A 576,716-nucleotide genomic window follows, 5' to 3' on the forward strand; every position below is an offset into this window, starting at 1 on the left:
AATTCAACCAAGAAGGTAAAGCAACAAATTGAACACTAATTGAAGGGAAAATACACGAGTTGTAAAAAGAAGGATAGATCAAGAAGTAAATATTGTGTAAAACAAGGAACAATTTTTACAATTGCATTATAAATAGGTGAACACCCTTATATTATTATCTGTATCTATAGTGGACACAAGTCCCTGTGAAAGATTGGAGGATTCTTGACTCCCCTCTTTCCTACCAGTACCCATTTGAACACAGGAACAATGTAAAAACCTTATTAATTATTAATAAAAACTATTGCCCTCAACCTTTTATGAATTTTCTTTTTTGAAAACTTGCCCATTATATTCATTTTACCCTTAACCCAAAGAGAAGTCATTTTTCCTATTTGTTTAGAAGATAAGAAAACTCATCCTTTAGTAACCTACAAAATGGATTTGTCTTTAAGATTGTCCACACATCAAAATCATAACCCAATCATAGACTCACATCTTTTATAGGAAGAACATTCAAGGATCGATAATTTCTGACTTTCGTTTCCTTTCTTTGATTTATCTCTATCAAAGAAATTAAAGAAAATAATAAAGATATTTGTTGGTTAGATGTGTTATCTATGTATGTAATGATTACTCTTCTACATCTTTAATAACAACCCACTTTACAATGTCAAAGGAACCTTCCACTTCTTGTTGCAACTTAAAACCAATCTCAATTTCATTTATCAGTCTAGTAATATGCAACTCTCATACTCCTTGTGGGGAGACACATAACAAGCTCATATACACCGAAGGACTTAAATATCACACACTACAGTTTGATTCTTAAAGTGTTAAATAGTTAAATTTGACTTACTTTTTCCAAGCTTAATTTTTTCCTTAATATGTGACATTTTAGGGTGACCTATACATACTTTATCTTTATGTAAGATTTAAACTTATGACCTCTCTCAAAACTATTCTATGAAATTTCTACAATTCATATAAAGTTAATGATGATAGTTTATTGATGTCAACAAGATACTATTCTCCATCACTATACTAACTTGAACTATACATCTCTCATCAAACAAAATTTCATACATACCATATCTTCTTCTACAACATTTTCACTATCGTTTTAATGAAACCCAAATTTTGGTGCAGAAGATAAAAATGTAGAACACATCGATCTAGTCCACTAAGGATTTCATTCTTTCTTTCCACTCAACCATTGCAAAAAAGGTTGTCTCCTTATCGATGTTTTACAATTTCAACACCTTAAATTCTATTATAGTCTAATCTGTCTTTGATTCAATCCCTATTTACCCTACATGCTTGCTATCTCTTTGTTTGGATTAAGGTATCCTATTTTTAAATTTTCTTTTCTAAGTTTTTTTTGGATTAGGGTTGTTAGTAAATAGTTTTTCTCATATGGGTTCACATGCAAAACAGAGAAAAAGTGCATACCAACAAATGAATTCCTAAAAAGGACTAAGGAATTCTCTACTTAAAGTTTCCTCAATGAAAACATGCACAACTACCTTTATTGCAAATAAAGAATTTTTGATCTTAAAACTCAACAGAATAACCTTTTTAGAATCCAATCTACTGACATTGTTGAATCAACTTATTCTATCTCATCAATACAAAGAAAAATTTTATGCTAAAGAACCACTCAATTTTAATTATCGAGATTATCTACATAACTAAAAATTAAATAATCGAGCAGGCAGATTTAATAAAACTAACTTCTCATAGCATCCCAAGTCTTGAATTGATAACTTCAGAATCAATAACAAACACAGCTAAGAGCTTTTGCATAAACAATATCTTCAGAAATACTAATTTAAATAGGCAGACAATAGTATCTACTTACAAAGACATTAACCAAAATCAAATTGCAGAGTTTTCTTTGTATTTGTAGAAAAATGAAATGCTACTTCTAAACTTTGGAATTAAACCACAAACAAAAATAGTTTTGTCTATCGATCTGTTGGAGATTTTCTAACCCTTGTACCATACTAGTTATTACATATTTATAGGCATGGGGTTGGATTACTACCAAAATTACCCCACCAGGAGTAAATAGTCTCTTGGTTAACATAACTGTTAACCAAAATGCAAGAAAAGCAAAATGACAAAAGAAAGAACAACTAAGTGACTAAGCATAACCGCTTCTTTCAATCAGGTAGCGATGTCTCCATTGGCCATGTTTCTTGCCACTTTCCACATTTCATAGGTAGTCAAAAAGGCTGAGATGACTGATTGATGTGGCAGACCTATGTCGGTAAACCAATACTTCCAGATTTCTTTTTCTTTCTTCAACTCAGCTACTTTCTCTTCATCTATTTCTAAGTGCTTCAGATTAATGATTAGCATGGCCTCTATATGTGCTACATTAGAAAAATCTTGCTTAGTCGGAGCCTTCCTGTCCTGCAGTTCTTGGAAATTTTTCTAAACCTCCCTGATCACCTCTTTGGATTAGGCAACAGAGTCATCTTCCTTACCTGTGAACTACTTGACAAACCACTTAAGGTCATTTTGAATTATCTGATGTATGATCTTAAGTTCTTGTAGCTTTTCCTTGATCTCGGTCATAGGGTATGTGCAGGATCATGGTGTACCAAACTATGGCCTTAAGTGGCAATGAAAAATCAGCAAATCAGGGTTATGTCAACTTGACACATTATTTTAAAGTGGTTATGGAATTTATATCAAAAGATTGTAACAAAATAACCTATAGTAAATTGAATTTAGTTTCTAAACTACTAGGCCTTATCTGGAGAAAAAAATAATTGATTGGTCAAAAGTTTGAATTTTAATGTAGTACTACGAAAATTTTAGGGCAAAAATAAAAAGTAGGTGTATGTCTGACCACCTTAATCAAAATCAAATGATAATATTTTTTAAATATAATTATAGATATACAAAGTAGACTCATGCCCAGATGTGATGCATATTTTTGGGTAATTTTATTTCAAATAAATAATTAAATATGAATTTTCTAACAAATTTTTTTTGAAAAAAAAATCTTGTGTCTGACCACCTTAACTAATAGAAAATTTTACCAAATTTATTTTAAATTTTTTTTTCTTATACTAGGTGAAGCATAGAATGTGACTGTCATGTCCCTTTTCAAACAATTAAAAATAATAATTTTTGCCAAGGCAGGTAGGCCCAAGAAGGTGAAGTTTCAGAAAAAGGGGTTAATATTTGGAAATTGTTGGACTAATAAATGAAAATTATTATTAAAATATGTTTTATTAACCCCTCTTAGACGTGAGTTAGGGTTATGCCCTCTTTTAAGGGGTTTGGAGGCATTTTGGGCTCATTCCAGAACTTGATTTTGTGCATTGCTTTGTTGTTCTTCAGATGCTGCCAAACTTGTGGAGAAGGAGACCCAAGAACATGAGTTTGTAGGATTTTAGGAAGGCTAAGGATGGGAGTTTAAAGCCATTCCATGTGCATGCTCATACAGAGTTTGCCTTTGTGCTGAACAGTGTAGATTTGTGGGTTTTCGGGTGTGTTTTTTGGTAAGAGTTTGGTGTTTCTAGTTGAGTATTTCATATCAGTTTGGGTTGCTGCTATATATCAGACATTTAGATGTTAAAATAGAGCTAAATATATGTATTTGGCCATGATTATACTTCTGTGATAGATTATTAGTGTTTTCGGCTATTTTGTGTTGTTTTCGGGAGCTCGATGAGCATTCCAGTTGAGTATTTCATATCAGTTTGGGTTGCTGTTATATATCAGACATGTCGATGTTAAAATAGATCCAAATATGTGTATTTGGTCATGATTATACTTATGTGATAGATTATCAGTGCTTTTGTGGTGTTTTCGGCTATTTTGTGTTGTTTTCGGGAGCTCGATGAGCATTGTTTCTGTCCTCCATTTGGGACTGTTGTGTAAATGTTATATAGATCTGGAAATGTCATTTTGGAGGCTATTATGCTGCTAAAATTTCTATAAATTTTTTTTTCCACTTTTAGATTTATTAATAATATGTGAAGCTATGAAGTTTTTGGCACTATTTCCAGCATACCCGATTTGGGGTTTATTGAGAAATTGGTGGATCTTTGAAATATTGGTTGTTTGATCTTAAAGATCTGATTAGAGGCTTGAAATATCATTTAAAATCAGAGAAAGGGACATTTCAGTGATGCAACTTTTAGATTTAAAAAATGTTATACTGTTTGAAAGTTATAACTATTTTTCAATCAGTATGTCAATCAACACTTTACAATAATCTTAATTGAAAATTAACCAATACATACTTATCAAACTCAAAAATTTGACAGCAATTATATTGATAGAATCTTGAGAGTGATATTAAAAAACTCTTTTCATTTCATTCAATTTCGATCAAAATAGCATTGTCAGATGGCTACCCGAAGTTTGAGTGTCATTGAAACCCTTCTCAAACACATTTTTTGGGTTGACCGAATAAGCTTGGTAAATACTAGGCCTAATCGGATATCCAATCAGGCTTGGCTAGTTCACAGTCATAATTGGAGGGAAATTTGAAAAGAGAATTTTTTTGAATTTTAAATTTGGAGGGAGACAAATTTAAAAGGAAATAAACTTAAGAGGGTAATTATAGACAGTTTTAGAGGAAAAATTTATTTCGTGAATGTGTGGACATTAATAATAATAATATTATTATTACATTATAGTAATATGTATGATTATTTTTATTAAATATTATATAGTTCTAAATATAATATAGTGATACATATAATATATATTATTATTAAATATATATAGTAGTATTATATGACAAAATTATTCTATATAATAATATATATGGTTATTATTATTATTAAATCTATAATCTAGTAACATATATGATTATTATTGTTATATAATCTAATAATATATTATTGATCTAATAATATATTATTATTATATTAAAATATACAATATAATATAATTATTAAATATAATATTGTCCCTTCGGCTCATATGAAGGATTCTAATATGTCCCTAGGGGTCCTAGGACCCCTAATGACATATGTTGTCATATAATGGGTCGAAGGGGGTCATAGGGTGAACCCATATGAAGGATTCTAATATGTCACCTATGACCCCCTTCAACCCATATGAAGCATTCTAATATGTCTCTAGGGGTCCTAGGACCCCTAGGGACATATGTCATCATGTAATGGGTCAAAGGGGGTCATAAGTTGACATATGATCCCCTTCGACCCATATGAAGCATTCTAATATGTCCCTAGGGGTCTTAGGACCCCTGAGAACATATGTCGTCATGTAATGGGTCAAAGGGGGTCATAGGTCACCTTATGACTCCCTTCGACCCATATGAATGATTCTAATATGTCCCTAGGGGTCCTAGGATCCCTAGGGACATATATCATCATATAATGGGTCGAAAGGAGTCATAGGACACCCTATGACCCCCTTTGACCCATATGAAGCATTCTAATATGTCTTTAGGGGTCCTGGGATCCCTAGGGACATATGTTGTCATGTAATGGGTCGAAGGGGGTCATAGGTCCCTAGGGACATATGTCATCATGTAATGGGTTGAAGGGGGTCATAGGTCAGCCTATGACCCCCTTCAACCCATACGAAAGATTTTAATATGTCTCTAGGGGTTCTGAAAGCCCTAGGGACATATTTTATCATATAATGGGTCGAAGGCCTATGACCCCCTTCAACCCATATGAACGATTCTAATATGTCCCTAGGGGTCCTAGGACCCCTAGGGACATATGTCCTCATGTAATGGGTCAAAGGGGGTCATAGGTCACCCTATGACCCCCTTTGACTCATATGAATGATTCTAATATGTCCCTAGGGGTCCTGGGACTACTAGGGACATATGACATCATGTAATGGGTCAAAAAGGGTCATAGGTCAACTTATGACCCCCTTCGACCCATATGAAGGATTCCTATATGTCCCTAGAGGTCCTAGGACCCCTAGGGACATATGTCCTCATGTAATGGGTCGAAAGGGGTCATAGGTCACCCTATGACCCCCTTCGACCCATATGAAGGATTCTAACATGTCACTAGGGGTCCTAGGACCCTTAGGGACATATGTCCTCATGTAATGGGTCGAAGGGGGTCATAGGTCACCCTATGACCCCCTTAGACCCATATGAATGATTCTAATATGTCCTTAGGACCCCTAGGGACATATGTCATCATGTAATGGGTCGAAGGGGGTCATAGGGTGACCTATAACCCCCTTCGACCCATTACATGATGCCATATGTGACCCTCTTATGACTTATGACCCCCTTCGACCCATTACATGACGACATATGTGACCCCCTTTGACCCATATGAATGATTCTAATATGTCCCTAGGGGTCCTAGGACCCTTAGGGACATATGTCGTCATGTAATGGGTTGAACGGGGTCATAGGTCACCCTATGACCCCCTTCGACCCATATGAAACATTCTAATGTCCCTAGGGGTCCTAGGACCCCTAGGGACATATGTCATCATGTAATGGATCGAAGGGGGTCATTCGACCTATTAAATGATGACATAGGGACATATTAGAATCGTTCATATTGGTCGAAGGGGGTCATAGGTCACCCTATGACCCCCTTCGACCAATATGAACGATTCTAATATGTCCCTATGTCATCATTTAATAGGTTGAAGGGGGTCATAGGGTCCCTAGAGGTCCTAGCACCCCTAGGGACATATGTCATCATATAATGGGTCGAAGGGGATCATAGGTCAACCTATGACCCCCTTTGACCCATATGAAGCATTCTAATATGACCCCCAGGGACATATGTTATCATGTAATGGGTCGAAGGGGGTTATAAGTCACCTTATGACCTCTTTCGACCTATATGAAGGATTCTAATATGTCCCTAGGGGTCCTAGGACCCCTAAGGACATATGTTGTCATTTAATGGGTCGAAGTGACCTATGACCCCCTTCGATCCATATGAAGGATTCTAATATGTCCCCAGGGGTCCTAGGACCCCTAAGGAAACATGTCATCATGTAATGGGTCAAAGGGACCTATGAACTCCTTTGACCCATATGAACAATTCTAATACGTCTCTAGTGGTCTTAGGACCCCTAGGGACATATGTTGTCATGTAATGGGTCGAACGGGGTCATAGGTCAACCTATGACCCCCTTCGACCCATATGAATGATTCTAATATGTCCCAAGGTCTCCTACGACCCCTAGAGACATATGTCATCATGTAGTGGGCTGAAGGGAGTTATAGGTCACCCTATGACCCCCTTCGACCCATATGAATGATTATAATATGTCTCTAGGGGTCTTAGGACCCCTAGGAACATATGCCACCATTTAATGGGTCGAAGGGGTCATAGGTCACCCTGTGACCCCCTTCGACCCATATGAACAATTCACATATGTCCCTAGAGGTCCTAAGACCCCTAGGGACATATGTCATCATGTAATGGGTCAAAGGGGGTTATAGGTCAACCTATGACCCCCTTCCACCCATATGAACAATTCTAATATGTCCCTAGAGGTCCTAAGACCCCTAAGGACATATGTTATCATGTAATGGGTTGAAGGGGGTTATAGGTCACCCTATGACTGCCTTTGACCCATATGAACAATTCTAATATGTCCCTAGGGGTCCTTGGACCCCTAGGGACATATGTCATCATTTAATGGGTTGAAGGGGTGACCTATGACCCCTTTTGACCCATATGAAGGATTCTAATAGGAACATATGTCATCATGTAATGGGTCGAAGGGGGTCATAGGTCAATCTATGACCCCCTTCGACCCATATGAAGCATTCTAAGATGACCCCTATATGTCGTCATGTAATAGGTCGAAGGAGGTCATAGGTCACCATATGATCCCCTTCAACCCATATGAAAGATTCTAATATGTCCCTAGGGGTCCTAGGACCCCTAGGGACATATGTTGTCATGTAATGGGTCGAAGGGGGTCATAGCTTGACCTATGACCCCCTTCGACCCATATGAAAGATTTTAATATGTCCCTAGAGAGACATATTAGAATCCTTCATATGGGTCAACCTATGACCCCCTTCGATCGATATGAAGGATTCTAATATGACCCTAGGGGTTCTAGGACCCCTAGGGGCATATGTCATCATGTAATGAGTTGAAGGGGGTCATAGGTCACCCTATGACCCCCTTCGACCCATATGAACGATTCTAATATGTCCCGAGGGGTCCTAGGACCCCTGGGGACATATGTCATCATGTAATAGGTTGAAGGGGGTCATAGGTCACCCTATGACCCCCTTCGACCCATATGAAGCATTATAATATGTCCTTAGGGGTCCTAGGACCCCTAGGGACATATGTCGTCATATAGTGTCGAAGGGGGTCATAGGTCAACCTATGACCCCCTTCGACCCATATGAATGATTCTAATATGTCCCTAGAGGTCCTAGGACCCCTAGGGACATATGTCGTCATGTAATGGGTCGAAGGGGGGTCATAGGTCACCCTATGACCGCCTTCGACCCATATGAAGCATTCTAATATGTCCCTAGGGGTCCTAGGACCCCTAGAGACATATGTCATCATGTAATGGGTCAAAGGGGGTCATAGCTCAACCTATGATCCCCTTCGACCCATATGAACCCCTTCGACCCATATGAAGGACTCTAATATGTCATCATGTAATGGGTCGAAGGGGTCATAGGTCAACCTATGACCCCCTTCGACCCATATGAAGAATTCTAATATGTCCCTAGGGGTCCTAGGACCCCTAGGGACATATGTCATCATGTAATGGTTTGACCCATATGAAGCATTCTAATATGTCCCTAGGGATCCTAGGACCCCTAGAGACATGTCGTCATGTAATGGGTCGAAGGGGGTCATAGGTCAACCTATGATCCCCTTTGACCCATATGAACGATTCTAATATGTCCCTAGGGGTCCTAGGACCCCTAGGGACATATGTCCTCATGTAATGGGTCAAAGGGGGTCATAGATCAACCTATGACCCCCTTCGATCCATATGAATGATTCTAATATGTTCCTAGGGGTCCTAGGACCCCTAAGGAAAAATTTCGTCATGTAATGGGTTGAAGGGACCTATGACCCCCTTCGACCCATATGAAGCATTCTAATATGTCCCTAGGGGTCCTAGGATCCCTAGGGACATATATATTAATATATATATATATATTATACTTATAGATTATAATACTAATAACATAATATATTATTATATATTAATAACATAGGTCATAATAATAATAATATATTATAGATAATAATAATAATAATAAATATTAATAACACACACATATATATATAATATTACGTTATTATATTTAATAAAAATATAGTAAAAATAATAATAATATAATATAATAATATATATTATATTTATAGATTATAATAAAAATAACATAATATATTATTATATATTAATAGATTATATGTTATATCTTTACATTACGTTATTATATATATAATATTATAATATATCTTTACATAGTAATATAACTCAAATAATTGATAACCGCAAACTATAACCCACATATTCATTTTTCCCTCCAAAATCTTTTTGGGAGCATATCGAATATTTGATTTGTTATCGGATATCCGATTTCAAATCAAATATCTGATATAACTATCATCATTTTCCAACATATTCCCTATCCCTGCAGACCTGACAACATCACATTTTGAGGGGTTTTTTTGACGGGTTTTACAAAAAGTCACATTTTGGGGCCCAATAAATCAATTTTTTTTTGAGAATATAACCTTAGGTGTCCGATATTGTCATATGAATGGGGAGCAACAATTGTCAAAAGGCTAAACGCAAAAGGAAGGTATCCAATGAAAACATTGCGGCAAATAGAGAAAGGGACAAAATGGAATACTAAAGAAAAAGACAAGGTATGTTAAATATCAGTCAAGTTGATGATCAATTAGTCGAAGGTGAAATCATAGAGTCAGATAATGAATATGTACAGTTGGGGAATGAAAATATACCTATTGAAAACGATAATGCCAGAATTGAAAATTTAGAGAATGAAAATTTTGAGGACAAAATGCTACCAGGTCATAATGCAAATTGCATAATTGACCATGTTGAACATGACAATGCACAAAAATCTAATGCACACGAACCTTACATATCTCCTAATTATAATCAACATGAAGGTTCTAAAACACCAAAATGGATAATTGAAATTGATGAAATGATTATTACCAGTTTGGAAGGACAAAAATTAGAAAGAACCATTCGGTTATGGGCTTCAAGACTATATAAGATATTTTTTGGCAACAAGACAGTGGTAGAGCAATGTCAGCTTTTCATGCACTTATTAAAGATGCAAAAGATGAGTCCTATGCTTTCGAAATTGAAGATTCGTTTCAATAAAATGTTGGAAAGACATGCCATTATTGTGAAGAATCTTTTCAGTGTTCTCAATAGCATTGGGGAAAATAGCAGGGAGAAGGATAACAAAGTTGCTCGAAGGGTTATTACAAGCTCTTTGGTAAGTCATCATTTGAGAAAGGGTAGATATATGAGACAAACTTGTATTGATTTGAATCTAAATCGTACCAATTTGAGAAGAGCAATTAGTCAACGAGAGAAAATTGATGATCCTCTTCAAAATAAAACATGGGCATTTGGTGGGATACTTCCATGTTTTGATAAGAAGTTATTCGATGATGTGAAGGAAGAAATTACACAATTTTGGCACTCTAGCTCATAAGTATCACCCAATGCTAAAGACTTATTCAAGTTGAGAATTGACATCAGAGACAACATGTCACATCCTAAACACTATTTGGAGGTAAGTTAGACTATGTTGTTCAAACAATTTAGAGAGAGTCATCCATATCTTCATATATCAGAAAGGGATTTTGAATCTTTGAAGCCATTTTATTGTGTGCCACTCAAAATTTGAAATACATGTTGCAAATATCATGTTGAGTTTTCTATGCACCATGAACTATTACGCTCCATCCATTCTACTTTGCATAGTAGAAAAATGTTAGAGGATTGTGGTGCTAGTGGGTTTCCAAAATCATCAAGAGACTTGCTGGATCAACTTTTATGTCATAGAGTTGATGGTTGTTTCTTTTATAGAAATGCTTGCTTAAATGAGAAGCGTTCAAAATGTGGTGGCTTATCCAAGTTTGACACATTTTTCCATGAGAGGTGCAAACAAGATCTTGGAAAGATAATAGTGAAAAAAAAGGTATATGAAATGGTGAAATACACATTGATGAGTGGGGGTGAGAGCTCTAGATGTGAATTGGTTGGAAAAGATATCAGTGTGGCTAGTTTTATTTTAGATTTCAAGGAAAATCTTTTCTACAAGTATGCAAGACATAGTCATAGGTCTTAGTGGTTGGCTTAACAATTTAGAATGTGTAAGGAGACTTTTCCCATTGGCACTATTATAGTAGTTGTTGATTTTTCTAAGAACTACACATTGCTACCTCAAAATGAGACACAATCTCAGAATTACAACTCCATTCAGATTGTTATTTTCGTTCACATAACATATAGACATGCTTCTGATAGTGCGGAAGATAATTAGAAGATTATTAGAGAGTATCATTTTTATATGAGTGATGATAGATCTCACTCTCACGAGTTTGTGCAACATTGTTTCAAGAATATTTTTGATTTCTTACATGAGCATGCAATTGCTATGGATAGACATATCATTTGGTCAGATAACTATACAGGTCAATTCAAGAATGCTCGAATGTTTTATTAGTTGTGTAGAATGCACGTAGAGAGAGGGGTGCCTCATATTTGGATTTTTTTTGAGTCTGGTCATGGAAAAGGGGAACATGATGGAGCAATGGCATGTGTGAAGAGAGCTCTAGTTAAGGAGCAACTGAAGATTTCAGCAGTAGAGCTTCTTGATGCTTGTAGCATTGTTGATTGGTGTAGTTTAGAATTATCACATGGGGGACTCTTGATTTAGTGGTACGTAGGTTCTTTTGGTTGGTTGAGGAAGGGTCCATAGCTGATAAATCAGATTGTGCTACAATGAGAGACTCATAAAAAATGCATTCATTCCTGAGCTTTGATTCTAGTACATGGACCATTTGGACACGACAGCTAGCTTGCTTTTGTCCTAGTTGTTTTCAGTGTGATTGGGATCATTGTGAGTCAAGTGAGTGGGCAGACACATGGGCTCCACATTATCTTACTCCATTCTCTATCATACCCTCTATCAAAAATGATGACATGGAAAGTTCACTTGAGTATAACCATCTATCAGATCTACTTCAGCCAAGACATGTCTTTGCATTGGTTGCACAATAGAGGAATGATAAAAAAATTGATTATTGGTTAGCATGTTTTGTAAGAGGTAAACAAAAACTTGCACAATTGATCACAGATGATGATGGATTCCCATATCCTACTGGTTCAGTGGTTGTCGCTAAAACATGGCTACGGACATACATGCTTAGAAGAAACAAAATTCCTGCGTTCAAAGACTATTAGAAGCACAAAATAATTCTCATATATTCACATCTTATTATAGAAAAAAATGTAAAGTTGTTGAAGCATCAAGGAATACCAAAATTAAAAGAACTTTTTACTATTACTAATGCTGATCATGAAGCCTTGTTGGAGACCCTAAAATAGAGAGAGGACCCTACTAGAACATTCGACTAGGTATATTTACTTCTTATGTTATTTTCTTCATAATGATTCAATGAACTGATGATTATCTTGTTTAATACAATAAGTTACTAATTTTTTTATGATATTGGAATGTAGGTACATCATGAAGAGTTGGGTGGGGGGTGGTGTTGGGGAGAATTCCTAAGATTTATGATGTATTATGATGTAAAATGTGAACTTTTTTTGTATATGGTTTTTGTAATAATGAAAATGACAGGTTAAGTTAATTACACATTCTAATTTGTATTTTGGTAAGTTCTTTGTAAGGAATTATAAGAGGAAGATATTGAACAAGTTCTTGCAAATCATATTTGCATGTGATACAAGGCTATAAGGACAATTTAAAGAGCATTTATAACTATATGAAAGATAATTTCTAGCGGATATCTTATTACAAGTTTGGCTTTTTTCTTATTTGACATAAAGCTGACATTATGATTATTAAAACTATTTTTATCAAGCTAATCAAATAAGAAAAATCTAGAAAGTACAGATGAACAACTAGAATACTTGATTTCTTAAAAAACAATTTGGGGAAGGTGTCAATATGTTTGAATACTCATTCTCAATGAGGCATTGAAACAAAAAGTATTTTATGATGCTAATATTGTGTAAGCCTTTTACTACAAGTCTTATCAATGCATTTCATGATTTTTTATGGTGTGAGGTTTCCATTGTATATTTAACTTATTATTTTATTCTAATAATGTGATCTTGTATATTGTCAAAGTCAAACCCTTGTATATTTTCAACATTTGAGACTGAAGCAACATGTTGCATTTGATCCTCTCCATAATCATCTTCATGTTTAAGTGCATCATAGTTCATAGTGTTTCTCCTCTTTGTTGGTTCATCATCGTTACCATGCATTATTACAACCATGCCAACTCTTCCTCCATTGGTAAAAAGTGTGGCAAAAATGCTTACCAAATTGATTTGCCCTCTGATATTAATTTGCATCCTATAAGGTGTAGGGATAGATCTAATGATCTCCTTATGAACATCCACTTTTGTAATGTGTTAGTAAACAGTTTTGCCTTTCAATAAGAATTATAGAACATGACTCAATACACCTGAAAAGAAAGACAAAATATACTAATAGATGGATAGATTATCATTTTATTGATAATCCTCCTTTGAATTGAGAGGTACAACTCCCTCACAAATGATATTCAATGAATGTGATACTTGGTTATGTCTTTAACCTGAAGACACGAAGGGTTTTTCAGACATTCATCCATCAATATGAAATAAATGCGATCAATAGATTGCTAAACTAGAAATGAATGAAAAACTAGTAAACAACCACAAGACTATCTACTATGTTTCCATATTACAGAGAAAATTGAGAAAGCTGTAAACATCTTTATGCAAAAATGTAAATACATAACCACAAGACTACATATATCACATTAGACATAGTAATAAAGAACTGCATCTAAAACAGAAATAAAAGGACTCCAAAATCCTTTTAGATCAGAAACACAAATGTATATGATTGTAAAATCTAACACACTTATGTCCCTTTTTATTTCAGAGACATGATAAAACAATAATAGTACTGTTCAATCCCCTTATCACAGTCAATTTGCATAAAATGAAACTGCTTCCTCTGTTACAAAATAGAAATCTCTTCTCCCTGTAGGAACAGCTATAGAACTCCTCCCCAGGAAAAGAAGAACCCCTCTCTTATTATTCTTTGTACTATTTATCTTCTCTTTTTGTCCATTCTTTTTCAGTTTGAATAACTGTTTCTTGAAACTGCTCCCAACCTTTCATATTTCACTGTCCATTATTGAGTAAGAGTGATGTATCAAAAAAGATAAACATAATGTTTAATAAACATTATGATATTGCTTAAATTTGTCCAAAATCATCTTATGGACACCTGCCACTACAAAAATGAATTGCATGTGCATGTTGGACAGGTGGCGTATGCTGGTTACAGATTGCAATCATAATCTTGTAATTGTCATTAATATACTGCCGCACTCAAACAATCATAACTTTTGATCCATCTGGAATCTTGCAAAACGGGTTAGAGAAGATTTAGATAACTAGGTTTCCTCAAAAATATCCGAAATTTAGCTCAATCCAATTGTCAGATTAAAATTTGTGGGCCCCGCAACATGACTATTATTCTGACTGCAGAATATTTGCATTTGCTGGTGCATTGACAGACCTGCATACAACCTATCATCTTTGACCAAATTTTGAAGATCTCTTCAGTGAAGATTTAGAAAACTTGATTTTCTACAACATATCAAAAATTGAGAAAAATTCGACCGTGGGATAAAAAGTTATGCTCTCCGAATTGTGACTGTTATTTTAATGCAGACAGAAATTTGTAGTTATAGGCTGTATTAAAACTAACAACAATATATACACCAATACCTGCACCTGAATCTCATGTTAGAATTTACTTACTGTACATCTCATTATCCACCACCACCTTACAACCTTGGATCTTGGGCTTCGAACATTGAAATAGGATTTGAGCTTGATTTTAAACTTGAGCCACAAATTCGAACTAATGAATCTGAGCCTTTGATCTATGAACTACATACTTGAAACTGTCCATGAGCTTTGCACTTAAGAATGGTGGATTATTTTTAGGCTTCACCATTTTCAATACAATGTTGAAGCTCCCAATCTTGATTGAATCATAATGATTCTCTAACTTTTGATTGCCAGGACTGAAGCTGAAACTTTGAACAGAACACTGCATTTGTACTGACTCCAACATGAACTTGAAGTCAAAGTTGAACTGACATGAAACTTCAACTTCAACTTCAACCTCCCCATATGTGAGTAGGAATGCTGATGAATAGGAGAATGACTGGCCTAATTTTAACATTTTGTGCTAATGACAGAACTTGAAGTTGAAGTTGAATTGGCTAGAAGATTCAACTTCGACTTCAACACTTGAAAGTATATTATGAAATCACTGAACTTGAAGTTGAACTGACCCGAAGGTTCAACTTCAACTTCAACTTCAATTTGGGCACTCCCACGACTTAAATTTTTGACGTTAAGGTTGAAGAAAAATATAAGTGTAACAATTGGCTCTGACTGGGGATGTGGGCCATGAGGGACACAAAGAATCCAACAATCTCTGGTTGAGACCAGTGTCTAGCAATTGGGAAACAGAGTCATGGGAACAAAGAAAGGAGAATGTTTGCAGAGAAAGGGAAAAGGGGACAACACCAAAACACAAACCTAACAGCAAGCCAAAAACCAGCAAACAAAAGCAAACTAACAACACAACCACTGAACAACTACACTAAACACCACCAAAACAAACTAAACCTAGGCACAACAAAAAATTTATGTACAGAGGATAGGGCGAGCAACGCATACCTCCAAAGATGGCTCAAACTGCTCATGTGAATCCATTTACTGGCTGTGAGAAGTATTTGCCTGTACGGAAGAGAGGTTGATACAAAAGATGCACCATTCCAAATAGGTAATTAATGACTACTACAAGGAAAGATCTGACCACAATATGTTGCACCAACTTAGGAATTTGGTCAGATCCACAAAGCCAACTTATGTCATAAAATTCAGGATGTACTATCCCTGTTGAAACCTTCAAATCAAAATCTGGGACTAGCCTTACTAAAAATCTACCTCTTATAAGTCCATCAATAATTTCATGTTTAAAATAGAATGCCTCTAAATCTTGATGTTGAGACCATTCCTTCCGAGTTGGTGTAAAATCAAACAAGAAAACATCATAATCTACCTCTTTTTCAAGCTCAAAGACATTAGGTTTCAGATTATCAATCAAGACATTATGATCAACCCTAGGCCAAACAAAGGAAGCATTTGAATCTTCAATTTTAGAAATCAAATGCATCAAAGTTAAATTGTCCTTTACCCCAACTAAGCTCGCATGATCTGCATTATACTCTTCAGTGCCGGCTGCCTCATTCAGCCATGAATGATTTGCTGAGGGAACTTCTTGCTAGCTGTTATGTTTCAAATTCACTGTTGCTTCTTTATTTTGCTTCTGTATGATCATGCTGCCAAAATTTTCAAGACCACCTTCTCCCTGCTCTTTTCCGTCATATATAAGATCACAGGGCACAAAGATAGGATTATCTTTAATTTCAAAATCTTCAATGAATTTAGTAGGTAAGTATAATGCATAAACACTGGCCCAAACAATCTCACCATCATCATTTTGGGATTGATTCCCTACTTCTGTCATATGAACCATATCTTTGTCTTGGCATACAAGAGAAAAATCAGAATTCAAACTTTCTTTTTGAATATTAGAAGTTGAACTATCCTTAGGACATATAGATAAGAGTAATGGTTTTTCAAGACTACTTCCAATGACCATAGGATCAAACTTAGTAGAAAAAACCTCTTCTTGCTGCATGTGATTAGAATCTTCATTAGGTGAAAATAAACGTTGGCAATCATAAGTCACTTACCAACAACTCTTCTATGACATGAGGCTCATCCTGAAAATGCAGCTCCTCTTATTGACTTTGTTGTTGATCTTCCTTTTTCTACTGATCAAAACTCCAAGGTGTTGATGATTCTGGCATTTTTGCTGAAACACTTGGATCTTTTGAGACTAAGGGGAGAGAAAATGAAGGTTCTTTAATATCTGATTTTTCTGTTGATATCTTTGTAGCCAATGGAATTTTTTGATCAAAATTTTTAAGATCATTGAATCTTTGGTACACACAATCTAGTAGTATGGAGGATCGATGATCCTTAGAAGGATTCAACTTGCTCTTTTCAGCTTCATAGATGCTCCCTTTGAAGGCATTCCACAAATACTGGAGCATCAGATCTTTCTTAGAATTTATCTCATTAACAGTAGGTATCTTTTGAGGCTTCTTTTTTAATCCCATTTCTTGATCACTCATGACTGTATAGTTGCAAGAAATATATCCCGATGAAATTACTGGAGCTTCTTCTTCCACAACTTCCAATTCTTTCTCGAGCTGCTACACTTTCTTTTTGCATGCATCCAATTCTTTGAGCTTGTGAAATCTGTGACATAAACTCGTCCATAGCAAGGCAAAGCAATGATCATCTTCAAGACTTATCTTTAGCTTTATAGCCTTTGAAATACTTTGTTTATAATGCTCCCAAAAATCTTGTAGAATCTTATCATTCATTTGAAGGATCTCTAGGATAGTGGGGTCTGGTCTCTTTCCCATTCTTGTAACCCTCTAGGATTTGCAAGAAGAATCAGTAGAGTCACCACTTTATCAGAGTCGCCAATCTCCTGTATGTGGAGATATACATATAAACTGAGGAAACAACTATTCAACACTGATCTTTGCTTCCGGTCCCCAATAGAGTCGCCAAAAACTGTTAGTAAACAGTTTTTCCTTTCAATAAGAATTATAAAACATGACTCAATACACCCGAAAATAAAGACAAAATATACTAACAGATGGATAGATTATCATTTTATTGATAATCCTCCTCTAAATTGAGAGGTACAACTCCCTCACAAATGATATTCAATGAATGTGATACTTGGTTATGTCTTTAACTTGAAGACACGAAGGGTTTTTCAGACATTCATCCATCAATATGGAATAAATGTGATCAATAGATTGCTAAACTAGAAATGAATGAAAAACTAGTAAACAACCACAGGACTATCTACTATGTTTCCATATTACAGAGAAAATTGAGAAAGCTGTAAACATCTTTATGCAAAAATGTAAATACATAACCACAAGACTACATATATCACATTAGACATAGTACTAAAGAACTGCATCTAAAATAGAAATAAAAGGACTCCAAAATCCTTTCAGATTAGAAACACAAATGTATATGATTTTAAAATCTAACACACTTATGTCCCTCTTTATTTCAGAGACATGATAAAACAATAATAGTACTATTCAATCCCCTTATCACAATCAATCTGCATAAAATGAAACTGCTGCCTCTGTTAAAAAATAGAAACCTCTTCTCCCTGTAGCAGCAGCTATAGAAATCCTCCCCAGAAAAAGAAGAACCCATCTCTTATTATTCTCTATACTATTTATCTTCTCTTTCTGTCCATTCTTTTTTAGTTTGAATAACTGTTTCTTGAAACTGCTCCCAACCTTGCATATTCCACTGTCCATTATTGAGTAAGAGTGATGTATCAAAAAAGATAAATATAATGTTTAATAAAAATTATGATATTTCTTACATTCATCCATACTCCTCTTATGGACACCTGTCACTACAAAAATGAATTGCATGTGCATGTTGGACAGGTGGCGTATGCTGGTTACAGATTGCAATCATAATCCTGTAACTGTCATTAATATACTACCACACTCAAACAGTCATAACTTTTGATCCGTCAGGAATCTTGCAAAACGGCTTGGAGAGGATTTAGATAACTAGGTTTCATCAAACATATCCGAAATTCAGCTCAATCCAATGCTTGGATTAAAATCTGTGAGCCCCGCAACATGACTATTTTTTTGGCTGCAGAATATTTGCATTTGCTGGTGCATTGACAGACCTGCATATAGTCCATCATAACTTTTGAATTTGACTAAATTTTGAAGATTACTTCAGTGAAGATTTAGAAAACTTGATTTTCTACAACATATCAAAAATTGAGCAAAATCTGACAGTGGGATAAAAAGTTATGCTCCTCGGATTGTGACTATTATTTTAATGCAGACAAAAATCTGTAGTTACAGGCTGTATTAAAACTGACAACAATATATACACCAATACCTGCACCTAAATCTCATGTTGGAATTTACTTACTGTACATCTCGTTATCCACCACCACCTTCCAACCTTGGATCTTGGGCTTCGAACCTTGAAACAAGATCTGAGCTTGATTTTAAACTTGAACCACAAATTCGAACTGATGAATCTGAGCCTTTGATCTATGAACTACATACTTGAAACTGTCCATGAGCTTTGCACTTAAGAATGGTGGATTATTTTCAGGCCTTACCATTTCTAATACAATTTTGAAGCTCCCAATCTTGATTGAATCATAATGATTCTCGAACTTCTGATTGCCAGGACTGAAGCTGAAACTTTGAACAGAACACTACATTTGTACCGACTCCAACATGAACTTGAAGTCGAAGTTGAACTGACATGAAAAGTCAACTTCAACTTCAACCTCCCCATATGTGAGTAGGAATGCTGACGAATAGGAGAATGACTGGCCTGATTTTAACATTTTGTGCTAATGACAGAACTTGAAGTTGAACTTGAACCGGCTAGAAGATTCAACTTCGACTTCAACACTTGAAAGTATATTATGAAATCACTGAACTTGAAGTTGAACTGACCCGAAGGTTCAACTTCAACTTCAATTTGGTCACTCTCATGACTTAAATGTTTGACATTAAGGCTGAAGAAAAATATAAGTGTAACATAATGGATACAAGATCCCATGGTGCAACTATAAGCCTTGGGCATCAATTGGTCCAATAAAGTGGATTTTTGGTTATCTCTATGTTTTCTACGTAGTCTAGGTGTTTATAACAGTAGTAGGGTCCCTAGGAGTTTGTGGAATCCATTTACAAGAAAATCTGCAATAAAAATTGTCTTAGCGCAAAAATTGCAAAAAGTTGCTTAGCAACTTTTGCAATTTTCTTGACAACTTTTCAAAATGTAACTCCTAATAACAAAATCCTCATTATGCCCATTTTGAGGGAGGTTTTCATATTTGCATTGAATTGGGTGCATGTGGTTTTGGGTCGTACTTGTGGAAGGTAAGTCTAGAAACCTTTTTTAGTGTTTGTTAGGAGGAGTATCCATTCAAGGAAGTAGACCAAGTCTTTTGTTAAATCCTTGTGAAAACCTTGAAGGTTGTGTAGGGGTTGGCTTGATCCTTTCTTCTATTGTGCTATCTTTGCATCATCCATGGTCAAGGAGTCCCCTCCTTTTATTAAGGTAGCTCAAAGTTCATAACAACTATCAACTTATTGAATGCTCTTGAGAAATGGATCCATCTTGCATTCATGCTTAGAATCATTAGGAAAAATGCATATACTCTGAATTTTTAGTAGCAAGGTTATCATAAATTTTTTTTACAATAGTATAAAAATAATCTTCTAAGCTTTGGTTAGCTACCATCTCCAAATGAGCTATTCGTTAATATGGTGATTTAACATCACCAAAACATGTTAAGCTCTTAGGCCCACCCCTTGAAACAAGAGTAAAATCGACAAGAATCCCTTTGCATGCTATCTCAAGCCTCACCAAATGAACTATTCATTACCAAGGTGGTTCAACATGACCCATTAGTGTTGAACCGTTAGGCTCACCCTTCCAACTAAGATGAAAACTGGTTCTTAGTCCAATAACATTAATGAAATAAACGTTGTTGATCATCCACATACCTACTACATCTAATAAAAAGAATTTTCAAGAATGCATGACATGTTTCCAAATGCATATCCATAAAAATGCACAAAAATGAAATTCTATAATATTAAAGGATGCTAGTCCCTTTGCATACACCCTTTAGCATCTCTAGAAGAGCAAGTGATTTATGTGTGGATTCAATATCACCCAAACATGTTGAGCCCTTAGGCACACCCATTTGAATTAGTAGGAAAATGGATTGGTTATCCAACAATTTTCATGCTAAGAAAGCTTGTTAATTGATCACATACCAACCACATCTCATCAAAAAAAAAATCAAGCAACGCATACATGACGTATGGATAATCACTAACCATTCTATGCACTTTTTTATCACATCAATACATGGAACACTAGTGCAAAGCACCTAATAATTTTTCTTTTCTTGATGTAATAAGGTCTAGGGATATATCTAATGATCTCCCTGTGACCATCCACATTTGTAATGGACACAAGACCCCATGGTGCAACTATAAGCGTTGGCCATCAATTGGTCCAATAAAGTAGATTTTTGGTAAATTCCATGTTTTTTAGGTAAGTCTAGATGTTTAGAACATTATTAGGGTCCCTAGGATTTTGTAGAGTCCATTTGCAAACAAAATTTCAATAAAACTTGTCTTAGTGCAAAAATTGCAAAAAGTTGCTTAGCAACTTTTGCTATTTTTTTGACAACTTTTCAATAGCTAACTCCTAACAGCTAGAACTATTCAAATCATCAGTGCCATTAGCTCCAGGTGGGCATGTGAACCCTAGTGACACCCTTGTTTTGACCATAGAGACCATCCATTGTCCACAACCACCCCATACCGATGAGTCTCCAAGGTGCTCTAAGTGCATTTCGAGGTTGATCTTTCGAAGGTCATAACTTAGAGCTCGTGAGGGCTATCAATGAACTATCAAATGCTACAAGACGATGATGCTGAGGCCTAAAATAACCTATCTCATTTTTGAGAGATCACATTCTGTTTGGATTTGGCACAACGATCTTGCTCAATGCCAAAACTCGCAGTATGCCTCAGTTCATAGGTGCATCACAACATAAATTTGAAACCGCTAATCTTGGCATTGAATCGTCAATGCCATTTGCTCCGATTGGGCAGGTAAACCCTAGTGACACCCTTGTTTCAGCCACAGAGACCATCCATCGTCCGCGGCCACCCCATACTGAGGAGTCTCTAAGGTGCTCTAAGTGTGTTTCGAGGTCGATCTTCCGAGGGTCATAACTCAGAGCTCGTGAGGGCTATTGATGAACTATCAAATGCTACAGAATGGTGATGCTGAGGCCTAAAATAATCCATCTCATTTTTGAGAGATCACATTTTGTTTGGATTTGGCACAATGATCTCGCTTGATGCCAAAACTCGCAGTGTGCCTCAGTTCATAGGTGCACCACAACATAACTTTGAAACTGCTCATCTTGGCATTGAATCATCAGTGCCATTAGCTCCGGGTGGGCAAGTGAACCCTAGTCACACCCTTTTTCTATCCATGGAGACCATCCATCGTCCGCGACCACCTCGTAATGAGGAGTCTCTAAGATGCTCTAAGTATGTTTCGAGGTCAATCTTCTGAGGGTCATAACTCGGGGCTTGTGAGGTCTATCGATGAACTGTTAAATATTATAGGATGGTGATGTTGAGGCCTAAAGTAACCTATCTCATTTTTGAGAGATCAAATTTCGTTTGGATTTGGCACAGTGATCTCGCTTGATGCCAAAACTTGCAGTGTGCCTCAGTTCATAGGTGCACCACAACGTAACTTTGAAACCGCTGATCTTGGCATCGAATCATCATCGCCATTAGCTCTGTGTGGGTGGGTGAACCCTAGTGACACCCTTGTTTCAGCCATGAAGACCATCCATCATTCGCGGCCACCCCATACCAAGGAGTCTCCAAGGTGCTCTAAGTACATTTCAAGGTTGATCTTTCAAGGGTCATAACTCGGAGCTCATGAGGGCTATCAATTAACTATCAAATGCTATAGGATGGTGATGCTAAGGCCTAAAATAACCTATCTCATTTTTGAGAGATCACATTTCATTTGGATTTGGCACATCGATCTCGCTCGATGCCAAAACTTGCAGTGTGCCTCAGTTCATAGGTGTACCACAACGTAACTTTGAAACCATTGATCTTGGAATCGAATCATCAGTGCCATTAGCTCCAAGTGGGCAGGTGAATCCTAGTCACACCCTTGTTCTGGCCATGGAGACCATCCATCATCCGCAGCCACCTCGTATCGAGGAGTCTCCAAGGTGCTCTAAGTGCGTTTCAAGGTTGATCTCCAAGGTCCTCAACATCATATTTTTTACATCAAATATTGGTGCTACACTCCCAACTTGTGTGGAACTACTACTATAGCAAGACTCATCAATCCTTACTAATTGATTTCTCTTATCTTTGTTTTGATTAGAGGAATTTGTGTGCTTGAGTTGACATTGAGCCATTGTATGCGCTGTCTGCCCACATGAGTAACACTTGATGGTTCCATGACCCCTACCTTGTCCACCTTCAATACCTCTACCTCTATTAAATGACCTCCTCTACCCTCTAAATCCTTGGTTTTCTCTTTGTGAACTTTCACCTCTAATAATAAAGGTTGTTAAAATGTTATTAAAAAATTATTGCATTTGAATCGAATATAACAAACATAATAAAAACTAATGATATTCCATAAACATGAACAATACACATGATCCACGATAAATTGAACAATACTAAATACTAAATTAATATGTATATCATTGTGCACATAAATGACAAAAATATATATCAAAATACATGTATCCATAGACAAAATTTTGCACGAATATATATCAAAGATCATGTATCCATAGACAAAGTACTCAAATATATATCAAAATACATAGATCCATATACAAAATGTGGCTGATCATGCCATCAGAATGTGTATAATATCAATGTTTCTATATACAATGTGGCATATGCCATCTCAAAATGTCTCATGATGCATCCTATGACAACTATACTATCCTAGGGTGCTGGTGGATGATCAAAATGCAGCCTCTTCGTTGCACTAGGTGGATCAGATGCCTCCTACATAAACAAAAAAGGAAAACCCAAAGTTAGACTACTAAATTTATATGATTCTTTGTATCTAACATTGAATTACTCAAATGCATAATGATCTTTTTTTTTAATGAAGATTTATACTATCAAAATTTCATAATAAATACCTCTCTTATCAACCTCTTGCACCAGTCAAGAGTCCTCTCGTATGCCCTCGAAAATGCTTGTACCTCACTGATTGTGGGCTATATATGTTCAAATATGTTTGTCAGATGAATCTATAATTTAAACTATAACATATAATTCATAGCATGCTAAATTTATAACATATTTAATCATGAATTCAAACTACAACTTACTATTGTAGGCTCCTCCTCAGGATAGAGTGGCCACATCATTAAATCTACATAACTCTCCCGTCGAACCTCATGTGCACTAGGAGTCTCCTATGAGATACAAAATAGTAGTTGTTAATATCATAGAAATCATTTTTGAATTTATTTATGAAGATAAGGAAAATAAAAAATAAATGATACTTATACATACAATGGGGCTCTTAGTGCGAATTGAAATCCTTGATTGTCTACGACGCGAAATCTGTACAAGCTCATCGCTAGTAGCCATGCCCTATATACAATAAATAATGTAATTAAATGGGATTACCACAAACATTTTACAAGAATGTATTGATATTTAATCAAATAAAAAGTACCTAATTACCTTTCCTTTGTCAATGCGTGCTGGCTCATCCCCCACACTTTGTCCCCCCAGGACAGGTGGTACCTGCAAGATAAAAGAAAGATTGGCAACCATATATGCTACAATATCAAATAGAAAAAAAATGCGAACATAACATAATGTACCGTAGATGTCTCAAGGCCAAATGAAATGGCTGAGAGTGTCACATCATCAATCTGTCTGAGCTCCTCCTCAGTCATCAACTAAACATGAATGAAGATCACATACATTTAAAAGTCAGTATGGCTTAAAAATTAAAATTAATCTATTACAAAAATTAACTTTAAATCACATATGTCATAACAAAAAAATGTATACATGTACCGAAATCGAAGGATTCCATGCCTCTGCATTCCCCTCCTCTCTCACATCAAGGTCTATAGCCTCTGCACGTGTTTTTGGTGTATCCTCATCTAATACAAAATGATACTTAGGAAGATCACCTATGGGACCTAGGCAAATATTCTTGCACATAATGCAAGTGTGAGGCACACAAACATGTGATGAGCTAGCTGAGGATGAACTGACACTAGCATCATCAACACGAGGAGGTAGGACTAACCTAGCCTGAGATATCATTAGGCTACTCAGCCTATGAATGGCTCTGATGGTTTGAGAGCTAGCCTCTGCCATAATATTTGGATGTTGCACTCAAGGAGGGGGGGAGATATCAGTGGGGGGGACAAAAGTGCCTCCTTTCTTTTGCTGGGAAGAGAGTCTATCCTAAGGAGCTCCTAGTCCTATGCCCATGTTGGGCTTCATGCTCCAATAGTTCACTTTAAGTTTCAACACAAATTCCATATATAATTTTGTAAGGAAGTAAAATGGTATGTCTAAATTTTGATATGGAGGGATATCAAAGACCATCCACCAATGATCTCAAAAGTTTGCACATATGGTGTCATTTGTGTACCATTTAATCGATAGTTTGATTTTTCTTTGGTCAACTGATAAACCCATTTTCGGGTTCGCAAAAAGGCTAGCCAAATCCTCTTTGGTTATATTGAGGGCCCTAACCTCATCATAGTCCAAACCATCATCAAACATCTCATGCATTTCATCACGCCAACGAAGAGCGACATTTTGTTGGTTCGTGAGGGTTTTGATATTATCCACTATGGTGTTTAACATGGATAACATAGGAGCCAATACGGGTACATTATTATATGTTCTATGCAAACCTCTCAATTTAGTGAGATTTTCATTTATCAAATCCTTGATTCTAGGAGGGTTTTGAGGGGGTAGAGGATCATTTGGTGGATAGTTTTGTGGGGGTACTGGATCATTTGGTGGGGGTTACGAGGAATATTATTCCCTGCCTTAGTCTCATCATTTTGATCAGCCATTCTTATTGAATCGCAAAACGTAATATATATTAAAAAACACCTTAATTTTAACCATTTTTTTCAAAAAAACCCTAGATTCAACTAGAACAAACAAAATCATGCTAAAATCTATTGAATTTAGGTAAAAAATGAGTTAAAAAAAAAAACACCTTAATATCTGATATCCGATTCTATATCATATACCCGATCGCTTGGAAATACTGGCCCCCAAATATGCGAAATAGGGGCCCGCGGGTTTGTGATTTTTTTTTAATGTAATAGCACAGGTATCGGATAACCGATATAATATTTGATATCCAATATTATATCGGATATCTGATATTTTTTGCATATATTATATATTAATTATTACATATATTATATATTAATTATAATATACTACTTTTTTATTATTATATATTATATTATAATATATTACATTTTTATTATTATATTATATTATATATATATTATATTACATTATATATTATATTATATTTTTTATTTTTTTATTTTTATTTTATATATATTATATTACATTACTATATATTATAATATAAAATATTATATTATATTATTATAATATATAATAATAATAATATTATATGATATTATTATAATGTATTATATTATATTATACTTTTTTAATTATATCTTATATTATAATATATTGCTTTATTATTATTATATTATATATTATATATATTATATTACATTACTATATATTATAATATAAAATATTATATTATATTATTATAATATAATACATTATTATATTATTATAATATAATAATATTATACGATTATAATATAATAATAATAATATTATATTATAGTATAATAATAATTATAATAATAATATTAAATAATATATTATACTATTATACTATTATAATATAATATTTTTATATTATTATAATAAAATAATAATATTATTATATTATAGTATAATAATTATAATAATTATATTATTATAATATTAATATGTTAGTTATCAGATATCCGATATGAGATCGGATATCCGATAAGACTTGGCCTTACTTTCCAAGTTTGGTACCCGGATAGGTGAAAAAAGTCAAAGTGGATTTTGAAGCACTTTTAGATGTTTTCAAACTCTATTTTTTTCACATCACCACTTTTTGGCACACCATGACCCTGCACATACCCCAACACCCTGTATCAATGCTTCATTTCTCCATTCAATATAGTCTTTGATCACATACAAGGCCTTCTCATCTAAGCCTGCCACAAGACATTCAGGTTGGAATTTCTGCAATCTAAATTCTTGGACGTCTTCCAGCCATATCACTACTTTTGTCCAATTATTTCTCTCCTTCTCATATCCTTCATTGCTCATTTCCATCTTTTTAGTAATGGCTAATATTTCTTTCGAAGCCTTATCCAGGTGACCTATATATTTCACGGTGTCATCCAGGACACCTTACACCCATTCTCCTTCTGTTTTTGCAACTGCTTTACATTTGTGTAGGTTTTCAAAAGATTGCTAGTTAGTTGCAGAGGACACATCGATGATCACTAACATCTCATTGATTGGCTTTACTTCAGGGTGAAAGATAGCATTAATATATTGTGCGATGTTCTTGATAGTTTCCTTCATTTCCTGTTTGTCCTGTCCATCTTTCCATACTCTATGCACAATATTTTTATTGGAGGCTTCGAAGAATTCCATATCAACCTCATGGTCCCCTTTTCCCAGATCAACTTTTGTTATCTGGTAGTCTTGAGGTGTCAGGGACTCATGTGAGCTTCCATCTGGTGGTGTAGCTATCTCTACTAACCAACGCTCAAAGTTCTTGTCAAAATTAATCCTTGCTTCAGTCCTCACCTTCTTCACTTTAGGCGTCTTTCCCAGGCACTTACTGACTAAATCATCAATCGACATGGATAGAGGAACCATGCTCCTCTTCTTTTCCATTGATGTCTCTAACCATTTAGGTGTGACCTGGTCCTTATCTGTAGTAGCGAAGAATTTGGCTAAGGAAAGACTACTATCTTGGCCCTCAGTATTTACTTACAAGATCTGAGGTTCCAGTACACTGTCTTCCATAGGTGTTTCTTCTACAACCTTGAGATCAACTGTTATGGTACTCCTGCTCTTGGTGGTTGATGCCTTCTTCATGCTTGAATGGGTCACCTGCTTTGCCTTAGGAGTACCCTCTTGAACTTGAAGTTGAAGTGGCCCTGGAACTGTTTCAACTTCAACTTCAACCCAACCTGCAACAGGATCATGAATATTTTGATTAGTGATCTCTTTTCACTTTTTGGGAGTCTTTTTACCTTTCTTTTTGAAAACTTCCCAAAAAGATTAGGAGTGGCAACAGTTTTTGATTTTATCCATTTCATAGTTCTAGCTAGCACATCTTTAGTATGAGAGTAAACATCATCTTCTTCCCTTCTTCCCTAGTCAATTTTGGGAATGGACATGCACTCAATTTGATCAATGTAGAATGGGTCAAGCACCTCTTCAGAATCCTCCTCTTTTAGCCCACATGTATCTAGTTCCACATTAAACATATTGATTTGTTTAATAGTTAGGTGTGACCATAGTCTCCTTCTTACTTCAAATTCATTAAGCCAGTTCACCCAATAATCTTCTAATTGTGGGGTGTGAGCAAGAGACGTTGCATTCTTAACATTATTTCTGAAATAACTTGTATAATCAAAATCTTCCTAGGGAGAGAAGGGTTTAAAGCACAAATGAACCAATGATTCCTTTGCTAACATAGCTTCCTTTAGACTGGGGCATCTATAATGTCCAATTTCCATAGGGAAAAATACTGAAGAAGACCTCTTTGAAACTTGAAAAGAATCTACTATAGAGACAAATTACCTGCATATTTCAGATAAAACCATAGAGTCTAGGCAATAACGAGGTAATTTCAATGGTTCACCAGAAAAGCCACCTACTCTGATATATGTGAATTTGGGAAATTGAATATAAAAGTAGCTGTAGATTTACACAACTTGCGTGGCTTCTTTAGACAACCTATCATTCTCATGACCTTGAAGTTCAAAGACCAGCTTTCCTAGAAAGACATCATTTACCTTTCTAAACTCTTTACACAAAGCAGTCTCCTAAAGATCATTGTAATACTGGTAAATGGGCATTTCATCAACCCAAGGCACATGTGAGAGGTCTTCCCATTCTTTAGAAGCTGTTAGGATATAAATCGGATAGGAAGATAAGAAAAATGGACCAAAGTTGTTGACAACTATTAAACCTTTATGCAAATTCTCAGCAATTAGGTTGGACCAGTCAATGAACTTACTTCCTTCAACAATCTTCTGTATAAAAAAGTACATCCAGGATTCCCAGCGAAAAACATGTTCATTCCCCTTAATCCTATTCAATAGAAGAATAATGTTTGCAATCTCCTTTATAAAATGCTCAATAGTTAGAGGCTTGGGCAATCTAGAACCCCCTTATGTAGGTTTCAGGAGCCAGGACTAACCTACCCTGCTATCATAGCTGCTTTTTCCTTCAGCATAGAGGTGCTCTACTTCTTCAAGCGTCCAAGGCTCGTAGGGCTCCTTATGGCGAATTCAAAAAGCTGAATAGACACTGGTTCTATTGATTTTAACTATTACCTCCCCTGAAACTTCTTTAATGCACCTGGTGGTAGGGTCGTAATGGTTTGCACCTTCGATAACAAGTTCTAGGCATGTGATTGCAACGGGAAAGGCGGTGGCTTCCAATAACCCACTAATAGCTAACTTTTGATAAATGGGGCTTGACTGGTTGTTTTTGGTTCTCTCAATAACATCAGACAAATTCTTATTTACTAGAAACGTATCATGAATTTTAGGCAAAGAACTGAGCAAAAATGGCTTTTCAAACTTGGGCATTTTAAGATGAAATAACGTCATGATTGTCATGAAAGACACGTTTTAAAAGATACACCCTGAATTATCCCAAAACAAAGCAAACACAAATGAAATTGCAGAGGGTTATAGCAACACACTTACAGTTTGACAGAGCTATAGCCTGCAATTCGTTCTCCCTACCCAACAACGCTGGAATTTCTTTGCAAATGATGAAATGATTGGAAAAAAAGAGGCAAAATGAATGCATTTAAGGGATGATTTACAAGGAAATCGCAGGACAAATTTGGCAAGTTAATGCAATAGTTACTTATTTGTGTGACATGCATTGGAAAAGACCCCCATGAGTGATTTGCTTTAAATTCCCATCAAATATGCATGCTTACTGACATTCCGTGTCATCATGAAATGACATATTTAGCCTATCGCCAGCTCTTGCCGTATCTGAACACGTACCGCCTTAAAATCCTTTATTTATAATATTGCATGCCTTGGGAAACATTTTTTACTGGGACCCACCTTACTTTTAGCTTGAAGATTGAAAACTTGCATGAAAACAAGTGTCAGTATGTAAAATCGACATCAAAGTTGAAGTTGAAGTTTCGGTTGATTGAGCTTCAACTTCAACTTCGTCTTCACTATGATTGACTCGGGGAATGGAAAGGGCTATGACACATGGAAGATTGACGCGGGCACGAACTTGAAGCTGAAATAAACCAAAACTTCAAGTTCAACTTCAAAGTTAAGAAACGACTCAAAAATAAACCATGGTTGAGGCGCGAGAAAAATATAAGTGGTAACAAGGGCATTCATATATTTTTGTTTCTAAAGGTTGGATCCCATGGAAGGAGGCTTCTTATAAAATAGAGAGAAAGCCACTCGGAATATTTTTAAGCTAGTGGTCCCATGACTTATGTTGTATATTCAAGCTAAAATTTTAGCTCCAAAATTAAAGGTAGATGTGCATTTAAAATAAGTTAAAAATGAATTTCCTCTCTTAAAATTATATTTAACTAAAAATCTAAAATTCAAAGTTTTGACAAGTGTTAAAAGGCATTCCAAAGCTGGTGGGGCTATTTCCAGCCCTACTCCTTTTTCACATACTTGCTAAAAAACAGGGACTTTTATTTTTTAGGAGAAATTGGAGCAAAATATAATTTTACTCATGAGACCACCTACTCCTTTAAAAATAGAGCTTAAGCTCTCATAAAATATATATTTGACCAATAAGCTTTGAGAATTTTCTAAACCCTTAACTATTTTGTAAAGTTTGAACTTTTAATATATTTTTAAAAATAAAAAATATTATTAATCTGAAATCCTATTGGTTCTGGTGAAAAATAGCAATGAAGAAAATCATTTTTGCAGAAGACTCTCCGTCCAGAACGAATGCGCGGTCTACTGGTATTTCCTCATTCGCTCTTACATGTCGGCAGCTGAAATCCAAGGCATGGTGGAGGTGAAATAGCCGAGGCCCTTCGCGAGTGTTTGATGGTGTCGTAACATTTGGGGATTTGTTTACACGTGACCATGATATGGACTCCTCACAGCAGCAATGTGACGGCTCAGATTGTGGTGGAAAGTAACCCCACACTGGATGAAGATGCGTTGCCTGATTAAAGCAATTGCTACTGAGTTGTTTTGATAATTGGGATTATTCATTCTATCATTGACTTTTGAAAAATGATAAGACGACTAATAAGTATAGATTTACAAATTACTTGATAAAAAAAATCTGCCAAACATATAGAATATTGTAAAATTGCCTAATAAAATTCAAATAATTCTAAATAACTTAAATTATTCTCAATGCAAGAGGGAAAATCATAAAATCATAGTTCATTGGAGTAATTACATCAATGACGAATGCTTGAATACTGAGTTGTGTTACCGCAATTGGGGAAAGTGGTCCTTTGTTTTGGGCTAGTCTGAGAAACACAAATCTTCTTGTATTATTCTCAACAACTAAGAATTCCACAGAATGATGTAGCTTCCTATATTAATCTTAAGAAGCTAAATTTAAAATATGGGCTGTTTGACACGTTGGTTCAATGATCAACGTTATAGGATGTTTTTATATCTTCACGCATTTTGCTTTTGACATTTGTTAGCCGAGAGGCTCCTTCAGTGATAAAGGGACCTCCAATCTGTGAAAGACCGGAAATCCGTGTAACATCTGAAGTGGAAATTCATGTAACATCTGAAAATAAGTGAAATCACGGATTGAAAAAATACACAAAATATACTAATTATTATAAATCCTATCTTAAAAAACTATTTAATGTACTCCCCACAAAATGTATGTAATTTGTTATCAAACCATTACGGATAACTTCTTTTGAAAACCACTGATGAGTTTATTTATTTAGTTTTCATTTCATAACCGTCACTTTCAAAATAGAAGTAATCAATGTTTCTAATCTCTTGAATTTGGAAATTTGCTTCTTGGTTTTGGAAATTTGATTTGTGTTCAGAAGATTTGAGGTACGTAAAGTATTCTGATGTTTCTTATAACATTTGATCATATTTGTTGAATTTGAAGTTAATGGTTTTCTATTTTGGTTGTGAATGCGATTTCTTGGTTTAGAAGACCAGCGTAGACGGAAAGAGCATCCGAGATACTAAGAACTAGATAGGTGAACACTGTTAGTTTTTCTTCACAACATCTCTATTCTTGCTTGTCCAAAATTGTGATATTGCCTGCCAAAATCTGATACCGCTAAAAATTTCTTTTATATGTTCAACGCTTCCAAACAAAATTTTGAAAAAGAAATGTACCTAACAGAACGATGAAAACTTACAACATTTAGAATATGATTTATACTAAATGATTTTGGCAAGCTTTCTGTTTTTGTCGCTGCATGAATAGGTTTGGGATTTTGATTGTATGTGTTTTATCTTCTGAATCTCTCAGAATATATTGTCTGTATAACTAAGAACATTGAACATTTTGAAGAAAATGGTTAATATAGTTCAATCTTAGTTATATTCATTTTGATTTTGTTTCAAGTCCATTCTAAATTGCTCTTAGTTGTAAATTTGTCATTCAAATTGATTCATTTCATGCATAGGATCTCCTTTAATTGAAATTGCATTTGATTCCTATCAATTTATTTTTGGGAAACCGGTTCACAGTTCGGTTCAGATGCTATTCTGTAGTTGGACAGATTTGCATGGCAATGATATTAGGTTTGGTAGAAGAACCAATATTAATTTTATTTTCTACGTTTTCCATTGAATGATGTCAATTTGTTAAACAAGATTTGAAACATGGCTAAATCAGTTTTGGGAGTTTATCAGTTAGTTATATCGGCAATATTGACACTCAATTACATTGGTTGTGTATAAAAGAGAGATGAGTTTTATTTGAATACATTTGGTGGAATCCAAATCTATGTAACTTTGATAGTTAGGTTAGGATTCAAAGTATTTGGTATTGAGCAAGACATTTAATTTAAAATAACAAATCTTTAAAGAAATTTAACGAAATTTTGGCTGTGTTTGGAAAGGGAGAAATCAAATCTCCAAGTATTAGTTGGGCTTTAATAATCCCAAATTATAAAGCCTACATATAAAATTAAAGCTTTAATTTTTTAATATAAATATTTTTTTTGTGTAAATTAAATTCTTGATATATCTCTGCTAAATGTATATATATTATATAAATATATTCTTGCCATGTCCACTACCACTACCATTGCTATTACTTTTACCACTACATAAAATATTTCATTGTCTCTTGATTCTCTAGGAATTCCAATCCAATCAACTTTATAGAATGGAATGGGACCAGCCATTTGAAATATAAGTTTTGTTTGGGAGATTTCATTGAGACCAATTGTCCAAGTATTCCTTCTCTTCGCTAGATTGATCAACACAATGCATAAATTTATATGAATGTATATTAAAACTAACTTCTTGTCTACATGGATAAAAACATTCATAAAGGCTACATTTCCAAAGTGAAAGTTCAATTCGACAAATATCGATCTGGATGCTAACAATGTTTCTCTTGGCCTTATCAACATCATTTCTCAGTTATAATATTGGAATCTATCTACATTAGGTTAAATTTTTAGTATATCTTACTCATTAATGATTTTTTTGGTTGACTTTCTAAGAAAAATAAAATTATAACTTAAATCCCTCCTAATATAATTGATATCTACTATATTTATTTCAAACATATTGGCTGACATAAATATAAAGTATTAATACCCTAATACTATGTATAGGGTTTTATGTTAGATTAGTAACATGTTAGATTTAGAGATTCCAATAGGATTAGGGTTGAGATTATTGTTTCTAATTTTCTTTAAGATTAAAGTGAGAGTTAAGGTTAGGATTGTTCTAAGTTAGGAGTATAATTAGGGTTTGAGGAAGTATTAGTTTAGGTTAGGAGTATAATTAGGATTTGAGGAAGTATTAGTATTGAACTTAAGGTTAGGATAAGATATTATACATCATCATTAATAGCATTATTACAAATAATGTTCAAACTCGATCATATTTGACTATAATGTTCAAACTCGATCATATTTGACTATAATGTTGAATAAATTGTGTTAGATACAATTCTAAATTAGTTAAAACTATTTTTTTAATTCTTGAATTTTGATTTATATTTTGATTTCATTTGTTCTCTTAAGTTATTATATTTATCTTTAATGTTTATAATTAATCTTTATTAACAATTACTATATTTGATAGTGATCACTTAAGCTAATAGATAATTATGAAGAATTTGAAACTATATTTCTTAACAATGTTTTTTCTACATATTAAAACTTACATTATACGATTTACCAAATCATGGTATTCAATCTTAAAGAGAAACATGGTTATCCTGTTTACATTAAAATCTCTACTTTTTTATCTTTATTTATTAGGTAAAGACTATTATTTACTTAATTATTTATATAGAAGTTAAATAATTAAAATTTAAAATTTGAATTTATAAAATTTGTATGTCATTCACATTTGTATTTGAAAGCTTTTGTATTCCAAACATTTATGTATAAAATTTTGTTTAGTTTATGAATGAAAGGTGTATAGGAAATTTTTAACTGAGACTAAGTTGAAATTAGAAGAATTTTAAAAATAATACTATCTTTTGTTTCCATCAATGGTATCATTATTTTATTAATGTCATAAAATTGAATAAAAATATAGAAAATTCCTTAGAACATATGATTGTAGGAAAAGTTCAAACTAATTTAAGGTTACATGCTTTGAATAAAATTTAAGATTAGGTTTTGATAAAGTTTACTATTAGGAATAATATTAAATGGTAAATTATTTTACTACATAATTAGTTTTAACATAGGGGTAGAACTTGGTTAATTATTTTTATTAGGGATTAGTTTAATTTAATGGTAGGATTATAGTTGAGTATGATGTAATTTTAAATTAGGTTAAAGATTAGGGTTCTCATTTTTTAGTAAAACTATCTCATACGTTTTTTTTTGAAATATATATTTACAATCCTAAAATTTAAAATATAGATCTAAAATTCTTGTCTCAATCATATGTCAATAAAACTTATATTACAATGTAATTCATGAGAAAGTTTAAAGTTTTGATGTAGTGAATTAAGACACATCAAACCAACAAATTTGAAAACAAAACAAATTATTAAATCTGAATTTAATTTAGGATTGGGTCTTAACATGGTTTAATTTGATTAATAAATTTAGGCTTAGAGGATTTTTTAATCCAATGGTAGGATTAGAATTACATTAAATTTTCTTTTATTAAATTTAAAATTATGATTTAATTTGGTTAGTCTTTAGCGTTAATATTTTTTTTCAATTTTATTTATAAATTTGAATTAACTATTTTATGTATCATGGTTAATATTTATGTTATTTGATTTATTATTAACATTGAACATTATTTGTGTTTTCAGTTTGAATTGGTAGGTGTAGAATTTAATTTACTAAGTTTTAGAATTAATAATTTTATCTAATTTATTACAATTACTAAATGCTATATTTCTTAGATTATTATATTTATGTATTTGAATCAATTGCTATGCTTTGGTATGTTCTCTATCTATTATATTTATTTTGTTGATTTAACAGTTCATGCAGAAACAAAATTACACATAACAAAAATTGAACTTTGATTTAATAATCTTTGATATTCAAAGTTTTATTTTGTTACAACATGTTTGAATGTCCCATAGTTTTCCTTTCTTAGGTTGTGATTACTGCTCAGAAAGTTAAAGAGACATAAATTTTAGAGGAGAAGACCTTGCTACTAGTAAGTGTAAAATTTTAATGCCTATTTTTCAATGTGTATAATTTTATTGAAAGACCCACTTTGAGATTAAAAAGAATAATTTTTAAGTAAAAATATCTTATACATTTTTTTTTTCATATGATACTTTGTAGAAAAAATTCAATACTTCAAAAAAATTTATGGTCTAAATTGAAGATTTTAGAATCAAAAAATGTTGTATGTGTGAGAAGAAGTAAGCCCGCCTTTCCTTGTAAACCACATGGCTTTGGCTTTCATATATATTTAATTTACCAAGTGTTAGAATTAATCATTTTATCTAATTTATAACAATAACTAAATGCTATATATTTTATATTATTAATTTTTTTTTTTTGATGAAATAGCTCATGCATAAATTTTATTTATCTACTATATTCTACATAACAAAAACTAAACTTGTATTTAATAATCTTTAATTTAACTAAAAATAACTTTTATTTACTAATCTTGAATATAACATAGAAATTTAATGGACACTATCATATTTAATTAATTTAATAATTAATTTAAAAATGTGAATATCAAAATAGTTAAATTAATTAAATTTATTTCAATACTTTTGAAATATTTTAAATTATTCAAATTCTTTCATCAATATATTTTATTAAGAAATCAAAAATTTAAATTTCTGAAGGACCATAAATTTGTGAAGAGACACAAATTTTTTGAGGATCCAACCTGTGAATCTTAGATGATAGTTTTCAACACAAATTTATTGAAACTAGTCAAATTGTAACTAATTTCAATAACAAGATAGCTTAAGACCTTAAAGGGATAGCTTAAGACCTTAACAACTTCCCTATTCTATAATACAAATTTGTTATAGAAGTAGGTAATCATTTACCATTTTACATTTTTATGATATTCAAAGTTTTATTTTGTTATAACATGTTTCAATGTCTCATAGTTTTCCTTTTCTAGGTTGCGATTACTGCTCAAAAAGTTAAAGAAACATCAATTTTTGAGAAGACCTTGCTACTAGTAAGTGTAAATTTTTAATGCCTATTTTTCAATGCACATGATTTGTTTGAAAGACCCACTTTTAGATTAAAATGACTCATTTTTTAGTAAAACTATGTCATACATTTTGTTTTTCAAAAATATATTTACAATCCTAGAATTAAAAATATAGATCTCAAGTTCTTGTGTCAATCATATGTTAAGAGAGAAAGTAAATCATATTCTAGGAGAACATTTAGAGTTCAAAATAATTGCAAATGGTTTCAGTCGAATATTTTAGATCCTTTAGATGAAGGATTTTTTAGTTTCAGGATAGTTTCTAAGGCATTCAAAATTCAAAGAAAAACTTTTAATTAATAATTTAAAAATAGTTGATTTTTCGATTTGAAATTTTAGAACTATTTAATTTTGAATCTAAATTTTAGAGGAGAGAAGCTTGCACTATTTGGAATCTTAGAGTTTATTGTTTAAATTAAATTAAAACCTATAATTACAATGTAATTCATGAGAAAGTTTAAAGTTTTGATGTAGTAAAAATATATTTTTTATTTTTAAATTTTAGTTTGGTTTGTCATTATAGTAATTTTTTGTTTTATAAATCCAATATTTTCTCTTTTCTTCAGGAAATTGTAATATCATGAAGTTCAAATATAACAAAAGAATTTATCAGTCTCTATTTTCTTCTAGGTTTGAGGAGATATGGGATACCGAATTAGGTCATGTTGACATATTAAAATTCATTGAAAGAATACAAAATGTGGAGCAAACTTTAATTTTGTCGCAAGGCTTGGCAACTTCTAGTTTAGTTGAAGCAGGAACATTCCCTAATTCTGTGCAATTAGTGGATTTGGTTTTACAATGTGCATGATGTTATGATAAAGAGAAAAGAAAGATCTTCACTCGAAATGGAGAAACCATTTTGGATATTAGTCCTATCATGATACAAAACATTTTCTCCATAGAAGAACATTCTAAATATGAGACCATGGATTTGGAAAGAGGTAATGAGTATTATATGAAAGAAGAAGAAGAAGCTATTTGCTTTGTTCATGAAAAATTGTTGCTTCAACAAAATATCAATGTTAAGAAGATGGCAAGAGGGCAACATAAATCCAAGTTTAGGGAAGAGGTAAAAGATTACATCACTCTCTTGCATAGGGTGCATGGACATAAAGAGGAAAATAATTTTGAACCATGGATGTGTCTATTTATCATGAAAATGATAAAAATAAAACAAATAGATTGGGCTACAATAATCAGCAATAACCTAGACAAGCAGTTAGTGAATGTGTTATCAACTAAGAAATTCTACATGAACTCCTATTTGGTGTACATGTTGGCTTTGTAGGGGAAATATCCAGGTCTTACAAGGGTTGGACATATTAGTGGTAGAAAGCCAAGGGTGTATGAATGTTTTCCACAATTAGAACTCATTGAAAGTGAAAGACATTTTTGCAGAGTCAATGATGCATTCTTATATTACATAATAAGAAAACTTGAAAATGATGTAGGAAAAAGGATACCAACAAAAGCATGCAATGAAATAATAACGTTTGGAAATTGGTATGTTCAATTTCAAACTTTTTCATACCTAAGAGTTTCTGGTTATCACAATATACCATTAAAATTACCAAGGCATCCTTCAGATAGGATCTTGTTACTTGAATTGTGTAGATAGATTGTGGATGTCATAAAACATTATGGTGCAAAGGTAACCAATTTTTTTGATTTCCCAATTACAATTGGTGGTTATTCATGTACAGATATTGTTGTTGCTGAAACAAAAAAAATAGATCTATCCCCTTTTCCTATCTATAAATTTGGAAATGGAAGATGTAATTTTGACCCAATAGGTACATTTAGTCTATGTTTAGGGAACAATTACAAACATTTACCATGTTTAGAAGACCATTGGGAAAACTGTCAGAATGATTTGGAGATTTTGATTCGAGAAAATTATAGATTTTAAGCATTAATGTGATGAGAGCATGGAAATTTAAGAATATAGATGATGACATGAAAGAGGACGAGAATCGATTAAGTCCTCTATTTCCTACAGAAAAGATTTCAGTAAAAGATATCCCAAGAGTTAATTGGTACATTCTTGAGGATACATCAATTGAAAATAGGACTATGAGTGTCATTCTTATGTTCGTGGAGTGGTTACAAAGGCCATATCCTTTAATTTCAATACCTATGCTGAGTTATTAGGTTGCACTGCACATTTTAGAGGGATTTAATCCAGTTGATGTGATTATGATCAAGGATGATAAACATATGACTCCAAGGATAGTAAAAATGTTTGATCCTATTTCTTTAAATGACACATGTGCATGACATGCATAAACATGTTAGTAATGGTGCAAATCTATTGAAAAGGAAAAGATTAGAGGAAGAATGTGTTACTATGACAAATTTACAAGAATCAACTTCCCATGGATCACCTTTTATACATTCAACTTCTAATTCTCATCCCAAAATTTCACCTGAATAGTCTCCAAGTTGTAGCTCAGTTGAAGTTGTCCATTGTACTATCTCTTCTCCTTCACATTCCTTGCCATTGTCTCATAATCTAGACAAAGAAGTGACATGTTCTGCATTCACAGAATGGAAATATGAACTTCAATGTTTGGGTGGCCAATTCATAAGTAGGGGGCTAAAATGTTATGATAATGTAATGGAGATTGCAAATGATGGGGTGGATGTAGATGAAAAAATTAGAAAAGAGTTATTGGTTTGTACACAAAAAATTCTAATTTTTAGAACATTGACAAGATCCTCCCATGTCCAACTACAAGATTTGGGTATTTTACATAGCAAAGAGATTCTTTTAGAGTGGCTTACAAAACTTAACATGAGGAAAAGGATATTTTTCACCTGTAACAAGAAAATGGATGCATTTAAGGATATGTCAAAAAATATTTTGTCACTAATTCAGATGTTTGGAGAAGATCTCGAGTGTCTTTTTTGGGAATGTCCATTGACTGTTCGATCTGAAGAACACATTTTTCAACAATTTTCAAACTCAATTCAAAAGTTTTCACGTAAAGAGAACATTGACAATTTGACACAAAAGAAGTTTACTATCGGTAAATTTGAAAAAAGATTGCATACAAATAGACGAAACAACCAAAAAGATGAAAAGAGTTTTTGCATTTATATAGATGAAGATGAAGTATCAGCTAGGATTGGAAGAAGATGAAATAATAAAAGTCATAAGGACATATGAGGCTAAAACTACACAAAAATCATAGAATGTAAGTCTTGTCTAGAGTTTTTGCCAAAATTAAATATACATTGTGGTGTTATATGATTTTAATTTCTTTATGTAGAATTTCTAATGCAATACATTTCATTCAAAATGTTTCTTTTACAATGTAATTATTTCTTTTATTTAAAGAAAAATAGAATGTTTTCTGTGCATTATATATACTTATGTGACAATTTTGTATATCACGTGAATAAATGAAACAAGTTTTGTATGTTAAATTTTATATGTAGGTTTTTTTTTTATAAATTAAATAAATTGGGTGCTAATAAATTACCATTATTTATTAATTGTATGACTAATAGAATACTAACTTTTAAAATGATTTATGAGACACACGAGTTAGAAAAATCATTAGTATTTTATAAAGTATATTTTGATAAAATATATATTATATATCCACTTTGAGTTTATGTTCTTATTTCATATTTATTGTTGTTGATAATAACTAAATTCTAAATTTGTCTACAACTATCTAATAGTATTTTAAAAACATTTATTTTTCCAAATTATCTATATTAAATATCACATAATTTAATCTTATATTTGAAATATTCTTCTTTAATTATTTGATGTTCATAGTAATGACACATGGATCTCAAACTGATGAAGAATAGAGACAACATAGAAGGGATTATCAAAGAGAGTATAGACAAAGAAAACAAGAACAAATGAGTGTTATAGCAAGGGAAAATCGATGTCTCATTCGTAATGAACAGGATAGGGAAAGATATGCTAGAAGACAAATAACAAGATTGCAGGAAGAATTACATGATACAAACACTGTTCAAGGAAATATAGATACTATTCCTAATAATATAAGTCCACAAAAATGGGTTTCCATCGAAGGAGAAAATGGGAATCATCTCCAAAAAATAAGTTATGACTCTCACTCTCATGGGCATGAAACTAAATGTATGAGGGAATATGAAGGATATTATAAAAGAAGAGAACAAGAACAATGGAAGGAAATCGAAGGAGAAATTCAAAGTTTGTACCCTAGCGAACGAATTGACAAAGAAAGTGAAGAAACAACTATTATAGGAATGAATAATAAAAATTTAGTAGATGGAAATGTGAGTGAAATGGATTGTACAAAAATTCTACAGCAACACACACTAGTAGAATTTTGGCAAATAAATGACTATGTGACTAAAGATTTTAGTCACAAGACTAAAAATTTTAGTCACATGACTAAAAGTGATCAAATTCTAGTAAGATTTTGTAATTTATAAGTATAAGTGACTAAATAAATGAATAATTTGGTCATTATGCAAAATCACAATGTTAGACAAAGATAAGTTACTAAATAAATGATCAAATACAAGATCAAACAATTGGTCACTAATAATTAGTCACCCAAAAAAATGACATGCAATCTTTATCCCTTAAACTTGTTACATTTTATTTCTCCTTTTAAACATAAAATAACTTTGTATGTCTCTTAGGTCTCATTAGAGGGTTCCAAATTCATCTAAACTTTTTTTCAATTAGCATTATGGGGATGCATATTCATAGTTGTAAGCGGTTAAGTGTTTAAAAGTACTTCAAAAGTTTAAGATGTTTATTAAGAAAAAATTAACATTCTATTTTTAAAATCTAAACTATTATTTACATAATTATCTTAAATTTAAAATTAAATCTATTTTAAATATCATTATAAAATCCATGTAAACATTTTGAAATTATAAAAGTGCATATTCATAGTTGTAAGGGGTAAAGTATTTCCAAAGATTCGTGTTAAAAGGTTGTGATATTCATCAAATTGTCCTTTTATAATTATGGAGGTGCATATTAAATTTAAAAAACAAAAAATTAAATTTTAAAGACTATTGGACTACTATCAAAATAAATTATTTCCCCTTATATTATTTATAATTACTCAGATTGTTATTGTTGTTAAACAATAATTTCCTATCTATAAATTCTAATATTTACAAAACTTCCATACTCTCTGATATGAAATATACTAATGTTTTTATCCGTGGTAATCACTTTTACATATTTTTTCAGCTAAATTCCTTTAAAAAGAATTAAGTTAAATGATTTATTTATACCTACATTAGGTCTGAAAGGTCTAATTGCATAAAATTATTTACTTATCTTATAATAAAGTAGTTAGAATAAGGTCTAGGAAAAATTAGAGCAACATTTCAAGTGCTTTTTTTTCTATAGGAAAGAAAAATGTGATGAAGTACAACCTGTAGAAAGTCATCATTCTCTACACATGAGTCAATAACTTGCACAAATATTGGTCAACACGTTTCCATTTATAACATCTAGTAAGAACCACCTTTATGGAGAAAGCCAATACCATGACTATGACATCCATTTATCGTCCTCTTTTGTTCCCAATATTGTACAAGCATGACAATGTTGAAAAGGCTTTGTGCAAGTCATCCAATAATTGCAACTATGAGACAATATTCTATTTTAGCATTACAAAGCATTCTAAGACCCCCTTTGATGCTTTGGCAGACACCTCATATCCATTGACTACTCAAAGACTTCACTATTTTATATGTGAGCATGAATGACAATGGCAAATATTATTGGTAATTATTATAAGCTTCTAAAACAATCACTTCAAATCTACATTATGTATATCTCATATACATTCCATTGTGACATGTTATGAAATTATATTTTGAGAAACTTTAGCTGAACAAGAAGACCCATATAATGTTCAAAAGCCTAGCCTTGTTGTTCCATGTTCACTAAAAATAGGGAGAATGATCAAATACTATGTTATTAGATCACCATTGTTTCTCAATAGAAAAGAGTACTAAAAATATTAGAGTTAAAATCCCCTTTCATCACCTTCAACCAAATTAGTTACAAATATTTGTTTGAGCATATCCTCTTAGAGATCCTTTTCCTAATATTCCTTAGATGAATGAAAATAATAATCTCATTTCATAAAATCATAATCTAAATATCTAAATAAATAAATCACTATAATAAAATGAATTTTAAACCAAATCTTCTAGGTTAATTGCACGCTAGTTCAATTTTTTATATTCTTACTTCAATCTTCTATTTTAGACTAAAATTATACTAATATAGTTATTTTCTAAAAAATATAAATTATTAATGTGCTATTTAAAATTTAGAAAATAAATTCTTCAAATGCAGGTCACGTGGGTGCAAATTTACTTATAATAAAAAAACATTAATTTACTAACTAGTAATTTTATATGTTTCAATCATATCTCTCATTTTGACCATTTTCCAATTACATTTCTATGTATAGTTTGTATAACTATTTTGAAATATATGTATACATTAATTAGGTCATGTAAGAGGAGCACTAATAAGAGATTAAATGAAAAATGAATAGGATAAAAAAAATAGATTAGGTGGAGATGAAATTACTTGCTTGTTTAAAGATATCTTAATATTTGTTCTAGGGAAAAAGCTAATTTCCTTTTAAAACATATTGCTCTCTAATCTTATGTGTAAAAAATTATGAAAGAGTTCCAAGAGTATTGATTCATTGAACATGGATATGGCAAGGGAGAAGGATGTGAGAAACGCAGTGATGAGAGTCCCATCTTTTTGGGTGCAATTGATGATGAAAATATTTAATGCGTTGTGCATCGAATTCCATTGCGTTATGGGTTCTCTAGCATCGCTATCGTGGATGATTTTTCAGCAATTTCTCAAAATATTAATGGATCCTCTTCCAAGGAAATTTGAACCAATTAGGCCATGGCTGGAGAGATGACCCTGTGCATTCATCAAATAGTGCATAGGCATCAATTGAGACAATAAAAAATTGATATAAAGGCAATTGCAAGAGTTAACTCTGACCAATTTCATGGTGGCAACATCACTTCTTGCTCACATTCTCCTCTTTCAAAGCTAACCCTACAAAAATTTGCAACAATTTTGGCATGGACAAACTTGTGATTCATGCATGGGTACAACAGAGGAAAACAAAGCTTCTAACAAAGTGCTGATGAAACCAATCACCATTTGTGTTGTATTAAGAAGATAATCATACATGTCAAGGGAGATAGAAGAGGGGTTTTTCAAATACTATGTACCATAAAAAAATGCTTACAATCCAGTATACTTATGATGTTCCTCGTGGTTGTAAGGAGAAACTTGTACCCAAAGTGGATAAGGGAATAAATGGTAGAGCCAAAGAATTTTACAACCCCAAGAAAAAGGCTAAGAAAGGTCATCTTACATTCCTCTCTAGGTTTCAAACCCTAACCCCATGAACATGGTTTTGAACAAATTTTTAATATATGATGTCAATTTGTAGGATATAATATCAAGCGCCAATAATGTGAAGTCCACCGAGAGGAGGGGGCAAATGGACAACTTTATTATGATTTTGAGATTGATATAAGTCCATAACCAAATGCAATTAGGAGGTTTGCAGGAAAAATCTTTGTTGGGATCCTTTGTTGGGATCCTCCCATTCCCAGTCCCAAAATGGGAGCTTTGGGAAAGGGTATGGACATCTATGGATAAATAATCAAGAACATAATTTTGTTAGATGTTTTTTTTTGAAGTGCCTTGGTTGACATGCATTGAAAATGTGACAACATACATAAAGGATGTGAATTGTTTGACAAATTACCTCAAAAAATGTATTATTATGAATGCTATGATTGCAGGATATGCACAAATAATCATAGGATAAATTGAGTATATATTTGTTAAGGTCTTATTTTATGATATCATGAAGTTATCAATGACATGGAATTGTTTTATAGGAAGTTTGTTCATTTCTGGTACGAAGTGTGTTATGAGAGCAAGAGGCAATGAACGATGCACATACATGAGTGAATTCAAAAGATTCTTGGCCACCAATAAATGTGAGAGAATGGTTTATAATCATTCTAGTGCTTATAAATGTCAAGGAAGAACAACTCTTGGTAGATCTACACTCCAACCTTTATCAATTGTCTTTTGTCCATGTTAGATTTTCCCTTTCACATTTAACATGATAATTTTTTTGGATTAGTGTGGTGTGTAGTGCACTATGTAGTTGAATGAAAGTAAATAAAAAAATTTAATTTGGTCAGATTGTATTAAAATATATTAACAATTTATATGCAAAACTATTCAACTTGTACCATTTTTTAAAGCATTCTTAATAGAAGGATATCTTATATACAATATCTTCTTGTTTCATTCACATCAACTATTTACCAAGGAAAAAAACTAGCTTTCTTTCAACTTGGTCAACTATGATAACCATTCTCAGAAACTTTATAGAGAGTGCCCAAATATATTAATTATTCTTAAAAATAAGTGCATAATATAACTATAAAATAGATTGTATTTCTATGAGAATATTGGAGTCACTGATCCTTCTATTGTGAGAATCATAATCAACTTGTCTATCAATTTTTAATGGTGATCTATGTAGAAACTTCAAGGTAGTTATTATTGGTTTCAATGGTTTTCAATTAAAAAAAGAGGATTTTCTGTTTGATGGAAATAAATCTGTGGGAGAAAGGTATCCTGATACTTTTTGCATGGTCATTAGTTTCTCTTATGATGAGATAAGTAATTCATTTCATACTAAGACTAACCTCCTTAACAATGCTTCACAAATCTCTATGCTTTATAACGGATTTTTGATCAAGTTAAGCAATATATAAGGAAAAATATTTGCAGCATTTTCCTTTTGTGTTACAAAATTCCAAATCCCTAACTAGTTTGATCTATGGAGATAGGTGTTGAAAGCGTTGGAATATATCATGAGGCAAGATATGAGATTGATTTCTATAGGGGAAAAATGATTATCCTTGATGAATGCATAGCTAGAATGATTTTTGAAAAGCAATTTTTTATGTATTCATTTAAAAGGAATCTCAAGGAATCCAATTATTACATTGTTCAAACATGATAGAGGAAATATTTTATTTCTCTTATCAGATGGACTAGATGTAGTAAATAAAACCATTCCAATCTAGACAATCCATACAATATTTAGTTTATTCTATTTGATGGAGTAGATGTAGTTAATAAAGCCAGTTCATAAAATTATTTTTAAAAGCATACTGATGGAAAAAGGATATTTAACTAGTAGATAGAAGTAGAACAACCTAATTGTTGACAATATTCAATAGAAGCATTTTCCATTTGTTGAAGAGATAAAAATTTGGGAAAAAATACAGAGCCTTCTTTTAATGCATACACAGAATTTTTTCTAAAGAGTAGGGTTATACATGATGTCATAGGTAGCATGCACACAAAAAACAATCCAAAACTAGTTATAATTTAGTTTGCATTCAACTCATAATTTCAAGGAAAACTAACATTTTTTGAGGATTCTATTTGTACTGTTAGAATAGCAGATTGTAGGTGATTGATTAATATAGGCAGATAACTGCAAGTAAAATTAATTGATATGCTTCCAACACAAGAGAGGTAACAAATCCATTTCTTATACTCTATTTTTGAATGATTAAGATCTCTTTATTTCTCTTGAGTGAAATTGATTGATCATCCTAGTGTCAGTTGCATCAATGTATGTTTGTCTACATAGTTTTTTCTTTGATCATCCCAGTGATTTTAGTGTTTGTTTGAAGTTATGACTGTTGTAATTTTCCTTGCATCTTATATCTCTTTTTTTTTTTTTTTTTTTATGTACCCTATTGTACAATGAGGCTTGATTGTAGATGCTTCCAGTTATTAAACAATGATGTTTACCTGCAATTCTTGATAACTTCCATCACCCAAAAATAAAAAATATTTTAGGAAAATAGAGCATTTGAAGCCAACAAAGAGCAATCCTTAAAATTAAGCAACAAGATACAAAAGGCTCACAAGCCTTTGCATGATGTAGGGTCCAATAATTTCTTAGTAGTATGTTTTTGTTTGGTGCTGGTACTTGTTAGAATTCTTTAGAATAACTGAGAGGGGGGGAGGGGGGTGAATCAGTTATCCAAGGTCCAAATGCCCTAATAATACTTTTTCTCAAATTATAGTAAGCCCATAAACTTTTCATCCATCCAAGCTTAAAATAATCATCCTAGCAAATTATAGTAAATCAATATGTAGCAATAAAACATGCAAGATCAACGCATGACACAATGATTTACGTGGAAACCCAATTTGGAAAAAACCACCAGTAACATGCTACTTGATTCTCACTCTTCTGATGATACCCTGTTAAAAGCCTGCCCTGTTAAAGGCTTACAACACACTATTAAATGTGACCTTGTTAGAGGATTTCACCAAACTGTTAGGAATGGGCCTGGTCAAAGGACTTTGGAACATTCACTTGGAATGTCACCCTATTAAAGGATTTACCTCATGGCTATTAAACCAACCTAAGTCCATAGGATTTAACTAACTGTTACAATTTCTAGAGAGTAACGATAATGGCTTTTTGATCTGATACAACTTACAACATACTTTGCAGATTTTAGATCTCACTTCAGTTCTATTCTTTTTCTTGGCTTTAATCACTTCAACTCTGATAGCTTGTCTTCCTCTCAAGCTTTGTCTCCTTGAGTCTTCTTACTCATCATGCCAATGCAATCATATCTGGGGTCTTCTTATGGAAATAGAGTAACTGTGCTCTCTTTCTCCTTAGCACCTCCTTCAACACTTTATGCTTTCATGCTGGACCACCTCTCTCTCTTTGCTTCATGACCTTAGGACTCCTTAAATAGAAATCTGGTTTGCCTTTTTTGCTCAATTCTCCCTCTCCAATTTTAGGGTTTCAAATGGATTAGGTAGGATACAATGTATCTACCCCATATCTTGCTCTTATCTAAAAACCTCATCTAGAGTCCACTTGTATCTTCATAAATGTTCTAGATGGTGTTCTGTGACACCAGCTCATCATTCTTATCTTCCATTTAATTCACAGACTTCTGTATAACAACCTTTTCAACTTAGATCTGGTGAATCTTCGATTTTTGAAATAATGCAGCAACTCGACACTATTGGTTTACTGATGCTCGGCACCTCTGTGTCACTCGGCACTTGTATCTGCTTGGCACTTGTATTTGCTTGAAACTTGTATCTGCTCGGCACTTGTATCTGCTCGACACTTGTATTTGCTCGACACTTGTATTTGCTCAGCACTTGTATCTACTTGGCACTTGTAGTTTACTCGACACTTACTAAAGTTGAATTTGCTCGGCTTCAACTAAGAATTTTTTCGACACTAACTAGCTTGCTCAGCTCTCTCTCTCTCTCTAATGAATTTAGTTAGGCTTTACAAATGACTTAGCTAAAACCTTACATCTTTGATGTGTTTCAGTGTGCCCATTCTCTATGTCTTATAGTATGTCATCAATACACTTTTTCATCAATGGCTTAGCTGATCCTTGTACTTCATTAAAACACCATAACTTCAACCTTTCTCTAGGTGTTCTAGTTACATCTTATTGATTGCCTCCTTGTCAATCAACTAATTGATAGCTTCCTTGTCAATCAACTAATTGATAGTATTTGGATCACTAAAGCAATTGTCATTCCTACAAGTAGCAAGTTTGACATCAATGACAAAACAATGATTGAGAACATTCTTTTACCAGTTCCATATACAATTTCCGTCATGATCTTTTCAATCATTTCCAACAATCTCCCTCTTTGGCATTGATGGCAAACCAAACTGATCAATTGATCAACTTAATTACCACCAAGATTGTATACGTTGTCTACTACCTTTCTTGGCTGCTGCATCCTTACTACTAATCTCATATATATCTTTCAATTTCTCCATTAATCTCCCTCTTTCATATATATCTCCCTTTTTTCTGAGTATTGATTAGTTTTCTGCATATTTCTCCCTCTTTGACATAAATGCCAAAGATATAGCATCTTTAACATGCAAAGTATAAGCTTTGCATCTCATGTTTTCTCCCTCTGTCACCATGCTTGTGACTGATTTGGAGTTTCTGCTCTTGCTGTCATCCTCTGCATCATTCTTCAGATATTTCAATGATTTGTTCTTGTTGATGCAGAGCAGCTTCCTTGTTGCTTTAAATTGCTTGAGTTAGGGGCATTACTCCCAACTTGCCTCTAAGATATTGATAGGCATCCTTGGGCAATGGTTTGGTGAAGATATTTGTAGTTTGTTCCTTTGTGTGAGTGTACTCCAATTTCACTTGTTTGTCTTCTACCAATTCTCTGACATAGTGATACTTGATTGCAATGTGCTTGGTTTTTGCAAGCATTACTGGATTCTTGGATATGTTTATAGCACTTGTATTATCACAATACAATATTACAGGTTTAGTTACCTCTTCTTTCATTCCTTTCAATATATGTGTGAGCCACACAATGTTTGTGCAATTTACTGCAGCTGCTACATATTCTGATTCTGTAGTTGACTAGGATGTGCATGTTTGTTTCTTGCTGGTCCAAGTAACTAGCCTTTTACCTAAAAATAATGCACCTCCATTTGTACTTTTTCTATCATCAATGTTGCCTCCCCAATCTGCATCTGTATATGCATTAAGCTCAAACTTCTCATTCTTTTTGTAGTATAGACCAAAATTATCAGTTCCTTTGAGATATCTCATTATTCTTTTTACTACTATGAGATGCTTTTCTTTGGGATTAGCAGAGAATCTAGCCACTATTCCAACTGCTAATGCTATGTCTAGTCTACTATGTACAACATATTGTAGTTTTTCAGTCATGGATCTATACATTGTTTGATTGACTTCAGCTGATTCATCATTTTTGGATAGCTTATTTCCTGTTGCCATTAGTGTGCTGACTGGTTTAGACTCCTCCAATCCAAACATTTTAAGAATCTCTTTGATTTACTTTGATTGTGTCACAAATATACCATGTTTGAGTTGATGTACTTGCAATCCAACAAAAAATTTGATCTCTCCAAACATAGACATCTCAAACTCATGTTTCATTTTGTTAGAAAAACCTTTGCAAAGTACTTTCTTTCCTCCAAACACTATGTCATCTACAAAGATTTCAGATACAATAATATCCTTACCTTCTTCTGATTTGATGTACATGTTGTTATTATCATCAGTTCTTTCAAATCCTATTTGTACTAAATACTTGTGAAATCTCTCATACCATGCTCTAGGTGCTTGTTTCAGACCATAGAGTGCTTTATGTAATTTACAAACCATATCCTTGTTGTTCTCATCAATAAATCCATCTGATTGTTCAATATAGACTTCTTCTTCCAATATACCATTCAGAAAAGTAGATTTTACATCCATCTGATAGACTTTAAAAACTTTATATGCAGCATATGCAAGTAAAGTTCTTACTCCTTCTATTCTAGCAATAGGGGTGAATGTTTCCCCATAGTCTAGTCCTTCTTCTTGAGCATAACCCTTGCATACTAGTCTAGCTTTGTTTCTAGTAATCCCACCATTCTCATCTAGCTTGTTTTTGAATACCCACTTGGTGTCAATCACATTTTTGTCAACTGGTCTGAGAACTAAACTCTAGGTTTTGTTTTTCTTTATTTGATCAATCTCTTCTTCCATAGCTTTATACCAGTCATCATCTTGTAATGCACCATATACTGTCTTAGGTTCAAGTTTGCTGATCAGACATGATTCATGTCTTAGTCTATTCCTTGTCATTGGTCTTGCATCTTTGTCACCAATTATCTGTTCAGTAGGGTGATGTCTTTTTACATATTTGGATAATCTTGGCTCTGTCCTTGTTTCCATGTTTGGTCTTTCAGATTCAGGATCACTATGCACTTCACTTTCAGGTTTTTCTTCATCTCTTTCATGTATACTGACTTCAAGATCAGATTGTGCATTTTTCCATTCTGTAACTCAGCTTCTGAATGCAACTCGACATTCACTGGTTGTGACTTAGCTGAAACTAAAATTTGTTGTTGAGTTTCAATTTGATTGACGACATCTTCATCAACATGCATTCCTTCATAAGAATACACAAAGGTTTTGTATTCATCCATTCTCTTTGGTTCTTCATCTTGGACTTCTGTATGCTCATCAAAGTTTACATTTGCATTTTTTACAATTTTTTTAGTGTTAGTATTCAAACACTTGTATGCCTTACTTCTAGTGGAGTAACCAAGAAATATGCCTTCATCACTTTTTGCATCAAATTTTCCATTTCTAACATCTTTAAGGATAAAGCATTTGCAACCAAACACTTTGAAATGTTTTACATTGGGTGAGTGACCATACCATAATTCAAAAGGTGTTGTATTTGTACCTTTCTTGACTTGTACTTAGTTCAGTGTATAAACAGCTACACTTACAACTTCTCTCCAGTATTTTAGAGCAACAGTCTTTTCCATCATTAATGTTCTGGCATGGTCAATCACAGATCTATTTCTTCTTTCAACAATTCCATTCTGTGGGGGAGTTCTAGGAGCTGACGTTTGTCTTTTGATTCCTTTATCATTACAAAATATCTCAAATTCATTTGATGTGAATTCACCACCTCTATCTGATCTTAGGCATTTCAAGCTCTTTCTTGTTTCCTTTTCAACTCTAGCCACATACCCCTTAAACATTTGAAAAATATCAAATTTTTGTTTTAATAACATAATAGTCATCAACAAACAACATTATGTATTTATCTCCTTTGTAGCTTTGTACTTCCATTGGACCACATAAGTCAGTATGAACTAACTCAAGTACTTCTTTAGATGTATAGTTTTTGCTTTTGAAACTTGACTTTGTCATCTTTCCTAGCTGACATTGTTTGCACATGATATTATTAGGCTTCTTCAATTTTGGTAAACCTCCGACTTTCTTCATTTTACTGTTATTGACCAAATTTTCAAAGTTGACATGACATAGCCTTCTATGCCATAACCATTCATCATCAAATTTCAATAAAACAAGAAACATCATCCATATCAAGGTAAAACACATTACTTCTTGTTTGATCTCCTTTTCCTATCAATTTACCATTAGTATAATAGATTTTTGCAGTTTTGTTTCCAAATTATAGTTTGCATCCTACATTGCCTAACTATGAGACACTCAACAAATTGTAGTTTAATCCTTCAACATAGTATGCATTATCACATGAAATTTTCTCTGTGAGCTTAATGGAACCTTTTCCTTTCATTTGACATGGAGCATCATTACCAAATCTAACACTATTTCCATCATACTGAGTAAAGTTAACAAACTTACTTTTGTCTCTTGTCATGTGATGTGAGCATCCACTGTCTATGATCCACCTGTCATTCTTTTTTATACATGTTACCAGTGCTGTAGGCTCTTCTTCATCAGATTGGTCCTTCATGGCTACATAAACAACTTCATCATCATTATCATCAGAATTTTCTTCAACAATATAACACTTCTTGCCTTTGTCTTTGTAATCTCTCTTGTCATCATCTCTTCTGAATTTTTATTTGTTGCCTTCCTTGTAATCCTTTTTCTGTGTACACCTAGCAGCAATATGACCTACTTCATTACAATTGAAACAAATGATAGGCATCTTACCTTTGAATTTTCCTTTACCTCTGTGAAATCTTCTAGCTAGTAGTGCTTCTAATTTTTCCACATCTTCCTCATTAGTGCTACTGTCATTGGATACATATTTCATTTTTCTTCCTTTCTTTGATTTTAGCTGTTCAACATCTTTCAGTGATAGCTTGGCCTTGAAAGTAGATTCAACATTCTTAGGTCTGTAGTTGTCAAAGTTAGATAACTCAAATGCTGTGAGTCTACCCACTATACCTTCAAAACTTAGATTATTTCCTAGTACACATCTTAACTCTTGTATTGCTGATACTCTAATAGCATAGATAGGGAGCAAGGTTCTTAAGAAATTACTATTAACAATATCTTCATCCAATTGACCACTCAAACATCTTATTACACTTACCACTTCCTTTATTCTTGCGCCATACTGAGCAACATTCTCATTTTCCTCCATTTTCATATCATCAAACCTTCCTCTGAGGGTTTCTCTTTTTGCTCTTTGTACGTTCTGATCTCCTCCATAGATGTCTGATAGGGCTTTCCACATTTTGAATTTAGTGTCACATCCTTTGATATCATCAAATTCAGCATAGTTGAGTGCAGAGGCAATTTCCAACATTGTCTAATTGTGTTCTTGTTTATTTTTCATATGTTCTGCAGTAAGAGTACCAGTTGGATCAACATGTTCATTAACAATTGAACTTTGGGCATAATCTCCTATGGATCCAAGATGTAGCTTCATCAAACTTTTCCATGAAATAAAGTTATCTTTTTTGAGCTTGGGAACTTCTCTCTTAGGCATTTTGATCTTTTCTTCTTATAGTCCCTTTAAACTGAATCAACAGTTTGGCTCTGATACCAATTGTTAGAATTCTTTAGAATAACTAAGAGTGGGGGGGGGGGGGGGGTGAATCGATTATCCAAGGTCCAAATGCCCTAATAATACTTTTTCTCAAATTATAGTGAGCCCATAAACTTTTCATCCATCCAAGCTTAAAATAATCATCCTAGCAAATTACAGTAAATCAATATGCAACAATAAAACATGCAAGATCAACACATGACACAATGATTTATGTGGAAACCCAATTTGGGAAAAACCACCAGTAACATGCTACTTGATTCTCACTCTTCTAAAGTGATGCCCCATTAAAAGCCTGCCCTATTAAAGGCTTACAACACACTATTAAATGTGACCTTGTTAGAGGATTTCACCAAACTGTTAGGAATGGGCCTATTCAAAGGACTTTGGAACATTCACTTGGAATGTCACCCTGTTAAAGGATTTACCTCATGGCTATTAAATCAACCTAAGTTCATAGGGTTTAAATTAACTATTACAATTCCTAGAGAGTGACGATAATGGTTTTTTGATCTGATACAACTTACAACATACTTTGCAGATTTCAGATCTCACTTCAATTCTATTCCTTTTCTTGGCTTTAATCACTTCAACTCTGACATCTTGTCTTCCTCTCAAGCTTTGTCTCCTTGACTCTTCTTACTCATCATGCCAATGCAATTATATTTGGGGTCTTCTTATTAAAACAGAGTAACTGTGCTCTCTTTCTCCTTAGCACCTCCTTTAGCACTTTATGCTTTCATGCTGGACCACCTCTCTCTCTTTTCTTCATGACCTTATGACTCCTTGTCATGTCCCCTTTTCAAATAATTAAAAAAGAAAATCTTTGCTAAGGCAGGCAGGCCCAAAAAAGTGAAGTTTCGAAAAAAGGGGGTTAATCTTTGGAAACCGTTGGACTAATAAATCAAAATTATTATTAAAATAAGTTTTATTAACCTCTCTTGGACGTGAGTTACAGTTATGCCCTCTTTTAAGGGGTTTGGAGGCATTTTGGGCACATTGCAAAACTTGATTTTTGCTCATTCTTTGTTATTCTTCAGAGGCTGCCAAACCTGTGGAGAAGGAGACCCAAGAACGGGAGTTTGTAGGTTTCCAGGGAGACCCAAGAATGGGAGTTTGTAGGTTTCCAGGAAGGCTAAGGATGGGAGTTTGAAGCCATTCCATGTGCATGCTCATACAGAGTTTGCCTTTGTGCTGAACAGTGCAGATTTGTGAGTTTTCGGGTGTGTTTTTGTATGAGTTTGGTGTTTACAGTTGAGTATTTCATATCAGTTTGGGTTGCTGCCGTATATCAGACTTTTAAATGTTAAAATAGAGCTAAATATATATATTGGGACGTGATTAAACTTTTGAGATAGATTATTAGTATTTTTGTGGTGTTTCCGGGCATATTTTGTGCTATTTCGGGAGCCCGATGAGCATAGTTTTGGTCCTACATTTTCGAGCTGTTGTGTAAAGGCTATACGGATCTGGAAATGTCAATTTATAGGCTGTTATGCTGCTGAAATTTTTGTAAAAATTTTCATTTTCAGATTTATTAATAATTTGTGAAGTTGTGAAGCTTTTAGCACTATTTTCAGCATACCCGATTTGGGGTTTCTTGAGGAATTTGGTGGATTTTTGGGATATTAGCTGTTTGATTTTAAAGATCTGATTAGAGGTTGGAAATATCATGCAAAAATAAGAAAAGGGACATTTCAGTGGTATCAGAGCCATGATCTTGCCAGCCTGAGGGTTTGTAGAAGTTGCAGGTCAGTTTTGACAACTACCCAGATCTTGCATTTCAATTTTTAGAACTACCCAAATCTTGCATGCCATAATTTATGGTTGCATGTTGCTTATAATAAGATGCATGTCAAAATTTATGGTTGCATGCTACTTCAAATCATTTTCATGTTAGTTCTTGGTGAATTTGGTGGTTGTAGAAGTTTGCATTTCAGTTTTCACAAGTACCCAGATCTTGCATGTCAGTTTTGACAACTACCCAGATCTTGCATGTCATAATTTGGTGGTTGCATGTTGCTTCTAATTAGTTTCATGTCAAAATCTATGGTTTCATGCTACTTCTAATCATTTTCATATTAGTTCTTGATGAATTTGGTGGTTGTAGAAGTTTGCATGTCAGTTTTGACAACTACCCAGATCTTGCATGTCAGTTCTGACAACTACCCAGATCTTGCATGTCATAATTTGGTGGTTGCATGTTGCTTCTAATCAGTTGCATGTCCAAATCTATGGTTTCATGCTACTTCTAATCATTTGCATGTTAGTTCTTGGTGTTTGAAGAAGTTATATCCTATTGGGGTTACACTCTACTTTATCCAGAATGGACAGGTATAGTACAGAGTCTTAGAGGAAACGATCTTGGACAATTGATAGCCAGAGTCAAAATAATAGAAAGGATGGTTATTTAGACATTCGAGATAAACTTATGAAAATAAGCCATGACATGTCTAAACAGTTGGTTGAGCACCACCGTATAATGAATGACATGTTATCTGACCCAGCTAAGGTGGATAAGTTGACTGGATTTCTATTTCACAAATTTTCTCACAGGACAGATGACACAATTCCCAAGAACTTGCATGAGGAGTTTGAGAAACTAGCTGATAGCCAGGTAGAGGTCTCAGATTCTACTCTACCGCAGGAGGTGGTGGGAAAGGATATTACACAGATTGATAGTAACGGTCAACTCGATACTCAAATTGAGACAATTGTTTACAGGTCGTCAAAGGGTGATGCCACAGGTATTCAGGATGGTATAGTTACAATAGGCAGTGACTACAGTGTAGTGGGTTCAGATGATGATTATGAGGATGTTGTTGTGCAGGATGGTGAGATACCTGGTAGAGATGAGCAGACATTGAGCATTCATGGCTTTGCTGAGAAAGAGTACCAGACACAGTTAGATGCTTCATCACATGAGGTTGAGGCTGGTAGTACTTCACATGATTTGTCCAGCCAGCTAAAGGTGAACAAAGATATAGTGTGACTTCATTATCTCATCATGATAGGTATGTGGAGTTAGTTGGTATTGGTCATATTACTCAGGTGAGGAGTTTGCTTGAGTTACCAGTTGATTCTAGTTTACAGATATGGACTCAAGATTGTTATATTGGCATTTGGGATTCAGTTGACTGGAGATCTTTAACACTTTTTGGTAGCAGTGTTTGTTTGGGTGCTATCATGGATTTGATTAGCAGATTACATGGTGTTGTCTTTTCTTGTGCCAGTATCTTGTCTGATGTTGGTATTAGTTATTATACACCAATGTTGGGCTTTGTTCATATATCCAGTCGGCCATACTTGCTGGAATGTGTTGATGATATTTCATATTTGGCAGTGTGTATAGATGAGTCCCAGGATCATATTGGCATTGATGACATCTAGAAGGATGCAATGGGCAGTTTTGAAGACTTAGTTTCCTTGGGTATAGAGGAGTTGGACAGCAATGCTAATGTTTTTGATACTCCGTACGTTGATATGAGCTTTAGATTTGATTCACAGGATATGAATGGTAATACTCTAGAAACTAGTAACTTTGAGGACACTCCTTTAGACAGTGTATCAGAGGAGGTTTGTAGGAGATAGTCAAGCCAGTGCCATCATGTGTCTAATCAGTTGAGAGTTAGTGACCAAGACATTGCTATCACTTGCCAACATTTCGATGCTGCTCGTCAGTTGTTAGCAGTTTATGGATGGGGTTCTCCTACTAGTGATGAGCAGGGAGGAAGTTATCTTTCCTTGACAGAGATCCACTCTTTATGGGAGGCTATTCAGATTTTGAGACAGAATTATATGCAGTTGGTAGCCGACAGAGATTATCTTATGGAGTGGGGCAGTACAACATATGATGCATTGTTGGCCAAGGAAGATGAGGTGAGTGATCTTACTGAGCAGCTTGAGGTGACTTCTGAGATTCTTGAGAGTACACAATTGGCTCTCAAGGAGTCATAGTTTCATTTGGCTAAGGTGACCATGGAGTTAGAGTGACTACAGTCTTTACCTGATTCTATACAATCACAAGCTGTGGTGTTTGGTGATCTGAGGATGTCCATGGCCGAGATTGTTAGAGACAGTGGAGATGGGGATGCATCCATCCTTGATACTAACATTGGCATATCAAGTTCATTCCCACTAGAGTCAGGTTCAATTGAGTTGGGTGCTGTAGCAGATTTTTGTGGTGTGCCTGACATGGTGGTGACCTCTAGTACTAATGGCACGAAGACTAGAGATGTTGTATCAAAGACCATGTGTGATGTTGGTGAGCTGATAGTTGGCATGGTTCCTACTAGTAATACTACTCCCTTCGCAATGTCTTCAGAGGTAGTAGTCAGTTCCAACTTGGTTAATGATCGATTGCAGTTAGTTACATTTGGATTGCAATCTAAGCCACTGACTGAGATTGGTGCATTCTATCAGCATTACACTGTGAGGTATGCTCATCTATCTACCTTTGATGACCATGTTGATGAGATGATGATACAGAAATGTATTTTGGTTCCTAGTGCTTATCATTAGTTATGGGATAGTTTGATGCCTCGAGATGAGAGTTGTGATGGGCATGACATGGTGATAGGTCCTACAATTGATAGGTTGATAATACATGAATTAGAGCAAGAGTTTTGGAGTGATGCTTTAGCAGGTGTTGTTATTGATTCTACTCCTTTGGCTATGACATCTCTTGACTTAGTTGGTGATCAGTCACAGTGGGTTGTATCACTTCTTCATGGTGAGCTGTTGACTGAGGTTGGTTTTTTTTATCAACATTATATTGCAGGGTATGTACATCAGTTAGCATTTGATCCTTGTGCTGAGGAGTTGATGGCAGACAAATTTGGTTTGGATTCCATTTCTTACTCTTTATCTTGTAATGTCTTTTCACCATCAGCAGTGTATGGGAGTTATGGTTATGAGATAGTGGCCGATGATTTGCAGAGTTGTGTTGACTGCAAGAGTTGTACAGTGTGTGGATTCTCCATACCTGGTACAGTTTCATTCGAGAGGGTTCACCATTGTTGCAGAGTTGGATTGTACATTCCATATAAGCCAGTGGGATGCGTTGATGGTATTTACTGTGTTGGTAGTTTGATTTGTCCACTTTACTTGGGTTCTGATGTTTTAAGAGTTTGTGCCTCATGGGTTTTTGATTGTGGCAGTGGTGATTTCAGAGTTTGGTTGAGCTATAATTGTCAATTTGATTATGGATTCCTCTTGGTCATATTGCAGAGGATATTACAGGAGCCTGTGTTAATTGGTAGTAGTATAGTTCATGACTACATTTGGGATCCAGGTGGATTGATTGGTTTATTGTTCAGCCATTGCTTGAGGACAAGCAATGATTGGGAGGGGAGGACTTGTCATGTCCCCTTTTCAAATAATTAAAAAAGAAAATCTTTGCTAAGGCAGGCAGGCCCAAAAAAGTGAAGTTTCGAAAAAAGGGGGTTAATCTTTGGAAACCGTTGGACTAATAAATGAAAATTATTATTAAAATAAGTTTCATTAACTTCTCTTGGACGTGAGTTATAGTTATGCCCTCTTTTAAGGGGTTTAGAGGCATTTTGGGCACATTGCAGAACTTGATTTTTGCTCATTCTTTGTTATTCTTCAGAGGCTGCCAAACCTGTGGAGAAGGAGACCCAAGAACGGGAGTTTGCAGGTTTCCAGGGAGACCCAAGAACAGGAGTTTGTAGGTTTCCAGGAAGGCTAAGGACGGGAGTTTGAAGCCATTCCATGTGCATGCTCATACAGAGTTTGCCTTTGTGCTGAACAGTGCATATTTGTGAGTTTTCGGGTGTGTTTTTGTATGAGTTTGGTGTTTACAGTTGAGTATTTCATATCAGTTTGGGTTGCTGCTGTATATCAGACTTTTAAATGTTAAAATAGAGCTGAATATATATATTGGGATGTGATTAAACTTCTGAGATAGATTATTAGTGTTTTTGTGGTGTTTTCGGGCATATTTTGTGCTATTTCAGGAGCCCGATGAGCATAGTTTTGGTCTTACATTTTTGAGCTGTTGTGTAAAGGCTATACGGATCTAGAAATGTCAATTTATAGGCTGTTATGCTGCTGAAATTTTTGTAAAAATTTCTATTTTCAGATTTATTAATAATTTGTGAAGTTGTGAAGCTTTTGGTGGATCTTTGGGATATTAGCTGTTTGATTTTAAAGATCTGATTAGAGGTTGGAAATATCATGCAAAAATCAAAAAAGGGACATTTCACTCCTTAAATAAAAATTTGGTTTGCCTTTTTTGCTCAATTCACCCTCTCCAATTTTAGGGTTTCAAATGGATTACATAGGATACAATGTATCTACCCCATATCTTGCTCTTATCTAAAAACCTCGTCTAGAGTGCAGTTGTATCTTCATAAACTTTCTACATGGTGTTTTGTGCCACCAGCTCATCATTCTTATCTTCCATTTAATTCACAAACTTCTACATAACAACCTTGTCAGCTTAGATCTGGCGAATCTTTGATTTTTGAAATAATGTAGCAACTCGAAACTATTGGTTTATTGATGCTCGGCACCTTTGTGTCACTCGACACTTGTATCTGCTCGGCACTTGTATTTTCTTGGTACTTGTATTTGCTTAGCACTTGTATCTGCTCAACACTTGTATCTGCTCGGCACTTGTATTTGCTCGGCACATGTATCTGCTCAGCACTTGTATCTACTCGGCACTTGTATCTGCTCGGCACTTGTAGTTTACTTGGCACTTACTGAAGTTGAATTTTCTAGTTACTTGGCACTTATTGAAGTTGAATTTTCTCGGCTTCAACTAGGAATCAGTTTGGCACTAACTAGCTTGCTCAACTCTCTCTCTCTAATGAATTTAGTTAGGCTTTACAAATGACTTAGCTAAAACCTTACATCTTTGATGTGTTTCAGTGTGCCCATTCTCTGTGTCTTATAGTATGTCATCAATACACTTTTTCATCAATGGCTTAGCTGATCCTTGTACTTCATTACAACATCATAACTTCAACCTTTCTCTAGGTGTTCTAGTTACATCTTATTGATTGCCTCCTCCTTGTCAATCAACTAATTGATAGTATTTGGATCACTAAAGCAATTTTCATTCCTGCAAGTAGCAAGTTTGACATCAATGACAAAACAATGATTGAGAACATTCTTTTACCAGTTCCATATACAATTTCCCTCATGATCTTTTCAATCATTTCCAACAATACTTTAGTTTTTTTATCTGAGTATAATAGCAGTGGAATCCTGTAACCAACACTAAATTCAGTCAATGTGTTCCATCTTATCCATTAGCTAAGACAAGATCATTGGGTTTAAAACTGATGAAAACCCCTTTTTTTGGACTTGACTAACATAAAATTTTCATAAGTAGAGATGGAAGTTCTTGCAATTTCAAATAAACAACATTAGGATGCATCTGAAAAGAATGATAATTACTCTACCATTACAATTTGGTAGGGACAAGATCAAAGCGTCAAACTTCCAACCATTATTTTTGAGGATTGGTTCATGGAAGATAATTTCAGAATCAAATTTTTTATTTTATTATATATCAAAACTGTCAAGATTCATGAGTTTAGCATTTAAAGTATAATTGTTTCCTTGCTTTAAAATAGCTCATAGTCAAGTTGCTATTACAAAACATTATAATAATAGGGAGAATATTCATGAGGATCCTTTAGACAATAATATAATAAGAACCTTATATAATAATAAAAAAGAATGACATATCTAAAAAAAATACACCTGGTTCAAACTATCACAATATTAAACCTCTTGGCAAGATATATATTTATTGTTAAATTTTATGTTAGTGATATATATAAATGAAATTGTATATACTATTATCGATAGATTCCCAACCAATTCTGTACACCAATTTCTTTAAGCTTCACCAATCACATAAAAATAACATACAACTTCTTAGATTGCATTACTGTAACTTACAGAAATACAAAAGTAAGATATTTTTAGCATAATAATGCCCAGATTAGACAACTCAATATATTTTCCAGAATCAGATCTATGTTATTGCTTTTTTCATGATCAAAGAGAACTCTACAATTTCCTTGATTTTATCTAAGAGTGGGGGAAGTCTAAAAGAAAGCATCACACGAGAATTTTCCCAGAATCCAACTACTCCCAGTTCATTGTAACATAGTGCAATCTTAGATTTTTGTCTTCCCAGCTTTTGGTTTGTGTGCTATATATCCGATCTCCTCCTACGAGCTTAATCTTCCTGCAATCTGCTTCAAAAGATGATGTGAATAGAGTCCTTGTGACAGTGCACTGTTATTGCAACCTCCTTATCATATTGTAATTCTCTTCCACGCTAGACTGGAAAAAATAGAAAATGAACAGAGTATTTTCTTTTTTCCTCCAAACCTTGTTACGCTGCTATTTTGTGGATTTAGAAGTGCATTTTTTTGGTACAGCCATAATATTTTTATAGTTCAATTTTATTTAGAAAAAATAGATTTTTTTGAATATATTATGTTGTCCAACTGAATGTTACGTATAGAATGACTTAACGCCCTCCCATCCCATTATAATTGTCAGAAAGAAAATTTTAGGTAGCTATAATTGATAATAGAAGTTCTCTTTCTTCTTGGCAGAATATGTTTGACAGAACAAGTGATTCTCAATTCTGAGATGCGATTCTATACGTAGGGTAAATGGTTTGAATTTGCTTGGTGAAATTAGGAAACAAGTTTAAGGTGACCATCCTAATCTGTCCAGGCAGTAAGGTTTTCACCTTTCCTACTTTTGGTGCATATATGCAATTCTAACTTGACCAAGCATCCAAAAAATAAATGATTTTCACCTATTAATGGACGCCCAACAAAGTCAGCCAGATTAAGACACCTAAGGCTGAGTCACCAACATTAGGTTCATTTATTTAATAATGAATTAAGTAGCTACATATAGAAGGGTCTAAAGAGCACGATGTGGGCCCAAGACCATACTCTAATTTGGGATCATTATAGTCCATCTATCCTCCAATTTCTTGACATAAAGCAATTGCAGATTGGGGTGTTCAACAATCTCAATTCCTTCCCAATTGGCATCTTCAATTGACAGTCCTTTCCAATTTACCAAATGTTTGGGAATCACCTTATTCATCAATCTCTTATCTTTAATTTAATATTTTAGTGTCTAATATCAAATTGCCCTCATAATCCAATGGTGGCAACTTTGCTGAAGGCATAATCTATAGTTCAATTGCCTTTTCAATAAAATATATTGTGAACTCTGTTGTTTGATGGTAATTCTAGCTCATATGCAACCTGCTCCATCTTCCTCACAATTTGATAAGTACCGTAAAAGTGTGGTCATAGCTTTTCTACCCCATCTCTTTAATGGATGACTATTTTCAGGGCTGCAGTCTCAAATATACCAAGTCACCCACCTCAAATGATCTTTTTGTCGGGTGCCAGTCAACATATAACTTTTGTTGACTGTGAGCACACTGCAAGTTTTCCCTGAGGGTTGCTAAAATGTCCTTGCTTTGCTGAACCACATCTTTAGTACTGAGAATTTACTATCTGAAAAGATCAAATCCACAAAAGATGTAGCATTGTAACCATAGAGTGCTTTGTAGACATACTAATTGACATGTGGTGAGTCGTGCTATAATAATACTCCCCCAGATGTAACCACTTAATCCACACTGTTTTCTGTCCTATAATGTAATTTCTCAAATAGCCCTCAATCCACTTATTCACTATTTTAGTTTTCCCAACCATTTGCGAATGGTAGCTACTACTAGGTGTTAGCTCTACCTTTGTCAAAAGAAAAAGTTCTTGCCAAAACAAACTAAGAAATTTGTTGTCTACATTGCTCATAATTTCTTTGGCAAGCCACAAAGTCTGAAAATCTCCTTGAAGATTAAATTTGCTAATTGTGGTGCTCTATATTATGAAGATACAACATGAAAGTAAGCATACTTGGTAAGGTTATCTAATGCCACATATATACAACCCTTATCTTTAACCTTTGGCAAATCTTTGATGAAATCCATTAATATATTTTCCTGTTCTGATTAGGAATGGGTAATGGTTGCAACAACCCCACTGGAAAAACACGCTTTGCCTTATTTTGTTGACACTCTTTGCACTCCCTTACATATTACATTACATCCTTTTTCAGTCTCTTTCAAACTCTTCTTCATTTTGGAATGATCTATGAGATACACCCAACCCTTGTATAATCAACTCATTATCCATATTGAACCTTATCATCTTGCACCTTACCTTCCACAACATCATTCGCAAACTAATTTTTGGCATACTTAGTAGTGATACTGATTTCCAATCAGCATATATATTAGAAATAGAATGCAATCTAGATTTTTGAGAGAAGGCATCAGCCACCACATTGATATACTTTAAATTCTCACAGTCAGGTTGCTATTATAGAACATTACAATAATAGGGAGAATATTTCTAAGGCTCATTTAGACAATAACATAATAAGAACCTTATATAATAATAAAAGAGAATGACATCTCCAAATTTTGAAATGGACCTTGGAAACCAAGGAAATCATGATTATAAGTCAATATAAAAAAGCCACCTTTAAAAAAAGAGGGACTACAAGTACTTATTAAAACCTACCCCTAATACACCTCTGACTCAATTAAATTATAATAACATATAAAACCTACCCAACCCATCACATCCTATTGCTAGCTACTGCAAATAATGAATGGCCTAGCACCTCAACCAAGGTGCCTCCATTGGGCCATGAGCCTTAGGCTTCAAGTGGGTGCCCTTCTAAATACCTCTTTGATGTGTATCTATATTGAGTTATAAATTGAATCATTTTATGCTATACAGATAGTGTGAATAAATATTGTCATTAAATGGTTTGAAGGAAAAATAGGAGAAGTTTTGGTACATTCAATAAGTAGAAGATATTTTCCAAAAGGCATATTGTGAAATTGCTACACTCTAATGAATCAAACTATTTAAGACTCAAGAGGATGAATTGATAATTGGACATGCCCTTAGATGGGATAGAAATCTAAATGTGATTATGGAAGTAAAAGCATTTTGTATAGCAACAACTGCTCAACTGGTGGACATGTAGGTTTAGATCTCATAAAAATCATATTTATAATAACTATCAGGTTTAGATCTCACAAAAATGATGTTTGTTAATAGTTGAGTAATAAGCTTAACTTATCGCTAGAGCTAATATATGACTAATACAATTTTGGGCACATACATTTGGCTTTTTGAGCTATTTAAAATTCTCCATAAGAACCATATTCAAGAGTTTGGTTCTAAGAATGTCTCTTGTTTAAAACATGTATAGTATTTATTAACAAAAGGATAGTTATTGCAACTTTGAAAATCTTTTGCATTATTCTTTAAAGGGTACTAGCTCAATGGAAGAGCACCTACTTTACAAGTAGGAGGATGATGGTTCGATTCCATCGTTTCCTAATATGATTAAACTCGTGATCAAATAAGCTACCAAATAAAATACCAAAATACTACCAAATAAACTATTGAATAAACTAACAAATCAACTACCAAATCAAACACCAAAAGAACTACCAAATATTGTACCAAATATATCACCAAATATACCACCAAATAAACCACCAAATAAACTATCAAATATACTACACAATAAACTACCAAACAAATTACTTAATAAACTACCAAATCAAATACCAGATCAGCTACCAAATATACTACCAAATGTAACACCAAATATACTACCAAAGTTACCAAATAAACTACCATATAAACTACTAAAAAAAAAAAATAATCGACCAAATCAATGATAAAATAAATGACCAAATTAATGATTAAAATAGTTTTTAATCATAAATTTGGTTGCCATATTAATGACCAGAAATAAACTACCAATGGTCACATGATCAAAATTGGTCGTATATTTACAAATTTTAGTAGTTTATTTAGTGATATATTATTGTTTTTGTACTAGTGACACAGAACCTCAAATGGAAATTGACCAACACAATTGTACTAGAAATATAAATATTCAATCTACCATAAAGGGAAGAGAATATAGAAGCAATTATCAAAGGGAATATAGAAAGAGATGCCATGAACAAATGAATGATATAGAAAGGGAATGTCAAAGGTTGAATCGAAACCAACAAGAAAGAAAAAGAAGTGAAGGAGGGTATTAAAGAAGAGAACAAGATCAAAGGAATGAAACCGAAGGAGAAATTCAAAGTTTGTACCCTAGCGAACGAATTGTCCAAGAAAGTGAAAAAATGAATATTATAGGAATGAATAATGAAAATTCAGTAGATGGAAATCTGAGTGAAATGGACCATACAATAACTCCACAACAACACATAGTGCCTGAAATAGAAACTGATACACACAATTGTACTAGAAATATAAATACTCAATATGTCATAGAGGAAAGAGAATATAGAAGAAATTATCAAAGGGAATATAGAAAGAGACACCATGAACAAATGAATGATATAGAAAGGAAATGTCAAAGGCTAAACCAAAACCAATAAGAAAGACAAAGAGGTGATAGAAGAAGGGTAGACGTTATAGTGCAAACACTTCAACTTCAAAATAATAATGAAACAATTCATAGTTGTAATGCGCGAATGGATGAGAATTATCATGAATTCTTTGAGAATAGTTTTCATAACCTTTAATTACTTTTTTGACATCAACTTGATAGTTTGGTACACCCAGAAATGTACTATATGTGTCAAGAATGCTATCTTGGCATAAAAGTAAGATGTTCAAGAGAAGGTCTAATGTGTTCAAGATATCAATATGAAAAAGGAAATAATAGATTCTCTGCATCAAACAATATGGATCCAAGCTCACAACCAAAGGAACTTGCAAATTTAACTCAAGTAGAAGAGATGTTGATTTCACATGTCAATCCAATATTGTAGGTGACACATGCAATAGGGGGACAATATAAATACAAAGGGCACACAATAAGCTTTCCCCAAGATATAAAAAGAATATATAAAACTCTTCCACATCCAATTAAAGAGTTGCCAATGATAATTGTTTGTTTGGAAAAAGGATCAACGAGGTACAAATTATGACTTTACAGTCAGTAGAGATCGAGTTTATGAGCCACTAAAGTATAAGATTAATAATGATAAATTTTATTCTGATGTCAAAGTAGATGATCATTCTTTGGATGGTGTTGAACAAGATAAGAGACTATAGTATTTTCAATACGATAAAGATAGTTCATGTTGAGTTTGACTCAAAATCAAATGATATCTTATTAGTAGAACTTGAAATAGAGGAAGATGATGGCAATAGAATTACACATCTATGGAAATACGACCACCAAACCTTCAAAGAGAAATGGAATTTATCCATGCATGGGTTAAAAACCCAAATATTGATCCTTTAAGGTTGATTGATTGGCCATCAGTTGGTGCATCTCCAATGAATGAATATGTAACACAGGGATTATTGGATATGGATTTTCCTACATTGTTCCCTAAAGGAGAATGTGATTGGCTTGAGCCATGATTGAGACAAGTAATTTTACATGAATATGTGAAACATCTTATTTGATTAAGAGATAATAGATTTGGGAAAAATCCTAGATTTTGGTATTACATGTTGAACGTGATAATGAGACACTAAGCACAAAATTCTAGTTCTATATTTGTAAAAATACATATCCAAGAATTTCCAATTACCATAGATGAATTGAGAGAACATATAGAACATGTACCAAACTCTCATCTTGCTAATAAATTGATGCAATTTGGTACAACTTTGCAAGGCACAAGGTCATATTGGAGTAAGAGTCAAGGAGAATTATGTGACATGCTTAGGCAATTAGGGACATCTACAATTTTCTTTAGATTAAGTATAGTTGATATGTATTGGCCTGATCTACATGCACTAATGCTAGGAACTCTGCCAACTAACCCAAAAGAAGCCCAGAATTGGAGAAGACAAAGTGTTATTGACTACCCTCACATTGTCACTTACTACATGCACCTCAGACATACTATGTTTCGAAAGGAGATATTAGAAAAGGGATTGAATGTTAAAGACTTTTGGTCTAGATATAAATGGCAACATAGGGGGTCTCCACATGTACATTGTTTTATATGGCTTCATGGTGCTCCAAATATGGATTTAATAGATTTTCATAATGAAGAGTAGGTAAATGAAGTTAGAAATTATTTTAACAAGATTGTTCATGCACAGAATCCAAGAGCTAATGCTCACCAACATAACATGCAGGTATATCTACAATAAGTTTATAAATTATGTTTGCCTTTAATATTGAGTTTTATATTCTTATGTTGAAAAATTTCTAAACTGGAAGTGATTTGATTTAGGTATTCCAAATTTTTTCAAAACATCCATGCTTAAGAGACATGAGACAACTTATGGATGTAGATTTTGATCGAGATTATGAGGAAATTCTAAATACTATTGAAAGGCATACAATGTGTAAGGAGGGTGCATGTCTTAGAAAAAAGAAAGGAAAAATGGCTTGCAGGTAGAAATTATTTCAATGGTGTATTTCATATAGAATATAAATGTAGTGACTATTTAGTATAATATAAAATAATTTATTTCAAATGTATAGGTACAATGCCCCTTGGCCTCTAAATTTGAATAGTTCAAAGTTATATGAGGATATTGAAACTGGTGAAAAGAAGTTTGAGCCTGCTAGAAATGATGAGAGAGTTAACTCACACAATCGTTACATTCTCCAATTTTGGAGAGCTAATATTGATTAGCAGCCAGTTTTTTTAGAGCATGCAATCATTAGGTACATTGAAAAATATGTAGCAAAGGTAGAGAGAAACTCAGAAACCTACCATCAAATGCTAACACATTTGGCCAATATAGAGAATACTGATCACTTTGCCTCAAAGATTTATAGGAAACTTTTAACTGAAACTATAGTTGAAAGAGATGTTGGAGCTCAAGAGACATGTCACATGCTATTAGAACTTCCATTGGTTGAATGTAGTATAAATTTGTTAATCTAAATGTTTCACGCAAAATTTTTAAACCAGTAACAAAAGAAAATGAAGGTGAAAGTGATGAGCGAAAAGAATCCTTTATTGATGCATATAGAAGGAGACCAATCTCTATGGAATAATTTTCATTGATTGATGCCTCTAGATCTTTGATATTTAACAAGAATAGAAAAAATGAAAATAAGTGGAAAAGAAGACAAAAGAATGCAATTGTTAGGGTATATCCAAGATTTGTAACTATTTTGACAAGCCAGTTTGAAAATTTTGTTGACTTTTGTTTCTCAGAGTTGCTTCTGTACAAATCATTCAGAGAAATTGCAATTGATATTGGTGAAGATAATAACTCTATAATTTCAAATTGGGAGTCATTTAACTATGTTCCATGACATGTTAAACGAGTAATGGAATCATAAGATAGTGAGAATGTAAGTGAAGACAATATTATTGGTCATGCTAATACTATAGAGCATGAATGAGAAATAATTTCATAGTTACATAATGGACAAGCAATGCAAGTTTCATATATTGATATGTTGGGACGAAGGGATATAGATAGACAATATAATTGGTCACATACATATAGGTTAGATGAAGAAAGTAATGTGGCAATAAATTTTATCCATAGAATGAGAGAAAATGGATTGCTTTCAGATTTTTGTATAGAGAAAAATATCAACATAACAAATTTTAGTGAGAGACAAAAAAAGGCATTTGACATCATTATGACACACTATCAAGCAGGTGAGAGTGTGGATCCATTGTACATGATTGTTCAAGGAACTGTGGGTACAAGAAAGTCATATTTGATTGGTGGAATTAGTAAGTATCTAAAACAAGCTACAATGCCAAATTAGTCCCCTCTACTGCTCCTCGCACCGACTCAAGTAGCAAAATTTAACATTGGTGGATCAACAATACATTCAAAGTTGAAAATTCTAGTTAAGCATTTCGTGCAACTAGAAGGAACACGTTTGACTAGTTTTTAGGAGGAAATGAATCATATAAAATACATATTGATAGATGAAATGAGCTTTATTGGGTAGAAGCTATGTGAGAATATTGACTTAAGGCTTCGTCAGGCATTTCCTTATAAATCAAATCTCAGCTTTGGAGGTGTTCAGCTATTTTTATTTGTTATAATTTTGATTAATGTTATTCATGATATATGAAAATATTATATTGAAAATCTAATGAATTGATAAATGTTTGTTATTTTTGCTAGGAATTCAAATCTTTTAGTTGGAGACCTTGGACAACTACCTCCAGTAAAAGACAAGGTGCCATATACAAGTTTTAGAAGAGCAAAGCTATTATGGGAAGAATTCAAAAAGGTGGTCACATTAGAAAAGATTTTTAGGCAAGATGGAGAAGACTTAGAACAACAAAAAAATTGCCAGTTACTCAGCAATCTTAGAGATGCAAATCCCACAATTGTGGATTGGAATTTGTTGATGTTGAGAACAAGAATTAATATTATTCCAGAAATAAATGATGATTTTGATAAAAATCTTCATTTATTTTCAACAAACGATAATGTTACATTCTTCATTAATAGAAGTATGTTACATTCTCTTAGAGAACCTATTGCACGTATTATTGCAAGTAAAGTATCAAACATTACTAATGCAAATGACAATTCTACGGATGAGTTAGATATGGAATCATTGATCTCAAAGAATGCAAGAATAATGTTGACTTCCAATTTATGGATAGAAGCAGGACTTTTAAATGGTGCTCTAGGTTTTGTTCATGATATTGTGTACAAGCCACAAACCATGTGACCAGAATTACCCTTGTATGTACTGGTGAAATTTGACACTTATTTTTGATTCTCATTCAATGAAGAAAATCCAAAATTAGTTCCAATATGTCCAGTACAAAGAGGTTGTATAACTCAAAGACCTTTTCGATTGGCTTGGGCGTTGACAATACCATTTCTATAGAGATCCTTTTTTTAAAGAATTGGTTTGTTGTGAGGAGTGGGATCCCACTAAATTGTACTTTATTCCTGGAGAGATCTATTTAGAAAAAGCTCATTACTCCACATATTTAGATGAAAATGGTTTTCATTGGTTGAAAACTATGCTTCAAGGTCTGCAAATTAGTACTCAAGGTTTAGAGAAATTTCACTATCATGGCCAAATTTTTCCTATACAATTTGCTGGATTACATGACACACTTTGGAATCGGCATGTGGTTGACAGATGGGGGCCTAAAGGGGTCTTTTTGAATCTTCGATTTCATGAAAGAACCAAAAAAATTGTAATAGAAAATATACCTACATGGACACAATCAATCTGTGAATTTTCTATATTGAGGCATTCAAATAATGGTACTTCATATATGAGACAAAGAACCTTTGAGCACCTATACTGGTTTGATGCGTTGGATCTTGATACACATGACTTACTTCAAAGAAACATGATTCACTGTAATGAATCTAGTGATTCAGATTCAAATGATTGATTCTTGATACTATAATAATCAATTTCAATATCCTATCTATTAAAATAATTCCACAGTGATTTCAATATTAAATCAAACAATTTCAAATGGGAAAAAATGTCATTCATATTTGCATTTACTTTTGTTGTAACTCATATTAGAATATATATAAATTTTTTATTTATTTCAAATTATTTAATATATCTCATTTTTTATTAACACATTTTGATAATTACAATTTAAAAAAAAAAAAAGGTAATTGGCTGAAACCTAGATTATTTTTCATTCATTATTATTATTATTGTTAGATTAATTATTATTATGTGTTAATCTCGAGTAGATTTGAACCCAAGACCTCCCTGATGAGATGTTCCCAATTTATCGATGCATTGTAGGCTCTTGCCTTTGATAATTACAATTTGAAATTAAAGATTTTAGATTTTTTTATGAGATGTATTTAGACTTTTAGATGAGCACATGCACTCTACAATAAATAAGCAATTAAGAATATTGATGTATTATATAGTTTCTGTATGATAAGTTTTATTTTTGTTTAAATTAAAAATGAATATAATAATTTTAATTTCTTGTGAATTATATTTTCTTCTGTGTACATGATCTATATTTTTGAAGAAAACCATATATGATAAATTACATGTAATAAATTTTAATTTATAACCTTTTATGTTTTTTTTTAGGATATAATATTAGTACAATGGACCACTCTGACAATGAGTCTAAAATCATTATGCCAAGTCCAGTGGGCTCAGTGAACTCTAATGGATCCCCTCAAACTGTTATTGACAAATGTGAAAAATCTACATTGGAGAGTTGTTATAAATTGCTTCTACATTTTGAAAATGCAGTAGCAGGAATTGATTTCATCTCGGATAATGAAATTTTAAGAATGAAAAATGTTATAGAAAAAGTAAGGGAGACATTTAATATAATAGCTATTTTTCTAGATGTTTTGAAAGAAGTCAAAGCTGATCATGAAGAAAATGAAGCTTGCAATACTTATCTCATCAGTGATTATTTTATAAGGTCTTTACATCGACCAAACTAGGTATTATTGATAAAAAGATATGATTTTATTCATGCATAACAAATGTATTCATATTATATAAACTATTATAGAATTTAATATTATTAAGCACAATATGCTTTTTCAATAAATATGTTTTCCCTTATTCCTTTAAATTGCAAATTGTAGCCCTTTTCTCTAATATATGTGTTTTATAAGTTATAGTTCCTTATTTTATTATTATAAATGATTGTTTGCTAACATAAAAAGATCTAGAATCATTTTTTTAAATAAAAATATTTATTTATTGATTTAACCTCATTATGTTAAAAAAATATATTATTCTTTGTTCTATTTTTTGGGTTGATTGTATTCTAATATTTGCTTCAAGGTTTTAAATCACAGTATTATCTACAAAAAATATTACTCTATAACATTAAAAAAATTGGATATATTGAATCATATATTTAGATAAACAATTTTTAAAAAAATATTTTAATCATTAAACTAGATTATTATTAAATGTAAATACATACATGAAGTAAATTTAAATTATTGTAATAAAAATAATCAAGAAATAGGTTCAATATTGAGCAATAGATAAAATATTATTATATAAGATTAGAGAGGGTGATCTATTAGGAGAGGGATATGAATATTTTTGTTTGTGCATAATATAGAGAGAGGGGATCTTTTATCATTATAGGCATATGTCATAGGGAGAGTAAAGAGAGAGATAGGGAGAGACATGAGGAATAAATAGAGCTTCAGGAGGAATATATGATGAGATGAGGGAGAGAATAAAGTTAAATTATATATATATATATATATATATATATATAAAGAGAGAGAGAGAGAGAGAGAGAGAGAGAGAGAGAGAGAGAGAGAGAGAGAGAATAATTAGGAATGGAATAAAAAATTTGGGGGAGTGGGAGAGAGAGAGGAGATGAATCTTGAGGATGATAATTAGGGATATCGCTTAGATGTGTACATATAAGAGATATAGATGAGGAAGATATGGTAACAGGTGGGAGAAACAAAAAGAGTGAATAAGGAGATAGATTGAGTGACTATAGGTGGTAGATAAGGCATAAGGGGGACAAGATGAGAGACATGAGGTAGATAAAGAAGAAAAATAGGGGAAAAATATGGCGAGAGAAAGGATCTGATTGATTATTAGAGAAGTGGTAGATAAAATAGAATGGGGACAAGGCAAGAAAAATTAGGTACATAAAGAAGGTAAATAGAAGAAAATATCTTGAGAGTAGGGAGAAGTGTTAGAGAGAGAGGGGGGAGGACTATAAAAGAGATTAATTAGGAGATATAGATGCATATGTACAAGAAATAGAGATGAGGAAGATGTGGTGAAAAGAGGGAGTGAGAAAAAAAGTGAGTTGACAATAAAGAGATACAATGAGTAATTATAGGTGCTAGATAAGATATAATGGGGACAAGGTGGTAGATAATATATAATGAGCTAGTTAAAGGAGATAAATAAGGGGAAAATATGACGAGGGAGAGAGAGAGTGGGGAGAGACTGTATATGAGAGAATTAGGGGGATATAGATGTGTATATATAAGAGATATAGATGGGGAAGATATGGTAATAGGTGGGAGAAAGAGAAAGAGTGAATGAAAGGTAAAGAGATAGACTGAATGACTATAGGTGGTAGATAAGACATAATGGGGACAAGATGAGAGACATGAGGTAGATTAAGAAGAAAAATAGGGAAAAAATATCGTAAGAGAAGGGATCTGATTAATTATTAGAGAAGTGGTAGATAAGATAGAATGGGGACAAGGTAAGAGAAATTAGGTAGATAAAGAAGGTAAATAGAAGAAAATATCTTGAGAGTAGGGAGAAGTGTTAGAGAGAGAGGGGAGGACAATAAAAAAGATTAATTAGGGGATATAGATGTTTATGTATAACAAATAGAGATGAGGAAGATGTGGTGAAAAGAGCGAGTGAGAAAAAAAGTGAGTGGATGATAAAGAGATAGAGTGAGTAATTATAGGTGGTAGATAAAATATAATGGGGACAAGGTGGTAGCTAAGATATAATGAGGTAGATAAAGGAGATAAATAAGGGGAAAATATGGTGAGAGTAGGGAGCTGATTAATTATTAGAGAAGTGGTAGATAAGATAGAATGGGAACAAGGTGAGAGACATATGGTAGATAAATAAGGTAAATAGGGATAAAATATGGCGAGGAGTATTGAGAAAACAAAGTTTTAGAGAGAGAGAGTAGGGAGGACTATAAAAGATACTAATTAGGGGGGTATAGATTTCTATGTATAACAAATAGAGATAGGGAAGATGTGGTGAAAAGAGGGAACGAGAGAAAGAGTGAGTGGAAGATAAGGAGAGACAAAGAGTAATTATAGGGCATAGATAAGATAGAATTGGGACAAGGTGAGAGACATGAGGTAGATAAATAAGGTAGCTATGGGAAAAATATGGTGTGTGTGTGTGTGTGTGTGAGAGAGAGAGAGAGAGAGAGAGAGAGAGAGAGAGAGAGAGAGAGAGAGAGAATTGGGACAAAGAAACATTGACATTTTTTAGTATTAAACTAAACAACTACAACCCCAACCCCAAACCTACATTAAATTAAACCTATTTGTCAAATTCAAAAATTTGTCTTTTACATAATAGAATTATACAAGTTCATATTATATTATATTGTATAATAAATATTAGAATCCTATTCTTTTAACATCCCCTGCGGATGCTACTAGCTATATACATATTATATATTTATATAATATATATAGAGAAAGTTGAGATATATCGAGGCTTTAATTTACACAAAATAAATACTCATATTAAAAAATTAAAACCTTGATATCTCTCAGCTTTCTCTATATATATTATATAAATATATAATATGTACATTTGTTTATAAGTTTAATATTTTTCAACAAACCATTATTTCTTCTTATTTTTTGTTGTCTTAACTTTGAACAATTTTGTAGGACTTGGTGGCATTTGTTGTGACTTATATCTATGGAGTAGACTTCAATAAAAAATTTATGGTACGATAAAAGAATTAATTAATAAAATATTTTTAATATTATATTTTATTGTGCATTTAAAAAACTTTGAATTTTAGCATGAACTTGAAAAATGATACTGTCTCTTTATTATCTTATAATTTAATTTCTTCATTATTTTATAATTTAAATTTTATTATATTAAGTATAAATATTTTTAAATGACATAAAGAGTTAATTAATTTTTAAACATAAAGTAAATAACATGTATTACATATGTAATATCTATTTTTAAGTTTCAGTAATATCATAAACATTTCATATTTTAAATATATTAGTATAAAAATTTTATTCTTCCATCAAATCATAAATTTAGAATATTTATTTATCTTATATGCAATTGTTTATAAATATAATAAATTAATATGTTCATCTACATAAAATCTATCAAATAACTATTTATAATTACGCCACTGATTGATTGCAGGATTTGTACAAAATTAAATTGTCGAGAAGTCTTTAGAAAGTTGCAAATATCTCCTTTGCCTGTGTCAAGATGGAGCTTCGGAACAGGGTATAGACTTTCACTACAGCATAATACAAGTTAAGTTTTTGTTAAACGCTGAATATACATTTCTCTCCTATTCAAATTCAACTTTGCTATCAAATGTTTGTACAAAGTGCTGAACATTTAGTTCAGACTCCATGAAAATTCACGATGGAATTCAATTTATTAAGAAGTGCTGAACATTTAGTTCTACCATTGAATACTAGAATTCAATTTATTTATTAAACAATCAAGGTTTCAATTTTTGTAAATTGTAACAAACAAATTATTTTATTTATGCTAACATTAAATCATCGCTAATGCCAATTGGTTAATTTATGTTTCTTAACTTGCCATTAGTTAATAAAATATTCACATACTTCATTCCTGGAAACAGTCACGAGAAGTCATCTGGATTTGATCAACATTTTCCAAAATATTCTAAAAATTACAACAAAAAGTCATTTAAAAAAGGAGAGAGACCAACAATCTCTACTCATGATTAAAAAAATTATTACTTTTCATTAACATTCAGTTTGACCGTACATGCACAAGCCCTTTTGTATTGCCTGTATAAATCTCATTGCTCTCCTCATCATAGAACAAGGATGTAACATCTTGAAGAGCCTCTTGAATTTTGATCCTGGTAACAGATCGATTCCTGCAACTTGTATCCACATCTGGTTCATCTCTCCCAATCTTACCACAATAGTGTTCAGTCAAGATGTTGGTAATGCGTATTGAACAATCTGTTTTATCAGTTGTACCAACTTTGTTATAAGAAATGAGCATCTCATCACCACTAGCGGCATGAAGGAGTCTTCGTTTAAAACCAGAAACCTGTAGCATGTGATTCCTGTAAGATGTAACAAGCTCTCCTTGCCAATTCCATACAGAAACAGTCTCACTGTCAAATGTCAAAAAAAATCGTTTCTCATGCAAGAAAATAAATGTCTTAGCCTTCTCAAATTAATGATCTTTTCACTCTTTGTATCAATCATTTGCCAGTGTTCATAGTCTTGTTCTATGAGTATACTGTCATGGACCAGCTCAAGAAAATATACCTTTTTATTGGGTAGTAATGGATGATGAAATGATTTCAGTACTCTGCCGTCCTCTATGGATAAAATCTTCAGAGGAATACTGTTTCTACAAGCATTTATTCTTGATATTAAGAGCAAAAAATCAGGACCGGTCTTTATTTTGTGAATTCCTTCATCAGAAATGGAGTACAAGAATCTATAGTTCTTCAAATCAAAGACCTTGTAAATGTGATCTTGAGCTGAAAAAGTAAGAGCTTTCCCATTGGGAGTATCGACCCACATGAGTTTTTCACCTTTAAACAAATCAATTCTGGTTGAGCTCTTCTTATGTACTCAAGATGGGTTGTTCTGTACTTCTTTGAAGATCTATCGGATGCATTAACTGACACTGTGATGAGAGAATCGTTTTCCTTGATGTAGTGCAGGTTTCGAATTAGTTCATGTGGATCTAAATTTAAGGAGCAAAGCATTTTGTTTGTGTCTCTATCAAATGCAGCACAAACACCTGATTTTGCCAAAGCAAATATAATACCGTGAGCTGAAATTATTTTTGTAATCCTGGATGGTTGTTTTGTATTGAGCTCTTCCCGCAACTGAAAATTGAGGAATTTAACCTGAGAATGATTATTTCTTAAGGCCAATCTGTTCCCAGTTTCGCGACTCAGAAGTTTGTGGGTGATGTTGTGAACTTCTGAACTGCGCTTCCTTTTCTCTGCCATGGTCATAAAAATGTGACAGTAATTCGATAATTATCTCACAAAGAATCTTCGTTCGAGTATAGTTTCAAGGGAATTTGTTTTCAGTTCTTGCTTTTATATCACTTTGAAATGGACTGTGAGAACTAATTCGCCGACGCATGTTTGAGAAGTAAAAAAAATTGAAATTGAACTATCGATGATTGTAATTTTGGGTGGGAACAATATGTTAGTATTATTGAAAACAACAGATAATATCTTTATTTTCTTTTCGGTAGATATATCTAAGATGTCTATATTTGCAATATTTAGAATGTAACATGTAAATATTTTAAATTTATATTTTTTCATATGTATATATAATTGGTGAATTCTTTTGATCGGAGATATGAACTATTAGGAAAATTGAAGGACACCATCTCCATTGGTGATTCTTTGTTTTTGTAGAGCTATTAGCACCTTCTAGATCCGACTCTTGTTGATGTCTATAACCCTTATATCTATCCTCCTTATCTATGTGTGAATTAATCACTCCATATTATGGTACGCTATGGCCAATCAAGCAACTCCTTCTCTCCCATGTCTCCTTATCTCTCCATTGATTGATTGCCACATCACCCCTTTGCCTCTTCTTAACTCAAACAATCTAACCATTTATATTTACCATCCCCTTATCTCTACAGTTGGTTCTCCTATCATCGATGTTCCCTCAAGACACTCCTTTTGTCTTGTAGTGCAGAAATAGGCCCACTTCCCAACATGATCGTCAATGTATCACCCAACTGTACAATGTGTGCATGGCAATTTTTTGTACTTGCAGAGGTATTAACACCTCCTAGATCCTCCTTATCTCTTTGTGAACTTATCACTCCATATTACTCTACTCTATGGCCAATCAAGCACCTCCTTATCCCTCCATGGCTCCTTATCTCCCCATCGATTGATTGCCACATCACCCTTTTACCTCTCCTCAACTCTTACAATCTAACCATTTATAATTCTCACCCCCTTATATGTGCAGTTGGCTCTCCTATCATTGATGTTCCCTTGTGACAATCATTTTGTCTTGCAGTGCAAACACAAGCTGACTTTCCAATGTGATTACCAACATATTACCCAATAGTACAATGTGTGCATGGTGATATTTTTGTTTTTGCAGAGGTATTAACACCTCCTAGACCTAACTCTTGTTGATGTCTATAAACCTTATATATATCCTCCTTATCTCTTTGTGAACTTATCACTCCATATTACCCTACTTTGTGGTTAATCAAGCACCCCTTATGCCTCCATGTCTCCTTAGCTCTCCATTGTTTGATTTCCTCATCACTCCTTTACCTCTCCTTAATTCTCACAATTTAATTATTTAGATTTCCCATCCCCTTCTCTTTGCAGTTGGCTCTCCTATCACACAATTCTAAAATGTATACACAAGTCTTTCTTGGTAAATTCACCTCAAAATTTTCTCATGACCCATCTCGGGTGGGAACCCAACTATTATAAATGACTAAAGTAATAAATATTTAGTAAATATATCGTAATATGACATAATATGATAAACTATAATGATAATATGTATATATGTTCAAATATTATTATCTATCACACATACAGACACAAATACATGCGCATATGTATGTGTGTGTGTGTGTATATGTGTAAATATATGTGTGTGTGTATGTATGCATGTACAAACATACATACATATGTGTATGTATGTATGTATAGACATACATAAATATGTATATGTATATATACATATACTAAATACATACATACATACATACATATGTATACATACATATGTATACATACATATGTATACATATATATATATATATATATATATATATATATATATATATATATATATATATATATATATATATATATGTACATGTATGTATTTACGTACATACATACATACATACATATGTATATGTACATGCACATATGTGGGTGAACCCACAATAATGGGTTCCACTTTAGTGAGACGAACAAACTTAGAGAAGTTGCAAAATTTTTAAAATTCAAAACACCGAACGTTCGCGCGAACCCCACTGACATGTTCACACGAACATATAACAGACATATGTTCGCGCGAACATATTACACCATGTTTGCGCAAACATATGTTCACGCGAACATATGGCGCATGGATTTTCAACGGTTGAAAATGCTTTTCCAACTTTTCCCAATTCATTTTCATGGCAACTACTATTCATTTTGGGCGTTCGGGCAAACGTGTGATTTGTGCTACCTCCGTCAGCGTCATCCTGTTGCTTTCATCTTGATTCTCGTCATCAGGTATGTCAAAATATTATTAATTTAATGTTTTCAACATTTTTAAAGTATTTTTTTATGTTATCAAAGTAGATTTTAATGTTTTCAATGCATTTTTTTAATGTTTTTAAAACATATTTGAATGTTATTTACGTTTTTAATGGTTTTGAAAACATAATGTTAATTTAATATTTTTATTGTTTATTTATATTAATTTAGAAAATAGAAAAATATTATATAGAAAACATTAGAAAACATTAGAAAAAATAGTAAAAAAATTAAAATATAAAATTCAGGAAAAACATTAGAAAACAAATTTAGAAAAAACATTACGAAAACATTAGAGAATTTAGACAACAATTTTAAAAAAAAAAATTACAAAAACATTAGAAAATTTAGAATTTAATATAAAATTTAGAAAAGAAATTTAGAAAAAACATTACAAAAACATTAGAAAATTTATAATTTAATATAAATTTTAGAAAAAAAATTTAGAAAAAAATTAGAAAAATTATAATAATATAAATTTTAGAAAACAAATTTCAAAAAATATTAGAAAAACATTAAAAAAAATGTGTAAAAAAATTAGAAAAACATTACAAAATTTATAATAATATAAATTTTAGAAAACAAATTAAAAAAAATATTAAAATATTATATGTGTGTGTGTGTTAATGTTAAATGTAGACATGTATGTTTTTGATATTAATTAATGTCTTAATCTTAGAAGTTTAATTAAATGACATATCTTAAGGGTCTAGATCCTAAATTGTACATGTAAAAATTATATAGATTAGAATGTATAATTTTTTATTTTGAACATAGATGTACATGCATATTTGTTCATGGTTAAAAGTAGATGTATGTACATGTTTTTAATAAATTCACATTTTTATATGTATAATTTGTGTATATGTTAACTATTGATCTTAATTTATCTTATAACTAAGTGTAATTAACTATATTTAATAACACATGTCTTAAGGGGAGATCCTAAATTATACATAAGAATGTAGATTAAAATGTATATTTTATTTCATAAATGTACATGTAAATATGTTCATGTGTTAGATATAGACGTGCATACATATGTTTTAAATATTCATGTTTAAATGTACATATGTTATTTTTTTAATGTCTTAATAATTAGAAGTATATAATTAACTATATAATTCAATGACATGTCTTAAGGGGAGATCTTAAATTATACATATATAAGAATGTAGATTAATTTTCATATCTAGGTATGAATGTAACATACATGTACATCCAAACCCTAACCCTAACCTAACCAAACCCTAACCCTAACCATTATCCAAACCCTAACCCTAACCTTGATCTTAAAATTTAATTTCTAAACCCAAGATTATAAATGATAATAAATACACTAAATCATAATCTTGAACCAAATCATAAACTTCATATGCTAAGTTCCCTTATCCTAAATTCTTAACCATGGACCTTAATATTAACTCCTAAATTTAATGCTAGAAATTATGTAAGTTCGTGTAAACCCTAACAATGTCATAAGGTCTTAAATCTTACCCTAAAATTGAACCTAATTACACTAAAACCCTATTTCAAAACTTAATTGAGGCCTAACTTACATAAAATAAAAACAAGTTGACCCTAATCCTAAATTGTTAAAAATTACATTTGAGATACATGCACATACATTCAAACACATGTACATACATGAAGTATTCACCCTTTTTTTAAATGATATATATGTAACCCAACTTGAAACCTAAACCTCAAAACATTATCATTTAAGAGTAATATAAATAATTTATTACCCTTTAATTGAATTATCTAATAATACCCCCCAAAGTATAATAAAATCTTAGAACAATAAATTAACTCTAGCCATAACCAAACTCTCAACTTTAAAGTTATACTTATATGCAAATTAATCTAGGTCTGGATGTGTTACAGATTATCTAGGTCCATGATGTGTGATGTATGTTCAATTACATGTGTATAATTTTTAATGTTAAAAATAAAAAATTATGTGTACAGTAGGCAGTTTAGCTCTTCATACATTTCTATAGATATGGCTTCACGTGATCAGCTTGATGCGGTGCCTGGTGCAACACCTGATGTAGTTCCTGATGCGGCTCCTACTGCGACACATGTTGATGCGGTTCCTATTGCAGCGCCTGATGGAGTTCCTGATCTGGCTCCTCGTGTAGGTTGTGGTGGGGCTCATGTTACAGCTTCTGGTGGGGCTCGTCGTGTACTTCAACGTAGGGCTCATCGTGCAGCTCATGTTTCAGTTTCAAGTGTGGCTCTTGGTGGTGTAGGTCCTGTCGTGGCTCCTGGTGCAGCTCCTATTCCAAGTTAGGCTGCACCTATAGCTCCTGCTGGAGGTCCTGCTGCACCACGTCCACGCATCGATATCGATGCTTTATTTGCATTTTCAGAGTAGGAGGTTGCTAAACTACAACACTCTATATTGACCTCTGATGATGGTCTTTATAGAGACATATGTACTACAATATGTAGGAGTTTATAGGATTTGACAGCTAGGTTTAGAGCTCACCATTCATTTACTCCTACTATATTAGCTTCCATATCTAGGGAGCTTAGGGCTCAGGTTTCAAGAAATGTATCATTTGATGACGTCAAGAGGGTAGCCCCCAAAGACGTCATCCAGAGAGAGCTCTTTCCAGCTTATGAGGGAACATAGGGTAGGGAGAGAGTCTATAGAGTCACATGATGCAGAGACCCTATTATTGCTAGCATGATCTATCCATGATTTTTATCTGCATATGGTCATTATCCTAATAATGACCAAATACCCTTTTATTTTGCACAACAGTTGTACATTGAGTTCCGTATAGGGCTCAACGTCAACTACTTAGATATTCATGATTATTGCGAATAGGGGCGTGGTTGGATCGCAGATCGTGACCAGTACCGCAGTGTAGATCGTCTGCCACCTGCAGATCTTAGATAGTTTGTTGGACCGAGGATGCCTCCTGTGACTCCTACACATGCATCTATTACAGATAGAGTCGTCATTGCTTCCCAGAGGGAAGCAATTGACACTATTGGGCACATTGCATTTGCAGCAGCTAGTATCACATCAGATTCTATTGGTTGTTATCTTCATAGTCCACGTCCTCGTCCACTTGGTCGACCATCTTCACAGGCATCTAGTAGCACTTTATGGGCCTCCTCTAATGATGCATATAGAGCTGCTAGGCTACCATTGCTAGGCGATATTCGTGGTCTTTTAAGACAATAGACACATATGGATATAGCACTATATTTTTTGGAGGATATGTTGCACTTTATTAGCTATATTTTTGATACACAGAGGATTCCAGTACACTCGGTGATGGATGTTGTTAGACAACATTAGAGCCTTGACATAGTTCCACAAACACAGGCTGCCACACTAGTGATAGATGATACACCTATGCGTAGCTCACAACATTCGGCACCAGACTCACAAAACTCTATAGATGACTTGGGCATACGAGTTGGAGATGTCCATATCACAGCTGAGGATCTTGATGATTTTGGTGAGCAGTTTCAAGGCCTGTCTGAGATTGATACTAGTTTGAGCCTGGGTATTTCATCATACATGGACCTGTTGTTCGGACCTAGCAGCACTGATTCTACACCAAATGTACCCAACCAATTACATTGTCCACTTCACTTAGATTTACTAGCAGTTGGACATGGAGTTTCAGGCTCAAGTGCATCAGTAGATGATATGATGGAGTCTATTGATCATCCTCCACCTCCGGAGACCTAGGTACATATATAATTTATTTTTAATTTTAAATATAGATGAAATTAAAAAAAAATGTTCATTTATTGAAAAATTTAGTTCAGATATATATGTAGATATTTAATTTAATCTTTAACTCGTAATAAATCATGTAAGCACAGGTCGCTGAGCACATGGTTACACATGCTATTGGTTCAGGGCATCATGTACATGAGAGAGAAGATTCTATTGAGGTGCCTAGTAGTGCTCAGGTACTTGACTTTTAAATAGTTTGTTTAAAGTTATTTAAATATTTTGAAAACTAGTTATATATCTATATCTATGCAAGTTTGTATTTAATTTGAATGTACATGCACATGATGCACGTATGTATATATATGTTTTAAAGATAGAACCCTAACACATGTATGTATATATATATATATATATATTTGCAGGGCTTGGTTGATGCGCCTTGGCGAGAGGATGTACAGGAGACTCGATTAAAGGGTCATTCTGTTCATATGCGTCTTGAGGGGTCCCTCTAGTAGTAGATCAGATTTATATATTGGAGGTCTAGTTTACATGTACACATGTGTATTTCAGTTCCTTGATGACATGCATGTACTTTCACTATTTATTTGATTATTGAGTATTTCAGTAGTTAGATACCATCACATGTACGTATATATGACTTTTTATATTTTTCTACATACATGTATTTATTCGAGATTTACAGTTTGCATTTAAGATACATAGAGATATATTAGATCTGTAGATGCTTATTCTTGAGATGTGTATATGTGTACATATGTGTATTTTTTTGTGTTATAGCTATAGAACATGATCTTGAGACGTCTGTACATGTATATCAATTATCAATTAGTAGGAAGTTAGAAAGATACATATTTCTTAAATTATTAATTACTAACCTGCTAAAGATAAATATTAGTTTTATGTGGATCAAAATATGTTAATTAGGTAAGCCAATACATTATTTTAGAGAACTTTTACAAAATATAATATTAAAAAAAATATTAATTTAAACTAATTTAAACTTTAAGAGTACATGACCATAGATGTAATAAAGTAACATTAAAATATATAGTTTTTTAATAAACTAACCTAAATGATAACTATGAACTTATAATCTTACAATTTTAAAAACACATGTTTAATTTTCACTTATGAAATTCAATCTAGTTTGAAAAAAAATTAATAAATGAATTTAAATTATTAAATTCATCCATGGTACAATTAATTTAAATTATTAAATTATATAGTTTTTTAATAAACTAAATTTGATAATTAAGAACTTATGATCGTACAATTAAAAACACATTTAATTCAATGGTTTCAAAAGAAGTTGATATTTAAGAATTGTAACATAGATAATGAAATTGTGTAAGTTCAAAATTGTAACATAGATAATGAAAGTGTTGAAGTATGAAAAATACATAGAGGGTATGCAAGACAAGCAAGCAATGTTTGAAGTATGTGATGTAGTCCCTAATTTGTGTCCCAAGGAACTAATTGGTTTTGGAGTTCCTGGGAAACCTATTGGCCAGCGTTCAAAGGAAATCAATGCGTTCATGCAAGGGCCATCTTTTTTCTACTATGAGAATGATGCTTTTGCATCGAAGGATATTTGGAAGACAATATCTGAACAATTTAATAGTGTTGAAGCAAAGTTGGTGGACTCAATGTTCTTTTCAGCTTCTAGAAAAGCAAGAGGGTATGTGCATAACCTTCCAATAGAAGAGCGCTTTCAACTAGAACCTCTCCCCCCCATGAATATTCAGGAAGCACTTCCGCAAATAAAAAAATATTGGCCTTCATGAAATCAGAGGACAAAATTGAATTCCATAGACTCAAGACAATGTGACACTGTCCTTATTGATCAACTGAGAGTTATGATTCAGAATTCACAAGGGCAACTGCAAGATAGTGCGTAAAAATATATACTTCAAAAGTGTGAAGAGTGGAATTTGGTATGTGTGGGGCTAGGTCACCTCGTCCCTCTAGAGCTTCATGAGATAGAGCTTATATTAGGATTTGATAGAGATCACACTCGTGGAACTTCTTGTCCGACTGATCGCTTGCATTGTTTGGGTAATTCATTTCAAACAGATACAGTTGCATATCATTTATCAGTCTTGAAAGCATTATATCCTGATGGCGTCAGAGTACTTTATCTATTTTTTAGTATTGGTGGAGCAGAAGTTGCTCTTCATCGACTTGGGATACATTTAAGTTGTGTTGTATCTATTTTTTATGAGTTTCCTCACATTGTGATGGAGGTGAGGGAAATAATGCACTCAAAAGCCTCAGCTAATAATTTTTCCTGATCAATGTGTAGGCTCATTCTTTTTGTAAATAGCTCAACATTAATAGAATACTTGAAAAATAGAAAAGGATTTTAACTAGAACAGAATGTTCTCTATTGATTTTAAATTGTCAAATCAAAGGATTACATACCCTAACTAAGAATAGTAATTTTTTCCATTTTCAAACTAGTTTTATAAAGGTCTACAATCAGAAAATACTTCTTTTTTTTAACGAGAGTTCAATTTTCAATCGTCCAACGAATTTCTTTGAACTGACTCTAAAGTGGTTTTTTGTGGAAGCTTATCGTAATAATAATGTTTTTGATCTTCTTTAATGGATGGTTTTAATTATAACTTTTGGAGGACCTCTGTGGGCTTAGAAAGACAATGGCATCAACTATCAAAAGAAGCAAACATAATGTTAGAAATCCCCTCTTTTGTTTGTAGCTCTCATGTCCTTCTTTCTTCTCCAAATGATGTAGCTCCAAATGATGTGAGTCCTAAAAGCAAGTCTTAACATCCTTTTGGGATATTTAGGAATTGGTGGTATCTCGTCAAACAAGGGATTAACATTGATGTGTTCAAATGTACCTTGGAGGATTTCAATGGTTGATTCTTGATGAGACCTTATAGGTGCCATTATTGCATTTGACAACTCCAAAGGTTGTGTCCTAATGAGTGCTGGCATGATACCTCAGAATGTAGATGTAGTGCAGGAAAACCTAAATGAACTTTATGCCTCCCAAGTGTGCACCTAGACTACCAACTGCGCACTTGAAGTGTGCAATTGATAAAAAAGGGTTGCAGTTGGTAAAACATGGTTGCAGGGTGCCTAAAATGCAAATTTTGAGTGTTTTGAGTGATTCAGAGTGTTTCCTAAGGTCTTGGGATGCAATGAAAGGTGTGGAAGTGTAGATTAGGGTTCTGGAACCTAGAATGAAACACCTAATTATCAAGTGCACCCTAAAATTACTAACTACGCCTTGAAACTACCAACTGCGCCCATGAAGTGTGTAGTTGGTAAAACAAGGTTGCAGTTGGTAAAAGAGGTCAAAACTTGATAATTAAGATGTGGGTATGCAAGATATGAGTGTTTTTGGGATTTTTAAGTGTTTAGGGATGTTATGAAATGTGAGGAAATGCTGAATGACCTAGGGTTTTGATATGCAAAGTGTAAATGTCCTAGGGATGTTATGCAAGTGCAAATGCAAGGTGTCATTTTGAAGGTATGCAAGATGAAGATTATGATATGCAAAATGAAAGTTAGGGTTATGTTTTGGACTTGGTAAGGATGTTAAAGGTAGGTGTATGCAAAGTGGACTATGCAAGGGATGGTTTCCTAGGGTTGATAATGAGATTTAGGCTATGCAAAATGAGGATAGGTGATCAAGAAGACAAGTTGGTTGATGGACAATTTGATAGGGTTTGATAGAGAAAATGATGCTAGGGTTTGAACAATGCAATATGAGGGGGATATACCACTAGGGTAAGTCAAAAATGACATTTAGGAATGTGATTATGCTAATGATAGAGGTATACGTAAGGTTTTTTGAACTTAGGATCTTGACAAGGTTTTGACAATGTTTGATGTTTTGACAAGGTTTTGCAAGTTTCCAAGGTGTAAATTTGAATGTTGGCTTTTATCTTGATTATGTTTTACACACACACAAGACACATTAAGACAAGAATAGCTATTGTTAAAAGTGAACAATCACACCACAACCTAGGCTTTAGGATTGTATCCACTGAATTCCTACTTGAACCAAAGTTCAACCACACTTATCTAGAGCGGAAAACTTAGGACCTTGCCACCACATGCTCCCCCTTACAATGCATTCACTTCTCGAGGCTACCAAGATCCGTGTCTCAAGGGGCATGACTTCCTAAGGGTCTGTTGTCTCTACTAAGGATTGCGAGAATGTAGGATGTCTTCACGACCATGGGTGACCCCTTGAGCTAGTGGATAGAAAGGATTTTGGCCACTAAAACATGGTTTTAGTAAGGGCATTTCGTTCAGCAAGTGAGTGATAAACTTCCTCAGAAGGTTTCCTAGCCCCGAGAACTGGGGTTTGACACACCATAAGGGCACTGGAGGAGAGCTAGCACTCAGCAATACCATCGACACGACTTTCACCATAATCAAATTTTATATAGCGGCTAGAACGTTGACTTGGCTTTTGGCCCGTTACTGCTCTGAGGTCGTCCCCTGACATACCTAATATCGAGTATCTTGGTCCAAGGCAGGCCTCTTATAGAAGTTACATGGATTTCTCTTACACCCAAGATCCACGAATGGCGAGGGGAGAGGATATGTCCAATGCAACTCTTAGGGATTTAAACACTGTAGACATGCCAGAAAAAAGATAAAAAGTTCATTTTAAATGCAAACGAAGTGTTATTTAATCTAATAAATCCACACACATGGTTTTGACAAACACACAATGGTCTTTGACAACGTCCTGTAAAACAAGCATTAGTAGTTTGTTATGATCATGTCTTCATCCCACGGTTGCCACATGATGCAAGGAGACCATTAGTAACACAATAAGAATATACATTTCTTAACACCATTAATGTGGTACTAATTTTTAATTTAACTTCAATGTATCCATTAAACAACTTCACTAATGAAAGAAATAAATAAATAATTTAGATGTACAATTTTTTTACCAAATTGATGCCTTCGATTTTGCGAACGAAATTCATGGCAAAGACAGACAATGCACTACTGGTTAGGTTGATGGCAAATAACAATGCACTACTGGTCAGGTTGATGGCAAATAGCTTTACAAATGGAAACTTTTTTGAGTTTTTTAGACTGTTCGAACAAACATGTCGACTACAGACATGTTCGCTCGAACATATGCCTAAATTTTTTTGGTGGTCGTAAAGTTTTGGAGGGTATGTTCATTCGAACATGCAAAATTAGAAAATTTTTAACATTTTTTCATTTTTTTTTTGCTCTTTTGACTTCCATAATTGTAGGAGAATGATCTCCTACTGTAAAATAAAAAATGTCGAAATGTGCTACTTGGAGCAAGCTTTCCAACAACTATAATTGTAATACATATTTTAATCATTAAGACTTTCAAATATGAGTTTAACTCATTGTAGGTTCATTACCAATTGAACATCAACCGACTTTGACACCTCAGGAAAATTAGTAAATTAGGTCAATTTTTTCTTTGAAAAATATGTAGGAACTAGCTTATTGAGATACCTTTCTATTCAAAAAAGAAGAAGAAAAGTTTATGATAAATTGACTTCAAATTATCTGTGTCAAATAGAACGTATGTCTGAATTACGGTTCATTTCACATCAAAACCTCATAAACTATACAATATTCAACCAAAATAAATCAAACCAAATGCATCCTCTGGATATTGATGTTACAAATCTAACGCCAAAAGAATTACTTCATTATCATTTTTAGAAAAAAAGTTATGTGTGTCAAACAGACTGTCACTCTTTAAAATATTGAATTTTATTATGTACCACTTTTCGAAGGAGATAAATTTTTTTGACATAAATAATTATTTTTTTAAGATTAAAAAATATGGTTACAAAGTAGGAACAAAGTACTCAAAATCACTAGTTTATGTCATCTTGAAATTATTTATAGTTTTGGAGATATAGTCACTTGAACGTGACGTTTGTTGCAAAAATATTGATTTCAGTGTCAAAATTGATCAAAAAGTGGCACCCATTATTGTGGGATCACCCGTACACACACGCGCGCGCACACACACACACACGTGTGTGTGTGTTAATATATCATCAAAATGCTAATTTTAAGCAAGCATCAAACAATGTTGAGTTAATAAAACTTAGAATGATTTATTAGTTATAAGATGGCATGGTAGTGAGAATGGCCCTCATAATCGCAACACCTTAAGGCCATGAAATGATAACATCTCCAATTCATTGATAATAATAGGATAACGAGATCAACATTAAGTAATCACACTAATAATACACGAAACATAAGAAAATTCCAAACTAATAAATATTATCATCCATACATCCATACATATACATTAATATTTATATTTCATATTAATAAACCATAATTTATTATGATACCCAATTATTAATAACTTATAAGCAACATATCAAATATCTAATCAATTATTAATTTAAATAACATACAATACAAAATTATTAATAAAATAATAATCACCCCTTTATGTCAGGAGGGGTCACCATCTCTTGAAATAGGACGTCAATCCCAAGAAGACCCACCCCTTGGTGATGCCCATTAACTCATGGCCAAAGGCAGCTAAGGGGGGTGAATAAATGTATAAGCAAGGAAACTAGAAAGAGGAGAATCATCGTACATATAGATATGTGTCCATGCCATCTTATAACTAATAAATCATTCTAAGTTTTATTAACTTAACATTGTTTGATGCTTGCTTAAAATTAGCATTTTGATGATATATTAACACATACACACACACACACACACACACACACACACACACGTGTGTGTGTACATGTATATGTATATGTATATATGTATGTATGTGTGTATGTATGTATGTACATACATACATACATACATACATACATATATATACAAGAGTGGATAACATCCAAGCAATAGTATAAGTTCAATTACACAACAGTAGTAATGTTATTAGTATATGGAGTTTATAAAAAGAAAGAAGTATAAGGACATAAAAGAAAGGAAGTGGTAGAGTGCATCAATGATAAATATATATATATGGAAATCGATATAAGAAAGTGAAGAAGATTGGAAAAAGTGTATCAAAGGGCTTTGGTGGCATCAAGGGAATTAGTGGAGTTTATAATAAGGCAATGATAAATACATGGGGGAAATTAACATCCAATAAGATACAAGGGAAATTACATATTTAGGTTGCCTTAAGCATTATCACATTAGATGTTTTGAAGCAAGGAAAGGTTGATTAAATGAGATGAACATATCAAATTATATGAAGTGGTGATTGGAAAATCATATATTGCATGATAATTAAGGGAAGATGACTATATATATGGATGTATATTTGAAGATTCCTAAACAATTAAAATATTTATATCATAGACATAAATTTGAATAAGAAATCTAAGATACTATATAAGATGCTCCATAGGGAGGGTAAAAAAGATACTATATATATTCTCAAGTAATCACTAAACAAGAAGTAAAAGACACTGCCAGTCTACAACTCCGTACGACTCTTCAAGTACCTTCATTGGAGAGTGTGTGGTCTTGCTAGCTGGCTTCAGTGGCCTTGCATGTCATTTTTTTTGGCTTAGTTCTTTTATGTTTGTAGGAGTGTCATGGCTACTTGTTTGTGCTTATTATTTTTTTCATAATTTTTTTTCTCTGCCTTTACCTAGGGTTCTCGAGTGCCAATTTGGGTGGGATTTCTCAGCCCCTTCTTTGGCTCACGTGTGTGCACCAGGGTTAATGGAGGATGGTCAAATATATCACGTGATCCTCCAAGTGAGGGTGAAGTGCGTAACAATGATGATATGTAGTATGGACAAAATGATTCAAACAATGATCAACAAGAAAGGGTGCATGGAGTGAGATTGTTAATGATGACAAGGCATGAATTGAAAATAAGAGTAAACCATCGTAAAAATTCGTTCTTGCTGAAGATTCAGTTCCAGTGTCCAGTTTTTGCATGTTTTGATGACAAGTTTGAAAGAAAATTTGTTGCAGGATGCCTGAGTCGAATGGGAGGACTCATAGCCAATGGAGATAGATGGGGAAACAGAGTAAGGCCGAGAATGGAGGAAAAGATGGTAGGGATCCTTCTATTGGTTTGAAAACTCTAACCTTGTCTCCCAATGAGGACATGATTAAAGCAGTTAGGGCAGAACAAAGTTGGCTTAAAAATATTGCTATTTTCTTGTGTGTTTAGACCATAAAATGCGCCATCTTGAAAGTTCCTTGATGAATGGTTAAATGTAGTATCCAGGGTAAGAAATTTGGATTACATGTTAGTTTTGCTAGATGATATAAAAGGGGCATTTTTTTTTTGGAAAAGTCATAGCATGCAAGAAAGAGTTCTTAAAAAAGGGTTTTGCAATGTAGGGCATTCCTTATTTAGAACCTTTGCTTGGCCACCAAAAGGAAAATTTGGTAATGTTTTGGAAAGATTCACTTCAAATTGGGTAGAAATAAAAAAACTTCAAGTAGAATTTTGGTCTTTTATTTAGCAAATTCTTAGCCTGATTGGTTCGGTGCTGCAAATTGAAGAATCTAGGGTTATATTATCTCATCTAAATGCAAGAACTCTTATTGCTTTATCTCTCGACATTGAATTTCTATATATAATTTTTCTCGATCTATAAGGAGAAATTTTCTCATGGGAGATTGCTCTCTTGGGTAATCTCAATTCTTGCTTTCACTGCAAGCTCAATGGGCATGTTAAAAAGGACTACTTGATATTAAAAGCCCAGTTTGATAAGGCTATTAAAGTTAAGGTGGACTCAGCTAAAGATGCTACTTCTAAACTAGTTAATGAGATGGATGCCCCCGATACATTGAAGAGTAAGTTTAATTCTGAGAATAATAAAAAACCCTAAGTTGACCCAAGATAGGGGAAACTCCTCAGCTACAGAAGCTATTGATAATGATGATTTTATTACTCTCTCCAATCCTTTGTATTATAGAGATTTTGTGGTGATTTCGACTGGACAATCTAACCCTGATTCTCTTGAGATTCATCCCATGACTCTAGATGTAGATAGACCAAAATGTCGTATTAAGGCTAATGTTATTGTAACCCTAGTAGGTTGAATGCTCAGTAGTTGGAAATAAAATCTATTAATGAGAGAACTAGTAAGATTAGAAGTGTTATTATTAACCCTAAGGAGAATAACATTCCCTAACTTTTGACCCATAAGGACTTGAACCTAGATTCGGGAGAACAATTTATTAAAGTTGTTAGAGAAAAGAGGAAGACCTATGAAAAGGAATTTTCTTTTTGGTACTAATAGAAAAAAGAATGTTATTCCTAACTATTTTAACAAATTATATAAGAATCAGAAACATCCCTCCAAATAATTTCCTCATGATGATAAAGCTTCACAATTGGAATGTTAGGGGGCTACAAATGGCAGATAGAAAATGTTTTGTTAGAAGTTGGTGTAATAAGATACCAAATAAAGATATAATTTTTTTGCAAGAGATTAAAGTGGTTGGATTTCAAGTCTCTTGTATGTTGAAATTTCTTCAGGGTCAAGCCTTTGGGTTTCATTCCAATCATGAAAGAGGGAAATGTGGTATTGTCATTATAGTGGACCCTAAGTGGGCTGATTTTATCTTGGAGTATGGATGCTCAACATATCAAAGAGCTCTCTAGGTTATCCTAAAAAGTGGTGAAGATTTGATTGGGATCCACAACATTTATGCCCTAAATGACTATAGGGAGAGATCCAAACTCTGGGAATGGTGTTCTTCAAAGCTACCTAAAGCTTATTGGATCTTTGTTGGTGACTTCAACATGGTGGAGTATGGCTTTGATAAACAAGGAGGATTAAAAAACTCATGGAAAGGGAATGAGCATTACTATAGGCTTAAATTTAAGAGATGCTTCAACCTCTTGGACCATTTTGAACAAAGAAGGAATGATTTTAAAGACATATGGTTCACTTTGTGTAATAATCAAGGAGGCAATAATAGATTTTTCCGCAGACTTGATAGGATGTATGGTGATTCCTCTTTTTTTTGCTTCCAGTCCAAAGAAGGCCACTCTCTTGTTGAAGTCTACCCCGCCTCTCTTTCTTACCATTCCCCTATACACAGTAAGATTCTTTTTAATCATAATGGGCTTGATAATAGCAGGGACTCTAGAACTAAAGTTTTCAAATCAAACACTTCTCTACTAAAATACTTTGACACTAAGGATGCTATTAGAATGGTGACACTCTTGTCTAAGATGTATGCTCAATCCTAGAGGCTGGTGAATCAATGGGATCTTTTAGTAGCTGCATGGAGGAAAGTTTATCGAAGTGTTGTAATTTTTTTTTGCAAATGATAGAAATGAGGTGGAAAATGAGCTTCAAGTGAAGCTTAATGAGACCGAATTAAATCTCTAAAGAAAAGGGGAGGATTCCATGCTTGCATAAAAGCTGATAGATATTAAACATAAACTTAGATATCTGCAAAGATATAGGATCCAAGGATAAAGAATTCGAGCTAAAATGAATTGGCTAAAAGAAGGGGATATAGGATCTAGATATTTTTTTAATATCAGTTGAGCTAAGCATAAGAGATAATTGATTGAGCCTATTTAGATTGAGGAGGGTAGAACTAATGATCCCAGTTTAATTAGAGAGGCCTTCTTTAAATTCTATTATGAACTGTTTACTTTAGAGTTTGGGCATAAACAATAAGAGGCTCTAAATGGGTGTTTGAAGATGATCCCTAAAAAGATCTCAAAAATGGATAGTACCATTCTTAGCAGGAGCCTCTCTATAGAAGAAATTGAAGGAGCCATTAAGTCAATGACCAATGAGAAATCACATGGACTTGATGGGCTCTCAGTTGAGTTCTACAAAGACAATATTGAATGGATAAGAGGGGAACCTCTAAGCTTCTATAATGATGCATTTGAATGTGGATGTCTAGGCAGTGATGTGAACAAAGGGGTGATCAAATTGCTTACCAAAAGTGGGGATAGATCCTTGGTCAAGGACTGGAGATCTATTACCCTTGTAAATTTGTCCTATAAAATCATAGCTAAAGTTTTAGCTAGAAGAATTGTTGACATCATTAAGAACTCTGTCTCAATTACACAAACAAGCTTCATAAAGGGAAGATACATATTGGAGAATATTATCACTAACTGGGAGGCCATGCATTGGGCTAAGGCAGAGGAACAAAATGTGGCCATGATCTTATTGGATTTTGAAAAAGATTATGATAAAGTTGAGTGGCCTTTCATCATTGGTATGCTCAAACATTTTGGGTTTCCCCCATACTTCTGTAAATGGATTGAAATTTTGTTTCAAGATTCTTCTACTATTATTGCCATGAATGGAGAATTTTCAAAACCTATTGTCCTTCAAAGATCTATAAGACAAGGGTGTCCCATTACACCTTCTCTCTTTGTAATTGATACTAATGCTTTGTTCTACATTTTAAGAGAATTCATTTGGTCCTCTAATTAAAGGCATTACTCTTCCTAATTTGAAAGAACTGATTAATGCCCAATTTGTGGATGATACAACTTAATATATCTGAAACTTTTTGAAGATAATTTCGTCAAGGCCCTTGAGAGACTTAACTTATTTTTCTTGGCATCTAGGGCTAAAGTAGCTCCTCATAAATCTTTTTTTCTTAGGTGGTTAGAAATGCCCCCTAACTGGTTGGCTAACATGGGATGGAAATGGGTTGGTCTTAAAGCTATTGTAAGGTATCTTGGTATTCCATTTACTTAGAACCATCTTTCTCTGGTATGTGGGAATCAATATAAAATCAGATTAATAAGAAACATATCAAATGGAAAAACCATTCCCTCTCTCTTGTTGGGAGAGTGCAGGTTGTACAAAAAGTCCTCTCTTCTCACCACCTCTATTTTGCGTCCACTTGCCTCTTTGCTAAATATCATACTAATATGCTTGAAAAGATCCTTAGAGACTTTCCTTGGTTAGATAGCACGGGCTTTAAGAAGAGGCATTGTGTAAAATGGGAGTGGTATTGTTTCCTTAAAAAACTTGGGGGGCTTGGATTAAAAGATATCAAAGCTCATTGAATAGCTCTTGTATCTAAGGGGATTTAAAAAGCTTTCTAGGGTAATGAACCTTGGAAGGTCCTTGTGAGAAATAAAACTAAAAATTTTGTTATTAAAAGGGGTAAACAATGGTCTAACATTCCTTTTTGGGCTATCATCATGGGGGACTTTAAAATAAAAATATTTGGGTCTAAGGCATTCAACACTTTTTCGAATGCATGGTCGCATATGAGCGAGTTTATCTCTAACAAGGGTGCTATTGGTGGCCCTCCCAATTATGCTATTGCTGATAGATCAATCTAGTGGGGGGTGACACCTTAACAATAATCATTTATCTTTAACTCAAAGTTGCTTTGCTAAAAAGTGGAATAAAAAAAGGTATTTCTATTATTAGTGATCTGATGGTCAATAATGAACTAGGGTAATGGGATGAGATCTCCACTAAATATGGTATTCCCAGGTCTCAAAAGAAAACATATACTCTATTTTCCAAAGTGATAAGTAAGGAGAGGCTTGGTAAGATAATTAACAATGATACATATGGAAGAATTGTTAAATGGAATGATGATACCACTCTTAATGATGCCTTTGCCAAATAGATCTATGGATTACTTAAGAATGATCACTTTGTGCTCATGTGTGTGTCAAAGTGTTGGGTTTTTTATTGTCCTTTCTCAAACTAAAATTTCTTTTTTGAGTATTTCTATAATGGCCCTTGTGAACTCCAAAAAATACTTTTTATATTGTTTCTATTGATTAAAAAGCTTGCAAATGGTTCTATTTTATCTTCCATTAATGTTGAACCTGTGACTTGTGCTTTGTGTAATAAGCCTGAAATTTTTTGAACATGTCTTTTTTTATTGCATCTATACTAAAAAGGCTTGGTCTATTTTCTTTGGTCTCCCCATTGAATGGAATAAGAGGCCTGGTCTATATTGGAGTGAGATTCTTCTTGGTTATGTGGAATCCTTTGATTTATGCTAGAATAGATTTTGGTTTGTGTTAACTGGTAATGGCTTCTTTGGAAAGATAGGAACACAGAGATATTTCAAAATGACAATTTGTGTCCTACTGAGTTTAATCTTAAACTCACCCATTTTTACATAATGTCATAGGTTTCTATCAAGTTAGAGATCCCAAAAATAAGATTTATGAAGCTTTGTTGATCCACAAAGATGAACTAAAGATTGCTCAATACATTGATACATACCAAAGCTTTCTCACTCGATTAGAGTTGGATGATTTGAACAATCTCATGAAGAAATTTCATCTGGAATCATATAGCAACATTAGAGAACTCAATTGACCAAACAAGGAGAATCTTGAGGAAAGAAACAACTTTAAGAGAATAGTTTATGGAATTTCTTGTGAGAGCCCCTCAACCCCCACATACCATCTAGGGCATGGGTATTATAGGCATTAAAAAGAGTAATTTTTAATGAAGGAAATATGTTTTGCAATGTATAATTATATTGTATAAGTCACTCATGTAATGATCCAAGTACAAAGTAGCTACGATTAATCTTCTTACTATATAGGTCACCTCCCCCAATTTTGTAATTGTATATATCTATAGGGGATGGCCATTTTGTTTTGGTATGTTTCTAAACTCTTTGGCTGGATCATGTTGCTTAAACTATTTTAATTAAAAAGTAATGACTAAACAACTATATTGGTGAATTCTCAAAAGATACATTATAAGACATTCTTTACAAACAAAATCCAAACCCCAAGTTGGGAATTAGAAAGTAATTAAGGGAGGATCTCGATAAGGGACATTGCAAGTTTGTCCATCTAGTGTGCGCAAGGTTAGATATATAATTTTAATGTCAATGAGCCTAACATAGCCTATAAGAAATTTTTTAGTGGGTTCCAAACATATCACTACCTTGTTAATAGGACATATGATTGTCATCACATTGTTAGGTCATCTCTTGTATTACATTTCTTTCCTTCCTTTGAGGAACCTTCAATGGATTTCAAATTTGTTACTACCTTGTTAAAAGGGCTTGTCATTACCATCATGTTGTCGGGTGATCTCTTTATATACACACACACACATATATACATATATACACACATATATACACATACACACACACACACACACATATACACATATATAAAAATATATACACACATATATAAAAATATATATACACGTGTATACACATATGTACACATACACATACACATATATACATATATATACACACATATACATATATATATACACATATACACATATATACATATACATATTTACATACATATATACATATACATACATACATATATATACATACATATATACATATATACATATATATAGATATGTATACACACACACATATAAATAAATACACACACACACACACACACACACACACACATATGTATGTATGTATGTATATATGTATACATATACACATTTTTTGGGTATACATATAGTATTTCAAAAGAAACTTAATGAGACATTTTGTCACGAGTCCAGTGATGATTATATTTATGAAATAATTAAGCATAATTATATTTGTTCATTTTAATCCATTACTATTGCTTAAAAATATATTCATCATTGTTATATTGGATTAAAGAAATAAATAATATGTATCAATAATCTATATAAATATACTATTTTTAAATAACAATACACTTTTAGGGAAGGCAATATAGTGGCAGGCTTGGGATTTGATATGGATAGCCTAAAAAGTTGGACAAGTACTGAAATGCTACCAAAACACATAAATTCCCTCATAAGTAGGGAAATGACCCTTCTAAACTATGTTTGATGAGTACCCAAATTTGGAGAACTAGCATTTTGGAGGCTTTCCTATTAATATGATGGTTTAAGATCATCTTAAATATGGCAAGACATTTAGCAGGGATCAATTATGTGGATTTCATCATGCAAGGGCATGAAAAAAGGAAAGAAACTAATAACCTCGGTTTTAAAAAAAGAGCCATCATTTTTTTTGCAGTATGGGATGATTACGAAAAAAATCATCTTTATTATTACTGTTAGATCATTAAGGTATTATGCTCAGATCATTTGCACTCCCCATAATGATGTTTTAAGATGGTCTGAATATTATGGATATTACATCCCCATGAAGTGTAAGGAAGAAGCCATTTAAACCGCTTGACAGACCATTTTTAGCCCTACTTCTGTGATTTCCTAGGTGGTGTTTTTCTTGCAAATGAAAATTACCAAGCTCATGGAAAGTGATATCATTGAGGAGCAAGTTTCCATGGGTGAGGACCTTAACAAACTGGAGCCCATGAAGATGGAGGATTTATCCAAAAGATAGGCAACCTGGATAATGTTGAAGGAAGGGGGGTTTGTCCCATACATGTAGGCCACAAATGGCAATGACGAGAATCGTTCTCAATAATTCATCAGCAACTGGATTATAGAAGGGTCACAATCAATGGTATCACCTTCCAAGTGAATGAGGAGACCATAGCTATGGTGACATGCCTTGACATAGCTGGTAGAAAGTGGTAGAAGATCACAAAGGTGACAGATGAAGCTAGTTTGTTTACTTTTTTTCAAAGGTAACAAAGCATCAAGAAGGTATTGTGGCATTTTTTTGAGGGATAAGTTACTAAAGCCTTAGGAAGACGTGTGCCTGGTCATAATGAAGTATCTCACCCTAGAAGGCAGATATGGTGTGTATTATTTTGACCATTTTCCTTTGCTTAATCACTTTTGTAATAAGGAGTTAGTCTGCATTCCTTTTTTTTTTATGCATGCCCTAGAAGAAGACAGTTATAGATGTCAGGGAGAAAATAAAGAAAGGGGGCTAATTTCACTATTTTGTACCTAGGGCTAATGTTTCATTTATTCTAGTTCCACCTGCCCCTTTGCCCCCTAGAGTGACAGCCATTGACAATTTCCTCCCCATTGGTGTCCCCCTTTATCTTGAGTTTGTAGGTTATAGCTATGCCCCTACTCCACAACCCTCACCATGCCAAGCCCTGGTCAAGAGAAGGAAAAACAAAATCCTAGTTTAGGAGCTGGCTACCAATAAAAAAGTTAAAACTAAAAAGAGGGTGGAGGTGGAGATTGGGACTTGGATGATGAGTGTCATGGGAACAAAAGAAGATCAACTAGGCTTGTTAAGACCAAGGGTAGATTTAAAAAAATGGCCAGATAATCTCATGAGGAGGAGGAGGAAGAGACTAATTCAGAGGAGTGTGCTAAGACCTTGGGGGATGTTAAGGAGAAGTTGAAGGAGGATACTGATAACAGAGAGGAGGAGAAGTCAGATGACACTATTAATGACACTTGAGATTTTGAGGTGAAGAACTCTACCAAGGACCCTTCCCAAGACCCCACTCATATTTCTGCCACTTTCACCTTGTTATCTACTACTAACCAAACATACCAAAAGTCTGAAAAAGCCTCCCTTGACACTATTTCTTCCCCTATAAGTACTGCTGGTCTAGAAATCTTCAAGGCTCCCACTAGTACTCTGGATGTTCAGGATAAGAGGAAGTCTCCTATAAATTGTAATAGAACTAAAGATAGGTATTGTGGAGGAGGTGGTTGTTACTCCCAAGGACCTCTAGGAATTGAAGGATCGGTGTCATGCACTGGAGGACGGGTTCACCCTCTTCTCCAAATTCACTCCGAAGGTGACCCATGTGGCAACAATCACCCTCTAGTTGTTGGCTTACGAGAAGGAGGAAGGCCTTCGAAAAGATGATTTGAAGCTGCTCTACAATTTCCTTATGGAGGGCTAGGCTAAAGTTCTATTGGCTGGGAAAGGCAAGAAGAAAGATGCCACTTAGTGGCCTTTCTTGTGCCTGGTGATTTTTTGGTGGTCTGTCGGTTGTTTCTTTCTGTCCAGTTTATATGGTTTTGATTTTTTTATGGAACTTGGGTTTGGGTTGTGGGTGACATGATGTGCTAACCACCTACATGCCTTTTTTTAAAATCGGTAAATGACTAAAGCCTTGCATGTTATATTATTAATGACAAAAGAGAAATTATAGAGTTCTCCATTCAAACATGCATTGGTAGGAAAGAACGAAGTAAGAAAACCTCCAGTCTAGCCTAGGACCTTAGTCCTATACAAATTACAATATTAAAAGGGGCATTCCCTAGTATTTAATTCAAAATATATCCTCCAGTATGTGTAAAAAAGATTAGGTAGGTGACTAATCATCCTAAATTGATTCTAACAAGAAAATGATTAGAGACTATCTCCTTAAAGCATTACACATTGATCTATTCTACTGAGCAGTCTCTTTGCACACATACATTTAAAACTTGTATCTTGGTTAGTTAAAATATCAAGGAAGAAAAAAGAAAAAAACTAATCCATATTTTAGAATAATTTTAGTAACGAGATGAAATAAAATGAAAATCTAAGACATTTATGGTACACTAGCTAAATCTAGATAGAGGCCATAGTCTAATGACATCATAAAACATTATTTCTACTATGTTTTTTTTAAAATTAAATTAAATTAATTTATGCTTTCCTGACTAGTTTATTAGAAGTTTATTTGATTTAAATATTGATTACTCATTACAAGGTACTTATGAAACCATTGATTGAGTCATCTACATTATCTTTTTACCTAGCCTATTTCCTTACGTGTGATGAGGAAGACGTGCATGATCCCTAGTTATAATCACAAATAGCATTTCCAAAAATAAATTACAGAGAGGGTATTGTGTTAAGATCATAATAACAATGATGCTGGCTAGACTAAAACCAGGTAATGGCTTTCCATGTTCTAGCCTCCACCATATTTCTTATCATTTATAAAGCACATAATTTAAATTTCACATAAATCAAAGCTTAATTTACTAAGATAATAAAGAGGTAAATTCTAGAAACCAACATAACAGTGAAACCATGAACTCCATGAATCAAGCACTAAAATGATCATATTATTAATATATATTTTTAAATTTACACTATAGATACTGTGCTACATCCAGAGGCAACAACTTGATAAGGAAACCAAAAGAAACAACAAAAGGGCCATGAATAGGGCCAATGTTAGTATTATGCAACGATACAACCACCATGCCGAATATAAAGTATACCTAAACTTGAGAAATAGATAGACAAATACTAAGCAAGCCAAAAAACCTAAACCGTCAGTATTCGAAATTTAATGTTGGGCTTCCTCCTCCTTCTAGTATACCATGAAGATGTCTTTGGCTTTGTCCACATCGTCTGCTCGTGAGCCCAGCGAGAAGACATAAGCCGAGAGTTCTCTGCTAGACTTGATGAAATTGGGCAGATTGAATTCCAACATACCAAGATCCTCAAAATTGATGTCCAGCTCAACCTAGGCTTCAAATGCTTGTAGAAAATTAATAAGCCACTCCTTTTTGGGGTCCTTATGAAAACCTCACCATTTAAGCAAGAAATTAATACAAGCCTCCATTTTAGGCCATGTATTGAAGAACTATATATTCTCCTTGATATACATTGACGACCTCCTAACAACATTAACATGATGAAGCTCTCTTAGTTCATATGTTGTATAAACCTTAGGGAGTGGGTTGCATAGCTTCTCATCCATGCTAAGAACTACATTTTCCAAATCTACTAGCCAAGTAAGAGCAAAGGCGTTATAGAATAACCTAACTATTTCCCCCTTCTCAATATTTTCCCTAGCCATGTAACCTATAAATGAGCCTATGATAGATATGTTAGTTCACCAAGTATAGTCATAATTAAACGCTTTTCCCCAATTTCCCAAGCAATAGCAAACCTAGACACATCATCTACCAGATTTAGGATCCGATTCCACCTCTCCTATTTTATAGACCCTCTAAGCACCATAGTCCTCACTTCCAAAGCATGAAAGAGGGAAATAGAAGACTCCATAATAACTAACTACCTACAAGGATTGCAAAAAAAAAATTCTAAAAATTTTTAGGGAGTCGAGCTTTAGATAACAGATGGTTGCGCTCGGGGTACTTGAAAATTATTAATGCTGGACTCGCTTGAAGATAATTATGAAGAGACACTATATGGACATGGTTTGAATTAATATTTAATGATTGATCACCATATTACCTAATGAGTAATAATAAAGCTTCTCCATATAAGAGTAATTTTGATAATGGCTCCTTTATAAGATGAGAAAGGTGACATGTAATTCTGCTTAAAATCTAGGCCTAACTCCTCATATCGCATAGAGCTTATATGGTTTCTCTTAAATTCTAAGTTGCTATATGCGTAAAATCTTCTCCCTCCACTCCTTGATTGGCTAACTTATCGGCTTCTACATTTCCTTCACGAAAAATATGTTGAATTCTAATATCCTTAAATTGATCTATTAAACAAATAACACTTTCAAGTTCTACGTTTAACGCCTAGCTTGGTGTCTGACACTTTCTAACAACATTCAAAATAATTTGCAAATCTCTTTCAATGATTAATTTTGTAATCTTAATTTTTAAACTTAATTTTAAACCTTCTTTTAATGCTTCTAGTTCAACTATAGTATTTGTTACAATGCCCAATGGTTTGGCTCTTTTTATTATCCATTCTCCAATTTTTGATTTCACTATACATCCCAAACCCTCTTTCCCTGGATTCCCTCTAGACGCTCCATCAAATTTTACTTTCTACCAACCTATCGGGGGTGCTACCCATTTGCACTCTTTCCTAGCTATTATATCCTTTTAAGGATAAACTAAGGGGGTATTAATCAAGTGATGCCAATTCTTTCTCATAATCCCATCCCATTCTGAAAATGTCCCTTCGGCTTTAAATGTATTCTGAAGGTGACAATTCATAACTTCTATGGTGGTTGCCTCAACTTTATTGAGAAATGATATCATGCTAAATTCTACATTTTCAAATATTCGTTTGTTTCTCTCCTTCCATATTTCTCACATAATGATTTCCAATGTAATATTCCAAAGTTTATATAAATACTAATCTTATTTTTGATGGGCCACCCCCAGAGGAGGCCCTGAAGGTCCAGGGGAAGGGGGGAGGTTCAGTTAAGCATGTTCTTTATCCAATACCAACATTCTTGTGGAAAAGGGCAGTTGAAGAAAATATGCTCTATAGTTTTTGAATTATCCTTGTAGAGGCTACATCTGGAAGGACCTTCAAATCCCATTTTAGTAAATCTATCAGTTGTTAAGATCCTATTTTGGATTGCTTCCCAAAGAAAGATACCTGCCCTAGGTAGACAAGCCACATCCCAACATAAATCCATAGGGATATTAATATTTTCTCATATTTGTGAATTGATGATGAGATTGTATCCTAGCTTAACTTTGTATGGTCCATCTTTGGATGCTCCCCATATGAGTTTATCTTCTCAATTATTATGATTCACCAATCTTTCCTTGAAGATGTTTTCAAGGATGGTTTTGTTAATTATTGATATATTTACATTATAAAATGATTTCCATGCCCATTTCTCTATCCCATCAGTCCTTACCAAGGTTTTAGTGCCTAAAACTTTTGGGCCCCATAGATTGATTAAATCATTAATACTATTTCTAGATATACCTAAATTAATGATTGGAGACTGGCCATCCCATGAATCTTCCTATAAAATAGCCTCTTCTTCTCTACCTAAATTCCAAATAAGGTATTTCCAGACCAATGGCTTGCACCTCATCATAAAATTCCAGCTTTTTGAACTTGCTGGGGGATTTCTAATTCTAAATAGAGAAGAAGGGTCTAGCGGGTTTAAATATTTGTTATATCAAAATTTTTCCCATTTCTTTTCTTTTCCCTTATACATACGCCATACTAGTTTTACTCCCAATGCCTCATTTTGCCAGTAGAGATTTTTTATTCCCAAGCCACCTTGATTCTTTGGTTGACATATCTTATCCCATTTTATTAGTGCTTGTTTCTTTTTTTTTCTTTTGTTCCACTCCAGAAGAAATTTCTAAGTTTTCCTTCCATCTTTTTATTAATTGAATTGGGTAATGGGAGACAAGAGAGAGGGTAGGTGGGGGTAGCAATAAGTATGGATTTAATTTAGTTGCTCTCCTTGCTTTAGTCAACCATTTCCTCTTCCAAGTCTCTATTTGTTTTTTGATTCTTTCTAGGATGTTGTCCCATCCTTTCTTGTTCCTAACCCCTTTTTCTAGGTATATCCCTAAATATTTACATGAAAAGTTACTTTTCTTATATCCCATTTGATTGCAAAAATATTCTTCCATATCACTTGATGTGTTGATAAAGAGAATTTTTGACTTTTCTTCATTCACCTTCTGTCTCGAGGCTGCAATATAATCCAATTTAATTTGTTTAAAGGCTTCGATTTCTTCCTTGGTACTAATTCTTGGAAGAATAGTGTCACCAAAAAACTATTGGTGGGTAGTGTTTGATACATTTTCTACTACTGTTGTGCCTTTAATTAAGCCTTCTACTTGAGCCTTTTGGATTGATCTACCAAAAGCTTCTACCATTATAATGAATAGAAAAGGTGAGATGGGGTCTCCTTTTCGAATTCCCCTTGAAATCTTGAAGAATCCTTCAGGGGTACCATTTATCAATAGAGGCATTTTAGGAGTAGATATGCAATTAAAGATTATGTTTATCCATTGTCTAGAAAATTCGAATGTTTCTAGACGTTTGCATAGAAACCTCTAGTCTACTACATCGTATGCTTTTTATATATCTAGTTTCATAAACATACATACTTCCTTATTATTGACAGATGAACAAATAGTTTTCTGTATGATGCACATCCCATCCAGGATTGATCTTCCTGGTACAAACCCAATTTGTTCCTCTGAGATAATCCTTGGAAGTAGAGTTTTGATCCTGTTTGCTATTGCTTTGAATATATTTTATATATTGTATTGCATAATGCTATGGGGAAAAAGTCAGAAGGTGAATCAACCAAAGATTTTTTGGGGTATTAAGGCTAGGAAAGTATGATTGATTTTGTCAAAATTGATCCACCATTCCTAGCTGCCTCGACTGCCTTCCATAATTCTTCTCCTAATATTTCCTAACATTTTTGAAAGAAAAAATCTTGGAAACCATCTGGCCCTAGGGATTTATTTGGACTAAGATTGAAGAGGGCTGTTTTGATTTCCTCTTTAGTGAATGGTTTGTTGAGATTCATATTATCAGTTTTAGTGATTACTTTTGGTATGTTTTTTAACACTTTTTCTTGTGTAGTTAAATTAGATAAATCATAGTTATTTAATAAGTTTTTATAATATGTAACAAATGTTTCAACTATGTTTGCTGGGTTATCAATCATATTACCATCACTATCTTTGATTTGAGTAATAGTTTTGAGAGCTTTGTTATGGATAGTACTGTTATGAAAGAATTTTGTGTTTGTCTCCTTTTGTGAGCCATTTCTCCCTAGATTTTTGCCTCCAGAAAACCTCTTCTTTTGCTAAAATAACCTCTTGTTTGGCTATCAGTTCTTTTTCTTTATTAAATTTCTCATTGTCCATACTGCTTTTAATCATTTCATTATTTAATTTTTTGATTTCTTCTTCATTATTCAACTTTTTCTTTGAATATATTGTTGAAATGTGTTTTGTTCCATTTTAATATTTTTTCTTTTAGCATTTTAAGTTTAGATACAAAATAATACGTCTTTGATCCTATAAACTTCCCTTCATCCCACCATTGTTTTATGTTTTCCATGAATGCTTTAGCTAAGAACCACATTTTTTTCACATTTAAAAGGATTCCTATTGGATTTTTTTGGTACAATAAATTCAATTTTCACTGGATAATGATCTGATCTTGCTACTGGCTGTATAGAGGTTGTGACTGATAAATGCAATTATGCTAATTCCCCTTTAAAGAAGAATTTGTCTAGTTTTTCTGCAATATAATTGAATTCTTTCCTTCTATTGTTCTACTGGTAGGTATTTCTAGCAACTTATTGGCTTTGACCCATTCCCTAAATTTTGTTGTAGCCCTAGAAATTATTTGGGATCCTCCATATTTCTCTTTAAGGTCTAGAATAGCATTGAAGTCACCTCCTATAATCATATTTGTATCAAGATATAACTTCATAAATATAGTAATTTCATCCCATACTTTCTACTTGTCTATTGTTTGTATTTGTCCGTATACATTTACAAGAATGAGCTAGAGATTATGATTCTTACTGGATACCTTGCTCCCCATCCAATTATTATTTGATGCTATAATTTTTATATCTACTGTTCATATATTCCAAATGATTCCCATACCCCCTGATGCTCCGTCTAATTCTTTCATTTCTACTTTCCATCTACCTAATCTTTTCCCTAATTTATCCCCTTCTTTATTTAGCTTAGTTTCTTGTATCAATATTATGTTTGATTCAAACAAGTTTAGGTTGCATTTTAGTAGCCGTTGTTTGCTAGGAGCATTCAATCCACTAGCATTCCATGTGTGATCCTCATTGTGCTTTAGGAAGGCTCTTCTCGTTCCATGTTTTGAGAACTTCGAATATCATTTTTTGTTCCTTAGCTTGACCATCTACTTCTGTTAGCTCCTTTAATGATTTCCTTCCTCTTTTCATTTTAAGTTTCCACTTTTTGGAGTTCTGAATCCTTCTTGACTAATTGAGATGCCCATATTGTTTATGTTTTTTTGGTCATTGATTTCTTTTGTGATCTCTTCTTTGTCTACTTCCTCGTCTATTAAATCTTTGAGAATTTTCTTTGTTACTTCATTTTATTCTTTGTCTGTGTCTAGATCATTTTCTATGCTATCCTTTTCCTATGTTTATGGTGTTTTATTAAGTATACCAAATACTTCCCAGTTCTGCATGTCACCAGTTTGCTCTACATCTGTGCTGTCCATTGATTTTTTGCTCTATTCTTGGGCTTCTAGAAAAGATTCTACTTCTAGAGGTACCAAACATTCCTCTGTTTCATCTACGTCCTCAGTAATTTTTATATCAAAGATATCTTTTCCATCTATTGGTGTCTGCCAAAATTTGTAGCTTCTCTTCTTTGCTTTCTTCCTGATTGTTATATTACTCCACTATTTTGAATTTGCAGCTGGGATTGAGCTTTCTCCTTCTTGGCCTTTTGAAGTTTCTGATGGTTTTATAATTTCCTCTTCTATGATCTCAATTGACAAGTTTTCTTGATAGCTTATATTTTCATTAATTTCAATACTCTTTCCATCCCTGAGATTCTGGCTATTGCTCTCTTTTGATATGTTTGCCTTTGAGTTGTTTGTCAAGTTAATGTCCATATTAATCCCAATATCTATTTTTGTATTATTACTCTCCTCTTTTTTCTCTTGTTCTCTATGTTGTTCTCTAGATTCATGTTCCAGGTGGTATTGTTCCCTTAACATAGTCTAATCTTCAATATCCTTCTATAGGAGCATGATATAATGAGTCATTTTGTACCACTCCTAGATACTCCTATCTATTTCTTTCAATATGTTATTCTCCTTTTGACATATTTTGCATTCTTTTAGAGCTGAAACTGTTGCCATTACCTTATGCATCTCTTTAGCTCTCTTTTTTGATTTGTTTGAGCATCCGCGATTCCCTTGATCTATGCTTTGCCCTTCTGGTGATATCATTAGTATTTGAATATTCTAACCTATGATGTTTCTTTATGCTATTTCTCCTTCCTTCTTGCTTTTACCCTTACATGATTCCTTTTTCTTCTAGTCCCTATTCTCCTTTATACTGATGTTACTAATAGTTTCCTTTATATTTAAAATATTGTGATCTTTCCTTAGATTGGGTCTAATAATACCTTTAATATTTCCTTCATATTTTGTGAATTCAAGCTCATAAATGGATCTATTTGTTCTTATCTTGTTTTGTTCTCAATATCCTTTGATCTGATTCTACATCTATTAAGAATTTAACATTACTGGTTTTATCATAATCTGAGTCTATACATATAAGTTTACCAAGTGATTTTCCTATTTTGATTAAGTATATAAATGCTTAATTTCTACTAGCAGATTTTTGCATTCAAACCAAGTAGGTATTAAATGTTCTTTCTCCTCATTCCAACTAGGCACCTAGGCTTGGAATTTAATTGCATAACCTTTATAATAGCAAGAAACTATTTTATTCCTAATTTCTCTTATTTTGCAATGTAAATAAATCGATAACTTTGAAGAGGTATTAAGACTTACCTGTTGTTTGCAGATATTGTCTAATTTCTTTATCAGATTTGCTAGATACTTACTTGGTCCACTCCAACAAACATATACTCCAAGCTCTGAACATTCCTTTCATTTTTTTTCTATGTACTTGTCATTGATGATTAATGTGTGAGAAAAACATTCTAGTTAGATTTCTTTACCTAGTTGACGACGAAATTGTATCAATGTCCTTCCTCTCAGAATTTTCTTTATGTGTGGGCAACTTTGAAGACACTTCATTTACTGGATTATCTATACTTTCTTTTTCTCTTTTATGTGGTGGAATGTATACTTTTTGATTTTGCTTGAAAACCCTAACTTCATTTCCTAAAGCTGCTTGCTACTACTTTTGCCTTAATGGAATGCGATTCACTACTAATATTTAAATAGGTTTAGGTATCTCATGAGTACAATCTTTGTCAGATTTTGCTGTGAGTAGAGTCAAATTTGGCTTCTGAACCTCTTCCTTTGCATATCTAGCTTTTTCAAAGAAGTGTTTTTGCTTATTTTTGTGTTTTTCCATCGCCATTATATTGTTTGAGGTTTTTTGTGATGATTTGTTCCTCCAATTTTTGTTTGACATGACAGTTTACCAGCCATCGTCTTCTCTGGAGGTTACACATAGGTTTTTATGCAATGTGATGATCTTCCTATCTCTAGCTTCATGCAGTTTAACCATGGCACTAAAAGTGTCTGTCTTTGGATTTTCCTTTGCCAACGCTTGAAATCTGTTACTGATAAGAATACAAGGGATCACTTGCCATCCTCTCAGCCTTTCTTCTAGTAGATTCGAAGGTATCCAAATGGGAGCATTTTCCCTATCAAGGCAAGAACTATTTGCCGAGGTTTTCTGATTGAAGGCTTGTTTAGTGTATGCACAACTTTCAAATCTATGAAATTATGCTTTATTCACAGATTTCACGATTTCTTCTTTTCTCGCCATATTTTTGTAATTTGGATTTATTTCAGTAGGAGACAACATGGATTTATGACAGACCTCACAAGGAGGATTTGGTGATTACATGAGGCACATTGGGTTGGGAACTCCTAAAGAACATCCAAACCTCAAGAATATTAAAGCATAAGACCCTTTGCTAGATCCAACACCATTCAAGTTCTCATTAATGCAACAACATTCTTTGCAGTTCATTCTATAATGCCTTTTGTTAATCTGTTAAACTTTTTTAGTTTTTAAGAGCATGAACTCTAGTACCTTTATTTTACTTCTGTTTTTGATGTAATTCGTTAAAGGACATGTTTGGTTATTTGTTGATTTTCTGCTGGTAGTTTCACCACTATTGTATAGGGCCAACCCCCTTGTTTTGGATGCTTTTATATAAAAAACAATACATATAATCATTTAGTATAATTGATTAAACAAATAATATTCATCTATAACCAATAGTGTCAATACTATAGCCTATAATTAATATATAACCCTTATCACCTCAAATGCCACATATGAAACATTACGTTAGTATATGGGGCATGAATTTTTGTGCAGTCCATCAACATATTTATAATCAGGTCGAATGTCACATCGGGTTAAAAAGATTACTATGGGAGCTTATCAGATGTTATAAGAAATCAAACAAGGAAGAACCAAAATATTTTACAATAAACTGCGACATCAATAGACTTGAGTACAAGTTGGTAGTGGTATCAGATTAATCGAAGAAGAAAAGGTGTTCAAATTTGAAAAGACAACAAATGACCTTGAAGCACTAATGAAAATTGGGAATACGTTTGACATAAAAAATGTGTGGATAGGGTATTAGATATTACTGCAAGTGACGAAGTGGGTATTAATTGGGTGGACACCAAGGCACGTAAGAGGTAAGTCAAAACTTATACCTTGTCATAAGACTAGTAAAATGGGCCCTCATAAATATCGATACTCTTGATTATACCATAACATTGAGGCTTGACCTTTGACATGAAACCAATGATAGGGAAAGTCAATTTTAGTTAATTAAAACATTTCACATTTATCCATAAACATGAAATCATTTATATTTAAAGAGTATAAATTATATAACATTATTATATTTCTAAAGATTGATTTGTGTCAAATTACCTCAGCTCTCTTCTTGGTAAAATGATTGGTTATAGGTCCCATAAATGGGCTCTAGATCTGAAAAATATCGCGGGTTCGAGGCAAAAAATTATATATGTAGAAAAAATGTTAGAAATGCATTTAAAGCATGATTAATGTTGTTGGGGAATAAATGGAAATGCATGCATATAAATTGATGTCAACTTAGAGATTTGAGTAAGATAAGAAGAAGAAAGGACCTAGATTTACTAATTAAATGCAAAAGGACGTCTTAATGTGCCAAACCACAATAAGGAGGGCTAAAGAATTAACATATTTGTTTCAATTATTAATATATTCAACAATGGATATAGAATTAGAATCAACCAGATCTTGAATAAAATTCGTCAAAGAATAGCACCTTTCAGTGCATAGATAACTTTAAAAAACTCCCTCCGAAGAAAATTTATAAAATTGTGGCAAATCCAACATTATTTACGGTGGAAAATAATAATAATTTCTATTGGTAAAAATTGTTGTATCCATAATGCATTGGGAGAAGAGATTGTGGCAATGGCCAAGCCAATAGGTATTGAGACAAATAATAGGGCCTTACTCATGACCTTAGTTGAGGGTTTGGAACTATGCAAAGGCTAACGTATTAGAAAATTAAAAATTGAAGGAGATTCTGCAAATATAGTTAATACATTAAGAACTAAATCAACTCCAAACAAGAGGCTAAACTCATTATTGTCCATAGCTCTTCTCTTATGCAAATCCTTTGATAATATTACTTTAAATCACATTTATAGGGAGTACTAGTATTGTAACTCAAGAGAGTACAATGGAAGTCTCCATTCCCATTTTTCGGTTTTGAAATGGGCATTCAATTATCTTTTTTTCAATATTTTGGCTTCAACTCTTCTTTCTCATAGCAATTAGTATTTATATGTTCTTTAATAGTTTTGTCTTCTGCTTCTATATTTCTACTCTAAAAAATTAACAATCATTAACAAATTCTTATGGGCAATTGTTATTACTAGTCATATACTTTGAAATATTTGAGTATGGAGTTTTATGCTAACAAGATATAGGCAAGAAGGTTTTAGATGTGTGTAAATTTAAACTTGGTAAGTCAGGGTTGCCAAATCAAGGCTATCATTTGGGGCAAGGGAGAAGACTTTTCTAGATATTACATTGTTTGTTGGACTTTTGGAATGTATAGCGTGATTCTAGCACACCTTCATATCAATATCCATGGAAGGGGTTCATCACATCCACAAGCACGATAACTAAAGTTGGATATATATATTTTCATTATACTTAATCAAGGCTTTGGCCGCTTATTGATAAAGAAGTAAGTATGCCTTTAAGTAATGGTAATTCTTTAAAGTATATATCCTCACTAATTTCCACATGGACTATCTTTTTTCATCCCATGATTTTTTAATTTTATTCTTACGTATATTTATTGATTCCTTTTCTTTTAATATTCTCCTATTTTATTTTATTTTTTTGATCGGTAATCAGGCGAAGCCATATTATTTATTATTCATTTTATTATTATTGTTAGATTAATTATTATTATGTGTTAATCTCGAGTAGATTCGAATCCAAGACCTTCTCGATGAGAGGCTCACAATTTATTGATGCGTTGTAGGCTCTTGCCTAATATTCTCCTATATTTTCTCATGTATTTCATCCTACATTTCCTTCATTTTATCCTATTTTTAAAGTCTTTTTCTTGTATTTTTCTTTGTGACTTTTCACATTTAATGTAGCCATATTCTTTGTTGATTGAATAATATTTATTAATTATTTTATTGTTTCAATATAAACTTCTGTACTCCATTTAATTCCATTTTTATCTTCTTCTTTCTTGGTGATCGATGACCTTATGATACTTCCAGTCCTTAATATATATTTCCATTTCTTCAAGTGGTGCATCTTATCTACATGACTCTTGGTCGATATATACATGGAAGATTTGTTTAGAACAATGTTTATTAATTGAGTACTTCATGATATTAAATATTGTTAGTTTAAATTATCCTAAATGTCTCTTTAATCCATATATATAGTACAAGTATTCCTACACATATACACATATACAAGAGCTATGGTAGAGTTAGAGCCCCTTTCACGAAAACACATTTAGATAAATTTTAGCATGAATTACATATTTGTTGGAAGGTCGTATACTTGTTAAAATAATTGTTTACAGTTTGAGATATGGACATCATACAAGAAATTGTCTATATAAGTTGGGATGCACATTTGATTATTTAATAATTAATTGAATTTCAATTAATGAATAGATATAGGTAAATGCACATCTAAATATTAGACTTAAAATGAAGAATATATTTTGTCCAAAATTTACTATTGGAATGCTACAATTATAAAATTATGAATTTTTCAAATAACTTCTCATTTAATATTTTTACACAATGGAAATTTCATTTGTTTTAAGAAGTGTAGATTGTTTAAATATAAAATTTAAGTATAAACTATTTACAAGATTCGCCTATTTTACTCCATAATAAAAGATTTTGTTCAATGTTTAATATATGCTAATTTTATACATTAAAATTATTATTTAAAAATAAATATAACATTTTTTTACGAAAGTACCAAAAAGTTTAACTCCTCTTAATTCATATGATGGATATTATTTTTTAAAAACAAATGACAACAACTTAATGACAACATCCATTGTAGAAAATTATAAATAAAATATTTTTTAACTAAACTTTAAAATAAGTAAATAAAAAAAATTCTAAATTCAGCACTATATATTAGTCGGTGTTAAACTAGTAAAATTTACTCTCAATCTATATCAAAACTCTGCAACAGAGCTGATCAGAAATGAATTGGAATTCAATGATTTAGTATATATATGTATATTATTTAGACACTTTCAAAATAATAAATTTAAATGAAGAAATGACATTCGTCTATTCAAAGTTCGAGTAAAATGGGCAGAATGTACCATATGTTTGCAGTCAATAGGTAGAGACCTAAACCCTGTCTAGAATTGTTTGCGGATGTGATTAGACAAGTTTTTAGAAGAGTCTTGCAAAATTTCTAGAACTTGACTGCGTTAAATTAGGAGAAACAGTTGAAGCTTAGCTAGAGAAGGCTATTTGCCAAGGAAGGAGGAAGAAATGATCTTCTGGACATGGGGAGGATTTTGCCCTATACCAACATACTCTCCCTGAAGAACTATCCAGTCTCCATAGCCACAACATGTGCAGTTTCAGCCGCTTCTTCTGTTCACCGTGCCACTGAAGGGAGACTAGTTCAGAGTTTCCAGAATTTTCTAGATATTTTATTTTATGATTTTTTTGAATTAGAAAAAACAATTGTACCTTTAGGAAAAATAAGAGCAGCTAATTGAAAAATATAAATTGTTGATTAAAACTTGATTGAACAAAAGCTTTGGAAGAGCAGGAGTCCCTGCCTTTTGTTGAGGTTTTGGAAAATGTGCTGAAGCATAAATGCAATGTACTTAATTTTGATCATAGTTTGTTAAGAGGTGCTTTATCTCAACCAAGTACTATGCTATAACATATTTTGTTACTATTATATTTGAATCCTTAAAATATATATAATAATCATGTGCTTATATTGACTTTTTTTTAGCATGTGGAAGCAAACAGTGAAAGGCAAAGATTTCAGTATATACTGATTAAGCAATGTCTTGTATTCAACTACATGTTGAAATCAACAGCAACAAAAACTAATTATTGTTTATCAATCTAATGTAGAGATCAAAATGCTCATTGTGCATCTCATTTTTTTCAATTTTACTTAGAAACTACCCACATAACTTTCACATTAATTATGTACTTTATTTTCCCGATTTGTTAAAAACTTAGCACATAAGATTTGAAAGAAACTAAAAGAAAGAGGATATTCACATTTTCCTTTACCCTGCAACTATACAAGGATACGAGATAGAGATACTTGTACTTTACCTACAGAGCTAAAAGAAAACATAAATGATATAATTCCATAAAATGCTTGCACATTTATTTGTTCCAAAATAGCTATTAAAACAATCTTCTTAACATTTATTTGTTAAAAAGTAGCAATTTAAATAATCTTCACATTTATTTGTTAAAAAATAGCTATTAAAATAATCTTCAGCTTAAGTGCATGAATGGCGATGAGCCAAGATAGTGATTGTCGCACAAATTGGTATCTTATCATTCATTATTAATTTGTCTTCAATACACTTCTGGAGCAAAGACAATAATTTCACAAGAGAATGGTGGAGTGAGGATTGTCCAACCTTGGAAACAAACTGTAGTTTACAGACCCAAGGAATTCGTCACCAATATCAGGTACAATCTTGTCATGTGGATAAAACATTCTAAAACAAATTCTGACACTGTTGAAATTCAGGTTTGAATCAACTAAACAAACCAATGCATTGATGCTATATCCAACCCATATGATGGTCTTAATCAAAGAAAGTGAACAAATGAAATACATGACAATGGTGCAACTAAATCAAAATCAATAACCACCAGGCGACATATTAGCAAAAGAAAATGTCTCATGTCATATTTATAAATTGCAGAAGTAAAAATACTCATGTCTAAAAATGTCATTTCAGAGTGAGAAGTCAAAATACCACTGCATTGTCATTCATATACAATTGTTTCCTAAGATCTTAATATGAGATATGGGCAATTTATAGAATATACTTTGGCGGGCTTTCTATAGTGCTCAGCTTGAAAGGAAAAATACACCTAAAGAATAAATAGGAAGTAGCAATTGAAAAATAATTGGAAGCCGCCATACTAATAATAATAATCATAATGAAATTTAACCTTTGCAAACTGTAATTACTTCCTTCTATGTACTTGCAACAGAGAAGTATTTCAAACCATACAAATTCAGCTCGCGAAAAGAGTGGTTTCAAATAAAACAACAAAATGACCTCAAACAGTGATGCTACTGTATAATAGCCCCTTCTTAAGTTTCAAAATAAACAGGGAATTTACCTCAGTTTTAGGCGACACTCGTCCACAGTAATTTCTAATCCTGAAGTTCAGATCTAGTTTCTCAATTTGGAAAGAGGCATAGCCTAGAAACATTTTCAAAAACCCAGAAGCCCTATACATTCTATTACTAAATTAATCAAATATACTCCACGATTAAAATAAAAACTATTTTATGCAATTGTCTGACATCCATATCATCGTTAAATTCCACTCAACCATAAAAAAAAAAGCTGCTAAACCTGCCAAACTCAATATATGTAGAAATTGGGCTGCACCATGACAGAAGGCAGAATTGCTGCCTTTGGATACTAAAGAATAAGTCCTACAATTATAACAATTTCATGGAATCTTTGAATAAGTTTGATAAGGTTTCTTCAAACAGGGGAAAAAGTAAAGGGCGCTCGAACAAAGAAGAAGGGGCTAAGTTGAGACAACATAGTCTCAACTTTATATGGTAAAAAATGGTTGCACAAAGACCTTCAGGCTATAAAACTAAAAATAGAATAGATAAACAATTGTTTACAGGAAGAGTAGTCAGTTATTCTAAAATACATATATAGAGTTATTTCCATGAATCACAAATAGAGAAGCACTAATCAGTTAGTCACCTGATCTAAACTCAAACATCTTGGTGATGTTTCAACGCACAATGTAATTCTATTTGAGAGTGTGCTTCAAATGCTCTTCAAACCCTGCATTCAGCTAAATTCAAAACCAAAATGTGAAATCATGGAATTTAGATGTTTGTTCAAAATGGGTAATGAAGGGGTTGGCATTTGGCCTGTGGTGAGCTGCAGGAATTTGTGATTCTTGTAAGTGGGAATCTCTACATATCTTTTATGAACATAGAATTTGGAGGCAACATGAAAGGCTATGGCAAGGGCTTGAAACCCTAGATTGTACATGTTGTTGTCGTAATTCTTTCTTGTTATTTGTTAAACAAAAATTATCTTCTATACTTTTATCTATGGTTGTTTTTATATACGACATCTCTGTAAGACCTATTGTGAGATCCCCATTTTTTTCTTCAGGCACAAGGATTCTGAACTATGAAATAAATCTTCCCAACTTTTGTAATATTAAAATCTACAATTTACCGATCAAAAAATAAATAAATTAGAATCTAGAATGGATTTAATTAGTTAACAAAGGTGAAGAGTAATGTTCTAGATATTATACAAAAATTGGAGAACTTGTCAACGACATTGCTCACCTAAAACCTAAACTTGGTAAGTTTCTAAGACATGGAGGTGATATTTGACTGCATAAAATGCTTTACAATCTTCCCAGAACACCATATTTGAGATCTTCAATTCATCTGGAGCATACCCATTTCAACTAGTCAAACACATTTTGTTCACTCAAAACTTCAACATTCATGCTTCCCTTTTTTCAAGCCTCATTTTCCTAAAGCCTTTGAATCCCTTTTTGACTTGCCCATTTCATACAGTTTCTAATATGCCAAAGATGAAAATGAAAAGCCCATGATTAAACCCATGACATAGAAATCAGGAAAAAATGAGAATATGAAAGGCCACTTCTGATAGGCGTTTTTGTTTCTGTACAAAATGTATTCAAAACTTGTACTCAAACCAGGCATGCAAACAACTTGAGCTAACCCCGTCAACATATTGTCATACCTTTTAATTTATATAACAAATAAAACATCAATTGAAAGCTATTACCTGTGCTAATTTTGGAAACATTAACTGGAAGCTATTTCTTGTGTTAACTTTGGAAGCTATTGCCTGCATTAATTTTGGAAGAATATGAACTGTCTTTTGTTGTGCTCTTGCGAATGGAATCCATGCAACAAATACAAAACCTTAAAAAAATATACAAGACCGTTGCAAAACAATGATATGAACACAAAAACCCAAATAATATAAAAGACAAGAAAGTCATAATGTAGAAAATGGAGAAATACGACTACAGTGATTTTACTTAATCGCAACCCAACACAAAAAAACACCAGAGCTTTGAGAGTATTCGAGAAAGAAAGTACAAAATATTAAAAAAAGTAGTAAGCTCATGTTTTTGCACAGCTGCCAACACAATTCTATGCCAGGCCATATATTATAGAGATGGAGAAAATAGTGGGTCGAAGATGCAGGCATTTATTTAGATAGGTGTATCTTTATTTAATGCATTTCATCTCTAGTAAAATGCATATGCGACAGAAGCTTCAGATCAATGATTAAATGCAATCAATAAGGCCAAATAAATGCATGTCCTCCTTTATTTAAGCCACTCTGCTTTCAATAAAATGCTGAAATAGTCATGAAAGAATTTCAATAGCTTTTTAAAAAATGTTTAAAACCACTAGCAAAAATGGTCATAACCAATAAAAAATTAGCATTGAAATATGATAAATATGTATTTTAATAATAATATTGACAGACATTAACATTTCCTAATGTTTTCAGATTTTTGCAAAATAAATACCAATAGCATAAACAAGACAAAAACTACAGTCTCCTGCCTATAAGGCAGGGACTAAAAATAAATCTAGTTTCAAACATTAGAAGTTGAATAATTTTTACCCAAAAATTAATTCAGGTTAAGCACCTAGGAACATTAGTTCCCTGCCTATGTTCCCTGCCTATAGATAGGCAGTCTAAAGGCAGGGACTAACAAGTATATTCAACACAAGATCCTAATCAATAGTGACTTAGAAAAAAACAAACAATGTATGAGTATTTAAATCGTAGAAAGAGAAAAAGGTTAAAAGATAAAAACATAATACATAATGTAAAGTTTCTGCAAATTCCTTGGACTAAATATAGATTAAATTCTGCCCTCTCTATCTTCTTTATACTTGCTGTGAATAATTTCAGATTATTGCCTTCAACTGGATTAGAAATGTAAATCAAAATAATGAGTTTTACTTCTGCTATTTGTATGAAGGTAGTAATGACTAAGGAGCAGACTTATTTGATCTTGTGTGTCCTTAGACTTCATCCTTACCCTCTATATGTATAGGAGTCAAGGGACATGTCCTTAGAAAGGACATGTCTCTTCCAATATTATTTGCCCAACCCTCTAGAAGTCGGCGACTTTCTAAGGATGATTAAGTTTAATTACAAACATTCACAACTAAGTTTCGTTTAGTCTTAAACAAACATCCCAAGGATAGGTGCTGATTTAGAAAGGAGACAATGCAAACAATTTGTCCTATATATATATATATATATATATATATATATATATCATGCAATCTCAGATCGAATTGATCTGTTCTTAGACCAATATGTATTAACAAGTTATAGAATTAACACTCCCTCTTAACTTGATAATCATATAGAGAGATATCATATCTAGCAACATCAATGAAGATGAACAAGCAAGATTTGATACTCTATATCTATCTGAAACTCCTTAGCATGTGGTATCATAGAACGCATGATACAATGTCATATTACTAAACCTATAGTTTGACAAATCACTACTACTAGTGATAATAGTATTGCAAAGAATACACTATATAGGATAAATCTAAAGAGTAATATAATTTCTTCATTTATCCAAGTTGTGACTCATAAATACTAGTATTTATATATCACAACGTGATCCTGAGTTTAAGACCTACTAGAATACAGGATAAACCTAGAGAAAAATAAAATTCTTCCTTTATCCAAATTGTGACTCATAGACATAGCAATGTCTACATCACAATATGATCTTAAACTCATCTAGATCTTACAGTAGAACTCTACTGTTTAGCATATTATCTAAGAGATTGTCACCTCTTATAATGTCTTTTATACAAGTGTTCACTATCTCAGAGATCGTCACCTTTTAAATAATGAATACAAATGGTGGAGCCCATAACAGTCAATAGCCTGACAAAATAAAATTATCTTATTAATAATTTAAAGAGTACAAATAGATTACAACTCAACCATACCAAGTCTCCTCTTGAAGTGTTCTATCTTCACTCTAGATAGAGGTTTGTTGAGTATGTTTGTTGTCTGATTTACAGTGCAAATGTATTCTAATTTTATAGAATTCATGTCTACCATATCTCCTACATAAAGGTAAGGAATTTCAATATGCTTGGGCCTATCATGTAAAACTGGATTCACTGAAAGCTTGATGGAACTTTGATTATTATAAGAATAATCATAAGATTCATGGCTTGCCCAAATAATCCCACAAGTAACTTCCTTAGCCAGACTGCTTCTCAAGAGGCCATCACCGCTGCAATGTATTCAGCTTCTGTGGAGCTTTGAGCTACTGAAGACTGCTTTTTGCATATCCAAGATATCATCGTTGATTCTAAACTTAAACATCCTGAAGTACTTTTCCTGTCTTTGATACTTCCACCTCAATCTGAATCAGTGAATCCATGCAAATCTAGATCAACTTTCTCATATTTTAGTCCAAAATTAAGAATGCCTTGTAAGTATCTCATAATGTGCTGAACTGCAACTAGATGAATCTCCTTTGGCTCACACATAAACTGGCTTAAGACATTAACAACATAGCAAATATCCAGTCTTGTATTTACTAAGTACATAAGGGACCCAATCATATGTCTGCAGAGAGTAGAATCTATGGAAGGTGATTCTGCTGCTGCTTCCTTAAGTTTATGTAGATTAGTCTCCATTGGAGAAAACATAGGCTTGCAATTCCACATTCCAAATCTCTTCAAAATGTCCGATGTATACTTCCCTTGATTAAGTATGATACTATCAGAATTTTGCTGTACTTCTAGTCCTAGGAAGTAATGAAGGAGTCCCAAATCTTTCATCTCAAATTCTCTAGTTAGATCTTTCTTGCACTGATCTATGAGATGATCATCACATGTTATTAGTAAGTCATCAACATATAGTATCAGAATTACCATATCATCTTTATCTCTTTTATAAAATTTGGATCCGCTTCATTCTTGGAGAATCCTAAGCCGGTGAGATACTTATCAATTCTTTCATACTAGGCCCTAGGAGCCTGTTTAAGCCCGTATAGAGCTTTCTTGAGTCTACAAACAAAAGTGTTAGAATAATGAGTTTCAAATCCTTCAGGTTGCTCCAAATATACTTTTTTTGTAATCTTTCCATTTAGGAATGTTGTTTTTACATCCATCTGATGTACTTTCCATCCCTTTGATGCTGCAATTGCTAAGACTGCTCTTATGGAGGTATATCTGGCAACAAAAGCAAAGATTTCTTCATAATCAATCCCTTCCTTCTGAGAAAATCCTCTGGCTACAAATCAAGCTTTATACTTTTCAATGCTACCGTCAACAACATGCCTTATTTTAAATATCCACTTGGAAGACACAACAGATTTTTCTTTAGGTCTTGGAACAATTTTCCAAACATCATTTTTCATAATAGATTAGTATTCCTCTGTCATAGCTTCTTTCCAAGCTATATGTTTAATAGCATCAGAAGGATTGGTTGGTTTTATTTAGGATAAATCACTCATGTTTGTTGTATAACTAGAGAACCTTTTAGGTCTTTTCCTTTCTCTAACTGTTCTGGAAGGTGCCACAAAGTCTCGAGTTGTTTCGACTATTTTAATGGCCCAAACTGGTCTTTTCTTTGAATTTTGATTTCCTTCAAGATTCATATTTTGAATTTCATCTTCAATTTCTTCTAAGTTCTCCCTCTGGGACCTAGATTCACTATTTTTTTTCAGAACTAAATAAAGGAGAAGGTTCTTTAGAACTTAGGGCTCTTTTGAATGCAAGATCTTCTTCAAAAATCACATCCCTACTAAGTTCAATACTTTTTTGTCCAAGTATGAAAATCTTATATGCCTTAGATGTTTCACCATAACCTCCAAAAATACCTTTCCTTCTAGAAGGTTCTAACTTGGTTATCATTTCTTTTGGAACATGGATATATACAGGGCACCTAAAAATCCTAAGATGACATTGGGTTTGACTTTAGTAAATACTTCTTCAAGAGTTTTATCTCTAAGGTAAGAGTGAGGGCTTATATATATATATATATATAGCAGTACAAGAGGCTTTTGCCCAAAGATAATATTTTAAATTTTGATAAAAAATCATAGCTCTAGCAGCCTCTATAATTGTCCTATTCTTTCTTTCTGCTACCCCATTTTGTTCTGGATTATAAGGAACAATGTACTCCCTCTTAATCCCTGATTCTTTACAAAACCTTTTAAACAAGTCTAAGGTATATTCCCCTTTGTTATCAATTCTAAGGGTTATAATTTTATGCCTTGAAAGATTTTCAATTAATGTTTTGAATCCTTTAAACCTCTTTAAGATTTCTTCTGATTCTTTGCATTTTAAGAAGTAAATCCATGTTTTCTTAGAGAAGTCATCTACGAACAAAATATAATACTAGAATCTTCCAAGAGAAGGAACAAACATAAGTCCACATAAATCTGAATGAATTAATTCCAAAACATTTGTTTTCCTAACACTATCATGAAATGGACTTCTGGTGCTCTTATCTAGAGTGCACCTTTTGCATATGCTTGAGTGGTCTTTATTTAGTTTAAGTAATCCAATATCCATCTTCTCCATAGTTGGTAAGGTTTTGAAATTTAGATGCCCTAATCTTCTGTGCCATATTTCATTTATGTTTGCAACTTTATGAACTAAGACTTGAATAGGTCGACTAGATTTTGTATTCAATTCATACAAGTATCATTTTCTTTGACCAATCAACTTTGCTTTCTTGATTGAGGAGTTCTTTGCCCAAGTTAATCCTTTTCCATCCACGAATGCAACATTATGCCCATCATCTTCAAGTGCTATAATTGGGATTAGATTTCTTTTAATTCTTAGTACATAGTGTACACCTTTGAGAAGAAGAGTATTTCCTGATTTAGTTTCAAGGTGCAATTTCCAATTCCTTCAATGGATTGTGCTGAATTATCACCAATGGTAACTTCACCGTTAACCTTCTCTAATAGAGAGTCTAGTGTTTCTTTGTATCCCGTTATATGTCTAGAAGATACACTATCAATTACCCATGCTTTATTTGAAATTTCATTTGATAGCGAGGAGTACAATACACGATTATCAGCATCATAGGAATCTTCTTCCCCAATAACATTTGTACAGTTTGCTTGTTGTTTAGAATTTTTAGGACAATTAGATCTATAGTGTCCAAATTTTCCACATTTGAAACACTTTAGATAAATCTTTCTTCAGTTTCCCATTCTTTTGATTTCTCTTTTACTTCTTGAAATGCTTCTTTTTGCCCTTATATGAGTTTGTATTAAGAACATGAAGTTCTTCATCTTGTGTTTTCAATTTTCCTCCTTTCTTTAGTTTTCTAGAATCTTCTTGAAGACAATTGTTCTTAAGTTTGTTGAAGTCAAGAAGATCATCTCTGGCACTTATTCCTTGTGCAAAAGTCTCCCATGAATCTGGTAATCCATGTATAACCATTAGTGTTAATTCTATATCACTAATAATGGTTCCTATACTTGATAGTTCATCTCTAATGCCGACAACCCTTAGGAAGTAAGAATTCATCGATTCTCCTTTATTTATTTGAATGTAATTTAGTTGCCTTTTTAGTGCTAGAACCCTAGTTGCATTGTTGACCTCATATGCATTTTGTAATGCATTCATCATATCAAATGCAATTTGATGTTTTGTAAGCATGGGTATGATATCATTTTTTACTCCTAATATGATTTGAATTGCTTTCCTATTTCCTTTGCTCCAAATGGATTTATGAGGTTCAACTGGGGGTTGTTTGGATGCTTTATCAACGAATTGTCTTACATCATTCTTTTCAAGAATCATCATGATTCTGAATTTCCAGGCTTCAAAGTGTTCTTTCCCATCAAACCTGTCCTCAGGTCTCATTGTGTATGCCATTGAAGATAGGAGATAGTTGCTAGATATATATTAAGTCTGATAACTAAATTTTGCAAAGCCTAGGTTCGACTACCAAAGCTTTGATACCATGTAAAGTTTCTGCAAATTCCTTGGACTCAATATAGATTAAATTCTGCCCTTTATCTTCTTTATACTTGTTGTGAATAATTTCAGATTATTGCCTTCAACTGGATTAGAAATGTAAATCAGAATTCCGAGTTTTATTTCTGCTATTTGTATGAAGGTAGTAATGACTAAGGAGCAAACTTATTTGATCTTGTGTCCTTAGACTTCATCCTTACCCTCTATATGTATAGGAGTCAAGGGACATGTCCTTAGAAAGGACATGTTTCTTCCAAAATTATTTGCCCAACCCTCTAGAAGTCGACAACTTTCTAAGGATGATTAAGTTTAATTACAAACATTCACAACTAAGTTTAGTTTAGTCTTAAACAAACATCCCAAGGATACACGCTGATTTAGAAAGGAGACAATGCAAACAATTTGTCTTATATATATCATGCAATCTCAGATCGAACTGATATGTTCTCAGACCAGTATGCATTAACAAGTTACAGAATTAACACAAAACATCTTAGCATATGGGTCAACATCTCTCTGCCGAAGAGACATGCATATGGACATAGTTGACCAAAGAGGGAAAAGTGACAAATTCAGATAGCAGTGAAATAATATATGTTCACCGTGATAATCTTCTAGGCTATAGTACAACAAAGAGAGCTCATAGAGAAAATAAACATAGTAGGAGCTATAACAATCAGAGCTATAACAAAGAGAGCTCATAGAGAAAATAAACATAGAAGGAGCTATAACAATCGAAGCTATAACAAAGAGAGCTCATAGTGAAAATAAACATAATTAGAGGCAACAATCCTCATTAAACAATAGTAGGAGCTATAACAATCGGAGCACCCTGCAAATAGAGATAATATCTATAGACATCGAAATTGGAGAGACATAGGTTATTGAAACATACTACTATGATTACTAAAATAGAAATCAAGTTGAGTCCTGGTAGAAGACAATCGTAATGAATGTAAAATTTCCTAAAAGGAATTCATAGATCCATGCTTTGTCTTGGTAGAGAGCACTCTTATAAATGTTGTGATTCCAAATTGGAATCCAACTAGAGATCTAGAGAATCTCTTGGACGCAGTATAGACTATTGTGGTTAACATAGGCATATGTGAGAGACATAAGGAGCTTGGAACAGGTGAACATATTTATCGAGAGGTTTTCCAATTGCTAGTAAACCTAGAGGCCTTAGGGAGATTTTCTCAAAGGATATGGTGGTTAGCTGAGAAATCTTCTCACTAGAGAGCTAATTAATCTGATTTGAGTGTTTTCCCTAAGGATTTCGTGGAACTTAGTTGCATTATTTTTTATTTACATTTAATTATTATTGTATACTAACACCATTGCATATTTTCCTTGTCAAAGAACTTAGGAGGATTCAACTGAGAAGATAGGTACGTTACAATACATAGTCTCAATTGTTGGTGTAATTTACATAATGTGCATGTGGGGACTCGGTAACACTTTTCCTAGCAACCTATCCTCATACTCAGTACCTTGAAAAAACATGTAAGGTGCTTCAAGCTCATTCCTTTCTATCAAGTCCAAGAACATGGAATGACACCCACAAAACTTCTTTCACAAGCAAACAAAACACAATCCCATGGCGCATTATATGTGTTCGCAATGGAAAAATCAAAGGATATAAGTCAATTCATACTTGTGAATTATATCTTCCAAATCTTCTCTGCTTAAGCTTGTATAATTACAAATGAAGTGCGAGTTTCAGTTTGGTCTTGATAACATAGGACACCAAGAAATAAAATGAATCAAGCCTTAAAAATTACATTCTCAGCTTGAGATGTTAAGAACAATTTTATAATCATTAAAAAATGTAAAAGAAACAATTAAATATTCTACGTTCATTTTACTAAAAACCTCTTGCAAGTTCCTTGCTTGACGCTTGATGGGTGTAAGCTGACATTTTGCTTGAGACATTTTAATAATACATGATTCAATTCTTCTCTAAGAGCAGGACCCAAATATGAGCAATAAACATGACATAATTCATTCTCCCATTCAGTAGATTGATTAAAGATATGGGTTATGTAACTAGGAATTAGTAAAATCCCTGATTCTAATTGAACCAATCTATCAAAAAGTGAATGGGGGAACTGCAAAGAATAGGTAAGTTAATTTTCTTACAAACAAAAAACTCTCATTGGAGCACTACCAAAAGCAGATGGCAATTTCAAAATATACCTCTGCCCCTATCAACCAAATGCTGCTCATCCCTCTTTGCTCCAAAGAGCTTTAACACAATTTTCATTCTATGCATCCTTAAATACATGATTGTGAAAATTTACAATCCTCAAAGTAAAATGTGAATTCAATTTTATTTACAACTTCTCTTCAGCTTCCACAATATATGATAATTTTATCACTAAACTAATCATGTCAGGGATTTTCCAGCCCATTCACGTTGACGGCGCTTCACTTTCGCTTGCATTTTGTTGAACTTTTCTTTACCTTTCTCAAGAAGTGGATCATGAACGGTATATGCATCTGGATCATCTTTTGTAGCCATGTCATCCTGTTTTCAAAAAGAGTGAATTATAGAAAAAGATTTAACCACCAATTTTATGAAGATATGGCAATAAGTTGTAGAAATGTGATTAATGAAAACTTGATTCAGCAGCTTTCCCTGAGACCATAGGGATCAAAGATCAACAGTTTTTAATGTATCCTATTTCTAATGCACTAAAACAAGTTGCAGAAGGAAGCCAGTCTACCTTCTTGGAAGCATTAGATATGAATTTCAACTTATGTAAATGCCAGCCCATATCATCGTCTTCATCATTACTGATTTCTGATTTATCTGTTGGTAAGTTCTTTGGCTCTCCCAAAAAATTCTTGAATTTCGCAAGTCTTGCCAATGTCTGAAAAAAATCAAAATCAAAATATAATAAGTGGTAAAAAATAAAGAACATCTACCTAAGCATCTAGAATAAGAAGAAAATCCATTTATCGGTTCATTCTAAACCACAATTTTATGTTTTTTAAATTTTAAAATACTCACTTCCTCTTCTCGGCCTTGCCGGCTTCTCTTTTTCTGTTTGTACATCTGCCGCCTCTGTTCAGCAGGACCTAGAAGCTGTGCATCTATATCAGCATTTTCAGCAAGATTAGCCCTGGCTTCTGACCCCAGACCCTTCTTTTTCAAGGTGAGTTTTTCTTGCCTGGTACCTTGATCATCCGAATCATCTCTACTTGCTCTGCAATATATGTAAAATGAATCTGATTAAAGCCCCTGCTTATTTCACAATTTTGTTGTTTCTATAGCTTTGAATATCAACCATTTTAAACTTTAGTTTTAGAGCTCAAATCAAAATAATGCTTTGAAACTTTATTTTAAAATGGTCGGCAATTAAATAACAATTTAGAATCGTCCATTTTTATTTGAAACTTGATTGTAAAAGGGTGGGCACTTAAATAACTACTTACAATCATCCCGTCAGTGTTCTACAAGATTTATGCATTGATGAAAGGCCTGATCTCTAGTTTCCATGTACAAACAAAAATTTCTCAAGCTAAAAAGACTGCTAGGAAACTAATATTGACATTTAAACAAAACTATTGATGTGAGATTTAAATACCTTCGTCCATTTTGAGAATGCATTCATTGTTTTGGCCAGAGCATGCTTTAGGCTATGTTAACTGTGGTCCTGTTCCTGACCTAAAATCCCCGTCCTTGTTTCTGGGATGTTCCAGGGACGTAGAGATGCCCTATGGGACAGCCCCTAGATGTCCCATTTTGCTGAACTTTGCAGGAAACGTCCCCGGAACCAAGAGATGCTGAGACCTGACTCCTGGGGTGGCAGGGGATGTCCTGGGGGACAGCCAGGTTCTCTGGGTTGGGCATTTCTTTTAGAAGGCAATTGTAAGTTATTGAAAATGGCAGTTTTTTAATTGTTTGTTTATGCACACACCGTTTCCAACTGTCTTTACAGTTCAAGCTTGTAGGAGGCTAAAAATGACCTTAATCAGTATGAAGACTATGTAAGTGATTGTCTTTGTAGGTTTGCTGTTCTCACAGCAGGCATCTCTTTGCATATATGTCTTCAAACTGTCTATAGTGTTTTGGAAGAAATGCTTACAGAAGGCAGAGATCTGAAAATTCTATATGTACGTATGCATTCTTTATCGGTGCTTTCATAATGTAGAGTGTGTATGCAGGTTTTACCTATGTTTCCATATGCCCAGCCTTCTCCCCAGCCTCCTCGCATCTCATCTAAAGTTGTCTGCCCCCCTACTCGTTTCCACTTTTGCGATGGTGAGCTCTTTTCCTACCATCTTAGGAGACTCCTGACACTTGCTAGTTTTAGTGATTCGTGTGAGGCCTCCTCCATGTTTGATTTACTTGCTGATGCCATTTAGGTGTCCGCTCTCCCCTCTCTCCTAGGTCTAAGCGTCATAATACATGCCCTATGAATTAATGGTTTGGCGCTGGCTGTAAATCTTTCCATCGCTTTGTTCGTTTCGCTTTTGAGACTCATTTTCTTGCTTTCACCCACCTACGTTATCCTTAGCTTTGTTTTCTTCGCTATAAGAAATGTTCATTCGTCTCTTCTCAGTGCAGATCCCTTTGCTACACACTTATTTCCAATCCCTGGATCTTCTGGCACACCTTATTCCCTTGGTGTTTTCCCCTGCCCTCCATCCTTGACTTTCACTCTCTAAACTCTCACACCATTACGCTTTTTGACATTCCTAGACAACCATCTCTCCATCCCATTCCACCTCCATATTGCCATCTGTTCACCCCCTCTAGTGTTTATGAGGCCATTAGATCCATGAGATGCAGTAGAGCAGTTGACAAGGAAGGTTTCTAGGCCGAACTTTTCAAGCTTGGTGTCTTGGTCCTTGGCTCCTACCTCCCTACACTCTTTAATAGTGGTCTGTACTAGTTTTCCTAGTTCTTGGTTGAGACATGTGATTTATCCTATTCATAAGTTTGGGTCCGTCTCTGACCCTGGCAACTATAGGACCATCATAATCGAGCATACAATTACCAAACTTTATGCCATTGCTCTGAACACTATGCTATCCAGTGAGCTTGATACAATAGGCTGTAGAGCAAGAGGCTAGGCCAATTTTCGTGCCGACTACCAAACTATAGATCACATCTTCACGTTGCGGGCCATTATTGAGGAGGCTAGGCATCGTTATGAGAAAGTCTTTTGCTGTTTTGTGGACTTCTGCAAGGCTTTTGATTCCGTTCTTAGGATGGCTCTATTCCAGAGACTTAGTGAGATTGAGATTTCGGATATGCTGTTGGTTACTATTATGAGATTATACCAAAATATGGTTGGTAGATTCAAGGCTCCTAAGGGCTTTTCTGTTTTGATTCAAAGCACCATTGGGGTGAAGCAGGGCTGCCTCCTCTCGCCCACTCTGTTTGGGTTGTATATCGACGAGCTCGAGGACTTCCTCATGAACTCCTCGTACCCCAGTGATGGGTGCTATTTGCATCAGGTTTTGATCTCCATTCTCCTTTGTGCGGATGATATGGTACTGCTGGTCTCTTCCACCAACAATTTACAGAGATTCTTAGATGGTTTGGCTTCTTTTTGTGATTAGCGTCAGCTTGTGGTTAATCTGAGTAAGACTCAGGTTATGATATTTAATTGCTTAAAGATCTCTCATCTTCATTTCTTTTTTCAGGGAAAGGAGATTGAGATTACTTCTTCTTACATGTACCTTGGGTTGAAGTTCTTTAGGCCCCGCTTCAGTTTGAGACCGGCTATCTAGTCCAAAGTCAGTAAGGGCATGGGCTCGCTAGTCATGCTTGAGAGACAATGCTTCAGACATCATTTTCAGGACATTTCGTCCAAGCTGTCCCTCCTGGACTCCTTGGTTCAGTCGAATGTTCTTTATGGCTCTATGGGTTGGGGACCTTCTCTTCTTGTCTTAGATTGGGACTCTATTGAGCGTGCTCAAACTTTGCTTCTACGACGTATCATCAGATGTCACAGACTCACTCCCATAGCATTATCTTAGCCGAATTTGGAGCTCATCCCTTCAAACTTGCGGCGATATTTGATTTGATTTGGTTTCTCCATTGTCTTTGTGGTTTTGGGGATTCGACTGCCGATCAACCCAAATATTCTTACTTGGCCTACTGTTCCTTTGTTACGTTTATGAATCTGATACTAGCACTAGATCTCGCTGTTGGTATACCTAGGCCACCTCTCTATTGAGTTCGATTGGGATTGAGATTGATTGCCTTCCCCCATACCAGTGCTCGCTGGATGCTCCGGCTCACCTCCTTCCCTCACATCAGGAGTTGAATGAGCATGTCAAATTGGATATCTACAGACAGTACATTACCACTACCTAGCGTAATCCTCCAAGAGGATTACATCTGAGGATGGCCTTCTGTGCTGAGCATTTTCTTGAGACTTATGATGGGGTTGTTGTTCACCTTGCGTATCTTTCTCGATGTTGGAGTCACGCCCTGCGTTTCTCTCTAGGCTCCTTCAGAGTTGGCTCCCACCGTCTTCGAGTCTAGACCGACCGCCATATGGATAGAGATGACAGGCTCCGTCGGCTTTGTATTTTGGCGGACGTTGAGACTGAGACTCACTTTATTTTCTGTTGTCCTATCTACTATGAGATTAGAGGGAGATTTAGAGATTGCTTCTCTCTTTTAGTGTTCTTTAGCTACATTGACCAGTGGTGCTTTGCACTTTACCTCTGAGAGGTTACCCAGCTCCACAATCATAACTTGTAGTCACTACTACCTTAGTGCCATACCTCCGATCAGCTCATCACAGCCTTTTTGTCTCCCCTATCTCCACCACGGGGCGCGAAAAGATCATCCAGTATCACTCACTCCAGATTGGTGATACATTGCACCAGTCTTTCCAAGCAGCGACACTCTTCCAGCAGTTCTTAGCGATGATCTAGGACTCTTGATCATTCGCAATTATACCCTTCTATGACCAATTTCTTTTTGGCAAGGAAGGATCCCTAGTTCTTGCCTTGGCTTTTCTGCTCTTGCTTCTTGTTTTGTTTCGTCTTGAACACCATTTGGTGCTCCTGCTCTTGTCGGCTCTCTTATTTGTATGCTCACTCCCATAAACCCGTCGTGGCTTATTGTTGGACATTAATATTATTATCTTATCTTATAGATTGCAAGAATCATAGAATGAATAGTCAGAGTTCAGTGGGTGGGGAGGGATCCCAAAGATTTAAAATTGATAAAAGTTCTACTTTGTCGACGTATACAACAAGAATTGAGCAATGTGTTAGAGGGGGAGGGTTATCTATGGAAATGCAATTTTTGCCAAACACAATATAGAAGCTCATATTACCGGGTTAAACATCATTTCACAGGCCCACCGGGTCAAGAGATTAACATGTGTGAGGGGCCCCCATATGGAGGTAAAAAGGGGTTGTTGACTTCTCAAATGGCAAGCTCAAAGCAAAAACCACCAACACCACACCTCTCAAACAACCACTAGACAACATCTCTTCCTACCTACCCATCTACTAATGAAGATGAAATAGAAACACCCCCATCCCACAAGAGAGGCCCATTAGATAAGACATCTCAAAATGAATTAAGAGAAATTGCTGACATAAAGGTTGGGCATTGCCTCATTACAAATGATGTTCTATTCAATCTAGTGAGATCACCTTATTGGAGAGAGATGGTGCAAACAATAAATGAAGCACCTTGTGGTTACCGAGCCCTTGGATATGAAATGTTGAGAACCACCATATTGCATAGTGAGAGAAAGAATGTAGAAAACCTCCTCAAACCAATAAGAGATGCTTGGATACAAATGGGGTTGAGCATTGTCTGATGGATGGAAAGATTGCAAAAACCATCCATTAATAAATGTGATTGCTGTCTCCCCCAAGGGGGCAATGTTTTTGAAGGCGGTTGATTGTGAAGGGTACGTAAAGGATGCAAATTTTATTGCCCAACTTCTCATTGAATCCATAGAGTTCGTGGGAGTTGACAATGTTGTCCAAGTAATAATGGACAATGTTAAAGTTTGTAGGGCTTCAGGTGCTTTGGTATAAGCATGATATGATCATATCTTTTGGACACCATGCACTGTCCACTTCTTGAACTTGGTAATGAAAGCAATTGGCACCCAAATCGAATGGGTAAAAAAAGTGTATGAGGGTGAGAAGATCCAAATGTTTGTGACAAACCACCATATGTCACAAACAATTTTTAGAACTTTCTGCTACTTGGAATTATTGACGGTAAATTTTACTTTATTTAGTTACATTTATCATTTTGAGTCATACTTTACATAATTGAAAAAAATGTTTTTAACTTTTTATTTTTTTGTGTTGTTTACATATTTGATATTTGAAATATGTTATTATATTAACTTACAATTTGAATTAACACGGTAATAGGTTGCTGAAACAAGGTTTGCTTCATTCATAATCATCCTTAGACAAGTTGTGAGGGTGAAAGAAGCATCGTCCCAAATGGTTATTAGCAACCAATGGGGTGGATGAAAGCAAGCCGACACAGAACGGGGTAAAACTATATAGGATATGATCTTGAGTGATAATTTTTGGAATAGGGTGGAATATGTATTAGAATTCACCGAGCCCATCATGTCTATGCTTCGGTTTGCCGACACTGATGAGCCTTGTTTTGGGGACATATATGATGCCACAAACTCCATGCTAGAAAGAGTGAAATCGGTAAGTTTAAATTTTTATACAATACTTTATCCTTGTTTATTGAAAAATTTTAATTTTTAATTTTAATTAAGTTATTAACACTACATCAAGATAACTTACATGAACATCATTTGACATCCTAGGTCATTCAGAGGAGAGAGCGAGATCCTAAGGAAACCTTGTACAATTAGGTGAAAAAAATTATTCTACATCACTAGAACAAGATGACTGCACCTTTACACCTCCTGGCATATGCACTTTCTCCTAGGTATTATAGCTGTGAGATACTTTCTATTCCTAGTAGAGTGGCACCATACAAACATCCTGAGGTTGTTAGTGGGTATAAGAGGGCATTTAGTAGGCCTTTTAGCGATCCTGATGTGGCATTGAATGTTAGGAGAGAGTTTGGTGTAGGGCACCTTGGCAAAGTTCTACAAGTCTTCATGTTCTTAGCAAGTTTTCATTGTAATAAAGGATTGAGTTTTAATCCTATTGTTTGTGTGTTTCTTTTGATCCCCTTGTTTTGTCAAGGACTCTAAGGTTGTGATTATAAACTTTGAGTTACTTAGGCCATTGGATCTAATCAAGTTTTTGATAGGAGTTAGGATCTAGTATGTCTTGTGCTAAGAGTTTGTGATAGGAGTTTGTCATGGAGAGACTCATTGGTTTTGAAATAATAAACTTTGACTTATCCATTTTCTAGTTTTTAGGAGGTTCACTTTGCCATAATGCTGACCTTTGCATTCCTATAATGCTGATTTTGACATGACAAAATTATGTTTTAGGACAGCAGTTATGTATCTTTTTAAAACTAATTGTTTTAGTTGTTTCCAACGGTCACAACTCCTCATGGATGGTTGGGACAGTTGGGGGGAAATCCTATTTAGGATTCTCAAATCGTTTTCCACTTGGTTGGAACATTTTTGGATGATTTACATGTACGGGCAAAGTCATTTTTATGGAAAGAAAAACAGAATTCTGAGCATTGTTTCTACATGTATAGCCTGTGTACGGGTTAGATATTATACATAAATTATATGGATGGATAGATCTCTGAATGATCTTTCATTTGAATCTGATTTGAGTGGTTTTCATTAAGTTTGGTGGAAGTTAGAGCCGTTTTACTGAAAACAGTCTAAAACCTTCATTTTTAGAGGCTGCAATAAAGAATGGATCATATCTTGCAACTCCATGGATGGAATTATTATTCCTTTTGGATTTTGTAAGGTATGAACATGTATTATAATACTTTAAAAGGAAATTTCTCAGGATGCTGTTTGGCATGGTTTTGAGTGAGCCCTAGGCTGAATATCTCTATGTATTCAGCCTGTCAAAATAGTTAAAAAAGGAGAAAATGGATGAAATGATCTAATGGACCTGTCTATTTGTGCAAGAAAACTTGAATAAGTTAAATACATAAATTCTAAACCTTGGTTCATACCTATGAACCCATCATTGATCACTTGTTAGTGTTGACCAAGCCTAATTTGGCCAATTAGGCCTGTGAGCATTGTGAGGGTTTAGTGTTGCCGGAGTATCAGGAGTATCAAAAAGGGTATTTGAATCAGGATTTTTTTTGTCAGCTCCTTTGCAGAAATAAGAAGTTATCATCCATCTTGTTGTTTAGGAGACCAAGTAGCCTAGTGGGTCTAATATTGCATTTTGGTGTTGTGGGTTTTGGAGAGGCTAACCAATTGTGAATTTTATGTTGTGAGGGGTCCTTTGAAGTGTTCCAAAAGTCAGTTTGGGAAAAGAGAGTGATTTGTGTGGTTTTCTCTATTTGAGCGAAATTGGTGACGCGTCTTTTGAAAGCAAGAATTTGTGTTGCCCATGTTATTTGGGTTTGACCTTGGATAGGTCTTAGGATTTGATTTGAGAGAGTTTCCTAACCATTGTAAGGTGTGGGTATGGTAGGACTGTTTGGTTTCTTAACCTTGTGAGCCCATTAATACCCTGAAGCTATGTAGCTTTGCATCAGAGTTTGCAGATTTTGTCAAAGGCAAAAATGCAAACCTTGATGCAATAAATGACAAAGTAGAATGGGTGCCATTGGATGGTGATACTTACATGGGCAAGATTACATGTACCTCCAACCTCTTGTCATTAAGATCTTGTCATAAGTATTTAAGGTTTTTTTCCTTTTCTTATGGCCACTTAGCTTGTAGAATTAGCATTCTTAAATTCCTATTGTATTGTATATTACAATTTCTAATTTTTTAAAATTGTGTCGGTTGTCTCTCTACGTTGTGGGCTCTTCTACTGTTGAGCACAATTGGAGTACATACTCCTTTATCCACTCAGTGAAGCATAACCGGTTGGGTTTGAAGAAAGCATAGGACTTGGTTTTTATTCATAACAATTGGTGCCTCTTGTCACGCAAGGATCCAAGATATAAGAAGGGGTCAGAGAAGCTATGGAATGTATTACTTGAGACTACTACCTTGGATATGACTGTCCAAGATCTATCTAGAATTGCCTTGCTAGATGTTGAGAACGAGGAGGAGGATATGATTGCATCTAGGGCTAGTGGAACCAGTTTGGGTTCCAATGATGAGGATGTTGATATAGATGGGGATGAAGCCATTGATCCCTCATTTTTTGATGACCCATTTGACCCTTGAAGGGCATTTGCATCTTTGATACTACGAGTCTATGATCATTGATAAACTATTAAACATTTGTCATTTATCATTATAATTCAAACTTTATTATCTGTCAATCTAATGAACTAGTCTACGTTTTGAAATCTCATTTTGCATTTTAGTAGTTCAATGTATGATTTTCTCTACAACATTAACATAGATTAATAAGTGAGTATTTATTGTTTATTTTTGACATTTGGCATTGATCAATGATCAAGTAATATTGATATATTCATACAATGAAATGGCTTAGTAAGTTAGTTTTATCAACATGCATGATTTTTTTTTGTTGCATATATATATATATATATATACCAAAGTAATGAGACTCGAACCCGGCGGACTCGGCAAGGGTAACTCGACTTGTGACCTAGCTCAGACTTGTTTGTGACTCGGCAAAGTGATAAAACCCTTGAAATTTAGAGATTTTTTAGGATTTAAATTAATTCCACGCATCCATTATTGAATAAAGCTTAAAGACACAATAACATCATAATATAGAAGGTAATTTGATCACATAACATACATTGATTACGTAAGTACAAAGCCAAATTTTAGATGTATTAAGAAAATTTTGAAAACAAAAATTAAAAATCAGCCAAGTCAGATGAGTTAGCTGAGTCAACTGGGTGAGTTAGCTGAGTCAACTTAGTTGATTTGCTGAGTCAAGGTCACGAGTCATTTTGACCCGATTGAGGTAACTTGACTCGCTGACTCGAACGACTTGCTCGACTCATGGCGAGTCTTGTTACTATGATATATACTCACGAACCCAAATGGGAATTTTTCTTCCCGAACCCACTAACCCGACCATTGAACTCGAATCCGTCCCTGAACACGAATTGAAAACTCAGCAAAATTTTCCCTTTGAACAAAGACCCTAGGAAGTTAGATCCTTTAGCTACTCCCTTGTAGGCTCTCTTTGTCCAAGTATGCCTATGATAAACTATTGGAATCCCTCTGAATATCAGTCTTCCGACTTTCTGGTGACAAATTATTACTTCCTCATGATGTACACAAGAGCAAGCCCATCAAACTCAGGTAGTCAAACATGTGTATTTTAAGACTCCCTCTTGATATAGGAGGATACTTCACAATTTCAGTCATCAAGGATATTCACTTCAAGAGTCTCACTCTATCTACTATGATCACTAGATGGCTAATGAATTCTGGATCAAAACTTCTTTGAGTTCTGCACAATATTTGGTAGCATGTGTAAAGTACCAACCTTCTTTTCCTGCAAGAACAACCTCAGAGACAAGGGAAAAGATCAAGGCAAATGGCTCTTTATGGTACATATAAAAATTGAAGAGAATACAGTGAGTCGATTAATGTGATACTCAAAGATAAGAAATACTTATTTGTACATCAATATCCTTGATACAGGTTGCTCCAATGAGGATCCATACGTAAGAAATCAAAAAACATCTTCATATAAGCATTTGTCAAACAGTGAGGAATGAAACATTGGTTATTATTCCCCCCCACAATGTAAAATTTCTACTTACTCCATTTTATGGAGTTTTAAGTCACTATTTAATCCCATGACTACTCACATAAAGATCTCTCTTCCTTGAATGCAATCTTATATACTTCTTAGTTTGTCCTTTTATATGATAGATTATGAGGTCTTCATAGGCCATGTTATTGACCATCACTTAGACCATCAATTTTCTAAATGTAGAAATTGTCTCCTCTCCAAGCTACACAAGGAGGGATAGTTTGATACTAGCAAATTTTGGTTTTAACTCCAAGTTAAATAATTTGTAGTATATTATTTCAAACCTTTTGTGTTATTCTGGTCAGCAAAATATGCAAAGGGAGAAGCTGGTATAGAAATCAATATTTTCTAATTCACCAAAGGATATTAAGCAGCAAGCTCCGAGTTATGCATTGGATGGGTGAATAAGAAATAGAAAATATGAGGTCAATTTAGAGAAGCTAGCAAAAGAGTTGGCACTTATAGTTGGGTCTTAATTGTATGATGATATAGCTGATCAGAAAATGTTATTTTAGTCCCGCAATAGATAATGTCTCTGACCTTCTCTTGTAATTAATATAAAACCATTAACGTTGAATAGGCAATCATTTAATGAGGTGGGTCAGAATGATAAAGGAAGAGAGAAATTTAACATGTTATCCAATATTCTCATATTGTTAACATTATCTATATATTATTGTCTCGATTCTCATTCTCCTGGTTACTACATTGACTAATGGATGTATTTTGTTTTGGTATGCAATGTAGTTATTAGTCACTTCTATCATTCTACATAGTATTCATTATACCCAAATACCTCCATGTTTGGTATATGGCTACAGTCTAAGATGATATCCATTGTGATATGAAAAGGTGATAACCACCTTATTGCATAGTGAGAGAAAGATGTAGATGCCCTCCTCAAACTAATAAGAGATTCTTGGGTCTTGTTGTGAGGTTTTCACACCATCGCCCCAAAATTTTGGGGACCCCCCTATTTTTTGATCGCCTCGACAAATTTTTGGATTGTCCAACAATTTTGAGAATTTTGAGCCTTGGACACTTTCGGGCCAATGGGAGAAAGCTTAGATTTATTTTCACCTAGTTTCAAATTGATTTTCCAGAGCCACCAATTCTATCCTTAGGCCGAACAAATTTCAAAGTTAATTCCAACTTGGCAAGATAAAATTGTAAATTTTGCACTTAGACATTTTCTTTTGAAAATTTGGATATAATTGTATAAATTTGGATAATTTTCAAAAAATGAAATTTTTGTTAAATTTGGTCTTTTGGAAAATCTTAATTATTTTTTTGGTTAAGAAAATTAATTTTTGTGATGGTGAAATAAAATTGCAAAATCAATTTTTGGCTCTAGAAGGAAATTTATTTTATTTTTGTCAATTTTTTTTTTATTGGCATAGCAAAATCGATTTGGGTAAAAATTGCAAAAAAATGGCTTTAATATATTAAAATTGCCTTGAAAACTTTTTGCCTTCAATGAAATTGGTAATTTAATATTGAAAAATGGCTTTTGGTTAGCCAAAATCCAATTTTAATGACGTATTAATTACTAAATCCTCATTAAATAGAAATATTTAACATCTCCAAGGCACCATTTAATTTCCTTTTGCAATTTAGAACTAATTGGCAATTTTAAAAGGCAATTTCATTTTGGCAAAATTAATATTTAGCTAAGTATTTAATTGTGGGCCATAATTTTGCATTAATTATTGTTTTTCTTTCTCCTAAGGTCCAAGTCGACCAGCTTGGGGGGAATAAGAAAGTTGGGTATAAGAGGAGGCCTCTCTCCCATTTCTTCCTCACTTCTCACTTCTCCTTCTCAAGGTGTTGGTGATTTTGCAAGAGCAGATCTGCACTCTTCTTGCTTGGCGAAATTTGTGGGAGCCGAAATTTGTCGAAGATAAAATTCTGATTTTTTGAAGACGCTGTGACTTTTGCCCTAGGTTGGGTAATTTTATTTGGAGGTGAATTGCATGATAAATTTTTGATTTGCAAGGGATTTGAAGTTTTTGAGGTCTTGTCCTAGCTTCCGAAAAGTTGCTCTAAGATTATTGGTTAAGGTGAATTTTCATCATCTAGAGTTGCAAGGGGTCCTTAAGCTGACATCCATCTTTCGCTCTAGTTTAAGGATTGCTCCTCTTGGTTCTTCTTGCCTTCTGGTCCACCACTCTACCATCCCGTAATAGGGTGACGAGCATGGAGGATGGTAGTGCAAGTAAGAATCCCAAGCAGGCAAACACTAAGAAAGACAAAGAGGATATGATGCCCAAAACTCCCTTCTCGAAAATGAAGAGAATAATCGACACCAATATCGGTACAATGGACATGATACGGATGAGGGGCAGACTAAAGGAAGGACAATCACCCTTGGCAAAAAGTATATGCAAGAGCGGAATTGTACATGCGGCAGCTTTTCCTCCCATATTGCCTTGTCCAGAATTGATTATGTAATGTGCATCCAGATTTGATCTCAATAATAAATCCATCATTTTTGATGAAGGGAAAAGAGTGTTGGCCAGCATTGGCGAACAAGCAATCGAAGAAACATTCAACATTCCCTAGTACAAGGGCATGACGGTTGTAATGATGGACCAAGCAACTAAATCATTTCAAGATAACCAAGAGGCCTATTATACGCATCTAAAGCAGAATTGGATACGCGAGGGAAAGAAAGGAGTTAACAGATCATCGAGGCTCACAATGGCAGAGTTCAAACCAGAATATGGTGATCTCGTTGCTTTGCTCAGTCGGATCATGGGCCTAGCTCAAGGGATGCAATTTGAAAATTGGATGTACTTCTTTGTTGATGAGATTGAGAAAGGGAAAAGAAGGTTTGACTGGGCTAAGATCATAAGTGAGAACTTAGAATTGCAACTCGGAACCGTGCAAAACCAAAGGCAATTCTACATGGGCTCCTATATGTTCTACCTAATTGCTAGATTATACAAGACTCTGGGACTTAAGGCCTTAGGAGAAGCTGGTAGTGGACTAGGAGAATATTTGGTACATGAATGCTATCCGCAGCTCCATTTGCACAATAACAAGGATTACAAGATATTTTGTGATGCCTTCGTTATGAAGATAGTAAGGGTACTACAAGGGACACCTGCTAAGAGACTTTCATCGGACACAGAAGCAAAGATAAAGAAATATGGGAGTTGGTCATCCAATTTCCGCAGTTTACATACATTAGAGTGGCAGGAAGTACAGTTTGTCCTAAGAGGCTTCCAAGGTACCCACCCCACAAGGTAGTTTTGTTAGAATTGGCTAGGCAACTTGAGCATTATGATAGAATAATGAGAAACGAAGGGAAAATGGGCATTTCGTTCTCAATCGTAATTGGTAATGATAGTTGCCCAAATCGGGCCTCCTTTGAAGCCGCAAAGAAGGAATTGGAATGGTATCATCTAGGATGGTACAAAGCAAGGCAAAGATTCAATCCTAATGGTCTTATCAAAGTATCTCATGGAAATGAATTCAAGCATGTTCCCACCATAGAAGACTTTTGGGCCAATGCCAAAGATGACTTTCATGTGAGAAAGCTAGCTTTCTCAAGGTTGTCAGTGAACATGATGAGGGCTATTAGATGGAGAGGCCTTGATATTCCGGATCAACTGAAGGATGATGGAAATGTGTTGAGAGAAGACTATGATACAATAGAAGGAACATAATTAAATCCAATGGATTGGGATGACCATCAAGATCCTTCCTTGGAGGCAGTCACAAGGGCAGTGGATTTACATACCAAGTTGTGGTATAATGAAGGACTAAGGAAGCTACAAAGACAAAGGATTCCCCTTACCTATGAGATGATGAAGCCAAAAGAGAGACAAGCAGCATCAGTTGGACAAAGGAATGAAGGAAATAGCCGGCAACAAGAAATGATTAGAAATAGCAAGAAGAAAGTTTTGGAGGTAGAGAAGGGCAAAGAACATCCAGAGCCTCCAACCAAGAGACAACATGCAGTGCCATCAAGAGAGAGTATAATTGAGGCTAGAAGCCAGGAGGTCAATTCAAATGATAAAGGGGCCGCGGTGGAGGTAAGCTCTGATTTAGAATCAAGTGACTATAGTGAAAGCACCGAGTACTCCCCTCTCTCGAAGAACTAGCAAGGAAATGATATGGAAGAAACTAGTAGAGAAGAAGATGGACCAATCAACATCGAGGCAATAAATCAGGAACTTGAGGCCGTTGGTGATGCTTTGTTAGTCAAACCAAATCCAGATTTGGGGAAATGCACTGCACCACTATGGTTAAGACAAATGCTTATGCCAAGAGGCGAGGTGGTAACGACCCATACAGCTGAGGACATCCAAGGGTTAATGGAGAAGGGTGATAGCGAGAACCAAAAACAAATGGCAAGAATGGTGGCAAGGGTAATCAGGAGCGACAATGATGGTCACCAAAAGGTTCAAATTGCTATTCCAACAGTCAGCAAGGCAGTGAATGAGATTGTGGCCCAAGAATATGAGATAGTGGACCATAACTTGGGAAGGAATACAAATGATATGGAGTGTGAGGAGGTCCAGGAAGGTATAGCATCAATCAGAGAAAGGTTAAGGAAGGCAAATGAAAGGATAGTAAAGTTGGAGGCCGAGAACAAATATTGGAGAGATAGCTAGCCCATCTAATAGTTGCACCAGGCAGCCCTTCCTCAAGACAACGGGAGCAATTCAGGAGAGATATCAGCTCAGCTACACGAAGTCAGGGATTGGATCCATGATACAATCCAAGATGGGCGAAATTTCTTGCCTTCATCTCGACATTCTAGTCATTAGTGGCCGTTAAAGACAAGTTCAAATTATTCGAAGAAGAGTGGAAAGGTTTCCTTCCCATCAGAGATTTGGTTATTCCTAGGCTACAGGCGTTCATTGGGCTACCAGAGGCATATTTGCAAAGGGCCAGGTTGGTTGATGAGAGAGGATTGAGTATAGTTGAATCTTGGTTTGTTGCATTAACTACCAGATTTAACACACTTGAGGAAATACATAATGAGATTGCATGACACAGTGCAAGCGTCGACACTTCTATTTCAACCATGATGAGCGACGTTGGGGTGACACTTGATTTTGAGGATATTAGAGAAGAGGATATCGATGAGACAGATTTTGGATCGAGGTTGGATTAGTTGGGAAAGGTTGCCATCAGGAAAAAGCATTTGGGCACCCTTTCCTCTCTCAATACTTTTATTGGATTTGCGAAAGAATATGAGAAGGATCATGAAAGGATACTACAAGCAGCAAGCAACATGGCGAAGTTAGCGGAAGTCAAGGCGAAGCACACACCTTGTCCTCCTATGGAAGAAGTTAACAAAAGGCTAACTAAGTTCATTGCCTTAGCTAAGAAAATGAAAGAAAAGGGAAGATTTATATTAGATCATTTGATGTAAGCCCAAGTGGCAAATTTCCCCTTTCTTCTAGAATAGGACAAGTGTCTATTTCTGATTGGCCACCATTTTGGTGCTTTCTCATTGGTTGCCACTTTTTACACTTTTTTCATTGGTCCATTGATATGAGGTGGCGGCTTCTCATTGGCCGATGGGGTGGCAACCCTAATTAGGGTTTTGAGGATCCAATCTGGATCGTTGATCTTGTTTTGATCTCCACCGTCTGTTGTATTTCTGGCCCCTATAAAAGGCCATTTGCTCTCATTTGTAAAGTGGTTGGAGAAATTGTTGCGAAGATAATACCAAAATTGCTCTCTTTTTCATTGTTGTGATTTGCATGTTTTCTACTTCCACATAGTTAGATTTTCTTTCAAGTTGTTTTAAGTTGGTTGCATTTGAAGTTGTTTAAGTGAAGTTAAAGTAGATGGATAGTTGTATGGTAGCATTGGTAAATGTTTGATAAGGATCAATACTAGGCCACTAGCATCCTAGCAGTTGGTTAGGAAGCTTTGTGTGGTAAACTAGTTTATTGTTCCTTTGAATCATTGCACCTGTGGAAGTGAGGCCGCTGGTCAACTCTCATTAGGTTCGATCCCCATCCGTTTGCTAGCCTTCCATTCATAGGAGTAGGAGTAGAATAGTGAGTAGCTGGGTAGTCGAAACTTAGAGGGAAGTTAGGAGTAGGTCAAGCATTAGAACACATCCATTCACCTTCCACGACCATCGCTTTCCCATCAACATCACCATTGGCAGACACATCCTCCTCATCACTACCATCAACATTATCTGCCTCCGCACATTTCACAAACCGAGCCACCATCACCTTCATCCCACCAAAGTCCAAGTCATCCTCGAAAGAATAGCGTAAGGCTGCCTACGTGATTACCAGCAGATCACATTGATAAAACTGAGCGAGTATCCAACTGTGTAAGGAACATTGGAGCTATTGCTTATGTCTTCATAGGTAATAACTTTTCAAGAGAGAAGTTGCATGTTTGATATCCCATATTGAATATTCAAATCCTAATATGTTATGTAAGTGATACAAAACTCGCATCAACAAGTCCAAACGAGGTTGAGTATTGTCTTTGATGGATAAAAAGATTGCAAAAACAATGCATTAATAAATGTAATTGTTGTTTCCTGCAAGGGGGGTAGTGTTTTTGAAGGCGGTTGATTGTGAAGGGTAAGTAAAGGATGCAAATTTTATGTTTGGATTCTCATTGAATCTATAGACTCCGTGGGAGTTGACAATGTTGTCTAAGTAATAATAGCCAATGCTAAAGTTTGTAGGGTTGTGGGTGCTTTGGTAGAAGCACAATATGATCATATCTTTTGGACACCATGCATCGTCCACTCTTTGAACTTGGTGATGAAAGCGATTAGCACCCAAATTGAGTAGGCGAAAAAAATGTATGAGCAGGGTGAGGAGATCCAAATGTTGTGACAAACCACCATATGCCACAAACAACTTTCAAAACTTTCTCCCACTTGAAATTATTGAAGGTAAACTTTATTTAGTTTCATTTATCATTTTGCGTCATACTTTACAAAATTGAATAAAATGATTTTTGTGTTGTTTACATATTTGAAATGTATTATTAACTTACCATTAATACGGTAATAGGTTACTAAAACTTGATTTGCGTCACACACAATTGTCCTTAGATGACTTGTGAAGGTGAAAGATGCATTGTCCCAAATGGTTATTAGCAACCAATAAAGCGTATGGAAGCAAACAAATACAAGGGTTCAAAAGGTAAAGGCAATGATCTTGGATAATCATTGGTGGGGTCAAGTGGATTATGTATTAGAATTTACCCGAGCCCTCATGTCTATGATTCGGTTTACCAACACTAATGAGCCTTGTTTGTGGGACATTGATGCCATGGACTCCATGCTAAAGAGAATGAAAATGACAAGTTTAAATTTTTATATAATACTTTATCCTTGTTTATTGAGAGATTTTGATTTTTAACCTTTTTTTTTTCTATTAAGATAGAGTATGAAGTGAGAAGTACAATCAACATAGTAATTCAAAAAAGTTTAATGACCAAACTGAACAAAGTCCCGAACCGAGGGGGTAATACCTAAGGTACCAACCCAACTACCCAAAAGATAAGACTTTTACAGATATAAACATTCAGATCAATTGACAAAAAACCGGTATCAAGCTTAAGACAAAAAGATGATGTCTGATTAATCCAAAGCTCCAATGATGTTATTACTAACATTAGCTCTATTAGTCTCAAAAGTCCCTAGAATAGGTTCCACAACAGATCCAACAGGAATAGGGTCCACTCATGAAGGTGCTCTCGTTGCTCTTTCATCCACAATTTTTTGGTCCTCAGCTTGGATATCAATACCTTTATTGTTGGTGAAATGCATAGATGGAAAACTCGCCGAGTTTTCTAGCTCGATGAGTTTTTCACCAATTAACTCGCCGATTTAAAAACTCGGCAGTTTGGTAAAAACTCACCGAGTAATCGGCAAAAACTCGGCGAGTTTTTATGAAAAACTCGCGATTTACTGGTGAATACGGCCTGTGATGGATTAAAGCGGCAGCGAGTGTGTTTTTTCTCATTCTTTGTTGTATTTGCATTGTTTACAGCCTTGAGGAGTGAAGAGAAGAAGGTTTGGAGGCATTCTTGGCTGATTGCAAGTGATTCAAGGCAGATTTGAGTGGATTGTAGAGGATTCTAACCGATTTTAGAAGACAAATTTCTTTCTAGGTATGTTCATCTTATCATAGTTTGAAAACTTTTTATAGTTTTACAACAAATATTCTTTTGTTTTTGTTGTTGTTTGTAAATGTTTTCAAATCATTTAAAATCATTTTGAATCATTTGAAACCCTAGCTTCTAAGGATATGGTTGAAGTTTGAAGTTTGAATCATTTGAAACCCAAGCTTCTAAGTTCTAACTTTGTTTATTCATTTTTCTATATATTTATGTGTAGGGCAGCGGTCAACCATTAAAAAAATGACAAACCCGCAAGAAGAGTGGCCACAAACACCATGCCCATCTGGATATATAGGCACTCGGCCTAAAAATGCAAGAGATAAGGCATGGCAATATGCCTATGAAGCTCCAAGTCCAAATGATATTGGGAAGGTGATATGCATTCCCTTTGAGAGAATTATTTCTGGAGGCATAAACCGCCTCAAATATCACCTTGCAGGCATAAAGAAACATGACTCAAATCCTTGTCTCAAAGTAACTGATGAAGAAAAAAGATACATCAATGCCCTACTTGCAGCTGCTGAAGAGAAAATATTGAATAGGGAGAGGGCAAAATTAGCTATGAGGGCAGCCATAGCCGAATCTGAAGGAGCTCCTTTTGATATGCAAGAGGAAGAAGAAGCACTTAAGAACATACCAGGATCTCTTTGTGGCCCACGGATCCGCAAACAAAATTTCTCTTTTACTGGTTCCACTTCTTCTACATCTCCTACTTCTTCATCATCACCATCCGGATCCCCATCAGGGATAGGTGGTTATTTTGTGCCCAGGAACACACCTAGAGCACAACCATCATTAGAGGGCACTACATGGTTTAAGGAGGTGCATGAGCAAACTGATATTGCAACAGCTGATTTTTGGTTTTTCAACAATATTTCAATGAATGCCACTGATAGTCCCTATTGGGTCAATATGGTGAATGCAATGACAATATCAGGCAAAGGGTACAAGTCGCCTAATCGCAAGGATATGAGTGGAAGGTTAGTATTTTACTATTTAGTAATTGTAAATAATTGTGATTCACTTTAGTTCATTGTTATATTTTATATCTTAATTGTTATAACTTATTTCCTAATTTTTTACTAACACTTACACTTTATTTAATATTACACCTAAATTTTGTAGGTTGCTTGACAAAGCGGTTGGTAGGGCAACATTGTTGATAGAAGACCAAAAGAAAGAGTGGAAGAAGTATGGCTGCACCATTTTATCTGATGGGTGGACAGATGGAAGAAGTAGAACCATTATTAACTTCTAGATTGCTTGCAAAGATGATGTGGTGTTTTGGAAATCTGTTGATGCCTCCAACAAAGTGAAAAATGCAGCCACATTGGCTTTAATGTCAGAGAATGTTGTCATGGAGGTGGGAATAGAGAATGTGGTGCAAATAATCACAGATAATGCAGCAGCATATGTGGCAGCAGGTAGATTTAATTTTTTATATTTGAATCAATATGAATCATGAATGTAATGCTATGGTATTATTCAATTTAGATTTGATGTAATTTGTAAAATACTAAATATGGAAAGTTTGTTACTGATTATTGATTTTTTGCTAATCTTTTAGGTAGAATACTCCAAGAGAGGCATCCCACAGTTTTTTGGTCAACTTGTGCAGCACATGTCGTTGACCTTCTTTTGGAGGACATAGGAAAACTTGATTGGGTGAGTCCGGTTATGGAAGATGCTAGGCGAGTCACAAAATATATTTATAATCACCCATGGGTTCTCAGTTTGATGAGAAAAGCCACTCAAGGCAAAGATTTGATGAGACCTGCTATGACAAGGTTTGCAATAGTCTTCTTGACGTTGCAAAGTATTCTTGACCACATATTGGCTTTGAAGCAAATGTTTGTGTGTGCTGATTGGGTTGCTTCACCTTACTCAAAGAAGCCTGAAGGAGAGGCTGTGGCACGAATAGTCTTTGATGATAGCTTTTTTGCAAAGGCTAAGGAGATTGTGGAGGTAACTTAATTATATTTTTAGTTTATTCAAGTTTCATTATCAATTCATAACTTACTATGTTATTAACTAATTTGTATTTTTCAAATTTCAAATGTAGATGTCTCTGCCCCTGGTTCTAGTCATGCGCACATGTGATGGGCAGCAATCCCCAATAGGAGGTCTTTACGAGGCCATGGATAGGGCGAAAGAGGCTGTTAGAAGTTACTATCACGGGGACAGTCTCAGATTTGACCCCATTTGGGAAATAATTTATAAGAGGTGGAACAATATGCTCCACCAACCTATTCATGCAGCAAGCTACTTCCTCAATTCCAAATTCAGGTACTATGATAATTGATTGTCCTTGAAGTTGGGATTTTAATAAGTCTTTATTTTACTTTACTTTTTAAGGTTGTGTAGTAAGACTTGATATTTTCTACTTGTTTTAGGGCCGATGATTCCTACTCAGATCCTAATGGAGAGGTCATGGAAGGTCTCTCTAAATGCATTGAGAGAATGATATCAAGTGAAGAGGAGAGAGACCTTATTGTGACCGAACAACAAATCTATGTGGAATCAAGGGGTCCTTTGTTCTCTTCTATGCTAGCAAAGAGAGCAAGATCTACTCAAGCACCAGGTAAAGCGTCAAACTTTAAAACTTTTGCTAATTGATAAGTTGTGCTTCTAATTTTTTTTTAATTTCTTTATAACTTTTTTAATTTTGTTTTGTAGATGCTTGGTGGGCAAGTTGGGGTGGCAATACCCCCAATTTAAGGAAATTTGCTCTCAGAGTCCTATCCCAAACTTGTAGCTCATCCCATTGTGAGCGCAATTGGAGCTTATTTGAGTCCATCCATTCAAAGAAAAGAAACAGAATGACTCAAAAATGGCTTAATGACCTTTTTTATGTGCACTATAATCTTAAGTTGCGCATAAAAAAGGCACAGCTCTTAGAACTACTTGGTCCACTTGATCTAGATGAGATAGATCCTTATTCTGATTGGACAGCACAGGAGCCAAGTCCATTGTTTGCACCAGATGAGATCGCTGATTTGAAGAGGCAAGCCATGGAGGGGGAGGCTAACACTGATTTTTAGTTCACTATGGATGACATTGAGGATGAGGACGAGGATGATAATGATTCAGGCGAGGATCAGGCATTACCATTAAGAGGAGATGCATCCTCTTCTAGGACGCCAAGCCAGTCAATAGGGACGTCGAGCGAGGGGGCACAGCTATAGAGTTCACAGTCACGCAGCTCACGCCCTATCCCAGTGCAGGGCACTTCTTCTAAGACTAGACCTCCTCGCTTTCCTGCTAGTGCAAGTGGAAAGAGGAAGATGTGATTGACATTGTATTGTATTTAGACTTTTAGTATTTACTTCTAGTTTGATAGATTGAAACTATTTAGTAATTTACTATTTTGCTTCCTACCATGAGCATTCTGCATGAGAATGCAATTTTGTACGCATTATGCATTTATATATATCTAAACTTTGTTTCTTTCTTTTGTATTGTCTTTAATTAACTTATTAGATGCATCTTCTCATTAAATTTTGTAAAATAAATGTATTTTTAAATTTCAGCAGTTTTTTAAGTTCCCGAATTTTTCTCGAATTTTTTTTTAAATCACCAAGTTTTTTCCGATTAAACTTTTGGGGGGCTTGGCAAGTTTTTGCATTTGGCGAGTTTTCCAACTACGGTGAAATGCTTGAGAGACTCCATCTCCTCCTGATTGAGCATATCATTATAGACATCGAAGTAGTTGGCTGACTAGATGTCCTATTTGTATATCAACAATGCTCCTTCTTTGAAAAGGATCATAAACGTGTCCTTGGGAATGTCTAGCGCCAGAGAGACCTGAGACATAATATGAAAAAGAGTTTAAAATTAAGCTCGGTAAGGTTTCTCCTGTTGCTTTGGAATATTTCTTCATTTCTCCTCAACCAAAGATATCATAAGACTTCCGAAGAAAGAGCAAACCAAAGTTTGTTAAGTTGTAAGTCAAAACTATCACAGAGACCAGTCAAGGCATCAAACATAGATAGACCTGGTTTATCCTTCCAATCATTAATGCAGGGAAAAAATAAAGACCACATTTTCTTGGCTTAGATTCAATCAATAAACAGGTGCTAAAAAGACTCAAGACAACCACATATAGAGTAGGAAACTAGATTGACACCAGCAGATGACAACTCAGAACCAACAACAAGCTTTTGCAATAACCGAAGCCATCTGAGGCACAATTTCTTAGATTCCACATGCGAATGCCACAAACAGTCAAAGTAAAATGTCCATCAAGAGCTAGGCTAGTCCAGCCTCCACACACAATTAATCCTATCAATAATGAAGTTATCCTTCTTTAACATGTTACAAATCTTCTTGGTAGTCATGACATTAAAAACCTCCCCATCATTCCACTTGAGCTGCATGATAAAATTTTCATAGTTGCAAAGTTTGCCAGGAAAAGAAGGCCCAACAACTTTAACAATGAGAGACTATGTTTTCTCATGAGTAGCAGGAATAGAAAATTTGTTCATAATCTCCTAGGATCCCAACCGATTGTTACAAAGAATGTCTCACAAGGACAACCCCCAAGTCAATCCACTTCTAATCGAGCATGATTGAATAAGAGCAAGAGGCTTAGAATTGAGATAAGTCCCCCACCACAGAGAATGGTCCAGAACAGAGTAAGTAGGAGGACCACCTACAACATATTTGGAGCAAATAAGACTCCCCACCTGAACCTATGCTTTCCAAATAGAACAAAAGACTTTGGATCCAAAGACCTTAACTTTGAAGTCCCCCAACACAATATCAATGATACGGATTTCCTTCCATTTTTTACCTTTGGGAGAACCAAAATACTGAATGCTATTCCTAATTAACACTTTCTAAGGTTCATTACCTACCAAAGCATTAAAAAGCCATTTGGAAGCCGAAGCAATACCTTGCTGCTTATGATCCTTGAGGCCAAACCCTCCATCCCGTCTAGGAATAGTACACCAATCGCACTTAACAAAATGGCTCTACTTCTCCCCAAACTATCAGATTAAATAAAGTCTCTCAAAACTTTTTCAAGCTGATTGAATTGATAATTAGAAAAAAGACAAGCAGAGGAATAGTGTAAAGCATGGGAGGAGAGAATTTTTTGAACAACTTGAAATCTGTCCCCAAGGGATAGAAGACAAGTCTTCCATTTGAGGTGCTTACTATTAATCTTGGAGAGAACCTAAGTCCACATGTCCTTGGTAGAGGGGTCCACAGCTAAGGGGATGCTCAAGTATCTCACAATGCAATTAGGTCTAGCCTAGGGCCTATTCTTCACCATAAGCCACTCGGGACCAACATCAAACCAACCTAGAATGATAGAATTCTGAGGAGCAATTTTTGCACTAGAGGCAGAACAAAAGAATTGCATCGTGTTAATGACATTATCAAAATTGGTCTCTGACAACTCAATGAATAAATTAATGTCATCAACAAACCACATGTTGAGGAGAAAATGATTATTGGGAAGAGAGAGCCCTTTGAGGGGGGGGGGGGAGGCTCTAAGAATGTAGTGAAGAGCATCAACAACAATAGCAAAGAGAGTAGGGGCGATAGGGCAACCTTGCCTAATAGACCTCTTAAGCAAGATAGGGTCAGAAATCTCACCATTAACTTCAATCATAGTAGAAGAATCTTGGAAAAGGATAGAAAACCACTTGCAAAATTACCGAGGGAGGCCAAAGGCTTTCAAAACACCAATGACAAATGACCACTCTACTTGATCATAAGCTTTTTCAAAGTCAAGCAACATCATTCCAACTTGCTGTCCAGAGTAATTGGCCGAATTCATACCTTCCCAACTGTAATAAGATTTTCAAGAATATATCTGCCTTTAATAAAGCCAATCTGGGTCACAACCATCACTTTGTTGAGAAAAGGAGAAAGCCTTCCAGCAAGAACTTTGGCAATGATCTTATAGGACAAGTTTAACATGGTAATTAGTCTCTAGTTTTTCACCAATGTTTCGTCATCGGGCTTAGGTAAGAGTTTCACCACACCTCTATTAATATCTTCCCCTAAAGTACCTTTCTCGAAAACATCTTCATAAAGATTTAACTCATACATGATCCAATCAATATTCTTCTTATAAAATTCTATAGGAATACCATCAAGGCTCGATGACTTATCGTTGCTCATCTCTTTGATAGCATCCTCAATATCATTAATAGAGATACTTTTGTTTAGACGCTTGGCATCTTCCTTGTCAATCTTTGTAGGAATCAACTGTAGGCACTTATTAAAAGCATCATCATTATGGGATTGATTGTCGTGCGAAAAAAGGTTCAGATAGAATTTGAAGAAAGCATTAGCCATATCTTCTTTGGAGGAACAAATGCCATTATAATCTTGAATCTCTATAGTCCTCTCTGTAGCCTACTCGGCCTTGATAAAATTGAAGAAATCTATGGTTCCTTTATCTCCCTCATCAAGCCAATTCATTCTATGCCCTAATCTTCTGACCTTGAATCTTATACATCTCAATTTTCTCGAGATCATTTTTGGTCCTAATCAGCATGCTTTCTAGATCATTACCAACTCTCCATTTTCCTGGAGATGCCATTCAATATCTTTCAATTCAGACTGAAACGAATACTCATTCATGGCCCTATCCTTTGTATTCTTTTTTCCCACAATTTGAAACACTTTCTTCCAAGCCTGAATTAAATTGCTCCATTTCTCCCGAGGGGTATTATCTCTACTGCAAAACTTGGAAGAAAATGTGGTACATCTAATGGCTTCTAGAGTATCTTCATCCTCAAGGAGAGAAACATTAAGCTTAAAAGAGGATTTAGGTCTAGCTAGAGGCTTGGGAGTACTATCAAAAGAATGAGCAAGGGATACAAAGATGGGAAAGTGATTAGTTATAGAGGTTGGGAGCACCACTATAGGGGATACCACAGGGATAATGAAAAAGGAGGAATTGAAGTAAATCCTGTCAAGTCTGCAATACACCCTTTTCTTCCCCGACTGACTATTACACCTAGTGAGCCAAATATTACCTTCAAGGAGATCAATTAAATTAAACTTTATTTTTAAGTCTAGACCAAAAAATAACTCATTTCGTTTCTAGGTGTGAGAGTTTCCCCCACATTTATGTGCAGGATGCTCCAACAAGTTAAAGTTTCCACTAAGAATCCATTGGGCCTTGGGAAGATGAGCATAGAGCCATTCCCAAATCCCATCCCTCTCCCTCTAATCATTGGGGGCATAGATGTTACAGATACCCACCACATCATCATGAATCTTCAACAAAACCAATAGACCTCTATGGCAAAAGGAACAACCATTATCAATAATAAACTGCCTAAGATTGGACCCAATAAGAGTGTCAATACCCCCTCTTCCTTTATCATGGTTCAACTAGAATGACTTAGCCTTGTCCTAGACAAGTCTAAGATTGGAAGCAACTTTCATCCCAAACACTTTGATCTCTTGCAGACAAATAATATCCTTATCCTCAAGGGAGTTGCACCATTTTTTCACTAGGTATTTCTATCAGATATTTCCATGCCCATTATATTCTAGCTATGAATATTAATATTCATCATTATGAGGCAGGTCTTTGATTTTTATATAGCCTCTTAAAACATTCAAGCACTTGTGGGGTCTTGTATTTGAATGCAATTGTCTCTCCTTTGGAAATAGAAGGCCTATCTGAGGTTGTTCTTTTCCTATCAACCACATCTTGGAACTACCCACCCTCCTCACTAGACATTATGACACCTTCAATAGGTTCTGCAACAAGGGAGGATTCAAGTGGGGACTCAACCTACTCTGAATATGCTGCATTACAATTCCTAATACTCTCAGCCCTAGCATTAATGGTTTGGAGGGCAATTTGTTGAGTGTTTTTCTTGGGTGGAGGAGCTATTAGGCCAAGGGGTCTCTAGGGAACAACCAAAAGGGACCTGCGATTTACAAGCAAAAGCATATCCTGCATGGATAAAATCATACCCTTCTTCATTAAGGTATTATCAAGAGAAATAAACCCAACAATTTCAGGTGTGTTCCTCAGAGGAGGCACCCTAGAGTTATCTTGATTATCAAGGTTTGAATTATGCTTAGATGGTTGCATAGCCAACTCATCATGAGAGGATTTCATCAAATTATTAACATTAAAATCTTTCTGAATGTTTTTAAGGGTTGGGCAATCCTTTTTGCAATGAAAACAAGATGCAAGGTTTCCAAGCAAAGAGATTTCCCAAGTGAATAATTCTTCTTCCAAGTCCACTTGAATCTAATCAAGTATGTCAATTTCTAGATGAAGAGCAATAAAAAATATTGCATTGAGGTGAGGAAGAGTCACTTGAAAGATCCCTGATAGATGCCCTTGCTGATCTGTTATAGTTTTTATATTAATAAACTATATTTTCCTGTGATTTCTTTGATGGTCTTTGAGAATAGACAGAAGTTGCAGAAGGTTTTGTTTTTGTTTTGTGTTTTTTGATAGTTTTCACAATAGTAATGAATAATGAACAATAAACATGAGAGGAGACTGAAAATAAATAAAAACATAGAGCCAAATCAGAATTGCTATAAATCGTACCAGAGAGATTTCTGATTTATAAAGCCAAATAATAAATCCAATTCAGTTCCAAGGAGCTTACATCCAACAATGATGCCAATCTGCTGCAAATGGCAGCCGTAAGACTGCAATGAATCACGTCCCAGCTGAAAGAATCAATCTGTAACGCTGAAACCAAAAATTTGCAACCTGAATCCACAATAAAGAATGGTGTACTCTATCCCTGATAGCAACACACATTGTCTGAAGAATCCAATGCCAATAACTACTGAGGGCTACATCCCAGCCAATCCAGAACCTGGGGTTTGCATTCCAGATGAAGAATTGCTCTCTCAGAGCCAATTCACAAAAACAAGTTTTTCAATATGCAAAAGATGATCTTAGAATGGAGCTTCCATCTCCTTATAACCCCCTCTCAATTGCAAATCGAACCCTAAGTGTCTCCAAGTGGTGTTGTGTAGTGAAAATGTTATAATTTCTTATTTTAAAGTGGTCATGTTACTAGAAAATGACCTTTTTCCTCATAGATAGAATTCCATTCACTGAAATGCCCTGAGACCAAAGAGAAAGATTTAGAGAATTTTGAGACCTTTCCAACGAGCTATCACACCATAGGATGCACATCCAAATGAGGCCAAAAAACCCCTTACTACTCCAAAATGGCTAAAACATAACCTTATTTAATTTATTTAATCACCAACTTAAGAAATATTTAAATATATTAAAATATTTCCCAAATGGTCCCAAAAGGCCCAAAATGACCAATCAAACATGAATCTGACCTTGTCACCTGTTTTTGATTGATGCCGAACAAGATGGGTCAACTGGCAGTCCATCCCTAAAATCTAGGGATGCTCCTAAAAAGTAGGAGACAACTCCAATCAACCAAAATTGAGTCCCAATGACTCTCCCCTACTGTGTGCACCTCTGAGCGAACTGTCATTGAACTAGGAGTTCCTCCTAAAAAATAGGAATGCCTTATAAAAAATAGAAGATGCACTCTAAGTTTCCAAAACGTTCGCCGAGGTCTCGAAATGCTTCCTAGACCACTCCTAGTCAATCCCTACAAATTAGGAATCCCTCCTAAATTGTAGGAAACTATTGTCTACTGCTCCAAAGTACTTGGGAAGCTCATGCATGACTCTCAAAGCCCCTAGGTTGGTTCCCTCTACGCTTTGTTGGCCTATGGGAACTAGATAATATATCAACCCTACTAGAAATGTTCTCACTAAGGAAGGGCAGAAATTGGGGACATGACAGTCCTCCCTTCCCAAAGATTGCTTGTCCTCAAGCAATGCCAATCCAACTCCACAAACATCAGGCAAGTCCATACCATAACCAAGAATGATCCCAGGGTCCCAAGCCATCCTGGAAGGTTTGTAGTTCCATCTTCTAGAAACACTGTCCTACACTGCACCCAAACAAGTAACCTCCTGAGAACCCGCTGAAGGAAGAGCAATCAAATACTGTACCAACTCTGTCAACTCCTCAATGAACTGCTCTTTGAAAGAACCAAACTGGAACACTAAAGGCAGAAACTCTAGTAAGCCTACATTGGCTTCCACATCCTCAACTATGAACTGCAAATCCAAGTGATTCCAAGATTCCAAATCCGCCTCAAAAGGGAACCACCATGCTGACGCTTCGTCACTCTGATATAAATATTAGTGAACCACAAGTTGTGAAACAATTCATTAGGACCCTGAAGCACCAATGTATCAATGAGACCAGGGTCCGGATCCCAAACCAAAATACCAAATGTGCTGAATGAGATGAAGAAGTATCTCAACCGCACTCCATGAAACATACATACAATGAAGCAGACTAGCAAGGTGTGAAAGTGAACTCCCATAAACCAGTATTCCAACCCAAATGACCACCTAACAATGCTACTATAATTTTGACCAGCAACTCGAATGATATCATAGACGTCATCATACCAATGCCAAACAACAAATGTCCCAAAGAAACACTCCTCAATGCCCTCATACTGAATCATGGATGTAGTCAATGCCAAATCAAGTAGTAAATGATTCCAGCTTGGACAGCCACTAGTCTATAAGGAATCGAAGACTATGGAATCACCAATCAACAAGGATACCATTACCATATCAATGGATGTAGATGACAAACTCGAAGATGAAGTATGTATGCCATCATGAGAAAAACCAAAGCATGCGTCATTTGTACCCAACATTGTAGGATTATCAATTTCTGAATCTTATATCGATCTGAGAAATGTTGCTCCACCCAACCACTGCGCTACTCAGATGTAAACATCTATATACCAAAAGTGAAGCAACTCAATATGAATCCACTGAAGAAATGCCCAACACATGTTGGTACCAAGATCCCAAATCTTTGCACTGACACATCCCTCTGGCATGTTGATACTCATTATGTTGTTGTTGTGAAACTGTACCTCATCCAACCAACTAAGAACTTCACTCCAAATGAAGCCACAATTACTACCAACAACCAATGTTGTTAGGAATTCACAAATGAGCAAATCATCGGCAAGGAAAGTTTGTTGAATACTTTTCTAACTCTTCCAAATAGCTGCTGCAACTTTACCTATATTTTCACAAATTAGTGTGCCTTCATTAAAAGTTGTTAAGTAAATGTTTTGTTTAACCATGTAATCAACGAAGTCCCTTATATTCTGATCTTGAAAGCCCAATGTAATATTTAAAAAGTCTGAATCTTCAATCAAAAGGTACATCGCTGCCCTATCATATGGAAGAGGTGATAAACCCATTGATGATTGAGAGATGTTTCTAATTCTCAACAAAGACAGGCTCTTTGTGGCTGGTCCACTAGGTATGCAACTTAATATGTCATCAACTTTTGGTAGGGAAGGATCAACTTCACACTTGAACACCCCAACTTGAATGTAACCAACCCAAGGTTCAACGTTTGACTCATGAGATGAAAGAGAATTGCTGTTCAAAGTCAAAAAATCAGAAGTATGTTCATACCTTTCCACAATGTTTTTGCGGTCTTCTCTTGCCTCTCCTTCCAAGGTAGGTGACTCCTCTAAAGGTGCTGGTCTATGGGGTGTGTTCAAACGAATATAACATGTCCCATTAACTGCCTTAGCTGCCCAAAATCTGATCCATACCTCTATCTCCATAACTGATATGTTTTCCATTACTAACAAACTCCAAGGTGTAGTATGCCAAACAAACCAAACATTATCAAAATGCAAGATCTTCTTAGTAAGCAGCCTCTTAGTCTCCCTAATCATCTCTTTAAGACAAGATGCTTCATATGATCTTAACAATTGTCCTTCCATTGTAGATGATGCATGACTAACCAAATCAGAATCAATAATGTTCCATTCCACACAAATGAAAATAACACACGTGGCTGGTCCATCAAGTCTAAAACTAAGATCATTATTGTTTGGAGCCTTTAAGGGGCTCTTTAAAAGAGGAACGTCATAAATCATAACTCTTTTCCTCTTCACACATCTCAACATGCTCTTCTTGTGGACTTACCTCAAGAAGCTCTTCCCTTGTATGCTCAACATCCTCACTTTCTTCCCTTGGAAGAAATAAGGATCTAATGTACGACTCTCTTTGTCTTCTTGCATTATCAGGCTGATTGCATCTTTCCTTGACCTCTTGTAAGTGTTGTCTTGCTTGGGCAGCAAGCATCTTGGCCTTCTTAGCTCTATGTGACCATCCATTGCACGTCTCTTGAGCCTTTTTCACATCTTCCAAGATGGGGTAAACACAATCAAAACCTTTGTGGTTTGAATCCACAATATAAATCTCATGTGCAACACAGTTAACCTGAGTACCATCATAGGAAGACTCAACAACCTCATTACCTTCATGTGAAATGGATGATACCACATGACTAGAGCTACTATTGCAAAAATTAGAATAGGGATCAGATCTTGGAGACATGCTTTCAGCATCCCTAATGGACTGATCCATGATTGTAATCTCTTCCATTTTGTAATCAACTTGATGAATCAATGGTGTGCTATGTGTCTCCTCCTGATCTAGAGTTATTTCTTCTTTAGGAATCTCACATGATGACTGACTTTTGTTTTTCATAGGTTGCAACTCAAATGATAACACATCTTCATGCCTTTCTTCTGCATACCCTGCAAGTGACTGATCCATTATGGTGTTTTTATCATGAACATGGATAGGTTGACACAAATCTTCTTTCTCACATGAAAACATATCATCAACTATGGCATGGTATTCCTTTTTTGCAAGCTTAACCTTATGACAACTTTTTGGATGCATGTCAATGTAATCTTTGAAATGAAAGTTCTCCCTAACATATTGAGGAAGAGTATTATACTCCTCAAGTATGCTAATTACTTCCGTTTTCTTGTCTAGTGGCAATGGATCCTTTCTAGAAGAAGATGATGATCCACTAGCATGTCCAAATTTCCTTGTCATAGAATCATTGAACTAATTGAAGCTTGAATTTTTGTTGTGACTGTTCCCATTCTTTCCACAGGGTTATATCTCTTAACAATTTTGCCATAATGAACTACCACGCTGCCCAACTGAAACTAACATGCCAGAGCAAAAATCGACCTTGTACTGCTAATATGAATTATCAAAACTTTTGATCCAGTACCCAGATGCCAAAATGAATTATCAAATTTTTTTAGCCAGTACCCAGATGCTGAAATGAATTATCAAAACCTTTTATCTAGTACCCAGATGCCAAAATCTGTTGTGACAATTTCTCACAACCCTACAGGCTGGCAAGATGTAGGCTCTGATACCACTGAAAGATCCCTAATAGATGCCCTTGCTGATCTGTTGTAGTTTTTAAATTAATAAACTATATTTTCCTGTGATTTCTTTGATGGTCTTTGAGAATAGACAAAAGTTGCAGAAGGTTTTGTTTTTGTTTTGTGTTTTTTGATAGTTTTCACAATAGTAATGAATAATGAACAATAAACATGAGAGGAGACTGAAAATAAATAAGAACATAGAGCCAAATCAGAATTGCTATAAATCGTACCAGGCAGATTTCTGATTTATAAAGCCAAATAATAAATCCAATGCAGTTCCAAGGAGCTTACATCCAACAATGATGCCAAACTGCTGCAAATGGCAGCCGTAAGACTGCAATGAATCACGTCTCAGCTGAAAGAATCAATCTGTAACGCTGAAATCATAAATCTGCAACCTGAATCCACAATAAAGAATGGTGTACTCTATCCCTGATAGCAACGCACACTGTCTGAAGAATCCAATGCCAATAACTGCTGAGGGCTATGTCCCAGCCAATCCAGAACCTGGGGTTTGCGTCCCAGATGAAAAATTGCTCTCTCAGAGCCAATTCACAAAAACAAGTTTTTCAATATGCAAAAGATGATCTTAGAATGGAGCTTCCATTTCCTTATAACCCCCTCTCAATTGCAAATCGAACCCTAAGTGTCTCCAAGTGGTGTTGTCTAGTGAAAATGTTATAATTTCTTATTTTAAAGTGGTCATGTTACTAGAAAATGACCTTTTTCCTCATAGATAGAATTCCATTCACTGAAATGCCCTGAGACCAAAGAGAAAGATTTAGAGAATTTTGAGACCTTTCCAACGAGCTATCACACCATAGGATGCACATCCAAATGAGGCCAAAAAACCTCTTATTACTCCAAAATGGCTAAAACTTAACCTTATTTAATTTATTTAATCACCAACTTAAGAAATATTTAAATATATTAAAATATTTCCCAAATGGTCCCAAAAGGCCCAAAATGACCAATCAAACATGAATCTGACCATTGCACCTGTTTGTGACTGATGCCGAACAAGATGGATCAACTGGCAGTCCATCCCTAAAATCTAGGGATGCTCCTAAAAAGTAGGAGACAACCCCAATCAACCAAAATCGAGTCCCAATGACTCTCCCCTACTGTGTGCACCTCTAAGCGAACTGTCACTGAACTAGGAGTTTCTCCTAAAAAATAAGAATGCCTCCTAAAAAATAGGAGATGCACTCTAAGTTTCCAAAACGTTCGCCGAGGTCTCGAAATGCTTCCTAGACCACTCCTAGTCAATCCCTACAAATTAGGAATCCCTCCTAAATTGTAGGAAACTATTGTCTACTGCTCCAAAGTACTTGGGAAGCTCATGCATGACTCTCAAAGCCCCTGGGTTGGTTCCCTCTACGCTCTGTTGGCCTATGGGAACTAGATAATAGATCAACCCTGCTAGAAATGTTGTCACTAAGGAAGGGCAAAAATTGGGGACATGACATCACTCTTGACTCTTCAACTTGCAAACCCGACCCAATAGGTTTAAGAATCTGCAGGAGAATAGACTAGAATTTGGGTTAAAGGTTTTTGACCTCCAACCAATTGGGAGAGGACCTAGCCAACATTTTCTCAAAGTCTCCCTTAGGGTTCCACGAGAAGGCCCTAAATAACACTTGTCCAACATTCCAAAAGCCCTTCCTGAGAGTATTTTGCTACATAGCATGGTTTTTATGAAACATGACAAAGAACCCTCTTTGAATCACTTGACTGAAACTTGCATGAATTCTTAACTTACGCCCCAAAACATTATTCATCCAATCATCTAAAAATTCACGTGTAAGAAGAAATTTGTTATCCACACACACAGAGAAAATAGCTATGGAGGTATTAAAGATTGTTTTTTGCAAGTGTAATAACATTGCCATTTTTATTGTCGTGTTCCAAATGCAGATTTGAAGACTTATAAATATGAGAGGAGAAGACATGTCTCTACGGTTAATCATCATTAGATAATGATAATATAAATAACCATATATACCTATTATATATATATTTGTCTAAATGATGATTTACCATCAACAATGTATCCTCATGATCGAATTAATTCAACTGAAGCTACAAACTTAACACTCCCTCTTAGCTAGGGAGGATTGTTATAGAACACATTATACTCTCAAGTATATGAAGAGATATCATCCTAGTATGATATTCTTGGAATGACATATTTAAGGATATCAACATATATTCATCAACTTAGATGTTATCTTTCAATATAATCTGAAGTATGATTCAACAAGAAATATTAATCATATGATATTCATCATACTTATATTCTTTTGGTATGTGCATTGACATCAAATCCTTGATGCCTACCAAAAGAATATCTTATATCCTAGTAGGATATGAGTTATCTGATCTCCGGCACTCGAGGACAATAACTTAATGAAGTTTGATCATGATACGTTCGTTATCATGACTTCCAGCACTCCGAGACAACAAATTAATGCCTTAGATATATATATCAATGAAAGATCATCTTTCATGACATAATCCACATATGCAAAATAGTAACCACCATGAACCAAGTGAGAGGATGGAACAAGGGCTTTCACCTCATATTCTCTTTTACAGAGAAGAATGCATTACAAGGAATTTCACTTCGATCTTTTCCCTTATAGAGAAGAGATCACACTTCAAAATTCTCCCTTTGAACAATGATCCTGGGAAGTTAGGCCCTCTAGTTACTTCCTTAGAGGCTCTCTTCGCCCAAGGATGCTTGTTGGACTCCCTCTCGATCTAACATCGATCTTCCAACTTTCTGGTGACAAATCGTTACTTCCTCATGATGTATACTAGAGTAGGCCCATCAAAATCATGCAGTCACAGATGTATTTTTTAGACACCCTTTGAATATCAATCTTCTAAACTCCTATGTTGCCTTTGAAGAAGTGTCAAACTCCCTCTTAATGGAAGAATACTCATAATCTCAATCATCAAGAATATTTGAACAAAATTTCATCACAGTATGCTCCCCCTCAATGGAAGAGTCCATTGTCTTGACTTTATTTCATAGTCCCGGATGTTATCACCCACAAAAATGCCTCTGCATCTTTCTTCTTTTCCTAAAAAAATATACTTGCAGATCAAGGAATGGAACAATAGTATATCAAGGAAAATGGCTCTTACTTATCATATAAGTAAGAGACTGCAATAAACAAGTAAATATAATACTGAAAAATAATAAATACTTATCTGCACATCAACATCCATATGCATCAAATTAGAAAATTTCTTTATATAAGCATTTGTCAAACAGTGGGAATGGAACATTGATAACTATTTCCCCCTATAATGTGAAGTTCCCACTCTTATATTGTCGAACAATTTTGCACCATATTCATGATACAAAAAAAAATATCAGCACTTAGCATCACTAGTAGGGATCATGCTTATGAACCTCCTCTATTAACATTGTTTCTTTTTCTTAATTCAGGATATGGCAACCCGCTAAAAGACCCCTATTATTTGGTCGATATTTCTTACATATCAGCATTAACAATTAGTCAGAACCTCCAACATCCTGATTCAATGACTCTCTACCAGCCAATTATATGTTTGCTTTTGTAAAAGTATTTCTTTAGAAAATTCAACTTTAAGGCAAATATGCTTTAACCCTCTGACTTAGGGCATTCAACACCACCGAATTCATTTAGTAACATATATCTTTTCACCTTCAAATACCATTTTCCCTTTACAATAAACTATAATATGCCACATAAATAGATATGGGGCCCACACAAATATATCATTAGTGGCAATGTTGAAAACATTAATCTTTCAACCATATATTTGAGCTAGACATCTGATGAATATTTTGCTCAAGCTATATAAAATTCTCTATGATAAAGGTGTGGATGTGCCAATATTGTAGATGTTAAAACAGTAAGACTGTAATGTTTTCCCTGCCAAATATGAACACAAGTGACAAAGGATTCACCAATCCAGACAGATGTTTCCATGCCAATATCAAATAATATTCTGCCTGCAAGCGCCAACATTTCAGATTGAAATTCTCAAGTAATAACCATTAGTAGCCCATGACCTCTAGAAACAATATCATATTCCTGAATCCAATTTTATGCTTCTTCTGATGTAATCCTGATAATAAAATAATTTTGTATGCTTTCATGAGTTTCTGTAGCACCATTTTTCACACTGTATAACATCACAACTTTTATACTCACACTATCTTCAAACTTCTGAATGAATAGGAATATATATGTTTGCAAGTTTGTTCAACCAAAAAATGGTTACAATTGTCTTTGTTTTCAACAACATGACAAGTGGCAGTAACTAGACAAATTTAGCCACATCATCGAACCTGTCCACATCATTTAACCTTTATCAAACAGTCAATTCAAAATAAAAAATTGTTCTAATATTTGAAGACTCGATAGTGACCAAACAATTTACACTGCCTTGTTTGACAAAGAATATATATCTGCATAAACATCGGAGCAAGTTCTTCTTTCAATATGCTTGGTTATAACGAAAATTTGTATGGCCTTCTGATCTGAATGCTTGTTTGATATGTTTGATGATATTCACCATTCAATATGGTGATGTGTCTGATTGTAGCACTTGTAATTAGGGATTCCTTGGCATTTATTAATTTTTGGCTTCTCTTGGTTTATGAGTTACACAGAAGTCATAGGATAGTCTATGTTTTCCACCACTGCACCATACCCATTGGTTATGGTGTTTATGATTCAGAAGAATGGGGGTATTATAATAGCCAGTGGAAGAATGGAAATTAGGAACAATAATGTTCAACGGCAAGTCAATGGAACAAAGGATATAAGCAGCAAATAGGAAACAACAGAACTGACGAGGAGCAACGGACAATAAACAATAAGGGCAACAAGTAGCAGTAATAATCTGAGAAAGGAAGCATATCGTTGGCATATCGGACAAAGAGAGCACTGATCAGCATAGAAGACATGATAGAGACAATTCCCAACCCTGCGACCATTACAATCCCTGAACGGATCACAAGCAACAGATGGACAACGGTGATAAGTTGAGATTAGAAGTTTCTGCAGATTAAAGTCATCAACTTACATGTGCTAACAGTAGTCAAGGGATATGCAAACAAAGAGACGGCATAACAAGTATAGAGATAGCAAGACACCATGTATTGATACCATCAAACCAAAGATTATGAGATATATGACTATAACTAGCCTTAGCAGCTCAAATAAGTGATGTTGTACGCAGGGAATTGATTAAAATCAGATGAGTATGGAATTATTGAAATCGTGCGGACACTTTGAGAGGCTGTGATTGTTCTTAGCAATGATGATTCCATTAGAGGAGCAACTCTAATTCATAAACATGAATGCATGTAAATTAGTGGGAGGAAAGACTGACCATCACTGATCATAGGATAAACGATTGTCCCTTATCAGAGGCAGTGATATCAAACCAGAAATTGGATTTCAATCACAATCATCCAATAGTTCAAAACATAGCATTTATAAGCAATTTACAGCTTGCTGTAATAACAATCAAACTTAAATACATTTGAAGCTGTGAAAACGGGAAGACTGAATAGTTTGACATCACGACAATAGATAGCATATAGTTGGCAATAGCTAATTATGACAGTATTAGGGTGTTGAGCCCATTGTTGAAGGCTTTAATATAGCGGAGGCAATAAATACATATTGGAGGAAAGACTGACCATCACCGATCATAGGCAAAACGATTGTCCCTTATCAGAGGCAGTGATACCAAACCAGAAATTGGATTTCAATCCCAATCATCCAATATTTCAAGACTTAGCATTTATAAGCAATTTACAGCTTGCTGTAATAACAATCAAACTTAAATACATTTGAAGCTGTGAAAACGGGAAGACTGAATAGTTTGACATCGCGACAATAGATAGCATATAGTTGGCAATAGCTAATTATGATAGTATTAGGGTGTTGAGCCCATTGTTGAAGGCTTTGATATAGAGGAGGCAATAAATACATATTGGGCTGGAGGGTGGAACATTGGGAGTCACCATCTAGTACAAAACAATCATATCGTACATATCATTTCTCATTTGATGATTCCTTTCTTCAACTCTTCAGCTCTGATACCATGTTGAGCTATTAAAGATCGTTTTCTGCAAATGTAATAACATTGCCATTTTTATTAGTGCGTTCCAAATGCAGATTTGAAGACTTATAAATATGAGAGGAAAAGACATGTCTCATGAAGAGACATGTCTCTACGGTTAATCATCACTAGATAATAATAATAATATATTAAACAATAATATAAATAACCATATATACCTTATATATATATATAAGAATATTTGTCTAAATGATGATTTACCATCAACAATGTATCTCATGATCGAATCAATCCGATTGAAGCTACAAACTTAACAATAACAACACTTTTCAATCTAGATTGCTCGTTCTTGATGGCTCTTAACATATCACCATTGGGAGAGAGTTTTCAAAGCAACAGGGTGAGTCTTACCCTCTTCTCCTCCTTCGGGACCTCCATCTTCAATGTTGCACTCGACTCCCACACCACATCCATTGGTTCCGACACTGAACTGTCCGCTTGGTTCCAAATTTGCGTTCCTAGAAGATTCTACCATCAAAGGAAGCCGTAGGAGGGCGAACTAGGACAAAGTAACTACCTTATAAGAAAGTTTCTTTGCTGCAAGAATGTTTGAATGATTTTCTACAGACATATCGGCATTAATACTTGCCGTTTCCACTTTTTTTTTACTATGAAATACCCTCTTTAAGGGCCATAAAGGATTAAACGTGCGAGGGAACCAAAAAGGCCGAAGTCTGGAAAAACATTCACTACAGAGAATTTAAGGCACACACATGAAGAAAAAACAAGGGCATACAATAACATAGACAGACCAAGAAAGCACAAAAAAGAACACCAACAGGACTGATGCAAAGCATCATGGAAATCCAACAAAGAACCCCAAATAAATCATAGAGCTCAATCATCAACACAAATTTCAACATTCTAGAGGCATTAATACATGTTTCCCAATACAATCATCAATCGAATCACCATTATCAAATAACTAATCAATCTTGAAAACATAGTCTTCAATTTTGTCATTCTAGATAGACCTATACACAGAGATTCGCAACTTTTGAACCGGGAGTTTTTTCTTAAATCCAACCGTTGATTTTGAGCGCAATTTTTCCCCCAACAACATATCCAGAACTCAAGAAAATCTAATAGTGGAAGCCAAAGTTATGGTCTCTACACCTATTGTCCTGCATTGTCACCACAAAATGTAGTTAACAACATGAATTTTTTTCAGCTCAGTTTCACATTTCTTTAAGATTAGTTTGTTATTTAATTTGTTAATATTGATCAATCAATTGACTTCAATTCATTTAGTGAACTCTTTTACTGAAGGCTTTCATTACGTATTTTTTGTTTTTTTTGTTTGGTGAGCCTATGCTTGATTTTTGAAGCTTTCAATGTCCTTTTTCATGTTTTCGAGTGAGTATTTGTTTACTTTTGGTCTTTTAGTTTCTCTCAAACCTTTGCTTTCGGTTTTCCCTTTGATTCGGTATATCTTAGGGCATAATTGGGTTTGACAGTCAAAAGATATGACCATTTAAGTGTCCACAAAGTGTTGCCTCGAGTTGCAAGTGCATATATTAAAATATTGTGTTATATTTTAATGTTGACATTCACTTTTTGAAAAATATACCATAAATTGATTTTATGCTCTGTTTTTAAGTTACTTTATCACTTAAATTTATCACTTAAGTGACTATAGAGCACTTTATGTTATATTTCATGTTGAGTTGCTTTTAAAAATTCACTTAAGTGACTATATTAACTATATAGCTTTATTTAAATTTTTGAGTTAGTTTATGTCTTAATTTAAAACATCTAGGTAAATATTACTTTTTGAATGATATTTTCATATAGTAATTGAACTATATAGTGTAAATATTATTTTTGAACCAATTAGGTAATATTTTCTCAAAAACAATTGAACACGTGCTTAATTGATCATTTAAGTTATGTAAAGGAAACTTTCAATTCATTTACATGTAATATGTAATGGACCCCCAAGAGTGTGTTTTGCACTAAAAAAGCATATAATAGACTTCCTAGAGCCTATTTTGCATTGAAAACCTTCATTACATGTAATTACACCTTGAGTGCACATTTTGGCTTTCCAAAGTCAATATTGTCAAAAACATATAACATATTGCATATTTTCAAAATATGCAATGACTTCCCAAGAGTGTGTTTATAAAGGATTGACATTACATGCAAGTTGTAAAATATGCAACGAGGCTTGGAGAGTGTGTTTTTGCATATTAGATGTAATTTAAAATATGTAAAAGCCTCCCAAGAATGCGTTTTACATAAACGACCAATAGGACATGTTATTTAAAACATGTTATGCATCTCTAAGAATGTGTTTGGACTCCCAATCCATGCATTTGCCTTTTGAGTCCACGTTTTTGCCTCTTAGAGCAAAAACGTCCATGTTCTTGCCCCAAGAGACCATGTTTTTGGATAGAAACTCCAGATTTCTCCATTCCATGGCATGTAATCCATTCCACAAGGGGCATTTTGGCACTAAAACTGTTGAATCTCCTTGCAAAAACGTTGTTTCTCATTGCATTTTGGATCCATGTTTTGGCAAAAAAGTAGCTTTGGGGGTTTTAGATCACGATTTGGGCCAAAGGAGAGGCATTTTGGCATCTTAATGCATGACCTCGCTATTGGTAAACACATTTTTGCATTCTAAAGGCAAAAAACGATCCATGTAATGACCCCAAGAGATCACATTTTTTATAAAAATGGGTTTTCTTTGGAGTTTTTAGCAAAAATGACTTGCATTCAAGTGATTGTTGGGCACATTTTTTGATTTTCCATATGCAAAATGTCCATTCAATGCTCATTTCAGATTCATCATTTGCAAGGTTGAAAGAGTCAAGTTAGTTACTTGTGGATTCGAATTTGGAGGAGAATTTGTCTTCAAACCTATCAATCCTCCACATTTGGCTCTTTGATCTCCAAGTAAGTGGATATTTTCAACTTTGTTCATCAATTCATGCTTATCTTGCTATTTCCATCCATTTTATGGTTTATTATTGCACATTTGTCCAAATGTATGCATGTAAAGTGCAAATTCTCTTTAAATAAGACGAAAACATTTATATTTCAGTGTTTAGAATTTCCCCAAATTCCAATTTAGAATTTGCATAGGAAAGTAACTTGGTATTTGCCATGTTTGAGTCAAAAACCAAAGGTATGTTTTTGTTTTGTGCTTGGTTTTTGTTTGTTGTTTGTTGATGTTTTGTTTTAACTTTTTGGAAAAGCTTAAGGATCTTTCCAAAGAATCCAAAATCGTTTTCCATCATTCCAATTTCCAACTTTACGTGCAAGTGCATCACTCCATTTCACCAATACATGCCGAAGCAAATTGCATCCATTTCATTCCATCCACAAGTACATGCTTTTTCATCCTTCATATGTGTTTACATGTAATCTCATCCTTTGAACCTCATTATAGGATTGCATCAAATCTGGATTACATGTAAACCCCTTTACATGTAATTACATGTAGAGAACCTGTTTTGGTAAAAGGTCACTCTTTAAATACAAAAATCAGCCTTGTCATTTACACACATTCCCATGTACTTAGCTTGCATTCCAAAAAGCATTTACATGAAAACATATACACATATACATGCTATCCAACTTCCTAAATCTCATTTTTGCCCTCCACATATACTATCCATATCACATCCAACTCAATGCATACATTCCATGAGTGTCTAATCCATACTCCGAATTCATTGCTTCTCAAGATCCATCTTTGCCAATATTCTCATGCAATCAATATCTGTATCTTCTGATGATGTGTTCACATTGTGAAATTTTCATGTTGCAGTACAAGAGATGCACCCGCCTTCGAAGTATGCAACTACATCTTAGGTTTCTTCTACCTTAGATAATGTTTCTGATATAGAGATCGAACATGTGGACATGGATGAATTCCTACAAAGGGTCGAAAATCCTTCAAGCAGAGAGATGAGGCTCATAAAGAAAAGTAACATTCATCTTGTATCTACTTTTCTTGTGGCTTCCCTATAACCTGAGTTTGTCTTAGGATGAGCTCGCCATTTCAGTCTAAAATCCAAAATGATAAAAAATGTAGATAAGAAAATTATCATCAGTCTAGATCCAGAGGTGATTGAATTTTTTTTCAAGGTTCCTCAAGGTGCAAAATGTGTAGATTTATCAAAAGATACAGCTCTCTACTTGTGGAACCAGAAAAAGCTAGAGTATCAAAAGCATATGAATGCATCTTACATGACTGTCTAGAGTATCAAAAGCATATGAATGCATCTTACATGACTTTCTAGATGGCCAACGACTATATAGATTTGAGTTTAAACCAAAATGTAAAGATTTGATTCCCTTCTTAGCCGGGTATGTGGCCTTAAGGAATCTGGCGAATTTGAACCATGGATATTCAAATTTATCTTCCAAATTTTTGATAATGAAGAGTCCATCTTCTGGGGAGAGCTCATCAGTACAACTTTGTGTGAACAATTGCTTAACATGGAAACTTCAGCACCATTCTATATGAATTCATACCTGGTTTATATCATTGCGGCCATGGGAGATTTTTTAGGATTATCCACCAAGGGAGATCATGCTATGGTTCCCACTTGGAATCACTATGAACAAATCACATTGAAACAGAGTAAGGTACATTATAGGAGTCCAAGATGCATTCTTTGGATATTTCAAATGTCAATTTGACAAGAAGTTGGTGATCAAGTGAGTATCAGATGAAGCCTGAAACAGGGCGAACCAATTTGGTTGCATCTTTCTACAGTTTTCGATTTTCACATAAGGGGTGGTTATTTCAAAGGAGAGTCGTATACACAACCAAGGTATCCTATTGACAGGATCATTATGACGGAGTTAGCCAGGCAACTTATGGAGGTACAATCATATCAGAATACTATACATAAGCCAAGTTTCAGTATTACTACTACTAAACCTTTGGTGATTGGGTGGTATATGCTTAACTCAATATACAAAGAAAAAGACATGGAGGCAGAACTTTAGTTGATTACTATGAAAAAGTTCAAGGCTAGGTATGATTTTGATTACCAAGGTTTGAATTCAAAAATCAAGAGACCATTCACTCATGTTCATCTCGTGGAGGACGTATGGATTGATATGTGCACAGAGCTGCATATTATGAAGATGGATTACTGTAGGCTCACCTTGTAGTAGATCATTGATCTCAACATGGTTGAGATTCCACCCAATTTCTAGGCAAGAGACAATGACAATATTTTAGATCAGGAATACCATCAGGCGGGCTTTGACAAGCGTTGTCCATTTCCCATCAATTGGTAACAAAACGAATTCATCTCTATCTTCGATAGATTCAAGTCTATCTTGGCGAATACCAACAAGTGGCTAAAGATCATCCATCTTAACAGGGTATATCCTAAGCTCGAGTTGTATTGCAAAAGTTCTAGACCTGTTGAAAGAACATCTAAGATGGACATTATAAACCAAGATGGTGCATCTTCTTCAACACCTAAGAAATCTCTCAAGATTAAGCTCAAAGGTAGAAAAGGGTCGAAGTCATCTCAGGAGCCCTCTCAAGTACCAATTTAGGAAGAAGAAGCTGAAGAAGAAACTGCATCTGAAGAAGAATTTGACGAGGAAGAAGGAGAAATCATGATAATTTCTCCTCCAAGGCCACCAAATGCCCAAAAACTCCCTACTCAAGGGGAAATCCTTTTGGATAATGTAGACAACAACGTGGATTCATTCTCCACTATCTTCACATCTACCGCTGAGGTGAACATGTCATCTTTTCCTATCTCTTTTGCAGCTCCTCCCACTCTCACGGCAGAACAATGCGAACACTTGAGAGATGCTTTTGAGGATTTCCCAACCCTCATAAAAAGACATGTTTCCCAACTTGACACTTCAGTTGCTAGTTTTGATATGTTCGTGATGAAATCATCTCAACAAGCACCTATGAATTCAGCTATACAGACTAAGGCATGTATGGTTACAATTGAAATACAATCGAGATCAATGTCTATCATAGCCATTGTTCGTGTTTCAGCTGATGATAGTTTCAGTTTGCCTACATGTTTGGGAAAGATTACTGTGAAGAGGAGGGAAGTAGTGTTGCCTCCAGACAATCTGCCTATTAAGAAAACCAAATCCAAATCTTTGAAAGACAAGATTTTTTCAAGGATTGCGGTTAGGTGTGAGAAGATCAAATATGCTGAAGTTGCACAACTCTTAGTGGATAAACTAGCTGAGGAACTTAATTGTTCAAATTATAAGATCACCATGATTGATCTTGGTAAGCAAACAAGGCTAGGATGTTTGTAAGATGCTCAAGATGTGCTTGCTAATGTGTTTGGGAGCAATCATGAGGTTTGGAAAAGAAAAATCAGCTTAAGGAAGAAGTCACTCGCCTTAATGAGGTTATCTGACAACAGCCATCACAGCCTACGGCTGCCACCTCTCATACAACTAAGGAGAAAAAACTGATTGAAGTAGCCAAAACTTGGTTTGGAGAAGTTGTCTCAGAAGGAGTGCAGGTCTATAATGTTCCCGTTACAAAATAAATAATAAATCAAACTTTTGTAACAAGCCGATTGATCTAATGTATCTTAGACCCATTTTTATTTTGTTTTCGTAGTTTGTGTCGTTGTTGGCTATCTTTGTACACCCTCAGAAAGTTTCCTGACGGGTTTTTAAGCACGGCTTGTAGGTAGCTTGTAGGCATGCTTTTTGGATTATTTTCTCTATACTGCAAATTCTTGCTAGAGTTCTTTGTAATTCGCCATTTCAGAAGTGAAAGACCATCCCTATTTGGCTCGTGTAGTTTTGGCGGGACTCAAACCTCACCCTATTCCATTGTTGCATGTATTACTTCGCTCAGATCTGGCAAATCAGAGCATCATCTTTGGCATCTATTGAAAGGATTATTCATATTCAAGTTTTCTATTGTTGTGTCTAATCTACTTGTATTCTGTTTGAATGTGTTGCATTTATTGTGGCTCAAACACTTTCTGTGCAATATCAAGGCAACCCCGTACGGCCTTTCATTGCCTGTACAACCTCCACTCCACCACACACCCTTCACTAACTCCACGTATGGCCCTCTTGGCTCTCCCCACATGCCAAACTATCACTCATTGTACGGCCTGCAATTTCTAGTGCTGTGCCTGCTTTGTTTTCCCACCGTACGGCCTCCAATTTACACCGTATGGCATACTTGGCCTACACACCGTATGCCACCTTCCATTTCACCCGTACACCCTTCATCTACTCCGTACGACCTCCTTCCCCTGCTACCACCGTACAGCTTTAGCAGCACCTCTACCTGTTGTATTTTGGATACCGTACAACAAACTTTCCAGACACCGTACGATTAGATGACTTGTAGCGTACGACCTTCATTTCCTGAAAGATCCCTGATGGATCTCTGCTGCAAATCTGCTGTAGATTTATTTTATTTTTGTTTTTTCCTGTTTATTAATGTTTTCTTGTAGAACTAGACGGAAATGTAGAAGAGTTTGTTTGTTTTTGTGTTTTTGATGATTATTTCACATAGAAATGAGAAGTAACAAATGGCAAGAAAAGAGTCTGAAAATAAATAACAATATGCAGTAAAGTCAGAGTTGATACAAATCGTACCAGGCAGATCTCTGAATTAAAGAGCCAAATAAAAGATCCAGTACATTTCCTCTAACAATGATGCCACAACTGGCTGATGAAAATGGCTGATAAGATGCAAGATTTTGCTGCTGAGTAACCAATTTTTCTATATATCCAAGTGCTGCAAATGATAAAGTACGGCTGCAAGTACGGCTGCAAGAAATGGCAGTGTACGGCTGCTAGAATTCACCTCCCATACGCCAAAGAACATGCCCAACAAAATAAACTGTAGGCCCAAGCTGAAGTGGCGTCTACCTTCCGCCTGAATACTGTTGAAACTACTGACAAACCAATACCCAATGCTGCTGAGGGTTACGTCCCAGCCAGCAATTACCCTAGGGTGTGCGTCCCAGAATGCAAATCGCTCAAGCAGAGCAAATCTGAAAAGAAGTGTTTGAAAAATATGCATAATCATGAGAAATGGCGCCCATCTCCTTATAACCCCTTGCAAAGCAATTTGAACCCTAAAGTGACCCCTAATTGGCATTGGCTATAAAAATGAATTAAATCTTATTTTAAAGTGACCATGTCACTAGAAAATGACCTTTTCCACCATAGTAATAAATCCGCTCACCGAATTGCCCTGAGACCAAAGAGGAAGATTTAGAGAATTTCAAGACCTTTCCAACGAGCTATCATAACATGGGATACGCATCTAGATGAGGCCAAAATTCCCATATTACTCCAAAATGGCTATTAACCTAGCCTTATTTAAATATTAAACGCTAACTTAGGAAATATTAAAAATATAACCCAAATAGCCATAAACTGCCAAACTGACATCACAAACCATAAAATCATCCTGTCTCCTGTCTGTGATTGAAGTCGGAAATCAAGGATTCACTGGCAGTCTCATCCCTAAAATCTAGGGATGCTCCTAAAATTTAGGAAACAAGCCCTATCCCTTTGAAACTGAATCCAAAGGGTCATCTCATGGAAACCCAGCCCTGGGCATGATCATACCTCCTAAAAAGTAGGAATGAACCCCATAAATGTAGGAACTGCCTCCTAAAAACAAGGAACGTCACCCAACTGATGAATACCCACCAAAAAACCAAGTCCCCAACACTGAATAACCATATTGGGTCTCTATCCAACCCTGTCAGCCTACAAGACCCCATAATAAGCTGACTCACATGTCTCTGTTAGACTGAGCTAGAGTGGGGACATGACATTTCCTCACCGAACCACGCCTTCCAGTTACTTTTCATTTAACGAATTTGGAAACAGAGAAAATTTGTCTTCCCCACGATTGGAACACTGCAATGGTATCAAAGCCCTTCGATCCTGCCAACCTATGGGCAGTGAATGAGAGTTTATAGCCACAAGAGAAGGACACATTCCATTGATCAAATGGTTGTCGAACCGGAACCGACCGCTGCCGAACTTGTGGCACTACTAAGGGAACTTGCCAGGAATTAGGCACAGATCATTGATATGCAGCGACTCATGGAAGAAACTCTCAAGAAGTTGGCGGACAACAAAATATCCGGAGAACAAAATGGTCACAGCGCAGACTCGGTGTCGGGTAAATCAAACCCTCAACTAGCACGCTCTCAACCTTCCATGCCGACTTTTCCACGACAAACAGAGGCACAACACGGAGGGAGACAACCAACCTTCGAAGAGATGCAAGAACAACTGAGAGAAGACTGGAAGAATGCAAACCTTGAAGAAGATATATCCTACAAAGATTACGCCGATTTGAGAATGAGATTATTCAGGAGGCGGAAAAAGAGGATACTTTAACGATGATCTTAGAAGAAAGTTAAGTAAGGTAAATTTGTTTCCATTTGACAGATCCGGTTCCATATTTGCACAAGCGTGGGTAATGAAAGCCGATACCTACTTCTAGCTAAATCCTATGCCAGAAGAAGAAGCAATCAAATTTGTCGCGTTGCACTTGGAGGGAGTTGCGCATGAATGATGTCACCACGACACCATCACATTAGGGCATGATCAAATAATGCTTATGCGGAATTCACGTAGAGATTGATAGAACGATTTGATGATAAAGATCCGGAGCTCAATTTCAAAGATTTGGCACAACTGAGACAAATTGGATCGGTCGATCAGTTCATTGTAGAATTTCAGAAACTCTCTATTTTGGTCATGGACATTTTCAAAATAAGACGGGTAGTGCTCTTCATGGACGGACTGACAGAACCTCTGAAAGGTTGGGTAAAGGTGTTCAATCCTACCACCCTGTCGGAAGCAATCAATAAAGCACGGAGTATGGCATCGTCATCGGCATCATCCTCTCGAAGTTACTCACATTCTAAATCGTCGATGTTTCTGAGGGACAAGCCTCTGCCCAAGAAGCCGATGTTGGATGAAGCTACCAGATAGGAACTCCGAAGGAAGAACTTGTGTTTCAATTGCAAGGGACCTTGGGAGCCTAGCCAGCGATGCCTCGAAAAGGGGAAGATCCATTAAATTGAGGTCATGTCCAATGATGAGGACAAACAGGAAGAAATGCGACCGAAGATAACCAACCCCACAATGACACCAACATCAGTTTAAACCGTACGGAGAGAATTGCTGCTTTGGTACAATGCAGAGGAACCATTGCCTTGGCTGGTAGCCCGAGGTGCATAGTTTTTCGATAGCGGAGCTACTCTAAATTTCATAAACTCATCATTGGTAAAACGAAGAAGTCTACCTACGGAGATGCATGCAGGCTTTTAGGTCAAGGTCATCGGAGGGACTTTCCTGCCCTGCATGCACCTTGTTCCTCAGCTGAGTATCACAATGGCGAATCACACGGTGACTAAAGATTTCTTCATCGTGGACCTAGCTAATATGGAAGTTATTCTTGGCATACAGTGGATGGAAACCCTTGATGAATACACCTGAAGTTTCAAACAGATGGACTTCACTTTTGTTGTTGACAGAAAGAAGGTTGCCCTCTAAGGAATGGCAAATGAAGGTCCGAAGGAAGTTTCTGCGCATCGGATGGAGGCAATTTTTCGGCATGACGATGCTGCATGGGTTGAGCATTGTTTTATCTCGGTGGAACCTATAAAGGGGCATCAAACACCTCCAGAGGATGAACTTCAAGATATTTTAAGTAGATATGATAAAGTTTTCATGGATATTCCTCCTGGTATACCACCTCATTGAGGGTTTGAACACACTATCAAGTTGGAATTAGGAGCAAAGCCAACCATAACCACACCGTACCGCCATCCAATGAAATTCAAAGATGAGATCAAAAGGAAGATTTAGGAATTGCTAGAGAAAGGATGGATCAGTCCCAGTTCTAGCCCATTCGCATCATCTGTGGTATTGGTCACAAAGGATAGGACGATGTGCATGTGTGTGGATTACCGCGCGTTGAACAAAAAAGAAAAAGAATAGATATCCCATTCCAAGGATAGATAAGCTGCTGGATGAATTGCATGGTGCGATCTATTTTTCAAAAATAGATCTCTGTTCCAAATACCATCAGATCCGCACGAGGGAAGAAGATGTGGAGAAGACGGCTTTCCGTTGTCACTACGGACATTACGAGTTTCTGGTCATGCCGTTTAGATTGACCAATGCACCTGCTACATTTCAATCATGCATGAATTGCATCTTCAATAAACAATTGCGTAAGTATTTATTGATATTCTTTAATGATCTCCTTATTTATAGCAGGACATGGGAGGAGCACCTAAAGCATCTGAATGAAGTTCTAAGTATCATGGAGGAATAGTCCTTGCTTGCCAAGCAGTCCAAATGTGAATTTGGTATGATAAAAATATTGTACTTGGGGCATGTTGTCAATAAATATGGAGTTCAAGTGCATCAGGAGAAGATTCAGGCTATCCTCGACTGGCCTCCCCCAAAATCACTCACGGATTTGCGAGGATTTTTCGGATTGTGCAGTTACTACAGGAGGTTCTTTAAAGGATTCTCTCAGCTCAGTGCACCCTTAACGAATGTAACAAAAAAGGGGTCTTTCCAGTGGAATGAAAAGGCACAACTCACCTTTGATAAGCTGAAAGAGGCCATGAGCACTTGTCCCATACTTGCACTACCTGATTTCACTCGACTGTTCATTTTGGAATGCGACGCGTCCGGGGAAGGCATTAGAGCGGTACTGATGCAAGATAGACACCGCATCGCTTATGAGAGCAGGAAGCTTACGCCAACAGAATGGCTATATTCCATCTACGACAAAGAAATGTTGGCCATCGTTCATGCATTAACCAAGTTTCGGCAATATTTGGTGGGTGCCAAGCTTGTTGTCTGTACAAATCACAACAGTTTGAGATATTTTCTAGAGCAACGAGACTTGAACGAACGGCAACAAAAATGGGTAAGCAAGGTTCAAGCTTTTGATTTTGACATTAAATGCGTGAAAGGGAAAAACAATGTGGTTGCTGATGCCTTCTCCTGGAAACCCACCATCTGCTCACTAGACCAGATTTCATCTGATTGGAAGGCACATCTGTTAGTGGAATATTCCAAAAATACATTTGCCTATGAAATAATGGATGGGCACACCCACGATGATCGGTACAGAGTGGTAGATGACATCATCTACTATAAAAACCGGATATATTTGGTGCCAAAATCCAAACTAAAGTAGAAAATCTTGAAGGAAGTACATGACTCACCCCTAGCTGGACACCCGGGTTTCCTCAAAACTTACAGAAGTCTTCGGGAGAGGTTTTCATGGAAAGGACTTAAAGGGGACGTGTTGCAGTAAGTAAGAGAGTGTACGGTCTGCCAGCAGAACAAGTCCGAACATACTCTACTTGCCGGGCTGCTACAACCTTTGCCAATTCCCGAACATAAGTGGGAAAGTATATCGATGGATTTCATAACAAGGCTTGTTAAGAATAGTGGATCTCTGATAGACAAACAATTACAAAATGCTTGTATATAAATTCTGATTCAAACTATGTAGAAAATAAGTACTTATCTGTACAGTGACTTGCAGCAATCCTTTATCAGTTATTCCTTCTTCAGCAATGGAAAATGCTCCTGATCACTGTATAACACAAGTGAAGGTGATAACAATAAATAATATTGATACTTATCCGCAGATACTCAGATGCCTTTTATCGATACTTTTCTCTGCAATTAGAATGAGCACATATATATAAATGGAGACAGACATGACTCTAAAGAGTCATGTCTCTATGTGGCCCAAAAGCCACGTAGGGACATGCCTCTTCGGAGGCATGTTAGTTAACATGATGACTGTCCAGTATTAGTTTTATATACCGTTGCTCGATAACAACACAAGGTCCCGATAATCATAACAAAGCCAAGGCATGGGTATGAAACCTGACACAAGTAATAGAATCTGTCACTGATAATATGAAGCCCGACCAATATAAGTTGGTCAATATCATGCACATTTTACTGTCAATATTTCATATGCATGATGAGATATATGCATACGTATATGTATGCATACATCAATATGAATATATGTACGTATGCATATGTCTTTGTGATGCATATCAAACAGTGGTGGCATATTTATATCTCTGTAATGTATAGCAAATATCAGTAACAAAATATAGATGCTTATATCTCTGAGATGTATTGCAAATAGTGGCAGCATAGAAGATTCATGTTTTGCTTCTTCTGACACTAAACATTAATAGGGCTTCCCAAGGTGAATGGAAAGGATTGTATTTTTGTGGTGGTTGACAAATTGATAAAGTATGCACATTTCTTCGCCATCCCATTCGACCTTCAAGCCGCACAAGTTGTCGATCTGTTCTTTAGAGAAGTCTTTCGTCTGCACGGGTTACCTATAAACATTGTTAGTGATCAAGATGGACGATTCATCAGTATCTTCTGGTCAAAACTGTTTCGGATGGCAAGGGACAAAACTATCGCCAAGTACAAGTTACCACCCACAGACAGACGGACAAACAGAGATTGTGAACAAATGGCTCGAAGGCTACCTTTGGAACTACATTTCGGCACAACAACGAGCGTGGGTAAAATGGATCCATCTGGAAGAATATTGCTACAATGCCACCTACCACATGTCCATCGGAATGGCATCCTTCAAAGCTCTGTACGAGTATGAACCCCTTTCGTTCATCAACACAGTTTTGGGCGACAATCGCGCACTAAGGGCAAGGGACTAGCTTTAGGAGGGGCAAGACATTCTGAGATGCTTAAAGGAAAATCTACAAAGGGCACAAAATCAACAGAAGATGTACGCCGATAGACAAAACAGAGAGAAGTTCTAAAGTGGGGGATTTGGTATATCTTCGGCTCCAGCCATATTGACAATCCTCACTGAAGGAAAAGGGAAAAGAGAAACTGAAACCTCGATTCTATGGCCCCTATCGTGTAATTCGCCACATTGGTGAAGTTGCCTATGAGTTGGAGCTTCCGGAGAGTAGCCGTATTCATAATGTCTTCCATGTCTCTTGTGTGAAGAAAGTCGTAGGGCAAAACGTCACAGTTGTTATTGACCTTCCGCCACTCAATAAAGAAGGAAAGCTCATTTTGGAACTAGCTGAGATCCTCGAAGTACGTAAGAGGGCCCTACAAAACCGCATTGTGAAGGAATACTTGGTACGCTAGCAACACCTGCCTTTGGACGACGCGACGTGGGAGGGCGAGCACATTCTCCAACACCCAGCGTTGCATTTGCTTAAGGACAAGCAAAATTTGGGATGGGACGACTATAATGTTCTCGTTATAAATAAATAATAAATCAAACTTTTGTAACGGGTTGATTGATTTAATGTATCTCGGGCCCATTTTATTTTGTTTCTGTAGTTTGTGTCGCTGTCGGCTATCTTTGTACATCCTCGGAAAGTTTCTTGACGGGTATTTAAGCACAGCTTGTAGGTAGTCTGTAGGCATGCTTTTTGGATTATTTTCTTTGTACTGCGAATTCCTGCAAGAGTTCTCTGTAATTAGCCATTTCGGAAGTGAGACTTTCCCTATTTGGCTCATGCGGTTTCGATGAGACTCAACCCTCACACTATTTCGTTGCATGTATTACTTCGCTCAGATCTAGCAAATCGAAGCATATCTTTAGCATCTATTGAAGGGATTATTCATATTCAAGTTTTCTATTGTTGTGTCTGATCTACTTGTATTTTGTCTGAACGTCTTGCATTTATTGTGGCTCAAACACTTTCCGTGCAATATCAAGGCAACCTCGTACGGCCTTTCATTGCTTGTGCAGCCTCCACTCCACCACGCACCCTTCATCAACTCCTCATACAGCCATCTTGGCTCTCCCCAAACTATAACTCATCATACGGCTTGCAATTTCTAATGTTCTGCCTGCTTTGTTTTCTCACCGTATGACCCTTAGGATATCCCGTACGGCCTCCAATTCACACCGCATGGCATACCTGCCCTACACACCGTTCGCCACCTTTCATTTGACCAATACACCCTTCATCTACTTCGTACGGCCTCCTTCCCTTGCTATCACTGTATGGCTTTAGCAACACCTCTATTTTCCATACTTTCGATACCGTACGACCAAGTTTCCAAACACCGTACGGTTAGATTACTTGTACCGTACGACCTTCATTTCCTCACCGAACTATGCCTTCCAATTACTTGTCATTTAATGAATTTGGAAATAGAGAAAATGTCTTCCCCGGGATTGGAACGCTACAAGGTCATCAAAGATACGGCCAAAGTTCTTGAACACATAAGAGAAATTGAAGAAATTATTCACCACTTGATTATTTCAAAGAATTAAGAAACCAACACTATAAAAGGTCTTTTGGTAGATTGTAATGAAATAGGCAATACTGATTCAAATGACATGGTAGCATGTGAAGTCATTTCGTCTTCAAAGATGTTTTAGAGATGCTATGGTCTCATGGGATAAAAGGAAGAGTCAGTGGGAAAACTATTGACTAAATTGCAGACAACCTTCAAAGACTATCAGATATTTGAAACAGATCTTATATGAAATTTGGAACAAACTAGATGTGTTGTTCTGACCGAGCATGATAATTTGGGCCCAGCATAAGAAATGACTTCAAAATACACAAACTAAGTTGCCGGTTCGGGTTTAATTCCAAGTTCACAGTTCGAGAATTGGTTCGCTGGTTTGACAAAATTTTGGAAAGGGGTTTGGGTTCGTTTGGGTTTGTTATACAAAAACATGTAAATTTTTTTAAAATATATATATACATCTTTATGAACCATGAGTTAAAATTAGAATGTAGCATAGTAGCATAAACACATTTAAACAACAAAAACTTTAAAACAGCATAAACAATAAGTTATAACATATCATGGTGATCATACCATCATATAGTAACATAGTTCAATCAACTTCAACATCAAAGATGAAAGATTCAAAACATTTAAAATATCAAGTTCAAGTATCATTGTTTCACATTCAGTGTTTAACAGTAACTAATGGAATGAAAATCTATTAAAATTCTGAATTTTTAGTTCTAAGTTCTTCAATCTTCATATTCATCTTCTTCTTCATCTCCTCCTCCTCTGCCTCCGCTATTACGGGATCAGCAGCAGAATCAACAATGGTATTGACATCAAAGTCATCAAAATCATCAATTGTAAGCCCACCAGTGGAAGCATCCAAGTCTGCAATCTTTGCATCTACATCCCACTTCTTTGTCTTCCCTTCTTTGTATTCTCGACTCTTGTGTGAAAGAAGGCACAAGTTGTTATGCACAAATACCAGGTTCTCTACTTTGTTTTATTGCAACCTATTGCGCTTCACCGAGTGGATGAAAGAATAGGTGCTCCAATTTCTTTCTGATGCTGAGGAACTGGCAACCTATAAAGACAACATAGGGTAAGCAATTAAAAAAGAATTAATTCAATCTTATAAAAAAATTCTTTTGAAGATGAAGTGAGCTAATTTTTTAAAAATAAAACTTACTTATGATATAACTTTGATTGCAAGGGGCTACAACGTTCGAAATTTTTGGCCATGGAGGTACCACCAAGCATGAGCATCCTTCTTGAAGCGATGACGAAGAGCATCATTACTTAGACCTCTAGCATTGACAAACTCAATGAACTCATCCATGATTACATCTCTTATATCATTATCAGGAAATATTCTTCTAAATGCTGCCTGGTACCCGTTAGACACTTTCATATCTCTATATGGTGGCAACCTTCCTGGTAGATCACAATATTGTGAGCTATAGTATTTGGAGGTCAAGGCATAGGCAAGAAAATGTAATGGAGTGGTCATTTTGTTCCATCTTTCATCAATAATTTTTTGCACTTGTTTGAAAAAGGTCTCTTGCGGATCTTGCTCCTCATTTATAACTTGCTTGAACTTCTCAATCATTGAGTCTATGCCATCATAGATCTCTCCAAGGCAAGGCCTATCCATGTCAGTGTACCTAAGCATGCTCATACTGGGCTCGGTGATCTTAGGGAGATATTCCACACGTTCCCACCATGACTTAGCCAATAGCCTATCCTTTATTTTGTTTGCCCTTTCAGTGTTCTTTTGCTTCCATACACCCCAACTGTTGCTGATTACCATACCTTGAAGTGCATCTTTTGCTTGCACAAGTCGTCTTAAGACGATTACATGTAATGCAAAATGGGTCTCAGCAACTTGTGACATAAATTAGAGCAAAAAACAACTATTAGATATATATTTTAGAAAACTAAGAAAAGTATACACATTGGCAATTGCACAAGTAAAATATGAAAAATTAGAAATTGTCAAATATTAAAAATTAAATTACTAACTTGAGTTCAAGTTCATTTACCTTCAATAGCTCCAATTTTGAGTAGTTCCTAAAAAGAGATTGAGTCATGTGGTGGTTTGTGACAAACATTTGTATGTCTTCAACCTTTTCATACATTGTTTTGATCCACTCAATTTGGTTCCCAATCTTTTGTAGCATAAGATTGAGTGAATGGACTGCACAAGGTATCCAAAAGATATGTTGATATCGTGATTCAACCAACAAACCTACTGCTCTACAATTCTTTGCGTTGTTCGTTATGACTTGGACAACATTTCTTGCACCCACTTGTTCAATGGCCTCAATTAGGATATCAGCAATAAATGACCCATCTTTTACTTTGCCCCTACAATCCACCGCTTTCAGAAACATTGCCCCTTTAGGGGACACCGAAAGGACATTGATCAAGGGATAGTTCCTAGAATCCTTCCAGCCATTTGAAACAATTGTTACCCCTGTCTCAACCCATGAGTCCCTTATGGGCTTCAATTGATTTTCAACCCGTTGGACCTCATCATCCAACAAGGTGGTGCACACTTTCTCATACCCGGGGCCACAATACCCTTTTGGAGCTTCATTGGCACCCCTCAACATGTCCTTCCAAAATGGAGAGTGGACAACATTAAAAGACAACCCATTTGCATACAGGCATCTTCCCAACTTAATGTCAGCAACTTCTCGAGACTTATTTTGAAAAGAAGTTTCTAGTGGCCCCTTTCTTTTGTGTACAATGGGGACAGATTTAGTGTCAGTGTCCATTATAGTACTGAAGAAGGGGTGGTCTTGTACTATAACATCTGAGGGGGGCTGCATTTCCTTTTCTTTTTTACTTTTATTGCTACTAGTACTGAGTTCTATTGCCCTACGTCCTTCTCTCTCTTCTGCTGCCTCATGCTCTTCAATATATTTTAACACAGTGTGATTTGGTATAGGGACACCATTTTTGCCAGGGCATTTCTTGACTCCTCTTCCAGTATAACCACATAAATGAACTACCACATGATAATAAGAACTATTTCTTTCTACACCACATCCTCGACATCTCCAACGGAATGCACCACCTCTTGGAATGGGTTTTATAATGTCTACATACTTCCATAGAGGAGAATCAAAGTTGGGTTCCATTCTTTGTTCGGTGTTGCCTATTGATGAAGAGGTAGATGACATTCCTTTCGAACCTTTTCCTATGGCAAGAAATTAGATACGTGTTCATAATCTATATGCAAGAAAATGAAAAATTTTGGAATAATGGAAAAGATTCAAGAACATATGAAGATTGAAAGAGAAATGAAAAAATGGAAAAACCAGAAACAAAACAATAACAAATGGAATAAGATCTTACCTTTTGGTCCTTTTCCAGCAATTGCAAGTTTGAAAATGTGTATGAATGATGCACAAACACTTGAAGAACACCAACAAATCAATCTTCAAACTCCTCCTTGCACAACGGATGCTTGCTCAAAAACTTATGTGCTCTCCTTCAAGGCAAAATAACCTATTTAAAAACATCAAATGACAATGAGAGGGCACAAAACCAATTAATAACACCTTTTTAGGTTACATGGACGCCAAAAAAATTCCAAAATTGCAAATAAATTAGTCAAACTGACGTTCGTCACTGCAGATTCGACCTTGGTTTAAATTTTTGGACATGGTTTGCCCGGGTTCGAACCAGATCGAACCAGGCTTGCAAAAAAGAACCCTAGTCAAACCAAGTTCAAACCGGACCGAACTTGGAACCGGTTCGAACCAGTTCGTGGTCCGGAGGGGGGGGGGGGAAGGTACCCGTGCAACCTAGTACACAAAGGCAATGTTGAACTTGATTCTAAGGAATTTGGCTCACAAACGATAATAGATTTGCAACATATAAATCAGTGGCAAAGCATCTATAGGTTTCAATTGCAGCAAACTACAAGATTGTATGATCAACATACACCAATATAGTCAAGATTGAGGCCATATCAAAATCAATGGAGATCTCAAATCTTCCTACAATGCGTGATTGCATCGCTAGATACAAAGCACTTCAGAATAATCCTTAGGATAATTTCCTCTATTTCCATCTTCTTTCTTTTCATGCATGTAGTTAGAAAGGATGTATTACGTGAAATTGTGTAATTGCATGTAATATGATTTGCATGTCCTTATGACATGTAATTCAATAATTTCTCTCCTTAGATAGAACAGGTCAAAGTTGGTTGAGTTGCTCCCAATTTTTCCTCTTTTTTCTAAACTCCTTTGCCTATATAAAGTGTTAGTTTTAGGATCTCTGCAAATGTAATAACATTGTTGTAATTCTATGTGTTTCAATTGCAAATTTCCAAGATATACAAATATATCTTCAAGAGGCATGTCTTGCAAAGAGACATGTCTCTATGGTTATATATATCAATTAATCATTAATTATAACATTATTAATTATAACATATATATATATGTGTGTGTGTGTGTGTGTGTGTGTCTAATTAATGATTGCCAATAACCATAGAAGGATTAACTTTAGGATAGTTCAATGCGACAGAAGCTACAACTTAACACTCCCTATTAGCTTGGGAGGATTGTTATAGAATATATTATCATGATAATTTTAGAATGTCATATTAAAGACATCAATATATAATTATCACACTAGATGTTATTCTTTGATAATATAAGTGTCAACAAGAAGTCTTAATCATATCATAGTTGTGATCTTTATGTTTATAGTAGACATCGCTTCACGAAATGTGTCAGTATAAACATGCCAACAATATCTAATTCTAATAATGATTATGTATATCAATTGTTTTCTACCACAACTATGACTCAGATACAATCGAGACTATCTCAACACTCCCTCTTTAGCAATGAGGGTTTGAAACGTCTTCATACTACTAGGTATGAGTACCACTCAAAATGTGGCTAATATAATATCCACCAGTAGTTTCAATGTACAGAATTGCTAACATCCTTAATACTCCTCTTAACTAGGGAAGATTGATATATAACACATTATTCTCTTGAGTATATAAAGAGATATGATCTTAGAATGATATTCCTAAAATGACATATTAAGAATATCAATATAAATCCATCAACACACATGTATATATCAACATATTTAACATATGGAATTTAATTCAATTCACTATGAGGCTAAATTCCTCAACTCTCCCTCTTTAACAAAGAAGGAATTTAAAGAAGTATAACACAAGGTTATACACCACTTAAAATGTGGTCAAATTATGGTGTCCGGCAAAATCCGGCCCGAAGAACCATAATAGATTTTTCATGATGTCTAGCAAAATCCAGCCCGAAGAAAAATGACACCAATTTACCTTCAACACATTTCAAGGAGGGTCATCTATTGATAAGATCGTCATCTTATAATAGATACCTTAAAAGATATGTCAATGAAAGATCGTCACCTTCCATGACATATATGCACCAACTAAATGATGCAAGTGCACCTCCATATCAACTAAATGATATAACTCATCCTTGTGATAAGTGCACCAATATCACTCTTAAGATACATATCACAAGGTCACATGACATTAAGTCATGGAGCATTTTCTACAAGAGTAGATTTATCACTGTATGCATATAATCATCAACCATATGATGTTAGTCAATAAGTGCATAAGAAACAAAGAAACATTGATCATATCAAGTTTACCTCTAAAGTGATATGGTCTACTCCCTCTGAATCTAATGATAATCTTTTCAACCTTTAGGTGATAAGTCAATACTTCCTCATAATGTACATAGAGTAGGCCCATCATAAATCACGAAGTCATACACGTGTATTTCTAGACTCCCTCTTAGAATTGATCTTTTAAGCTCATTTGTTGCCTTCTAAGAAGTGTCATGCTCCCTCTTAATGTAGAAAGATACTCATAATCTCAATCATCAAGGACATTTGCTTCAAGAGTCTCACTTTATCTATCTTGATCACAACTTCTTTTGAGCTACTGTCATAAGTTGCCTAAAGTGTCATTCTTCTTTTCCTGTAAGATCATCTTTACACATAAAGAAAAAGATCAAGGCAATTAATTCTTATAGTATGTGTATAATTTCAAATAAGAGACAGACTACAATAAGTAATTAAATTTAATACTCAAGGATAACAAATACATATCTCATTCTTGATACAAGTTGCTCCAATTAAGGTCCATAAACATTAAAAAGAAAATGCCACCAATGAGGAATGAAACATTGGTTAAGGTAACCATTCACCAGAAAATACCTTTAGTGGGAATGAAACATTGGTCAAGGTAATCATTCACCCCCACAATGTAAAATTTCCACTCTTATATACACAATTTTAGCAACACCAAAGAGGGAGTTTACTCCTCAAAATTAATGTCGTCCACATGAAATTGCCCTAGCTTTCCATAGTAGTAGGGTCAATATGTGTCATATTAGATCCAATGGAATTTTTGTTAACCTTTTAATATTTTGAGGATATTTGCATATGATAGGTTTTGTTATCCTATGACCATGTTTATAGGAGGCTAAGATTACCCAAATATTGACCTTTTTTTTCTTCCTATATCTATTCAATCACTGTAATAAATACTTAGATATTTTTATATAAATATTTGTAATGTTCCTTGAGAAGACATTTGGAGTTGGTCTTAGAAAATTATATCAATTTTCATTTATCTTCCATCTAAGATCATATAGTAGATGCAATAACCAATATTGCAGTATATTATGCTACCTACAGTATTCTATTCGGCCATAATGAATTGTTGAATGTCCTTGCCACATGCAAACTCTTATTTGGGATTGCTTAAGATGATTGCTCCATTTATTGTTAGAATTTTATCAACTTTGAGAAGAGACATTGTCTGGCATTTTTCATTGAAGATACTACTTCATGTTGTGTCTTAAAGTTTTGACGATAACATGAGGGTAGTATTGACAATAAAAATGTACGATTATTTAAAATATGTGCCAAACTATTAGTCATCGTCTAAGCCAAACTCCTCCCTTCATTTGTATTTTTGCAACACACTAATTGCAAGGAACATGCGTAAAGAATTAAGGATATATTAGCTGAAGTTTTCAAAGCCACTAGTCAAACACATGAAGAGTACAGAGGCAAAAATGAAGGCTTCGAATTTAAGGAAACAAGGCACGATGCACATGAAGTATTTGATAGAATGCCTAAGATGGATCTGATCATTTCATTAGACGGAGAGGATTGGTATTTAGAAGGTGATATAAACCATTAAATATATTACTACTGTAAATTCGCAATAGAATAGACAAATGATATTTTAGCTTCATCAATCTCATTTCATTCATGGATTCTCAAGTTCACACAATGTCCTCTTCTTACGTTCCTTTCTTAACTAATATATCTTTTTTACTTTTATATAATTCTCACTGTGGATACAGGTCATTATATTATTTGTTGTCTATAATTTCTTTGTTTTATTCTCATACTAGCTTAATATATGACACTTTTTTGTTGCTTTTGTGATGATTATTCTTCTACATTGATATAAGGACATGCCCTACACCTAAATATACCTCTTTTCTTTTTTATGATGCTAAATAGATAATCTTCAATAATCTATGGGTCCCGATGACCTAATGGGTTGGGCCTTTGACTTGTACATGATTCAACTTTGGTGTTTACAAAAAAAACATATCATCTAAGTACATATAAGGGAATCGAATGGAGGTAATAGAAAGTTTGCATCAATAGTAATGGGAAATGAACCCTACAAAGGCATGACACCCTCAACCCAAGGTAAAACAAGGATAAGGCCCATGTAAATGGAAAATCACATACCTGCATTGGAAGAGATCAACATTTACCATTATGTACAAAGTTGGAAGGCGTAGAGTAAGATAACACAACAATGACACGTGCTTGCATAATGATAGGTGAATAATAATCAAAGTGCTCTTTGAACGTGGCCAAAGTTTCTGTGTAATCTATTGTATGCAATGAACAACCTACTATAAGTCCTGATATTATTTTGAAACCTATAATGAAAACTGAAAATTGCAGACGGTGGTTGCAGAGAATAATTGAATATGCCGCATTATGAACCTGTGACTATCTGTGATGTATGGTTGAAATTTGAAGAAGATATAGATAGAGATTCCTATCTCTATATCTATTGCTACTTAGCTTTATATTGTTTTATATATTTTATATATATCTTGTATAGACGAACTCTGAATGTAACAGTGACAGTAAGAATATGACGCATTTGCATAGACCCAATTGTCCCTCGTCTCTAGTCCAAAAGACTTTATTTTACATCACATATGTATTCATGGTGGCTATCCATGTAGATTTCCTTTAACGATGATTGTAGTGTTCAGATGGCATTGAAATTTTCTCATCTTTCTTCTTTTTTTAAATTTTATTAACACGGGTCCCTATTTATCATAATCGATGTTCATTACACAGACAATGCTATGGTCCATTCAAATGCCATGATACTGAAATTTGACTATGATGATTTTTTTTTTTTCATCCGTTATTTCTCATTCGATATCAATTCTATTCTCCACCAAATATTTTCCCTTATTTTCTAGTTCTCAATGTAAGCATAAAGAGTTAAACTTGAATTAAGGCCCTCTTCACAATTTGTAATATTACATCTTCAAACCAGGGATTTATTACATTTGGAGTTGGCTCCGATACCATGTTAGTTGTAGGATCTCTGCAAATGTAATAACATTGTTGTAATTCTATGTGTTTCAATTGCAGATTTCCAAGATATATAAATATATCTTCAAGAGCCATTTCTTGCAAAGAGACATGTCTCTATGGTTATATATATAAATTAATCATTAATTAAAACATTATTAATTATAACATATTTAAATTATATATAATATAAAGCATTGAATATATCTATATATATATATATATATATATATATATATATATATATAAGTATGTCTAATTAATGATTGCCAATAACCATAGAAGGATTAACTTTAGGATAGTTCCATCCGATAGAAGCTACAAGTTAACATAAAGGAGTCCCACCTCATTGTAATAATCATCTTTATTTTGATGCAAGAGAGCTCTGGAGAAATTGTGCAAGCATAATTTTGATTGTGTAGTACTATTTTGAAAGAAAAGTAAATACAAAGAAGCAATTGAAGCTGAACTTGGATTGAGTGGAATTGTGAGTTCTGCAAGTTGGGAGTTTTGACTATGATTTGCATTTGTTATCTTTGATTAATGTGCTTTTGCATTCTTGATAATAAAGTATAAAGAGTTAAGAAGCAATTAGAGTTGAAGCTTTGACTGGGAGCAGTTGTGGAGATATATAGACTAGGAGCTTTGGCTGTAGCTTGTATCTCTTTCTTAATTCACAAAAATTGTTAGAATTCTTTACTTCTGGAAGTCTTTGCACCCCAATAGTAAAGGTCAATCTTATAGCATAAATTAAGACCAAACTTAGAGCCAAACTGGTACGCTTTCAGCTAGCCTTTGAGTTAGTGTTGGTTTATTGGTATCAATGTTTACAATTTTAGATAGAAGTGTAGTTCAAGGTTTCATCTTGCCCATTACTCGCTCTACGAGTAAGTGGATTCTTTCATGAAAGCTAAAAGGAAATAATATTAGTAATACCCTTTCAAATCTCTCAAGTTCTTGCTTACCTTGAGTTGATCCAAGGAATGGTAAGAAGGTGGAGCCTTCCCTTTAATGTAGGAGAGACTATGTCTCACACGTTGTGGTTGGTCTACCTATTTTGCGACTGGATTTTACCCAAAGCTGTTGGTTGCAAAATATCCACCCAACAACGTCGAGACCCATTTTCCTGTGACTCCATTGAAGAGGGATAAAAAGCAGCTTTCACCAAAACTATCATAACTTTTACAGAACTTAACAAAAATGTACGAAACCAATTGCATTAGAAAGCTAATTCATCCCTCTTTCCAGAAATATAAGGTTAATCCCTTTAAATATCCATTAAACAGTTGTACACATTGCTTAAATATAACTGTAATCTGAAAATCTGAAAATTGTCATCCATAGAATGCTCATAATTTTCTCAAATCTGCATGAAATTAACTTAAACTAAAACCAATGTAAGGATTATTCATTTTCCTACTCTACCATATCAATAGTACATCGTTTCTAGGCTATACATGGTTTTACAAAGCCTGATAACAAAAGAACTCAAAAAAACAATCAAAATAACAATTACAAAGTGCTCCAAAAGTTCTTAACTATTCACTTTTCTTCCATTCCTTTTTTGGTTCAAACTTGCAATGCATTTTATAGTTTATTGGTCAATTTAGACCTTACAAATACCATCCATGACCTTTGGACTTCCTTTTACAACTTTAATGCAATTTTACAATGTTGAATATTTTGCAACTCTTCATCTTCTTGACAACTTTTGAGACTTTCGACAAATGTTATGCCATGAATCTGCATAAACCTTCAAGACATATCCAAATGACCATTTAATAGCCTTTTACATGGTTATTACCCTTTCAAGGGATGTGTTACAACTTTTGACATAATAAACCAATTGGGACCTTAACCATGACAATGTGGGCAACATTACATTTTTGTTACAAATTTTCTTTTAAATTGGATTCCTTTATATGGAATGACATTGCAACATATAAGAATGAACATAAATATCCATTATGATCTCTTGGAGTCATAGGATGGCTAGGTGCTCTTGCACTAGTGATGAAATAAATGCAAAGGCCACTAATAAGCATAACCAAAGCCACGAAAATTGTCCTGAAGATGCCAACAAGATAGGTTTAGAGTTTTGAGGAGGCAAAAGAGCGACTTGGGCACAACCACTTGAAGAGTGCTTCCTCTTCCTCTTAAAATGGTTTTTAATTTGAATTAAAATTACATCAAGATAACTTACATGAACATCATTTAACATCCTAGGTCATTCATAGGAGAGAGCAAGATCTTGAGGATACCTTGTACAAAAAGGTGGAGTCAATTGTTCTACATTTTGTTGGAACAAGGCAACTAGATCTTTACACCTCCTGGCATATGCACTTTCTCCTAGGTATTATAGTTGTGAGATGCTATTCTTGGTAGAATGTTACCATATAGAGATCTTGATGTTGCTGGTGAATATAACAAGGCATTGAGTAGGCTCTTTAGTGATCTTGAGGTGGCATCACATGTTAGGAGAGTTTTTGTAGAGTTCATCTCATGAAAAAATGCAAACCCTAATCAATGACCAAAGTAGAATGAATGTCATTGGATGGTAGTACCTACATGGGCAAGATTATATGTACCTCTAGCCTCTTGCCATTAAGATCCTATCACAAATAAAAGTTGTTTTTTTTTCCTTTTTTATGGCCACTTAGCTTGTAGAATTAGTACTCTTAATTTCCTATTGTATTAGAATTTCTAACTTTTTAAAAATCTTATTGGTTGTCTCTCTAGGTTGCGAGCTCTTTTGCTACTTAGCAATAATTGGAGTACATACTCCTTTATCCACTCAATGAAACATAACTGATTGGGCTCCAAGAAAGCAGAGGACTTGGTATACATCATAGTACCTAGAATCGCACTAAAATAACTAGAATCGCTGGTTTGGCAATTTGATTCATGTTTGGAGATTTTTTTGGAGCCGATGAATCAAATCACCGATTTTTTGTCATGAATTGCTGATTCATGCTATTCATGCAAAAAATCTCATGAATCGGCACACATAGCCAAAAGTGAAGACTTTTTTTAATAAAAACAAGTTTCTTTAATATTTTTTTCCTTTCCTCTTTGTTTTAACCCTAAAGGGCCTTCTAATTGTTTAGCATGAGTAGAAGAGAGGATCTTCATCTTAGATTCTTACATACATTTATGATTTGATCATGATGTCTTATGGATCTTCATCTTACATAAATTCTATGATTTGAATCATTATGATCCTATGATTTCTACTTACTTCAGCTACAGCCTACACTTTATATTTTACGTGTAACATAACTACAAATGTGATGAATTTATTATTTATGTTACATGATTATGTATATTAACTTCTATTTGATGAAGTTATAGTGTGTTTAAGTTATTCGATAAAGGGTATATGAAATAAGTTTTAAATTGTTAAAATCTCTAAATTTCAAGGGTTTTTTAATTTGCTGATTTGTGGCCAATTCGATTCTAATTCATGGCCGATTCGCGATTCGATTCGGTCTTGCCGATTTCGATCCAATTCCAATTCTCGTTACTTTGGTATATACTCACAACTGGCACCTCCAGTCATGGAAGGATTCAAAATACAAGGGGACAGAGAAGCTGTGGGGTGTATTACCCGAGTCTACTGACTTGTATATGACCGTCCAAGATCTAGCTAGAATTACCTTGCTAGATGTTGAGGAGGAGGATATAGCAGCATCTAGGGCTAGTGGAACCAGTTTGGGTTCCAATGATGAGGATCAAGATATAGTTGCAGCTGGGGATGAAGCCCTTGAAGGCATTTGATACTATGATCATTGATAAACTATTAAACACTTGTGATTTATCATTATGTTTCAAACTTTATTATTTGATGAAATAGTCTATGTTTTGAAAATTCACTTTGCAATTTAGTACTTCAATGTATGATTTTATTTACAATCATGAACATAGATTCATGAGCGAGTATTTAATGTTTATCTTTGACATTTGGCATTGATCAATGATCAAGCAATATATATTCATATTATGAAATGGCTTAGTTTTGCAGTTATGCACGTTTCTTTTTTTTTTCTTTTTTTTTTTGTGTATATATATATATATATATATACACGAACCCACCCATGAACCATAATGGAAAAAAACATTTGCCCTAACCCACAAACCCAAACTTGAACCTAAATCCGTCCCCAAACTCGAATCGGGAACTTAGATAATTACCTAAAAGGAATAAAGTAGCTTATCTCTGTAATCAAAGGGTTTATTGACGATTAAATTCCTTAAAGGACTCTATACCAAGAGTTATTGCAGATCACATTCAAGGATTGGATGAATTGAATACATTTCCATTACAGCAATATAATTTATTCACCAGTAATCTATTATTTGTCTCAATTCAGAGGGAGGTAATTGTTCTTAGTGGAATTCAGAGAAACGTTTTAATTTGATACTTCTTTCTGTAAGAAGATAGTCTCAGCATACACAGTGCATCAGACTTAGTACAATTAAGTAAAGGCTACAACTAACCTAGGAGTTGGGGACATTACACATTGCATCTAGGTCGTGCTCACAGGGGTGAAAGATCTAGAGACTTCAATATTACTCCAACTCAAGCATACTTAACCATGGAGTTCCCTCAAGCCAAGTCCACTTAGCAGTGATCTTGGGGGAAAGTCTCTGGTTAAGCATGATTAAATCAACATAGTGCTGGAGTGGGTGATCTCCCACAGATTTTCAATTCTATGCTTCTATGAGCACCACCTAGATGAATGAGTGATAAGTGGACTATTTGTGCACATGAAAGATGGGTTCATGTGAACCATGACTCATGAAGTATGCGTCAATGAGTTTGAATAAAAAACTATGCAGTTGAATTCAACTAAAACAACATAAATATGATATACTGTCACTTAAAAAAGCATCAGTTTCATCACAAGAACTCTACTGCCAATAGTAATTCAAACTTGGAAATAACCTCACAAAATGACTGGTAATTTTATCCATCAATCTATGTATGCCACAACGAATCTCAGCCCTATTTTCTATCTTCAGATCATCTATGCAAAAGATCTAAGATGTATAGTATAGTTATTAACGGAGGAAGATATGAAAATCAAATTCAGTGAAAGGTATTTTTCTGAATGTTTATCTTTAAATCACACAGGATAATAGAAACTTTTTAGAAGCTTGAATGTACTAGCCCAATACACTTACCTCACGGGTGAAGAAGGCTCCCTTTTCCGTAAACTGCCTTTTTCTGCAGCATATAAACAAGGACAGTACGATGAACAATTACCCATAAACTAAACAGTCAGGAAAGTGCTACATTAGCTGTTTGTTTTCATGCCAAAAAACTAATAAGATTCAATAAGAAGCTCAATAAGCGTATTGTGCCACCAGATTAGCCAATATATAAATGCCATGTTTTAATTTGACTGACTGAAATACTAGACTTTGATAGGTGACATAAAATTAATATACATTCTGTTTAACCAATTGGTCCAGACACACAGTTTTATTTCCTTAGAGTTGACCAATCTACTCATGAAAAAAGACAAACAGAAGAAATGAGTAACCAAGAAAGCATCCAACAAATAGCAAATCTTAAAAATTCAAAAAGAAAGAATTAATCATCTCCAAGGAATTCTCTAAGCTAATCTAATCTAATCTCAGAAGTTTGGGAAGTTATGATTTGCTTTCAGGCCAAAAGCAATTGAAAATTTCAAATGATAAAGTTTAAATTCATTCTAGAGAATGATTTAAGCCTTACGATTCAAAATATTTCTATTTAGTAATGATGGTCTTTTAATTTTCCACCATCGATCATTCCAATAGATTATACTGTCATTGCCTTTTTGTACAGGATATTTTAGAAATTCCTTGAAAAAAGTTTGAGTTCACATACAATGATGAGTAAAGCATAGCAACAGAATGATGTTAGAAAATCTTCATGTTTACCTCGTTCTGCGAATTCATTTTTACATGCTCCAGAGGAAGTGATAATGCAGTAGAATGCATACCATCATGAATCTAAGAACATGGTATAGGTATCACAATTTAAGTAATTCAAGGCCTAACAAGCAATGAGAGTGTTTAGTAAGATACTGGTTATACTATTCCCAAGTTCATGAAAGGTTTGCAATAAATGAATCACTTCAACTGGTAAACAGGTCTGAAGAACTTGCATTGCAATGCTTTTATCTTACTTAAGTAGTCCATCACAATACTTGTCTATTCCTTGGAGTGGCAGAACTCATTTGCCATTGCATGTTCTACATTGGCATTTTCTTCATTTTCTTCGAAGAGTCTTTGTTCTTCTATACATGGCTCTAGATATACACCTTCTTTCTTAGGCATGTGTGACCTATACTTCTTTGTCGTTGACTACATTAATAATCTTGACAATAGTGTTCCACAGCATTTTAGAATGAGAGGAAGGGTTTTAGGAACAGGGAAACACAGACATAGATTCAGCAAGGGGTTGATGGTGCAAATATAATAAAGTACCTGAAAACTTAGTTGAAAAATGTATAAGAAACTAAAAGAGCGAACTGTAGATTACAATGTATTGCATTGGAATTGTTGAATATCAGTATATAAATTCGAATTTTCAATATCATGATTGCATTGGAGCATAATAGGTCAATGCCTCAGTGGTTAAATCATCTTCCACACATGCTGTCGCAAATTCCTCACCATCAAACTATCGAAAGTGGACCCATCTAGCTAAAGCTACTTTAAGCGGACATCAATCAACCTTGTTTGTGCATGATTCTCATCAATTTGCATTGGCTCCTTTAGATCTACATCCCAATAATCTCCTTATATGCAAGCATGCTGCAACCCATCAAACAATGTGTTATGTCCAACTACAAGCTTCTTTGCTTTCCTAGAGGTAGGTCGATTCCTCTACTATGGTAGGTCAATGCATATTTTTTAGTGAATGGTTAAAACTACGGCCTTATAAATGCAGTTGTCTTACCAGGTCAAAAACAATACTTTGATAGTGCCCAAAGTGGAATATTACAACATATTCAGGTTTCAGCTAAAAAGTTATGTAATTCCAAAACTTGGCATTTTGTTTCAAGTCCATATGCAACAGTTTGACTTCTAGAAGACAGATCAGATGAGCATTGAAAGTGTGGTTTGGCAACTGTTAGTTGAGAAACCATCAATTTTTATCAAGGATGATTTTAAAACCACCAATATAATAGGGATGGTTTTATCCAAACTGAACCGGCAAGAACAGGAATGAAAAGAGAAGCATTTTGTCTTCAAACTTTTGTCATTTGAATCCCAATTTGAGCCAGGTACATGTTTAAAGCTGCTTATTTCCCAAGAAGGGGGAGGGGAAAAACTTGCCAATCATTCAAATGCAGTGTTTGCTAAACAAGAGTGAGAGTGCAGCTTCAAAACAAACTACACAATCCATGTGATTGGAAACACTTTGATATCAAACTGCATGTAATGACCCTGCTCAAATCTGATTGAAAACTTTTGATTTTTGGCCTTGAAAATTTTGTCAAACACTTCACATACAAGGGTCATATGACTGATATAACATTTCAGTTTGCTTTAATGACTCTTTTCTTCAATTAGCATCAATGAAAATGCTTGCAAGAAGACTCAAAATTGACTAAACAATGACCTAGCATGAATGTGCAACTTATTTTGACAATATTCAATGCATATATGTGACTGAAACTACTTGCAATATGCAGCTACAGCAACTAGTAATTATGACAAACACTTTGGATGCAACTTAAGATGGCATTAATGCACTTACAGCCAAGTGGCATTAATACAAACACTTGGTATGCAAAATTATAACATTATTTATGCCAAAAAGAGAACCTACAGCCAATTGACGTTTTGTCAAACAATTGGCATGCAAACTAATAAGCTGATCATGAATGATAAAAACATATTCAATTACAACTATATCAGACCAGAAACTTATGTCTCCCTTATTGCACATATAATGTCAACTACAATGCTAGTTTGAAATGGCCAAGACTCTTGGCATTACAACATATGCAAACTATGTAATTTTTTGAGTACAAATGCAGCCTTAGTATGAAATCTAAAATGCAATATATATGCAACAATTGACTTGAGAAACCTGGTATACAAATTGTAGAAGAGCTGGAGACTTGATTGTAACACTTGATAATGAAGACCCCTTCAAAATGAAGAAATCGACTCCTTTGCAATGTCACCCCTATTCTTGCCTGGCAATACTTTAGATAAATAAATGCAGACTCTAGGCTCCTCGAATTGGTCCGTGAAATAATTGTCTCGGCGATAGCAATTGAATGCAACAATACCCAGAACCATAGAATGCTTCAATGATGAGCTATGAACCAAAATATCTTGCCAATGGTGCCCTTTCTATAGTATATCAAACCACTGAAATTATTTACCAGCAACCTGATAGCTACACCAAAATATGCCAAAACAATTGCCAAGCTCTCCCAAGATGAATGCTCAAATACCCACAAAGAAACAATACCTGAATGAGGCCATACAAGCAAAAATCTGAATATGATATGCAAAATTGTCCTCCATTAAAATCTGAAAAAGACTGGCAACTATAACAGCAATGTGCAATAAATGAAATCGACCCAATGATGAAATTCCAAAGCTCCAAAATGCCTCCAAAATCTGCAATAGATTTCCTCAAATCGATACCACCAAAATTTGGCCAAGGGCCATAAAATTTTGCTTTGAAGTACAAGTAGAAAGTTTGAAGCAACTTCCTCAGCTTTGCAATAATTCAAGTGATATTTCACACCCTCAAAATTGCTCACCAATTGAGAGTTTTCGTTCTCAATGGCCAAAGACAACTGCAGAAACCCTAGGCTCCACAATCATCAAACATCAACATCAACAACAACAAATCTGCTTGGTGAGAATGGAGCCCAGGATGCCTATTTATTCTTTTTTCTCCACTTTCTCCAGAAACTTCTAGAATATTATTTTATTTTATTTATTAAGTGACTTTATAAAATATTTTATAATTCAAGTCACTTTATTAAATTAATTAAATATAAAGTTACCTTTTTATATTTATTTATTTGATAATTTTATAAATAATTAACTTAATACCACTTATTTATTTAATTAAAATAATTAATTAGTCATCCTCATAAAATATTCATTATTTTGGACAACATAATTAATTAAATTAATTAAATCAAATTACCTCCAAAACAGGGACATGACACTACACTAGGGAGATTAAAAACATAAGTAGTGGGTTCTTCAAACTGATAATTCTTTATAACGTTTAGTTTCTCAGAAGTGCGTTTTCCATTTTCAAGTAGTTTTCCTTGCCTTCAGATTTCTAGGGTAAATCTGTCTCTCTTTGATGTGCTTTGCTTTTGTGCATGCTTGTCTATGGAGTGAAAACCCACCCTTCCACTCTTTGGATGCAGAGTAACATTAACTTAAAAATATCCACTGTTTGTTTGATCGAATTCCAAATAGCATAGCACAGGGGAAGTCAATTTTGACTGTTGCTTTGTGAAGCATAAACTTGTTACCTTGTGCAAGCATTTCTTTGGGTAACACAAAGTTTCAACTTGAATATGTTTCGAAGAACTCATTACAGGGCACCTTAACTGCAAATGTAGACCCTCCTTGGATCTACAATGCACCATTTTTTCCTTCTCCATATCTATATGCAACCAACATAAGTTTTAATAGAAGTGATAAACCAATTTTTTAATACATTTATGTATTTCAGTGTGCTCTCTGCAATTGTTGTTTGAAAGGAATCTTTGTTGAATATTGGACTCAAATCTTGTTGGGATTTATTTTATATTGACTTGTTTAATGTTTTTTTTATTCATCTAGAAACTGTGATGACTCCCTACAATCAATGGTAACGGATCATAAAACTTTCTGGTTAATATTGTTAATAATCTCACTGGGCAATTTTGGGTAGATATCAAATCTGTCAAAATTCCAAAGGGTAATTGTTGGTCTTTTTGATTGACTTGAATTACCTGGCATTTAGCTTCTGTTACAATATCATTAGAAATTTTGTTGATTTTAAGTAGCTGGGGGTTTCTTGACCAATGTAAAATTAAGGCATTGTACAACTGAGGCTTAGTACAGGTGCACTCCCTGCCTACAAGAGATTTCAAGTATTATGCTCTATGAAACAATGTTACACGTTTCTACCCATTGACAAAATATGGCTCGTATGGTCAGAACAATTTTTTGAAGTTGTTATAATATTCTGGTTATTTTAAAGACTGCAACTGGTATTGCTATATTCTAACCTGACTCTATTTCAAGTGATGGCTTGCGTAGCTTTTTAGTGTTTTCAAAGATATAAGAGTGTGGTTTACCTATGGTTGAAACAAGATATGGTTTTACATTTCATTTAACTAACTGTTACAATCTTTGGAGTGCTATTGACTATTTAAATTTAGGTACAAAGTACAGTAACCTACCAAGATTTTAATCACAATACGATTTTGGATTTCTGTTATTACTATATGAAAATTTGTATTTATTGCTATTTTAAGCTACAACAATTATATTATAACTGCTCTGTAGTATAAAGCTATTTTAAAAACTTTCTAGGAGTTAATATGATGGTTTAACTGTATTGCTGCTGTTGAATTTTTCTGATTATGGTGGAAGTCGTGCTACAACCACATGCACCTTATCCTTTGCCTGGGAGTCGGTTTAGGCTAGGCCATGGTCCAAGGTAATATATTTATGCAATTTGGTTACTTCAGGAAAAGATGGTGACTTATTTCAATTTGGAATATGTATCAAGTCTCAAGTCTATTTGTGATATCTTGTTGAGAACAAAAATATACATAACCTTGCAATGACACACGGTAGTACAAGCCTTCCATAGAATATTCAACTATATGTTCAAAAGAGTTAATGCATATATTGTTATTGCTTGGTGTTTTCAAATCTGTTACTACTGTAATTGTTGAATAAGCAATATAATTGATAAATTGTCATATTATCTCTGTAAAAGAAGTGATGGATTTAAACCAGAGAAGCAATAATCTGCAAAAACACTGATTATACCTGATTAATCATGATTGTGGAGCCAGCCAATATCTTCCCCGAGAAAATCTCAATTCATGCAAAAAAATGTTGACCCAATTTCCAATGATGTTTTGCATTGAAATCACATCAAAATCACGTTCAAAATCCCTTAAAATGACAAAAATGTGAAAAAACCATTGCAAAAATCCACAAGCCTAGAAAAAACATGAAATTACCAAATCACTCAGAAATAGGGCCAATTCTTGGACGGAATAAAAGTTGATGCAGAATCAGTGTAAAACAATTTATTATTTGGTCCTTGAATTTTCTTTCATACCTTTGGAAAACCCCAACCAGAGGAGTAAGAGGAGCGGCATGTGAGCCAGTGTTGAAGTAGTTGATGAATATGCTCTAAATTGTGGCTTCAATATGACCCGAGCTCTCCGCATGCCCTACCCCATGGATTTTGATGTGAACAAATATATAATTAATGTTATAAACTAATTTTAAATTTATACCTACTATGGACTAGTCTAGATCGCACCTTGAAGGGAGGGAACCCCTATAGTTTATGATTGATACTATGAACTAGTTTTAAAATTTAAATTAATATAGACTAAAAATATGCAGATTAATAGTTATATGGTAAATAATAAATTAGAAACAATGTAAAATTTATAATGTATATAGTTAACTTTTAATATACGATTAGTATATTCGATTTTTTATTTAAAATTACTATATTTAATTTTATTATTAACAATTATCTCCTCTTAAAATAATAGTTACATGCTAGGTATTGCCAAAACCGGTTCCTTTCTAATCTATATTTTCAACTAAAAAAATGGCTTCTATTTAATTCTACCCCCATAAAGGACTTACCAATTGCCATAATGGAATATAAAGCATTGCAATTATGGAATATGAATTGATAAGCTTTCTTGCCTCAATCACAATGAGGGTATTGGATCACTTCTAAATGGCTTCCACTTCTACTAAATTCCTAAGAGTAGCTAGATCATTGCCTGATAAGTTTTCATCTAAGTTACTTCATAGACTTGGCTGATATTTGATCTCAGACTATAATGTCCCCACTATTAGCGTTAGTTTGGGACACATAATAACTGCAAGGGATTGATAATAATTCTAACTAAATATTTCATATCTTTAATAATTTGTCTAAATTGAAATAATTAACATTTGTAATGAATGTTCTCCATCAAGCTATGCTTGGATCATTCCATAACATTCACAAGGAATGCCCTCCACCAAGTCGTACTTCGATAGTTCCATGACATTCACAATGAATGCCCTGTTCACCGTAAGGGTAAATTAAAACAATGCATACAGACAATGAACACAAACACGAACAGTAGAATTATATTCGCATATGCCAGACATACATTATGCTTGATAAGATCAATGATAGAAGATGATTTACAATGATCCCAGACGGGATATAAATACTATCCATCGAACCTTCTCGAAGGAGTCCGTCGGCCACAAACATTATGTCCACTACAAACTATTTACCCGTCAGCTACAAAATACAAAACACCGACGAAAATCATTCCGTCGGCTACAAAAACACCGCCGGGACCATCCAGTCAGCTGACACCATCCCCCCCAAAAAGAAAAGTCGTCTTCGGACGACAATTACAAAATATCTGAAACAAATTAACAAACAAAATACATTATCAGAGTGACTATAACAAGAAAAATCTACACATCACTTCCACATTCATCCCGTTACATCTATAGCCTCTGCTAACACAATACTGTCTCCTCAAGCTGACCTTGATAGCCACCCGTGCTACTTTCTCTACTTCCAAAATTGGGTCCACTGAGCTAAGTGTCGTTGCACTGCCTCCAATTGGATGATCAGCTCCTCTCGAGCTCTCTACGCATCCACCAAGATAGCCTCCCGGCCAACACCTACTCCCAGTGCCTCTGGTACACACACATTCCATGCCTGCTGCAACTTCAACTCTTCTCAATTGGTCAGACTCCCATGACTGATATCCGCAACGACTGGGGGTCCAGGGGGCAACGCCCCCGGCGGGGTCGAGGGGCAGCGCCCCCGCAAGGTCCTGGGGCACTCGGAAACTCACAAAAAACTGCACGAAACACACCATTTCTGTCATTTTTTGCCGATTCTACACTCTTTCTGGCAATCGCTGATGCTTCCCCTTCCCTGTGGCATCATCTGCTACTCATTCCGAACAACTTGAATCTGTCTTTTTTTTTTATAGAAAACTCCGCACACCCATCTTCTACACAGACTCAACAATCTCTCCTCCGCAAATGAGAAACAAAACTCCAACAATCTTTCGCTAAAACAACTCCTCTGACAATGAGAAGCTCAACAATTCTTCCGGCAATGAAAACAATCAAACAATCTATTCCTTCAAAATTTCTTGTTGCAAATCGCATTAAATCCAGGCTTCTCCAAAAACCGCAGAGCTAACGCACTTGGAAAAAAATGCAAAGTCGCAGGGCAGTCTATGGGAAAATGTGAAAAGACTCTGCTGAGAGATGCGGCCAACTCCGTCGATGCCTAATGAAGAACTTCACGGGAAGATAACAGACAGATCACGCTGCGGAAGACCTCCCGCGAAACAGTCTGCGGGAGCTACCTAAGGGACAGTCTGCAGACATCTTCCGCGGGACAGTCCACGAACAACTACCCGTGGGACATGTTCGCGGGAGCCACCCGTGGGACAGTCCAAGGACATCTGCCGCGGGATAGTCCGCGGGAGCTACCCGCGGGACTTTTACTACTTTTTTTTAAAAAAATTTAAATTTTCCTTTTTTCTTTTTTTTTAATCTCTTTTTTTTTTTTTGTTTTGACAAAAATAAAATAAATAATAAACAACACCTCAATTTTGCCTCTAGGCGTCGCCATTCTGCAACGACGATGACAAGGGAATCATTTGATCATTTTGTCACGGTGACGACAACTGCATCTTCCTGGCACGGTAAGATCCATTGACTGTGTGAGGTATCTCTTCGCCGTGCGAGGTTGACAATTTGATTGCTCCATTATCACCGATCTCTCAGATCTAATATAATCCAACCCATCTGGCCTTAAACCTTTGCGGTTTGACTTCATTTTGTTTGTCATACTTGAGTACCAACTGCCCCGACGAAAACCTGTTGAGTCTAAGAGGTTTGTCATGCCACGCCTTACGTCTGTTCTATGTCACCTCCGTTGCCCACTGTGCCTGCGATCATCGCGCAGCTAGCTTATTCCTCTGCTGTCGGTACCCTTCAAGTAATTTTATGGTGCGATGCCTTCTTTTCTTCCTGTGCGGTCCGTTCACCGTGTACCAAATGGTGGGATCTTTCTTTTTTCTAGGTTTGGACTGTATGTTCTTCCCCTCAGCTTCAGGCGTAACCGCCTTTCCTTCTTCCGCTGATCTGTATTCCTTCAGATTCTCATTTTCCTTTTTTTTCTCACCTTCGTCAACCCTTAGCATATTACAACTCGAAAACAATTCGTAGTCTTCTATCTGCCAGTGGTAAAGGTCATTCACCGAGTCTAGGTTGTCATCATTTGATCCTCCTTCTAGTGTCAATAATCCTTCATCGTTCGGTTCCATTCTCCTTTTTTCCTTCATCGTCATTTCTTTCGTCGTCACTGTCGCCTTCACCTTCTGAGTTTGACGATGTTGCCTCCTCACCTACCATTTCTGTGTGCAGGTCAATTATGAATCTTTTGCCTCCGCGCTCCATTGATAGGGTATTTCGTTTCCAATCATGTTTTACTTTTGCTTGCACCAACCAATTCCGTCCCAGAATAGCATCATATCCTTTTCTTTTCAATGGAATAACTACGAAATCCAATAAAAATGGTTGCGTACTAATGGTTACCGGTTGCACCCTCAAGGTTCCTAACGGTTTCATCCCATGCTGGTCCGCCATAAGCAACTGGAATGTAGGTGGCCATAGCGTCGGCTTTCCCAACTTCTTCCAAGTATCCTCCGGCAACACATTCACGCTGAACCCTCCATCGACAATTGTGTCTATCAGAACGTTTCCCAAAATCCCCATCTCGAAGATCGCCGGATGCCGTCCGAATGTGAGTGCCAGGAGCATTGGGTCTGTTGCCATCGCTTCTCTACTGTCCCTACCTGTGTCCTCCGTTGCTTTCGGAAACGGTGTATGATTCAGAATGGCCGTCTGTAACTGGGGCATTGTGAGGAGGTCACTTATCTTGACCGATATCTCCATTTGTAAGATTTGTCGTACAATGTTTTGTTCTGTGAAGTTCCTTGCCAAGGTGCCGGTGATGTCCTTCAACTGAGATGTCCCCACCAACGATGCCTTTGCAATTTCCGCCTGCGCTTCCCCCACTTTTCTCTTTTCCTCCGCTTGCCTCCGTGTAATTGCCAAAACCTCCTCTACATCCGTGCTGACAGTGATCAAGTTTACTCCAGACTTTGGACACTTGGAATCTTCGTGATCGTCGGATCCGCACCATCTGCATAATAATTTCGGTGTGTTTTCCACTATACAATCCCGCGCAAAATGACCCCACAAATTACATGCTCGTCATTGAACAATCAGCCATTCGTTTGCATCATACTGGGTTCGACTTCGACTCCCATTTTTATTGTTATTGTTCACATTGTTGTTATTTTGCTCTCTGTTATTATTCCTATACCCTCTGAATGTGGCACCTGCGCTATTCGTATTTCCGCTACTGCCCTACGGGGAAGCCTCCTGTGTGAGAAGCACCTACAGAGATTCTCTTGTCTTCATGTTAAAGGGGTACTCTTTTGTCGAATGGCCCATGATTTTACAAATGTCACAGAATTGGTTTTTTGGACACGATCCTTTAGTATGACTGTCGATCTTACACTCCGTGCACCACAGTTCACTGCATTTTAGCTCCTTCTGCATGTTTTTAAACTCCATCATGCGGATCATGTCCTTCTGGAGGGCACGAACCTTCTTACTGTTGCCTTCCTCGTCGTTGCTATCACCTCCGGCAGGCTATTTGTCATCCAAATTAGATGAGCTAGTGTTTTTCTTCTTCTTTGTTTTCTGCTCACTTTCGAAGTCTAATGCTTTGTTATAAGCTTCCGTGTATGACGACGGTGGCACAATTTTCATTTTCCTCCTCAACTTCGAGCATAGGCCTTCCATGAACCATCTTTTTTGAAGTCCATCCGCCGGCTTACTTTCCATTTTGTTTATCAAGTCTTTTAATTTCCCGACGTAAACGCAAACGATTTCGTTCTTCACTTGCTTAGTATTGAAGATCTCTGCTACAATTTCATTATCATCTCGCAACAGTTTAAATTCTGCCAGAAACTCCTTTTTAATGTTATCCCAACTATTTAGCTTTTGTGGATCTGTATCAGTGAACCAATCAATTGCTACACCTCGTAGGGTGGCCGAAAATTGCCTCATCCAGTCGTCTTCATTAGTTATCCCATTTGCCTTCCAAATCGTTTCACATGTTTTGCAATGTCGAATGGGATTGGCCGTACCACCGCCATCAAACTTCGGCAATTTCTCTTTTGGTAACACCATCACGATTGGTTTCTATAAACAGGTGTTGCTCTGTCCTGCAACACTGGCGCTCTTTACTCCCACACCGGCAGTCTGCACTCCCACACCGAGAGTCTGTACTCCCACACCGGCGGACTGGTCTCCCACACCGACGGTCTGCACTCCTACACCGGCGGACTGGTCTCCCACACCGGCGGTCTGCACTTCCACACCGTCGGTCTGCACTCCAACACCGGCGAACTGCTCTCCCACACCAGTGGACTGCACTCCCACACTGGCGGACTGCACTCCCACACTGGCGGACTGCTCTCCCACACCGGCGAACTGCACTCCCACATTGGCGGTCTGCACTCCCACACCGGCAGACTGCTCTCCCACACCATCAGACTCAACAACTGCGAACCTTGGTGAAGAAGGGTGTTCTGAAGTTGTCCCCTGTGGAGGTATATCTCGGACGAAGAGTTCACTCCATGCTCTTGCGCTGTCGGCACTCCGAGCCGTGCGAGTCGATGCTCTTTCGTTTGGATTCTCTTCCCTCGGCGAACACAAATTCAAATACTCCTCCCGTGCTTCTTCCACCAATTCCACCCGTTGTTGAGTCTCCTCCAACAATGCCTCCACACTCTTGTTTCCGTCGGCAATCTTTTGGAATCTCCGTCGGCAGTCTGCCTGCTGTGCTAGAATTAAATGTTCTTGTGCAGTACGGATTCCATCTTTTCCCTTGGCCTTATTTCGATCCTTGTTAAGCTGATTTGGCATTAATCTTCATTCCTCCCACCTTCCACATTCATAAGGCAACAGGGCCAAATGTTTACTGTACGGGTAAATTTAAACAATGCATACAAACAATGAACACGAACACGAACAACAGAATTATATTCGCATATGCTAGACATACATTATGCTTGATAAGATCAATGATAGAAGATGATTTACAATGATCCCAGACGGGATATAAATACTATCTGCCGAACCTTCCCGAAGGAGTCTGTCAACCACAAACATTATGTCCGCTACAAACTATTTACCCGTCAGCTACAAAATACAAAACACCGACGACAATCATTCTGTCGGCTACAGAAACACCGCCAAGACCATCTAGTCGGCTGACATGCCCTCCACCAAGTTGTACTTGGATCATTCACCAACAAGTGCACTTGGATCATAATATGACATTCATATTGAATGTTGTCAACCAAGTTAACACTTGGATCATTGTACCAACATTCTCATTGAATGTCGTCCACCAAGTTATACTTGGATCAAAGATATTATATTCATTTAATATCTTATTACCTTTAATGCGCTAAGAACAAAGAATTCTAACCATATTCATTACCTTGCCTTGAGTGGCGGCTAGCTTTACCCAAATATCCACCTCTTGTTGTTTGGTGTCGATCCCTAAAGTAATTAGCAATCATTTGTACTATCCCAATAAATGGCAACGTGGTTTGTGTATACCGATGTAGCAACCTTCCTTTGGATCTTTGAATGTTTATTGGTTTTGATCCTTTCTTCTTGCACGTGGCCTGATATTCTCCAATGGCTACTGCTAGTCCTGCCAAATTGAGCTTCGCTCCTCTCCCACTTGCCAATTGTTCTCCCTGATGCCACCTTTCTTCTTAATTTATTCTGGGTTCCCTAGGTCCCTCTATTACATGATTCTCCCGACTGATATAGATACATAATAGGCACAATTCTCCAATATTGGTGTTTATAATTTATATAGATTGTTGGCTGACATTTATCATATTATTATTATTTAACGTATTAGATGATTTACTATTTATTTACATATTTCTCATTATTTTTATAATTACACTCAAATTAATAATAAGTTATAATTTATTAATTAACTATCAAATCTTATTTAACATTGAGACCATGACAATCCACCCCTCTTATATTTGCTTGTCCTCAAGCAATACAAATTCTTCTAATGTAGATCTAATAACCTTAGAATGAACTCTTGATTCAAAAAGTGTTATCTCCATTCTCTTGAGTGATCACTGCTAATGACGCGTGCTCTTGTTCATCAAATCTTACCATTTTGTTGGGGTTTTCCTTGTTATATGTAATTTTATTCAATTGTCCTCCCTTACATCGATGATTACACTCCTAGGATTCTTTCCATTTGAAACATAATCCTTTCTTTAGTAGATCGTCTCTTTTTGGGCACCTGTGACTGACATTCCATGGTTCGTAACACAAGCGGCATTTCGATGATCTAAGATTCTTGGGCCCATTAGATTCAACCTTTATTTCTTTCCAAATAGCTTCTTCACGATATTCAATGTTCAAAGGGTTTTAATTGGGCTTTAATGTATTCTTTAAGTCCAACTATGAATATGTTTGTGAGTTTCCCTTGGGATAATTTAGGACCATTACAACTAGGTCTTGAAATTGATTGGCAAATTCTTCTACTAACCTTGCTTGTTTGAGATGAGTTAGTTCTTGGTAATACCGTCCAGGATCTTTTAGATCAAATCTACTCATCAACTTTTGAGAGAACTCACTATAAGAGGTGATTTTTTTGAGCCCAAAGGAATTCTGGTCATAGTGCCACCATTTGTGTGTTGACCCTCTCAAATCACGTATGGAAAACTTGATAGCATCTTTTTTCGTCATAAGACTATAGGGTAGATGCATATCTAATTTTAAGACCAATATTTGAGCAGTTTCTTCTCCTAACCCATCAAAACACAACAATTTTACCTTATTTACTTTCTCCAGAAAGTCTTTATATACATGATGTTTCTTCTTATTTTCCATGAGTTTAGATTCATAGTATTCTTTAAATGGAATAAGTTATCGAAGATTGGGATCCAAGTTGACATACATTTGTGCAATTTCTTCCATGCTATTACTGGTTGTTTCCTCCTTCGTAACAGGTTCATCTCTTGGAATGAATGAGGGGAAGGTTTCTTGTGGAATTGAACTTTGTGACGAGGGCTCATTTTCCTCACGAGTAGAATGATGGTCCCTTTGTGGGTTAGGTCTTTCACCGTGGTTATTATTATTGCTTAATTTTTGTATAGTTTCAAATAGTCTTTTATTGGAGTTTTCGGTCCTTTCGAATCTCTCATTAGTTTGTTCTACAAAGTTCCTTAGCTCCTGGGCTAATTGTTTGCCCATTCCTTGGAGTAAACTTTTCATAGGATGGTAGGATTATGCTCTGATACCACCGTAATGTCCCCATTATTAGGGTTAGTTTGGGATACATAATAACTGCAAGGAATTGATAATAGTTCTAACTAAATATTTTATATATTTAATAATTATTACGGAAGTAATTGGTAAAATACTTGCTTGTTATTAACAAAGACCGAAAGGTCATTATATACGAAAGAATAAAATGATGTTTTCTTAGGAAATGATTGTAAAGAATAGAAACATTCTATTCTAATAGAGAAAGCTAAAAAAGCGAAAGCTAACTTAAAGCTAACTAGATATTTACAACAAATTACCATTAACTGATAATAGATGACTATCTATTATTGTAATACCCTCCCTTAATGGTTAATCTATCTAGAGCACCAAGCTGTGAATTTAACAAACTTATCAAGACCAAGAGGCTTCGTGAGAATATCTATAGTCTGATCTGTGCTAGGAAAATATTGCAAATCTATAGTCCCGTCTTCAACCAATTGCCGTATGTAATGACAATGAACATCCACAAGCTTGGATCGTTCATGGAAGATTGGATTTTGGGCTAACTAGATAACGTCTTCGTTATCAACAAACAGATTAGTTGGTCCTCCTGGTGACATCTGCATATCCCCAAGCATCCAGCGAAGCCAAACAACTTCACATCCTGACTTAACAGTCCCTCTGTATTCTGCCTCTGTAGAGGAGAGAGAAACTACCTGCTGCTTCTTACTGGTCCACATGACTGCACCGAACCCCAAATGGAACACATATCTAGAAGTTGACTTTTTATGATCAACAGAGACTACTCAATCTGAATTTGGGAACCCACTAAGTTTAGGATTAGAACTCTGAGAGTACAAAAGTCCATAATCTAAAGTGCCCTTCACATACGAAGCACACAGTTTGCTGCCATCCAATGATCAGCCTTAGGAGCTGTCATTAAGAATTAAATATAGCTGACTGCGAAGCTGATATCAGGCCTAGTAATAGAGAGGTAGATGAGGTTGCCTACTAGTTGCCTGTATGTAGTATCATCAACAGAAGGAGAATCAAAATTTATTGATATCTTGAAACCTTTCTCCAAAGGTGTAGATGCAAGCTTGCAATCTTGCATATGACATATTTGGACTGAGAGATGAATATATCATAAAACTATTGCCAAACTTCAACACCTAGGCAATAATGCACAAGGCCAAGGTTAGTCATATCAAAAGGCTGGCATAAATACTATTTGATTCCCTAAATCAAATATGTCGAACTGTCAGTGATGGTCAGATCATCCACATAAACAACTAGAAGGATGATGTCATTGTCAGTAGTCTTGATATACAGATTTGAGTCTGAAAAACTGCTCTTGAAGCCTTGATCATTGAGGTACTTATAAATTTTTATGTACCATGCTTGAAGAGCCTGCTTTAAGCCATAGAGAGCTTTTATCAATCTGAGAACTCGATGGTCTTTACCAGCAACCTTGAAACCAGGAGGCTACGTCATGTAGAACTCTTCACGGAGATCGCCATTCGGGAAAGCACTCTTCACGTCTATCTGATGGACCTTCTAGCCAAACTATGCTGCCATGGCTAGGACTAATCTGATGGTGCTCATCTTTGCAATAGGAGCAAAGGTCTCCTCATAATCAATGCCCTGATGCTGAGAAAAGCCCTTCGCCGCTAAACGAGGTTTGTACTTATCCAAAGTACCATCCGATTTGTATTTGATTTTGTAAATCCATTTGCAGCCAATGCGTTTCTTCCTTGGTTGAAGATCAGAAAGGACCCAAGTGTTGTTCTTCAGCAGGCGCTAGTGTTCAAATGTCATGGCCTGTTCCCACTCTAGAATTCTTTTAGCCTCGAGTATGTTTGAGGTTCAAACTAGTGCTCCGAGACTTTGCGAGTCCGAGTAGGACTCTACAAGTCCGAGGCAGAGGCGGCCTTTCCAAGGCAAATGGCCTCTGGACTCTAACTCAGCCAAGTCCTGGCAGAGTCCAAGGACTCACCGAGTCCCGAGCCTAGGACTCTCCCAAAACTTTTTTTTTTTCTATTTTTTCTTTTAAAGATAGAGATTTCTGGAGCGTGTTTTTTTTCAATGTATATTAATTCTGAAAATGATGTTGTGGGGCTCACTGCCAATATTGCTTACTATCTGGGTTTCATTATGAAGAAGTCACTTTCAGCATTGTAGAGTTTAGTAATGTTGTACAGATATTTTGAGATTTATATATATTTGTGTTAGAATTCTATAATGATGTATATGAGGTTTTATTTTTCTTTTAGACTTATGCATTCATGAATGTTAGAACTCTCTAGTGTTGTACATAAAGTTATAAACTTTCAGACTTATGTGTATATGTGTTGCTGGCTATGTCCTTGATCATTTTCTTGGCAAAAATTTGTATGCTAACTATAATTGTTATTAAAAGACTTTTACTGTTAAAGGTTGTGTTTCACCAACCAAATTCATAGACATACTTGAGAGCCCTGCTGTTGTCTACAATGCGCACATAAGTTGTAACAAACATATTTCTCAATATATGAGTTTTCCATGACTTATCTCAGGCATATTCGTAGGAGGGCATAGGCTACTATGAACCTTAGTCTTCTACACTTTAGTTGATATTTTGCTATATGTGTTTAACTTTTGATTCCATGGATTTCATATATTGTAGACATTTGATAGGGACACTATATTTAACTTTATATTATATTATTCAGTTTTTTTCCTTCAGAAATTTGTAGTTATACTTATGTGATCTATGCAAAATTGTGTATGAGTGTTAAATCGCTTCTATTTATCTCAATTATTGTGTATTTGATGTTAATTGACTGAATGATGCATGAAAAAATCTTTAAATGCTTAAAAATCATTGAATTTCATGGATTTTTCAATTTTTCGAGTCCTAGCCGAGTTTGAATTCGAGTAGGATTTTGACTTTCTGAGTCAGAGGCGAGTCCAAGTCTCGTAACTATGGTTCAAACACACTGTGAATGTTGGCCATGAGAGAAAAGTTAACAAACTCTGTAGTTTTTCTCTTTTTCCGAGTAGTTCTCCCATCAATAAGCTCATCATCACAAAGATCAACAAGTGTCTTAGCCCACCACTTAGGCCGGATAGAAGAATGACCAACATGAGTATTAGGAGATGTGTGATGATCAAGTTCCTCATCAGAAGAATCTAAACTCAAGTGAAGCATATACAAATCGAGGTGATCCTGTAGGAGAAGCCGGAGGTGTCTGTACAGGTATCATTAGTATAACTAGAGCTACAGGAGCTACTGGAGCCCTCCCATCAGGTGGACCTAATGGAAGCCAAACTCCCAAATCATGAGCCTTCATAGGCTGGTCTGCTAGATCAGGAATAGGAGAAATACGCATGAAAGGTCCTCACTGCTCATTAAAGACTACTTCACGACTGTAGATGAGACGAGATGTCTCAACATCGATTAGGCGGTAGGCTTTGTGAAGACTGATGTATCCAACAAGCATGAGTTTCTAACTCTTGGCATCCAACTTGGTGCGTGACGCATTAGGGATCCAAACAAAAGCAAGGGAGCCAAAAACCTTCAGGTGACTTATTTTGGGCTTGCGAGCTAACCAAGTCTCTTTTGGAGTTTTACCATTGACCGCCACTATGGGTGACTGGTTCAACAGATAAACTTCAATGTTGACTACTTCTGCCCAAAGCTTCTTTGGAACAGGTCTATGTTCGAGCATGGATCGAGCCATCTCGGTGATTGTCCTGCTCTGACGTTCAACTACACTATTCTGTTGTGGCATATGGGGTGTGGCTAACTAGCATTTGATGTCATGTGTATCCAAGAAGCTGGAGAAAACATTAGAGAAAAATTCCCCCCCCGCTGTCTGATCTAAAAGTAATAATAGATTTCTCAAACTCTTTTTCAACTAAAGGTTTAAACTTTTGAAATACACGAAATGCATCTGATTTCTTTTTAAAGAAATACACCCACATTTTTCTACTGAAATCATCAACAAACAACAGAAAATACCTGGACCCAAGAATAGAAGCAGTGGCCATAGGGCGGCAGATATCGACATGAACAAGCTAAAATACCTGAGAAGCTCGCCATGAATCGCCACTTGTGAAAGGTGTGCGATGTTACTTCCTAGCTTGGTATGCATCACAAACTCCAAATTGTTGAGTTTGAATCTCTGGCAATCCAAGAACAAGCTCATCTCGAGTCAGTTGTGAGAGATAATGCACATTTCAGTGTCCATATCATTGATGCCAAAGTGTGTTGACAGAAGTCGTCTGAGCAGCCATAGCTAAGTCCCGAGAATCACCAGAATTAGTAAGTCTAAAACGACCATGATCCTCAAGACCCACTACAATAGTAGACTGAGTTGCCCAATCAGTGATGGTGCACTGATGTGAACTGAAGGTGACCAAGCATGGAGAATGTCGCAGCAATTGACCAACTAAGAGTAGATTTTGTTCCATCCTTGGAACGTAGTACACATCAAGGAATATGAGGTTCTTCCTACCAAACTAAATCTGAATGTTGCCTTTGCCGACAACTGTGTACTCTTCTTCACCACCAAAAATAATAGAGTTTGAATAAGGTTGGTAGTTAGTAAACCAGTCTCTACAGTGAGTGAAATGATGAGAGGCACTTGAATCGATGTACCAGGCAGATGACTTCACATGATCTACAGGTCTTTTAGTCATGAAGGCGCAAAAGGTAGACTCTATCTGCTCACTGTGCTCTGCACTGTTCACTTTGGGTTGCGAACCTATTTTCTTAGATTGTGCAGCTAAGCGTTTCCGACATTCAACCTTCATGTGTCCAAACTTGTGGCAGTAGTTGCATTGAATGTTCTTCTTTCGGGAACCATTTGATGGTGGAGCAGAAGACTTGTGTTGAGATGGCTACTAAAACTTGCCTTTATCCTTCTGAAAGGATTTCGCAAAAAAGGCTTACTTTGTGGATGTGGAACTAGAGCTACTACCAAACTATTGTTTCCACCAATCTTGCTGAAGCAACAATGTGCAGATGCCAGAGATCAATGAACTTCAAATCAACACTAGAAGATGTGATGTTAAGTCTCGATAAAGTGCTCATAGGACTTTGGTAAACTCCAAAGAGTGATAACCACAATATCCTCTTCCTCCATCTTGCGACCAATGGCAAGTAACTGATCACGGATTTCCTAAATCCAATTTAGGTGTACTTGGAGCAAGGTGTGCTCATCCATGACAATAGAAAACAAAGTGTTTTTCAGAAAGAAGGCTATGCTTTTGTCAGAAGTCTCATGAAGACCTTTGAGATGTGTCCAGATCTCGACAGCTGTCTTGCCGAATGGAATCTGGGAAAGCTGATCATCAGCCACGGATAATTTGAGAAGCATCACTGCCTCCCAATTATCTAGATCTCATGTATCCTGATCAGACCAGGAGGAGTCAGATGCTTCATAACACCCAGAACAAGTTGATCGGTGTTCCAAAATTCAAAAATTGTGATGATCTGCTACTTCCAAGTGCCATAATTTTGACCATTGAATTTGGAGTTGTGCTTGGGCAAAATGTTTGTTAGAGATGCCATAGCACATTTTTCAATGAAAAGACATGAAAATCTATGAATGCACGTTCTTCAAGGCAAAAGAACAGAAGACCTAGAAAAGTCGAAGAGTGACCCAAAATAGAGCTCGAAAAGCCCAGAAGGAAAATGTCGTTTTCTAGTTCTGCTGGCTCGAAAATCTAGGCACCCAAAAAAATTGATGTTTTCCGTAGCATAGAGAGGCGTCGATCTGAAGCGGCAGGAAATATGACAATTTGATGCACAAAGATGGGTTTCTACACCCAAAAAATACCATGAAACGACGACCTTTGGAGCTCTAAAAATCGCGAATTTTGGGGAGCAAAAACACGGGTTTTTCTATGTTTAAATGATGATAGTGGTTTGCAGATATAGGCCGAGCAAACAAAAGAGGAAGCTACATGCTGTAGAAGAAGAAAGCACGCACAGAATTGAGAATTAGCAGCAAGAAAATAAACGCAATTTGAGTCGGCAACCTAGCAATGAAGCAAAAAACCCTAGCAATAATAGTCATTACTTTCAGCAAAAACGTGTTTTTATGAATTCGAATTTCTCAAGGCAAAAACCCTAGTTGGGTTGTAGTAGAAATTGACTAAAAATAATTTTGAAAAAAATTAAACAAATAATTTCAAGAAGAAATTATAAATTTTGTCAAAAAAATTTTAGTATTGGCTTTCATACTATATTACGGAAGTAATTGGTAAAATACTTGCTTATTATTAATAGATATTGAAGGTCATTATATACAAGAGAATAAAACGATGTTTCCTTAGGAAACGATCGTAAAAAATAGAAACATTCTATTCTAACAGAAAAAGCTAAAAAAACGAAAACTAAGTTAAAGCTAACTAGAAATTTACAATAGTTTACCATTAACTAATAATAGACGACTATCTATTATTGTAATAATAATTTGTCTAAATTGAAATATTAACATTCGTAATGAATGTTCTCCACCAAGCTATGCTTGGATCATTCCACAACATTCACAACGAATGCCCTCCACCAAGTCATACTTGGACAGTTCCATGACATTCACAATGAATGCCCTCCACCAAGTCGTCCTTCTCTTGTAGAGGTCGTGACAAGGCTGTAAGTGTCGACTTTCTATTGTCTTGTAAAGTAAGTGAACATGGGCAAAGTAGAAAATGAATAGAACAATTCTTGCGATTAGCCAGGCAAAAAATAATGTGATTCCATTTATTATATATGTCTTAGATCTTTTTTGGCCCGTCGTGTATAGATACCATCTGGCATTCATAAAAGGTGTAGTGATTTCAGATCATACAATCATGTATATGTAGATTTGTGCCTCACTGCTATAAAGTGAAATGCCAATTGCAATCATGGAAAATATATGATGTAAAATATACTCTTTACCACCAAAGGATGGATAATACCAAAATACCATTCCCAAATCTGAAAGAAAATACCCAACCAATACTTGTCCCAATAAAAGGAGATCATAAAATGAAATATTCATTAAGCAATCTTTTACTGAATGGTGTAAGGCAGGAATTGAAAAGTGAAATGCATCACCATTCATGCTTGATACAATAAGACCAAGAAAATTTCCTCAGTTGACATTATTTGCAAGAAGCATGCTATAAAATATACTCTTTGGTATATTAGCTATTGCAGGAGTTAGCTCTTATTAATCTGTTAGGTTGCTTATTCATCTTAAGTTCATGCATGTTTTGTATCTAATCTCCGGCATGCTATAAAATATACTCTTTGGTATATTAGCTATTGCAGGAGTTAGCTCTTATTAATCTGTTAGGTTGCTTATTCATCTTAAGTTCATGCATGTTTTGTATCTAATCTCCTATTACCTACCGCATTTAATTAATTATCTATTCCTCCATAAAGATAATACCCCTGGCACATTTCATACCAATGTCACAAGCTAAAACTTCAATTTGAACTTGTGGTTTTAAAAAAGTAGAAGCGACTGGTTCATTGACTCATTGTTTCCACCCTATCAAGATGCCTGTATTCTTTTTGAATTAGTACGAGCCAGTTCAATAACCAAATTTTATATAACTGTCAAACATGTTGAAGATAAAGCGAAAGAGATAGACGAGTTATGTCTCAAACTAAGTATGGCCCATCACTCTTTGTACCAAGCTGAAAATTAGACTTATGTTGCAGACATTCTCAAGGAAAATGAACTTAAACATAGAGCTATGGAGATGGTTCAAATTGTTGAAGGAATCAATACCATTTGTGAGCATGAAAACAAGTACAATGTTTCCACCACTCTCCATTTTGATGAGCCTCATTTTACTAATGAAGACCATAAGGATCAAGAAGAATTCAAGCACATGAATTATGATTTGGAAAACAACAGTTACTTTATTTCACCATATCATGAGGTGGAAGATGAACCAAGTGATTTTACTTTGAAAACCATGTTGTGATGGTGATCGTTTCACTAATGAAGATGTTGATTTGATCAATGATTCTCATGGTGAAGCTGAAAATTCAGAATTGTCTTTAATGTATACTGATAGTTTCTACAGATTATCTAGAGATTTATCACCAAGTCTTCATGACATAGCAGCTATCTATTTACTAGTAAGTGATTTTATTGGTATGCCTCATTCAGTAATTAGTGGTTACCTTGTTCAGGCTATCATTACAATTTCAAATTTGGTTGCAGAAGGAATTGAGGTGTATAAGTATGGGTTGAGATTAGATTTATTCACTATTCATGGGAATAGCGACACTTTCAGCATCATACTTCATGATAGTATATCCCATACCAGAGACTTTTGGTGGCCTAATGCGCAGATCTTCATGCATATCAGAGGTAGCTATAACATAGACAGAGTGCCATACTTGTGCAGTTGGATGATACAAGATGAAAATGGGTGGATGGACCTCCATTACGACTCCCAGGATCATTATGACAGGATGGTATGAGATCCAAAAGTTGCCAGGATGAGTCCATTAAATTTTGTGGATCGTGTAAGGTTTAGAGTAGTGCAACAAGTAGAGGCAATAGTATCTCTCAAGATGATTCGGGATCCAGGAATTTTATTGATTAAAGAGTTGCTTTTGGACACCTTGCACCACCATCTGTTAGGATATGTTTTCAAGTTGGGCTACAAAGCTACTTGCAAATTTATATGGAATCCTAGTACTAATTGCTTGAGGACAAGCAATCTCAAGGAGGGAGGGCTATAACATCCCCCTTTTTTGGACATTAGGAATTCTACAATTAAATTCATTGAATATTAAATTTGACATATGAGAGCTTAAACCAAATTTATAAAATGGGTTGATTTAATATTATAAAGGATGTTAAAAGGTGACAAAGAAGAAAAAAGAGGAAAGGAGAGGAAGGAAGTTCAAGCGTCACATGTTGGGTCCTTAAAAGAAGGATGAGGAGTTCATTTCGGCTATGCTTGGATTTGAGTTTGAATTTCTAGTTTCTCTTTGAAGAACTTTGGGAAGCTTCTAGCTTTCTCTTGTTGAGGCCTAAGGACGAAAAACCTTTATGGGTGGATAGGATGTAGCCCCGATTCATTGTCTGCAGTGGATTTGCATTAGAATTCACATCTAAGAGAACGTTATATTTTCTCTCCAATCCAATTGTAATACTGTTTTTTAAGATTGGATCTTATACATATCGTTGTTGTATTGCTGATTTATAATACAATGACAATTCTGAGTTGTATTAGAACTGACTATTGTAATGAGCATTTTGTTTCATTGTTGATTTAATCTGCTGGTTTAATTTGCAAAAGATGTATGTTGTTTTCTGAAAATTATTTGTAAGTGAATTTGAGGAGAATATCCATTTGAGAGATTACATCTAGTGTTAAAACCTGATTGTTGCATGCTCTAATCTTGTTGGTGACCTATTCCTACATGGTTACAAGTGTAGAAATCTCCTCAAAGACACTGAAGAGGAAGATTTCAACAAAAGAGGTAGGTTTTAATTTTCATTGTTTTTTCACAAAATGAAATTAACTGTCTAGCTTTATTTTATTGTTTCATTTTGGTTTGTGGCTATGTATATTGTTAATAGATTAGTAGAATGTCGAGTGCTCTTAACATTGTGAACTCCTAGTTCACCACCTATAACACTTTTTGCAAACCATTTTGTACTAAAATATATTGAAGAGCAAAAAGAAGTAGATGAAGCAGTTGGGAATCCAATTGTTCATCCTTTGCAAAGGTCTAGAAGTAAAAAAGCATCAAAAGCCTCTAGCCCTATGGCTCTAGTTTCCACTTCCAATGACCAACCCACAAAAAGGTTCGTCCATTCTAGTGTGTTCCTCAAGAACCAATGGCAAAGGGCCCTTGGAAATGTTCATCACAATGAAGCTACAAACATTACCGAGAAAGACATAGCAAGATGCATCTATACAACGGTTTGATATTTAATGTATTTTGAGCTGGCAAAAAATGGTGAGATCAATCAATGAAGGTTCAAGGACCTTGCTTATCAGAAAGTGTGCACCACTTTATTCGACAAAGAAGTGAAAGATGTGGAGGCTTCCTTAAAGATGATCTGGGATTCATAGATTGTAATAGGCATGTCCATAGGATTAAATTAATGGAAAGATACAAGAAGTCACGCTTTGATCAATGCCATTGTAGTGTTCGTGAGAGGTCAAACGGTTTTGAGAGTAGTCAATTGTGAAGGGGAAATGAAGGGCAGTCCATTTATTGTAAACATTCTCATCCACGCCATTATGCAAGTTGGCATTCAAAATGTCGTTCAGGTAATAACAGACAATGTCATAAACAGTAGGGCTATGGGGTTATTAGTTGAGGAGTGCTTCAAACACATATTTTTGACACCTTGTGATGCACACTCACGTAAACTAATGCTGCAAAAAACTGGCAAGAAAATTGAGTGGATTGAAAAAATGTATGAAGATGCCCAAGAGATCCAAATGTTCATTACAAACCATCATATGTCATAAGCCATATTTACACAATTCTTGAAATTCGAGCTCTTGAAGGTAAGTTAAATTAGCTAACTTCTAAATATCTTTTAAACTTTAGGTTTGTAAACTTTCTATGCTTTTAATTTTAATTTTAATTTATTATTGTTTTGTATTTGAGAAAGGTTTTTACGGCCCGTTTTGCCCCCAACACTATTATTTTGAGACACCCTGTGAAGGTTCAAGAGGCATTGTCTAAGTTGATAATTAGTGCTAATCGGAGCATATTGGTGCAATCTAGTAATAAAAGGGCAATTGCCATTAAGGAATTAATGTTGGCATAATTGATATTATTGATGGTGCGATGGCTAGTGATGTTTGTAATGTCATGGTACAAATTTGATTGCATGATAACCAGTTATTGTGTTGTCAATGATGTCCACTATTGACCTAGTGTTCCTAATATGTTGTCGAGCATAATCATGATGAGCAAAGTGTTGCATTGAGGTTCAAAGGGTGTGATCATTAAGAGAGAATTGAGGATGTTTCTTGAAGTGCATATGGTGAGTGCTGCAATTGAAGGAAAGAGTAAGATGATTGTTGAATTAACAGTTTAACTACTAGAACAATTAGTGACAAGCGATAAGTGATTTGATTGGTTTGTCAAATCTATATCGAGTGAAGATCGCAAGATGATGTGAAGAAGACAATGAAGTTGATGTGGTAACTATACCAACTCATTATTATTACAGATAAAGCAGCTCTAGGATGAAAAGGTGATTGATGTCAAGGTTGCAAAGAATCTAATTGAGTCAATCGTGATCCAGTGACATGGATGAACATCTGAAGTTGATGATTTGGCATCACATTGTTCGATTACAGCATAGAGAGAAGATTCTAGAGGAAGCAAGTGGTCGATCAAAACGTGTTTGACCTCAGGCACAAAATTTTGTGAATTAATTAGTGTGTTCATGTAAATATGTTTTGTAGCATAAGATATTGTCTTATGGTGGTTGGATTAGAGTAGGATATTTGAAATATGCATTAATTTCAAATTCTAGCGCTTGATTAAAGCGGTGGACTTGGAAGTAGTCCAATATATACTAGTAAAGGTAAACAATTTGATGTTGTTGATCGTGGTCGAGCAAGTGTGGTGAATAAGTACAAGGTGCAATCCAACTAAGAAGAAAGGTGTGTTGAGAAGTGAGTTTGAGCTTTAGTGGATCTAATCAGACAGAGGTAGTGTTGTTACATAGATCATTTTTTTTTGTTGTTCCCTAACAGTTACAACAGTCAAAATCCCTTAACTAGGTGGATCCTAACAAGTCCTTTGTTGTAAATTCTTTTATGGGGTAGCACTTTAACTAGTGTTCAAAGTCCTTTAGAAAGCTACCCCTAACATGGTAAAGCTCTTGACAGGACTAGAGATAAATACCCTAATAGTGTCTTTGTAACTCATAACAGGGTTAAGCTCCTAATAGGGCGTACTTCAAAAGAGTATACAATTTGTGGGTACTAATCCCTACCACAATTTTTAGCTAGGTTGGGTTTTTGTGATACCAAAATCTTTGTGTCAACTTTGTGGATGTTTTCATGTTTTGAATGCTCTTACGTGCTACTATTAAGTTGTTCATGAGTTAAAGGTTTAAAAGTTGATTATTTGGTTGGTTACTTATTTAGTATCTCTCTCAATAATTCGATCCCTTAGGACTAACAAATAATACTAGACGACTCTTAATGGATCATGTTGACTACCTCTTGTGATGCACTAAGTTTTATGAAGCATGATCCGATACAATGACATGGATAGGCCTTGCTTAAGGTAAAGTGGCATAGACTTCATGATTGAGGATTTTTTTTTTGAAATCATAAATGAGAAAGAGCAAGATCTTAAAGAAACATTCTTCAAGGAATTGCAAAACATGACTACATGTGAAATTTTCACACTATCGCCCTATCACAAATGAGACCCCTCTTTTGTTTGACTGGTAGGGAGTTGTTGTAGGCAATCTTGGTTTTGAGGCACTTTTGAAGTCTCTAAGTCTAAAGAGATGAGTTTGAGCAACTTTGGCTTGCTAGGGAAACAAGTCAGTCAAGGATATGAGTAAGAGTTTGGCCAAGTAGTAAGGGTGTGGAATTGAAGTCAAGAGATTTTTGTTGTAATGAACTACAATCCTTGGAAAATTCTTGTTCCAATATCAAATTTATCTTGGAAAGTCAAGAAAAGCAATGGAAAACAACACTAATCGAAGCATGTTGATTCTTGAAATTTGGCTTTGTTTGAAACTTTTCTTGGAATCTCCCAAAATGTAAAATATCCATTATACCTCACATAAAATATAACTTAAAACTAAAAGTATAAGAAATACTCGAGCCTTAGAGTGACCCTGAGAGCAGGGCAAAATCCATCCCCTCTTGGGGCTCCATACGTCACGTGATGTGTTGAAAAATTAGATTGCAAGTCAAATTGGAGAGACAAAGATGACGCTTGAGAAAGACATTAAGAACTTAGTTGATTTTTGCCTCTTGGTTAAGTCCAAGGACAAGCTGGAATCCAACCTTCCTTGGGGCTTCAAGCCTAGGAGCAAGTCAAGTTCCGACTTGCGTTGGGGCTCCATGATCACAACTTGCACGTGGCCCATTTCGCTAACGATTGACATATGCACTCTGCTCCTAGAGGGATTGATGTATGTTGTGAAGTGGCATGATGAAAAGGATGGAAGTTTGACCTACAAAAATACAACCAAGATTGTAGAAGACAAGTAAACAAGATTTATGGACGGTGAAAGGGTTGGAAAGTAAAGTCAAATTGGCAAGTAAAATACTATCAGAATGAGGAATGAGCAAATTTACAAGTGTTAGACTTAATGGTTTTTTGAGGATGGTCGAAACCCAACCTCCCTTGAGGCTTTGAGCCCAACAAAACCTTGATTCTGAACTGTTGGACAAAGCAAAAAATCACTCCCTCTTCCTATTTGCTCACAAGTAAAAATCAGATTGCATGGAAGAAAAGAGTGAGTATTTCTAAGTTTTCGATCAATGTTTTGAAGTGCAATCCACCATTAAGAATGTTTGGATAACCAAATGTTAAGCTGGAATGAGCAAAGTGATGGCAATATGACAATGGGAAAGTCAAGTTGAATGCTGAAAGAGCATGATCAATTCATGGATGAAACGCAAAATGAGGACAATGTTGAATGCTGAAAGAGCACGATCAATACATGGATGAAATGCAAAATGAGGACAATTGTTGTTGAAATTAAATTAACATGCTGATGAAAATGCTAAAGGAATAGTTGTGAAATTGGGTTGAACAACAAAATATGAATTCGTGCTTTGTGGATTTTCAAGACTAGAGGTCGGATTTCTATTAGAATATTGTAATGTTTCTTTAATGGTCATCTTATTCTTATTATAATATTCTTGTTCATTAGGTAGTTTCTATTTTCATCTTCATTTCATAATTCTTTCTTTTAGAAACATCATATTTGTAAATCTATATAAGGAGCTTCCCTCTCTATTTTATACAACATTGATTTAGCATAACATGGTACCAAAGTAGGTCGAAGGGATTTCGTAAAATTTGGTGAATTTACCTCTTTTGATTTAGAATTTTTTCCCAGAAATTTGTTTTTCAATATTTTAAAAATAAAATTGTTGAAGGTATTTTATGAGAATTGTGTTTCATCTTCATAGAATTTTGCTAAATATTGTACTCTTAGTCGAGGGTTTTGATTGCACAATTTTCTGGTTTGAGCAAAAGTTTCTAGTTTTAGAGGATTGCATAATCTTGCATAAGCTATTTGTGAGTTGCATGTTGTTTGCATATGTTGTTTACAATGCAAAGTCTTGTATTTCGCCGCATGAAGGTTTCTGTGATGGGTTTTCATAGTTTTCTCCCTTAATTTTTTCTTGCTAGGTTTTCAATTTTTTTCTTAAAAGATTTATGATGGGTTCTCATACTTTATTACATTTAAAAATATTCTAATGGATTTTCATAATAATTTTGGATTTCCCTTTAAAAAAAATTCTAGTGGGTTTTAAAAATTGTCCCTTGAAAAAATAAAATTGGTTTATAATTTTCTCCTTAGAAATTAAGGGTCAGCCGTTATTAGGGAGGGGTCTCTAGTTTCTAGAAAGGTTTTACAAATTTTTGCTTGAAAACAATGCTTTGTATGTTGATCCATGTCTCAAATTGTGTCGTTCATCTGTTTGGATTATTGATTTTATCCTCAAAAATCATTTCTGGATTTTGCAATCTGCAAAGTTATTCGGGGTTCCTTTGTGAATGTTTACTATTTTTTCCTATGTCACTAGGTGTGCAAGTATTAGACCTAGATGCAAAGATGGATGCATCTAGAGCCGCATGCTGGTGTTAAATATGTTGTGGTGCACACAAGGAGTGATTTTGCTCCATGTGAATGCACATCCCAGAACATCCTGAATTTTACTAGAGCATGCATAATCGCAAGCACCTCCTTTTCATAAATGTAGTTTCTCCTAAAACATCACATTTTTATACAAAAGGTTGGCTGAAATCTGGAAATACAAGCACTAGACAAGAACTCATAACTTCTTTTAAGTTATCAAATAACTATTGTGTCTTTGAGGTCCATTTGGAAGCCCCATTTTAGTGAGATTTGTTCCTGGAGCCTCCTACTGTGAAAAGCCCTTGATAAACCTCTTGTAATAGCTACATAATCCAAAAAAAACCTTTCAATTCTGTAAGATTCCGTGGTGGACGTCAATCCAAAATTGTTTGTATTGTTTCCTAATAAAATTGTACAACCTTTGTACTAATAATATGTCCTCGTATAGAAAATTTTATATACCTAACTCACATTTGGATGCCTTTGCATATAAAGACTAAGATTCCATTATGCCAAGTATTTCATCAAGGTGTTTCAAATGATCTTCCCAAGTTCTGTTGTAAATGAGAATGTCATTAAAAAAGCAAGCAAATATTTCCTAAATGCTTATTGAAAATATGGTTCACACAGGATTGAAACATAGCTTGCAGTATTAGTCAAACCAAAAGGCATGACGAAAAACTCATAATGTTCATAATTGGGTATGTCTTGCTCGCAATGTGTGATTTGATGAAAAACCTAATCTAAGATCTATTTTTGAAAGATAAATAGAACCATGGAGATCATCTAATAACTCATCAATGTGCGGCATTGTGTATCTGTTTCTTATTATTTTCTTGTTCAACTAATGGTAATACATACAAATTCTAAGGGTTCCATCCTTTTGACCAGAACTAAACTCATACTCAGTCTGATGTGAGCAATGTCCAACAATTATATAATGGCCCTTTCTAACCTGTCCTTAAACTTCTTGGGATACATGTAGGGTCTAGTAATGACAGACTTGGCAGCCTCTTCTAGATCAATGGTATGTTTGAATCCATTATCAGGTGGTTCTCATAGGGTAATATCACTGAATAGTACACTGGGAGTGTCCAACACTTTCACTAAATCATCATGAATATTTGTTGAGACTAAGCATTATGCTGACAACACCACATCCCCATGCCTAACTTCGATTCTTTTAGCTGACACAATCTTCAAACTACCATTTGACATACCCCTGAGAACTACTTCCTTACCCATCTCCTTTAAAAGTAAATTCTAAGCTTTTAATAAGAGTATTTGTCCATGATTGAATCCACCGCATGCCAAGAATAACATCTCTATCAGCCAATGCTACAACATATAAGTCAATTGTAACAGTATAGTTTTCAATGGTAATACTCAATTGAGGAAGCCTATGTCTACATGACAAATTATGACCACCTGCCACCTTAACATCAAATCCTTCAAGTCCCTGTCTGCAAACTTCATTTAGCAACCAATGCAGCATCAATAATTCATTGAGTCAAGCCACTATCCAGCATTACAATCACTCATCCCTGGAAAACTTCTTGTACTCAAAAAATGTTGTAACGTGGAGTTTAGTTACCGGATGCTCTCCTGGACCCCATAGATGCAGATGCAGATGCGTTCTGGTGTGGGATGCATTTTGGGTGCTCTCTTGATGTGCATCAGCACCCTCTGGATGCACATTAATGCATCCACAAAGCATCCACAGAGCAGTGATGCGCTTCCTGTAGGCACCAAGGGAGCATCCGAATGCATGTAGAGCCCGGGATGCCAAAAAAATGCCAGAAGTATGCATGCCCATAACTATAGATGACCTTCATTTGCAGAACCTGAAATAACTGCATGCAAAACATTTTCAGTTATTTATTTTGCTGTATGGGCAGCGAGAATGCATTTTGAAAAGCTCCTTGCCAAGTTTAGTTGGGTGGACATTGGTGCGTGCTTAATCATTGATAGCAATGTAGATTTTTGCTGCCCATGCCAGAATTTTAATCAAATTACTGATATTAACTATCTGATCACGAGAATCAGGGAAGAGCAGAGTCTCTTAAAGCTGAATGAATTGGTTTTAGTTCCCTGAGCGTGGATGGTCCTATATTTTAGTAGTAAATGGGTATTTTACTCAGCAAATCCCTTGCATCATAAGCACCTTCTCTATTCTTTAGGAATCCTTTACTTATTACTAGGAAAATTAATTTACTGTCGATTATCATTTGCCATGCAATGTGTTAACTCGACCCAAATTTAATTTGGTATAGCCCAAACCTTCCCCCCCCCCCCCCCGAAAAGAATTATGCATCCGCGCACCCAATTCTGTACCAACATCTGCACCTGAATTGGCAACTTAGCCATGGAGTACCAGAGAGAAGCTATTATACCACCTTTTGTACCAACTTGTGTTGGATTTTCATCACATTATTGATCCACATCTGATTCTTCATGTTTGTTATTCTGAGTAAGTTTTGTGTTTTCCTCCTCCCTGTTGGAAATTACACTCAATACAGTGAGTTTTTCCTTTTCCCACACATGTGTCTGGTTCCCATGGTTCTTTGTAGCTAAACATAGTTTCTACTATGTTTATGTGATCTTCACAATCCGATTTGTTTTTTGGTTGAAACTTTTTGATAAATGGTTCTTTATTCTTTTTTTGTCTCAATGGAATTCCTAAGTACTGTATTTTACTTTTCATTGATGTAGGTTCCATATCACATTCTTTTTTAATATGATGGATTTAATGCTTTGATGCATTCCTTCAAAGAATCAACCAGTCCATCAATAAAGAGTACAACCAAATGCGATTCTGAATATCGGTCACCATTACTGACATCCTCTCAAGTTCAGCTATATAGCGATGAACTAAACACCATTGTTTTATTGGAGCCAAATCTTTAGAATGTAATTTTGGGTCCTTGTCAAATCTGTCAATAAGTCATTATGTGATTTATCGGCATATGTACCCACCTGGTCATGGCCCAATGTAATTAATCCATGATGCCACCATTCCATGAGCTATTCAATCTAAGTGTAATGTGGCATTTTTAATATCTACATCCTCTATCATTAAGTCCAATTGCAATAAGTATCTAACCTTTAACCTTCTGTACTCATGCCCTGGCAGAAGTTTTTCCTGGCCCATCAAAGTAAGGTATTGACAATTTCCCTATCTTTCTTTGTAAATTATGTTGTGTGTTTTCCTTTGGAAGATCTGTGTTTCATCCTGATGTTATAAAATTCCTTGAACGTCATCTCTGACTGAAAATCATCCCAACATTCTCCAACCATTATAAATTTGATCTTGCAATTCTTGCAAAGATGGTTCATTTTCTATTTGCCTATCCCTATGGGTGAAATTCAGCACACATGGTCTAGTACCTGCTAAACCTGTTCTTGCAGTTCTCTTGTTTACTGTAGTATCTTTCCTGTCATGCTGTTTCCCACTATTTTTGGTTCTAATTCACAGTGAATGTTATTAATTGTTTCATCATTGCACTCATCTGGCTAAGATTTAGTTGTTGTTCCTATTGGCCTCTAACTAAGTCATTTATCATATCTATAGTTCTGGTTTCTGGTCGATACCCCATACTAATTTTGTTTTCTTCTTGTATGTTAGTTCTGGGTTGGATTTATTTCTCCTGAGATAAAAAGTATTCGTAGGCTTCTTGCTCATAGTATGTTTCCCAAACCCTCAGGCTGGCAGGATGCACAACTCTTATACCACTGTAAAGAGCCTTGCCTATATTCAGTCTTCTACAAATGTTTTGTTACACCACTCACAGATGTTCTTCATTTTATGATTAGATTAATATCTAGTGGGTCTGATGATTAGAGAATATTGGATGTCAAAACTTCACTTTTTCCAATTTAACAAATTACAGTGAGTAAAAAAAAAAATTCAGAAATGTTAAACCAGACAAATGTGAATATATGTATGCACCTGGAAACTATTTGTGATGCTGAAATACAAATTATTGAATATATATGGAAATCTAGAAAACTCGGCCAAATATAAATGGCTGCAGAACTCCCACGATCCATAGAACATTTATGTTAAGAACAGACCTTCAAAGCAATCTGAATAATGAGCAGGCTCATTTATGCACACCTACGCCAGATCTTCTTAGGTAATCCACAGAACCAAAATATCGTTATCCATGTTCCCACCTACACCAAATCTTTCACTAGCAAAAATGAACACCTAGATCCTATTCCAAGAATAATTTTTACATACATTGATAAATATATTGAATAATGTCTTTTTACAATCTTGAGATTCTAATTGTATTATTATTTTTCCCATACTATCAGTTCCATCCATTATTAGTGACTTTATTTATTTAACTTCATAAAGTCACTTATTAAATTATTTAATTTTAGTTTTATATTACTCTTTTAAAACATAATAATTAATAATTAATTTTAATCTTTATTTGATTAAAATGTTATGGTGGGGACATTTACAAAATATAGAAATTTTTTAAAGAAAAGTTCCAAAGGCAAAAGTGACAAAAGTTGTCTTTCTCAAGTATCCAAGATAGGGGAACACATGGACAAGGGGACATGGTACAAGGGCAATAAACATTTGCCAAATTTTTTGAATGGAACAAGGATGACTATGTTAATTCTGTAACTTTCAAATCATACTGGTCTGATGGTACAGATCGTACAGATCTGATTATGCATAAATGCTTTTCTAATGAAGGCCTATATATATTATTGTCTAGTCTTCAGTTATGATCGGCGTCTCCCTTGGGGTATTGTTGCTTGAGATTAAACTTGAACAAATTAGTTAGTTTAATCACTAACTAGATGTATTCCTTCATTAGATGCTGATTTGGAGAGAACAAGAAGTGCTAGAGACAATCTTCCTAACTTCAACAGACTTAAAGGAGATTGCCTTCAAGAAGAATCTAGGAAACTTAAGAAAGGGGGAAAATTGAAAGCTGAAGATAAAAAACTTCATGTTCTGAACACAAATTCCTATAAAGGTAAGAAGAAGCACTTCAAGAAGAAGGGTAATCAAAGAAATGACAAACCTAAGAAAGATCTATCCAAAATAAGATGCTTCAAATTGAAAAATTTGGACACTATAGATCTAATTTCCCTGAGAATACAAAGCAGCAAGTAAATTGTACAAACATTACTAGGAAAGAAGAAAACTATGATCCTGAGAATTGTGTATTGTATTCTGCACTATCAAATGAAGTATCAAGCAAAGCATGGGTAATTACTAGACTCTATATCAAAAGAAGTTGATGGCAAAGTTACCATCAGTAATAATTCCTCTCATTCAGTTAAAGGAATATGGAATTGCACCTTGAAACTGAAGTCGGGTAGTTCTCTACATTTCAAAGGAGTACTCCATGTACTAGGAATAAAAAGGAATCTAATCTCTATTACAACACTTGAAGATATAGTGTAGCCGACGGGTAGAGTAGTATCTGAACAAGCACGTGACACTTGAGTTACCCCTTCAGAAAGGTATACGTACACGTCCGAGATGGACTTTGGAATCATTGTTGTAATCATTGTGATCATTACAATCTGAATACAATGATGGACATAATGTTGCATTCATGGACGGTAAAGTAATGACTTGCTCTAAGAACTCTTCATTTAAGAAATCAAAGTTCATTGGTCAAAGAAAGGGATATTGTATGAATTAAATACAAAACCTAGTCAACCTATTCAAGCCTTAATTCATGAAGCTGCTGATATAAACGAAATATGGCACAGAAGGTTAGGACATCTAAATTTCAAAACCTTACCGACTATGGAGAAGATGGTTACCGATTTACCTAAGTTGAATAAAGATCATTCAAGCATATGCAAAGGATGCGCTCTAGGTAAGAACATCAAAAGTTCATATCATGATAACACTAGAAAAACTAACAATGTTTTAGAATTAGTCCACTCAGATTTATGCGAACCTATGTTTGTTCTTTTTCTTGGAGGATTTTGGTACTATATACTTTTTATAGATGACTTCTCTAGGAAAACTTGGATTTACTTCTTAAAATGTAAAGAATCAGAAGAAATCCTTAAAAGACTTAAAGAATTCAAAACCTTAACTGAAAACTTATCAAGACACAAAATTAAAACTCTTAGGACTGATAATGGAGGGGAATACACTTCAGATTTGTTTAAAGAGTTTTGTAAAGAAATAGGAATTAAGAGGGATTATATTGTTCTATATAACCCACAGCAAAACGGGCTAGCAAAAAGGAAGAATAGAACAATTATAGAAGCAGCAAGAGCTATGATATTTGATTAAAATTTAGAATATTATCTTTGGGCAGAATCCTCTTGCACTACTGTCTATTTTCAAAACAGAAGTCCTCACTCCTGCCTTAGAGATAAAACTCCTGAAGAAGTCTTTACTAAGGTTAAACCTAATATAAGACATCTTAGGATATTTGGGTGCCCAGTATATATACATGTTCCAAAAGAAAAGAGAACTAAGTTAGAACCCTCCGAGAGGAAAGGTATTTTTGTCGGGTATAGTGAAACATCTAAAGCATATAGAATTTTGATACCTGGTTAGAAAAATTGTAATGCTCCCATTATAAAATAAATAAAAAATTAAACTATTGGGCGGATTGATTTAATATATCTCGGACCCATTTTTATTTTGATTTCTAAAAGAAGACGAATAGTGCTCTTCATGGACGGATTGACAAAACCCTTAAAAGGTTGTGTGAGGGACAAAGATAATAGTGCCAAGGAAGCTATTGTTGGACGAAGCTACCAGACAAGATCTCTGAAGGAAGAAACTATGTTTCAGCTGCAAGGGACCATGGGAACCTGGGCACAGATGCCTCAAGAAAGGAAAGATCCACTAAATTGAGGTCATGTCTGATGATGAGGACGAACAGGAAGATACACCCACCGAAGATAACCAACCCCATGAGGATACCAAAATGGTTAGTTTGAACTGTATGGAAAGAATTGCAGCATTGGTATGGTGCGGAGGAACTATTGCCCTACCTGGTAGCCTGAGGTGCACAGTGTTTTGTGTACGGGGGACCCTTCAAGGACAAAGGGTTATGGTGATGCTCGACAATGAAGCTACCTTTAACTTCATAAACTCATCTCTAGTAAAACAAAGAGGTCCACCTACAGAGATACACGCTGGATTTTAGGTCAATGTTGCCGAAGTGACTCTTCTACCTTGCACACACCTTGTTCCTCAACTAAGTATCACAATGGCAAATCACACGGTAACCGAGGATTTCTTCATAGTGGACCTTGATGACATGGAGGTTATTTTGCGCATATAGTGGATGGAGATACTTGATGAATACACTTAGAGCTTCAAACAGATGGATTTCACTTTTGTCGTTGATGGAAAGAAGGTTGTTCTCCACGGAATGGCAAATGAGGGTCCGAAGGAAGTTTCTGCGCATCAAATGGAGGCAATTTTTCAACGTGACGATGTTGCTTGGGTTACACATTGTTTTGTTTTGACAGAACCTATAAAAGGGCAATGGACACCTTCACAGAATGATGTCTCTAGAAGATTTTGAGCGACCATGATAAAGTTTTTATGGACATTCCTCCCGACATTCCACCTCATCGAGGGTTTAAACATACTATCGAGTTGGAAGTAGAAGCCAAGGCCATAATAACCACACCATACCGCCATCCAAAGAAATTCAAAGATGAGACTGAAAGGATGATTCAGTTAGAGAAAGGATGGATCCGTCCCAATTCTAGCCCTTTCGCGTCATCAGTGGTATTGGTCAAAAAAGACATGACGATGCGCATGTGTGTGGACTACTGTGCATTGAACAAAAAACAATAAAGAATAGATATTGTAACATCCACGTTATCTGGGTCTTAATTAACAACTAACATATTCAAAGAAATACAAATACTACTTCATTTTCATAGGAAGACAGTTAATTCAATTACGTTCATTTGAATGAGATTTAACAGTTACAATTACTTAAACAGAAAACTCATAACTAACATCTAAAAACACCATCAATAAATTTACTATGGAAATTAAAATCTACATACCATGGAATTCAAAACTGAAATCAATCTAGGGTTGCTTTTGCAAACACCCAGGTTGGTTCACAAATACCACTATATCAAAATCAAATGACGATTGCCATCAAATACCACTATATCAATTAGGGCATCACATACCGCTGTATCAATTAGGGCATCAATTACCATTGGATCATTTAGGGCATCAGATACTATTGTATCTTTTGGGGCGTCAATACCACTGTATCATTTAGGGCTTTAGATACCACTGTATCATTCAAGGCATCAGATACCATTGTATCATTCCTTTCCTTTCGAATGCTTAACTGTGGCAATAACATAAGATTAGATGATATGCTCATAATCATTACTCTTATTAATGAAAAACTGAAATAACAATCCATTAGATAAATCTATCTCTCGCAACTAAATATATTCCACATTCAGTTAGAAGATCGACAGATCTAACCAGTTGCCAATTATATTGACGATAAGAGTTATTTCATTTAAAGAAATATCGGTAACGATGATACAACTCAATTAATCTTACCTTCTACTTGAACATACATCATAAAAGTAAAAATACCTGTTTTCTGACAAATGTTTGAATGCATAACTTATCTTTCTCCAGTGTACGTCCGACGTTTTGTGGAGAGGAGAAACATTGTCAGGGGCTTAACCACCCAACCTCAAACCATAACTTATCCCCACACAATCTTTAACAAGAAAGGTGTACCCTACTTAGAATAGACATGGAACACCTTGTCATTCATTGAGCATCCTGGTATCTAATCACACCACTCGACTTGACAGCAGGAGAATACAATAAACATAATCAAGCATGAGCTATTAAATGATTCCTTTTTAAAATAATAAACATTGTTATGTCACATCTGATTCTGTTTCATGTTATTGCAGATTCCTTTTTCTAACCTCTTCACCCTTTTCCTTGGCTATACAGTTGGGTGAGTCCTAGGTGTTTGAATCTTAGAGCAACTGGCTCTTTCTGTTGATCCTTAACTAATAAAAGAATATTATATGTTTCCAGCTTATCACAAACTGTAACTTGAAAAAATATGTTCTTAAAAACTAGCAAAAATATCATTGATTCTGATTTCCAAATTGAATATTTAAATCATGATTCTATTGCATATTAAATAACTCTTTCTCAAGAGGTTCAATCTGATGATTATAACTACAGCTTAGCTATTATGGAAAGCAGAAACCAGTAGCAATTGATAAGAAATATACAACAATGCTTGGAACATGATTGATTATATACTTCCAACATTTCACAATCTGTGATTTGAGAGATTATATTCTTTAGGACTTGCAGAAATAAAAGTCATTCGCTTCTGATTTCCAATGGCAAAAATAATTCATGATTCCATATCTTGGACACTTTGCTATGATTTATAGTAACAACTTCCTAAGGTTTTTAAAGTATGAATGAGTATAACCTGCAGTTTACTACTATGGAAATCGAAATGCATTAATAGTTGTTAAAGAAATTATAGCAATATTTGGAAAATGATCAACCACATGACCTGGTATAAATTCTGGAAATGTCTGAGCCTGGCTTGACACTTGTTTATTTGTTCTTCTTCAATTGATTTCGAAGTATCTAAAGGCGACCTCAACTTCACCAAGGTGGAAATATGCGACAGCCTGTACAAGAATGGCAACGTTTATATTCTACAAAGATCTAAGTTTGCAAAGGTTCAAATGGGTGTAAAGCAGGAACTATGAGCAGAGGAAAGGCAGAATAGTGGAGAAGTTGGGAATGGAAAAAGGGAGCCGATCTTGAATGAGGTAGTCGGGTGCTTGAAAAAGATGTCCGCCTTCCTCTCTCGACTTCAGCCAGGAAGATTAATATAAGGCAGATTTTAACAAGAATGGCACTGCTAAAATAATGCACAGGTTTCAAATGGTAATTGCCAAGTATCGGGTTGTAGATGATAGTTGGCATTGAGCAAGGAAAAACGGGAATAATAAAAGGAAGTCGGATATGTGATTTTTTTTGTATATCCTAACTCTCCCGACCTTATGAAATATATAAAAGAGTAAAAGACCCTTTGGCTTCCAAGAAGTCATAACATAAAAGAATGTCTTTGCTCTTACACATCAAATAAGTGTGCCAAGTGATAGTCGGTTTCAAACAAGAAAAAGAAAAAAAAGAATGGAAGAACATTTGAAGGTTATAATTCGAAAAATATTATGGTTTATATCTATCTATGCCCATGTAGTTATATTGGTGAGGTGGCGTCATTTATTATAAAGAAAATAATATTATGGTGTCACTTTATTAGGTATATATTATAATAATATGGTGAAAGATCATTCAAAATCCTTTGAGGTACGTATTATATTTTAATTAAATTGTTTTATGTTTTAAATTGTTTGTTTAATAGCTCATGCGGTTCCATCGATTGTATCTTGAGTTCAAGTCGCTACGCCCTCAACTATGGTGATTCTCGATTCATACCCATTTGTCCAGTGATGGTGATGCTCCTATACCCAATTCTTTTCTGACAATGCTTCCACCCCTTCGTCATGATTCCTACAAGGAAATTCTCCGCAATTAAATCATATTATCATAACAAATTATTTAATCATAAATAATCATAACAGCTAACCACCTTTTCAATTCATGAATTCGTGATAAATTCTTCACATGAAATTATAACAACTAACCATCTTACCATTTCGCAGGATTATTACAAATTTAACTGTCAACTGACTTCATGTGAACCTCAACGGCTATATGAACATTCAAAATTAGATCAAAAATTAAGATGTAACAGATACCCCATTCCAAGGATAAATGAGTTGCTGGAGGAATCGCATGGCGCAGTCTATTTTTCAAAAATAGATCTCCATTCTAGATACCATCAAATCCGCATGAGGGAGGAAGATGTGGAAAAGACGGCCTTTCGTTGTCACTACGGGCATTATGAGTTACTGGTCATGCTGTTTGGATTAACAAATGCACCTCCTCCATTCCAATCGTACATGAATCGCATCTTCAACAAACAATTACATAAGTACGTATTGGTATTTTTTGATGATCTTCATATTTATAGTAGGACATGGGAGGAGCACCTAAAGCATTTGGATGAAGTCATTAGGATCATGAAGGAGCAATCTTTGTTCGCCAAGCAATCCAAGTGTGAATTCGGTATGACAAAAATATTGTACTTGGGGCATGTTGTCGGTAAATATGGAGTTCAAGTTCATCAGGAGAAGATTCAGGCTATCCTTGATTGGCCTCGCCCAAAATCACTCATGGATTTGCGAGGGTTTTTCAGACTGTGCAGTTATTACTAGAGGTTCGTTAAAGGACTCTTTTGGCTCAATGCACCACTAACGGATCTAACAAGGAAGGGGTCTTCCCAATGGAATGAAAAGGCACAACTCACTTTTGATAAGCTAAAAGAGGCAATGAGCACTTGTCCCATACTTGTATTACCTAATTTCACTTGACTGTTCATTTTGGAGTGCGACGCATTCGGAGAAGGCATGATGCAAGATAGACACCAAATAGCTTATGACAGCCGGAAGCTTACACAAATAGAATGCTTATATTCCATCTACGACAAAGAGATGTTGGCCATCGTACATGCACTAACCTAGTTTCGATAGTATCTGATGGGTTTCAAGTTTGTCATTCATACGGATCATAATAGTTTGAGATATTTTATGGAGCAATGGAACTTGAACGAGAGGCAACAAAAATGCGTAAGCAAGGTTTAGGCTTTTGATTTTCACATTGAATATGTGAAAAAAAAGAACAATGTGGTTGCAAACGCCTTGTCCAGGAAACCCACCATCTGCTCACTAAACTAGATTTTAGCTGACTGGAAGGCACATTTGTTGGTAGAATATTCCAAAAACACATTTGCTTGTGAGCTAATGGATGGAAACACCCAAGGTGATCGGTATAAAGTGGTGGATGACATCATTTACTATAATAATTGAATATTTTTAGTGTCGAAATCCAAATTGAAGCATAAAATTTTGAAAGAGGTACATGCCTCACCCTTGGTAGGACACTCGAGCTTCCTCAAAACTTACAGAAGTCTCAAGGAGAGGATTTCATGGAAAGGACTTAAAGGAGACATATTGCAGTCAACAGAACAAATCCGAACATACTCTACCTGTCAGGTTACTGCAACCTTTGCCAATTCCAGAACATAAGTGGGAAAGTATCTCGACGGATTTCATAACTGGACTTATCTTCGTGGTGGTTGACATATTGACCAAGTACGCACATTTGTTCGCCATCCCCTTAGATTTTCAAGTTGCACAAGTTGTCGATCTATGTTTTAGAGGAGTCTTTCGTTTGCACGAGTTACCCCGAAACATTGTCAATGATCGGGATGGGCAATTCATCAGTGTTTTTTGGACATAATTGTTTTGGTGTGCAGGGTTAGAATTGTCACCAAGTACTAGTTACCACCCTCAAACAGACAGACAAACAGAGATTGTGAACAAGTGGCTCGAAGGTTACCTTTGAAACTACATTTCGACACAACAATTGGCGTGGGTCGAATGGATACACCTAGGGGAATATTGTTACAGTACCACATACCACATGTCCATCAAAATGGAAACATTCAAAGCTCTATATGGGTATGAAGCCCGTTCCTTCATTGACACAATTCTGGGTGACAGTTGCACGCCTAGGGTAAGGGACTAGCTTCAGGAGGGATAGGACATCCTCAAATGCTTAAAGGAACGAGCACTAAATCAACAGAAGATGAATGCCAACAGACATAGAATGGAGAGGAGTTTCAAAGTAGGAGAGCTAGTTTATCTCAAACTCTAACCATATCAACAATCCTCATTAAAGGAGACGGGAAAACAAAAATTGAAGCCACAATTTTATGACCCCTATCGTGTAGTTCGTTGCATTAGTGAAGTCGCCTACGAGTTGGAACTTCTAGAGGGGAGCCGTATTAATAATGTCTTTCATGTTTCATGCCTGAAGGTCGTAGGGCAAAACGTCACAGTAGCCACAAACTTTCCGTTGCTCAATGAAGAAGGAAAGCTCATCTTGGAACTAGCCGAGATCATTGAAGTATGTGAGAAGACCTTGCGGAACCACACGAAGGAATATTTGATGCATTGGAAACACTTTCCATTGGACGACGTGACTTGGGAGGGCGAACACATTCTTCAGCACCCGACATTGCATTTTCTTGAGGACAAGCAAAATTTAGGACGAGAGGACTGTAATGTTCCGTTCTAAAATAAATCATTAATTAAACTATTGGACCAATTGATTTAATATATCACAAACCCATTTTCGTTTTGATTCCATAGTTTGTGTCATCATCGACTATCTTTGTACACCCTCGAAAAGTTTTCCCCGACAGGTATTTAAGCACGACTTGTAGGTAGTCATTAGGTATGTGATTTCATTATATTTCTTTATACTATGAATTCCCATGGGATTCTTTGTTGTTCGCCATTTCGAAAGTGAAAGATCTTCCCTATCTGGCTTACCCTCGCCCTATTCCTTTGTTGCATGAAATACTTCGCTCGGATCTAGCAAATCGGAGCACCATCTTTTGGCAAATATTAATTGAAGGATATTCTTGTTCAAATCTCCCTTATTGTTTGGTATTGTTGAATGAATTCACGATTGATAGTTTTGGCGCATGATTGAAATTGTCTTCCATCCATACCCCATCTGTCATACCATGTCATACCCAAAACGATATCCAAGTCGCCCATATTGACCACATGGTAATCTGCCTTGAACTCATAATTGTTCAGACGTAAAGGCATGTCTCTAACCATTCTATTACACTTAAGAGTGTATCCATCAGCAACCTGTACCCGGAGACCCTCAAACTCCTCTGTCTTAATACCACGGCGCTCAACCGGACGTACATCAATGAAGTTGTGCGTAGCACCTATATCTACCAATGTGATCACCTTCTGTCCTGCTAGAACACCACGTAACCTAAAGGATGCTTCCTGTTGAATACTAGACAAACGCCCCTACTGTAAATGTAACTCAGGTTCCTCTTTTTGCTCTGAATTTCCTGTTTCTTCTTCAAGCTCTGTATCACTGTGATCATCCTCATTGGTTGTACTGTCAGAATCTGATCCTTCGTAATATGCCTACATAACTCTATTGGCCTTTCCCTTAGGTCTCAAAGGACAATCATGGTCCCTGTCATATGGGCCTTTGCAATAGAAGCATAGTTTCTTCCTGCGCAAGTCATTTAATGCCTCTGCATCCAGGGGTGTGGTGGATTTTCCTTTGGTATCAATGCTCTTCCCTTTATTCCTATCAAACTTCTTATTCTCTCTGAAAGAAGTAGTACTCTTGGAAGTGAACCTGCTAGAAGGTGCTGTAAGCTCCATGCTCCGTGCTTTCCTCATAGCCTCTTGAAGTGTTGGTGGGTCAAATGCCTTACTCCACCCCTTGAGGGGTTCAGACAATCCTTCTGTGAATAAGATAACCAACCGTCTCTCAGACACATCCTGTACCATAACTGACAACCTCTGAAATTCACTAATATAAACCTCCAAATTGCCTGACTGTCTCAACTGTGCGAGGTCACGAAAATAGATCTCTGGATCCTTCCTATCAAAATGCTCAACCAATCTATCCACAAAGTCCTGGTAAGATGTCACCTGATTGTGCTGCAAAGTAATCATCCCATGTGACCACCAATCATGAGCTACTCCCTCCAAATGCAAGGTGGCATATCGGATGGCATCTATCTCCGACATAGGCCTCAATGCTAGGAATGTATCCAACTTATGAATCCATGCCTGTGCTGTCATCTGTCCACTACCATCAAAAGATGGTAAAGTGAGTTTGCCAGCAGCTCGCTACAACTCGCTATCATGACCTCCTCTAGGCCTCCTTTTCTGACGGCTACTCCTCATATGCTCTGTCCTCTGGTTCAGATAGCGATCAAAGTTCAGTAGCTCACGCACATGGGGTGGTAATGCCTGCCATTCTGCAGTAGCAGCTCTAAGATCATCCTGAAAATCATCCAGCAAGTCATCTTTTCCTATCTCCTGAGCCTCCTCTCTTAGGAAGGTGGGACGAGTAGGCCTATTTGTTGTCCATGATCTGCGCCTAGGAGCACCCTGTGAGCCTGCCACACTTCTATTATCATGATCAGGTGTACCTCTACCATGTTCCTGAATCCTGGGCTGAAAAACTCTCTCCATTATGGTAGTCAATGCTTGTAGTGACTGGGCTATTTCTTGTTGTCCGGTAGTCATGATTCTGTAAAACCCTCTCGTCTCATCGTCATCAACTCTAGGAAATCTAGGTGGACTCTGTGACTGTCTCTCACCCATATCTCTAAATTTCTATTCGCCCTTAAGTGTTGCTGTCCTGCGAATATAATATTTGGAATAAGGTTGCATAAGATGTTCTACCCAACAGGATGGCAAGAACACTGCTCTGATACTACTGAGATGACCCTAACTACAAAAGTCACTAAAGAACCAATGCTTAAACTGAGACAATTCGTAAAACACCTGTTTTGTAATCTGAAACTGTACTATAAAGATAATGCTCTTAAAATTTGCTAAACTATTAAATGGAAAAGATGTCTCAATCAATTCACTGAATGTGTTGGCAATAACAATTGTAATGGTAATACCAACAGTATTCAGCTAAATTTACTCAGTTCTGTTACCGATCTTACAATATTTGTAACAATTGCATAACAATGTCTGAATGTACTTAGTTTTCAAATAATAGAAACAACATCAAGAACCTGAAATTTCTTGCTTCCATGGATTCTGCCTAATTGTAATGCTGCTAATGGATGCGATTCTGCTCTTCACAATTTGGAGATTCATTCCAAACTGCTACACAGGACTTTACTTCAGTTAGAATGACGACTGTCCTGAATTCACCACCGTATTGCAGTTAGAACCCACGAATCTGGGTCGACCTGATCACCACTATTTTTTTGTGCGATTTATCCATTATATTTCATAATCTTTCTAATGGGCGCCCAGACTGGAAACTATATTGTTACTGCTGCTGAATTCGAATGTATGTAGTTGCTGACAGATTTACCAATACTGAAGCGGGTGGCCGAACTATGAAGATGCAGTATGCAGCCCGTGTAAAAAAAAACCTGACTGGAAGCACTTGCGGTTAGTGCGTCTCTACCCCGCTATCTACCCTTGGTTATCTGCCGAAATGGTTCCCAGACTAAGTCGAAAAAAGAATCCTGAAGTAGCTACCGGCTCATTCAAGTAAATCGCTCAATCTTGTGTGGCAGATCATCCAAGCCTTGTCCCGAATTTCGCCAGATCTTCAATAATTTGGTGGCTAGCAATTAACTCGTCTCAGACAATCAAAAATGCAAGAGTTCCCAACTTGGCCTTAGGCCACAGATTTCCGTCCTGATGGAATGACTGTAATGTCACCCCAAGTTTTGCAATAATTCTGGTGATATTCCACACCCTCAAAATTGCTTATCAATGGGAGTCTTCATTCCCAAAGATAATTTGAGAATTTGCAGACCAAATGACTACAAATTGCTCCAACTGAAATAGAAGTCGAATCCACAAAATCGCTTGTCCAAATGGGTGCCTCCTGTCCTCTATTTATTCACTTTTTGAGAAGTCACTGGAAGCTTCTAGAAGCGTCTTTTATAATATCTTATTATAATGCACTTTATTATAAAATAATTAAATAAATAACTTTATAAAATTAAAAGTGCAATCTCAATTTAACATTAGAACATGTAGGCCCCACTTATTGGATGTAGGATTAATTATATTCTCCGAGAGCAAAAATGCAATCATCTGGCAACGGGATGACTCTCTCTCCAAAACCATTTGCCTACGAGAGTCGATGATAGGCAAATCTACTATAGGAATTCTGTTGCTAGAAAGAGGACATGACAGTCTGCCCTTCCTGAAATTGCTTGTCCTCAAGCAATCTCAAAGCTGGATGCTGCAAAATTTTTTCATTTTCCCAAGTGACATCTTCAACTGGTAGATCTCTCCATTTAACCAAATATTCTTTGATTACCCTTCTGCAGAGCTACTTTTCCCTGCTTTCCAAAATGAATTCCGGCACTAATACCAATTTCCCTTCGTCATCCAAGGGAGGTAATACCGTAGAAGGTACCACATACTGTCCCAACGCTTTCTTGAGGCGTGACACATGGAACACATTGTACACTTTGCTATCTGCTGGAAGCTCAAGCTCATAAGTGAATACCCCTATTCGCCTGGTGATCCTGAAAGGCCCATAATACCTAGGCTTAAGCTTTTCTGACCCACTTTTTTTGAGAGTCGATTGCCGAAATGGCTGAAGCATGAGGTAAACCATGTCACTAACCTCAAAGCTTCTCTCAATCCTTTTTTGATCTGCATACTGCTTATACTGATTTTGTGCCCGAGCTATGTTATCCCGAAGAGCATTAATAATGTCCTTACTCTCTTGAATCAAACCCTCGGCTCGTGGAACCCGAACATCACCCATCAACAAGTCAATAAAGCTCGGTGCATCATACCCATATAACGCTCGGAAAGGTGTCATCTGAATAGACATGTGAAAGTTGGTATTGTAACAATATTCACACAAATAAATCCATCTCACCCATGCCTTCTGCTGATTAGCCACGTAATTTCTCAAGTAGCCTTCTACCCACTTGTTCACTATTTCCGTCTGTCCATCAGTCTGCGGGTGATAACTAGTACTGGGTGTCAGCTCAGTGCCACATAATCGGAAAACCTCCTGCCAAAAATGACTCATGAATCTACTATCTCTGTCGCTCACAATACTTCGAGGTATCCCATGTAATCTGAAAATCTCTCTAAACAATACCTCAGCTACCTGTACTATTGTGTGAGTAGTAGTGATGGGAAAAAAGTGTGCATACTTCGTCAGTCTATCCACCACCACATAAATGAAATCCCGTCCCTGAGCCTTGGGCAACCCTGTAATAAAATCCATAGCTATGCATTCCCACTTTCGATCCAGAATGGGAAGTGGCTGTAGGAGTCCTGCTGGAAAGGTGTGCTCTTGTTTATTCTTCTGACAAACAGGACACTCACGAACATACTGCAACACATCTGTCTTGAGTCCTTTCCATGTAAACCGTTCTCGCACCTGTCTATATGTTTTAAAGTAGCCGGGATGACCAGCTATGGGTGAATCATGAAGAGCTCTCAAAATAGCCCGCTTCATCTTGGATCCTGGGACTAATAATATCCTGTTCTTGAATCATGAAGAGCTCTCAAAATAGCCCGCTTCATCTTGGATCGTGGGACTAATAATATCCTGTTCTTGTAAATAATCAATTCTTCCACAAGTGTATACCTGGTATCAACAATTGTCCCGTCAATTATCCCAGATGCCCAAGAATCTCTCGCATACTCTGCAACAATCAAATGCTTCCAATCCTCAGAGATCTCAATCATCGCACTAAGATGTGGCCTGCGTGACAAGGCTTCTGCTACCACATTCTGAGTCCCCCTGACGTATGATATATCAAAGTCGTATGCCTGCAGCTTACTCACCCATTTCTGCTGTCTATCATTGAGATCTCTCTGTCCAAGGAAATGTCTCAAACTGTTGTGGTCAGTTTTTATACAAAACTTACCACCTACTAGATACTGCCTGAATTTAGCTAATGCGTGCATGATAGCTAACATTTCCTTATCGTAAATGCTGAATGATCTCTCTGGCCCACGGAGTTTCCTGCTCTCATATGCAATAGGGTGTTTGTCCTGCATCAAAACAACCCCAATACCATCTCCTGAAGCGTCACACTGGAGTTCAAATGGTTTCGAGAAATCGAGCAATACTAATACCAGACATGAAGTCATGATCTCCTTAAATCTGTCAAAACAAGCCTGTTCTTTTGAGTTCCAAACAAAGGCTCCCTTTTTTAGCAAATCTGTCATAGGGGCCACATGTCGTGAATATCTGCAAACAAATCTGCGATAGAAGCCACATAAACCAAGGAATCCTCTCAGCTGGGTCAAGTTCTCAGGAATAGGCCACTCCACTATAGCACGGATCTTATCAGGACCCATTCGTACTCCCTCTTTACTGATAATATGGCCTAAGTATAATAACTCAGTCATACCCAAATCACATTTGGACTCTTTGGCATACAAGGACTCTGCCTGCAAGGTATTCAATACTGTCTCTAAATGCTCCATATGCTCATGCCATGTCTGACTGTATACCAAGATATCATCAAAGAAAACCAATACAAACTTCCTCAGCTGATGATGGAAGACCTTATTCATGGTGGACTAGAAAGTAGTTGGTGCATTGGTCAAACCGAATGGCATAACTACGAACTCAAAGTGCCCACAGTGACATCTGAATGCAGTCTTTTCTATGTCCTGTTCTCTGACTCTAATCTGGTGGTAGCCGGATCTCAAATCAATCTTACTAAAGTAGCATGCCCCATGTAGTTCATCTATCAGCTCATCAATCCACGGAATAGGATATCTATTCTTAATGGTTTTCTTATTCAGCACCCTGTAATCTATGCACATCTGTAGTGAACCATCTTTCTTTTTAACCAAAACTACTGAAGAAGCAAAAGGAGACTTACTCGGTCTAATTTGTCCCATAGCAAGAAGTTCCTTGATGGTCTTTTCTATTTCATCTTTAAGCCTTTTTGGATGCCTGTATGGAGTAATCATAACTGGTTTAGCACCCTCTTCTAATTCGATGATGTGCTCAATCCCTCTATCAGGTGGTGTACCAGGTGGAATATCGCTGAATACCTTACTGTACTTCTTCCTCAATATCTGGATGTCTGGATGATATTCTGTCTTTTGTTTTCCTCCTTTGTGGGCATGAGAGTACACTTTAAAGGTATAATAAATATATTATTGCAGAACTATATATCTTGACAAGAAGGATTAATATTCCATCTATAATTGATCAAGATCATCTCCAACACTTTAAAGGTATTATATCAGTTTGATTTAGTAGCAGAATTTGCAGAAACTTTATAGACTATTTAAATAACTTCAACAAACTAAAAGCAACTAAAATTAAAAAGTATATGTAATAAGCTAAATTTCTAATGACAATCCCCACCCCCAATCCGAGGCCTTTAACTTTCTAACGAGTTTAGAACCTTTCATTATAAGCTACATTTTTCTATCTTAATGCATCATATAGAGAAAGTTCTCCAATTTTCAATAGGGAGATATCCCTCCAAGGTCGCGAACCCCCAATACATTCAAGACACCACATGGAGCATAGAGATATGTCCCCATAGAAAATGCAATAATTGCAAGAATTTAGTTTCAATTTTGAATTTTAGCCCAATTTGAAAAATGTCATATATTTTAGCAATGATTTCTTTAGATCCCATAAGAAGCACAAACTCTTTCTTAAACTTCCTTTTCTAGTTCTCCAAAAAATATCTTCTTGTTAGCAATATCTCTATAAAGTGTAAACTAATCAATATCCACCCCTAAAGTGGGGCTAGGAATGGATCCCACAATGGCATCAACGCTTTGCCCATTGGCCATTCCAAAAGTTAAATATATTTTGCAATGACACACTAGATTCAAACTTTTATCTTTGAAATTTTTTGATCTGGATATTACTTTGCTCTCTCAACATTATCAAACACATCTAAATCCTCAAACCTTACTATGGTCTCAACAAACCATGCACCATTGCAGCCACCTTCAAGCTTCCTCTGCTCCAATATTACTTGTCTTAGTGTCTTTGGCTCAATTTCTTCTTATGGTAATTCTTTGATGCCTCAAATATTGTTTTTGTATGCTTCTTTGTCTTCTTCCACAAAAAATTCTTCAAACTCCATCAATAAGTAGAGAACTTCCTTGGTTGGAGGTGGCTCTTTGTCAAAGTTACGAGAATCGGAATCGGATCGGAATTGGCAAGGCCGAATCGAGTCGTGAATCGGCCATGAATCAGCAAATTTGAAAAAACCCTTTAAATTTAGAGATTTTAACAATTTAAAACTTATTTCATGCACCCTTTATTGAATATAACTTAAACACACTATAACATCATCAAATAGAAGTTAAAACTTAACATAGACAAACATGGAACATAAAACCCATCATATACGTAACTATGTTATGTAAAATGTAAATTGTACGCTAGTTGAAGTAAATAGAAATCAAATGATCATAATGATTCAAATCATAGAATGTATGTAAGATGAAGATCCATAAGACATCAAATCATAGATGTATGTAAGAATCTTAGATGAAGATCCATGAAAGTTTGAAACGTATGTCTATTAGTGATTCAGTATCAATATCTATAAACAAAATAAATAAAAAAGAGGCTCCAGCTCGAGCCTTATCATCATCCTCAAGCTCGTCCCCAGCCTCAGCCTCTGCCTCTGAGTATCCAGTCTACTACTAGAAGGGCGTCTAAGGTAGGTCCTAGAGGACCACCGAGCATGTAAGATGGGCTCATGAACAACATTGTTAGGGCTTGTGTCTGTGCGTGCACATGTGCGTCTACCAGTGCCTGAACATGCTCTAGCTGCCTCTTTTGCCATGGCCACAACCTCAGCCTCTATATCCACTTGGTCAACCCATGCATGGTCTTCCTCAGTGAAGACTGGATCCACAACCTCTATGAGCCACTCTGATTCTGGATCAATCTCCTCCAGAATGATTGGAGAGGAGTTAGCGCCCAAAATCTGTCTGATCCTAAGACGAAGGTTGTAATGAACAAAGACAAGATCATTCATCCTCTGCACAGTCAACCTATTTCTCCTCTTCGATTGGATGTGCTTGAATATGGACCAACTGCGCTCACATCCAGAAGCGTTGCTTAGCTGACTCAGAATACAGATGGCAATTTTTTGAAGTTTTGGCGTTGTGGCCCCAAACATTTGCCACCATCTATCTAAAATAACGGAAAACAAAAACAATTAGTCTCATTTACAACTCTAAAATTACATAATCAACAATTAAAATTTAAAATGCACAACTTATAACTATAAGTCATAAACTTTAAGTTTAGATTCATGAACATTGAATATATTATTTAATTTTTACCTGGCTATATTGTTGCCCGAGCATCTATAGCCATCCTGCCAGAGAAAAGTGGTCCTTCTTTATTATTGAACTTGTCGAACTCAATGATTGCAGCTGCACTATCCTCATCACTACTCAACCTCTGGATCACTGTATATAAGCTGGTGAGAACCTCCTCATCTGCCTTGAAGTCAAGATGGAAACGAAATGCTGGATTCAAAAAGTAAGTTGCTACATGGATGGGTCGGTAGAGCTGATTTTGCCATCTCCTATCAATGATATCCCAAATAGGGGCATACTTCTCCTGCACTCCTGCATACTGGGCTCTAATGGCCTCCTTGGCCCTATCCATGCCCTCATATATGTAGCCTATAGAGGACTTCTCCCCAACAATAGTTCGTAGGAGAGATACAAGGGGTTCAATGACCTACATATAGAGTAAAACAAAAATTTGAGTCAAAACTTAGATATAAAACAATATAACTTAAAGTAAAACTAATTCATTAAACAATTAAATATTAAATATTAAATACTAAATAGTGAACTGTAAAATACTAAATGTTAAATTGCAATAAATTTACCTTAAGGATTTCTCTAGCAAGTTTCCAAAAACCATCATCAAATATGCAATCCACTGTTGTCGCAAAAATCTATATTATAGCAGACGGGTAGAATAGTATCCGAATGGGCACGTGATGGTTGAGTCGCCCCTTCTAAAAGGTATATGTACATTGTCTGGAATGGACTTTGGATCATCATTGGAATGAATCATATCGAATATTGTAGTATCTTCTATATACATGTGAATAATAAAAGGAATACTTTTGTGTTACATGTTCTTGTCTATTATCTGTATGCGTTAATAAACCGTTTACCCTGTACTGTAAACATTTGGTGACATTGCCTATACGGACTGGGTGCTATGAATGCCAAACACATTGAATAAAGATAGAAATAAGAATCCAAAAGATGACAGCATAAGAGTGGCACGGGAAGTATTAAACCGCACATAGCAAAGTGACTAGAGGCATCGACTCCAACAACTCGCCAAAGGGTACAGCAGTGGTGGCATAGGAGGTGACCACGATACCACGGGAGCATTGACAAACGGAGTGCAGTCGCCAATTTGATCAAGGGAAAGGTTGATAGAAGAAGCACGAGAAAGGCAAAGGCTGATCGAAGGAACAAAGGAAGAATTGGCAAACTGGTATATGCCCAAGGGGAATCCAGAGGGAAGGGAAAGGACCAACGCAGCCCAGAGTGTCGAAGGAACTCGAGAGTCGGATGAACTCTTTGTCCCTGATACACCTGACGAGCAAATATAGTTTGGTTGAAACAACCAAGTCCTTGAGGAAGCCTTCATGTCACTTGAGAACGTAGGTGTCTGTAACGCAAGTGTTCAAAGCGGTACGGAAGTACAGAACAACACAGGTACAAACAACAACGCACAACAAAAGAAAGAAATGGTACCGATGGCCGGTCCAAAGGAAAAGTTACCAAAGTTCGATGGGGATGGCATGGTTGACCCGATCAAACACTGCAAAACTTGCAAAACAATTTGGACAACAAATGGAGAAAACAATCACGACGAATGGGCAAGGCAATTTCCAGCCACCTTACGAGGTGTAGCAATAGATTGGTTTTTTGACACCGATCTGGCAAAGCTAATGACATGGAAAAACATAAATAAGGAATTTATTAGAGAGTTTCAACTGCTACGAAACGACAATGAGATAGTAGCAGAAATCTACACTACAAAACAAGGGAAAAATGAAACTGTCCGTGTATATGCTAGAAAGTTAAAAGAATTAGTAAATAAAATGGAGAGTAAGCCAACAGACAGGCTGAAAAAGAGATGGTTCATAAAAGGATTACAACCGGAGTTAAAAAGGGAAAATGAAGATTGTACCACCATCGTCGTACACTGAAGCATACAATCGAGCGATGGACTTAGAAAGTGAACTAAAAACAAAGAAGAAGAAAAAGATCTTTCGACTTGAATGAATCCTCTTCTAAAGATAGCAGTGGTGATGAAAAAGGCAGTAAGAAGGTCTATGCTCTTCAGAATGACATGATCAGGATGATGAAAGAATTTAAGAATATGCAAAAGGGGAATAGCCAAACTAAAGAAAACGAGCTATGGTGCACAGAATTCAAGATGAAAGGTCACACTAAGGGATCCTGTCCAAAGAATCAGTTTTGTGACATTTGCCAAATTGTGGGACATTCCACAAAGGAATGCCCATTCAATATGAAAACAAGAGGGCATCAACAAGTGCTCCTGACATAGGAAGCATCCACGTTGAGAGGAAACGGAAACACAAACAATGACGGTGCCACCTCAAGTGGGTACAAAAATAACAGAAAGGGGCAAAACAACACTAACAACAATAATAACAATAATAACGGAGGCCGTAGTCAGATTCAGTATGATGCGAATGGCCAACCGATGGTTCAGTGTCGAGCATGCAACTTATGGGGCGACTTTGCACGGAATTGTACAATGGCGAACCTACCGAAGTTGCTATGCAAGTCGTGTGGTCCTGGAGACCATGAAGATGCCAAGTGCCCGAAATCAAGAGTGAATTTGATCAGCATAGAAGCAGAAACGAATGAAGAGGAAGTCCTAGCAATCATGCGTAAATAGGCAAAGTTGTACACAGACCCAACGGAAGAAAAGAAGAGATTGGAAGAAGCATGGGCAAAAATTGAGAAAGGGATGCAGTCAGAAAAATCACAAATGGAGGAGGGAGACACTGCGGGTACCTCAATGAGGAACTGCGCGGAACAGAACATCATAAGGCGGATATTACAAACTGAAGTGCTAGTAAAATTAAATGATCTGATCCTCACAATGCCCCAACTATGAACGACACTCACAAACATGGCTCTTGCTGCTAAACTACCAGAAGAAACCAAGAAGGAGAAGAAAAGCGGAACAACTGCAATAGACCCAATGTTGTTAGCCCTCACATCAAGAAGGCATCCGGTGGTTGTAGAAATGGATACATTAGGAACGATCCTCTCAGACACAATTGTGGATGGATGTTCAAGGGTAAATGTCCTACTAGAAGATACCTAGAAGAAGTTGGGACAGCCGCGTTGTGGCCACCCACGTTTCAATTGCTAACTACAAACCAACATGGCATTAAGCCTCTTGGGATCCTGATGGCACAACCAATGACTATTGGAACACAGTCATTCCTGCTCGACTTTGTAGTCATACCACTAAAAAGAAGGGGATATGACGCCATTTTGGGACGAGGATGGCTCGTGCATGCAAAGGTTAAAAACGACTGGAAGAAGAATACACTATCAATGGAGAGCAGAGGACGGAGATTTATTATTGATTTACACACACAAATGGTGGGAGAAGAAGCCGGATCATCTGATTCAGAAGGAGACGACGAAGATAAGAAGCAAATGGAACCGGATGAAGAAGAAGTCCTACGGTTGGAAAGTGGATCGAAAGACGACAATCTGGATTCGGTAAACGGCCTATTCCACCGGCAGATGGAGGATTATGAGCTCTTTTCGAGCTGTAATATGTTAAGGGTCAATGAAGGTGAGAAAGGAGAGGAAAATGAATGTCCGAAGGAATACAGAGAAGTGAAAGAAGGCAAGGCTGTTACGGCTGAAGCTAAAGAAAAGAACATACCGTATGGCCAGTACAAGAGGAGGAACATACTATATGAACCAAGAAAAATGAAAGATTCCACCATACGGTACATGGTGAACAGACCGCGCAGAAAGAAAATGTTACACCGCACCACGGCTATAGTAGAAAGGTGTCGACAAGGAAAACACATCATACGGTCTGCATAGGAAACAAAGAGGAAGGGCTTAGTAAAAACTGCAGCTGTACGGAGTAAAGGTTCTAGAATCAAGAATACAATTATTGACAGCAAGGAGTGGCAGCCGACGGAATTCATGGTATGGGTCATAGAGGTGACACAAAACAGGCGCAAAGCGTTGCATGATAAACACTTAAAATTAAATAAATTCCAACCAGATCAGTTAGTGTCGAAATAAAACGAGTGGAACGAAATCAAACCTAGAAAGTTCCAAGTCAAATGGGTCGGACCTTACAAGATACGAGAAGTGGGCGACAATGGAGCAATAATGCTATGGACACTCAATGGGAAGGAAGTAGCCGATGCAATCGCTGGGTCGAAGCTAGAAGTCTATCATGAAAGAAATAATGCACCTCCGTGGACGAACAATTCAGAATAAATAATGAATATTAATGTATATATATAAATAGGTGTAAACAAAGAATTAAAATTCTCATAGTTGGCAGAAGTAGGAATACACAACGAATGCACATAAAGCAACAGAAAAGCATAGTACAGTCATTGACAGTATAACAATAGTCACCGTACGACCTAAAACAAACCGAGGAGAGAGAGACAAAGTACTATTATAGCTATACAACCACCACAGATAGAAGAAACAGTGTTGTACGGTCGTACGGGCATGCATCCTATAAAAACCACAGTATGATGGGTAATTGCAAGCACAAAGTATTTTTTAAAATAGTACCATATGAAAACCACCATGCATCGTACAACATCCATAGGAGAAGTCACCGTCGAAGAACAATGGATGTCGTACGGCTGTACAAAAAACGACTATAAGGGGTGAGCCATCATCTTAACATTGCATCGAGAGAGCCAAGAAAAATAGTGTATGGCATTTGGAAAGCATAAATCCACCGTACGGATAGGAAAGGTTGTAATACGGAAAGAGAAGATTGGAGTAGGCGAAAAGAACCACTGTACGACCAGTAGAGGCAAAACGTGCGGATACAGGGATATGGGAACTCAGCAAATGTTGCAATAAACCATATGGCAAGCAAGAAGACAGAGACCGTACAGACACAAATGCACTGTCTGTGAAGGAGAAAGCACCGTATGGCCTTCTGTACGACAGAGGATAAACTGGACCATAGGGACTACATGAGAAACATTAGTGACCGTATGACATTGGAGAGCATGTTATAATAAAAGACCATATGGCATTGTAGACCACGTGGAGAAGAGAGGAACTCTGTACGGTGTATGTAATGGCCCTCCTCAAATCTGCTCTCAAAAAAATGCTGATGAAACCTCAATGAATTTCATCAAACAATTCACATGCAAGGGACGCATCACTGATATAGTTTTTCAGCTGGCTTTAAATGACTCTTTTTCAATTTGCATCAATGAGAATCTTGTGCTAGAAGACTCCAAATGGACTACACAATGGCCTAACATGAGTGTGCTACTAATTTTGACAATATTCAGTGCATATTTTTATAAACAATTGGTATGCAAACTAATTAGCTGATAAATAATGATATTGAATTGCTTAAATAACACCAGCAACTATTATCTTCTTAATTTGCAATGAAATTTCTAATACAATGCTCATGAAATATGGCCAAGACTTTTGGCATTTACAAGGATTACAAAATGATAATGCTGGTATAATGGACACTTACAGCTGAAACTTATAACACCCTAAAAAGCAAAACTAACAAAAGAACCTGGTTGTAGATGGCTGTAATAATTTCCTTCAATGCTGCCCCTTCTGCTTTGCTTTTTCGACTGCTTTTTCGGGTCCGCTTTTTGAACTGCTTTTACGGATTGCTTTTTCAGCTTGCTTTTTCGGTTCTGCTTTTTCGTGCTGCTTTTTCGTATCTGCTTTCTCGGACTGCTACCATGTTGAATCTCAAGACCATATCTTTCAATGGCGTCAAGATTTTCAGCTTTAAGGGATTTCGTCTTTCAAACTATTGAGACATAATCTCCAGAAAATTTCCCAATTTCTTTGATATTTCCAAGCCTGCTTAAAAAGAAACTCTTCCATTTCTTTTATAGTGTTCTCACAAGAGCTCCATCCTTCGTTTTCTCAATGTGGGATAAAACATAACTCCCTTTATGTAACTTATGTCTCCAATGTGTTATAAAATAAAAGGGACTCTTTTAATTTAAATATTTCCCACAAACTATAGTCTATGCATTAATAAAGTTAAATATTTAAATTTAACTTTATAAAATAGCTTTATCAATGCATAATAAATCTTATCAATGATAAACAAATCTTCTTGTCGATTTTAAACAATTACCATCGACATACCATTGCCACTGGATGTCTGCCCATGTCCAAGATGACTTACTATAAATAGTATGCCCAAAGTTGCCTCAAAACCCCTCAGAAAGACCTGCAACTAAAACTATCTAGGCCAAATGGCCTCTAAGCCCCTTTAATGTCTTGGTTAACCTACGGGACCATGGGGAAATAGGCTAACGACAACATCATGCTATGAATGCTAAAAAGGGGACATTACAATCCGCCCTTCCCAAAATTGCTTGTCCTCAAGCAATTTCAACTCTGGATGCTGTAATATCTGCTCATTTTCCCAAGTAGCATCCTCCACTGGTAGATTCCTCCACTTGACCAAGTACTCCTTCATGATCCGCCTGCGAAGCACCCTCTCCCTGGAGTCAAGTATAGCCTCAGGAACCAAGATAAGCTTTCCCTCATCATCAAGAGGTGGCAATATTACTGAAGGCACCACATTGTGGCCCAATGCCTTGTTAAGGCGTGACACATGGAACACATTATGCACTTTACTGTCTGCAGGCAACTCCAACTCATAAGCTACTTCACCCACTCTCGTGATTACTTTCAACGGTCCATAGTAGCGTGGTTTCAATTTCTCTGCTCCACTCTTCTTGAGAGAGGACTGTCTATACGGCTGTAACATGAGGTACACCATATCTACTACCTCGAAAGACCTCTCAACCCTGTGTTGATCAGCATATTGCTTCTGCTGATTTTGTGCCTTTTGCAAATTTTCCTTCAAGGATCGCATAATGTCCTGACACTCCTGCAAAATATCCTTGGCCTTAGGCACCGTACTGTCCCCAAATAACAAATCCAAAAAATTAGGAGCATCATACCCGTACAGTGCCATGAAAGGGGACATTTGAATAGACATATGGAAAGAGGTATTATAGCAGTACTCCCCTAGATGTAGCCCCTTCACCCAAGCCCTCTACTGCCCTGCAATGTAGTTTCGGAGATATCCCTCAACCCACTTGTTCACTATCTCTGTTTGCCCATCGGTTTGGGGGTGGTAACTGGTACTCGGAGTCAGCTCTGTTCCACATAACTTGAACAATTCTTGCCAAAAGTAGCTCATAAATCTGCTGTCTCCGTCACTGACTATGCTTCGTGGTATCCCATGTAGTCTGAATACCTCTCGAAAAAATAGTTCTGTTGTTTGTGCTGCTAAATACGTAGACGAAATTGCAAAGAAATGTGCAAATTTCATCAATCTGTCTACCACAAAAAAAATACAATCCCGAACACGTGCTTTGGGGAGGCCTGTGATGAAATCCATGGAAATGCTATCCCACTTCTTCTCTGGTATGGGTAGGGGCTGTAGTACACCACCTGGAAAGGAATGTTCCTGTTTGTTCTGCTGACATACTTGGCACTCCCTAACAAACTAAAGCACCTCTGTTTTGAGTCCTTTCCAAGTGAAGCACTCTCTCACCTGCCGATATGTCTTAAAGAATCAAGGATGTCCTGCCAATGGTGAATCATGAAATGCCCTCAAAATCTTCTGCTTCATAGGAGACCCGAGTACTAAATAAATCCTTTCCTTGTAGATGATCAGATCATTTACAATAGTGTATCGACTATCCTGAATAGTTCCTCCAATAACACTAGATGCCCAACTATCGTTGGCATACTCTGCCAAGATCAACTCTCTCCAATCATCCATGGCTATCCCAACAGCAAACAAATGAGGCCTTCTGGATAAAGCATCTGCGACAATATTTTTCTTCCCTTTGACATAGACTATGTCAAAATCATAAGCCTGTAACTTACTCACCCATTTCTGTTGCCTGTCATTAAGATCCTTCTGTCCAAGGAAATGTTTCAAGCTGTTATGATCTGTTTTTACTGTGAATCGGCTCCCTGCTAAGTATTGCCTGAACTTAGCTAGCGCATGCATGATTGCTAGCATTTCTTTTTCATAGATGCTGTAAGTTCTCTCAACACCTCGTAATTTCCTACTCTCATATGCGATGGGATGTTTGTTCTGCATGAGGGCAGCTCCTACGCCCTCCCCTGAGGCATCACACTGTAGCTCAAAAGGTCTGGTGAAATCTGGAATTGCTAAAACAGGACACGTACTCATCAACTCCTTGAACCTGTCAAAACAATCCTGAGCCTTCTCTGACCATTTGAAATTGTCTCTCCGCGTCAAATCTGTAAGTGGTGCTACTATCTCTGAAAATCCCTTCACAAATCTGCGGTAGAACCCACAAAGCCCAAGAAATCCCTTGAGTTGCGAAGTGTTCCTCGACGGTGGCCAATCCAAAATGGCCCTGATCTTGTCTAAGTCAACCCAAACACTTCCTGCACTAATAATATGCCCTATAATCAATGCACATCCTCATTGTACCATCCTTCTTCTTTACCAATACTACTGAAGAAGCGAAAGGACTCTTGCTTGGTCGTATGTGCCCCATGTCAATCAACTCCTTGATTGCCTTTTCTATTTCATCCTTATATCTCTTTGGATGGCGGTAGGGTGTGATGATGACTGGCTTAGCCCCTTCCTCTAACTCAATAACATGCTCAATTCCCCTATCTGGGGGTCTCCCTAGAGGTATCTCACCAAACACCTTAGTATGTTTGTTATTATTCTTTGTACATCAGGTGGATACTCCTGTTTATGCTGCTCTGTCACCTCAGGCATTACTCTAAACTCTGTTGTCCACTGCACCTGGTCGTGTCTGAAGAAACTTTGCATCCGCTTGAGTGACACCACTCGAAGTCTCCCATCTAACAAACCTTTGAGCACTATCTTCTTACCATTTGCCTCAAACCTCATTTCCATTCTTTGGAGGTTAAATGTAAACTCTTCCAAAGATTTCATCCAATTCATCCCAAACACCATATCCTGATCACCAATGTTGACAACAAAGAAATCTCCCACCATGTCATAATCTCCCAAACGAAGCTGCAAGTTAGAGATTTTCTTGGTACAGTCAATTTTGAAGCCGTCGGCAACCATCACCTTAAATCCCTTATGCTCTTTTGTATGTAGCCCTCTGCGTGACACAAACTTTTCGTCAATGAAGTTGTGTTGCCCCCGTATCAATGTGTGCCACAAATTCTTGTCCATCCAAAGTTCCCCTAACTTTGAAAGTGACGGCCTCCTGTATACTGGACAACTAAGCTATCATGCTATCACTGTGTGCTTCCTCATGTGAAGAATTATCATCTCATACCACCATCTCCCAAATCACATCTCACTGTGTAAACTCTTCCAAAGATTTCATCCCATTCATCCCAAACACCATATCCTGATCACCAATGTTGACAACAAAGAAATCTCCCACCATGTCATAATCTCCCAAACGAAGCTGCAAGTTAGAGATTTTCTTGGTACAGTCAATTTTGAAGCCGTCGGCAACCATCACCTTAAATCCCTTATGCTCTTTTGTATGTAGCCCTCTGCGTGACACAAACTTTTCGTCAATGAAGTTGTGTTGCCCCCGTATCAATGAGTGCCACAAATTCTTGTCCATCCAAAGTTCCCCTAACTTTGAAAGTGACGGCCTCCTGTATACTGGACAACTAAGCTATCATGCTATCACTGTGTGCTTCCTCATGTGAAGAATTATCATCTCCATCTTATTCTGATGACTGCTCTGAATCTCCATCCACTGACTCTTCGGCTGAAAAGTACTCCATCTGCTTAGCTTTTGCTTTCAATGGACACTTATGTGACAAATCCCAAGGCTCCCTGCAATGAAAACAAAGGTTCTTCTTCCTAAGATCATTAAGTGTCTCATTGTCCAACCTCTTGCTTTCCTCCTTAGGTGGCTGAGCCTCTCTATGAAAAGGTTTACTATCCTTATCTTTCCTCTAAGGGAAACTCTTTGCCTGGAATTTATTTCTAGAAGTTGAAGAGGAATCCATGTCACGAGCTTTCTTAATGGCTTCCTACAAAGTGGGAGGGTTGAGAGCTTTAATCCACCCTCTCAACGGATCAGCTAACCCATCCATAAATAGAACCAGTATCCTCCGTTCGGATACATCTGTTACTAACACTGCAATTTTCTGAAATTCTGAAATGTATGTTTCCAATGATCCCCATTGTTTAAGCTGAGCTAACTCCTTGAAATGGAGTTCTGGATCCTTCCTATCATAACGTTCAATCAGTCTCTCCGTAAACTCCACATATGAGGTAATGTGTGCATGACCCATAGTGACCATACCATGATGCCACCACTCGTGTGCTAACCCATCCAGATGAATTGCTGCATACTTAATAGCTTCTTCCTCAGGCATAGGGTTCAATTGAAAGTATGTGTCAAGCTTTTGAACCCAAGCTCTTGTTGTAGACTTCCCCGAGCCATCATAATATGGTAACTAAAGTTTCCCTACTTTCTTCCGTAGCTCATAGCTCTGGTTCCTGTCATGTCCACGTGGCATATGTTTCATCCGCACATCCATATACTCCCTAAAGGTAATTGCAGCAGTAAAATCTAGACCTCCGGCTTCCCAATCTCTCCTCAACTAGTCTTGTATATCAGTGATCTGGGGCTCTCGTACGGGCTGCTCTGGAGCTCTAGGAGGAAATGTGGGAATCATGGGCATCGAACTCACTGTCCTAGCTTGCTGGGGTGCATGACCAAAATTGTTCCCGACTTGTTCACCTCCATTATGTGTCCCATCCTGATTATTCCCATTCTGATTGTTACCATTCTGATTATTACCATTCTAATTATTTCCTCCACCTATGTTAGCGTTCAAACCCATTTGAAGAGCCATCATCTACATCATAAGCTCCATTCTCTGATTTTGTTCCTGTGCCCTCTGTTCTGCTAATCGCTGTCCCTGTGCCAAGGTCTCTAATAACTGTAAGAATCTTTTCTCTCTAGGATCCCGAGCATTCCTGTCTCCCATATTGCCAATAACCTGTTCACCTGTATCAATATGATCCTCTAGATTTCCCTATTCCTCTTGTCCTATGTTTAGACGAGCCCTAGTTCTTCTTAAATTATAGTGATGAGTTAAAGGTTGAACACTCCAATCTGTCATATCACCACCTGTTCATTGTGTTTGTACCCACTAGGATGGCAGGATAAACAAGCTCTGATACTACTGTAATGGCCCTCCTCAAATCTGCTCTCAAAAAAATGCTGATGAAAGCTCAAGGAATTTCATCAAACAATTCACATGCAAGAGACGTATGACTGATATAGTTTTTCAGCTGGCTTTAAATGACTCTTTTTCAATTTGCATCAATGAGAATCTTGTGCTAGAAGACTCCAAATGGACTACACAATGGCCTAACATGAGTGTGCTACTAATTTTGACAATATTCAGTGCATATATATGATCTAAGCATGAGAAATGAACACCTACAGCCAACTGGCATTTTTACAAATAGTTGGTATGCAAACTAACTAGCTGATAAATAATGATATTGAATTGCTTAAATGACACCAGCAACTATTATCTTCTTAATTTGCAATGAAATTTCTAATACAATGATCATGAAATATGGCCAAGACTTTTGGCATTTACAAGGATTACAAAATGATAATGCTGGTATAATGCACACTTACTATTGAAACTTATAACACCCTAAAAAGCAAAACTAACAAAGGAACTTGGTTGTAAATGGCTGTAATAATTTCCTTCAATGTTGCCCCTTCTGCTTTGCTTTTTCGATTTGCTTTTGCGATTGCTTTTTCGGGTCCGCTTTTTGAACTGCTTTTACGGATTGCTTTTTCAGCCTGCTTTTTCGGTTCTTCTTTTTCGGGCTGCTTTCTCGTATCTGCTTTTTTGAACTACTACCATGTTGAATCTCAAGACCATATCTTTCAATGGCGTCAAGATTTTCAACTTGAAGGGATTTCGTCCTTCAAACTATTGAGACATAATCTCTTGAATCATTTTTTTTTTTAACAACTCAATGCAACTTTATTGGTTGTTACGGCTGATTCATGAGGAAGATTCAGGCCATTTTTGGCATGAATCGCCTGAATCGGCGATTTAGGCGATTCATGCCAAAAAATCGCCAATTACGATTCACGATTCACAAAAACTCAGCTTGGTTGAATCAACTCGCAGAATCGGCGATTCCGGCGATTTTTGGACAATTTTTGGAACTATGCTCTCCATTAACTTAGCAAATTCAATTGACTCTTCCACTGGGGAACCTTACTTGGTACATAAGATCAGCATTTCCTTCTATAGAAATGAGCATTTTTCTAACAACTTCAACCCACTCGTGTTCCATGTGTGGGATTTTTGCTTGAGTCAGCTAGATTCTTTGATTTCTTCATTCACAGCTGGGACTTTAGCGTATGCTTATGCTTCAGCAACACTTCAACTTAGATTTGCATTTCAGCTTTTAGATTATTTTAGTTGATTTCTAGAGTTAATTTCTTCATCTAGCCTCCTTCATTCTTGTTATTCCATTCTAAGAAATAACCCCATTTCACAATCCAATACTTGACGATAATGTTCTCTTTTCCTGGCTTTTGTTCGACATTATTAATAGTAATTTCTTGGGGTACAACATTATTATTCACTTCACAGTTTCTTCTTAGAACACCCTTATTTGTAACATTGCACTATCTATTGTTTATGTACTTTTTGTTCTCTTTTGACATGAAGATGTACGATTATAGTGTCTTTCTAAAGGTCTAGCCAATTTATCTAGTAGTTATTCAACTTGTGTAGCTACAACCAAGTTTCCCCAAATGGAACTGAGTACTTGGTTTGTATTTAATTCTTCTCTAACCTGCTCTTGAACCGTACTTCCCACAAGTACCTAATGCTTGAATAATCTGATTTTCTTTTATTCTCTGGATTGGACAATTCTTGTATATACTAGCGCATTTACTACTCCATCTTGTTGTGTCATCATGAATACTTACTGCTGATTGTAATTTTCTTAAAGCCTAACCTGACTTTCCAAATCCAACAGTGCTACACATAAAATAACGTAATTTAACACTACCAATGCAGCATAAGAAAAGAGAAACAATTAATACCAGATTTGATTGTGTGAGACTATCATAAATAAAAATTTAATCAAGGCAGTGTTAAATTACATGGATTATGATTCAGGGAAGACCGCACATATACCACTGCACTTCCCTGACTGCAGAAGCTCTTTTTAAAGAGCCAACAAGTAGCAATTACTGCTAAACCAGAAAAACTGGATTAACTGTTTATAACTACTTACATGCTATCTCCAACCAACAATTAAAGAACGAAATGAGTTCGGTGCACAAAGATTAATATAATGTAAAATAATATTGTTTACATATGCCTATGTAATATTCCCTCTCACTAAAATAAATTGTGAAAAGAAGACAGACACTGCACATGCAGCTTGGTTTATAATCATAACGCTCATTCAAACCCCAAGGATTCCATCTAGCACATATGCAAGACCAGACAATCAAATGAGTAGGAAAAAAATGCTTGTCTACTGGGAAACTTAAACTAAAACAGAAAATGTAGGCTATCATACCTTTCTTTTCATCTTGTGGCTTGTCCCTCAAATCGCCCAGCTTATTTCTCTTGCCAAGGATTTGTTTTCGCATCCTTGCATCAAAATCTGCTTCATCCTCATCACTATAGCCATCTACATCAGACAATGCTTTCTTGCCCTCGTTTCTCAAAGAGCCTATCTTATTTGCATTGAGAGCTTCTCTTACTGATGTTTGTAATTCCTTCTTCCTCATTGACTCCAAAGAATCCTGCATGCATTGAATTCCTATTTTTTAAGAATATTTCAAGAACAATGCTATTGGAGGTTTCTCAATATATCTGATGCACACAACATAGGAAAAAAACTAATGGAATGAGGGGTGTGAAAGGATGGGCATGGAAACCAGTTCCACATGAGCACAGCCCAAGGCAGGAACAGCACAGAGCAAAACCAGAGGAAGAAAGGAGGCAGATTCCATTCTAAACCCCTACAATGACCCCTGTGGCTATGGAAATAAAAGAGATAACAATAGAAGATACCAAGCTGAATCCAGGAATCATATGTTGAAAGAGAAGCGCAAATCTAAGATTATTGGGTTTTAGCAGCACACAGGAAATTTTGTGAAATGACTGAACAATAAATAAAGATTCAACTAATTGAAACAAATCAGACTCTTTCACTATGACTTTTTGCCTTGTTATTTTCAGTTACAGGAAGAATAGAGAGGAAATTTAGTTGGAGACTCATGACTTTTAGGGCAAACATTGATTTTTGTGAATAATTGGGAGGATTAGAATAAAAGAACCTCTTTTGACAAGGTACAATTCTGGCTGCAGATGTTTGGCTTTAGTACAGATATTTCCAACTGACAATGTTTTTTGGAAACCCTGAAACACCATTGAGGAATGTATGTGCATTTCATATACAGAATGTAAAGAAACCTGTCATGTCCCCAATTTTTGCCCCGCCTTAGTGACAACATTTCTAGCAAGGTTGGTCTATTATCTGGTTCCCATAGGCCAGCAGAGCATAGAGGGAACCAACCCAAGGGCTTTGAGAGTCATGCATGAGATTCCCAAGTACTTTGGAGTAGTAGACAACAGTTTCTTACAATTTAGGAGGGATTCCTAATTTGTAGGGATTGACTAGGAGTGGTCTAGGAGGCATTTAGAAACCTCGGCGAACGTTTTGGAGACTTAGAGTGCATCTCCTATTTTTTAGGAGGCATTCCTATTTTTTAGGAGGAACTCCCAGTACAGTGACAGTTCTCTCAGAGGTGCACACAGTAGGGGAGATTCATTGGGACTCAATTTTGGTTGATTGGGGCAATCTCCTACTTTTAAGGAGCATCCCTAGATTTTAGGGATGGACTACCAATTGACCCATCTTGTTCGGCATCAGTCACAGACAAGTGACAAGGTCAAATTCATGTTTGATTGGTCATTTTGGGCCTTTTGGGACCATTTGGAAAATATTTTAATATATTTAAATATTTCCTAAGTTGGTGATTAAATAAATTAAATAAGGTTAAGTTTTAGCCATTTTGGAGTAATAAGGGATTTTTTGGCCTCATCTGGATGCGCATCCTATGGTGTGATAGCTCGTTGGAAAGGTCTCAAAATTCTCTAAATCTTTCTCTTTGGTCTCAGGGCATTTCAGTGAATGGAATTCTATCTATGAGGAAAAAGGTCATTTTCTAGTAACATGACCACTTTAAAATAAGAAATTATAACATTTTCACTACACAATGCCACTTGGAGACACTTAGGGTTCAATTTGCAATTAAGAGGGGGTTATAAGGAGATGGAAGTTTCAATTCTAAGATTATCTTTTGCATATTGAAAAACTTGTTTTTGTGAATTGGCTCTGAGAGAGCAATTCTTCATCTGGGACGCAAACCCCAGGTTCTGGACTGGCTGAGACGTAGCCCTCAGCAGTTATTGGCATTGGATTCTTCAGATAGTGTGCGTTGCTATCAGGGATAGAGTACACCATTCTTTATTGTGGATTTAGGTTGCAGATTTATGGTTTCAGCGTTACAGATTGATTCTTTCAGCTGGGACGTGATTCCTTGCAGTCTTACGGCTGCCATTTGAAGCAGTTTGGCATCATTGTTGGATATCAGCAACGGTATCTATCAGGGATCTTTCAAAACCTATCTGTGCATGCTAATTTTTGCATCAAGATGGACCCAACCAAAAGCTTGTGACCAGCAGTTGGGATTGAATTTGAAATAAGGACCACCATCCAAAAAGTGCTGTATGAACATCTTGAATTCATCAGTCAACAACAATTGCCATAGTTACTTCAGTACAGATTGCCTGTGTTCGGAGAACAGGCCAGCAGCAAAAGAAATAGAAGTTTCAAGATGTCAAAAAAGAAAGCTTGCAGATAACCTCTATTGCAGTGGAAACATTGGGCAGAAGTAAATCAGTTCAAAATTCTGTCTTATAAAAGTGAAGAAATCAAACATTAAAATGCCTCTCTTAACCATCAAGGCTAGAACACACTAGCCCATAGTGTAAGCTCGCATATTGTCCCCTGGAATAGTACCACTAACCTGAGTGAGTTTCAGAAACACAGAAAACGGAGTAGCAGTAGCTGCAGCAGAGAAGGAAGAGATAGGTCAGATGGCAGAGGATAGTGTGGAAGAAGAAAAGAAGGAAAGGCAATATGCCAGAGGAAAGAGCAAGAAATGGAAGGTGAGGAGACAGCAAAGGCAGATGTTGTAGGAAAATAATTGGACAAGCAAAGCACAACAACCAGAGAATAAGATTTGGAAAAAACAGAATAGCAGATGAAGAAAATTGAGGACTGCATATGAGGAAGAAAAGGACGGATACCCAGCAAGGAAGATGGAGAAATAAGAAATGATGTTGCAGAAGGGAATCAACTCCAAGAGTGCATATAAAATCCCTACCCAAAGCAAAAACTGCCAGAGTAATAATGTGGAGGCGATGAAAAGAAGAGTGTGAAGGGGAAGAGCAAAGTTAAAGAGAATATCAACTCCAAGAGTGCATATAAAATCCCCACCCAAAAAAAAACTGCCCAATAAAGAAAATATTTGTGGAATGAACAAAACTGCCCAATAAGGACAATATTTGTGGAATGTCTGGTTAATTTGCACCCCTGATCAGCATAGGCTACTAAAAGTTCCAGAGAAGCAAAAATCTCCAAAATAACCAGATTATACCCATTTTTTACCAATCTTTCTTGCGGATGATTTTGCACCAAAAAATCTTGTCTTTTTAAAAAATTATTGACTGAAATTATCAACAATTTTTTCCATTTAAATGGCACTTGAACTGTGTTTGATACCTTAATCAATCTCTTGCCCACTTGTGAAATAGCAAAATATTTTCTAATAATTTTGGGGCACAACTACACACACTAGCTCATCCAGGCATGCATAGAAGACACAATTAACTGCAAATTTGTAGGGAATCAGGATGTGGTGTATTTGAATCGAATGCAAGCAATTTTTTGTTGTAACAATGTTCAAATGTATCCTATAAATTTGTTTCATATAAAATAATATTTACACAAAATAGAACCACATGCATACAAATAAATGAAGAAATCTTTAAATAAAATTTTCAACGTGCATATCATAAGGATTTTCCAATTTTAATTGCCAAGATAAAAATCATTAAATCTATCTTATTTTGGTGTTGGGTTTCCATCCAAAGAGATAGTAATTTAATGTAATGACAAGCGAACGAATCATATTCTAAGCTTATACCTTCACTCGCCATTCATACTTCATATTTTGTCTCTACTTTACCATATTTAATTTTATCTATACCAGAGGCTAGGATCTCTGTAAATACCGACATATATTGTCACGCATGGCTTAATTTTGTGTCAAATTATCTACATCAAATGTTAGATAACCTTTTCAACATGTGCATCACAAGGATCTTTCAATCTAAATTAACAAGATTAAAGACATTAAATCTAATATTATTTTGGCAAAGTTTTCATCCAAAGAGAGCATTTTACTGTTATGACAGGTAAATGGTCTATATCTTGAGGTTATATTTTAGCCGACTATGTCTACTTCATATTTTATGTTTACCTTATCATGATTTTACTTTGTGTCAACAACTTTTCTTAATTTTTCGCACAACTGAATCGTTATTGTGAAGATTGGTTGGTTATTTTGTCCAAACAACATATCTATCTTTTCCTGCAATCCGTGTAAATTAGTTCCTTAGAAAGAAATGATCCATATTCTCAGCTAAATGACTTAAATTTGATGCTAATTTAGGCTCTCTGTCATATCATTGATTTATCTAATGAATATGATAATGCTATAGTTTCATGTTTTTCCTTGTAAGAAGTGAAGAGTTAATCTTGTGTGGAGATCATCTTTTGTGTTCATCAAATTTATCATTTTCTCAAATTGTAGTACAAAAACCCTTGGCACATCAGCCCAATGTTTACATGTAACCCAATATTGCGTTAAGATGTCTAATCTTTATGACATGAAAATCTTGGTCATTGTAATTTTGTATGCTTATTTTGATTATTACATATTTATCCTAAAATGTATTGTTTCCATCAAATGTCTTCTACTTCTACTTTAGATGAGTCGGTGCTTTGACTAAATTTGAATGTTTGGTTTATTAGCAATACCTTCAAATTTAAAAAACAATTAGCTTTTATGTTTTTTTCAACATTTTATTAAAAAAGAAAATTTTAAAACCATTATTTTCAAACAATCTTGTACTTTTAGTTTTCCGATGTTTCCCCCAAAGATTTTTGCTGCTATGGCCAAAACAACTTATCATAAACAACAAACCAGATATGAGAATGTTTCAAGCTAATAAACTTTCAAGCCATGAAATTTCAAAGATAACTAAGAAACAATGGAGAAATAGTAATATTGCACCCCAAGTCTCAATGCAGGAAATGGCCATGGGATATCAAAATCATTTAGAATGTCCATCAATTGTGTCAATCAGTGTTACAGGACTCGGACTCGCCTCTGACTCGGAAAGGTCAAAATCCGACTCGGACTCGAACTCGGCGACCGAACTCGGCAAGGACTTGGAAAATTGAAAAACTCATGAAATCCAAAGATTTTTAAGGATTTTAAGATTGTTTCTTGCATCTTTTAGTCAATTAACATCAAATACACAATAATTGATATAAATAGAACCTACTTAATACACATACACAATTTTGCATAGATCGCATAAGTATAAAAGCGAATTTTTGAAGGAAAAAAACTGAATAACCACAATATAAAGTAATAAACATAGTGTCACTCCAATATCAAAGACTCAAATGTCTACAACATTCATGGATTACAAAATCCATGGTATCAAATTCAAAGGTTCAAAACATATATCAAAATAACAACTAGAGCCATCCTCTATGTCCTCCTACGAGTGCGCCTAAGATAAGTCATGGAAGACTCTAGAGCCATCCTCTCTGCCTGTGTCTGAGGCTGACCCTAAACCTCCTCCTCATCCTCATCATCATCATCCTCCTCACGCACATAATCCTCGTCATCAGCCTCAGATCCATCACTCCTAGCCTCAGGGTCCACTCTGTCTCCTCGTGCTCTAGCCTCCTCAACTGCCATCGCTACTGCCTCAACCTCTCGATCCACCTGATCTACCCACTCATCTTCATCACTGAAGACAGGATCATCCACCTTTGTGTTCCACTTTGCATGAGGATCAACATTCTCTAATACAATCGGAGTTGTATCGATGCCAAGGATCTGTCTATGGCGAAGGCGAAGGTTGTAGTGAACAAAGACAAGATCATTTAATTTTTGCATTGCCAACCTATTGCGCTTCTTTGAGTGTATGTGTTCAAAAAGACTCCAATTACGTTCACATCCTGATGCACTAGATGGCTGGCTCAAGATGCGAATCGCAATCCTCTGTAAATTTGGCACCTTTGTGCCAAACATCTCCCACCATGCATCTGAAACAAGAAATTTTTGAATCATATCAATAACTTTGAATTTATCAAATTAAGATGGTAATAGAATTACTATTAGAAATTAGGATGTAGAAATTAGAATCAAAGATTTTTAGTGTTTACCAGGCATCAATGTTGTCCTATTTCTTTTGCACAACTCTCGTGCAAATAAGTCCCCTTGAGCTTTCTTAAATAGCTCAATCTCACGGACTATATCTGTGCTAACTACTGAATTAGGTGACATTCTCTCTATAACATCGTAGAGGCCGCTCCACACCTCATCATCAGCCTTGAAATGTGGGTTGAACTGGTATGCTAGATTAAGGAAGTAGGCCGCTACATGTATAGGCCTGTGAAGTAGATTGTGCCATCGTCTATCAATGACATCCCATATAAGCCCATACCTATCTCGATTCCCTGCAAAAAAAGTGCGGATGGCCTCCTTCACCCTATCCATGCCCTCATAAATGTAGCCCATTGAGGGCTTCTCTCCATCAGTTGTTCGTAGCAGAATAATAAGCGGCTTTACAAACTGCAATCATTATGAAAGTTGGAAAAGAAATAATCAGCTTTAAGTTTCTTTTTTTTTAAATGAACAATAATTTATAACATAATTTCATAAACAAAATAAAGTTGAAATGAGGACAAAAAGGAAAATTACCTTCACAATATCAGCAATAGGTGTCCAAAAAGAGGGCTCGTCAAAAATATGATCAGCTGCAGCAATCCCTGCAGTGGTCTTTGCATATGAGGATGCAAGCCACTCCTCACTAACAAACATACGTCTCAAACCTCCCTTTGAATCAAGCAAGGATTTCAATGTGAGGAAGTTGGTTGCAAATCTAGTGACCCCTGGACGAGACAACTCTCTTTGCTCATTGTGTTTCCTCATGAGGTTGAGGACCCATGTATGATTATATATGAATTTGCATACACTCCTTCCTCGCTCTATAACTATTTTGATCCAAGGGAGTTTACCAAGATCCTCTAACATGAGGTAAATGCAATGAGCGGCACAAGGGGTCCAAAATAGGTGAGGATGTCTCTCCATAAGAAGCTTTCCTGCAGCAACATAATTTGTTGCATTATCAGTAACTATTTGCACCACATTCTCCTCACCTACATCTTTTATCACTTCATCCATTATCCCACAAAGATATTCAGCATTCTTTGTTTTTCCCGAGGCATCAATGGATTTCAAAAAAACCGTGGCACCTAAAGAAAAAGAAACAAATTAGTATAATGATTAATAATGAATCATAATTTATAAATTCAAAATTTATAAACTTAATCACTTAAGTACAAGTTCTACTTCTAAATTTTTAATGTCTAAGACTCTAAGTAGATGAAGAAACAAGAAAGTTGAGGAGTGTTCTACTCCTTCTATCAGTCCAACCATCAGTCATGATGGTGCAACCTTTTTTCTTCCACACCTCACGCTGCTCCGTGATTTCAACTTGTCATCAGCCACTCTTTGGTTCAAAATAGGGCCTCCTAACTCTTCAGCACTAGGGGCTTTGAACCCCGGACCACAAACAGCAACAGCATCGATTCCAATTTGCCAATAAGGGGACCTAAAACAAATAGAATAAAATTTCAAGTTAAACAAATTAGTATATTATAAATAAATTTGAAAACAAAATACAAATTAAAATAAACATATTATTGAAAGCTGAAAGTTAAAAGCTGAAACTTGTAACTTTGAAAGCAAGAGAAGACTTAAATTTAAATTTACATAAATAATTACCTTGCTGCATTGAATGAAATGTTGTTGTAGATGAAGAAGTCCCCAAGCGCCAATTTTGCATAATCATGTTTATCCTTGTTCCAACCCATGCCCTCAAGTGATGGCTGTGAACCTGGAGCCGTGTGTGGAGCAAACATAGAATCAAGTGTCGATTTTTGCTTACGAATGCGAGGCCCAATGCTCACACTCGTAGAAGCAGTGGTATCCGTAGGTGGAGCAGTGGATAATGGAGAGCGAAAACTAGAAGACCCCTGTTGGGCTCCGGCTAGTTGTGCCATTTCTTCATGTTGCTTCTTTTTCAATTCTTTTTGCTCCATTTTTTCCTCTAGAAGAGTTTGGATGTCTCGCATAACATCTTGGGGTACATCTTTGCATTTTTTAGCATCACGTCTAAGTATATGTACTAGGTGATACTTCAATCTATTTATTCCTCCCCCATTATATACCACACCACAATGCCAACATGTAGCAACTCCCTTTTTGTGCCCCGGGATGGCATGTTTCCAAACCTTATCCCTTGCTATTGCACTTGGGTCTGCATTAGGGTTAAATGGAGGCCTATTTCCACTTCCCTCACCTTGTTGTTGAGACATTATATCAAATTTCAATAAGTTACTGTTCGCTGTCAGCCTGCTGCAATATGAATGTAAAAAAAATTATAAGTAAAAAAATAGTAGACTAGTAGTAGAGAGTAGAGACCAAACAAATTTAAACAAAATGAGAAGTGAAAATACTTAAAAAATATGAATGTAAAAGTTTAAAACATAGTATAAAACAACACAAAGAAATGCAACAACAACTTGTAGCTTACCTCTTCAAATTTGCACAAACAATGGAAATGCAAGTTTGTAGAAACCTCCTCCAAATGCTCCCTCAAGCTCCTCTAAATGCTTTAATGCAAGCTAGAAAGATGCACAAACTATTAGCAATCAATACGGGAGACCAAACCGGTTTGTTGATTTCTCTCTCAAAACCCCAATATTCTTCTCTAACTCTTTCCTCTCTCTTGTGAGCACAAGCAAATGGTGGAATGACCTTTTTAGGTCAATAACATGTTATACAAACCAAAAGAATCCAATTAAACAAAGCATTTTATGTTTTTTTTTGCCTTTTTACTTGTTACTCGCCGGCGAGAGTCTTGGCATCGGGACTCGCCAAGTCAGGCGAGTCCATAGACTCGCCGAGTCAGGCAGGACTCGGACAGGACTCGGCAGAGTCCGAGTCAAGAGGCAGTCTGCCTCGGAAAGGTGGACTCTGCCTCTGACTCGCCGAGTCCGAGGCTGACTCGCCGAGTCCCGTTACACTGGTGTCAATAGGCTGATTGATTAAAGGTATGAGAATTGTGTTAATAGCCAGATTTAGAATGTCCATCAATTGTGTCATAAACAACAAACCAGATATGAGAATGTTTCAAGATAATAAACTTTCAAGCCATGAAATTTCAAAGATAACTAAGAAACAATGGAGAAATAGTAATATTGCATCCCAAGTCTTAATGCAGGAAATGGCCATGGGATATCAAAATCCTATAAGGTTTTTTCTTTATCAATCTGATAGCCAGAAATTGAATGTCCATCAAAATTCTGTTAGAAATCTCTAGAGTTCTTCAATTAAAATTCTCTAATCTAAGTTAGATGATGCGTGGGGACTTGAATACAATCATCCTCACTAAAACAGCGACCAAGGAGCAGCAATAATCTCTCAAACATAAAAGACATTGAACAAATTATTACTCACATGGACCTAGTTGTTGTCAAGCCCAAAAAGTAAAAATATACTTGGACTCATGGAATAATAAATAGTGGGGCCAAATGTAGACCTGTCAGTCTCAATGGATTTTGAAATTTATCATGTTGGATTCAAGATCACAGACAAAATGGTATCTGAGACGTTTGGAAGAAATGCACTAGATCAACAACCTTCGCTCTCTCGTGTGAAGGAACTTAAATGGTCAAAGAGACATGTTTAAATTTATGCCAACTTGCAATAAGGAAAATATATTCAGGAAGCTAATTATAGAGTTGTGAGTAGTCAGAGTACAAGAATCAAGATGCTTATTTTGGCAAACTGCAGCTTCTAAAAAAGGTAATCTAGAAATGGATTCCCATTGATTTTAGGAACATATTTGACAAGAAAGCCAATAATTCAAGATATTGAAGCAGTATAAATAGCCTAGATAGAAGAATGGATTTTTGGAAAAAGTTAGTTCAAAAGGCTAAGTCACCAAGGTTGCCCCTAGACCCCCCAGACCAGCCCAGGTTCAAACTGGTCCGTGGTTTGGGGCCAGTTCACTGGCTGGTCCGGGCAGGGTTCGAATTTTTCCCTGCTGGTTCGAACTACTTGGAACCCAATTCAAACCTGGGCTGACCATGACGAAAACGGTGAACCAAGTTCCAACCATGTGAATTTTGAGCCCCGCGGATGGCAAAAATGAGTTTTTTGGTAAAATTTAATAACTTTTTGGCATCCACAACCCTTAAAGATTGGATGCTTCCACTGCTCGGCTTCCACTAGATGATTTTGAAGAATTTGATGCCAATACCATTGTTGCTACTGCTGATCCCATTGGCCTTAGCTTTATTGCTGAATCAACTAATGCCGCAGAAGATGAAGAAGAAGGAGATGATGAAGAAGATGAATATGAAGAAGAAGATGAAGATTGAAGAACTTAGAATATTAATAGATTTTTATTCCATTAGTTGAACAATGAACGTTAAACAATGATACTCGAACTTGATGCTATGATTTATTTTTAATGCTTTGAATTTTTTATGTTGAACTTGTTACTTGAACAATATAATGGTATGATTACTATGACTACAAGTTTATGGTGTTTTTGTTGTTTAAATGTGTTTGTGCTACTATGCTACATTCTAATTTTACCTCATGCTTCATAAGTATGTATATACTATATATATAATTTTTACATGTTTTTGTACTAACGAACCCAAACCCCTTTCCAAGATTTTGACGAACTTGTGAACTGGTTCTCAAACTCCAAACTTAGAACCGAACTCGAACCGGTAACTTAGTCAATAGGGTGAGATGTTGAAAGTTTGCTCAATTCTGTCCTCATAATGGAAGAATTGTAATGGAACAATACTTTTGCATAATTTATTGAAAGGTAGGGGAACAAAATTTTGGATTCTTTTGTCAGCCGATTGGATGGTCCCGGCGGTGTTTTTGTAGCCGACGGAATGATTGTCGTCGGTGTTTTGTATTTTGTAGCCGACGGGTAAATAGTTTGTAGCGAGCATAATGATTGTGGCCGACAGACTCCTTCGGGAAGGTTCGGCAGATAGTATTTATATCTCGTCTGGGATCATTGTAAATGATCTATCATCTACTATCATTAATCTTATCAAGCATAATGTATGTCTGGCATATGTGAATATAATTCTGCTATTTTGTTCCATTGTCTGTATGCGTTGATTTCTTTACTAGTACAGTACACATTTGGCGTCGTTGCCTTATGAACCTGGAAGGTGGGAGGAATGAAGATTAATGCCAAATCAACTTAACAAGGATCGGAATAACGTCAAGGGCAAAGATGGAATCCGTACTGCACAAGAACATTTAATTCTTGCACAGCAGGCAGACCGCCGACGGAGATTCCAGAAGATTGCTGACGAAAACAGGAATGCAGAGGCATTGTTGGAGGAGACTCGACAACAGGTGGAATTGGTGGAAGAAGCACGGGAGGATTTTTGAATTTCTGTTCGTCGAGGGAAGAGAATCTAGACGGAAGAGCATTGACTCGCACGGCTCGGAGTGCCGACAGAGCAAGAGCGTGGAGTGAACTCTTCGTCCAAGATATACTTCCGAAGGGGACGACTTCAGAAAACCCTTCTTCACCAAGGTTCACAGTGGTTGAGTCTGTCGGTGTAGAAGTGCAGTCCGCCGGTGTGGGAGACCAGTCCGCCGAAGTGCAGTCCGCCAGTGTGGGAGACCAGTCCGTCGAAGTGCAGTCCGTCGATGTGGGAGTGCAGTCTGCTAGTGTCGCAAGACTGACCAACGCTTGTTTACAAACACCAATCGTGATGGCGTTACCAAAAGAGAAATTGCCGAAGTTTGATGGAGATGGTATTACTGATCCCATCCGACACTGTAAAACATGTGAAACGATCTGGAGGGCAAATGGCATAACTGATGAAGACGACTGGATGAGACAATTTTCGGCAACCCTACGGGGCGTGGCAATTGATTGGTTTACTAGTACAGATCCGCAGAAGCTGGACAATTGGAATAACATTAAAAAAGAGTTTCTGGCTGAATTTCAACTGTTGCGGGACGATAATGAAATTGTAACAGAGATCTTCAATACCAAGCAAGGAAAGAACGAGACTGTTCGCGAGACAACCTCTGTCGCAGTCTGTGGGACGATCTCCGTCATTGTCCATGGGACATCGGCCTCCGCTAGAGGAGTCATGAGGACCGAGGCATGGCACTGGCCAAACGGCGTTATAACTGTCAAAAAGGTAGTCAAGTGCGCCGAAGTTGACAGTTGAGGTGGGGTAAAGAATGTGGACCCACTACCCGCTGCCTCACCGCCAACTTTGTTAGTCGTCAGGAGACGACTTTTCTCTTTGGGGGGGATGGTGTCAGCCGACTGGATGGTCTCAGCGGTGTTTCTGTAGCCGACGGAATGATTGTCGTCAGTGTTTTGTATTTTGTAGCCGACGGGTAAATAGTTTGTAGCAGACATAATGATTGTGGCCGACAGACTCCTTCGAGAAGGTTCGGCGGATAGTATTTATATCCCGTTTGGGATCATTGTAAATGATCTATCATCTACTATCATTAATCTTATCATTAATCTTATCAAGCATAATGTATGTCTGGCATATGCGAATATAATTCTGCTATTTTGTTCCATTGTCTGTATGTGTTGATTTATTTACTAGTACGGTAAACATTCTGGCAATCTGTCCGCGGGTGTTAAAAAAGGCCTTACGGGCAGTCTGTCCGCGGGTGTACAAAAAGAAAAGCCGCACAAAAAGCAAAGGCCCCGCGGACAGTCTGTCCACGGGTAATTGAAAAGCAAGGGCCCGCGGGCAGTCTGTCCGCAGGTGTTAAAATTTCTCCAGTTTCGCTGTCCGCAAAGACTTCAAACCAAAAATTTCTTCATTCCTTCATTGCTAACCGTGCGCAAGGTGGTGTCAGTTGCCATTGGAAGGTGTTTTCAAGGCCGCAGGAAGCTGACTTTGTCACCACCAGAACACACCTCGGCAGGTTGCTCTCTAAATATCTGCTAAGGCCCGACAAATCTCCATCACTACATGAGATGGTTGCACAGGTGCATTTCTCAACGTCCCTAATTTCATCAAGGGTTCACTCTCCACCCTAAGTTTTGCCAATTGGTAGTCTTGGGATTGAGAGGGGCCGGCGTAAGGTTTGGTTGCCGCATAATTTATTCACTACTGCATTCTCGGTGTGTGCTTGCCTCTTCACTGTCTCATTCTACAGAAGTGCATGGCACTGTCGTGATAGCTTTTGTGGTCCGAGCCAGTGGAAGCATAGAGTATTACAATTTACCGTTAATTTTGGTTTGGATGTGGAAACTCTCCATACCCTGTCCTGCACGTGCGATCCGAACGGTTGCGGCTCATGCTGGATCTATGAACCAGTTGTTGCAAGAGAGGAGTAAAGAGGAGAATGGAGTGCATATTAAGGAACCTTTTGTGACAGCGCAGGAAGATTACGTGGTAGTGGATGTTACTGGACGGTGCAAGAATTGAGGGTTGCGGAGGCATCAGGGAAGCACAGACGATTGTGGTGGGAGAGCAGGGCATTCAATTCGGACCTCCCAACAGCAACAAAATTGATGAGTTCACATTCTCCTCTAAACGGGATTCTTCACTAGATACTACAAATACACTTTGCACATATTTCTCTTCCACGGACAGGCTGCAAGGGATTGGACAGGCAGTTTTCCGCGGCACTTCATTGGATTGCCACAAGAGTAAGCGGAACTATCTAAGAAATAAGAGGCCACCTTGATATGGAATCGGCAGGCAAACAGAAGCCGTGGAAGAGTCAGCTGGCGGAAAATATGGACAAAAATTCAAGGGTTTTGGCATTGGGGTTTCGAGTTGCAGGTCCCTCGAGTTCTAGTAGCAAGAAGTAGAAGACCAAGGAGGAACTCACTTATCTCACCGTCTAGTTCGAGAGTCTTAGTGGGAGCGAATGCCGGAGGTGGTGGCAGGAGACCCCAGAGGCAGACCAGATTAAACAGATTTTGATGCGGGCACAGGTGCATTGGGCCATTCAGCTTCCCATCTTCTCCATCCGGTTGTTCGAATCAGTATTGCGCACCATGATAAAGACATATCGCCCGGAGCAGAAAGAGTACATTCCTGTACAAGAAGCAGCAGATGATGGTGTCCTTTAAACCTAGAGATTTCACTAGGGTTTTTGGCATCCCTGGCCCCGAAGGGAGGAAAGTGGAAATCAAGAACCATAAACTCTCACGGGAACGGAAGGAGCATTGGATAGATCTAGTGTGCCGGGACCTTACACCCGTGGAGCGGGAGGCAGCGGTTTAGGGGTCAAAGTGTAGAGGGCTTCGCAGGGACTTTATTCGACAGGGTCACTGGCGGTGTATCATGGACGTCATCAAGAGCAGGTTGACAGGTGCCACTCGAGCTTCAGATATAGCATTTCCGCAGATTGTGTTTATGAATGGTATCATGCAGGCAGTGGTATATGATTGGGCCTCAGTCCTAGCTGACAGGATGGAGGAATTTATGACCCTTCAGCGCCGAACATTTTTTATGCCGCACCATACCATCGGGCTATTTCTGGAGGCTGCAGCGAGCCAAATTCCACTAGATGATTTTGTGGCTCCTCCAAGGGGCAAGTTGGCAGACAAGGAGCCTCCCATATTCTATTGGCGACACTTGGATATAGGAGGATCAACAGCAAGCCACAAGAAAGTACTCCGCGGACTGGATGCTTCCGGAGAGACAGATAGCAGACGGGAGGGCATTTCAGTGAGTGACGGGGCTGAGTCCCTAGAAGAAGACGAGAGCACTTCGGTAGAAGTTGGTGGTGAGGCAGCGAGTATTGGGCCCACATTCTTTACCCCTCCTCAACTGTCAACTTCGGCCCACTTGACTACCTTTCCAACAGTTATTCTGTTGTTTGGCCAATGCCATGCCCCGGTCCTCATGACTCCTCTAGCGGAGGCCAATGTCCCACGGACAATGACGGAGATGGTCCCACAAACAACGACAGATGTTGTCCCACGGACAGTCGCCGAGATATTGCCGACGGCTATAGCGAAGGTGATTCCACTTGTACCAGCAGATGCCACCGTCGCAGTCTCATAGAGAGCACAATTGCCACCACTGGAGCCTGAGCCGTAGGTTCGGTTGGATCTCATTGATTGTGATGCAATTGTCACTGTTTCATTATCTTTTTTAGCGTAGCAAAAGCGAAAGGAGTTATTTAGGTGAAGAGTTCCCAACCGGTGGTCACGTAAGTACAAAGACCACTCACCAGGTATATGACATCGAACCCCACAAAAGGTAAATTGAGATACAATCATTAAGACTATATATCAGTGTTCCGAGACTCTACAAGTCTAAGGCAGAGGCAACCTTTTCGAGGCAAATGGCCTTTGGACTTTGACTCAATCGAGTCCTGGCAAAGTCCATGTGGACTTGCCGAGTCCCAAGCCCGAGACTCTTTAAAAAATAAAAAGAAATAAAAATAAAAAATTTAAAAACATAGAGATTTCTGGAAGGTGTTTTTTTCAGTGTATTTTAATTCTGAAAATGTTATGGTATGTCAGGAATTTTATTAAGGATTGAATCTTAAATCTTAAATCTTCAACTTTATATTATGTTATTTAGTTTTTTTCTTCAGAAATTCGTTGATATACTTGTGGTCTATGCAAAATTGTGTACGAGTGTTAAGTATCTTCCATTTATCTCAATTATTGTGTATTTGATGTTAATTGACTAAATGGTGCATGAAAAAATTGTTAAATCTTTAAAAATCTTTGAATTTCATGGGTTTTTCGATTTTCCAAGTCCTTGTCGAGTCCGAGTCAGAGCCGGATTTGACTTTCTGAGTCAGAGGCAAGTCCAACTCCCGTAACTATGCTATATATATACTCTTAATACCATTAGGGAAATGTTTTATAGAAGAAAGAATATGAAATGTATCAAACTATTATAATAGGGATATATATTAGAAATAACGATTAAGTAAAATATATACACACATATATAACATTTATGATCCAAGTACTACATTGCCGGTTCGGATTCTAGTTCGTATGTGGCCTTGATATTTGGGTTCAACATTCACTCAAAAAAAAAAAGGGTTGGGTTGGGTTTGGTTTGTTTTGGGTTCATTCGTACAAGATTTTTTTTAAATAGAAAAATTATATATATGTAAACATATGCTGCAGAAAATAAATCTATACACGACTATGCTAATATTATAGCAATTTAGCAACATAAACCAACATATATATTCACGATTTAGTTCGAATAGCATGACAAAATGTCAAAATACACCACTATATCAATGTTTCAATTCAAAAACAATAATGCCAACGTTACTAATCACTAATCAATAAACACTATTAGTCATGTCATCAAAAATCATAAAAGAATTCATCATTAGGAAGATGTCAATTCGAAGCACAATTAGTGCCATTAGCATCAGTAGGCTAAGGATCAGCTTCAACATCACTATGTATCTCATCATTATATTCACCATCATCAATTACTAGTGCATCAAAGTGAGCTTCCAACTCTGCAGACTCTGGTTCAACATCCCATTGTTTTGCCTCTCCTTTTTTGTAGGTGTTCTCTTTGTGAGTTGTGAGCCTCAAGTTGGAATGCATAAAGACCGAGTTATCTGCCTTCTTGGAGTTTAGTCGGTTGCGTTTTATTGAGTGGATAAAGGAGTATGTGCTCCAATTTCTCTCAGATGATGATGAACTAGCAACCTATCAAGAGTTACAAATTTGAAATTATAGAGTGAAGAGTTTTGAATATTTATTATATTCATGAACAAAAAATTACACATTAGAATCTTAAGATTAAAGAACTTACCTATGATAAAATTTTGATGGCAACAGACTACAAGAGTTGGTAATTTTGTCCATGGAAGTACCACCATTTATGAGCATCAGCATTGCTCTTGTCTTCAAGAGCATCAAGACCACAATCATCGATGCTCGCAAAACTCATAAATTCAGACAACCTCACTGCTGATTGTAGGTGCTCTACAATGCATTTTCGGAGGGTTGCTTGTACCCTTCAGAAACTTCAGGATCTCTATATGGAGCAACTCTAGTCCTGTTCCCCTTGAGTACATCTTAGCTATAGAACCTGGGGGTCAATGCAAGGGCAAGTAGATGCAAAGGGGTAGTCATTTTATTTCATTTCTCTTCCATGATTACTTTTAGCTCCTCAAAGAACTTTTCATGAGGGCCGTGCTCTTTCTCATTTATGATGGCTCTAATATCTTCAATCATGGAGTCAATGCCATCATAGACCTCACCCAAGCAAGGCCTATCCATGTCAGGGTATCGGATCATGCTCAATATAGGCTCAGTGAACTTCAAAAAGTACTTGGCATGATCCCACCAAGAGTCTCATAATATCCTTTCCTTAATGACAGCTGCCCTTTCACTATAAAATTGCCTCCATACACTCCAATTAGCACTGGTTACCATTCTAGACAATGCCTCTTTCACTTTGATAAAGCGTCTCAAAACAATAGTGTTGGAGGCAAAGCGGATCTTAGCAACCTATTTTAAGATCAAAACAACAGTAGATTAAAAATTTAAAATCAACTAATCTATTTAAATGTAAAAACATAAAAAGTTTACTAAACTAATGCGACTAGATTTCTAGACATATTTAAATTTTAAACAATTGAACTTACCTTCAAGAGCTCCAATTTTGAGAATTGTCTAAATATGGCTTGTATCATATGGTGGTATGTGACAAACATTTGGATATCTTGTGCCTCTTCATACAATTTTTTAATCCACTCAAACTTAGTGCCAATTTTTTGCAGCATTAAGTTGAGTGAGTGTACAGCACAAGGTGTCCGAAAAATGTGTTCATACCACTCCTCAACCAATAAGCCGGCAGCCCAAAAATTCTTTGCATTATCGATTACTACTTGAACAACATTATGAGGGCCAACTTGCTCAATGGCTTGGATGAGATTGTTTGCAATGAAAGGACCGTCCTTTACCTGACCTTCACAATAAACAACTCTCAAAAACATTGCACCTCTTGTAGACATTGCAATAACATTCACCAGAGAACGATTCCTCGCATCTTTCCATCCATCTGATACTATTGTGACCCTTGTTTTGGCCCATGAATCCTTGATGGGCAGCATGGCAGTGTCTATACGGGCCACCTCATCATCAAGTAAAGTGGTGTGTATCTAGCTTCATTTTGAAATGATGCTTCCAATGGTCCCATTGCTTTCTTACAAGTTGTTGAGGAGTATGTAAGAATAGATCACCCTCAACCAGTGCTTCATTTGTAACAAAAGTTGAAGACATAGATGAGATTTTCCCTTTCTTTGAATGCCTACCACTTTCCAACGGATGAGCAACACTTGACTTTCCAGCAGCTTCATCTATTTGATTTTGTTCTTGAATGTATTTGTTCACAATGTGATCTGGAAGGAGGGTTTTAGGTAGGTTTCCATTTACTCTCGGCTTCCTTGTACAAAATTTAATGCCTTTCTGAGGAATAAAGCACAGATGTGCTTTCACTCTAATATAGGAACTACTTGATTCCTCTTTGCAATGGCTGCAAATCCATACACAACCTCCTCACCGGCATTGGTCGAACTATTTCCACATATTTCCATAACGGAGAACATCTATTGATTTTGAAGTGGGGATTTCCGGTAACAAAATCACTTGTAGTTTCAGCCATACTTAGAATGATAGAATCTACAAATAGTAAACAACAAAAAAAGTATATTTCTTTGATTTGGATGTGCAAAAAAATAAAATTCAAGATCTCCTCACAAGAACCTTTAAAATACACTAACACAATAAATTTGCATATGTAGATAAACAGCTAAATGGTCTAAGTTTTATACGCAACTTAGCTTCAAAGACAAATAATAGTATAATACATTCAGATTCACAAATTGAAATAGCAAATACATTTCACTATTTGAGAATCTGAGATTGATTGCAATCACATAGGCCTATTGTGTTTGCAACACCTTAAGCAATTAAACTGGTGCATCCCATCAACAAAAACTTGAATTACAAATATAAATATTATTATTAGATTATGATATTTATTAAATTATTTATTCACCTATGCCTCTGCCGTGAATGGTGATTGTGTGCCTTTTCCGTGAATGGTGACTGGTGCCTTTGTCGTTAACCTGTGTGCCGCTGCCTTGAATGGTGACTGGTGACTAGAGCTGCTGCCTTGAACGGTCACTGAAGGTAACGACTTTAGAAATAACCAGTGCCGCTACCTGGGTATATTGCTCTCAGTTCTAACGTCAAGCTTCAAGATCAATCACGAGTCAAACATTGAAACATCTAATTGCATTTTCCTTTACAAGCCGTGCTTTCTAGGTTTATCGCAACTTTAGTCTTTACTTTGAAGTTTATAATATTAATAAAAAAATTTAAAACTACTACCGTTGAAGTCCACCAAAACAAAAATCATTTTAAATTCGTTATAAATTTGTGCCCGTGGTTTCACATTCGCTCAAAATGGAGCCATATTCAACCCGGGTCCGTAAAACCGAATTACCATCGACTTTTACCTTCAAATTGCAAATTTGAACCGAATATGAACCGACTTCACATACACAATGAATCGACTTGCGACTTTCAGGTTGCCAGGCCGAATATGATAACTTAGTCCAAGTATAGAACTTGGTGGAGGACATTGGTTTTAAATGTCATATACAATCCAACTATAATTCTTGGTGGAGAATGTTCATTTCAAATATCATAAAATGTTCCAAGTGCACTTGGCGGAGAATGGTCCAAGTATAACTTGGTGGAGAACATTCGTTACGAATGTTAATAATTTCAATTTAGATAACTTATTTAAGAGATGCAATATTCAATTAAATTTACATACCAAATTTTTGTATTTATTATGCATCCCAAACTAACCCTGATAGTGGGGACATTACATGGATATAGAGGTCTTCAAAGAGAGAAGAAATCAAGCCATGGATAATTTCAATTAATTACTAACAGTTTCAGGGATAGATTGTGAGAAGGCTAAAAATGCACACTGACAGTGACTGCCCAACCAGCCCGGATGACAATAGTAAAAAAATTGCTGATAAAGTTGGTAACAAAAAGTGAAGTATGTGAGGTGGATTACTCTTTCTGAAAATAAGGCGCTGGGAATTTAGGGCCTCCCAATCAATTTTTATCATGAAAACTGGTAGATAGTTGAGGATGTTGCTAGAGAATTACTAACGCAGTCACATCAAACCCATCAAGTCCCAGAAGAACAACTCACAACTTTAATTGTGATGATCCTTTAAGAACGTGCAGCAGTGGTACAGTATCTGGACTCATAAAGGACAATTTCTTTATGTGAAATATGTCCTGATAAGATTAGTTCTACAGTTGAATAAAGACCATGAGCTGGTCAATGGTATCCTACAACAAGATACTCAGTTCTAGTCATCAGGGCTCCAACAGATTTCTTTCCTTAGAGGATGAAGGAAAAGATCTATTATCCCCATTTCTTTTCATCATCCTAGCAGAAGCAAGAGAAAGAATGCTCAAAAGCTCATTGGGAAATAGAAGAATTTGAGTGAGTGTTGTGAATTAGGTCCAATCCTTGTCCCATTTGTAATTTGTTCATGACATCTAGACAGCAGCAGGTTGGGAGGCACAGCCATTCAGACTGAATGAGGATTTTATTAGATTATTTTTAGTATCCTACTATTTTTAGACAATGTCTTTATTTAGACAACTTTGTTTTTTACTTGGGCACTTTTTATAGCATCTATAACCTCTATTTTAAAGTGTGTATTGTTATTGTTAATACAAAGTTACCATTCCATTTTTTTGAGATTCATGGTATCATAGTGGGTTTGGATCTGACTCCATTATAAGAGAGCTCAGGTTTTTGGAAGCTTTTTAGTTTTCAATATTTTAATAATTGTAAAAGAAATCCACAAAATTTTGTTCCAAAGGTTTTTATTATTATTTCTTTCTTAAAAAGAATAATCTGGGTATTTTATTATTTTTTTCCTAGAAAATTGTTTTAGGTTTTTCACTATTTTTTATTCTTGAAAAAAAACCTTGAGGGTTTTTTAATTTTTCCCTTAAAAAAATTATCTATTGGGTTTTAATATTTATTCCTCTAACATTATCTAGTGGGTTTTCATAATTTTTTCCTTCAAAATTTTTGTAGGGTTTTATCGTTCTTCCTTAAAAGCAATGTTATGTATTCTCCAATCCATGTCTGGATTCTGTGTTTGGTTTCAATCAATTTTTCTCCTCAAAAACTGTGTTTGGTTTTGGTTGATTTTTTCCTCAAAAACATTTCTGGTTTCTGTAATTTGTGAAGTATATGTGGGATTTTCTATCAGGAATTCCTATTTCAAGCATTTTACCATTTTTTCCAAAAAAATGATGCATTGTAAACCTCAAATCATGGATCTTGCAGTCAGTTTCGGGGCCTCCTGCTCGTCTGCAATACTTTGGAGGGTTTGCCAATTTTCCCTCAAAATTGTGGCAGTTGTTCTTAGTATGTGTCTTTGTCTATAGGAAAGGAAAGTTCTGTTATCCAACATCAGGTTGGACATTATGTGATGATTTCTGTTCAAAGGCTTTGCAGATTCTAAGCGGGTTAGGGGCAGAGTCAACGGCAAGTTCTTGTCTCTTGTAGTACATCATTTCGAAGAACGGGGCGGCCTTCTCTGTTTTCTTTTTGGCTACTCTTGGTCATCGGAGGGTCTTGGCAACAACGAAATGTTTTGAAGGATTTGCGAGTACAAGACATTCTTCTGCAGGGTAGTTGATAAAGTGACCATTAAGGGAGGGTATTAGATTTCTTTTAGTATCCTAGGTTCTTGCTAAATTTAGCTCGCCTTAGTAAATGGTCGTTTAGGCTTTCTTTTTAGTTTGGTTAATCAGTTCTATTTGTAGATGTTGTCTTTATTTAGACAACTTTGCTTTGTACTTAAAAATTTTATAGCGTCTGTAAACTATATCTAAGAGTGTATTGTTAATACAAACCATTCTGTTTTTTAAAGTTCCAAATTTAATATGACAAGGCAGCAGGGTAGTTGGTAAGCATCATCAGATTTTATTTCATATATAGGGAGTCATTGGTTGATAAGATGCAGGCTAGATAATCAGAGTGAAATTCAATCCTGCCAGAAATGTATATTCATATCATATTAGTATTGTGCAAAGGGAAGGCACCTTGACACCCAAGCAACTTATCTGAATTACGATTATGTCTGAAAAGTCTATGATATGGAACTCAATCTGCAAAGTTGATCTGATCATAGATCCTATGCTATTGATTATAAGCAGTGATACAGAAGCCTATTTGGGGCAATGCATAGATAGAAATCTGTCCTTTAAATTGTAAGAAAAAAACTGAAGAGAGGACTCAATTGATACCAGTATTTGGAATGCATTAACTTTAAACGCAATAACCTAAAAGAGCAAGATTTAAGAAAATAGATTAACCAGAGCAACAGGTTAAAGAAGAATGGAGAGAAATGGCTTAAAGCTAGAGGTACCACTCCAGACCTATAATTTATCAGAAGGAGAAAGCAAGCTTATCTGAAATGCCTTGGTCTGAAAAATATACTGTCGAAGATGGCTACAAGATTCTGATTGGGAAATATACAATCAATGATAGCTAAAAGATTCTAATTGCCACAAAGATGGAAGGCCTATAGAGATAGAGATTCTCAGATAAGTGAGTTTGGGTAGCATATTTAGCTGCAAAAGGAATGACAATTTTTGAACAGAAGCTCCACAGAGTCAAATATTAACAAAGTTCTCCTGGTCCTTCAGACTGTGTTGTATGCAACTCTCATCAAGAATTGACCAACCATTATTACACCACGTTTTTTATGAGAAGAATCTGTAATTGGTTCATAAATTGATTCCAATTGGGATGGGTGTTTCTACTAAATGTCACAGTAATATTGGTGCAATGGCAGGCTAAAATCACCTCTGCTCCTTTACAGCCAGTCTAAAATTTGGGCCCTAGTTTGATAAACCAGAATCTGTGGATATAGAGAAATAATGCAAATCTCTGCTATGCCACAAACTGATAGAACAGATTGGGGAAGAGAGAGATGATCAGGCCGCCAAACGATGGAAAGATAAATCTTCAAGACAGTGGCAAGCCATAAGGGAGGATGTGATGCAACAGGTTAACCATAAGGGGATGACAGGAAAGACAAAGGAAATTAGCTGGTTGGATTCAGAGGATAGAATGGTTAAACTCAAAATTGACAGGGCTGAAAATAATCTCACAGCAGCAAAATTCCTCATTCCACGTATTCAATTACAATTCAGGATAGCTGAAGTTCATTTTGAGGGCGATGCTAGATTGACATGAGCTTCCATCAAAGAGGAAACATGTCCTAATTGGCAACTAAACTAGGTACTTTAATAGTGATTTGGAGCTATGCCCACTTTTAAAGATTGTCTAAAATTTGATTTGCAGCTAACTACCTCGCCAATAGGTATGGGTCCATGAATGTGGTGCTCGAATAGTTTCATGGAGGCAAATTTCTATTCTAACAGCACCAAATGCATGGTAATGCCAAAAGTTTTATAATTTGTTTGGGATGCTTGAAGACCTAGCTGATCTGTCTCTTGATTAGAAAGAGAGCTGGAAAAAAAACGTGAAGTAGCAGGAAAAATTAGGCTACTACCTACTCAATATGGGGCTGGAATATGAAATATTGTGCTCTTATAGTTTCAATTTCAGTGGGTCTACCTTATATTTAGCAACATTGTATGCATTCTATATAAACAGCATTCTTAGATTTCTACTGGAGGTCCTCCAGACCATGATGATTTGAATTGGAGGCAACAGTTATTGATTTTTTCCTTGTTCTTTTTTTTTGTAGTGTAGAAGATTTTAAATCAGCACCATCGACGTGCCTACAACATAGACTTTGCCAATATTTTTGGATAAAGAATAATCTTGGAACAGTAGAGAAAACGTTTTAACAGCAAAGATATTTTTTCCATTATATACTGTGTCCACCATACACATCATTATTTAGTGATGCCAGTTCTAGCATAATATGATTGCACATAAGAGGGACAGTTCCGTTTTGATATGAGTATGATAAGGATTAGAGAAAGAAGTTTTCCACGGGAAAGTGAAAACATGTTTTTAGCAGAATTGGAGGACTTTCCTCAAAAGAATCAAGAATTGGGAGATTTGAAGGCTATTTCTGAACTTCAGATTCATTTGATTTTTTTCCGTCTTCTCTAAATCTAGATAGTTGTTATATCAATTCTATAATACTCTAAATTATCATGGAGTGTGCTTAAATTTCCTGTTGCAAATACTAAATGCAGTTGTGATACTTTGTGGTCCAATGATGGAGCTTGGGTCATGACTTTCAAGCAATTTTTGTGGATGTGGAACTGATTTACAATTTATAGGGTTTCATGCATATTGTTTATTTGCAGCAGTGTTCTCTGCATTAGCTATAACCTAAAAAATGTTTATCCTAAAGCTAAGGCTATTCTGACTACATGCGACTTTAATGAACACGAGACAGTATGTGAAAGACTTGAAAATTCATCTTCTATTTTTTTCTGTTTCCAAAAATACAGTCTTATAATTTATCAAATAAACAGAAAAAAACGGATTACGTTGCGGATTGCATTAAAGATCGTATAAAGGTTGCAAGATTGTTTTATTTTCTTAAAAATGCAGTCTGGTTAATCTAACAAACCCATCAGAAAGGTATAAAAAGGGGTTTGTCTGTCATATTCTTGTTGCTAGAAATAAACCTAAAGCTCTAGATAATGGACATTAAAAATTCCCACATAATGTTTCTAACACACACACACACATAAATAATATGCAACTGCACATTGCCACCAAAATAATATGCAATGAATAGATCCAACAAATATTGTAATGTCAGGAATGCAATCCATTCTAGATGCATGAGTGTGTATACTAGTCAAAGGAACTGCAAGATCAAAGCAAAATGTGAAAAGGAATTCAAGTGGGATATGTTATCAATCATCCCAACAGCAACAATATCACTTCTTTGCAGGTGCCTAATAAATTACCAAATCCACTGTCTAATCAACAGTCTTCCCGATTGGCACCTTCAAATTTTGGCAAAAGTTAAAGTGCCCATGATGAGAAAATTGATTGCAGCACTCAGAAACACTCTTGCATATTCTTCCAAAATAGCCCACTTTGGAAGGTCGAAATTTGAAGCCTGTTGACTTTCATGAGAAATGGCTTGGTAAGCATGTTCATGTGTACATCAGTACATTTATCCAATCACACACTCCCAGAATCAAATCTGATGGGTTTTTTATGCCCTTAGTTTGTGGGTTCTAGGATGGTGCAATCTGCAGACTGCTTAGACTATCAGAGTAGCAAGCTGTGAAGATCAATATTTCAAGTCCAATAATCGTCTACAGAAGTGAAATAGTTTTCATGATTCTCCTCATATTTGTAAACTCCCTTGCTCAATTAGAACCCCAAGATTTGGTTTGATATTTTTCACCACACCAAAAGCAAATGGCTAGTGGAGTTCATAAGGGTTTTGACATGTGCCCTCTCTGAAAATGCTTGTGCAGCAAACTTTTCGCATTAAAGTTTACAATACTACAACCTAGGTTATGTCATGCAACACCATTTCACAGTATTTCATAGCACCAGTCAGTATGTCTGTGTGTTCTTGTGACCCCAAGAGGATGTTTATGTTATGGTAAATTGATGTTGTTGTGCTTGTATTGACAAAGGAGATGAAATCTCCTTATATAGATTTACAAAGACAATGTTTCTAAAAGAAACAATCCTGAACTAAAGATGGAAATAGAAGCTCCTTAATAACCTAAAGACTAACTAAGATAACCATTAAAGAAACATTATAATATTCTAATACCCTCCCTTAATGGTCGTCGTCTAACTACTATCTTTTGGTCACAAATTCTTCAAAACATTTTGCGGCTGCTGAGATCCTCCTTGGATCTTCAAAATGAAAGACCAAGAAGCCAAAATCCATTAAAAAAATCAGAGAAGGCTGCCTCCTTCAAAAATCTTTGCAAAAAGAGACAAGAGCCTGCCACTAAGATGAGTCTTCCACTAACCCTTCCAGAATCAGCAAAACATCTAACCAAAATATCACAAAAAGATCAACCTAATGTTGGATAACAAAGCTGCTCTTCCCCGGAGACAAATACAAAAATTGAGAACAGCTAGCATGATTTTGAGGAAAAATCGTCGAACCCTACGTGAGCATGATGCCCCAAACAAATTGCAAAAAGCCACAACATTTTAGGAGAAAAATCGACAAAAACCCCCAACATGATTTGTAAGGTGAAAAATCAATCAAAACCAAACAAAAATCCGAGACATGGATAATAGAATAGAAAACTTCATTTCTAAGGGAAAATGGTAAAACCCAACAAATACTTTTTGAGAAAAAATTATAAAGCCACCAAATAATTTTTGAGGAAAAAATTATAAACCCACGAAGTAATCCAACAGAACTTTGCGAGACCAGAATTTTTTTTAGAGAAACAATTATGAAAACCCATCAAGAAAATCTTCATGCTAAACATGAGACTTTGCATGGTAAAACAACACATGCAAGGGCATGCAAGTACATGCAAGAACATGCAACTCACATGCAAGCTCCAAAAATCAAAGACTTTTGCCCAAACCAAGAAATCACACAATGAAAACCCTCAACTAGTCTTGCAATTTTTAACAAAAATCTTTGAAGATGAACTACAATAATTTCATAAAAACCTCTAACATTTTTTAATTCAAAAATTTCAAAAAAAAAAACAAAAATCTGGAAAAAAATACAGATCAAAAGAGGCTCAAATTTCTCTTTAAAAGTTGGCTAAATTTTATGAAATCTCATCAACCCGTTTTGACAGCATGTTATGGTAAATAGATGTTTTGTTTTATTAACAATGGAGATGAAAGCTCCTTATATATATTTACAAAGACGATGTTTCTAAAAGATTCTGAAAATTATTTCAGAATGAAATTTTTTTAGCTCGATTTGCAAAGGGGACCCAACATGCATCATGGCATCGTTAATTTCTACTGTTTTAATTTGAAAATTCAGTTAATGGTTTTGATGTGATAGGTTCTAGAATTGCAAGATTTTCTAGGCATTTATCTGGGATGCAATTGTGTTATGTAAGATTTTGAAACTTTGGCCATATAAATTTGATTTTAATTATTATTTAAAATCACTTAATGATATAAACAATAATACATGTGATAATCCATAAGAAAAGGTTTGTGAACTTCATATATTTGTTTTGCATTCAATAAATGGTGGCGATAATGTAGAACCATTCAATGCATTATAAAAATGCTTTTCGAATGTTATAATCACCATTGTAAAGGGCATTTTACAAGTTTGTGGGCCTCTACCATGCAGTTGGATTACCATTAACTATTGAGGGCAATGAACTCTTAGTAGAGTGTGCAAAAAACTATGATTCTAATACCAAGACAATCAGAGACAAAGGGAAGGTATTCACTTTCCCAAGTGAACAGGTAAATAGATGTTGTTTTATTAACAATGGAGATGAAAGCTCCTTATATAGATTTACAAAGACGATGTTTCTAAAAGAAACAATCGTGAATTGAAGACGGAAATAGAAACTACTTAATAAACTAAAGACTAACTAAGATGAACATTAAAGAAAGATTATAATATTTTGATAGTTTAATTAGTATTCTAGGATGATTACTAAGGCTACAAAGCCTGTTTTGAGCACCAAGAAGAGATGTCAGAAGTTAGGTTTTAATGTGGACCCGCTTAGTCATTTTGGCTCCAAATGCATTCAAGATCACTTTCAAGACAATTATATGAAAATTGTTTCAGAATGAAATTTTTTTAGCTGGATCCGCAAAAGGGACCCAACATGCATCATGGCATTGTTAATTTCTACTATTTTAATTTGAAAATTCAGTTAATGGTTTTGATGTGATAGGTTCTAGAATTGCAAGATTTTCTAGGCATTTATCTAGGTTGCAATTGAGATATGTAAGATTTTGAAAAATTTGGCCATATAAATTTGATTTTAATTATTATTTTAAATCACTTAATGATATAAACAATAATACATGTGATAATCCATAACAAAAGGTTTGTGAACTTCATATATTTGTTTTGCATTCAATAAATGGTGGCGATAATGTAGAACCATTCAATGCATTATAAAAATGATTTTCGAATGTTATAATCACCATTGTAAAGGGCATTTTACAAGTTTGTGGGCCTCTACCATGCAGTTGGATTACCATTAACTATTGAGGGCAACGAACTCCTAGTAGAGTGTGCAAAAAACTATGATTCTAATACCAGGACAATCAGAGACAGAGGGAAGCTGTTCACTTTCCTAAGTGAACAGGCAGTAAGAGACTCTTATGATTTTGTATTATCGACAAAGATCAAAACCAAGGTTGCATGGGTACGCGTACCCAGACCCCTGGTACACGTACCGGGTACTGGTACGCGTATCCCGTACCGGGTACGGACTAGGGCACGTTTCCTAAATCGTAAAACGCCACGTCAGCTTTTGAAAAGGTAGAGGCGGCACAATTTGTCGTGCTGGAAAGTTGAAATAAAATGTAACCTAAAACGCGGCGTTATATTAGCAAAACGCGGCATTAAAAACTCTCCATCCGCGAGCAGGTCAAAGACGAGGTTAAAGGTTGAACGCAAGTCGAAGACAAGGTTAAACGCAAGTCAAAGAAAGTCGGAAAACGGAAGGGCAAAGACGGTTTCGCGCATTTTTCTCAAACGCCACGCATTTTTCTCAGACGCCACGCATTTTTCAGATGCCACGCGAGGTTCAGACGCCACACAAAGTTCAGAAACTCCACCCATTTTTCTGCAACCACAGACTCGGCGCTCGCACAGACAGGTATCCATTAATCAACTTCTTTCTGCTCGCATTTCCTTACCATCTTTTCTGCTCGCATTTACATTATTTTTCAACGTTTTTTAATTTTGTTTGAGTTTAATTTTTAAACTTTTAATTTTTAAAGTTTTTAGTTTTAACTTTTAACAAAGTTTAATATTTTAATATTTTTATATATGATGGAACTACGTAACTTTAAAGTCTTAAAATACATAAAATTAATAAATTAATAAATATTTTTAAATTTCAATATTTATACATTGTATAACTTTATTGAAATTAATTTTTAAATGTTATTGTTTAACTTTAGAATTTATTTAATTTTTAATTTTTTATATAATTTAAAATTGATAAAATTTAATTAAAGTATTATTTTATTGATTTAATTAAATTAATTTATAGTTTAGTAGTTTACTATTTAGTATTTTGACTTGTAACAATACACGATCATCTTAAATTTAAAAAAAATTAAATTATAATATCAATATAGATTTTTAAAATTTTAAATAGATGTTTACAACTTAAATAATCATTTAAATTTTAAAGTGAAATTTATTTTAGATATTAAATTTAAAATATAAAGCAATGTAAAGCAACTTTAAGTCTTTAATTCTTTTTTATTTGCTATACAATATCTTCTCAACAGCTCGACACTAATTATTGAATTTTTTTTAAAAAATTTCTAGGTAGAATGTTAGGCGGAGGAAAGCAAGCGCTGTATCCTTTGTGGAAGTATGTTGATCGTGTTCGAGGGCCGAAGGGTTCAGGTGGATCAGCCGAGGTCACATGCAAGCTTTGCCCTTTGAAATGGAAAGGTTCTTACACGAGAGTGAAGGCTCACTTCCTTCACATATCTGGGGTAGGTGTTGATCCTTGTACAAATGAGGTGGAACGATATGATCTTATAAGGGAGCAAGAAAGGGTTGAAGGGAAAGTTGCTAAGAAGAGCTCTCATGCTTCAACAACAGGGCATGTACAGAGTCAACATGGAGATTCAGAAGTAGATGTCTCAACTACAGATGTAGCTCGCAAGAGACAACACATTGGCAGCTCAAATCCCATTGAAGAATTGTTTGATGTGATCGGTCAAGATGCTGTTGATGCAGCAATTGCACGATTCTTTTATGCAAATGGAATTGCATTTAATGTTTCTCGCTCCCCTTTCTACACTGAGATGGTCCAAGCTATCCTTCATGCACCAACAGGGTATAAACCACCTGGATATGAAAAGCTTCGCACTTCTTTACTTGATAAAGAGAAAAGTCGATTAGATGAACAAACTACACCACTAAAAAGAGTGTGGGTTACAGAGGGATGCAGTATTGTGATGGATGGGTGGACAGATGCTAGAAATCGTCCATTACTTAATATCATGGTAACATGCAGCAAAGGGCTTTATTTTTTGAAGGCAATAGACTGTTCAGGGCAAGAAAAAAATGCAGAATTTCTACACACCCAGCTATGTGAGGGCATTGAGGAGGTGGGGGCTACACATGTGGTCCAAGTTGTTACTGATGCTGCCCCTGTTTGTAAAGCAGCAGGTATGTTGGTGCAAAAAAAGTACAAGCATATATTTTGGACACCCTGTTGTGTGCATTCGTTAAATAATGCACTCAAAGACATTGGCAAGTTTCAATGGATTACAGATCTCATAGAGAAGGGGAGAAAAATACAAATGTTTATATGCAATCACCACCACACACAAGCCATCTATCGTAAATTTGCCAAGGTGGAGCTACTCAAACCTGCTGATACACGTTTTGCTTCTTACTTCATTCTTCTTGACCGCCTTTGTGAAGTCAAGGGAGCTTTGTGTTCCACAATTGTTAGTGAAGCATGGACAACTTGGAGACAATCTACTTCAGATACTGCTGTTGAGGTGCGAGGTATGATTCTTGATGAGCATTTTTGGGCTGATGTGAAATTTGTTGTGGAGTTTATTAAGCCCATATGTGAGCTGATCAGATATGCAGATTCAGATAAGGCATGTTTGGGAGAAATTTATGAAGCAATAGATTCCATGTGTGAAAAAGTGAAGACAATAACTGATATAAAAGACCCTTCTCTATATCCTTTGATAGAGGAGAAGTTACATGGAAGATGGAATAAGCTTAACACACCTCTTCATTGTGCTGCGTATGCTCTTAATCCTAAATGGCATGATATACAAGTGACTGGGAAGAGGGCTCCACATCAGGATAGAGAGGTAATGAAAGGATTTTGGGCTGCAATAAAAAAGATTTATGGCCGAGGTGAGGATGCTGCAGTTATAAGGAGTCAATGGAATAAGTTTTCACGTGGGAAAGGTAAGTTTGGTTCTGTGGAAGCTTTATATGATATGAAATTAAAGATAGACCCTATAGAGTGGTGGTGGAACCATGGAGGTGAAGCTCCTGAATTGCAATCATTTGCCATAAGATTGCTCTCACAAGTAGCTAGCTCTTCATCTTGTGAGAGAAATTGGAGTACTTATGGGTTCATCCATTCACTATTGAGAAACCGTTTGGGTCAAAGAAAGCAGAGAAATTGGTGTACATTCACAGCTCACTTCGTCTCCTCTCTCGTCTAGATCCTGGATACAATGATGGTCCTTCATCAAAATGGGATCAAATCTCACCTGATGGAGAACTTGCTGCCCTTGTGGATGGAGAGGTTGAAGTAGATGGCCTTATTGACTTGCCTATTATTATTCTACCAGCAGAGGAACCTGAGCTCGAGAGTGATGACTATTTGGACAGCATCATAACTGAGGACCTTGATATGGATGATGAAGACATAGAAGACTAGAAAATAGATTAAGATGTCTGATTTTTGTTTTAGTTTTTTGTTTGCATATCAGCTTGCTGTTTATCAAGCTTATTTCGATATGTAATCAGTTTGAGACTTTGGTACAATGCTGATTAACAATAGATTATAATCTATAAAGTCATAAACTTTTTCTGATTTTCACTGTTTAAACTTTAAACTTTTAAGTTTAAACTAGAAGTTTATCATTTCTAATATCAATGTGTCCTATCTATATGATATTGATATATCATTATGAAGTTATTGTTCGTATTTAAAGTTTGTCTTCTCTGTTAAAACTCAAGTATCTTTATCATTATGAAGTTATTACTGTTATTGTTTGTATTTAAGTTTGTCTTCTCTGTTAAGTATCTAGACTCTAAAGTTTAAAACTGATATTTTTTAAACCCTCCTGGACATGTACAGCCAGCTTATAGACTCATGAGACTCACCTCAGCATGTATGGCCTCTCTGATTTTCTCAGCCAGTATGGCAGCTTGTTCTTAATATCAATGTTGAGTGAGTACTTCTTCAAACAGCAGAGCAATTCCCAGACCCTTCAATCACAATCTTCAGCATACTATCACAGTTTCATATATTAAAATTTATAAGTTTAAACATTTTTGGATTTCTTGTTTTGGATGCTCAATGTCATGACTCATGACTGATATTTTGATTTTCAGATTTTCTATAAGATAATTATATATATATAAAATATTAAAATTAGACATACGCACGTACCCCCGTCCCCTGTTTTGAAAAATACCCGTACCCGTTCCCGTACCCGTACCCGTTCCCGTTCCCATACCCACGTACCCATGCAACCTTGATCAAAACTAAGGAAAAAGTCCACGCATTGTATGAAAAGAGATCTAACAATTGTATGGATATCATCAATAGAACTCAATCAATGAACTTAGGAAACATCACTCCAAGTTGCCTAAAAAAAGCTTGTAAGTGTGGACTTCAAGGATGAGTATAGTGATTTGATCATTATGCTGAATACGATCATGGGAACATCCAAGGAATTTTCTTCAAGACTTTGATGTATCACTCCTATAAGTCTGCAATAAAGATCCACTAGTCTTTAGGGCAAGGAGAAAACTCAGAAAATTTTCTGTTAAAATCAAACATTATGGAGGAATTTACAAAGTTAGTCTGAAAACTTATGTAATGTCCTCGCTTGGGATTTACCCTTTTTTTGCTTCTAATTCCTAACGTTGTGTTTGGAATGTTGTGGATAGCTTACAAATTTGTTTAGGACATCTTTCTATTGAAAATATACAAGTTTTATTCCCAAGAATATACAAGTTCTCTCTTTATGTTGCAGTCAGTCAAGCCTTATATTGAAATTTGATAAGAAAGTTTACATGGTATCAGAGCCTTGTTAAGGAGAGATCTCATTATGTTTAAGAGATCAGATTTCACATTAAGTTGCAATCTCTCATTATTCTTGAAGATGACAAATATGTTAAGATTCGAACACCACCTTACAAGTGCTGACAACTTTGAATCCTGGAAACTTCATATAATGATCCTATTAAAAGAGAACAAATTATACTCCTTTGTAAAAAAAGAAAAGGAAGAGCCTAAAGATGATCCAAAGAAAACTCTATGGATTGAGAATAATGAGAATGCCATGAAAATAATAGTGGATGTTGTTTGAAATCACAGTCCCTACTGTGGCAAAACATGCAACAGCATATCGCATGTTTAAAGCTCTTGAAAATGCATTCTTTGTAAATAACACTGGTAGAAAACTTACACTTAAAAGACAAATGAATAATATTAGTATGAATAAAGGAGAAACAGTAAATGCCTTCTTTATGAGAATCACAGAATTGAGAGATCACTTATCTTCAGTCAGTTATGAGATTAACAATCAAGAGTTACCCCTAAAAGAATTGGGAGGACTACCAAATTATTGGGAGTCATTTGTACAAGGTGTAACTCCAAGATCTGAAATTCCAAAACTAGATCAATTAAGAGTTGATTGTCTTCAAGAAGAGTCAAGATTAATAACTAAAGGAAACATAAAACTTTAAATGAAGACATTCATGTTCTTAACACCAACTCTCATAAGAAGGGTAAGAAGAACACCAACATTCATGTTCCTGATCGATCAAAACTTCAAGCATCATTTGCCAAAACTGATAAATCAAACAAAGGTCAAGATTCTGAAAAGTTATGCCTTCTACTTAGCCTTGTCTAGTCAAATATCAACCAAGTTCAACACTTGGATAATTGACAATGGATCTTCAAGCCACATCACTAGATATCAAGATAACCTAGAAAGCATGCAAATAGAAACAGATAACGAAGTTACGATTGGGGATGATTCTGCACATTCCATAAAAAGAATTGGGACCTGCACCATCAAATTAAAATCCGAAAAATCTATTCAGCTTTCAAGAGTTCTATATGTACCAGGAATTAAAAGGAATTTAATATCTATATCAACACTTGAAGATGATTGTTATAGAATTAAATTCATGGAAGGCAAAGTACTAGCACAGGCAAATAATTCAACCATTAAGAAGGCTCAAACAATAGGAGTAAGACGAGGAATTTTATATGAACTTTGCTGTAATGTCCCCTTCTTTTTACATTCTTTGAAGGCTAACTAGAGAAATAAGGAGAAATTGATTAAATTAATTTCTTATAAAGTCATTAAATAAATTAAAATTAAAAGGCAACTTTAATTTAATTAATTTAATTTTCTAAAAGCACAACTAATTATTGTATTGGAAAAGGGGAAGCTTCTAGAGAGTACATTTTCTAGAAGTACAACTAATTATTGCCTTGGAAAGGGGGAAGCTTCTAGAGAGTGCAATTAAATAATATTTTATTTCCTTCTAGAAGGGTGAGCAAAAAGAATAAATAGAGGCTAAAGCTTCATTGCTAGGCATCCGATTATTGTCAATTGCATTTGATATAAACTTGGGAGAAGAAACTAAGGGTTTCTGATTTCAATGAACTATTGGAGCGCATCAATTCTTTAGTGTTGCAACCATTTGGGGGATGAAATATCCAATGAATTTGGCATTTAGGAGAGCTTCATTCTAGAGTTCTATTTGTGCTTAAATTGGAGAATACATTTATTGCTGGCTGCTACAGTGCTATGAAAGGTGTCGTGAATAGTACCCGCACTACAATACTTTGCTTGATTATGATTGCAATTTAATCTCCTTCATTGGGTGATTTGTATATCAGGTTCTACAATCAATTTTCATCATTTAAATTGGTCATTTGGCATTGTAAAGGTGGCTGTCATAAGTAGCTATAGATGCAATTTTATATCAAATTTATAATGTCATTTCTACTCAGTTTTTTTAGGGTTGCAAAGCCAAGAGTCTTGGAATATTATGTTAAGCATTGAATTAGAAAATATCTCACTAAAGGAGTGATAAGTTACAGGTCTATATATTTGATGTAATGTGCATATTTATATCTTACATGATTGACATAGTAGTATGCATGCTAAGTGTTTGACAAAATACCAATTGGCTGTAAGTGCACATTTTTCATTTAGAATTTATCTATATGCATTTGAAAAGCCAAAAGAGAATTGCATATGCATTTAGTTCTTTTCTTAGATATAGTAGTAATCAATTACTATTTACCGCATAGGTTAATTAAGAATTGCACATAGACAATGAACACAAACACGAATAGCAGAACTCTTCTTATTATTATTCGCATATGCCAGACATTACATTATGCTTGAATGATAAGATCTGATGAATACAATGCTTTCCGAAGGGGTTATAAATACTTTTCGAAGAATTTTCCGAAGGATTCCGTCGGCCACATACAACATGTCGCTACATAACAAGAACCTTTCCGAAGGGACCCATCGGCTGATACACAATTTCCTTCCCGAAGGGACCCGTCGGCTGATACACAATTTCTACCGATGACATCATCCCCCCCAAAAAGAAAAGTCGTCTCCTGACAACAACAGAACAAAACTCAAACAACAAATACAACAATATTGATCTGCCACATCACTTTCACATTCATCCCGTTGCATCTATAGCCTTTGCTAACACAATACTGACTCCTCAAGCTGACCTTGATAGCCACCTGTGCTGCTTTCTCTGCTTCCAACTCCTCGGTACCCTGAGCCAAGTGTCGTTGCACTGCCTCCAACTGGATGATCAGCTCCTCCCGAGCTCTCTATGCATCCACCAAGACAGCCTCATGGCCAACACCTACTCTCAGTGCCTCTCGTACATAAACACTCCATGCCTGCAGCAGCTCCAAGTCTTCTCAGCTGGTCAGACTCCCATGACTGATATCCGCAATGGCTAGGGGTCCAAGAGGCAGCGCCCCAGGTGCGCTCCCTAAATTAACACTCCGAAACCCACACAAAACTGCATGAAACACACTATTTCTGTCATTTTCTGCCGATTCTACACCCTTTCTGGCAATCGTTGATGCTTCCCCTTCCCTTTGGTATCCTCTATTACTCATTCTAAGCATGCTTGATTTGTCAACGTTTTTTTTAGAAAACCTCCTATCACTCTTTTGTGCTACCAATGTACAGCTACACCATACATCCTGCCACTGTATTGACTCCTTCCTTATGCAATATCCTGTAACGTCCTCCAAAGTCTGAATGCAATAATAGGTAGAAGTCGTACGCCATATTTATCATTTATGCAAAACCCGTACACCATATTATACTAAAAATCCGTATAGTGGAGAATTCTTTCAAACATGTATGGTGAATTGCAACCCTTGAAATGATTTTCACAATCCGTACACGCAAGAGGAGACTGAAAATCCGTACTCTGAAGAAGTTAGAAGGAAAATCAAATAACAAAGCCGTACAACCAAAAGACAACAAGCCCGTACAACAATTTCCCTCTCTGAATCTGTACGGTAGGAATGATGGAAATCCGTATCGTGCATCATTGTTATAAAATCCGTGCATTATACATTAAAACTCGTATTGTTCAAAGCTCAAAAATCCGTACATTGTCTTCACTATTTCAATCTTTTGAAAAAGCTGTACTGCAATATCCCACCAAGTCTGGCAAAATCTGTACGATGGAAATTAACAAAAATTGGCTCCGAATTCCGTACCTTAACCTGGAGTATTGCAAAATTCGAAATTTACAAAATGTACGCTGCCAAACTCCATAAATCCGTATGATGAATAGTGAAATCCACACAGTGAAAAAGTTCGTACATTCTCAAGCTATTAAAATCCGTACAGTGGTCCCAATTACAATATGCAGCTACTAAAAACCGTACACTACTTTTAAAAAACCGTTCAACACCTAGAACCGTACACCAATCTTCAATTATGGAAACCGTACGGTACTACTTTTTCCTTCAAATATGAAAATCGTACAGTGCTTTTCCCTTCAAATATAGAAACTGTACGGCACTTTTTCCTTGAGTATAGAAACTGTATGGTACTTTTTCCTTGAATATAGAAACCGTACGGTACTTTTTCCTTGAATATGAAAACCGTACGGCACTTCTTTTCTTCTTCTTCTTCTTCTTTTTTTTTTGATAATAATGAATAGCAAAGTCAGTTTTCCCTTCGACCGTCGTCACCATCGGTCTGCAATGACGAAGGGGTCTCCCGAAGGCCATTCTGTGACGCAGAAGTCTTCCAGCCATGGTATACCTTCAGCTTCGAGCCATTCACCGCCTGAGGCACTTCCTGTCCATCCGAAGTCCATAATTTTATTGCTCCATTGTCCCCTACTTCCCGGATCTGATATGGCCCGACCCACTTAACTTTGAACTTGCCCGGGTTGATCTCATTTAGGTCGTCTTACTTCAATACCCACCGTCCGAGCTGAAACCTACAACGCGTGTTCTATGTCATCTCCATATCGCCCAATTTGTTCCCGAAGCTCGCTACCATGGACTCCATCAACTGCCCCTTCTGTCCGTCACTAACACATTCACTCTGTACTGCTACAACTTTTATTGAACCCTTCCTCTTTGTTACCTGTGCAGACCGTATCGTGTGTCTTCCTTGCTGCCGGTACCTTTCTACTATATATGTGGTTCGACGTAATAATTTCTTCCTACACAGTCGTACAGTAGAATCTTTCCTTCTTTTAGGTTCGTACTGTATGTTCTTTCCTTCACCTTCAGTCATACCCGCCTTTCCTTCTTCGGCTTGTCTGTGTTCCTTCGGACATTCATTTTCTTCTTCGGCTTCTCTATGTTCCTTCGGACATTCATTTCTTTCTTCGGCTTCTCTATGTTCCTTCGGACCTTCATTTCCTTCTTCGACTTCTCTGTGTTCCTTCGGATATTCATTTCCTTCTTTCTTACTTTTGTCGATCCTTAGCATATTACAACTCGGAAAGAGCTCGTAATCCTCCATCTGCCTGTGGTAAAGACCATTTACTGAATCCAAATCGTCATCTCCTTCCAATCGTAGGACTCCCTCCTGATCGAGTTCCATACTCTACCTCCTCTCATCGTCTTCTCCTTCAGAATCCGACGATAGAGCTTCTTCTCCAACCATCTGAGTGTGTAGATCGATGACATACTTCCAGCCTTTGCTTTCAAGTGATAAAATATTTTTCTTCCAATCGTCTTTTGCCTTGGCTTGTATCAACCACCCTCGACCCAAAATAGCATCATATCCTCTCCTCTTCAGTGGGATCACGACAAAGTCCAACATGAACAGTTGTGTTCCAATCGTCACTGGTTGCGCTATGAGTACTCCCAATGGCTTGATTCCATGTTGATCGGCTGTTAACAACTGGAAGGTAGGTGGCCACAATGTTGGCTGTCCCAACTTTTTCCAGGTATCCTTTGTCATGTCCCCATTTTGGAGGCAATTTGATTTAATTAATTTAATTAATTAGGTTATCCAAAATAATGAATATTTTATGAGGATGACTAATTAATTATTTTAATTAAATAAATAAGTGGTATTAAGTTAATTATTTATAAAGTTATCAAATAAATAGATATTAAAAGGTAACTTTATATTTAATTAATTTAATAAAGTGACTTGAATTATAAAATATTTTATAAAGTCACTTAATAGATAAAACAAAATAATGTTCTAGAAGCTTCTGGAGAAAGTGGAGAAAAAAGAATAAATAGGCACCCCGGGCTTCATTCTAATCATCCAGATTTGTTGTTGTTGATGTTGATGATTGTTGATGTGCATTGTGGAGCCTAAGGTTTCTGCAATAGTCACAACTGGCCATTGAGAACGAAAACTCTCAATTGGTACGCAATTTTGAGGGTGTGAAATATCACTTGAATTATTGCAACTGGGAGGAAGATACTTCAATCTTCTATTTGTGCTACATTGAGAAAAAATATTTGAGTACAAAAAGCAATCCGAAAAAAGCAATACGAAAAAGCAATCCGAAAAAGCAATCTGAAAAAAGCAGTCCGAAAAAGCAATCCGAAAAAAGCAGTTCGAAAAAGCAATCCGAAAAAAGCAATCCGAAAAAGCAAATTCGAAAAGGAAAAGAAAATTATTACAACCATCTACAATCAAGGGCGGCAGCTAGAGAGGCACGACTTGGGCACTTGAGGAGGTTATTTTCTGTTCAGTGGTATTGCAATACATCTATTCTCTAAGGCGACTTCATATGCCAGGTCTGATATGTATTTTCATAGTTGCCTTTCACTATAGAGTGCTGTTGTAACTGTCATTTTGTATCAGACCTATCATTCATTAACAGATACATCATTCATTTTTACATTTATCACAATGGTATCAGCAATCCATGGCTTTAGTTGTATTTAATCATGCATGTGATTAGCGTACTGCTGTAGGGGAGTATTGAAGTTAGATATTTAGTATTGCATTAGTTTTCATTGGCAGTTGTAGGTGCATATTATTTTACCAGCAATCATCATATTTTGATATCTTTGTAAATGCCAAGAGTCTTGGCTAACTTAGTATGAATATTGTATTGGATACTCATTCTCAATCAAGGAGATACAATTGCTGGTCATTAATAGTTGTCTTTGAGCGTTAATCTATCATTTCTTATTAGCCAGTTAGCTTGCATACCAACTGTTTGTTAAAATACCAATTGGTTGTAGGTGATCATTTTCATGATTAGAATTTAGAACTCATATATGCATTCACTATTGCCAAAATTAGTTGCATATTTATGTTTGGTCATTGTTTAAACAATTTGGAGTCTTTTGTAAGCATTCTCTTTGAGGCAAATCCAAACAAGAATCATTGCAGCAATCTGAAAAGTTATATCAGTTAGATGACCTCTTGCATGCAAAGTGTTTGACAAAATTTCAAACAACTGAAGTATAAAGATTCTTGGTGTCTGAAGAAGTTATAACCTGTTGGGGTTATTACATCCTCAGGCAACACATTGACACCGGACCCTCCGTCCACAATTGTTTCCGTCAATACAGTCCCGAGAATTCCCATTTCAACGACTGCCGGATGGCATCCGGATGAGAGGGCTAACAGCATCGGATCTTCTGCACTTGTGCCACTTTCCTTCCCCTTTTTGTCCGTTGTAGTTGCTCCACTCTCTTGCTCCCTTCCATGTTCTCCTAGGAGTTTAGCAACAGGAACGATGTTTGTGAGTGTCGATCGGAGCTGAGGCATAGTGAGCAACAGATCATTTATCCTGACGGGTATCTCGGCTTGCAATATTTGCCGTACAATGTTCTATTCTGCGCAGTTCCGTACGGAGGTACTCGGCGTGTCCTTCAAGTGTGTCGTTTCTCTCTGTGTTGCTCTCTGGATCTCTGCCCGTGCTTCCACCAGTTTCTTCTTTTCCTCCATCGGATCGGGGGATAGCTTTGCCTGCTTCCGAGTGATTGCCAAAACTTCTTCCTCGTCCTTCCCGACGGTAATCAAGTTTACTCCAAACTTCGGGCATTTAGCATCGTCATGATCGCCAGGTCCACACCATTGGCATAGCAACTTCGGTGCGTTTGCCATTGTGCACTCTCGGGCGAAGTGACCCCACAGATTACATGCGTAGCATTAAACTATCGGTTGACCATTCGCATCATACTGAATTCGACTCCTTCCACCATTATTGTTGTTGTTGCTATTGTTGTTTTGACCGTGTCGGTTGTTTCTATATCCACCCGATGTGGCACCTTCCGTACTGGTGTTCCTGTTCCCTCCTGACGAGGATGCATCCTGTGTCAAGAACACTTGCTGCGGTGTTCTTGTTTTCAAATTGAAAGGGCATTCCTTTACCGGGTGTCCCATAATCTGGCAAATCTCACAAAATTGATCTTTCGGGCATGATCCCTTCGTATGGCCTTCTTTCTTACACTGTGCACCATAGGTCATTGCCCTTAGTCTCCTTGTTCATGTTTTTGAACTCCCTCATCATCCGAAGCATGTCCTTTTGAAGAGCACGGACTTTCTTCCTGCTACCTTCATCGTCGCTGCTATCTTCTCCTGAAGGCTCGTCGTCATCTGAATCGGATGAGCTGGTCTTCTTCTTCTTCTTTGTCTTCTGGTCACTTTCGAGGTTCATTGCCCGATTGTACGCTTCAATGTATGTTGATGGTGGCACGATCTTCATCTTCTTTTGCAGCTTCGAGTGAAGGCCTTCAATGAACCATCTTTTTTGGAGCCCATCTGCTGGCTTATTTTCCATTTTACTAATTAAGTCCTTCAACCTCCTGGCGAAGACCCGTACTGTTTCATTCTTCTTTTGTTTGGTATTGAATATCTCCGCTACAATTTCATTATCGTCGCGCAAAAGTTGAAATTCTGCGATAAACTCATTTTTAATGTTATCCCAACTGTTTAACTTTTGTGGATCAGTATCAGTAAACCAATCAATTGCAACACCCCGTAGGGTAGCGGGAAATTGTCAGATCCATTCATTTGTATCTGTCATGCCATTTGCCCTCCAGATCGTTTCACATGTTTTACAATGTCGAATGGAATCAGCTGCTTCATCACAATCAAATTTAGGCAACTTTTCTTTCGGACCTGCCATTATCACTATATGCTGAGGGTTTTGTTGTGTACCTGCGCTGTTTTGCACTCCCGCGCTGTTTTGAGCACCCGCGCTATTCTGACCACCCGCGTTGTTCTAAGCTCCCGTGTTGTTCTACACACTCGCGTTGTTTCCAACACCCGCGCTGTTCTGGACACCCGCACCGTTCTGCACACCCGCGCTATTTCCAACACCCGCACTGTTCTAGACACCCGTGCTATTTCCAACACCCATGCTATTTCCAACACCCACACTGTTCTGGACACCCGCGCTATTCTGCACATCCGCACTATTTCCAACACTCGCGCTGTTCTGCACACCCGCGCTGTTTCCGGCTTCCGCGTTGTTTTCAACACCCGCGCTGTTTTCGGCTTCCGCGCTGTTTTCAACACCCGCGTTGTTTTTTACTTCCGCGCTGTTTGGTGAAGAAGAAGGTTCGTCAACTGAAGCTGTTCGTTCCGGAAGTATATCTCAAACGAAGAGGTCACTCCACGCTCGTGCTCCTTTGGCACTTCGAGCCGTGCGAGTCGATCCTCTTCCCGTCAGGATTCTCTTCCTGTGGCGTATGCAAGTTCAGAAACTCCTCCCTCGCTTCTTCCACCAAATTGAGCCACTGTCGAGTCTCCAACAATCCTTCCGCGCTCTTGTTTCCGTCGGCAATCTTCTGAAATCTCCTTCGATGCTCTGTCTGTTGAGCCAAAATTAAATTTTACTGCGCAATGCATATGTCATCCTTTCCTTCAACTTATTCTTATTCTTGTTCAACTGATTTGACATTTAATTCATATCCGCCTGCCTGCGTACCAGGTCCATCGGGCAACGGCGCCAAATGTTCACCGCATAGGTTAATTAAGAATTGCACACAGACAATGAACACAAACACGAACAGCAGAACTCTTCTTATTATTATTCGCATATGCCAAACATTACATTATGCTTGAATGATAAGATCTGATGAATACAATGCTTCCCGAAGGGGTTATAAATACTTTCCGAAGAACTTTCCTGAAGGACTCCGTCAGCCACATACAACATGTCGCTACATAACAAGAACCTTCACGAAGGAGTCCGTCGGCTACATAACAAGAACCTTTCCGAAGGGACCCGTCGGCTGATACACAATTTCCTTCCCGAAGGGACCCGTCGGCTGATACACAATTTCTATCGATGACAATTACAGGCTTTTAGATTTCCTTTGATATCATTTCAAGCAAGCATAATCAGTCTGAAATTCAGAAACAGCAAGCATAGAGATCATATTGGAAGTCTTTGACAATATTCCTTGACCTACAAATCAACAAGTTGAGGTTCGAATTGACAAGGGATATTACATTAGTATTAGAGCTTTCTTGCAAAGTGTTTGACGAAATGTCAAACAATTGAATTAGAGAGGAATTTGGTGTTTCACGAAGTTATAACCGGTTGGGGTTATTACATTTGCACTAAGACTAATCTTGCACTTGTTCATGAGACTTCAGATTCAAATGAAATCTGACATAGAGGATTAGGTCATATCAACTTTCATGCTCTAACATCTATGGGGAAGTTGGTAACTAGAATGCCCAAATTAAGTCAAATTCACAATGAATCCTACAAAGGTTGTGCCTTGGGGAAAAACACAAAAAAGTAATTTCCTCATAATTTGAGCAAAACTAAAGATGTGTTAGAACTAGTGCACTCGGACCCATGTGGACCCATGTCTACACCATCCATAGGAGGGTTCTTGTACTATGTGATATTTGTTGATGATTTTTCAAGGAAGCCATGGATATACTTCCTTAAGTGCAAAAAATCTGAAGAGATTCTTTCTAAATTTAAATAATTCAAGACTACTACTGAAAACTCCTCAGAAAAGAAAATTAAAATTCCAAGAACAGATAATGGGAAAGAATACACTTCTGAAACATTTAGAGAATCCTGCAAACTTGTTGGGATTAAGAGGGAGTTTACAGTTCCCTACAACCCTCAACAGAATGGAGTTCCTGAAAGGAAAAATAGAACCATTGTAGAAGCTGCCAGGGCTATGATATTTGATCAAAACTTGAGCATATCATTTTAGGTTGAAACATCTAATACAATAGTCTATATTCAAAATAGATGTCCTCACTCACATCTAGACAACAAAACTCCTGAAGAAGCATTTTCAGGTATGAAAATTGACATTACCCATTTAAGGATATTTGGATGTCCTGTGTATGTTCATGTTCATGTACCTAAGGAGAAAAGGACAAAGTTAGAACCTACTGGAAGAAAAGGAATTCTTATTGGTTTTAGTGAAACAGTAAAGGGTTACAGAATCTACATACCTGGATAGAAATAAATAGAACTCAATAGAAACGTCATCTTTGAAAAAGACATTGCTTCCAAAAGAGCCAAAATTTCAAATGAACTAGATATGGATGACTTATCTTTTTCCCGAGAAGAGGATCTTGCTCCTGAGATTCAAAGGGAGTACCTTGAAGAGACTTCAAATGAAAATGAGATACTTCCTGAGACTTAAGAAGAGAGTCTTGACAATAATTCTAAAAGGCCACTTTGGGCAAGGAAAATTATAGAAGGAGATGAATTTGCAGCACCTTCAGGTACATTCAAAGAAAGTAAACGACCTCGAAAATTAACATACAATAAATTCATGTGTGAGATTCAGATTCCAAACTCTAAACCTTCTAATGCTTCTGATGCTCTTAAACATCAAGTTTGGAAAGATGCAATGGTGGAAGAATATCAATCTATACTAAAAAATGTTGTTTGGGATATAATTCCTAGACCTAAAGGAAAATTTGTTGTTTCATCCAAATGGCTCTTCAAAGTTAAGCATGCTGCAGAAGGTAGTATTGAAAAACATAAAGCTCGTTTTGTGGCTAGAGGATTCTCTCAAAAGGAAGGAATTGACTTTGAAGAAACTTTTGCACCAGTTGCCAGGTATACCTTGGTTAGAACTGTAATAGCCATTCCAGCAACTAAAGGATGGAAAGTACATTGAATGGATGTAAAAATTGCTTTTCTAAATGGAATGATTGAGGAAGAAGTATACTTGGAACAACCAGAAGGATTTGTGACTCATGATGTTGCCTCCTATGTATGTAAATTGAAAAGGGCTCTATATGGACTCAAACAAACTCCCCGAGCCTAGTATAAAAGGATTGATAAATATCTTCTAGGTCTTGGATTCACCAAGAATGATGCTGATCCATATCTTTACTTCAAAGTAACTAAAGGTGATATGTTGATTCTAATCCTTTATGTTGATGACCTTTTGATTATAGGAGAAGACCGTCTGATTAGGGATTCTTCATTAGTTCCTTGGATTGGAAGTTCGTCAAAAATCTGGGAAAATCATCCTACATCAAAAGAAATATATTGTCAATAATCTAAAAAGATTTGGAATGTCGAAATGTCCGCCTATGTCAACAACTATGGAAACCAACTTACATGAGCTAAAGGAGGCAAGTGTTGAATCCAGACTTATTGATCCCACTTTATATAGACAACTAATTGGTCATTGATGTATTTTGTGAATACTCAACCAGATATTTGCTATGCTGTAAATGCATTCAGTCAGTTCATGTGTGAACCTCGAGAAATACATCTTGTTTCTTTGATGCATATATTAAAATACCTTCAAGGCAATATTGGGTATGAACTTATATGAGAATACCAGATTGGAGTTACATGGAAATACTGATTTTGATTGGGCCGGAAGTGTAAAAGACTGAAAAAGCACATCAAGATGTTGTTTCAGTTTAGGATCAGCTATGATCTCATGGATCTGTAGGAAGCTTCAGTCGCTCAGAGTTCTACTGAGGCAAAGTATATTGCAGCAGCAATGAGAGCAAGAGAAGCAGTGTGGCTTAGAAAACTATTTTCTAGTTTATTCTGTGAGCCTCTGAAACCTACCACTATTCACTGTAATAACCAATGTTGTATCAAGTTGTCTGTGAATCCGGTATTTCATGATAGATCCAAGCATATAGAAATCCCTTACCACTACGTAAGAGACATGGTGGAAAGATGAGCTATTCAATTGGAATATATTAATACATGTGATCAAACAACTGACATTCTCACCAAGCCTCTTCGTAAAGTGAAGGTTGATCATTTCAGACAGAAACTATGTATGGTTAAAATGTAAGTTTATGAGATTGAGTCTCAACTTTGTAAATTTGTATTAGTTTTAATAAAGATGTTTAAAGTGTAAACTCTTTTGTCATTTTTGTGACTATGACTTATGGGCCTACCCTATGAACATTATTAAAAGGTGACAGTCTTTTATAATGAAATGTTGACTCTAACATTATAAGGTGACGAGATTATAATGATTAGATTACTATCATGATGAATATCACATGACTTGATACTCATGGACAAGTCATGATAGTTAAAAGGAAATATTGATAGATATCATATGACGTGATATCTGTAGAAGATCATTATGTTCTATTATCATGGTGGATATTATGAGACGTAATATCTATAGATATACCATGATCTCTTATGGTAGGCATCATGAGACTTAATGCATGTGCACACACCATCAAATAAGAAGAATATCATGAGACTTGATGTTCTTAAGCATATCACAAGTTAGGTGATATCCCTTTTCAAAATAAGGAGAAATTATTGAAATATATATTTATGTACTTTGTCTTCCCTACCTAAGAGGGAGTGATAAAGTTTGTAGCTTCAGTTAGACAATATCTGTAATCAATATCAAAATCTATACATATGGATATATACATCAATATGATTGCATACTAATATATATATATATATATATATATATATATATTTTTTTTTTTTTTTTTGAATTATATTGATTTTGTATTTCTTGATCTCTATATGATAACTGATATCATATATTGTATCACAATAATATTTCATACTTATTGATCCTTGCTTTGAATCAATATTGTTTTGAATACTTCATATCGGGCTACGATCTCACTATATTGGTTATCGATATCATTATTGATGGTGAACATGTAATTGTTGATTACTACTTGTTAACTCCGATCGAGTATGGTCATGAATGGTCATGTCTCCATTCGGAGACATACCCATTCACAATCACACCCTTTCGTGATGCATATATATTTGCCCGACTTTGCTAAGCATCGAAATCTATTGGCATATCAAAGGAACGTAAGCATCTCAAGTATAAGAGCAATTATGTTACTTCTATAGTAATATCTACAAATTCTGAAGCAAATCGAATTCATTGGCATCAGAGGTTAAACCTGCAAATAAAATCGTGCATCAGTCAAGCCTTATATTGAAATCTGATAAGAAACTTTACAATGTGAATGCTAAATAGTTAATAAACAAGAGGCCAAATCTTGTCAAATGGCCAAAGCATGTTCATCGTTCCAACTTCAAAGAAGGAATTAATGATCTCATCACTTTGCTTTGTCGCATCCTAAGACTTAAAGAATACAATGTCTCTGAATCGTGGATGTACATCTCTCTCATCGTCTGTTCAAAACAAAAAAAAATCTTTTGGGGAGAGATGACAAGTGATATGTTATAGGAGCAGATGTCCCAACTCTTTTTGACTAGGACTTTCTCTGTGAAATCTTATCTGGTTAACATTGTTGCTGCCCGCGTTCATTCTCAGGCCCATCTACTAGGGGGTGACCACATGATAGTGCCAATATGGGAGTAATTTGACCAGCTCACCTTAAGATCCAGTCACATGCATTACAGGAGAGTACATGATGTATTCTTTGGCCATTATATGTGCTTATTCAACAAGGAACTGCCAAAGAAGCGAGTACTTCATGAAGCATGGGCAAAGGTGAATGAATATGGTTGTCTCTTCCTCTAGATTCCCAACTTTAGCTACATGAGAGTTGGTTATTTCAGAGATGAGCCATATACTCTTCCATGATATCATACCGACAAGATCATTCTGATGTAGTATGCATGGCAATTGAAGGCGGTACAATCGTACCAATCTTCTTTCCATAGGTAAAGCATTGGTATTTCATCAAAGAATCCTTTGAAGATTGGTGGCTATTCACTGGACACGATGTCAAAGGCCAAGAACATTGAGTTTGAACTACAAAGGAATACTCTGAAGAAGTTCATGGCATGTGCTTGCTTTGACTAACGAGGAATGAATGATGAAATCAGAAATTCATACATTCATGTTCATCGCCTTGGAGATCTTTGAGTTGATTTGAGCACAAAGATTGATATCCGCCAGATAGATTATTGCTAGTTAACCCATAAGCAAATTGTAGACTTCAATCTTACAGTTATCCATGTTGGGGTTGAAGATGATGATCAAGTCTTGGATCCAAATTACACTGAGCATCACCTTGATATGCTTCCTATCCCGTCTTGATCTTATTCATCCACGGAAAGTGTCTCCATTTGGCTGAAAAAAAGAGGGCTAAAGACCATAAAGGTGAAGTGTAGAAAGGATTTTGATGTTGCTGGTCCAATGGGTCTAAGCATTGAAATGAGAGATAAACAAAAGGATGGCACAAAATCTTCTATAACAACCATTCCAAAGCTCACTATCAAGGGTGACCAAGGCAAGGGACATGTGCTTGAGCTTAAATCCGTTGAACCTCAAAAAGTTCACATTGTTCTTAGTGATGATGAGTTTCCTCCTCCGCCAAGGAAGTGCTCTCCAAAGAAACGACCTCTAGAAGTCTTGGTTGCAACCACCCTTCCTGATTCTACGCCAGGCTCAGATGAGTCAGTAGATCCACCCTTGCATGCTGCCATGGACACTCTTCCTTCTAAGCAAACACCATTCCATGAAGATCCAGCTCCGATCAACTAGCTAAGACAATCTCTTTGATTGCTCCTATAGTTTTGACGATGGAGCAATATTACAACTTCAAGAGAGTGTCCAATGCCTACATCATGGCTATCCCAAATGTTGTGGTTCCTTCCATGGCATTGATGTATACTTCATCAACAATCAAGCAATTCATGGTAGAGGTCACACATAGCAACCCAACCCCAATGGCGATAAAGTCTAAGGCCCTATCTATTATAGCTACAGTTGCACAAGTTGATCCATTCTCCACTTTGGTTACCACTGCTGCTAGGGGATCCTCTTCCTTTACTCTTCCTCCTTGTCTCACTGCAATTATTCAAAAGAGGAAGGAGGAACTACCACCTAAAGACTATGATTTCAACGTGGTTGCAAAGGCCAAGGTTCTTAAGACCAAGAAGGCTAAGATAGTATCAAGGATCGTGGCGAGTGTTGATAACACCAAATAAGCACAGGTAGTTGAACCTCTTGTTGAAAAGCAACCAGAGTTAATGCAAACCAATGATTACAAGTCCGCCACCACTGAGCTTGGTAAACAATCTTGCTTAGCTTGTCGACAAGATGCTCTTAGCATGCTCACACAAAAGAATAATAAGTTGCGGGAAAGAAAGAACAGGCTTAAGATGGACTATGCCAGATTGCAGGACGAATTTGAAAAGATGAAGGCCTCTTCTCTAGCAGCTGAATCTTCAAAAAATGCGGTGCAAATTGCAAGACATGGACAACTAGTGCGATCATCTAGTGTCTCGAGAGGTAGATATGATAAGAAATAGTTTCAGGATACTCAGACATGGGAGAGATATTTCAGCAAGCTTGAAGAAATGTCTTGGATTGTTTTGTCAACAGCTCAAATCTCTTAATGTGGAACTGAATGTGTGGAGGACTATGAGCAAGTTGACTTAGATGTCTTGCATAATTATGGTATTTTCTCTTCAGTAGAGATGTACTACAATACCTCACATCTAATGGACAACAACAAGGTGGTGTTGCGAAGCCTAGTGGTTGAAGGCGAAGCAACAATAAAATCTTTACAAGACCAAGAGCGCATGATCAGCAATGATCTTCAGCAGCTGACATTAGCAATTATCACTAAAGATGGAGAACTCGTTGATGAGGGAGTTCTCAAAATAGAGTTTGAGAAAGTTATTCATCTATAGCCTGGGGTAAGAGACTTTGATTTTGGAGAGATTGATACTCTCACAAGCTACAAATTCTCACTTTGTGATCTCCAAAGCAAGATCAAAAAGTCTAGCAATGTTACTGCAAAAAAGAAAATGCCATCTGTAAGTTATCAGTTGTTGCACAAAACATAGGAGAACTGGATGCAACAGTTTCAAGAGAATTATTGCACAAATTCAGCGAGTTCATGGATACGTTGTGATGATCTTTCTAAGTGCTTTGAGCACTTCTTTCTTATGCTTTGTAGAGATAGAAAAAGTTTTGACAAATTACATGTAGAAGCAATGTACGTTTAAATACATGAAAGATGCACCTATATACGCACTTCATGTAATCAAGTTGCAACAACATTAGGCATGCAGCTTAGAATAGGTCAAGTTAGTTAGGAGTTTGTTAGTAGAATAAGTCAAGCTAGTTAAGGGTTTCCCCTTTCCTCTCTACCTTTCTCTCTCTTCTTTTCCGATTTAAAGCAGAGATATCATTGTAAATAATCATATTTTTCTTTATACAAGGAGGCTAGGCTGAAGTTCTTGTAACTTGAAAACTTTGTGTTCCTGGATACAAAACCTTTTGAATTGAATAAAGAAGCAGGTTGTCTCAAACTTTGTGTCGTGAGGCTTGAAGTTGGTCATTGTTTTCTCAAGTTGTATTGATCAATTAATCTTTGTTTCAATTTATAATCTATCTTTGTAAAGCATTTGAGCATTTGGTTTTGTTTCTTTAAGACTTTGGGCAGCTGGAAACGGAATTGTTATAGTTTGATAGTGGCTAAAAGTACTAGGGACTAAAGACTTTGTGCTTTAATTTCTAGTATATTATTTCACTTAGATAGTTGGCAAGAGACTTTGCACCTTGTTAGCTACTCACTTTATTCATCAAAAAAGGATTGATCGTAAGAGACTTTAGGTTCTTATTATCAATCAAACAAATTCAGTTATAACTACTATCTTAAGAGTTGTTCTTAAGTCAACTACTAAACCACTGTTATTACCTAGCAGTAGGTACCTTTTGTTGATTTGCATATAGTATTTGTTACCATAAAAGCATTTCTGAAAAGAGCTGATTCAAAGAAATGCCCATTTGTCAATCTCAGTCAAGCTTCTGTTGTAGCCACCTTCAAGTTTCTGCTGTAGCCACCTAAGGTAAGAAGGGAGACACCCCTATTGCAGAGAGAAGAGATTTATCTCACTACACCATTGTCTAAAGTTGCCATTTTGTAAGTTGTAGTCTTAGCGACTTACAAAAAATTTAGCCAGCTATGAGATAATAATGCTTGGTTATGTAGTCATATTAACGTATTAGTAGTATATTGCATTATATTATTATTATATATTTACTTAATATTTTATGTTTTAAATCATTTATCATCATTGGGTCCCATTCCGGGAAGGGTCATGACAACTTACATATTGTGCCCCTTTGATGCTTGGAACCGGTCCTACAAATTGCTTTTTCAACTTGTAATTGACCTAGAAATAAGTTTGGAAAGGTTTGGGGGCTAAAGAGTTATTGATTTTCTTAACGAAATCACCCCATATAGAAAAATTTTCACACTCGGTTTGAAAACACACATCTTCAGTCCTCTAATGTCATTAGAATGACCGCAAAATTCAGACTTCCCATTTGTCAAAGCCCCTGCAATCAGATTTATCCTTGTTCAATTGGTAAGAAAATACATGGATTTTGCAAAAAATGGCCCTTGTGGAAGAATTTTCAGATTGAAATCTGAATACAAATTATTCTGTCCTCTTACCTTGTCAGTTTCTTTATTGGTGGCTGGGAGAAGGTTCTGATTTTGCTTCCTCAATCAACGATATCAGATTTACTCGCAATCATTCATGCCCTTCTTCACCTCTAATGTTCAATTTTCAGTCCACTTGACCTTGGACCCACTTAGTCAACCTTTGTTTTTTCTCATTGTTGTAGCTTGCTTTTTAAAGAAGTTTTTTGCTTGAGTTTCACCCACACAAGCAATGTGGGATAAAAACTTGCCACCTTGAAGTTTATGTAAAATGTATTTAATTGATTTCCCTTCATTTAACTAATTTTAATCTTAAAGCTTCCAAGAGAAAATCGATCTATGGAGGGATTGCATTTATTTCATTAAGTCCACCCTTTACCCTCTCGAAGAGGGGAAATTCGAACTCCATAAGAAAAATCAAATGTCATTTCCATTCACCCAAGATGGAAAATTAGACCCATGTAGGGATAAATTCCCACATTTATACTTGGTCAAATTCATCTTCTTGCCCACAAATGGAAATTGCTCCACATAGGGACAAATCCAATCCCACAATAAGAATTATTTTGCTCATCCGTAAGTATCCTCAAGGCAAAATCAACCCATGTTCGGATTGTTGTCAGTAAATTCTATATTGTAGCCGACGGGTAATATAGTATCCGCACGAGCGTGTGACGGTTGAGTCACCCCTTCGGGAAAGTATGTGTACACCATTTAGAAGGGACTTTGGAACATCATCATCATTATAATAATTGTAATGAGCATAATCATATTGTAAGCATTGAAGTGCATATTGCATATATGAATAAATTATTTGTTCTGTGTTATATCTTATTGTACTACATGCGATAAGTATCATTTTACCTTGTATGATAAACATTTGGCGTTGTTGCTCGTCGAACCTGGAACAAAGGAAGTGTTATGAAGATTAATGTTGAATATGCTTAACAATGATAAGAATAAGATAAAAGATGAGGATGAAATATGCACAACACGGGAAGTTTTAATTTTAACACAACAGGTGGAGCGCAGATAGAAGCTTTAGCAGATTTCCAATGGGCACCGAGGGGATGAAGGAGCACAGACGGAGGGAGTGCATTCACCTAGCAAACCAAGGAGTGCTGAGGAATTGCTAGAAGAGACTCAACAACAATTGAATTTGGTGGAAGAGACAAAGGAGGAGTTCCTTAACTTGTATACGTCGAGGGTAGAGCATCCGAACGGAAGGGAAGCAACTTGCATAGCTTAGTGCCGAAAGAGCACGAGCATAGAGTGAACTCTTCGTTCCCAATACACTCGACGAATGGATACAAGCACAGAATCGAACAACTTCGCTTGAGGAAAATCTTCTTTCACTAGGTAACGTGGTTGTTGGAAGTAGGGCAGTTGTTTGAAGCAGTGCGGTTCTATAGAACAATGCAGGTACACAGCAAGCAAAACATAACCAAAAGAAAGTAGCAATGGCAAGACCAAAGGAGAAATTGTTGAAATTTAATGGTGACGGGATGAAAAACCCAATCAAACACTACAAAACATGTGAAACAATATGGACGGCAAATGGTGTAATGGACGACGATGATTGGGTCTGGCAGTTTCCAGCGACCCTACGAGGTGTAGCAATTGATTGGTTTGCAGACGCAAATCCTCAGAGATTGACTACATGGGCAGACATCAAAAAGGAGTTCATAGTAGAGTTCTGACTGCTACGGGACGATAACGAAATTGTAGCAGAAATATACAACACAAAGCAAGGAAAGAATGAAACGATCCATGCCTATGCAAGACGACTAAAAGAGTTGGTGGGAAAGATGGAGAGCCAACCGGCTAACGGATTGAAGAAATGATGGTTTGATGAGGGGCTACGACCAGCTCTGAAGAAGAAAATGAAGATTGTACCTCCAGCATCGTATGTAGATGCGTATAATCGAGCGATGGATCTAGAGACTGAACAAAAAAAAGCAAGAAGAAGAAGAAGCACAACTCGTCGGACTCAGACGATTCATCGTCTAAAAGTAGCAATAGTGACGAAGAATCAAGCAAGAAAGTTTGAGCGTTGTAGAAGGATATGCTATGGATGCTGAAAGAATTTAAAAATCTGAAAAAGAATCTTGACTTGATGAAAGGGGAATTGTGGTGTACAAACTATAAGGAAGAGGGCCATACAAAGGGCTCTTGCTCGAAAAAACAATTCTATGATATCTGCTAGGTCACAGGACATTCCCTAAAGGAATGTTCGTTCAATATGAAGTCAAAGGGACACCAGCAAGTGTTACTGACGTAGGAAGTGTCCACTGGAACAAATACAAAGAACGATGCAACCTTAGGAGGATATCGAACAATAACCAACGTGGAAGGGGCAGTAATAATAATAACAATGGAGGCCGAAGTCGGATACAATATGACACGAATGGAAGACCAATGATACAGTGTCGTGCATGCAACCTCTGGGAGCACTTCGCCAGAGATTGTACCACGAAGGAGACGTCGCAATTGTTATGCAGATGGTGTGCTTCAAGAGACCACAAAGATTCAAAATGCCTGAAGCAAGGGGTAAATTTGTTAAGCATCAAAGCATGTGATGAGAAGATACTAGATATTACACGTGACCAAGCTAAGAAGGTAAAGTACCCAAATGCAAAGGAAAAAAGGGAAGGTTGCAACAAGCACAAACAGAGTTGGAAAGATAGATGAAAACAGGAAAGTTGCAAGTAAAAGGTACTGCCGACAACTCGAAGAGGAACCTAGCTAAACAAAACATGATAAGGCAGCTAATGCAAACAAAAGTCCCTATAAAATTACATGACCTTACAATGCCTCAGTTATGAACAGCAATTTTGAATATGACACCACTCCCAAAAGAAACGGAAGAAATAGGAAGGGACAGTAGTGGAACAACGACAACAGACCCAATGCTACTGGCACTCACGACGGGAAGGCATCCAACAATAGTCGAGATGGGTATTCTGGGAATTGTACTTATAGACAATTGTGGACGGAGGGTCAGACGTGAATGTGTTACCAGAAGATTTATGGAAAAAGTTGGGACAACCTACGTTGTGGCCACCTATATTCCAGTTACGGTGGATCAGCACAGAATCAAAACGTTTGGAACCTTGATGGCATAGTCGGTAACTATTGGAACGCAACCATTTTTATTGGATTTTGTGGTCATCCCACTAAAAAGAAAAGGGTATGACGCTATCCTTGGACGAGGTTGGTTGGTACAAGCAAAACTCAAAAATGACTAGAAACGAAATACACTATCCATGGAACATGGATGCTGAAGATTCATAATTGACCTACACACACAGATGGTAGGTGAGAAGGCAGCATCATCGGACTCTGAAGGTGAAGGTGAAAGTGACGATGAAGGAAAGGAGAGAATGGAACCAGACAAAGGAGTGTTGAGACTAGAAGGAGGGTTGAATGATGACGATCTATACTCAATGAATAGCCTACTCCATTGGGAGATGAAGAACTACGAGCTCTTTCCGAGTTGTAATATGTTAAGAGTCGACGCAGATAAGAAAGGAGAGGAAAATGAATGTTCGAAGGAATATGGACAAGCGAAAGAAGGAAAGGCGGTTACGGCTGAATCTGGAAAGAACATACCATATGGCCAGTACAAGAGGAAGAACATACCACACGATCTCAAAAAAAGGAAAGATTCCACCGTACAGTACACAGTGAACGGAACGAACAGAAAGAAAATGTTACACTGCACCACAGATATAGTAGAAAGGTGCCGATAGCAAGGAAAACACATCATACAGTGTGCACAGGAAATAAAGAGGAAGGACTTAATAAAAACTGCAGTAGTACGGAGTGAAGGTTCTAGAATCAAGAATACAGTTATTGACGGCAAGGAGTGGCAGATGATGGAATTCATGGTACCAAGTTTAAGGATTGCGATCAAGACCAAACTGGGCGATATGGAAACCCTGAGGGAGAGATTGTATAACTTAAATAAACTTGATGGGCAACAATTGCAGGCACAATGGGCCATGGAGGTTACACAGAATATGCGAAAGTATGACATGACGAGCATTTGGAATTGAATAGATTTCAACCAAGCCAATTAGTTTTGAAGTAAAATGGGCGGAACGAAATCGGACCAAGCAAATTTAAAGTTAAATGGGTCGGACCATACAAGATACACAAAGTTGGCGATAATGGAGCAATAAAATTATGGACGCTCAACGAGAAAGAAGTAGCCGATGCAGTGAATGGGTCGAAGCTGAAAGTTTATCGTGAAAAAAATAATGCACCTCTTTGAACGAGCAACTAAGAGATAGTCTAAAAATAATAGATAAGTAATGTATATATGTAAGATAAGTAATTATAATAAAATATGTATAAATAAGAAGTCAAAGGGAAAATGAAAAAGTAAAGGAGAGATTATATAACACCATACAGCCTTAAGAATGCAATGTATAGTGGCAATATTAGAAAAACACTGTACGGACTGCATATAAAGGAGTACCGTACGGATACAACATCAGAACTGTGAAGAAGTAAGCACTGTACGGACATGAGGAGAAGCAATACCACACAAGTGAAGGAGGAAAAGCTACCGTATGGACAAGGAGAGCACTTGCAAGAAGAGGATGGAGACCGTAAGGCTTGGGAAAGACGTGGAAGGGAAGTATACAGGATCACTGTACGGTCCGTATGACAACCATAAACAGGAAGGTAGAGACCGTACGACAAAGGAGAGGGCGAAAGGAGGGATAGAAATATCGTACAGCTTCAATAAATCACATGTATTGAGCACAAGGCAGAAAATGACCATACGGCTTAGTGATTCACTAAGCGTATGACTCACAAAACAACACCGTACGGCCGTACGAACAAGAAGCTAAGCAAAGCCATGCAGCTAAAGATTTTGTGTTGCCGTACAGACATCCAATAAATGTAAAACAAAACTGTTTGTATGGCACGGAGTTAGGGAGTGCAGAATGACCACCATACGGCCTAAGGAAGGTACAACCACCAGAGAGAAGAGGAAAAGCGTTGTACGGCAATGAGGATTGTTAGGAGACGATAATGTTGTAGATACTGTACAGACACCATACGGCCATCCAGTTGTTTGAAAGCACAGTACAATCACAGAGCAAGAAACTGTAGAAAGGGAGCACATTTCGCACCGTACAGAGGTAGGGAAAGTGACCACCGCACAGCAAAGGGAAAGAGGACGACACCACCGTACAGTGTAGGAGAAATCGAATGCATGCAAGGAAAGTAGACCGAATAGACCACTGTAAGGACACAGAAGAAGGGTGATAGGAGGTTCTCTAAAAATAAAAAGGACGACGACAAATCAAAACAATTCATAATGAATAATGTATGGTGTCGAAGGGACAGACAAACAAGAAGTGAAGAAAACATAAGCAGATGGCAAAGAGAGTATGGATTCGGTTATCAGTCGTGGGAAGTGTGACCAGTTGATGAGACTTAGAGCTACTGCAGGCATAGAGTGTTTGTCTGCCAAAGGTGGAGAGAGCACTGGAACAAGCCTTTCAAGAGGGATACTACACTTTGAGGCACTCATAGTAGGTGTTGGATGTGAGGCTCTCTTGGTGGATGCATAGAGAGTTCAAGAGGAGCTGATCATCAAGTTGGAGGCAGTAGAGCGACATTTGGCTCAACGTACCTAGGGGTTGGAAGCAAAGAAGACGCCACGGGTGGCTATCAAAGTTAGATTAGCTAAGGTGATAGCATTGTGTTAGCAGAGGCTACAGATGCAACGTGTTTTTGGAGACCAGTTTGGTGTAGGCACGGGAGAAATGTGAATGTAATATTAAGGAAAAAGATCTATCCTGTTATAGTTAGTCATAGTCAATGTATACCATTTTGTTATTTTGTCTCGGTAATTTTGTAATTGTTGTTCAAAGACGACTTTTCTTTTTGGGGGGATGATGTTGTCGGTAAATTCTATATTGTAGCCAATGTGTAGAATAGTATCTAAATGGTCGCATGACGGTTGAGTCACCCCTTTGGGAAAGTATATGTACACCATCCGAAAGGGAGTTTGGAACATCATCATTGTAATAATTGTAATGAGCATAATCATATTGTAAGCATTGAGGTGCATATTGCGTATATGAATAAAGTATATGTTCTGTGTTATATCTTATTGTACTACATGTGATAAGTATCCTTTTACCTTGTACAGTAAACACGGATTAATTCATGCTTTGTTTGGGATATTCCCAAATTGGGGACTAAGTGTAAGCCCAAGGGGAGAATCACTCTACATCTAGACTCTTTAACTTTTATTCCTTATTCTTGGTATCCAGAAGGGGGAAATCATATTGGGATTAATATCCCAAAAATGAAAAAAAAATCATTACAAATGTTTCATCAATTGGTGAAATTCATGCCTTACCTAGATTTTATGCATTTGTATATTGAAAATTTGATTTTCCTTTGGATTTTTCACATTTTAAGTATGGAAATCAAATTTTCTAAGGATTTTAAGGCACTTATGCATAAAATATGTCTTGATAATATATTTTGGACTATTTGACTAGCTAAATTATGAATGCGATTAGAATTTTTGGTCCAACCATTACAACTCAACCCTAAAGGACTTGAATGTTAATACTCCCATTTAAATTGAAACCGACAAATTGATTGCTTAACCACTCCTCAACCCTTTTCAACGCCAAACTACCAGCTTCACTTCCAAAACCAAACTAGTAGGAGGTAAGGTTGGGGGGAGAGGGGGGGTGGTGTGTCGATTATCGAGATTATATGTACCTCCTACCTCTTGCAATCATGATCCTCTCCCAAGTTTTTTTATTTTATTTTACCAATTGTGATGGAGAATTTAGCATTCTTTAATTTTTTTAATTTTTTATTGTCATTTTTCTGTTTCTCATTTCTCTGCTCCAAGCTCCTCCAGCTTACCCATCATTTTGGGTTTTCCAACTGCCTTGGATGTCTAGTGGGCCTTTTGAAGAACCCTTGGTGGGTCTTCCCTCCCCCCCACCATTTCTCCTCTCTCCTCTCCTCTTTTCTCCTTGGGTCCTCGTTTTGCTTTCTACTCTTTCCACCTCCCCTGTTTTAGAGGCAAGTTGTTGTTATTGTTGGGTTTATTTCTTTGGGCCCTACCTAGTGTTCCCGCTATGAGTTGGATCCTTGTTTTGTTTTCTGCAGCCCCTTTGACCTTCTTTGTGGTCATTGGTTGGACATCAATTAATTTATCTTATCTATCTCCAAGTTGCAAGTTCTTCAGCTGCTGAACAGCATTGGAGTACATACTTATTTATCAAATCAGTGCAGCATAACCGATTGGCTGCAAACGGAGCTCGGGACTTGGTTTATATTCATTCCAATTTGTGTCTTCTATCACGCAAGGATCCCCAACACAAGAATGATGCAGCTTTGGGATATTGCCACTGAGTGTACCAGTTTGGATGCAACCATTGAGGATTTTTTTACAATCACTATGGGTGATGATGATGAGGCATACCTACACATGGTGCATCTAGTGCAAGTGCCACCACATTGGGTTCAAATAATCTTGAATTTTTAGCAGCTGAAAATGCAAGATGATGACTTTTTTAATAATCCTTTTGATGATTATTGAACGATATTGAAGATGGAAGACAAGTACCATCTTTTTTGTCAATTTTGTAATTGTAATGATTTTCATTGGAATCATGGACCTTGACATATATGATATAGTTCAACTATCAATTGGCATTTGGCATTGATCAGTAATGAAGTATCATACTATCAAACAACATAGTTTTACAATTCTGTATATTTCTTTACATTTTATGTATAAAATACACACATGCAGGCGCACGTACCTGACCATACACGCCACCTCCCCCCCCCCCGAAAAGCATTTTGCATATACCCATGTACAAGGTTCTCATACCTGTACCTGAACCGGCAACTTAGCCAAATGCTCTACCCATTGAATAAATTCCATGCAAACCCCATGAATTGATGCCAATTACTAAAAACTCTAAAACAAATGTAATAAAATGAATTTGAGAACAACCAAAGAAGATTGATGGAATAGTAGAAAATTTAAAGACACACTAGGTCTAACTACTGTATTCTTTATTAAATGATTTTTTTATGCCCATCGAAAGAATAAATCATACATTAGTGAACACAAGATTGACTTGCAATTTTAACCTTAACAATCAGCAAAGGGGAAATCTCTGCAGCCAAATCATGCCATTGCAGAAATACAGATGCTTGGCAGTGTAAAGCACTGCAATCTGAGCTATTCTCAGAGTGTCTCTGCTACAAGATTTAGAATAATACCGAGAAATTTAAGAATGGATGGTTTATTGACTACAATACAGCAGAAAAACTAGTTCAGAATAGTAAGAAACTAAATTTGCTCATTTTTTATTAGTATAGAAAAATGGACAGGATATGTATTACTCCATACTCTCACAATTATTCAGTTCAAACGTCAAACCAAGAAATTTATAATATTCTCAGTAAGGAAAACTGAAGAATGTCACTAAAGAGACTAATGATAATTCCAATTCATATTAAACAACTTTGGAAAAGAAAACATAATTAATCTTGAGAGAAAGAAGACATACTAAGAAACAAATCCATTAGCAATGACCTTCATATGTGTACCTGTTCAGCCTCTCCTTTTAACAATCGAGGATCACTCAGCACATCATGACTGCTTTTAATTTTCTCCTTCACAGAAGCCAATGCTTTTTCCTCCTCTTCTGCTTCATCCCCAAAGGAAAGCAAGTTCAATTTCCTGCAAAAAATAGAAAAATAAATGCATTCTACAGTCACTAAGAAATCTATGCTTTTACTTTGGTGCATAATTTCATTATTACATCCCGATTTCACTGTCTTCTTAATAAAGTTCTGTCTCCTTCCAGATTCTACCTGAATCCTACTAGGTAATTCTGAAAGTACAGTTGTCCTTAACACGTGTATTATAAAGATTAACTTTGAGATGCATAAACCTTTTGATACTGCATATAGTATTTCTGAATCTTAAATTAGCAACTACTGAATATGTAACAAATTAAGGAAAAAGGTTACCTTACAACCAATTTCTATGGCAAACCAATCTAGGGCTCATATAAATATGAAGCACACAGCTGTTTACTAGATAAATCCATGCTTCAGTTTTGAAGGCATGAAGTTATCAATATGCACCGAGTATGCCACATTCCATATCTCCATCATAAATATGGTTTTGATGATGACAGAAATCTTTTCGTTTTATACTGCAGAATTAAAACTGCCAAGAAATACTCAGAACTAATACCAATGATGCTGCACAAGGAGCCTCACCCTATGGAGATAAAATTGATTTTGAAATATTCCAATAGGACTTTAAATAATTTACATGGATTACATGCTTCTGCTACATGGTTCATAATTTAGATGATTCTCCAATCAAAGATTGGCTCAAAAGATATAGGCATATCAGCAGCCAAACCACCAAGGTCAAAATATCATGGCAAATAGAATTGAGGACTAATGGACAACCATAAATACTGACTAAGAGTTTAAGATATCACAAAAAATCAATGATCCCACTTACAAACTATAAAGCAAAAAAGGACAAGTACAAAGAATATCAGTCAGAATTTGTCTAAATTGATTTTCACATTTGTTGAAATTGGTCAAAATTATTAAAGCAGGCAGGTGAGGCAAGAGGAGGGAAATTGGAAGAAAATAGAAATGACTGAATTTGTGGAGGACAATGTTCAAGTAGAGGAATTAAAGGTCATCATAATAGACTATACATTATTGGCAATCTGGGAAGCGCCAATTCCCATAAGTGAATGAGAGATACAAGAAATATCAACAAAGAAGCTGACACCTCTCAGAAACAAGACCATTCCACAATAACCTATGATTACCTAATTTTAGTTCAAAGAAACTAATCTTTCTTAATTCTAAAGTGGTTGTGTTTCCTCTGTTTGCTAAGAAGCTTCCATATAGCCTGTCCCCACAACTCCCACAACGTTGAGAGGGAGGTAGGAATAATCCTGACAAAAACATGGTCAACGCAAGATTATGACTAGATTTGAACTATGCATAGATAAATCAACAAAGGAAAACCTGAATGTAATACACTAAATAGGATATGCTCAAGGATAATAATTAGGCTAAGCTTAGACTACAAGTAGGGCTCTTAGAAATCGCCAAGGAAGTCTCTCTTTATAACTACCTTCCCAAATAATATTACCTGGAGAATCTCTAAATGGAAAGATCTTTATGTTCGACTTCGAACCCTCAATGACGTAAATTCCTGAAGCCCTAACAGATACCTTGAGTTAAGCTAACTTGGTTTCAATCAAGGCCTTCGTGAATATTGCAAATACCTAGTCATTTGTGATGATTCATTCTAAATGAAGAGCATATCCTGGATAAATTTGCAAATTGAATCATCTTTTTTGCAAGTATATGCAAATATATTTAAATTTATAGATTTTTTTTCTTGTTTTAGCCACTTGTTTCATTTGAACATTTCTAGTGTGTAGAGGTTTGCATTTCAGATGGTGTTTAAACTTTGGATATTGCACCCACTGCCAAAGTCTGAGAAACTTAATTTTCAACATAGTTGACAAGCCAGTAAATTCAATTTGCTTTGGGAGCCCAAAAAATTCAGATGCCCAAGTTGACAAGCCAGTAAATTCAATTTGCTTTGGGAGCCCAAAAAATTCAGATGCCCAGAATTTTTATCAAAATTCAGTGCAATCTATAATTCAAAAAGAAATTCCTTTCATTAATTATGTGGACTTTCAGTTAGAGCTGCAAAACAAGACAGATATGAGAAGAAACAAATGCTATGATTTGGTTCGGAATCTCCTTGCAGAGTACAGTTACAGAAATTTGCATAGAGAAGATACCAATCAACTTGATAATAGTACAGATAATATGCAAAATACTAATAATGGCACAAGTTTACTAACGAGTAATTGGGAGATAGAAGTATCTTATGAAACTGTTTACGCTAGTCTTTCTGATGAGCATGTTGATGGCCCATATAGAAGAGTTGACCAACACGCCAACATTGGCAACTCCCCATCCTATTTAGACATGGAAAACTCCAGCATCTTATTTGGCAACATGGAAATTACCTTGGATAAATTTTATGGTGATAATAGGCTGGAAATTATGTCAAATTTTGAAGAGGAGCAAATGGACCGCAATGTTGGCAAGATGGATAATATAGCGCGCGTTGAGTTAGAGGACATATCTGAAAATGTTGTTCACCTATGTGATGAAAAATCAGAAAATTCTATGGAGAGCAGCCCACTTGTGTTCGAAGGAGATGGTCAAAAACTATTATCGCTCCTTGACTTATTAGATATGTTTTTGGTCAAAGAAGACAAGATTGTTCAAGTGTTGACAAGAATGGATGATTCTTCCAAATTGGTTGAAGATCTCATGCGGAAGATTGTGATAGAAGAGAGACATGGTAGTGTATGTGGTGTCACAAGTCCTTTCTTACATACTATTTTCGAAAGTTTGAAAATGATAAAATATGATTACTTGCAATTATTAATGCATAGAGATCTAGCCATAAAATTTGGAAAGGACAAGGAGAAGGAGGTAGATGAGCTATGCCTCCAATTGAGCTTAACGCATTACTCCATCCACAAAGCTGAAAATCAAACAAGTGAGGCAGCCACTCATGAAAAAGATAACCGGAGTTCAAGGGTACAAGAAATAATGCAAATCATTGAAGGAATTCATAAAGTGGGTAGATATGAAGGCAAACAATGTGATTCAATCACGTATTCCCCGTTTGAGACTTTCTATGGTGGGAAAAATTCTATGGATCAGCAAGTTGATGAGTCTGAAAATTCTGATTTTTATGACAGCATTTGTACATTTTCACAAGAGCACATGGTTACTGATACAACAAGTGAGGATAATTCAGAGATTTCAACTAATGGTGAACCATCCTTTTACAAAGACATTGACATAAGCGAGAGTACTTATGGTGGAGTGGGAAGTTCAAATTTATCCTTAGCATGCTCAGAGGGAATTTTCAGCTTACCCAAAGTTTTATCACCCAGCTCTTATGAGATGGCCATGGCCTACTTGTTGATTGGTGATTTTTCTTGTTGGTATATTTCCACTATCAATGATTTGCATGTGTATGTTGGTAATATATTCGCTAATTCTATTTGGCCTTCAAGGGTCAATGAGTTATTTGCAGATGAGTGGGGAGATCACACATTACCCTACGTTCACATGAGGTGTCTACATTTTTTATTCAGTGGGATATTAAAGACAGTGTTAGCACTCACGATGTTGGTGATTCACCAACCATTCTTTCCTTTACCTAGGATCATGTTGATTGGGTAATCAGGGATCCAAGTGTTAATAGTATCTTACATCTAGCGGATTATGCTGTGTTGTTACACAATCATATGATTATGATCTGTGTGTTTCAGCCTTCTAACACATCAGAGTTCCAAAGATTAGGATTACTCCATTCTCACCAGTGTGATATGATGGTGGAGTCAGATTGGCCGGATCTATCATTGTCATCGATACAGATATTACAAAAGTGGTACAGTGGTACAATGGTACAGATATTACAAGAGCTGGTCAGTGGTATCTCAGACAACGTACGAGTTCTCACTTGGGATCCAAGGGGAGCATCCCTATGTATTGCCTTTTATCGGGAAACTAGGAGGAGAGTTTGGTCGTTATCATCTTGGGGTAGATATTGGTATATTGCCGAGCTCCCATCATCACTTGACAGTACAGACTCGCAGGGTCACTCATGGAGTGAGGCATTCATTCTAACAGAGGGTATTGGTACACAGGGCAGCAGCACATGGTAGTTGGTATCCCTTAATGGTAAGCCTTGGGATCCTGGCATTCAATTATTTGGCATATCGATTCTTATTGTATTGTTTCACCATTCCGAATTTGAGAAGATGCATGCCGGGTTACATCGGCAGAGGAGTAGAATCTCGTTCTCAAGGCGAGTATGGGATCCTGGCATTGGTTTCTGCAGGTATGAGCGGATTGCTTGAGGGCAAGCAATCTTTGAGAAGGGAGGCTTTCAAATGTTCCCTTTTTCTGGGACATTATAATTCTATGTTGCCGGCTCACTTCGCCTTGGTTTCGGAGGCGAAGAGGTTCTTTACAGGGTTCAGTTCAAGGTTCGGCCTGGACATTTCCAACTTTCAACCCATCAGAGCAGTTTTGGCAAGTTGTTCGGATACTTACTATTTTTAGTAATTAGACAGAGCTCAGTATTCTTGATATCCCAGTTTTGGTTTGGCAGCATCTCAACGAGAGCTTTCCAACGAGCTATTGCACGTGCTTATCCAAGTTCGTTTGATCTGTTATTTTAATGCCTAATGATTATATGGTTTACCGATTAAGTAACTATTAAAGTTCATTTACCTTGTCACTTTATTTTTATAAAGGTACTATGTTCACTTAAGTGACTAAAGGACAGAACAGTTGCTTTATCCCACATTGCTTAAAAGAGCATGCATCACATTGGGAAAAGTGATAAAGGTACAACAAGCTCCACATGGGCAGGTATGAAGATTATAATATTTAAAACAAATATTAATTTAGGGAGCTGAAAACAATTACTGGTTATCTCTTCGAGGACACAAACCCTTGAAGAAGCTTTTGGAGGTTGGACGCAAACGTAGCCTTCTTATAGGTTTATCTATATTGCCAATCTGACTGTTTTCACTGTTTATAAGATTGAATCATTTGGATAGTTGCATGTTATTGTATTGCTGTTGTATAATACGGTAATGCATTTGGTGGTTATTTGTGTTAATTCCTAGTTTATATATGTACTTTCTAAATATTGGAGAAATAAAACAAAATTTTCTGAGTTTCCTTGTATGCAAATCTGCAGGTTACAAATCAGTTAAGGTACTGAAATTTGTATCAAACATTAGTTTACTGTTCGGATTTAAATCTGCAAGTTTATATCACGGGTTTTTAGTAAAATATCCAGAAAAGGATATTACAAAATCAAATATTTGAGCTTCTTTCTTGGTTAGAGTGGAAATGTTTGCATACAAATAAAAATTGAGCTCTCTCTCTCTCTCGCTCTCTCTCTCTCTCTCTCTCTCTCTCTCTCTCTCTCTCTGTGACAATCAAGTTCACCATTTTTAATAGTACAGTTTTCCTGCAACAAATGCCAGTTACCATGGGGTGAATTGGTAAAAGGGGTGAATCGTATAGAGATTTCCACGAGGCTACACAAAGTGAAATAGACCCTTAGACCTTCATTTATCCCTTCTTCATCAAGGAATGTGTAATCATGATTCCTAAAGTGTTTTTGACGTGTTTTAAGTTGCATGTGTATTCTTTGCTAAGAAAGAACATGCTCCTGTATAAATAAGGTTGATTGGAAAGAGTCACAAGAGTGGCCTTGCTTGTGAAAGTGAATTTGAGAAAAAAATTGGTGTTACCCTTTTCTTTTTTGTATATTATACTCAGATTTAAAATAAATTAATGAATTTGACATAATTCATATGTTTCCTCTTCTACGTTTGAATTAAAAAGTTTGAGGATAAACAATATCTTTCTTTCTTGCAAAACTTCATCAATTTGAATGACTACATGGTGGGTTTGAGTATCTAATCGCCTATATAGGCTGAAACCCTATCAACCCGATTTGATGTCATGCCCTAGCTTCATGTGTGTCCCTATTCTTTCTTGAAACTTGTCGTAAGCAATCTTATGAGAGATGAGGCATCACTAGTGCATTGTGCATGGTTGAAGGGGGTTGCATTGTACCATGTATACCTTCAAGGGGACTGAGATGTTTATGATTCTCCACCTTGTGTGTTGTTTGTCATGACAATTGTCAATACGTGTCTGAGCATGCATTCGCCCTTCTATGTTGCAATTGTTACCACAGAAAGCATTCATGGCCATGTTATCTTCTGTTTTGTGCCTTGTGTGGTTTGAGGCATTACAAAAGTTCATTAGTTATTTAAAATACACATAATAATAATAATAAATGATATTTAAATGTGGACCAAAGCTCCAATAATAACAAATGAAAGCACAACTTTTAATATATGGTTGAACATTTTGCTATTGTCAAGTTTCCACTCATATTTCTTTATAGGGATACCCTTCCTATAATATGAGCAGCAGTTATTAGCAACTCTACATATGATAGTTGAACATTACTATTGTTTGTGTCCAATGATTCTAATCAGTTAGGCTGACATGTTATAAATTGTCATTATGAGTACATTGCATTTAAGGAGTTTTTTTTGTAATTAGAGTGATTGTTACATTGGGCTTTTATTGTGAAGGAAGCAACACTTGATTCAACCATAAGAAGACTAACAAAGATATGTTCTGCTGGTCAAGCCTATATCCAAGATTGTCTTGTGTGTGAATTTATGAAGCCGGGTTTAGACCCTAGAGCTTGGGTCTAGGTTTGGATTCATCCGAGTTCAAATTTGAGCCCAAGTTCGTTGCGGATCTGGGCAAGGTCCCTATTGGGGACTATAGGACCCTGCCCGAACCTCCCGTGGACCCAGGGGAATCCGTGCAGAGCTGAGAGGACCCACACAAAGCCACAACCCATGGGGCCCAAAAAGTGACTTAAAAAACATTAAAAAATCAATTTTTTTACATTTTCTTGTTTGTAACCCTTAAAAAAGCCTAACAAGAAACATTTCATTCATCTAATATATCATTTGAACTCTCATTTTGGTGTGGCCATTTTGCAAGTTTGAAGAGAAGGTTGTAGAGATTGCTTGTGGAGTCTTAAATCCTTCCAATAATCAGTGTTGAGTGTTCTAGGTATGCATTTGATCCTTCCCTTTGATTCTTTGATAGTTTGATTTTAGTTTTTCATTTTTCTAAAAGTTAATCAAGTCTTTGTATAAATTTTGTAATATTTTTATATATTGCAAGAATAAGTAGTCAGAATTTAGTGGGTGGGGAGGATCCAAAGATTTAAAATTGATAAAAGTTCTCCTTTGTGGAAGTATACAACAAGAATTGAACAATGTGTTGGAGGAGGAAGGTATTTATGGAAACTCAATTTTTGCCAAACCCAATATAGAAGCTCATATTACCGAGTTAATCATCATTTCATAGACCCTACGGGGGTGAAGGGATTAGCATGTGTGAGGGGCCCTTAGGTGGAGATGGGAATGTGTTGTCGGCTTCTCAAATACCAGGCATGTTAAAAGAAGAACAAGAGACTGATAGGTTAGTGTCAAAGAGGAAAAAATATAGAGTAAAGAAAAAACCACCAACACCACCCTCTCAAACAGCCACTAAACAACATCCATTCCTACCTACCACTTCTATAGATGAAGAAGAAATAGAAACACCCCCATCTCACAAGAGAGGCACATTGGAAAAGGCATTTCAAAATGAATTGACAGATATTAATGACATAAAGGTTGGGCGTTGCCTCTTTACGAATGGTGCTCCATTTAATCTAGTGAGATCACATTATTGGAGAGAGATGGTGCAAGCAATAAATGAAGCACCTTGTGTTTACCGAGGCCCTGGATATGAAAAGTTGAGAACCACCATATTGCATAATGAGAGAAAGAATGTAGAAACCCTCCTCAAACCAATAAGAGATTCTTGGATCCAAACGAGGATGAGTATTGTCTTTGATGGATGGAAAGATTGCAAAAACCATCCATTAATAAATGTGATTGATGTCTCCCCCAAGGGGGCAATGTTTTTGAGGGCAGTTGATTGTGAAGGGCACGTAAAGGATGCAAATTTTATTGCCGCGCTTTGTTTACCGTACAGGTAATATAAATGAACGCATACAGACAATGGAACAGAATAGCAGAATTATATTCACATATGCCAGACATACATTATGCTTGATAAGATCAGTAATAGTAAATGATGATTTACAATGATCCCAGACGGGATATAAATATTATCCGCCGAACCTTCCCGAAGGAGTCCGTCGGCCACAACCATTATGTCCGCTACAAACTATTTACCCGTCGGGTACAAAATGCAAAACACCGACGACAGTCAATCCGTCGGCTACAGAAACACCGCTAGGACCATCCAGTCGGCTGACACCATCACCCCCAAAAAGAAACAGTCATCTCCTAACGACTAACAAAATTAGGAGAAAACTTACAAACAACAGAAGAAATACTAGAGAGAAGGGGACGTCCCAGAAGTGTGCTGCTGGCGGCGTAACTCATACACCTGCTATGTCCAGATGCGGAGATCTGTCTGAATCTGAGAATTAACCTCAACGGCCTCCTTTAGAAGAAGCGCCGCATCCATAGCCTGCCTCCTAGCTAACTGCATCTCGTGCTCAGCCGCATCCTTATCTCGGACCGCCGCCTCTGTACCTTGCCTAGCCACATCCCTCTCTTGCACCGCTACTGCCATATCTGCCAATAGTGCTGCTCGCTCTATGGCCCGTGCTGCCTGCTGGTTGGCCAAGTCGATGGCTAGCTTCTTTCTAGCCTCACTCTCAGCTACCAATGATCTCTCTACTGCAACCCTGTCCGCCTTTGCACGCCAACGACCATAGTAAACATCTTTGTACAATCCCACAATCTCATGTGCCAGCTTCATTAGAGGGGTGTCACTGGGTCCCAACTCCGGCTCAGTAGCACAATCTGCCAACATCTCAGCTGTCTCCACCGCAGGCTAACCCGTGTCTACAAAACAAGTCTAAAATCGTTGAGGACAGATTGCTCTGATCAAATGCCACTCCCTCCGCGGAGTCAGGGCCTGAATTGCCACATCGTGTCCCTTCTTCAACGCAGACTTTATAGTCCTGAGGTAATCCCGGCAGCTGTCCTCATCCGACCCATAATCCTCCTTGGCGAAATCCTCCAATGACCATTCCGCATCACTATGCTCCTCCTCATCAGCGGGAGCCATGCCCACATCCGGTGCCGCCTCCTCTGCTGTCAGCGCAACCACGGCATGTGGCATTCCCTCCTCCTAAAACTGAGGCCCTAGTACTGCCGATGATGTTCCTGAACGCCTAGGAGACTAAATGGACGCACCCCGCTTGGCAGGAGTGAGTCGGAACTACTGCCTCAGAAACACACTAGCTCTATCCATCACCTCCAGTTGGTCTAACTGTGCGAGCTCCATGTTCTCCTCCAGTACTGGCTGGGCTGACTCGGCCTCTGCTAAAAAAGATGACGAAACAGTGACAACTGCATCACAATCAATGACCTCCAACCGAACCTGCCACTCAGGCTCCGGTGGTGGCAACTGTGCTCTCTGTGAGACTGCGACGGTGACATCTGCTGGTACAACTAGAATCACCTCTGCTACAGTCGTCAGTAATATCTCAGTGACTGTCCGTGGGAAAACATTGTCACTGTCTGTGGGACCATCTCCGTCATTGTCCGCAAGACATCGACCTCCGCTGGAGGAGTCATGAGGACCGAGGCATGGCGCTAGCCAAACGGCAAAATAACTGTCGAAAAGGTAGTCAAGTGCACCGAAGTTGACAGTTGAGGAGGGGTAAAGAATGTGAGCCCACTACCCACTGCCTCACCGCCAACTTTCACCGAAGTGCTCTCCTCTTCTTCCACGGACTCAGCCCCATCACTCACCGAAGTGCCCTCCCGTCCGCTATCTGTCTCTTCGGAAGCATCCAGTCCACGGAGTACTTTCTTGTGGCCTGCTGGTGATCCTCCTGTATCCAAGTGTCGCCAATAGAATATGGGAGGCTCCCCATCTGCCAACTTGCCCCTTGGAGGAGTCTCAAAATCATCCAGTGGAATCTGGCTCGCTGCAGCCTCCAAAAACAGCCCGATGGCATGGTGCGGCATAAAAGATGTTCGCTACTAAAGGGTCATAAATTCCTCCATCCTGTCAGCCAGGACTGAGGCCCAATCATATACCACTCCCTGCATGATGTCATTCATAAACACAATCTGCGGCAATGCTATATCTGAAGTTCGAGTGGCACCTGTCAACCTGCTCTTGTTGACGTCCATGATACACCACCAGTGACCCTCCCAAATAAAGTCCCTGCGAAGCCCTCTGCACTTTGACCCCTGAATCACTGCGTCCCGCTCCACGGGTGTAAGGTCCCGGCACACTATATCTATCCAATGCTCCTTCTGTTCTCGTGAGAGTTTATGGTTCTTGATTTCCACTTTCCTCCCTTCAGGGCTAGGGATGCCGAAAACCCTAGTGAAATCTCTAGGTTTAAAGGACACCGTCATCTACTGCTTCTTGTACAGGAATGTACTTGTTTTGCTCCAGGCACTATATGTCTTTATCATGGTGCACAATACTAATTCGAACAACTGGATGAAAAAGATGGGAAGCTGGATGGCCCAATGTACCTATGCCTGCATCAAAATCTGTTCAATCTGGTCTGCCTCCGGGGTCTCCTGCCACCACCTCCGTCATTCGCTTCCACTAAGACTCTCAAACTGGACGATGAGCTACGTGAGTTCCTCCTTAGTCTTCTTCTTCTTTCTACTAGAATTCGTGGGGCCACTAACTCAAACCCCTTATGCCAAAACTCTGGAATTCTTTTCCATATTAGCCGCTAGCTGAGTCTTCCACGGCTTTCACTTGCCTGTCGATTCCATGAAACAACCGCTTATCTCCCTTTATAGAAGGTTCCTTCATCCGTTACAAGAACAACTTCGACCCCGCGGAAGAGGCAAAGGAATACGCTGGGTATACCCTTCCCGCGGAAGGAATCTTAACTCCTACAATTATTTCCACTCACAAAACTCTGAGCTCCTGCTGCTTACACGTAGGTAGTTCCCCTTTGCTTCCTTCAGCAATGCGATTGAAATTTCTCGTAATACAACTCGAGACTGCCGATTATGCTTCTGCATGCTCCAGACAGACGCTATCATAGCCATTGAGAGCAGCCGTTGTCGCAAATCTCAGAGGCAAAATGGGGTTTGAAAGAAACAGGCGTCAAGGTCTGCCTCGTCCTTAACAATGGCGGCCATTCCTTAATCCTTGTTGTATCCACCACTACCAATTAGGGTTCCTATGAAGGCCTTCCGAACTAAGGAATGGTAATATGTATACTCTTTCTTGTCTTTCACCTCGCCGCCTGATGTAAAACGCGGGCCTGTAAGATGCAAATAACACAAGCCTGGAGCAGGGAGATTATTGAGCTGCTGGATTATGTACAGGGCGAGGGACAGAGGATCTAAGTCTGTTGCGTCCAGGTGGTTTATCAGCGGGGAGATTCGAACGCCTACCCTGTCACCTCTGATTTCCTCCGTAATGGCAGCTATTACGCGCAAAAGAAATCTGCATTCGTTTTGGATTGAACCACTGTATTCGTCTATGCGATCGCTAATGGAGTCTTTGAGGAATTGATCAACCAGGTATCCGTGAGCTCCATGGATTTCTACCCTGTCGAATCCTACAAACTCAAATCCAGAAGATCATTTGCTATTTTGCCAATTTGGTAATGTTCGATTTCTGTAACTTCTAAGGGCGAGAGGTTGATTGCAACGCCGACAGGAAAAACACGGTGCGAATTGTCTTTAACAGCCCGCAGACAAGATAGGCCGGAGGAAGAAGTTGACTGCCGGACTTCTCCCGTGGAGAAGTGCCCTCCGGAAGTCTCCCGCGGACCTGTGCCCACGAGGTAGCTCCACGAAGAGTCGCCCGCGGCCCCTCCCATGGAAAGTTGCTGCCCGCGAAGGTTTTTTTTTTTTTTTTTTTTGGTGCTTCAAATTAAATTACAGAGGTACCTCCAGTTGGCGTTGCCGCCTCACAGTCCTTCAATGACGACGACGGAGGATTCATGTGAGCACTGGGCAACAACGACATCCTTCTTGCACGGTATATTTTCAATTTAGATCCATTAACTGACTAAGGCACCTCCTGTCCATCCAACGTCGATAGTTTGATTGCTCCATTATCGCCAACCTCCCGGATCTGGTATGGTCCAACCCACCGCACCTTGAATTTTCCCGGCTTGATTTCATTGTGACCATCATACTTCAATACTAACTGTCCTGGCTGGAATCTGCTACGTTTCAGGTGCTTATCATGCCAGACCTTGTGTCTGTTCTGTGCCACTTCTATTGCCCACTGTGCTAGCAATCGCTTCTCCAACTTATTCAGATCGCTTAACCACACTTGTAAGCTTTCGTCGTCATCCAACTTGTTTTCCAACGCTATTCGGAGACTCGGGATCATGAATTCTGCTGGGACTACTGCTTCTTGTCCAAACATTAACTGGAAAGGTGTGTGCCATGTCGTCACCTTGTACGCCGTGCGGTAAGCCCACAGGGCAGCGGGTAAGTTTTCCTCCCAATCAGCACCTTCAACCGTGCAGGATTTGTAGATGATGGATACTAGGATTTTATTAGTGGCCTCCACCTGTCCGTTTGCTCTTGGATAGTACGGACTCAACAGTGAATGATAAATCTTAAACTGAGTGGTGACCAGTCGAATAACATGATTAACAAAATGACCTCCCCTATCACTTGTTAATTGTAGGAGGATTCCATACCTGGTAATGATCTATTCATAAATAAATTTCGCAGTGCTGACGATCAAGTTATCTGGTAACGCACGTGCCTCCACCACTTGGTCAGGTACTCTGTTGCAACAATGATGTACCAGCACCGTCGAGTCTTGCTCACCCTCAATGGTCCAATGAAATTTAATCCCCATCTCTCAAAAAGTTCCTGTGCATGTGAGGGGTGAAGTGGCATGAAATCTCTCTTCAGCGGCTTCCTGGCCCGTTGGCAAGTGTCACATCCGACGACCCATTCCCGCACGTCATTGTACACCGTTGGCCACCAGAGACCTGCGAGCAATATATTCCGTGCAGTGGTATCGGGCCCCATGTGTCCTCCCGCGAGACCCTCATGTGCTTCTTTTAAAACCTGCGGTATCTCCTCTTCCAGCACACACCGCCAAAGAATATGATCCGGCCCCATTTTGTAGAGCAATCCATTGATCAATTGAAACATGCGACTCCTGATTATCAACTTGCGCCTGTCATTTGGTGACATCCCAGTGGGAAACTGTCCTGTTGACAGGTACTCGCCAATACTCCTGTACTATTCCGGCAGTACCCCAATCTGAAAGAGCTGCGCGTTAGGGAAGTTGTCATTCACACCCTCTGCTAGTTCCCCTGTTTTGATCCACGACAGGTCGTCGGCATTAACATGTTTCTTTCCTGGTCAGACAATGTTTTGAAAGTGAATTCTTGCAACAAGAGTAGCCATCTGCTGATCCTCCCTTGGATGACAGGTTTATTAATCATGTACAACAGGGCCTGGTGATCAACATAGAACACAAACGGTGTAGCAAGCAAATAATGACGGAATTTTTGCACAGCATAGACCATTCCCAATCCTTCTCTTTCAGTCGTGCTGTAGTTCTGCTCGGCCTTTGATAACAACCGGCTGGCAAAGTATATTGGGTGATCCAGTCTGTGATTACCAGTTTGTGCCAGGGTCGCGCCGATCGCATAGTTGGAGGCATCCACATGAACATGAAACTCTTTATTCCTGTCGGGATATGCCAGGATGGGTGTCGTAGCCAGTCGTACCTTTAGCCCTTCAAATGCCTTGTCCTGCTCTTTATCCCATCTGAATGATCCTTCCTTGCAGGTTAACTTATCTAACGGTTGGGACACCTTGGCAAAAATTTTAATAAATCTCCTGTAATAATCTATATGCCCGAGAAAAGATTTTACCTCCGTCACATTACTAGATGGTTGCATTTCAAGAATGACTCTCACCCACAGACAATGTGCCTGAGAAGTCTTCCGTGCGGAACCATGAATCTGCACTTCTTGGGATTCAACACTAGCCGAGCTCTGCGACATCTTTCCATGCATTCACCAAGTGCTGCCAGGTGTCTGTCCTCCGTGCTAAATATTGACCAATCATCGAGGAAGGCTTTGAAGTTTCCCACGGACATCTTGTCGAAGATATGCATTATAATCCGCTGGAATGTGGCTGACGCGTTACACAACCCAAATGGCATTCAGCTGTATGCATAGACCCCATTTTCGACGACAAATGTTGTCTTCAACTTATCCTCCTCCACTATAGAAATCTAATTGTATCCGGAGAACCCATCCATAAAGGAGTAGATTTCATGTCCCGTGACCTCCAGAATGCTATCTATGAATGGAATCGGAAAAGGGTCCTTGATCGTTACTGCATTCAGGCATCTGAAATCGACGCATATCCAGATCTGAGTAGTATCCTTCTTTAATGTGATGACTATCGGCGACTCCCATTCACTACTCTGTACCTTAAAGATAATGCCAGCTTCCAGCATCCGGTTGATTTCGTCCGTAACCCGTGCCGCATAGTTCTTGTTCATTCTGTAGGATCGCTTTCGTACAAGTACAGCTCCCTCCACCAGCGAGATGCGGTGCACACACAATTCCGGTAGTACTCCCTTGAGGTCCTTGTATGTCCATGCAAACACATCCTTGTACTCCAGAAATATCTTAAATGCCGCACCCTTGAGTACTGGATCCCAATTATCTCCGACCACTATGTTCTTCGGCTCTGCCTCGTCCCCCAAATTCATCGTCTGCAGCGTAGCTTCATTATACTTGATTGTCTCCCCTTCACTGAATGCATGGGCTAGTGTAACATTCAACAGTGCTTCCCCCTCCTTTACTTCACTAAACTCCTTCGGATATTCATTCTCAATCGACAGAACATTGCAGCTGTGAAATAATTCATAGTCCTCCATTTGCCAGTGGTAGAGACTATTGACGAAATCCAAGTTGTCATCCATTGATCCCCCGTCCAATTGGAGGATGCCCTTCTGATCCGATTCCATCCGTTTTTTGCCTTCATCCTCCTCTCCCTCAAAATCTGACGACAAGGCCTCTTCCCCTACCATTTGGTTATGCAGATCAATGACGAATCGGCGGCCTTTACTTTCCAGTGATAAGGTGTTCTTCTTCCAGTCGTGTCAGGCTCTTGCTTCGATAAGCCACCCGCGGCCCAAGATGGCGTCATAGCCTTTCCTCTTCAACGGAATCACCACGAAATCCATCAGGAACGACTGAGTGACAATGGTTACCGGCTGTGCCATGACAATACCCAGTGGTTTAATGCCATGTTGATCGACGATCAGCAGCTGAAATCTCGGAGGCCACAATGTCGGCTATCCAAGTTTCCTCCAGGTTTCTTCTGGCAATACATTTACACCGGACCCTCCATCAACTATTGTGTCTGTGAGAACATGCCCAAGGATCCCCATCTCGACGACTATAGGGTGTCGTCCGGATGTCAGCGCCAGCAACATCTGATCTTCTCCTCCTATAGCAATTTCCTTTTCCTTCCCTCAACTTGGCTCTCCCGGTGACTTTTCCTTCACTTGACTTGATTCTCCTGCAATATTTGAAAGAGCAAATCGAAGTTGAGGCATGGTGAGAAGATAATCATTTACCTTTACTCGCACCTCCATTCGCAAAATTTGCCGTACTATGTTTTGTTCTGCGGAATTCCTCGCTGAAATGCCGGCGGTGTCCGGAGGTGTTGCTGCTTGGGATACTTTTCCAACCTCCGCCCGTGCTTCCGCAAATTTCCTCTTTTCTTCGGCGGGGTCCAGGTATTCTTTTGCTTGTTGCCGCGTAATTGCCAGAACTTCTTCCTCATCCGCCCCGACAGTGATTAAGTTCAATCCAAATTTTGGACACTTTGAGTCGTCGTGATCGTCGAGTCCGCACCATCGACACAATAGTTGAGGTGTATTCGCTATTGGACACTCTCACGCAAAATGCCCCCACAAGTTACATGCGCGGCACTGAATAATCGGCCGTCCATTTGCATCATACTGGATCCGGCTTCTGCTTGTATCGGTATTGTTATTGTTGTTCTTATTGTTCTGTCCACGCCAATTATTCCTGTATCCTCCGGATGTGGCACCGGCAGTATTCGTGTTTTCGCTACTACCCGACAAGGAAGCCTCCTGTGTGAGAAGTACGTGCAGAGATCCTCTTGCCTTCATGTTAAAGGGGCACTCTTTTGTCGAATGGCCCATGATCTGACAAATGTCACAAAATTGGTTCTTTGGACACGATCCTTTAGTATGACCATCGGTCTTACACTCCGTACACCACAGTTCACTGCATTTTGGCTCCTTGTGCATGTTTTTAAACTCCATCATGCGAACCATATCCTTCTATAGGGCACGAACCTTCTTGTTGCTGCCTTCGTTGTCGCTACTATCATCTCCGGCAAGCTCGTCGTCATCAGAATCAGAGGAGCTAATTTTCTTCTTTGTCTTTTGCTCACTTTCAAGGTCCAATGCTCTATTATACGCATCCACATATGACAACGGTGGCACAATTTTCATTTTTCTCCACAATTTCGAGCGTAGGCCGTCCACGAACCATCTTTTTTGCAATCTGTCCGCCGGCTTGCTTTCCATTTTGTTTATTAAGTCTTTTAATCTCCTGGCGTAGACGCGGACAGTTTCGTGCTTCCCCTATTTGGTATTGAAAATCTCTACTACGATTTCATTATCATCCCGCAAGAGTTTAAATTCTACCAGGTACTCCTTTTTAATGTTATCCCAGCTATTTAGCTTTTGTGGATCCATATCTGAAAATCAATCAATCGCCACACCCCGTAGAGTTGCCGGAAATTGCCTGACCCATTCGTTGGCATCAATGATTCCATTTGCCCGCTAGATCATCTCACATGTCTTACAATGTCGAATGGGATTGGCTGTACCATCGCCCTCAAACTTCGGCAGCTTTTCTTTGGGTCCCGCCATCACAACTGAATTTGGTAGAGAGGCGTTACTAGGTCCTGCAACACTGGAGTTGTTTACTCCCACGCCGGAGGTCTGCACTCCCACACCGGAGGTGTCGATAGCTACGAACTTTGGTGAAGAAGGATCTTCTGAAGTTGTTTCTCACGGAAGTCTATCCCGGACGAAGAGGTCACTCCACGCTCGTGCTCCCTCGGCACTACGAGCCGTGCGAGTTGATTGTCTTCCGTCTGAATTTTCTTCCGTCGACGAACACAAATTCAAGAACTCCTCCCATGCTTCTTCCACCAATTCCACCCGCTACCGAGTCTCCAACAATTCTTCAGCACTCCGGTTTCCGTCAACAATCTTCTGAAATCTTCGTCGGCTTGCTGTGCCAGAATTAAATTCACTTGCACAGTACGGATTCCATCCTTTCCCTTGACCTTATTCCGATCCTTGTTAAGCTGATTTGACATTAATCTTCATTCCTTCCACCTTCCAGATTCATAAGGCAACGGCGCCAAATGTTTACCGTACTAGTAAAGAAATCAACGCATACAGACAATGGAACAAAATAGCAGAATTATATTCGCCTATGCCGGACATACATTATGCTTCATAAGATCAGTAATAGTAGATGATGATTTACAATGATCCCAGACGGGATATAAATATTATCCGCCGAACCTTCCTGAAGGAGTCCGTCGGCCACAATCATTATGTCCGCTAAAAACTATTTACCCGTCGGCTACAAAATACAAAACACCGACGACAGTCAATCCGTCGGCTACAGAAACACCGCCGGGACCATCCAGTCGGCTAACACGCTTCTCATTGAATCCATAGAATCCATAGGAGTTGAGAATCTTGTCTTTGTAGGGCTACAAGTGCTTTGGTAGAAGCACAATATGATCATATCTTTTGAACACCATGCATCATCCTCCTTGAACTTGGTGATGAAAGCAAATGGCACCCAAATTGAATGGATGAAAAAAGTGTATGAGGGTGAGCAGATCCAAATGTTTGTGACAAACCACCATATGTCACAAGCAATTTTAAGAACTTTCTCCCAATTGGATTTATTGAAGGTAAATTTTAAACTTTATTTAGTTTCATTTATCATTTTATTTCACACTTCACATAATTGAATAAAATGTTTTTTGTGATGTTTACATATTTGAAATGTGATATTAACTTACAATTTGAATTAACATGGTAATAAGTTGTTGAAACAAGGTTTGCTTCACACACAATCATCCTTAGACAACTTGTGAGGGTGAAACAAGCATTGTCCCAAATGGTTGTTAGCAACCAATGGGGTGGATGGAAGCAAGCCGATACAACAAGGGCTAAAAAGTAAAGGATTTGATCTTGAGTGATGATTTTTGGAATATGTATTAGAATTCACTGAGCCCATCATGTCTATGATTCAATTTGTCAACACTGATGAAACTTGTTTGGGGGACATGTATAATGTCATGGACTCCATGCTAGAGAGAGTGAAAATGGTAAGTTTAAATCAAGATGACTACATCTTTACACATCTTGGCATATGCACATTCTCCCAGGTATTATAGCGGTATAATTTATACTCCTGGTAGACTGGCATCATACAAAGATCCAAAGGTTGCTAGTGGGTATAAGAAGGCATTTAGCAGGCTCTTTTGCGATCCTGAGGTGGCATCAAATGTTAGAAGAGTTTGCAAACTTTGTCTCTGGAAAAAATGCAAACCCTAATGCAATCAATGACCAAAGTAGAATGGATGCCATTGGATGATGGTACTTGCATGGGCAAGGTTACATGTACCTCCAACCTCTCGCCATTAAGATCTTGTCACAAGTATTTAAGTTTTTTTTTCTCCTTTTTTTATGGCCACTTAGCTTGTAGAATTAACACTCTTAAATTCATATTATATTATTCTTTACAATTCTTAATTTTTTTAAATTTTGTTGGTTGTCTCTCTAGGTTACGAGCTCTTCTGCTGCTAAGCAGAATTGGAGTACATACTCCCTTATCCACTCAGTGAAGCATAACCGGTTGGGTCCCAAGAAAGCAAAGGACTTGGTATATATTCACAACAACTAGCGCCTCCTGTCACACAAGGATCCAAGATATAAGAAGGGCTAGAGAAGTTGTGGGATGTATTACTCGAGACTTACTGACTTAGATATGACCATCCAAGATCTAGCTAGAATTGCCTTGCTAGATGTTGAGGAGGACGAGGAGTAGGATGTGACAGCATCTAGGGCTAGTTGAACCAGTTTGGGTTCCAATTATGAGGATGTAGATATAGTTGGGGATGAAGCCACTGATCCTCATTTTTTGATGACCCATTTGACCCTTGAAGGGCATTTGCATCTTTGATACTATGAGTCTATGATCATTGATAAACTATTAAACATTTTTCATTTATCATTATGTTGCAAGCTTTATTATCTAGAAATTTGATGAACAGTTTACGTTTCAAATTTCATTTTGCAATTTAATAATTCAATGTATGATTTTCTTTAGAATCATGAACATAGATTAATAAGCGAGTATTTAATCTTTATCTTTGACATTTGGCATTGATCAATGATCAAGTAACATTGATATATTCATACTATGAAATGACTAAGTAAATTAGTTTTACGATTATGGTTGTTTCTCTTTTTTTTGCATATATATATACACACGAACCCACCCACAAACCCAAATGGGAAAAACAAAATTGCCTGAACCCACAAACCCGAATCTGTCTCCAAACCCGAATCAGCAACTTAGCTGTGAATTAATAAAGACAAGAGGATGCTGAAGCAGCAGCAACAAACTGAATTCGGTCATGTGATGAGTAACTCATAAAGATGGTGCCAAGTTGAGACAGTTAGTAACAAAGTAAAAAAGTTGACAGTGATTTGAGAAGGGCATTGAGAAGCCACGGAACGTCAATAATGATGTACCATTTATCCAAACACAAATTTAGATTCTTTGGTGGTTCATTCAGTTGTTCAAGATTTTTTCAAAATTTGGTCATAGCATATCTATAAAATTTGAGAGTCTAAGGACAGTCATATTTATCAATGTTTTGTCTTAAAGTTTTTAATATGATTCATGACATCATTGTGTATGGTAGTTTTAGGCTTTAGCACAAGGAATTTGTTAATGTTATAATTCTATTGGATAAATTATATTATATATATGAGATATATAATATATGACAAATATTATATATGAAATAATTAACTTATATTAAAAGTGATATATATATATATATATATATATATAGAGAGAGAGAGAGAGAGAGAGAATATTACTTGTGTTATAACTATAACTAATGTAAGTCAATATGTTAAAGAGACATGTCTCTTGAAGAGACATGCTTCTTTATTTCACATATATATTCATTCATCTAATAACTTGGAAAACACATAAAATTTCATAAGTGCTATTACAAGTTCAAATCTTATTTCACTAACATAGTATCAGAGCAGCTACAAACCCCTGGGTTAAGATTACAACTAAGTTGGAAGGAAAATCAATTGGAGAAATGGATTCTCCATGCTCTCTGCAGATTACTAAAGTGCTTCTTGTAAATGGATATGTGCAGGGTCTTCCAGATTTTTGAAAAATCACTATATGATGTCGCTGAAAACTATATATATATATATATATATATAGAGAGAGAGAGAGAGAGAGAGAGAGTTAGTTCTGTTGTTCTAGCCGAATTTGATACAACAATGGCACACAAAAGGCAATGATTCAGATGAGAAACATCTGCTGCATACAGATCAACGTATAGTTAAAAATATTAAGATAGTTGCATTTGGTTGTTCTCAAAGATTAATGAGGCCAGAACAATTATCTTCCACCATCATCGAGGACAATTGTGTCTTCATATATGTGCTGCAGAAATCTTTGGATTCCTAAAAGGGTTCATATTGAACTTCGGATATTCACAAAAGTAATATCAATTGGACTAAGGCAGTTATATTGATAACTCAGAGATAATGGAGATATTACCAAAGATTAAAGGAAAAAGAATTAACTAATAATAAAGTCGTCATGAATTAATGAATTTGAAAGTTTAAGTTGCCGGCTGGAGTCTGCAGGCAACATAAAGAGATCAGATTTATCGAAGGAAAATATATAAAAATGGTTATGTACTAACAAGGAAAAATTCAATAACATCCTTGTACTAGATCTGGAAGCAAATCTACCATTTTAACGAGAAACAAATCCATTGATATGAAAACTGGTAATTCTTTAGGCACAAAAGCAACATCTTTTGCAGCAGCAACAATGTTTGGATTTTCTTCTTCTGGTAGTAGGGGTGGAATGGAGACTAGAGACCATCGCTCTTTATCCATGGTGAACTGTACAAACGATCCTCCTAGACTGAGTTTCTTGTCATGTGGGAAGCAACTCAAGAGATCTTTAACAATATATCAAGCAATCCAACGCCAACCTGTAGCAAATGAAGATGACGATGAAAGATATACTGGACTAGATAATGCCCCTGGTGAGGGTCAAAGGCTTTGGGATGAGATTTACACAATTACATATAAAAGGGCAGATTTCCAATCTGAGAGAGATTTAACAGGATTCTCTACAGGCTCTTCCACACTTAAGACTTCTAAGAATGCTACTACTAGCAGTTCCAGCTCTGAGACTTCATGGCAAAATGCATCACTCTTGGATAGCATTATGCAAGGAGAGCTTCCATGTGATTTAGAAAAATCAAACCCCACCTATAATATTTTGTTGCTACTACGAGTTTTGGAAGGTCTTAACTGTTTAGCACCTCGTTTAAGGGTTGGAGTAGCATTAGATGGTTTTGCAGAGGGGAAGATGTCTACATTTGATGAATTGAGAATTGTAGGCCCCATTGTTCGACAAGAAGAATTTTTAAGCAGCAAACTAACTTCAAAATTATCATGTCAAATCCAAGATGCACTGGCATTATGCAGTGGAAGTCTGCCTTCATGGTGTCACCAACTAACCAAAGCCTACCCCTTCCTATTTCCATTTGAGACAAGAAGGCAATATTTTCATTCAACTGCTTTTGGATTGTCTTGTGCCTTGCAGCGGTTACAACAACAGCAGACTGCTGATAATCCAAATTTGGTTGGTGAAAGAGAATTGCATGTTGGAAGGTTATAGCACCAAAAGGTTCGTGTCTCAAGAAGCCACATATTGGATTCGGCAGCAGAGGTAATGGAAATGTATTCTAGTCAGAAAGCTGTTCTTGAAGTGGAATATTTTGGTGAGGTGGGTACAGGTCTTGGACCAACCTTAGAGTTCTACATACTTTTGAGCCATAAATTACAAAGGAGTGCACTTGGCATGTGGAGGAATTCTCCTGTCACTAAAAGCAGAGCCATTGAGAAGCCACTTGAGATAATTGAATACATCTTCAAGACCCCGTCCTTCTATAACATCACATTTCATGCTGAACAATACAAGTTGCAAATGTTTTATTACTACTTGGAAAGACTTCTGCAACACTAACTTAATTCACAATACCTGAGCAACCTCACTTAGTGAATGCAGACAAAAGTTAACAATCGATGGTGAATACATCTTTAGCTTGAACCTCCATGTCAGATCTTATTCACCCTATAATCAAGTTCTTAGATCATAAGTCACTGTTGCAGATTGAAAATGAACCCACGTTGACTATGCCATGGACTGCAATCGTTCAAGGAATAATTTAGAGACTTCAAGTGTTTACAGATTAAAGATGGAGGAATATAAGATTATTTGACAAAATTATAGAGGACAGTAACAATAATTATTATTATCACAGTGACGACAGTATAAGTTATGGAGAACAATCGATGCCAATGTCTCACACAATGAAATCATATGAGACACATGACATATATATTAATAGATTGGAGAGGTATGAGGAAATGATTTAGGAGTATGTTATAAATAGGAAGGAAGAAAGAAGATGGCATCATGAAGGATGTTATTGAACATCTTAAGATAAGTATTCCTGGTTATTAACTCGTGAATACCAATTTTATTTATTATGTTCTTGTTCTTTTCTTTGATTCCTAAGAATGATTCTCTGCGAAGAAGAAAAAGAGCACAAAGAAGGTTGCAATATTTGATGTGGTGCAAATTTTTCAACAATATAAGAGTGAGAATTTTACATTGTGGTGCGGAGTAATAAAAATGTTTCATTCCCATTTGAACTATCCTTAGAAAAATAAAAGATGTCAGAAAAGAGACACCATCAACAATGTGTAGGGATGTTCTTCCAAGAAAATAAGAATGGTACATTAGATGTGCTATTAGATATTGTGCAGGACTCGATCTTATGGAAGTAGCTCCAAAGAAGTTTTGATCTAGAATTCATTAGTCATCTGATGATTGTGCTAGATGAAGTGAGCTCTTTTGAAATAAATATATTTGATGATTGAGTACCCTTCTACATTAAAAGGGCATTTGACAATTCATTAGAGAAAATCTTGGACAAAGAGAGGGAGAAAATAGATGATATACTTCAGTAAAATCTTTGATGAGCTTGATCAAATTGATTCATAGGGAGTTTAACACCACATCAAAGACAACCTTCTACGGGGAGGTCAAAAGGTTGATATCAGTTTTAGAGGGAGTCTTACCTTCCATCAAAAGCAACCTTGGATAGAAAACGTCAACAAATTAAGAGGGAGAAGTTTGAGGTGAAATCCTTCGTAATACATTCTTCTCTATGAGAGAAGCTTGAGGTGAAAACCTTATTCTCTGATATGATTGGTGGATGTCATGACAACACCACATGATAGTATCAATGGTAACTTCATGTGAACTTTTAATGTCATGTGTGTATGGCCCTATCCCCTCTGTACATCATGAAGAAGTGATGACTTCTAAACAATTATCACTTGTATTAGGAGAAGTTGTTGTAAAGTGACGTCCTTACAATAACTTGTAGCATGATTCATTTTTGCGAAATTGTTTCATGTAAAGGCTTTATCTTATAAATCAACAACTAGGCGGTTGATATCATTAATTTGATTATCTACAAGTTGCTTGTATAGATATATTTTCGGTAACTAGTGTATATCTTGCCTTGATATTCTGATAGGCCATTACCACATTGAGTACTTGGTGGATATCATTTAATTGATGTTCTAATAGGCCATTACTCGGAGTATTTGGTGAATGTCATTTGATTGATATTCTGATAGGCCAATGCTCACGTTACCAAATATGATATCAAATGGTAATTGGTAATATTATTACACCATAGGTAATATTTCAAAAATATAGTTTGTTTTTTTTATTGGTAAGAGGCCGAAGCCAAGATTCATTATTATTATGTGATGTGACTAATTATTATTATTTATTAATCTTGTGTGGAGTTGAACCCAAGACCTCTCGGATAAGAGGCTCACAATTTACCAGGCTCTTGCCTAATAAAATATAGTTATTTAAGATATATATTATTATTTTTTGATAGGTAACAAGTTTTTTGTATTGACTGAATAGAGGTAGTGCTTATATAGATATGCCATAGTATAAAGTGGCCATTATCATAAAAGTCCTCCTTAAATCCTTCCCCCATTGATGTTTAAAGTCAATATATACAAAGGGCATTAACACCCATCAAAAAAGTCCAGTCCAAAAACAAAGAAGTATTCGAATACCATGGGGGATATAGGCAACCAGACAAAAAACCTTCACACACTCAATGCATGAACCATTTTGCTGCATCCTCCTTTGGGAAGTTTGGGATGGTTCGATCATCCTCCACTAATCACGGCTTGCCAATGCTCCCTAATCCTTGAGGGCGCTTCCTACCAATTGCACTTGTGCCTGCCTATGCTGCCAATGACACGTCGATCCAAGCACCCGTCATTATGATCTCCCCTGAAGTTCCCGTCCTTCCCTATCCAACTAATATCGTAGCGGTTCCCCAGGCATCCTCACACTCTTCCCAGGTATTGTCTTCATGAAACCCCTCCTCTCATCATCCATGACCCAGATCGTCTCCTCCAAGAATAGCTTTTGGCAAATACACCCCTTGCAGAGATGCGGAAGACCAGACGACTAGAGGTCAAACCGGGGAGTCTCCTCGCCCACTAGCCTCCACGAATCCTGCCCATTTCCAACCCAACACCCAGAACGGCTCTATCAATAACATCATCTAACCCCAGCAACCATTGTGGGTCCGTGCAAGCTACCACGACCCTACGAACTTCTTCCTTTGTCTCACCAACTAACAGAGGTAGAGCCATTAAGAGAGATGCTACGTTCGAATTGGACCTTCTCCTCCAATAAGTGTCGATATAATTCGGCCCGAACATCTCATGGATGCCACTCAAATTCCTGGTCATCGAAAAGAAAAATATTCTTCAATCGTCTCACTGTGATCCTCCCTTCATATGCCTGGGTCTAATTGTTTGATTCCAACGCGAAATTGGCCTCCATTTCCGATTACCTTGCAAAGTACTTTGCTGAAGGCACACCCCTCCATTTTTAAAATCATACCCTCGAAAGATCTGGAAGCCCACACTTCAAGAGTTGATGTTTCATAATATCAAAACCTTTATCACGCACGAGGGATTACTTCTTCATGAGTAACCATCTTATCGGGAGTTCAAATTCATGATTGAGAGGTACGAACACAAAAGGGATGATTAAACATACATAAAAGCCACTTCATCACCCTTTGTACTTATTCCAAATTGAGAAGCCTAAAGTCTTCAAAATTTCATTTCGGATTCCAAAAGAAGCATCAACTCCCAAATTGGCCAACTTATCTGTTGTATACTGTACAGGGTAAATGGATACTTATTGCATTCAATAGATTAAGATGTAACACAGAACACAGACTTTATTCATATACGCAATATGCACTCCAAGTACAATGCTTGCAATAATAATGATGATCCAATAGTCCCTTTGGACGATGTACATATACTTTCCCGAAGAGGTGACTCAACCGTCACGTGCCCTTTCGGATACAATTCTATCTGTCAGGTACAATATAGATTGTACCAACAACATCATCCCCCCCTAAAAAAGTAAAGTCGTCTCTAGATGACAAAATAGAGACAAAAAACTCAAAAATATAACTCAACAACTTAATCCTTAATTACATCAAAGTTCACAACTAGGAAGAAGGATGCATCCCTGGTGTAGTAGATGTCCGTGCTCTAAGCTCATCCATCTCTGCTCGTAGCTCCCTCACTTGTCCTATCCATACTTTCAAATCTACTTCAGCCTCCATCTGAATCTCTAAGGCTGATTGCATCATTTCAGCAATCTCTCTAAGCTCTCATTCCTTCTTTGCTGCCACTTGCTCCTCTGTTGCCACCTGTTGTAGCTAACTCTGCTGGGCTAAAAATGTTGTCCTTTCAGACTCCCAGGCTACTCTCTCTGAACCCCAAGTTGCCTTCTATGTAGCTAGTTTCGCCTTCATCACTGTTACCCTGGTAGCTGACTCCTCCCGAGCCCTTTCTGTCGCTATCCGATCTGCCTGGCTCCTCCGAAGGGCATAATAAGCATCCCTATGTATTCGGACTATCTCCTCTAACAAAGCCTCTATTCGGCTCTCTATACTTGCCTCCCTCGTAGTGGCCCAATCCTAACACATCTTCGCAATCTCTACACTTGGCCATCCGCACTCCTTAAAACAAACTGTAAATGCTGCTGGACATCCCACTCTCATAAAGGATATGACACTCTCCAGCTCATTTACCACCGAGTCCAAGGCAAGTGTCTCTACATAAGCCATTGTTTGGCGAGCACAAGTCACTACATCAGCGAGAAATGTCTCCACAACCTCTCACTGTCTCTCACCTTGCTGTAAGTTGTTATTGGGCACCCATGGCCGTCTCCACTACTTCCGCCATCCGCTCAACAGTGCTAGGTGGTATCCCATCGGTCTGTGTCAGGTGACTCTCCTCCACCTAAATCTACGCGCGTACAGGATCTCCTTTCGGGGATACTACTCGTGCAGGTGTGAGAATGCTTATCGCTCGTGGTGTTGGGATACCATTAAACTTCATAATCAAGTACGTGCTCAACCTCTGAGCTCTACTCTCTCTATCTGACTCCTCGGGTTTGTATTTACTGTAACCACTGCATCTGAGCCCACTACATCCACATGAACATCGGCCATCCTCAAACCCTTGCCTATTGCTATCTCCATCACTCCCTCCTAAGTGTCCATCTCCTCATCCAAAATAAGTATATCAGCCCCTACCTCTGGTACGGCTGGCAAACCCTCTAGAACAGGCACCATCGTTACCTCCAAAAGCTTCATCGCTACCTCCGAAACGGCTATCACCGTCAGTGACGGATGTGACTTTTTCCCCCTATGGCTACGACCTCTGGAATGCGTAGTACGTGTGTAGTTGGCTGAATCACAATTGTAGCTGGAGTCATCACCACTGGCTTTCTAAACTAACCAAACCCTGGAATGTTGTGTGTACCTGTCATGTCCCCATTTTGGAGGCAATTTGATTTAATTAATTTAATTAATTAGGTTGTCCAAAATAATGAATATTTTATGAGGATGACTAATTAATTATTTTAATTAAATAAATAAGTGGTATTAAGTTAATTATTTATAAAGTTATCAAATAAATAAATATTAAAAGGTAACTTTATATTTAATTAATTTAATAAAGTGACTTGAATTATAAAATATTTTATAAAGTCACTTAATAGATAAAATAAAATAATGTTCTAGAAGTTTCTGGAGAAAGTGGAGGAAAAAGAATAAATAGGCACCCCGGGCTTCATTCTAATCATCCAAATTTGTTGTTGTTGATGATGATGTTTGTTGATGTGCATTGTGGAGCCTAGGTATTCTGCAGTAGTCACAATTGCCCATTGAGAACGAAAACTCTCAATTGGTACGCAATTTTGAGGGTGTGAAATATCACTTGAATTATTGCAGCTGGGAGGAAGATACTTCAGTCTTCTATTTGTGCTACATTGAGAAAAAATATTTGAGTTCAAAAAAGCAATTCGAAAAAGCAGGCTGAAAAAGCAGTTCGAAAAAAAGTAGAACCGAAAAAGCAGGCCGAAAAAGCAGGTCCGGAAAAGCAATCTGAAAAAGCAAATTCGAAAAAGCAAAGAAAATTATTACAGCCATCTACAATCAGGGGCGACAGCTAGAGAGGCACGACTTGGGCACTTGAGGAGGTTATTTTCTGTTTAGTTGGTATTGCAATACATCTTTTCTCTAAGGCGACTTCATATGCCAGGTCTGATATGTATTTTCATAGTTCCCTTTCACTATAGAGTGCTGTTGTAATTGTCATTTCGTATCAGACCTATCATTCATTAATAGATACATCATTCATTTTTACATTCCTCACAATGGTATCACCAATCCATGGTTTTAGTTGTATTTAATCATGCATGTGATTAGCGTACTGCTGTAGGCGAGTATTGGAGTTAGATACTTAGTGTTGCATTAGTTTTCATTGGCAGCTGTAGGTACATATTACTTTACCAACAATCATCATATTTTGATATCTATGTAACTGCCAAGAGTCTTGGCTAACTTAGTATGAATATTGTATTGGATACTCATTCTCAATCAAGGAGATACAATTGCTGGTCATTAATAGTTGTCTTTGAGCGTTAATATATCATTTCTTATCAGCCAGTTAGCTTGCATACCAACCGTTTGTTAAAATAACAGTTGGCTGTAGGTAATCATTTTCATGATTAGAACTCATATATGCATTCACTATTGCCAAAATTAGTTGCATATTTATGTTAAGTCATTGTTTAGACAATTTGGAGTCTTTTTTAAGCATTCTCTTTGAGGCAAATCCAAACAAGAATCACTGCAGCAATCTGAAAAGTTATATCAGTTAGAGGACCCTTGCCTGCAAAGTGTTTGACAAAATGTCAAACAACTGAAGTATAAAGATTTTTGGTGTTGGAAGAAGTTATAACCTATTGGGGTTATTATAGTGGTATCAGAGCTATTGACCTGCCATCCTGTTGGGTAGATTGGACATTGAATCAGTTAGTTAATCATGTTTACTTCAAGTACCCAGAAGCAGTGGGACAAGGATATGAAGAAGCTTAAACAAAATTTGAAAAGGTTGGATGAAAGTCAGAAAAGGATGAATGAATTGATGGTTTCATGTTTAAGAAGACTACATCACAGAACAAAGAAAAAGAGGAACAAGAGGTCTCTACAAGTGAGGTATCTAGAAACCTCTACAAGGAGTTTGCAGCAGTTGGTGACCAGCATATAGCCGAATCTAGGGAGGACAAAAATCAAACTAGCTTGGAGGAAGATGTTGGGCACACAATACTTCAGAAGGTAGTGGGAATGGATATTATGCAGATTGATAGTGACGGTCAACTTGATACTCAAGTTGAGACAATTGTATACAGGTCGTCAGAGGGTGATGTCACAGGTACTCGGGATGGTTTAGTTCCAACAGGCAGTGACTACAACGTAGTGGGTTCAGATGATGATTATGAGGATGTTGTTGTGCATGATGGTGAGGTACCTGGTAGAGATGAGCAGACATTGAGCATTCATGACTTTGCTGAGAGAAAGTACCAGGCACAGTTAGATGCTTCGTCATATGAGGTTGAGACTGGTATTACTTCACAGGATTTGTCCAGCCAACTCAAGGTGAGCGAAGATAGTATTGTGACTTCATTATCTCATCATGACAGAATGCGGGATATGATAGAGGATCACATCCGGATGATTCAGTTACAGGGTCGACATAAGGGAGTTCAGGCAAAGTCTTCTTGTGTTGACTTACAAGTGATTAGGGAAGGAATGGGAACGATGAAGTTGAGATATTTACATCTTCTATCAGATCATGACCATCTTCTTAGCCTTGTCAGAGACTATTCAGATGCCTTGAGGAGAAAGGAGGAGGAAGTTGACAGGCTTTCTCGCTAGCTTGAGGACATTCGAGCTTCTTGGATGAATACTCCATTGGCATTACAGGACTAGGAGAGACATGGGAATGAGCATGGAATGGAGCCGAGCTTAGTTTCATCTTGCACTACTGATACTCAGTTTTCTGTGGCAGGCGGATCATATGTGGTCGTTGATAATGTTGTGAGTTCATCTTGCATTCACATTCAAGATACAGGGAAAATGTCTGACAGGATTGTGGAGTTAGTTGGTATTAGTCATATTACTCAAGTGAGGAGTTTGCTTGAGTTACCAGCTGATTCTAGTTTACGGATATGGATTCGAGATTGTTATATTGGTGTTTGGGATTCAGTCGACTGGAGATCTTTATCACTTTTTGGTAGCAGTGATTGTTTGGGTGCTATCATGGATTTGATTAGCAGATTGCACGGTGTTGTCTTTTCTTGTGCCAGCAACTTGTCCGATGTTGGTATTAGTTTTTATACACCGGTGTTGGGCTTTGTTCATATATCCAGTCGACCATTCTTGTTGGAATGTATTGATGATCTTTCATATTTGGCAGTGTGTACAGATGAGTCCCAGGATCATATTGGCCTTGATGACATCCAAGAGGATGCAGTGGGTAGTTTTGAAGACTTAGCTTCCTTGGCAGTTTCTTGTGGTACAGAGGAGTTGGACAGCAGTGCTACAGTTTTTGATACTCCGTATGTTGATATGAGCTTTGGAGTTGATTCGCAGGATATGGTTGGTAATACTCTAGAGACCAGTAACTTTGAGGATACTCCCTTAGACAGTGTGTCAGAGGAAGTTTGTAGGAGACAGTCTAGCCAGTGCCATCATGTGTCTAGTCAGTTGAGAATTAGTGAGCAAGACATTGCTATCGCTTGCCAGCATTTCGATGCTGCTCGTCAGTTGTTAGCAGTTTATGGATGGGGTTCTCCTACTAGTGATGAGCAGGGAGGCAGTTATTTTCCTTGACAGAGATCCACTCTTTATGGGAGGCTATTCAGATTCTGAGACAGAATTATATGTAGTTCGTAGCCGACAGAGATTATCTTATAGAGTGGAGGAGTACAGCATACGATGCATTATTGGCCAAGGAAGATGAGGTGAGTGAGCTTACTCAGCAGCTCGAGGTGACTTCTGAGATTCTTGAGAGTACATAGTTGGCTTTCGAGGAGTCACAGTTTCATTTGGCTAAGGTGACCATGGAGTTAGAGCGATTGCAGTCTTTACCAGATTCTGTATAGTCACAAACTGTGGTGTCTAGTGATCCGAGGATGTCCATGGTCGAGATTGTCAAAGACAGTGGAGATGGGGATGCATCCATCCTTGATACTAACATTGGCATATCGGGTTCGTTCCCACTAGAGTCAAGTTCAGTTGAGTTGGGTGTTGTAGCAGATTGTTGTGGTATGCCTGACATAGTGGTGGCCTCTAGTACTGATGGCACAGAGACTAGAGATGTTGTATCAAAGATCATGCGTGATGTTGGTGAGCCGGCAGTTGGCATGGTTCCTGCTAGTAATACTCCCTTGGTGATATCTTCGGAGGTAGTAGTCAGTTCCAACATGGTTAATGATCGATTGCAGTCTGAGCCACTGACTGAGATTGGCGCATTCTATCGGCATTACACTGTGAGGTATGCTCATCAATTTATCTTTGATGACCATGTTGATGAGATGATGAGACAGAGATGTACTTTCATTCCTAGTGCTCGTCATCAGTTATGGGACGGTTTGACGCCTCGGGATGAGAGTTGTGATGAGCATGACATGGCGATAGGTTTTGCGGTTGACAACTTTATAATACATGACGTATAGCAGGAGTTTGGGAGTGATGCTTCAGCAGTTGTTGTTATTGATTCTACTCCTTTGGCTATGACATCTCCTGACTTAGCTGGTGATCAGTCACAGTAGGTTGTATCACTTGTTCATGGTGAGCTGTTGACTAAGGTTGGTTCTTTTTATCAGCATTATACTGCAGGGTATGTGCATCAGTTAGCATTTGATCCTTGTGTTGAAGAGTTGATAGCAGGAAAATTTGGTTTGGGTTCCATTTCTTGCTGTTTATCTTGTGATGACTTTTCACCATCAGCAGTGCATTGGAGTTATGGCTATGAGACAGTGGCCAGTGATCTGCAGAGTTGTGTTGACTGCAGGAAATGTTCAGTGTGTGGATTCTCCATACTTGGTACAGTTTCATTCGGGAGCGTTCACCATTGTTGCAGAGTTGGATTGTACATTTCGTATACGCCAGTGGGATGCGTTGATGGTACTTACTGTGTTGGCAGTATGATTTGTTCACTTTACTTGGGTTTTGATGTTCTAGAGTTTGTGTCTCGTGGGTTTCTAACTATGGCAATTGTGATTTTGGAGTTTGGTTGAGCTGTAATTGTCAGTTTGATTATGGATTCCTCTTGGTTATATTGCAGAGGATATTGCAGGAGCCTGTGTTGATTGATAGCAGTATAGTACATGACTACATTTGGGATCCAGGCGGATTGATAGGTTTATTGTTCAGCCATTGCTTGGGGACAAGCAATTTTAGGAAAGGCGGACTGTCATATCCCCATTTTGGAGGCAATTTGATTTAATTAATTTAATTAATTAGGTTGTCCAAAATAATGAATATTTTATGAGGATGACTAATTAATTATTTTAATTAAATAAATAAGTGGTATTAAGTTAATTATTTATAAAGTTATCAAATAAATAAACATTAAAAGGTAACTTTATATTTAATTAATTTAATAAAGTGACTTGAATTATAAAATATTTTATAAAGTCACTTAATAGATAAAATAAAATAATGTTCTAGAAGTTTCTGGAGAAAGTGGAGGAAAAAGAATAAATAGGCACCCCGAGCTTCATTCTACTCATCCAGATTTGTTGTTGTTGATGTTGATGTTTGTTGATGTGCATTGTGGAGCCTAGGGTTTCTGCAGTAGTCACAACTGCCCATTGAGAACGAAAACTCTCAATTGGTACGCAATTTTGAGGGTGTGAAATATCACTTGAATTATTGCAGCTGGGAGGAAGATACTTCAGTCTTCTATTTGTGCTACATTGAGAAAAAATATTTGAGTTCAAAAAAGCGGATCTGAAAAAAGCAGTTCGAAAAGGCAGGCTGAAAAAGCAGTTCGAAAAAAAGCAGAACTGAAAAAGCAGGCCGAAAAAGCAGGTCCGGAAAAGCAATCCAAAAAAAAAAGCAATCTAAAAAAGAAAATTCGAAAAAGCAAAGAAAATTATTACAGCCATCTACAATCAAGGGCGGCAACTAGAGAGGCACGACTTGGGCACTTGAGGAGGTTATTTTTTGTTCAGTGGTATTGCAATACATCTTTTGTCTAAGGCGACTTCATATGCCAGGTCTGATATGTATTTTCATAGTTTCCTTTCACTATAGAGTGCTGTTGTAATTGTCATTTCGTATCAGACCTATCATTCATTAATAGATACATCATTCATTTTTACATTCCTCACAATGGTATCACCAATCCATGGCTTTAGTTGTATTTAATCATGCATGTGATTAGCGTACTACTGTAGGGGAGTATTGAAGTTAGATATTTAGTGTTGCATTAGTTTTCATTGGCAGCTGTAGGTGCATATTACTTTACCAACAATCATCATATTTTGACATCTTTGTAAATGCCAAGAGTCTTGGCTAACTTAGTATGAATATTGTATTGGATACTCATTCTCAATCAAGGAGATACAATTGCTGGTCATTAATAGTTGTCTTTGAGCGTTAATATATCATTTCTTATCAGCCAGTTAGCTTGCATACCAACTGTTTGTTAAAATACCAGTTGGCTGTAGGTAATCATTTTCATGATTAGAACTCATATATGCATTCACTATTGCCAAAATTAGTTGCATATTTATGTTAGGTCATTGTTTAGACAATTTGGAGTCTTTTGTAAGCATTCTCTTTGAGGCAAATCCAAACAAGAATCACTGCAGCAATCTGAAAAGTTATATCAGTTAGAGGACCCTTGCTTGCAAAGTGTTTGAGGAAATGTCAAACAACTGAAGTATAAAGATTTTTGGTGTTGGAAGAAGTTATAACGTATTGGGGTTATTACAGTACCCGCGGGAACCAAGTGTGTCGTCACCGAGAGTGTAGGCCACGAAAATCTTAATGGTGTCGCTGTAATCACTTCCAACTCCTCATCCTCTTCTTCCTCCCTATCAATCTCACTCTCGTCCAAATAAGTCTCCTGGCAATCGCTCTCAATATCTGCTTCGTTCGTTCTCAATCGTTTCTGTGCAACCGTGGTCTTCCAACCAAGTGTGTCGAGGTGCCTCCACTGCATGATAGGAGGTTCTCCTAGCGCAAGTGGTCCCAGCTTGGCCTCCAGCCTAATGTGGGAAACCATCCATTTTGTTGCCTCCAAGAACAACCCGATTGCGTAGTGCGGCATGTAGAACATCTTATGCTATAATCTCATAAATTCATACATCCTTTCTGCCAACAATGTAGCCCAATCGTACACTCGTCCATGTAGTATCTCGTTCATCATCGCCACCTGCGGGAATGAAATGTTTGAAGCGTAGCTGGATCCTGTGAGGCAACTTTTTACTACGTCCATAAGACAATGCCAGTGCCCTTCCTAAACGTTGGACTTCTTCACTCATCTACCCTTCGACATGTCCGTAAGGGCTTCTTTCCCCGTCTATGTCAAATCCCCACATACCAATTGTATCAGTCATGCCTCCACCTCTCAACTCTCTTTTTTGGGTTTGTTATCGATTTTCCTTCCACCTTGAGCATGAACAGGTATTCCAAATACTCGTGTGAAATCCAGTGGTCTGAATGATATTACCGAGTTGCATCCAAAATAGGCGAACGAACTGGTTCAAGAGAACCTATCGTACATCTCTATCATTGTGCACAAGAACCCTTCACAGTCTCGAATGCAAAATATAGGCATCTGTATTGCCCATTCAACCTGTGGCTTCTGAATATTGGTTTTCACCGGATGATTATCAGGTGTCTCATGCCACAAGCTCTTGCATTCTACTCCATTCAAACCCTCAAACGAGACATTCTATGTTGTGAGATTATCAGTTGCAACTAGCTGTGTTGTTTGTTTGCCTTTCTTTTTGCTTGCTCTTGTACTTGTGCCTCTTGTAACACGTACTCTGAATGGTAAGGTTTTCACGTTTCTGTTCATGATTGCAATCATTATTGTATCTTCCTCTAACTCCTTTTTTCAAGGCCTCTTTTTGGCTGAATTCATAACTATCAACTCCCTTGTCCTTTTGTGTGAATAGAGCAAAAACCGTTAGGTCAGTTATGGTACAGTAGCTATTGACAAATTCACATTCACTCCTTTACTTGGTGTGACCATACGGCTATGTTCCTTGTGTATGGAATTCTTTTATCACTTGCTCTTTTCCCTTTATACCGTATGTGTTTTCTTCCACACTCCAACCATATAGAAAGGATCACCTTAGCCGTACGGCTTATGTTTTTCTTCTGCTTGGTTTCTTGCTTCCATATGGGCTTCCTTTTCTAATTCCCTTGCATATGTACAGTATGATATGTTAGCCTTCTCTTTATGGTCATATGGTGCTCTTTTGTCCGTATGATGTCCTTTTACTTCTAATCGATGGTCGTATGGGTGTCTTTTGTTCGTGCTACAAGTCTTCTCTTCTCTTATTTGTGCCTTTTGTATGGACCGTACGATTTGCCTTTTTTCTTTGTCTTCCCTTGTCTTGTACGACTGCTTCAATTCACCTTGATCCATATGGTCTCTGTCTTTGCTTGTGTAGTGTGATCAAACAGTGTATGACCTCCTTGAATCTTTGATTGATCGTAGTGTCTTATTTCTTTGGTTGGTCATACGGTCTTATTTCTTTGGTTGGTTGTACGGTCTTCACACATTCCTCTCCTAATTGCCCATACGGTGGTCTATTTGACCTTTCCCTTTATTCTAGTGGTCATACGATATCATCTCATTTAACCTATTAGTCATACGGTAACATTTCCTTCAAACTATGGTTGTACAGTATCATTTCCTTCAAACTACGGTTGTACAATATCATTTTAGGCTCCAACCTTTGTTCTACACAGTACATTATATACCATACGGGTGCCTCCTCTAATTTTTTGGTCGTACAATTCCTCCATTTGTCTTCTGAATGGTCGTACTATGGAAACGTGCTTAACTCTTTACATTCTTTATTATTATTTACATTTATCTTTTTTTTTTTAAAAGAGGGGTAAACGCTTTTGACTTGGAGCTATGAACCAATGAGGCCACAAACGGGGGACCTCATCCCCATTAGATTTGAACCTTGATGGCAAGGATAACAACACAACAACTTAACCATCACAACATGCCACTATTGGCGACATTTATCTATTTTACATATATACATTATTTATTATTATTTTTATGATCTCTCTGAGTTGTTCGTTTGCGGAGGTCTATTCGACCTTTCCCTTTATTCTAGTGGTCGTACGGTATCATCTCATTTAACCTATTAGTTGTATGGTAACATTTCCTTTAACCTATGGTTGTACAATATCATTTCCTTCAAACTACGGTCGTACAATATCATTTCAGGCTACAAACTTTGTTGTACACTGTACATTATATACCGTACAGGTGCCTCCTTTAATTTTTTGGTGGTACAATTCCTCCATTTGTCTTCTGAATGGTCGTACTATGGAAATGTGCTTAACTCTATACATTCTTTATTATTGTTTACATTTATCTATTTTACATATATACATTATTTATTATTATTTTTATAATCTCTCTATCTTTGCTTGTGTAGTGTGATCGAACGGTGTATGACCTCCTTCAATCTTTGATTGATCATAGTGTCTTATTTCTTTGGTTGGTCATATGGTCTTATTTCTTTGGTTCGTCGTACGGTCTTCACACATTCCTCTCCTAATTGCCTATATGCTGGTCTATTTGACCCTTCCCTTTATTCTAGTGGTCGTACGGTATCATCTCATTTAACCTATTAGTCGTACGGTAACATTTCCTTCAAACTATGGTCGTACAGTATCATTTCCTTCAAACTACAGTCATACAATATCATTTTAGGTTCCAACCTTTGTTCTACATTGTACATTATATACCATACGGGTGCCTCCTTTAATTTTTTGGTGGTACGATTCCTCCATTTGTCTTATGAATGGTCGTACTATGGAAATGTGCTTAACTCTATACATTCTTTATTATTATTTACATTTATCTATTTTACATATATACATTATTTATTATTATTTTTATAATCTCTTTGAGTTGTTCGTTCACGGAGGCCCATTATTTCTTTCATGATAAACTTTCAGCTTCAACCCATTCACTACATCAGGCAATTCCTTCCCATCAAGCGTCCATAGTTTTATTGCTCCATTATCACCAACTTCGCAAATCTTGTATGGCCCAACCCATTTCACTTTAAATTTGTCTGGTCTGATCCCAGTGCACCCATTATACTTCAACACTAGTTGGCCTAGTTGAAATTTGTTCAATTTTAAATTCTTGTCATGCCATGCCTTACGCCTGTTATGTGTAACTTTCGTGGCCCATTGTGCCTGCAGTTGTCACTCATCTAGTTTATTTAAATTATACAATATTTTTCTCAGACTTTCCATGTCTCCTAGTTTGTTTTCGATCGCGATCCTTAAACTTGGTACCATGAATTCCGTTGGTAGCACAGACTCCTACCCATACATCAATTGAAACAGTGTGCCTCGTATTTACCTTGTATGAAGTACGGTACGCCCATAACACTGATGGTAGCTTTTCTTCCCAATCCTCTCCTTCAATTGCACAAGATTTATAAATCACTACAACTAAGATCTTATTTGTAGATTTTGCTTGTCCGTTGGCTCACGGATAGTACGAGCTCGATTGGCAATAGTTTACATCTTGAACTATGTGGTTAGTAGGCGGATAACGTGATTCACAAAGTGTCCCCCACGATCACTTGTCAATTGTAGTGGGATTCCTTACCTTCTGATGATTTTCTCGTAAATAAATTTCATCGTTCTTACCGCACAGTTGTCACATAAGCCCCACGATTCTACCCACTTGGTAAGGTACTCGATCACTACAACGATGTACCTGCATCTTCTAGTTTTACTTACCTTGAGGGTCCAACAAAGTTCAACTCCCGTCTTTCAAATAACTCTAGTGCGTGTGAAGGATTCAAAGGCATGAAGTCCCTCTTTAGTTGTTTTTTCCCAGCTCTCTGATATGTATCACATGCAACGACCCACTCCCTGGCGTCATTGTGCATTGTTGGCTACCATAACCCTGCCAAAAATATCTTCCACGAAGTCGTATCCAGCCCCATGTGTCCTCCTATTGGTCCTTCATGTGCTTCCTTCAGCACATTTGGTATTTCCTCTTCCAGAACGCATCGTCTTAAAATCTGGTTGGGTCCCATCTTATATAGTAACCCGTTGATCAACTGAAACATCCAACTCCTTAGCACCAGTTTCCTTCTCTCGTTCGGCAGAATCTCCCTAGGAAATTGTCCAGTCAAAAGATATTCTCTGATAGTCGCGTACCAAGATACTACTACAACAATTTGAAATAGTTGTGCGTTAGGAAAATCATCGTTGACCCCCTCCGGTGGCTCTCCTAATTTTATCCTTGATAAGTGATCCGCTCTTACATGACTATTCCCCGACCATACCACAATCTTGGATGTAAACTCCTACAATAGTAATAACCATCTGCTTATCCTTCCCTGGATTATCGGCTTGTTCACCAGATATAACAGTGCTTAATGATCCACATAAAATACAAATGGCATTGCCAGTAGATAATGTCTAAATTTTTTTACTGCATACACCATTTTGAGTACCTTTGGCTCTGTTGTACTGCAATTTTTCTCTGCTTTAGATAACAATCTACTAGCAAAGTATACCAGATGATCTAATTTGTGATCCCCTATTTGTGCCAACGTTGCTCCGATTGCATAGTTCGACCTGTCGACATGAACATGAAACTCCTTATCCCAGTTCAAATAAGCCAAGATAGGTGTTGTAGCTACTCTGGTTTTCAATCCTTCAAAGGCTTCATTCTGCTCTATATCCCACTTATAGGTTTCTCCTTTGCAAGTTAGTTTGTCTAGCGGGTAGGATATTTTCGCAAAGCCCTTAATGAACCTTCGGTAATATCCAATATGTCCAAGGAACGATTTTACCTGTGTTACATCTATCGACGCTGGCATTTCCAAGATTACCCGGACTTTGTCAGGATTTGTCTTTAATCCTACTTTGCATACTATGTGCCCTAATAGCTTCCCCTGCATACCATCGACTTGCACTTCTTCAAATTCAATGCCAATCTTGCCTGTCTGCATCTTTCCATGCATTCTTTGAGTGCAATTATATGCTTGTCTTCGGCGCTAAAAATTGACCAATCATCCAAAAATGCCTTGAAATTCCCGACTGACATTTTATCAAATATGTGCAAGATAAATCTCTAAAATGTTGTCGGAGCATTACACAGTCCAAACGGCATCCTATTGTAGGCATATACTCCATCTTCCACTATAAACGTTGTTTTAAGCCTATCTTCTTTGGCAATGGATATCTGGTTGTATCCAAAGAATCCATTCATAAATGAATAAATTTTGTGGCCCGCAACTTCTTCCAAAATGCTATCGGTGAATAATGTTGGGAACGGATCCTTGATCATTATTGAATGCAGGCAACGAAAGTCCACACATATTCTTATCTAAGTGGTGTCCTTCAGAGATATCACAATCGGTGATACCCATTCTTGCTTCCAACATTCAGTCAATCTCATCAGTGACCCGTGCGGCATAATTTTTGTTCATTCGGTACGGCCGCTTCCGTACGGCTACTACACCTTCTATCAGTGGTATCTGGTGGACACAACTCTGGCGGTACCCCTTTTAGGTCCTTACACGTCCACGTGAATACGTCCTTGTGAATGCGTCCTTATATTCCATGAATATTTTGAACATTGTTGTCTTCAAGACTGGATTCCAGTCATCTCCCACATATAGTTTTTGGATTGGCTTCATCTCCTAAGTTCATCGTTTTACTATAGGCTCTTCGTACTTAATAGGTTTGTCTTCACTAAACGTATGCGCAGTCGTTTCATCTCTCTGTGCTTCTCCCTCCTTCATTTCTCTATTCTACTTTGGAAATTCATTCTCTTCTTTTCCATCTTTGACTCCTAACATGTTACAGCTCGTAAAGAGCTCCTAGTCCTCCATCTTCCAATGGAGTACACCATTCACCGAATCCAAGTCATCATCGTTAGACCCTCCTAATCTCAATATTCCCTCTTTGTTAAGTTCCATTCTTTTCTTCCCCTCATCTTCACCTTCGCCTTTGGAATCCGACAACACTACCTCCTCCCCTACCATCTATGTGTGTAAGTCAATTACAAATCTCCGGCCTCTACCTTCCATGGACAGGGTATTCCGTTTCCAATCATGTTTCACCTTCACTTGTACCAGCCAACCTCGTTTGAGGATGGTGTCATACCCTTTTCTTTTTAACGGGATAACCACGAAATCCAATAAGATTGGTTGCGTCCCGATGGTTACAGGCTGTGCCATCAAGGTCCCTAAAGGCTTGATTTTGTGTTGATCGACAATGAGTAGTTGAAATTTTAGGTAGCCACAACGTAGGTTGTCCCAACTTCTTCCATACATCTTCCAATAATACATTCACTCCTGACCCTCCATCGACGATTGTGTCCGTGAGTATGGTTTCAAGGATACCCATCTCTACTACTATAGGATATCTTCTCGCGGTGAGTGCCAGTAGCATTGGATTTGTCACAATCATTCCTCTGCCATCTTTTCTTCTCTCTTCCGTTGCTTTTGGGAGTGGTGTCATGTTCAATATCGCAGTTCATAGCTAAGGCGTTGTAAGAAGGTCATTTAGTTTCATAGGAACTTTCATTTACATTGCCTGTCGTATAATATTTTGTTCTGCCAAGTTCCTCCTTGAGGTGTCGACAGTGTCTTTTGTTTGTAATTTCTCAGCTTCCATTTGTTTTTCCAATTTTGCTCGTGCTTGTTGCAACCTTTTCTTTTCCTCTTCTGCATCTGGATAGGTTGCCTTCTTTGCTTGCTCATGAGTGATGGCTAATGTCTCCTCACATGTTTCAATACTTAACAACTTCACCCCTTGCTTAGGGCATTTTGAATCCTTGTGGTCTCCCGGACCACACCATCTGCACAATAGCGGTGGTGTTTCCTTCATGGTACAGTCTCTAGCGACGTGTCCCCAGAGGTTGCACACACGGCATTGTATCATTGGTCGTCCACTCGAGTCATACTATATCCGACTTCGGCCTCTATTACTATTATTATTATTATTGTTACCGCCTCATCTACGTCGATTATTGTTCCGGTACCCTCCTGAGGTTGCATCATTGTTTGTATTTGTTCCTGCTCCTGCGGTGGACACTTCCTGCATCAGTAACACTTGCTGATGTTCCTTTGTCTTCATATTGAACAGGCATTCCTTAGTAGAATGTCTCGTAATTTGGTAAATATCGCAAAATTGTTTCTTCAGGCAAGAGCCCTTTGTGTGACCCTCCTTCTTACAATCTGTACACCACAATTCCCCTTTCACTGAGTCAAGATTCTTTTTCAGATTTTTGAACTCCATCGTCCGTAACATATCCTTCTACAATGCTTGAACCTTCTTACTGGACTCTTCGTCATTGTTGTTGCTTTCGGAAGATGAATCGTCTAAGTCCGACGATTTGTGTTTCTTCTTTTTGCTCATTTTCTGCTCGCTCTCCAGATCCATCGCCCGATTATACACATCTATGTATGACGAGGTACAATTTTCATCTTTTATTTCAATGTTGGTCGTAGGCCTTCCACAAACCACCTTTTCTTTAACCCGTCAGCTAGTTGGCTTTCCATTTTCCCCATCAACTCCTTCAGCCTTCTTGCATATACACAGATTGTTTCCTTTCCCTACTTCATACTGTATATTTCCGCTACTATTTCGTTGTCATCCCCCATTAGTCAGAATTTTTCTATGAATTATTTCTTGACATTTGGCAATGTAGTGAATTTATGTGGATCGGCATCCGCAAACCAATCAATTGCTACACCCCGTATGGTTGCCGGAAACTGTTGGATCCAGTCATCCTGATCCATTAGACTGTTCGACGTTCAGATTGTTTCACATTTTTTATAGTGTCTCACTAGATCGATCATCCCATCACCATTGAACTTCGGCAATTTTTCCTTTGGTCCTGCCATTGCTACTTTCTTCTGAATCTGTGGTGCTTGATGTGCACCTGTGTTGTTTTGAGTACCCACGTTGTTATGAGTAACTGCGTTGTTCTGAGTACTCGCGTTGTTCTGCACAGCCGCGCTACTCTAGACAACCACCTTACTTTCGACAACCGCGTTACATGGTGTGAGGAGATCTTCAAGCGAAGTTGTTCGATTCTCTACTTATATCCGTTCATCGGGTGTATTGGGAACAAAGAGTTCACTCCACGCTCATGCTCCTTCGGCATTTCGAGCCGTGCGAGTTACTTCTCTTTCGTTCGGATTCTCTACCCTCACCGTGTACAAGTTTAGGAACTCCTCCCTTGTCTCTTCTACCAAATTTAACCTTAGTCTCGTTTCCTCAAGCAACTCCTCGACACTCCTCGGTCTACTAGGTGAATGCACTCCTTTGGTCAGTGCCGCACCCCCTCAATGCCCGTCGGTAAGCTGTTGAAACTTATGCTTTCGCTCTGCCTGTTGTGTTAGGATTAGTGCTTCACGTGTTGTACGTATGTCATCTTTATCCTTTACTTTATTCCTGTCTTTATTAAGCAAATTCGACATTAATCTTCATAACATCTCTTATATACCAAGTTCGCATTCAATAGTTTAAGATGTAACACAGAACACAGACTTTATTCATATATGCAATATGCACTCCAAGAACAATGCTTACAATTATAATGATAATCCAATAGTCCCTTTGGACAATGTACATATACTTTACCGAAGTAGTGACTCAACCGTCACGCACCCTTTCGGATACAATTCTACCTGTCGGCTACAATTTAGATTTTACCGACAACATCTGCCACGTTATTTGCCTCCCTGTAAATGTGGGATATCCTTAAGTCGTCAAACTCTATTAACAGCCACCTTATCTAACTTATATGCTTATCAAGATGCCAAGACTCCATCATCCCTTTCTTGATTCCATTAATAATAATCTCTGAATCTCCTTCCAGATGCACTCCACAAATACCCAATTTACCTCATGAAACTAAAGCCTCCTTGGCTGCTTCACATTCAGCTACATTATTTGTGCCATCCCTTAAGCGTTTTGCCACAAAAGCTAAGGAGTTCCCTTTGTGGTCTCTTGCTATACATCCACAACCAGATATACCAGAGTTTCCTCGAGCAGCCCCATCAAAATTCATTTTGATCCATCCCCAGAATATTCTTAATATATATTTCAAATATTTTTTATTAAACTAGACCAGATATAAATATATTTTATCCAAGCAACTAAATGGATAGTTGCGACCTTTCATCTGCACACATATTAGTGTTAAAACTGAATAATTCAACAGGGAGATGGCATAATATATTGTAGAAGATGTTACCTAAATCATACAAGATGTTACTCAAATGGCAAAGGATATTAGAAAGATCTCTTATCAAATCTAGGAATGGTTTATAAAATCAATAGTCACCAGGGAGTATTAGAGTCCATTACTTCTTTTATCGGACTTAGCGGAAATGAGCATTATAATGGTTAGAGAAGAATGGGGATTTGGAACAACAATAGTCAGCGACAAGTTAAGGGGACATACTGCATTGCATCTCCCGTAAAACCCATCTTGTGGATATTGCCTTCAGGATGTATCTCCAGCAGCCTTTGGACAAATAAGCATCATTACAAGGTGGGCAGTGACAGAAATAATAACATTCAGGTCTGATCGAACACCATAGATAGAAGCAAGAAAATACCAAAGGAGCAAATTGGCATCTATTTCATTACTCGTGCTCACTAAAGGTCAGGCAATCAAGTTCACCATTAACACGATCATAAGAGTTGGTCTCTCATCCCCCAAATGGGCATAGAGTTCAGCAGGAAGGGAGCGAGGAATAGTCCTGTAGACGACAGGAAAGATTGGAGCCAACATTAGGAGAAATAGAGAGCCACACCTCGAAGAATATCCACTACAAGAACAGCAAAACTGTCAAAGCCACTCATCGCAGGAAGTCTTATACTCAGGGGAAAGAGTAATATTGATTCCAGTCAGCAAAATAGCCTAAAGAAGTGAAAGCAAACACAAGGAGAATATCAGGTGGAATTATAGATGTAAAGAAATATTAAAATTAATGCTAGCCAAGTACTAAGACCACGTAATGTCTATACCATTTTCCTAACATAGCACAATAAATTATCCAGACTGAACTGACAGCAATAAAGAAATCAGAGTGAAAGAACATTAAATATAAAGGGAGGAATAAAATACTGACTCAACAATCCTTATCAGCTGACAGTTATACCTTCAAGGAAAATCAGTAATAACATTCATTATAGTTGAGGTTGCACTACACAACCAACATGGTCATAATACATAGAGACAACACTTAGTGTGCTATAAGGATATAGTCAGCACATTAAATAATCCAATCAGTTAAATCCCCTTACAAAATGATATAAAAATATTATCTATATTTGGAAGTTTTCAAGAAGTGTTGAGTACTTTGGATTCATATTTGCACTGTTGTAAAGGAGTTAGCCTTCTTAAGGAAATTCAGAAATATGTATTAAAAGACATCATCAGAAGGAAGTATGCTATTATTGGCGTCTAGAAATTATATCCAATTTGTAGAGCATCCAAGTAACGTATAATCAATTAGCACGTCATATGAATTATATACTAATCCCACAACAAAAGACATTATTTATATTAAATAGCTGTTTGAGAAATATATTATTGGCAAAGTAAACCCTCCATTCTACATAAACGAGGTCAAAGAACTCGGATAAGTCATAAATGTATCAATCTTTTGGACCCATAAATTATTACCATTGGATTTATAAGAACGTTGAAATGTCCCCTTCTCCACGCTAGTTGGTCTATCTTTCCATCCGGATAGGCTAACGGCATGTGATTTAGGATGCCAGCCAGTCACTGGAGTTTTGGTTTCAGTTGAGGAGATTTTTAGTGGGATATCCTAACTCTAAGGTTAAAGTCACTTTATTTTATTGAGTTGAAATATAAAGTACTTTAGTGTTTAAAAGTCACTTTATGACAAAATGACTTAAGTCTTCTCTTTTATCCCACATTGCTAAGATGTTTGTATCTCTCCACACTTCGGCGTTATAAAAGAAAAGCATTTGCATTGGGATCGTCACGATGAATATATGACAGCTTATTAAATATAAAAGTGGTTGCTTTAATGTGACTGGACACTCTTGAGGACGAAACCCCTTGGGAGAGAAAAAAGGAGCTGGACGTAGCCCCAGCCACTCATGAAAGATTCTATCTCAGATTTCAAGTACAGATATCGGAACTCAAAATCACAGTAAAACTCGGCTCTATACAGTAAGTACCATACATCGCATAACATAAAGGATGACTGCTGTTGAGATTGTAGAGGCACAGATTTATAGTCTTCAGACACACGTTGAAATAGAGTGAAGGAAGCATACATTCGTATGCACTGGGAGAGTTCAGGGATCACGTGATTGCAAGTAGACTGCAGGAGATAATAAAGATTTTAAAATACAATAAGATGGGAGACAAGATTCACGGCAGCCACATTGAGGATAGTGGAAGATAAACAGCGGCAGAGGTAACTGGCAAGGTGATGGCAGGAGCAGCGGAAGTTGGAACTCGCACTGGAAGCAGGTCTGATCATTCACACCAACGTACTCACATCCAATCACGGAAGAAACAGCAGGTTGAGGATAAACCTTCATGGCAGGCATTGAATGTTGCGGACCACTATTGCATCTGTCGGAGCTCAGGCCATGAGCAATCGCAGGAGATAGAAAGGACTCTGACTCACTTGCACAGCAGTCATATTCCACTTCATGGCATACACAGGTTTTACACGCACCCCCCCCCCCCCCCCCCCCACATTGTATACTGTGGTTAATTAACCGATTCAGGTGGTTAAACATAGGTGAAAATGTGAGCTTAGTATGATAAATGGTACTCGCACATAATTCGAATAATGGTTTTTGCACTATGTCATAACGTGGGACTGTACTCAATACCATTTTTATTGTTCTGAGTTAAATCTAGGTTGTGTATTAATATTGCTAATAGTCAATGAACTAATAGTACAGCAACACCAGTGAATTTCTATGAATTGCACACCAACTGTTTGACGAAATTCCTCTCTTCAAAACTTAATTTTGCTGGTTAATACAAGAAGGGATTATTACAAACGTTGTCCCAAAAAACTGCCAATCAATTCGACAAGGAGCATCAAAAGTTATTAAGGACTTGAGCATTCTGCAAGTGGGGTTTTTTGGCCTAATGATATCCTTGTTCTTTAATTTCTCATTACTGGGCTTTTTATTGGCAATTGCATAAAATGAAAAGTGTCATTTGCATGTATTATGTATTTCAAACTCCATTTCAAAATTTCACACAATTTTGATAAGATTTAAATATGGTTTTTAATGAATTTTAAATGTAAAGGTGGACTTTTTCAGTCCCAGTACATATCTCTTCATTAAAACTATAATTACATGTAAGTTTAAAACATGACAGACCTATGTGCAAGGGTGGTGTTTTTTGTGTCTATTGCATGACTTCAAAACATGTTTTAACAAGTGCTTTGTTTTATAAGTTCATCAAAGTCAATAGTGGCTATTTGTAATGCATTTACATGTATTAAAAACAAAGTTGTGAACACATGTAAAAGGGTCAAAACAGCCCATCATCACTTTGGGTGGCCTTTTTAAACATGATTGCATGTATCAAAATACTTTGGAATGCATATACATATAGAGTCTAAAAGCACGTTATGACTTCTTATTATGTAAAAGTCATATTAAAACACATTATTACTTATATGGTGGCGATTTTTAGTCATGTTAGATATGATAATTCCTTATTTCATATGCTAAAGCAAAGTTATAACCTTGGGCGATGAATTTTATCACTTTTGCATATATATAAAAACATGTATATGCATATGAAAAGCCTGTTATACATTTAAAGGCATGTAATGACTTATTTAAAGCCCGTTTTGGGCATTTTTTTAATATACAGCCTTATTCATACATGTAATTGCATAAGAAAAGCCCGTTTTGGGACAAAGTGATTTAAGATGCTATTTATTACATGCAAATACCCATATAAAGCCTGTTTTGGGCATTATAAGGTAAAGGTGCATCATTAATATATACGCTGAAGGCTAAAAAGCCGTCCTTGGCTTATCTTCTCAAGCTCATTCTTTTAAACATGGAAATGCATTTCTGAAACCCGTATAGGGCTTACTAGAGGAAAAAAACGCAGCTTGTAGTGCCTGTATTTGGGTTTTAAAAGCACGTCACTTGGCTGGGTATGCAAAAATGCCTCTACTTTTGCTTGCATTTGACAGTAAGAAGCCTATTTTTGGGGCTAATAACAGGAAAAACATGATTACTATGGCATGTTCTGGACATTCTAAAACCCGTTTTTGTTCTCCAGTAGCAAAAACGTGATTGATATTGCATATAAAAGACAACAGAAAACCCACTTTTAAGCTTCAGCAGTAAAAAAGACTCATCTATGGCATGTATTGTGGGTTTTAAAATCCGTTTTTAAGCTTCTACATCAAAAACGCCTCACTTTCTATATGTTTTTGAGTTCTAAGTCACGTTTTTGACAAGCCAGCAAAAACGTCCACTAAAGGGGTTGCATTTTGCATTCAAGATCTCGTCCTTGTGGAAACATCTACATCTGCAGGTTTCAATCATTCTTTGTTGTTGCTATTTTTGTAAATTTTTATTCTCTATGATAAACATTTGTCAAGAAATTGTTCTCGACTCAACAATAGTAATTTAACAAGAGGATTTGGTCCATTTTGTTGCTTATATGGATGCAATTTTTAAGAGTTTTCCTAGATTCAAAATCATCAAGGATTTGGGAGGATTTCTTCTAAGTTTTGAGTCTTCTCCATTGCATTTGAAATTTTTAAGAGAGTTATGCTTTCATTTTTTTATTCTTTTTGGTGCAACCTACGGCTTCTATTTTTTTGTCCTTGTTTTATTTGTATATTTTTGTTCTTAAAGAGCATTTTCAGATTTTTGTGGTCTTTTGAATGAAAGCATTGGTTTTTAAAAAAGAAGCAAGTACTTCCCCTTGAAGTGCAGCTGCAATACAAGTCCTTCCCCAAATGATTCACATAGAGATGAAAGTTTTTCCCCCAAAGAGAAAGCACGAGACACTTGTTTCTCTTGCATATGCAGTCGAATTAAAATCCCTGTTTTAAATAATAAATCACTTCAAAAAGAGCAAATATTTCCCTTATGCAATACAAGCTAAAAAGCTCACTTTTTAAGTGTTTTGCATGCACTTTTCCACTCTTTGCTAAGGCAGTAAATGGACTTGAAAAATCTCATTTGTATGCATCAAGTGCTTTGTAGATAAATTTTCCACTTATGAGTAAATGAACTTCCTATTTTTATACATGCACATATGCACCTCATTTCTTTGCTCAAAGGTTTCTATCCATTCATATGTAGTGCTCCCAAAAAACCCAATTTTTCAGCTTTTCTCCCACCTAAATAGCTGTTTTCATTCACTTTTCTTCACCCTTTATTGCTTAGAGGCCTTCTACTCATATCTTATGTGCATACTCTTCCAAACATGTAGCATTCTAGCTTGAAAGAAAGTGTTACAGCATTTCTAGTAACTAAAGAATGAAACAAGACAAGAATAACAACACGATGGAGTCATTCAAAGAAAGAGATGAGCTATGGAATGATGAGAGCGTAGAATGCTTTCAAGACTGAAATGGTCATGAAAAGGTACCCTCTTGGTAACAACCATTATGATGTAGAACATTCAAGGACACAGGTTACTATTCCAATTCAAGACGATCCCAAACCTGAACATTTCAAACACAGAGCATCATATAGCAACATGAAGACCGAAAAGGGATGATGTATTAGAAGTTGTGTCTTATCAGACACTAAAGCCTTTTTCAAACACTTTATTAATAGGTGTGATTTTGTTGAAAACTTACATAGAATGGGGTAAAAATATGTAATTACATGTGATAGTTTCACGTGCAAAGTTGTAAAATGTAATCAGACTACAAGTACATCAGGCTTTGTAATCTTCAATAAGTCAAAGGTAGTTAATGTTTCCCTTTCTTTCTCCACCTTTTTCTCAACCCCTCGCCTATAAATAAATGAGGACACACATTGTAATCTCATCTTTTGAAATGCAAGAAATCTGCCAATTTGTATATGCACTGCAAGACATTAAACTTAAACCTAAACCTGAATTGCTTTCAATAAAAGAGGCAGGTTATTTTAAGATTTTTTGCCAATCCAACCTATCATGTGACGACATTTTCTTGAGTGGATTGTGAGTTTTACTACTATGTTCCAAAGGAATTTTAATTAAATTTTGCAGACTTTGACTTACCTATATCACTCAAATTCAATTTGAACATTTGAACACGTGTTGTTAAAGACAAATTGTTATAGATAGTAGTGGCTGCAATTAATTAGAGTTGAAGACTTTGAGCTTCAGTTGTAAGTGTTTTTTATTAAACTAAAGTACCCAGTAAGAGACTTTGTCCCTTATTGTATTACGATAATAGATAATCGTCTATTATTAGTTAATGGTAATCTATTGTATATATTTAGTTAGCTTTAGTTAGTTGTAGCTTTTTTAGCTTCCTTTCAACTAGAATAGAATGTTTCTATTCTTTACGATCATTTCCTAAGGAAACATCGTTTCATTCTTTTGTATATAAAGACCTCTTGGTCTCTCTTAATAATAGGCAAGTATTTTACCAATTACATCGAAATATGGCATCAGAGCCAATACTAAAAAAATTCGACAAAATTTATAATTTCTTTCGAAATTATTCGTTTAAATTTTTTCAAAACTATTTAAGTGAATTTCTCTACAAACCGCCTAGGATTTCCGTCTTGACAAATTCGAATGCAAATCAATTTACAGGAAAAAATGCATTTATTTTGTCCAAAATCCGACTAAAATTGTGATTGGCAATTGGGCGCAAAGCATTTGGGTTTTTTCACATCTCATCTTAGGGTTTTTCAGATCCTTCACTTGCCATTATTCAGATCCTTAACATTTCTTACAAAAACGCCTCTATTTTGTATAGAAATCCGCCATTTTTTTCTGCAAATCAAATGCAAACCGCATCTGAAACCTTGGAAAAGCTCGGGATTTGCAGTGGGATAAGCTCGCATCTTTTAGGATGAAATCACGATTTGTTTTGCCAATAGTTCATTGCCTCTGTCGTCTCAAGAAAAACGTCCCAATTGTGCAACTAAAATTCGGCCATTTTTATCCAGATCTTTCATTTTTCTCTGCAATTTTTCCTCCATGTCCACCAACCTACTTTTTTTGCTCGAAACCCTAGTTTTTGAACTCGAAATTTTTTTCTAATTACAAATTCTTGGTGGGTTTTTCGAGAGCTCAACTAAGTTGTTTGTTTTTTACTAGGTGCCTCAATTTTCAAGCCAGCGGATCCAGAAAACAACAATTTACTTCTAGGTCACTCTCCAAATTTTCTAGGTCTTCCGTTTTTGCCTCGAAGAATGTGCATTCACAGAGTTTCATGTTTTTTCGTTGAATAATGTGCCATGGCATCTTTGACAAACATTCTGCTCAAGCACAACTCCAAATTCAATGGTCGAAGTTATGGCACTTGAAAGCAGTGAATCGTCACAATTTTTGAATATTGGAACACTAATCAACTTGTTTTGGGTGTTACGAATCATCCAATTGCTCTTGGTCCTGATCAGGATACATGGGCTCTGAATAATCGAGAGGCAGTGATGCTTGTCAAATTATCTGTGGCTGATTATCAACTTTCTCAGATTCCATCTGATAAGACAACTGTTGAGATCTGGACACATCTCAGAGGTCTTCAAGAGACTTCTTACAAAAGCAAAACTTTCTTTTTGAAGAACACTCTGTTTTCTATTGTCATGGATGGGTGAACCTCGCTCCAAGCACACCTGAATAGGATTAAGGAAATTCGTGATCAGTTACTTGCCATCAGTCACAAGATGGAGGAAGAAGACATTGTGGTTATCACTCTCCGGAGTTTACCAAAGTCCTATGAGCATTTTATCGAGACCCTCAGCATTATGTCTTCTGGTGTTGATCTAAAGTTCATTGATCTTTGCACACTTCTGCTTCAGCAAGATCAGTGGAAACAACAGTTCGGGAGCAATTCCAACTCCACCTCCATAGAGCAAGCATTGTTGCTAAATCCTTTCAGAAGGATAAAGGCAAGTTTCAGCAAAAGTGTAATGTCCCCCACTTAGCCAGTTTGGAGGTATGTTGTCGTTAGCCCATTTTTGTATGGTCCCGAGGGCTAACCAAGACTTCTAAAGGGATCCTGAGGTTATTTGGCCTAGTCAAATTTAATTACAGGCCAAACGGAGTTCGTTTGTTGGGTTTTCAGAAAGACTTACTATTTTTAGTAAGCCAATAAGGGGATGCAGTGCCTTCAATTTTCAGTGACAGGATGAGATGCGTTTTGTTGGGCTCTTTCTGATGAGCTATTATATGTGAGATTTCGAGTTTATTTGGTATATTATTTTAATATTTGAAGTTACAACGGTAAAGTGACTTTAAATTAAATATTATAATGTTTCATAAAGTCACTTTATAAAAAAATCAAGAGTCCCCCTTTTTGAGTACATACATGGACTTTGTAAAAAAGAAAAAAAAGAAGTAATATTAAAACTCAAGTATTATCCCACATTGGCAAGACGGAAGCGTGGGGCAAGTGAGGAAGGGATTAAAAGAAAGAGGATGGCTTTCATTTAGGCATGCTTGGAAATATCAAGAAATTTGGTTATATTCGGGAGATTATGTCTCAATAGTTTGAAGGACGAAATCCCTTCAAGCTGGAAACCTTGACGCCATTGAAAGATATGGTCTTGAGGCTCAAACATTGAAACAGCAAGATCCGGTAGCAGCGGGTTACTATAGCAGCGGGGTACTGTAGCAGCGGGGTACTATAGCAGCGAGTTCCTGTAACAGCAAGTTCCTGTAGCAGCGAGTACTGTAGCAGCGAGTTCTTGTAGCAGCGAGTCACTGTAGCAACGGGTTACCGTAGCAGCGGGGTACCGTAGTAGCGAGTTCCTATAGCAATGAGTCACTGTAGCGCGGCACTGTAGCAGCAATCTATTGTAGCAGTACGGATCACTGTAGCTGCAAGTTACTGTAGCAACTTCAAAAACTATTAACACTGCTGTAACCGCAATTAGTATGGGCCATTATTGAACTCTATAAATTAATATAATGTGTTGAGTTTAAAGAGACGATATAATTGTTATGGTAGTTGTAACTTTCGGATAATCTAGAAACAAGAAATAAATGAATGGCCAATGTTATTAGCTGCATATGGTTTTATGTTGCCTCCTATTTGCATCTCATATGAAACGCAAACAATCTTGAGAAACCATTAACCAAAACTATAAAAATTAGTTGCAAGCCAATTGTTTGATAAAATTCCAGTGGAGAAAATAGACATTAAAATAGCAGAACAAGGCAGGCTATTACAAAAAGTCTTCTGCTACAGCATCAGATGGTTCTCGAAAGAAGAACATTCAATGCAACTATTGCCACAAATTTGGCCACATGAAGGTTGAATGTCAGAAACGCTTAGCTGCACAATCTAAGCAATCAGGTTTGCAGCCCAAAGCAAACAGTACAGACACACTGTGCAGACGGAATCTTCCTTTCACGCCTTTATGGCTAAAAGACCTGCAGATCATGTGGAGTTATCTGCCTAGTACATTGATTCAAGTGTCTCTCGTCACTTCACCCACTGTAAACACCGGTTCACTGACTACCTATCTTATTCTATTTCTATTATTTTTGGTGGTGGAGAAGAGTACACTATTGTCGAAAAAGGCAACATTCAAATACAGTCTATTGGGAGGAATCTCATTTTCCTCGATGTTTAGTACGTTCCACAGATGGAACTCAATCTACTCTGTCAGTTAGTTACTGTGATATTCTCCACACTTGGATGTCACCTTCAGTTCACATCAGTGTACCATCACTGATCAAGCGACTCCAACTCAGTCTATTGTTGCAACGGGTCTTGATGATCATGTTCTTTTAAGACTTACTGATTCTAGTGATAATCGGGACTTAGTTATGGCTGCTCAGCAGTCTTCTATTAGCACACTTTGGCATCAAGATATGGGCACTTAAATGTGCATTATCTCTCATAGCTTGCTCGGGATGATCTTGTTCTTGGATTGCTAGAGATTCAGACTCAACAGCTTGGAGTTTGTGATGCATGCCGAGCTGGGAAGCAACGTCGCATACCTTTCACCAGTGGCGATTCATGCCAAGATTCTCAGGTACTTCAGCTTGTTCACGTAGATATTTGTGGCCCTATGGCCACTCCTTTTATTCTTGGGTGAAGGTATTTTCTGTTGTTTGTTGATGATTTCAGTAGAAAAATGTGGGTATATTTTGTTTAAAAGAAATCGGATGCATTTCCTATATTTCAAAACTTTAAACCTTTAGGTTAAAAAGAGTCTGGGAAATCTATTATTACTATTAGATACGACAATTGGGGGGAATTTTGTTCTAATGTTTTCTCTAGCTTCTTAGATACTCATGGCATTAAACGTCAGTTAACCACACCCCACACACCACAACAAAACAATGTAGTTGAACATTGGAACCGGACAATCACCGAGATGGCTCGATCCATGCTCAAACACAGACATGTTCCGAAGAAGTTTTGGGCAAAAGCAGTCAACACTGCAGTTTATCTTTTGAACCGGTCACCCACAATGGCAGTGAGAGGTAAAACTCTGGAAGAGGCCTGGTCAAGTCACAAGCCCAAAATCAGTAACTTGAAGGTGTTTTGCTCCCTTACTTTTGTTTGGATCCCTGAGTCGTGATATAATCTTTGATGAGCAATAATGATCATTCATGTTTGTTTCTCTTGTTCCTGATCCAGCAAACCAACCTATGAAGTCTCATGAATTGGGAGTTAGGCTTCCATTAAGTCCACCTGATGGGAGGGCTCCAGTAGCTCCTGCAGCTCAAGTTATACCAATGATCCCTATACAAACACCTCCAGCTTCTCCTACAGGATCACCTCGATTTGTATATGCTTCACCTAAGTTTGATCCTGATTCTTCTGATGAGCAACCTGATCACCAAGCATAGCCTAATACTACTGTTGGTCGTTCTCCTCTCCCGCCTAAGTGGTGGGCTAAGACACTTGCTAATCTTCGTGATGATGAGCTCATTGATGAGAGAGCTACTCAGAAAAAGAGAGTTTCCAGAGTCTATTAAGTTTTCTCTCATGACCAACATTTACAGTGTGTTTGAACCTCAAACATATTCCGAGGCTAAAAGAATTCCAAAGTGGCAACGGGCTATGACATCTGAACACCAAAGGCTGTTCAAGAGCAACACCTAGGTCCTTTTTGATCTTCCACTAGGTCATTCGTGTTCACACAGGTAACCAATATTGTTGTTTCATCTTCTTCTTTATCTGATTCACCCTTCATACCACATAGACTACTTCATCATCATTCTCATCAGAATCTTCTTCAACAATGTAGCATCTCTTGCCTTTGTCCTTGTAATCTCTGCTATCATCTTCTCTCTTGTTCCTGTACTTGTTTCCTTCTTTGTAGTTCTTTTGTGTACACCTTGCAGCAATATGACTTACTTCATTGCAATTAAAACAAATAATAGGGAGCTTACCTTTGAATTTGCCTTTGCCTCTATGGAATGTCCTAGCCAGTAGTGCTTCCAACTGTTCCACATCTTCCTCATCTGTGCTGCTATCACTAGATGCATGTTTTGCTTTTCTTCTCTTTTTGCTTGATGTCTCCTCCTCAGTGTCTTTTATTGTCATCTTGGCCTTGAAAGCAGATTCAAGGTTCTCAGGTCTGTAGTTATCAAAGTTGGACAATTCAAATGCAGTAAGTCTTCCCACTATTCCTTCAAAGGTTAGTGTGTTCTCTTGTACACATCTTAGCTCTTGAATAGCTGAAACTCTAATAGCATAGATAGGGAGCAAAGTTCTTAAGTATTTGTTGTTGACAATTTCTTCTTCCAATTCACCACCTAGACTTCTTATTGCACTTACCACTTCTTTCATTCTAGCAACATATTGAGCAGCATTTTCTCCTTCCTTCATTTTCATGTCATCAAACTTTCCTCTGAGGCTTTCTCTCTTTTCTCTGGACATTCTGATCTCCTCCATAGATATCTGTTAGGGCTTTCCACATCTTGAATGCAGTGTCACAATCTTTGATGTCATCATATTCTGCATAGTTGAGTGCAGAGGCAATTTCCAATATTGCTTGATTGTGCTCCTTCCCTTTGCTTAAATCATTTGCAGTAAGAGGTCCAGCTGGATCTACATGTTCTATTCCAATTGACGTTTTTGCATAATCACCTATTGATCCAAGGTGCAATTTCATTAGACTCTTCCATGCAACAAAATTGTCTTTGTTGAGCTTGGGAACTTCTCTCTTGGACATCATGATCTTCCTGCTTCTAGTACCTTGAAACTAAATCAGCAGATGGCTCTGATACCAATTGTTAGAAATGTTTTAGAATAACTGAGGGGGGGGGTGAATCAATTATTCAAGGTCCAACATGTCCAATTCAAACTTTTTTACTAAGTGTAGTGAGCCCATTCAACCATACATTCATCCAAACTTTAATATTCCTATTTAGCAAGTTACTATAAATCAACATGGAAGCATAACACATAAAAGATCAACACATAACACAGTGATTTACATGGAAACTCAATTTGGGAAAAACCACCAGTAACATGCTACTCAATTCTCACTCTTCTGAAGTGATGCCCTGTAAAAGGCCTGCCCTGTTAAAGGCTACAACACAATGTTAAATGTGACCTGGTTAAAGGATTTAACCACCCTGTTAGAAGTGGGCCTAGTTGGAGGACTTTAGAACATTCACTTGGAATGCCACCCTGTTAAAGGATTTACAAATGGCTGTTAGGCCAAGCTAAGTCCATAGGATTTTCCTTCTATCCTAACTGATACAATTGCTAGAGAGTAACAATTAGGAGTTTTGACCTGATTACAAAATACAACTCAACTTGCAAATTTCAGATCACCATTCATCTCATATCTTTGTCTGGCTTTCAGTCTCTTGACAGCTTGCTCTCCTTTCTAGCTTAGTCACCTTGAGTCTCCATGCTCAATGTACCAGTGCAATCATCTCTTCTTAACCACTTGTGGAAGCAGAGTCTATGTGCTCTGTTCTTCCTTCTCCTAAATGTCTTCTCCTTGACACCCTTCTAACCACTGCGCAATTTAGCACTCTAGTAGCTCTTGCTTCTTGGTCTGTGACTTCTTAAATAGAAGTCTTAGAGTTCCTTTTCCCACTCAATTCTTCCCTCTTTCAATTTCAATTCGTATGGATTAGGTAGGATTCATTGTATCTAACCCATATTAAGTTTCTTTTAGAAACATCATGAAGAATTCTCTTTAATTCGCTCAAAAACAGTTCACATAGAATTCTGTGCCACCAGCTCATCATCCTTATCCTCCAAACGATTCACAAAATTCTAGGTAATAGTTATGTCAGCTCAGATTTGGCGAATCTTCAATTTTTCAATAATGCAGCAGCTCGGCACTATTGAAATCCTGATGCTCGGCACATGTTGTGTTACTTGGCATCAACTACGTTTTTACTGATGCTCGGCACATGAAGTTCACTCGGCACTTGAAGTTCACTCGGCACCAAGATTTTCCGATGCTCGGCACCTGATACTTTGCTCGACACTTGAACTTCACTTGGCACCTAAAGATCACTCGGCACACACTAGATTTTCCTTTTGCTCGGCTTCAATTAGCTTGCTCGGCACCCACTGATGAACTTAGTTTAAGCTTTGCAGTCAACCTTGTTACAACTTATTCTTCTAATGTTTCTAAGTGTGACCAACCTCTGTATCTTTGAGTATGTTATCAATATATCATTTAACCATTGTCTTAATTGATCCTTGCACCTCATTACATCATAACTCAACCTTTTCCCCTAGGTGCTCTTGTTACATCTTGTTGATCAAATCCTCTTCATCAATCAACTAAGTGATAGTACTTGGATCTTATAAGCAAATGTCATTCCTACAAATAGCAGGTTTGACATCAATGACAAAACAATGATTGAAAACATTTTGTTAACAACAATCTCCCTCTTTGATCAATCTTCTTCATCTTCATCAATGATCTTTTCAATCAGATTTCCAACAAAGACAAGCATGGGAAACTTTAGGTTCTTATATCTGTTTCACAAAATATATAAGTAAATTGTTGTCTTTGGTGTTGCTCTTATGTCAATCCTAGAGCTACTGGTATCGTCATAGCAATAGATACCTTTTGTTAAGTTTAAATTTGTAAATGTTTGTGAATCATTCTAGAAAAAAGAGGAAGTGATTGAGAAGAAACATGCTTTTGTTAATTCCAATTAAATCTTTGTTGAAGACACCTATGGTAAGAAAGGAGTCTCCCCTATTGCTAAAAGGAGAGAGAAAACTCGTGAGACATTGCCTAATGTCACAATTTTGAAAGTTGTGGCTTCAGTGACTTACAAAAAATTTGGCCAATAGTCTCATCTCTCCTTACAAAGAATTTTGAATAAGGGGGCACCCTTTTCTATTCTTTTTTTGGAGGAATTTTGGCTACTCTTGGTCACTAACATTCTACAGATCAAGAGAGGGTCTTAGTAGCAGCAGAATGTTCAGAAGAATTTATGTCCACAAGACATGTACAATCTTTTGCAGGGTAGTTAGACAATGATCATTAAGTGAGGGTATTAAACTATTGTAATGTTCCTTTGATGATCATCTTAGTTAGTCTTTAGTTTATTAAGTCGTTTCTATTTTCCTCTTTAGTTCACGATTGTTTCTTTTAGAAACATCACCTTTGTAAATTAATATAAGGATCTTTTATCTCCTTTGTTTAGTACATCAATTTACCATCACAGTCATTACCATTCATAAATATGCTAGCATAATTTAAAAGACACACAAATAGCCATTGATATATAGAAGGAAAGTAGATAGCTATTCGAAGGATTGAGAAAGAAATCGAGAGTGATTCATAGCTAAATTGCCCTGCATACTTATTTATAGCTATGCAGGATTACATATTGCAATCCATTCAACACAAACTGAGTAAATGAAGGTGAAATTACTTTCTTCTGGAAAACATTTAGCTAGGGTTAAATATTTATCTTGAGGATATTTATAGTGTAATTAAGATGGAAGTATGAAATGATATTGTGATCTCAACTTATAATGTTCAAAAAATTTGCACCATAATTTCCCAAGGAAAATACCTTTGATATAGTGCTCTCTGTGTCTGTGAGTGGTTCTTTCTGATATTCTGAAGGCTCAATGAAATTACTCACAACATAACAAATTAATGATGCCTTGAAACATTTGTGGAGCAATCTGAGTAATATGAAAGTATTTGGAATGCTCAATGATTGATTATAATTGAGATATTTTGGTGACATAAATGTCCAGTTTCTCCATTTTGACTTTTAGGTCCACACACAAGCATTACTAGTTACTCTTATTCACACCATATGCACTACAAAATACTGGCAATGTAAACTCCATGATGAATGACAAGTACACAAGAAAATTCCCAGTATTGCTATTGATAAATGTATTGCTTTTACATATCAGATTGGGCAAAAAAATTAGCTAAAAAAAAGAGGGTTTACTTTGTTCTATTCTTTTTATTCTCCTTGCTTGGCTCTTCAGATGCAACTGCCTCTGATACGTTGAGAATATTCCTTGGAACAATATCCTCAAAAGGATTCCATAATACCTGCATACCATGACACTTCAGTATGATTTTCAAATACAATATTCTGCAACATAGAAAAACACAATATTCTGTAACATAGAAAAACACAACGCAATTATGTGACCCATGTGCCAAGTTCTTATAGTCCTTCAAATATCAAAAGAGAGATAACCAAATCAGCTAAAATTTAAGTTCCATAAGGCATATTTCTATCTATGCTAGTATTCATCATGTTTGAATTAGGCACGCTAGTATATATATCTCGGAACCTCTTGAATGCTTTCCATAAATGGATGATCATGGAATCTTATGCACTGAATTCGCATTAATTTATTTAGTTAAAGACTCCAAACTGGCAAGATTCTCCATAAGCCAAAATACCTCATTCATAAGAAAATAGAGAACAAACCGGTAACAACCCTCTTATTTATTTGGAGGAATGAATTAAATAATAAATATCACTTCGTGGATCAGAACAGTTATGTCAAACGAGAAATTTTAAAAGTACCTACCTAAGTAAGTCAAAATATATAATATCTGAAACCAGACCCTAAACAGCAAAGAATTTAACACATTCGCAAAAGCATTTGAATTAAATTTAACACAGAAATAGCTCTTTCTTAAACAATATTTAACTCCCCTAAGATAAGAGGTGAGGGATTCTCAAGAAATGTAACCATGCACTTTGACTTACACGAGAATCCATTAGCTCTCAGCAAACTATGTAGTAAAAAATATTGTTGCTTTTTGTAATCATCCACCTTTTCCCAAGGAAAGGCCGCTCATTGCTATAAACAGATTAAAGTAATAATTGCTTTCGGCTTGAAACCAAGTCCAAGATTTATTAGTAGAATAGTGTTTCCAAAAACAGTAATCAATGGTTTCAGCTGTACCAGTGCATAGCAAACTCATCTGATGATCGAGTAAATACTCCATCTTGTTTCATGAAAGCTTCCTGTAGACATATCTAGAGACTCTAAAGCCCCCATGTTGATCACCTCTTTATTCCAGCTTAACCAGGCAGCAAGTGACACACAATGACCTTTGGATACCAGTACTTCACATATCAGAGCTGAGATATGAGTTAGGCCACATTTATCTTAGCACACCAACAATACTCAAGATTCCCCGGCCTGCTGTCCCTCAGCATCATGGGTCTGGATATTCCAATCAGCAAGACTCAGCCTCATTTCCATGGCATGCATCTACTCCTTTACTTACCAGCCAGCCCCCCAACCATAGACTCACACTCACACTATGAGCTTCTTTTCAACTACGGAAAATGCACCAGCATTGGATAATAGTGGATTTTCTAGAAGAAGCCGAGATGAATCCTCCATTTCAGGCACAACCAGGAATATTCATTAAGATTCATTACTGCCTTCAATGCCACATGCTTTTGGTGCTCTTGTTTGCCTTTCATTGCTATTTGTGGGCACAGTGCTTTAGTTTGTCTTATATATTTTTATTGTTTTGAAACTTTATTATAGGGTTCTCTCGTCTTAGAACTTTCTATTGTTATCTACTGTAACCTTTGGTCCCAAAGGCCTACTTTTGGTCATCTGTGGACATCCATACAATTTATTTCTTCATCCTTCCTTCCTTCCTTTCTTTCTGTCTTCCTTTGTTCCTTTCTTTCTTTCTATCTGTTCAAAAGAGAGAGAGATAAACATGACATTTCCACCAGGGTAAACTTTAAGACGTGACAAATAGATTGAAACTTATATTACACTTGTGATCAATCTGTACAGAGTGATGTTTCAGAGACCAATGTACTGTACAAATAATCTACAAATTATTTATCTAGGTCAGAATAGAGAATACCCACATGAATAGTGTTTTGTTAAGTGGGGTCACCTGTGGTAAGAAATAAATCATGTAGCATTCTGGTATTCAATATGTATGAAGCTCTACCACAGTCCTGGGATCATGACAGGCCCAACAAAGTTGCTAAAAAAATTAAAAACTGAGCATCATTCTGAGATGTCATTAAAAAATCATTTAACTGCTTTAACTGTTTGAGAGATTCTAATTCAACTCACTGGGTACTTGGTAGAAAACATCATAGGCAAGAATTTTTTTTATGCTAAGTTTTGTTGAATTAATCAATTTAAGTATTTTCTTACTTTGCCAGTTTTTTATGAGTCACCAAATCATATCACAATTAGGTCTGTTGAGACTCTTTGAATCATGAGCATTATAAGTTATAACTATGACATCTTAAATTGTCATATAATGATGACATGAACGTGTCCTCAACAATGACATGAATAATGTGTTTACGAATATCAATAGCAGATGGTGATGATTGCAGTCAGGTCAACATAGATGTCATGTTTTGAAGGGCCTGAAATCAACATTGATGATTAACAAAGAGCATTATAAATGAATATGAAAATAAACTAATGGCGATATGTTTTAACCTGAGAGATTTGTGTTGATAATATTTGTAACTCAATAATTATTGTGTCTAATGCTAATCAGTGCACCCCCGGGATGCATCCCGCCCCTCCCAAATCCCCAGCACTCCTGGAATGGGGACGCACTAGGGACAGAAGTCAAAACTGCATCCCTCAAACCCTCGGGGGATGCCCAGCTGTCCCCATCACGGCACATAATAAAGTGCAATTTAATCAAAACAAAAGATTTTTTATTTGCTTAATGAGTTGTATTCTAACCCTAGGGGTATGTGGGGCCCATTTCTCGAGTTATATTGCTTCAAAACACTATCAAACTCTGTTTGTATTTATAAAAAATTATTTCGAGGTGATTGCAACAGCAGCAAGAAGAAACATGAAGAGATGAGAAAATGTTGATTGTAAGAGTGAAAAGAGTGATTGCAAATCAAAAAGGAGTGACAAGGAGCAAGAAGAAGAGGACGAATAGGACCTGAGCATGATGACGACACCAATGAGGAGGATGAGCATGAGCAAACTGAATCCATAGTTAGTTGGCCACCTGGCCCACCATCTTTTGATTGCCCCTCCACACTTTTGACAAAGTGGGCTAGGGGTGCTTATGATTCTGAATCTCTTCTTAGATAGTTTGCAACAAGGATAACAGCCCCAGTACAATCGGGTGGTGGTACAAGGAAGTGGAAACAAACATTTGTGGTACAAAATGGTTTGGTAGAATCACCAAAGTGAATGCACACTTCCTCTTTCCGCTACAAAAAAGTGTGGGAGCATGTGAATTTTTGAAGACTAAATATCTACATTATAGAAAAGAATTCAACAAGCTTTGAGGTGTTCCAAATGACTTGGGAATTTAAATGCTTACTACCTTATCTGGTAGGAAACATATTTAGTGTATTTGGTGGTTGCATGAACAACAAATACAGGGGCAGCCATGTATTCCTACACCTAGATTGCAGCAGCAGCATTGGCGAGGGAAGCCTCTGGACCTCCTTTCACTTATGGTGCTATGGCTGAAGCACAACTGAGCAAGAGAAAATGGAAGGTGACAACTAAAAATAACCCCATAGCAGGTTTGTTTAATGCACACTTGAAAGAGGGATAGAGGAATCCATTGGCAGATTTATTTTTTCCTAAGTTGCAGGTTCGGATTCTGGTTCGGATGCAGGTTCGACATTGGGCTTCGAAATTCGATCAAAAAAAATTTGGGTTGGGTTCGGGTTGGTTTTGGGTTTGTCCGTGCAAGATATTTTTTTTTTTTTTTTTTTTTTTTAAATATATATACATATATATGTAAAAATATGCTGCAGCATACCTGTTCATACACCACTATGCTAATCTAAAGCAATTAAGCAAATTCAACCACCACATATATTAATGATTTGTTCGAACGGCATGACAAAATGTCAAAATATACCACCATAATACCATATGAATGTTTCAGTTCAAAACTTTAGTCTTTAAAACAACAATGTCAACATTAATAGTAATCAATAATCAGTCATAGACTCATATGTGATCAAATGACAAATATCAATGTATCATCAAAAATTGTCAAAGAATTCATCATCATTAGGCAGTTGCTGATTAGAAGCACAATTAGTGCCACTAGCATCAGCAATCTCAATTGTAGTCTCAGTCGTAGCCTCAAGATCAGCTCCATCAGTACTATGTATCTCAGGATCACCATCTTCAATCGCAAGTGCATCAAAGTGGACTTCCAACTCCACGGCCTCTCGTTCAACATCCCATTGTTTTGCCTCCCCCTTTTTGTATGTATTCTCTTTGTGAGTGTGAGCCTCAAGCTTGAATGCACAAACACCAAGTTATCTGCTTTCTTGGAGTTTAGTTGGTTGTGTTTTATCGAGTGGATGAAGGAGTATGTGCTCCAATTCCTCTCAGATGATGATGAACTAGTAACCTTTCAAGATTTGCAAATTTACCAACAATAAACTAGAAATTAAAATTTTGAATATTTACCAACAAGAAACTCGTAATTAGAATCTTAAGATTAAAAAACTAACCTATGATAAAATTTTGATGGCAATGGGCCGCATGAGCATCAGCATTGTTCTTGTCTTCAAGAGTGTCAAGAGTGATAACCACAATATCGTCTTCCTCCATCTTGCGACTGATGGCAAGTAATTGATCACGGATTTCTTGAATCCGATTCAGGTGTGCCTGGAGTGAGGTGCGCTCATCCATGACAATAGAAAACAAAGTGTTTTTCAGAAAGAAGGCTTTGCTCTTGTCAGAAGTCTCATGAAGACCTTTGAGATGTGTCCAGATTTCGACAGCTGTCTTGCCGGATGAAATCTGAGAAAGCTGATCATCGGCCACGGATAATTTGAGAAGCATTACTGCCTCTCGATTATTCGAATCCCATGTATCTTGATCAGGACCTAGAGAAGTCGGACGCTTCGTAATACCCAAAACAAGTTGATTAGTGTTCCGATATTCAAAAATTGCGATGATGCGCTGCTTCCAGGTTTCATAATTGCAACCATTGAATTTGGAGTTATGCTTTAGCAGAATATTTGTCAAAGATGCCATGGCACGATTTCCAATGAAAACTGTAAAAATCTGTGAAGGCACGTTCTTCGAGGCAAAAATACGGAAGACCCAAAAGAATCAGAGAATGACCCAGAAGAGAGCTTGAAAAACTAGAAAGAATATGCTATCACTTTTTGGATCCGCTAGCTCGAAAATCGAGGCACCCAGAAAAACAGACGACAGCCTAGTTGAGCTCTCAAAAAACCCATCAAGAATCTCCAATCAAAAAATTTATCTGACCCCAAAAATCAGGGTTTCGAGCCAAAAAACCAGTCGACGGACATGGAGGTCAAAACAACATAAAAAAATGGTGTTTGTAGGTCTAAAAATGCCCCCCGATTTGTTTCTAAACACAAGCATTTTGGTTATGACAACAGAGAGTGAAGATTTGTGGTAAAACAAACTCTGTTTGCTCCCTTGAAAATGCGGGCCGTGACCTAAGAAAAAAAAACATGAGCCGTCTTTAATTGAGCAGAGGTAAAAACGGACACCAAACACAAAAAAACTATTGTTATTGTAGGCCGCGGATCTCCCATTGTGGCTGCGATTTTTCAAAGAAAAAACTAGAGATGTGCAGGCCGCAGATTGAAAAATCGGACACCAAACAAACCCGCAATTTTCAAATAGAATTTTCGACCACGATTTGTAGAAAACGAGCCATGATTGGATGTCCGAACAAAAACCCTAGCCGGGTTGTTTGTGAAAGATCAAAAATAATTTCGAAAAATTTTAACAGATAATTTCAATAGAAATTATAAATTTTTCGAAAAAAATTGAAGTATTTGCTCTAATACCATATTACAAGGTAATTGGTAAATACTTGCTTGATATTAACAGAGATCGAAAGGTCAATTTATACAAAAGAATGAGACCATGTTTCCTTAAGAAACGATCGTAAAGAATAGAAACATTCTATTCTACAAAAAGCAAACTAAAGCTTAAGATATTTACAAGAGATAACCATTCACTAATAATAGATGACTTATCTATTATTGTAATACAATGATCAAGAGATCAATTTATACAAGAGGTTGAACGATGTTTCTTTAAAAAACAATTGTAAAGAATAGAAACATTCTATTCTAGAAACAAAAAACTAAATATTAGACACATTCTAATATTTACAATAGATAACCATTAAATACTAAACAAAGATAATAGAAACTATCTATTATCGTAATATGCCCAAGGCACCAACTCTAGATCCAAAATGACTCTCCCTTATCTAGTTCAAGTAACACTGATTATGATGTGGCTTTGTGCTTATTAGCTAGAAAGATAGAAAATTGGATGTCACTTTGTTAACTTAGGTAGCTCCAACTAATGTGCTACATTTTGTCCTTTGTTAACCCTTATGAAGCCCATACAAATTGGGTTCCCCATTCTGTAATGTCCCCTGTTTGGGACATTAGAAAATTTAAAGGACATATTCATATGATAATAAAAATTGACCATGAAAGTGCAGACTCAAATTATAAAAGGTCAATTTAATATTCAAAGGGGGCAAAAAAATGACAAGGAGAGATAAGACGAAAAGCCAAGAGGGGAGTCAAAGAGTCATAACTGTGAGGATAAAAGGAGAAGAGACTCATTCATTTGGCATGTTTGATTTATGATTCAGATTTCAGTTTCTCTCTTGCGAGAGTTATTGGGAAAGCTTCAACTTTCAGCCAATGTGAGGACGCAGACTCTCGCACTAGCAAACAGTGGATGCAAACCCATTGTCCGTGGAGATGTCACTTCAAGTGTCTCGCATGTGCTTACAAGTTTTTCTCTTAGTGTTCCAATCTGACTGTAAAACTATGTTTAAGATTGGATTCTGAATGTAGGTTATTGTATTGCTGTTGTCTAATGCAATAACATGTTTTTGAGGAATTTTATGAGAGTTTACTGGTTATAGATTGTTGGTTTGTAACACAATTTCATATGCTTGAATCTTGAGTATTGTTTTGAGAAAGAACGATTTAATATCTATTGGAGAATCTACTGGTTTCTATTGTTGTTTCGTAATACGTCTGCCTATGTTTAAGTTCTGTTTTGAGGAAAAATCGGGTCAATATCCGTTTGGGATATTTCACATTCGAATATGATGTCTAATGTTTCAAGGAAGACTTGCATGGTCTTTGTTAGTGTCGAATATGATCATCAACTATTCTAACCTTATTATTTGTCCATATGTTTGAAGTGATGGACGATGGTGGTTTATTTGGTAATTAAAAGGGTTAACCATGATCACTATTAGGAGCCATCTCTCTATTTTACACTTAAATTTGTAAATGCTTGAAAACTAGGTGATAAGGGAGTCTTTGATTGCACTTCCAAAAGTAATAATTGAGCCACATCTCTATCCACATCCAATTTCGGCATCTTTTGAATTTGGTGTAAGCTTACCATTTATGGACCCTTTATATGTGATCCTCTTGCCTCAAAAGTTTTACACATGAGTGGAAATGCATGAATAGCTCCTAGAAATTCAACTTTAGTGTGATAAAGTAGTGATTCGTTGGACACACAAAACAATGTCAGCTATAGCCATGGGTATGGCAAACACACGACAATCTAGCATGTGTTCTACCATGGTGAGTTTAATACTACTGCATTTCCCTAAACCGTTGAGTATTCCACCATTTGCAATCCTAACCTAGAATTCTAGGGTCGTGTAAATAAAACAATTAATTCTTTTGCTAATTTATTGTTGATGAAGTTATGCATACTCCCTGAGTCTATCAAAATTGTTATTTTCTACTGTTTTGAAAACCCCTTGCCTTGAGAGCTTGTGGGTTGCTACTACTTGATAGTGCATGGCATGAGATAATTGGGCATCTTCAAAATCTTCTACCACCACAACAAAATCTTCTTCATTCATCTCTTCCTCATATATACCGCAACTTAGAATTATACTTCTTCGTACATTTGTGTCCTTTATGACGATCTCCAATACAATTGTAACAAACCCCTTTTGCCTTTTGTCCTCAATTTATTGAGATGTTTATCTCATAGGTTGAGGAAATGTTGATGTAAAGGTCCTCCCACCTCACTTACTAGGCAATTCCTCTCATCTATTGGCAAAAAAAAAAAAATTGCCTAAATGCCATACTCATTGCTCGGATATAGAACTTGGTGTACCCATAATTGACATGAACATTTAAACCTCCTAGGAATAATTCCTTCTAAATATTCATCTAAATCGTTCTCTAATCTTAAAGTCAAAGTTTATAATTATAATCATTGACCATACATGTTCTATATCCAAAGCATGAGATACGGATATACAAAGCATGGATTTAGAGCTTGCTATGAGATGCGTATACAAATTTTTCTTAAAACTACAAATCTATGAAAAATAAAACTGTTTTTTTGAGAAAAATCAAGCGAAATCCTTTTACATAAGAAAACTTTGCATACATATCTCATAGCAAGTTCTCTATCCGAGCAATTCTTTTTACACAAGAAAAATTTGTATACACCATGTGACATCAAACCTAGGATGTAGCCAAAGAACAAAGAATTTTTTTAAACAATTTCACATAGCATGCCCTTCTAGTAGCGCCTCAAAGTGCTAAGTTTGTGTCAAGTACTCCTTCAAAGCCCAAACTGAAGAGCCTTAACAACATCCAATTATCAAATCTTCGAGATTAAACAAAGCATATGTATCTCATATAAGCAACATGGATTTAGAACTTGCTATGAGATACATATACAAATTTTTCTTATGTAAAAGAATTGCTCAACTTGCTATGAAATACGTTTACAAATTTTTCTTATGTAAAAGGATTTCACTTGATTTTTCTCAAAAAACGTAGTTTTATTTTTCATGAATTTGTCATTTTTTAATCTACCATTTTTTTTCCTTAAAATCGAAGTTCTTGAAAATTTTCCCACAAAATTGTGCCTTCCAATCTTCAACAAAATGTTTCGACAATTTTTTATAACATTGTGGTTTTGGGTTGCAACTAGGGTTTCTATGGAAAACAATGTTCTTGCAAATGTAGTGGAGTTTACTTTTTGATGTTTTTTCACAAAATCATGTGTGATCTCAGCATTACATCAAGGGTTTATTAGAATGTTATAATGTTTCTTTAATGGTCATCTTAGTTTGTCTTTAGTTTATTAGGTAGTTTCTATTTCCGTCTTTAGTTCACAATTATTTCTTTTAGAAACATTGTCTTTGTAGATCTATATAATAAGTTTTCATCCCCTTTGTTTAATACAACTACAACAACATCAGTTTACCATAACATGGTATCAAAGCAATATGGTGATGTCCATGGGATTTCATAAAATTTGGCAAATTTTTTGAGTAAATTTGAGTCTCTTTTGATCTAGAATTTTTTTCTAGAAAATTGTTTTTCGAATTTTAGAATTAAAAATAGCTAGAGGTATTTTATATAACTTTTGTGGTTCATCTTCGTGGATTTTTGCTGGACATCGCAAGCCTAGTCAAGGGTTTTGATCCCGCGATTTCTTGGTTGCAACAAAAGTCTCTAATTTTTTAGGGTTGTATGTACTTGCATGTTGTTCCCATGTACTTGCATGTTTTTCCCATGTACTTGCATGTTTGTTGCATGCAAATGCATGTGCTTGCATGTGCTTGTTTACCATGCGCATGTTTTGTTGCCCTTATAATTTTCTAATCGTTTTTCATAAATTTTTCCCTTAAAAATTATTTGATAGGTTTTCATAATTTTTTCCCTCGAAAAAATTCTAATTCTATAATTCACAAAGTTGCATGGGATTCCTTTGTGGGTTTATAATTTTTTCCTCAAAAATGATTTCATGGGTTTTATCGTATTTCCTAAAAACTAAGCTTTCTATTGTCTAGTTTTGATTCATTTTTCACCTCAAAAATCATGTTGGGTTTTTATTTGGTGTTTCACCTAAAAAATAATGTTTAGTTTTTCTGATTTTTCTATCATTGTGCCTTTTTGCGATTTGTTTGGATCATGCTCGTCTGCAAAGTTTGGAGGGTTTGACGATTTTTCAGCAAAATTGTGCTAGTTGTTCCCAATGTTTGTCTTTGTCTCTAGGGAAGAACAGCTCTATTATCCAACATCAAGGTGGATATTTTATGATGATTTATGGTCAGATGTTTTGCTAATTCTAGGAGAGTTAGTGGTAGACTTATCTCAATGGAAAAGTCACTGGCAAGCTCTTGTCTCGTTTGCAGAGCATTCATGAAGGGGGCACCCTTCTCTGATCTTTTATGGAGGAATTTTGGTTTCTTGGTCATTTTCATTTTGCAGATCTAGGGAGGGTCTCAGCAGCAGCAAAATGTTTAGAAGAATTTGTGACCAAAAGACAATAGTTAGGCAATGACCATTAAGGGAGGGTATTAGAATATTATAATGTTTCTTTAATGGTCATTTTAGTTAGTCTTTAGTTTACTAGGTAGTTTTTATTTCCGTCTTTAGTTCACAATTGTTTCTTTTAGAAACACTATCTTTGTAAATCTATATCTCCTTTGTATAATACACCTACAACAACATCAATTTACCATAACAAGGTTTGATGATTTCTTTACAAAATCATGGTGTTGTTTTGCAGCAACTTTTTTTGATGATTGGTAAAATCATGGTCTCAAAGTTTTTTAGCCAATTTTCTTTCAACAAAAAGTTGAAGTTTTTTAAAGTAAAAGGAGGGATGAAATTATTACCGAACACCTTGTTGGAATGATCATGGTAAACTTAGTCATATCTAGAATAACTGAAGCACCAAGGAGGGTCTCAACAATAGGCTCATGGTGTAGAGCATTATGAAGAGAAGCGCACGGTCTTCTATATATTCATGGCCAAATGACCTACAAATTATGTCAAGTCTTTTGTGGAGTAGTTAATAGACGAGCTATTAAGGGAGGGTGTTAAAGTAATTATGTAATGTTTCTATTATGGTCATTCAGTTAAGATCTTTCGTTTCATAGTTAGTTCCAATTTAGAAGTTTATTTTCAGTCTTTCATTCCTATTTAGAAACTCTACGTGTAACTTTTATTTAAGGAGCTTTCATTTCCTTTGTAAATATTTAAATTATTACGATAATATATAATCGTCTATTATTAGTTAATGGTAATCTATTGTAAATATTTAGTTAGCTTTAGTTAGCTGTAGCTTTTTTAAATTTCTCAACTAGAATAGAATGTTTCTATTCTTTACGATTGTTTCCTAAGAAAACATCGTTCCATTATTTTGTATATAATAAACTTTCGGTCTCCGTTAATAACAAGCAAGTATTTTACCAATTACTTCGTAATATGGTATCAAAGCCAATATTTCAGCTTTTTTTTGTAAAATTTATGATTTCTCTCAAAATTATTTGATCAAATTTTTCAAATTTATTTTTGAGATTTTCTCAAATAACCTGTCTAGGGTTTCTGTTTTTATGAGAAATTCATAGCTAATCGCAGTGAAAAAATCATTTTTCTATACAACCAACAAGGGTTTTTTCGAAGAGCAATCTGCACTAAAAATCGCGACTTCTACAAAATGTGTCTGCTACTGCTTACGTTTTTAGCTGGCTGCGAGGTTCAGTTTCGCTACAAATCGCAAATTTTTGTTGATCACGACTCCTCTGCTCATGACCAGACATCACCATTAATAGCGTCTTTGTTTGAATAACGTTTTTCTTAAGCAAAAACGTGTCTTTTTTTGTAGACAGTATTTTGCATTCATCTCTCCAAACGCACACCTACTACACCATTCTTTGGTGTCTGTTCAGCCCTCTTTAGCCACGTTCGTCCATGCACATCCATCCCTGAAGAAAACCTGACATTTTTTATCAAAAAATGACTTTATTCCTACAACTTCAACAATTCATGGCCGTCGGCTAGGTTTTTGTTCGAAACCCTAATTTTTGGGCTCGAAAAATTATTTTGATTTCAGGTTGTTGATGGGTTTTTCGAGAGCTCAATTGGGTTGTCATCTATTTTTGTGGGTATCTCAATTTTCATGCCTCAGTTTTCAAGCCAGCAGATCCAAAAAACGACAACAATTTCCTTATGGGCTTTTTGAACTGTCTTCTAAGTCACTCTCTAACTTTTCTAGGTCTTCTATTTTTTGCCTTAAAGAACATGCATTCACAGATTTTCACGTCTTTTCATTGAAAAACGTGCCATGGCATCTCTTACAAACATTCTGCTCGAGTACAACTCCAAATTCAATGGTCGAAATTATGGCACTTGGAAGCAGCGGATCATCACAATTTTTGAATATCGGAACACCAATCAACTTGTTTTGGGTGTTACGAAACATCCGACTGCTCCTAGTCCTGATCAAGATACATGGGATCTGAATTATCGGGAGATAGTGATGCTTCTCAAGTTATCTGTGGCTGATGATCAGCTCTCTCAGATTCCATCCGGCAAGACAACTGTCGAAATCTGGACACATCTCAAAGGTTGTCGTGAGACTTCTGACAAAAGTTGAGCTTTCTTATTGAAGAACACTCTATTTTTTATTATCATGGATGAGTGCACCTTGCTCCAAGCACATCTGAATAGGATTTAGAAAATTCGTTATCATTTTCTTGCCATCAATCGCAAGATGGAGGAAGAGGATATTGTGGTTATCACTCTTCAAAGTTTACCAAAGTCCTATGACAATTTTATCAAGACTCTCAACATCATGTCTTCTGGTGTTGATTTGACGTTCATTGATCTCTACTTACTTTTGCTTGAGCAAGATCAATGGAAACGACAATTCGGTAGCAGCTCCACCTCCACCTCCACAGAGCAAGCCTTTGCTGTTAAATCCTTTCAGAAGGATAAAGGCAAGTTTCAGCAAAAGTCTTTTGCTCCAGCATCAAATGGTTCCCGAAAGAAGAACATTCAATACAACTACTACCACAAGTTTGGACACATGAAGGTTGAATGTCGGAAATGCTCAGCTGCGCAATCTAAGCAATCAAGTTCGCAGCTCAAAGCGAACAGTGTGGAGCACATTGACCAGACGGAGTTTGCTTTTTACGTTCATGGCTAAAAGACCTACAGATCATGTAAGTCGTCTGCCTGGTAAATTGATTCAAGAGCCTCTCATCATTTCACTACCATGAAGATTGATTTACTGACTACCAACCTTATTCAGACTCTATTATTTTTGGTGGCAGAGAAGAGTACATAGTTATCGGCAAAGACATTCAAATTTAGTCTGCTGGGCGGAATCTCATATTCCTCGATACGTGCTACGTTCAAAGGTAAAACTCTGGAAGAGTCCTGGTCAAGCCACAAGCCCAAAACCAGTCATTTGAAGGTTTTTGGTTCCCTTGCTTTTGTTTGGATCCCCGATGCGTCACGCACCAAGTTGGATGTCAAGAGTTAAAAACTCATGCTTGTTGGATACAATAATCTTTACAAAGCCTACCACTGGATCGATGTTGAGACATCTCGTCTCATCTCCAGTCGTGATGCAGTCTTTGATGAGCAGCGAGGACCATTCATGCCTGTTTCTCTTGTTCCTGGTTCAACAAACCAGCCTATGAAAGCTCATGATTTGGGAGTTCGGCTTCCATTAGGTTCACCTAATGGGAGGGCTACAGCTCCAATTATACTAGTGATCCCTATACAAACACCTTCATCTTCTCCTATAGGATCACCTCGCTTTGTAGATGCTTCACCTAAGTTTGATCCAAATTCTTCTGATGAGGAACCTAATCATCACGCATCTCATGATACTAATGTTGGTCATTCTCCTATCCAGCCTAAGTGGTGGGCTAAGACACTTGTTGATCTTCATGATGATGAGCATTGATTATGAGGAGACCTTTGCTCCTACTGCAAAGATGAGCACCATTAGATTAGTCCTAGCCATGGCAGCAAAATTTGGCCGAAAGGTCAATCAAATGGACGTAAAGAGTGCTTTCCTATATGGTGATCTCCATGAAGAGGTCTACATGACGCAACCTCCTAGTTTCAAGGTTGCTAGTAAAGACCATCAGGTTCTTAGATTGGTAAAAGCTCTCTATGGCTTGAAGCGGGCCCCTCGGGGATGGTACATAAAAATTGATAAGTACCTTAGTGATCAAGGCTTCAAGAGGAGTTCTTCAGACTCAAATATGTACATCAAGACTACTAACAATGACATCATCCTTCTAGTTATTTATGTGGATGATTTGATCATCACTGGCAGTTCGGCATCATTGATTCAGGGAATCAAATAGAATTTATGCAAGTCTTTTGATATGACTGATCCTGGGCTCATGCATTATTCCCTAGGTGTTGAGGTTTGGCAACAGTCTTCTGGTATATTCATCTCTTAGTCTAAATATGTCAGGGCCCTGTTAGACAAGTTCCATATGCAGAATTGCAAGCAGCATTACACCTATGGAGAAAGGTCTCAAGTTATGTGAGAAAGGTCTTAAGGCTGATCATTGGATGGCAGCAAAGCATGTGCTTCATTATGTGAAGGGCACTTTAGATTATGGACTTCTGTACTTCGAAATTCTAATCCTAAACTCAGTGGGTTCACAGATTCACATTGGGCACACTCTGTTGATGATAAAAAGTCAACTTTTGGATATGTATTCAGTTTGGGATCCAGTGCAGTCACGTGGACCAGCAAAAAGCAGTAGTCAGTTTCTCTCTCCTCTACAGAGGCTGAATACAAAGGGACTGTTAAGGTAGGATATGAAGCTATATGGCTTCGTCGGATGTTTGGGGATATGCAGATGTCACCAGCAAGACCAACTACTCTGTTTGTTGATAACAAAGGCGTTATCAAGTTAGCACGAAATCCAATCTTCCATGAACAAACCAAGCATGTGGATGTTCACTGTCACTACATATGACAGCTGGTTGAAGACAGGATAATAGATTTGCAGTATGTTCCTACCACAGAACAGACTGCAGACACACTCACCAAGCCTCTTGGTCTTGATAAGTTTGTCAAATTCAAAGGACAACTTGGTGTTTTAGATAGATTAACAATTAAGGGAGGTTATTACGATAATAGATAATCCTCTATTATTAGTTAATGGTAATCTATTGTAAATATTTAGTTAGTTAGTTGTAGCTTTTTTAGCTTTCTTAGCGAGAATAGCATGTTTCTATTCTTTACGATCGTTTCATAGGGAAACATTATTCCATTCTTTTGTATATAATTACCTTTCGATCTCTGTTAATAACAAGCAAGTATTTCACCAATTACTTCGTAATATAAATATCAATCAGTTATCATTTCACAAAATGTCTCCCAGCATATATTGCATTGGAAGTGACTAGTCAATCATGGAGGCATCTTTTGGACTATGAGGTTCTTGCTTTCTGTTGCCTCAAATACTTTGGAATAGGACATGTTGTTGCTGAATGCTCTAGCAAGAATCTTAACCCAAGCTTCAATGTGGTGAAAAGCTCTTCCTCACCAAATTCAACTCAAGTATCTTTTGTTGATTAAGAGTCCCATCAAGGGGATCCATCTCCTTTTCCTTCAAGTAAGTCTAAGCAGGTTCCTTCGATGAATGATGTTTTACCCTCTCCAAAACATGCAGCAAAGACCCATTCAAATCCCTCTCCATCTACTGAGAGATTAAATTTAATAGATCCGTTGGTGGGCGAAGTTTGTACTTCATTCACTTTGTTCAAAGAAAAGACTGCAAGCAAGCATCCAATGGCTCCCATAAAGCATAGAATTCCCTTGAATAAGAAAGTATATCTTGTGGGGTACAAAATCTTTGTCAATGGACAAGCAGGTTTTGGAATTTACAAAGGGGGTGGATTGAACTCTGCTTTCCAATCATAAAGTTGTCAAATCAAAGAAAATTACTTCTTATAAGCTTAGAAATAGAAAGGTCTGTTGTGTCAGTTCTCCTACAGCCTATCATCTAATCTCTCAAGGTTAAGGGCCCCAATAAATCCTCACTAATTAATCTAAAAAATAAATTTAGCAATTCTATCAAGCTTTGGCCAACTGTTGACACCACAAAGTCTGATTCAAATGGTTACAATATATTGCCAGAACAATAGGTAATCCAATAGTTGTTTAAGCAGCAGCAATAGCTATAGCAAAGATCAAAAAGGCATCCCCCTTTACTTACCTACTATCAAAAAAGTCTTGGCTTGCTAAGTTCTTGCTAGTTTTGAGCCAAAATACCGTGAGTGATTGAAATGTCCCCTTTTTGGGGTAGGTCAAGATTGAAACTTATTTTAGTCAATTGTAATGTATATAACTCTTAAGAATATGTCCATAATAATAATTTCAATTGCCCAATCATATTATTATTTGGTTTATGCATGGATGGTATAGGTGTTATCCAAGTTTCCTAGACACCAGCTATGGACTCCCTCAAAGTTTAGAGGTCTAAGTCTGCATCTTGAAGACTTGCAGATCGCTGACCACTGCCCTCTATTGGGATGTGATCCATTAGCTTGGATTTATACAAGCCCTCCTTGGTAACACCATACTCCTAAAGTTATCTTTTACTCTTATGTCCAACCTTATTTATATTCTAGCTCATGACGTGTAATGTCCCCATTTTTGTCAGTGTCAGAATTTCATCGATTAGCCTATTAATGTGATCCTCATAGCCTAATTATTGTGGATAGAGGGTCTTCTGAGGTAGTGGCTTGACTCGGGAGAGTCTTATCTTCTCCACAATTTAGTAAGCTACAGGTTGGTCTTCGTTCGGCTTAGAGTGGACTTCATTTGGACTTAGTTTTTTGTACTCACTATTTTTGGTAAGTTGGTGTTGCTCTGGACCCTTTCTATTCTTAGAAAATGCATTTGGTCACATGAAGAAATAATAGGTGTGACTCCTATTTCAGACGGCATATTTCAATGATTGAGTATTTTGGGGGTTATTATATTTTGAGTGGCCAAAAATTAAATAATTAAATGGCTTATTATAAAGTTATAATTTAATTTTATAATTTCACTCAAGTGGAAGGTTGAGTTATCAGTAGAAAGTGTCATTTATTAATTAGTTAAGCCAAGTCAAGTGAGAGTATCTAATGGAAGCTTCTAATTAATGTTGTGTGGTGAAGCTTCCCGAGTGAAGTTATATTTTGGCTACGAAAGGGAATCTTGAGGTTATAAATACAAGCTCATTTGTTGAAAAAAGCATGCTTGATTATTTATTTACTTTTGTTGCCTTTGTGGCTTTTTCTGAGTTTTGATTTTTGTGCCCTTGCTGAAGTATAAGGGTCTGAATTCTGAGTTATTCCATTGGATCTACAGCTGAAGTATTGTAGATTCGAATCTGAGATTTTAGTCTAAGATTGCTTTTGCAATTAGTTGCTGAGGTAAAACTATGCTAGTTTCTCCTACTGTTCTAACTGTGTCTAAGGAGAATTGAAATTGAGAGGTGGTTGATCGAGTCACTGCTGGGGTATAAGGATTCTATCATATTCTGGTTGATGAGGATTTTCATTTTGTGATTGCCTTTGTTTGTCAAGACCCACAACTTTTATTGTAAGACCACTGTGCATGTTTTGGGCTGCCAATACCTATCTGTAACAGCATTGGAGGATTATTTGGAGCTGCAAATCATTCCTTAAGGGTTTCGTTGCATGTTAATATCCCTGTGTGCAAAGTAAAGGAGCAGCAATTCATCTATTTGAGTCTGCTTTTTACAATTATGGCTGGCATCAAGCATTTGAGGCCTGTGTTTGATCTGCGAGAGGCCTGAGATCTGATATGAGCCATTTTAAGAGACTGGTGTAGACATTTCAGGGCCTGCAGTTGGATATCTAAGGCCTGTGGATGGTGCAGATGCCATGGGAGTTGCTTTGGAAACCCTGCGTTTGTGATTTATTCTGTGGAAAAGTCTGCAAGTAAGAGTGGCCTGAGTTTGGCAATTCATCATGTGAAGAAGGTCCAGCATTGTGTACAGACTTGCCTGTGCATTTGGGGACAAGACCACATCATTTCCATCAGGCTCTTATGCCAAAAATACTAATTTGTAATTGCAATATTCAGTAATGTTGACTGTGACAAGCTTATTGAAATAATGGAAGATTGAATATAAATTACTTTCATCTATGGGTTGTTTCTTGGTGCTATTTTGTATTTAATTCCATATATATATTTGTTCGAAATCTAATATACTGAAAATCTAGAATTTGCAAGACGAGAAACTACACTTGAGCTATCAAAGTATGACTGCCAAGTGTTTGACAAAATGCCTAAAATCTGATTTGTGATAAGAGTTGGAGAAATTGGAGTTGTTCTAGTTATAGCCAGGTGAGGGTTATTACATGACGGAAGCAGTGGGTGTTAAACAAGTTGCCTAGTCCAAGTATGAATAACAAAGGCCTGTGGAATGCTGACCCCTACTTTATCTTGGGACAAAGATCCATTGCTTGAAATTTGCATAAGCCCCCCTCCTTGGCAACACTTCAGTCTTCCCTTCTTAGCCAAATAGTACTAGGATTGAAATATGGATATATATTTCTGATTTTGCTATTATAGTTGATATTATAATCTCATTATTGTAAATGATATTAATACTACAATAGTTATACTTATAGATATATGATCAATATTCATATATATAAATATGTATATCATATAGATATTATATATCTTAGAATTGAATATAAGAATATTTATTTCTTCCTTTTGAAGAAATCTCATTGTATTTATATTCTCCTTTATAATCATAATCTATTCAAAATACCACACCCATTCATAATTATAATCCACATGACAACATTGCAATCCTTTCAAAAATGTTACAACCCTTCATAACCATAATCCTTTCAAAAAGTCACAATAGATTATAATTACAACATTTTTATGAGTCACAACCAATCATAATTATGACCCTTTTGAAGAGTCACGTCCTTTCAATATTATTGATACCTTTTGAGAAAGTCACTTCTTTATTTTCTTCACATTACTTTCCTATTCCGTTATTCTTTTTTTTTATCCTATAAAAGAACTCCCCTCTCTTTATATATCTTATTTTGAAGGAGTCGTGTCTCTTTATTACATATCTCTTGACTTTTAATCTAAGTTGTTGGATTCATCCTAGAAAGGCCGGATCTAGATTCGTGCTTGGATCTGTCAGAATCCGTAGGTCACAAATCCTAATGGATCCACAGGTCAAGGATCCTGCCTGGATCCTCAAGAATCCAAGCCACAACCTGAGGATCTACAGGCAGAATCAAGGATCCTACCCGGATCCTTAAGGGTCCAAACCACAAGCCGAGGATACTCAAGGATCATAATTTCATTTTATAATTCAGTAATTCAATGTGAATGTGTTTATTTTCTTTATAATCGTGAAAATAAATCAATTATCAAGTATACTAGATTCAAAGATGCATACTAGAATCATAGATTCATACTATGAAATGATTTAGTTTTAAATTTATATATATTTCTCTCATTTTTCAGTACACACACACACACGAATCCTCCACGAATCATAATTGGGTAAAAAAATCCCAATCCACGAATCCAATTCACATGCCCGAATCAGATTCATTTCACGGATCGACAACTAAGATTTTAATTAGATTTAGTTAACTTATATTGTTTTATATTATATTACTGTGATATCCCCATTAAAATAAAATTTAATAATAAATAATTGTTAAAATATAAGAATATAAGTAATATATAATATTTATAAATAACCAATAATATTTTAGTAGAGATATATTTTAAGTAAAGATAGATAAATGAATAATTAATTAAATAGATAATACTATATATATGATAATTTAAACTATAAATGAATGAATGATATAACTAAATAATATTATTATTTAATAGATGTAGTTGTAATATTCAATCTACCAAATAAATTTAACATTTTTATATTAACTAAATATTATAATCTAATAGTGTTCAAAATCTTAAGATAATAATTAAATCAAATTATTTCTTAATACTAGAAATATATTATTTTAAAGGCAAGAGCCTACAACACAATGGTAACTTGTGAGCCTCTCATGTGGGAGGTCTCGAGTTCAAATTCACTTAACACATTAAGAAATTTAATTAATTACAATAAATAACAATAATTAATCTAGGCTTCGACCATTTACCGATCAAATATATATATATATATATATAAAATCTAAAATGGATATGTCGTTTCATCATGAAAAGATGAAACCCTCCAATTAATTAAATATAATAGGAAGGTCCAAAGGAGTCATTCCGAAATCATGGGAAAGAAATTCAGTCATTGATTTTCATCAATCTCTGTGATAACCAGCATTTATCAGTCCCAAACTTAAGCTCTAATTGAGAACATCACAATGATTTATTTACTAATGTACTTTCTACAATATTATCTCTTCTAGTCAGTTTTATTTATTTATTCATCCATTGTAATTTTATTATTTTATTTTATTTTATTTATTTTTAGACCTTAGTTTATTTATAATAGATTGTGTTATTATTTATTTTTATGTATTATAATAATATTTTCTTACTATTTCTTTTTTTTTTATTAATTCTAATTGTAATACATGATTTTATTATCATTATTTTTTTTAATAATATTTTTTTAATTATTATTAACGTTCTATCTTAAATGGGGACATGAAAGTGATAATATAAGTCTACGTCACATTGATCCCAATTTGGATCAAATGCACATGAGTGTACGATATGTTTAGATGTTATATAACTGTATGTATTTGTGTGTATATAGTATATATGATAGTTCATAGTTACGTTATCTGTTTGTAGATGATGCTTCAACAAATCTAAATGGTATTTGTTTAGCACACTGGTTCTGTTTACTGAAAGATAAGAAATTTGATGTCAAAGCAACTTTTATGATAAGTCATGTCAATTATACAGTCAAAACAAGTGCTGGTATTCTTTGAAATGAAGCTTTTTGGGTGCCATGGATCACAGTTTATGGTTCTAACGCAGTCATATGTCCCCTGAAGTTTTAATGTAAAATATTGATTTATAAATATGTCTTTCCCCTAAAAGGTGAAGTATATGTGAAATTGGCTATAAAGGTAAAGTACAAGTAAGTCTATCCCATCTACTTCAATAGTGACAAGATTATGCAAACCTTGTAACACAGTCTTCTGATTGGGCTAGACATTAAGGTCAGGATACACAAATTTAATGAGATTGAAAAATATGAATTCAGGAGTGAAACTGCTCATTAAAGAACCTGTGCAAAATGTGATTGTGGATTATCAGATAACTCTGTCGCAAAATAATGTGGTGATGCTGATAAAAGACCTTAATTGTGCACTTACAAAAACTAACTAATAATCCTTCCAAACAATACCTGTAATAGATACATTCAAAAATATCACCCATAAACTGTATAAATCAAGAAGACATCCAACCAATTAAAGTAAATACCATAGGCAGATAACTACCTCAACTGAGCTTATTTTTGGAGGGGAATCTATAGGGCGATCATCTTCATCTGTCTCGATGTCTCCCAGCTTCAAAAGATTGAAGACTGACTCTCCCGTGACCTGAAATGAATCATAAATAATCAATATCTCCTTATCTCATGGAGAAAAATAAGTCTTTCTTACTCTGATGTCTAGATACCTTTCCAAAAATGGTGTGTTTTCGGTCAAGCCAATCACATCGATCCAGAGTAATAAAAAACTGGCTGTTGTTTGTATTGGGAGATCCAGCATTGGCACATGCAATAAGGCCCCTATGCTTAAATCGTAGACGAGAGTGAAACTCATCAGCAAAAGGAGCTCCATAGATAGTTTCACCACCTGCAAAGAAGCAATAAACATCATAACATTCTAGGTGGGTACAAACAAAAACTGAAAAATGTAGAGCCCCTAATGTATTATTTGCTCATGATTTCAATTCTCAGACAAAATTCTATAATGAAGAGTAGTATTATAGTTGTATCTATTAGAATAAATATTATATTATTTACCTCATTATGGTCATTTAAGTCACTTAAATGTATCTGGTCACTTTATGTATTTTCAGATTTATCTGGTCATTTTAATGTAATTAGTCAGTCAAATAGTTTAGTATATTTCTTTTTCAGTTCTCAATTAACAATATTTTCAACAAACATCATCTTTGCATTTCCTATTTTAAGATGCCTTCATATCCTTTGCAATAACTCATTGAATATCAATCAATCATGGTATCGGAGCGGGTTGAGTTTTTTAATGAATTTTCTCTAAAAAAAGTCACTGGCATCCAGTCGGAATTTTTTTCCAGAAGTTATTTGAATCTTTTTTTTTATAAAAAAAGCCTGGACTTCTTTTTCCTGTTGCAGAAACAAAGAGTTATCTGCTAGAAGTTTTTTCGTTTTTTTCCCACAAAAAGTCATGGATGGAGAGTTTTCTGATTTTTTTCCACATAAAATCATAGAGGAGTGTTTTGGGTCATACCTCGACTTTCAAAGCAAACCTTGTTCCTGTTAAAATATTAGAGTTTGCTTGTATTTGTGAGCATTTGCTACTTTTGACATTTTTTAACAAAATCATTGTTTTTCACAGTTATTAAGTTTTTTGAAGCTGGTCTCACTTGTAAAGTTAATGAATCTTAGTTGGTGGATACTTATTAACCAGTTTCAGTATGATTTATATGGTATGGCAGACTGGTGTCTTTCTTATATATCCTAGACTCCTTTACTTTTTCTATGTATGTTCTCATTGTAGTAGAATCCAATTCTGGTCTCAGATCTGTATGCCACTTTATTGATATAATCTGCAGACACAGATTGGAAAAAATATATATACATGTTGAAACATAACCGAATAGGGGCATGACCCTACGTGGTCATGCCTCAACATGTACATACACTGGCACCGATTCACAATCAGTTAGTTAACCGATAACAACTTTAGTATATGCTACGTGTAAGGTAAGACCCGATAACTATGAAATACGAATACTAAAGTGCAATGGATATCACCCAATAATATAATCGGAGTGAAGGAGAAGCGCTTCAATAATGATTTTGATATCATCAGGTTATAGCCTTTCATTACAATCAAAATATGATTATCAGCAGAGAATCGCTTGTTAGATATAATCCATATTAATATATCCGAATGTATAAGGTTATGCATTTAATAAAGAAAACACTGCACTATTGTATAACAGCAATTTTATATATATAGATATAGATATAGATATAGATATAGATATAGATATATATATATATATATATGACTATTAATTACTAACTAAAGGTAGATGTTTCAATATACTTAATTGCTAACCTTCTTAACACTCCCTCTTTAGCAATGAGGGATTGAAACTTCTTCATACAATTAAGTATGACTCAAATTATATCTGATAAGATATGGTATCTGGCAAAATCCGGTCTAAAGAACCATAACAGCTGATTTTCATGGTGTCCCCATGATGGATATCAATGTGTCCGACAGAGTCCGGCCTAATAACAATGACACTAATAATATTCATGATGTCCGGCAAGATCCAGCCTAATAACAATGATGGATTTCAATGTGTCCAGCAGAATCTGGCCTAATAACAATGACACCAATAACCTTCAATACTTTTGGTATTAGAAGGTTGGTCATCTACCGATAAGATCGTCACCTTACAATAGAGACCTTTAAAATGCATATGAAAGATTATCACCTTTCATTTAACAAGTTTGCAAACCATATAATTTAATATAATATTCATGAATAAATTTACAAAAAATGTAATTACAAATTTGTCATACCAAGTTTAGTTCTAAAATACTCTATTTTCACTCTTGCAAGAGGTTTAGTGAAAATATCATCATTTTGATCATTTGTGTTAACATAGATCAGCTTGATCACATTCGTATCAACCATGTCTTTGATATAGTGGTAAGGAGTCTCAATGTGCTTTGACCAATTGTGGAACATTGGATTTGCAGAAAGTCTGATGCAACTCTAATTGTCACAATGGATCACAGTAGACTCTAATTTCTTTCCAAATAACCCAAATAACAGCTTCCTTAACCAAACCGCTTCACGTGCTCCCATGGAGGCTGCCATATATTCTACTTCAATGAAACACAAGGCAACTGTAGATTGTTTTCTACTGAACCATGATATTATTGTTGATCCGAGACTGAAGCAACATTTGGAGGAACTTTTACGATTTAAAGAACAACCAGCCCAATCAAAATCAGTATAGCCTTCAAGTTTGATTTCAACATTTTTGTATTTTAGTCCAAGACCAATAGTGCCACGTAGATACCTCAAAACATGTTTTGCAGCCATTAGGTGTATTTTCTTAGGTTCACACATAAAGTGACTTAGTACATTTGTGGAATAACAGATATCAGGCCTAGTGTTTACAAAAACCATGAGAGATCCATAATTTGCCTATAAAGGGTAGGATCAATAGATTTTGAATGTGTTGCTTCCTCTTTTAGCTTGTGTAGATTAGTTTCCATTGGTATTGCAAGTGGCTTGCTGTCCATCATCCCAAATCTAGTCAGAATATCCTGAGTATATTTTCCTTGATTTAAGAATATATAATCTTCCTTTTAACATACTTCTAGACCCAAAAAGTAATGTAATAACCCTAGGTCTTTCATGTCAAATTCAGCAGCAAGATTTTGTTTACATTTAGCAATAAGATGATCTTCACCTGTTATTACGAGATCATCAACATAAAGAACCAATATAATCATATCTCCATTAGAAACTTTAAAATAGATGTTAGGATCAGCTTAATTTTTAGAGTATCCTAATTTGGTGAGATAGTTGTCAATTCTTTCATACCAAGCTCGAGGTGCTTGTTTAAGGCCATATAAAGCTTTCTTTAGTTTGCAAACATAAAGGTTTTCATTTTTTTTCACAAAACCTTCAGGTTGTTCAATATAAAATTCTTCATTTATGACCCCATTTAAGAATGTCATTTTCACATCCATTTGATGCACCTTCCATCCTTTCGTTGTTGCTAATGAAAGAATTGCCCTGAATAAAGTGAAACAAGCAACCAAGGCAAAAGTTTCTTCATCATCGATACCTACCTTCTGTGGAAAACCTCGAGCAACAAACCTTGCTTTATGTTTCTCAATGCTTCCATCTGCTACATTTTTTATTTTATAGAGCCATTTAGAAGAGACAACATATTTGACTTTAGGTCTAGGTACGATATCCCAAACATCATTTTGTAGTATTGATTGAAATTCTTCAACCATAGCATCTTTCCATGCTTGACAAGTTAGAGCTTCTTCAACAGATGTAGGTTTAGATTTAGTAAGCTCAGTTATTAATGTAGTATAACATGATTTATTTCTAGTTTTCTTGACTTCCTTAGCAATTTCGTCTGGTTCAATGTCATTTTCTTCAAGCATTTTTCTTTCCCACAAAGGTCTCTTCTTGACATTAAAGATCTTACTAGTTTTTGCATCTTGTACTGGTCTAGTTTCTTCTAATATATTCTCCCTCTGAATTTCAGATTAAGGACTTCCATCTAACTCTGTATTGGTCTCATCATCTGTACTTGTAGATAGTTTTAAGGCTGTGTTCTCCTCGAATATGACATCTCTGCTCACTTCCATTAATTTTTGTCCAAGAACATAAACTATGTAGTCTTTCGAGTTTTCACTATACCCAGTGAATATTCCTTTCTTTCCTGATGGTTCTAACTTAGTTCTTCTTTCTTTAGGTATATGTATATACACTAGACAACCAAAAATCCTAAGATGACTTAAGTGAAGTTTACTTCCTATAAAGACTTCTTTAGGTGTTGTATTTTCTAGAATGGAGTGAGGACATCTGTTTTGTATGTATATAGCAGTATTTATGGCTTCCACCCAGAATGAGCAGTGTAGGTTTTGATCATGGAGCATAGCTTTTACTGCTTCAACAATAGTAATATTTTTTCTTTCTACTACCCCATTATGTTGAGGATTATAAGGTACTATATACTCCCTCTTAATCCCAACAAATGCACAAAAAACTTAGAAAATTTCAGAAGTGTATTCTCCCCCATTGTCAAATCTTAGAGTTAATTTTCTTTGACACTTGATTTTCTACCAATTCTTTGAATTCGTTGAATTTTGATACCACCTCATTTGATTCTTTTACTTTTAGAAAATAAATCCAAGTCTTCCTCGAGTAATCATCAATGAATGTTATGTAATATGAGTAACATCCTAGAGAGAGAGTTGGCATGGACCCACACAGATCATAGTGAATTAGTTCCAGAATTGATTTGGACTTGTGTTCACTAGAAGGGAAAGGTTTTTTTATGTTCTTTACTAGAGCACTTCCTTTGCATATGTGTTTAGAATTTAGGTTTGGTATACTAGAGGTGATTGTTTCTATCTTGGGTAGAGAACTAAAACCAATATGCCTAAGTCTCCTATGCCAAATTTCATTAGAATTTGTTATTTCATGATTAAGAGCTTGGTTTTGAATGTTGCATAGTTTGTATAAGGTCTCATCTCTGATCCCTATGGTAATAGCATTTTTTAGAATTGAGTTTTTAGGCCAGTACAAAACTTTGTCTTCGTTGAATGTAACTTAAAATCCTTCATCAGTTAATCCAGAGATTGAAATTATATTTCTTTTTATTCCAAGTACAAATAGAACATCTTTCAATTTTAATGTAACTCTAATCCTTAGATGAATAGAACAGATCCCATTACCTTTGACTAGATGAGTGGAATTGTCTCTAATAGTAACTCCTTCAAATCTATAATTTTCAAGTGTTTCAAATTTTTCTTTGAATCCTATTATATGTCAAGAAGCACCACTATCTATTATCCACACACTTTCATTAGAGTTTATCTCACTTGATAAAGCAGTGTAGAATAATAGATTTTCATCTTTCTTACTTTCAGCTGATGAGGCTAAGATTTTTTCCCTTTCGAGACATTTACTAAAGATATGTCTAAATTTCTCACACTTATAACATTTAACTTTGGAGAAATCAGTTCTATTGAATTTATTATTCTTTTTCTTATAGTCATGTTTTTTTCCTTTGAATTTCCTCTTCTTTCCTTGATGATTAGGAGTTGAGAAAAGGGCTTCATTTTCTTCCTCTTGATTTGATACAATACCTCTAGAGATTAATCTTGACTCTTCTGATGTACGATCAGTCTTTAGTTGATCAAATGATGGGATTGAGGGTATACTGGCAACTTGAATGAATGCTTCCCATGATAATGGTAATCCTCTAAGTGCTAATATAGAGAGTTCTTGATCCTCTACTTTGTTCCCAATGGAATTTAAATGATTTTTAATTTCAGAGATCCTTCCAAAATATGAAGAGATTGTTTCTCTCTTATTCATTTTACTATTCATCAGTTGATTCTTCAAAGTAATCAATCTGCTTGAGTTGTTGATTTCAAATGCATTTTTGATTGTGGTCAATACTTCAAAGGCTTTCTTCAAATCTGATATGGAAGAGTATGTGATCTTTTACAGAGTCTACTATGATTTTCTTGGCTTTATTGTTACACCTTTTCCAAGTGGCTTTTTTTGTTTCATCTTTAGGAATTGGAATATCAGACTCAATAAAAGATTCTAGTTCGAGTTCTTCAAGAATCGTAGTAATCCAAATTTTCCATAAAAAGAAGTTTACAGCACCTTTGAGTCTGTCTTCTACTCTTACGGTATTTGACATGCTTGATTTAATAGTCTCTCTACCAATTAGGCTCTGATACCATGTAAAATTAGTGAATCTTAGTTGGTGGAGACTTATTAATCGGTTTCAGTCTGATTTATATGGTATGGCAGACTCGTGTTTTTCTTATATATCCTACATTCCTTTACTTTTTATATATATGTTCTTATTATAGTAGAATCCAATTCTGGTCTGAGATCTGTATGCCACTTTATTGATATGATCTGCAAACATAGATCGGAACCAATATATATACATGTTGAAACATAACCGAATACGGGCATGACCGTACATGGTCATCCCTCAACATATGCTGGCACCGATTCACAATCAATTAGTTAACCAATAACAACTTTAGTATATGCTACGTGTAAGGTGAGACCCGATAACTATGAAATACAAATACTAAAGTGCAATGGATATCGGAGTGAACGAAAAGTGCTTGAATAATGATTTCGATATCATCAGGTTATAGCCTCTCGTTACAATCAAAATATGATTATCGGCAGAAAATGGTTTGTTAGATATAATCCATATTAATATATCCGAATGTATAAGGTTATGCATTTAATAAAAAAAAACCCTGCACTATTATATGACAGCAATTATAATATTATTTATATTATATATATATATATGAATATTAATTACTAACTAAAGGCAAATGTTTCAATATACTTAATTGCTAACCTTCTTAACATCGCTTTCTCTAGACAAAGGGAGGGATAGCTTTGTTACCCAACATCATGTTGAACGGATTATGATAAACTTGGTCATATCTAGAGTTTTTGTAGCTCTAGGGAGGGTCTCAACAAAAGGTTCATGTCAAAGAATGTGCTAATGAGAAGGGGACAGTGGGAAGTTAAATTAATAAATAGATCATTAAAAGAGTCTATTAGAATAGTATTATATTATTTACATCATAATAGTTAATTAATAAATAGATCATTGAGGGAGTGTATTAGAATAGTATTATATTATTTACGTCATAATGGTCATTTAAGTCAATGTATTTAGTCATTTTATGCATCTTCAGATGTACCTGGTCACTTAATGTATCTAGTGAGTCAGATAGTTCAGTATATTTCTACTTTAGTTTTCAGTTAATTATTGTTTCTTTTAGAAACATCTGTCTTTGTATTTCCTAATTTTAGGAGCCATCACCTGCTTTGTAATAACTCATTAAATATCAATCAATTATCATTTCAGCATCTGAATAGCAGATTTAATACAGTATTCAAGTAGTAAAGTACTAAAACCCTATCTTTAGAAAAAAATCAATCACCAATGTCTTTATGATTTATCTAGTATATGAAATGAATAAAGAATTTATGGATTAATAAGAAAGAAATGATATCGATGACCAAAAGTAGGTCAATGGTACTTGAGGTTACATTAGTTAACAATATAACTTGAAGTTCTTGGATGAGATAACCCTAGAATCAAGACAACAAAAGTACATAAGATAGAACGAAGTGTTAGGCATTAACAAATAACGATGAAGGGCAAATGTGTAAAATGCACTCTTTGATCTGATTTTTGTTGCCTTTTCCATTCATTGCAATTCTGTCAAACAGTTTGCTGGCAAGCTTATTACTGAGTCTTTCTGATTCATTCTCAGTTTGTAATTGTATATGTTTGTTGTAATTGTATATGTTTGTTCTTATTTGTTGAATGACTTTCAGATTTCTTTCAATATTGAAGCAATTCATAACATAATGCTTGCATTGTAAAATAAATAATCAAAGGTTGATGACACATACACTGACAACGTAAGAAATTATTTCCACTTATTAAACTGATTTCAGACATTACAGTGTAGTTCAAAATACATGGCACTTAATACTTGCTCTAACAGAAAATACAACGGAATGGCCTACCAGATAACGAAGCTAAATCACAAGGATAGACTTTGAACAACTCAAACAGCAATATTATCCCAGGAGGTTTATAGACCAGCTGCGGCACCCTTCAGGCATGCACAGCACTTCCCAGAGAGCTGCAAACATGTCTGGCACTCCAAACCTGTAAAGCCCTGTTATAGTTGTCTACAGTCATAAATGGGTTGCTATAGGATGCTTCCTGACTGGTACAGTTCTGTCCAAACCTTTTTCAGACTTGTATAGCCTTCATAAACTCTTTGAAACTGATTTATAAGCTACACCACCTAGGGCAATTCGATCCACAGCAGCTGGGCCACAACTTCTATCCTCAATCACTCAATTTGAGCCCTTCTAGATCACTGAAATTGTATAAAGTGGAAAGTATCAGCTATATAGACTAGTCCACAAAGATCCTACTGACTGTGTCTTTCACAACAACAAAAATATCATTCATAGGGGATTTTGTCGTCACAAACCCTTGAAGAAGAGCTCACCAGTATTTTACAATGTAACACCAGTATTGGGGTACGTTGGGACAGCAGGACGTCAGGACAAGTTTCCGGAACAGGGGAAAAATGGGCCTCATTTTTGGGACAGCGGGGGAACAGCCATAGGACGGCGGCAAGGGGAGGATGGAGTAGGGAGGGGTGTTGCATAGTATACATATAGAACTTGAAATGCTTGTTATGAAATGATGTTTCAGTAGAACATACTAAATTAAAATACTTGAACATAGCAAAATTGCAACGTGAACTAGAACCATTCAACATTCAACATAGTAACATATTACATACCCAATAGGAACATTCAAAAATCAAAATTCAAATAGAAATCAAAGTCCCCATTCTAGCGGCAACATGGTTGCGGAATGGCAAAGGTGGGGGTACTTGGGTACACAATTACCCGGTGCAAGGACATCTCGGAAACGAGTACTCCAAGGTTTGCGAGGGGAGTGTGAGTCCCTATGTAACACTGGTATTTTGTAAATTACTTATTTCATCCAGCATACCAAATGAATGTGTCCTACTTTTTTCATCAACATTTTGGATCACACTACATGATCCATCATCAAGATGCAAGAGAAACCTAGGAGAGAAAATCCTTAAGTTCTCTAGTTTCTTAGATTTCATAGAAATTCCCTTTCATGTAGGGTGTCAATAAGATCTATCAAATTTCCACAATCCATGAATATGATGCAAATGCTTCTGGAACTGATTGTGTACTAGTTTTTTCATCAATGTTTCCAATCACATTGCAGGATCCATCATCAGGATGCATGTAATATCCCCATCATAAGGTGACTTAATTAATGTGCTAGCCTTCAAAAGTTATCCCGAGAAGGCTAAACTGAGCACACATCAAGGGACACAGCACGTAAAAAAGACTTAGGGCTGAGCACTAAATAAGACAAAACCGGTGATGTGTCATCAGCTGAATCAGCTGCCTAGGTGGTAGGCAAGTAAACCAAAGGTGAAGTGAAGGCGGACATTGGAAGTTCGTGACACAATAGAAAGTAACTGCACTTGCCAGGAATAGCATCAGGCATTACTATAGAGCATGCGAATGGGTGAGGAGAAAGAGAATAAGTCTGGTCATAGACAGAGGAAGGGGGGCTATAAAGAAAAGAGAAAAAAGCAGGAGCTAGAACAAGGTGAGAAGAGAACCAATACAGGTACGGGTGTGTGAAACGAAATCCTTGCACTCCAATAGCCTTGACATCGTCGTTCAAAAGGTCTTGGGGCTTTACGTGAATAGTTTTCAAGAGTTAGCTTCCTGGTAGGAGGGAGAATAGCAAGTTTATTGCCGTCTAGAAAGAACATGTAGCAAGCTGCGAGTTGACAAAGGAATTTGGGTGAAATTGGCAAAATGGCTTAGTACAGAAATATCATTGAGGGCATTCACGTGAAGAAGATTGGGTATACTAGTTGTAGCAACTGAGACATCAAGTCTGTAGAATAATAGGCATTGCAATCATCCAACAACCTAACCAGAACCTCAATCGATGTCATCTTGAAGTGCATGAGTCGCGCAGCTATGGGAACCACTCACTGGTGATCAAGTTCGGTGTTCATGGATTAGGTCTAAATTATATGACCCACCTAGGAGAACTGTTGAATTAATGATAACAAGTATGTATATGTGGTATATGACGTGTGGTAATTTAGTTTCCATTTTCTTTTTCAATCAGGCTGTATGGATACTAGGAAATTACACTACATTGCAAGCCTTTTCAAATGTTAAATTTGCAATAAGGAAATCGTTTATGTACTCCCCTTGTTTCCAAAATACCATTAAATCAAACAATACAAAGCTTAGCCAGTATCAATGTATTCTTTCTCTTTAGCACACATATACAGCAGATTTGGGTCAGTCTATTACAATGCACGAGAATTCAAGGAGAGAAAATCCTTAAGTTCTCTAGCTCCTTAGACTTCATATAAATTTCCCTTTCATGCAAGGTATCAAAAGGATCGATCAAATTTCCATATTCCATGAGTATGATGCAAATGCCTTGTGGAAATTTGATAGATCTTATTGATACCCAGCATGGAAGGGAAATTTATATGAAATCTAAGCAGCTAGAGAATTTAAGGATTTTCTCTCCTTGATTTCTCTAGCATCCTGATAATGGATCATGTAGTGTGATCTGAAACATTGATGAAAAAACTAGCACACAATCATTTCCAGAAGCATTTACATCATATTCATGGATTGTGGAATTCGATAGATCTTATTGATACCCTACATGGAAGGGAAATTTCTATGAAATCTAAGCAACTAGAGAATTTAAGGATTTTTTCTCCTTGATTTCTCTTGCATCTTGATGATGGATCATGTAGTGTGATCTAAAACATTGATGAAAATGCTAACACACAATCAGTTCTAGAAGCATTTGCATCATATTCATGAACTGTAAAAATTTAATAGATCTTATACCAAACGAGCCCCACAAATTTGTTTTTATAACTTTCTCAAAAGGTTCCACTCTCTTCACCAATCCATGTGGGCTAAACCAAATCACTTTTTTGGTCTCCCAAATATTTTGGACTCATTCTTTTAAAACATATTAATTTTCTTTTAGGATGTCAAATGGCCTATTTTCAAAAACAACATTGTGTTACCAGGTCGAGGGGTACAAGTTGCTAAGTCATAAAGTGACAATATAAAAGACTTACACAACTAAAAATCAAAATAAATCTATTTTAATCCAATTAAACTTCACCCAAGGTCCAAGAATGACATATCTCACTACTAGAGAAATAATGGTTGGCCCAACTACTAAAAATAGTGTGTTCAAACTCCAAACTAACCCAATCTAAGATACTCTAAAACTTACTATAGATAGTAAGCACTAAAAATGGTCAGTTCTAAAAATAGAAAGTCTCAAACAAGTTGTTTGAAACCACTCTAGAAGGTGTCAATCGTCTCCATGAATCCATCTAAACTCAGTGGTGCATCAAAAAAACCCCAAAACCCAACAACTACACTATGAGAGAGCTATGAAAATGGGGACGACAATACAATCCATTTTCCCAAAGATCAAGGTCCCAAGTCAACCTACGAAAACTACAATGCCATTTTATATAGACATTGTCCTGTACAGTGCCCAAACCAAAGGCATCCTTCTAATTTCCATCAAGAAGAGCAATCAAGCACTTCATAAACACAATCATATCCTAAGGAAGTGCTCTTCAAAAGGACCTATCTAAAAAACTCACAAGAGCAAGTTCTAGAATGTCCACTAGTGTCAAATTCCTATCAATTATTGAATCACTAACCAATGTGATCTCAAGGTTTCAAATCAAACTTGAGGTAGAGCTGCCTTGCTAACATTGGGCTACTTTAATCATAACTAATATACCATCATGCTCAAACTGCCCTATTCTCTCCTAAAACCCAATAAAGAAAACACCATCAAAACGGAAATTGAAATCCTTGAGAGAAAGTAACTTACATAGGACCACATCGGCAAACTTACGACCAATCACGACCTTGGGCAATTGAAAGAACACCATGCTCAACCACATATCATAAATCCAAGCATCACTCCACATGACATCTTTAAAATGAAGTTCAATCATTGTTCCAACTCTACAATTTGTCAACCAAGGAATGCCTTGATATCGCCAACTAAAAATATATCATTGACACTTAATCTCCAAGTGTCAAGTGGAGGGCCTCAAATACACCAACCATCCCATTTCACTATGATCAACCAATCATCAACTGAAAGATTGCCAACTAACAGCATGAAATGACTGCAGTGTCTCCAACTCTCCCAAGAGAAAGTGGTGAATAATTAAACTATGCCAGAGAATCTTCCATAACTAGGCATTGAAGATTTGCACGTGCTCAAAACCAAACTGCCCAAAGACTCAGGTCACCAAAAACAGTGTGAGAAAACTAAGAAAGCAACGAACAATTAGAAATCTCATCGAATACATAGGAATGAGAATCGAAGAAGCTGAAAAGCCATCTCCAATGAGCAAATCTCCTCTACCATCATCCCTCAACCATGTACTAATCATTTGTTGGACTGGAAATGTATACAAACTCATTTGCATGCCAAGAGCCGTAGTCCTCCAAGAGCTGATTGGAAACTAAACAACAGAACCAACACAAAAAATTTGCTCACGAATTTAATCCTAAATAAACAACTCATTGCTAGAAACGCATTGGGTCCCAAATCCTGTAATCAACTCCACTCTCATCACTAAAATCAGCAAAAAAGTTCATATCCAACTCAAAGATTGGATTACCATAAGACACAACATCATCTTCCTCAAACAAAGGATTGTCAATCAACTGAAGGTAGTTCTTTACTCCAAAATCATACCAAGGTTCTGGTTGGTCCAATATTTTATTACTTGGGGTTTTGAGGATATCAAAGTCATAAGTTTGTTGTATGTTTTCAAGTTCCTAAACACTTCTTGATAAGCTCAGTCTTTCCTTTGTTCTCCTGCTACCTCCAATGATTAGTGATGATAATCTGATTTTTTGCTTCTTGAAGAGCCATCTACGTATTTACTATTCTCCAATATCTCCTACATATCATTAAGCTCCATGATGAGCTTATTAACCTCATATTCCTTTCCCTTCAACTTATCAGCATACATTTCAGCAGTCTTTAAGAAGTGATCTCTATCTGAAAGTAAATGCAAATAATCTGATTTGAATGACCCATGAGCTTCTTTGACATCTTGCAAATTGGTGAAATAAGATTCACCCTTCACCCCTTATTTGTTTCCTCTCAGATTAGAGCTTCCAATAGAGGTCTTCAATGTGTTCATGGGTATCATTAAAATGGACTAAGGCACAACAAGCATATCCTCCGAAATAAAACTTCTGGTTGGTCCGTTAAATCAGTTTTTTTAGTGTCATCTTCTTGGTATTTTTTAGACTCACAACTTAGGAAAGCCCCTTGGTCAATAGGCAATTCACCATCTACTGCAACAATTTCAGATTCGTAAGGTAGACTTTCTAAAAACATGTTAATCTTATCCTTTTCAAAATTTACCAAATGCAGCATCCTCAAGTAAATTATTCCCTCACCAAATTCGGGACCTTTCAAGTTGTTAGTTTTGTTATCCAATACACTATAATGTGTAAGTGAACTAATGCTATAAAGAACACACAATTCATCATACCTTTCAAAGGTGTTGTCAATGTCGGTAGGCCCTAAACTTGTTGTTTGACTGATCTACGTGCAATGTCAAGGCTGCTACTATGTCATTATTTTCAAGCAATTTCTCTTTATATGAAGATGTATTTTCTTCCTTAGAAACATCTTGAGACTCCAACATGCTCTCTCCTAGAGTAAGACTGTCATTAAAATGTTTGTCAATAAGAACTTCCAAGTCACCAATATAGCGATATGTATATCCCTTACCCCGACAATAGCTAAATCCATCTCCTCACAATAATTTGTGTTATTCCCTAGGAACAAAACTATGGGATTCCTATCTTCTTCATCACTCGTCCAAACTTCTTTGGCTGACTTATCTTCCTTACTAATCCTACAATTGTGATCAGGTGTCCAAGCCTCCTTATGTAAAGCAAGTCAGCTCCCTTCTCATTTGGCTCTTACTCTTCTGGGAGACACTGCAACTTGTAAACCCATTGAGATTAGTTCAAATTCAATCCTCTATTTCTTGAACCTTTCAATCTTCTGCTCAATCAACCCTTTTGAGAACTCAAAAGCCATAGGTGAGATATTATGCTCCTTTCTCCAGATGGCTAACAAATCTAATTGCAATTTCTTGAAGTTATCATCATCTTCATCTAAGATTGTGGACATAATAGCTTGCATAGAAGCCCTCACATTGTATGGATGTAGCTTCTTGATTTTGATTTTAAAACATCAAAACATTTGGAGATTCAATTTATCACATTTAAGATCCAACTAATGATAAATGATCTAGCTCTTGCCATGATTTATGAAATTTTAGCCCTCTTACCAAGAATAAGAGCTTTGACATCATGTAACCCATGTAGGCTCTCCACAATCAGTTGAACCTTCTTCAATATGTCGTCATTATAGGGTGTTACAGGAGTTGTTATTCTTAATACTTATGATCTCACTACGACAAGAAGCAACTCCAAGTCAGACCTCTTCGTAAGGATGTTCAATAAACTTGTGTTGGGCCAAAGAGAACATTGAGGGCTTCAAAGCCCACTTCCCAAGCCTCCGAGCAAACTGGTCTACTTTAGACAAATATGAGCCTAATTCTTCCAATTTAGAGAGATCGTCATCGAGAAATGTTATGGGCTCCAAATGCAATTTAATTACATAGAGTCAATTTCTTACTTCCTTTCCTTTCTGCAAGTCCCTTAACTGATCACCTTTAAATGTGAGACAAAATGACTTTTTTGATCTGCCCTTGTCTTCATCTTTCTTACTATGCAATTTAGGATGGCAGGATACAACTTCTCTGATAACAGTAAAAGATGCCCCCTTGATCTAATAATTTTTTTAATGCCTTTTCCATTCATTGAGATTTTGTCAGACAGTTTGCCTGCATGCTGATTACTGAGTTTTTCTGATTCGTTCCCAGTTTGCAATTGTGTATGTTTGTTGCTATTTGTTAAATCACTCTCTGATTTCCTTCAATATTGAAACAATACATAACATAATGATTGAATTCTGAAACAAATAAGCAAATGCTGATGACACATACTCTGATAACATAAGAAATTATTTCCACTTACAAGACTGATTTTAGAGATTATAGAATAGTTTGAAATATATGCCAGACCTAGTACTTGCTCTAACAGAAAATACAATGGAATGGCCTACCAAATAATGTTGCTCCAATCACAAGGATATGCTCTGAACACCTCAAACAGCAATATTATTCCTTTCAGACTCTCAATGTCTCATCCCAAGAGGTTTATAGACCAGGTGCGGCACCCTTCAGGCATGTACAGCATTTTCTTAGAGAGCTGCAAACATGTACGGCACTCCTACTTGGCACTCCAACCCTTACAGCCCTGTTAAAGTTGTCTACAGTCATAAACGGGTTGCTACAAGATGCTTCCAGACAGCTATGGCTCTGTCCAGACCTCTTTCAGGCTTTTACGGCCTTCATAAACTCCTCCAAACTGATTTATTAACTTCGCCAGCAACGGCAATTGGTTCCACAGCAGCTTGGCCACAACTTCTGTCCTCAATCACTCAAATCAAGCTCTTGTAAACCACTGAAATTATATCAAATGAAAAGTATCAACTATATAGAATAATCAGATTTATACGTTGAAATGAATACTCAGAGGTCCTCCTGACTATGTCTTTCAACAGGGAAGAGAATATCATTCGTAAGGGATTTTTTCCTCACAAACCCTTGAAGAACACTCCAATATTTCATGAACTACTAATTTAATCCAGCATATCAAATGTGCTCCACAAGTTTGTTTTTATAACACTCAAGAGGTTCTACTCTCTTCACCAATCCATGGATGAAACAAATCACTTTTCTGATCTCTCGAATATTAAAGCATTCTTTTAAAACTTATTGATTTTCTTCTCTTACTTAGGATGTCAAATAGCCCCTTTTTAAAAACAATGTTGTATTACTAGGCCAAGGGGTACAAGTTGCTAAGTCGTAAAGTGGCAATATAAAAGACTTAGGTAACTAAAAATAAAAATATATTTCTTTTAACACAAATGAACTTCAGTGAACGTCAAAGAATGGCATATTTCACAGCTAGGGAAACAGGGGTGGGCCCAACTTCTGAAAATAACAAACGCTAAAAATAGTGTGTCCAAATACCAAATCGACCCAAAGTTGCCATAAAGAGAAAGGTGCTAAAAATAGTCATTACTAATTCATCTCCATTAATCCATTTGAACTTACAGGTGCATCAGAAAGGCCCCCAACACCCACACCAACTACACTACAAGAGAACCCAGAAAATGGAAACATTACAAAAAGCATTTGCTAATGAAGACTCAAAGGAAATCTCATACAACATCAATGGCAGCATCTGAAATGGAGTCTAAAGCATCAATCACTGCAGGAGAAAACAATCACAGGGGAGTATCCAAGGTTGAAATGCCACACTGGAATATCCTAGAAGGAACCAAACCACTTCCTCTAGAAACTTCCCTGAGATCCATGGTTGATGTATTGTAATATGAATCTACCCCTATGGTCTTTCAGGCAGCCAACAAATGGTAGATCCACCTCATCAAAAGGGAGCCCAATCATGGTGATAGGAATGAATAAAGACATGATGCTAGAAGAGGTCAAGGTGTGGAAACTAAGTAGTAATGGTGTGCTAAGAAAAGCATCGCCTACCTAATCTATTACCTCTATTATATAAAGTACTAAACCAAGCACCACTTGTCTAAATATTTATAGAAAGTAGATAGATTGTTGATTGTCTCCTTGTATAGGCAATAAAATCATCATTGAATCTCACGCTATATGGAGCATCTGAAAATGAAATCTTCCTCAGTCTCCACCTCATTGAGGGAGCAAAGACACCATATCCAATCTTGATGGAGGACATGATGATCAATTTTAACTCATTATTGGTGAGAGCACTTTCAAGTGGTCAAGGGGAAACCTCAAGCTATGGGACAAATGTCACTGGAGATAGTGAGTGTGGTAAATAAAACCATACACCATCTGCAAGATATGCTCAACATGGAAAGCCAACTTGGGCATCAGCAACTCCTTGGGCAAAACCTATGATGCCATCTGTGGGAAGGAACCAAGCAGGCATCCAACTGAAAGCAAGTACCTTATCAGCAGATATGTTTACAGAAAAAAGAAGCAGCCTGATCTCCAAGTACCAATGGTGACTGGAGTCTAGTGGGGTGCAAAGGAAGCAGTGAGGACAAGTGAAGCAATCCTTCGAATGAATCTCTCATGAACAAAAACTGAGGCACCCATGGATTACACTAATTATTATCTGTGGATTTAGAAAATTAACCTGATGATAGTCTTAAAGTGCCACACCTAGGCGGCAAATTAGGCTTGGACAATGCCCTGAGGAACTATCCATTTGCAATTGATTCTACGTTGCAGCATGGATCTGGAACCTCCCAATATGGGCCCATTGAATGGCCCCCAACTCAGGTCCCCAAACATCCAAAACATATAATACTGTAGCAGTATTGTTTTAAGTTTTAACCATCACCTGAGTTGATGTTGCTTTTTGTTGACAAGGAATAAGTTTGTCTTTTCTAATTTTGAAGATAGCCGTGAAAAATTAACAATATAGTCAATGAACATAAGTCTGGGCTTTTTGAGATGAAAACCCAAATCGGAAGTCCGCTAAATGAAAACAACGAAAAGAATGTCTTCTTCCAGGCTTTGATCGCAAGTGATCAATCTTGCAACAATAGAACTATGTAGTCTCACTTTTCATTTCAATAATAAGTAAGTATCCTTGTGGAACGCACAGAACATTGATTTCTAAGACAATCACATGAACTTCTAATTTTCCAAGAAACAATGTTCCAGCTGTCTTCAAGTATTGAAAGCCTAAGCCCCTCCCGGCCAGTAGAATATTTACCCATGCCCTGTTAGGCACTTGAATTACTCGAACAAGAGACTTGATCCACATCATTCTTTGCCAAACTACTAGGATGTTTTAACACTGTCTGCTATGCTGTTTCAGAAGTACTAACAGGTTTTTAATTCTAATTCTTTCCTGGAGCTGCTTGCAGTTCGTAAAATTTACAAAATTACAGACAAGATTTTCCCAGTTCATAAATGACGAAAAGAGCTTTTGGAAATATAGTGTAAAGAAGTAGTTATATATGTTCTAAATAATACTTAAGGATACATCACCCATGGAAATAGGATGTGTCCGGCTTTCAAATAAGAGCTATTTATAATATTATATGGTTTAGAGAGGTGCCAGAATAATTCACTGGCGACAATAGGTGGTTCATATTATTTTATCCTTTTTAACACTATGTAGTGCGTATTTGGCATCGCTTATCATTACTTACGCTTAGCTATCTAAAGAACTCTTAACTGAAATACTTTACAGAATTCTTCCTAAGGGTAATTTACAGAATTGCCAGAATCTGCCCATCCTTACATGCTGCTAAAGCACAAAATTTCAATTTATGTGTCTTGGCTAATTCAGCCCTGAAACCCACATGGTGGCCTTCAAATTGTTTAGCACTAAAAATAATTGAGAAGCGTAATTTCACCGTCGGGAAATAAAAAGGAAAACGTAATAAATAAGGCATCAAACAGTTATGTTATGCTACTGTACAAGAAATCAAGAAAGAGATTAAATAGCTGAAAATAGCGACTGACCTTGCCCCGTGCCAGTTTTGTCTCCACCCTGGACCATAAATGACTTGATAATTCTGTGAAAATTGGTGTTGTTATAGTAACCCTCGAGGCATAGCTGTACAAAATTTCTGACGGCCTTGGGTGCCTCTTTGGGCCACAGCTCGATGTCCAGAGGGCCAACGGTGCTGTTCAATACGACCTTCCCTTTTGTGGGAGGCTCCAACACGTATATATTCGACATCTTTGAGCTCTTCTACCACATCAGCCCCTGCTCAGAAATAGAACAGTTGCAATATCTTCTGTTTGTTAGAGTTTACACGCTAAATCAATATCCCCGTCTTTCAACTTCTCCTTTGTAGTGCTGCCAAGGCAAAGTAAGAGAACTGTAAATAGCAGAAAGGAGATAGTGCAGCGTCGCCCACCACTCTTACCGTGTTTGGTATTCTTAGTCTTTCCTGTGATCTGTGTGATCACCCCGCCATTTTTCTAAAATTGATGGATCCATGGATTAAACGGATCCTGGTCCATAACACGGTGTTATTGCAATGATTCTGCATTTGTTTAATATTGAATAATAATAATAATAATAAAGCGTTTGGGAAAATTGTATACCCGTTGCTTTTTCCAATTTTAGTTGGAGGTTTAAACGTCATAATTCCAAGTTTTTGAAATTTTGTGAGGGTATTGAAATCATAAATATTAGGAAAACGTGGGGGTGCAAAAAAGTTATACTTAAAAGTTAGACAAGGTAAAATATGAATCAATATATTCATATAGAGAAAGTTATTAGAAATATATTAGAACTAAACTTTAAAGAAGGTGGATCATAGTCATTTAGAATTCTATAAGTTAAGCAAGAAATTGTCTCGGCTGGGTCCCTTTTGATTGATATGAATTGTTGATGTATCACAGTTGAGTTGATAAATGTTTTGAATTGTTCCAAGAACAATTTTTTGAATGTGTCCCAATCTCCAATGCACCCAGGTGGCAAGTTAACATACCAATTGAAGGCAATTTTCTCCAAAAAGTAGAGGAATAAACGAAGAACCACATCCTCGTTAGTAATCTGCTTGTGGTTGCAGATTTCCTTGAATACCTTGACATGATCCTTGGTAGTTCGTGTCTCACCATAGATGAATCTTGGGCAAAACTTCTCGAGATTCCTAGGGAGGTCATGGAGTGCACCTCTCAAGTTTATTGGTGAGTCTACAACATTCATGAAAAAGTCCATTAGAGGGTTTGGCTGACCTAATGGTGGTTTTTGAGGAGTGGCTATTGGAATATGTGGTGATTCACCAGGTGGTTGGAGTGGAGGTGGAGTTCAAGTAGATGACGAAAGTTCAAATGGAAGTGGTTGAATGCGGGGTATTCCCTTGTCACTATGTGGTTTGCAGAAGTGGGTAAGCTTGAGAAACTCGTGTGCACTTGGCGTAGACCTTAATGCTTGCTGAAATGGGGATTTAGGATCAATATCCTCTAGTTTGCATCAATTCAAGAAAAAGTGCACCTCTGTAGAAGTACACTTTCTCACCTCTCTAAATTTTGCGCACCATAGAGTTTTGTGCACCTGCGAAGTTGCGGATCTGTGGTCCTGCGTACCTATGGATTTGCGACATACGTACTTGCGAAGCTGTAGACCTGAATTTCTCAAAAACTCAAAAAAAAATTTGAACTTGTATGAAGCGCAATTTTTTGCAAGTGTAGAATTTCGAAACTTTGGCAAATTTTCCACTTTTCTCTGAGATCTAAAAGTGTGGCCCTCCTTCTAGCGCCACTTATATTGAGTTGTCGTTTTACACAATGCTAAACGACAAGAATTCTTGCAAATTCCTCTCTTGAAAAGCTGATCTTGTGAATCGACTCTGAGGTTCTAGGTGATCTTGCAACCTACTAGAACACACCTAGTTGAAGATAAATGTGAATGTTCACGAGGAGGCCTTTGCTGGTTCATTTTTTATTTCGAATGGAATGTAGAATTTGCACACTGTTTCAAAAATAGTACTAAAAGAAAACTATATTTTTGTATTTTATGTTTTTTATGAATGCAATCTAACAATGAAACTAATATGAGTTCCTATTCTAACAAGGGGTTAGCAAAGCAAATAATGAAATTGTGATGCAAATAACATGAAATTGAAAAAAAATAATGTGAAATTGAATTCCTAATGGACATAAACTTTAGAAAACAACACACTGCAAGTTAAGCTTTCGAAGAGATCGGTAGGTAATGTAACCAATGAAAAAAGGAGCAGCGCTTCCTAGATTCCACCGATGCAATCATTGATGGGAAATTTTAATAACCAAATGATGTTTCACTCTTCATCAAATCACAAGGCCATAGAAAGTGCGCTCATGCGAGACAAAGAGTTATGTAGACACAATTTGATGATTTCTTCTCGAGCTTGATACGTCAACAGAATTCATAAATTTGTAGCAAACACCAGAACTAAAAGATTGCACAACCAAAAAATTTGTTATTCCTGGAAGATGCTATTTTAGTGAGTTGTTTGTTTGAGATTAGAATGTTCTAATTTATTCCCTAGAGAATTACTTTGGTTAAATCAACCTATCGATAAAGTTTTATGTCAAGAGCAAGTCTAGTTTTGAAGATATTAATTTTTTAATTTTTTACAAAAGGGTAAAAAAGTTTGAATTCAATTTTCAAAGATTTAGAGGCTTTGAAAGGGGGTCAAACCTCGACTGTCTAACACTTCACGAATAGATGTTATAGAGAACATCCTTCCATTTCTAAAATTGGGTTATAATGTCCAATCAAATCAACAAGTTAATAGTTATGGCCTTCGAAAGTTACACTAAATAGAATAGAAAAACAAAATTCTTTTAGACACTCATTTGAGTTCCAAAATTGGTCGAGGCCTACTCCAATGTAAGAAAAGATTAAAAGTAATATTTTAGGGATAGTCAGCCTCAAATTTTAGCGTTAGAATTTCTCGAATCTTCTAGGGTCATTAAAATTCTCCTATATAAAGAATGTTGTGGGGTTATCTAGGGGAGTTTTGATGGTGTATATGGTGTCTCTCACTTGCAGATTATTGTGATGAAAATGTCCATGTAGTTGTTGCATGTCATATTTATGAATATTGTAATTCATTTCATTGAAGATGATCGAAAGAAAGTTTCATGTTCTTATAATTGTTTGGCAATTGAAATTTGTTGTTTATTTATCTATTATGTTTTGTGTGTCTGTGTTAGTAAGGGGAGTTCCCTTCATAAAAAACTTAGATTGCTTTGGAGAGGGCAATTGAATGTTGTTTTTCACTGGTGCTTTCCAAGGTTAATTACCATCTAATATCTTTGAAAATCCACTTAACAATCAGGGCACACCATAGAGTTGCCTATCCTTCAAATGTAAGCCACTTGCAATTAAAAATATTGTTTAATAAATGTTGAGTTAATTATATTGATTGAGGAGGTCATTCTTTATTAATTTCTTTAAATTAATTTACTTTTAAATTTGTAATGATAGTTGGAATTTCCACTTTTTATTTTGTACAAAAGCATGTTACAATATTATATGAAATCATTTTATAAAATCATAGAAGTCATGAAATAGCAATATCATAATTTCTTTTTAGATATAACATCCAATTAAAATAAACATATATTGTAAGAACTTGAAAATTCTAAGAGGGTGGAGCAAGAATATGTTTAGAGTAGACAAAGGTACTAATGAAGATGTAAAGAATATGTTTAGGGTATAAAAAGGTACTAATGAAGATGTAGATAATGAGCTAGACATAGACAAGGTGATTGTCCCTTACAAAGATGACAACATTGAGAGCCTTGTGGAAATTTGGTTAGAGTCATAGAAGATGGTGGTGCAAGTGTGGTGGTTTTCTACATTATTGATTTCATCTTGTTCTAAGGTTAGTGTGGTGGTTTTCAACATTATTGATTTGATCTTGTTCTAAGATCAGTGACTGCAGATGTGCTCTTTCATGGGCCTTTTTGCTTCCTTATCTTATAAATTCTTCGCATTTGGATGTGGATGGCATCCTATTCGTTATTATCATTCCTTCTGTCATGGGGGTTCTTGACTGACCTCTCTTTCTTTTAGTCACTAGGGCATCAATGGACACAAATGGATTGAGTCTACAAGATGCAAAAAGCTCATGAGGTAGTTATGAAGGGGAGTTGTTGAGGGTCAATGCATTGTAGTGGTTAGGCATGTGATGTTTGTTGACCCTGCTATGTGTGGGATAGTTGCTTATGCTACAAGAGTGGATTCCTAATTTACCTTTTCAATTGAGGATTTTATTGTTGAAATACTTCCTTAGGTTCCACCTATTGTTGATGTTATTCCTAAACTAGTCATGTGGGTGCAGTTGACACACCAAATCATCACTCTTGACTCCCTTAATCATGTAGGACTAGAAAAAGAGTAAATTTGCATAAATGAGAGAACCACTAATCTCATATTAAAGAATGCAAAAAAATCTAATCCAAACATAAAAGCCACTTGAAATATAAAATAATTTAAATTAACAAAACTCCCTTCAAGTGTAGCTCCTATGCTCTCCTTTCTTCTCCATAAATTTGATTTTTTTTAAGCTCTTGATCTTGACAAGATGTACCTACAATTGAAAGCAAGATGATGATATGATATGACAAAATGATAAGATAATGAGAATAATAGGAGAATGTGATTGGAAGAATGTGGTTGAAAGAATATGATTGAAAGAATGTGATTACCCAAAATAAGTGCAAAGAGGCTCAATTTATAGAGTTTTGAGAGCCAAAATGCAAAAATGGAAGAAAAATGTGCAATTGGAAAATTGCCATGATTAAGAGATTTACAATAGAAAATATGTCATAAAATGGCACATTATGACAAATTGTAAGAGATGTGCATAGAAACATGCAACAAACATTAAATAGAAGAAGTGAAAATGAAAGGGAAGGTGTAAGAAAATAAATAGAATGTGTAAAAGTTTGAAAAGAGGAAGGTGTAAGAGTGGAAGGTAGAAAATAGGAAGTGGAAGCACAATTAGTGGGAATTTGTGAGAGTTAGGATTTTAGAATTTAAAAACTCATAAATCCCTCCAAAAATGGAGCATTAGAATTTAGGAAATAGAAAATTCCAAAAATTCATGGAAATGGAATCAATTAATTAATAAATATTAATTAACTGGGAATAGTTAATAAAAGAGGATGAATTAATAAGATGAGATTGATTAAATGGACATATGAATAAAGCATGGGTTATTTATTTCTATAAGGAAAATTAATAGAAATGATTGGCCAAATGATAAAATAAATACAAGGAATAACCCTATTAAAGGATTATAATGAAAATGTAGATCAAATGTGATGACATTGGATTGGATTAGGGACTCGATTAAATTGATGAAATAAATGATGCTAGATGAAGGAAATGAAATGATGACTTGTCAAGGACACATGACAAGGATTGATGATGTTGATAAGGCAGTGAAAGATGTGACAATGCCAAGGATCGAATTGATAAAATGAGAACATGCCAAGGACACATGACATGTATTAATGAAGGTTGATAAGGAATTGAAGGATGTAACAATGCCTAAAGGATCGATGGTGATAAGATGGCATTGAAATGGTTTTGAATTGATTCTAAGATGATCTGCATTTTGATTGAATGATGATCAAGTTGGCCAAAAGATCTAAGTTAGTGAAATGATAAAATGGGACAAGCTATGATGCGAAGGTGATAAAAGAGTTGGCACGAACCATTTTTGAGCATCTACATTTTGCCCCTCTTTAATACAATGTGATTATGAGCATTGTGTCAAAGAATAATAATAAATATCAATGCCCCAGTGAAATTAAAAGAAGGATGCAGGGTGCCCCCTCGAAAAAATTGGGCAAGAAATTGACTTAAGGACAATTTTTTTTGAAATGAAAAGATGATGAGAGAAAGAGATTAATGAAAGAAATATGAGTAGAAGAAGGAAATGAGACTAAGAAGAGTGATGAAACTTGCTTTCATAGGTGCACATTATGCCATAAGAGCTTTATTTTTATGTAGCAAATGAAATGCAATGCATCATGACATAGAGAGCCAGAGCAAAAGTGCAAGCCTTTTGCATACACAAACACAATGCAAACAAAGAATGACCTTATCCATCCTAAGGCATAGGGTTGTGCCCCATAATATCAAAGAACAGTTGAAAAACAAAGACAAAAATGATCATGAACCATCTCGGCCACTCTCATAAATCAATTTATATAATCAAGTAGTATAGGAACATGATCAAAAGAAAACAAAGAAATAAAATAAAACACTCACTAAACAACGTGAGCCAACAACCATTTTGATATGTTATTACTTGCTTTATTAAGTGTTGGTTGGGATTTCAAAGATTGATGTTTCACAGGTTGATTGTTGAAGGTTGGTTCTAGCAATTACATGTGGACCTTGTCAAAGCATGACTTCGTTGAAATGCAAAATTTAAGTCAAAGTCTGTGTGTGCAAGTGTTTAGCAAAAGAAGTGATTATTTACATTCATTATGTACAAGGTTTATTGCAAATTTTTAGGATTTTTCATTTTTTTGTTTCCAAATATTATTTTATTTTTTGTTGCAATTTTTTCAAGACATTTTACAATTTTTAGGTTTTTTTTCTAGGTTCATATTTGATTTTTAGTGTTTTTCCCAGGACATTTTATAATTTTTAGGGATTTTTCAGGTCATTATATGATTTTTTAAGGGACTTTTTTAGAACATTTTATGATTTTTTTTATTGAGTTTTTCAAGACATTTTATGACTTTTTTGGATTTTTTTCAAGATCGTATTTCATTTAAAATTTTTTTTTTTTCAAGATCATATGTGATTTTTTTGGGGATTTTGTTCAAGATCTTTAAGGTATTTGCAGAGAAAGAATTGCCCCTAGTGTCTAGCAAGGCAAGGGTATTGTGGATGGATGAGTGGAAAAGGTAGGTGGACATAGAAAAATGGTCACTTAAGATGTCTTTAAGGTTGGGTCACCAAGGACTATCCACAAAACTGGGAGGACATATTTTATGACTCAAGGGTTGGATATGAAAATGATAGGCTATTAACACTTTATCAACTGGATGGTAGGCGATGCATGGGGATGGACATGCCAAGAGGTTTGTTTAAAAATATGTTGTGCATTTTGTGTCCTTATTTTAATCAAGACCAAGATAGAGAGAGTGATAGGAAATTGATAGGATATGGATAGGAAAAGCAAGATCATTGATGGACAAGGAGATATGGAGTAGAGGTTATGATAGGATAGAAAATTTTGAGCAAGGGGATAGGATAGGGTAAAGCATATAGGAAATGAGGATCTTCTAGGGGATATGTATCCTTGTGAAGATCAAAGTCGATAAAAAAGGAAATGTGGAGTGCTAATAAGATAAGGGGTATGACAGACGTATGATAAAATGAAGAAAATGATAAGGGATAATATGAGTGAAACTACCTCCAAGTATGGAATGCAAGATGTTCATAGACTACACATGATGCCTGTTTGCTAGATTTTCATCATGGTACTTGTCCAAAGCACCTGTTTGCCAAGTTTTCACTTTTGGACGAAATGATTTTTCTTTATTCTTTTTTTCTTTTCCTTTTAATTTTATTGACTTTTTGACATTTTTAGAGGATAATGGATGCATGACATGACATGGATGAAGGACTCAAACATCTTATTCTTTGGATAATTCTCTAGAAAAGGTATGCATTAATGGACCATGACTATGATAATAGGCTCAAAGATGTTGGTAGGGTAATGAAAATGGAGATAAAAGGGATTGGAAACACTCAATAAAAGGATAGGAAAAGTAATAGGAGGATGGAGGGAATGAAAGAAGGCTTGATATTTAGTGGATAGAAAAGGATGCAAAACATTGGCACACACCTTGAAGGGTGATGGAATGATAGAGGAAAATGAGATTTTGGATTTGATAGAGGAAGGGATGTGGATTTTGGGACATAAGGACCAAAAATAGATTTGGAAGGTGGAAGAATTTTTGATGGAGGGATAGCAATTTTGGATGCCAACTTTGATCTTGCTTTAGGACTTTGTGCTTCAAGAAGCTTTTCGGGAATCCACATGTATTTTGACTTTTCTTTCTTTTGAGGGTCCTTATATTGTATTGATTGTAAAATAGATTTAGGAACCCATATTGATTTTAACTTTTCGTTTGGATTGATGGGCCTTTGTGGCCTTTTAGATATTTCTTTCTCTTTTTTAATCATTTTTTATTGTATTGACATGTCGATTAGACTGGACATGTTGATCCTTGATTGCATGTGGATTACTTGACTTATAGACCTTATGCTTGGCATCCAAATTACTTGGAGATGGAATAGAATTAAGAGATAGATATGACTTGTGTGTATGACTTTTGGATGGGTGAAGGGCTCCCCAAGATGTGTGCCTTTGTTGACTTGCATATGGGAAAGGGTAAGTGGATAGTGAACTAATGGATGGAGGAACATATGGATCTAAAATGGATGGAAGGGGTGAAGGAGGTATACGTTTGGATCTAGATTTGTAAGGGATACCAACACCTTAAGAGTGAGCTTTAGGATTGAAGTCATGACCTTTAGAATCATCTTTGATATAAAATGGTTTTGATATACTTTTTTCAACAATGATGGACCCTTTGACTCGATAATGTTTTTGATGTGTGGGATACTTGCTACTAGATGGGAGTCCATTTTTAGGTGTATATGATATGGAATACTTGATAGGACAATGAATTGGACTACACTTGACAAAACTAGGGGAACCAATTTGAAGTGAAGGGGGTTCATGAACATCTTGCACAAGTGTATTTAGGCTATGAGGTCGATCATAAGGGATAATTGAATTGTGTAATGGAATAGGAGTAGTGGTAGGATCATCTAGTAGGATGGGATCTTGTGGAGGATTTGGAGGGATGGCTGGATCTTGTAGAGGATATAAAGGAATGATGGGGCCTTTTGGATTATCTAGGAGTGAAGAAATACTTTGATCTTGACTAGGATTTGGATCATCAAGAAATATGGAAGGGTGATCTTGATCTCTCTTGGAAAGTGAAAGGTCAAGGGGAAATGGATCATCTTGGAAAATGGGGTTATTGTAAAGCTTAATGGAAATGAGGCCTTGATCAAAGATTGGATTGGCTTGGATATTATTTTGAACTTGATCTTGATCTTGATTATTTTTAGGACTTATTTCTATATTGTTTAAATCATCCTCTTGACATGGGGTATGAAAGTTTAAAAAGGGATTAATGTTTGGATGTAAAGGAGATGGACATTGAATTGGACCATGTGAAATGGGATTGCTTGGAGATGGAGGACATAGTGTTATTGGTTCTAGGAATTGAGAATCATGAAAGGGACTTATGTCAAGGATGGACCTAGTTGGAAGTTGTTCAATGGATAGCCCTTGGGAGGTTTCAACATTGTAAGTGAAACTTGCAGGTGATGAAGGGAAATGTTCTTGGGATTTTTTGGGATATGAAAGGATGGAGGAACACGTGGATTTTTCTTGAAGGTAAGTGTTTTGAGGGGACATTGGTGTTGCATCAATGTGAATGTTTTGGGATGAGCCATTGTTAGACATGGGTGAATCGTTATCATCCTCCTTTTCAAATAACTTCTGAAAGATTTTCTTAATGGTATAATCTTTGGATTTCCTTTGTTTGGATGATGTTGTTGCTGTTATAGAATTGATATGTACATCTTGTTCTTATTTATTTGGTTGAAGATGTTCCTCAAAAGGAATTTGATTGATCATGTTTGTTTGATGTGAAAATTTTGACATGCTTGAGTTGGTGTTTTTTTGATAAAGATTTATTAGATTTGTTTGTGAGTTTGAGGACACAAAGTGTTGTTGATCAAATGTTGTTGAAGGCCAAATTATTTGTGATTGAATTGTTGGGACCAAAGGTTGTGAAATTTCTTGGGGTTCACTTGATTCAAATGCAATAAGATTGGATTGATCATATTTAAGGTCTTCATTTATAAGTATTTGGTTGAATTTTTTCTTTGCCTCTGTAAGTTGTGCAATAATTTTTGGCATGTTTGATGTATCCATGAGATATTTTATGTGAGCTTCAAGAAAAGTTCATAATGGACAATTATAAAATTTAGCCATGTTGTAGCCTTGTTTTATACTAGATTCCATTTCGTCTTGAACCTTTTTGGCTTTGTTATCCAATTTAATTTTCAACCTTTTGATAAGGAGTATATAAGATTCAAGTGATTGATCATAATTTGTTGAGGATGTCATTTGTGTTTGATCAAAAGACGTAATTTCATTTGAAGTATATGTCACATTTGGGTCAAAACCTTGTGTTGAGTCAAAAGGGGTTTGTGAAGTATCCATGATGTTTGGGTGAAAACCTTGTTGTTGCACATGTATGTCTTGTGTTGGGTCAAAGAATGCTTGTGGGTTCTTGTCACTCGAAATGTACATGTTTTGGTATGGACATTGTTTCCTTATAGGAGTTTGTGATCTTGTGAAAATTGGCATGATGTCTAGGAATGTATGCAAATGCACCTAAGTATGAGTGTGTGTGCAAAATGCACTTTATTTTTTGATTTTAGGACTTTTGAATGACAATGCAAGATAAGGGTTTATGTGTGCAATGTGTTGGGTGTTTAGGACATGCAAATTTAAAGTGTAATTTAGGGGTATGCACAGGTTTGACTATGCAAAGAAATGTTTGGCTGAAATGTTTGGACTTGGACAAAGTTGGTGTTTGATAGTGCTCCTTGGACTTTGGAGGCTTTTGATGTTTGGACAATGTTTTTAGATATGATATGAATTTTTTTTGGATATTGATATGTAAATGCAAAATTCAATGGTTTTTTTGGAGTTTTGGACTAAGTAGATGAAATGCAAACCCAAGTTTATGCAACTATAGTTTGAGAAAACTAAGATAATGAAAAATGAAGACAAGGTTATGCAACCTAAGGTCATGCAAGACGAGGACTATGAAAACTAAGGACATGCAAAAGGAGGTTTGAATTTTGAGGAAAATCTTTGGAAAATACAAGGCTAAGAGTCTTAACCTTACAAGGATAAATATTGGATCTTGACCAAGAAAGAAAGGACAACCAAAATGACAAAGTTGATAAAAGGACTAAGTCAAATTCATCAAGATATAGATAAAATTTGACTCAAAGAAAATGATAAATGACAAGTGATAATAAGACCAAGGTCAAGATCCTTTATTCATCCAAATAAGAAAATACTCTAAGAATCATGTTTTGTTTGGATTCTCTACCAAATTCAAAGGGTCCTAGGTTGAAAATGAGGGTTATGATAGCATAAAAAATGAGGGATATGCAAGGATCTAGATGCAAAAAGAAGATTATCATGGGATCAAAATGAGGACTAGGGGGATAAAAATGTGGATTAGGATGTGCAAAATGAGGATAATGTAAGGTATGATAAGTGGAAATGAGGACAACGTAGGGACCAAGATGAGGACTATGCTATGCAAAAGGGATCCTAAGTGCAAAATAAAAATTATGCAAGGAATATGATAAGGACATGATATGAAATATGAAATATGGATATGCAAAATGATTTTTTAAGAGACATGCCATAATATCCTAAGGCAACAAGTTTGAGTTTCCATGTGTTTGTAATGTTTTTGCACAAGTTTGACAAGTGTATGTTTGCAAAATGGTTTGAAAGTCTTTGAACAAGTATTTGACAAGTGTATGTTTTACAAATGTTTTGAATGTTTTTGAAAAGTGTTGGCAAGTTTATCAATTTATAAATTATCTTGATTAATGTGAAACACTTACACAAGACACAAAAGACAGAATGGCTATTGTTAAACATAAACAAACACACCACAATCTAGGCTTAAAGGACTGTATCCACTGAATTCTCACTTGAACCAAAGTTCAACCGCTCTTATCCAAATTGGACAACCTAGAAACTTAGTAGCACAAGCTCCCCCTTATAGTGCACTCACTTCTCAGGCATACAATATCCACTTCCCAAGGGGCATCACTTCCCAAGAGACTGTTGTCTCTACTAAGGACCGCAAAAGTGTGAGATGTCTTCACGGGCATGAATGACCCCTTGAGCCAGTGGATATAAGGATTCTGGCCACCACTACAACAAAGGTTTTTAGTACAGGACACTCTGTTCAGTAGGTGGATGATAAACTCCAACAGGAGGTCTCCCAGCCCTAAGAACTAGATTTTGATGCACCTCTAATGGTACTGGAGGAGAGCTATCACTAGCCATACTACCGATTGGGCATTACCCACAATCGAGCCTTTATTTAGCAATTAGAGTGGAGACCTAGCTTTGGCCTGTTACCACTCCAAAGTCATCCCCTAGCATACCCAATATTGGATATCTTGGTCTAAGGCAGGCTTCTATAAATGAATTATATATATTTCTCTTACACCCAAGATCCACGAAGGCGAGGGAGAGGATAAGTCTATATAACCCTTTGGGATTTTAGACACTGTTGAAACGCCAAGAAAAATAGAAATTGTTCATTTTAGGACCCAAATAAAGTGTTTGCTAATCTAGGCAATCAAACACACATTGGTTTTAAGGCAAACACACAAGGTCTTCAAACAACATCCTGCATCAAATACATTAGTAGTTTTATGATATGATATTCATCCCACGATTGCCACAAGCTAAAAAGAGACCATTAGTAACACCAAAAATGCTACTTTAAAAGAGCTAAATAGATTTATCTTCACCCAAGTTCTACAAAGGCGAGGGGAGAGGATACATCTATATAGCCTCTTGAGATTATAGATGATAGGAAAATCTGAACACTTAAAATAAAAAGTTCATTTTATCAACATAAGCACATGGTTCTTAATCCAATTAGAAAGGAATTGTGGTAGAAAACACAATTTTATTGTTATTTTCCTTCCTAATTAAAAGTGCATAAAAATTTGTTGTTCATTAACCCTTTAGGAAAGGAAGTTTGACAACATATGAAAACAACTTTATTGTTCTTTTCCTTCCTAATTAAAATTGCATGAAAGTTTGTTGTTCATTAACCCATTAAGAAAGGAAGTTTGACAAAATATGAAAAATTGTTGTTCTTTTCCTTTCTAATTAAATCTAAGTGAGAATTGTAGAGTTATTTTGTCCTCCTACTTAAACTAGGTGACTTTGTTGTTCATTTGATCCATTAAGAAAGGAAAATTGATAGCAAAAAAGAAGAAGGAATTGTTGTTCTTTGATCCTCCTAATTAGACTAAATGATATTTTTTGTTTATTCACCTCCTAATTAGACTATGTGACTTTGTTGTTCATTTTAATTCCAAAAACAAGAAATTGTACAAATGAACAATGTTAGACTCCAAGACTTCTCCAAGCTTTCTTCTTGCACCTTCAAGCACACAAGAAAACGAAAGAAGATTAGTAAAGCATGTTTCACATTGGGTTCACCAAATGTAGAACTAAAAAAAGAGTAAATTTGCATAAATAAGAGAACCACTAATCTCATATTAAACCATGCAAACAAATCTAATCCAAACATAAAAGCCACTTGAAATATAAAATAATTTAAAGTAACAAAACTCCCTTCAAGTGTAGCTCCTATGCTATCCTTTCTTCTCCACAAATTGGAATTTTTTTAGCTCTTGGTCTTGACAAGATGTACCTACAATTGAAAGCAAGATAATGATATGATATGACAAAATGACAAGATAATGAGAATAATAGGAGAATGTGATTGAAAGAATGTGGTTAAAAGAATATGGTTGAAAGAATGTGGTTAGCCAAAACAAGTGCAAAGAGGCTCAATTTATAGAGTTTTGAGAGCCAAAATGCAAAAATGGAAGGAAAATGTGCAATTGGAAATTGTCATAGTTAAATTGCACAAATTGGAAAATTGCCATGATTAAGAGATTTACAATACAAAATATGTCATAAAATGCACATTATGACAAATTGTAGGAGATGTGCATAGAAACATGCAAAAACATTAAATAGAAGATGTGAAAATGAATGGGAAGGTGTAAGAAAATGAATAGAATGTGTAAGAGTTTGAAAAGAGGAAGGTGTAAGAGTGGAAGCTAGAAAATAGGAAGTGGAAGCACAAATAGTGGGAATTTGTGAGAGTTGGGAGTTTAGAATTTAAAAACTCATAAATCCCTCCAAAAATGGAGAATTAGAATTTAGGAAATAGAAAATTCCAAAAATTCATGGAAATGGAATCAATTAATTAATAAATATTAATCAATTGGGAATAGTTGATAAAAGAGGATGAATTAATAAGATGAAATTGATTAAATGGACATAGGAATAAACCATGGGTTATTTATTCCTATAAGGAAAATTAATAGAAATGATTGGCCAAATGATAAAATAAATACAAGGAACAACCCTATTAAAGGATTATAATGAAAATGCAGATCAAATGTGATGACATTGGATTGAATCAAGGACTCAATTAAATTGATGAAATAAATGATGCTAGATGAAGGAAATGAAATGATGACTTGTCAAGGACACGTGACAAGGATTGATGATGTTGATAAGGCATTGAAAGATGTGACAATGCCAAGGATTGAATTGATAAAATGAGAACATGACAAGGACACATGACATGTATTAATGAAGGTTGATAAGGAATTGAAGGACATAACAATGCCTAAAGGATTGACAGTGATAAGATGACATTGAAATGGTTTTGAATTGATTATGAGATGATTTGCATTTTGATTGAATGATGGTCAAGTTGACCAAAAGATCAAAGTTAGTGAAATGATAAAATGTGACAAGTTATGATGTGAACGTGATAAAAGAGTTGGTGCAAACCATTTTTGAGCATCTACAAATCATAGCTCAATTTCTTGGTTTAGGAGTTCACTCATTGGAAGATTGTGTAGTAATCAACCCTACATTGGTATTGTTAGAAGATAAGTGCTTGAGAAAATGTAAACTAAGGGAATAGGTTGAGGTGGTTTCTTCATAAAATATTTTTCTCTTATGTTCAATTACCAATCTAGACAATTTCTCAAGGATCCTTCTAGAAGGTCCCTCTACAAATTCCTATTTATCAATTAAAAAAGTCTAATTAAAATATTTTATAATATTAATCCAATTTTTTTTAGGTACTTAAATATTATTTATATTGAAGTTAAATGAAGTTGTGGTAGTTCTTAATTAATATCAACATTTTGTTGGAGTGAATAAAAATATACTAACATGGAATATAATATTCGATAGAGAATTAATAAATAGGAAAATGAGATGTAACAATATATAGAAATTGTTGTATAATTTTTTTTAATGTTTAATTAATATGCTAATATGAGTAACATCATCATTTCAATGCTCCATATAATTGTTTAGCAATTAATTTTTAAAATATTATCAAATACAAAACAAATCATTTCAATAATGGTTAACTATAAATATTGCACAAGTTTTTATTATTGAAATGGAAGCCTATACATGATTCAACATGATTGTTTTCTCATTTGCAATGCCACAATGGAGTTTATGTCCATGTTTATCAATTGTAAAGAAATAGCCAATAGTGGAGTTGTTAAAGAATCATTCAAAATATAATATACATAAACCTACAATGGGGATAGGTTACATCAAGTCCTTTAAATTCAAATTGAATGAAAAGGGTGGAAAATTTAGAACAGATTTCAAGAATTATATTTTGAAAAAGAAATAAGATTAAACATTGTCATGTGAAATGAAATTAAGAGGTTAGTTATCAAAGCCTTTCGTGATGAAGGTCTATGTTTAAATCTTCCAGAAATAGGTTACATGGTAAAAAAGCATATAAATTTAAAATATTTATTAGGTAAACTACCACATTCAATTTTAAGTGTTGCATGTCCTAATGGAAGAGGCCACATGCAAATCTTAGGTGAATTTAAAGGAAGAGAAACTCCTTGTTCATATATCTAAGCTATAGATCACTTTGTAAAGAGATAAAGCCTAATACAAAATTAAAAATAGGCCTCATTTTGTAGGGTCATTTGAATATTGTTCTCAAACATTATTGGTTAAAAACTCTGAGAATACTCAATTTCAACATGCAAAATGATTGATGATAGTTTCTTGCATGAGAAAAACATTGGACAAAAGAAACCAATCAAGATTTAAAAGTATAAGGTTTTTGTGAACCATAAGATCATGACTCTCAAGGAGAACATGGAAGAAAACCTACAAATCCAAAAAAATGTGCAAGAAATAATTTGGACAGCATAATAAAGACATGAGGGCTTGTGGAAAAAAATTCAAAAGACATAAAAGGGCCCTTGGTCTTCTGGTGATGTTGAATGACTCACAAAGGGCCCACTAGGGATGAAGTCTTGTTGAGTGCAAGGCCCTCGACATCAAAAAGGAATGAGGTCGGGATGGTGCCTCGAAAAAATTTGGCGCAATGAATACTCCTCAGTCCTTGGCTCTTAATCGAAGAGGCCACCCATAAGGCTGAACCTTTAACAAATAAAACTCAAAAGACAAGGAAGAGGAGTCAAAAGAAAAGAAATAGAACAAGAAGCAAGATAAGTAAAATAAGATGCTAAGCCAAAGAATTTCAGAGCCATCAATTTTAATGTGCGAAATAAGTGATGAAGCTCTCTTGCATTTGGAAATCATAGGATGAAAACAAACCCATCAAGATTAAAGTATACAAGGTTATTGGAACTACAAGATCATGAATCTCAAGAAAGGCATGGAAGAGAACCTAAGAATTCAAAAATCATGTGCAAGAAAGAATTTAGAAAGCATAACAAAGATACGAGATTTTGTTGTTAAATTCTCGTTCTAGAAATGCGCTTGTGATCTGATAGGATGGCTCATATTTTGTTGTTAAGTTCTTGTGCTATATTATTATATCTTTGGGCATTTAAGCCCAAGAATAAGAGGCCAAAGTCCCCAATATGGCACTGAGTACTTAATATCATACTACGATCAATACATATGGTTTAGACAAATTTGCACCTTCTATATTAACAACTTAAATTATGTGCAATGAGAAAAGATATCCATACCAATATTTGAAATATAGAACTTGAAGAAGTGATGAAGCATTTGGAGTATTGCATTATATGTTTAAGCATACCATGCATGCTACTAGACAACCATGAGTAGTTGGAATAACTCCCCTAACTATGTATTATTCTCATCTTGATTATCAAATGGAACTCACTATTTTTAATCATTAGCATTGGACAAAAACTAAGATAGAGATATAAATAGAGATAAATAGTAGTATACAACAATAACAACTTAAACATATATGCAAAGGAAAAAAGGATAGATAATATAGAGGAGGAAGAGGAAGAGAGATAAAATAGTAAGATAGAGTGATACCAACATAAGTTGTGTGTGTGTGTGTGTGTGTGTGTGTGTGAGAGAGAGAGAGAGAGAGAGAGAGAGAGAGAGAAATAATTATTTTACTTAATAAAACAAATAGTCAAAATAAAATCATGGTTCTAATAAAAAATTAAAATATATTATATTTTAATTAATGAAACTAAGAATTTAATTTTTATATTAAAACTCACATTTTTAAAAGAACAAATGAAATGTATTGAAATATAAAAATATTTTATAAGTGAAACTAATTGTTTAATTTTACACAATTAGAGAAGGTTTACTAATTAATGTTTTGTATTTCTAAATTTTTTATTAAATTAAGTAATTTTTAATTATGAAATAATATCTATATAATTTAATATGTACATTTGTAAATAATAAATAGATGTAATACATATAAATTTGATGTTGATGAATAAATATGATGTAATAAATAAGAAATAAAATATAACTATTTAATTTTAATACATAGTTTATAAAAATCTAATAATAATTTATATATCTTTTAGAATTGAATTATTTCTATTTTGTGGTTATTTCTTTAGTATTTTTTTGATATAAAATATAATTATTAATTTAATATTAAAATATATATTTAAGTTTTAAATGTATTTAAACTAAATGATAAATTGATTAAATAAAAAATATTAATAATAATAAATAATATAATTTAAAAATTGTAACACTTATCAATTACACATATTACGAACACTATTATAAAATATAATTAAAAAATAATATTGTTTAATTTATTTTTATTAAAGTAAAATAATAGTAATAATTTAACTACTTTTATTTAAAAAGCAAAGTTTTAAAAAAATTAGAAAATTTAAATACAAAGATATAACATATTGAAATTATATTAAAAAGACATATTTATTAGTTATATATATGTAGAAGTATAATTTGAACTTATGCATTACATGAAGTTTTAGGAACAAGTTATATCAAATAGTCAAAAATAAACATCAATGTAAAACTAATAATAAATATATTTAAAATAAGAAATTAAAAATATTTAATAGATTGTGATAATTAATATTGATTAGACATGTGGTGTGAGGTGGAAGATAAAATGATTAAAAAAAATAAATCTTATCAACTTCTCATAATTAATACATTCATTAATGCAAGATGAGGTTGTTAGAAAATAGTTGTATTTTTTGTTGAAGAAAATTAATTTTCTCCCCCACCAAAAATAGTATGGACCAATAGAATGGATGAAAAATGTGATTTATAAAATAATGAAAAATCAGAAAAAGATATGAACATTTGAAATCTCATATAATCTTTTAAATTCTTGGATTTGATTGGTTAGTGTTAATGTCATATTTGGATTGACATGAATGCATAATTATTCCTGCCTTGGTGGGAACTAACAAGAAGAAGAGCTTAACTAGTAATCACCAAAATGTTAATATATGGTCATATAGAAGCACTAGAACTATTAGGTTCAAAAGAAGTCAAAGGTAATTGAGATGGTTGAGAGCATTAATAAACAACTTAATCTTACGCTCTTTTTAGAGGGGGTTGAGAAGTATGTGACGAGGAATGACTATATGGACTTTGAGTATATCCACATCAATAAAACTCTAGCAATTGTGCATTAGGCATTACCCCCTTTGATCAAGAACTGCCTATAAATGGGTCACTTCACCTTTATTTGTTTGCACTTGAGTTTGCAAGAGAACATTAAAATAAATCATAGCATGAATATAAAGCAAGAAGTGATTATCAAGAAAATAACTAGTAACTGTAATTGCATTTGTTTGTCCAAATGATACAAGAATTCAAACCTTGAAAAACATGTGATATTGCTATTAGGATGCAACTGTGCAATTTTTGAGTCAAACTCATTGACCCATGTTTCATGAGTAGTGGCTCATAAGAACCCATCTCTAATGAGAATGAATGGAACACTTAGCAGTCATTGCATCTAGATGATGCTCACAAAGGTGATGCATTGGGACTTCCTGGGAGATCACTCATCCCAGTAGCACTCTTGCTCAAGCGTGCTTAACCATGAAGTTTTCTCCAAGGTTAAGCTCACTTTGTTTGTAATCTCATTTGCAAAACCTTCAATAAGTGTTGTGCATTATGAATCATGCATTAGAAAACCTCTTAAGCTCATCAATTGATAAGTATGAGATAATTTCCACAAGAAGTCAAATTGTGATATTGTTACAAGTTTAACTATGTAGTTTTTTAACCAAACTAATTTACCCATATTTCATGAGTATTAGTTTGCAATGACCCATCTCTCATGAGAATGGATGGAACACTTAGCGCTTATTGCATCTAGGTGATGTTCACAGAGGTGAAGCACTAAGACTTCTCGGGAGGTTTCCCATCTCAATATTACCTTGGCTCAAGTGTGCTTAACTACAAAATTCCTCTTTACCAATTGTTGAGTGTAAATAGATTTATAATGTATAGAAGACTTAGTGAGGGTTTATCAAATGAGGTTGCAAGCAAAGTGGACTTAACCTTGGGGCCATGCTTAAGTGCTCTTGAGATGGAGTAGTACTAGGATGAGTGACCTCCTCGAAACTCCTAATACTTTAACCATGTGGATATCATCTTAGATGCAATGAGTTCTTAAGTATTCCATTCATTCTCATGAGATATGGGCTTTGTGAACAACTACTCATGAAACATTGGTCAATGAGTTTGACTCAAAAACTAGATAAATGAATCCCAATAGAAATATCACAATTTGACTTCTTGTGGAAAACATCTCTTACTTATCAATTGTTGAGCTTAAGGGACTTTCTAATGAACGGTTCATAGGGAACAACACTTGCTAATTAAATTTTAAGCAAAGTGGTCTTAACCTTGGAGGAAACTTCACGGTTAAGTGCATTCTAATTGGAGTAGTACTAGGATGAGTGACCTCCTAAGAAGCCTCAATGCTTTACCTCTATGAACATAACCTAGATGCAATCAGTGTTATGTGTTCCATTTATTTTCATGAGAGATGAGTTCTAGTACAAACCAATACTCATGAAATATGGGTCAATGGGTTTGACTCAAAAACTACATAATTGAATCTTGATAGCAATATGACAATTTGACTTGTTGGAAAAAAATCCCCTACTTACCAGTTGATGAAATTAAGGGAATTTCTAATGAATGGTTCATAAGGAACCACTTGTTGAAGGATTTTCAAATGGGTTTGCAAGCAACATGGACTTAACCTTGGAGGAAATTTATGTACGTTAAGCGTACTTTAGGTTAAATAGTATTAAGATGGTTGACCTTCTAGGAAGTCCAAGTGCTTCACCTTATATAAGAATCACCTAGATGCAATGAGTGTAAAGTGTTTCATTCATTCTCAATATGGAAGATGCATTATTATGAACCAGTACTCAGGAAACATGGGCTAATGAGTTTGACTTAAAGATACATAGTTGAATCGTGATAGCAATATCACAATTTGACTTGTGGATAATATATGCTACTTATTCTTGGAAAAATGTCAAAATTGAATTAACTAAGAAATATAACTCAGTATGTTATTAAAAAGGCCCAATCCTACAATGTTCTAAGAAATCATGAATAAATAAGAATACACCAAGCAAAACACACAAGCTCTAACTAAAATATGGTTGACCAAATTGTAAAAATTCTATTGTGTCAAGATCATAGGTATATTAAAAGGCCATGTATAATTCAACTTTGAAACCATATTTAATAAAGAGAGGGCTGAGTGTATCCCTTCCATGGTCCATGGTCATATTCACAAAATGGTTTATATAGATACTATGTCTAATCTTTTTGCTATGGTCTGAAACTTCTTGTTGGCCTAATTAATCAAGCCAATAACTATGATAGTTTATCCATATTTGTGGATTGGACAACCTTTTAGCTATTATTAGGTTGACCATAGATTCATTTATATGTCAAAACCCAAGGATGTATTCTTAAAATGGTGCGACAAAGCATATGCACTAAGACACCATTATTGTCATCACTATTCTACCTGAGAAGGAACTTAAAGGAACAAAGTACTAAAAATTAATTCTTTTCTATATAGGACTCAAAGCTTAACTAATTCAATTCAAATAACACACACACACACACACACACACACACACACACACACACACACACACACACACACACACACACACACACACACACACACACACACACACACACACACACACAAACACACACACGCGCGCGCGCGCACACACACACACACACACACACACACACACACACACACACACACACAAATATATATATTCAAGTAGGGATCTTATCTACTATTACCTGGTGGTTGCAGGAATAATAGAGGATTGAATAACTTCTATAATAATAGATAATGTATATATTCACTCACCAAGTGGCCCTAGTTGAGCGAGAAAACCAAAACTAAGTATGCAAGCTATTGAAACTCAAATGTGTTCATTGTATTCATAAATAAAAATTTGATCATACATAATAAATTGAAAACTTACAACCTTGTTGGTAGAGAGCACATTACAATTGACTTTTGCATTATTTCTACTTTGTTTATAAACTAATTGAATTCTTGACAACTTATTTATAGTGTATCAACCTTAACTAACCTCTTAAACAATTGGACATCCCCAACCATATGAGTTACAGTAGTTAGTTTCATTACAACCACGTTTAGAGGAATTCTCTCAATAAAAAGAATAAGTCTTTACACTATGTGAAAGGAAGAAAATATAGGTGATTCCCCAACTTTTTTTTTTTACTAGTTAGAATACTTTTATGTTAACTTATTTACAATTAGCAATTAGTAGACTTCATATTTATGGTAATCGGTCCTTCACTCTCTTGATGGTCTTTGAACAGGTCCATAGATCTTGTGGTGTTGATTGCCTTTGAACTAGATTGTTGGCTATTTTCTTTTGTGTACTAACATTATTGACGTGGTCCTATGATCAAGAGTTAATTCCATGAGCATACAACTCATTTATTGCACAATATTCATCAATGCAAATATGCATTGAACCCATTTATGCAGAAAAAGAACTCATTTGGCTATAGGAACTCATTCACACTTCAATAATTCATAAACATATAAATATAAAGGTAATTGGTTTCATCATGGATTTCATTTATAATGAGTAGAGTGCTTCCTAATGTCCATACATAACAAACACTTACTTACGTACTTTAGACCTATAATATCCTTAAGAGAGTCCTTATGATACTTTGGTAAAAAGTCAAGTCCTAGACTATCAAAATTAGAAAATTATAAAACATTACGTCATAAAATGTCCTCATCATTCACCCTGGCTTAATTTATTATTGGTCCTCTAGAAACTAAGATTCCCTAATCCAAGCATTCATCCTAAAATCTAATGTGGAACTTTGACATGCTCATCCATCAACTAGGCTCCACTAATAACCTTTACTCAAAGCTTCTTCCAGTGTTCCACCTCTTCTTCCATATCATGGAAGTTCACATCATATGTCATACTAAGAAAAGTCCATAATATAAGTGGTGGATGGAACATTAGGGGCAACCAAATTTTTTTGTTTAGATCTTACTAACATAAAGAACCATGGAGCTCTATAAGAAGTCACTATGAAGTTTTGAGGGGAGTGTGGTTCATCTCTCTATGAAATATCAAGAAAACTATTCCACCACTGTACTATTGCTCCTAACACCAATTTCCCTTCATTGACTACTATTTGTCCATATTCTATGTAAGCTTCTTCCCTTAATGATTCACTTTGTGCTCTTGGTTCCCTATAGCAAGTTTCAACCAGTAATAATGCAAGTTCTAAGCATGAATAACTTTTTATCTTAAGGAACATGGTGTGTCTTCTTTCTTGTGTCACTAGGGTCAATCCTAATGTTACCTACCTATTTTATTTTGAATCCAAGACATAAAATCTTTGAATTGGATATATGCCACATACAAAAGAGGATTCCAATAAGTATCATGTGGAACAATATAATTGTGGAGATATAATTCACACTGTAAATTTCTTATGGGGAGTGGAGAAGCTTGAAATGCAGAATAAAAATCACTGGGAGTTTCAAGAGAAGAATAAAGTCCTTACATTATCCTGGTTAATTCAAATTGAGAAATTCCTTCCTTAGGTGCAAGGTATATGCACTTGGTGGTGGTTGACATTTTATTAACTTGGGCATGATGATGGTAATTTGTGTGATTGTCTCCTCCAACATTTCCACTTCCTCTTCCTTATCTTGCAACTCTTGATATTGTTCATCAATTACTTGTTGAAACTTTATGTTTTCCATTTCATACAAAATCTTTTGCATTACCATATCTCGGTAAAAACTTAAGCTTGCAACTAGAGTAGTAGATAGATCAAGTGGTAATCTAGTACCTTCATTATCAATGGCTAAATTTCCTTCTTTATCATCCATTGGTATATTTTCTTGCTAAAACTCATCAAATGGCCCTCTTGTCCATACCACTATAGAAATTTCTATATTTACTTTCCTAACTTTTGGATAGGTGCAGCTAGTTGATCTAGACCATCCACAATTTGAATATTATTTTCAATGTTATCAACATGATCCTTTCGACTATAGGGACTTCCCCTTCTATGACATTAACAATATTATCTTCAAGGAAATCCTCTTAAAGAGGCTCCTATTTGTCTTCCTTTATATGGTCATCAACAAATGTTACACCACTTTGCTCCTCATTCTTAGGCTAAGATGAATCTCCCTCTTCATTTTATTCTTCCATAACTACATCCTCACTTTCTTGCATTACACCCAAAAAACTAGACAAGCCCTCTAGTTCAACACTACCTTCCAGTGAAACATCTCCCATCCTCTCCTCTAGTTCCTCATACTACTTTTACACTTTTATTCTCTCTTTTATGGATTTGGAGGACTCAATATCAACAAGTGGGGCTTGTTGGATAGGGGTATCTTTAGGATTCTTTTCTTTTAATCTATCTTATCTTAATCTATCTTGTCTTCTTATGAGTGTTTCTATTTTGGTTTTGGAAGTAGGTACATTATTGGTTCTTTTTATGGGGGTTCCCCTTTAGCAAGGGTTGTAGGAATTTTCTTCAAAGACTCTTTTCTTTTGTAAGGGGCCTTGCTACTATGAATGGATTGTTTCTTTGGGGGTTCTTCCCTGGCCACAAATTTTCATTTTTCCTACTTATTGGAAGCACTAGTTTTGGTAGGTGCCTGAGGGGTTTCATGTGTTCCAACATGAAGATAATTTTGTCTACCATGGGTAGAGGATAATCAGGTAGACTATTTTTTAGAAGTTTAAGATACAAAAGGAGGTTCTTCATCAGGGTTTGCTCCCATAGGTGAGGGCACATGATCTTCTATAATTTTATTAGTCCCTTCTAGTGTATAAACCCTTCGGCCTAATCCAACCCCTTGAGGTCCCATGTTTTATTGAACAAAATCATTAAGTGAAAGAAATTCAGGCCAAGAAATTATAGAAACCTCCTTTAGAGACCTTTCCACTAATAGTTTTATCAAACAATTATGAGACACAAAATTAGGGGTACCTTTTTACACTTGAGCTTCTCTCCACAGTAACAAATTATGGAGGAATTTTGGAAGATTGATTGATCTATTGTCACACCTTAGGTGACTCATCAGTTTGAAATGCACAACATGCATATAGGTCATTTTTCCTTCAGAAGTCAAATGTTGTATGATATATATAACACAATCCATGCAAGGCATTAGAATTAAGGTTTTCTTAGTGTCTTGCCTCCTATCAGCCTCTAATGGTGGGTCTAAATATAACATGAAGAGATTTTGTGTAGAATAGGGGTCCTGAGTCTCTAGAAAACTTTCTCCTTCCCTTGGTAACCTACCTCTGAGATTATTTCCTCCCTGCATTCTATCTTCAACCCTTTTACTATGGCCTTTCCATTGCTCCAAGTGTTGATAAATTGGAAGGAAATTTCTTCATCATAACTCATCAACTCGAGGAATTAATCCAAGCATCCTTGTTCTTCAAACTTAGGTCTGCATGCCTGATCTGACAGTATAACATTGTGAACCATTGACTAATGTCAGACTAGGTCACCTCCCATTGTGGTCAATAACCTTTTGTTTCATGGTAACTCACTTTTTCACCAATTCCCAAATCTTAGCAAAAATTCTTCGGAGTAACTTCTCAATACTTAAGGACAAATGGGTATTGGCTATGTCGAGGACAAATGGACAACTTAACTAGGTAGAACAATTTTGCAACTCTATTTTGCTTATGCATTTTTAATTTTGAAAACAATGGTTAAAAGAGAAGCCTATTTCTCTTTTAATATCTGGGGAAATCTTTTAGATTTTGAAATCGTACACACACACACGATTTCCCTACATTATTCTGTTACATCAACTCATTTTGGGATATAATGATTTGCATCAAAGGTGTTCAAAAATTCATTATATGTGACATGATAGATACTTATGACTTGTACATCACTCATCACCTTGACACATAATCATGCAAAAGACTAATTGGACTATCTTTCCTCACCCTCACCTTAACTTAAATTGAACAATATGTCCCTTTATTATTGGCATGGGTCATGTCAACATGAATGTCACGAATGCATAGTAGTTTATATTAAAAATAAAGTAATGAAAATTAAATGCACTAAACAAGGGTTATATGCTACTTACCTCTTTTCACAACAATCATGAAGTTAATTGCTACTTTTTATGTGCATGCACTATAATAATTGTAGGAATATCGATGAGGTGGTGTCATGGAAGAGAGAGAATGATGGAGCGATGATTTATTACAAAGAAAATACTTACACATTATGTGAAATTTTTATTATGAATTTTGTGAGAAAAATGTCAAGGTGCAAAAGAGTGGACATGTGGTCCATTCTCTTTTTCTACAAGAGGCATGATGGTGTGTTATGCTTCAAATTATGACAAGAACTTTGTCTAGTTTTGTGGCTTTTTGTATGACTTGATCCTATGTCCATTAACCAATGGTTTGAAATGAACTGGATTTATTGTTGAAATTTTTACAACAGCATTATCATACATGGAAGTTACTTCATAGGGTCTTAACCACTGTGTTTGAAATTTCGCTGGTGTGTGTTAATATCTATATCATAGAGCAGTGCCCAGTCACCAATTTCAAACTTCCTTTATTAATTAATTTGGCATGCCATTTCTTTCTTTATTTATGAATGATTTCTATGTTATGCAATGATGACTTTATGTGTCCAATCCATTGAGTTGCATTACTCTATCTTGTTGTGTCTGAGTTAAGTCAATATCTAGGTCAAGTGTTGTCCTTAATGTTTCATGTTCAAATTCAATGGGAATTACAACAAATTTTCCTCATACCAACTCAAATGGTGTAAACCTTCTAGTTGTTTCCATGTGGTGTGGTATGCCCATATAGATTCTTGGAGCCTGTTTTCTCAATCCTTCTTGTGAATAGCTATTATATTTGTCAAGATAGACTCTCTCCCTATTTTTTGTTTTAATTTTCTCATTTTCCTAAGGATGATATGGTGATAAATTGTCATGTTTTATGTTGTACTCCTTGACTAGGGCATCAATAAGTGTTGATGTGAATTGTGCCCCTTGATTTGTCACAATATCCCTAAGAACTCCAAATATTGTGAAGATTTCCTCATAGAGAAATTCAACCACCTTATTGTCTCTTATATGTTTCATGGTCTTAACTTCCACCCATTTGGTAAATAATCCTTGTAGACCAATATGTATGATTTTTCATTTGATGAAGTTTCAATTCGTCTAACAAAATTGAGTCCCCATTTGCCAAATGGAGTTATTGTTACCTAAGGGAAAGGGGACATCTCATTTGATTATGTAGGCCTCCCCATTCTTAAAAAATGATCACACCTCTTAGTGCACTTAGCTGCATCTTTATGGAGTGTGGGCTAGTAATAACCTATATTAAGCAATTTGAGTGTTGTCCTTTTGGCTATAAAATGTCCACCATAAGGTTCATCATGGAAAGTGTGAAGTATATCATAAGTCTTATCCTCTCGAACACATCTTCTCATTACTTGACATGATCTTATATAAAACATACATCTTTCTATCCATGCAAAGTTGAAGCTCTTATCTATTAACAACCCATGTTCTCTTAGTGAAAAATATACTGGAGTCTTACCAACAACCAAATTGTTGGGCATACCAACATACCATGGTTTGTGCACCAAAATAGAAAATAGGTGTTCATTAGGAAAATTATCATCAATTACTATAAGATCATCGAGTAATTGCAATCTTGACAAGAAATCAACCACCACATTTGCCTTGCTTGGCTTCTCCACAATTGTGATATCAAATTTGTGCCTAGGGAGTAACCATCTTTCCCACCATCTTGTGATTTAAGGTTTATTCATTAGGAACTTAATCGTTGCACGATTAGTGTGAGCAAATATTTCATACCCAGTTTTACAATGTCTGAATTTGTTCAATGTATTTATTGCATAGATAAATGCAAGTATTTCCTTCTCTATTGTTGTGCACTTCAGTTCAACCCCTTGAAGATTCTTGTTAACATAGTTGATCACATGTTCTACTACCCCTTCCTTTAATCCCATGAATTTTCCAAAAACATAATATGAGGCATCAATGTGTATGTGAAATGGAAATGACCAATTTGGTCCTCTTAATGTTGATGCCTATGTAAGATCCTCTTCAAAAATTTCAAAAGATTTTTCACACTCAACACTCTAGTTAAATTATGCCTCCTTCTTTACTAAGTTATACAGAGGGGTTGCCAACTAACTAGAGTCTTTTATAAACCATATGTAGAATATTGCATGTCCCAACAAGCTTCTCACATCTTTTTGTTTTATAGGTACAGGTAGTTTGAAAATTATTTCAGCCTTAGATGGATCTACTTGGACACTCAATCTTGATATGAAATGTCCCAATATAAGACCTTCTACCATCACCATATAATATTTTTCACTATTGAGGGATAGATTATGCCCCTAACACTATTGTAACACCTTTTTCTACATTACTTTATACCTATGCAAATGTATTGTCATATGCAATGAAGGCATCCATATAGATTTTCATGCATTCAGTGGATATATCATAAAAGATATTGATTACTACCCTTTGAAATGTGGTTGGTGCATTGCATAAACCAAATAAGAAAATGTTACCCAGGGATAGGTGAATGTTTTTTGTTTTTTTAATCCTCAAGTGCAATCCTTATTTGATTGTATCCATTGAATCCATCTAAAAAGGAGATTTTTTTTTCTAGCTAAATTATGTAACACTTGATTGATAAAGGACAATGGAAAATTGTCCTTTTTATTGCCTACATTAAGTTCTATATAATCTATGCACACTCTCCACTTCCCCCATTTTTAAGGGACTATAACCAATGGTGATTCCCATTGACTATCACAGACTAGATAGGTAAATTTTACATTCAAGAGTTTTTGTAGTTCTATTTTAACAATGTCCTTAAGCACAAGATTTATTCACCTTTGAGGTTGCCACACAAGCTTGTGGTTAGGACTAATATAGATTCTATGGGTGCATAATTTTGGATCTAATCCTTTCATATCACTATTATCCCATGCAAATTCCTATTGGTGTTCCTTAAGAAATATCAATAAAGCCTATTACTAGATAATAGTAAGATTTTATCTTATGTTTAGAACCTTGCATGGGGTTATTTCAATCTTTGTGGCCATATCTAACATAGAAATACCAAGACAAGTTTTTGATTGAATTTCATGGGGCAACCATGTTAGCATGAATGCTGACGATACTATATTGGGGGAATATCTTGAGCATTGGAGGGTATTGATATGTTGCATTCATGTGTGTGTTTTTCATTGATGTCAACATAGAATTTTTTTTTGCAAAGACTTGCAAACTAGAAAACAGAGATCTTGATGGTACAGACAATGATTTGATTGTCTAGTCATGGGTAGTTATGGACATGTACAACATAGTGTCATGATGACATGGTTAAGGGAACCAAATCTAAGTTGATGGCTTATGGAAGTTGTAGCTAATTTATAAAGAGCAATTCAAAGACAAAATATTGGGAAAGAAGTTCTTGATGTTTGCTGTCTATCTTACATCCCAAGTGTAATGAAGTGATGCACAACTAGGAAGTGATAGAGGACAATCAGGTGATGATGTCAACAAGTGCGCAAGCCTTAGTATCACACGTGTGAAGTTTTGTATAGATTGTGAGCCAACAATGCTATTGGAATTATAACTTAATTAATTATCTTATTTTAATTTATTGGGAAAGCCTCAAAGCCAACTCAAGGAATTATTATGAAGATATGGTATAAAGGAAAGATGTTTTCCTTGATTGTAAATATATGGAATATGATTGAGATCATGGTTGAAGTGCGAATTGCGAAAAGAAGTAGAGTGCTTACTAAATGCATGCAAGCGATCCAAGGGATTATTGGATGCGTAGTTCAAGATTTGGTTACAAGATCTGAAGAAGAAGAAGTCTAGTTGATAAGATAGAGACATAGGAAGTAAGTATTATTCAATTCTATTATTCTACAAGGAATAATATAGAGATCATTTGGATAGTGGTTTATTGGCCTTTCCCTTGAGGTTTTTTGGGTAGTGGGTCCAACTATCTTCCACAAATCCTAACAGGGAGTCAAAGTCTTAACAGGGACTCATATGTATTGAATGTTGTAACAAACCATCCCCACCAGGGTTTTCCCTCTGATCAAGTGTTTCCCTAGTTAACATATCTGGTGTTATTGTGTATGAGTATCTTGTTGTGGTTTCATATTACATTACTTATATGGTTAAGATTGTTTAAAGTTGTTATCTGTGATATTAGTTGGATAACTAATTCACCCACCGCCCCCAGTTATATCAGTGGACTATATATTCTAACAATTGGTATCAGAGCATGAGGTCCTTGAAGAAAAAGCTTAATAGTTTTGGGAGATCAATGGTGAATATGTTCAAGAAAGATAGTCCAATATTCGATGGGGCCAACTATGATAGTTGGAAGGAGAAGACGAAGGCTTTTCTGTTGTGCATGAGTCCAATATATTGGATCTTGAGAAAAAGTTAGAAGACAATTGTTAAAGAAGAAGACCTTGAAGGTTGTAGTGAAGAAGAGAGAGATCTATTCATGTGTAACATGAGAGCAAAAGAAGCCCTATTGACAACACTTCCAGAGAATGAGTATAGTTAGGTAACATCACTTGTAACATCTTATGAAAATTGGAAAGCTTTAGAGTCTACTTTTGAAGGTGATGATCATGCAAAAAGAATGAGATTACAAAATTGGATATTAGTATTTCAAGATGCTAGAATGATGGAAGATGAATATGTAAGAAGTTATATTGGCAAGATATCAAAAATGGTTGTAGGTATTCAATCTCATGGTGGAACCAAGGAATATGATGAAGTCATATGGAAGATCATGAAAAGTTTGATACCACCATTCAAGCCATTAGCACAAATGATTTAGCTAGTGTTGCCTTGCAATAAGGATTTCACTAGAAACATTACTTGGAAGGTTAGAATCAACTGAATTAGATCTGAGAAAATTTGGAGAACTTGCAAGAGTCAAAATAGCTTTAGTGCTCTTAGCATTCGATCTAATTTGACAAGGAGTGCAAGCACTCATGGAGATTTTGCTGGCAGTAACATAGCTAATGAAGAAAAGAAGACTTAGGAAGGAATAACCCTTCTGCTGAGAAGAGAAAAAGATGGTAAGAAAATCTTTAAATGTTGGACTTGTAATGAATTTGGTCATTATACATCCAAATGTCCTAAAAGAGAGAAAAAGTACAAGGGAAGATTTAACCCTAGAAGAGAAAGAGATAGAAATTGTCTATATGCAAATGAAGATGAAGAATCTAATGAGAAAAGTGAAAGTGAAAGTGATGATGAATTAGGATTTGTGGCTATCAAGGAAGATGATCTTGATAGAGAAATTAGAGAAGAAAGGGTTGTAGTTACCTAGGTGGAAAAGAAGTCTGATTGGATAATTGACAATGGTTATTCAAATCACATGAATGGTGATATGAATAAGTTTGTCAAGTTTAAGAATTATGATGGAGGTATTGTTAGAGTCAGTAACAATGCAGCTTGTCATATAATAGGAATTGGATCCATTACTCTTGATGGTAAAACTAACACTGATGATGTCTATTTTGTTGATGGATCGAAGCATAACTTCTTGAGTGTTGGATAGTTGGTGGACAAAGGTTATCAATTGTAGTTTACTGCGAAGACTTGCATTATCAAAGACAGAGATGGTAAGACAATTGGAACTAGCACTAGATCTAGAGGTAATGTATTTCAATTAAATTCTACTGAGATAACATGTTTGGTAGCTAAAGTAAATAATAGTTGGTTGTGGCATGGAAGATTCTGTCACATAAACTTTGATAACATTATGAAGGTTAGTAGCACTTTTGTAGTCAGAGACTTGCCTAAGGTTGTTAAGCCTACTAATGTTGTGTGTAAGGTTTGTATTTTGGCCAAGCAGAAAAAAACATAATTTCCTAGCAAGAAGTTTATTGCCATAGAGATGCTAGAGATTGTTCACATAGATCTAAGTGGTCCCTCTAGAACAAGAGGATTCTATGGTGAAAGGTATTTTATGATTTTTGTTGATGATTTCACTAGAATGATTTGGGTAGCATTTCTTAAAGAGAAATATAAGGCTTTTGAGAAGTTTAAGATATTTAAGAATGGAGTTGAGAATGAATCTAGAGTTAAGATTAAGTGTTTGAGATCTGATAAAGGAGGAGAATTCACATTTAGATAATTTAACATGTTTTGTGAAGAAAATGGAATCAAAAGACAACTATATACACCTAGAACACCTAAGAAAAATGGGATTGTTGAGAGAAGAAATAAGTCTTTAACAGAGGTGGCTAGAGTGATGTTATTTGAAAATGATGTTTATAAGACATTCTGGAGAGAAGCAGTGAATACAACAATATATACTATGAATAGAATACAGATAAGAAAAGGTATGGACAAGACACCTTATGAACTATGGTTTGGACACTCACCATCAGTCAAATATTTTAGGATATTTTGGAGCAAATGTTATATTAAGAGAGATGATGAGATTGGTAAGTTTTATCCAAGAAGTGATGGAGGTATGTTTCTTGGCTACTCATTGAAAAGTAAGGCTTATAGATGTTTCAACTATAGAACAAAGACAGTAGTTGAATACGCAAATGTAAGAATTGATGAGAAGTTTAGAACTAAAGAAAAGATGGTAGTTTATAATTCAAATGAAGAAGAGGATAACTCTGTAATTGTTAGACATAATGCTAAAGTTTTGTTTAAGACTAACAATAACTTGCAGAATGATGTGCTAACTTTTGAGCATAGAAGAGAACAAAGTTCTAAACCTAGAGAAGAGATAAGAGTTGGAATTTCAACTCCTACCCTAAATAGAAATCTAACAATAAATGACCTCCCTGAGCAAATAATTGGAAGAAAAGAAAAATGTGTTATGACAAGGAATTAGAGTAAATGAGGCGATATGCCTAATATCTCAAGCTGAACCTAAGTGTGTAGATGAAGCAGTTGAAAATAATGATTAGATCCAAGCAATGAAGGAAGAATTGGATCAGATAATGAAGAATGAATTTGAAATGAGCATGATAGGAGAAATGAATTTTTTCCTAGGATTGCAGATTGTGCAGAATAATGATGGTATATTCATTTCAAAAGCTAAGTATCTAAAAGATTTGTTGAAAATACTTGGTTTGGAAAGTTGTAAACCTATTGGCCAACCTACAATAACTTGTCACAAGTTATCCAACAAAGATGAGACACTTGTAGTAGAGTGGAAGAAGTATAGATCAATGATTAGATGTTTGCAATATCTGACTCACACCAAACCATATATAGGAAATGCAGTTGGGATTGTAGCTAGATTTCAAGTTGATCCTAAGGAATATCATTTTGCAATAATTAAGAGAATATTCAGATATCTGAAAGGGTTGTCTGATTATGAAATTTGGCATGACAGATCGAGTGATTTTACTTTATGCACATATATAGATGTTGATTGGGCAAACAATACGGATGAAAGAAAGAGCACCAGTGGTGGAGCATTCTTTCTTGGAGGAAGATTGGTTTCTTGGTTAAGCAAGAGGAAAGATTGCATTTCACAGAGCACTATTGAGGCAGAGTATGTTACAACAACAAAATAACTATAATCAAGTTATGTGGGTGAAGCAGATGTTGAAGGATATTAGAATTGAGATTAAAGAACCTGTTATCATTTACTGCGATAACACAAGTAAAGCGAGTATGTCTAAGAATCTTGTATTGCATTCTAAGAAAAAGCATATATCTATTAAGTTGTTGAAATTCTTTAGAATAACTGGGGGGTGGGGGTGTGAATTAGTTATCCAAGGTCTAGATATATAATTAAAACTTTTCATAGCTTAGTGAACCCATATCCATAAAACATTTTCACCATGCATACATCCATTAGATTATGCAATCACTTAAACTTGTAGGTTATTGTCAAATCAATTTGCAAAAATGTAAACATGAAACATAGCAAATTCAATAACACATTTGAAACAATGATTTAACGTGGAAACCCAATTTGGGAAAAACTACCAATAACATGCTGCTCATTCTCACTCTTCTGAAGTGATGCCTTGTGAAAGGCCAACCCTGTTAAAGGTTACAATGCACACTGTTAAATGTGACTTGGTTAAAGGATTTCAATCACTCTATTAGGAGTGAGCCTTGTTAGAGGAATTTACATCATTCACTTGGAATATCACCCAGTTAAAGGATTTGCAAATGACTGTTAGGTCAACCTTAATCCAAAGGATTTACCCTAGACTGATACAATGATTAGAGAGTAACAATAAGGCTTGATCTAGCAACAACTTACAACTTCACTTGCAAATTATAGATCTTTTTTTTAGTCCTCCATTCTGCTTGGCTTTCACACTCTTTAGCTCTAATAGCTTGTTCACCCTTTGAGCATCCATACCCTTAAGCCTTCTTGCTTTGTTTGCTAATGCAGTCTCTTCTTTTAGGTCACTAAATGAAGCAAATACCCTAGACTCCTTTTCTTCCTTAGGTTCTTGCACATGACAAACCTTGCTTCTGACCATCCATCTCTATAAATATAGAATCAAGATATTTTGTCGTTCATCCTCCATTGTCTATTTTAGGTTTAGGTTAGATTAGGTAGGATTCAATGAATCTACCCCTCATTTCATTTCATTCCCTTCTAGAAACTTCTCCTTCAATCCTTTTTGAATTCACCTCAAAATGATTCATCTTGAATTCTATGCCACTAACTCATCAATCTTATCTTCCACATGGTTCACACAATTCAAGAAATCAAATTTGTCAGCTCAGATTCATCAAATTCTCAATCTTTCTCATAATGCTAACACTCAACATTAATTGTCTTCTAATGCTCGATACATACTGCGTTGCTTGACATCTACTGTCAAACACTCACCACGAACTAAACTTTACTAGTGCTCGACACTAACCAAACTTCACTCGACTTACACTTTTTCACTCGACTTACACTAAAATTGATTTTTCTTAGCTCCAACTGATTTTCTACTTGGCTTGCATTAAATTTGCTTGGCACCTACTATCCACTCGATCAAGCTTGGTAGAAAAACTTCGTTTAACTTGTTCTTCTAAACTTACTCAGTGTAACCAACCTTTGCAACCTTAAGTAGATTATCAATGCATTATAATATCATTGTCTTAACTGATTCTTGTACTTATTTTGATATCATAACTCAACCTTTCCTCTAGGTGCTATTGTTACTTCATTTGATCAAATCTTCTTTATGAATCAAATAAATGATAGTACTTAAATCATATAAGCAATTGTCTTACTAACAAGTAGCAGGTTTGACATCAGTGACAAAACAATGATTAAAACACATTTATCAATCTATTTTCAACAATATCATGTGCTGAGAGAGAAAGCAATAGAAAAGGAGATCAGATTGGAGTATGTAAGTACTAAGGATAAAATTTTAGATATCTTTATGCAGCCTTTTCCTAAAGATACATTTGAGTACTTGTATGCTTCGGGTTATGCCCCTACCTACTTCTAAATAGTTGATGCAGAGAGTGCATCAGTCCAATGGTATAAAGCACTATTATTTGACTAGATTGAATGATGATGCTTCCTATATGTGGGAGTATATGGTAAGGAATGAGTCATTAAGGACTCTTGGTATTTGGTATTGAACAATGTCTTTGGACACTCAAGCTGGTTGATGACTTGGAGTAGTTGATTAACAATTGCTATTTAACATTTGGTATTGAGATTGACATCTTTGACATTGATGTCAATAGGGAAGAGAATATGCATGAAAAGCACTTCCTAAAGCATGGGGGAGAATATGCATGAGAAGCAACAACAAAGTTATACTTGGTATTCTTGGAACTTAGATGTTTTTCATCTATGTTGCCATGAATGCCAAAGGGGGAGATTATTAGCATGAATGTTGATGATACTATATTGGGGGAGTATCCTGAGCATTGGAGAGTATTGATATGTTGCACTCATGATTGTGTTTTTCATTGATGTCAATATAGCATTGTTTTTGTAAAGACTAGCAGAGTAGTAGACAAAGATCTTTATGATATAGACAATGGTTTGATTGTTAGTCATCCACAATTGTGGACATATACAACATAGTGTCCTAATGACGTGGTTAAGTGTGCAGATTCTAAGTCGATGGCATATAAAAGTTGTACCTAATTCACAGAGAGCAATTTAGAGACAAAGTATTGGGAAAGTGGTTCCTAATGATTGTTATCTATCTTACATCCCATATGTACTGAAGTGATGCACAATCAAGCAATGGAAAAGGACAATTAGGTGATGATGTCAGTGAGTGCACAAGCCCTAATATTGCACATGTGAAGGATTTTACATACCATGAGCCAATAGTGCTATTGTAATCGTAATTTAATTAATTGGGAAAGCCTCAAGGCCGACTCAAGGAATTATTATGAAGATATGGTATAAAGGAAAGATGTTTTCCTTGATTGTAAATATATGGAATATGATTGAGATAATGGTTGAAGTGTGAATTATGAAAATAAGTAGAGTGCTTACTGAATGTGTGTAAGTGATCCAAGGGATTATTGGATGCACAATTCGAGATCTAATTACAAGATTTGAAGGAGCAAAAGTCTAGTTGATAGGACAGAGACAGAGGAAGGAAGTACAATTTATTTTTATTATTCTACAATTAATAATACATAGATCATTTGGATGGTGGGTTCATTGGTCTTACACTTGAAGCTATTTGGGTAGTGGGTCCAGTTGTCTGCCACAACCTAACAAGGTTTAAAATCTCCTAATAGGGACTTATATGTACTGAATGTTGTAACAGACTCCTAACAGGGTCTATCCTCTAACAAGGAATATTTATATTAGTTCATCATCTTGTGGGTGCCATCCCCATCAAGGTTTTCCCTCTGATCAAGGGTTTCCCTAGTTAACATATCTAGTTATATTGTGTGTGAGTATCTTGTTGTGGTTTTAGTTTACATTATCAAATGATTAAGATTATTTAAAGTTGTTATTTGTGATATTAGTTGGATAACTGATTCACCCCCCAACTCTTAGTTATATCAGTGTTCTATATATTCTAACAAACCATTTGTATAGGCAATCTTTAGATGCAAGAAAATGTGATGAGAAACTAGATGATAAAATAGGTACAAAGAACATTTAGGTTCATCACAATTCTAAGAAGTTTAGCTATAATCATTAGAGAGGTTGACACTCAAAATGTCACCTTCTCCTTAAGTAACAACAAAGGGATCTTTGTCAATCATCATAAAATGACTAACTGAGTTGACCTATATTTCATCATGGCCTAAATATGGCCATGAAAATGATCTTCTTCCATCTGGGGTTGTGTATGAGAGTACACGACTAACTTCTTAGTAGAAAGTCCATTTGATATAGTCATCTTTCTTAACCTATATAATACAAAGACATTCTATTTTTACAAGCCATAGTCTCCCTATGATTATTGTGTAGCCTCCAAAAGGAGCTTTGGGTGAGTGTATGGAAAAATTTGTTAGGTATTCCCATGAGTCTAGAGTGAAAAGTACATCCTTGACCACTCTATTAGGTTTAGCTATTGAGTTATTTGCTAGTTGTAAAATTGTGGGCATAGCTCTAAGATTAGTAATATCTAATGACAACATAATCTATTTAGTCATGACATTTATAATTGCTCCTAAATCTACCAAATCATTCTTGACTTGTACCCCATTGATAAAAAATGTAGCAATTGGACTTCCTCAATTAGAGTATTTAGGCATAGACACTTTTTCAAGCATGAGGTGTGAAAGTTGTTGTAGGATGTGCACAGTTTGTGGGTCATTTATCCTCCTTCTTAATGCATGCTTCCCTAATTACTTGTTTATAAATAGGCACTTCTTTGATAGCCTTTAACAAAGGGATTTTGACACAGATCTATTTCAATTGGTCAAGGGGGTCACTAACAGAATCATCATGGTTTTGGGTGACTTCTTAGTTAAGCTTGTATAGAAATGGTGGAGCAGGGGCTTGAGGACATGAATTTTAACTTGTGATTCCTTATTCAAGACTTATCCATTAGTTACCATAGTTATAATAGGACCTAAGGGAGTAGACATTGTGGTTCTTGGCCTTAAGGGAATATCATGGACATTGATTACATAAGCAAGTTGTTGGTTTATATTTGAAGAATAAACATGTTGTTGCAATAACTTTTTGTTGAGATTAGGAGTGAGTTAGGGATGTAATTTTATAGGCTTAGGTGGAGTTGTATTGGATGTAGGAGGTAGTTTTGATGACATTAAGGCTTATTGTTAAGGTTGTTGCAGAGCACCAAATTGTTGGTTTGATCATTGTTGACCTCCTCTCCATTGTTGTGACTATTGTTAGTTACTCTATGGAGGTTGTCACTAGTTTTGAGGTTGGTGCCAATTGATATATGATTACATCCAATTGTGAAAAGACTATTGCCTATTAGTTTGGGGTTGTTGCTATTGATTTTTTTGACCAGGCCATTGAAATGGGTTATTGTTCTGAGGTTGGTTTTGATAATTAGGATTATGTTACGGTTGTCACTGATTGTTAGAGCAAAATAAACCAAAAAAAGTTAATGGGTCTTGAAGTATACCTTGTCAATTTTCTCATGGCCTTCATTGAGAAACTTATTATATTTGAACATCATCTCCTTGGATTGGATTGAATTCATTAGGAATTTGGTTAGCGTCCAAGTTGGCTACTTTCTTTCACTTGCAATCCCTCTTCTCTTATCAATAAAATGAGAAGAATTGTATTAACATGGCTTCAACTTCCTCGTGCCTCTTATTTTCCTGCATGGTATCCAATTAAGTTGTCATAAAGTTGATTACATATTGGTTGAAATAGAAAGTAGATGTGTAATTATAGTCCTAGAGACTCCAGACCCATTAGACTTCGTTGCATTGGGTCTATGCCCTCTACCCTTCTTTATAGCAACCCATGAATAATTAAGGCATGTCTTTTTAATATCATCCCATACTATTCATGTAATATCCCCTCCTTCTATGAGGTCAAACAATTCAACATGTCCCTCGTGAATTCCCCTAAAAAATGGTGGCTTATGGGATTCCTCTCCTAGTTCATGTTGAGTACCTTTTTGGAGATTGAACATGATCCTTTAGACATAATATTTTAGGCTATCATCCTCTTTCTATGTCATTCTGAGAATATCATCTCCTCTCAGGCCATTACCTTTGCATTACTCCTTGTATTTTCCTAAAAAGGCAATTTTCATTTCATCCTAGTTGTGGAAAACATTACCCCCTAATCCCATGAACCATGTAAGATATGAGTCCTTAAGAGTTGCAGGGAACAACTTAAACCTATGAGCATCTATAGTCATTGATTGAAAAAGGAAAAGTAGGAAATGGGTCCACCATTGCTAGAGGTCTTGGTGGACCTCTCAGGGGACCCCTATAGATCGCTAAAGAACTACTATGATTAGCTTGATCCTAGTTAGGAGGTGGCTAATGTTTGCCCAAATGCAAGTTCTCTATCATGCGAGCAAAAGGATTAATGTCCCAAGATTATTCACATATTTCAAATACAAATGAGTCTTCTTCTAATGATGGGGAGGAGCTTGTAGGTAGGTCTCAAGTAGCATCAACAAAAAAGGTTTTCTTCTTCTAATTGGGAGGCATAAGCAGGTTCTACTTGATCATCAACATCTTCACAAACAAACCTCCCAAGATCATCTCTCACTCTTCTCCTCCTATTCATACGGATAAATAGGGATGATTTGAAATATCTTTTACAAAAATAACGAGCATGCTAAGAAATTATAAACCTTAGAGAATGACTGTAATAACTACTTTGTTTAACACCATCCTCGACAACAACACCAAAAATGTTGGCCTAATTAATTAGACTAATAGATAGGAAATTTTCTCCCATACTTATAGATTAGACATCCTTTAAGAAGTCATCAAGTTGAGTACATGTTTATCTATCTATCAAAGCCTAGGAACGTAGTCTTGAAATGTTGTAAAAAAGTATATGCACCAAGACACCATTTTTCCCATCATTATTCTACTTGAATAAGAACTTATAGGGATAAAGTACTAAAAAGTAATTTTATTCTTCCTAAAACTTAAAGCTTAAGTAATCCAGATTATGTAAATAAAATCTAGTGTTCAAACAAGGATCTCCTCTGCCCACCTTGGGTGAAGGAAGAATCACATGTTTTGTTACCCAGTGGCTACAAGAATAAAAAAGGATTGAATAATTTCTATTAAAACATGTAATATTGATATTCGCTCACCAAGTGGGCACCCTTGGGTTAGTGAACTAGAATTCACTGTACAAGCTACTAAAACTCAAACATGTTCCATGTGTTCACAATTTAAAATCTAATTATACATAGTAAACAAAAAGCATACAACCTTTTTGCTAGAGAGCATATTACAATTGGCTTCTAAATTATTTCCACTCTATTTCTAAACTAAAATAAGTCTCAAAAACTTATATATAACATATCATCCTTAAATAACTTCCTAAATAGTTGGACATCCCCAATTGGATGAGTTATAGTAGTTAGTTTCATTATAACTACATTTAGATAAATTCTCTCAATAAAAAAGAACAACTCTTTACATTAAGTAAAGGTATAAAATGTAGGCCAATCTCCAACTAGATTTGATACCAACTAGAATGCTTCCATACTGACTTATTCACAATAAAAAATCAGTAAACTACCTATTTATGATAGTTGGTCCTCCACTCTATGTAGTGCAAGGTAGGTGAATCCCCAAAGGAGATGTCCTATCCCCCATCAAATAACCACACAAAATAGTATAAACAACAATGCAAGATTTGATACCAAATCACAACTCTTTATTCATTAAAATATCTGATTACATTCAATGTATTGGGTTGTAAGGCCTTCCAAGTTACGACCGAATACAAAGCAAGTAATAGTTTTGCAAGATCCCTCAAAATTCAATCCAAACCCTAGCTAGTCTAGATCCACACTCTGGTAGATACTTCCAAGAAAGATCTAAACTTGTGCTTACAAGCTCACCAAGCAATCTCCTTGCTTCCCAAGCCTCAACTACTAGCCCTTCTCAAAATTCACTCCTCTACCACATCTTCTTCTCCAAGATGGATGAATAATAACTAAAGACTTCATAATACCCCCTACTTATACCCAACTAAGCCACAAGTCAGCCCAATAAGCTACAAATTAAATATCCCTTACATTAACTACTTGAAGAGAAACAAGTTAGCCTCCAACAAAAATTAAATACCAAATGCCTTTAAAGGCTTACAATACTTATCAAATACATCAAAATTAATTACCCAAGACCCAAATAGGTCCACTCAACTTCACAAATATTCCTTAATCATGCAGGATAGCCAACTACCCCAGGATGCTCCTGCATTAGACTTTCCATGTGCGAAAAGAAAAGTGTGTCCCACACTTTGATGCCCAAAGAAAAATCCACAATCATCTTCATCTTCACCAATGGCTTCCACTCCAATAGGGACAAGAAAACCAATATGTAAATCATCCACATCTGCATCACTCTATCGAATACTAGAATCTCAACCATCTAATCAACATGCTCACTTCTAGGAACAAATTGAACATAATGCTCCATCAACAAACCCTCATCAACATTAGAAACTAGTGAATCCACACTAGCAACAGCAAATGCCATATCAGCAGCAACACATTCTAAACTCACAACACTAGCGGTTTCATTGCTCAGAACAAGATGCTCTGCAACATACAAGTCACCACCAACAACAACTGGATCATCCATGACTGAGTTCTCTACAATCTCCATGTTAGACTCAACCAATTGATCATGAAAACCAATCTCCATCCTAACATCAACAAGATTAGGGATATCCTCAGCAACAACCTCTAGTTGCTCTGCGGGTTTTATATCAAGCTCCACAAACTGATCAACAAAACCAAACTCTTCCACCTTGACCTTGCAATGCCATCTTCTCTCTCAAACAAGTCTTCTAATTGGCTAGACAACTCCCTTGAAGATCAGTAGACTCTAGCTCCACAAATCTCTACGAAACCCAACCATCCCTTCCTTAACTCAATCAACCAAACTAGTTTCAAATGATGTAAACATCTCTAAAAACCTCCTCTCCACCACATCACAGAGATTCACAATTACCTTAGGGTCCAATCCTCTCAGAGCCATCTTCCAAGATCTTCGCAAACCCTTTGCAATAAATCACCAATAGATCAATCTTCCTGAACAAGATCAACCTTCCATCTTCACAACCATAGATCCATTTGCATGTCCTCCCAATGTCCTGTTGCAAACTGCCTCAACTTTGGTGCTCGATCTACACACTCAGGAACAATCTTCTCTCTAATACTACTTGATGCAATACAAGGTAGGAGAATACCCAAAAGAGATGTCCTAGCCCCCAAAAAATAACCATACATCAGAGGATAAATAAAAATAGAAGATTTAATACTAAATCACAACTCTTTATTCATAAAAATAACTAATTACATGCAATGTGTCAGGTTGTAAGGCTTTCCCAGTTATGACAAATACAAAGCAAGTAATAGTTCTACAAGATTCCTCAAGGTCCAATCCAACCCTAGCTAGTCCAGATCCACACTCTGGTAGAGACCTCCAAGGAAGATCTAAACTTGTGCTTGCAAGACCACCAAGCAAGCTCCTTGTTTTCCAAGCCTCAACTATTAGCCTTCTCAAAATTCTCTCCTCTACCACATCCTCTTCTCGAAGATGGATGAATAATAACTAAAGAATTCACAATACCCCCTACTTATACCCAACTAAGCCACAAGTTGGCCTAGTAAGTTACAAATTAAATATCCCTTTCATTAACTACTTGAAGAGTGACAATTCGGCCTCCAACAAAAATTAAATACTAAATGGCTTTAAAGGTTTACAATACTTATTAAATACATCAAAATTAGTTACCCAAGACCCAAATAGGTTCACTCAACTTCACAAAAATCCCTTAATCATGCAGGATAGCCAACTACCCCAGGATGCTCCTGCATCAGTAAACTACCTATTTATGATAGTTGGTCCTCCATTCTCTTCATGGTATTTGAACAAATCCATAGATCTTGTGGTGTCAATTTTCTTTGAACTAGATTGTTGCCTATTTTTTGTTTTGTCCCTTCATGATTGACTTGGTCATTCAATTGAGAGTTAATAGCATGATCATACACCTCATTTATGGACATAATATTCATCAATTCATCTTAATAAAAATAACTATGTACTCAACCCATATCCATAGTAAAATAATTCAAATGGTTGCAAGAACCCATTCATACTTCAATTATTCATAAACACTTAAATAATATAAAGGAAATCAATTTCATCATGAATTTCAAATGTAATGAGAAGAGTTATTCCTAATGTCCGTACATAACAAAAACATACTTGAGTACTTTAGACCTATAATATTCTTAAGAGAGTCTTTATGATATCATGGTAAAACTCAAGTCCAAGGCTATTATCATTAGAAATCCTATAACATTAGCCATAAAATGGACTTATCACTTCTCACCTTAATTTTATGAGCCACATGGGAAAGAATAGAGTCGAGAACAATCCATAAATGAATTATATAAAACTTATGGTTCTGTTGGCTTCATGGTAACGAATAAAAATTATAGTAATTTGGAGAAAATAAATAAATAAATTAATTTAAAAAAAAATTAAAAATAAAATAAAAATAAAAATAAAATAAATAAATAAATAAATATATATATGGAAAAATCTTCAATCTTCTAATTTCAAAGTATGCACCTAAGGTGTTTTTGCAAGGGATTAAACTTGACAAGAAATAATGTAAGACCACTAAATAGATTTTTAATTAATAGAAAGGTATTGCAAATGATATTGCCATCCCACATAATATGCAAATTTGGCTTCCTAAGTCTACCATGTACTTTTGGTACTAGAAGTCTTGAGTTTGAACAAGTTCCTTAATGACACAAACATTGTGGGATTTAGGGACCTCCCAAGATTAACACCCATTAGGAACCCGTATAGAAATGTATTGCCTCGAATATATTTTCCAAGCATCATTCTCTTATAGAGTTTTGATAAACAATTTGTTGCACTTAAAAATATGTATTGTTACTATAAGAAATTAAGTCAAATCAATTGAAGTCATGAGGGAGACAATAAAACTCCAAAGTGTCTTTATTAAATCATTTAATTGGTTGAGGCCCATAAAAATATAATTTATACAATTTTAAAGCTTGAAATATGAGCTCTTAGAAGTCACTCAACAAGAGGAGTAGTAGGCATGCACGAGAATAAATTTTTTATAGCACAAACATAATTTCTCTACTTGAAAAAGAGGCTTGGTAATATAATATTTTTTTTTCTCAACTCAGGAAAGGTAGTTTGTAACAAAGAAGATGGAGAAGATTAAAAGAGAAAATGAATGATGAGGAATATGAACACTTTCTCGTGATCAATTCGTTACGAATCTATGAAGAATTTAGTCAATTAAGCTTATAAAAATATTATAATATTGATTTTCTTACCACGATTTACAAAAAATATATTGACATTGAATAGAATAATAGATATTACTTTTTTCCTCTACGAGAGGGAGAAATGATTCAACAAACAAATGATCATAGGCCAATTTTACTAAAGGATTAGGAAAAGTGTTTCCTTTAAATAGATTACAAAAAATAACCATTATACAAGAGATATCCCCTTTTTTTGGGTAGAAAACATACTCAAAACAAAATCCAAGAAGTGCATTTTAAAATTGTAAAAAGATATTGGAAGCACTAGATTACTGACCATTATAATTATGTAAGAAGAGATATCAATGTAGAATAGTTGACCAAATCAAAGCTAAGAAATAGATTGTAAATCTTGCATCATAGCAAGGATGAAAGGCCATGTATTGCAATAATAGGCTTTAGAATAATCAAACTTAATGAAATTGGTTTTGTACAATAGGCAAAAGGTAAGAAATATGGATTGTTCTATTAGCCCCAACTAATATTGCAATAGATAATGAGGATATATTTAGGTGATGATGTTATGAATGTATGTAAAAGAGTCATATTAGTTGTTATATTGTCATTCATGTCAAAGTCTTAATTGGCTAGACATTATGCTAACTCACAAAAGTAACATATCATTTGATTGATGAAGAGGATTTCAAGAAAGTATGATGAAGTCAGAGTTGATGTGTAAGGTATTCAATGGATACTTGAATGAGCTAGACAATGATTATGTAATATGGGTTTGATTGTTTACAATCATGTATTTTTGTAATGTATTCAAGATCACAAGCTTAACTGAGTCATAAGGCTAATGAAGGGAGATTGTATTCACCAAGTGACTATAGTATTGCCCTAGTGATTACAAAGAAAAAGGAAGAACACGGTGTTACTCGAACGAGTCATTATTAACCGAGCTATATGTTGCCGGAGTAAATGTAAAATTTACTAAGTGATAACCAAATGAACAATATTGAGAAATTAGAATTTGAGACCAACTTTTGATAGAAATTTGGAAAGTTTGAGAAGGTATATTACAAGAGTTAAAGTTTGTTGTAAGAACAACGATGGAGAAAAATCAAGAAGGATTTGATGAAAGAAATTGAAGAAGGATAAGGATTGACACAAAGTTTTATGTAAAGTTATATTTTCTATGTGTTTAAATTCATTATATGAAGTAATTCTATTGTGAACCTAAGATCAATGATTTTGATTAATTGACAAAAGATGGAAGGATCTGGAAGCATTGAGAAATCTGTTTAAGGAGGAGAATAAGACAATTTTAGGCTTCTGGATTGAAGTGGGTGATGATTTCAGTGTGATTTTATTCAAGATTTTATGAAGTTGAAAGAGATGTGATTGAAGGATGTTGTAAAGAGCGAAGTTGTTGAAGGAGAAGAAAGAAGTGTTGAACCAAGTGAACCAAGCATAACAAAGAGAAGAGAAGAAGAAGATTTTGTAGAAGACATAATTGATCGAGTGAATAAAAGATAGAGAAAGAGAAGGAATTGAGATCTAAACAAGAAAATGTAGTTTCTATTCTTAACATATCACTTTTCACTATTATTGTAGAAAAAAATCTTAGAAGCACTGAGTGGACCTAACAAGTATGTGAAGTCCTATATGGTAACATTGATTAGTGGTGTTTGTAAGTCATTTAAATCTAGCGACTCTTTTTAGTCCTAGACAGGGAATGATAAGGTATGGATGATCTTTTTGTGAAATCCTCTAACAAGGTCACTTTAACAAAGTTGATGCAACCTTTAATAAGGTAGTCTCCTAATAGAGATCACTATAGAAGAGTAAATGTTTTTGGATTGCCGGTCCTAGGTGATTTTTCTCTTAACAGGGTTTCCATGTTAAATATTGGTGTCAAAATTATGTGAATATTATTTGTGTTTCAAGTTTATTTACAAGTTTTCGGACATCATTAATCATGAATTGTTGGAGGTGGTTAAAGAATCCTATGCTAGCAAGCAGATGCTTCGAGCTTTGAACTCTACATTCTTGACTCTTATTCCTAAGAGAGAGGGTGCTAATCAATTGGAGTTTTTTAGACCAATTTCCTTATGTAATGTGGTTTACAAAGTTATTACTAAGTTGATTGCTGAGAGATTGAAAAGGTGGCTTCCCATTATTATCTCAGACGAACAAGGTGGTTTTGTTGCTGGCAGACAAATTTTGGATGGGGTGGTTATTGCTACTGAGGCTATTCACTCTATAGCTACTTCAAGGGAGAGAGCCATGTTTGTTAAGCTAGATATGGCTAAGGCCTACGATAGAGTTAAATGGAGCTTCCTAAAGAGTATTCTTCTTTCTTTTGGATTTAGCTCTGACTGGGTGAGTTGGATTATGAGTTGTGTTACTTCTGCTTCTTTTTCTGTTCTTATTAATGGTCAACCTTCTCAACTATTTGGTGCTTCTAGAGGCCTCTGCCAGGGTGACCCTCTCTCCCCATATCTATTCATCATCATGGCTGAAGGCTTGGGCAGATTCGTTAAGCATCAGGTGTCCCAGAATTCTATTCAAGGCTGGCGGTGAGGTAATGGCTTACCTTCTCTTTCCCATCTTCAATTTGTTGATGATTCTGCTCTTGTTGGTCTTGCTAGGATCAAGGAAGCTGAAGCCTTTCAACATGCTTTGGATGTTTATTTGGCAGCTTTAGGCCAGAAAGTTAATGAGCACAAATCTTCCATTTACTTTTTTAACACTCCTGATTCTATTCAGCACAGGATTGTTGGTATCCTACGATTTCAGATAGGATCACTTCCTTTGACTTATCTTGGCATACCTATTGCTATTTCCAGGAAGCCACGTCTCTTCTGGAAAAATTTGATTACCAAGCTTCAGGATAAGGTAAATCATTGGACTCATAGATGGCTTTCTACTACTGCCCGGGTTACTCTTCTTCAAGCTGTTATCCAAGCTCTTCCTACTTATCGAAGCATGGTTCACGCTGCACCTACTTACTTTCTCAAGGAGTTTGATGCTCTTTCTCGATAATTCCTTTGGAGTGGTAATTTGCGTAGTACTAAATGGAGCTTGGTTAATTGGGCAACTATTTGTAGGCCTAAAAAAGAGGGTGGTCTTGGTCTTCGATCTGCTCTATTGAGTAGTCAAGCTTTGGCTGCTAAACTTTATTGGCGATGGTGCTCTGGACAACATCAACTTTGGGCTCGTATTATCACTCATAAATATTTTCATGGTGCTGATCCTTGCTCTGTTTCTGCACTTCCTCTTGAAGGTCATGGCTCAATGGTTTGGCATACTTTGAAGACAGGTGCGATGTTGGTAAAGAGGGGTTTGTTTTGGATATGTAAAGGAGGTTCTCAGGCTTTGTTTTGGTCTAATGCTTGGGATGGATTCCCTTCAATTTTATCCATATACCCTCATCTTCAGCCTCTTTGTGACTCTTTTCTTGCCGTTGGATGGGATAAAGTGGCTCATTACAAGACTCCTTATCAATTGGGACCTGTTGTTGGTTACAGATGGAAGCATTCTTATGATTGGCCTCCTGGAGGTACAGACATGGATCGTCAGGAGCTTTCTCAAATTCTAGCCTCTAGAGAGTGTTCTTCTTTGCTTGGTCCAGATGTTTTGGCTTGGGGCGGTACTTTATCTGGTAAATATCATGTCTCTGCTGGGTATCAGGAGATAACTAGACAATTATTTGGGGATGCTGAGGTCCCTTGGTGGAAGCAAGTTTGGAATAAAGTTTCTTGGTCCAAGTGCAATTTTTTCATGTGGCTAGTGGCTCACAACCGTTGTCTTACCTGGGATAATCTTTGTAAACGTGGATTTCAGTGCCCCTCTTATTGTGTTTTGTGTGGTAATGGAGAGGAGTCTGTCTCCCATCTATTCTTCCATTGCTCCTATTCTAATCAGATATGGCACCTTTGGTGGAGCGCTTGGGGTTGCTCTTGTCGGCATGCTTCCTCTTTGCCTGAGTTCTGGGCCCACTTGGGTACTGCTCCCTCCAAGTCTTCTTTTCTCCATGCTGCTTGGATTGCTAGCCCATCTTTCATTCTTTGGCATATCTGGTTGGAGAGGAATCATCACATATTCCAAGATGTTCGGCTTGGTGTTTTGCATCTTTGGTGGAAAATATCACATTCTCTTCAGGAACCTATTCTTGTGAAGTGTGAGCTTGATGGGGGTATGGATCTGGTTGATCTATATTTGTAATCACCTCAATTTTCATCTACAGGATGGGGTTGCAGCTCATAGGTTTCCTTCTATGTCTAGGCAGCTTCACCATTAGAGGAAGGGTCGAGTTAACCGGGATGGGCACTGGACTCCTCCTCCCTGTGGAGTTCTGAAAATTAACACTGATGGTTCTTCCCATGGGAATCGTGGTCTGGCTGGTATTGGCGGAGTGGCTCGTTGTAGTTCTGGGGATGTTAAATTTTTCTTCTCAGTTCATAAGGGTGATTATACTAACAATCTCATGGAAGCCCAGGCTATTTTATATGCTGTGGAACAGTGTTGCTTGCGGGGATGGAGTAAGATTATCTGTGAGTCTGATTCCCAGGTGGTGGTGAACATGCTTTCTTCGCAAGAGCTTGAGGATGTTAGTTGGCAGCTGGCCACTGTTGTTAAGCAGATTCTTTTCTTCTCTTCCTCTTTTTAGTTCATTAGGTTCACGTATATTCCTCGTGAATGGAATAGAACTACTGATTGTTTAGCCAAATTGGCATCTAGTCATGATCTGGGTTGGAATATTAGGGATAGGAGGCAACTGTCCTTTGAGATGGTGCAAGAATTTGATGATCTTGTTGCTTAGGATCGAGCTCCTTGTTGAGCTCTCCTTGTTGTATTCCTTTCTGTCTTAATAAATTTTTACCCCTCTTTTTGCAAAGTTTATTTACAAGTTTTTATAAACTATTAAAATTCGGTAATAACTAGATATCACTAGGCAATAACTGGAAATTCACTGACATTTATAGATTAGATTTTTCTTTCATAGATTAGATCTTATTTTCATAGCTTAGATTTTGCATTGATAGATTAGATCTTATTTTCATGCATATTTGAAGATCATGGAGACTAGCATTCTTGCTTTTTCTCTTTGAATCTCTCATCTCATGGTGTACTTGCATGGGCACAAAAATAGGTCAAACTGAGGGCCAGTCAGTAATGCAAGGAATAATTTGAAAAGAAGTTGATGTATGAGTTAAGTTTCAAGTTGGATATGTCTACCAAGTGATTATATGTATTGAAGTTAATATTGTTAATGTTTATGTGGATTTGATGGTGATGAAATGTTATAAGGGTTTATGAGATAATTGGACATAACTAGTTTGGATGCTCCCCCTCGCTCCCTCTCAAATTTTTAACAATTTGGTATCAGAGCTCTGAGTGGTTGAAGGAATAAGTTTAAAGGAACTTAAGTAAAAGATCAAGATGTATAAGAAGAGAGCCACCAAAGCTAAATAAGGAGAACTTTTCCTCATGGAAAGACTGAATGAGATTGCATCTTTCAGGTATTGGGGACAATGTCACACATTTGTTGGATAATGAATATGTTACACCTCTTGGTCCTTTCACTCTGGAACAAATGATTAAGAAGAGGAATCATACTAATATGATGATTGATATTACATCTACTCATAGTGATGTTGAATTTGATGATGTTAAGAGTGATGCCAATGTAAAGAAAATGTGGGATAAACTGAATCTTGTTCATGAAGGACATAATAATGTAAGAAGAGCTAAAGCTGAAAACTTGAGAGGTAAGTCTGATGAAACAAGAATGAAATAAGGTAAAAATGTGCACAATATGTGAACTGAATCAAAGATGTTGTGAGTGCAATAAGAGTTGCTGGAGGTGCCATCTTGGGTTCTAAAATTGTAAGTAAAGTCTTGAGAAATCTTTTGCATGTTTATGCTATCAAATTTTATGTTATTCAAGAAGTAAGAGTGCTTAGAAATGATTTGACGTTTGATGGTCTAGTTGGTCGGTTAACTACATTTGAGTTGAGCAATTATGATAATAGTATGGTTACAATTGGAAATGCTTTTAAGTCTTCACTAACTATCAACAATCCAAAGAAAGAGAAGAAAACAAAAGAAGAAAGTGAATATGAATCTGAAGATGGTATGGATGAGATTGAAGCATTGCTTGTAGAAGGTTATCAAGAGGTAAAGGTAAATACAAAGGACATTGATGATTGAGAAGGAGGTCTCTCACATATTCTGGAGAGAAGAAATCAGTATCGTTGAGTACACACTAAATCGAGTTCAACTAAAGAAAGGAAAAAACTAGACACCCTATGAGCTATGGTATGGCCATACACTGAATGTAAGTTATTTCAAAATATTTGGAACTAGATGTTATATTTAGAAGGATGTTAGGAATGGTAAACTTGATGTTAAAGGAGATGGAAGTATATTCCTAAGATATTATCTAAGAGAAAAGATTACACATATTTGAACAAGGCTACTAACAAGATGATTGAAAGTGCAAATGTAAGATTTGATGAGTTTGTAGAGAAGAATGGTTTGGAAAGCAAGAAGGAACTTGAAGATTACAACAAGTTTGTCTATGTCTATGAAGATACACCTAGAAACTCTACATGAATTACAACATAGGCCTACTAAGCATTAGACAGTAGCACCTGAGCATCAAATAGTTACATCCGAGCATCAGACAATGGTTATCAAATCTTAGAAAGTTATCCATGAGTACTAGATAATACAACACAAATATGAAGTTGAACTCCCACCGAATGAAGAAAATACTAAGAATTAGATAACTAAAACTATATTGGAAAAATATATGAGAAAGAACCATTTAACTAAACACATAATTGGATATAGAAGTGCTAGAGTACAAACACGAAGCAAAATAAGAGAAGGTACATATCTACTAGTTGATTCTGAGCCTAGATCGGTTAAAACTACATTGAATGATGAATGTTGGATTAATGCTATGAATGAGGAGATTAATGATATTGAGAAGAACAATACATGGACACTTATATTGAGACTTGTTGATAAGAATGTGATTAGAACAAAGTGGATTTTTAGAAACAAGTTAAATAAGAATGGAGAAGTAGTAAGAAGCAAGGCTACATTGGTCTACAAATCTTATGCCCAAGAAAAAGGAATTGACTATGGTGAGACTTTTGTACCTGTTGCAAGATTCAAAGGTGTAAGAACCCTATTGGCTTATGCTACATACAAGAAATTCAAGTTATATCAAATCAATGTTGAATTTGCAATTCTGAATGGAATACTTGATGAGGAAGTTTACATTGAACAACATGAAGAATTTGTTGAACATGGAAAGAAGGAATGGTCTGCAAATTGAATAAAGCATTGTACGGATTGAAACAAGCCCCTAAAGCATGGTATGAAAGGTTACACTCTTATCTAATTAAGATAGGATTTAATAGAACAAGTGAAAATAGTAATCTATATGGGAAGAATGAAGCACACGATATGGTGTTGATTGTTGAAATATTTGGTGATAATATAATATTTTGAGGAAATGATATGTTGAGTATGTCATTTTATAATCAAATGAGTATTGTATTTGAAATGTTAATGTTTGGAGAGATAAAAAATTTCATTGGATTACAATTCTGTCAAACACCAGAAAGTATCCATGTTACTCAATCCAAGTATGTGAAGGAAATCTTGAAATTTGGGATGGATGAATCTAAAATAGTTGATACACCTATGGTGACTAGAGTGAAATTGTCAAAGGAAGACACTAATGGTGAGGTTGAGAAAACACAATATAGATATATGATTAGAAAATCACAATATGTTGTACATATAGACCACATATTGCCCTAGTTCTTGGAATTATTGCAAGGTTTTCATCTAAGCCAAGGGAAACACACATGACTGTTGTAAAAAGGATATTCAAATATCTCAAAAGAACTAAAGATTATGGCCTATGGTATAAACAAGAAGATGACTTTAATCTTAAAGTCTACACAGATTTTGATTGGGCTAGAAATGTTGATGACAAAAAAAGCACAAGTGGAGGAACATTCTTTTTAGGAGAAAAGTTGATTACATGGACAAGCAAGAAACAAAGTTGTATTTCACAATCTATTGTTGAAGCTGAAAATGTTGTCATTGTAGTCAATTGTTAAATTATTGTATGGATCAAACAATTGTTGAAAGGAATGCAAGAAGAAGTAACTGAGCCTGTCACTATTTACTATGATAACGCAAGTGCTATAAATATAGAAAGACCTAGTGATGCATGCAAAGAGAAAACACATATCTATTAAGTATCATTACCTCAGGGAGCAAGTACAAGAAAGGTGAGTCAAGCTTCAATATGTAAAGTCTAAGGAGAAAATTGCTAACATAATTACCAAGCCATTGTGTAAGGATGCTTTTGAGTATCTAAGAGGTAAACTTGGGGTCCTACCCCTATCCAAAATTCACTAGGTGAAGTTGCATGCTGCATCAGTTCATGGATGAATTGAAATATCTTATGGAGTTGATGTAGGAGTGTTCACACTTTAGGAGTATTTATGAAGGTGTGAAGTTAATTGTGATGAATCTGATATACTACGTACATGCAAGGTACACAGGTAATTACAAGGTTTAATTAGTTTCACATTGAAATTTATAATGGCCTTTAGCATTATTGTCAAAGGGGGAGAAGTGTAACTAAAGGGGAGAATATATTGTGAGGGGGAGAATATGTTGAATAGAGATAATAATCATACGAAGAGAAGATACTGAATGGGAGAAGTATACATACAAACCTAAAACAAGAGATCATAATCAAAGGGGGAGTAATGTTGAGAAAAATATGAGTTTTTCTACTGATGAAGATATATACCGAGTACCAATTTGAAGAATAAGAATTGCACAATTGTATTGTTGACAATTCATACATTTGATTATCTTATGTAATGTTTTGTAATGTAAAATCTTATGTTATGTGTTGCCATCAATGCCAAAGGGGAGGATTGTTAGCCCCAACAAATATTGTAATAGATAATGAGGAGATTGTTAGGTGATGATGCTATGAATGTATATAAATGAGTCATATCAGTTGTTATATTATAATTGATGTCAAAGTCTTAATTGTCTGGAGATTATGCTAACTTAGGAAAGTACCATATTATTTAATTAATGAAGACAATTTCAAGAAAGTATAATAAAGTCAGAGTTGACATGTAAGGTATTCAATGGGCACTTGAATGAGCAAGACAATGATTATGTAATATTGGTTTGATTTTTTTACAATCATGTATCATTGTATTGTATTGAAGATCACAAGCTTAACCAAGTCACAAGGTTAATGAAGGGAGACTGTATTCACTGAGTGAATATGGTATTGCTTGAGTGATTACAAAGAAAAAGGAAGGACATAGTGTTACCCGAGAGAGTTAGTGTAAATTGAGTTATATGTTGCTAGAGTAAATGTAATATTTACCAGGTGACAACCAAATGAAAAAGATTGAGAAATTAGAATTTGAGGCCAACTTTTGATGGAAATTTGGAAAGTATGAGAAGGTCTATTACAAGAGTCAAATTTTGTTACAAGATCAATGATTTTGATTAAGTGACAAAAGATGGAAGGATCTGGAAGCATTGAGAAATCTATTTAAGGAGGAGAACAAGACAATTTTAGGCTTCTCGTTCGAAGTGGGTGATGATTTCATTGTGATTTTGTTTAAGAGTTGATGAAGCTGAAAGAGATGTGATTGAAGGATGTTGTGAAGGTGAAGTTGTTGAAGGATAAGAAAGAAGTGTTGAACCAAGTGAACCAGGAAGAGCAGAGAGAAGAGAAGAAGAAGAGTTTGTGGAAGACATAATCAACCAAGTGAGCAAAAGATAGAGAAAGAGAAAGAATTGAGTTCTAAACAATCAAAGGTAGTTTCCATTCTTAACATATCACTTTTCACTATTATTGTTTAACCATTGTAGCAAACAATATCAAAAGCACTGAGTGGACCTAACAAGTTTGTGAAATCCTATATGGTGACATGGATTAGTGGTGTTTGTAAGTCCTTTAAATTTGGCTACTCTTTTTAGTCCTAGACAAGGAGTGATAAGGTATAGATGATATTTTGGTGAAATCCTCTAACATGGTCACTTTAACAAAGTGGATGTAACCTTTAACATGGTAGTCTCCCAACAAAGATCACTTCAAAAGAGTAAAATTTTTGGGTTTCCAATCCGAGGTGGTATTTCCCTTAATAGGGTTTCCACGTTAAATATTGGTGTCAAAATTGTGTGACTGTTATTTGTGTTTCAAGTTGATTTACATATTTTTACACTCTATTGCAACTCGGTAATAACTAGATATCATTAGGTAATAAATGGAAATTCACCGATAGTCGGTAATGCAAGGAACGATTTGATAACAATTTCAAAAGAATTTGATGTATGAGTTGAGTTTCAAGTTGGAAATGTCTACCAAGTGATTAGATATATTGAAGTTAATATTGTTAATGTTTATGTTTCTTTGATAGTTAATGTTTGAAGGGTTTATGAGATAATTGGACATAATTGATTCACCCCCCCACCTACTCAATTTTTTAAGAATTTGGTATTAGAGCTTTGAGTGCTTGAAGGAAGAAGTTTAAAGGAAATTAAGTAAAAGATAAAGATGTATAAAAAGAGAGCTGCCAAAGCTAAACAAGGAGAAATTTTCCTCATGGCAAGACTGAATAATGAGGAATATGAACACTTTTCCTCTACTTAAAAAAGAGGCTTGGTAATATAATAAATATTTTCTCAACTTAGAAAATATAGTTTATAACAAAGAAGATGGAGAAGATTGAAAGAAAAAATGAATGATTATGAATATGAACACTTTCTCGTGATCAATTCACTACCAATCTATGAATAATTTAGTCAATTAAGCTTATAAAAAAATTATAATATTGATTTTCTTACCACAATTTAGAAAAAATATATTAACATTGAATAGAATAATAGATGTTACTTTTTTCCTCTAAGAGAGTGAGAAATGACTCTCCAAACAAATGATCATAGGCCAATTTTACTAAAGGATTAGGAAAAGTGTTTCCTTTAAATAGGTTACAAAAAAAACCATTATCCAAGAGTCTATTCCCTTTTTTGGGTAGAAAACATACTCAAAACAAAATCCAAGAAGTGCCTTTTGAAAATTGTAAAAAATTCTTGGAAGCACTAGTGACCATTATAATTATGTAAGAAGAGAGATCAATGAAAAATAGTTGACCAAATGAAAGTTTAGAAATAGATCCTAAAACTTGCATCATAGCAAGGATGAAAGACCATGTATTGTAATCATAGGCTTTAGAATAATCAAACTTTATAAAATTGGTTTTGTACAATAAGAAAAAGGTAAGAAATGTGGATTGTTCTGTTAGCCCCAACTGATATTGTAATAGATAATGAGGAGATGGTTAGGTGATGATGCTATGAATGTATGTAAAAGAGTCATATCAGTTATTATATTGTCATTGATGTCAAAGTCTTAATTGGATAGACATTATGCTAACTCAGGAAAGTACCATACCATTTGAATGATGAAGACAATTTGAAGAAAGTATGATGAAGTCAAAGTTGATATGTAAGGTATTCAATGGGTACTTGAATGAGATAGATAATGATTATGTAATATTGGGTTGATTGTTTTACAATCATGTGTTGCTGTAATGTATTAAAGATCACAAGCTTAACTGAGTCACAAGGTTAATGAAGGGAGACTATATTCACCGAGTGACTATAGTATTGCCCGAGAAATTACAAAGAGAAAGGAAGAATATAGTGTTTCTCGAGCAAATCAGTATTATGCAAGTTATATGTTACCCAAGTATATGTATTGTTTATCGAGTGACAACTAGATGAACAAGATTGAGAAATTGGAATCTGAGGCTGATATTGATAAAATTTTGGAAAGTTCCAGAAGGTCTGTTGCAAGAGTCAAAGTTTGTTGCAAGATCAATATTTGAGAAAATCAATAAGGATCTGATGAAGGAATTGAAGAAGGATAAGGATTGCCACAAAGTTCTATGTAAAGTTATGTTTTTTATGTGTCTAACTTCATTCTATATAGGAATTATGTTGTAAATCTAAGATTGATAATTTTTATTAAGCAACAAAAGATGGAAGGATCTAGAAGCATTAAGAAATCTATTTAAGGAGTAGAACAAGACAATTTTAGGATGCTATGAAGAGTGAAGTTGTTAAAAGAGAATAAATAAATGTTGAACCAAGTGAACTGAATAGAAAATAGAGGAGAGAAGAAGAAGAGTTTGTGGAAGACAAAATCAACTGAGTGAGTAAAAGATAGAGAAAAAGAAAGAACTGAGATCTAAATAAGAAAATGTAGTTTCTATTCTTAATATATCACTTTATACTATTACTGTTTAACCATTGTAGTAGAAAGTCTTAGAACACCGAGTGGACCTAACAAGTTTGTGGAATAATACATGGTAACATCGATTAGTGGTGTTTGTAAGTCATTTAAATTAGGCTAGTCTTTTTAGTCCTAAACAAGGAGTGATAAGGTCTAGATGATATTTTGGTGAAATCCTCTAAGAAGGTCAGTATAACTAAGTTTAAGTAACCTTTAACAAGGTAGTTTCCTAATAGAGATCACTTCATAAGAGTGAAATTTTTGGTTTGTCGGTCCTAGGTGGTTTTTCCCTTAACATGGTTTCCATGTTATATATTGGTGTCAAAATTATGTGAATTTTATTTGTGTTGCAAGTTGATTTACAAGTTTTAATAATTTACTAAAACCCAATAATAACTATTGAAGTTGATGAAAGATCAACCCTACAACTTCTAGGAATCACCTCCATGTAAACACCTATCATAGAAAGAGAGAAGAAAAAGCTATGGAGACTAAAATTCCTAGATTCAAAGATGAGACATTTTTGATGAGAAAAAAGAGAAATTGCTATTATCAAAAGTGAATGAATAAATTACAAAGAGATCAATCCTTATAAAAGGATATCAAAACCCTAACAGGTAACTAACCTAGGTTGCATGATAATAATTAATAAAATAATTAATAATTATTATTAAAGTATGTAGCTTCAGTCTGACAATGACCACGATCAAGATCTATATATACATATGAATATATATATATATATACTAGTATAATTTATATACTATTATATATAGATACATATATAGAATCTCTTTAACTGTCATTCTACAAATGATCAATGTAGTTGAAACCGATTGAACATATATATATATATATATATATATATATATATATATATATATATATATATATATATATATATATATATATATTTTACAAGATCATATATCTGTCATGATTGTAACATTATTTGATCCCTTTGATTTAAGATCATAATCAATCTAAATAGATATTATTATCAGGCTGCATATGAATTGAGTTCATTATGATCAATAATATATGATTAGACTTGTGTTAAGTCTAAATAAACCTATACGGGTATGATAAGAAACACTGAATAGGTGTGACAATGAATGGCCATGTCTCCATTCAGAGACCTACCCATTCACTCTCACACCCCTCCTTGTTTTATATATATTCAATCTTCCTAATATTGCAAGACATCAAAATCAATTAATGCAAGCATATCAAAGGATTGTTAGCATCTCAAGTTCAAGAACATCTTTGTTATCTCTATTATTTCTATACTAACATATACAGATTTAGGAGCAAATCAAATTCATTGATATCAGTGTTTAAACCTACAATTAAAGTTGTGCATCAATCAACCTCATATTAAAATCTAGTAAGAAACGTTACATGGTATTAGAGAAAGGTTAAGGAGAGATCTCATTAAGTTTAAGAGATTAGATTTCACATTAAGTTGAACTCATTCATTAATCTTCAAGATGAAAAACATGTTAAGATTTGAACACCACCTTATAAGTGCTAACAATTTTAAATCCTAGAAAATTTGTATAATTATGCTATTAAAAGAGAACAAATTAGATTCCTTTGTAAAAGAAGAAAAGGAAGAACCTAAAGCTGATCAAGAGAAAACTCCATGGATCAAGAATAATGAGAAGGCCATGAAAATAACAGTGGATGATGTTTGAGAACATATAGTGCCTATTGTGGCAAAACATGCAACACCATATTACATGTTTAAAGCTCTTGAAAATGCTTTATAGTAAATAACATTGGTAGAAAACTTGCTCTTAAAAGAAAAATGAATAACATTAGCATGAATAAAGGAGAAACAATAAATTCCTTCTTCATGAGAATCACATAATTGAGAGATCAATTATCTTTTGTCAATTATGAGATTGACAACCAAGAGTTATCCCCAATAGCATTAGGAGGACTACAAAATTCTTGGGAGTCATTTGTACAAGGTACAAGTGCAAGATCTAAAATTCCAAAACTAGATCAATTAAGATTTGATTGTCTTCAAGAAGATTCAAGATTAATGACTAAAGGAAAACATAAAACCTTAGATGAAGACATTCATGTTCTTAACACCAACTCTCATAAGAAGGGTGAGAAGAAGAACACAAAGAGGAAAAGCAACTTTCATGGAAAAGGACAGTCAAAATAGAAGAAAGATTTGTCTAAAGTTCAATATTTTAGATGTAATCAATATGGATATTATGCTGTAAATTGTCCCAATCGATCAAAAATTCAAGCATCATTTACCAAAATTGATAAATCAATGTGAAGGTCAAGATTATGAGAAATATGCCTTCTACTCAGCCTTGTTTAGTCAAATATCAACCAAGTCCAACACTTGGATAATTGACAATGGATCTTCAAGACATATCACTGGATATCAAGATAATCTAGAAAGCATGTAAATAGAAATAGATAAAGAAGTTAAAACTGGGGATTATTCTACACATTCTATAAAAGGAATTGGGACCTACACCATCAAATTAAATTTCAAAAAATCTATTTAGCTTTTTTGAGTTCTATATGTACCAGGTATCAAAAAGAATTTGATATCTATATCAACACTTGAAGATAATGGTTATAGAATTACTTTTATGGAAGGAAAAGTGATAGCATGTGCCAAGAATTCAACCATAAAGAAGGCTTAAACAATAGAAGTAAGACAAGGACTATTATACAAGCTTTGCACTAAGACTAATCTTGCACTTGTTCATAAGACCTCAGATTCAAATAAAATCTGGCATAGAAGATTAAGCCATATTAACTTTCATGCTCTAACATCTATGGGGAAGTTGGTAATTGGTATGCCCAAATTAAGTTAAATTCATAATGAATCCTACAAAGGTTGTGCCTTAAGGAAAAACACAAAAAAGTCATTTCCTCATAGTTTGAGCAAAACTAAAAATGTGTTAGAACTAGTGCACTTGAACCTATGTGGACCCTTGTCTACACCATCCATAGAAGGTTTCTTGTACTATGTGATATTTTTTGATGATTTTTAAAGGAAGGCATGGATATACTTCTTTAAGTGCAAATAATTTGAAGAAATTGTTTCTAAATTTAAAGAATTCAAAACTATCACTGAAAACTCCTTAGAAAAGAAATTTAAAATTCTAAGAATAGATAATGGGAAAGAATACACTTTGTTGGTAAACAAACTGTTCTTTTATATTATTACTCTTTATTACCCATTAAGAACAATATCTGATCACAAACAGTTGGAAAGCCTCTAATTATCAAAGATTAAGATGAAACCTGAGATAGAAGAACTCAAAAGATTCATCAGGCAACTAGTTGTTCCATTGGAAACCATTACTAGTGTGCTTGCTACTGAAAATCCTATAGCAGAGGAAGTGCAAACTTTCATCTCACAGCTTTAGAAAGATAGACATTTTGGTCAGATTGGGAAAGAGTGGATTGATAAACTCAATGCAGATGGAGTTTCTCTGATTGATCAAATTGGGAATGTTATCCTTCGATTGGAGATTGAGAAAGATAATATCTCGTCTAATCATCACACTTTGACCTTAGAGAAAGCAAGATGTGATGAGTGTATTTCTCTCTTGAAAATGATTATTCATATGAAGGCAAAGGAGGCGGTTGAAGTAAAATTTTTGAAGAAAGGAACTGAACCCCTGTTTAAATGGCTCTAGGGTATGCAATTCAAGCTAGAGATGATTCAAGAAGCTGAAAAAAGACTCAAGGAAATAGAAGATAAAGTGAAAAGAACTCAAAATAGGGCATTTGAACTGATGAAAGGATTACACACTAATCTGCAAGCTAGCTGTCAAGGGAGAGCCCTTATTGGAGTGGAGATAATGAAGAACAACTTCTCCATTTATTTAAGTAACCTATCAGGAATGGCTTTAAGCGTTCAAAACAGAGTGATAGAGCTACAGACACTAGGTGGATGCATACACGTAGCTGCTAAAGAATTGATAGGGTATCTAAATTTTGTGAAAAAGTTGGCTCGAGAACATTCAAAATGGCTCTTAAGATTCACTAATGTACACGTGCCTAGTCATGAGGAATTAGTTCCCATTATAGTTGCCGCTAAGGCATATAGGGTGAAAGTTGAAAAGGGGAATAAGTCTAAATGATTCGATGATGCCTCCTTTTCACTTTCTTTTGCAGCTTCTACCAATTTTGTAAATTTCGTAATATGACAAACTGACATCTTGCCATTTGTCTCCTTAGAAGATGAACCAATTAAAATTCCTATTGTAACGATCATCTCTCAAAATCTATATGTATGAAGTTGAATGATTAATGAAAGGTCGGCAAAAATTTGGTGTGAAGTACTATTTGTTGCAAAGACAATTGAATGGTATTTTATTTCAAATCATTTTCCATTCTAGTACGCATTGTTATTAGTTAGTATTTCCTTTTTGTATTACAGAGAACTAAGGAATAATAGAGTTTCATTTCCCCTATTTTCCAGAATACAAATGAATGTAATAAGTATTGTTATAATTCATTTGACGAAAGGATTCTGTTAAATTTTCTCAATTCATCAATTGTAATTCAGATTTGAGTTTGACTTAGTTTAGCATCAGTTGATTATGTGAATGGATTTATGGATTCATAAGATGTGTGGGTACATGAATCTATTTCAGTATTAAGAAGTTATTATCTGCCTGAATTGGATTTAATTTAGGTCTAACTTGGTTATTCCTCTACTGTTCTCGAGTTAAGAACATACCACAAATTAGTTTAGGAAGAAAACAAAATTCATTACAAATTTGTTTTAGGGAGCTGTACCTATCAATTCAGAGGAAAGCTAAATTATTCACAAGAGGCTTTCCAACTATTTGTGATCAGATATTGTTCTTAATGGGTAATAAAGAGTAATAATATAAAAGAACAATCTGTTTACCAACACACTTCTAAAATATTTAAAGAATTCTACAAACATGCTAGGATTAAGAAGGAGTTTACAGTTCCCTACAACCCTTAATAGAATGGAGTTGCTAAAAGGAGAAATAGAACCTTTGTAGAAGTTTCTAGGGCTATGATATTTGATCAAAACTTGAGCATGTTGTTTTGGACTGAAGCATCTAATACAATAATCTACATTCAAAATAGATTTCCTCACTCACATCGAGAAAAAAAAACTCCTAAAGAAGCATTTTAAAGAATGATACCTGACATTAGCCATTTAAGGATATTTGGATGTCCTATGTATGTTCATGTACCTAAGGAGAAAAGGAATAAGTTAGAACCTAATAGAAGGAAAGGAATTCTTATTGGTTTTAGTGAAATAGTAAAGGGTTACAAAATCTACATACCTAGACAAAAACAAATAGAACTCAATAGAGATGTCATCTTTGAAGAAGACATTGCTTTCAAAAGAGTCAAAATTTTGGATGAACTATACCGATGACTATCATGTTCCCTAGAAGAGGCTCTTGGTCCTAAGATTTAGAGGGAGTACCTTGAAGAAACTTCAAATGAAAATGAGATACTTCCTAAGACTCAAGAAGAGAGTCTTGACAATAATTCTAAAAGGCCACATTGGGAAAGAAAAATTATGGAGGAATGAGATGAATTTGCAGCACCTTGAGGGACATTCAGAGAAAGCAAAAGACCTCAAAAATTAACATACAATGCATTCATGTGTGAGATTCCAAACTCTAAACCTTCTAATTCTTTTGAAGCTCTTAAACATGAAGTTTGGAAAGATGCAATGGTGGAAGAGTACCACTCTATACTAAAAAATGATGTTTGAGATATAGTTCCTAGACTTAAAGGAAAATCTATTGTTTCATCCAAATGGCTCTTCAAAGTTAAGTATGTTGCAAATGGTAGCATTGAAAAACATAAAGCTCATTTTGTGGCTAGAGGATTCTCTCAAAAGGAAGGAATTGACTTTGAAGAAACTTTTGCACTAGTTTCCACGTATACCTTAGTTACAATTGTAATAACCATTGCAAAAGCTAAATGTTGGAATATTCATCAAATGGATGTAAAAACTGCTTTTCTAAATGGAACAATTGAGGAAGAAATATACTTGGAACAAATATAATGATTTGTGACTCATGATGTTGCTTCGTATGTATGTAAATTGAAAAGGGCTTTATATGGACTCAAATAGGCTCCCTAAGCTTGGTATGAAAGGATTGATAAATATCTTCTAAGTCTTGGATTCACCAAGAATGATGCTAATCAAAATTTTTACTTTAAAGTAACTAAAGGTGATATGTTGATTCTAATTCTTTATGTTGATGAACTTTTGATTATAGGAGAAGACCATCTCGTTAATTAGTGTAAGAAAGAATCAACTTCTGAAATTGACATGAAGGACTTAGGGATTCTTCATTATTTCCTTGGATTGGAAGTTCGTTGGAAGTCTGAGAATATCTTCCTACATCAAAAGAAGTATATCATCGATATTTTGAAAAGATTTGGAATGTGGAATTGTTGACCTATGTCAACACCTATGGAAACCAACTTACATAAGCTAAAGGAAGCAAGTGCTAAATCCAGCCTAGTTGATCTCACTTTATACAGATAGATAATTGGGTCTCAGATGTATCTTGTGAAAACTTGACCTAATATATGCTATGCTATGAATGCATTAAGTCAGTTCATGTGTGAACCTTGTGAAATACATCTTATTTCTTTGAACCATATATTATGGTACCTTCAAGGCACTATTGGGTATGAACTTAAATATGAGAATACAAGCTTGGAGTTGCATGGATATATTGATTCTGATTGGGTCAAAAGTGTAAAAAACTAGAAGAGTACATTAGGATGTTGTTTTAGTTTAGGATCAGCTATGATCTCATGGATTTGTAGGAAACAAGCTTCAGTTGTTCAGATTTATACTAAAGCAGAGTATATTGCAGCAACAATAGGAGCAAGAGAAGCAGTATTGGTTTAAATATTGATTTCTACTTTATTTTGTGAGCCTTTGAAACCTACCACTATTCATTGTGATAACCAAAGTTGTATCAAGTTTTTCATAATTCTAGTATTTCATGATAGATCCAAGCATATAGAAATCCCTTACCACTATGTAAGAGACATGGTGGAAAGAAGAGCTATTCAGTTGGAATATATTAATACAGGTGATCAAACAACTAACATTCTCACTAAGGTTCTTTCTAAAGTGAAGGTTGATCATTTTAGAAAGATGCTATGGTTGAAATGTAAGTTTATGAGATTGAGTCTCAACTTTGTAAATTTTTTTTTTAATAAAAATGTTTAAAGTGTAAACTATTTTGTCATATGTGTGACTCTATGACTTATGAGCCTATTGTATGTACATTTTTAAAAGGTGACAATCTTTTATAATGAAATGTTGAATCTAACATTATAAGGTGACAACTTTATAATTATTAGATTACTATCATGATGAATATCATGTGACTTGATATTCATGAACAAGACATGATAGTTAAAAAGACATATTGATAGTTACCATGTGACATGATATCTGTAGAAGATCAGTATGTTCATTTTTATCATGGTGGGTATTATGTGACATAATATCTATAGATGTACCATGATCTCTTATGGTAGATATCATGATACTTGATATCTATGTACACATCATAACTAGAAAGAACATTATGATACTTGATTTTCTTAAGTATATCACTATCTATGTGATATCACTTTTCAAATAAGGAGAACTTATATATATGCACTTTGTCTTCCCTAGCTAAGAGGGAGTGTTATAGCACCTAACTTCGGTCTGACAATGACTATGATCAAGATCTATATATATATATATATATATATACACACACACACACACACGCACACACACACACACACACACACCAATATGATTTACACACACACACACACACACACACACACACACACAATATCATATCTCTATCATGATCATAACATACTTTGATCCCTTTGATTTAAGATCATAATCAATTTGAATAAATATCATTATCGGGTTGTATATGAATCGAGTTCTTTATGATCAGTAATATATGATTAGACTTGTGTTAAGTCTAAAGTGACCTTGAATGGATATGATAACAAAAACTTAATAGGTGTGATAATGAATGGTCTCATTCACTCTCACACCCATCCTTATTTTATATATATTCAATCTACTCAATATTGTATGGCATCAAAATCTATAAATGCAAGCATATCAAAGGATTGTTAACATCTCAAATTCAAGAAAATATTTGTTATCTATATCATTTATGCACTAACATATACAAATTTTGGAGAAAATCAAATTGATTGACATTAGTGTTCAAACTTGCAATCAAAGTGTGCATCAATCAACCTTATATTGAAATCTGGTAAGAAACTTTACAATTATATGCCCAAAGTTTAGCTTAAGTAAACTAGAGATAATAAGTGACTTAATAATTAAATAATTATGATTTAATTAATAAGAAAAAGCTTTATTAATCTAACACCATCCTTAAGATAAACTTAGGAAGTAGCTAAAAACCTAGAAACTACTACTGAAAGTAAATTTGGGTCCTGGCAACAAAGCCTGATGAGGTACCCAAGCAAACCAAATCTCTAAAAAGAGGAGAAATACAGAAAAAACACATGGGAAAAACCCTACTCCAAAAAGAGATGGAAATAATACTAAAAGAACTAGTGAAGGATTGAAGAATCCTCCAAACTAGGGAATGTCCCAGAAGATGGGAACACAAGATGATCATGAAGAACACTACTAAACCATGAAGCTGTAAACATTACCAAACTATTGATCTAAAGAATCTCCACTATATAGAACATGACTAGGTAGAGAAGATTAGGTCTGAAGAGTTGATCAATAAAAGATGGAAGGTATCTTCATGGCCTCAAAAAATAGGAATGAAAGAATCTCTATATGATAAATGTTTCATCTCACTGAAATGCATAGGTATCCATCCACTGCAATCACCTAGTACATAGGATCAAATACTGAATACATAACTCACTCCATCAAACTAGGAAAGAAATAGAACCAACATAAGCCCCCTATAATGCTGAGAGGTAAGAAATGAACACTGAAATTGAATGTAGTATCTCCTGTAGAAAGAAGAACTAAGAACATCAAGAGTGCAAAAGAAGTACAAACACCTATAATGGCACATGTCATCGACATATCATAAGGCTAATGTTGTGGAAGGAACACTCACTTGACAAAAAAATATGGAGAATATGGCCAACACAAAACCCCCCAAGGCACTTTATAATGTAGTTCAAGTACAAAAAAACACAAAGATGTGCAAGATCCTGAAATGCAATAGAGTGACACTTTATCTCAGTGCATTTGCAAAAATACTACAAAAGGATGTTAATAAAGACCAAAAGAGGCATAAGGGTTATATAAGAGATAGTACAACCCATGAAAAATCATCTAAAATAGCAAAATTGATCTCTAGACATGAAATAATCAAGATACCCATCATAATGTAAGAAAGAAAAAAATTGAATGGGATATGAATGGAGCAGAATTTGGAAAATAAAGTGTCTCAATATGTGTCTCCCGGAGTGTAAAATAGAACCTCTAGCTTTGACTACATAAACTGGAAACTAAACAACATCAAAAGTCTAAATAAACTACACTATCACGACAAGCTTAGAATTAGCTTTTTGACAATATCTTGTTTGCGAAAAATAGAGTTTAGATGAGCAAGTTATGGCCAAAAAACCATAGGTAGGTAAAAAAAGAGCTAGAAGGGCAAAATAAAAAATCATCACCTCGGGATCTATGCGAAAATGCATTAGTTTTTGCACCAAATTACCTTGATTTACGTATCAAAAATTCTCAATTTTTGAGAAAACAATCCTCGATTCTTGTGCCAAAAAAATCTCAATTTTTGAGAAAATATCTTGATTTCCATGTTGAAAAACCTCAATTTTTGTGCTAAAAATCTTGATTTTCATACCAAAAAATTATTAAATTACTGCCTCAAGAAACGTGGCCAATCTAGGAGCAATTTGTTTGCCTTAGATTCTAACTGTGTCTAAATTGGATAAATTTTATATGAAAGTAGGAATTTTTGAGTGCTCTGAGTTCAATGGTGATGTCCATTTGGGATCAAAGGGACCCAAAAATTCGTGACTCCCCAGATCCAAAAAAAAACATTTTGAAGAACTGAAACCCTCTAAAAAAGGCACAGATTTGAAAGCCAAGAAAAATTTCTCATAAACAAAATAGGGGCATGAAGATCTAGAGCTCTGATATCATGTTGAAGTTGATGAAAGATCAACCACACAGATCTCAAGAATCACCTGCATGCAAACACCTATCATAGAAAGAGAGAAGCAAAAGCTATGGAAGCTAGAATTCCTAGATCCATAGATGAGACATTCTTGACAAGAAAAAAAAGAAATTTCTATTATCAAAAGTGAATGAATAAATTAGAAGAGATCAATCCTTATAAAAGGAGATCAAAACCCTAACACGTAACTAACCTAGGTTGCATGATAATAATTAATAAAGTAATTAATTATTATATGCCCAAAGTTTAGCTTAAGTAAACTAGAGATAATAAGTCACTTAATAATTAAATCAATATGAAAAAACTTTATTAGTCTAACAATAACTAGATATCACTAGGTAATAACTGGAAATTTACTGATAGTTGGTAATACAAGGAATAGTTTAATAATAATTTGAAAAGAAGTTGATGTATGAATTAAGTTTCAAGTTGGAATTGTGTACTGAGTGATTGGCTGTATTGAAATTAAAATTGTTAATATTTATGTTACTTTGATGGTGATGAAATGTTTGAAAGGGCTGTAAGATAACTGGACATAACTGATTCACCCCCCTTTCTTAGTTATCTTGTTGATATATGATTGAAAAGATCATTTGAATGGAAAGATTGTTGTAAGAAGACTGTGTGTTTTCAATCATTTTTTTGTCATTGATGTCAAACCTGCTATATGTTGGTAAGACAATTGCTTATATGTTTCAAGCACTATCACTTAGTTGATTATTGAAGAGGATTTGATCAACAAGATGTAACAATAGTACCTAGAGGAAAGGTTGAGTTATGATTATGTATTGAAGTGCAAGAATCAGTTAAGACAATGATAGCATAATGTATTGATGATCTACTTGAGGTTACAAAATGATTGGCTACACTTAGAAAGTTTAGAAGAATAAGATTGGACAAAGTTCATTTGCTAAGCTTGACTATGTTGATACAAGGTGCCAAGAAAAGTTAGTGCAAGCAGAGCAAAAAGTCAGTAGGAGCTTAGTGAAAGAAATTTCTAGTGGATGCCAAGTAAGTTAGTAGGTGCCGAGCAAGATAGTAGAAGCTGAGTGATTTCCAATTGATGCCAAGCACTAGTAAAATCTAGTTGATGCTAAGTAATTTTACAATAGATGTCGAGTAACACAGTATGTGTCGAGCATGAGTAAATTGATAATGTTGAGATGCTGCATTATGAAAAAGATCAAAGATTTGCCAAATAAAAGCCAACAAGTTTATTTTCTTGGAACTTGTAAATTAGGAAGAAGATAAGATTGATGAGCTAGAGGCACAAAATCTCATGTAAACCATTTTGGAGGAAAATTCAAATGGATTCTAGGAGAAGTTTCTAGAGAAGACAAGATATGGGGTAGATACATTGTATCCTACCTAATCCATCAAAAACCCTAATTTTTGAGATGGATAATGAGTGGGAAAAAGAGTTCTAAATTCCTTATATGTAGGGATATTTGGTCATGAAGCAAAGAGTTTAGAGAGTTTTGGAAGCAAAAAATTGACAAGGAGAAGGAAGAGGGTTTGCTTCATCAAGTGACCCAAGAGAAGAAGTTTGCAATGGCGAACTAGGAAAGACAGGCTTAAAGAGGATGAATGCTTGAAGGGTGAGCAAGCTATCAGAGCTACAAAGATTGGAAGCCAAGCAAAATTAAGGACTAAATAGTGATTTGTAATCTGCAAGTAAGGTTGTGAGTTGTATTAGATCAAAGCTCTACTATTACTTTCTAACAATTGTATTAGATTAGGGTAAATCCTTTGAAGAAAGGTTGACTTAATAGTCATTGGAAAATTCTTTAACAGGGTGGCATTCCAAGTGAATGGCCTAAAGTGCTCTAACAAGGCTCACTTTTAATAGGGTGATTGAAATCCCTTAATCGGGTCACATTTAATAGTGTGTGTTGTAACCTTTAATAGGGTTGGCTTTTAAGAAGACATCACTTCAAAAGAGTGAAAAAGGAGTAGCATGTTACTAACGATTTTTTCCAAATTGGGTTTCCACGTTAAATCATTGTGTCAAGTGTGCTGATGGATATGTTGTGTTTTATGCTTTATATTTTTGCATGTTAATGTTATAGTAATATATCAGTTTTGGTTAACACACAACAAATGCATGCATGGTTAAGAATGATATATGGGTTCACTGAATTGTGAAAAGTTTTATTTTGTACATCTAGACCTTGAATAACTGATTCAATCCCCCCCCCACCCTCTTAGTTATTCTAAAGAATTCCAACATATCTAACACGTTCCCCTTTTTCTAATGCCTAGTAAGAATGGAGATGACCCACTAGGATCAAGTAGGACAAAAGTGTTAAGTGAATACTATGATCCTTTTTTGTTAATGAATATGAAGGAACTAAATTATAGGATGGTACAAAATAGAAGGCCAAAAAATAAAAATTGAAGAAAATTGAGAAATACAAATCAACGAAAAGTAGACATACAATTACAATAACTTGAAACAGAATCCAAAAACCTATACTAACCTATACTCAAAATCTAGACAAATTTGCAAGGAATGGAATGCCCTAGGTATTTTTTTCCTAATAAGAGTTCATGAAAATTTGTAGAGTTCCATGTAATTTTGCACGAAACTTTTCTAAATAGGCTATTAGATTTGTACTTTCTAAATTAAGCCATGATGTGTTCACCACCTAGACCTACACATAGAAAAATAGGGAAGAAGGCTAGATAAAAGGGCTTCCATTAGTAAAAACCCTATTTGGAATCAATTATGAAATGAAATAAAGGAAATGTAAATACATTGTCATATAGCATAGGATAGATCTAAAAAATAAACCATTTTATACATGGGAAATGCAAATGATTTTTCTTGAATGTGATCAAGTGCATTCGTGTAATAGCTTTGACTTAACACAAATAGTCAAAATGAAATCATGAAATACAAACAAATAATTCATATACATTATAGTTTGCAAAAATGCTTCATTGATTGTGTCTATCTCCTTCCTTGATAGAAGAATCCTTTTCTTGACCTTCAATGAGGGATAGAAAAATGATCCATAGAGAATACCTTGACTATTTGAGAAGAAGTGTAGATCTTGAATGCTTATATTTTTTCCTTAACACCTTGAACTTGATGATAATTAATTCCTTATAATCTTGATTTTGGTTTCCAAAATGAGGAGAGATAGGGTGTTTACGTACCCATCACAATATCTTATGGGCTAAACCCCATGATGGTTGAGCATAAATCAAAATATCTTACTAAATTAATGATACATTATCTCAAATATAATTTCAAAACTTTAGGGAAAACAACACCTTAGGAATTATATGTTTAGGAGTATAATTCCCTAGGATTTTTGTTTCTAGGAACACAACACCCTAGGCATTATTTTCCATCTAATCAAGACTCAAATCAAAACCATAGATCTTGGGTAATTAGGGGATGTTAGATAACAAGTCATAATTAGTTTCAAGGTTGAGAGAGATGACAAAGACCACACATGGCAATATAGGGCATATGCAAACTAATAAATGTTTAAAGAGGATACCTAATAAAAGAGTGCACCTATAAATAAGGGCTCACATTGAGTTTTGATGAAATTGAAATAACATAGTACCTCTATTTGAATTTAGATGTCTATTAAGTATCATATGGAGTCCTATTATGCATGTGGAAATGGATATATACTAAGGTTAGTGTTAAACAATGATTAAATTGTACACGCCCATAAGGTGCTTATAATTTATGATGCTACACTTAGCCCCCACTTTAGCAGGAGAATGATATCATCTCATGTTCCTGGTAAAAGAAATGAGAGAAGAGAAAAAGAGAAAAATGATTATTGGGAAAACTATAGGGAGATAAGACATCACTAAGTTTAAGTTCTTTATCCCCAAAACAAAAATATTATAATGCGTATATGCATGTATAAGACATGTAAAAGAGAGACAAAAGCTTAATGCTTACTAAGATTACAATTCAACTAGTTCAAGAGACCCTAATGAATCTTATGTATCAACATCTAGTATACCACTTAGAAAGATATTGAAAAATCACAAGTGGTCACATGGAAAGGGAAAGAGCATATTCCAAGGACAAGAACATTTTGTGATCTAATTAACTAGAAAAACTATGAGAACATGGAAGAGAGAGACCATGAATCCAATATTATAGCAAGTTATTTTTTATCAGGCGATCCATTGAAGATCAAGAGGATGAAAGAGTAGAAAGTATAGAAAGTTTTATTATGCTAATTAAGCATTCCCTAAAGATAATTAATGCTCTATCAAATTATTTTATGCTATTCAACTCTACCTTGATAAATTTGCACACACAAGGCATCTTATAGGATCAATTCCATGGAAAACATAACCTACTTATGGATTGATGTAACACCCCAACCTTGCTTCCAAACCCCAAGCTTTCTTAGGGCTTCCTTAGGTCATTCACCTGACCCACTAGGGCTTCTACACACCCTATGCTTCCTAGGATCTTGCTCAAGAGATCCTATTCCTTCAGTTGGAGGCACACCAACAAAGTAACATCATTGCTCACTAGCCTTCCCCAGTCCACCATCAACCGTTAAGTCCACCTAGATGTCCAAGGGTGCTAACTAGTCATCTATGATTTCTTTGGACTCCTTCTAACATGCAATATCCCAAACAATTCTAATTTAATGGGCACATTCAATACACAAGGCTTCAAACACCAAAATGCTCGAAAAAGGCTACTAGGAATTAGCCCTCCTAAATAGCCGGCAACAAGATTTCTTGGAAAACTTCTTAACAACCCTATAAAAAAATTATATTTATGGATACCCTTTTTGGAGTACCACAAGATTTTGTAATTTTCCAACCCCCAAACTATCCGTACAACCAAAGTACAAAATTTGGCTAAAAATGAGGATTTCAAAGGCTTTATTGCTGTTGTGATAGAAAACCACCTTAGAAACCTTTCCAGACCTATCCTTTGGACTGGAGAAATATTAGACCTTCTCCTTAATCATTGTGTAGCTATATTGAGGCATTTTAACTCTCAATCCCCTCCATGGCTTGTTTTTCCGACTGTGATCCCTAGCCAAGTTGCATTTGGCTTGCCTAGGGCATCACTTTAAAAGTGCTTGCTGCTATTTTCAAGGGCCCTCCTTCTTGGTACATAATGTACATGGACCTTAGTTCCAAATCCCAAAATATCAGAGGTTTCCAATGGTGGGAAGTGACCCTAAGATCCCATTTTTCAAATGCAGCCCTGTTCAGGACAGCAAACTGTCTAAAACAAAAATGATTTTTTAAACCACAACAAAATGATTGAAATGATAAAAAAAACTGTACAAAAATATTTAAAACAAAATTTCAGAACTTTTCCCACACAAATGTCAGGCCATACAATCCACTTCTATTGAAAAATGCTTCAAATGCATAAAATCGACAACAAAACCATGTGCAAAGTCCGTACAAATGCAAAATTCATCAAACCAACTTGTCCAACCCATGAAAATGATTGTCCTAAAATTTTTAAAGGATCCTCCATAAGTTACATAACTGTTCTAAATAGTTAGGATGTTGCAAACTCAAAAAATGCAAAAAGTTGCTTTTTGCAAGAAAATGTTGTCATGACAACTTGACAACATTTTAGCAACTTTTGTTCTACATGGAGTTAGACCTCCAAATTTGGAACAAAGACCAATTAGACATATAATATGAATAAAATGACTTCAAATAAACTATTCAAAGCCATTGGAACCTTTCTAGACCATTTTAGCCTTTATCGGACCTAAGTCACCTAGTTGACAATAGTCGACAACTTCTAGCAACTTGGTCACTTTGGGTCTTGCCAAGTCTCCTAAACACACCTAAGGACCACATAGGACCTATTATTAGACTAGTGATGTGGCTACCATCACTAAAAGCCAAAAATAGGAAATACCTAGGTTTCACACTTAGCCTGCCTAGGTGCTCCTGCACCATGGATCCATTAAAGGTGCTTGGTCAAAGGAAAAACAAAAGTGGTCAGTCTAAGGATGAAACAATAATCAATATAAGGATCAATAAAAAGTATTCAATCTAAGGACCACAAAGAGATTGGTCTAAGGACCAAAAACTGATCAATTCAAAGGAAAGCACATTATCCTTAAAGATAAATAAGGATATATAATCTATAAGGAAGTTGCATGTATTTCATTTTTCTTATGATAGTGGTATAGGACCACAATGACATCATAAGGAAAAGAGAACAAGGATAATTACTTCAAACACAATCAATATTATGTGTCATAACCTTAGTAAAGAGTGATAACTCCTATTATACAATGAATAAATAATCATTAAAGGATATTATCAATTAGGAAGATACCCTTAAAATGACAAGATATTGGGTATAGTACATCTACCTTCAATAAGTATTCTTCAAAAAATACAATATCTTCAAGACTAAGAGGGAGAAAAGAACAAGAATACACCCTTTTAGTGAAATAATGATGTTGATGAATTATGACACATTTCGAGCCTCCACATAAGGGTATTAATTCATGGTAAATACATGTTTTCTAAGAAAGGAAAATTTTATAAGTAAGGATGCAATTCTTTTGAAAAAGAAGATCCTTACATAAGAAGAGAATTCCATGCAAGAAACGTGACTAGGTTATTAAAAATTTTTACATAACCAAGAGAAAGTGGGTACTTAGTAAAAATAAGAGATTAAGAAGTGAAATATTTCCCACCATGGGTGAAGGCAAGGGATAAATAACACATTGTATACCTTGAGTGATAGATATTTTATAATAGGAATGTGCTTTCAAGACAGGATAAGGTTGTAAACAAGGATGTACATCCACTAGAAAAGAGAGAGTATCCTCATGTAAAATAAATAGATACATGAAAGGAAGTACATTATGTTGTAAATAAATAAGGAAACAAAGGGACAGTGAATCATTTGGAAAAGAAGAGAAAATGAGGAGGGGGATCAAGTATGTACACCCTACCTATTGCTAGGTAAGAGAATACTTGGAAAAGAAAAGGATATTACACACACAAAGTGAAAGGTAATTTATTATGGATTTTTCTTTCAAGAAAATAAAATGTTGAAAAAGAGGAAATTCTTAGATAAACAAACAATTATATGCAAGAAAGGATATCATGTTATAAAATACACAACTCAAAATGGAGAAAGATGGGTCCTTTGGGTAGATAGGGGAGTGATAAGGAATCCTTGTCTTCGAAGTGTAGAGACTAGGAATGTGTGTTATTCCTAAATGCATTTATGTTGTCATTAGTGAAAAGGTATGCTGATAAATAAGGTTGGTAATGATAGGAGAAGATAAGTCAGCGTTGGTCAATGAATAGTTATCAAACATAGAGTAGTGTAAATAAGTAAACAAATCTACTGAGAAGAGTGGATATTGAACAAATAGAGTTAATCGATCATGAAAAATATACCAATAAATAATATTTATTGAGGCAATGATATTAACATCACATGGAAAACATTACAACCAAGTAGATCAACAAAGCTTAATGAGTGACACTGAATGACATAATTTTTTGTAAATCTACAACATTATAGGAAATTGGGTTCTATAGAGTAGGGAAATGGTTTATGGAGATCAAGGAAGGAGTTAGGTAAGATTAATTAGGATTGGACATGATTTTATGGATCCCAAGACAATATGTAAACCAATCAAAATAAAACAAATACTTATTGGTAAGTGAGAATGAATATGAAGCATAGATTTATTTACTAAGGCACTCTAGAAGGATTTAGACCCTAATTAAGTCAAGTACAAAGAAATCTATATGATTTCTATATAAGGATGAATTGAGAAGAGATCAGATGATGCATGTGTGAAGGAAGGAATGAGAAAAGAGTAGTGATACAACAAACAATGCTATCGAGTAGTGGAAGTGAATGTATGTGTGAATTCAATAAGAGGAAGGTGAAAAGACTACACAAAGCATAAAGGATATGACTTGGCATTTAGGTAGATTCATTATTCAAAATTAATTATTGAATATATTGATTTTATTGTATTATATTCTTAAGTCCTATGGATTGAGTAGGCCTTGATAAGCCTTACATTGTAAATCTCTTAACTGAGTGCACACTTAAAGAGTTGCAAAATCCGTTTATAAGGTAAAAATTATCATGTCTTTTTGTGTTACTCCTAATAGGGTAAGTCATCATAAGTGACATCATTATAAGGTCTAACCAAGAAACCTTTATGATGGAGTAGCAGAGGATTGTGGGTGTCATAACCACCACAATTTCCCTCTAACCAAGGGTTTCTGCATGACTAAAATTATGTGTTAAATGTGTTGAAGTTATTTAGTTTTGTTTACTTTCATTTAGAAATAAGTTATTAAGCCTATTCATGCAAAGCATATTTGAGGCTCAAAGGGTAAAATAGTTTAGGGTTAAAATGTTTAGAAGGTATTGATTTACACCCTCCACCCCCCTAGCACCTTAACTTTACAATAATCGGTATTAGATCCAAGTTCTCTTATTTAGAAGTATAACCACTTGAGAGAAAATATTTAGAGAGATGGAAAGATACAGGTATGAAAAGATCATTAAGAACTTGAACATTGAACAAAAACTTTCAAAAGAATGTATTAGTAAACTGACAAAGAAGATGAAGCATTTACTAAGCAAGAGAAAAGAATTATCTCATCAACTGAAAGGTACTCAAGATCAGGTTGAAGAATTTTTAGAATAATCAGAGGGAATATTGTCTAATGAATCTAAAGCTACTAAATTAGATCTAATGGAAAGGAACAAAACCTTAACTAAGTAGGTAGATTCACTAAAAAGGGAACAAGAAGCTCACTCGGTGAAAATGTGTGAAGTCTTGGAACACAAGAGAAAAGATAATGATAGAAGATGGAAGAAGACAAATGTTTGTAAGACAAGATCTGAAAGATGTGGAAATACAAAGGTTGACACAAAATCATTATGGTATGACAAATTAGTTACTCAATGGTAATCATGAGATTTCAAGGAAGATGGAAGATATTGTTGGATTAAGATTAGAAAATGAGTAATTGAAGAATGAAACAAAATTTAAAAGGAAACCAATGAAAGGCCAAAGAGATTTGAGGAAAGTATAAGGAAACTAGATGAATAACGGAGAAATCAGAGAAGACCAAGTGATACCATTGGATTAGTCTATATTGAGAACTCTACAACCAATAAAGGAGAATCATCAAAGAAAGAAGAACATAGAAATGTGTATAACACTCCAAAACCTAAGAATCCAATATGCTATCACTGTGGAAAACTAGGTCATACAACAAATGCATGCATGAGCATTATTTGTTACTCCTAAATTTGACAAATACTATTATAACTGCAATATGTATGCTCATCAAGCATTTGAGTGTAGATCCAAATTTAACAAAAAAATAGATTTGATGGTCATTTCACACATGCAATAAGTATGGACATAAGTCTCAAGAATACATATCACATAAAAAGCACAAGGAGATATTGAATAGACAAGGAAACAACATCAACTAGGATTAAAACACAAGTATTACTTGTACAACTTTTGGAAGATATGGTCATATTGCAAAAAATTATAGAAGATTTCACATGGGAGGAAATACTGGTTCTTGGAAGAATTCTGGTATGGCATTTTTTCATTTTTGCAACGTTGAGCATTTGAGCAAAAATTGCAGGTACCGAGCATATGCACCTAGTGATAAAGACATGAAAGGAAAGGGTACAAGTGTGGATGATATTCAAAATTAGATGAACAAGACATGGAAAATAAAGATAGAAGAAAGTGGAACAACAATTGGATCCATTGGTGACACCTGATCCTCTGGATAGGTGACTCCACAACTACAAACTAAGCCATATAGGTGTATATGGAAATTGCATTTGAATTATTTTTATCTTACATTAGTTCCTTAAAGTCATAAAATGATATCCAAATTAGGATAAAGTAAGATGCAATGAGATAATTAGTATAAGTATGGGAAGTTAGTATGGGCATAATACATTTTGGACATTGGTTGGTGGAAGTTGGTAAAGTGCATTTAATGCAAATGTGACCATTAGGAACCCTAAAAGGTCACTTTTTCTAGAAATGGACATTATAACATTTTATTTTTCACTTTGCATTCTAAGAGAATTGTAGAGAAATATTGAGCAATTTGTTTGGGTATAGAGATTTTAAGTTGGAACAAGAGAATTTGGTAGTGATTTGAGTTATTTGAGTAATATTGGTGTAGTATTTAAGTGTGTCCTAGCCATTTGTGTATTACTTGATGAAGCCCTAGTTTGTTAAACTATAGAAATGACATCTAGATCAACCCAAACAAAGGCACCCAAGGTCACATAGCTAATTTTGGTTTACAATACTAATTATGAGGAGTTGAATTACAAATTATATCCTAAAATTTCCATGAAGACTGACAATATAGGAGAATTATCGTAGTTTCCTCCTAGGCTTTTGCTAGTACAAGATAGCAGATCCTACATCCATTATAAAATCAGTAAAATTTGTGAGTATGAACTTCAAGAAGCATATAAAATATTGTACATAAATGGACAACTGAAAGATGAACATAAGAACTTAGACATAAAAGGTTTAACACATGCCCTATATTTTTTGAAAGTCTTCAAAGACGAGTGGATTCAAATTTTTCTTAGTAGATTTCATGGAAATTCAATGTGGTTGGATGGTCCTGTCAATATTACAAAACATGTGATGCATATGGTGACTGGTTATTTTATCAATGAGAAGACAATGATAGTTTAGATAATGCCAAAAGGAGAAATTAAAAAAAATACCAAAGCAACTTGGGATGGAAGTGCTGGAATTCACCCGGTTAAAGGATTTGCAAATGATTATTAGGTCAACCTTAATCTAAAATATTTACCCTTGACTGATACAATGATTAGAAAGTAACAGTAAGGCTTGATTTGATAACAAATTACAACTCACTTGCAGATTACTGATCTCTATTTTAGTCCTCCATTCTACTTGGTTTTCACATACTTCAACTCTGATAGCTTGTTCACCCTTTAAGAATTCATACTCTTAATTCTTCTTACTTTGCATGCCAATTGCAATCTCTTCTATTTGGCTACTAAATGAAGCAATATCCTAGATTTCTTGTCTTCCTTAGGTTCTCGCACATGACAATCTTTGCTTTTGACCAACTCTCTCTATAAATAAAGATTTAAGATCTTTTGCTACTTAATCACAATCATCCATTTTAGGGTTAGGTAGGATTAGGTAGGATACAATGAATCTACCCACTTTTCCATTTGGTTCCTCTAAAAACTTCTACAATCTTCCTTGAATTCACTGCAAAACAATTTACCTTGAATTCTGTGCCACCAACTCATCATAGCTATCTTCCACATGCTTCACACAATTCAAGAAAATAAAATGTTGGCCTAGATTTTTCAAATCTACAATTTAACATGAATACTGGCACTCAACATCAATATGTTGTTACTTAGCTTCCATACTATTCTTCCACTCATCTTACACTAGTTTACTTGGCGAACACTAAAGTTTACCGATGCTTGATGCCAACTAAACTTTACTTGGCTTACACTATGTTCAATCGGCATACACTAAATCTTCACTTTTCTTGGATCTAACTAATTTTTTACTCAGCTTGCACTAACTTTTCTTAGCACCTACTATACACTCAGTCAAGCTTGGTAGACACAATTCTTCTTACTTTTTCTTCTAGACTTAATAAGTGTATATAACCTTTGCAACTTTAAGTAGATAAACAATACACTATATCATCACTGTATTAACTAATCTTTGTACTCCTTTTTTATACCATAACTCAACCTTTCCTCTAGGTGCTCTTGTTATCTCATTTGATCAAATCCTCTTCATCAATCAAACAAATTATAGTACTCAAATCAACTAAGTCGTTTTCTTACCAATAGGTAGTAGGTTTGACATCAATGACAAAACAATGATTTAAACACATCCTCATACTTGTATCAATCTTTTCTTTTCTCAACAAGAAGAGGTCTCCTAGTTTTAGCTATCAAAGATGGTGAAACCAAATTTTCCACAAGTGTCATTGCTTACAAAACCTACCAATCAAGTAGACCAAACAACATTTTGTGTGGAGTTTTTGATTTGGATTACAAAATTGTGAAGAAGGGTTTCAAAGTTGACCTAGATGAGATATTGTTGAAACAATTTGAGGATAATATGCATACAATCCAAGTTGCAATGACAAATACTTTGAAATATGGACCACTTTTGGTATTTATCTTCTTTTACTTGTAAAATTAATTTCCTACTAGTGATGAAGTAAACTGGAATGTAGATAGGCAGGTTATATATCAAATTGATGATTACATTAATGGTTTGGGTGAAAATTTTGATAAAGTCATGAATGAGTACTTTACACATTGTAAGGATAGAATGCATCAAAGGTTCAAGTTACCAACAAAACTAGTTGAAAACTAAAGAGACACCATATGTTTCCTAACTAATACAAACACTTTCCTTATTAAAGTTGTAGAACCAAGAACCTCATGGATTGAACCAATGGGCTATGAGATAGACATTGACCAAGTTACCCATGCTATAGAGGCTTTGTTAAATGAATTGTAGATAGGAAGATCAAAATATTTAGGATATTCAAGGAAGAAAAGAAAAAAATAAATCTTGAAATCCTAGTTCCCAAGATGGAAAATAAGTCAAAGAATATGATAAACAATTTAGAGCAGCAATTTGGTGATGACAAGGAATAAATAGTTGAAAAGGGAACTAAGAAAGAAGAAAATGATGGAGAAGAAGAGGTTGAAGGGGAAGAATTAGAAAAACCCAAACCAAAGAGATGTAGGAAGACACAAACAAAGGGGCTAACACTCCTAAGGATACCAAATCAAGAACTTGTGTTACATCAACCCCAACACCTCCTACCAAGAAAGGAAAGGATAAAAAAGATGAAGTTGAGCCCAAACAAACCAAAACATATTAGAAGAGGAAAAGTACACAATAATCGATAAGAAATCTACCAAAGCAAATTTTTTTTGTAAAGAATGATGATTGTGAGAAAACTAAGTCAAGTAATGAGCAATTTAGAGTTGTGAAGAATTTTGTATTGAAAAATTTCAATAAGCATGTTGAATGTTTGAGAGCTATGTGAAGTTTTGTTCAATGCATGTATTAAAGATAAACTACAAATTGAAGAAGCAACTATTGATGCAATGTATACATATAGGTATGTTTGATCAAAACATAGTCTAGGAAGATGTAGAGGATGTTGGCACAAGCAAAAATGGGAAAATATTGAAATCCATTTTTTCAATATTTTCTATGTTCTAGTATTTTGCATTTTTGGAGGCCTCCAAGGCATTTTTGGGCTTTGACAAAACCAAGAATTTGTACTATTATGCTTAACACTTCAAACAATAAATGTGGAATTCTAGAAGATCTTTCCAAAAATTTTGTCAGTTTGTGATTTCGAGCTATGAGTAGAAAGTTGTGACTTTTACAGGTAGATGCAAATTTTAATATAGATTTTTCTAGTTTTCATAGTTGTTAGAGTTTATTTTGTAATTAATTAGCTTGTGGACTTTTCATTTTCATATCCAAGTGATAATGGTGACCCTTGGAATCCATCATACCTATAGCAAATTTATTTTTTGAAATGAATGGATCACTTTTTTGGCTTGCAAAAACATCTACTGTTGTATTTTAATTGCTTTCAATTTAGTCACAATACCATAGGTTTTATGGTAGGTATTGCAATCTGAATTCCTAATTTAGATCACTGTTCCTATTGAATTTGAATTTAAAATACCATATGAATTTTATAATAGAATAAGTGCAAGATGAAGGTATGCACTTGATATTGAGAGGAAAATAGGAGAGATCTCTAGTTGTTACTATACCCACTTTGATAGTTAATGATATTGATGAAGCACTTATAAATCATAAGAAGAGATTCATGGAGAAAAAAAATCACTTAAGATCATGATGGGTAGAATGCAAGAAGTTGAGGAAGAGAGATACAAAGCATGGAAGAAGATATATCATATTGATTATGAAAAAGAAAAGATTGATATATTAGACAGCGAGCCTAAAAAATAAACACAAGTAGAAAATCTGGAAGTAGATCTTGAGGACACAATAGGTAAGGTGATTGGCAATGTTCAAAAATTTGTTAAAGATACACATGAGTAAGTGGAAATAGAAGAAATCACTAAGAAATATCTAGATGAAATAGTAAGGTTCAAGATGTCATGGATACTACATAGGCACCTTCCAAGGATACATCTTTTACCAAACCAACTATTGCACAATTGATGAAAGATGCAACTGTATTGCAAAAAGTGCAAACATATCCAACACCCACACCATCTAGTAAAAGTTTGGTGACTACTACTAAGGTAGATACTAGAACTAATGTTACTATTAATACAAATGTTACTAACATGCCACAAGATATCATAGAGGCAACTCAAGCTCCCAAGAAATAACATGAAATAGACAAGGATGATGAACCTAAGGCCACAGAGGAAAGTAAAAATACTAATACTACAAAGACAACAAACACGTATACTACTGGCATGAACATAGATTCACGAGAACAAATAAATGAAGAAGGCAATGTTCAAGATGGAGAGAAAGAACAAGGAAAATTGGGTAAAGAGAAAGAGAAAGAAGAAATAGTTTAAAAAACTTATGTCAAGCCTCATATAGAAGGAGAATCTTGAATATAAACTACATAATAATAAATTGAAGATCAACCTCAACATGAAGCAACAAAGCCACTAGTTGCAAAAAAGGCACCCAAACAAAAGGTAAGTGATAATAAAGAGGAGAAAAAGCCTCCAAGTGAGATGCAGATAAAGAAAACTAAGGAGCAGTAGGCTCCAATACCCCCTAAGGTATCACTTGGTGTAAGTTCACTTAGCACACCAGATAAAAAGAAAAAGAAGAGGAGAAGAAGGGATCAAGTTTCTTTAGATGAAGAGAAAATAATTCATATATGTGATCTTGATGAAATGATGAAGTATGACAATTTGTTGAAGAGGAAAGAATAACAGGATAAGTTAAAACAAAAAGTGAAACATAAGCAAGTATTATTTGATGTTAAAGACATCTTACTATAGATTATTCTTGAGACTAAGGTGGATGAAAAGGCACCTATAATGGATCAACTAGAATCCCTTTACATTAAGTCAACAAACTAGACATTGATACACAAGAAATAATGATAGAGGTGACCAAGAAAAGAATGGAATAGAAGGCAAAACAAAGGTTGATGGAGAAACTTTTGTAGAAAATTATCGAGTAGAAAGTTGAGCTCTCTACTCTTACTACCGAGCTAGAGGTTATAATAAAGGTTATAATTAGGTTATTTCAACATATATGCAATGTATCTCATTTTAGACAACATGTTTTGGAAATAACTAAGACCATTGATGAAAACATGAAGAAGAGTGTTGATATCTTGACTAATAAATTTTGGTCATTCCAATTTTATTATTCAAAGATTAAAAACTACATGAGACTACAACTATAATTGAGGATAGTAGAGTGGAAGATAAGGGCATAAATAATTGAAATCCAAGCTCTAATTATTCCCCACTTGGAACTAATAAAAAATAATTTTAAGAAGGCTAAAGAGCTCATAGCTACAATAGAGATGTCTATGATGGACAACATGGAAGACTTTTCATCATAACTACAAGATCAACACTTAGCACTTGAAGCAATGAAGGACTCATGGAAGACTACACTTGACTCGTGCTAAATCTTTGTATCAAGGGTTATTAGATAAAATGTGAGTATAACATATGCATTAAATTTTTGTGTTTGGCATTATTGTGAAAAAAGGGGGATAGTAACTGATATATAATAGATGATATATATCTATGTAGATTGTACATATACAAAAGGAGGAAAGAGATAATATGTAAAAGGGGATATCATCTGTAGATACAATAAAAATTTTGAAAAAGATTTTGGAAATGGAGAGGTATATGTTGAGGGGGAGTAATTAGTTATGGGAGCTATCAAATTGAGCCTAACTATGAAACTTTTTCTCACTAATTCCAAGGGGGGCGGGGGGGGGGGGGGGGGGGGGTGGGTAATGTTACTCCTAGGCATTTATGTTATCATTCATGAAAAGGTATGTTGATATTGAAGGTCGGTGATTAGCACAAATAGGTTGATAATGACAAAGAAGATAAGCCAACATTGGTCGATGAATAGTTACCAAATATAGAGCAGTGTAAATTAGTAATCAAAGATACTGAGTAGAGTGGATATTGAACAAATAGAGTTAAATAAGCATGGAAAAGATGCCAAAAAAGCATGTTTACTAAGGCATAAATATTATTGAATAGGGACAACATTAGAGCTGAGCATATCAGTAGTGTTTATCGACTGACACAAGATGACATAAACATTTGTAAATCTACAAAATTCTATGTGAATAGATTCTAATGAGTATGGAAACAATTTACAAAGATCGAGGAAAGAGTTAGGTAAGATTTATTAGGATTGAAACATGATTTTATGGATCCCAAGGAAATGTGTAAACTAATAAAAATAAAGCAAATATTTATTGGTAAGTGAGAATGAATATGAATTCTAGATTTAATTATCTAAGGATTCCAAATGGATCTAAACCCTAATTAGGTCAAGTACAAATAAAGCTACAATATTTCTATATAAGGATGAATCAAAAAGAGATTAGATGGTGTACGTGTGAAGGAAGGAATAAGCGAAGAGCAATGATACAACATACAGTGCTATCGAGTAGTGGAAGTCAATAAATATGGTAAATTTAGTAAGATAAATGTGAAGAGATTGCTCAAAGAATAAAGGATAAGACCTATCATTCAGGTATATACATTATTCTAGATCAATTATTGAATATATTTCTATTATTATGTTGTACTCTTAAATCCCAAGGATTGTATAGGCCTTGAGAAGCCTTATATTGTAAATCTCATATTAGAGTGCACACTTGAGAGTGTTGCAAAATCCTTTTACAAGGTAGACTTTAGAAAGTCTTCTTGTATTACTCTTAATAGGATAAGTAATTAGAAGTGAGATCATTGTAGGCTCTAACTAAGCAACCTTTATGTTGTAGTAGTGAAGGATTATTTATCATCACCATCATAGTTTTCCCTCTAACCAAGGGTTTTTGTGTGACCAAAATCACCTGTCAAATGTGTTCATGCAATTAATGTGTTTATGTGTTGAAATTATTTAGTTTTGTTTACATCCATTCAACAATAAGTTGTTAAGTTTGTTCATGCAAAGCAAGATCTGAGGTTCAAAGGGTAAAATAGTTTTGAGGGTTAAAATGTTTAGAAGGCATTGATTCACCCCCTCTCCCCACTCTTAGAACCTTAAATTTCAAACAATAAGGACTATTATTTTTTCTCAAAAATATGATTGCACCTAAAACTGCACCACCATGAGTGATAATGAGCTCCCCAAAGGATAGGTTGGAAATGTCACAGAGCGAGGAGTAACATAATAGTCTCTTAGATGTTATTTAGATTGATCATGAGAAAGGTGTCATACATTTCTACAACATATTTTAATCATACCATAATCAATAAATTTTGACATTTAAAATCATAATATTTACTAGTCTCATGGCCACAAATTTGATAATACATGCAAATAGAAGAATTGTCTTGTTTCTCTTTTCTATTTTTTTCATTTATTTTTTAAAGTATGAGTGGTTAATTTGGTATTTAAAAAATAAAACAAATATTATCTTATATTATGATAAACTGGGGGATGAATTCATATAATGGTTGAACAAATGGGAAGGTTGGAAACCTAGAGATTCTTTCAATAATTTTGATACAAATTCCTTATGCATTTCAATGCTTTGTTGCATGCATCATATAAAATTTCAATCATCAAGATTTTAAATATAAAAAATAGAAAGGGTACTCTTAGGAGGGAAAACATTTAAATTTTAAGAGGTCAAATAAATATCCATACATTAGATAAAATAAGGTATTTGCTTACACCAATAATTATTTTGTATGTAGCTTGAGAGTTATCTTGAATGATATTGAGTTGATTAGGTTCTTACTCTCAAAATATTTTTTTTGGAAAGGGAGAGCATCAAGTATATCCTCCTATTCTTCTAAGGTTTTTTCGTCTCTTGTTGAAAGTTCATTGAATTGAATAGAAGGGGAGGTGTCATTTAGGGAATTAGGAAAAATATTACCCTCTTTGTCCACAATATAATGCTCTTGCACCAAGGGACTCTTATGAGGGAGGTACATACAAAGAGATTAATCAACATCATTCTCAAATGGTTAATCCCAAAGAGGGAGATCATTTAGTGAAGTGTTATAATTATGTTCTTGAATCAATATATCATCATGATAGAGATAAACTATTGAACAAGAATCATTAAGAGGTTCCTAAAGAGGATTGTTATTCCCTAACTTCATCTATCACATTAGACAACTTTCAAAATAAGATAGTTTAGGAGGTTGAGAGGAAGGCTTAGAAAACATGAAGTCAAGGGGGGCTTCATCCATCATATCAAAATATTCACTACTCAACGAGTCATCAAATGGAGTAAAGATTTCTGCAAGGAAATGAAACATTTTGTAATACAATAAGCTAATATAATAAAGCATAAAAGGGTCTAGTATAAACACACATAATAATGCGTGAAAATATTTTTTTTGGATTTTTATTTCTTTCAAATATGAAAATACAATGCAAGATATAGATGGATCTATGAAACCAATATGATTTTTTAGCCTTTTTTTATTAAACCAAAACTACTAAAATTTTAATCTCAGAACTGAATTAGAAGTGGAAATCATATGAGTCAGGTTCACCAAAATGTTCAATAAGAAAAAGGTAATAGATTTAGATTGTTCCTCTCCTCCTAATGGATACTTAGAAGAAAGATGACCCACTACACTCAAGTAAGACCTAAGTGATAAGTGAGTAATATTATCCTTCATAGTTAAGTTTGTTGGAAATGATTGAAAAGATCATGAATGAAGAAAAATGGAACTGGTAAAGAATGTTTCAATCATTGTTTTTTCATTGATGTCAAACTTGCTACACTTGCTACTTGCAGGAATGACAATTGCTTTAGTGATCCAAATACTATCAATTGGTTGATTGACAAGGAGATGGCAATCAATAAGATATAACTAGAATACCTAGAGAAAGGTTGAAGTTATGATGTTGTAATGAAGTATAAGGATCAGCTAAGCCATTGATGAAATAGTGTATTGATGACATACTCTAAGACATAGAGGATGGACACACCAAGACATATCAAAGCTGTAAGGATTAATTAAGTCCTAGTTAGTGCCGAACAAATTCTTAGTTGAAGCCAAGCAAGTTCAACTTTAGTGTGTGCCGAGTGATCTTCAAGTGCCGAGTGAAGATCAAGTGCCGAGTGATCTTCAGGTGCAGAGTAGCCTTCAGGTACCGAGCAAGATACAGGTGCTGAGCAAGATACAGAAGGTGTCAAGCACCAGTAAATAACATTAAGAAGTTGAGTAACATAGAAGGTGCCAAGCATCAGTAAACCAATGATGTTGAGTTGCTGCATTATTTTGAAAAGTCAAAGATTCGCCAGATCTGAGATGACATAGTAGTTATCTAGAATTTCGTAAACTAGATAAAAGATAAGAATGATGAGCTGGTGTCACAGAACACTATGTAAAATGTTTTTGGCGAATGCTAATGGATTTATCATGAAGCTTCTAGATAGAAACAAGATATGTGACATATACATTGTATCCTACCTAATCCATTAAAACCCTAAAGTTAGAGAGGGAGATTTGAGCAAGAAATCAAGAACAAAACTTCTTTATAAGGAGTTATAGGTCAGAGATCAAGTGTGCATGCAAGAGAGGGAATTGGTCATAAGTGTGATCATGTGAAGAAGTCAAGAGGAGTAAGAACAGAGCATCAAGACTTTGAATTGATCGAGTGACTAGAGAGAGCATTAGCATAACGAGTGGAAGAACTCAAGGAGATAGATCTTGAAGGGTGAACAAGCTGTCAGCATTGCAAAGGAGGAAATCCAAGCAAAGAAGAGAACTGAAGAAGTGATCTAAAATCTACATAGTTGGGGTTGCAATCTGTATCAAGTCAAAGCCTTTCTAATACTTTCTTACCACTGTATTAGATATTGAAACCCTACATTGCTAGGTTAGCTTAACAGCTAGGTGGATAAGCCTTAGGAAAAGGATAGAAGATCCCCAGGAGAAGGATAAAGAGATCCTTAGGAGAAGGATAAAGAGATCCTTAGGAGGAGGATAGGAGATCCTTAGAGAGGGATGAAAGATTCTTTTGAGAAGGTGACTGTAAATCCCATGGACTTGGGTGAGCCTAACAACTCTATGTAAATCCTTTAACAAGGTGAAATTCCAAGTTGAATGCTCTTAAATCCTTTAACAAGGTCACATTTAACAATGTGTTGTAGCCTTTAACAGGGCAGGCCTTTAATAGGGCAAATCATCAGAAGTGGTTGAAATCAATTGCACAGTTATTTTGTGGGTATCATCCCCACTCCAGTTTTACCTTCTTATTCTTGGAGGGTTTTTGGGTTATCAAATCCTTAGTATTATGGTGTGATGCATGTTTACTTTTCATGGTTGTTTAATGTTCAATTGCATGCATGATAATTTTAGTTATGTACTGCAAAGGGTTTGTAAAAAAAGTTGTGTTGGACATAATTAGACCTTGAATAACTGATTCACCCCTCCCCTCTTAGTTATTCTAAAGAATTCTAACAATTGGTATCAGAGCTGACTACTGATTTGTTTCAAGGTACTAGCAACAGGAAGATCAAGATGTCCAAGAGAGAAGTTCCCAAGCTAAACAAAGACAATTTTGTTGCATGGAAAAGTTTGATGAAGCTACACCTTGGATTAATAGGTGACTATGCACAAACCTCAATCACAGTTGATCATGTAGACCCTGCAGGACCCCTCACTACAGATGAAATGAGCAAGAAGAAGGAGTACAATCAAGCTATGTTAAATATTGCTTCAGCACTAAGCTATGCCGAGTATGATGACATCAAAGGATGTGATACTTCACATCAAATGTGGAATACATTATCAAGAATCTATGGAGGAGATGATAATGTCAAGAGAGCCAAAAGAGAAAGCCTAAGAGGAAAATTTGATGATATGAAGATGGAAGAAGGAGAGAATGCTAATCAATACAGTGCAAGAATGAAGGAAGTAGTCAATGTCATAAGAAGCCTAGGAGGACAGTTAGCAGAAGAAACATTATGTAGCAAATACTTGAGAACTTTGCTTCCCATTTATGCTATAAGAGTATCAGCCATCCAAGAGCAAAGGTGTGTGCCAGGCAATACAGTGACATTTGAAGGAATAATTGGAAGACTCATTGCCTTTGAGCTATCCAACTTTGACAATTACAAGCCAAAAAATTTTGAATCTGCATTCAAAGCTAAGATGACAATAAAAAACAATGATGAGGTTCAAACAAAAAAAGGGAATGGAAAAGGAAAATATGTATCCAGTGATAGCAACACTAATGAAGATGATGTGGACCAATTGGAGGCATTACTAGCAAGAAGATTTCACAGAGGAAGAGGCAAATTCAAAGGTAAGTTACCAATCATTTGTTTCAATTGTAATGAAGTTGGTCACATTGCAGCTAGATGCACACAAAAGAAAAATTACAAGGATGGAGGCAACTTCAAGAACAAAAAAGAGGAAAACAAGGAATACAAAGGTAAATGCAAAAGATGCTACATTGTTGAAGAAGACTCTGATGAAAATGATGATGAAGTAGTCTATGTGGCTATGAAAGATGAATCAGATGAAGATGAAGCAACTGCACTGGTAACCTGCATGAACAAGAATGATAGATGGATCATAGATAGCGGATGCTCTCATCACATGATTGGAGACAAAAGTAAGTTCATTACCTTTATTCAATATGAAGGAAATAGTGTTAGATTCGGTAACAATGACCATGTTAGATCAAAGGGAAAGGTAGTATCAAGCTTATTGAAAAAATATCATGTGATATATCACACTATGTTGAAGGATTTCATTATAACTTGTTAAGTGTCTCATAGTTAGGCAACATAGGGTGTAAGGTTGATTTTGAAAAAGGATTTGCTAAGATTTATGATTCTCAAGGAAGTCTAATAGGAAAAGGTGATCAGACTAAAAGTAATTTGTTTTACCTAGACATGGAAGATGCTTCTTGTCTTATTGTTCAAATCGATGATGTATGGTTATGGCATAAGAGGCTATGTCATTTAAATTTTGACAATCTGATAAGCATCAACAAGATGAAGAAAGTCAGAGGTCTACCAAAGTTGAAGAACCTAATAAAATCATGTGTAAACAATGCCAACTAGGGAAGATGACCAAGTCAACTTTTAGAAGCAAGACTTATACTTCCAATGAAGTATTAGAGCTAGTTCATACTAACTTGTGTGGTCCTATTGAAGTACAAAGCTACAAAGGTTACATATACATAATGCTATTTGTAGATGACTATTCAAGAATGATGATAGTCATGTTCCTGAAACAAAAATCAGATGCATTCCAAATGTTCAAATGGTACTTGGCCAGAGTAGAGAAAGAGACTAGAAGGAACCTAAAATGTCTCAGATCTGATAGAGGAGGTGAATTCACATCAAGAGAATTTGAAGAGTTCTGCAATGAAAGAGGAATCAAAAGGCAGACATCAACACCCAGAACTCCACTTCAGAATGGTATAGCAGAGAGAAGGAATAGATCAATTATTGACTGTGCCAGGACCTTAATGATGCAAAAAAATGTTGTACTCAAGTACTGGAGAGAAGCTGTAAGTACTACAGTCTACACACTCAACAGAGTTAAAGTCAAGAAAGGTACAAATGCAACACCTTTTGAATTATGGTATGGGCATTCTCCTAATATAAAACATTTCAAAATATTTGGATGTAAATGCTATATATATAAAGAATCTAGGAATGGAAAGTTCGATGCAAAGAGTGAGGAAGGCACATTTCTTGATTATTCTACTAGAAGCAAAGCTTATAAGTGCTTGAATGGTAACACTAACAAAGTAGTAGAAAGCACAAATGTAAAATTTGATGAGCTTGCAAAAGTTCAAAGTATTGAGAACACCAAGAAAGCAGAAGAATACAAGACCTTTGTATATTATTATGAAGGTATACCTAATAATGGTGAAGTTGCAACTCAAAATGACAATCAACAATAGAATCCAATATCTGCCGAGTCACAGACAATGAATGCTGAACAAAAGACACATTCAGAAGCCAAGCTACAGAATACAAAAAATGTTCATTCAGATTTTGAGAATAGCCAACGAGAAGAAAATGAACAAATACTTGATGAAAATATACCTGAGCATATAGATTTTGAAAGAGACAACATGTAAACAAGGAAATAACCTATATTGGCAAAGTATGTGAAAAGACATCATCCTGTTAGGATAAACCACAGACAAAAATAAAAAACTACATGCAAATGTAACCAATAACTAGAAAAATAATAGATCACACAGAAATGAACACAAGGCACCAAGATTTAATGTGGTTCACCCAATTCCTGGGCTACGTCCACCAAACAACAAGTCCGATCTTATTACAATCCAGTGATTACAACCTGATTACAATCCGTAATCCCTTATAGCTCAATATCGCCGCAAGAACCAATTTTGCATCATAACATAATGAAAAAATATTGAACCCTAAGCCCTTTTATACAAGTATTAAACCACTTTAGGGTTATAACATGTCAGCCATAATATGTCGGCTACCATGTCGGCCACGACCCAAAATTTTTTTTCGCAATATTTATGAAGTATGTACAATACTTTCTTGATTAGTCACCATAATCTAACACATCCTACAGATCAAATTATTAGAAACAAAGAGGTAGGACCAATGAAAAGGAATAGACTCAGAAATGAAACATGTCTACTCAGCAAAATGGATCCAAAAATAGTAAGTGAAGCCATAATAGATGATGACTGGTATAATGCTATGAAAGAAGAAATAGAACAAATTGAGAAGAACAAGACATGGACCTTAGTCTCAAGACCAATTGATAAGAATGGGACTGGAACCAAGTGGGTGTTCATAAACAAATTAGATGGAAATGGTGAAATCACAAGGAACAAGGCAAGACTAGTTTGCAAAGGATATGCACAAGAAGAAGGACTAGATTATGGAGAAACTTTTGCTCTAGTTGCTAGAATGGAAGGAGTAAGGACCTTACTGGCATATGCAGCCTTCAAAGCATTTAAAGTCTATCAAATGGATGTAAAGTCTGCATTTTTGAATGGTATACTTGAAGAGGAAGTCTACATAGAGCAACCATAAGGTTTTGTTGATGAAGAGAACAAAAATAAGGTATGCAAATTACACAAGGCTCTACATGGATTAAAGCAAGATCCTAGAGCTTGGTATGAGAGACTTCACAAGTATCTAGTATAAATAGGATTTGAAAGAACTGATGATAACAACAACATGTACATCAAATTAGAAGAAGGCAAGGATATTCTTGTATCTAAAATATTTGTTGATGATATAGTTTTTGGAGGAAAGGAAGTACTGTGCAAAAGTTTTGCTGACAAAATGAAACATGACTTTGAAATGTCTATGTTTGGAGAAATCAAGTTCTTTGTAGGATTGCAAGTGCATCAACTAAAACATGGTATATTTGTGACACAATCAAAATACATCAAGGAGATACTCAAGAAGTTTGGATAAGAAGATTCCAAACCTGTCAGCACACCAGTGGCAACAAGACATAAGCTATCTAAAAATGATGAATCAGCTAAAGTCAATCAAACAATGTACAAATCCATGATTGGAAAACTACAATATGTTGTACATAGTAGACCAGACATAGAACTAGCAGTTGGAATAGTGGCTAGATTCTCTGCCAATCCTAGAGAAAATCATCTCATGGCAGTAAAAAGGATAATGAGGTATCTCAAAGGAACTGATGATTTTGGCCTATATTACAGAAAGAATGAGAAGTTTGAGCTCAATGCATACATAGATGCAGATTGGGGAGGAAACATTGATGACAGGAAAAGCACAAGTGGAGGAGCATTATTCTTAGGTAAAAGGCTAGTTACTTGGACTAGCAAGAAACAAACATGCACATCTCAGTCCACTGCAAAAGCAGAATATGTGGCAGCATCAGTTAATTGCACAAACATGGTGTGGCTCAAACATCTATTGAAAGGAATGAAAGAAGAGGTAACCAAACCTGTGATACTATATTGTGATAATACAAGTGCTATAAACATATCCAAGAATCCAGTGATGCATGCAAAAACCAAGCATATTGCAATCAAGTATCACTATGTCAGAGAATTGGTGGAAGAAAAACTAGTGAAGATGGAGTACATTCACACAAAGGAACAAATTGTAGATATCTTCACCAAACCATTGCCCAAGGATGCTTATGAATATCTTAGAGGAAAGTTGGGGGTAATACCCCTAACTCATGTAGTCTAAAGAAACATAGAAGCTGCCCTACATCAACAGAAGTAGATCATTGAAATATCAGAAAAATGATGCAGAGAGTGACAACAGGAGCATAAACTCTAGATTAGTCACAAGCATGGTGATAGAAGGAGAAAACACAAAGATGCAAAGCTTATATTTAACATGTTGAAGATGCTACATCTTTGGCATTTATGTCAAAGAGGGAGATATAGGAGAAATTGATCAATGCAAATTAAGAGGGAGATATATATGGAGACATATATGAAGGATCAAGAATACAGAGTAAGGATGCAATAGTCCAAAAGGAGAAGCAAAACAAAAGATTCAGATTTTGGTGGTAACTAAGTTGATCAGCTTAATCATTTAATCAGTTTGGTTTGCCATCAATGCCAAAGAGGGAGATTGTTGGAAATGATTGAAAAGATCATGAATGAAGAAAAATGAAACTGGTAAAGAATGATTCAATCATTGTTTTGTCATTGATGTCAAACTTGCTACACTTGTTACTTGTAGGAATGGCAATTACTTAAGTGATCCAAATACTATCAATTGGTTGATTGACAAGGAGGTGATAATCAATAAGATATAACTAGAGTACCTAGAGAAAGGTTGAAGTTATGATGTTGTAATGAAGTATAAGGATTAGCTAAGCCATTGATGAAATAGTGTATTGATGACATACTCTAAGACACAGAGGATGGACACATCAAGACATATCAAAGATTTAAAGATTAACTAAGTCCTAGTTAGTGCGAACAAATTCTTAGTTGAAGCTGAGCAAGTTCAACTTTAGTGTGTGTCAAGTGATCTTCAAGTGCCAAGTAAAGATCAAGTGCTGAGTGATCTTTAGGTGCTGAGTGAAGATCAAGTGCCGAGTGATCTTCAGCTGTCGAGCAACCTTCAGGTGTCAAGCAAGATATAGGTGCCGAGCAAGATACAGAAGGTGCCGAGCACCAGTAAATAACATTAAGAAGTTGAGTAACACAAAAGGTGCAGAGCATCAGTAAACCAATGATGTTGAGTTGCTGCATTATTTTGAAAAGTCGAAGATTCACCACATCTGAGGCAACATAATAGTTATCTTGAATTTTGTGAACCAGATAAAAGATAAGAATGATGAGCTGGTGTCATAGAACACTATGTAAATTTTTTTTGGTGAATGCTAATGGATTTATCATGAAGTTTCTAGATAGAAACAAGATATGTGACAGATACATTGTATCCTACCTAATCCATTGAAACCCTAAAGTTAGAGAGGGAGATTTGAGCAAGAAATCAAGAACATAACTTCTTTATAAGGAGTTATAGGTTAGAGATCAAGTGTGCATGCAAGAGAGGGAATTGGTCATAAGTGTGATCATGCGAAGAAGTCAAGAGGAGTAAGAACAGAGCATCAAGACTCTAAATTGATCGAGTAACTAGAGAGAGCATTAGCATAACAAGTGGAAGAACTCAAGGAGACAAATCTTGAAGGGTGAACAAGCTATTAGCACTGCAAAGGAGGAAAGCCAAGCAAAGAAGAGAACTGAAGAAGTGATCTAAAATTTGTACAGTTAGGGTTGCAATCTATATCAGGTCAAAACCTTTCTAATATTTTCTTACCACTGTATTAGATATTGAAACCCTACATTGCTAGGTTAGCTTAATAGCTAGGTGGATAAGCCTCAAGAAAAGGATAAAGAGATCCTCAGGAGAAGGATAAAGAGATCCTTAGGAGAAGGATAAAGAGATCCTTAGGAGGAGGATAGGAGATCCTTAGAGAGGGATGAAAGATTCTTTTGAGAAGGTGACTGTAAATCCCATGGACTTGGGTGAGCCTAACAGCTCTATGTAAATCCTTTTACAGGGTGACATTCCAAGTTGAATGTTCTTAAATCCTTTAACAAGGTAACATTTAACAATGTGTTGTAGCCTTTAACAGGGCAGATCATCAGAAGTGGTTGAAATCAATTGTGTAGTTATTTTGTGGGTATCATCCCCACTCCAGTTTTACCTTCTTATTCCTGGAGGGTTTTTGGGTTATCAAATCCTTAGTATTATGGTGTGATGCATGTTTACTTTTCATGGTAGTTTAATGTTCAATTGCATGCATGATAATTTCAGTTATGTGCTGCAAAGGATTTGTAGAAAAAATTGTATTGGACATCATTGGACCTTGAATAACTAATTCACCCCTCCCCTCTCAGTTATTCTAAAGAATTCTAACAAAGTTGTGCTAGCTTGCAACCTGAATCTAGAGTATTGCAGGGAAGACATATATTTTGCATGAAAAGTTTGTTAAAATTCATTGTGTTCCCTATGATTCTTCCTAAAACTTGTTAGGATAGTTTACCAAATCCCATACTTATTGGATTAAGTCATGAAGTTTCTACCACCTATATTTGCACACAGTGAAATAGGGAAGAATGATTGATAAAAGGGTTTTCCTTGATCAAACACCTAATTGGAATCAACCTTGAAATGAAATAAATTAAATGAAAGCATGATGACATATAACTAAGGCTAGCTCTTAAAAATCAAAATTGTCATACCTTGGCAATGCAATTTTTTTTGGAACGTGGACAAGTATGTTAATGTAATAGCCTTGACTTAACACAAAAATTGAAAAGTATACCATGAAAGACTAAACCTTATGTAATGTATATTGTCATTTTCCATAATTTTTTAATTAAGGATGTGTATTTCCTTCCTTGATAGAAAACCCCTTTACTTGACCTGTAATGAGGGAGTGAAACTTGATCCAGAGAGAAGAAGTCATTGAATGTGTAAGAAGAATTCTAGATGTTGAATGCTTAGATGTTTTCCTTAATAGCTTGAACTTGAATGATTGAACAAGATGATATTGAATGACTTGTAATCTTGATTATGGTTAGCAACATTAACAGATATAAGGTGTTTATATTCCTCTTTCAATATCTTTAGTGTTAAAAATGAGGAGGGTCAACTGTAAATTGAAATACCCCACCAAATCACCGAGATAGGTCCTTGGTTCCAATTTCAACTCAAACCTTAAGGAATATGATCCCTATTTTTTATGTTCCATCCAATTGGGACTCAAATCAAAACAAAACAAAATGAATAATTAAGGGTTGTAATATTACAAGGAAAAAATTATTTTGAAGTTGAGAGAGATAATAAAGGACATAAATAGTAACATAGGGCCTATGTAAGCTAATAAATTATTGAATAAAATAAATAATAAAAATAACATGCCTTGAAATAAGAGCGCACATTAAGTTTTGATGAAATTGAAACAAGAAAAGACCCATATTTGAACTTTGTTGTCCATTAAGTGCCACATGAAGTCTTATTATGGACGCTAAAATGGAAATATAACAAGGTTGGTAATAAATAATTAAGAATTTCTGCACACCCATAAGGCGCTTACAATTTTTTAGGTAAGAGTTCATTGTTGAGGATGCTAAGCCTATTCCATTTCTTCCACATAGAAATAGTATTTTTTAAGAATGTACATAGATTTGGTGAAACAAATTTTCTCAAGATTAACAATCTAAGAAATTTGTGACATTTCTTAAAGGATTTTACTTTAGAAATGATTTTATAGGAGATATTGAGTAGAGTGATAAATCTCCAATTATAAATATCTTCTATATCTCCACACTTATACATATGAATTTGGATTCTCTGTTGAAAAAGGTATGCTAAATAATTGTAATGATTAAATTCAAGATAAAATTTGTGAAGATTTTGACAAACCAAATCTCATAAGGTTTTGTAGAATATGCATGGAAATTTATCAAAATATATGGGCCTTTTTTGATTTTTAATGGATTAGGAATATGAAATAAACCTTGTTAAAGTTGTTAATACTACCAATTTGAATCTTAAGATGACTACAGGATTCACCTGTTACTACCCTCAATCTAGCAATCAAATTGGTCCTCCAATATTTTACTTTCATGTTTCATTGTTCTTTAAATCCTTTAATTTGTTGTGTTTCTTATGTCTTTTAATATTTAAAGAGGTTTAAACTATTTAACTAATTATAATAGAAAGAGACTATGTAAATGCAAAGTTATTTTATCCTTTTTCCTTTACGAATTTAAGAATAAAATATCTATGAAACCCCTTTAGATATCCTATCCTTTGAGATATTTGGACACTTTTCAAGGGTTGTATGAGCATCTATAATAGTTAAGATAAACATTATAAGATTATATTACAACATTTATGACAACTTATGATAGAACGTAGTAAAATAACCAGCTCCACCATTCACATACAAATAGTGTCTAATCATTTAGTGCTTCAGTATAACCATGGGGTGAAACCATAAACCCAAAACAAGCACTCCATACTATAATCCAAATAGTAGGTGTTTATACATGGATATGGGGGAAAACCCACACAACCAATATGTGCACCCTTTCACTACACATGACCACATGAAGAAGGAACATGTAAACACTATTCAAGATGAGAGTAATATATTGCCAAAGAATAACTCAAAATCACTAATATGTAAGAAGAAAACACATTTACAACTCTAGCAAGAACAATCATAAGAATACAATGCCCATTATAGATTTTATCTATAATAGTCCACTAAAAACTTGGAAGTAATGGAGGAATCTCTTCCTGTGATAGAGTAACTTGGTTATAAGCATATTCACCCTAATTAGCCTATATCTCAGTATGGAGACCATTACCTTGGACATTAGAAAATTCCAATTGTTCATTTTGAATCTCATTATGCAAGCCATTTTGAGTCAAGTCTAGTAATCTCAAATTATACTCATTAGATATTGCATCTAGTGGACCAAACTCCTCGACTAGATCTGGCATAAATTACAACTTACTATGTTGTGACTTGTGAAACCTACAATGAATAAGATTTTTAGATTTATCTTTACATAATAATATACTTCCATGCTTCAACCTACTACACTCTATGTTATGATGACCTAGGAATGAGGCTTCCAAGATCCCCATTGTGAATGGATATTTATACATGTTGGAAGAGACTATAAGGTCCCCAAAAACATGTAAAACCTAAGTGATAATTGAATATTTTCAAAGGGAATGACATCATGTTTCACAAAAATCCACATCTATTTTGTAAATATCTCTATGAGCTCCAAGTCTCTATATTCTAAAGGAAGGGCATACATAGAGATACAATAGAGCATATAACTGCATATATGATGGCTATGATTAAAGTTTGGGACACATACCAGTATGAGAATCCCATAACCCCAAAAAAGCCATCCCTTAAAATGGTGAACATAATCTCTAAATATTTTAGAGGAAAAAAGAACTATAAAGAAAGATGGGTCAGAATAAAAACCTAGTACCTCTTTCACACGCTTCCAAGTTTCTGTAACCCATGTCCTGATATGGTCCAATTGCAACTCATCTCTAGAAATTTCACAAATCAAAGTTGAGTCTCTTAGGAAAGAGATATGAGGAACAAGAAGTCCTTGATGTAGTGTAATATCAGCTTACCCTTTCTAAAGTGCAGGTGAGGTATCGTTGTCACGAGGCTGGTTTTGCTTCACTCTCAATAATTGTATGGGCTTATGAATAATGTTTTTTTTAACTATCGATTCTTCTATGTGCTCATTAGACTAAAGGGAGGTATGAATCCTTCTTTACCATTCAAGGGTTTTGGAAGAGGCTTCTGAACCACATCCTTTTGGCGAATATTAGCCACATTTGAACATTCACCAATTTTAAATGTAGCCCCCTCATGACCCCCTAGGTAAGTTTTTTTTTTGTACAATGTGATGGAAAAACTTAGTAATCTCCCCTTCATATTCATCCCCACAAATTTCAAATAGTTTTTGTTTGTGATCTTTGCAAATTGGTCCAATCTAAAACTAGGGATTCAGAAAGAAAGGTTCTACCAGTTGAATAATAGCACTTCCCTAGAAAATACTCTAGATGGGATCTTTATCTGTCAATATTATGGTGTCACCCCTACTCAATTTTTCATTTTTGACGTTCTTTGCATATTTTTAGGTTTGAAAATCTCTTCCTTTCCATGTGTCATCATTGCATTCTTCCATCATTCATTAAAATCATCATTAAGTACCTAATATAGTTTCTCTTTTGAATCTTGGAATTAGACTTTGATGCAAGGCTTTCATCATTTTAATTAGGTTTTGATAATGATATTGCTAATGATTTCATGTATTAATTTCAATTAGAGTTTTATATAGTTACATTATGTCCTATCTTTTTTATTTCAAGACTTTGGCTCTAGGTTGTTGATATTGCAATGATGAGTAATGAACAATCTTTCAATAGAAGATGGATTGTATTTTTCAATGTTTGTTGGTTTCATGTAAAGTTATTGGATCCTAATTTCATATTGCATTATGTAATGCTCATCCCTAGTTCACTTTTTAGTTTATTTTATGACACTCTTTTAAACTAAGTTTTCAAATGTTATTGAGGATATATTGTATGATATTACATTATGGTTACTATTTATATCATAACTTTGTTTATGTAATATATTATTTTAATAGCCAATTATGATTACTCTCATGATGTAGTTACTTTACATGCTTCAGTTAATTATTACAATTATTATCATGTATGTACATGTTTTAATGGTTATTGATTCCATACTTGCATGTGTATGGATATCTATATGTTTTAATTTTTGGATTAATGTGTATGTATGGTTGAGGGAGGGAATATTAGTCACCTACTTGTGGGATCTATAGGATGGACAACTCCCTACCATTATCTATAATATATGATATATATGTACATGCTTGTCTCTTATGCAAGATTGTAGGTACTAGGCATTTACTTCCATAAATTGATGGGATGAGTGTGCCTTATTGCAATAACTCTATGTTAAGGAAGGGGATATAATAATCAAGTCAAAGTCCCACCCTAAACCTCAATTTATCCCAACATAGTGGACAAGTATCTATTTTGACCACCTAACCAATATGTCAAGTGACATAGAATCAATAATCTTTCTCCCTTGAATGTCATTTTACATTGTTGGATTTAGTCAGCTTTCATGATTTTCTCTGACATGTGCTTATAATATTAAATATAAGATTATATTTATGGGAGTTAATTAAATATTTATATTTAATTAAAAGACATGGTTGAATTAGAAGTTGGAAATTAATTGAACATTAGAAGTTTTAAATTTAAATAAAAAGTAATTCTAATAAGCAATATATTGTATAATATATATTTAAATCATATAAAAAAAAAAAAATTTTGGTCAGTAATAATGATTTATTTATTCCATTAAGCTAAGAGGAGATCTCCCCAAAAATAAGAGTTCAAACAAGGGTTCCACCATCTCATCAGAAACAAAGCATTCAACAAAAAAATGTAGAAATAAAAATAACCTCAATCACCAGCCCATTTTCTGTGAGACCTTAGAACCATATCAAGTTTCTTGGAAGTCTATTCTTATTCGTTTTGAGCACTTTCCATCCTTATTCCATTCTCAAGGCTTCCTCCTATTGCAAAATTGGAAGCACAACAGGTTCATTCCAAAACTCCTTAACATCAAATCCCATCTCATTGACCATTTTTTCATCCCAAGCTAAATCCTTTTGTACACTACGTTCTATCCCTTTAGGATTCTCCCTTGTTACTGGTGTATCCACCTCCACATGAGAGACCTTCCCAACATCACTACTATCACCACTAGCAAGGTCATCATTATCCCTCCACTTCCTTAGAAAACATTTGGACTTAGCAAGAACCTCACAACTGTTGGAAATCTGATTGAAAAGCTCATTATTGAAGATCAAAGAGGGAGATTGTTGTTAAAAGAATGTTTTCAATCATTATTTTGTCATTGATGTCAAACCTGCTATGTGTAGGAATGAAAATTGCTTATAAGATCTAAGTACTATCACTTAGTTGATTGATGAAGAGGATTTGATCAACAAGATGTAACAAAAGTACCTAAGGGAAAGGTTGAGTTATGATGTTGTAATGAAGTGCAAGAATCAATTAAGACAATGGTTAAATGATGTATTGATAAAATACTCAAAGATATAGAGGTTGGTCACACTTAGAAACATTAGAAGTATAAGTTGTAACAAGGATTGATTGCAAAGCTTAAACTAAGTTCATTAGTGGGTGTCGAGCAAGCTAGTTGAAGCTAAGAAATTTTTTAGTTGGAGCCGAGCAACAAGAAATTCTAGTGTGTGTCGAGTGATCTTCAGGTGCTGAGTGAACTTCAAGTACTGAGCATCAGTACAAATGTAGTTGATGCTGAGTAACATAGTACGTGCCGAGCATCAGGATGTCAATAGTATAGAGCTACTGCATTATTTTAAATGACAAAGATTTTCCAAATCTGAGATGACAAAGTTGTTGCCTTGAATTTTGTGAACCAGTTAGAGGATAAGGATGATGAGTTGGTAGCATAGAATTTTATGTAAACCATTTTTGGGTGAATTGAAAAGGATTATTCGAGAAGTTTACAATGAATCCTACCTAATCCATACAAATCAAAATCAAAGGAAGTAAGAATCAAGTAGGAAAAGGAGTTCCACACTTCTATTTAAGGAGTCATAGACCAAGAAGCAAATGCTGGTGCTGCTAACGAGTCAAATTGTGAAGTGATTAGAAGGGTGTCAAGGAGAAGGCATCTAGGAGAAGGAAGAAGCATAGAGGGTCTACTTCTACAAGTGGTCAAGAAGACATAATTGCACTAGTACAATGAGCATGGAGACTCAAGGAGACTAAGCTTGAAAGGAGGGCAAGCTGTCAAGAGTTGCAGAGATTGAAGGCCTGGCAATGTGAAGAGCTGAAGAGTGATCTAAGATTTTCAAGTTGAGTTGTATTCAGTAATCAAGCCAAAATTCCTAATTGTTACTCTCTAGCAATTGTATCAGTCAGGATAGAAGGAAAATCCTATGGACTTAGGTTGGCTTAACAACCATTTGTAAATCCTTCAATAGGGTGGCATTCCATGTGAATGTTCTAAAGTCCTCTAACTAGGCCCACTTCTAATAGGGTGGATAAATCCTCTAACAAGGTCACATTTAATAGTGTGTTGTAAGCCTTTAACAGGGCATCACTTTAGAAGAGTGAGAATTGAGTAGCATGTTACTGGTGGTTTTTCCCAAATTGGGTTTCCACGTAAATCATTGTGTTATGTGTTGATATTTTATGTGTTATGCTTGCATGGTGATTTATAGTAACTTGCTAAATAGGAAAGTTAAATCTTGGATGAATGTATGGTTGAATGGGCTCACTACACTTAGTGAATTTTTTTTTTTTTGAATTGGACAAGTTGGACTTTGAATAATTGATTCACCCCCCCCTCTCAGTTATTCTAAAGAATTTATAACAATTGGTATCAGAGCCATCTGCTGATTTAGTTTCAAGGTACTAGAAGCAGAAATATCAAGATGTCCAAGAGAGAAGTTCCCAAGCTCAACAAAGATAACTTTGCTACATGGAAGAGTCTGATGAAATTGCACCTTGGATCAATAGGTGACTATGCAGAAACTTCAATTGGAATAGAACATGTAAATCTAGCTAGATCTCTTACTGCAGATGATTTGGGCAAAAGGAAGGAGCACAATCAGGCAATTCTTGAGATTGCCTCTACACTCAGCTATGTAGAATATGATGACATCAAAGATTGTGACACTGCATTCAAAATGTGGAAAGCTGTAACATATATCTGAGGTGTGTACAAGGAAACACACTTGCCTTTGAAGGTATAGTGGGAAGACTTACTGCATTCGAATTGTCCAACTTTGACAACTACAGACCTAAGAACTTTGAATCTACTTTCAAGGCCAAGATGATAATAAAAGACATTAAGGAGGAGACATCAAGCAAGAAGAGAAGAAAAGGAAAGCATGTATCCAGTGATAGAAACATAGATGAGGAAGTTGTGGAACAATTGGAAGCACTATTGGCTAGCAAATTCCATAGAGGCAAAGATAAATTCAAAGGTGAGCTCCCTATCATATGTTTCAATTGTAATAAAGTAGGTCATATTTCTGCAAGGTGTACACATAAGAAGAACTATAAAGAAAGAAATAAGTATAGGAACAAGAGAGAAGATGATAGCAAAGACTACAAAGAAAAATGTAAAAGATGCTACAGTGTTGAAGAAGAATCTGATGAGAATGATGATGAAGTAGTCTATGTGGCCATGAAGGATGAATTGGATAAAGATGAAGATGAAGCAACAACATTGGTTACCTCTATGAAAAAGAATGACAAGTGGATCATAGATAGTGGATGCTCACATCACATGACAAGAGATAAAAGTAAGTTCATTACCTTTACTAAATATGATGGAAATAATGTTAGATTTGGTAATGATGCTCCATGTAAAATCAAAGGAAAAGGCTCTATTAAAATTACAAAGAAAATTTCATGTGATAATGCATACTATGTTGAAGGATTGAATTACAACTTGTTGAGTGTATCACAGTTAGGCAATGTAGGCTACAAAGTAGAAGTTAGAAACAAAACTGCCAAGATCTATGACACTGATGAAAATCTAATAGGAAAAGGTGAATAGACTAGGAGTAATCTATTTTACGTAGATATGGAAGATGCAACTTGTCTTGTTTTTAGACTTGATGATGTGTGGTTGTGGCATAAAAGATTGTGTTATGTTAACTTTGACAATTTGATCACCATCAGTAAGAAGAAGGTCAGAGGGTTGCCTAAACTGAAGAAACCTGAAAACACAATGTGCAAACAATGTCAACTAGGGAAGATGACTAAGTCTAGTTTCAAAAGCAAAACATACACTTCCAAAGAAGTACTAGAGTTAGTCCATAGAGACTTATGTCATCCAATAGAAGTGCAAAGCTACCTAGGAGACATATACATAATGCTATTTGTAGATGACTATTCTAGGATGATGACTATTATGTTCTTGAAGCAAAAATCTAATGCATTTCAAATATTTAAGTGGTATTTGGCTAGAGTTGAGAAGGAAATAAGAAAGAGTCTAAAGTGCCTAAGATCAGATAAAGGAGGTGAGTTTACATCAAAGGAATTTGAAATATTCTGCAATGACAAAGTTATGAAAAGGAAAAGATCAACACCAAGGACTCCACCTCAAAATGGAATTGCTAAAAGAAGAAATAGATCAGTGATAGACTATGCAAGAACCTTGATGATAGAGAAAATTTTTGCACTAAAGTACTAGAGAGAAGCTATAAGCACTGCTGTTTATACATTGAATAGAGTCCAAGTCAAGAAAGGTACAAATACAACACCCCTTGAATTATGGTATGGTCACACACCTAATGTTAAATATTTCAAAGTATTTGGTTGTAAATGCTATATTCTTAAAGATACTAGAAATGGAAAGTTTGATGCAAAAATTGATGAAGGCATATTCCTTGGTTACTCCACTAGAAGAAAAGCATTTAAGTGTTTGAATACTAACACTAACAAGATTGTGAAGAGTGCAAATGTAAATTTTGATGAGCATGTAGAAGTCCAAGTTGATGAGTCCAAACAACCAAAAGATTATAGATCTTTTGTATACTTCTATGAAGGAATGACTTTTGAAGACAATGCTACCAATCAAGTTGGGAATCAACAACAAATCTCAGTATCAGCCAAGTCACAGCTAGTGAATGCCAAGCTGCATTCAAAAGCTGAGTTGTAGAATGTAAAAAATACACATTCTGACTCTGAGAATAGTTCACATGAAAGAAATGATGAAGTACCAGATGGAGAAGAACAAAATGAATCTGAAGCCGAAGGATCAAACATGGAAAGAAGGACAAAACCAAGGTTAGCCAAGTATGTAAGAAGACATCACCTTGTAGATCAAATCATTGGCGACAAGGATGCTAGACCAATGACAAGGAATAGACTAAGGAATGAATCATGTTTGCTGAGCAAGGTTGAGCCTAAAATAGTGAAGGATGCACTACAAGATGATGACTGGTATAAAGCTATGGAAGAGGAGATAGATCAAATTGAGAAGAACAAAACCTAGACCCTAGTTCCTAGACTAGCTGACAAGAATGTTATTGGCACCAAATGGGTGTTTAGGAACAAACCTGATGAGAATGTTGAGATAACAAGAAACAAAGCTAGACTAGTTTGCAAAGGCTATGCATAAGAAGAAGGATTGGATTATGGGGAAACATTTGCCCCTGTTGCAAGAATGGAAAGAATAAGGACATTACTTGCATATGTTGCATACAAAGGTTTCAAAGTCTATCAAATGGATGTCAAGTCTACTTTTCTAAATGATATATTGGAAGAGGAAGTCTACATTGAACAACCAAAGGGATTTGTTGATGATAAGAACAAGGACATGGTTTGCAAATTGCACAAAGCACTTTATAGTTTGAAGCAAGCACCTAGAGCATGGTATGAGATACTACATAAATATATTGTGAAGATAGGATTTGAGAGAACAGATGACAACAACAACTTGTATATGAAAGCTGAAAAAGGTAAAAATATTTTGATATCTAAAATATTTGTTGATGATATAATATTTGGAGGAAGAGATGCTCTATGCAAAGATTTTGCTAATCAAATGAAATATGAGTTTGAGATGTTAATGTTTGGAGAAATCAAATTCTTTGTTGGTTTGCAAGTACATCAATTGAAGCATGACATATTTGTGACCCAATCAAAATACATCAAGGAGATACTCAAGACATTTGGGTTAGAAGATTCAAAACTAGCCAACACACCAATGGCAATGGGACATAAGTTATCCAAGAATGATGAGTCTGCTGAAGTGAATCAGACATTGTATGGATCAATGATTGGAAAGTTGCAATATGTTGTACATATTAGACTAGACATTGCATTAGCTATTGGAATAGTGGCAAGATTTTTAGAAAATCTAAGAGAAAATCACCTGATGGTAGTGAAAAGAATAATGAGGTATCTAAAAGGAATTGATGACTTTGATTTGTACTACAAGATGAGTGAAAAGTTTGAACTAAAAGCTTACACTGATGCAGATTGGGGAGGTAATATTGATGATAGAAAAAGTACTAGTGGAGGATCACTTTTCTTAGAAAAAATATTGATTACATGGACCAACAAAAAGCACAGTTGTACCTCACAGTCCACTGCAAAAGCTGAATATGTTGTAGCTACTATCAATTGCACCAATATTGTATGGATCAAACATTTGTTACAAGGTATGAAGGAAGAAGTAAATGAGCCTATGATACTTTATTGTGATAATACAAGTGCTATCAACATATCAAAGAACCCTGTAATGCATGCTAAATCTGAGCATATTGCAATTAAGTATCACTATGTAAGAGAGTTGGTGGAAGACAAACAAGTGAAGATGGAATATGTTAGCTCAAAGGAATATATTGCTAACATCTTCACAAAAGCACTACCTAAAGATGCTTTTGAGTATCTTAGAGGTAAGTTAGGGGTGATACCCCTAACCAAGGCTACTTAAGAATAAACAAGTTTTTCCTACATCAAATGAGCTGATTGTTGAAGATTTTACACATTGATGCAGAGGATGTTTACTTTAGGATTCATGCCTAAAGTAATTGAAGTGCTAAAGTTCCAAATCAGTCACAAGTAAGGTGACAGAGGGAGAAATTGAAAGAGCCTGCAAATGCTACACTTGCATATTAAGATGCTGAAACAGTATGTCTTTGGCATTGTTGTCAAAGAGGGAGACTATAGCATACAACTAATCAACAACATTTGATCAAAAGTATGAGGGAGAAATGTCAAGAAAATGCAAAAGCTGATCAGAATAGAGAATAGCAGAAGAAGAACAATGCATGCAAAGGGAGAAAATGCAATAAGGGCAGAAAGAAAAAAGAAGGATACAATAGCTAAGAGGGAGATGTGAGAACTAATGGTAACACAATTTTCTTTTTGACAATTGACTTACTATTCTAACCTAGTTAGCTTGTGTTTGAATAGTTTAGTTTTATGGTTGATCAGTTTGGTTTGCCATCAATGCCAAAGAGAGAGATTGTTGAAAATTTGATTGAAAAACTTGTTGAAGATCAAAGAGGGAGATTTTTGTTAAAAGAATGTTTTCAATCATTGTTTTGTCATTGATGTCAAACCTATTATGTGTAGGAATGACAATTTTTTATAAGATCCAAGTATTATCACTTAGTTGATTGATGAAGAGGATTTGATCAACAAGATGTAACAAAAGTACCTAAGGGAAATGTTGAGTTATGATTTTGTAATGAAGTGCAAGGATCAATTAAGATAATGGTTAAATGATGTGTTGATAACATACTCAAAGATACAAAGGTTGGTCACACTTAGAAACATTAGAAGTATAAGTTGTTACAAGGATTGACTGCAAAGCTAAAACTAAGTTCATCAGTGGGTGCCGAGCAAGCTAGTTGAAGCCAAGCAACAGAAAATTCTAGTGTGTGCCAAGTGATCTTCAGGTGTCGAGTGAACTTCAAGTGTCGAGCATCAGTAAAAACGTAGTTGATGTCGAGTAACATAGTATGTGCCAAGCATCAGGATTTCAATAGTGCCGAGCTACTGCATTATTTTAAATGACAAAGATTTTGCAAATTTGAGCTGACAAAGTTGTTGCCTTGAGTTTTGTGAACCAGTTGGAGGATAAGGATGATGAGCTGGTAGCACAAAATTCTATGTAAACTATTTTTGGGGGAATTCAAAACGATTATTCAAGAAGTTTCTAGAGGAAACAAAATATGGGTTAGATACAATGAATCCTACCTAATCCATATGAATTGAAATCAAAGGAAGGAAGAATCGAGTGGGAAAAGGAGTTCAAGACTTCTATTTAAGGAGTCACAAACCAAGAAGAAAATGCTGCTACTGCTAAAGAGCCAAATTGTGAATTGATTAGAAGGGTGTCAAGGAGAAGGCATCAAGGAGAAGGAAGAAGCATAGAGGGTCTGCTTCTACAAGTGGTCAAGAAGAGATAATTACATTGGTATAATGAGCATGGAGACTCAAGGAGACTAAGCTTGAAAGGAGGGCAAGCTGTTAAGAGCTATAGAGATTGAAGGCCTGGCAATGTGAAGAGCTGAAGAGTGATTTGAGATCTACAAGTTGAGCTGTATTCAATAATCAGGTTAAAATTCCTAATTGTTACTCTCTAGAAATTGTATCAGTTAGGATAGAAGGAAAATCCTACAGACTTAGGTTGGCTTAACAACCATTTGTAAATCCTTTAACAATTTGGCATTCCAAGTGAATGTTCTAAAGTCCTCTAACCAAGCCCACTTCTAACAGGGTGGATAAATCCTCTAACAAGGTCACATTTAACATCATGTTGTAAGCCTTTAATAGGGCAGGCCTTTCACAGGGCATCACTTCAGAAGAGTGAGAATTGAGTAGCATTTTACTGGTGTTTTTTCCCAAATTGGGTTTCCACGTAAATCACTGTGTTATGTGTTGATCTTTTATGTGTTATGCTTGCATGTTGATTTATAGTAACTTGTTCAATAGGAAAGTTAAAGCTTGGATGAATGTATGGTTGAATGGGCTCACTACACTTAGTGAATTTTTTTTTTTTTTGAATTGGACAAGTTGGACCTTGAATAACTGATTCAAAACCCCCCCTAGTTATTCTAAAGCATTTCTAACAACAACCACCACCATCAGCTACTACCTTAGAGAAACTACATTGTTTCTCTACCTTCTTCTCCATTGTATAGTGCTGAGCCAATACATCTTTCCACCATGTAGAGGTCTTAGGAGCCCTTCCCCAATCACATCTTTCAACAATATGCCATGTTTGAAATTACCTTCTATATATGAAAGGGATCCCTTCTTAATACAATGATTATGTCTAACAATCTTTATAAGTTTTTAACTAAAATACACCTAAATAACTCCCAATATCTTCTAGAATAAAATCAAACCAAAGATGAAGGGGGTAGATTCAAAAGTCTTACCCAAATAAGAACCCTATTAAATTTCTCTATTGTTGGAAAAAAATCTGGGTGCCATGGCTTCAACACCAGTGAAAACTTATACTCTTTGCACTAAAAATGACCATACATAACTCTATTTTTATCTTTAACACTTTTAAACACCATAATGAAAACAACTTTACTTGTTGGATAGATCTAGACTGCTCCATCTAAAATAAGCTCTCAATGCTCTAAAATCCAAGAATTCAGTGCTTGTATGCTTGGCCAAAAACCCTAAAAGAAACCACTAGACCCCAACTTAGAGATCACTTAGAGATTGTGAAAAATCTCATCCTCAACCTCCGCACTGGAATTGACTATGATAGTTGTTGAAGAGGGACATTAGGCCAGAAATCATTAGTCATACAATTTTCCTTTCTTCCCACTAACTTCGACCACACCCAACTCACTCTCTACCTCGAGACATCTCACTATGACCATTTTGCCCTTGTTTGGCATTACCCTATCAATTTTCTACATAGGAAGCACCATTGTCCATAGTTTGACCTTTGTTGTTAGCTATAGCCAGACCAACATGTAACTTACTCATGCCCTTACGACTTGAAACCATGTCCTCTTGTAGATCCCCACCATCTCTTGAAAAACACTGCAAAATTGGAATTCCATGACTTCCTTGTCATTTCTCCCTACTCATGAAGGTTTACCTGACAAGAAGAAAAATCAATCTTGCTTCATTCACACATTCAACATTGTTAAATTCATTGATGGAGACTTGATCTTAGTGCAAAGACCACTGCGAGCCTTGGCAATTAGATTATTGGAATCATTGCCCACACTTGAATCCCAAGTCATCATAGAAACCATAGAGAAGGGAAGAAATCGATAGCCATAGAGCGCCATCTTGATCTTTATTTCTCTATCATATGACAAATATTAATACTAGTTTAAAATTCAAATCTATGCACAAATAAAATTAAAATTAAAAAAAATGAAATATCAAAAATGAGATATCTTAGAAAAATAAACGAGATATTATTTGGAAAATTAAAATAATTTTTCATCAAATATGATATTTTGAGATATTTTGGAAAATAAAATGAAAAAATTAAATAAAGAAAATCATCATTTTATAAAACTTACTGTAATTAGGGTTTCAACTTTTAGATGAGGTATTATGGTTCTATTTTTTGAGACAAATGAAAATTTGGAAAGACAAATGGACAAGTTTGGAAGGAGAATTTGAATAGTAAATTGGATGAATTTGCAAGGAGGATCTTAGAGCCTAGATTGAAGAACGTACAAACCCTTCAAGTTTGAAAAGCTTTAGATTTGGCTTGGATCTCCCAATTATTCAGATTTTTCAATTGGTGTTTTGGAGGTAGGATCTTTTCCCCCTTGTGAATTTTTACAAACCTTTCTTTTAGAAAGCTTGTCTTTAGTGTGTTAGATCAGCTTAGTGACAGATCTATTTGTATGACTTAATTTTGGCAATCATGTTATTAATTTTGGATATTTAATTTGTTTGAAAAACTTTGAAGAAAATATGTTTTGAATTTTTTTGGTTTGAGAAATTTTAGTAATAGAAAATAAACTTATTGGTCCTTTTAAAATAATCATTTAGATCTGATAACAAATTATATGTTTCATTTGAAAGAAAACCCATTATTGTTAAAGGAAAACCCATTTAGATCTGGAAGTGAAATTATATTTTCATTTTAAAAAATTATCATTACCTGTAGCTCCTTAAATAAAAAAAAATAAAAATAAAAAAATAAAAATAAAAAATAAAATTATATATATATATGTATGTATGTATGTATGTATGTATGTATGTATATATAGGTTTAAAAATAAAAATTACTCTAAAGAAAAATATATTAAACCTACTAGTTTCAAAACAAAACCAACTCAAACATAGATATGTAAATTTATTGAAATGTTTCCTAAAAAAAAGTGTTAAAACAATATAAAAATTATTTAATTTTTTTTTTGTTTAAAACACTCTAAAAAAAACATTTAATGGAGAAAACAATTGAACTAGGGAAGGGGTTTTACACCCCCTCCTCTAGGCAACGTGCGACTGCAGCCCTACCAAGGTGGTCGCACTTGCTACAATAGGCACGAGGCCACCATAAAATTTGCCACCTACCCTTTCATATAAAGTGTTGACTTTATTAAAAAACAAGGTATGTTTTTTTTTCAAAAATTAAATTTTATTTATTATAATTAAATAAATTTATATGTCAAAATGTATATTTAATAAATTAAAATATATAATATTATGTTATTATAGTAAATAATATATAGTATATATTTTTATAATATATAATATATATTATGGCCTGTTTAAGGGCTTCCAAGGGTTGATCCTTTAGATGGGGAAGAAGGAAAGTGCAAATTTGATGGAAAGATTGGAGAGGGATGGGTCAAAGTGCAATTCAATGGAGTGTCAAAAGGTAATGTGAGGAAGAGTGGAGCAAGATGCGTCATTTTAGATCTAGAGAATAACATTGTTTCAATTGGAGAAAAATATCTCCTAGAAGGAACCAAAAATGTAGCAGAGTGTTCCGCTGCCATCTTTGCACTTGAAGTGGCAAAGCATAAGGGTCATAGGAAAGTCCATCTACAAGGAGACTCATAAATTGTTGTAAATACAATAGTGAATTGAAAAAATAGAAACATGGTTCTTGGATAAACATATTAGATGCATCAGGAACATGTTGAAAAAATTTGATGAATTTTTTATTTCTCACACACTATGCATATAGAACCAATTGGTAGACAAGTTGACAAACATGGGGGTTAGGTTGAAGGAAAAAATAGAGATGGTAGATGACTTTTCTCAATTGCCTTTGTAAACTTATGTTTAATTAGGATGAAATTTAAATGATGTTGGCATATCATTATATGGTGAATGGTTGTGGTGGGGCACGTGAGTCAATTAGTAGTGAATGGAAAAGACTTGAGTACCATGAATTCATGATTTTAGGTGTTGCGCTAACATATGTTTTTAGATGATGACGACATTTTAAAAGAAGAACGATTTGTAATTTTTAGCACAACCTGTGTACAGGCATTGCTGGTGAATGAAATAATGGAAGAATTTTTTTATCTAGAGACCCCCAAGAAGAAGTAGAACTTGGTTTTTGATCAAAGATTACATTGCATAGGTTGGGGGAGGTGTTCAAGATTGATGAAGAGGAGTTTATCCACCTACTGAAAATACTTTTTGGCAGGAAACTCATTGAGGGTGAGTTTTTCCCACATGTGAACACGAATATTTTCTCAATCTTCTATGGGTGAGCTAGATGAATCTCTATGTATGATGGAAGCATGTATTGAACTAGAGTGACAACTAGGTGTCATGAAATGGCTTACTATGATAGAAATTGGCACTATATTTTGTACAATAAAGGGTAGGTGGAATTGTGTAAAAGGAATAAGGGAAGGCTTTCAACCCTTCATGGTGTTCCACACTTCGAGATCGATTGTGTAGTGAGTTGGTGAAGCTTGTATGGCATGGATGGAGATGTTGGCTTTTGTGAACCAGTGGGAGGCTGATTAATGACAATTGTCAAAGGAGAGGAAATGTAAACACAAACATGAATGCAAAAAATTCCATGAGCGTAAAGTAGGGGAGATCCCTCAAGAGGTGTCACAACTTGTTCTAGAGGGAAAGAAATCGAAAGTAGAAACTGTTGATGGGATCATGCTCAATGAATCCTGAGATGAGATGATGGCCAAATGAGGCTTCAAGGTTTAATGCTGTAGAGGGTATATATCTAGCTTGCATGCCCATTTTTCATAGTAGGGCTATGTATGTTCTTGTGTCTATGTATAGTAGGGTTGATTAAGTGTCAAGAGTTTGGTGCTGAGGTGGCAATAATGTAATGTGAAATCTAGGCTTAAGGCCTTACTTTGACAAGATGTAAACTTTTATTTTCAAATCAATAAAAGTTATTATGTATCAATATATATATATATATAATGAATAAGGCTTTTACATTGTTCCACTGTTTGAATGGGCATTGGTAGGAAAGAAGAAGTCAAGAAACCTATAGTCTTGTCTAGGGACTCATGTCCACTATAGATACATACAATAATATAGGGGCATTCCCCTATTTATAATGCAACGATGAAAATTATTCCTTATTTTACACAATATTTGCTTCTTGATCTATCCTTTTGACAACCCCTGCATTTTCCCTTCAATCAATGTTCTATTTATTGATTTTCCTTCTTGTTTGAATTCCAATTTTATTTAGCTTGCAAATAATTACCTCTTGACCAAAACTGTTATTAGTATTAATCAATAAGATTGAATATAAATAACCTATCTTAACATGTCAACTAGATTGACATATTGATAAAAGGAATGTTAGTCTTTTTGCAACATTTAATTTACTTTAGCAAGGAAAATTCATGAAATTTCAATATAGTGAATGATTTTTATTCTATATTTTGATGTTGCGATTTAAATAGCACTATAATAGTGAGCCTATTTACAACAAATAGAGCTCATAAAACACTATTGTAAGGACATCTAGTTGAAATGTTAGGATTATTTCGATCCTTAGGGTAGTATACTATCATACCATGAGTCAAAGGATTAAAAATAATTATTCAAGAATAAGATTAATTTTTGGGGTTATGAGTTTTAGATTAGGTAACCCAGTTATTCCCTAGGAGAAAGTCCTCTCCATCTACTCCTTTGTTTTCTAATGTATCTACTTCTTTGTTTCCTTCTCAATATATATGTTTAGTACTAATATCTTCAAATTTATCGATTATCTTTGATGCATTTTCAAGTTCAAAATTTAATATCCAATTAGGAGTGTTACTTTTCCTTAATGTGTTGAGAAAAAATTGTGAATCCCATTCTATGACTAATTTCCTAATGCTTATTTGTAGGCTGAGATTTAGACCTTAGATCAAGGCCTCTAATTTTTTTAGATTATTAGAAAGTACCCGTAAGGGCTTGTCTTGCTTAATTATCCAAGAGACTTCGTCAAAATGGATAATACATTCTAATCTAGCAGGTCTTGCCTCTTGAAGCCCCATTAAAATTAAGTTTTATCCATCCTACTTGAGGGGGTTCCCATTTACAATCCACCTTGGATTGTTTATTTTCTTTCGAGTAGATCATAGGTGTGATAATTTGTGGTGACTAATCAGAGAAGTACTATACATACTCCATAATTCCTTAGCAAGGTTCGAGGTTGAGTTGAGCCCCAAGCATGGGGTTTGGGGGTGGTAGACCCTAATACAACCATGACTGATAGGCCACTACTATTGGGGGTTTAGGGGTGTAGCCCCTGATAAATTTTTAAGGGGGCTATTTTATTGACATTTTTGGGCCAATAAGTTGTAACTAATTTTAACCCTAAAGCAGCAAAAATACTAGTATAACATGCCTTAGGATTAGGGGTTTCCATATGTGTGATGTGATAATAGCTTCTTGCTATGGTATCGAGCTATAAGGGATTACATATTGTAATCAGGTTGTAATCACTAGAAAATAAAAATATTGGACTCACTATTGGTGGATGTAGCCTAGGGATTTGGTGAACTACATTAAATCTTTATGTCTTATGTTCACTTTTGTGTGCATTTTTTTTGTTTGATATTGGTTATAATTGCATGTAATTGTTATTTCTATCTTGTTAATCCTAACATGTGGTATCAGAGCTTAGTTGTTTTAGTTATGTTCTATAGGAAAGTCTCATGATTGAGTGAGAGTGATGGAAGAGGAGGGTAAGCTAAAGGTTGAGAAGTTTGATGGTCAGAACTTTTAGTTATGAAAAATGTAAATGGATGACTATCTTTATTAGAAGGATTTATAGTAGCCATTGGAAGGAAAAACCAAGAAACTGACCACTATGATAGATGAAGACTAAGATATTTTGGATAGAAAGGCATTAGGAAGTATTCATTTATGCCCAACATAATTAGTGACATTTAATATTATAAAAGAGAAGACAATATAAGAGTTGATGCAAACCCTAGCAAGATTGTATAAAAATCCCTCTGGTTCAAACAAGGTATTTCTCATGAAGCATTTATTTAATTTGAAGATGACAGAATGTAGATTTTTTGCCAATCATTTAAATGAGTTTAATGTGGATAATAGTTAGTTATCTTCTGTAAGTGTTAATTTTGATGAAGAAATTAGGGCTCTCTTGATTTTGTGTTCTTTGCCTAAAAGCTAGAATGACTTGGTAATGACTATGAGTAATTCTATTTTTGGATCTAATACCCTAAAATTTGATAATGTGATTGGAGTTATTTTGAGTGAGGAAATTTGTAGGAAAAGCTCAGGTGGATCTACATTGAGAAGTGTTTTCAATGCACAAAGCAAATACATAATGACTAAGAGAGGAAATAATTATAGAAATTGTGGGAAATCAAGAGAAAAACCAAAGGGGAAGAGGTCTCAATCAAGATGACCAAAATATTGTTGGTACAATGGAAAACCAGGGCATAAGAAGAAATATTGTTGGGCTCAAAAGAATAATGAAGGATTTAAACAAGAAGGGTAAAAGGAGGAAAATGAGGCTAGTAATAAATATGAAGAAGATGCTTTGCTTCTTTCCTTAGGAAGTGTTGATGATTCATGGGTTTTAGATTTAGGGGCTTCATTTCATGCTACTCCCCATAGAGGTTATTTCCTAGATTATGTCCAAGGGGATTTTGGGCTTGTTTATTTGGGGGATAATGAACCTTGTTAGATTGTAGGAAAGGGAAAAATTAAGATTAAGTTGTAGAATGGAAATCATTGGCTACTACCAGAGGTAAGACATGTTCTAAGATTGAGTACAAATTTAATTTTAGTAGGGCAACTATGTGATGAGGGTTGCGTAGTTACTTTTAATGAAAAAATTGGAAGGCTTCAAAAGGTTCCCTTGTATTAAAAAAAGGTGTGAAATTAGGCACCTTATATCTTTGAACACATCATACTGTTCCTTCTATTTTAATTGTTTAAGAGAAAAATTAATATTTAGGAACAATTGCTGCTGTTTAGCAGGGACAACAAATAGTTGTTTTGATACAACACTATGGCACAACAGACTTGGGGACATGATTAAGAAAGGTATGAAATTAATTCATTCAAAGAAAGTTTTATTAGGTCTATAATGTGTGAATATGGATTTCTATGAAAGTTGTGTGTGTGGAAAACAAAAGAGAGTGAGTTTTGTGAAGAGTGGGAAGGAAAAGAAACATGAGAAATTAGAGCTTGTGCATATAGATGTACAATGACCAACTCAACTATATTTCCTTGGTGGCTCTCATTATTATGTTATATTCATTGATGATACAATTGGAAAAGTATGGGTTTATTTTCTTAGATATAAATCTGATGTATTTTTAACTTTTAAGAAATGGAAATGCTTGGTTGAAAATAACATTGGTAAATGAATAAAATATCTCAAATTTGATAATGGTGGTGAGTATTATAGTTATGAATTTGAAGATTATTGTTCCACTAATGGTATTCATAGAAAAAAAACTATTCCAAGGACTCCACAAGAAGATGGAGTATTTGAACACACCAGAATAAGAAAATAATGGAGCATGCAAGGAGTATGAGGTTTCTTGTTGGGCTACCGTTAAATATGTGCATGGAGGATATCGATACTGCTATATATTTGATTAATAGAGGTCCCTCTACTCCTTTGGGTTGTGGTATTCTAGAGGAAGCATGGATTGGTAAGAAGGTGAGTTATTCTTTTCTCAAAACCTTCAGTTGTGAAACACTTGCACATATAGATTATGAAAATAGAACCAAACTGGAAGCTAAATCTAAGAAATGAATATTTTTTGGATATGGAATTGATGAATTTGGTTATAGGCTTTGGGATTTTGAAAATCATAAAATTCTAAGATGCAAGGATGTATTATTCAATGAGAAAGTGTTGTACAAATATTTGTTGCAGCAACATGAGAAGAAAGAGATTGATTATGTAGTGTTGGATGACACTCAAAAGGATGCTCTTCCAATAGTCCCTCACACTCTACAACAAGTGAAACAATAAATACAACACACCCTATTAAATGTTAGAAGATCAACAAGGCTAAGTAGACCTCCATAAATATTTTCTCCCTCTTTGTATTCTATTTTATTAATAGATTCTGGTGAACTTGAATGTAATCATGAAGTTGTGGAGATGGATACAAAGATTCAGTGAGAGTCTACAATGAAAGACCAGATGGACTGCTTGCTGAAAAATTAGACTTGAGATTTATGTAAGTCGCCTACAAGTAAACAAGCTTTACAAAATAAATGGGCTTGTAGGTTGAAAGAAGAGGATGGAGGTAAGAAAACATTTAAATCTAGGTTAGTTGTAAAAGAATTTGCATAGAAAAAGGACATTGATTTTGATGAGATATTTTTTCTTGTTGTTAAAATGACTTCTATTTGCACTATTTTAAGTATTGTGTCTATTGAAGATTTTCATTTGGACCAATTTCATGCTAAAACAACCTTTCTTCATGGTGATTTGGATGAAGAGACATATATGAAACAACTATAGGGATTTGAGGTCGAAGGTAAGGAGAATTTAGTGTGCAGATTGAAGAAAAAATTATATGGCTTGAAGTAAGCACCTCGACAATGGTATCTTAAATTTGATAGTTTTATGCATGAGCATGGATATACTAGATGTCATTTAGATCATTGTGTTTCTTTTAAGAGGTTTGATGATGAAAATTACATTATTTCATGTTTATATGTTGATGATATGCTTGTAGCTAGGTCTAACATGGATTATATTAAGCGGTTAAAATAACAGTTAGCACATTCATAATTCAATAAAGGATTTGGAAGCAAAAAAACAAATTCTTGGTATGAAAGTTTGCAAAGATAGGAAGAAAAAAAATTGATATTATCTCATGTTATTATATTGACAAGGTGTTGCAATGCTTCTCTATGGAGAATTTCAAAGCTATCAACACACCTTTGCCTGGTCATTTGAAATTGACTAAGGAGATGTGTCCAAAAACACAAGAAGAGGAGGAAAAAATTTCCAAGGTACCCTATCTTCAACTATTGGAAGTTTGATGTATGTTATGCTATGTACTCACTACAACATTTGGGGTCACATTGCGATGATAATTTGCAATGACGGTCCAATTTGTGGTAATTTTCAATTTTTTTTTTTTGCAATTTTCCCTGACGCCATCACAATATTGATGTAAGCATCATAATTGCGATGCCTATGAAAGTATATATAAATAGAAAATGCAACATAAATCATTCCCCATTTTTTTTGATTGTGGAGAGTTGCATGTGAAAGAAGGCAGAGAGCTCCAAATGAGGGTGGAGAGTGTTGATCATAGATTGGTTTTGACAATTGAGTGTCAACACACTTAAGAAATTTTCTAAGTTGATGTCGAGTATAGTATAGATGCTGAGTTGCAATATGTGTTGAGCTATAAATTCAACAAGTGCCGAGTCATTTAGATGCCAAGTAAATAGATAGTGCCGAGCAAGTTTCAAGTACTAAGTGACTAATAGATGCCAAGCATCAGTAATCATCAAGTGTCGAGTAACACAGAATTAACATAAGAGTTTGTGCCTTCACAAACTAAGATCATTTTTGAGCTGACATATGGATAAATCTCAAAGGATTAAAAGATAAGAATGAATCTATTTGGATTCCCTATACAATCAACATGCAACCAATCAAAAAAATGGAAAGATTTGAGTGAAAAAGTTAGATGAATCTTAATCATAGATTCATACCTAACCCTAAGTCATGAAATCTTTTTAAGGAGGTCGAAGCCCCATAATTAATAGAGAGTGAGAGAGAGGAGAAAGAATGCATGCAAGAAGATAATTCTAGCAAAATTTGAAGGAAGTGAAAGGGGTGAATTGATCAAGTTTAAGGTGACTTAGAAGAAGGATAGAACTGCAGATCAATTAGAAGAATAGAGTATCAATACTACAAAAAAATTCATACTAGATTAGTGAGGATCATATTGGATAGAACAAGGATATGAAATTAGCAATAACAGATTGCAAGTAATAAGGTCAAACATTCTACTATACCTTCTAACAATTGTATTAGCATAATGAAATCCTATGGAGATAGGTTGGTTTAACAACCATTGTATAAAGCCTTTAACAGGGTGACATTCTAAGTGAATGTTTTGTAAATCCTTTAGCCAGGTACACTTTTGATAGATTGTTAAAATATTTTAATAGGGTAGGATCTAACAATCCTTGTAAGCTTTTAATAGGGCAGACCTTTCATAGGGTAGATCATTACAATGGTCAAAATATGTGACCTTAATAGGTGAACTTTATTGCTGCGGTACTGAAGAGTTGTGGGTGTCATCCCCACCCCAGTTTTACCTTCTCATTGGAGGGTTTCTGGGTAATCATATCTAGTGTCAAGTATGTATGTGAATTGATTTGCTTTACATGTTATTTACATATGTTTATGCATGTAATGTTTTTAAAAGTTTTATTGGTTAAAGTTTAGTACTTCTGATTCACACCCCCCCCCCCCCCCCCCCCCTCTCAGAAGTATACATCCCACTTGTAAATCCCAAAAATTGGTATCAAATCTAAGTTCTCATTAGGAGAAGTCTTACAACTTGGAGAAAAGATCTTGAGATGAAATTCTACAAGTTGGGAAAGACCATTGAGAATCAGGAGATTGAGATACACCTCTTACTACAAAAATTGGATGAAGCCAGGAATGCTTTGAGGAGTTCACTAAAGAGAAGGAAAGATATTTCCATAGCTAAGAATGACACCCAATACAAGGAGATCGACACCACAAAGTTATTTGCAAATGGTAACTCATATGAGTTTGATGCAACAATTGTAGATCTCATGGACAAGAACAGAGCACAAGCTAAAGAGATCATAAATCTCAAATTGGAGCAAGAATCATAAGAAATACTACTATGTGAAGTAACTAAACAAAAGAAGAAATCCATTGAGGATAAGGTCATGATAGAAGATGACAAGAGAAACTAAGCCAACAGATTAGAGGAGAAGTCAATTGAGCTTGCTAGAGTTTCAAACATGCAACTAAACACCCTAAGCCAAATGATGAATGCCCATCATGAGTTAAATGCCAAGGACATTGAAATAACTACATTGAAGTTGCAAAATGAAAAATTGTAGAATGATCTAAAAAGAGAGGAGTTTTCTGAAAAATTCAACAAGAAAAATCAAGCCATCAAGTACTTTGAGAAACTACTAAAATCCCCTAGATCTAGTAAAGACACATCAAGTTTGGGATTCACAAGCACTGAAGAAGGAGAGTCATCCAAGACTACTAAACAAAGGAATGACAAAGGTAAGAACTCCAAACCCACTTGTCATTTTTGTGGTAAGAAAGGACATACAACTAATGTTTGTAGGAACAAGAATGGTAGTTAGAATGCTAAGCCAAATAATATGACACAATGTTACAAGTGCAACAAACAAGGACATCAAGCACATGAATGTAAGACAAGAACCATGCAAGCACCAAGATTTGAAGGATGCTACTACAATTGTCAGAAGTTTGGACACAAAGCCTTTGAGTGTAGATCCAAAACCACATGGTCATCAAACAAGGGAAGAAGTCATGAAAATTCCTATAATTGGGACTACAATACAAGACATAGCTATCACTACTATCAAGAGCATTAAAAAATCCCACAAAATTGCATAAGAACACATTTTAGTGGAAGCTACAACAGATGGTTAAGCCAAACTACATGCTTTAGTTGTTTAAAGACTGGTCATATCAGCAAGCACTACCCAACAAGGTCAGAGGCACCTAACTCACAATCAAACAAGTGAAAAGGAAAGATAGATGTTGAGAACATTAGGGAGAGATGAATAAAACATGGAAGAAGAAATATGGATGCAACACATCAAATGAAGGGATCACTTCACCTAAAGGGTCAAGTGGTCACACTTCATCAAACTAGGTAAAGAGGTATGTAGGACTGATATTCAAATGCTTTATCATACATCAGTTCCTAGAATAAGTTAGTACTAAAAAGGATAGATCAGCATGAATGAAGATGCAAGGTTAAATCTTCAAAGTTTTCACACTGTTGCCGAGTAAGGAAAGTTTCCTTCAAATGCTGAGTGAAATCCTAGTGTATGCCGAGTTGTCTACCAAAGTCAGTAGGAGCCGAGTTAGTAGTGGTTGCCAAGTAAAAGGGAAATTCTTATTGAAGCTGATTAAGGAAAACTCCGGTGGATTCCAAATGTTGGAAAATCAATGGAAGCTGAATAAAGTAGAATTGCATAAGAAGCCAAGTGGATAGCTATATATGCACTAAGCATTAAATGCTATGTAATGAAGGGTATAAGGTTGAGTTTTTGATTCATTGTGAACATAGAGCAAAGAGTGAGAAGAACACATAAGAAATTTCATGCAAGGACAAAGAATTCAAGTAGATTCCAACATGGATTTAGAGTGATATCATTGATTCAAGGTATTTACACAAGTGCTGAGCTACATAGTTACACAATTTTTATATCCTGAAACCCTAGTTTTCAGAAATGTCATCTAGTTCTAGGAATCCCAAGGACAAGGAACCATTTGAGGTTCAATTGGTCAGTAATGAAGTTAAACAACCAAATTTTAGACCAATTCCTGAAGTGGCTTACAAAAATGACCGTGGTGGTGCTTTATCTATTATTCCACCTAAGGTTGTTATGTTTATAATTGTAAAGTTGGAGCAATAGGTGACATGGAGATTCGGCAAGCCTATAATAAACTTTGTGAGAATGGGGTATTAAAGGAGGAATTTTAGAATGTTGAGAGAAAGGGCTTAACCCATGCCCTAGATTTCCCTATAGTTTTCAAGATGGAGTGGATAAGAATTGTGATAAGTAGAATTCATGATGGATGCTTATGGTTGGAGGATGAAACTATTAAGTTGTCAAAAAGAATCATTCATAGGGTGACAGGTTACCCAACCCTAGAATGGCCAAAGACCCTGAGGAGTGATTCAAAAGAAGCCATAAAAAAAAATACTGGGGAAAAGTGGAACAAAAGGGGCATGATAATTGACACAATCAGAGATCCACTTATAGAATTTGCTGTTAGGGTCATATCTCATAAATTCTACCAGTTAAGCTGACTGATCAACGTACCTTGCATTGCGGTTGATGTGGGATACAAACTTGTCAAGAAGAATCATACATATGATTTAGTAGAATTGCAACTGCAGCAGATTATGGAGAATTTGGGAGGAACAAGGAGATCCAAGAGTGCTTAGTGTAAGTTTGGATCAATTTTGATATGCATATTTTTCTATGTTCAAAATTAATTCCCCTCTTTTGGTCAAATAAGTTGGAAGACAAATAGGTCTATAGTAGTACAAGTTAATGAGTATATAGAGTAGATGGGAGCAATTTTTGAAACTTTAATGACAAGCTATTTTGAGGACTTTAAGAAGTCTATGAAGCAAAGGCTCAGAATACCAATTTATCTAGTGGACCAACATATCAATGACATTTTTTTCTTAGTTGACATTGAATACACCTTTATCCAAGCAGCAGTACCAAGGGCGAGATTGCTAAGGCCACTTGGATATGCAATTAACATTGATGAGGAATCAACAACAATCACAATATTGCTTGCAAAAGACATTGATAAAAGTACAAAACCTTTTGGCACTTTTAATGTTGTAAAGTCCAAGGTAGAGATGGAGTTGAAGACTAATTCAACCCTAAAGAAGAAGGAAAAATTGATCAAAAATCTTAAGGCCAAATTTGGTGAAGGAACAACAGAAGTAGGAGAAGAAGAAGATGAAGAAGAAGAAGAAGAACATGGCCAAGGGCCACTTTCCTTGACACAAGGCATGGGTGAAGATTTTGAAGAGGAAGAAGGTGCCAAGGAGGAAGAGCAAGTCGAGGAAGCACCTACCAAGCAAGAGCCAAAGAAAAGAAAATCTCAAAAATAACCTGCAACTCAACCCAAAGGCAAAAAGATAGCCAAGCCAAGCCTAGCTAAGCCTACTACAAGGGAAAGTACAAGAGCTAAAACAAAGGAGGCTAAGGAGAAAGAGAAGAAGAAGGCTACCGAGCAACAAGGACCAGAAAATAAGAAGCTAAGAAGAAAATATGTTTCTCAACCTGACTTAGATGAAGAGAGAATAGAGTCAAAAGACACTAGCCAATTTAGAGCGGTAAGTCACACCGCCAAGTCTGATTTAGAAAATATATGTGATAATATTAGAGATAAAGTAGACTTAACTGGCTTAAAGAGCATTGATTTTAATAAGTTGAATAAAGGAGAACAAAACATGGTTGAAGAATCAGTCTACACCATGATGGCAAAGTTCAAGAACACCCCACTTGAACTTGACAATTCAATGCCCAAAGATTCTATTGTTGAAAATAAATGGCATTATTGCCTTAATATGGAGAAAGAAATAAGAGAGTCAACAATGGCTCGAGTAATGCTAGAGCTCACAAAAGGGAAAATAACCAAGGTCAATAAAAAGCATGGGAGCAAATTTGGACCCAAATATAGAGCCTTTAGAATTCTTCAAAATAAGGTCGAAAATGTTGTTAAAAAGTCCCCTCAAATGTGGAAACTAATCTATGGCCTAACAACTGTAAAAGAAGGAGAGGAAGATCCATTTGAAGGGAGAAACAATGGAGAAGAAGATGATAGTGAAAAGGAAGGTGAAGGTGAAAAAGCAAAGGCAGATGACATAGTGGAGAAGGAAACTCAAAAGGATGATATGGAAATTGTTGAAAAGCAACAAACAGAACAAAGTGTGCAAGACACACAATTGCCACCTCCAAGTCCTCCACATGACACATCCATACCTGCAGATATAGTAAAAGTGAAGGATGTTCCTGACAACTCTAGTTATAATGTCAATCTATTGACTAGAGAGGATCTCAAAAATATCCTTGACCAAACAACTCTACAACCCCAATTATGTAGTAATCCAGTGTTGGTCAGTGTAGATGAGCTGCAAAATGCAGTAGTTGACTTCACTAGGGTTAAGATGGAAACACAAGAAACATCTTCTATCATCCCTACAACTACAATTGGACAACCTAAAGAGCAAGGTGAACAAGATACATCAACTAAGGTTGATTCCACAATCAAAGTCACTACAATTACTGAGGAGCCAACAAAGGACCAAATAGGATAGATGGATACTTCTATTTCTACTACACAAGTACAAGTTGCACCACCACATATAATAGTCATTGATCAAGGAAGATTAGAGGAGGAGCAAGAGATGCCAAAGGAAAAGGAGAAAGAAGCAATTCAAATTTGGTTAATCTTCTAACCTCTAGGACTCCAACAAGAATGCCACAAAAGTTGAGCATTGAAGCAATACCACTTCAAATTTTAGCACCAGGCTTGAGCTCTACAAGGGTTGCAAGGGTACTTCACTATGGAAACCCTAGACTAGATGAAGAAATAGTTGTTCCTAAGTATGACTATGCAACCATGAACATTGATTAGATCAATGAAGTGCAAGAGGCACTAGAGAGGAAGAAGAAGCAAGAGATACTTAGAAATGAGTATAAATAGAGGCAAACACTAATTGAAATAAAGGACATCTTTCTAGATGCATTTAGCTTGTAGGCACTTGATGAAACAAAGCCCATTATGGAGCAACTTTCAAACATAGTGGACCAGGTGCAAAGTGAAGACCATGATACTAATGCAAAACTAATGGAATGGTCAAAAAAGATTTTTCAAACTAAGGTGAATGAAAGAATATCTAGTGAGATAGGAATTTTAGAGGTAGAGCTAGCTAACAAAATTGAAAAGATAAAGACAATACTTGAGAATATCTTCTCATTGTACTCAAAATTGTGTGATCCTTCCATCTTCATAGAGGAAACTATCCAAAGAATCATAAGCTTGGAGAGGAACTTAAAGATATCAAGCATGCAACTACCTAAAGATCCAATTGAAAGTGAGAAGCACTTTATTACAATGCTTCACACACAGAAAGAACTAGCTATACTAACAACAGAAGAGGCTAACACAAAAGCCAAATTGGTGCAAATACAAGCCTCCCTCACCCCTCACATGGAAATTTTACAAAAGGAACTAACCTATGCAGAGAATGTGATAAAGAAAGATCCAAATCTTTCTACATTAGATGGTTTAGTTCACCTTGCAACAGAGACAACTATCCAAATTAAATCCCTAGAAGTTGCAATATAAAACTGGGATGCTACTTTGAGAATTGTAATGAAAGTGAACAAGAACTTCTTGGCCAAATATTCAGTAAATGTATGGACCCTTTGACATAAGTGTCAAAAAGGGGGAGAAATTGTAAAGCCAGAAGGACACTTAAACTACAAGGGGAAACATGTGAAAGGGGGAGCTAAAATGAAAGAGGGAGTCATAAAATAAAATGAGAAAAGAAAGGAAAGAAGAAATAGGGCATAACAAAAACACATTAGATAAAGAGTATCAGAATTGAAGACAAGGAGTATTAGTTGAGGCACATCAATCTATTCAAAGATATTTTGGTTACAAGGATATGGCACATCAACTTAGGGGGAGATATAAAATTTTGAGGTATATAGTCCTTCAAAAAATTTGATTTTTTTTGAAGTTTTGTATATATACCAAATAGAATGTATATTATACTCAAGGAGACTAGTTTCATCATGTATAGTTAAGTGTTTTTGACACTCATGTCAAAGGGGGAGATTGTTGATCTCAGATTGGTTTTGACAATTGAGTATCAACACACTTAAGAAATTTTCTCAGTTGATGTCGTGTATAATATAGATGCTAAGTTGAAATATGTGCCAAGTCAAAAATTCAACAAGTGCCGAGTCATTTAGATGTTGAGGAAATAGACAGTGCCGAGCAAGTTTCAAGTGCCAAGTGACTAATAGATGCCGAGTAAAGTTCAAGTGCCGAGCAAGACAAAATTTAGTATGTGTCGAGCATCACTAATTAGTAAGTGCTAAGTAACACATAATCATCATAAGTTTTTGTGCCTTCACAAACTAAGATGTAAACCATTTTTTAGCTGACATATGGATAAATCTCGAAGGATTAAAAGATAAGACCAAATCTATTTGGATTCCCTATGTAATCAACATGCAACCAATCGGAAAAATGGAAAGATTTAAGTAGGAAAGTTAGATGAATCTCAATGATAGATTCATACCTAACCCTAAGTCATGAAATATTTTTAAGGAGGTTGAAGCCCCATAATTAATAGAGAGTGAGAGAGAGGAGAAAGAATGCATGCAAGGAGATAATGCTAGCGAAGTTTGAAGGAAGTGAAAGGGCTGAATTGATCAAGTTGAAGGTGACTCAAAAGAAGGATAGAACTACATATCAGTTAGAAGAATAGAGTATCAGTACTACAAATAGCTTCATACCAGATTAGTGAGGATCATATTAGATAGAACAAGGATATGAAATTAGTAATAACAGATTGCAAGTAATAAGGTCAAACATTCTACTATACCTTCTAAAAATTGTATTAGCAGAATGAAATCCTATGGAGATAGGTTGGTTTAACAACCATTATATAAAGCCTTTAATAGGGTGACATTCTAAGTGAATGTTTTAAAAATCCTTTAGCCAGATACACTTTTGATAGAGTGTTAAAATCCTTTAACAGGGTAGGATCTAACAATCCTTGTAAGCTTTTAACAGGGCAAGCCTTTCACAGGGCACATCATGAGAATGGTCAAAATATGTAACCTTAACAGGTGAACTTTATTGCTGCAATAGTGAAGAGTTGTGGGTGTCATCCCCACCCTAGTTTTACCTTCTCATTGGAGAGTTTCTGGGTAATCATATCTAGTTTCAAGTGTGTATGTGAATGCATTTTCTTTACATGTTATTTACATATGTTTATGCATGCAATGTTTTTAAGTTAAAAGTTTTATTGGTTAAATTTTAGTACTTCTAATTCAGCCCCCCTCTCAGAAGTATACTTGCCACTTGTAAATCCCAATAGAGAGCTTTGAATGTCGTCGTGCCCTTGTGCTTGGTACATTTCATTCTTGTGATATATCTCTACATTTCATTGTCGTGTCCTTGCTCTATGATTTTGTGGTTGTGATCTCTACATTTTTTTGCTGTGTCTTTGCTCTATGATTTGGTTATTGTTCCCTTGTGATCTCTGCATTTCATTGTTGTGCCCTTGTTCTATAATTTTTCTCTGTGATTTGGTTGCCATGCCCTTGTTATCTCTGTGTTTTTCTGTTGTGCCTTTGCTCTGCAATTTTGGTGTCATCTCCTTGCTTTTTGATTTTGTTGCCATGACATGCCCTTGCTATGTAATTTCATTGCTGTGTTGTGCCCTTGCTCTATGATATCATTGCCATGCCCTAACTCTAAAATTTTCTTCAAGGGTATGTAAATGTTGGTTTCTTTCCCTTTTGAACAGGCATCTCTTTAAATCTCCTTTTGAACATGTAAATTTAGAGGTCTTTTTAAAGGTTCTTATTACATCTTAGCACAACAAAAAAATTGATCCAACTGCATACATATTCCAAAGTCCAAATAGAAAATAAATAAAACTCACTCAACCTGTGCTAAGTGACTTACCTCAAGATCCTCCACAAAAATAATGTAGACCACAAAAAATGGGAAGAGTTCGCAAGAAATTCTACAAAAAAAAATCGTAGAAAATATTTTTAGAAAGAAACTAGCCATAACTAGTAAAATGGAACTAGTTGTTGATTAGCTGGGTTGATTACAAATTCCTATAGAACTATCATCAGATTAGGTACAATAAAATGAACAATAAGATGTTCCTAGTTAGCAGGATCAAATATAGTTTTCCAAGGTGATAAAATTGCATATGCAAGGAATTGAAGAATAACTTCAGTAAAGAGTTGAGTGTAAGGAGTTGAAGAAGCAAGTTCTACTTTTGTGTAAATGCCATAATCACCATGCTCATTCCCTTGCATAAACCTTTTCCACAATGAAATTAACTCTAAACCATGCAAAGGATTTTTAAGTGGTTCCCAACCTTGAAACACTCTTATAAGCATTTGATACTTGGAATCATCGCAGGGAGACTGTGCCAATACTTGAAACACTCTTATAAGAATTTGATATTTGAACTATAAATTCTCAAAGACAATTGCAAGTGATTCCAATTTCATAGTACCTACCACAACACTTTCCTAGATTCTATCCAGTGGCTCCCATAATATCGTCTATGTTGGCTAGCTATTTTTTCTGTCATGCAGTCTATTTCTAAAGCCACTCCTTCTCCTTCATTCTTGTGCCTTAAATTTTGATTATCAAACTTCTCAATATCTGCCTCTATCTTATCTAAAATCAACTTCACATTGTGTTGTAACTCTGACATAGGTGTTTGAACATCGATAGATTTCATTTTAGCATTCAAGTTTTCAAGATTGGTCAACACCCTCACTTGTGGACCTCTCATGTCAAGCACTTTCTGTACTATTTCAACACTGTGTTCTTGCTTCTGAGCTAACACTTCTTTAGGTGCATTTTCTTGTAAAATGTTAATTCTATTGAACAATTGTAAACTCTTAGAAAGTGTATTGTTATTTTCATGCATGTATTATATATAATAATGAATAATAATAATGTTTTCATGTATGTCAAAATAATAACTAACATTACCATTAGATCATATAATAATGAACTAATCAACCCAGTTAATTAGTAACTACACCAATTTAACTATTGTTTTCAATGTCATAGTACCTACCACAACACTTTCTTAGATTCTATCTAGTGGCTCCCATAATATCCTCTATGTTGTCTAGCTATTTCTTCTACCATACAGTCTCTTTCTAAAGCCACTCCTTCTCATTCTCTTTCTAAAGTTGCCCCTTCTCCTTTTCTCTTGTGCCTTAAATTTTGATTATCAAACTTATGAATATCTACTTCTACCTTATCTAAAATCAACTTCATAGTGTGTTGTAACTCTAGCATAGGTGTTTAATCATTGATAGCTTTCATTTCAGCATTCAAGTTTTCAAAATTGGTCAACACCGTCACTTGTGGACCTCTCACGTCAAGCACTTTTTGCACAGTTTCAACACCATGTTTTTGCTTTTGAGCTAACAATTCTTTAGATGCATTTTCTTGTAAAACATTAATTTTGTTGAACAATTGTAAACTCTTAGAAAGTACATTGTTGTTTTCATGAATACATGTATATATGTATTAATGTATATGTATGTATGTATGTATGTATGTATGTATGTATATAGAGAGATCTTGTAGATTGTGGATTATAAACAAAAAAGAAAAGAAAACACAACATAAATCATTCCCCATTTATTTTGATCGTGGAGAGCTATGTGGGAAACAGGGTTGAGAGCTTTGAGTGAGGGTGGAGAGCTATGAATGTTGCCATGACCTTCATTATTGTGATCTCTGCATTTCATTGACATGCCCTCGGTCTGCGATTTCATTGATGTGATCTTTGTAGTTTTTTGTTGTGCCCTTGCTTTGTGATTTGGTTGTCATGCCCTTGCTCTATGTTTTGGTTGATGTTCCCTTGTGATCTTTGTATTTCTTTTCTGTGCCCTTGCTCTGTGATTTCATTTCCATGTTGTGCCCTTGCTCTATGATTTCATTGTCATGCCCTAGCTCTTCCATTTTCTTTAAAGGCTATGTAAATTTTTGTTTCTTTTCCTTCTAAATAGGTATCTCTTTATATTTCCTTCTAAACATGTATATTTAGAGATATTTTTTAAGGTGCTAATGTATCTTAGTACAACATAAAAATTGAGCCAGTTGCATACCTATTCTAGAATCCAAATAATAAAATAATAAAACTCAGTCAACCTGTGCTAAGTGACTCACCTCAAGATCCTCCACAAAAATAATGTAGACCAAGAAAAATGAGCAGAGTTTGCAAGAAATTTTACAAAAACTTATAATTTTAATATGAAGTTTGTTTTCGTAATGCTGTCCAATTACTTGTAATTTTAATCTTGATAGCTAATTATCATTTTATATTATTGTAGTATTGTGTAAGGACCACTTTCCCTTAACAATTTATAATCTTTGACAAATGACTTAAATTAATGATATTACTCAAACTAGAGTAAATTTCTCCTTCACAATTAGTGTACCATGACTTAGAACACTGGATGTCGCTATTGTCACAATGCCTTTGAAAAATAATAATAGGGAGCTGAACTCAACAAAATCAATAAAATAATGGAAATTTAACTATTTTTCAATGATACTACAACCAAAGGTAAGGAAAAATTCTATACATTCAGTTCATATTCATTTCTTTCTCTTTTTATTCTTGAAACTCTAAATTGCTTTCTTGTGTTTTTTGAAACACGGTGTTTGGGCTTTTATGCATTGAAACCCTAAGCCCAAACCTTATATTTGGAGCATTTTTGTATTCATTTTATTTTTTATGTGCACTGGCTTGTGATGGAGGACACACTAGAAGAATTTTTCCTAAGCAACAACCAAAGGGGAGGCATTGCTACTATCTTGAGGATCTGCGTGGAGAATTTCATGTGCCACAACAACATGTAGACAAAGTTGAATGATAAGGTTAATTTTATTACTAGCTAGAATGAGAGTGAATGAATTGTTAATGACCTTTTTTTTTCAAAGATTATAATGCCTTGTAGTTTATAAATATTTTTTTCTGTAGTTTATGAATTGTTATGGTTCACTTGTTCTATTTAATCATTTTTAATGTATCATTACACTGTATCAGGTGGAAAAAGTGTGATTCTAACGTCATTATGCATTGTTTTTAGAATCAAGGAAAAAAGTACTTAGAGAGAAACTTATTTGAAGAAATTTATCAAGAATGGGTGTAGGTAACTTTGGTTATGTTGTAGTTGTTCCTTTTCAAGCTTTAGTTCAATTCAATACAAGAGAAAAATATTAAGTTGTCAAGAAGTATTTAGAAAATGCCTTGTTGTGGAAAAATTAGATTTTAAAGTTGTATTAAAAAATGCTTTTAAGATTGTGCCACCTTTATGTTTGTGAGTCTGGGCATGAAAACTTATTTTGAATTTTTGTTTGTTATTATAACACAATCTCTCACAAAATAACAACTTTAAATGTTAATAGCAAATTCAAATAAATAAATCAACAAAAAAATAGAAAAGAATAAAATAACTTGTAAATGAACAAGCATAGAAGTGGTAATTTTTTTTGTATTTTCTACTAGACTAACTTATTAAATGATGTTGTTGATAGTTATTAGATTTTTTAAGAGAACAATTAACAACTACTTCTCTTTAGTTTTTTGATTGGTAATATATTTCGTATTAAAATTGTAGTAGAAGTTCAAAATTACATTACTTTTGCCACTATTTCCCTTGGCATATTCTTCTTTCCATTACACCAATCTCCAAAATTTATCTCCTATATGCAATATAGTAAACTTTATAGTCAACCTCTTAGGCTGCCATACTTTTCTATCTACCCTGGGGAACCATTACAAGTACATTTCTAAGCCCACACTTCTGCCTAAATTGGGAAATATTAACCACTAAACAAAACACACATTTTATGACACTTGGATGATAATTATCCCAACCATTTCTTCTGCATCTCCCCCCTACTAAACATGTATCTATTTATATTTCCTTCTAAACATGTATATTTAGATATCTTTTTTAAGGTGCTTATTACATCTTAGCACAACCAAAGAATTCATCCAACTGCATGCATATTCCAAGATCCAAATAATAAAACAATAAAACTCACTCAACTTGTGCTAAATGACTTACCTCAAGATCCTCCACAAAAATAATGTAGACTAGGAAAAATGGGCAGAGTTCACAAGAAATTTTACAAAAACATATCATTGCAGATATTTTTAGAAAGAAACTAACCATAACCCAATAAATTGGGTCTAGTTGCTGATTAGCTGGGTCAATTATAAATTCCTATAGAATTGTCATCAAATTAGGTATAATCAAACAAACAATCAACTTTTCTTATCTAGCAGGATCAAATATAGTTCTCCATGGTGATAAAATTGCATATGCAGATGCATCACTTGAATGCCAAGCATGAGGTGCATTCCCCAATTTACAAAGAATGGTTGGATATAAAGGCTCAATATGCTAGTCCAACAATGGAAGCTAATGATGTAACCATGCATGTATTGTCACACTCTCACTGTGAGGATCCCAAGTATCTACTATTGATGTTAATTTGGGCATCACTATATGATCTAGAATGTTATGAAGTATAGAAGTCGCTAATAACTTCTCCCATGTCTCCATAATATGTAGCATAGGTTTAGGGTCCCTTGGCCCCCAAAATTTTTTAGCAACTATTCTCACTGCTAGAAGAATAACTTCAGTGAAGAGTTGAGTGTAAGGAGTTGAAGAAGCAAGTTTCACTTAAATGTAAATGCCATAATCATGAGGCTCATTCCCTTGTAGAAGCCTCTGCCACAATGAAATTACCTCTAAACCATGCAAAGGATGTTGAAGTGGTTCCCAACATTAAAAAACTCTTATAGGAATTTGATACTTGAGATCATCACATGGAGACTATGCTAATACTTGAAACACTCTTATAATCATTTGATATTTGGATTGTAAATTCTAAAAGACACTTGCAAGTTGTGATTCCATATCATATTACCTACCACAACACTTTCCTAGATTCTATCCAGTGGCTCCCATTTGTTTTGATTGATTGTAGAGAGATGTGCATGAAAGAGGGCGGAGAGCTCTAAACATTGGTTGAGATCAATGGAGATCTAGGATTTTGTTGTTGTTCCCTTGTGATCACTGCATTTCATTGCCATGTTGTGCCCTTTTGATCTATGTGCTCTTGTTCATATATAATGTATGCATATATGTATGTATGTATGCATGTATATATGTATGTATATATATATATGTATCTGTGTGTGTGTATATATGTATGTATGTATATAAACAAAGGGATCTTGGTACAATAGAAAAACAATAAAACTCACTCAACAGGTAGCATGGCCATAGATGCAATGACAACGCCTATTGGTAAGTAGATTCCTCTTTTTCTCTCTCATTTTTCATGTGTTTATTTCACTTGAAATATTATTTCTTAGGGAGCATTTTGTAATATTGGATTCATTTTATGTAGGAGGTGATAAGGACATTCCTAGATGTACCTATGTGATGAATTGCTTGTGAGCAATGAAGATGGACTTCCCCTAAGAGTAGCAAGAGGTGATTAGGATATTCCAAGTACTTTAAAGATTGATCTCATGAAATTCCAAGTAACTTATCATGCTTATACACATATGGATGTTCAAGTAATCAACATTACACTTAATAAAAGGAATTATGTGCTTTTAAACAAGCTTTTGTCACATTGATTATTGTTACAAGCTTTTAAACATAACTATATAAGGAGTGGGTTAGTATGTATATAGGTTAACCTTACATTAACTATAAACTACAATACAAAGGTTGTACTAGGGTATTATAGTATTGTAATTATGAAAAACCACTTGATTCACCTGAGTGGTGTATGATGGCAAAGAGTTGTATTAGGTGAATAAAGCTCACTAGTGGTTATAGGAATACAACTACATCAAAACAATTAGAAACTGGAACTACATGTTCATTAGACTAAGTAGTTCAAGGGTCTTGATCCCATGGATATAGGCATGTAGGTATCCTGGTAGGCAGAGTATGCCTCCAGTGTGCAAACACCTTGGACATAGTTAGGTAACACTTAACTATTTTTAGTATCAGTTTGGTTTTATGAAGACTTTAGTAATAACATTATTACAAGAGTGAGAACTAAATTGTACAAAATGATATCTCAAGGAGCTTGCAAGCTTGTACAAACATTCTTTGACTTTAGTAACATATTTTATGCCTTTGTTCTTGTGATTCATTGGTCTAGTTGCTAATTAGCTGGGTTGATTACATATTTCTATAGATTTATCGTCAGATTAGGTATGATAAAATGAACAATCAGTTGTTCTCAGCAAGCAGAACTTCCTTATTAATATCTCCCATTGTCTCAACCCTTCTAGGCTTAGTATCATCTTGACTTTTTACAAAGGTATGATGCTTACCAATACTATGATCAAAATTTTTTTTTTCCATATCTCTATGCTTGTATTTTCCCTCTGTATCATATATAATATCACCATGTTCAATACCTCCATAAATCTGATTCCTTTGATTAGAACCTTTCATAGGCTTTCTATTATATTGAATTTATTCCAGTATCTCCATATTTTTTATTTTCACTATCGTGGTCATGATCATATCTTCTCCTTTCCCCCCTTTTTTCTGGTTCCCTCTCAAATGATTCATTGTTTGAAATTTTTTTTAGGGACTTCAATTACAAATTTTATGCCTTTGTCACTGTGATTCATTGGTCTAGTTGTTGATTAGATGGTGTGATTAAAAATTCCTAATTTTTTATTAAAATCCCCAATTTATAATGAATGGTTCGATAAAAAGGCTCCATACACTGGCCCAACAATGGAAGTCAAGGATGTAACCATGCATGTATTGGCACACTCTTCCTGTGAGGATCCCAAGTATCTACTACTATTTTTAATTTGGGCATCACTATATGAGCCAAAATGTTATGAAAACTCCTCCCATATCTCAAGAATATGTAGCATAGGTTTAGGGTCCCTTGGATCCCAAGAATTTGTAGTAGCTATTCTCACTGCTGAAAGATTAACTTTAGTGAAGAGAGTGTAAGGAGTTGAAGAAGCAAGTTCAACTTCTATGTATATATGTATATGTATGTATGTATGTGTTGGTGTAATTAAATATTCACTAATTACACTTGTTTAAGCTTACTTAGGATAATTCATTTCATAGTAGTTTGTCATTGAGACACTTAGAAGTTTGCATCTCAATTAAACACATGGTGTAGGAGAATTCCACTCTAGGCGGTCATAGTTGTTATCTCATTCCACCTTTAGTGCACTTATCACATTATCATCCTCATCATTGCACATACTTCATTTCATAATGGAGGATGATCCACCTTTGGTGGACATGTGATTCCACCTTGTGTGGGTGATAGCTTATCTTCTCCTTATCATTGTCTCTTATTGCCTCTCCTATATAAGGAGGCCTATTATGTACATTTCAAATCAATCTTTTGGATGTCAATCAAGTCCATTATCAATAATAGCATTCTTGCATCTTTATTCAATTGTCTTGCCAATCTCTTTTGGAAATTATCTTGGTCTTTCATTTGATCCTAGGGGTGTTGTAGAATCACCTAAAACTCTAACATGGTATCAGAGCTCTCATGGTGAGAAGATCTCTTCTCAAGAAGTGCAATCTTTGCTTGACTTATTATTGGTGCAGCATTGGCAATTTGGACATCAAAATTTGGAGGAAATTTCAGGAGTCGTATTTTGTGACCTTCTATTATAGGTGAAAATTAGAGCTTGCTAGTGCAAATTAGAGGTTGGCATCATATAGAGGAGGTTCAAAAAACCCTAAATCAGATTTTGTTTCATCCAAATTGGAAATTTGAGGCCAAGTCTATAGCCATTTGATTTTTTGAAGGTGCAGTGGCAAAAATTTAGAAAATAAATAATTTCAGAGGCAATTTTCAAACATTGATATACCTCATACAAACTCCTTTTTCCAAGCAATTTTTTTTTGTTTTGGGGTAGAATTTCACAATCTACATAGTGGTGCAGGTGATTTTGGATTTCTATCTTTGAATTTTTATAAAAATTGCAAATCCCATTTTTCTACAAATTTGAAGGCTTCATTTGGGCACATTCAGTAACATTCTCAGGTGCAATTTTTTTTTGAAAGTGCATGATTTTTCCTCTACTTTCCAGATTTGTAATCAAATTTTAGTGATTTGGAGTGGACACATCACTTTCATAAATAGGTCTTTTTTGGCTATATTTGCACTTTTTGAATACTTGGATTGTAATTTTCTTAATTGAATTAGTAATTTGAAGGAGTTATCAATTGATTTCAGTCATTCTTTGATTCATTATGATTTTTTCAAAAGTTCCATTACTCACTCCATATAACTATCATGAATGGAAACAAATAGTTTCTAATTAGTTGATGAGCATTGGATTTCTTAGAGTGATTCTTGGACAAGATCTAGAACTAGCTATATGTGTTGCAGAAAGAAGGAAATGGTTTGATAGAAGGGATAAAGCACTTGGATCTCTTAGATCTACCATCTTTCATGATTTGTTATATCATATTGCATCTTGCACACATCCTCATGATGCCTGGACAACATTGGAAGGAATCTTTGGTAAACTTGATAGAATAAGAAAATTTAAATTGGAGAATGAGCTTATAGGTCTAAGTCCATGTGATTTTGACAATATTCAAGACTTTTTCTCTAAGTTCAATTTCATTAGATTGGAACTTTTTAATTTTGGTATTACTAAAGATGATGAGTAATTGATATTATCTATTCTTTCCAACCTAGGTCTTGAATATTCAATCTTTGTTTCCACATTCTATGCTACTATGGATGCTCTTGGTAGTGCATACAAAATACCTTCTCCTGATGAATTTGTAGCTCAACTCATAAGGGAACAAGCAGAGTTAGCACACATGGGTCAATTGAAGCCTTGAAAGCATCAAGCATTGGTTACAAATGACTGCACTCCAGAGGCTCCCAAAGGAAAGGGAAACAAACAACACAAGGATCCTAAGCAACATGAAAAAGATGATGACTCTCCTTCACAACATAAGATTGAATCCAAGTCCTCTTCAAGAGAGGAAACATCTAGAAGAAAGAGAGATAAATGTGTTTATTGCAAAAAGCTACGACATGATGAGCACAAATGTCTCCATAAGAAGATTGATGAACTAACTCACATTATTCAAAATAACAATATCCAGTTACCCTCATTAGTGTCTTCTCCTTCTTCTCAATATCAAACAATTCCTACATCTACATCATCATCTAGAGGAAAAGGACAAGCACTCATTACTTCCACACATCTTGAGCAAGGTAAATGGCTTCTTGATTCAGGTGCATAAGTCATATGACATCTTCTATTGATATGTTCTCTTCTATTGAGCCTTGTACTTCTCCATATGGGTAATAATACACACATGAAGGTTTGTGGGAAAGGTTCTATTCCTATGGGATAGGGTACATTTAATGATGTTCTTTTTGTACCATCCTTAACCACTAATATCCTTTCCATTTACCAAATTACCTGTGGGGCACAAGGTAAATTTTTTGAGTTCACTCCTGATTATGTCTATATTAGGGACATGGAGACTAGAGATGTCATAGCTATGGGAGTTGTTGATCATACATCATGCTTGTATTATTTTGCACATTTTGTTGACAATGATGATGATATTCATGATGCGCCTAACCCTTTATCAAGGGTGAATAATTCATGTGAGGAGAACATTGGACACTTGAATCATTTTGTTCTTGAGACAAGTGTTGAATTTCCTACTCCTCCACCTCCTGCTTCTTTAGACATGAGTTCTACTATTCAGCGGGATGATCTTTATGCTTTAGATCTTGTAGTGTGGGATGAATTCCTAGATGCTCTTTCAGATGAGTCTCATAATGTAGATTTGGTTAATACATCTGAGGGAGTTTCTCTTTGAGATACTTCTTCACCTTCTTTGGAGATTGGATTTATCAACTCTTCACATTCTCTTGATTTTTCACATCTCATAGTTCAACGTGATGGTGTGACAATATCTTTGAGCTTGGAGACACCTATTCAGTTTTCAGAGATGCATACATGGAGAACTTCTTCCTCCTTCCTCACTTTTTACATGGAGTGGCTTCGTCAACTTTTGATGTATTTATCTCTTCCTAAGGAGAGACATGTTTCTTGTAGGCTTTGGATTGTATTTTTCTTGTAGGTACTCTTCATCTATATTAGAGCTTCTTCATTATGGGGTGGATATCATGTCTCTTTATTTCCTTCCTATGGGGGGATCATTCTTTGTATATACATATGTATGCAATTTTTGGGGGGTCTTGAGTAATCCATCCATCCATGCATCTTGTTTTCATCTCTCATTTTGGAGGAGGGTTTTTCCCATGATATTTTCTCTTTTTCTCCACTTTATGAAATATTACATTTCATGTATTGCTTTGCATATTGTACATGGGTACCTAAAATGACCCTGTAGCTAGGACCCATCTTGAGTTGTGAGTTTAAGTGATTTCCCCTAAGTTGCACTTAAGGGGGGGTGTTGGTGTAATTAAATATTCACTAATTATAGTTAAGCTTACTTAGGATAGTGCATTTCATAGTAGTTTGTGATTGAGACATTTAAGAGTTTGCACCTTAATTAAACACATGGTGTAGGAGAATTCCACTCTAGGTGGTCATTGTTGTTATCTCATTCCACCTTTAGTGCACTTATCACATTATCATCCTCATCGTTGCACATACTTCATTGCATAATGGAGGATGATCCAGCTTTGGTGGACATGTGATTCCACCTTGTGTGGGTAATAGCTTATCTTCTCCTTATCATTCTCTCTTATTGTCTCTCCTACATAAGGAGGCCTATTATGTATATTTCAAATCAATTCATTGGATTTCAATCAAGTCCATTATACATAATAGCATTGTCACATCTTCATGCAATTGTCTTGCCAATCTCTTATGGAAGTTATCTTGGTCTTTTATTTGATCCTGGGGGTGTTGTAGAGACACCTAAAACTCTAATAGTATGTATATGCAATCACAATAGAAAAAAAAATGGAATGTGTGACATTGGAGAGAGTGCTTTCCTAAAAAATCTATTTCTAAAATTCAACTTTGGTTATTAATATTAGTAGGAGACTTCAATGCTCTTACCCCTATAATTAGTTTTCCTATTATTATTTTCTTTTGGGAGAGACTGGATGATTCTTGTAACTGCCAAATTTTTCCCATTATGGGGAGGATCAAAGACTAATGGCTAAAAGTTGAATGTGTCAAGCTTGAATGTAAAAACAACTTTTTTCCATTAGTCTTCGATCCTCCCTGCAATGGGAAAAATTTGATAGTCACAAGAATCATCTGGTCTCTCCCAAAAGGCAGAAATAATAGGAAAACCAATTATAGGGGTAAGAGCATTGTAGTCTCTTGATACTTTTCATAACCAAAGTTAAACTTTAGAAGTAGATTTTTTAGGAAAGAACTCTCTCCAACATCACACATTCCATATTTTTTTCTATTACAATGCTATCACAATTTTAATGGATAGCCGTCAGACCCACAATATTGTTATTGCATAAATGTTGCACTTGCGATGACAACTTTGACAGATATCCATCACAATTGTGACATTGTATGGTCCCGTCTGGCTTCAATTCATGACAACTTTTGGCATCGTAATTGAGAAAAAAGCCCTTGCCATAACAATTAGATGAAAAAAGTTTGACGCTTGTCCAATAGGAGCCAATTCTTGTTGATGTTTCTTGGGCGATGGGTGGCTATTGCAATTGTGACATCCTACCATTACAATTCAGGCCCAAATGTAGTAGTGACTAGGCTAGATATTGCCCATATAGTGGGAGGTGTTAGCAGGTTTATGAGTCATCCTGGAATTGAGCATTGAGATGCAGTCAAATGGATTCTCATATATTTGAGAGGAACATCCAGTAAATGTTACTTTTTGGGGGCTCTACTACTAATTTACAGTTAAAGATGGACAAGATACATACAAATAATAATCCAATAGATATGTTTACAAATGTGGTAACATGGGAGAAGATGAACTCCTCTTCAACTTTGGTTGGTCTTCTGGAATGAATAGAATAAAGGACCACTTGAGTCTAGGGGGGTTTGATCTAGTTGGAGCCTTGTATAGTAGCAGTATAGCTACAAGATTAGTCTCCAAGTGGGATATTATTGTTTAGTATGGAGCTCGATCAGTCCCCAAGTGGGAGATTGTTAGTTTATGGTGACTAATCAGGGAAGTACTATACGTACTCGATAATTCCTTGGCAGGGTTTAGGGCTATTTTATGGGCCCATTTTATCATCATTTTTGGGATGACATGTTGTAACTAATTTTAACCCTAAAGCGGAAAAAATAATTGTATAAAATGCCTTAGGTATAGGAGTTTTCATATGCGCGATACAATAATAACTTCTTGCGGTGGTATTGGGTTGTAAGGGGTTACAGATTGTAATTAGGTTATAATCACTGGATAATAAAAATATTAGACTCAATGTTGTTGGACGTAGCCCAAGGATTGGGTGAACCACATTAAATCTTTTTTCCTTGTGTTCTCTTATGTGTGCATTATTATATTCTAATATTGGTTATAATTGCATGTAATTATTATTTTTGTCTAATTAATCCTAACAAGGTGGATTAATTAGTTTAAACCAAATTCTACACATTTTTGCATCCCACTGAGAGAAAGAACCTTATTCCTTTTAAGAGTTTGTAAGTTTATTATTATTTACCTCTATTATGCATGCTTCCACTTTACTGAGGAACTTAGTCAAGTCCATACTTTTTTTAGAAAATATTATTCTATTTATCTTTTTGCATATTTCCTATAGGAGTATGGATGGGGTTATTTTTCATGAATTACTATAGACTCTAGAGTTCCCATGTTTTGGCCAAGTTTTTAGAAAATTCCTTAAATTGCCAGGGAAAGCTGATGACTATTTGAGTTTCTAACATAACCATTGCCAACATTTATTCGCAAAGGGGCATTGGAACAACAAGTTTTCAGTCATCTTAGTTTCATCTTCACATAAAGAATGTCTCGAAGGCCCATCAAATTGCATCTTAGTAAACCTATTAGCTGTAAGAATTTATTTTTGCAGAGCTGCCCAAAGAAAGATACCTACTTTGGGAAGACACGTGGCATTGCAACAGAGATTGAGAGGAATGTCTATCTTTTCTCATGGTTGAGAATTAATTATCATTTCGTATCCTTTTTTCACACTATATTTCACACTCTTTGATGCACTCCAAATTAATTTATCCCTCCTGTCTTTGTGATTAACTTGTCTATTTTAAAAAAATTATTCAATTTTTTTTCCTGAGTTGATAAATTTGTCTCTTGAATGGATTTCCACTTCCAACCACCATCTTGGTCATCATTAATTATTAGTTTGTAATCACTTACATGTTTTTACCACAAATTTATTATAGTGTTTTTAATATTAGCTGGTAGATTAAAACTATAAGGTGTGATGAGGCTAAATATTACCTCTGTTTCATGATAGTTTTAAAACACTTTGTTAATACTCTATTTCATTTTTATCAAGACATTTGTGAACCTATGTTTACCTAAACCAATGATTAACCTATGGGTAGATAGTATGTCATCTTTTGCCAATGTTATATATATGATGCAGTATTTCATATAATTATCAAAATGTGTGTTCTTATATTTGAATTTAATTTGAAAATGCTTATTTGCAATTATCTTTGCATTATAACTAACCTGTTAGCAATGAAGTTGAAGATGATTAGAAGAATTCAAAGATGAATGTTGAAGACAACCAATAGCATTCAAGGAGAAAAGAACGTTGAAATGTAGCTATGGTAGAGAAAAGTCATAACAGTTCCAAAGGAAACAATAGTGAGTATGGAGGAGCTATGAATACTTACTGCATTCTCTACATTTATTATGGAAAACATTTATTTAGACTTTATTATTCGCACCTTAAGCCATTATTTCTTCTTCTTGCCTTGAGTTGTTATTTTCCTTCTTTCTCTCCTGCAGATTTATAGCTAGGTTGTTTACTTTTCTATTTCAGAATAAGTGTCGATCTCCTATATATAGGGATTGGACCAAGTGTGTTAGTTTAGGTAGTTAGTTAGAAGGAGAATATACTATTAACTTTACAGTGAGTTGTGTTTTTACAGTTCTGTTTGTTGTTTCCATGTAATGAACTTCTGAAATATAATGAAATAGTTTTTGGCTTCTATTATGTGTTAGTAGATCAGAAGAAGCCAACCAAGGGGGCTCACTTGGGAGGTGGATTAGATTAGATTAAGATAGTATAGATTTATTTTCAAGCATTTTAAATATTGCAAGTAGAAGTTGTAAGTTCCTTCTTGTAGCATCATACTACGTGAATGTTCCTGCAACATCTGTGAGAACAGTTATAGTGGATGAACTAAGTTCGAATTTATGTTAATCTTTCATTGTATTTCTAGTATTCATAGAGTTAAGTGTGTTAGCTTCCTACAACATTAGTGTAAGTTCTTTTCCTTGCATTTTACTTTCTTGCAGCATAAGCATAGTGACTCATTAAGAGACCTAGTGCACATACTATGCTGACCATTTCAAGTATATGTCCCTAGGTTGACAAGATTAAATGCACCTCATGGTGAAAAAAATAATCCTTAGATTGAATACATCATTCCTAAGCATGGCCTAGAGCATGATTATTATATACCTATTGTGAGGCGGGTCATTTTTGGTGGCGTTGCCGAGGATGGTGTCAAGCTAGGAGAATTTTTGAGTCATAGTCCTTAGATAAAGTTTTTTTTATAGAAATTTCTAGTTTTGAAGTTTCCTTCACCAGTGTGAAGAGTTCAATTGCATGCATCAAAGAGGAAGATGACGAGATGAATATGGCAGATTTCTTTCACGGGAGTTTGTTAATCTGAACGAAGAAATTGAAGAAGAAGAAGTTGAGTTTCTTTTTGAAGACACAAGCCCTATTTTTCCTATAGAATCATCTTCAAGTCTGGAACCTATAGATACAAGTGGTCTTCAACCTTTTACTAAAATTTTGGCCAGTTTCCTTGATAACGCTCCCTTAAATCCACCAGTTGTTAATAATCTAGTACCCAATGTTCCTTTTTAGCAACAACCCCATAATCTAATACCTCCAATAATGACACAACCTACTTTTCCATTTCCTCTCCCAAGCCTCATAAATACTGATAATCTCAAGAATATACATCTAGCTACCCTTCCAAAGTTCTATCGCCTTGCAACCGAAGACCCTGATACTTTCTTGTTTGAATTGGACATACTCTATCGTAGTTTTGACTATGATATTGATGCCCATAAGCTCAAATTATTTCCAACAACATTGAAAAAATCAGCTCTATGATGATTCATGGGCTTAGGATCCATTGCAATAGGAACTTGGGATGAAATGCAAACTCTATTTCTGGATAAGTATAAAGAGTATTGTAAAGCATCTAGTTCAAGAGGAGATGATGTCTTTAGGATATCATAGAAGGAGGAAGAAACACTGGAAGACTACGTTTCATGTTTCTTAAATACACTGTAGAAGAACCCTTAGCATGTGTTGTCTGAAGATTCACAAAAACTAGTCTTTCTAAGAGATGTGAATGATGACTGTCTAGAAGCACTAGACCTAATGGCTAGTGGTGATGTATATCAAGCTTCCTAGGATGACCTCAAGAAGATTTGTTAGAACTATTCAAGGTCAAAAATGAAGAAATGCTATGGACCTCATTCCACAGTCACTAAAGGAATCTTCACAGCTTAAGATATCTAACCTATTATCATATTTCAAATAGGACATCATTAATGATGTCACTACACATCTTGACACAATGATTGCAAAGAAGAAGCATGTAGAAGCTGAGTTACAACTAGTTGAATACTGCCCTCATTGTCGAAAGAAAAAGAAGGATTGCCAATGTAAACTAGTTGCAAGCATGGAGAACCAACATCTTCCAACTAAGTACATCAAGATAGATGGAGATGATGAGAAAGTATTTTTTGTTGCTCAACACTAGCCATGAGCCCAACATCAAGGTATGCCTTAGGACACTTTACAAAATTCAAATTTATATGGTAATCAATGGCAAAAGCATAATCCCCAAGGTCCTCCACAATATCGACCCAATTGGAATAATGTTGCGCAAAACAATCAGCAATAACCACAATGCCCTTAGAATTCCAAACCATCCTAGCCTAACCAATAGAATAACCAATGGCAGAACCAACATAACTACTAGAAAAACCAACAGAACCAATGGCAACCACCCCAAGGGAATTGGCAGTCTACGAACCAATAGAGGGGATCTCAATAGTGGCCTAACTAAAATACTTGTACTCCATAATTACTACCTCCTGTTCAACAACCTACTCTAATGCCACCACCTACAATTCTAGACCTCAAAAGTAGACATAGTTACCTGCACAACCTCAGCCAAATCCAAATAGCCAACAACCACAATAGCCCATGTATAGTGTTGATGCTCAACAATATCCTACTTACACTCTAAGTGTTGCAGATATACATATGAGATCTAGTACAACCTTACCAGTACCTAAACCGCCTCTTATAACTGAAATACCAGATACTCCTATAGCATTAGAACCCTTAGTTACTAAAATGGTTGACCAAACTAATGTCACCATGTCAACCAAAGCTCAAGCAACAATAGAACCTCCTTTTCAAAAAAAGGTTATACAAAGCAAATCTATACAAGCAAAGGAACAACCTTTTGATATTGTTGACCAGTTGAAGAACATACCTGTCCGAATACCCTTGTTCCAAGCCATTAAGGATGTTCTAATCTATGGAAAAGCTATTAGAGATGCTTTCTTGAAGAATCCTAGAAGGAAGAAAAAGGACCCCACCACAGTTCATGTTGTGGGACAATTGGCTGACATTATGTTAGGAAAATTGATCACACCAAAATATTCTGATCCAGGTAGTCCAGTAGTGAATCTCACTATAAATGGTCAATTTGTTAAGAATGCTTTAATAGATCTTGGCACTTCTATCAATGCCATGACCAAGGACACTATGAAGAAGTTGAAAATAGAAGGATTAAGGGCTACTCCAACAATTTTGCAACTTGCAGATGGTTCTACTATCACCCCTGATGGGATGATAGAAAACATAGTTGTAACCTTAGATTCTCTAGAATATTCTTTAGACTTCATGATCCTATCCCCCAAAGTTAATCTATTTGGTTACCTTGTCATCTTAGGTCGACCATGGTTAGCCACAGCTGATGCAAATATAAGTTGTAGATCAGGGAACATGACCATATCTAATGGCCAAGAAACAAAGAAATTTGATTTATATCCTCTAGCACAACCATTACCAGATTTGAGTACATCTATTTGGCTAGATCTAGGGGATGAAGAAGAAGAGTTAAATTCTATATTACAACTCCTAATGTTGCATAGACAATCATTTCTAAAGCTATAAGAGGAAGATTTATTACTTTAGAGTATCCTTACTAAAATTTATGTGGTAGAAAAAGATGTATCTTAAAGTTCTGTGTTGGAATTAATCACATATCAGGAATGTGATGAGATTTGTAGTCTGCTCAAGGAACCTAACATTCTTCAGCCACTCTTAATGTGTGAATTAGAAACAATTCCAGTCTCTGAAGCTGTAATGCTAGAGTCCACCACTATTGTTGAACTGTCTAAAGGTCATAATCTCCATGCTGATCCCAAATTAACACCCACACAAATGGAATAGTTACAAGAATTGCTTCAAAGCCTTGAAAAGGCCTTTGCATGGGATACAATGATATCAAAGGGTTAAGTCCTACATTGTGCACCCATAGGATATACATCAATGAAGGGTGTCTACCACTCCATCAACCTTAGAGAAGGATAAATCCAAGCCTTAGAGAAATAGTTAAAACTAAATTGCAAAAATTGCTTGATGCTGGTTTTATTTATCCTATATCTGATAGTAGATGGGTGTCACCTCTAGTCATAGTGCCCAAAAAGGGAGAAAAATGGAGAATTTATGTAGATTACAGAGAATTGAACAAGGCCACCAAAAAGGATCATTTCCCTTTACCATTCATAAACCAAGTTTTGGACACTCTAGCTGGAAAGAAGTATTTCTCTTTTCTAGATGGATATAGTGGTTATAATCAAATCAGTATTGCTCCTGAAGCTCAAGACAAAACCACATTCACATGCCCATGGGGTACTTTTGCATACTCTATTTTACCATTTGGTCTATGTAATGCTCCTAGAACGTTCCAAGGAGTTCTTACTAGCATCTTTGCTGATATATCACATGTTTGCATGGAAATATATATGGATGATTTCACAACATTTGGAATCACTTTTGAGGAAGCAATGATGAATATTGAAAAGGTTTTGGTAAGGTTTCAAGAACATAATTTGGCACTTAATAGTGAAAAATGTTTCATGCTCATGCAGGAAGGTGTGTTACTTGGTCATTTCATATGAGCTGCAGGAATACAAGTGGATCCAGCTAAGATAGAGGTAATTCAAACATTGTCCATACCTAAAAAATGAAAAGATGTAAGATCTTTTCTAGGTCATGTTGGATACTACAGACATTTTATAAAATATTTCAGCAAAATAGCTGGTTCCTTGTATAAGTTACTCACAAAAGAAGTTGAATTTAGTTGGACATCTGAATGTGATGAAGCCTTCCTGCAGCTTAAGAAACTTCTCACTAGAACCCCAATTTTGCGAGGCCCTGATTGGAATTTACCTTTTCATATATATATATATATAAATGATTCTAATTATGCTATAGGTGCAGTTCTAGCACAACAATCTCAAAGTCTTGAAAATGCAATATATTTTATTAGCAAGAGCCTTCATGAACTAGAATTCAACTACACAGTGACAGAAAAAGAATTGCTAGTAGTAGTTTTTTTGGATACAATTGTCCAATTATGTGTTATCTTTGATGTTACACAAATGTCATATCAGTTATTAGACATAGTCTACTGAGCTCAGAAGGTTAGAAAAGAAGGTTTACAGTGTCTACCGAGCGTTCTTGGGCATTACCTTGTGCAAACAGTTGTTACCAAGCTTTCAAGGTTAAATAAGGAAATTCAGTTCTAATCGAGCTCACTCGGTCATCAAAGGGAAATATGGCAAAGATAGTTCTTGTCAAGCTCTCATGGATAGTGAAGGAAATTTAGTTCTTATTGAGTTAACTTGGTAACCAAAGGATTTTGCAGATTTTGCAGTATTAACTAATTTAAGATGGTTAACTCAAGAAATTGTTTCTAGAAGTAATGCTTACCGAGCAGAGTCGCCCAATGAAGGATTTCATTGATTTGTGGAATAAATTTTATTTGTCTAATGTAATATTTGTAGCCAACTGATGTATGGTTTATTAGTAAATGCAACTTGTGAATGAGCCGACTAGATAATCTGAATGGTATATATAAGAGGTCAAGTTGCGAATTCTAAGTGTGTGTGATGGATTTGATGTGATTCAAGTGTGAAAGAGGACATTGTTCTAAAGACCTCTAGCAAGGCCACTCCTATCAGGGTGATTAAATCCTCTAATAGGGTCACACCTAACAGTGTGTATTGTAACCTTTAACAAGGTTGGCTCCTAACAAGGCTCACTTCAGAAGAGTGAAAATTGGTAACTAGTTACTTCGTGATTTTTCCCATATTGGGTTTCTACGTTAAATCTAGTATCTCTTATGTTCATGTTATTTACTTTTGCATGCATGCTAATAATTATGAATGTCTAAAGATCAGTAACAAGTTAATCTACTAAGTTACAACATTTTTGTGATGTGTTTACCAAGTGACAACAATAACTAGTTATTTCATGCTCATGCAGGAAGGTGTGGTACTTGGTCATTTCATATTAGCTACAAGAATACAAGTGGATCCAGCTAAGATAGAGGTAATTCAAACATTGTCCATACCTAAAAAATCAAAAGATGTAAGATCTTTTCTAGGTCATGCTGGATATTATAGATGTTTTATAAAAGATTTCAGCAAAATAGCTAGTCCCTTGTATAAGTTACTCACAAAAGAAGTTGAATTTAGTTGGACATCTGAATGTGATGAAGCCTTCCTGTAGCTTAAGAAAATTCTCCCTACAACCCCAATTTTACGAGGCCCTAATTGGAATTTACCTTTTTATATATATACAGATGCTTCTGATTATGCTATAGATGCAGTTCTAGCACAACAATCTAAAAGTCTTGAAAATTTAATATATTTTATTAGCAAGAGCCTTCATGAACTAGAATTAAACTACATAGTGACAGAAAAAGAATTGCTAGTAGTAGTTTTGTTGGATACAATTGTAAAATTATGTGTTATCTTTGATGTTACACAAATGTCATATCAGTTATCAGACATAGTCTACCGAGCTCAGAAGGTTAGCAAAGAAAGTTTACAGTGTCTACTGAGCGTTCTCAAGCTTTACCTTGTGCAAACAGTTGTTACCAAGCTTTCAAGGTTAAATAAGGAAATTCAGTTGTTACCGAGCTCACTTGGTCATCAAAGGGAAATATGGCAAAGACAGTTCTGATAGAGCTCTCATGGATAGTGAAGGAAATTTAGTTCTTACTGAGTTAACTTGGTAGCCAAAGGATTTTGCAGATTTTTTAGTATTAACTAAGTTAAGATGGTTAACTCAAGAAATTGTTTCTAGAAGTAGTGCTTACCGAGTAGGGTCAACCAATGAAGGATTTAATTGATTTGTGGAATAAAGTTTATTTGTCTAATGTAATATTTGTAGCCAACTGATGTATGGTTTATTAGTAAATGCAACTTGTGAATGAGCTGACTAGATAATCTGAATGGTATATATAAGAGGTCAAGTTGCGAATTCTAAGTGTGTGTGATGGATTTGATGTGATTCAAGTGTGAAAGAGGACATTGTTCTAAAGACCTCTAGCAAGGCCACTCCTATCAGGGTGATTAAATCCTCTAATAGGGTCACACCTAACAGTGTGTATTGTAACCTTTAACAGGGTTGGCTCCTAATAGGGCTCACTTCAGAAGAGTGAAAATTGGTAACTAGTTACTTGGTGGTTTTTCCCATATTGGGTTTCCACGTTAAATCTAGTATCTCTTATGTTCATGTTATTTACTTTTGCATGCATGCTAATAATTATGAATGTCTAAAGATTAGTAACAAGTTAATCTACTGAGTTACAACATTTTTGTGATGTGTTTACCAAGTGATAGCAGTAACTAGTTATTTAAGACATCTAAGGGATTAGGATTTGTTTTTGTGGTAACTAATTCACCCCCACCACACACCCCACCCCCCCCTTAGTTACTTCATCTATAATTCCAACATAGTTTATGCGCTGAACAAATTTTGGCATTACATAATTGGCTATTCCATATTTGTTCATACTAATCATGCATCAATTAAATATCTCATGAACAAACTTGTTATAATAGGTGGGTTACCAAGATGGTTATTGTTGTTGCAAGAATTTGATATAACTATTGTTGATAAGCCTAAAAGAGCCAATGTTGTAGTTGATTATTTATCAAGAATCCATCATGATGATACTGACACTATTTTGGTAGATGATGCATTTCTAGATGAGCATTTATTTCATATTGCTATTCAGACTCCCTAATTACCTTACAACCAATAAAATACCAAAACATTTTTCTTACAAGGAAAAGAAGCTTCTTGTGGATAAAATTTTTCATTTCTCTTAGATAGATAATCTTTTGTTTTACACTGAACCTGATCAAGTTATGAGAAGATGTGTGAGAGATGATGAGACATATGACATTCTACATGCATGTCATAATGAACCATGTGGAGGACACTTTGTAGCAAAAAGAACAACCTTAAAAATCTTGACAACTAGTTATTATTGGCCTACACTTCACAAAGATGTAGTCAACTATACATGGAAGTGTGATAAGTGTCAAAGGATGGGCTGACCAACAAGAATAGATGAAATACCTCTTAATTCATAGATGGCACTAATACCATTTGAAAAATGGGGCATGGACTTCATTGGTCCAATTGATCCTCCATATAATAGGAAATCCTATATTCTTGTATGCACTGATTACTTAACAAAATAGGTTGAAGTTAAGGCTATGAAGCATGCTCGTGATGAATAAGTTGTTAAATTTATGTATGAAGAATTTTTAACCTGCTATGGTGTACCCAAAGAGCTAGTCACTGACCAAGGTACACAATTTACCTCTAATCTGATCTTAGAACTAATGAAACAACATAACATAAGGCATCAAAAATGCAGTCCTTATCACCCTCAAGCTAATGGGCAAGCAGAGGTCACCAATCCTGAGCTAGAGAACATCCTGACTAAAATAATTCATCTACATTATAGGGATTAGACTAGTAGATTATAAAAAGCAGTTTAGGCCTACAGAACAACATGGAAGACTACTACAAGATTCACACCATTTGAGCTCCTATATGGGAAGGTAGTAATGCTCTCCATTGAATTTGAACATAAAACTTTAAGAACTACACTAGAGTTAGACATTGAACTTCCTGTAACACAAAGAGAACGTCTTTTGTATCTTAACTCTTTGGATGAGATGTGCAACGATGCTTTGGAATGTATTGAAATTATATAGAAATAAAGAAAACAATGGCATTCAACTCTCATATTATCAGTAAACAATTTCAAGATGGTGACTGGGCACTCCTCTATGATTCCAGATTTAAAGATATGCTGGGAAAGCTATAGACAAGATGGCTGGGTCCATATGAAATTAGTCATGTCTTTAATAATGGAGCTGTTCAATTAACTACCATTGATCCAATGCCTTTTAAATTATTAGTCAATGGTCATAGACTCAAGTTATATAAATGACCTCAAACCAAATAGGACTTCCTACAATAGTTCCAGTGGCTAAATTCAAATACAAACAAGGTAACTCTTCCTACAGCCAAAGGTGTCAACCTTCCACCTACCACTCTTCAATACTAATTTCTTTGTGCATGTTCATAATAAAAACTTTATGTCCACATAAACTTCCAAATTTCTCCATTCACTTTATCAATTCATCTCATTTCTTTAACTTCCATCCACCCACTTTCCATGTCATCATTTTCTAATGCTTTTAATAAACCCCACGAGATACTGATGGATGTTGTCATTGCTGATATCACTTCTGCCACGTTTTTGGTATGTGCGATGATCAAGAAACAGGTATAAGGTTTTCATATTATAATTCAATTATAGTCTGTTGATTTCATTAATTATATTTAAAACTGCATTCTTTATATTATAGCAGCGTTATGCTAGTTTCCATACCCTGTACTAGGTCTAACAAGTGTGGACACTTGTCCTCATTTCGTACCAAACCAGAAAGTGGCCAGAACTTGCATTTGGAAGAATGATATAATTGAAAGAGTAATTGAATGTGTTGATATTTCCTTTACAAATGATTATGTCAAGTCTTTTTGCTATATGGCAGAACCTCGTTCTTCTGTTGTTCCATGTGAATAGCCTATTATTGGTTCGATCATCTATAAGATTGTTCTTTGAAAACCATTCTCTAAAATCAATCATCACCTGTTAAATAACTTGAGAGTCTTTATATTTTTTTTCTAAGACTATGAGAGCATTGAAATATCCTCCAAAAAAGAAGTTCTTTGTTAGATTGGCCTCCATGAAATTATTAATTTTATTCCACACTAATTTCTTTTCCATTGTTGCTATTGGACCATAAAACATTTATAAGCATGAACTAAACTTCACTTTAAAACTTAAAATTTCCCACCATCCAACTACTCTTAGTACCTTACTTGGATTCCAAATAATTCCAATACCTCCAGAAGCCCTTGTTGATTCAACCATTTCTGTTTTCCAAATTCTTAATTTCTTGCTTAGTTTCTCCCATCTTCTTTATTTAGTTTAACTACATTTCTTGTATTAAATTTATGTAAGATTCAAATAAAGATAAATTGCGCTTGAACAAACACAAATTTTTAGGTGCGTTAAGGCCCCTAACATTCCATGTTGTGAGTTTCATGGCTTTGTAAGAAGGAGCTTCCCCTCCATGCAGGAAGTAAATCATTAATCTTCTTTTGATTACTTGTCGTGCCAATAATTGTTCTTAGTGCAACTAAGGATTTCCTCCCATGTTTTTTTCTATGTTTACCACATTTTTGATGTTCTATACCTTCCAAGTTTTCTACAATACTTAATTTATCTAGGTTACTACTTGTATTTTGCATAATATTTTCTATTGATACATCTTCTTTATCTTCCTTTTAATCTCTTATCTCTTGCATTACTCTATCAATTATTTCAAAATCTAGAAACTTATCAACCCCTTTATTGGTAATAGATTTCAGATACTCAATTTGGTCCTCTTTTCTCTTCCCATTGCAACAATCCCGTATTCTTCCTGTTGCTATTTTGACTCTAAATTGATGCAGAGCCACACCTTGGAAAACTCAGGAGGAAAACTCACTCAACTGAGTTGCTTCAAGGGGCATGTACATCATCCAAGATCAAACTGAAGCCAAACTTAATAGTCGATTATCTGGTTCCCCATGTACATATCTGAAAAAATGAGAACATATGACATAATTTTCAAGAATCTCTCGTCACAACCTTGGTATTGTATTCCAATCCATACAACACAACCTGACTCACCCTTTCTAATCATTTAATTGCATGAATGAAAATGGCTACAAGATAAAACTTAAATATCAAGTCGACTATCTCCCAGAATCTCTCTCTGTCACAAATTAGGACTGGCCAGATACTTATCATGATCATACAAATAAACCATCCTCTTGAATAAACGAGCAACTTTACCAATCTAAACCTTGGGTTCCATGCGGCTGCATACATTCCCTAATGTTGATAACGACATATTAAAAAAGAAACAAAATAAAACCAAATATAAGTATATAGAGTCATTTGCAATTACAGACACTAGTCACAGGAAGTTAGATATGATGCACATTACATGGTGTATAAGGAAGCTCATATTCAAAAAGAGAACTCAAATAATCTTAATGCTGATGATATGTTTTCTTCTAATAATGTTTATGCAGGGATGTCGATTTCATGTATAGTGAATCATGCTGGAGAATTTTCTGTGACATTTACAGCATTAAAGAATCAAAGCTACAAGGTGGAGAAGTTGGATATTATTTTTGTTTTTCTTGTAGATATGCTCATCCTAGTTCAAAGAAATTGGAAAGTTTGAAAGAAGAATGAGATTCATTTCTACAACACATCATCTCAAGAGGACTTGAGATTCATTCTATAGGGGAGTATGCTGCAGTGGCAGAGAAGAGAAACGCTACAGGAGGCAACATTTTTGAAAATATAATAGGAAATTTAATGTTATGTTTTAAATGATTTTAGTTTTTGAAGTTTGCAATAACGTCCTACATGTGGTGGCATACCTAGAGTAGCAGTTCGATAAGCTCTCCAGATATAGCCACCTAGGACCAGGTGTGTGGATCTTAAATTAGAATAGTTTTTTTTAGTTCGTAGGTGGAGTGTTTAATGATTTTTAGAATCCAATAATAGGTAGTAGGTAGTTTTTGGAATATTTTTGATTTAGAAAATGACTGTCTAATATTGGTAGAAAAAATGTTTCAGATTCTTATCCTTTTTTTGGATAGAAGATGTTCTTCTTTTCTAAATAAGAAGAAAACGTTTCACATCCTTTAATTAGGAAAAGAAAGTCAGTTTTAAAATGAGAGCCAATCGGCTATGTAGCAGGGGAATCGAATTTGGAGAGATATGGAATGTTTTTTTTTTTCATTTTTGTCTTTGTGCAAGTTTTCAATAGTCTAAGTTCTGAATGGACTTTTCTTATCTTCTCACTGGAAACAAGTTGATAGTTTGCAGAAGATTAAAAAGTTTTAGTTTTGGGTCGATTTTGGTATGTTTGCAGAAAATTAGTCTCAGTGCATGGGTAATATCTCCCAAATGAACCGTTGGATTTCTCTCAAATTTTTATATGTTGTTTGAAACCTAGTTACAAAAAATATCAACGGTTAGATTAAGAAAATATTGTCTAGTTCAAAAGTTATACATGTCTGTTCACGGGTCTATCTAGAGACAACAAGAAGCAATGTTTTGCAGAAAAATGTACTCTGATGCGTGGTCATATATATATATATATATTGAACCATTGGATTTCTCTAAAAAAATTATATGTTGTTTGAAACCTAGTTATGCCAAATCTCAATAGTTGGATTGATTAAATCTTTTCTGGTTCAAAAGTTATTCATGTCTAAGTGCAGGTCTATCCGGAGGCAGCAAGAAGATATTTTGGGGGATTTTATTTTCAAAGTTTTGTTTTGAATCTGATTTTAGTGTGTGATCCTGGAGGTTGTAGATGCCCCTTGAAGCAACTCAGTTGAGTGTCTGATTCCTCCTGAGTTTTCCAAGGTGTGGCTCTGCATCATAAATTCATCCCAATTTTGGATAATATTGACCAAATTCTCTTCTGCTCTATCTTTATCCCAATCATTAGTTACTTTATCCTGACTAATTGTCCCACAGTTACTTATGAAAGTCTCAACTTCTATAGGAACAATATTTAGAGTTTTCTTCTTTATCACATCCTCCTCTTGATGATCATTTTGGATATTGTCATACTCAAATAGCCTTTGACCTCCTACTGGTGTTTTCCAAAACTTATAGTATTTCCTTTTTTTTCTTTTGTCCTTTGCCTTTTCTTATTATTTATTTTATTATCAGACTACCTTTCTATTGATATTTTTAGAGAGCGTCTCTTGTCCTCTGACTTGTTAATGTTTTCCTCCACCATATCCTCCTTATCCTTTCTCTTGCTAGAATTTGTTTTGATTTTTATATTTATCTCTACTTCTTGTATCTAATGATCCTTCTGACAATTTATTTGTTATGTATACTGTCATTATTGAAGGTTTTTACTGATATCATTAGCTACCAGTAGATCTATTAAAAGACCACTTTTATCTATTTGTATGTTTGAAAATTATATTCCTTCCTTATTTATCTTAACATATCTAATGTATGATTTAGATGAGTCACTTAACTCCATTCCTTCTCTACTTTGATCAAAATCTATGTCTAATGAGTAAAGGTTGTTGCTATTTACATGATCCATTTTGGTCTCTATTGAGGAAGGTTGAGTTTTAACTTGGAGATGTTCTTTATGCACTTCTTCCCATAAAATTAATTGATCACTGATGTCATTTTGAATTAAGATAATTTCTTGAAGTATTAGTCTATATTTTCTCATATTTCATTTAATACATTCTATATACCCATGTTGATGTCTACAATGTTCACACTCTTGTAGTCTGTTGATTTTTTCTTCAAACTTATTCTCCTCTTGAATATTCCTATCACCATGACTTGAAATTCTTTCAAGAGTCCCTCTTTAATATTTATTTGCTGGCAGATTCAGAATTGAGTGTTTAGTCCTATTGAGACAATGGTTGTTATCATGGCTCAGATCAAAATCTTCGTCTACTATTTCCACTTCCTTAATATCTTTTATAGAAAATCATATTTTTCTAACTAGACTAGGTTTTGGTATACTAATAATTCTAATGTGGCATTCCATTGTTGATTTGGCTTGATGATCCTTATAATCCTTATTTCCTATGCTAGATATATCACTTTATAGTTCATCATATTAACAATACATGGGGATATCTTGTTTAGAATATAATGTCTGGTAGACTTTTTTGAAATTTACACTATTAGGATCCTTGTTAGTTCTAGATTCTAAAAGCATTATATTGTGAAGGTGACCTTCAAATTTTGTGTAGTTAATATTGTATAGTGATCTATTTGTTATAATTTTGATGGATTTGAAATATTGTAAATATGGTTTTATATTTACTAAAATATGAACTTCATCGACTTCCTTGTAATTATCTTCGAATCTTAAAAACTCCCTAATAGAAAGCCCAATGCATTTCAATATATGAAAATGTAATAGTTTTACTGGTAAATCTCTAATAATAAACCTTGTTGGAAATCATAACTCTTTTGCATAATTCTCATTAAAATTAGGATTCCATTTAATTAAATTCACACTATAGCCTTTATGAAAATAGAGTGGCTCAGAAAGAAAATAATCTCAAATGATTTTATTTCTACAATGAAGGTATGACAAATAGTTTGAAAGTGAGGAAATACTTACTTGATCATGGAAAAATAATTTCAACCATTTTGCTAGATTTGTTTTCTTTGATTTGAGGTCATTCCAATATGCAAATAATCCAAATTTTTTACACTCAAAACAATGTCCTTCACTTTGTTCATTATTGATGATTAATATATTGTCCTTATCACTTTGGTTATTACTAGAATTCCCTGATATATTATTTATGTTGTTTACTCCTACTAGTTGTTGCCTAACACTAAAGTTTTTCTTTCTTGGATATTTTCTACTTATTAAAATTTTACATTCTCCCTCAACATATTTATTGCCAATATCTATGTGATTAGATTAAAGAATTTGAGATCAATCTTTTTTTTTTGTGTTGAGTGATTTTTTTCCCTACTCATATTATTACCACTTTTGCAATGCTAGCTAGATATTGGGTTTCAGATCCTATCCATTCTTTGCATACTTCATTTTTGCAGAATGATCTTTTGGTTTCTTAATAGGGTTAGCCTCTACTTGCTTTAGAAAAAATTTCTCTTTGTGTGTTTCCTAACTCGCTGCTGATGGAAATTCAGAGATCAAACTCAAAATGTTGAGCTTATTTGTTATGGGAATTGTATTCTAGATAACATACTTTGTTTTTTCGTACTATGAATTTATTTTCATGTTGTAATTCATATTTTCTTTTTGTAGAGCCACTTCCAACTCTCTGCCTTATAGTTGATAATACTCATTTCCTTAAATAGTTCACTACTTTGAGGAATAATTTGCTGCCTTGAGGAATAGGATTAATTGATCTCTAATTCTTAAATTAGTTCATGCTTAATTAATGTTGATAAAGGTGCTTCCTTATTAGAGACCGCAATCATTGCTCAAAACTTTAGAGTTTGCTATCATATTTGTAGATCTAAAACACTGCCAAAGTTTTAAAAAATGCTACTAAATTGAGTGGTGCTTTTCCCAGGTGGGGCTAGATCTAGACTTCAATTGTAAAAGCATAATTCATCCCAAGTTTTGATCATGCAATGTTGGATAATTGTGGTTGAGAATGTCTTTTCTCCATGTTGATCACTAAAATTGAGGAGTTGGTGCAGGATATGGAAATGTTTTGTGTGTTGGATGTCTTTCTCAAATCCACTCGATCATGGAAAATTAGATCTACTGCATGAAGACTTCTCTATGGATGGTAGAGAGATCAAATGAAAATGATGACTTTTAAAAAAAAATCTTGGTTTTCAATTCTTGTTGTTGGAAACTATAATTGAAACAATTGTTATGTTGTCATTGATGTCAAATCTATTGGTGAGATAGTCTATCTAATCTAAATGTTATATCTATTTGATTGATGAAGAAGATTTGAGAAGTTGTTCATAACAAAAGTATCTAGAGGATATGTTGAGTTATGAATAGGAAACTACAAATGGACATTTGATTAGTTGGAATTTGACAAGATAAATTGATTGTTTAAATCATGTTCAAGTCTTGAAAGTTTGAAAAAAGATAGATCAAATGCACAGGTTTGACCGAGCAACAGAGCATAAGACTAAATAATTTTGATGTACATGTCAAGTGATGCTAGTGTACATCAAGCCACAGTAAGTTCTGAGCAAATTTAGTGTTGACCCAAAATCAATATTGAATGAGTGATAGTGTAAGTGCCAAGAAAATTTAGTGTTGACCCAAAATCAATATCAAATGAGTGATAGTGTAAGTATCGAGCAAGAAATTTAGTAGCGATCGAGCAACCTAGTGATGAGCGAGTGTCAAAATTTAGTGTTGACTAAGGAATGACATTTTAACTATTTATGATAAATCATAATTTCTAGCCAACTAAGTTGTTTTCTAAGAATATGGAAGGCATGTTGAAGATAAGGATCGATGAGCTTGATAATTTAATATTTAGAGAGGATTAAGTAAATGACATAAGGGATGGATTCCAAGAGAATTTTCTAGAAAATAAGAAATAAACAAGATGACGATCAGATACATTGTATTTGACAGATCTAATCATAAACTCTGAGATCTGTTTGATGTTTTAGCAACAAAATACCAGAATTACCTATTTAAGGAGGTACAAGGGAAAAATTCTAATGTATAGAGAGTATATGTGTGTGTGAAATAACTACAAAAAGTTGGAATAGTTTTTGATGTTATTGACTAGCAAATCTAAGTAGAAGATTGAGACGAGTTGGGAAGAAGAGAAGTCTGATTGCTTGAATGATTTCCAAGAAAATCAAAGATAGAGGTGAAAATAAAGGCCTATCAGTGAGTCATCTTATGAATTGAACATAGATCTACACATGAAAAGTGATTTGTGCTTAACAAATCAATACTTGTTGTTACTTTCTAACTGTTGTAAATAATATTTGAAATCATTTAATCAAGGTTGACCTAACAGTCATATTGACCCAAAATTCATATGTAAATCCTTTGAAAGGGTGATATTATAATGGAATGTTCTAAAGTCCTCTAACAAGGCCACTTCTAATAGGGTGATTAAATCCTTTAAAAAAATCACATTTGATAGTGTATTTTGTAACCTTTAATAGGGTTGGCTTCTACATAGCTCACTTTAGAAGAGTGAAAATTAGTGACATGTTGTTGGCGGTTTTCCCAAATTGGATTTTCATGTTAAATCCTAGTTTCAAACTTGTGTGGATTTTATTGTGATATTTTAATGATTAAATTTTACATTCTGCAAGTTTTTCATATTTAGAACAATGGCCAACTAGTTGATGTTGCTAATACATTAAAGTAAAGACCGAGCTATGGAATGATAAGATCTGAAGTTGTTTAAGTGTTTGTTTGTTCAATTGGTACATCTGGACCTTGGATAAATGATTCACCCCCCTCTCAGTTATTTTAAATATTTTAAAATTTTGTATAAAAGCCTTAATGCTTGTAGAGAGAAGTTTGAAGGTATTCAAAGCTAAAGATCATGGCATACATGAAGGAGGTACTAAAGTTGAACAAAGAGAACTTTTCTGCATGGCAAATGTTGACGAGACTACATATGGGTAGTATTGGTGATGTTGCACTAGATTTTATGGACAATACATTTTTAAACATAACAACTGCTCAACAACTGAAAGATAAGAAAGAACACAACTAGGCAAAATTGGAGATTGCTTCAGCCCTAAACTATGTTGAGTTTGATGACATAAAAGAGTGCAAGAATGCAAAAGAAATGTGTGATAAACTAAAGACCATATATGGAGGAGATGATAATGTCTTGAGATCCAAATTAGAAATTATGGGAGGAAAGTTTGATGAAATGAGAATGACAGAATGTGATAAAAATAGTTTATTACTATGCAAGAATCAAAGAGGTTTTCAATTCTATTTGAGGTGCCAACGGAAAGATTGAGGATGAAACAATAATCAGTAAGGTATTGAGAAATCTACTTCCTATCTATGTTATTAGGGTTTCTACAATACAAGAGCTGAGATGTACACCAGGTAATGACCTAACTTTGGAAGGTGTAATTAGTAGGTTTACTACTTTTGAGATGTCTAATTTTGATAATTACACTCCTACTATTGAATCTACTTTTAAATCACAACTAGTTCTTAGCAAGAAAGGAAAAGGTAAACATGTAAAAAGTGGCAATGATACTTTTAATGATGAACTTGATGAACTTGAGGCACTGATAGCTAGAAGATTTGGAAGAGGCAAATGAAAATACAAATGTAAACTTCCCATAATATATTATTCATGCAACAAAGTTTCTTATATTTCTGCTAGATGTCCTGATAGAGAAGACAAGGATGAGAAGGAAAGAAAATACAAAGAAAGAAGAGATGACTGAGACTACAAGAAGAAAAAGAACTAAAAAGACAAAGGTAATAAATCTTGTTATATTTTTCAAGAAGAAACTAATACTAAATCTAAAAGTAATGACAAAGAAGTAGTCTATGTCATTGTGAAAGAAGATTATGATGAAGATGATAAAACTGTTTTAATCTTGTATGTGAATAAAAGTAATAGATAGATAATTTGTAATGGTTGTTCAAATCATATGATTGGTGATAGAAGTAATTTTGAGAACATTGGACCATAGAAAGGTAGCTCTGTTAAATTTGGTAATGATTTTCCATGTGTTGTGAAAGGTAAAGGATCAATACAACTAACTGATAAGATGAAATGTGACAATGTTTATTAGGTTGAAGAAATTAACTATAATTTATTGAGTGTTTCATAGTTAAACAAATCAGGTTACATAGTTGAATTCCATCACAGAAAGGACAAGATATTTGATGTTGATGCTAAACTAATTGGAAGTGGTGATCACACAAGAGTTAACGTGTTCTATCTAGATTGATTTGATGAGACATGTTTGTTTGCACAACATGAAGATATTTGGCTATGGAAAAAGAGGTTATGCCATAATTTTTTTGACAATTTGGTTAACATTAGTAAAATGAAAAGAGTAAGAGGTTTTCCAAAATTGAAGAAACCTGACAATGCTATGTGTAAACAATGTCAACTAGAAAAAATGACAAATTCTAGTTTCAAGAGAAAAACATATTCATCTGATGATATTTTGGAATTGGTTCATACTGACTTATGTGAACCTATTGGTACTCAAAACTATAGTGGAGACAAATATTTCATTCTATTTGTTGATGATACTCTAGAATGATGACTGTGATGTTTCTTAAAGAAAAATCTCATGCTTTTTAGTTATTTAAATGGTATTTGGCTAGAGTTTAAAATGAGACAGGGAAGAGTTTGAAGTGCTTGAGATCTGATGAACATGGTAAATTCATTTCCAATGAGTTCAACATATTCTACAATGATAGAGGAATCAAAAGATAGATATCAACACCTAGGACCCCTCCTTAAAATGGAATAGCAGAAAGAAGAAATAGATCAATCATGGATTATGATAGAACATTGATGATGGAGAAAAATGTGTCACACAAATATCAGAGATAAGTTGTAAGTACATTTTTTTATACTTTAAATAAAGTACAAGTCAATAAAGGTACAAATGCTACACCTTTTGACTTGTGGTATGGGTATTTCAAAGTTTTTGGAAGGAAATGATACATATTAAA

General features: G+C 35.6%; 3 protein-coding genes across 3 annotated transcripts; all 3 read right to left on the reverse strand.

Annotated features, from left to right (window-relative positions):
• Nucleotides 1–31,241: 31,241 nt before the first annotated feature.
• On the reverse strand, nt 31,242–77,436 carry LOC149539978 (uncharacterized). The gene is made up of 5 exons (XM_089802637.1): nt 76,937–77,436; nt 76,680–76,823; nt 76,244–76,581; nt 31,981–32,096; nt 31,242–31,532 (listed from the first exon to the last, which is right to left on the reverse strand). Exons 1-5 carry the CDS (start codon nt 77,434–77,436, stop codon nt 31,242–31,244), a joined length of 1,389 nt encoding a protein of 462 aa, XP_089658763.1.
• A 48,138-nt stretch (nt 77,437–125,574) lies between these two features.
• Nucleotides 125,575–417,303, reverse strand: LOC149539979 (Cyclophilin-like peptidyl-prolyl cis-trans isomerase family protein). The gene is made up of 11 exons (XM_089801194.1): nt 417,225–417,303; nt 416,815–417,061; nt 398,130–398,308; nt 397,949–398,050; nt 376,613–376,719; nt 317,744–317,876; nt 257,906–258,134; nt 193,025–193,067; nt 126,535–126,730; nt 126,248–126,394; nt 125,575–126,048 (listed from the first exon to the last, which is right to left on the reverse strand). The coding sequence occupies exons 2-11, from the start codon at nt 417,032–417,034 to the stop codon at nt 125,908–125,910; spliced, it is 1,497 nt and encodes a 498-aa protein (XP_089657320.1). The 5' UTR covers nt 417,035–417,061; nt 417,225–417,303; the 3' UTR covers nt 125,575–125,907.
• On the reverse strand, nt 263,328–265,831 carry LOC149539980 (uncharacterized). The gene is made up of 5 exons (XM_089800279.1): nt 265,639–265,831; nt 265,306–265,380; nt 264,468–265,021; nt 263,930–264,338; nt 263,328–263,722 (listed from the first exon to the last, which is right to left on the reverse strand). The coding sequence occupies exons 1-5, from the start codon at nt 265,829–265,831 to the stop codon at nt 263,328–263,330; spliced, it is 1,626 nt and encodes a 541-aa protein (XP_089656405.1).
• Nucleotides 417,304–576,716: the final 159,413 nt, after the last annotated feature.

Source organism: Cupressus sempervirens, chromosome 9, assembly GCF_028749045.1.
Source record: "Cupressus sempervirens isolate cs-2001-9-10 chromosome 9, ASM2874904v1, whole genome shotgun sequence".
NCBI classification, from domain to species: Eukaryota; Viridiplantae; Streptophyta; class Pinopsida; order Cupressales; family Cupressaceae; genus Cupressus; species Cupressus sempervirens.

Excerpts from the sequence above, each read along its gene's own strand:
- LOC149539979 (XM_089801194.1), bottom strand. The coding sequence starts at position 417,034 with ATGTCGAATATATACGTGTTGGAGCCTCCCACAAAAGGGAAGGTCGTA. Across the intron at positions 317,877-376,612 it reads AATAAAAAGAATAGAACAAA|GAAATTGAACTTGCTTTCCT; the intron begins GTAAACCCTCTT and ends TATTTTTTGCAG. Across the intron at positions 126,049-126,247 it reads TATCTAATGCTTCCAAGAAG|GATGACATGGCTACAAAAGA; the intron begins GTAGACTGGCTT and ends TTTTGAAAACAG.
- LOC149539980 (XM_089800279.1), bottom strand. The coding sequence starts at position 265,831 with ATGGCACAACTAGCCGGAGCCCAACAGGGGTCTTCTAGTTTTCGCTCT. Across the intron at positions 265,022-265,305 it reads AAAGCCCCTAGTGCTGAAGA|GTGCCACGGTTTTTTTGAAA; the intron begins GTTAGGAGGCCC and ends CTTTTTCTTTAG. Across the intron at positions 263,723-263,929 it reads TAGGACAACATTGATGCCTG|GATGTGAACGTAATTGGAGT; the intron begins GTAAACACTAAA and ends CTAGTGCATCAG.
- LOC149539978 (XM_089802637.1), bottom strand. The coding sequence starts at position 77,436 with ATGGCAGAGAAAAGGAAGCGCAGTTCAGAAGTTCACAACATCACCCAC. Across the intron at positions 76,824-76,936 it reads CTCAAGATCACATTTACAAG|AAACAGTATTCCTCTGAAGA; the intron begins GTCTTTGATTTG and ends AAATGCTTGTAG. Across the intron at positions 76,582-76,679 it reads GAACAAGACTATGAACACTG|TGAGACTGTTTCTGTATGGA; the intron begins GCAAATGATTGA and ends GACATTTGACAG.